We start from the raw sequence: 576716 nt of genomic DNA on the forward strand, positions 1-576716 counted from the left end.
GTGCCTTATATACATTCTCAATAAATATTTGATGAATAAATGAGTGGTTAGACGAAGTTGTGGAAGACAATTTAGGGTTAAAATATACTCCATCCTCAGGAGAAACTGATGTCACAGGACTAGGAAGTAAAAACCCAGACTTAGCACCAGGCTTTCTTTTTTCCAGTGTGGAAGTCTGAATTGCATACAAGATAAGTGCTCCCAGGAACTTCTGTGTTAAAAAAAATTTTTTTGAAGGGATCAATGTCTAATAATGGGAAATTGAGTCCTGCAAGGCTCTGAAATACAGGCCAAAATAAATTACTGTGGGCTGCACCTGTTCACGTGTGTGGAGCCCCCCTTTGGGAACCAGGTACTCTCTGTCTCTGTTGGTCTTGGACCCTCATCACCTTGCCCTCTCCAGTTTATCCCAGTAAGAGACCCACTGGCTCCACCCATGAGAATTTCCCTAACTCTCTGAAGCACAGAAATCATGGGCAGGCTCAGCACTTGCCTTTTCCACTGAGAATTAAGTCACCTTCCCACACTGAGGACACAAGACATGTCCTTTTAAAATTGTCCAAAGATCTACCCTTAAAATTATTTTTTATGCAAAAAATCTTGGTATGAGAGGACTGTCTAAGTAAAACCTCATTCCTAGAATAAAATAAATGGACACTGAATTAGGATTTTCCAGAGAAGCACAATCAATATGTATACATATATAGGTAATACACACATATATAATACATAAAAATATATGTACATAGATACACCATGTATATTATATACACATATATACATACAAAGTAGAGAGATACAGATAGGTTTTATTATTAATTAATTAATTATTAAGAATTGGCTCTATTCAAGAATTAGAAGAATTAACATCATCAAAATGTCTGTACTTCCCAAAGCAATTTATAGGTTAATATAATCCTTATCAAAATACCAATGACAGGGAAAAGAAGATAGTGGTGAGGTAGAAGGGAGTGGATTCCACTTCTCCCTACACACGGGAGAAAAACCTAGCTGATCTATGGAGAAATAGAGCAAACAACCATAGTACCACAGCATATATGAAGATAGAAGACCAAAAATTGTAGAGAACTTGAAAAACCAGACTGTAGAAGAGTGCTTCAGGACATAAGGGCCCTAGGACCAGTGCAGGGACCAGGGCGGTGGCAGCCCCAGGCCCAGCACCAGCCGGGTCTGCCACAGGATTCTTGGAAGAGAGTGGGTCAACAGATCCCTTCCCTAATAAACAGGTTTGAACCACACTGGGAGAGACTTAGTTGATTGAAGTCACAGAGTGGGGAGTAAGGGCTAAGTGGCAAACACACAGGGCTCTGAACACCCATGGAGTCTGTGGATGCCAGCTGCAGAAAATTGAGACTTGGGCTGTGACTGGCCCTGACCAGGATAGGCCCCAGTCTGATTGGAGAATTGGGCTGTGTGACAGGCCAGGCTTCTGTAAGGAGAAGCAGGCTTCAGGAGAAGGAATTTCTGGAAAAGAAAAGGTGAAAAAAGAGACACTATATGGGGAATTCTCTTGCAGCAGCCACTCTGGCCTCCTCCCCATGCACCCAGGCAGTGCTCCTGAGGTGATCCAGAAAGTGCTGCGCACCCCTGTAGCCCTGGGAAGGGTGCGTGCCTGAACCTGAGAGACTAGAGGAAGCCTAGTCAAGTGCACATGACCGCAACCCCACAACCCAGGGAAAGTACTCTCTGTGGAAGGCCCTGAGCCCACACCCTTAACCCAGGAGAGTGCACTCTAAGGAAGTCCTGGAACCCACACTCAAAACCCTGGGAAGAGACACCCAGCTAGCCCTGGGGTGAGTGTGCATGGAACTGTGGAATGTGAGGGACCAGAGGCTACTGGAGAGCTAGCCTGGAGGTTAACTGAGTGCTGATCAGGAAGGGAGAAAAGGAAAATCAAATGCCCCTCAGCCTGCTGCAGCCAGGAAGACCAGCAAAATGGGTGTGGCCAGGTTGAAGCCAGCAAGAGGCCTTTTAAAAAAAATATTCTTTATTTTTTAACTTTTTTATTATTTTTTAATCTTTCAACTCTTTCCTTCTTTCTTGTTTTATTTCTTCTTCCTTTCTTTCCCATTTTATCTCTTCTTCCTTCTTTTTCTTTAAATTCCCACAATTGAGACAAAAACCTGAACTATAAAAAGACCGGAGTTGGACCCAAAGAAGGGTCATCCAACAGATGAGACAGTGAGACAAATTACACTTTGCTGCTACAGAGATCATGCAAATTATTGCTCATTTGTATTATCATTTCTTTTCATTATTCTCACATCTTTTATTTTATTAGTATTTTTGTATTCCTCTTTTTTTCTGTTTAGTCTTCTTTGCTTGGCTGGTTAAATTGTGTTGTTTGACACATTTCCCTTGTTCTCTCTTTCATAATGCATTGTTAATTTACTGTCCTTCACTTAACTTGTGTTCCATTAGCACACTACCCAAGGTTTTATAACTCCTGTTCTTGTTATCCAGATCACATAGATTCTGTCATATGATTGTTGTTCCATTATTATTATAAATAATAGCTGTTCCATACAGTTGTAAATACTACACAACACCCCTTCCAGATCTTAGCCCACTTCATGGTTTCCTGAACTCTCTTACTGTAGTGGTCAACTCTATTCTCTCACACACTATACCTACTTACTATCCTTTACTCTCATCTTGCCTCAGAATCTGACCTCCAACAACCTCACTGCTTTTTAGATCCAACTCACGATACTTCCCTCCCAACAGGAATCTTCTCTTCTTTCCACCCTTTCTAAAATGTGGCTAGTTGGGTGGAATATCTCAGTTAATGCTATACATAGCCAAAGGATCTCCTATCTCTTCTCTACCGGCTGCTACTGTAAATAAAGAATACATTCATGCTGTCTTAAACCATTTTACCTTCCCCCTCCAACTGATCACAAAAAGAGTAGGTAGAAGCTGGAAGTGGTGAACACCAGGATACCTGTTGGAAGAGGAAACCCAACAACAAAGGAACCACCAACAGATAACAACAGAAGAAGGTGGGAGTGGAAACCACACTAACCTCAGTCCAGGACCTATCTGGAAATACAACTAAATAGTGGAGACACTACACAGAGCAAACAACTGAACAAGAGCAAGAGACTCCTCAAAAACTTGTACACATGGAAGAACCAAATTCAACACAACCTGCTTGCACCAGCACAAAAATATAAGAGGTGGTTGACAGAGTGACCCTCAGTTAAACAGCTGGTGGGAAGGCCCCACCAACAAAGACCCAACAACAATCAAAGCCCAAAGACAAACACAGAGCCAACTTATATGACAGTCCAAGACCAGTGAGCTCAGGAGATCAAAGAGACTGCACCACTGAATCTGACAGGTATTCTACCACAGAAGTTCACACCATAAACGCAGGTAGTCAGAACAGAAAAAGTAAAGAAGCTGAGGCTAACAAGAAGAGTCTCACAAACAATAGAAAGACAAAGAAACAACCCCAAATGAAAGGAAAGGAGGAAATCTCAGAAAGAATGTTAAATGAAATAGAAGCAAGTCAACTATCAGATATTGAGTTCAAGACAATGGTTATCAGGAAGCTTAATGAGCTCACAGAGAATTACCAGAAACTACAGGGAAATTACAGTAAACTCACTGCAAACTATATCAACATGAAAAAGGAAATAGAAACTATCAACAAGAGCAAAGAGGAAATGAAGAATACAATTTCTGAACTGAAGAACACAGTAGAAGGAATCAAAATAAGACTAGATGAAGCAGATCGGATCAGTGAGCTGGAAGACAAAGTAGAAAGAAATACCCAGAAAGAACAAGAAAAGGAAAAGAGGCTCAGAAAGAATGAACAGGGATTAAGGGAAATGCAAGATAATATGAAACAATAATATCCATATAATAGGAATACCAAAAGGAGAAGAAGAATAACAAGGGATAGAAAACCTGTTTGAAAAAGTAATGATGGAAAACTTCCCTAATTTGATGAGAGAAAATGTCACATAAATCCAGGAAACACAGAGAGTCCCAATCAAGAGGACCCCAAAGAGACCCACTTCAAGACAAATCATAATTAAAATGGCAAAATTCCAAGACAAAGATAAAATATAAAGCAGCAGGAGAGAAAGAGGAAGTAACAATACAAAGGGAGCCCCAATAAGGTTAACAGCTGACTTCTCAATGGAACACTCCAAGCCGAAGAGAATGGCAAGAAATATTCCAAGTAATGAGAACCTGAGACCTTCACCCAAAGATACTTTACCCAGGAAGGCTGTCAATCAAGATAGATGGCCAAATAAGGAGTTTCCCAGACAAAAGAAGTCTAAAAGAACACACCTTCACAAAACCAGCTCTGCAGGACATGCTAAAGGGACTGATCTAAGGAAAGGAAGGAAAAAGAGAGAGAGAGAGAGAGAAAGAGAGAGAAACAGAGGTACAAAAATGGCAATGAATAAGTACCTATCATAATAACATTTAAATGTAAATGGATTAAAATGCTCCAATCAAAAGGCATAGAATAGCTGAATTCTTAAGAAAGCATGACCCACACATATGCTGCCTACAAGAGACCCACTTCAGAACAAAAGACTTACACAGACCAAAATTGTAGGGCTGGAAACAAATTTTCCAAGCAAATGACACGGGGGAAAAATGTCAGGGCAGCAATATTGATATCAGACAAAATAGACTTCAAAAATAGCCATAGGAGACATTCAGAAGGTCACTACATAATACTCAAGGGAAAGAATCCAGCAAGAAGACATAAACATTATCAATATATATGCACCCAACATAGGAACATCCAAATACATAAGGAAAATCTTAGAGGACTTCAAGAAAGTTATTGACAGCAATACAATTATAGTAGGGGATTTTAAACACCCCACTGTCAAAAAATGGACAGATCTTCCAAACAAAATATCAACAAAGATATTGTGGCATTGAACAATGCCCTAGATAAAATGAGCTTAACTGATATATAGAGAGCCTTTCATCCCAAAGAAGCTAAATACACAGTCTTTTCAAATACACATGCAACAGTTTCAAACATACACCACATGATAGGACAACAAAACAAGCCTCAAGAATTTCAAGAAAATTGGAATCATATCAAGCATTTCTCTGACCCCAAGGGACTGAAACGAGAACCCCAAGGAAAAAAGGGAACCCAAAATACTCAAAATTATGGAGATTGAATAGCATGCTATTAAACAATGAATGGGTCAGAATGAAATTAGGGAGGAATCTAAATTTTCTGGAAACAAATGAAAATGAACTCAACAAGCCAAAACTTATGGGACACAGTTTAAAGCAGTCCTGAGAGGGAAGTTCATAGCAATACAGGCCTAAGTAAAAAAAAAGATAGAACATTTGAAATAAACAACCTAACCCTACATATACAAGAACTGGAGGAACAACAACAAAGACAGCCCAGAGCACAATTCTAAGGATCAATGAATCCAGGAGCTGGTTCTTTGAATAGATTAACAAAATTGACAAGCCTTAAACAGGCTCATCAAGAAAAAAACAGAGAGAACCAAAATAAACACAATAAGAAATGAAAGAGGAGAGATTACAACAACAGATACCACAGAAATACAAGGATTGTAAGAATTACTATGAAGAACTGTATGCCAAGAAATTTGAAAACCTAGGTGAAATGGACAACTTTCTAGAAAAATATAATCTTCCAAAACTCAATGAAGAAGAAGCAGAAAGCCTTAACAGACCAATAACAAACAGATGAAAATTGAAGCAGTAATCAAAACACTCCCAATACACAAAAACCCTGGACCAATGGTTTCACAGAGAGTTCTACAAAGCATTCAAGGAAGAGCTAATCCCTATCCTTCACTGACTACTCCAAAATATCCAAAATGATGGGATACTCCCAAACTCTTTATGAAGCCAACATCATCCTAATCCCAAAACCAGATAAGAACACAACAAAGAAAGAAAACCTTTAGGCCAATATCGCTGATGAACATAGACACTAAAAGCCTCAACAAAATGTTGGCAAACTGCATCCAATAATACATTAAAAAGATCATATACCGTGACCAAGTGGGATTCATCCCAGGCATGCAAGGATGGCACAATATTCGTGAATTGGTAAATGCAATACATCATATAGAAAAAAGCAAAAGACAAAATCACATGACCATATCAATAGATGCAGAAAAAGCATTTGATAAGGTACAGCACTCATTTATGGTAAAAACACTCAGCAAGTGGAAATAGAGGGAGTATTCCTTAACAAAATAAAGACTATATATGAGAGACCTACAGCGAACATCATACTCAGTGGGCAAAATCTAAAATCTTTTCCACTTAGATCAGGAACAAGACAGGTTGTCCACTTTCAATATTCTATTCACATGGTATTGGAAGTTTTAGCAACAGCAATCAGACAAGAAGAGGAAATAAAAGGCATCCAAATCAGAAAGGAGGAAAGAAAACTCTCATCGTTTGCAGATGATATGATAGTGTACATAGAAAATACCTACAGACTCCACCAAAAAACTGCTCGACCTAATAAATTAATTTGGCAAAACAGTGAGATACAAAGTCAATATCCAGAAATCAAGGCATATTTGTATACCAACAATGAAACATCAGAAACAGAAATAAAATAAAATCCTATTTGATACAGCAACCAGAAAAATAAAATACCTAGGAATAAACTTAACCATTGGGGTAAAAAACATGTATTCAGAAAACTACACAACACTGAAGAAAGAAATCAAAGAAGACACAAACAAATGGAAACATATACTATGTTCATGGATCAGAAGAATTAGCATCATCAAAATGTCCATACTATACCCAAAGCAATTTACAGATTCAATGCAATTCTTATTAAAGTACCAATGACACATATCACATACATAGAATAGCACTTCAAAAATTTATATGGAACCTAAACGACCCCGAATAGCTGCTGCAATTTTGAGAAAGAAATGCAAAGTAGGAGGGATCACAATACCTGATACCAAATTGTATTACAAGGCCACTGTAATCAAAACAGCCTGGTACTGGCATAAAAACAGGCACATGGACGAGTAGAACAGAACAGAGAGCTCAGAAATAAACCCAAGTATCTATGGTCAATTAATATTTGACAAAGGGGAAGAAGCATAAAATCAAGTAAAATAGCCTCTTCAACAATGATGTTGGGAAGCACTGGACAGCTCGATGCAAATAATGAAACTCGAGCACCAACTACACACCATGCACAAAAATAAATTCAAGGTGGATAGAAGATTTAAATATAAGCCATGACACCATAAAGTTCCTAGAGGAGAACATAGGCAGGAAAATCTCAGATATTTCACGCAGCAACATTTTTACTGATATGTCCCCTAGAGCAAGGGACATAAAGGTAAGAATAAACAATTTGGATCTCATCAAAATAAAAAGCTACTGTATGGCTAAAGAAAACAGTATTAAAATAAAAAGCAAACCAACTGTATGGGAAAACATATTTGCCAATGATACCTCAGACAAGAGTTTAATCCCAAAATACACAAAGAACTTACACAACTCCACTCTAAGAAGACAAGCAACCCAATTAAAAAATGGGCAAAGGACTTGAACAGACACTTCTCCAAGGAGGACATACAGAGGATCCAGAGACACATGAAAAGATGCTCAGTATCACTAACCATCAGAGAGATGCAAATTAAAACCACAATGAGATACCACTTCACACTGGTCAGAATAGCCATCATAAACAAAGCAACAAACAAGTGTTGGAGAGGTTGTGAAGAAAAGGGAACCCTAGTGCACTGTTGGTGGGATTGCAGACTGGTACAACCACTGTGGAAAACAATATGGAACTTTCTAGGAAAACTAAGCATGGATCTGCCTACCAAGCAATTCCACTGCTGGGACTATATTCTAAGAATACTAAAACACCAATCCAAAAGAACCTATGCATCCCAATGTTTATAGCAGCACAGTTTACAATAGCCAAGTGTTGGAAGCAACCTAGGTGCCCATAAGTAAATTAATGGATCAAAAAAAAAAAAAAAAACCAAAAACTATGGTACATTTATGCAATGGAATTCTATGCAGCAGAAAGAAAGGAGCTCCTACTCTTTGTGATAGCATGGATGGAACTAAAGAGCATTATGCTAAGCAAAGTAAGCCAGGCAGTGAAAGAGAAATACCATATAATCTGACCTTTAACAGGAATCTAATCAAGAAAACAACAAATAAGGAAAGTATAACCAAAGACACTGAAATAGAGAACAGGTTGAGAGTGACCCTAAGGGAGAGGGGAGGGAATTTCAGGGGAAGGGGGGAAGGGTTTGAAGGAAGTAGTATAAAAGATACATGGACAATCACAGGGGGGCTGCTGGAGACAGGAAGGAGGTAGGGAGGTCTGGGGGGTGGGCTGGGATAGGGGTAAAGGGCAGAAAAGAGAACTTGAACAACAATTAAAATAAAAAATACCAATTGCATATTTCACAGGTATATAACAAATATTTCAAAAGTATATATGTAACCATAAATGATCATGGATAGCCTCAGAAATTTTGAGAAAGAAGAACATAGTAGGAGATCACAATACCTGACATCAAACTATATTACACATCCACAGTAATCAAAACAGCTTGGTACCAGCATAAGAACAGACACATAGATCAATGGATCAGAATGGAGAGCCCAGAAATAAACCAATGTCAATATGGTCAGTCAATATTTGACAGAGGGGTCAGGAACATAAATTAGAGTAAAAATAGCCTCTTTAATACATTGTGTTGGGAGATCTGGACAGGTTCATGCAAAAAAAAAAATGAAACCCTACCAACTTACACCATATATCAAAATAAACTCAAGATAAATATAAGACTTAAATGTAAGCTGGGACACCATGAAAGTCCTAGAGGAAAACAAAGGCAGGAAAATTTCAGATATTCTACATAGCAATATTTTAACCCATATATCCCCTAAGGCAAGGGAAATAGAGAAAAAATAAACAAACAGGACTACATCAAACTAAAAATCTTCTGCATGGTTAAAAACAACATCAACAAAATAAAAAAGGAAACAACCATATGGGGAAAGATATTTGCCAATGATATTTCAGACAAGGGTTTAATCTAAAAAATATATAAAGAAATCACATGGCCCTACACCAGGAAGATAAGCAATCCAAGTTAAAAATGGGCAAAGGACTTGAACAGACACTTCTCCAAGGAGGACATACAGAGGGCCCATAGTCACATGAAAAAATGCTCAATATCACTAGCCATCAGAAAGATGGAAACTGAAGCCACAATGAAATACCACTTCACACCAGTTAGAATGGCCTTCATTAATCAATCAACAACCAACTAGTGCTAGTGAGGTTGTGGAGAAAAAGGAACCCTAGTACACTGTTGGTGGAAATGCCGACCTGTGCAGCCACTGTGGAAAACAGCATCAAATTTCCTCAAAAAACTAAAAATGGAACTTCCTTTTGATCCAGTGATCCCAGTACTGGTACTATACCCTAAGAATCCTGAATCACCAATTGAAAAGAACCTATGCACCACAATGTTCATAGCAATGTTATTTACAATAGTCAAGAGCTGGAAACAGCCTAAGTGCCCATCAGTAAATGAGTGTATAAAAAATTGTGGTACATTTATACAATGGAATATTATGCAGCAGAAAGAAAGGAGTTTCTACCCTTCACAACTGCTTGGGTGGAACTGGAGAGCATAATGCTAAGTGAAATAAGTCAGGCGGTGAAAGACCAATACCATAAGATCTGACTTATAAGTGGAATCTAATGAACAACAACAACAAAAAAGATGGGCAAAATAGAACCAGAGACTTGGAAATAAAGAACAAAATTATGGTGACCAGAGGGCAGCAGGGAGGGAGAGAAGGGGAGAGAGAAGGGAAGGGACAAAAAAAAGGAACACAATAGAGGATTCATGGGCATAGACAATGGCAGGGTATTGACTGTGGGGGTGAACAGGGTAGCAGTGAGCCATGGGGAAAAAGGCAGGAAAACTAACTGAAAAACAGTAAATTAAAAAAAAAAAAGAATTGGCTCATATGATTATGAAGGCTGAATGGTCCAGATCCAGGAGAGCCAATGATACAGCTTTAGTCTGGACCTGGGCACTTGAGAAGCAGAGCTTCTTCCAGTGTAAATTCCAGTCTGAGCCTGATCTACAATTCTCTAGGCAGAAGACCCATGTACCAGCTCCAATACAGGCAGAAAGACATATATTATAAATTTAGCAAAGTTTAATTTGTCATAAGGGAGTTCAGTCTAGTCGATAAGATGAACTGAACTGGACAGTAATGTTTGAAGATATAAACTTATAAATCATCAAAAACTACACTGAAGGGGTCTCTATGTGAATCCTTAATTCACATTAAAAAGCCACTCAGTGCAGGTTCTTTAGACTTCAGAGGCCAGTGGATTGTGTGCAGAAGTGATGAGCATCAATTGTATCCATCTTACCTCTCTTTTCCTTCTGGGGTGCACTTGGGTCTACATTTTACATGTGGTTTTGCTACCTAATAGTAGGATACTTGACCTACATCAAATTTTCTCCAACAATTTCTTATGAAATTTTTCAATGCAGAAAGTTGGAAGAATTGTATAATGAATATCCAAATACCCATGACCCTGTTTTCATCATTAACATCTTATAATTCTTGCTTTATCACATATCAATCCTCTAGCCACTGTTCATTCCATTCATGATCCTTTTTTTTTTTTGGAAACTGTATCAGATTTAAAGTCAGAGAGTAATACTTCTTGACTGGGCTGAAACACTGGTATTTCAAGGTTTTGTTGTTGTTGTTGCATTAGTCAATCTCAATTATTCTGACTACTAAATATGTCTCATATCTCAAATCAATGTATTTAATTCTGAAGAGTTTAAGTACACAACAAGCTTAGAAGTTACTCAGAGGCTGGTTTCTGGACTGATTTTACCTGTATATAAAAGAAAGAACAGGATTCTGCAGGTAGAAAAGTAGTGAAGCTCTATATGACTGTGGTCCTGGCAAATAAGGCCTAAGTGCTCTGTAAGTGGGCAGTAAATTTTTCTGCATGAGGATTAATTAATCAAAAAAAAATCATGGGTTCTCAGGGACAACTATAAAGGACACATGGATAAAACCAAGGTGGGGTGGAAGCAAGGGAGGAAGGTAGGTATAGCTAGGGTGGCAGGGAGTCGTGGGGGGTAAATGCAGACAACTGTAATTGAACAACAATAAAATAATTTATATATATATATTCATAAAAAGAAATTATGTCATTTTATAATAAAATTCAATGTGTGTAAATCTCCCTGTTTTGAAAAGATGTTATTTCCATTTTAACATGAACACTTTTATTGAGGTAAAATTCATATAACATACAATTAACCTTAAAGTCTATGATTCACAATGCTGTACAAACATGAACTCTCTCTAGTCTTAGAACTTTATTATGCATAAAAATGTCCCATACTCAATGAATAATCATTCTCCACTCTCACCCCTTACCCCACACTGGTAACTTGCCTTTCTTCTCTGCGAATTCTCCTAAGGGTTTAGTACCCAGGATATATAAAGAATGCAACAACACCTGGCTGGCATAGCTCAGTGGATTGAGCACGGGCTGGGAACCAAAGTGTCCCAGGTTCAATTCCCAGCCAGGGTACATTCCTGGGTTGCAGGCCATAACCCCCAGCAACCGCACATTGATGTTTCTCTCTCTCTCTCTCTCTCTCTCTCTCTCTCTCCCCCTCCCTTCCCTCTCTAAAAAATAAATAAATAAATAAAAATCTTTAATAAAAAAAAAAAAAGAATGCAACAACAAAAGACAAACAACCCAATTTTTTATATGGGCAAAGAACAGAAGTAGACATTTCTCCAAAGATAGACAAATGGACAGGAAGCACATGAGAACATGTTTAATGCCATAGGTCAATAGGGAAACATAAATCAAAACCACAATGAGATACCATTTAACACACTATGATAGCTTAAATTTTTTAATGGAAAAATAACAAGTGTTTATGAGCCTGTGGAGAAAGAGGAAACTTTGTGTATTGCTGGAGGAAATATAAATGGTGCAGCCACTCCAGAAAACAGTGTGGCAGTTCCTCAGAAACATCATTCATAGCTAACTAACATGACTTAGCCTTCCAACCAACTCCTAAATAGGGACCTAAGAGAAATAGAAACATGTCCACACAGAAACTTATATATGAGTTTTTATAGTAGCATTACTTACAACATCCATTGGAAACAATCCAAATGCCCATCAATGAATGGGTAAGTAAACAAATTGTATACATGTGCAATGGAATAGTTTCATTTTTAAAGGTAAATCTTGGAAGCAATTCTTAAAAATGTATATATTTTTTCTTGACTGAGTTTGTGTCTCTCAGATACTTAACTGAAAAATAATGTTGGTTCCACCATAACTTTCAATACTGCAGTACATTGAAACAAAGTATGTATTTCCAATTCAAGTGAAGCAAATGGCAAAGCTCTGAACACTCAAAAAGATGTATCTCTCTCTTTTTTTTAAAGGTCATTCTTTTTCTTTTTTTTTTAAAGATTTTATTTTTATTTATTTTTAGAGAGGGAAGGGAGGGAGAAAGAGAGAGAGAGAGAAAGACCAATGTGCAGTTGCTGAGGGCCGTGGCCTGCAACCCAGGCATGTGCCCTGACTGGGAATCGAACCTGCGATGCTTTGGTTCGCAGCCCGTGCTCAATCCACTGAGCTACGCCAGCCAGGGCTCAAAAAGATGTATCTCTTAATACACTTTCATTGAGACTCTTTCACCAGTTACACTTCTGTTATTTATATTAAACATAACAACAATATACATAGAAAACAGCCCTCATCGGTTTCCCTATCTCAGACCCAAATCACTCTTTACCTTTCCCATTAGAGTTTTCATTATTATATAATGAAACACACAGACCATTTAATTCTTGTAGGTCTGAGACTGAGCCATGCCTCCCAGGTCCTGCATAACCTACTCCCTGGGTAGATTACAAAATACTATACAAACTCTTGTGTTCCTTTCTATCCCTTGCTAGATGTGCTACAATCAAATTGTGTTTCTGGGTCCATACAAGCTCAGTTCAATGTCAAGTGTTTTGTATCTTCCAGCAATATTCTTACTGTTGCTATTCTCATGGTTCTCTCTCTCTCCTCTTTAAATTTAATACTCACTCAAGGACATATCCATTGATTTTAGAGAGAGAGAGAAATATTTGATGTGAGGGAGAATAAATTGATGGATTGCCTCCTGTGCATGCGTCCTGACCAGGGGTTGAATCTGCAACCTTATTGTGCCCTGACCAGGAATCAAACCTGCCACCTTTTGGTGTATGAAATGACACTCCAACCAAGTAAGTCACCCTGCCAGAGTGCATGGTTTCCTCTCTTTATTCAGGTCTCAGCTGACTGACAAGCTCAGGAAATTCTTCCCTGACTGACTTCTCTACTGATAACCCCCACCCCCCAAATGTCCCACAATACATATTGATTATTTAAAGTTTAAGTTACCTAAAAAGCACCAGTAAAAAAAGGGGAGGTTGACTCTCATCTGTGTGGAGAAAATAAATCTCTCTTGTGAAAGGTGTCTGGGGAACCAAGAGAGACACCCTTGTCAGAGTTAAGAAATCCAGGGCTAAAAAGCCTAGATAAACAAACCTTGTTACTTTTTCACTAATTTTCCACTCCCAAAACTCTTGTTTAGATTCCTCATGAATGATCACCCAAACCTGAGTTTCTTTGTCCTGTTAATTCTTCACAAATGTCTTCTTTGTCTAAAAGTATAAAAGGCTATCTGTTCTGATAATTTTTCTGAGCATCATTCATGAATTCCCATGCACATGTATTAAATTGGTTTTCTCCTGTTAACTTGGCTTTGTGTCAGTCAATTGTATTAGTACAGTCATAAGAAGTCAAGATGGGTGGAGGGGAGAATTTCTACTCCCCAACACTACTGGAGCCTCCATTCCAAATCACTGTCTTTGACATCCTTGTTTAATTCTCTATGTAAAACTGCACTCTTTCCAATTATCTTGTTTATTCATTTGGTTGTTCCCTTTATTTTTTGCCTCTCAACATTGGAATGTGTGTTCCATGGGAACAGCAAACTCCTTTCCTGGTCAATATCCAGTGCCATGACAGTTCCTGACACACAGTGTGCTCCCAATAAATATCGCTGCACTAGTGAGATAGTTGTGCTACTATTCCTCTGCTACATCTGCCTGGAACCTGGGGATTCTAGAAGGCTTTCCAAAACAGGTGGCATTTGATCTGAGTATTTTATAGGTGAGTAGAATTTTTGGGTGGACAATCACAAAGACCCAAAGTGGGAAATTAGCAATGATGTTAGAGACCACTGAGAAGCTCCGGGCATCTTGAGTATAGCAATTCCCATGTGGCAGGAAGTGTGTTAAGTTCTTTACCAACATCACCTCAATTAATCTTCTATATAATCTTACAATGGGGCAATATTGTTGTCACTATTTTCTAAATAATGAAGCATTCTCAGAATGAAAAACAAAAAACTTGTATGAAAAGGCATAGTGGTTATGTGTTGGGGACAGGATTCATGCCTTATGTACTGACACAGTCAGGGAAAGAGCAGGAGTTAACAGTGAGATGTTGGGGGAGCAGTGTGGTATTCTATTAGGAATTAGGGGGATTTCTGAAGAAAGGAAAACATAACCAGATTTGTATTTTAGTCATATCACTATCCAATATGAGAGGGGGAAGCAAAAGTTAAAATACAAAGAAATGAGAAGGTCTGTAAGAGAGATTATGACGGTTTAGACCAGAATAATGGTACTGGAGATATAAAAGATGTTATGGATTCATGTGATTTGGGGGAGGAAGTTTAGAATCATCAATAGGATTCAATAACTAGTTGGATAAATAGGGAAGTGGGCTCTTTAAGAGTGAAAAATAGCCCTGGATGATGTGACTCAGTGAATTAAGTGCCAGCCTGCAAACCAAAAGGTCACCAGTTCAATTCCCAGCTTGGGTTGAGGGCCATGCCTCCTCCAGCTAGGGGCATGGGAGAGGCAGCCAATCAACATATCTCTCACATGTGGATCTTTCTCCCCCTTTCTTTTTTCCTCCCTTCTTCTGTCTAAAACTAAATAAATAAAATCTTTTTTTAAAGGGTAAAAATAAAGATGCTCAGCCTCTAAGAATCAGACTTTAACACATGGAGTGGTGCATTCAGGTCTGGTTGCCTCTCTTTGTGAAAGGCAGAGATGAACTGTCACAGGTGGAGAGGAGTTTGCCAGGATTATTTCAATTCACCCACTTGCTCCAGGAACACTTCTCCTTCCCCACTTCCCACACTTAATTAGTCATAGCCATGCTTAGTTAGGCAGCTTATTCTACCTCTATGTATTTTTTTTCCTATTCTCCTGCCATTGACAGCCACTGTCACTCCTGCCCTGACTGAGTGGTCCCACATTCTTTCCTGATGCTTTTGAGATGAATACCTTTCAAGAGTTCCAAATGTTCTTACCCCCAATCTATAAGATGCTGAGCAAGGACCTGCATGACCTCTGCATTTGACTCTGCCCAACTCTCCAGATAATCTTAATTTTGTGTATTTTGGTATAACTTAAATTTATAGAAAAGTTGTAAAATAATACATGGAACTCCCATATTCTCTTCACTTTGATCAATTCCTTTTATCTTTTCCCATTTGACTTATTTTCTCTAGATATATGAGAGAGAGAGAGAGAGAGGTGTTTTTTTCTGAGACATCTGTGCATGTTTAGTGTATATTTCTAAGACTAAGAATATTCTTTTACAATTATCAAAATTAGAAATTTTAACACTGACTCAATACTATTACTTAAACCAAAGACCATATTCACAATTTGTCCATTGTCCTAACGGTAATCTTTTAAGTTATTTTCATTTTCCAGTCTAGGATCCAATCCAGAGTCAGTGTGAAACTCAGCTGTCTTGTCTCTTTCAGTCTTCTTTCATCTGGAACAGCTCCATGCCTTTCCTGGTCTTTTTTGACCTTTACATTTTTAAAGAGTGCAGGGCACTTATCTTGTAGAATGTCCCTCAATTTGAGTTTACCTAATGTTTTCTTATTGATTTGATTTGGGTAAATAATTCTGGGAGGAACTCTAGAGAGATGATGTTATGTTCTTCTCAGTACATCATGTCATCAAGAAGCCTAGGATGTCAGGTTGCTGATGTCTGCTATGTGACTTTAATTAATTGGTTAAAGTGGTGTAGCTAATTTCTCTACTCTAAAGTTTCTAGTTTCTTTTATTAATATGTCTCTTGTGAGGAGGCATATAAATAGCTAGCTCCCTATAAAACTTTCTCTGCTAATTTTATAGTTCATTTATAATTTTCTACCTCCATCATTCCTTCTATATTTATTAGTGGCATTCTTCTATTTGGAGGAGCCGCTTGTTCCTTCAAGATTTACTTATCTATTCATCAATTTATTACAGAATTGACTTAGTTGTTTTTATTTCATCTGATGGATTAGTACCCATTTCTATAATTATTTACTTTGATGATCAAATTGTTCCTAATTTGGTCAGGTGTTGGCCCTTTAAGCTGGCTTCTTGTCCTTTCAATATGTTCCTGTAGTTCTAAGCAATTGCTCTAAGGCATACAGTGTTCCAGCCTAGCCGATCTTAAACTTCTCTCTATGATAACCTCTTTTACAATCATACTGGACTTTCCCCCACTCTTTAAGTACTACAACTTCTTCCTTCTACACTGGGGCTTTAGGGTATGTTTGTCCAGCTATCTATACAATTTTCTTCCTGTTATGTCTACTGGATACATAGTAGGAGTAGACAAATATGGTTGACTAACTGAATAAAAAGTGTGGAAAAAAGGGGCATCCAAGATGGCTACAGAGTATCTGGGAGCTACGTTCACTTACCCCCAGACCTGGACTGGTCTTGAAGCGTATCCACAGAGTATTCAACTGGAAAATCTGGCAGAGAGTGAGAGTGTGAGTGGGCACAAATTCGGATGAAAGTGCAGGGAGAGTGCTGGGATGGGCAAGGCTGTATCTGCCCCTTGGAGCACCCAGAAGCAGGCAGTCTGGGCTCTCTGAGCAGAGCAGCTGCCTCCACTGCAGCCCAAACCAGCACTTTTGGCAGCACAGAGCATGGGCGGGTGCATATGGGCACAGGAGCCACGGGGACTGGAGGCAGAGGGAGAAGAGGGGAGATTTGCTGGCTCCAGAAACAGTGCAGTGGAAGCAGGACACCCGACATTGAAAATCTCCGAGGGATTGGGTACAGCACCCCTTCACTGTCCCCATGTTATAGTATAGCTGTGAGGCTCTTCCCAATGTCATCTGGGAAAGATCCAGAGAGAAATTTTATGTAAAACTGTCAGAGGCTCTGACTGGGGTGTCCAGCACTGACTGTGAGAGAATGGTTTTGGGGGTGTGGGAGCTTGAGGAGAAAAAGGCCCTCCAGGGCTGGGTGCCGCAGCCTGTGGGCCACAGAGAAACTCTTTCAAAAGGGGAGTAGAGACCAGACCAAAGATTGGGCAGGGACCCAGGGCTTGTAGGCACCTGTGCATGGGTGTAATGGCTCTACTAACAGAGAACTCTGAAGGATAAAATCACTGCAGGGTCTGTGGGTACCACTCAGTACAGGTGGCAAGAAAGGGGCTGTTCAGAGTGGAGAATTTGGGCCCAACCCTCCTGTGAGTGAGCAGCAAGTTAGGGTCTAGAAGGTCAAAAGCTGAATCCTGGAGATTTGTTGCAGCCAGCCATATCCCCTCACAGACAGGTGAGACCAACCCCAGCTGGTGGAATTATAGGCTCTGCAGATCAGTGAGGCTGGGCTCAGGAGCACCCTGCGGGGCACATTTCCACATGGGAAAGAGAAAAACCTCTGAAAGCGCCCCTCACCAGACACTACAAGCTACACTGATCCTCAGGCCCTGATTCACTAAACCCACTAGAGCAGAGAGACAGGACCAACAAGGGGGGTTTAGGGCCTCACCCAGCCTCAGTGTCCAGACAGAGCTGCCGCCTGCATCAAGCAGGTAAAAGCTGCCCCTTTTTACACAGATTGACCACTTACAGGAAACACTCAGCAAATTCACCAAAAGCCATACATTATTAAAAACAATCTGGGACACACCAAGGTATGTGGTGAGGGGGTGGGGAAACACTCCTACCATCTTTCTGGAAGACCAAATAGCGTCCCCCTGGGGACTACCCAGGGTTCCTACACTCCTGATCACACTATAGGCAGATGGAGAAGGTACTGGCAGACCTCTCAAGTCATTAAAGGAACCATTCCAGGGCCCAGGGCTGATGGAAAGCCAGTAGGGCAGAGCAGTGGGATCCAGCCAAATTTGAAGGAGATAGCCATAGACTGTGGATTGCTTGTAGTCTCAAACAGGCTGCATAGGGCCAGACTGGGACATCATCTGACATCACCAAGGGTGAATCCAGAAAGAAAGGACAGTAGTAAACATTGGATTATACAGAGACAAACTCCACCATGGTCTTCTTCATAGTTTGCATTATTTTCTCTCCTGCATAGCTTGTTAACATTTATTTCTTTTCCTTCAAGTGTGTGCCCATTAGGTCATTAGCATTCATATAAATGCTATGAATTAGCATTTATATTACAGTTTATTTCAAACCTCATATTTTGCTTCCTCTTTCTCTTACTCCATTTTTACCTTCTTCTTTTGTCTTCTTATTTTTGTTTTAAATTTTATCTTCACTCTGGCAATGACTTATTTCTATTCTGCACTCTTACTATCTTTCTCCTCTCCAGCCTCCCAAAATCATTTTTCTTGTTATTAGCCATCTCACATTCTTTTTCCTGTTCTTAAATACACTTATTCTCTCCCTGCCTTTATCAACCTTTACTTGTTGGGTCCAGATACAGTGGCTATTGTTGCATTTCTCCAATTTTATTTCTAGAGCATCACTATATTCAGAAATCAAAGGCATTTTATATGCCAACAATGAAATAACAGAAATGAAAACTAGGGGAAAATCCCATTTACTGTAGCAACAAGAAAAATAAAGTACCTAGGAATAAACAACCACTGGGGTAAAAAATCTATATTCAGAAAACTACAGAAAACTGAAAAAAGAATTAAGGATGATACAAATAAGAGGAAGTATGTACCATGTTCATGGATTGGAAGAATTAATATCATTAAAATGTCTGTACTAGCCAAAGCATTCTATAGATTCAACACATTCCTTCTTAAAACACTAAGGACATATTTCACAGACTTAGAACAAATCTTTCAAAAATTTATATGGAACCAAAAATAACCCTGAACATCCTCAGCAATTTTAAGACAGAAGAACAAAGTAGCAGGGATCACAATATTTGATATAAAACTACATTTACAAGGCCATTGTAATCAAAACAATCTGGTACTGGCATAAGAACAGACATATAGTTCAATGGAACAGAATAGAGAGCCCAGAAATAAATCCAAGTCTCTATGGTCAATTGATATTTGACAAAGGTGGCAGTAGAATAAAGTGGAGTAAAAATAGCCACTTTAATAAATGATGTTGAAAGACCTAGACACTTACATGCAAAAAAAAAGAAAAGAAAAGAAAAAAGAAACTAGAAGACCTACTTACACCACATGCAAGAATAAACTCAAGATAGATACAAGACTTAAATATAAGCAGGGACACCATAGAAGTCCTAGACGGAAACACTGGCAGGAAAATTTCAGATATTCCACACAGCAATATTTTTACCCATATGTTCCCTAGGGCAAGGGAAATAAGAGAAAGAATAAACAAACAGGACTTCATCAAACTAAAAATCTGCACAGCTAAAGAAAACATCGGCAAAATGAAAAGAGAACCAACAGTGTAGGAAAACATATTTGCCAATGATACCTCAGACTGAGCTACAGAATAGATGAAGAACTCAAACAAATCCACACTAGGAAGACAAGCAATCCAATTAAATATGGGCAAAGGACCTGAACAGACACCTCTCTAAAGAGAACATACAAAGGGCCCAGAAACATATGAAAGAATGCTCAGCATCACTAGCTATCAGAGAAATGCAAATTAAAACCACAGTGAGACAGCACTACACACCAGTCAGAGTGGCCATCATAAACAAATCAATAAACAGTGAGTGTTAGGGAGAATGTAGAGAAAAGCAAACCCTAGTACACTGTTGGTGGGAATGAAGACTGGCACAGCCATGGTGGAAAACAGTTTGGAATTTCCTCAAAAAACTAAAAGTGGAATTGCCTTTGATCCAGTGATTCCACTGCTGGGATTATACCCTAAGAATTCTGAAATACCAATATAAAAGAACCTATGCACCCCCATGTTCATAGCAACAATATTTATAATAGCTGAGTGCTGGAAGTAACCTAAGTGCCCATAAATAAAAGAAAGGATCAGAAAACTGTGGTACATTTACACAATGGAATACTATGCAGCAGAAGAAAGAAGGAACTCCTATCTTTTGTGACAGCATGGATGAAACTGGAGAATATTATGCTAAGTGAAACAAGCCAGTTGGTGAAAGACAAGTACTATATAATCTCACCTACTAGAGGAACCTAATGAACAAAACAAACAAATGAGCAAAATAGAACCAGATTCATGAAGACAAGGAACAGACTGACAGTGACCAGAGGTGTGGCAAGAGGGAGAGAAGGGGGAAAAGAAGGGAAAGGTCTAGTCAAGGAACATGCATGGATGACCCATGGACATGGACAACAAGGGTGGGATTGACTGTGGGAGTGGGGTGTGGGCAGGGCATGGGAGAGCAATGGGGGAGGGAATTGGTACAACTGTAATAGAACACAGTAAAAATAAAAAATGTATGAGAAAACAAGCATATATCTATGTGCATTCAGGTGACAGATATATGAACACATGAGTAGCGATTACAGGTAAGTGGCAAGATTCTGCTGCATGAACAGATGCTTTTGACCTTGCTTGTCAGGAAAGGAGTAGACTAGATGAACTCTGAGTCTTTTTTTTTTTTTATTCCAAGAACCTATAATTCTGGTGTTCTGTAAAATATGCTTGGGCAGAGACATTTCTAGTATATCTTAGAGCCGTGCATGTGGGTAGATTTCTAACCTTTTTTCCTCTGGCATTTTCACTAAGATTCTTGGGTATTGTGATGATTTTAGATGCAGATTTCCCCATCAAGACTGCTATCAATTAGGAGGAGTTAACAAGTATACTCACAGAGAATTCAGTTGTAGCAATTTAGTCTTTCCAACTTGAGAAGCCATAATTATATGCCTTTTAACACTGAGGAGGGATCCGATGACTAATGATATTTTGTCCCAGGAATCAGGGTGGTACAGAGGAAGGATGGCTGGACTAGTGGTGACTTGCAAAGTGATGTTGTCCTATAGACCCCAAGCTGCTGGTTAATGTATAGGGCTGTGTTAAAATGAGAATCTTAACTATTCAAAAGGTGTGGGAAATTTATAATGCTTCAACTCAGCAAACCCTTATTTCCTCATCTACAAAATGGCAAGATAAAGCCTGTCTATCAGGGACTTTTTAAGCATGTGATGATACAATATTGGTAAACAATTAGCAAAGACCATGACATATAGTAAGTGTTAAATACATAAACCTTTATTGTTGTTATATAAATAACATTAAGCAAATAGCTTGACCTCCTTGAGCCTTATTCTCTACATATGTTACACTGAATGTAACTATACTTATTTTACAGGTTTTTGTTGAAGCTTCACTGTACTATGGCATGCACAAGTTCCTGGCATACTGGCATGTTTTGAGTAAGTGCTCTGAGGTGTTGGTTAAAATTTAATCTAATAGGTAGCAGCTTATAGAAGAGGAAAGCATAGGTTTTAGTAATATGCTCCTTTAATGAAATTCTCAGACCAAAGATTGGCAAAATAATTTTTTTCATACAGCTTTCCATTTACAAATTTATACCAGACAGGGCTTAATTGAAAAATACCTTTTTCTATTTGGTTTCCAAACTATGAAAGTAGCTAAAAATACTGTGACATCTTACAATATTTCACATCTGACTGGGAAGATATTTTTCAATGAAAAAATGTTCTGGTCTTAATTTTACTGATGAGACTGTTTGGGTGACAGGAATTGCTTTTGTGACAAGTCTGGCAATGACTTTCCTAACCTATATAAGTAGGTTAGGAAATAAATGACTTACAGTTATATTTTGGGTTCTGTGTAGTATGAATGCCATGTGTACTGAGGGTCTGATAGACTGTTCTCTACATCTGCATCATTTTATATGACACATCATCCACCTGACATGTCCACTCTTATGGCCCACTCCAGTATCTCTGTCCTTGAAAACTCCTACCCCCAGCTTATTTAAACAATTAACAATCTCTCCATGGTCTATCAAACCAGGAAAGGCAACACAAGTGTCCTCTTTGAATGGATAGGAAAGACCAGTAAAATTACCAAGAATAGTGATAGACCTCTGTTGGGAGCAGGGGAAGAGGAGGAAAAGTTTGTGTTGGGGGTGTCCTGAGCTAACTCACCATCTCTACAATAGGAAGTCAATAATAATGTGTGAAGTTGATATATCAAAAACAATAGAAGGAGACTTAAAATATGGAGATAATGACCAAGAGAAGTAAGAATGAACTGGTTAAAGTGGAGGCAAAAATGAGGAAAAGACTTAACAAATGATTGTTGTTTTTTTATTATGTGCAATCCCATTATCTTTTACTTTGTGTATTGCTTTGATACAATAAATTAAATTATTTCTCTCATGTAACTGAGCAGTCATCCCTGGTACCTCTGGTTTCTGTGGGTACTAAAACACATGGTTAATAATTATATTTTTATAGTTAACTTACACAAAGTTGAGTGCCTCCTCAGCAGGTATTTTGTCTTTGTTATCTCGGTAGGATTAATGGGTCCAGCATATAGTATGCGCACAGGAAAAGGTTACTGAGTGAATTCAGGGAACTGGGGATATGAAAAGGAAGTAAAACTAACTTGAAACTTACATTTAGAAATTAATTAAATCATCACATTAGTGAATTTGCTCTGAGGAATTGATACCTAGTGCCAGAAAGAGCAGAGCAAGGGATATGAGTTGGGCTGGATGGAATGGTAGGGGATGGTCAGGGAGGTCCCATAGGGTGTTTGATGCCTATGCCAAAGCAGGTGTTAATGAGTGAAAATGAATGGAATTTATTTATTTGCAAGAAGGGAACAAGGAATAGTCATTAGTTTAGAGTTAACATTCTGTTTCTATTGTAACTTGAGGTCTTGGCACAAAGAAAAGGAGCCTTCAGCTACATGTTCTTTGAGTTCAAGCTAGAGAAACATTCAGAAGCTAAAAATGTTAGAGTAGGAAAGGGGCTGCCATGGGGAATGGTATGAAACACAACCTAAATGCCATTCAAAGAAAAGGGTAGTAAAATGCTCTTTACTGGTGAGTATGTTATTTCTTCCATTACAAAGTTGATGCCCCTTCTCCTGCCAGCTCATGGTCTCTTTGAAAGTAGAATATATGCGTATATTTTTCTACATTTTCTATCTCTAGTTCTTCCCTTCCCTTCATTTCTTAAACTTGCTCCACAAAAACTGCTCCTTTTCAGATCACTAGTGACCTTCACATTGCCAAATCCTATGACAAACTTTTGATCTTACTATACCTGAACTATCAGTAGCACCTGACATCATTGTTCACCCCTTCCCTTCCATAGCTTTCTTCATTGGACCTTCCTGACATTTCTCCTGTCTCTCTGGCTACTCCTCAGGTTATTTTGTGGGTCCTCATCTTCCTTTAGTATGTCAGTGTTGGAGGTTCAAGGACTCAGTTTCTGGAACTCTTATTGTTTCCATCTATACACATTCCCTTGGTGTTCCAGTAAGTTTCATGACTATTCCTCGTTATTCCAAATTTTATATCTCCAACCCAGAATTCACCCTTAATCTTCAGACTCAAAAATTAGGCTTCTTAATGACTATTTTTGCTAGAATATCTAAAATAGTTCTCAAACATTCCATATTCAAAGCTAAACTCTTGACTTGCCCAAATCCTGCTCAACCACAACCTTTCCTGTCTCACATGAAGGCAACTCTACCTTTCAGTTTCAAAGGCAAAATATTTTGAAGTTGTCATTTTTATTTATGTCCCCATAATATCTGTCAGGAAATCCTATTTACTTTACCTTTTGTATACACTCAGAACCTGACTACCATTCTAAAATAAGCAACCATAATATATTTGTAAGATTACTAGTAGATTCTTAAGAATTCTTCATGCTTAGATCATTGATCTTTAGAGACAATTCTGATCACAGAAGGCAGCATTATCATCTTAAATTACATGTTAAACAATAAACAATAATCTTACAAAAATGCTTTCAGAAGATGGAACTACTAATACAGTATTTATATACTGTATTAAGGCAAAAGTTACTCTGATTCCAAAACTGGACAGAGACATTACAATAAATATGGTAAAAGACCAATGTACCTCATAAACATAGGCACAAGAATCCATGAAGAAATATTAACAAATTAAATCCAACATCCAACAATACATAAAAAGGAAAATGAATTATAACTAAGTCGAGTTTGTTCCAGGAACACAAGGTTGGTTTAACATTCTCAGATCCAATTTCTTTGGGCCTCTCCGAGCTTCCTAGACTTCCTGGAAGTCTATTTCTTTCACCAGACCGGGGGAGTTTTCCTTCATTATTTGTTCAAATAAGTTTTCAATTTCTTGCTCTTCCTATTCTCCTTCTGGCACCACTATGATTCAGATGTTGGTGCATTTAAAGTTGTCCCAGAGGTCCCTCAGCCTCTCCTCATTTTTTAAAATTCTCATTTCTTCATTCTGTTCCACTTGAATGTTTATTTCTTCCTTTTGTTCCAAATCGTTGGTTTGAGTCCTGGTTTCCTTCCCCTAACTGTTGGTTCTCTGTATATGTCCCTTTATTTCATATTCTATAGCCTTCATTTCTTCATTTTGTGAATGAACTCAACTAGTGTTTTGAACTCTGCATCCGATAGGTTGTCTGTCTTTTCATTGCTTAGTTCTTTTTCTGGAGTTTTGATCTATTCTTTCATTTGGGTCATATTTCTTTGTTTCAGTGCACCTGTTACATTATAAGGAGCAGAGCCTTAGATAGTCACCAGGGTGGGGCAACCCTCTTTGCTGTGTTGTGGTGTTGTTAGTCTGAATGAATGTTTCTTTAACTCCTTTGTTGTTGGAGTTCCTTGCATTTTGGTTTTCTGGCAGTTTTGGTTGTTTTTGTCTTTAAATTGGTTATCCTTCTTTTAGTTGTTTGAGGAAGTGAAGTGTTTCTACCTAGGCCTCCATCTTAGCCAGAACTCTGGTTTAACATTCTAAAGTCAATTAATATAATTCACAATATTCAAAGAATAAAGGGGAAAATACAGTCTTTTTAATACATGACAAAATAATTTGGTACAATACAACATTTGGGGGGGGGATTTAGATAAAAAGCAAATGCTCAGAAAGCTATAAATAGAGGACTTCATTAACCTAACCAATGAAATCCTACATCATATTTAATTTAGAAATACTGAGTGCTTACCTCCTAAGTTAAGAAACAAGACAAGGATAAACCACTTCTATTAAACAATGTCCTGGAGTAAGTGTAATAATGCAAGAAAAATATGTATGTAGAATTGGATTGGAAATAAGAAACAGAATTATCTCATTTATCAGATATAGGAAATCCTAAGAAATCGACAAAACAATTATGAGGGCTAAAAATTAAATCTAGCAAGTTTTAAGAATAAAAATTAATGTACAAAACTCAAATGTATTTTTGAGTACTAGTGGAAATTGGGCAATAAAATTAGAACAAAAATTTCAATTATATTGCCAAAAACTTAAAATACTTAGAAATGAATTTAGCAACAAACATGCAACACTCTTCTCTGAAACCCATAGAATATTGCTAAAAGCAATTAAAAACAATCTAAATAAATGAAGAAATATACCATGTTCATAGATGCAAAGACTCAATGTTGCTAACATTTCAGTTTTCCCTAAATATATCTACAGAGTTAATGAAATCCCAACCAAAATCCCAGGAGCCATTTTGAAAAAAACTTTCAAGCTGATTCTAAAATTTATATGTGAAAGTGAAGGAACTAGAATAGTCAGTACTATTTTGTCTAAAAAAAACTAAAAATTGTAGGACTTTTACTACTGTATTTCAAGAGTAATAAAGTTTTGATAATCAAGACAGTATAACATTGGCAAACCATAGACATAAATTGATGGACAGAAAATCCAGAAATATACCTATATATATATATATATATATATGGTTAAGCAATTTTTGGCAAAAGTACCAGTGCAATTCAGTGTGGAAATGATTGCTTTTTTTACACAATGGTGATAAACCAAATGGCTATCTCTATGGAAGACCATGAACATCTAGTTTTACCTAACACCATATACAATAAATATCTTAAGATTAATTATAAATGAAAATTTAAAAGACAAAACTATGATACCCTTGCAGATGGAAAGAGTGTCCAGGTTTTTGGTGGTCACGAGAGAAGAATTGGACTGACCACACAGATAGGGCAAAGCAAAGCAAGTGGGAAATTTATTAAGGAGAGTGCAATTCCCAAGAAATGGGAGCACACCATCTGTGGCCAGAGAATGGCTCCCTTCTATTGAAGGGTTACAGGCTTTATAGGGTTTTTACTTAAACATCTGCACATGGAATTTCTCACAATCCTCCTTGATTGCCCACTCAGCGAGGAAGCTACAATGCTATTTATTATCAGGTGTCACAAGGCAATTCTCAGAATCAGGATGCTGACTAATGACAGCTTCACTGTCTCAGGGTTTCCTATTCTATCTCCTAAATTTAAGAGTAAAAGATGAAAAAGTCTTTGTGATCTCTGGTTAGACAAAGATGGCCTAAATAGAACACAGGAACTCAAAATGTTATCTCTAGAAGCCCTGATGTGAAGGAACTGCTCATGTCTCAGTCATTCAAAGAAGTTATTTTCCATCTGGGGTTCCCATAAAGCAGAAGAAGCAGGTAGGGCTAGATATAATGGGAGTAGTCTGAAGAAGGCTTCAAAGAGAACATCAACCCTTCCCAAAACTCCTTATCACCTTTATCTTCTTCCCTGAAGGGAGAGAACTAAGACTACCTGGGGTTAAACTTGGCTCTAAAGTTGATGGTTTCTTTGCAATTGTTCATTCAGTGCAGTTCAACAAATAATTATGCCAGTGTAGTGCTGCTTCTCTGCCAAACAAAGAAAATAAGCATCAGAACCATCTGGGAGACAGGTGAAAACACAGATTGCTGGGCCCCCTTCATACTTCCTGATGCAGGAGTTTTGGGGAGGACTCCATGAATCTGCAATTCTACCACATTCCTAGGTGATACCAGAGGTGCTGCTGCTGGTTTAGGATCTTCCCTTTTAGAACTGCTGCTTGAAGGTAAGAATTAAAGCAGAGATTTCTGTTCAAATCAGAAATTTAATTTTCCAAAGGTAAGAATTAAAGCAGAGATTTCTGGTAGGTGTGCTGGAGCCAACTTCTACTGGGTTGCAAGAGTCCATTGGTAGGTTGAAATCAGCCATGATGGGGATATTTACAGCAGAGAAATTGGAAAACTATACAGATGCAGACTTTTTTATTTCCTCCTTGTTAACACCAACCAGCTCCTGAATCAGACACACCTACTTGTGTTCAAATTCTAGTTTCCCTGTATTTGTTAATTCATAAACCCTTGAGCAAGGCACCTAAGGTCTCTAAGCTTCAGTTTTCCCATCTGCAAACAGACATACCTATCCCTCACAGGGTTGTTGTGATGAGTAATTGATAAGGAGACAAAGCATTTAGTGCAGGGTACATATTCATGTCCCCATAATGGAGTTATTATGTTACTGTTAGTGAGACCAGGAAAAAATGTAAATATACAACAGAGATACAGTTTGATACATTCACTCATAGAGGGATGTGCAGGGTGTTAGCCAAGAACAAATGAAAATTCTAACTCCAAGATTGGAAGAGGGTGGACAGGGAAGTTTCTTACCGTTTCTTTAGAACCTGGGAGGGTGGATATATGAAGAGGTGGGAGGGAGGGATCCAAGAACTTGCACTGCCATGGAGGAACCTGATGAAATTAGGCAGTGGGACTGGATCCCCACACAGTGAAATCCAGGTTTTGCACTTCGTTAAATAGCTGTCAGATTCAGTCTGTCATCTGTGATCACTTTGAGAGCCCTGCTCCTGTCAGCTCAGACTTCATAGCTGGTTGATCAGAATTCACAGCTGTCTGCTGGAGACCCAAATAATGAAAATGAGTGGGTATGAGGTAGTGCTTAACAGTCTGTACACTTCCTTATTTCATTTTCACAAACAATGTTGCAAGAATTATAGGTTTACTTACTCATTTATCTTTGTATTCAGAGAATGTTTGCTGAATGCCCACACTATGCCTGGCAGGGCCCAACACACTTAAGATGCAGCACACTTAAGACAGAGCATTTATTTGCCAGACAGGATCTAATACACTTAAAATGCAGTAGTAAGCCTCATAGAGTCTGAGAAAGTGACAGTCAACCTGATAACTAAGAGGTGAAGGGGAATTTGCAAGTGACATTGGGTGGAAGGTAGACCACCTTTTACCACAGCCGCCACAGAAAATAGTGCTGTCATTGAAGGAAAAGAGGAGCAGTGCAGGTACAGATCCAGAAGCACAGGGGCATGGCATGGCATTCGGCTCAGAGAAAAGCCATGGTGTGACTACATGGGGCCTGAGTCCTACAAAGGATTTGGGTCTTTACCCTGAGAGAATTAAGGGTTCCAAGCAGAAGAGTGACATGACCAGATTTGCATTTTTAAAAGTCCTGTGTAAAAAAAAGAAAAAAAAAGGAAAATCTGAGGCAAAGTTAGGAAGGAGACTTTGCAGAATGTGTTGATTCTTTGGAGATGGGCAGTGAGAGGGAGGGTAAGTAAGGCTGAGGATAAGTCCTAGGTTCTAGACATGACTATCTGGTGGGTTGGATGTCTGTACTGAGATTAAGAGCCCAGGGGGCAAGATCAGTTTTGGAGATGCAGGTGTGGGGTACCTGGAGCCTTAAATGGAGTTTTGACTGTATTAGGGGGCCTGTGAGATAGTAAGATATCTAAATGATAACTGTGTTGCAACCAGTCAAGGCTGGGCAGATCCACTCTTGCCTCTAGTAGACAGAAGAAAATTGCACAGAGATGTGAGGATGCTTGACATGCCCTTATTCACGGGGTTGGGGGGCGCAGCAAGCCATACATGCCACAAGCTGCATGCCTAACTAGTGGGAAGCCCCTTCCTGTTTAAGTACTAGAGGGAAACAAAGCCAAAACACTGACAAAACCTTACATAACATTATACAGTTCTGCACATGAGAACCCACTTTCTGTTATGGGAATGGTTTATCCAGCCCAGTCTCAAGGCTATGAGAACACTGGTTATCAGGCCCCTCCAAAGCTATGGGAACACTGGTCCTCTTAGTTACCCAGACACCTGGGTGAGGAAGCCAGACTGCCTCTACTTATCCTACAATCCATCCTTTCTGGGTTCCTAACCTTACAATCTATGTGAGGTTGTCTTCCACAAGGTTTCTTGGCAAGGAGTGCAGAGTCCTGAACCCATAACTCACAACAGCAGTAGAAGCTACAGCAACAAGCAAGCAAAACATAAGTGATGCCACCCAGGACAGCAAGAACCTACCACCATTCAGTAGTCAGGGAGGCCCACCAGTCCTGCAAAGGATTGCCTATCAGGCTTTCAATGGCACAGGTCTCAGAGGCTAATGTCCACAAAGCTTGACTAACATTGTGGTGGATGTCAGGAACACATACACAGCATTCTGCCCCATCTAGGGCACATACCCCACCTTGGGATGCAGTAAGCATATCTAAAGCCATATGATTCTTCAAGGCTACTTTCCTTAATTGATACATCTTCTCATTTAACAAGCTTACAGAAAAACAGGTATCACTCAATGCATGAGCAGTGTGCAAAGCTAAAGCAGCAATCTCAGTCCCAGTGACTGTGGAAGTAGCTTGAGGAGAGAAAACAGCTAATGGATAATACCATCAGGCAGTACACTTTACCCCGTGTTGTGCTTTGAATGCTTCCCAGTTTGTTGGCTAGGTTTCAAGAATTTTCTGAACTTGAGCAGGCAAATAAGGCTATTCTCAAGTACAACAACCAGTCCAATGTCCAGGCAGGTAAGGCCACCCATGTGAGCCACAGACCCAGAGGACTTCAATAGGAACTACAGCCCATGCATCCTCCCATGCCCCCCAGAAATGTTCTAAAGTCTGAGTCTGCCACAGGCTATTTGGTGTCCAGCCCATCTGGGCATGTCCTTCAGAGTTCTCAATGCAAAGGGGAGCTGGTCCAGCCAGCTCCATGGCCTCAGCTGTGAACCACCCCAAACCATCCCATACAGAGTAGCTGCTTAATGTCTTGAGCCAGTCATACTGCTGTTTCGTCCCAGCATAGATGTCAGGCCAGGTCACATTCCACGAGGGATGCGCACTGTTCCACTGGTTCTGAAGCAAAGTATACCTTGAGACAGAAGCAGGAGAGATGTGCCATGGGAGGCCAGTCAACATGCTCAGGGGAAGTTCAATTCAGACCCAGCATGCTTATTGATTAGACTCTGAGGCATAGGTATGAACCTAGACCACTAAGGTGTTACCTTGCACTCTAAGAGTGAAAAGATAGTGCAGTTCTAGGTACCAGTAAAGTCAAGTTATGACCCTCTGGCAATATACAAGCAAACTTCTGGTCAGCTGATAAGTCAGTGTCTGGCAGAGGGGTCTTTTTGGATATAAATACCAGACCTTCCATGCCCCCAGAACTGGGGGCTCAGCATCTGTTTGCATTAACAGGGGAGAATTCATAATGGGCCATAGGGAAATCACAAAGGTGCTGTGAAGAAGCATTTCATGATCTCTTGGCCCTGGATATGTCACCTTTAAGACTGGGGGCCATGGCCCAATCAGGACATTATTTATAAATTTCTCTCCAACCCTTGGCCCCAAGAGGCAACAAGAGCCACCCAATGCATGTGGGGGGCTTTGACCTCCTAAGGCCACTTCCAAGTGGCTGTTCACCCTTGTTCCATGTCCTCTGGAGCAGGCAGGAGAATATTCCCATTTTCCCATGCCTGGTTTCAGCAAGGCATCTTTAGCCTGTGCCTGCAACTGAATAGGAGCAGCAGTTCAGTGGAGCAGTGCTTCCACCAGAGCTGCCCCCCTCTGCGACTCCTCTCAGTTAGAGTCCAGAGAATAGTCCAAAATAGTCATTTTGTTCAATCCCTGAGTGTAGGGGTGGCAGCTGCTGCTCGCAGACCCTGCTTTAGGAGACCATTGTACCGTTCAATCATTCCAGCACTTGGGGATGATAGGCTACATGAAATTTCCAGTCAATCTGCAAGTCCCAAGCCCACTGGTGTACCAAGGCTCCAGTAAAATGAGTTCCCTGATCACTTTCAATGATTAAGGGTCACCCACAAGCAGCACATAACTGTTCCAGTGCAGCAATCTCTGCTTTCTGACCTGGGTGCTGTGTGGGGTAAGCAGCTAAAAGTCCTGTGGCTGTGTTTACACCTGTAATAGCATACACCCCTCTGAACTAGGTAAGAGCCTGATTACATCCACCTGCCATCGGGTCAGTGGTACCCGTCCCCACACTACCTGTTCAACAGGCCTTTGGGGACAGGCCAGGTTCCAACAGGCCTTTGGGGATGCTCTCACAGACAACACAGGTCTCACAAGTTTCTTGCGCCTCTGCCAATGTAACAGGTAACCCTCAAGTTTTGATGGTAGTCCAGCATGTAAGAGGTGACAGTGTAGCCACTGGGATACTTCCCTACCTGAGGGACTAGCAGGCACCATTTCTAGGCACCACACCTTGGCTAGAGTATCAGCCTCATCATTCTCAGGGGAGGCAAGAGGTGCATGTCCAATAACATACTATACAGTGATTCTCTTTTGGTGGCCTAACTCCCAGAAGTCTTGTCACAAAGCCTGTCACCACAATTGTCTATGCATAACCATTCATTTATTTGTATGCCAGGTAGAGATCCATAATGTCAGCCCCCCTCACACCACCCAACTATCTATGCAAATAGTCAGCGGTGGGGCTTCACTGACCACCACTATCCAAACGGCACAGAGTTCAGCCCATTGATTGCTGTGCCCCATACCTGTGTTAAACCAGATTGTCTCTGTTTCTGGTTGGACACAGCAGACTGGCCTCTGGTGGACCCATCAGTATACCATGCATCTGAGGGAATAGGTGTCTGCCCTCCCTGGAAGGGGCTAGGTTTTACTTCTTCTATAGGGACAGGAGCAGTAGATTTCTCATCTATGTAAATAACTGGACCTAACACTTCTGTAGCTCAGCCCACAAAAGTCTAGTGGACAGAGTACTCCTTTGTTGCAGATAAGCCTCCCCACTTAGCCAATGTGGGCGTCTGAGCATTCCCACTATGAGACTTGGTCATTCAGTCCTAGACACACCCTGCAATGGGATAGGTGGTCCTAAATGTCACAGGGGAAGTTCCTGTTATGGCCTCAGTGGTCAGCAGGGAAGCATATACAGCAGCCAACTTCTTTTCAGTCAAAGAGTATCATACCTCTGCTCCCTTCCAGAATTGGGACCAGAAACCCAAGGGTTGACATAGCCAATCCTATTGCTGCCACAAACCCCACCCAAAACCTTCTTTTGTCACATGCACATCTAGTTCACAGGGTCTAGCAGGGCCCAAAGCATACAAGGCCTGGGTGTGCTTAATGATGCACTTTGCTCCTTGGAATGCTTGTTCTGAGGTCAGGGTCCAATTCCAGTTCATCCCCTTTTTCACCAAGGCATATAAGCAATGAACAACCTAGGCTGGATGGGGCACAAATGCTCTCCATTACCTTAACAGGCCCAAAAGCGTCCAGAGCTGTTTCACAGTGGTAGGGGTCAGGTATGCCTGAATCTTATCTATCACTGCATCAGGGATGACTTTTGTCTTACCCAACCACACAACCCCCAAGAATCTGACAGACAATCCAGGCCCCTGCAGCTTGGTTTTGTTGACTGACTAGCCACATGATTTTAGGTATGACAGCACTTGAGGCACTGCTCTCTCTAATTCTGCAAGAGAATTGCTGGTTAGCAAGATGTTATCAATGTAATGGGACAGGCACACTTTTGGAGGTTGTGGCTGATTAGCCAGGGCCTCTGCCACAAGCCCATGACAGATAGTTGGGCTGTGCAAGTACCCCTGAGGGAGCACAGTAAAAGTCCACTGCCAGCCTTCCCATGTGAAGGCAAACTGATCCTGGCTCTCCGGAGCCAGGTCAATGGAGAAAAAGTTATTTGCTAGATCAGCTACAAAATGGTAAGTTCCCAGCTCATTAGTTAACCGGTCCATCAAGTCTATCACAGAAGGGACAGCTGCATGTAAGGGAGGAATGACTTTGTTGATCTCCCTGTAATCAACTGTCACTCTCCATGTACCATCTGGCTTTTTTACTAGCCACACAGGAAAGTTAAAAGGACTGTGGGCAGCCCTGATTATGCCCACCTTCTCCAACTCCCCTATAATTGCTGTGATTTCCTCATGCCCTCCAGGTAGCCAATATTGTTTCACTACTGTTATCTGTCATGGGGGTGGCAATTGCACAGGAGGGTGATTAGCACGTACCTTCAAACTGGCTTTTACCACTTGCACCCACAGGCAGAACTCTTCTGTGGTCCGTCCGTCATGTGTGGCCACAGACCCTGAAATATGTCAATAGCCAGGATGTACTTGGGAATGGGAGGAACACAGACAGTGTATTCACAGGGTAGGAGGTGGAGACAAATGTCCAATACCCAAAGAAAGCTGCATAGCCTTCACCCTTACACTCTGTCCCCCATAACCATCAATAGAGACCTCAGGCCCCAGAAACTTCTGAGGGTTTCCATGCAAAGGAGTGCATTCAGTTCCTGTAGCCACAAGAGCTGACATTTGCTGTATATTGACAGGGGACCAATGAATAGCTAATTCAACATGTGGCCTCTGGTCCTCACCCGTCCCCTGAAGATGGGTCCCTCAGCCTTATTCCTAGCCAAAGGCCCAAAGGATATATCCTCCTTCATCTCGGGAAGTTGACACAGCCAGATGAACTTTCAGCCAGACCCAACAGGCTTCTCAGGGCTCGTGGGGCTATCGGGGCTCCCAAGGTGGACTCCTGGCTTTCTCCATCAGCTTCTTTTTCTTCTGGGGACACAAGAAGTGTTGGTCAGCTTGCAGCTGCTTCCAGAGCTCTAACAGGTTCCTGTCAATCTTAGTGCAATGAACTCCAGCCCCTAAAAGATCTGACCATACCTGCATTCTAGTGACACAAGCAGGACCGCTAGTCAGTGGGGAAACAGAGTGACTCTGAGTAACTGTGCACACAGCTTTCTTCTGGCAGTGGGACTCTGTCCCAGACTAGCCACCATAGTCATGACGTTGTTTATGAGAGGGCAGGTGTATGGTGCGAGAATCGCCATCAGCAAACCAAAAGAGGAGGGGGAAGTGTGCTGTAGCAAAAGATCTCTCATTTCCACTGTAAAGCACTCATCATCAGGGCCCTGTGTGTTGGGATTGAACATGGCCTGGCACATGCCCAACTCCTGCAAAATTTGCACCAAGTCTGGGAAAGTCTGCCACTTGTTCACCATATCTGGCATATTACCTGCATTTGCCCAGACAGTACGGATAGCTGCCATTACCCACTCCATCAAGGAATGTGAGCCCTGCCCCGCACCATGTCTCCAGCTATTCTGCAGTTGTTGGCGCAGGGAGGAGTGTGTCATGATGGACTCTAACTTTTTTTTTGTAAAGATTTTATTTATTTATTTTTAGAGAGGGAAGGGAGGGAGATAGAGAGAGAGAAACATCAATGTGCGGTTGCTGGGGGTCATGGCCTGCAACCCAGGCATGTACTCTGACTGGGAATCAAACCTGTGACACTTTGGTTCGCAGCCCAATGGACTCCAACTTTTCCACCTCAGCATCAGAACACATGATATTATCCACCCCTGGGTCCCACAAGCACAAAAGCCATGCATCTAAGGGCTCCCCAGGTCGCTGGCGAAACTGATTTGAGAGATCGACCAGCTCACCTTGGGTATGTGGCCTATAAGTGGTGTGTTCCACCATTTGCAAAGAGCCCACAGGGTTTCCCTCAGGGACCATGGGCTGTTGGGATTTCATCTTCTGTATCACCACTGGGCAGGGCTTTCAGGGGACATGACTCTGGCTCTGTATCAACATCATCTTTCCCCCACTTAGACCCCACCTCCCACCCATCTGCTGCAGCAGGAATCAGAGAACTGTGTCGCTGTTCCACTGCTGGTGGTTCTTCTTCCAGGGCATCAATCCTGACTTCCAGGGCTTTTTCTTGTCCTTGGAGCTCACGTAGTTTCTCTGTGTGTCAGAGTGCAGCTTCCATCTCAGCTCGCAAAGCTGAAAGAAATACCCAGGCCATGACCCCTGTGGTGCATGGGTACTGGGCCACTCCAGGGTCTTCCCAACCTCCTGTAAGGCTTTCTCCATGGTGTTGGGGGTGCCCCTGACATCAGGCCACTCCTAGCCCAGAAGGCTAGGAGGCTTGTCACCTATTGCCATGGCCCCCCTGGGTCAGCCCACCCTGGGAGACTTCCCTCAGAAGATCCCAGGGTCTCCCCCGTTTCCATACTGTGGGTATCCTGCCAACTACACCGATAGTGTTACAACTGATCAAGGCCTGGCAGATCTACTCTTGCCTCGGGTAGACAAAAGAAAATGCACGGAGCCGTGGGGATGCTTGACGTGCCTTTATTCCTGGGGGTGGGGGGAGGCAAGCCATGCATGCCACAAGCTGCATGTCTAACTAGTGGGAAGCCCCTTCCTGTTTAAGTACTAGAGGGCAACAAAGCCAGAAAAGTGGCAAAACCTTACATAACATAACATAGCACTTCGAAACCCCACTTTATGTTATGGGAATAGTTTATCCAGCCCAGTCTCAAGGCTATGAGAACACTGGTTATCAGACCCCTCCAAGGCTATGGGAATACTGGTCCTCTTAGTTACCCAGACACCTGGGTGAGGAAGCCAGACTGCCTCCACTTACCCTACAGTGACCTCAGCTGTCAGTTAGATTTATGCGTACACAATGCAAAAGAAAGATCTAGGCTAGAAGGATAAACCTTGGAGTTAATTGGGGATAGATGAGAATTAAAACTGTGGATGTGGATGCTTCCATGTGGGGGCAGTGATGCAGGGAGCAGGCCAAGCATCAGGGACCCTGCCCTAAGTAAATACAGTTAAAGACCCTGACAAGGAGAGTCAGAGAGCTGAGAGACATGTAGTGGGGAAAATAAGGAGAAATAAGCCAAAAAAAGAAAAATTTTCCAGAAAGAGGAAGTCATCAATATTCCAAATTGGTGAAGCCATAAGCAGTAGGTAGAGTCAGGAGTGGAAGGAGCTCATTGGACCAAGCTGAACAAGGCACAGTGGTGTCCCTTTATCCAACAGTTTTACTTTCTGGGGTTTCAGTTACATGAGGTCAACCATGATCTGAAAATATTATATGGAAAATTCCAAATATTTTGTGAGAGATACATTTATATAACTCTAATTACAGTATATTACCATAATTATTCTACTTTATTAGTTATTGTTGTTAATCTCTTACTCGGCCTAATTTATAAATTAAACTTCATTGTAGGTATTACAAATAAAGAAAAATATTATATATAGAATTCCATATTGTCCATGGTTTCTGGCAACTGCTGGAGATCTTGGAACATATCCCTGCAGATAAGGGGGAATAACTAATTAGTGACCTCATAAAGAAATCATCTAGGGGATTGTTCAAGGCAGAAGCCAGATTGGAGGAGGGATAGAGGTGAAGAAGTAGAGTCAATAAGTTTACCAATATTTTTTTTGAGTTGTGTATTGTAAAGAGAAATCCAGAAAGTTGGTGGCTAGAGAAAGCCATGACAGTTTGTTGTCTTACATTTTCCTTTTGTGCCAGTCAGGATGGTTTTCTGTATCAAGTAGCAGTGGCAAAATCAGTCACTTGGAGAACTGCCTTTTTTTCCTTTTTTACCGGTTGGTTTTAGATGAACTGACTTTAGGGAAACTGAATTTCGATAAACTGACATAGAGCCAAATTAAGAAGTCCATGTCAATAAAACCATCAACTCCTGAGTATTTTCTACATGTCAGGCACCCTGCAGGCTGTTATGTGTTATCTCATTAATTCTCCACAGATCACAAGAAAGTGGAGGGGTTTTGGTCTCAATTTACTAGCCAGGGGACTGAAGCACAGAAAGGGTTTGTCACTTGCCTAAAGTCACATAGTTAGCAAAGGATGGGGCCTGGATTCCACATACTCTGTCTGGCACCAAGCCCAGGGCTCATCACTGCCATGTCTCAGCTGGGTACCAGTGTATGGAGAGGTCCAGTGTGCCAATTAAAAGTGCCACCTCAACTGTAAGTAGCAAGGAACTACTTTATATTCTTGCATGAGAATTTGATCTTAGAAAAGGGACATTTTAAGGTACCTTACATAACTGAAAAGGGTAGACTTACAGTGGGGAGCACTTCCTTCTTTTTTACCTTTACTTAAAACTATGATTTCATTTCTCAATTTCAGTGTGATTGTCACTTTTTCCAAGCACCTCCATGACTTCATCAAGTAGAGGTTTGTCTTTATTAGTGTGAAGTCCCATTGCTCTATGTCTCATCCCTTTTTGGCATTTACAGTCTTCATTGCACCAACCATCCCCATTGTCTTTAGGAGGTTGAATCTGTGAAGTCAGGAGCTGGCCATCCTTCTTTCGATAACTGGTGTATTCTCAGAACATAGCACAGTCCTTAAAACATGTTCATGCTCAATAGATACTTGTTGAATTAACAGGTTGTTGGAGCATCTCACCAGTGCCATAGGGGTGGGGTTATAGCTCATCCTGGATCCCTAAAATGCCAGGATATTCAGGACATGAGTTCCCTGGAAAGCAGACATTCACAAGAATGGAAAGCAGTTGGGTGGATAGCACTTCAGTTTAAAGACCTGTCTTGGTGAATGAATGAGGCCACATGGCCACTGCTGTGCTCTAAACCCCTGCTGTGGACTTCTGGCTGATGAATTTGCCTTCTGATCAAAGGACATTGAACTGGAATAATCAATAGGTTTCTGCTGTGCTTTTTAAACTGGAAGACCTGTGGTATATTTGGCAGGCCAAATCAGATATCAAATCAGGCTTGTCTCTAGTAGGGCAAGGGAGTGGGAAGACACCATAACCAAAATGTCCATGTTAGCTCCTTAGACATTCTAGAATTCTCTCCAGCCCTCTTTCCTCTCACTCTGCCTCCATTTCTATATGATACCTCATATGCACAGCTCACAATATTGGATTCTTTTTCATAAATCTCTTACAAATTCTCCTTTTCTTCTCCAGATCCATTGCCTTACTTAATTCAGGATCTCACTATTTCTTACCTAGGCTTTCAGCTCAACCTGCCATTGGTGTCATCTGCCAACAGATTATAGCCATTCACTCAGCAGGTATGGTTTTTCTAAAATATTAATCTAATAATATCTTTCCTCTTGTGAAACACTTTAGTGGCTCTCCATTGCCCTTAGGGCAAAGTGCAGACTCTAGACAGGCAAGGAAGTCCTCTTACTACCTATGCCATCAAATTGCTCCCATTCCATGACCTGTCATTTCTTGGAAGGAGTAGTTTCACTTGAGCCATAAAATACCTGGCATCTCTTGATTGAACATCCTGTGAATATTCAAGTCACCATGTCCTAAAGAGGCCATTTACTCCACTAGAAAGCCAGGTTTGTGTGGCAAAGTCCTGCAAATTTTTTATCACTGAAATCATTTATCCCCTTTGTTAAGCAATCCCCCAAGCCCTAGGATAATTCAGTTGTATTCAACTGATACTCAGACAACATCCCATCATCTGTAATTCAACTGAACCGATACAATGATATCAGAGCTTTATTTAACACATTCTGTTATATTTGTCTGTCTGTCTGTCTCCCCTTCTAGGCAATGGAAACTCAGACAGGTATAGAGCAATAAAGCCCAGAAATTGAAAATAAAGTGTCATAAAGTTCTGACTTTGAATCCTGGTTATATCACAATATAACCCTGGAGGATTTATTTAACTTTCTGTGCTTGAAATGTCATTAATCTGTAAAATGGGCACAATAGCAACCCACTCATGTGTTTCTTATGATATGGTTTGGCTTAGCACATGGCACATAGTAAGTGAAGAGATAATAAAGTGAAAATGATAAAGACAGGTATCACGTCCACTCCTTTTCTCATCCCTAAACACAATGCTTGGAGGTATTAAATATAGGTTGAATTAAGGAGGTATTAAATAGTTGAATTAATGAAGTAAGCTGTCACAAGGAGTTGTGGAGATGTGGAAATGTACTCATTTCTTCTTTCTGTGCTCACAGGCAGGAATTTTACCATCCAGATTTGTGCTCTTCCAAGCATAAACACTGAACAGAAAATTGACATTTTCCTAGCCAACCAATAATGAAGCCTGTCTATGCTCCAGGTACTGCACTATGTGCTTCCATGTGCTAGCTAGACATGCATGTCCCATTTTCTGATGAGAAGACAAACTGACATGCAGTGAGGGTAAGTCAGTACGTAGCACTGGAAGAGCTTGAACCAGGATCTTCCTGATTTCAGATTCCAAACTCCAGCTCATACAGCCAGCAGCACATTGTTATTCCCAGTGGAAAGCTCTCTCAGGTTTCCCATGCAGCCCTGGCATTCCTTTGCAGAAAGAGATTCAGAGGATAGTCCATTATACTGATGCTGTTGCCTTGAAACGTAAATAGTCACTCACTGTGGAACTATTTGTTATGAGGGATGTGTAGGCTGGAGAGAAGTGAGACATAAAATCATTATTTCATGCAGGAAGACATTGCCAAAGAGATAGGATTACTTACTATATTAATTCTGTCCTTCAGCCTCCTGCTCATCTCTCTGCATAATGACTTAGTCACAGAATGTATTGTTGGCAACATTTTGGGACATTTGCACTATAATTTTTGCAGAAATTGAATAATCTAGACTTCTTTTATTCCCTTTCACTCTAACTACTACTTCTGTCCTCTGCTGGTCCTTCAACACTTTTTCTGCCCCTACTATCTGCCATTTATATCTCTTCTCATTAATGTCTGGTCCTTCTACTTCTCACTCTTTGCTGATCTTACCCCTTTCTCTTTTTCCAAACCTTTCCATCAACCCTCCATTTCTTCCCCCTCATCTTTCCATCTAAGTGGCCATCTTCTACAGTAGGCTGGAGGAACTCCTAGTGTAAATTCCACACTAGCCTTAACATGGTCCTATGGGGAGATTGCACATAGGCTGCCATAGAGGATCATCACAAGAAACCATCACCCAGTCACCCTCCAGAATCAACGCAGAAATACACTCTGGAGGAGTGGGAATCATTCAATATGTGCTCAATCACTAGGCATTTATAAAAATAATAATAGTAAGAAGAAGGAAAAAAGAAGCAAAAAGGAGGAGATGTTGAATGATGACTTGAATACATAAAACAAAATAAATGGAAAATGGTAGATTAAAGCATTGTAATATTATAAGGGAAGGAAAGAAGGAAGGAAGGAAGGAAGGAAGGAAGGAAGGAAGGAAGGAAGGAAGGAAGGAAGGAAGGAAGGAAGGAAGGAAGGAAGGAAGGAAGGAAAGAAGGAAGGAAGGAAGGGAGGGAGGGAGGGAGGGGAAAAGGAGAAAAGGAAAGGAAGGAGGGAGGGAGGAAGGAAGAACAAAAATGAAAAACGAATGTTTCAGCCAGTTTAAAACTAGTTCACAGAGAACTACTCTGTAAAATCATCATGTAGAACCATCATATAGAAACTCAGAGTTAGAATGATTAGGATTAAGATCTTGGGTATCTATCTAAACAGTATCTATATAATGTTGATTTGTATATTAATGAACCACTCTTGACCACTAAATCACACTTAATGGCAGAGCATGATAGTAATTTCCACTTCAATCAGAAACCAAATAGCTGTCATCTGATAAGCAATTGGATGAAAGAACAGTTAAAGCCACAATAGTCCACTTTGCAGTACTGTTTGCCATCCTGTTGCCTCAGTGCCTCACTTCAAAAGATTTATAGGCTATTTGTCTTTTACCCCCTGGCTTATTTCACTTAGCACAATGCTCTCCAGTTCCATCCATGCTGTCTCAAAGGGAAGGAGCTCCTTTCTTTCTGCTGCATAGAATTCCATTGTGTAAATGTACCATAGTGTTTTGATGCATTCATTTACTGATGGTCACTTAGGCTGCTTCCAGAATATGATCTCACCTTTAAGTGGAACCTAATCAACAAAACAAACAAGCAGGCAAAATACAACCAGAGACACTGAAATTTAGTTTTATTTTTTTAATTTTAATTGTTCAAGTACAGTTTTCTGCCTTTTTCCCCATCCCAGCCCACCCCCCAGCCCTTCCCACCTCCCTCCCATTTCCACCCCCTCTTGCTATTGTTCATGTGTCCTTTATACTTGTTCCTTCAAACCCTTCACCCTTTTCTCCTGAAATTCCCTCCCCTCTCCCCTCTAGTCACTGTCAGCCTGTTCTCAATTTCAGTGTCTTTGGTTATATTTTGCTTGCTTGTTTGTTTTGTTGATTAGGTTCCTGGGGGGGAGGGGGGAGAGAGAGAGAGAGAGAGATTGAAATTAAGAACAAACTGAGAGTAACCAGAGGGGACGTGGGAGATAAAGGGGGGTAAATGCAGAAAAGTTTTCAGGAATATCTATAAAGGACACATGGACAAAACCAAGGGGGATTGGGATCAGAGGTGGGAGGTGGGGATGGCTAGGGTGGAGGGAAAATGGAGACAACTGTACTTAAACAATAAAAAAAAAGTTTAAAAAAGATATATAGGCTAATGGTACTAGGTGCACAGAGTCATCATATGGAATAGAATTTTTCTTCATGGTGTAGTATGGTCATAATTATTTAATACTGTTCTACAGTTTCTTTTAAATTAACAATGAATTAGTCCGCCTCCTCACCCCCCACACACAAACACGAATATTGAACACCTGGTGACTGGTCTTAGATCTTCCAATGTATCACTTCATTTAACCCCACAACTTTTGTGAGAGGCAGGAGCAAACACAGCCAGTTAAGCTAGCATAAGAAATTCAGTTTGGTGAAGTAATTTCCCCAATACACCAATGCTATGGAATACACCAGTTGTAAAGGAAGACACAAAATGTTTAAAACTGAGAAAAATTGCTATAAATTTTTCCTGAACATTTATAAAAGTAGACCTGAAAAAATAGTGACTTAGTTTTTATTTGGAAGAATAGTACTTTAAAAGTATTAGCTCTCCTAAGTTATAGGTATAAACAATCAATCAGATGGAACGGAAGATGGCGGCTTTACTCTAGGCAACGTTTTTCTCGGCTTCTGTGAAGAGGGGGGGAAACTCTCGGATCGGTGGAGAAACAGACTAAGTGGACTAGGTTACCGAATCACTTCTGAAAGCAGGACATCAAAAATTATTGCAATCACTGAAAAACTAGACGGTAAGGAGACTGCTTCAGGACAAAAGGGTCCCAGGGATCAGCTCGGGGTCTAGGGGTGTGCAGACCCCAGGCCTGCCCAGTGCTCCAGGGTCTGCCTCAGGGCTCCTGGGAGAGGGAAGTCACTGCTCCCTCCCCTGAATACGGGGGGGGGGGGGGGGGGGGCAAATCCAGGGGAGAATGTGTTGCTAAAAGGAACAGATTGGCCAGTTGGACTGGGAAAAAATTGCCCAGGGACTATGAACACCCACCCAGAGACCTGGGAGAAGTGAGGGCCTCTAGCCGATAGGACCAAGGGCAGCCTAGAAGAGTGCCCGCACCCCTAGCCCAGTGGAAGTGCAGATCAGTGGAGAGCACAGAGCCGGGCCTCGCTCAGCTCGCACCCCATAGGGAGGCCTGAATCTCACGCTGTGATCCCGGGAGGGAGGTGGCGCTTGGTGCGTTCCTACAGTAATGGCTCAGAAATTTCCAGCCAGCCTGACCGGGGGGAGCCAGGAAAGGCGCCGACACCCAGTCAGAGTGCGGTTTGGTGGGGAACACAGAGCTGGAAAGGGCTTGGCTGGAGCACCGTTGGGAAGACTGACTCTCGAGAGCTTTGAACCTGTGAACCCAGAAGGGTTGCGGCAAGGCACTTAGGGCGATCCTAGACCCCAAATCTCAAAAGTTTGGGGGAGGGGCGCACCCTTTTACAATTCCCAGGGAGGGCACAGTGAATCCGAAAACGTCTCGGGTGCCTCCTGAGATCATAGAGCTGGAACCCTGTAGGACCCTGGAGCCGGAAGAATGTGGAAGTGCGATCCAGAGAGCCAGTGTGTTTGGGAGCACCCTGGGTACCTGACAGACTTGCTGAGATCTGGCTGGGAGAGAGAGAAGCATCTCAAAGGTTCCTCAGCCCGCTGAATCCAGCAAGATCAGAAAAACTGGTCTGGACAGTTAGAAACCAACAAGAGGTTTTGGGGTTTTTTTGTTTGTTTGGTTGGTTGGTTTTGTTTTGTTTTGTTTTGTTTTTGTGGCTGTTGTTGGTTGATTGATTTTATCTTGTGTTTTATGTGACATTTTATTTTTCAATTCTTATTATTTTTATCTTGCAATCCCTTATGTTTCTCTTCCATTCATCCTAATATTATTCTTTCCACTCCAAATTTATCTCTCCTGCACTACACCTTCTCCTTTTCTTTCCTTTTTTTTAATCTTGTAAGTTACTGTAAAGTGTATTATCTTCTTCTCACTTTTCCGACATTTTTTTAAAGATTTCATTTATTTATTTTTAGAGAGGGAGAGAGAGGGAGAGAGAGAGAGAGAGAGAGAGAGAGAGAGAGAGAGAGAGAGAGAGAGAGAAACATCAATGTGCGGTTGCTGGGGGTTATGGCCTGCAACCCAGGCATGTACCCTGGCTGGGAATCGAACCTGGGACACTTTGGTTCCCAGCCCGCACTCAATCCACTGAGCTATGCCAGCCAGGGCACTTTTACAACATTTTTTTATTTTTTATTTTAATAATATTTTGGTATTCTTTTTCTTTCTGTATAATCTTCTTTGTTTGGCTGGTTATACTGTCATTTGATAGGTTCCCCCTGGCATCTCAGTCAGAAGGTGTTGATAAGTTATTTTCCTTCATCTGTGTTCCATTAATACACCTCTCAAGGTTCTATACTCTTTATTTTTGTCATCTAGACCTCATCGATTCTGCCACAAGACTGTCACTTTACTGTTACTGCTAGTAAGACCTAGTCTATACAATTGTAAATGCTTCTCAATACCCCTACCGGATCATAGCCCACTTTGCAATTTTCTGAACTATACTATTGTGGGAGTTGTCTCTATTCTTTTACACACTACCCCTATATACTAATCTTTAGTCCAACCCTACCTTAGAATCTGACCTAACACATCCTCACAGCTTTCTAGATCCAACAAACAATCCTCTCGTCCCCAATAAAAGTCTTACCTTCTTTCCATCCTTTCTAAAACGTGGATAGTGGGGTGGAGGATCACAGTTAACACTATAAGGAGCCAAAGGATAACCCATCTCTTCTCTACTGGCTGCTAAAGTAAATATCATAGTATACTGTCTTGCTGTTTTAAACCATTTTGCCTTACTCCTGCAACTGATCACAAAAAAGAGTAGGGGGAAGCTGTGAACACCAGGACACACGAAGGAGATTGCACCACTGAATCTCACAAATATTCTACCACAGAAGTTCACACCACAATTACAGGAATCAGAACAGATCAAATGAACAAACAGGAAGAAAAAAGAAGAAACCCATGAACAGTGAGAAAACAAAGAAAAAAACCCCAATTGAAGGGAAATGAGGAAGCCTCAGGAAAAATGCTAAATGAAATAGAGGCAACTCAACTATCAGATAGTGAGTTCAAAACAATGATTACCAGGATGTTCAATGAACTTACAATGAGCTTTCTGAAATTAGAGGGAAACTACATCAATCTCACTGCAAGCTATATAAACATGAAAAAGGAAATAGAAACTCTCAACAAAGGTCAAGAGGAAATGAAGAATACAATTTCTGAACTGAAGAACACAGTAGAAGGAATGAAAAGCAGGATCGATGAAACAGAAGATCGGATTAGTGAGCTGGAGGACAAAGTAGAAAACAGCATTCAGAGAGAGCAAGAAAAGGAAAAGAGGCTCGGAAAGAATGAAGAGGGATTAAGAGAAATGCAAGACGATATGAAACGTAATAATACCCGTATAATAGGGATACCAGAAGGAGAAGAAAAAGAGCAAGGGATCGAAAACCTAGCTGAACAAGTAATGAAGGAGAAATTCCCTAATTTGATGAGAGAAAGTCACACAAATCCAGGAAACACAGAGAGTCCCAATCAAAAGGAACCCAAATTGGCCCACCCCAAGGCACATCATAATTACAATGGCAAAATTTCAAGACAAAGAGAGAATCTTAAAGGCAGCAAGGGAGAAACAGGAAGTAACATACAAGGGAGCCCCAATAAGGCTAACAGCTGACTTCTCAATGGAAACACTTCAAGCCAGAAGAGAATGGCAAGAAATACTCCAGGTAATGAGAACCAGAGGTCTGCAACCAAGGCTACTATATCCAGCAAGGCTCTCGATCAAGATAGAAGGCCAAATAAGAAGATTCCCAGACAAAAGAAGTCTAAAAGAATACACCTCGACCAAACCAGCTCTGCAAGAGATTCTAAAAGGACTGCTTTAAGGAAGGGAGGGAAAAGAGAGAGAAAGAGAGAGAGAGAGAGGAACACACGTACATAAAAGACAATGGATAAGTACCTATCAATAATAACCTTAAATGTAAATGGATTAAATGCTCCAATCAAAAGACATAGAATAGCTGATTGGATAAGAAAAAATGACCCACATATCTGCTGTCTACAAGAGACCCACCACAGGATAAAAGACCTACACAGGCTGAAAATGAAGGGCTGGAAACAAATCTTCCAAGCAAATGCACAGGAAAAAAAAAAGCTGGGGTAGCAATACTCATATCAGACAAAACAGACTTCCAGAAAGGGTCCATAAAGAGAGACCCAGAAGGTCACTTCATAATACTGAAGGTAAGAATCCATCAAGAAGACATAAATATTGTAAATATATATGCACCCAACATAGGAGCACCAAAATACATAAAGAAAATCTTAGAGGACTTCAAGAAAGATATAGACAGCAACACAATTATAGTGGGAGATTTTAACACCCCACTATCAAAAATGGACAGACCTTCCAAACAAAATATCAACAAAGATATTGTGGCATTGAACAATACCCTTGATGAAATGGGCCTTACTGATATATACAGAGCCCTCCATCCAAAGAAGCTAAATATACATTCTTTTCAAATATACACGGAACATTCCCAAAGATAGACCGCGTGATAGGACAAAAACAAGCCTCAAGAATTTCAAGAAAATTGAAATCATACCAAGCATTTTCTCAGACCACAGGGGACTGAAGCTAGAAACCAACCCCAAGGAAAAAAACCAAAAACACTCAAAATCATGGAGATTAAATAGCATGCTATTAAACAATGAATGGGTCAAGAATGATATTAGGGAAGATATCAAAAAGTTTCTGGAAACAAATGAAAACAAACTCACAACAACCCAAAACTTATGGGACACAGGCAAGGCAGCCCTGAGAGGGAAGATCACAGTGATACAGACCCAGCTAAAAAGGTTAGAAACATTCCAAACAAACAACCTAACCCTCCGTCTACAAGAACTCGAGGAACAACAACAAAGAGAGCCCAGAAGGAAGGAAATGACCAGGATCAGAGCAGAATTAAATGACATAGAGACTAAAAGCACATTTCTAAGGATCAATGAATCCAAGAGCTGGTTCTTTGAAAAGATAAACAAAATTGACAAGCCTTTAAGCAGACTCATCAAGAAAAAAAGAGAGAAGACCCAAATAAACACAATCAGAAATGAAAGAGGAGAGATTACAACAGATACCACAGAAATACAAAGGATTGTAACAAATTACTACAAAGAACTGTATGCCAAGAAATTTGAAAACCTAGGTGAAACGGACAAATTTCTAGGAAAATATAATCTTCCAAAACTCAATGAAAAAAGGAGAAAGCCTGAACAGACCAATAACAACAAAAGTAATTGAAGCAGTAATCAAAAAACCCCCAACACACAAAAGCCCGGGACCAGGTGGTTTCACAGGAGCATTCTACAAAGCATTTAAGGAAGAGCTAACCCCTATCCTTCACAGACTATTCCAAAAAACCCAAAAGGATGGGAGTCTCCCAAACTCTTTTTATGAGGCCAACATCATCCTAATTCCAAAATCAGATAAAGACACAACAAAGAAAGAAAACTTCAGGCCAGTATCACTGAGGAACACTGACGCTAAAATCCTCAACAAAATACTGGCAAACTGCCTACATTACATTATGCATAATACATTAAAAAGATCATACACCATGACCAAGTGGGATTCATTCCAGGGATGCAAGGATGGTTCAATATTCACAAGTCAGTAAATGTAATACATCACATAAACAAAAGCAAAGACAAAAACCACAGGATCATATCAATTGATGCAGAAAAAGCATTTGATAAGGTACAGCACCAATTCATGATAAAAACACTCGGCAAAGTGGGAATAGGGGGAGCATTCCTCAAAATAATAAAGACCATATATGATAGACTTACAGCCAACATCATACTCAATGGGCAAAAATTAAAATCTTTTCCACTAAGATCAGGAACAAGACAAGGCTGTCCGCTTTCACCACTTCTATTCAATATAGTAATGGAAGTTTTAGCCACAGCGATCAGACAAGAAAAAGAAATAAAAGGCATACAAATCAGAAAGGAGGAAACAAAACTATCACTGTTTGCAGATGACATGATAGTATACATAGAAAATCCTGTAGACTCTACCAATAACATGCTTAACCTAATAAATGAATTTGGCAAAACAGCGGGATACAAAGTCAATATCCAGAAATCCAAGGCATTTCTGTACACCAACAATGAAACAGCAGAAACAGAGATCAAGGAAAAAATCCCATTTGAAATAGCAAAAAGAAAAATAAAATATCTAGGAATAAACCTAACCAAAGAGGTACAAGACCTGTATTCAGAAAACTACACAACACTGAAGAAAGAAATCAAATACACAAACAAATGGAAACATATACCGTGTTCATGGATTGGAAGAATTAATATCATCATCAAAATGTCCATACTACCCAAAGCAATTTACACATTCAATGCAATTCCTATTAAAGTACCAATGGCATATTTCACAGACATAGAAAAAACAATTCAAAAATTTATATGGAATTATAAATGACCCCGAATAGCTGCTGCCCTTTTGAGAAAGAAGAGTAAAGTAGGAGGGATCACAATACCTGACACTAAACTATACTACAAGGCCACTGTAATCAAAACAGCCTGGTACTGGCATAAAAACAGGCAAATAGACCAATGGAACAGAACGGAGAGCCCAGAAATAACCCCAAGTCTCTATGGTCAACTAGTATTTGATAAAGGAGGCAGCAACATAAAATGGAGTAAAAATAGCCTCTTCAACAAATGGTGTTGGGAGAACTGGACAGCTACGTGCAAAAAAATGAAACTTGAGCACCAACTTACACCATATACAAAAATAAATTCAAGGTGGATAAAAGACTTAAATATAAAATGTGACACCATTAAAGTCCTAGAGGAGAATGTAGGTAGGAAAATCTCAGATATTTCATGAAGAAACTTTTTTACTGACTTGTCCCCTAGAGCAAGTGACATAAAGGAAAGAATAAACAAATGGGACCTCATCAAAATTAAGAGCTTCTGCACAGCTAAAGAAAACAGTATCAAAATAAAAAGAGAACCAACTGTATGGGAAAACATATTTGCCAATGATACCTCAGACAAGGGTTTAATCTCCAAAATATATAAAGAACTTACAAGACTGCACTCTAAGAAGACAAGGAATCCAATTAAAAAGTGGGCAAAGGACTTGAACAGACACTTCTCCAAGGAGGACATACAGAGGATGCAGCAACACATGAAGAGATGCTCAATATCACTAGCTATCAGTGAGATGCAAATTAAAACCACAATGAGATACCACTTCACACCAGTCAGAATGGCCATCATAAACATAGCAACAAACAACAAGTGTTGGAGAGGTTGTGGAGAAAAGGGGACCCTAGTGCACTGCTGGTGCGACTGCAGACTGGTACAACCACTGTGGAAAGCAGTATGGAACTTCCTCAGAAAACTAAAAATGGATATGTCTTTTGACCCAACAATTCCACTGCTGGGACTCTATCCTAAGAATACTAAAACACCAATCCAAAAGAACCTATGTATCCGAATGTTCACAGCAGCACAATTTACAATAGCTAGATGCTGGAAGCAACCAAGATGCCCATCAGTAAATGAATGGATCAAAAAACTATGGTACATTTACGCAATGGAATTCTATGCAGCAGAAAGAAAGAAGGAGCTCCGACCCTTTGCAACAGCGTGGATGGAGCTGGAAAGCATTATGCTAAGTGAAATAAGCCAGGCAGTGAAAGACAAATACCATATGATCTCACCTTTAACAGGAACCTAAATAACAAAACAAAGAAACAAGCAAAATATAACCAAAGACACTGAAATAGAGGCCAGGCTGACAGTGCCCACAGAAGAAAGTAGAGGGAATTTCAGGGGACAGTGGGAAGGGTTCACAGGAACAAACTTAAAGGACACATGGTCATAAACTAAGGGGAGGGTGGTAATGCTAGGGAAGTGGGGAGGCTGGGAGGGGGGACTGGATTGGGAATAAAAAGGAGAAAACTGTAGTTGAACAATGATTAAAATAAAAAAAAATCAATCAAAATCCTAATTTTTTTTCATTTTACCAAACTGACCCTTAATTTTTAGAAATAAATATCCCAGAATAATAGAGAAATATTAATAAGCAGTAAGAAGGTATATTGATGTACTAATAAATTAATTTGTTAAGATAATATAATGATTGCTACTAAGTAACTTGCAAATAAGTTATGTTAACAAAATTACTATATTTGTTTAAAGCACAATGGAAACTGATTCAAGATTGGATCGTTTGATTAAAGAGTAAGTCGTGATAAAACAGGAAAGAGATCAACATAAACAAAAATATATAGTGATATGATAAACATGACATTTCCCATCAGGAGGAAAAGGAAGAATTATTGAATATATGGTCTTAGGTATTATTTAATATATGGTCAACCCATTATACATTTACAAAAATAATATTTGTAAAAAGAAGAAGAAAAAAAGAAGCAGAAAGGAGATATTGAATGATTACTTATATATGAAACAAAATAAATGAGAGATGTGTATTAAAGCACTGTAATCTTATAAACAAAGAAAGAAAGGAAGTAAACTAAAAAACAATGAAAGACACTCTTGGTAACCAAACTTGGTATAGGTAGGAAGACTTTTTAGCATAAACAAAGAATAAATAAAGGAATATATTAATAGATTTGATTACCTTAAATATTTTTAAATAAAATATTTATTAAAAAATCATTAAATGCTGGAAGGTCAATTAAAATTATAAAAGTGTTTTTGTAAAGTAAGCTAACAGAAATAGGATATTTAGATTACTTAATATTATATTTATTCTGTTGCTATTTTTGTAACAGAAATAGAATATTTAAAATATGCAGAACTCACTGAATCAGGAAGGAATACAAAATTTAAACAGACTGATTAGTAGTAATGTAATTGAAGTATAATAAAAAACTTAATAAATAAAAGTCTCAGACCAAATGGCTTCATAGGTGAATTCTACCAAACAGTCAAAGAAGAATTAATACCTATTCTTTTTAAACTATTTCAGAAAACTGAAGGTGAAAGAACACTTGCAGATTCATTTTATGAAGCCAGCATTTCCATGATACCAGACCAAACAGACACTACACACACACAACAGATCACTAACCTTGATGACTATAGATGCAAAAATTCTCAACAAAACATTAGCAAACCATGTTCAACAATACATTAAAAGGATTACACACCATGATCAAATGAGAGTCATCCCTGGAATGCAACATTGTTTCAACATATGTAAATCAATCAACACGATACATCACATTAACAAAATAAAGGATAAAACCATATGCAATCATCTTAGTAGATGCAGAAAATTGACAAAATCCAATATCAATTTATGATTTTAAAGAAAGTCTCAAGAAAGTAGAAATACCTCAACATAATAAAGGCCATATACGTCAAACCTACAGCGAGCATAGCACTCGACAGAGAAAAGCTGAAAGCTTCTGCTTTAAGATTAGGAAGAAGACAAAGATGTCTACATTCACCACTCTTATTCAACATAGTATGGAACGTCCTAGTCACAGCAATTAGACAAGAAAAAAGTAAAAGTCATCCAGATTGGAAAGGAAGATGTAAAGTTGATATTATTTAAAGATAACATGATACTATATATAGAAAACCCTAAAGGCTCCAAAACTATTAGAACTAATAAATGACTTCAGTAAAGTTTCAGAATACAGAATCAATATATAGAAATTTATTGTGTTTCATTACACCAATAATAATCAGAAGAGCAATTTAAGAAAAATTCCATTTACAATTGCATCAAAAAGTATAAATACCTAGGAATAAACTTAACCAATGAGGTGAAAGACCTATACTTTGAAAACTAACACATTGAAGAAAGAAACTGAACAAGATACAAATAAGTAAACGGATATACCTTACTCATGGATTGGAAGGATTAATGTTGTTAAAATGTCTTTACTACCTAAAGTGGTATATAGATTTAATGCAATCTGTATTAAAATACAAATGGCATTCTTCTCAGAATTAGAACAACTAACCCTAAAATCCATAGGGAACTAAAAAGGACCTTGAGTAGCCAAAGAAATCTTGAGAAAGAACAAAGTTGGAGGTATCATGCTACCTGATAGCAAACTATACTACCAAGCCACAGTAGTCAAAATAGCATGGTATTGGCCTAAAAACAGATATATAAATCAATAAATAGCCCAGAAATAAATCTTCACCCATATGGTCAGTTAATCTATGACAAACAAGGCCAGTAATAACAGTGGCAGTAAATACAGTCTCTTCAATCACTGATATTGAGAAAATTAGACAGATACATGCAAAAAAATAAAAACTAGACCACTTTCGTATACTGTATAAAAAATAAACTCAAAATGTATTAAAAACTTAAATGTTAGAGCTGAATCCATAAGATTTCCAGAGGAAAACGGACAGTAAACTTTTTGGCATCACTATTAGCATTATCTTTTTGGATATGTCTCCTCAGACAAGGGAAACAAAAGAAAGAAATAAACAAATAGGACCACATCAAACTGGGGAGATTTTGCGCAACAAAGGAAATCATCAACCAAACAAAAAGGCAACCAACCTACTGAATGGGAGAAGATATTCACCAATGATATATCTGATAAGGGTTAATATCTAAAATATATAAGGAACTCATAAAACTTAACATCAAAAAATAATAATAATTTGATTAAATATGAGCAGAGGGCATGAATAAATGTTTCTCCAAAGATGGCCAAAAGACATAACAGAGATGCTCAACATCACTAATTATCAGGAAAATGCAAATTAAAACCACAATGAGATATCACCTCACCACACCTATCAAAATGGTTGTTGTTAATAAATTGACAAATAGCAAGTGTTGATGAGGATGTGGAGAAAAACAAAACCTTGTTCACTGTTGATGGGATTGCAGCCACTATGGAAAAGAGTGTGGAGATTCCTTTAAATAGGGCTGCTATATGCTCCAGCAATTCTACTTCTTGGTATCTATCTGACAAAAACAAATATATGAATTTGAAAAGATATATGCACCCCTATTTCACTGTAGCATTATTTACAAAAGCCAAAATATGGAAGATACCTAGATGCCCATGGTTACATAAATGGATAAAAAATAGATGTGGTACATATATACAATGGATTGTTATTCCGCCATAAAAAAATGAATGAAATCTTACCATTTGAAACAACATGAATGAGCCTAGAGTGTATTATGCTAAGTGAAATAACTCAAAGAAAAATACTGTATGATTTCACATATTTATAGAATCTTTAAAAAACCAAAACAAATACATAAGCACAGTAAAGTAGAAACAGACCCATGGATAGAGAACAAGCTAATTGTTGCCAAGGTGGGGAGTGTTTTGAAAGGAATGGAAATGACAATTTGAAAATAAAATATGTAGAGCTTTTACAAATTAATGAAAAATTATATATACCCTGATAGGAAAATAGGCAAAGGTTATAAACTAGCTGTTCATAGGGGAAAAAAAAAACACCAAATACTCAATACACATAAAAAAATATGTTGGATCTCTAGAAATTAAAAAAAATTATTGTGATATATGTTTCACCTATTAACTTAGGAGTGAATAAAAAACACTGTTGATGTGTGATGGGATAAAAAACATTCCTACATAGTACTGAAGAGGGACAAAGAGATAAATTGCTCTAATTTTTTTTTATTTTTGAAGGTATCATAGCTTTACATATCAAAACCCTTACAAAATATACATAACACTTGACCCAGCAGTAAACATATGCATAGTTCAACTTATGATGCTGCTTCTAGGAAATGTATTCCAAATAAGCAATAAGAGATGTACTCAAATATGTACATGGGTATAGATATTTCTGGCTAAAGATAAAGATACTTATATCAGCCTGTGGTAAGCAGCTTCTGACATGACTCTCAATTACTGTCTTCTGATTTTCACTTCCCTGTGTTATCCCATTGTCTTGAGGCTACACTGAGTGCCTTGTTCCTATTACAAATAGAATATGGCAAAATGATGGCTGTCTCTTTTCTGATTAGGTTACAAAAGACTAATCTCTCTCTCTCTCCCCCCCGCTCCCTCCCTTTCTCTCTCTCTACCCCTCACCCTGACCGCCACCTCTAGCTTCCTCTGATGAAGTCTGCTGTCAGGCAGTGAGCTTCCCTGTGCAGAGGTCCACAGAGAAAGAGACAAAAGGACAAAGGAAGGCCTGCAGCCAACAGTCAGTGAGGAGCTGAGGCACCCAGAACACACGAAGAACTGAATCCTGCCAGCACCCACAGATGTGATCTGGGAAGTGGATCCTTCCCATTCTAGCCTGAGATCACAGCCCCCACCAACACTGTGACTGACTGCAGCCTATTCAAGACTCAGAGCCAGAGGACACAGCTAAGCCTTGTCCAAAATCCTGACCACAGATACCGTGAGATAATAAATGTTTTAAGCCACTATATTTTAGGGTAATTAGTTACACAACAACAGATAACTAACAGATCAAGTACCACATGAAGGATTCAGATAATGGTATATTGTGACTATATTAAAAATATTATGTATTGCTACAGGAAAAAGTTTATTACATATGGTAACAAAAAAAGCAGACTACCAGGTAGTTTATGTAATATGACACTATCTTTATAAATTAAATAAATCCATGTAAATAAAAACATACTGAAAACATATATAAATAAAACTTTCGTCATTATTCTTTTTTGGAAGAATTTTTATAAATCTTTAGGTGGCTGGAAGACAGCAGGACTTGAACAACCAAGCTGTCACCCATTACTCCTCCACTCCAATTCAATAAGCCACTGTGGATAAATTCCCTGTCCTCATGAGCCTTAGTGGGAGCAATAATTAACCAATCTTGCTGGGCACAGTGGCATGCGCCTGTAGTCCCAGCTACTTGGGAGGCTGAGGTAGGAGGATTGCTTGAGCCCAGGAGTTCTGGGCTGTAGTGCACTATGCCAATAGGGTGTCTGCACTAAGTTTGGCATCAATATGGTGACTTCTCAGGAGAGGGGAGGCCACCAGGTTTCCTAAGGAGGGGTTAACCAGCCCAGGTCGGAAATGGAGCAGGTCAAAACTCCTGTGCTAATCAATAATTAACCAATCTGAAAATGATCAGCCTATGAAGTAGAGTAAGGGAATATAAAATGAAGGGGGGAGGGCTATTTCACATAGGGAGGTTAGGAGATCTATTTTATATAGGGAGGTTTACCAGTATATAGGGAGTGTTATCTTACATCTTGAGATGACATTTATACAGAGACCTGAATGAAGAGAGAGTGACTCACCCAAATATCTGGGGGAGGTGATTTTTAAGCAGTGAGAATAGCAAAGGCCCAGCAGTTTAATCTGGCCCCTAGAATCCAAACTTGTCTTCTCTACAGTAACATGTAGATTTGTCCACCCCAAGTCTTGAAGACAGAGTTCCAAGATTCAAATCTACTTCCTTGTTGGAATTTTTGAATGAAGGTGGCCGGGCAATTTCTGAGACCCAGATTTCCAAAGTCCCTCCCAGCTGAATGTAATCTCTTCTTTCTCTCAAGACTTAGGGTCATCTCAGGCAACCTTGGTCAGTATGGGAGTTTATCATTATAACTGGGATATTGAGTCATTGTCATGGACCAAAGCATAGGGATGGCCTTCAAGGCATAAAATCTCCCCACCCATGTGAGTTTGTGGGACATCTTGTCTATGCAGGTGCTTTGTAATATAGCCCCATTGTGTCTCACTTGAGCTATGTGGAGGATATCAGCCACTGAATGCAACCAGACTTCTAGGTCATCCTTTCTGTCTTGCAATTGATTTGCCCAAAGGCCAGTGCTCTTCTCCTAGTCTGCTTAATTCTGACTACTGCTACAATAACTGACATTTATTAAGCACTGTTCTATACCATGCTCTGTGATAAGAGCATTGTAGACATAATCCATTTAATCCACTCCTCAAATGTATGAGGTAGGTATCACCGTGAGAAAACTGAAATTCAGCACAGGGCTAGCTCATTTAGTGTCATATCTCATGATGTGCCAGGACTGAGACATGAGCCCAGATTTCTCTGGTTTCAGAACTTTTTGACTGTCTTTCCCCAGTAAATCCCCAAGAAATCATTTTGATTTCTTTTTATTTTTCATTTTCCTTCCTATCTCACATTGTCTGCTTTGGATGCTTCCTGATATTTGGAACTACATCCAGGCAGAACTGTTTTTTGACTCATAAACCCTGCTACCCCACAGTGCTGCTTCCAAACAGACCCATGCTGTTTCTATGTTATGAAATAATAATGGCTAATTGCAATGCAAACTGTAAAATGATGAATACATGAAGGTGATCCTATGGATGATGTGGAATGCTCCAGGATTCTGCTCTGAGCCCCTGTGTACAGCTTGTTGTTCAGTGCACAACCTGTGCGAGCATATGAGGTGACCCTGCCTCCCCTGTTGTAGGTTTGGGCATCTAAAAATCCATTGGTTTCTACCCAAACGTAGACTGCATAGCAGAATCACCTGACATACTCATTAAGAGTGAGAGGTAGAGAGGAAGAGAAAGAGAGAGAGGCAGAGGGAGGAAGGGAGGAGGAAAGAGATAGATCCTCAGATTTCATTCCAAACCCAGAGAATGAAAATAGGAGAGTACAGCTGGTAATCTTTATTTTATTTTTTAATCCTTACCCCAGGGTATGTTCCTTTATGGATATTTTAGAGAAAGAGGAAGGGAGAGAGAGAGATAAACATCAATATGAGAGAGAGATGTTGATTAGTTGTCTCTTGTACACATTCTGATTGAGCCTGCAATTTAGGTATGTGCCCTGACTGGGAATTGAACCTGAGAACTTTTGGTGTATGGGATGATGCTTCAACCAACTGGCCAGGGTGTAATATTTATTTTTAATGAGAATTTCATGGAATTTTCAAGAAGTCTGTCTATAGTCAGACATTTTCTTTACCCAAATGAATTATGTCTATAGCATTGTCCAGGTGATTGTACAGGGGAACCCAGGTCCTCCAGGACATGATTTGTCTGCATCCTGCAGCCTTCATTGCAGATGGACTAAGCCCCTAGAGGTCAGACCCCAGGCATGGCTAGTGAACATGGGCAAGGCCATGCGAAGTTTCCTGGAACTTTACCATCAGGGGCTGACCACTGAGCAGTCTACTGGGTCTACTCCTAAGCTAATCTTGTTCTTGAACCAAGCCAGGCCTCGATTTAAATAATCCCTTTTACTCAGAGATTATAGTTTACTAGGATTCAGTTATGAGCTGAAATGTAGTTGTCCAAATTTCTCATGTTAAAGTCCCAACCCCTATAAACCTCGGAATGTGACTGTATTGGGAGATAGGGCCTAAAAGGAGGTAATTAAGTGAACATTCCACATCACCAGTGTCATCACAAGAAAAGAAAAGAGCACCATGTATATGGACACACAGAGAAGTGACCATATGAGGGAGAGCCAGAGGACAGCCATCTATAGTCTAAGGAGAGAGGACTAAGAAACCAAACCTTCTGGTTTAAGTTGTCCAGTCAGTGGAATTTTGCTAGGGCAGCCTGTATGAGTCTTTCAGGGCTACTGTGACAATATGCTAGACTGTCATTCCTTTGTGCCTCTGTGTCCTAAACTTCTCTTCTTATAATGTATATGAGTCATAGTGTATCAGGGCCCATATGACCTCATTGACATTAATCACCTCTTGAAAGACCCAACCTCTAAATACTATCACATTCTGAGATACTGGAGTTAGGACTTCAATGAGTGAATTTGGCAGAAGAGAGGGAGACACAATTTAGCCAATAGCAGAGACCTTAAAAAAGATAAGAGAGAAAGAGAAGCACTGGCTTCTCTGGATACTATACTTCGGGCAAACACAGAACTGGGTGCATTCAAGCCCTGTAAAAGTGCTGAGAGGTAAACCAGATGGTCTCCCTTAGAAAGGTGAGAAAACAGAGGCTTAGAGACTAAACATCAGTTGTTGTCCCAAGGCCAATGAAAGAAGAGCCCATAAGATGTGCATTTTATCACAATTCAGCCCTGCACAACTTATCCAGCTCTTTCTTGGCCATTTACAGCTCCCAATAAGAACCAATTTTGCAGAATTGGCCAAAATTGTGATACTAATGGGACCAAGCTCTTAGGCTCATTGTGGCATAAGATTACTGAGCACAGTGTTCAGCAAAGTGCTCAGACCTAGCAAATGCTCTAAGCAATGATGGCTTTATTCATCATGATGATTATTTTTAAACTTTGAAAACTTTCAGTGCAAAAAGGGAGGCTATCAAATTGGTGATTTGAGCATTTACTTGTAGGTATCTTGACCAACATCAGGAAAGGGGGTTGGCAATGTTGTCATACACTTTAGCTGCCCTGGGAAGGAAACATCATCATTATCTTCAATGTAGAGATAGGTGGCCTCCCTGTCTCTAATGCTATGGGAAATGCAGATGAACGTACAAAAGCTCAAGCTTTATTAGCTCACTTGAATGGGCTTATCTAAATAAAACTAATTGCCAACCTTGGCCACTGCCCTGGCCTCACACCTCATTCACCACACCCCTGCTCCATTCATTCACACCCCTGAAAATGGTAAATGCCTTTAAGCTTCTTCTCATCCAAAGGACACAAGCCCTCACCCTGTGTCCCACCCAGAATCCTTCTTCAAATTTTCATTGTGCTAAGATTCTTGGTCTCAGAAGGTCAGACCTGCAGTTTTGCTTCAGGAATCTGCTCCAAGTTCCCTGAGGAATCTCCACTATTGAGGAGAAGAGGAGGAATACCTAACTGTTACTAGGCCTAGGATGCACCCTCAACACACTGTAGACAATAAAGATATTGTTCCAAACTAGTCTAAGAGGAGACAGTCTGGAAGGCCCCAATTTATAGGTGAGGGAACTGAAGCATAAAAAATTATGTGTGTGTGTGTGTGTGTGTGTGTCTCCATGTATGATTCTGAAACCTCCAACTAATTTTACGTATAAGGAAAATGAGACTTAAGAGTGGTTTGGTGACTTGCCAAGGTCAGTTAGCCCACAGGAAGGAGCTGAAATCCAAAACTAGTCTTCAAGTTCAACAGTCCAACTAAAGATCATTTATTTAGTCAACATAAATTAGTTGACCTAAAACATGAAGGCAATCCAGGTGTCCACTGACAGATGAATGGATAAGCAAAATATGTTCTATACATACAGTGAAATATTATCCACCATTAAAAAGAAAGGAAGTTCTAGCACATGATACAACATAAATGAATTTTGAGGATATTATGTTCAGTGAATAAGCCAGTCACAAAAGGACAAATACTGTGTGATTCCACTCATATGAAGTAGAGTAGTCAAGTTCATAGAGACAGAAAGTAGGTGGTGGGTGCCAGGAAACAGGAAGGGGTTTAGGGGAAAATGGAGAGTGTAATTGGTACAGAATTTCAGTTTTACAAGATAAAAGAGTTATAGAGATGGTGGTGGTGATGGTTGCACAATATATAAATATATTTAATATCATTTATCTTTAAAATTATTATGATGATAAAATTTAAGTTGTGTATTTTACCATAATAAACAAAGTTAGAAAAAATGAAGGGAGTACCTACTATGTACCAGGTAGCCTTCTAGGCACTGAGAACTCAATACCTTTCTGCCATTCTAATGGGAGAGATGGAGGATTAACAATATACACAATTAAATAATCTGGATAATATCTTAAAAGGTAGTAAAAGTGAAAAGGATGTTAAAATGGAAAAATGTTGCAATTTTAAATAAGTGAGAAGGTGAACTTTGAGCAAAGACTTGAAAGAAGAAGAGGAAGCTTGAGACTATGGGGAGAAGAACACCCCAGACAGGGAGAGTGTGAACACAGAGGCAGATGCATGCTGGCATGCATGGACTACAGCAAGGACATCAGCAGGAGTAAAGAAGAGAATAAAGACCATAATAGGCAACGATAGCAGAGGAAAAGATGGATCATCACTAGAGTCATGGAAACCATTATAAAGACTTGGCTTTCTAATATGAGAAGTATGGGAAAGCCCAGAGACACAGATTAAGTCACCCATGTGGGTCAGGCAGGTAATGGCATGAGCAGTGTAGCTTAGGTGGGACTGTTGCAAACAAATGTGTCTGTTTCATTTCAATGAGGCAGACCCTACTCACTTTCATTACAAATGTCCCCAAAAGAAAGGCTAGACAAATGTTGGCTAATTTTCTGCTTTTCAATAGAAGCCAGAAATCTGGATTTTTACATGAAGACTCCTAATTTATTTTAATATCAGCAATAAATTCTATTTTGTCAAAGCAGTCTGTGTCCGCTGCCCCAGTTTGAGTCTCTGAATTACACTATATGATTCTAACATCACTGGGTTTGTCTGATAGATTTTAAGGCATTAGGAGGAATCAAACCATTATCTTCATTACTTGTATCCAGACATGAGATTTAACTTCTATCAGTGCAGTTACCTCTTTATGTGCAATTACTTATATATATGTCTGTTTCCTCTGCCAAGTTGTGCACTGGTTAAGGCCAGGCACTGAGCCTTCCTTGGTTTTGAACCCCTAAAAGAAAGCTGCACACGTAATAGGACACCAGTGATCATTTATTGAATAAAGCAATAATGGTGAACGTGTATAAATAACTTTCATATGTATTGGGGATGGAAGGGGGAAAAAAGACCAAACACTAAAATTTCAGTTGTGTTAGAGGTTGGTATTTAAGTTATTTTCTTCTATTTTTCCAAACTCTCCATGCTGTTATTACATTAACTTTATAGTTCTTAATGAGAGAAAATATTACAATAAAAGTATTAATTTTTCTTTAAGGGCTCTCCTTGCAGAGCTACTTGTCTTGGGACACAGACTCTGCTGAGAAGAATTCACTACAACATCCCACTGGCTGGGCCCAAGCTCACACCACTGAGCTCACAACCAAAGCATTTACAATTTGACATTAAAGTTATATATGGGAATTCACATGATTTTGTTGTATTATTAAAACCTGGTATATGCATCAAAGAACCAATCTGGCCCAGCGCAAACAATCTCCATCAAAATCTCTAGGCTCTTTCTGAGAGAGATTATATTTAAGAAATGGTAGGTTTTCTGCAGTGTTAATAAACATAGACAGAAGTAGGGTCTGGGTGAAGGGACAAAAGTGATGACATGTTGGCCTCACAGATAGATCATGGTGAGTGTTCCAGGCACCATGTCTATGAGAAAACATCCATGTCCTAATTCTTGAGTGGTGTGGGAAGTCCTATTCAGTAACCAAGGCATGGCACATTGGAAGCCATGTGATAATCAAATCACTGGGGGCCAGATCCATAGTAAGCATCCATCTACTTCTTTCACAGTCTACTACTCCATGTCCACTTATCCACTGGGAAAACAATGAAATGGTGCCATTGTACACACATGCCCTGTGCATAGGGTCCATGTGGATCCTGATGTGAGAAAGCAGGGGAAATGATCAGCAAAGCACCTATGCAGAATCTCTATTCCATGGATAGAGCCAACAGAGGGGAAAATGGAATGATCTTGCTATGGTGGAATCTGGTGCTGGAGGCCCACCTCAGTCCTCCTCCAGGGTCTGATTACAGAAAATATAGAAACCAATAGCCAAGTGAGAACACAACCATCAGTTTTATTAATACCCAAGCCCCTTCTTGGTCCTTTCCCCCCACAAAGGGAGACTATGTGGAAAGAATGGTTTGGACCCGAGCCTAGACTGAAGGTTTCCAATTCCACTTTCTATACATTCAGGGTGTATACATTTTCCTGTGTAGCAGACTCAGAATTAAACCACAATTTAATGGAAAGAAGCTGTAAAACAGAGCTCTCTCCCCTTTTAGTCCTTCTCACTAAGACCAGGCAGGTCTCAGACAGCAAGAGACCCCAGTACTAATGAGCAGAGACCAAACCTGCTGGCAAATGTTGCCCAGCACATGCCACATTCTCATCAATTATATTGGCTACTCTACCTCCTATGGGGAAGAATAAGAAAGATGGGTAGAAGCTCCCCTTACACCCTTTTTAGAAAGGTTAGAAGCAGGGACAAAGCTTCCCTTTCTGTGCAAACATACAAGGAAACAAGGAGGAGCTCACACTATGGATTAGACACTGAGCTTTTTTTTTAATGAGAGCTATCACCTAGCATCTTTTCACATATTCACTTATTTAATCCTCCCAACAATCTTATGAGGTAACTAAGGTAAGATGAGGCAAGTGAGACCAAGTGATACAACTAGTGAGTGACAGAGTCAGGTTAAAATCCTGAAGGCATTGCACCACAGCATGTAGTCTGAGCCTCTCACCTGAGTTGATGCACACAGCCCTACACCAGCCCTTCACCCCTGATGCGAGGTGAGGAACTTGAGGTTTGCTTATGGTTCCAAAGCAAGTTGGGTCTAGAATACAGGGTGCCTGAACACAGTGCATTCAATTGCTTCATGGCAAGAGGGCTATAAATATGTGGCTATAAAGCCTTGTATGTGATGGGCAGGTAGAAACTCACCTGAGGAGACCCCATGAATACAGTCGAGCCAAAGCATCATGGCTTCTGAACTCCAGATGACTAGAGGCACGGGAGACATGAGGAAGGCAGAGATCTATGTGTGGCCCCTAAGGATGGCTGGGGCTGTCTGTGGTCATGATCCCTGGTTGCAGATTAGAAACACCAGGAATAATTTTTGTTCTTTTACAGTTAACTTAAAGTTCAGGTTCTAATGTAATTGGTCTGAAATGCAGTGCTGGCATAAAGGTTTTTTTTTTTTTTTTTTTTAAGTTCCCCAGGTGATTCTAATATGTAGCAATTTTAGAGAAACCCTGGGCCAGAAACTGCACTCAAAACTGACAATTAGAATTAAGATTTTTCCCTCAACTATCCATCTAAGATACCTGGGGCTTGACTGGGCAATGACACTTGCAATGGAAACAATCTGCTATTATTTATGGAGTTTAATTTCAGCTCTTGACACTAAAGCCATGTCTGTGAGGAGGGCTTGGGGAGGAGTGTGGGGGAGGCTGAAACTGGATGATGAGGCTGTAGGGATGGGACAAGAATCAGCAATGTGCTGCCCTTGTTTGGTAAACACACCCAGTGCTTAATGGTGCCTAATGGTGCCTGTAATTGATGTCTAAAGTTATTTAAAAGTAAATTTACTAGAAAATAATTAGCAATTTTATAGTTCACTACTTCTCCATTTTGTGGATACATTTTTTTCCAATGGTTTTATCAGGCACCACAACACAACAGGCTATGAAATCACTTGCCCAAAATGTAGGTAAACATGAGTCCTCTAAAGAGATAAATACATTTAAAAAATAGTTTGATTAGCCTTTTTCATCAGTGGAAGGTAGGGCTATCTTTCCCTCCACTACCACCCCCTAACGTCCCTTCTCCCATTTTCAGCTGTAATAAATTATCCTTAATCAACATCAAGGGAAAGTAGCAGGAAGGCAGCTTAGAGATGGCCTAGCTTTGACCTTGGGAGCTCTTCACCTTAGTAGTGAGAGTAGAGAAGAAAATTTTTCCTCATTAGGACAGATACATTTACAGCTTAATGAGCTTGTAGAAATATTCATTATAACCCATCACTCAACTCTTCCTCTGTTTACCCAGCTAATCCAGAGTTACAAGGAAAAATGAAGTGATAGAAATAAATTTACCAAAGATCTTACTAGAGAATTAAATATATGTATCTTTGTCTTTTAAACCTTATGTAGATGATAACTAGTTTCTGCATCTCTGAAATGGGTGAGATCATCTTTCCCCTGCTTGTTACTAAGAGCATTGGTCCATGGATCAGCAGCATCAGCACCCTTAGAAGCTTATAAGAAACGCAACCTTTCAGGCTTCTACTCAAAACTACAGAAAGGGACTCTCTGGGGGTGTAAAACAGATATTCATGTTTTCATAAGTTTTGAGGTACTAGTTATGTGCATATGTGTTTGAGTTTAAGAACCAATGCCTTTTAGGGATGCTGCTAGTGAAATAAGAGAATGTGCTCTGGGAAAAAAAAAATGGAGCTTCTGGCAAGATGGTGGCATAGGCAGACATGGCTGGCCTCTTCCCACAACCACATCAAAATTCTAACTAAATTATAGAACAACCATCATTCAGAACCATCAGAAATCAAGTTGAATGGAAGTCTGACAACTGTGAAATTAAAGAAATTATATCCATTGAGATGGTTGGAAGGGTGCAGATGTGGAATATCCTGTTCTGCCACTCATATGTAGTGGATAAAAATTCAGGAGATATCCCAGAAGTGAGAAGGCCCAAGCCCTACACCAGCCCCCCCCCCCAGTCCAGGATTCTGGTGCCAAGAAGATCAGTCTGTATAACTTTTGGCTGCAAAAACCAGTGGGGAATAAGTTGGTGGAAGAAACTGCTGGAGCCCCAATCATTTCCTCTTAAAGAACACATACACAGACTTACCTACTCAGATTCACTCACTCTGAGCTCCAGCACCAGGGTGGCAGCCTGAAGGATACCAGTGGAATACTGGGAAAGGCTAAAGTGTCTGACACCAGGGCAAACAGAGGCCATTGTCCCTTTTCTGAGCCTCCCCCCATAGAACCATGGAGCCAGCAGGCTGATGTCATATCTGACTCCATCAACCTGGCTAACACTGTTTGACCTGCCTTGGCAATCCCTGGAGACTCCATGCTACCCAATTATGGGTGTACCCAAGCTATTTTTCCATATGAAGGGTTGGTCTTGGATCATGCTTCACAACTTCCTAAATCTTCTCAAACAAATAACAGCTGGCCTCAGTGAGCTCTGTACTGGGCCCCAGCAGCAGCTAGATTAGTTTTACAGCTTATCTTCACCTGGGAATCTCTAAGCACAGCCCAAGTAGCAGCCTTCTCAGATTGCTTTATAGCTCAGGAAGGGCAATGCTGGGCAAAACACTGGTAGGAGCTGACCTTGGCCTGAACCATCCAGGAAACCCCAGGGCCAGCACACCCAGTGGACAACTATAGACCACTTCAGAGTACTGCCTCCATGTTCCTGCACAGCTGTTCCTTCACTGAGGGTGGAGGTTGGTGGCAAGTGGTCACAGCCAGTTCTTATGGCTGACTGGCCTGGGTAAATCTCTCCCATTGACTGCCAACAGCATCCAAGGCTGAACTACAAGAAGTGGGTGTACTCACCCTACACAAAGGGTGCAACTCAAGTACCCAGCTTGGGTGATAGGGCAGGCTATGCCACTGGGCCCTACAGAACACCTACTATATTAGGCCATGCCACCAAGACACAAAGTTAAAGCAGCTCTACCTAATACATAGAAAGAAACACAGGGAGGCTGCCAAAATGATGACACAAAGAAACATGGCCAAAATGAAAGAACAGATCAAAACTCCAGAAAAAGAGCTAAATGAAATGGAGATAATCAATCTATCAGACGCAGAGTTCAAAACACTGGTTATAAGGATGCTCAAGGAACTTAGTGAGTACCTCAGTGCATAAAAATGATTCATTCAGGAATGATGGATTCACTAATTGAAATAAAGAACAATTTACAGGGAAACAACAGTAGAGTGGATGAAGCTGAGAATCAAATCAATGATTTGGAACATAAGAAAGCAAAAAACATCCAATCAGAACAAGAAGAAAAAGGAAACAAAAAAATTAGGGTAGTACAAGCAGCCTCTAGGACAACTTCAAGAGGTCCAACATTTGCCTCATGTGGGTGCCTGAAGGAAAAGAGAAAGAGCAAGAAGTTGGAAATCTATTTTAAAAAATAATGAAAGAAAGCTTCACTAATTTGGCCAAGTAAACAGACATGTAAGTCCAGGAAGCACACAGAGTCCCAATCAAGTTGGACCCAAAGAGGCCCACTCCAAGATACATCATAATTAAAAGTGCCAAGGGTAAAAGATAAAGAGAGAATCTTACAAGCAGCAAGAGAAAAGGAGATGGTCACCTACAAAGGAGTTCCCTTAAAATTCTCAACTGATTTCTCAAAAGAAACTTTGCAGGGAAGAGGGGGCTTACAAGAAGTATTCAGTGTGAAGAAAAGCAAGGATCTACAACCAAGATTACTCTATCCAGAAAACCTATCATTTAGCATGGAAGGGCAGATAACATGCTTCTCAGACAATGTAAAGCTAAAGGAATTCATCATCACTAAACCATTACTACACAAAATATTAAAGGGATTTATTTCAGAAAAAGAAGATCAAACTATGAACATTAAAAGAACAACAAACTCATGACTATCAACAATTGAATCTAAAGACAAAAACAAAAATAAACTAAGCAAACAAGAAGAACAGGAACAGAATCATAGACACGGAGATCATTTGGAGGGTTATCAGCTGGGAGGGGGAAGGGGAAGAATGGAGAAAATGGTGCAGGGTTCAAGAAGCATAATGGGTAGGAACAAAATAGACAGTGTGATGTTAAGAATAGTAGAGGAAAGGGAGAAGCCAAAGAACTTACATGCACGAACCACGGACTTGAACTAAAGGGGGTGGATTGCTGGAGGGAAGGGGGACTAAGGGAAAAAAATGGGACACTTCCAACTGCATAATCAAAACATAAAAATAAAAATAACTGGAAAAAACTATCAAGATTCTGGGTATTATTTTTTCCCTGAATATTGTTAAGTGTGAATATCACAGGAATACTATGATGTATGGGCCCAGAAAACTCATCCTGTACCTTTAAAAAACTTATCCATGTTGTTAAATCTTAAAAATTTTAGAGGCAGGCCACATAAATTAAGCTGAAATAAGACTCTAAGAACTTACTGGGTTTGGAGTGAGTAGAGACCCACACCAATTCTGTTTAAAAACAGTAAAATTGTGCAGGGCACATAAAAATATTTCTGCAAGCTGAATTTGGTTTGAGGATCAATATTATGCATCATACAAACATTTGAATTGCTTGACAAAAACGTGCCCCTAATATTCCTTATATTACTTTCCTTCAATTTTTGGAATTAAAAGAATTAATTGTTAAGAGCCTAGCAAAGTCCAGTAATTTTCCCCTGGGTGACATATTATTTGGGCCATTTCCCCACAGTCTAATAAAATCATCTCTGAGAAGATTCTGGAAGTCTTAAATATTAAACAACAAAGGTTACTGAGTAGTAAATGATTATATTTGGGAATAGAAGAGGAACTGCAACTTGGGACAAGCAAACTATGAGGAACCATAGGTAAGTCCAGACAACAAAGGAGACAAGTGTTCTTTCACAAAGAAAGGGAGAAAGTAGGAGGGATTGTTTTAATGAAAGTTCATTGGAGGAAAGAGTTGGAAATGGTGACATCCTCTCATTGGCTGTAGCAAGCACAACCTGCTGTTGCTGAGCAGAGAGGAAATCTTCCTTCTCCATTGTGGACCATGCAAGCTGTGATGGTTGACAGTATGTGGGAGTGCTCATTTCATGGCTTCCCAGCTCCATTTCAAATTCAGCTTCTTTTATTCATTTTCACAGTGTTATCATTTCTCTCTGGGTAAAGGGCTCTGTTCACTCTCTCTGATCACGAAGCACTTGGTAAACCACAAAAACTAGAGAGTGCTTTGCTGGAATAATGTCTTTGAGGTCCTCTTTCAAGGTCATTCTTAGCAACACTGGATGTCCATTACGAGTAGCCTCTCTATTTCAATGGAATACAATGATATAATGGTTGTTTTAAAGAAGGAGGAACTCTGTAAATGGGAAAGGACTTACCCCAGCAAGAAGTAACTGGCAAGAAGTTCCATGTGGTCTTTAAGCATCAGTACTATTTTGCAGGAAAGAAAGGGTTGGTGTAGGGGAGGTATCACAAATATAAATTAGCCTTGTAATGACAAATCAGTGTGGCAGGAGCCCTAAGTATACAGTAGTTGCCAGAGAGGAGGCTGGAGCAGTGGTTTGGAGACAGGTCATAAAAATCCTTATGGGTCAAGCCACAGGTGGCAAACACAAGGCCTGTAGGCTGAATCCAGCCCTCCACCTGGCTTTATCTGGCCCAGTACCTTGTTTCTACCCAGCAGCATTACTGAGCTCTCACTTAACTGTTAAGGAGTAGTTACATTTATACAGTCCTAAAATTATATTCATCCCTTTGAAGGCAACCATGAGGCTGATATGGCCCCTGGTGAAAATAAGTTTGACACCCCTGGGCTAAGCTAAGGAATTTGGAATCTATTGTGTAGGCAATAGGAAATCACAGAAAACATTTTACTGGTTTTCCTAGCATCTCTTTTTGGAATCATTCTCCCCCATCCAATAACTATCCTCCTCAAGTTGTGAGGGGAGAGGCTGGCTCTGCCCAGTCCCCAAGTGTGTCTTAAGCCAGACTAGAAAAACACTCTAGAGCTTCAGCTACATGATTGGTTCCTGAGTAATCATATGACCCATTATTGATGGAACTCTTAGGAAAACATGTGTTCTGTGCAATTAAGAGTGGTGTAGGCTCAACTGCAAGCAACCACAATAATATCACGTGAAGAGACCCAGAATAATAAGACTCTGGTCATGTGAAAAGAGGTCAGGAGAAACAAATTATTGGGAGACAGACAAGGTAAAAGAGAAGGGACTGGAAAAGAGCTCCTGGATACAACCAGGTACTAAACTACTCACCTTTTGGAAATATAAGTTACATGAGCCAGTAAATTTCCTTTAGTTCTTCATTTTACTTGAATTGTGCTGTCTGTCATTTCCAATTAAAGTGACATTAAGCAAGGGGTAAAGAGGTAGGTATCCAAGGCAAAAGGATAAAATAATGACATGTGGAGGAAGTTAGAATCCTGCCATCGCTGGTGATTTTTAAAATTTATAATAATAAAAATCATAGAATACCTATTGAGCTCTTTCTTTTGGCCAGTCCCTCTTGTAAGCTCCCTGCATGTATCATCTGAATCAGTTCTCATAACTTTTCTGGGAAGTGGGCACTGTCACTTTCTCCATCTGATGCATAAGGGACAGCGTGTCTAGAAGCAGAGAGAAAACCTCAACTTTCTCCATTCGGCTAACTTCTTTGACCAAGAGAACAAGAGGAGGAGGAGGTCTGGGCAGGGATAGAGAACTTGAAAAAAGTGGAAATATTTGAAACAAATACAAGAAGCCTGGGAAAAGAGCTCTGAGGGAAAAATGAAAGGAATAAAGAGCAGAACTGAGAACACAGTTGAAGCTAGAAACCAGAGATTTATAGAGATCCCAATCTGCACTCTGCCCAGAGCACCAGAGCAGAATGAATGGATGATGGGATCTGTCCTGGCTGTGGGGCTGGTCTGCAGTTTGTGATTTAGACTCGGTCCTCAGATGCGCTGCTGAGGGCATAAACAGCTCCCATTTTATGTTTTGTCATTCCTTCGCTCTCAGCAGCACAGCAGGGTAATGAAAGCTCTTATTTCCGAAGTACTTTGCACAAGCATTCCAAAAAGAAGATCCTCTCCCCTGGGACCCTTCACAAGCACTTCTACTGGAATCAAAACTAAGAAATCTTTTCTTCTCTAAATGATGGGAAAGAGGCTATCTAATGATCCTTCAGAAGGGCTTGCTTTTGATTGTCAAAGCCATGTGGAATCTGCAGCTGTCGCCTGGAATGCGATCTGTCTTTCCTCTTGGGATAGAGGGAACCAAAGTGCTTGCTTAATAAGGCTTTCCCCATGAATTATCAGAAAGAACACTCATTTTTTTCTTTATGCTATTTATTGTAGATTTTTGGTTTCCCCAAGGCTGTTCTCATAATCTTAGCAATAAACTGGTAGCAAAAACTTGAGTCCCTAAAGACACATAGGGGAACTATCGTTTGTTAAAAAGATACTGTTGTCACCAAGCTGCAAGTAAAGATGTGACAGAGGGGATTGGGCTTTTTGAATTTTTTAAAGAAAAAAGACTATATCCTTCCAATGAGTGCAGAGCTGTGTGAAGGCTGCTATGTCCCCCCGACCCCCGACACACAGTCCCATCTCTGTTCTGTGGGCCCATGTAGGGGCAAGCAGGACATGGAACTACAGACTCCTAACCTTTCAAGGACCACAATTAGTCATTTTCCCAACCTGCTTCTAGCCTCATCCTGCCATCCCAGCTCATTTCAGTCCTTCCCCCACCCCCACCCCAGGATGTTTTGTGTTTCTTCCAGGTAGGGAAAGATTTTTTTAAAAACAGCAAAGTTAGAAATTTTCAAAAATTATCAACCCTTAACATCAACCCTTTTCTCAAGCTGAGACTTAAAGGAAGGAGATATACACCATCTTCTATAGCCCAAGACCCCATTAATAATCAAATTCTAGAACTGAGCATCCTATCCAGGATTGCTTATGGGTTGGATTGCTCTTGTACCTTTCCAGACAGATGAGTATCTTTCTCTTATGTAAGTGTCATGAGAACCAGTGATGGGACCTCTTTTTCAAAACCCGTCCTTAACACAGAGCCCAGTTATAACACATAAACACTTAGCAAATAAGGGGTGAATGGAATAAATGAGTAATTCACAGCCTTTGTGATTTGTTATAACAAGCATTACTGCCAAAAATGTCCTTGTGTCTATTTAGTTGATTCTGTACAGACATGATTCCCAATGGCCTTCTTGGAACATCAGTTTGCTGCCTCCCCTGGTTCACCAACAGAATGTATGGTGAGCAAAGCACAGTGAGAAGTTATGTGAACTGGTCAAACACACTGATGGAGGTCCACCCAAAGATGTGTTCTTCACAGAACTCAGGAAGCCTCTCAGCCCAGCATGTTTAGTATCTCCCAAAGTAAGGCCTCTGTCTGCACTCAGGTATTGCAAGCCCAGGCACATTTAGAATTAAGCACAAACTCAACCCTTGCTTTTTGAAAAATCTCCCTGTTAGCATTTGTAGAAGCATCTCATTTCTGAGACCAATCTGTTAGACAAAGATATTTTTAAATACTTTTGGTTTATTTCCTTAATCTCTGATGTGAGGGCAGTGGAAAGTGCACTGGGCTAGAAGTCAGTAGATCCAGGTTGGAAGCCTGTCTGTTCTGTATTACCTAGAGTGAGACAGGATGCTTCCCACTTTTTTTTTTAAGATTTTATTTATTTATTTTTAGAGAGGGAAGGGAGGGAGAAAGAGAGAGAGAGAAACATCAAGGTGCGGTTGCTGGGGGTCATGGCCTGCAACCTAGGCATGTACCCTGACTGGGAATTGAACCTGCAACACTTTGGTTTGCAACCCACGCTCAATCCACTGAGCTATGCCAGCCAGGGCTGCTTCCCACTTTTATATATAAAAAAAATTAAGATACAAGACATGAACCCTGAGGGTCCTTCACACGAGTTTCTCAGCCCCACTCTGTTGGCCTGCATTGGATTCCTGCATTAACTTTTTCTAGTTCTCAGAGACCCCTGAGGGTTCTCCCTGACTTTCCATCGCATTTATTTATTTATTTACTTATTTACTTATTTACTTATTGATTTATTAACAGCCCCTCCTGGAGAAATACTACAGGATCCAGGTTCCCGAGGCACATGGGATAGGTAATAGGGCATCTCTTTAAAGGGAGGCTTCTGTCAGTAGATTCAGTGAGATATGGGTGCTGGAAGGTAATAGCAAAGAACAAGAAATTAATTAGGAAAAGAAGCTGTCCAGAAAACCTGTGAGGAAGTATTTCTAGGGGCCAGGTAGCTAAGGAGAGAGGTGTGTACTGCTCTGGGTCTCAGTGTTAATGTAGATCTTTATCTTGAACCAAGGGCCAGGAAATGGATTTGTCATGCCTGAGACTAGCCAGTGAGAAGTCAACCCAAATGAGCTCTACATCTCTCATTCAGTACTACTGGTGCCCCACAATTAGCACAGCAACAGGGTTCTCTGGGCCTGCTTGGAACCATAAGCAGCTGTGAGAGGGCTCTTTCTGACCCCCAAACAAATCAACCATTCTAGTTCTAGCATACTCATTGCTTCAGGGTGGGATTGAGATAGGTCATTATTCTACTTCAGAATCACCCTTTTTCAAGTGGTCCACAAAGATTAGATGGAACTCAAACCAACCTTTCCTAAGCTTAGAGAAAAGATTATGAAAATGCCCTTTAAAATTGTGTTTACTGCAGTTATTCAGGGCAGGTTGTGCTGGCATGTCTGTCTCTTGTTATCCCCAGTGCAGCAACCTATGTTGTGGCTTTACTTCAGTCATTGAATTGCTTTGGAACTTTGGAAATAACCCTTAGATTCCCAAACCATCAATGTCTTCACCTGCAAACACAGGGGTAAGACTTATGAATCATGCCTATATCGTCTATATCATCTTGTAACCTCATTTAAGATGTGTCAGTGTGTAAGTATATTTCCATTTTAACTATTATTGATTTTAGCATATTTTCAGAGATGATGGATGTCTATTGGTCTGTTTTTCTCCTTGATATATGAGCCAACAAGTACCTGAAAGCTATGGGAAGAGGGTCATCCTATGACTTGGCCTTTGACAATTATAAGGAAACTATAGGTAATGAGGAAGTGGTCTTTGGAAGGACTTATGTCCCCTATTAGTGGCTTGGCTATGGTTACTTAAAGAAAAGAGATAACAGTTTCCCTTTAGGGAGAAAACTATCCTTGAGAGTAATATTCTTCATAGGTACTTCTCTCTTTTTTCTTCTAAATATCTACCTAATAGCCTTCTTAATTACCCAGTTTGTATTTTTATATCTTTTATTTTGATAGTATTTACCTGTTTGTGCTTTAGTCTAACTCTGGAACATAAGAAGCATCTTATGATGTGGGATGAGGCAAAATTCTGCTGACTGTTGTATCTTTAATGCCATAAGTTCTTGGTGGTCCTTTTTCTCTCACTGCCCCCTGCCCTCCAGTCCATGTTTCCATAGCACTTTGTGCATCTCTCTCATAACAGTGTATACATTTACTATATGGTTTTCTCTTAAATCTTGCCCAGTAGGCTGGGAGCCCTGTTAGGGCAAATCAGTTTTGCTCACTTTCTTATCTCTTGCTCCTTGATGACTCTACACATATTTGTGGAATAAAAGCCTCAAAGATGATTAACTCTAGAGCAGTGGTATATACTTGGGTCCAGGGACACTAGAGATTCCTGACCATCTTACATCTGTGAAGACACACTCCATACATTTTCTTGGCCTGCCTTTCTTGCCTCAATGACAGATGAGGTACTCATTACCTCATTATATATTTTCACAATTTAAAAGAGTGGTTTCATGTATCTCTTATACCTGGAAATGACACATGCCCACACCCTTGAGAAGTGACATATCATATGAACTCATCTCTCCCCATCCCAATGTATTAAAGAATCTGAGGAGAACCCTAAACCCAACTTTATTCCCAGAACCACCTGAGACTTGCTCCCAAGCACCTGCCCTAGTTCTCAACCTTCTGGGTCGCCCACATCAACATTTAGGAGTCAAAGTTCCAGGCACAGAATTCAAAGCCCAGGAGCTTGAAAACATCACCCTCATTTCTATCTCAAGAGGATCTGTTTGGCCCTATGTGAATAACTCATGGTACCTTCTTGTATCTGAAAGGATATGGAGTGTGGAGCCAGGAAAAGGCCAGAGTGAGGAGACCATGTCTGTCTGTGTGTCTGTGTGTCTGTGTGTGTGTGTGTGGGGGGGGGGTGGTCCTGAAAAGTTTTTGTATTTGAATGCCAGATATCCAGCCAGTTCTGTGCTATTTATAGAAGGCTTATTTTTCTGACCTTAGCTTTGGGAAAAATCATTTTCTCTGAGCATTGTCATAATTGTCCAGTCTGAGTAAAGCTATACCCTTGAAATACTACAGAGGCATGTTGTTCTGGAAGGTGTATGAAGATGCTCCTCCCTTCTCCTCCTCCTCTTCCTCCTTCATCTTCATATCAGCATTACCAACATCATCATTGTCCACTATGTCAATGAAGTGCCTCACTTTTAAAAAATATCTTCCCTTCATTTTGGTCATCACAGAAACTCTGGTGATAGGCCAGTAGGAATTGAATACACCCATATTAGAGATATGAAAACTAAAGTTCAGATGGGTAATGCCACTTGCCCAAGACATCGATAAAGGCCAGGATAAAACCAGTTACCTTTCTTCTGACTGTCATGAGGCAGACACCTTCTTTGGGGAATAAGGAGGCTGAGGGTGGGCAAATGGGAGGGGGCAGAAATGTCATGAAACTGGAAGAACCAAGGAGTTGAGGTTTTAAAGAAGTGAGATTCAGATTAGGAGTCTTAGTATCATGGAATGGAGCAATCCACACTCTCCTCCACTTAAAATTCAGGTGAGAGGCTTCCAAAGGTTGCAAACAGTTCCTGGGAATGGCCACATCTTTACTGCTCTTGTTGAAAGATAAATGGGGCTGCTGAATGTTTTTGCTATTATTGTTGCTATGTTTAAAGCTGGTAGGTATAAATCTCAAGGTAAGGCTTTCATACCTTTTAGGTACAGAATGACCCTGGCAAAGGGGATAAATGTAGGAGCAATGATGGCAGTGCTACCCAGAGGGATGGATTCTCCTTTTCTGGTCTCTGAACCTCATGCAGCAGCCTTTCCACAGTTTTGAATCATCCACTTGAGGGAAGGGAGAGGAACAGAAAATTAAATATAATTTATGTTTTGCTAATTGAAATCAACTTAGCTTTTCTGGATAGGAAATAATTCTTTTGTCAAGTTTCCCCACTGACAAAGCAGACATGACTTAGTGGCTCACTCCCAGAGTCATAGGAATCAAGGGGGAGTAGATAATGCAGAAAACAGAACTTAAACATGTCAAGTTTGAATTTCTTTTCAGAACCATGAGCTTTCAACCATGTCATCAAATAGACTGTTAAGATAAAAATCCTTCAGATCTCAAGGCTTAGGCCTTTGCCCTATTTCTCCAGAAAATATTAGTTTACTATTATATGCAAGAGGGTGTAAATGTGCTAAGGATGTGTTCCAAACTTTTCTTTCCCAAGTGAGAATGGCTTTTAACCATCAGCTAACCACCTTAAAAATGGATTAGCTTGCCATTTATGTGAGGACACATATGGACTAGGTTTCTCTTTAAGCAGCACATAAAGTCTTTTTTTTTTTTATTTTAATCATTGTTCAAGTACAGTTTTCTCCCCCCTACTCCCATTCCAGCCCACCCACCCAACCCTCCCCCCTTCCCCCCATTACCCCCACCCCTAGTTTTTGTCCATGTGTCCTCCAAATTTGTTCCTGTAAACCTTACCCATTCCCCCCTGAAATTCCCTCTTCTCTCCCCTCTGGCCACTGTCAGACTATCCCCTATTTCAGTGTCTTTGGTTATATTTTGCTAGTTTTTTTTTTGTTTTGTTGTTTAGATTCCTGTTAAAGGTGATATCATGTGGTATTTGTCTATCACTGCCTGGCTTGTTTCGTTTAGCATAATGCTTTCCAGCTCCATCCGTGCTGTTGCAAAGGGTATGAGCTCCTTCTTTCTTTCTGCTGCATAGAATTCCATTGTGTAAATGTACCATAGTTTTTTGATCCATTCATTTACTGATGGGCATCTAGGTTGCTTTCAGCACCTAGCTATTGTAAATTGTAAGCAGAACATAAAGTCTTGATGTTGTGAGTTCATGAGGACACGCAGACTACCAGGGAGATGGGACATGAAGAGTAGCTGTTACTGAGGGGCTGAGTCAATGTATGTCTACTCAGGATAGAAGAGATGAGGGGAGGTTAGAGAAATGGTCATTCTTAGTGGGTGGAAAGTCATCAGTAAAGCTTTTCTACAAACCAGTTGCTCCTTTAACCTTCTAAGCTATAAAATCACTCCTTACCACTCCCCAATGGACTCCCCACCAAAGGGACTGAGTTCCCCCAAGGAAACCATAAAACCCTGGGGACCACTTCTTTTGGAAATAGTACCACAAAAGCATGTGAGGTGGGTGGGAAGGAGGATGGGAGGGCAAAGAAATACACAGGTAAGATTTTCCTCTTACTGTTCTCAACCCCAACTTCTATACAAATATTTTTGAAAGGACAGATGCCTGGGCCAGACCTGGAAATTCTGATTCCTCAAGAAGTCTGGAATGGGGCTTCGGAGGCTATAGCTTGAACAACCCTGCAGCTGACTCTGATGTGTAACTGGACTCACTCATTGCTCATCATGTTAAAAAAGGCCCCAAATCAACAGTCCACCATACATTCTTCTGAAAAAGCATGCAGTTATGTACTTTCTTTCTTGAAATAAGTGTTCATGTGTATTTTTATCTATATACTCTTTTATTTTGGTAGTGAAGGTATAAATATGTTGCCTTCAGCTCAATAACCACTTTCTTATCTGGAAAAAAAGTATTTGTAGGTTTTTTTGTGAATCTGGCACATCAATTCATTCCTCACCAGAACCAGTTAAGATTGGGAAAAAGGCACCCCTTGCAGGAACCGCTTCCTTTGTATTATTTCAAGGGTTCTCCAGCTCTGCAGACGAGACCCCTGGAAGACTGTCCATGCTGAGTCCTTCTGGCCATCTCAGAAAAGGGACACTCCCAGAATCTGAGAGTAGGGGTGGGGTTGGAGGTGAACCACAGAAACACGCCATCAAAACACATTGATCAGGTTGCATTAAGCTTTATAACAACACAGTTTTCATTTAGCGGGAGAATGACAGTTTAATAACAGCTGAAGAGCATTAACTCCCCCACTTATACATATTACCAATTTTACCAGAATGGTTCCTGGTTTGGGAGATCTGTCAACAAGGGCTTTATGTCAAATGCTGCATTGTGATAAAATCAAACTAATGGGCAGGGACACTTCAGTCAGCAGCCCTTGAAGGGGGTATCCCAGACAGCCCTTACTTTCACTCACTCCCCAAAACTGGATGTGACAAGCAGAATCAGCCCTCTTGTCATTCCCCAATATGTGCTGTCTCTGAATAGAGCAAATGAAGCATGAGATGACCATGGTGGGACACGGTGCAACAAATAGACAATGGTGACTGGTCCCCTGTTCATTGTGTGGCCAAGGGTTATTCATAACATAAGACATGTCAACTTTCTGGTCCTTGCCCCTCCAGGAACCCTAAGGGACAGGGCCTAACCCCAAAAACATGTCTCAGAACCATGGTCCTTGCAGGGAGGACCTGCAGGTGTGGAGACCTCCCCCATAAGAGGACTGGCTTTCTTTTTTCACTCCCAGAGATGGCATTCATCTTTACCGAGCTTGGGGCTCCTAACTGCTGCTGCATGGCTCTGACAGCAGCATGGGCCTGAATCTAACACAGGGGCATAAGCTAAGCTTCTCTGGCACCTAGATACTTGTGAAGAGAGAGACCAAATCCTCCTTGCAGGGCTCTTAGAAGGGTTCACAGGGGTATCAGCTTTTTTTTGGTGAGGAATGTGCATGCCTCTCCCTTAATAAGGTGTGGAGGGAGGAAGTCATAGGATTGTGGGATGGGACCTTTCAGGAAAGCTAGAAACACCTTAGAGTGAGGACCCTGCCCTAGGAGTCCTGGAGCATTCAGTCAGCATTCTGGAGAGATGCCACAGCTGAGGTTTATACAGCAGGGGCCTGGACCAGGCACAGGGCTAGAGCTTGGGCTTCCCAAAGCAAGGCGAAAGCCCCCCAAAGCAGGCCTTCTTCTTTTTCCCTTAAACAAACTTTCATGGTACTATCTTCAACCTTGACAGCTATTCAATCCTGTCTTAGACTCTATTAACCAGTAGAAGACAAAAATTAGCAGTAGATTCTGGTGGCCGTCTAGTCAACCAGATGCCTCTGCCCAGGCAGGCCTGGCTACTCCATAGGGAAGCAATCCTGACCAGACAAAGGAGGAGTCTAGGTGGAACCCCATCAAGACTTAGGCTTCAGACCCTGGGGAATTCAGGACTCTGGTAAGGGTTCTCCTTAACTATTCCCTAACCTTCCTCATATCTCTAGCCTTATTTGTCACCCTCTTCCTGCTCCCACTGGAAGTCTTGGCCAGTCATTTGGTAAAACATAATGTTGAAGGGTTTGTAGAATTTCCGCAGTCTGTGGATCACATCCGGGTCGATACGGGGATGAGTCCGACCTTTGCTCTTGCCTAGGCATCTCGGGGCGCTGCTGTCTTCTGGTTTCTTGAGGCAAGGGAACCCCTTGGTTTTATTGAAATAGAAATGTTTCTCAGTCACAACACGCGTGAGGCCTAGAAAATCCTGTACTTTGGCCATTTCCCCAGCGGGGTCCACTATGAGTCGCTCCCCACTGACAAAGAGGATTTGGGATAGGGGGAAGTATTGGAGCCAGTTCTCCAGGTGCAGAGCATAGATCCCTATGCGAATGGCACTCCAGGAAGCATCGATGAGCCCCAGGGTCCGGTTTTTGAAGGCAAGCACCTCAAAGGTAGGAATCTCGGGCTTCTTTGACAATGTCTGGGTGTAGTCGGAGATGGCCCTGGTCACCGGGTTTCTCACCACCACAATCAGTTTGATGTCCTTGGCCATGGAGTGGATGCGCTTAGGTGCCTCATTTGTCACAAAGTAACTTGGCGTCTTCTCCATGGTTATCTGTCCATCCACAGTCTTAGGCATCACATTTCTGGAAGAGAGAAAAAAAAGAAAAGACTGGTTATTCCTGTCCAGAAATATTTTAACTTTTTGCAATAATGCCTGATGTAAATGGTCTCATGGGGAGCTACCAAATTCATTGATAAACACTCGGAAGTTCTTTCTAACTGTGTGTCCCACTAGAGTTCTGAATACAGAATTATTAGAAAAGGCAGCATAAGGCTTAGGGGTTCATGGTTGGGAGCCTTACACACCTGGGTTTAAACTATTGCTCTACCTGTTACCAGTTATGTTTAAGCTAAATATACATTTAATTTCTCTATGTATTAGTTTCATAATCTCAGAAATGGAGATAATAATAGTGCCTACTTCAACCTGCAATATGAGGATTAAGGGAGATGATGCTTGTACAGCATTTAGCATAGAATCTGTCATGTATAGGAGCCTAATAAATCAAAGTTATTATTATTGTAGCGGCTTTCAGAAGATGTTGGAGCTCAACAAAAACCTCAAAGATTATCTAGTCTAGGGGTTGGCAAACCACTACCTGCCTTCTGTTTTAATAATGCCTGCAGTTCAGAATGATTTTAAATCTTTAAATGGCTGGAAAAAAACCATAATAATAATAACAACAACATTTTGCAATGCATGAATATTATATAAAATTGGAATTTCAATGCTCATAAATAAACTTTCATTGGGACACAGACATGCTCATTCCTTTACTTGTTGCCTAGGGATGCTTTAGCACACAGCAGCGTTGAGCAGTTGTAACAAGACCACATTACACAAAGCCAAACTTACTTACTCCCAGGCCTTTTAGCAAAGAGTCTGTTGTTCCCTGACTTAGTCTGAAGGCCTTGTTGTGCAAATGAGGAAACTGAAGCTCAGAGACAGAGGATGAGATAGACTTTGTGACCACGGCAAGCTGAATCACATCCCTGAAACTTCTTACCCTCATTTGTAAAAGCCTAAAACACACCTCAAGTTCAGCTAAGAATAAAAAGGCATATAGAATAGCAGCATCTACACAGGTTTGGTTCTACAAATGGGATTCCTTCCTTCTTTGTTCTAGGGTTTCCCAATGAGCCAGTTATTGTCCCTACCCCATGGCCCATTATCTCTTCCCCAGGTTGCTTCTTCACATCCACCCCTCCACCTATGTTCACTCTCAGAGTGGCCTTATTTCATTTGGGAGCTTCAAAATATTAAAGGACTTGAATGCTATTTGTCCCATAATCCCAAAGTGGCAGGCCTATTAGTGATAAAGTGAGGCTCAAGATCCTATTATACAGTCAATTTGCTGTAGGCATATGTAGACCAAAGTTGACAATAAACCTGTTCAATATCTGTCAGCACAGTAAGCCATCTGCCACCACGTGCTCTATTTAGTCTATTCACTTCCAAGCCTTGCACCAAAGTGGTACATTCAGGATTACACAAGACCTCTTTGTTATAATGACATGCTTTTAAATGTCTTGGCTAATAAAGCTTAATACAAGCAAAGATCCCTTAGCTTCCCCTACCATAATTAAATTTATTTACTATCGCATGTGTAGAGAAAGAATGACTTTTCTTTTATCTCTAATTCACATGCTCTGTCAATAATTAATTGCTACTGGGTTTTGAGCTTTCTCAGAAAGCACTGTTATGAGGCAAGAAGAATTTGCCTGGTAGAGAAATTCACAGTTAGGTGTTGTTAGAGCATAATGGTTGGGAAGCATGGAGTTTTCATATCAAAGCAATAGCTTTGGACATAATCATGTTCATGTTGGACTAACATATTCTTCAAAGTATTTTGAATGTCTTCATGTTTATGTGTCTGTGTGTCTTGTGCTAGATTTAACTGTCTCATTTGAAGGGACAGGGCTAAGCAACACAGCGTTGGGGAGTCAAATGTACATGTTTTAAGAATTCTGACTACCCTCATCACCTCGATGAAGTTACTTAATCTACTTTGAGCCTCAACTTTCCCATCTAAAAATCAGGATTAATCAGAGTCCCTCCCTCGTAGAATTTTAATGAAGATGAAATGTGATAGTGCAGGCAAAACACTTATAACAGTGCCCAGTAAGACCAGAATTTTTAAAACTTAAACCAGGGGCATAAGGTCATTAGACAACACTTGTTAGAGAACAATAGGGAAAAACAATATTTACATTTAACCAAATGGAAAAATTGAGCAGCATAGGAACTAAGAAACTGATCTAGAAAAAAAAAATGTTGATCCAACCATACTTCCTGATCTGGAGGCTGATGACCAATGAGGGAGCTATTGCTAGTTCAACCAGAGTTTAAGGAACATATTGACTTTCTATTTTTATTTCAATTGGAGAGATATATTCTCTTATCAAAAAACTCATGTCCTGTTGCGAAAACATTAAATAAACAGTAAATGCCTACAGGTAGATATCTTCACATGGTCTTTTCTAGAGTTTTGTCCTTCAGATGTATTTTTGTTGACTTTGTTGCATGTTTCTTTCACACAAGAATCACTGGTAGGTTTCTCTTCTCCTCGGTCCTCTGCCATTCACTTCTAGACCTCAGTACTTGTGTTTACATTAAGTTCCATTCAAATTCACCTCCTTCACTTTGGCTAAGTGCCATAGTCTGTCAAGATCTTGAGTCTTTTAACATAAGTATCAGGGATGAAATGGTACACAGCCTATAATCCAGTGTGTAGAGGAGAGGATATGTGTGCCTAGCTCAGTGCTCAGTGCAGAGGAGTATGAGAGGAGGTGTTGGAGAAGGTAAAGGGGAACAGAAGACCCTAAATGGCTTTGATCATCATGTTATGAATGAATAAACCATGTAATTTAGGAGAGCTCCTGCATTTGGGACAAACATGATAAGGCTGTTTCATTGAGCCAAGATACTATTGTTGCATGAGTTAACCAGGAGTTTTGAACAGTAAGAACATATCCAGGGGCAGGTTGAAATTTATGAAGTAGCAGTTCTCCCATCTCAGAGTGATTTGATAAATGGAGAGGTCTTTTTATTTTTATCTTCACCTGAGGACACTTTTTTTCATTGTTTTTAGAGAGAGAGGAAGGGAGAGAAGAAGGGAGAGAGAGAAACATTGGCATGAGAGAGAAACGTAGATTGGTTGCCTTCTATATGAACTCAGACCAAGGATCAAACCTGCAACCTAGGTATGTGACCTTACTGGGAATTGAACCTTCAACCTTTTGGTGTATGGGATGATGCTCCAACCAACTGATCACACTGGCTAGGGTGGAGAGCTCTTTACAGCATCACATAAATAACTATTTTAATCAGCAAAGAAGGTATCATTACTATTCCAGTTCTACACATAAGGACACAAACTCAGGGCCTAAAGATGGTTTTCAAAGTCTCCCTGAGTGAGCATGTCTTTGGTTTCCAAGCTCCCTGGCCAACTCAGGACCAGTGTCAGTGCCTAACACCAGTTTCTGGCAACCAACAGGTGCTCAATAAATATTTGTTGAATCAATTCTCACCTGGGCCCTTGATCTGTTAACTACTTTTATACCTCTTCTAGTCTCCCCCTTCCTGGAAAATTAGAGGAGGTAGCTCTCCTACTGTACAAGACCAACTTCTCCCCAACTGAGTTTTGGATCTTATTTCTAGCTACCTTCTCAATAATGTCTCACCCCAATTCTCCTTCTTTTTCATGGTTTTAAGTAAGTCTTTCCTGACTAGATCTGTTGTTTTAACATGCCCGTGTTCTTATATTTTGATGTGCCCGAGAAACAGAAAGACCAGTCACAATGAAAGGTCATGAGCAAAGGTAAGGAAGTTAGAAAATAAGTGCCCATCAGTAAATGAATGGGTCAAAAGCTATGGTACATTTACACAATGGAATACTACGCAGCAGAAAGAAAGAAGGAGCTCCTATCCTTTGCAATAGCATAGATGGAACTGGAGAGCATTATGCTAAGTGGAATAAGCCAGGTGGTGAAAGACAAACACTGTATGATCTAACCTATAAGTGGAACCTAATCAGCAAAACAAACAAACAAACAAACAAACAATTAAAATGTATCCAGAGACAGTGAAATTAAGAACAAACTGACAATAACCAGAGGGGAGGTGTGAAGGGATAATGGGGTAGAAGGGGGGAAGGTTTTTCAGGAACATGTATAAAAGACACATGGACAAAGATCAAGGGTGGTAAATGGGGATGGCTGGGGTGAGGTGAGGGGAATGTTGGGGGAAAATTGAGATGATTGCACTTGAACATCAACAAAAAAATGTGGGAAAGAAAGATAATGGCATGAATAGGAAATTGATCATGGAGAAACTTCTAGGCAATGGGAAAGATGCTGGATTTTATCCTCTGGGTGATGAGAAGCCACTGAGGAATACTGAACAGGAGAATATAATATGATTTACATTTTAAGAGATTTTTTTTCTGGCTACTTTGTTGAGAACAGACAAGAGCATGGCAAGAACAGACAAAGGCAACCTGCTAGGAGGCCATTTCAGCACAGCAAGTTGGAGATGGTGGTGGCACAGACATCACTGAAGAGCACAATGTGGTAAGAAGTGGTTAGAATTGGATGCATTTAAAAGTAGGGATAACAGTCCTTTATGATGGGTGTGATATATGTGCAAGAGAGAGAGAGGCATCACAGTGAGTCCAAGATAGTTGGCCTGAGTCAACTGTTAAGTAGAAGTGTTGTCTGTGGATTGGAGAACACTGGGAAAGAAGCAGGTTTCATGGGAAGATACCGAGTCTGACTTTGAACTTGTATTATGAGGTATCTGCTACATAATCAAGTGGAGGTGTTGGGTAATTACATTGATACAGGAGCCCAAAGTGCCAAATTGGAGACAGATATTCACATCAGGTGCTCACAGTCTACCATCCAGTAGAAGATGGGACCTGACCTTGACCTGTTCTTAGAGTTCTCTTGAATAGAAAAGGTATTTAGGTGCTGAGTGTGCAAATTTTTTAAACACCACTAACACATATTTTACTAACTTTTTTCCATTCCTGAAGCCCTTGATAACTATTTATTATGGAGCTTAGAGCAATGTCATATGATTCATCCCTATGCCCATGATTGCTGGTCTTAGTCCCCGAAAGCCACAGTCAATGCTTCATTCATCTTTGTATTCCCAGTGCCTAACATAGTACCTTCCATGTAGGAACTACCCCCTCACTACCTATGGTTGTTCGATGAACGAATGAATGGCATACATATGAAAACATGATCCCTGGAGTCAGGAGAACTAGGGCAGTTTGTTGAGCATGACTCCTCTGAGTAGGTTTTCCACGTGTGGGCATGCAGGGTTTCTGAGTTCCACACCATCCCTGTCTGAGAGACCATGCACTTCAATGTGGAGCATATGGTGAGAAAACACTGCATCTGGGCTTGGAACAGCTTGTTAACAGTATCTGGGGTGCTCAGAGCAGCCGTGACATCAGCATCAACACACAGTCCTGAAGCGAAAATCACTCCGCAATATCACACAGCTGCTCTCACAGCCAGAAATGTTTATGAAACACTCTCCAAGTCACTAGTAGCCCCCCACCCCACTCCCCTGGCAGTGGCACTTTGTTGAGTCCCAGCTCCATCTGAATGTAGGTCAGCATCTGGGGGTCTCACAGGAATCAATGATAACAATAGTGTCATGCAGTAGTTGTCATACATCATTGTTTACTCATAGAGCACTCAGTCTATGCTATGTTCTATGGTTGAAATTTCACATCCTGACAGCAGACCAAGGTCTCTAAGCATTTTCAGACATTGGACTCTACAGCCTAGTGGTTAGGGGCATAGCCTCCAGACTTACTCAATTTAGATCTGCTTATTTGTCATGTGACCTTGGGTAAATTACTTAACCCAAGTAATGTGTTGTCTCAGTTTCATTATCTGGAAAAAAGGCACTATCCTATAATACCCACATCACAGGGATTTTATGAAGTTTTAAGTGAATTAATATTGAAAAGAATGCCTCACATACTATAGATTCTCCATATATTAGTTGTTAATTTTTGAAATAACTCTCTTAAGAAGGTATTACTACTATGTCCACTTTGGAGATCAGGAAACTGAGGCCCTGTGAAATTGCCCAAAGTCACACAAAATGGAATTTAAATTTAGTCCCAGGACTGTGTTGCACCATAGCCCAAGCTCTTAGTTATTGCTTGACAATGCTTAACTGAACTGTGGGGGCTCAGCAAGGCTATATGACTGGCCCAAGGTCACTCTGTGGTAGGTGGCAAAGCTGCATCTTAAAATGTGACTCATTATGTGTATTGCTGACTTACCACCATGAGTTAGAGAAACCCATGCTGGAATCCCCAGAAATTCCTGCCAGATCCAGCTGCATCATTCAATTTGTTATATCTCTCTCTAGGGCCCCCTCAATTGAAGCAAATGGACACTATCATGAATGCTCAGGGAGAGAGCAATCACCTGTGTTAGATGTAAAGTGCCTATTCTCTGCAGAAGGGTCAGCAGCACAGCCGCCTTCAGATTTCCTGCTTTAGAGGTATGTAGACACTTTACATTTTCCTTAATGTTCTACAAGAGAATAAATGGTGCATAAATTAGCAATATCTTCTGGGCTTTCCTGCTGTACTATAACCCAAGAGAATGGTGGTTAGAGCAAGGGCATGGGACCTAGGGATCCCATCTCTAAACCATATTCACTTTGAGCAACTCATTTCTATCACCCATGGAATGAGGACAACATTTATGTACTCCTAAAAAAAGATATCAGGTGTCCTCACACAGAGAAAGTACTGGAAAATGTCCCCTCTTGTTACTGCTGCTCATGTCATGTAGCTCTTAGTGGGTGCAAACAAACCTATATGTTGAGCACACAAAGGAGATGACTTAGCTAAAATTTTGAATCTAAATGACTGTTCCTAGTTGTCTAATATGTGCATCCCTCTGTAATGGATGAATCTGATTCACAGAAACCCATCTCTCATACAACTGACTCTTAGTGCACCACATATCTTGTGTTTGGCATACATTCCAGCAAATTACGAGAAATCTTCTTGCCACTCCAAGGTGCCCAAGCATTTGGGAAGCCTTGTCACTGGGCAGATCTTGACCACTTCATGGGGCCCATGACTCCAACTGTACAAGTCATAGGCATTGCTGTCATGTATCCCTGTTGTCCGACTTTTCCCAGTGCAATCATCCACCTTTAGCATCAATAGGCCATCATGCAACAGAAGTTCAACTTGTTCATATGGTTTGATTTAGAAAACACATATGGACAGAAAGCAACTATGAATTCTACAATCCTTTAAAATGAATGTGCAATTGAGTCATCAGCACTGAAGCTATGTTTTTGAAAGATTGTCATGTGTATATGTGTGTGTGTATATGCGTTTTTATTTATTTAGCTTGTACAATGTTTGGTATCTACAGGGATGTGGCAGTCCCTTGAAGTAACACTCAAGCCCTCAGACTGGGAAGCAGGGTTCCAAAATCTAAGCTGTTACCTACCCCCAAACTCAGCCCCAATCTGTGTCCTTCACCCCCAACTTGTTCACCCTATCCTCTTTTTTTTAATTGGACATTGGACTCCAGAGTTTCTAAGACAAGGCAGTTACTGATTTAAAATGAATGAAATTATGAAACATTGTGAACCTGCCCCTGACCAGAGATTCCACCCAGAGCTTTCCTCCCTGATACTTTATTCATATTCATTCAAAGACTGTTCCCCTGTACACCCTCACACACCAACTTCTATTAGTGGTTTTATTGTATTTACTTTCCCTGGGACCAGCATTTCAAGGGGTAGGTTAGGGTTAGGGTTAGGGTTAGGGTTAGGGACACTTTATTGAGTGTCCCTCAAGCTGCTGCAGCTGATACACATGCTGTCTGCTTTGGCTCTGCCATTCTCACTGCAAAAAACTTTGGGAAAACTAATAACCTCAAACCTTGCCTCAACTTCCTCATTGTATACAGCAGGGAATCACGAGCAAGACCTATCTCAGAGTGTTTTTCATAAAGATCAAAAGGACTGGTGCTTATGGTTCTACTATAGATTGAATGTTTGTGCCCCTACAAAATTCATGTTAAATCCCAACTCCCAATGTGATGATGACATTAAGAGGTGGAGCCTTTGGGAGGGGATTAGGTCATGAATGTGGAGCTTCCATGAATGGAATTAGTGACCTTATAAAAGTGAACCCAGAAATCTTGCACCCACTCTGCCATGTGAGGACACAGGAAGAAGGCAAAAAGACCACACTTTATGAACCTGGAAGTCCTCAATGGACATGGAATTGGCCAGTGCCTTGACCTTGAATTTCCATCCTACAGAAATGTAAGAAATAAATATTTATGGTTTAAGCCATCCAGTCAACAGTGTTTTATTACAGCACCCCAAACAGACTAAGAACACAGTGCTTGGGAGAAATTAACTAACTGCTCAGTGTGAGTGTTAATCATTGCTGTCAGTGTATATTGTGCATTCACAGAGAATACCATCTTAGGAATTGTGCTCATGATGAGGTCATTTAACTTTTGCCTTATGTGCATCCTTGAAACAATTTTGCTTTTCTGAGTAATCTGCACATGTTTCTTCCTTGTGACCCAAGGAACCCAGGCAGCTAGAGAGGTAGTACTCAGTCAAAGCACTTGCTATTTCATTGGTGAAGGTTTCACCTGGGTCAATTCATGCCCAGCCATGGAAGCCTGTAAAATAAGTCAATCAAGATGGAAGCATTCATACACACGAGCTGAGCAACAGGTGTGAACAGTGCTGTGAAGAGCAATGTTTGGTCACACTGCTGTGCACCAGCTTAGTGTTTTGTTGCAATCAATTCAGTGTGGAAGGAGACCTGCACTCTGATGAAGAAATACAAGTCTAGAAGCCCCTTTCTCTCTACATTGACCAGAATGGCAGAACAGCCTCTTCTACAAAATACCCAGGTAAGATCCTTCCATGTTGTCCCTGAGATAGTTCCTTTGAAAAGCTGCATCCCCAAATTGAGATCTTTAGCTTCCATGATGAGAACTACAATTATAAATTAATTAGTGCTTCCTACTCTATCTGTATTTAGACATGGTTCTCACAACTTGGGGTTCATGAAGATTTTCAAACCAATCAATCTGATTACATAACAGGTGAAGAAATTACTGATAGGTGGGAAAGAAGCTCAGTGTGCACCTAGAAAGGCATACACAAACACATACACAGGCTATGATATGAAAATGGCTGGTTCTTAGATGATCAGATGCACACCAATCCCCTATAGAGTTCTCTCTGTCTCTCTTTGCCTCTCTCTCTCTCTCTCTCTCTCTCTCTCTCACACACACACACACACACACACACACACACACACTTCCCTCTGCTTTTCTTATAATTGTCTCTTTCACATTATTCAGGTCTTGGCTCAAACATCACCCACTCAGAGTGCAATCCTCTTCCCCAGAAACTGTCTTCAGAGGTCTTGTTGTTATATGTTTACATGTTCACATGTTCATTTTCTTGTGCATAGTCTGTCTGCCCTCGTAAAGTATGTAAGCTCCAAAGATGGGTGTAATTTGGCACTTTTGTAACCTGCTATATTTCCAGCCACACAGTACCTAGTATCAAGTTGGTCTCAATAAATATTTGCTGAATGATGAAAGAAATAAAGGAGGAAAAGAGAGCACAGTTGGAAAGAAAGCAAGGAAGAAAAAGAAAGATAGGAGTAAAATGTTACCAAATTGAGGTAGGGAATTACACCCAATAAGTTTCCCAACACCACATTATAGCACCCTCCCCTCTCCACCAACCCAGGTTCTGCACATTCCCAGCCTTTCTGCCCTCTGGAAAGGGCACCACTATACACTCTGTTGCTGAGCTCCAAACCTAGGGAGCCATCACTGATTCTTCTTGGCCTCACTCACCCCCCAGCAATCCAATTACGGGAAATCCTGTCTGTTATCTCTATTTCTAAAATGTATTTTAAGTATAACCTCTTCTTCCCATCATTCCTCTAGCACTTCTCTGGTACATAGCACATCATCTTCAGCCTCTTTTCCCAGTCTTGTTCCTTATATCTCTCTGCACACTGGGCAAAAGTGAGTTTTCAAGAGCTTGCTTTAGCTGAGAGAGAGGCAGGGTAGTCTAGTGGTTAAAAGCATGGACTCTGGAGCCAATTACCTCAGTTCAGATACTAACCCTTCCACTTACAGATGGTAATTAACCTCTGTATGCCTCAGTTTCCCCATCTAAAATGGATATTTTAGGGATAACAAAAATATTTCACTGAGATTATTGAGGGTTGAGGAGTAAGGATTGAATCACATGTCCATAAAACCCACTTAATAAATCTACTTACACTTTATTACCATTATCATTAATGTTACATCATTCAATAATCTCTCATTACATATATTTTTAAATTATACCCCCTTTTCATGGTCTCTTTCTACAGACTCCATGTGATATGTCCTCTAAATGCAATTCCATTTTCTCCAAATTCCACTCTGGCCTTCTCTCTGTCTTGTCTTCACACTCCAAATTCCTCCCCTTCTCGAATTTGCTCATCCCTCACCTTGAAATGCTCTCTTCCCAGGTCTCCACAGAAATGGATTCTTCTTATCATTCAGGTCTTATATTATTTTTTTAAATTATTTTATTGTTGTTCAATTACATTTGTCTGCATTTTCTCCCACCACTGCCCCAACCCCAGCCAAACCCATCTCCCTCCCTTGCTTCCAACCTCCCCCTTGGTTTTGTCCATGTCTTCAGGTCTTATATTAAATGTTCAATAGGAAAGCCACTAGTCAAATGCTGCTATTTAAATTTAAATTAATTAAAATTAAATAAAACTAAAGATTTAACTCCTTAATAACAGGAGCCACCACATTTAAAATGCTCAGTAGCTACAAAGGGCTAATGGCTATGATGTTAGAGTGCAGATACACTATATCCCCACTGTCATGGAAAGTTCTGCTGAGCAGTGCTGGTCTGAACCACCAGCTTCAATTTTTGTGACATACCACTACATACCACTTAAAAGTCATCTCTCAGAAAGACTTTCTTTGATCATTCTACCAAAAACAATGTATGTCCCAAGGCACTCTTTATCCCATTGTTCTGTATTTCCCTCTTCATTGTATTTTGTGGCATTGGTCAAGATCTGAAACTCTTTAGTGTACTTCTCACTTCACATGATTTCTGATTCCTCTCTACCTGGAACTAGGTATATCCATCTCTAATAGAGCACAGTATATGATAAGTAGTTAATAAATGAACAATGAATTAATGAATGATCCTTCTGGATATGCATACTTACATGTATACACACTCCTTTCCAGAAGCAGGACAAGGGAAGTGAAGCAGGGTCTATGCTAGTGATAGGTGAGCCTCTGTCTCTATGTCCAGGTGGTGAGAAGGTAGGAAAGGTTGAGGCTGACCTGCTGAGGATGCTGATGCTTACTCTCGCCCCCGGCCAGGGCAGCAGGCCAAGCAGAACTAGTTAGAGGTGGCAAGACCTCCACCATGAAATGCATGTGTGATACGGGATCACTCATCTCCAGCCTTTGGAAAAGCAAAGCAAAGCAGAGGTGGGGCTGGAGTTTGATATGAAGGTCAATTCTAGAGTTCATGCTGGAGGTCACATTGCAGGTCTGGGATAAACTTCAAGATTAAGAACAAGGATTGGAGTTCAGTGCAGTGTTTAGCCTATTCCCTCCCCAAAGTCAACCACCTCTCTGGAGAAGAAAGTTGAACTTGCTGGCTTGTTTGTAGTTGTGGGGCTTGCTGCCTGTATCTCCAACAATTTCTCCATCTGCCAAACCTGCTGCATATGGATCGACACCCTGGAGTCACCACAACCATGACCACAGTTCCGGAGGCACATTAGAATTCCTTGGGACCCACAATGAAGAATTCTGATTCAATTGGTCTTTGATGGTGCCTGGTCATTGGCATTTTCCAAAAAGCTTCCAGGGCTTCAAATGTGCAGCCAGGATTTATATTGCTAAATGAAATTCCTTAGAAGACAAGTGTGCATCTTTTCCATCTCCATACTTCGGAGGACAGGGAAAGGCTTAGAACTAGATAGATGTTATTCCATGATAAGTAGATGAATAGGCACATGGAAAGCTGTGATGGTTAATTTTATGTATCCACTTGGCTAGGTGAAGGGATGACCAAAAAGCTGATAGAGCATTAGTTCTGAGTGTGTCTGTGAAGGTATTTCTGGAAGAGATCAGCATGTGAGTCGGTAGACTGAGTAAAGATCTACCCTAACCAATGTAGGTGGCCATTATCCAATCCATGGAGAGCCTGAATAGAACAAAAAGGTGGAGGAATGCTGAATTTACTCTCTGCTTGAGCTAGGACATCATATTCTCCAGCTTTTGTTCTCTGGGACTGTTAGACTCAGACTTGGACTTACACTATAGACAACTCTAGTTCTCAGGCATTTGGACTTAAATTGGGACTCACAACACAAGATTCCCTGGTTCTTAGCGCTTTGGACTTGAACTTGGACTGAGAACCAGCTTTCCTGGTTCTCCAGCTTGCAGATGGCAGATTATAGGACTTCTTGGTCTTTACAGTCCCATAATCAATCAATCATACTCTCTCTCTCAATATTCCGTTTCTCTGGAGAACCCTGACTGATGCAGACAGATGAATAGATAAACAAATGAGTACATGAATGAAAAAGTGTTATGAGTAGCACACCATGATAACCCTGAGTATCTCTATTTCTGGGCATCCACCTATATTCATCTGTTTTTTTATATCAAGTTCTACTCCTTTTTTATATCAAGTTCTACTTTGATTAAGCAAGTCTACTTATAATCAAAATTATATATCACTATCTTAAATAGAAAAACAATGACAATTTCTGTGACAGACAGAATCCAAAATGCCTCCAAATTATCCCTACCTCTTGGCATTTAAGCCCTGGCCTAATCTGTACCCCTTGAGAGTAGGCAGGACCCAGGATTTACTTCTAACCTAAACTAACCTAATGGCAATAGGCATGAGATATTACCTCCATGATTTGTTACATAAGATTGTAACTTCTGTCTTGCTAGCAGATTCCATTGGCTCTCTCTTTCTCTACTTTAATGAAGAAAGCCGTAATATGGAAAGGTCTGTTTGTCAAGGATGATAGCAAAAACTCTGGTCAACAGCCAGCAAAAAGCTGAGACCTTCAGTCAATAACCTACAAAGAACTGAATCCTGTCAAAAACACACAATTTTGGAAGCAAATTCTTCCCTAGTTGAGCTTCAAATGAGACACCAGCCCTGGCTTTTGAGAGACCCTGGAGCAGAGGAACCTAGGAAGCTGTGAGATCATAAATGTGTATGATTGTAAGCCCTATGTTTGTGGAAATTTTTTATGCATCAAGAGATAACTCACACATTTGCCATAAATAGAAGGTAACAATAAAAGGAATGATTATGAGCCTTCCCTAGACTGAATCTAATATTCCCTTTTTGATAAGGGGAAATTAGCAAAGTTAGTTGTTACAGACCTTCCAGCATCAAAATGAGATCTCCTTTTATTTAAATGAGATCCTCTCAGAAAGATTGAAAGGGGATTATTTTCTAATCCCTACCTCTGCCTAATTGCACGGTTCTAGCCTTTGTTAATTCCTGCAGCCAATCACACTTGCCCACTGACATCTAAAGCCACTAGTTGGAAATTACATCTCATTCAGGCTGGGAATATGTCAGCACATGGAACTCATGTGTTTGACTTGAGTATCAGTCCCACTTACACAGAGTTCCTGCACCTGGGATATTTTGCCTTTCCTTTATCTCTACTAGTTTTGTTCTACCTACAGGACTGGGAATTTTCTGCTCAGTTTCCTGCAAAATGCCCCAGCTCCCTGCTACTGTAGAAGGCTATACTGGCCTGCCCTCTTCATTGAAGCTCTACAGACTTTGCCAGACTTCTTAGGGGCTGAATTCAGAGTCCTAGCCAGGTTCTAGCACCTGGGGAAGGGAACCTCAGGAAGCTCCAGGTCCAGGGGGAGGGGTACAGACAAGTTACAGCCTTTGCTTCCTGACTGGTCATGTTGCCTACATACTTGCCTCACATCTGTCCATATTCATCCTGCAATCAGTGTATCAACTTTGGGAAACTGTTTTCAGGGTGAATAATGATCCTCTTTCTGTTCTCTTTTTATGTTCCTACCTGGATCTTTCTCAGTAGCCCTGGAAAAGTGAAATTCTGCTCTTGCTGAAAAATCCCATGGCAATGGGACATTGATTCAGCTGCTCACGGATCTCATCTTCTGCCTGAACTCAGTCTGCCTGGTCTGAAAATGTTTTTTTTTTGTCCCAATCCAGAGCTCAACACACAATTGACACGCTGCCTTGAGGACAGGCTTCCTCTATTTTTGCCAAACTCTGTGAATATGTTCTCAAAAAGTCTCACACCTGTGCACTTTGAGTTGGGATAGACATGCTACTTTGATTCCAGGAGGATAAAATATTTACCTTTCCAGAGAGAGGAAGATGGCATTGGGGTAGGAGGGAGCAGATTCCACTTCACCCTACACAGGGGAGAAAATCCTAGCTGATCTATGGAGTAAAAGAGCAAACAACCAACAATACCTCAACATATGAAAATAAGAGACCAAAAATTATAGTGGAACTGAAAACCCAGATGGTAAGGAGAGTGCTTCAGGACAATAAGGTCCCAAGGACCAATGCGGGTCCAGGGGGGCTATAGCCCCAAGCCCGGTGCCTGCTGCCAGGTTTGCCACAGAGTCCTTGGGAGAGAGCCATGGCAACTGCTCCCTCCCCAGGCAAGCAAGGTTGAAGTGGCATGGGGAGAAACACAGTTGCTAGCAAACACAAAGGGGCTGTGAGCACCCTTGGAGTCTGTGGACCACAGCAGAGTGGAGAGTTGCATGACAGGCCCTGACCCCCATAGTCACTGGTCTGGCTAGATAATTGGGCTGTGGGAGAGGTCAGGCCACTGTATGGAGGATTGAGTAGGAGGAATTTCTCAAAAAGAAAAAGTGAAGAGACAGACACTGTTTGGGGAATTCTCCTACAGCAATTGCTCTGGCCTCCCTGCCACTCACCTGGGCAGCGATCCTGAGGTTGAACGGAAGGTTGTACTTGTGCAGAAGACCCTGCACACCCCCATAGCACTGGGAAGGCTGAGGCAGCCTGGCCAAGTGTGCGCGTGAGTGCACACCCGCACCCAGCCCACAGTGGTAACCGTGGGGAACGGTCTGGTTCCCACACCCAAGGTGCAGGAGAGAGGTGCCAGGATAGCTCCCTGGACAGTGCTCACTGGCTGACTGAGTACAGATTGGGAAGGAAGAAAAGCTATACTAATCACCCCTCAGCCTGTTGCAGTCAGCAAGACCAGAGAAACCAGTTTGGCCACTTTGAAACCAAGAGGCTTTTAATTTTATTGTTTTTATTTTTTTAAATAATTTTTAATTTTTATTATTTTTCTCTTTTTCAATACCTTTTTCCTCTCTTTCCTTCTTTCTTGTTTTATTCCTTCTTCCTTTCTTTTCTCCAATTTTATCTCATTTTCCTTCCTTCGTCTGTTTTTTTTATATAATACCTACAAGTAAGACCAAAAAATAAAAAAATACAAAAATAAACAAACCCGCCCCCTGGAACTGTGAAAAGACCAGAGTTGGACCCAAAGAAGGGGCATCACAACAGCTGTGACAGTGAGACAAATTTCACTCTGCTATTACAGAGAAACTGCAAGTTATTGCATATTTCTATTTTATTATTTTTTTCATTATTCTTACATCTTTTATTTTAATAGTATTTTTGTATTTCTCTTCTTTCTGTATAGTCTGCTTTGCTAGGCTGGTTCTATTGTATCATTTAACAGGTTTCCCCTGATCTCTCTTTCATACTGTATTGCTAATTTACTGTCCTTTACTTCACTTGTGTACCATTAGCACACTACTCAAGGCCCTATACTTCCTATTCTTGTTATCTAGATCACATAGATTCTGTCATATGATTGTTGCTCTAATATTATTGTAAATAATAGCTGTTCCATACAATTGTAAATACTTCACAACACCCCTCCCAGATCTTAGCTCACTGCATGGTTTCCTGAATTCTATTACTGTAGTAGTTAACTCTATTCTCTCACACACTACACCTATTCACTATCCTTTACCTTACCTCAAAATCTGACCTCCCACAATCTCACTGCTTTTTAGATCCAACTCACAATCCTTCCTTCCCCAACAAGAGTCTTATCTTCTTTCCATCCTTTCTAAAATTTGGCTAGTTGGATGGAAGATTACAGTTAACACTATACATAGCCAAAGGATCTCCTATCTCTTCTCTACTGGCTGCTACTGTAAATATCATAAAATACTCTCTGGATTTCTTAAACCATTTTGCCTTCCCCCTCCAAATGATCACAAAAAAGAGTAGGTGGAAGCAGTGAACACCAGGATACCCACTGGAAGAGGAAACCCAACAAACAAAGGAACCACTAACAGATAACAACAGAAGAAAGTGAAGGAGGGAGTGGAAACCACACAAACCTCAATCCAGGACCTATCTGTTGCAACTAAACAGTAGAGACACTACTCAGTACAAACAACTGAATAAGAGCAAGAGAGAATCCTCAAAACCCTACACACATGGAAGAACCAGCTTCAACACAACCTGCCCTCACCAGCACAACAAAACACAAGAGGTATTTGTATTGGACAGAGTGACCCTCATTTAACCAGCTAGTGGGAAGGACCCATCAAAGAAAGACCTGAAAACAATCAAAACCCAAAGACAAACACAGAGCCAACTTAAATGACAGTCCAAAACCAGTGAGCTCAGGAGATCAAAGAGACTGCACCACTGAATCTCACAGGTATTCTACCACAGAAGTTCACACCATAAACCCAGGGAGCCAGAACAGACCTATTTAAGAAGTTGAGGCTAACAGAAAGAGTCTCATGAACAATGGGAAGACACAGAAACAATCCCCAAATGAAAGGAAAGGAGAAAGCATCAGAAAGAATGCTAAGTGAAATAGAGGCAACTCAACTATCAGATATTGAGTCAGAGAAATGATTATCAAGAAGCTCAATGAGGTCACAATGAGCTACCAGAAACTACAGGGAACCTACAAGGAACTCACTGCAAACCATATCAACATGAAAAAGAAAATAGAAACTATCAACAAGGGCCAAGAGGAAATGAAGAATACAATTTCTGAACTAAAGAACACAATAGAAGGAATCAAAAGCAGGATCAATGAAGCAGAAGATTGGATCAGTGAAGTGGAAGACAAAGTAGAAAAAAAATATGCAGAAAGAGCAAGAAAAGGACAAGAGGCTCAGAGAATGAAGAGGGATTAACAGAAATGCAAGACAATATGAAACATAATAATATCCATATAATAGCGATACCAGAAGGAGAAGAAGAGCAAGGGATAGAAAACCTGTTTGAAAAGTAATGAGGGAAAACTTCCCTAATTTCATGAGAGACAAAGTCACAAAAATCCAGGAAACACAGAGAGTCCCAATCCAGAGGAACCCAAAGAGGCCCACTTCAAGACGTATCATAATTAAAATGGCAAAATACCAAGAGAAAGAGGAAATCTAAAATGCAAAAAGGGAGAAACAGGAAGTAACATACAAGGGAGTCCCAATAACGTTAGCAGCTGACTTCTCAATGGAAACGGTCCAAACCAGAAGAGAATGGCAAGAAATACTCCAAGTCATGAGAACCTGAGACGTTGCAACCAAGGCTACTTTACCCAGGAAGGCTTTCAATCAAGATAGAAGGCCAAATAAGGAGGTTCCCAGACAAAAGAAGTCTAAAAAAATACACCTCAACCAAACCAGCTCTGCAAGAGATGCTAAAGGAACTATTCTAAGGAAAGGAAGGAAAAGAGAGAGAGAGAGAGAGGAACACAGGTACAAAAATGGCAAAGAACAAGTACCTATAAACAATAACCATAAATGTAAATGGATTAAAAGCTCCAATCAAAAGACATAGAATAGCTGAATGGATAAGAAAGCATGACCAACACATACGCTGCCTTCAAGAGACCCACTTCAGAACAAAAGACATACACAGGCTGAGAGCGAAGGGCTGGAAACAAATTTTCCAAGCAAATGGACAGGGGAAAAAAAGCCAGGGTAGCAATACTCATATCAGACAAAATAGACTTCCAATAAAGGGTCATAAAGAGGGACCCAGAAGGACACTTCATAATACTCAAGGGAAGAAGCCACCAAGAGGACATAAACATTGTAAATATATATGCACCCAACATAGGAACACCCAAATACATAAGGAAAATCTTGGTGGACTTCAAGAAAGACATGAACAGCAATGCAATTATAGCAGAGGATTTTAACACCCCAATGTCAAAAATGGAAAGATCTTCCAAACAAAATATCAACAAAGATATTGTGGCATTGAACAATGCCCTAGATAAAATGAGCTTAACTGATATATATAGAGAGAGCCCTCCATCCCAAAGAAGCTAAAAACACATTCTTTTCAAATGCACATGGAACATTTTCAAACTTAGACCACATGATAGGACACAAAGCAAGCCTCAACAAATTCAAGAAAATTGAAATCATACCAAGCATTTTCTCTGACCACACAGGACTGAAACTAGAAACCAACCCCAAGGAAAAAAAAACAAAACACTCAAAATTATGGAGATTGAATAGCATGCTATTAAAAAATGAATGAGTCAAGAATGAAATTAGGGAAGAAATAAAAAAGTTTCTGGAAACAAATGAAAATAAACTCGGAACAACCCAAAACTTATGGGACACCAGCCAAGGCAGTCCTGAGAGGGAAGTTCATAGCAATATAGGCCTACTGTAAAAAGATAGAAATATTTCAAATAAACAACCTAACCATACATCTATAAGAACTCGAGGAACAACAACAAAGACAGCCGAGTAAAGTAGAAGGAAGGAAATAACCAGGATCAGAGCAGAATTAAATGACATAGAGACTAAAAGCACAATTCTAAGGATCAATGAATCCAGGAACTGGTTCTTTGTAAAGATAAACAAAATCAACAAGCCTTTAAGCAGGCTCATCAAGAAAAAAAAAAGAGAAAGGACCCAAATAAACACAATCAGAAATGAAAGAGGAGAGATTACAACTGACACCACATAAATACAAAGGACTGTAAGAAATTACTATGAAGAACTGTATGCCAAGAAATTTAAAAACCTAAGTGAAATGGACAACTTTCTAGAAGAATATCTCCTAACACTCAATAAAGAACAAGCAGAAAGCCTGAACAGACCAATAACAGCAGATGAAATTAAAGCAGTAATCAAAAAACTCCTGACACACAAAAGTCCAGGTCCAGATTGTTTCACAGGAGAATATTACAAATCATTTAAGGAAGAGCTAATCCCTATCCTTCACAGACTGTTCCAAAAAATCCAGAATGACCGAATACTCCCAAACTCTTTCTATGAGGCCAGCATCATCCTAATCCCAAAACCAGATAAAGACACAACAAAGGAAGAAAGCTTCAGGCCAACATCGCTGATGAACGTAGATACTAAAATCCTCAACAAAATATTGGCAAACTGCATCCAACAATACATTAAAAAGATCATACACCATGACCAAGTGGGATTCATTCCAGGGATGCATTGATGGTTCAATATTTGCTAATCAGTAAATATAATACATCCCATAAACAAAAGCAAACACAAAAATCACATGATCATATCAATAGATGCAGAAAAAGCATTTGATAAGGTACAGCACCCATTCATGATAAAAACACTCAGCAAAGTGGGAATAGAGGGAGCAATCCTCAACATAATACAGGCCATACATGAGAGACCTCAGCCAACATCATACTCAATGGGCAAAAACTAAAATCTTTTCCACTAAGATCAGGAACAAGACAAGGTTGTCCACTTTCACCACTTCTATTCAATATAGTATTGAAAGTTTTAGCCACAGTGATCAGACAAGAAAAAGAAATAAAAGGCATCCAAATTGGAAAGGAGGAAACAAAACTGCCATTGTTTGCAGATGACATGATAGTGTACTTAGAAAATCCTACAGACTCCACCAAAAAACTGCTTGACCTAATAAATGAATTTGGCAAAACAGTGGGATACAAAGTCAATATCCAGAAATCAAAGGCATTTTTGTATACCAACAATGAAACAGCAGAAGCAAAAATCAAGAAAAAAATCCCATTCGATATAGCAAAAAGAAAAATAAAATACCTAGGAATAAATCTAACCAAGGAGGTAAAAGACCTGTATGCAGAAAACTACACAGCACTGAAGAAAGAAATCAAGGAAGACACAAACAAATGGAAACATATACCCTGTTTATGGGTCGGAAAAATTAACATCATCAAAATGTCCATACTAACCAAAGCAATGTACAGATTCATTGCAATATCTATTAAAATACCAATGGCATATCTCACAGACATAGAACAAACACTTCAAAAATTTATATGGAACCATAAACAACCCGAATACCTGCTGCAATTTTGAGAAAGAAAAGCAAAGTAGGAGGGATCACAATACCTGATACCAAACTGTATTACAAGGCCACTGTACTCAAAACAGCCTGGTACTGGCATAAAAACTGGCACATGGAGCAATGGAACAGAACAGAGAGCCCAGAGATAAACCCAAGTCTCTATGGTCAATTAATATTTGAAAAAAGGGGTAGCATCATAAAATGGGGTAACAATGGCCTCTTCAACAAATGGTGTTGGGAGAACTGGACAGCTATATGCAAATAAATGAAACTGGAGCACCAATTTACACCATACACAAAAATAAATTCAAGGTGAATAGAAGAGTTAAATATAAGTTGTGACACCATTAACATCCTAGAGGAGAACATAGAAAGGAAAATCTCAGTTATTTCACACAGCAACATTTTTACTGATACATCCCTCAGAGCAAGGGACATAAAGGAAAGAATAAACAAATGGCACATCATCAAAATAAAAAGCTTCTGCATGGCTAAAGAAAACAGTATTAAAATAAAAACAGAACCAACTGTATGGGAATACATACTTGCTAATGATATCTCAGATGAGGGTTTAATCTCCAAAATATATAAAGAACTTACATGACTCCACTCTAAGAAGACAAGCAACCCAATTAAAAAATGGGCAAAGGCCCTGTACAGACGCTTCTCCAAGGAGGACATACAGAGGATGCAGCAACACATGAAGAGATGCTCAATATCAGTAGCTATCAGAGAGATGCAAATTAAAACTACAATGAGATGCCTCTTCAGACCAGTCAGAATGGCCATCATAAAGAAAGCAACAAACAACAAGTGTTGGAGAGGTTGTGGAGAAAAAAGGACCCTATTACACTGTTGGTGGGATTGCACACTGATAAAACCACTATGGAAAACAGTATGGAATTTACTCAGAAAACTAAAAATGGATCTGCCTTTTGACCCAGCAATTCCACTGCTAGGATTATATCCTAAGAAACCTAAAACACCAATCCAAAACAATCTATGCACTCCAATGTTCATAGCAACACAGTTTACAATAGCCAAGTGTTGGAAGCAACCTAGGTGCCCATCAGTAAATGAATGGATCAAAAAACTATGGTACATTTACACAATGGAATTCTATGTAGGAGAAAGAAAGAAGGAACTCCTACCCTTTGTGACAGCATGGATGCAACTGGAAAGCATTATGCTAAGCGAAATAAGGCAAGTGGTGAAAGAGAAATACCATATGATCCCACCTTTAACAGGAACCTAGTCAAAAAAAGAAAGAAACAAGCAAAATACAACCAAAGACACTGAAATAGGGAACAAGATGCCAGTGTTCAGAGGGGAGAGGGGAGGGAATTTCAGGGGAAAAGGGGAAGGGTTTACAGGAACAAGTATAAAGGACACATGGACAAAAACTAGGGGCAGGTGGAAATTGGAGGGAGTTGGGGAGGGCTGGGAGGGGTGGGCTGGGATGGGAGTAAAAGACAGAAAATTGTACTGGAACAATAATTAAAATAAAATTATTAAAAATTTAAAATAAAATGCCTTGAACCCTCAAAAATTTATAATAAAAAATATTTCCCTTTCCAGATCCAAATGCTGCCTCTGTGCAGAGAAGAACATATACCATGTAATATCCCAGAAAGATGTTTCATTTCCCAGGGCTCCCCATCAACCCTAGTCCTCCTCCATCAGGAGTGCCATGGCTTACTACTCCTGCAAAGAACCAAGTATGAGTTAATGGCTTTCTCTGGGTGAGTGCATGTGCATGTATGGGAGTGTGTTCACACAAACAGTATCATAATCTATGTAGCATTCTAAAATTTGGGTTTTCTATTCAATAATACTTCTTGAGATCTTCCCACAACAGTGCACATGTCGTTTTTAAATGAATTCTGCATTCTATTTGCAAACCACTATTTATTTCATCATTCTCCCTTAGAGGGTCTATTAGTTTTAACCAATTTTTTATTATGACAAGTAAGGGATGAAGTGTGTACCCTTTGCATATGACTCTGTAGGCACTTGTTTAACTATTTCCCTAATACAGCCTTAAGTAAGTTGAATTTTTTTAGGTACAGGGGCTTGTGTATAAAGGTTTTAATGGATTCTGGCAAATTGTTCTTTATGGTGGTCATGCCAAGTTATGCCCTCACCAACAATGTATGAGAATACTCATAACCCTTTACCAGCTCTTAATGGTACTAAACCTCTTTATTTCCACCAATCTGGTGACTGATAAACATGCTTCAGGACTCATCTCATGTGTCCTGTTTACCCCACACTGCTGTACATCCCCTTGTTCTGGTCTCTGCTACCTGTGGCTAGCAGTGATTTCCACTCTTGATGCATCATATCATATGTCATGTATGTGTTTCCTTGTTTTCTCTCCTAGACTGTAAGATCTTTGGGGAAAAAAAGCCAAAATAGGCTCCCAGTTGGGCCAGATTAACCCCCTGCTTTTTCCAGATGCTATAACATATCTTTGCCAGGAATTCTTGCACCCTGGCAGCCCCAGGAACAGGTGGAGTTCCATGTGAACTTTGACATTGAGAAATATTTATGTGAGCACAGTTATATGTGGAAGTTAATGTAGTACAACTGAGCAGAAATAGGAAATGGACAAACACTCAAAGCCAAACTCTGCTGGAGAGAAATAAATATTAGCCAGGCCCCACAGACCCCTCATGAGGAGTGGGGTGTTCTGGCCATAGACCTACTGTGTGCTCCCCATGCTCTGCTTCTGAGCCTCTTGGAACTTCTTGTCATTTTCTGGAGACACCAGATGTTGTCATATTTTAGATTTGCATATGGTGGATGTGCCAACTGCCTGAAATACCCTTCCCTTCCTGCCTACTGCCTGGACCAACCCTTGTTCATGGTATGCCCCATCCAAGACCTCCTTCCTGAGCTTCCCTGGGGATATGTATATGAAGGTCTCACCAGAAAATTCCAGCCATTGTTAATACAATGAAGATGGTTTGTGCAACATGGATGTGACCTGGAAGCCAAGGAGAGTGGGCTGGAATGCACATGCATGAACAATGACAACTTCACTGTACTAGTCAGTGCAGGTGGTAGATGCCATTGAGTGAGCATGTGTATGTCCATAGCATTCAAAATGACTGAGTGAGTAGAGGAACGAATCTGCATCAGATGTTGCATTAAGCTTAAACAGTCCTCCATGGAAACTATTCACATGATTCGGAAGGCTTTGGGGGGTGATCCAATGAGTGCAGCACACATGAAAGTGTGGTATAAATGCTTCAAAGATGGTCAAGAATCTGTTGAAAGTGATCCATGTTCTCAGAACACCTGAGAATGTTGAATGTGTACAGGTTGTAATCAACAAAGATTGGCGACCAACAGTGTGAGAACTAGAATTGATCTGGTGTTCCAAAAACTACCATGTCTGAGATATTGACACAGAATCTTGGCATGAAATGTATTGTGGCAAAATTTGTTCTATGGCTTCTGCTACCAGAGCAGAAGGAACATTGTGCTACAGTTGCTAATAAGTTGAGTGAAACCTCTACCAATGAACCAGAATTCCTCAAGAAGGTTTTAACTGTGAAGTAGACTGAGGAGTCCTATGTACAATGTTTCTTGTATCTTCCTTAAGAAATGTCTCTATTTTTCATAGTGTGTGGATGGATACTTTCTGGACAGGCCTAGTCATATATGTCCACCCATAAATACTGATACCATTACATCTATTAGTGGTAAGCTCCTCACTATCTCAAACATTCTCAGATGTTGCTGCAGAGGGAAAGAAAAAAAGAGGGAGAAGGAAGAGAGGAGAAAGAGTATGTGAGCATTCTAGAAAATGTCACATTGGTAATTGAATACTAACCCTAGAAATGATTCTCATCATTTCAACTTATAGATTGATCAAAACTAGTGATAAGATCCCTATCTATCCACAAGGGAATAAGAAGTCTGAGGGCTGCTGAGGAATTGGCCTAAAGAGTAAAAAATCATTCTCCTGAATTTTCTGTTCATCATTCTCATATGTGTGTGTATATATATAATATATTCCTTAGAAGTGAAATATACTGTTTAGTTTTCCTGTTTTGAAAATAGAATATTACTCTATTTAGCCCTCTGTTAATTTTTTTAAAATGAAGCAATATCTTTGTGAAATCTGTTCATGCCATTGCATTTAGTGTCAGTCAATCCATTTTCACTATTGTATAATATTCTTTTGGGTTAATATTGCATTATTTATCCTTTTTTTTTTTCTGGTGATGGACTTTGGACTTACTTCTAGATTTTTGCTTTATAAAAGTGTTGCTATATAAATGCTTGTACATGACTCCTGAGTATTTTCCAAATAATGGAAATGCTAATTCATGTGCTCTGTGATGTTACCCTTATAAAATGATAGTGCTTAAGTTATTATACTCACTCCACCTATGCATAAGAGTTCACACTCACTGTCCTTGTGACTTAATTTGAATTTCTCTGAGTTTGAGAGATCTTTTTTTAATTGATAATTTGTGTTTCCTCCTGGGAGAAATGTCTATATCTTTTGCCTATTTTTCTATTCGATTGTCCTTTTTTTTGACTTGTAAGAGTTGTTTGTTTGTTTTTTAAAAATATATTCTGGGTACTACTTTCTCTGTTATATAGATTGCAAATATCATCTCCCAGTTTGTGGTTTAATTTATCACCTTCTTTGCATGTCTTTTGATGGTTAGAGGTTTCAATGTTAACATAGTTCAATTCATCAACCTTTATTCCGTGACTAGCACTTTTGTTTCCCATTTAAGAAATACTTCTCTACCTGAGAACATATGAATAAGGAAAGTGAAGGAACAAATTACATGTTTCTCTGGAGGAAGCCTGTTCTAAGCAGAGGGAACAGTTTGTGCAAAAGGCCTGAATTAGTAGTGTTCTTAGTGAGTACATATGAGGCAGGTGGAGGTGGACACCATGAGGGATATTTTGGCAGGAGATGAGGTTGAAGAGTCCATGTGAGGCTTGATGATGCAACTTTATTCTGGAAAGTCTTTGGAGTTTTTGAGTAGAGGACTAAGTGTCATGATCTAGATTATAGTTTTCCAGGATCACTTTACCACATGCCCTGAGGCTGACTGCACAGGGCTGCAGAGATGGGGAAACCCATGAGGAAGAACCGAGTAGTCTAGATGAGAGATGCCTGTAGGCTGCTGAAGTGGGCAGTTTCTGGACATTTTCAGAAGAGAGAGATAATAGAATTTACAGGATTGTATGTGGGGTGTTGAGGAAATGAGGTGTCAGAGTGTGTCTAAGGTAATAGGCCTGAACAAATGAAAGAAAAATGAACTATTTACTGAGTTGGAGACAGACATTGAGAAGAAATGTGGGTGTGGAATGGGGAAGTCAGATCTTGGTTTCAGATGTGTTGCGTCTGAGATGCCTCATTGACACCCAGATGGAAATGTCCAGGAAGCAGTGGATATGTGACTCTGGCAGAGATCTGGGTGGAGAGTTATTTGGGCACTAATGACATATGCAGATGGTATCCTCTCAAGTGTATAGGGAGATGAGAAAATGTTCATGCCCTGAGCCTTGGGCTCTTCTATTATGATCTCACCAGTGGGAGGTGTTGGGGAAGGACATAGCAGAAGGTGAGGCTGGGAGGGCAGATGTCTCCAGATGGTTAGTCCACTTCTTCCTGGCTGTGTGCCATTTCTGAACCCAGCCTGTGATACATTGTCAGGGAGATGGTGCTGAACCTGGTGCTTCTGCCCTTCTCTTCCTCCACCCTGGATGAATTATTAGCACTAGTAAGTGTTTGCTCTGGCTCATAAATGCATAATGCCTACCACACAAACCTCAACTGCCTGTAATCAAGGCCCATGCACATGCAGAAAAGACTGTCTTCATGGAAGATATAAATGATGCTGTTGTCTGAGGTTGCTGCAGGATACAGGACCACTGTAATGGAAATTGCAGTGTGCATTTAATACTTAAACAACTTACCTCCCTTTGCCACAGCTACCCTGGAAAGGGGAATTATTGGCAAATATTGTACAGTTGGTAATTTGCAGGAGTAAATCACAGTTCCGTTTGCCAGAGAGTGAACTGAAGGAGAGTGACTTTCTTTTTCTTCCAGGGGTTGTTTGTGATGTCATCTCCCTGGTTTCAGCATGCATTTAATTTAGTCCTCAGCATGTTTATGCCTTGGTAGTCTGTTATTTTGTGTCTCCTGGGTGGCCTGGCATGGCAGGGTAGGTGGGAAGAGAGGCTGATTCCTCTTAGTGCTCTAAGCTGGGACCCATTGGGCACCAATACTCATTACCCAGCAACGTATCCAGTCATTTACTAAGCAGTTTCTGATTGCTCACTGTATGCCAGATACTGCCCTACTAAGTCCTATATTACATGTCCATGTCATCAAGGCATTCACAGCCTCTTTGAGAGATCCCTGATAACACCTAAAACTTACTCATACCAACAAAAGTTCATTAATATCTACTGAGATCTCACCATATGTGTGAGGCACAGTTCCCTGTGCTTCACAAGATTAAATTCACTGAACACTTACAGCAATTCTTGGGGGTGAAAGTTACTTTTATCCCTATTTTATATAAGGAAACTGAGTCATGGGGAAGTTCAATGATTTGTTTAAAGTCACACAGCTGGCAGAGCTCCAATATGGCAGCTCTTTTAACAACTTACTCAAGGCCACTTTTGGATATGCAAACAAGCAAGGGGAAAAGGGTTAATTATTATTAGGCATTCATTTCACATACTTTATGATGTAGATCTGTGATAGGTGATTTCCATGACAACAAGTCTTTTCATTTTTAATTCTGGAAAATAAGCTGTATGATTTTACCCATTTACCAAGGAAAATTAGGCTCTGAGAGTGACCCACCCAAGAACATCCAAATAGTATGACCCCAGCTGGGATCTGAATCCAGGTCTTCCTAGTTATACCAAGCTCCTTTCACACCTCAGTGTGATTAGAGTTGATGTAGACTAAGGTCTGTTCAAGGGACTGTGAGGTCAGAATAGGGAAGAGCTAAGCCCTGAAAAGGTTGGGAAGTTAAAAGGGGACAGCTAGTCTAAACTGAAGGCAAAAGACATTTTATATAATCAAGGGCTGTAATGGCAGAAGAGGCAGTGGACCAACACCCATGCTTACATGAAGTATCAGCCTAAATCCTTGCACACAGGGCATTACAAGTCAATGTGCACTCAGCAAAGGAGGAGAGATTTGGTAGGCTGGGGCACAGGAAAGTCTAAGAGGAGATGCCTTGGGGCTAATTCTCATGACATCTTGCCTTTCCTCCCCATTTGTGCTGGGGGATCAGTTTCACTTTCCTCCTCACTTTTTTGTTGTGAGTTTCTGAGCAGGTCATTGGTCTGGGCCTTTATTCACCCAATGTTAATGTCCCAAAGCAGCCTAAAGGCAGGGGTCTGAGTGGGCTAGTCCATGTTCCTACTCTAATCAGAAGGTTGGTCTCAGCTCCATGACAATGAACATGGCCCCTCTGAGTCACATAAACCTCACACTCTGCAGTGTCCTTCAATATCCAGCTCTTGGCTTTTCTCTCAACTTACACACATGCTTTTGGTACATCATTTAGAATATTGATTTTGATTTTCAACATGGAAGGAAAAAGAAATTTTTCTAGATAACTATTATAAAAGGGAAATTGCTGAAAAGCTATATGAGGTGACTCCTAAGGACTAGCTTATGCACAGGCTGGAAGTACAGAAGCTCTGGGGTGCAGGCCGCAGAACCTGATCAACAATCTTACAAGGGTCCCACCACAGCCATGGGTCAGTCAATGGCTCCTTTCTCCTTGATTTTCTCTTTCTTTCCTTATTTATCCTTTATTATTCCTCTTTTTTCTCTTCCTCTTATCTTTTTCTATTTCATTCCATTAACAATCCAATGTCCTGATAGAAAACATCTGATTACTGCAGCATCAGGGATGTCCAACCTGTGACCCACGGGCCACATGTGGCCCAGCATGACTATGAATGAGGTCCAACACAAAATTGTAAATTTACTTAAAATCTTTTTTTTTTTGGTCATCAGTTTTTCATTGGTGTTTGTGTCTTTAATGTGTGGCCCAAGACAACTTTCCTTCTTCCAGTGTGGCCCAGGGATGCCGAAAGGTTGGACACCCCTGCTTGGGTTCATTATCCAAGTTATTGGTGGTCCCAAACCACATACACTGAATTAGAGGCCACTCCCTGAGTGTAAACAGGGGCACTTTTAACCAGACCACCTGGTTAGAGGTAACATCTGAACATGGATATGGAACAAGTGTGACAGCAAACCATGTGGAATAGGGTTGAAAAAACATCAGGTGCAAAAATTTGGGTGAAATGTGTCAAGTTTCAAGGATCGGGAAGGGAAGGGTAGCATGAGGAGAAAGCAGTGTGATTGGGACAGTGGGAGGAGGTGAGAGCAGGAGAGGAATGGGTGCCAGACAGTGCAGAGCCCAAGGGCACTCTAAGGCCTTGGGTTTTATCTTGAGTGAGATAAGAGCCATGAGAATGGTTTTGAGGAAGGAAAGGACCTGGCTGGACCTATACATGAGATCATTCTGGCTGCTCTGTGGAGAGGAGGCTCTAGGAGGTAAATATAGAAACAGGAAGGCAAATTAGGAGGCCACTGAAATCACCAGTGAGAGATGATATTGAAAAGGTAATGGTAAATGAGGTATGATGAGATGTAGTACCTCCAAAAGAATTTGCTTGTAGATTGGATACAAAGCATGAGAGAAGGATAGGCACATACAATGGCTCCAAGGTCCCCATCCTAAGTAAGGAAGGAGAAAACCAACATTTTCAGAGAAGAGGGAACTTCACAGAGGCACAGCATTTGGAAGACTTTGATTGTGGACATTAGATTTTTAGGTGCTTTCTAGATATCCAAGTGGCAATGTTGAGGAGGCAGCTGGAATTCTGAATCGAGAGTTAAGATGTCTCGATTGAGAGCTGTAAATTGGAAATCAGCATAGAGGAGGCATTTAAAGCCTTGAAACTGGCTGAGCTCATAAAGGGTGTGGGTGTAAATAGAGAAATAGAGAAAAATGTCTGAGAACTGAGTCCTGGACTCTCCATGAGCCTCAACCACAGAGCTTTCCAAAAAGGGATCTGCTGGCCTTTCAACAAGTAGAACCAGCATAGAAGGGTTTTTTTTTTTTGTTGATTTGTTTGCTTTGTTTTGGTCACTTGAGTTAGAACAGTAAGTCTAAAGTGACTTCAACTCACTGACCTATTACCATTTGTCTGCTATATCAATCCCAAACAGCACAAGATGGTGGGGCCAGTACAAGCCTCCAGCATCATATCAGAGACATGGCTGTGCAGACTAGGGTGGATGGGTGGATAACAGACTGGGTTTCCATGATGATCTTAGGGCCATCTGATCCCTAACAGACTGAGATAGGGTGCCTGGTTAGTGACACCAGAGGAAGGGACACCTTGAAACAAGATGACACTGAGGTTGACAAATGACTTAACGGAAGCTAAACCAACACCTGTTATTGAGCAACCCACCTAGTAATTGTGCCATGAGACACACTTTCTTTGATGACTCTAAATCCAGTCCAATGTATTGTTGTTCTTTTTAAAAACCCCTTTATGGCATTTAAAAAATCTAAACAACACATTCAAAAGCATTCCAATTTAATGTTCTGTTTCTTGTGTGTGTGTGTGTGTTTATCAAATTTATACATTTTAGGAAAGATGAGTTTTTTCTATATTGGTGTGGATGTTGCCTCATATTTTATCTACCTTCAAACACTTTCAAAAACTGCTAAAAAGTAGTGTTTAGTGACACTGATAAAAATCCATTTTTTGAATCCTTGCCCAAGGATATATTTATTGATTTTAGAGAGAAAGGGGGGGAAGAGAGAGAGAGAGAGAGAGAGAGAGAGATTTTACTTTACTTGCCTTCTCTATATGTGCCCTGACTTGGAATTGAACCCCCAACCTTTTGAGGTATGGAATTATGTTAACCAACTGAGCCACCCAGTCAGGGCAAAATACATTCTTTGAAATTTCATTTCCAAGTATAAAAAGACTAGAAACCCAAATGGGTGCAAAACACTCAAGGGTACTGAATTTTAAATGATATGATCATTAAGTGAATTTATTGTTGGGAAAAATGGTGTTAGATTAATTAAGCTGGGAAGGCTTTGATTAACCATGTACCAAAAGTCTCATTCATGGAGATAAAATAAAGTACGAAGACAAACTCATTAATAAAAATGTACTCACAGAGAAGATACCTGGGGATGGAGGAGTGGGGAGGGTAACTAATCAAGATGGCCAGCGTAACTCTTGTCCAGCCCCTAAGCCCAATGGGGAGCTTACTCCACACACATTGAAAATCATCAGCAGTTTTACTATTTTATGAGCTCCAAGCCAGATCTTTTCCTCTCTCTTAAAGAATTATGATTCCCTGAAAAGAACTGAATTGGGATCATATGGACCTGAGTTCGAATGTAGACCCTACAACTTATTTGCTGTAATAATGATGCATTCTTTTATAATTTACTTTATGTCTTGGGTCTCTGTGTCCTTAGTGAGAAGGGTAATTATAATGCCAATTGCTGTGAAGATTAAAGAAGGCAAGTGTATAAAAAGATACAACTCTGGTTAGCAGAGGGGCTAGCTCCTCTCCAAGAGCCCTTTTCTCCTTCTGGGCAGAGAAGTGGACCACATTAACCAGCTTCTAGTGCAGTTGGATGTGATCATGTAACTGAATTCTAGCCAATAGAATATGAACTAAAGTGATGCAATCACTCCAGTTCTGCCCCATAAAAATTTACCACTAATGAGCTTCCATGTTCTTTCCTCTTCTACATGGGAGATGTTTACACCCAAAGCAGTGTTGGAAGCTGAATGTTTAAAATGTCAGCAACTCTATCAGCCTGGGCTCCTGTATTACTATGTGGAGCAAATCTTCCCTCCCTTTGCCCAGTAACCTACAGCCTTTTTACTATTTTTATTAGTAAAAAATAAACTCTTATTGTGTTAGCTTGCTCCAGGTGATACAGACAGAATCTGATGCCTAGTAAGTGCTAAATAAATGTTTATTTTCTTTCACCCTTATCCTGAAGAATATGAGCAAATGAGCTACAAAACAGAGAGAGTAAATCACCTACCATTATACATGAGAGATGGCAGGTAGATGTAATGCATGGCGACTGTGGACTGGAAGTAGAATGTATTTGTTTTGTATGTACCAGATCTTGAATGGGACAACAAGCCTCATGCTGCCCAAGGGAGAGCTGTTTCAAGGAATAGTATTTTACTTTGCTTGACTTGTTACCATGTGAAAAAGTGAATAGGAAGAAAACAGTAACACCAAGGGAGAAAGAAAGAAAAAGAAACAGTGGTGGCACTGACAGGAAACCCAGAGGCTTTTCCCTGCAGCAACATGGGAAATCCAAAGAACCACCTTTGGGATACTGGAGGATTAATGACAAATGCCCCAGCAGGAAGGAAACACCAGAACAAGGCATCCTAGGTGATGCCAAATGCCTTGGTAGTCTTCCTGATAAGGAAGATCCTCGTAACTGAACCTTACAAAGACTGGATTTTTGCCTAAGTTAGGCTTTCCAGAGCTATGAGCCAGTTTTTTTTAAGATTATTTATTTATTTATTTTAGACAGGGAAGGGATGGAGAAAGAGAGAGAGAGAGAAACATCAATGTGCGGTTGCTGGGGGCCATGGCCTGCAACCCAGGCATGTGCCCTGACTGGGAATCGAACCTGCAATGCTTTGGTTCACAGCCCATGCTCAATCCAATGAGCTACGCCAGCCAGGGCTATGAGTCAGTTTTATAAAATTGTTATATTGACCTATCCACCCTCAACTGAAACACTTTCTGTGTCTACAGATCAAAAGTGCTTGCAGGTGGGGTATGCTTTTGTTATCATACAATTTCTTCATATCCTTGGAAGAAGGTAACTAATGCCAAAAGAAATATAATACATTCAGAAAATAAAGCTTTACTGTTGAGGTCACATTAAAACCTCTTGTCTATTAAGAGAATACAACCCTGCAACAGATTTGAAGGGACATAGAGAGGATATTACAGAAGCAAAAAGGTGGGAAGAGATCATAAAAAGAATACAGGGTTGGTTTTTGGTTATGGAAATAAAAAAATGTTTGCAATCACAAAGCAAAAAGTGTCTATCTATTCTTCCATCCACCCATTCATCACCCACCCATCCACATATCCAACCATGTGTCCATCCAACATCCATCTTCCCTTCCTCCCTTCCTCCTTCCCTCCCTGCCTTCCTCCCTCCCTTCCTTCCATCCATCATCCATCCATCCATCCATCCATCTATAGATCTAGTTATAGGATATTCTATACCTAGATCTATGCATATAAATGCAAAAAATACAAGGAAAATTCATTCAGAAATCCTATGGAAAAGAGAGGGATATGCTGATTATTAAATATGCAAACAACTTAATATTTCATTTCACTCATTTTAAGTTCACTCACTTTTCCTGTAAGTGTTTAATGAGCACTCTTGGGTCCTGGGCACTGGGGCAATAGGCAAGTTCTGCATCTTCATGGAACTTACACTCCTGTGGTGACAGGGGTTATGGTGGTAGAGACCATAAACACATGTCGACATATTACAAAAAAAAGGGGAATAATGAATTATAACAAGGTAGGGGGTAAGGAAATCTGCCTGCTGAGGTGACAGACATTAAGCTGAGAACTGAAAGAAGAGAAAGCAAACCTCAACAAAAGTAACAGGTAATAGTGTTCCAGGTAGGAGTAGCATGTATTTGGACCCTAAGCCAAAGAAATAAATAGTAGCCAACTAGCTACCATATAACTAGTAAGGGAGAGGGTTTTGACAGAAGGCTGGAAAGGAGGACCAGGCCTCCTTTGTAGGGCACAGGAGTTTGGATTTTATTAGAAAGCTCTTTAAGCAAAGGGATGACTTGAGATGGGTCAATTTTTAAGAGTCCACCCAAGGTCCCATGAGGGGAATGGACTGGAGATGCAGAGATGAGAATGGAAGCAAGGTAACTATTAAATTTAAGGAGAAAGATGGCAACTTGGGCTGGGTGGTGGTTGAGGAGATAGGGAAGCGTGAGGGCAGTTGGAGACAGATAGTGGAGTAAACAGGGTCTGCTGACAGCCTGGATATGAGCAGTGAGAGGCATGGTGACAGCAAGGATGACTCCCAGAATACAGGCATTGGCAACTGGGCAGATGATGGTGCCACTTACAGAACCAGAAGGTTGCTAGGCTCAGCCCCTCATCTTCTGTCATTCTCCCTGGCTGAGGTATGGGGCTGCCATTGCCCCATCTGCAAAATGGGGATGATAACAGCTTCTTTAACTACCACAGAAGATTATTAAGACTATTAAGAGGATTGCAGGAGATAATGTGATACTAATGAAAACACTAATGAAGGAGTTATGAGAAGAACAAGCCTCTCTGTGATGCCAGGTGGTAGTATGAGTAAATTTCTTTTAGACCTAAACTAAATCTCAGTTGGGCGAGATTGACAAGGCATGAAAATAATGCAATAGGACTAATTTTCATAAATCAGAGTAAAAAAGTTTTCTCATTATTGTATCATTGCACCATGAATTGGGAGCAGGTGTAAGGGAGGGTGCAAATGAGTGATCATACACACCATAATGAACCCTGCAGCAGTCCTGAAAATATGGGGCAACTATATAAGTCATCTTCAAAAGCATCAGGGACCTGGGAAGGCTCCTGCTCAGGAGCATGGACTTAGAGCATCTGAGAAGGTCCCCATAGGATCTGTGGCTGAAAATACACAAACTTGTTCCAAATATGCTGCCACTCTGACCTTGAAGCAAGCACCCAACTTTTAATAATCATACCTTTTCATACATAACACAGGAATAATAATGCCTTCCAGGAACCACTGTTATGAGAATTGGATGGCAGAATAGACAGAAGAGCTTACCCCTAGATATCCACAGCTCCTGCACTGTCCCCTTCTCAGAAAAGCCCCTTGTCCCCTATACTGAAATAGGATAACCCCTACACCCTTCACTCTGTCTTTTCTCCTAACTCCATCACTTGTCTGCCTCCCCCACTGGAACAGAAGCTCTATTAAGGCAAAGATGTCTGTCCTTTTCACTTCTCTATTCCCAGTACCTGGCTTATAACTGACCCTCAGTGAACATTTGATGAATGGATGAATATATGAATGTGAATAAACTTCTCAAGGTGTCTAAAGATGACAGATGTGGAGTCCATGCTGGCTCTTTTTTCTTTTACTCCCCCAGTGACTATTAGAGCAATGTTTGCTCCAGTTCATCGCAAATGTGTCCTTCATCTCATGGTTTAAGTACAGCAATGGAGTCTGACTGCCTGCCTTGAAATACTTTAAGTCATACCGGATGTGTGACTTGAGACAAGTTATTTAACTACTCTATATCAACACTGTCCCTCATTTCCTTTACCCATCAATCAGTCCCTCCATTTGTCCATCTGCATTGCCATCCATCATTATGCATGCATCCAAGCCTCCATATGTCTATCCTGACCATTCATCTATTTGTTTCTTCATTCAGTAAATATTAACCAAGTACCTAATATATGCTAAATTCCATGTCATATCCTAGAGGCCCTAAGGTACATTATGTGCTTAATTTTATGGGTCAACATGACTAAGCCATGGGGTGTCCAGGATGTGGGTAAACATTGTTTCTGGGTGTGTCTGTGAGGGTGTTTACAGATGAGATTCAATTTGAATTTCTAGACTGATTAAAGCTGATTGGCCTATCCTACATGTGAAGCCTCCAATTCACTGAAGGCCTGAATAGAACAAAAAGGATTAATCAGAAAGGACTCTGCCTTTGCCTGACTGTCTTCCAGCTGGGATATTGATCTTCTGGTTCTCGGACCTGTGGAATCAGACTGGAACTTACATCACCAGCTCTTTGAGGTCTCCATCTGGCTGACTATAGATCTTGGGGCTTCTCAGCCTTTATAATGACACAAGCTAATTCCTTTTATAATAAATACCTCTCCCTCCTTCTCTTTCTCTCTCCCTTAATCTAGATAGATAGATAAATGATAGATAGATAGATAGATAGATAGATAGACAGACATACAATGTCGTATTGATCCTGTTTTTCTAGAATACCCAGACTCATACAAATAGACAGTGTATCCACTGCAGGATCTACAGCCAGGACCTGGAGCTACTGCCTGGCCAGGTCTAATGAATTTTCAGATATGATGACTGGACATGAAGCAGTAGGAGCCATATTACTTAACTGTGGCAGGTCTCTTAGTGACATTCTCATGATTCCTGGCTGACCAAATTCACATTGCCTCTTAATGTGAGGCAAACAGCTGGGATTGTCTTGTGAAGAAACTTGCTGTGACCAGTGCTCTGCCATGTTTTTCCTGCTGAGGAAAGTGAAGCTATGGATGGGGTCAGGGATCTCACACAGACAGACTCTTGAGTAACACCTCAGAAACAGAGCTCCAGAAGTCCCAGAATATTGTCTCCTGTGCCCTCACTACCTGGATTTTTGAGAGAACCCAGGTTGCCCACATAATGGTGCTCAGAGTATATAAATAACTACCAAGGACCCCAGCTCAGCATTTCCAGCCTTCATCCAAAACCTCCTATCTCCTGCCGCTCTGTCATTTCTGATTCTATAACATGATTCTCAATTAGAATCAAACCCCTGTGAGTACAGGGGTTTTTACCTCTGTTTATGGCCGTGTTCCCACACCTACAGCAGTATTTGTCACATGGCAGGTGGTCAATAGTTATTCTTGAAAAAATGCATTCTTGAAATTTTTACCTCCTGGATCCCTCTTATATTTGGAGTCCTTTGTTTGAATTCTCTCTGGGTGATGTCCTTGTCACATGATGGACACCTAATAAATCCCAGTTTCTTCTCCTCTTCTTCTCTACATGTTTGTAATTTTGCATGGTTGGTGTTTGAAATTCCTAGCCTTTGAAATGGAGATCTAAATGTCCCATTACTAACTTCAACTTTTGGTATCTTTCTAGGATATAATATTGAATACTTTTACTTTGGATCTATCTCTGTGGCTCAGTAGCACCCTACCTCAGCTTGCTCTTTGCACAGGGTCCCCAGCAACAAAGGTGGAAGGATGGCCAGGCATCAAGGTATATCTGATGCCCCAGGACATGAAAAATGGGCCACAATTACAAATACCATGTTGGAAAGGCAGGGAGCAGCTGTCCAACTTCTCTGCTACTGGGAAAATAAAAAAACTGTGTGTATGTGAATCTGATCAGGCAAGATCTATATCCAATAAGCATTCATTGAATATCTATCACATGCCAGATCCTATGCTAGATGCTTTCAATATACCTTTTGATTAATTCATTGAACAGCACACCTGATAATATTTGTTAAAGTTACAGAGGCTTAATATTACCTCCGATCAAGATAACCATTACAGGTAAGGAAAAATGCCTGCTAACTCCCTATTGGTTCCTCTTCTTTATTGGGGATTGGTCAATTATCTCAAAGGCAAAATGGTTAAGATATCCAGACATGAGCATATAAACATTTCTTTTGCTTCTTTCTTCAGTTGAGCTTAATGGTTCTCAAATTTCAGTGTACCTACACAAACCTTTGTAGGGTTGTAGAAGGAAAACCTCATGATATGTACTTTATGCATGACTTAGGGATTTGTCATGGGTAACACTGACCCTATATGCTGAGTGAACTTTCTGCACTAACCTCAGACTTAGCCTAGTAAGTGAGACTCTGCTCTGTGACTGCATCTTCCCACCGTGGACACCTCACTAGTTGTGTTCCTCTCCTAATGTATTCTCAGGGCTGTAGTGGGGGAGTGGAGGATTTCCAACTTCCTCTGGCATCATGCCACCCCTCTCTAATAACTCAGCTTTATTGATTTTTTTCCTTGTTTTTGTTTGGAGGCTTGGCATCTCCAAATTAAAATCACCTATGATTATATACAATTGCATGCCCTTTGGACAGTAGTACAAATCTTTTATATGGCCATCCCCATGTCTCCATGAGGAGGGCTTCCATGCAGCTGTGGAGGATTCCCTGTTCATCTTTACAAATCTAGTTGCTTTTATGAGTTCAGCTCTTCAGGTCTCATCAATTCTTGAGGACAACCCTATTTCTAGGGGAAATCAGTTTCACTCTTTCCATGTTCCTCTGCAGAAGGAAAGGAATGAACACTTCTGTAGGAAGGGCCCTGACTGCTTTGTATACAATCACCCCCAAAGTCTGTCAGCTCATGTACAGGTTGGAGAACCCTAGCCAATATGGACATAGTTCAAGGATGAATTATTTCTCGAGGGTTGAGCATAAACATCCAAATACTGAGAGATTTCAAGTCTTTCTTTCAAGAAGAGCACCACTGACACTGCAAATGGAACCTATCCCGACCTACTCATTCCATCTGTGAAATCTTGGGACAGTTTCTCAATTAATCTGAGTCCTGGTTTAATTTTTTATAAAACTGCATATAGTAGAATTGTGAAAATCAGGCAAAAAGAAAAGACTGACATTTATTAAGCTTCTACAAAGTGCTTGATGATATATATGTATGTATATTTTAAATTATAAAATTTTATTAACAATATTATAAAGTCAGAATTAGTAATAATAATAATGAGAGTGCAAATGTAGTGTTTACTATGCACCTGGTACCAGGCCAACTGTTGTCTAAGCATCTTTGCATATGGTTCACAGTACCCTATGAGATAAGTGGTAGTATTTAGTTATAGGAGAAGACTGAAGCACAGAGAGGTTAAGTGACTTGCCAAAAGTTGCACAGTTCAGAATTTAGGGAGCCAAGACTCACACTAACAAGTCACTGGCTCAAAAGCCTATGTGTGTGTACTATCTCACAGTATCATTGTTCTAATCTTGTGAGTGTGGAAATGAAAGCTAAGAGAGACAAAACAACTGGCCTCAGTGACACAGCTTATAAATGGCAGATCCAGAGGCTGCCTACTACTGAAGTACCCTGCTCTGGGATTAAGTATAGCCACGTGTGTCAAGGCCAGCTGATTGATTCCTGGCATAAAGGAAGTACTCAGAAAATGTAAAAATCTTTTATTCTTTCCTTCAGGTGTCTTTGTCTTTTTATTTGCCTTCAGGGTCTCTGTGCAATGACACTTTTTGTGTGGTCTCTTTTCATAAACTCACCTTAACCTCTTTGGCTTCTGCATCTAACCCTCCTATTTCGGTAGGCCTGACAGTGGGCTTTGAAATCAGGCAGGACACACATTTTACCAGAATTGTCACATTGCACTGGTCTACCCTTAGCTGCCTTGGGCTGGGAGCTGCCCTTTCACCTCCAGCTAAAAGAAGTCAACCTCCACCACCTGGAGATGTAGGTCATCCCATTCTGATTTCTAAGAGTCCTCAAGGTCCTTCCTCATCTGCACCTTCTCTGGCAGGGGCCAAGGGGCTCTGGCTACAGGTTTTCTAGGAGAACCATGTGGCACCTGCTCAGAAAAACTCTTGATGCTAGCCATGTGTGTACACACACACAGCATCAAAATATACCTTGTAAATTCTTCAAAATCTATTCCCCATTTTCTTCTGGTATACTACAAACAGACAAATAGCAGAAGCTTAACTGCCCCTGAATGAAAGGCTTCCCAGAGAATGTTTATTTTGTTGTCTGCCTGCAGAGTTGCTCCAGAGTCCCTGCAAGGGCTTCACATCTGATGCAGCTCAGATACTGAGACATGTCTATAGCTGGTCACAGGAGCGACTTGGTAGGTCAAGGCAACCATGATGTGGCTATCATGAACTTGTCCATTCCCAGGGGAGGGGCAGCCTCGTGGATGCTCCCTTCTAAAGGTGCTGGGCCCTTGACCCCATATTTCTCAGCAGTAGAACAGCATGGGTAGCATCTCTCTGGGCAATTGTATTGCCCATGGGACTTGGGAGCAAGGGGAAGTGTCATAACTACATTGAGGATCCAACATTATGAGTCATAAACCATCCCACTCTGATACATAAACTCCCCATCTAGTCACAAGGTTACTCCTTGCTGTTTTCTGTCAGGTTGAGGCTCTTCCCTGATTTTAGGCAGTAAATGTAAAACATGAGCAAGAATGGATATTGTCTTGCCCTCATGAAGGTTAAAGTTTAATGAAAGAGACAGAAATAAAATCCAGCCCTGGCTGGTGTGGCTCAGTTGGTTGGAACATCATCCCATAAACTGAAAGATCAAGGGTTCAATACCCAGTCAGAGCTCATACCTAGGTTGCAGGTTCAGACCCTAGCTGGGGTGCATATGAGAGGCAACAGGTTGATACTTCTCTCTTACATCAATGTTTCTCTCCCTCTTTCTACTCCTCTCTCCTCCTCTATAATTTTTATTTTATTTATTTATTTATTTTTAGACAGAGGAGTAGGGAGGGAAAAAGAGAGGGAAGGAGACATCAATGTGTGGTTGCCTCCCACACGCACCCCACCGGGAACATGGCCCATAACCCAGGCATGGGCCCCAACCAGGAGTTGAACTAGTGAGCTTTTGGTTTGCAGGCCAAAGCTCAATCCACTGAGCCACACCAGACAGTGCCCTTTTCTATAAATTTTTTTAAAAAATGCATTAAAAAGAAATAAAACCTGATATATAAATGTTAAGCTATAATAGTTACAATTTCTGCAGAGCTGAAGCTCAGTGAACTTCAGAAGCCTACTATATTGGGATGTGGGCTGGCCAGGGGGCCAAGAATAGCTTCCATTAAGAAGAAGAGCCATAGTTGAGCTGGAATCAGAGTGCGTTAACTAGAGGAGGGGCAGCACACATCCCAGATTGTGTGGTAGGGCACAGGGAGCAGGGCAGGGGTGAATGGCTAGACAGGGCCAGTGTGACTGCAGTGAAGAGAGAAATGTGGAGGCTCAGGCTGAATTTTCCAGACCTCGGAGGAGGCCGAACTCATGAAGGACTCTGTCCTTATCTGCAGAGAAATGGGAAAGCACTGCAGAATTTTAAGCAATGGGGGACTTGAGTGGCATAATCAAAATTATTTTATGTTTTCATCACTCTGGCTACTATGGGGAGAGTGTTTTGGGCAGAGGCAGGGACAGAGTGGGGTGGATTAAAGTGGGGGTGGCCAAGGTCAAAGTTATTATAATAATCCAAGCAAGAGACATCATCAGCATGGCCTGGGGTGATGGAGATGGTGAAATGTGGAGAATTTTAGGTGTTATTTAAGGAGTAAATCAGAGGGCCTGTTGATGGCTTTGATGTTAAGGGAATACAGGGAGCAAGAGTATTACGGTAGGTCCTGTATTTGGAGTTGGCTCAGTAGGAAGATGGGTGTACTCGGTTCTGTTAGGAGCCTTGGTTTGGTTGAATCCATTTCTAGTACCATTTGTCCCATACTGGGGAAGAAAAGCACCCTGGGAGCAAATGGGTCACTATCTACTCCCCAGAGCAGCCCGCAGCTTGCTGTAACCAAGTCAAGTGACAGTAAGAAAATATGTCTGAGTAGCTCAGATGAGCCCAGTGTGAGGCTGGCAATGTGCCTATCACTTGCTTTGGTCAAATGACATAAATTCAAGCCCCATTATGAGCCTGTGAAAGAGATGCCACCACATTCTTAATCACCATGGCTTTTCCAGGTGCCATAGAACAGGTGCAGAAACTGGACCTCAAAGTGTTAGGAGAACAACCAATCAGTATGGTACATACTGAAGGTTTGAGGTAGCCGGGAGAAAGAAACTGTCTGCTTGACAGTGACACAGAAGGTGGAGGGGAAGGCGAGTACTTACTCTGTATTTGGACAGATATGTGTAGGTGCTTTAGAGCCAACTAAATCATATCAGATGATCAGAAAACACAGAGAAGAAACCTAAATCCAGACTTATGAGAGGCACAATTGGAGATTAGTGGGTGGAGAGAGAAGTGAAGAAGAAACTGATATTTAAGACAGGTCAAAGGGCTTTTTGCACCCATTCATTCAGCAAGGATTTTTTTGCGCACCTACTAAGTGCTAAGCATTGTTCTAGGCATTTGTAAACAAGATTACTCCATACCCTCATGGTGCTGACATTCTAGTGAGTGTGCCTGACAAAAGAAGATAAGCAAATAAATATGTGATACACCATCATGTGATTATAAGGACTATAAATAAAAATAAAAGAAAGGAGATAGAGAGGAGAGTGTTCCCATAAATAGAGCAACAAGGAAGTGACACTTGGGCAGAGGCCTTGCATGTGTGAGGAAGCAGGGGCTGAGACTAACTGAGGTGATGAGTATTCCAGGCACATGCCAAAAAAAATTCCATTTAATACAACCAACAGGTTCTTAACCTACTTTTCAGATGAGAACACTGAGCGTCAGAAATGAGTTGATATGTCTGGGGTTGTAAAGCTTATGACTGGCAAAGCTGAGGTTTGAACCTGGACTGGATTGACTTTATTTTATTATTATTTTTAATGCTTAGTAATTTAGGATTTACTTGTCTAAAAGTTGACAAAAATAAACTATTATGCATGCATTTTGAACATTATAATATAAATATAACAAAAAACATCCAATGTTAAATACTGACCTCCCATGCCCAACTTGGACTTAAGATATTGAGTATTTTAATTTAGTGGTAAGGTACTTTTAAAGTTTTGTCACTGCTTAAAGTATATACTATTATTCCTAATCAAAATCTTCATGAGATCTAAATTGCTGGTATTAAAAAATGTTTTAAGGTTCTATTTTTTTATTGTTGTTCAAGTACAGTTGTCTCCATTTCCCCCCACCACTTCCCCTCGCCCCAGCCATCCCCATATCCTACACATTGGTTTTGTCCATGTGTCCTTTATAGTTGGTCCTGAAAATCCTTCCCCCTTTCACTCCCTACTATCCCTACCCATCTCCCCTCTGGTTATGGACAGCTTGTTCTTAATTTCAATGTCTCCGGTTATATTTTGCTTGCTTGTGTGTTTTGTTAATTGGGTTCCACTTACAGGTGAGATCACATGGTATTTGTGTTTCACTGCCTGGCTTATTTTACTTACCATAATGCTCTCCAGTTCCATCCAGCTGTTGCAAAGGGTAGGAGCTCCTTCTTTCTTTCTGCTGCATAGAATTCCACTGTGTAAATGTACCATAGTTTTTTGATCCATTCATTTACTGAGGGGCACTTAGGTTGCTTCCAACACTTGGCTATTGTAAACTGTGCTGCTATGAACATTGAGATGCATAGGTTCTTTTGGATTGATGTTTCAGGGTTCTTAGGGTATAATCCCAACAGTGTAATTGCTGGGTCAAAAGGCAGTTCCATCCTTAGTTTTCTGAGGAAATTCCATGCTGTTTTCCACAGTGACTACACCAGTGTTCATTCCCACCAACAGTGCACTAGGGTTCCCTTTTCTCCAAATCCTTTCTAACACTTGCTGTTTGTTGTTTTGTTTATGATGGCCATTCTCACTGGGTATCTCACTGTGGTTTTAATTTGCATCTCTCTGAATACTAGTTATGCTGAGCATCTTTTCATATGTCTCTGGGCCCTTTGTATGTCATTTGAGCAGTATCTGTTCAAGTCCTTTGACCATTTTTTAATTGGATTTTTTGTCTTCCTTGAGTGCAGTTGTGTGAATTCTTTATACATTTTGGAGACCAAACCCTTGTCTGAGGTATCATTGGCAAACATGTTTTCCCATACAGTTGGTTCTCTTTTTATTTTGCTGATGTTTTCTTTAGCCATGCAGAACCTTTTTATGTTGATGAAATCCTATTTGTTTATTCTTTCCTTTATGTCCCTTGCTCTTGGGGACATACCAGTGAAAATATTGCTTCATGGAATGTCTGACATTTTTCTGCCTATGTCTTCCTCTAGGACTTTTATAGTGTCATGACTTATATTTAAGTCTTTTATCCACCTGGCACTTATTTTTGTGTATGGCGTAAGTTGGTAATCAAATTTCATTTTTTATACACGTAGCTGTCCAGATCTCCTAACACCATTTGTTGAAGAGGCTATTTTACCCCATTTTATGCTTCTGCCACCTTTGTCAAATATTAATTGACCATAGAGACTTGGGTTTATTTGGGGGTTAACTATTGTTCCATTGGTCTATGTGTCTGTTCTTATGCCAGCACCAGGCTGTTTTGATTATAGTGGCCTTGTAATACAGTTTGATATCAGGTACTGTGATCACTCTTAGTTTGTTCTTCTTTCTCAAAATCGCTATTCAGGGTTACTTATAGTTACATATAAATTTTTGAAATGTTTGTTCTATATCTGTGAAATACAACATATAAATATGTCATTGATATTTTAATAGGGGTTGCATTGAATCTATAAATTGCTTTGGGTAATATGGTTATTTTGATGATGTTGGTTCTTCCAATCCATGAACACTGTACATGTTTCCATTTGTTTGTGTCTCCCTTAATTTCTTTCTTCAGTATTGTTTAGTTTTCTGAGTATACGTCTTTTACCTCCTTGGTTAGGTTTATTCCTACGTACTTTATTTTTCTTGTTGCTATATCAAATAGGATTTTTTCTTGATTTCTGTTTCCAATACTTCATTGTTGGTGTACAAAAATGTCTTTGACTTCTGAAGATTGACTTTGTATCCCACTGTAATGCCAAATTCATTTATTAGGTCGAACAGTTTTTTGGTGTAGTCTATAGGATTTTCTAGGTACATTATCATGTCGTCTGAAAACAATGAGTTTAGATTCCTCTTTTCCGATTCGAATGCCTTTTATTTCCTTTTCTTGTCCAATTTCTGTGGCTAGGACTTCTAATACTATGTTGAATAGAGTGGTGAAAGTGAACAACCTTGTCTTGTTCCTGTTCTTAGTGGGAAAGCTCTAAATTTTTGCCCATTCAGTATGATGTTGGCTGTAGGTCTCTCATATATGGCCTTTATTATGTTGAGGAATGTTCCCTCTATTCCCACTTTGCTGAGTGTTTTATCATGAATGGGTGCTATACCTTATCAATAGATGCTTTTTCCACATTTATTGATAGGATCATGTGATTTTTGTGTTTGCTTTTGTTTATGTGATGTATTACGTTTATTGATTTGCAAATATTGTACCATCCTCACACCCCTGGAATTAACCCACTTGATCATGGTGTATGATCTTTTTAATGTATTGTTGGATGCAGTTTGCCAATCCAACAATACAGTTCCAGTGTTGAGGATTTTAGTGTCTACGTTCATCAGTGATATTGGCCTGAAGTTTTCTTCCTTTGTTGTGTCTTTATCTGGTTTTGGGATTAGGATGATGCTGGCCTCATAGAAAGAGTTTGGGAGTATTCAGTCATTCTGGATTTTTTGGAACAGTCTGTGAAGGATAGGGATTAGCTCTTCCTTAAATGATTTGTAATATTCTCCTGTGAAATCATCTGGACCCGGACTTTTGTGTGTCAGGAGTTTTTTGATTACTGCTTTAATTTCATCTGCTGTTATTGGTCCGTTCAGGCTTTCTGCTTCTTCTTTATTGAATTTTGGAAGATTATATTTTCCTAGAAATTTGTCCGTTTCACCTAGGTTTTCAAATTTCTTAGCATATATCCTTCAAAGTAATTTCTTACAATCCTTTGTATTTCTGTGGCATCAGTTATAATCTCTCCACTTTCATTTCTGATTGTGTTTATTTGGGTCCCCTTTCTTTTTTTCTTGATGAGACTGCTTAAACGCTTGTCGATTTTGTTTATCAGTTCAAAGAACCAGCTCCTGGATTTATTGACCCTTAAAATTGTGCGTTTAGTCTCTATGTCATTTAATTCTGCTCTAATTTTGACTATTTCCTTCCTTCTACTTGCTCTGTGCTGTGTTTGATGTTATTCCTCCAGTTATTGTAGATGTAGGGTTAGGTTGTTAGTTTGAAATGTTTCTATCTTTTTTAGATAGGCATGTATCACTATGAAATTCCTGCTCAGGATTGCCTTTGCTGTGTCCCCTAAGTTTTGGATTGTTGTGAGTTCATTTTTATTTGTTTCCAGAACTTTTTTATTTCTTCTTTAATCTCATTCTCAATTCATCCATTGTTTAATAGTATGCTATTCAATTTCCATGAGTTTGAGTGTTTTTGAGTTTTTTCCTTGAGGTTGGTTTCTAGTTTCAGTCCCGTGTAGTCAGAGAAAATGCTTGGTATGATTTCAATTTTCTTGAATTCGTTGAGGCTTGTTTTGTGTCCTATCATGTGGTCTATGTTTGAAAATGTTCCATGTGCATTTGAAAAGAATGTGTATTTAGCTTCTTTGGGATGAAGGGCTCTATATATATCAGTTAAGCTCATTTCATCTAGGGCATTGTTCAATGCCACAATATCTTTGTTGATATTTTGTTTGGAAGATCTTTCCATTTTCGACATTGGGATGTTAATATCCCCTACTATATATGTTGCTGTCAATATCTTTCCTGAAGTCCTCCAAGATTTTCTTTATATATATGGGTGCTCCTATGTTGGATGCATATATATTTACAATGTTTATGTATTCTTGGTGGATTCTTCCCTTGAGTATTATGAAGTGACCTTCTGGGTCTCTCTTTATGGCCCTGTTTTTAAAGTCTATTTTGTCTTAATGAGTATTGCTACCCCAGCTTTTCTTCTCTGTCCATTTGCTTGGAAAATTTGTTTCCAGACCTTTGCTCGCAGCCTGTGTAGGTCTTTTGTTCTGAAGTGGGTCTCTTGTAGGCAGCATATGTGTGGATCATGATTTTTTATCCATTCAGCTCTTCTATGTCTTTTGATTGGAGCATTTAATCCATTTATGTTTAAGGTTATTATTTATAGGTACTTATTCATTGCCATTTTCATACCTGTGTTCCTCTCTCTCTCTCCCTTTTCCTTCCTTTCCTTAAAGCAGTCCCTTTAGCATCTCTTGCAGAGCTGGTTTGATGGAAGTGTATTCTTTTAAATTTCTTTTGTCTTGGAAGCTCCTTATTTGGCCTTCTATCTTAATTGAGAGCCTTCCTGGGTAAAGTAGCCTTGGTTGCATGTCTCAGGTTCTCATGACTTGGAGTATTTCTTGCCATTCTCTTCTGGCTTGGACCGTTTCCATTGAGAAGTCAGCTGCTAACGTTATTGGGACTCCCTTGTATGTTACTTCCTGTTTCTCCCTTGTTGGTTTTTAGATATTCTCTTTCTCTTGGTATTTTGCCATTTTAATTATGATACGTCTTGAAGTGGGCCTCTTTGGGTTCCTCTGGATTGGGACTCTCTGTGTTTCCTGGATTTTTGTGACTTTTTCTCTCATCAAATTACTAAAGTTTTTCATCATTACTTTTCCAAACAGGTTTTCTATCCCTTGCTCTTCTTCTTCTCCTTCTGGTATCCCTATTATATAAATTTGTAATGTTCTAAAACATGTGAGTTTGTACTAGTGTTCATATTTTTAGGGAATAAGTACCCAAGAATATGTTTTAGCACATTCAGTTAGATAAGTTTGTTTGCTGTTAAAACAGAAACACCTTTTTCTAATATTGAAAAAATTGGACTGGCCTGACTTTAAATCAGTTATCATTCCAATTACACTGTGTCTGATGATAAATTTTATTTAGGCTTCCACCAGCCCATGTAGAAGTTCAGACAGGCTTGCTTAAAGACCCTGGTCTCAACTGAGGGGAAAAACAGAGACACATGGAAATACACCAAACATAGTTCAACAAAGAGAGGTGGATGGGTCCCTCTCTATTCCTAACTTTATTCTTACATATTCGATTCACTTCCTCCTGTTGCAAAATGTACCCACCTCCTGAAGTTAGGAGAAGCACTGAAGAGATCACAGCTATGCACCATGTCCCATTAAAGACACTACCACAATGACTCTCTCTGCTTAGAGAGAGCTAAGAGAGATAAGCAGGTGATCTCTGCTTAGCCTCTGAGATCCACACCAACTATCACCCCTTTATTGCTATTTTCTAGATCCCTCCATGCAGAATTAATCTCTCCTCTCCTTGTTTTACAAATCACTATTATAGTATTTATTTGTCTCTGAATGAATCCATAAAGTGTGCTTTTTGGAAGATGAAAGTAAGGATTTTTATGTGTCTGTAGACACCTTGGGATACCCTGTAGAATTTTAATAAATGTTATTATGGTTAATATATGATATATAATCTAAGATGCCCTATAGACCCTTTAATATATGGTATGCATGAATTTCTGGAAAAAGCAGTGTCTGGGACATGAACTAAAAGCTTTCTAAGCCACCATTACAGGAATTACTGAAAAAGAGTCTGTCTCTATTTCAGAAAAGAAAGACCCAAAAAGTAAAGGTGTAGTGTTACATATCTAAACTGTGTCTTCCAAGGTTTTAATTAGAATAACTTGTACAAAACTATTAATTATAGCACCTAAGAATTCTATCGCTCTTCTACTCTAATTAAGCAGCAAATTTATTGGTGAAGAGCCCTGGTGGTTGAGACAGGTCCACCTACACTCAAATTCTAAGTGTGTTCCTATGATCTGATACCTTGGGCAAATTCCATAAACTCTTTTAACCTCAATTTTCTAATCTTTAAATGAGGTCCAAGATATGCATTTTTCTTTCATAAAGACCAACTGAGGTTACTCACATACTGGCACTTATGATTAAAATAACATTCAAGAAATGGCAGGATACTATTATTCTTTCAGCCAAGCATGTAGGCCTCATAAGGCAGTGCTCTTCCTGTACCATTCACTGATAATCTGTGATGCCACCCCATCTCTGCATCCCCACACAAAGCCCAGTATGTTAGTGTGCCCCAGACACTCAAATATTTGTTGAATGAATAAATGCATTAACTCACTTCCCCATGTGCTCATTTACTTAGTCTCCACACAATCCTGTCACATGGGCATTATTGATAGGGTACGTGTATTTCAGATGAGATAACTGAGGATTCTAGATAGGGGTGGACAAACTTGCCCTAAATTACAGAGTTACTAAGGAAGCGTCGGGATTTTGAGTTAATTTTTTTGGATTTAAGCCCCACCATCATTTCACTTCATTGAACTCTCTCCAGAAAGTCTGTAGGATGCTGGATGAGTGAGGAACCAGCAGAAACATAACTTTCTATCAAAGAATCATATCTGGAAGGCCATGGGCTCTGTCCCACTGGGTGAACCACCACCTGAATGACAGCAGTGTTCAGAAGCAGGGGCTGCAGAGAGCATGACAAAGCTATTAGCAACCAGGGGCTCAAGGGACTTATAAAGAACAAAGGAAACTATAGCAAACTCCAACCCTTTGATTGGCAGACTCAAGACCTTAGTAGACAGAGACAATCATGGAAACATGATCACAGCTTAGACTTGGAAGCATTTAAAACTTCAATCCCTATGTTTTATAGGAAAAAAATAATGAGATATTAGCTGGGATATGAGCTTTGAGACTCAACATCAGAAAGAAAAAGGAGCCAGGGGAAGTGAGTTCCAGTGGAGAGGCTACTTCTGAAGAGCCTTGGTCACTCTAGAAACACAAATCTTGTAAAGTCTTCATAGAAAGCCTGTGGTTGACAGAAGAGAGGTGGGAGGGGATAATAGGGGGAAAGGAGGGAAGAGTTTTCAGGAACATCTATAATGGACACATGGACAAGGTGGGGTGGAATCAGGGGAGGGAGGTGGGATGGCTAGAGTGGAGGGAATGGGTGAGGGGTAAATGCAGACAACTGTACTTGAACAACAATAAAAATAAATAAATATTGTATATCTTCATTTTATATATATCCATATCTATATCTATGTCTCTCTCTCTGTCTCTGTATATATATATATATATATATATATATATATATATATATATATATACACACACACACACACACACACACACACATACAGAAAGCTTGTAGTTGAAGGCACTGAAATATCATGGAGGGATTAACTTGGATAAGCAGGGCATGAGGGGAAGAATAATAACCATCCACAGACTTTTGAAGGAGGGAGATACTGAGGATAGATGGGCATAACAGAAGCTGGGCCATGGGAATCTGCCAGGAACAAATGCATAAAGCTAAGCTGAGAGACTTTAGATCATGCCAAAGTCCAAATCTGGCAGGGAAGCCATCTCACCAGGAGCTACTGGCCCTCATTCTTTGGAAACATCCATGTGAGAAAGAAACATTGGTCAGTTGTGTCTCATGTGCCCCAACCAACTGGGGATGGAACCTGAAACCTAGGCATACACACTGACTGGGAATTGAACTGGTGACCTTCACTTTGTAAGACAACACCCAACCCACTGAGCCATACCAGTCAGGGCTTACTGGCCCTCTTTCTGCTCACCATTTTATATCCATTCCTACCATAGGACTTTGGCACTTGCATTCTTATTAATTATGTAATTCTGTTCCCCCAAAACCTCACAAGGCTGATTCCAGCTCATTTCACATGTTATCTCCCTCCCAGAGGCTGTCCTGACTTCACAGTCTTCATAAAGTAGCTCTGTAACCCTCCCCACCAGCCATCAAATTATGCTTTTTTTTCTTATTCAAGGCACTTGTCATATGTGAAATTATTGCCCCAATTAACACTTGACTGGCACTATTTTTTATTATCCATGCACTAGAGTCTGTCTACATCAGAGATCAAACACTGTCTACAGGCTTAATCTGGACAGTCATCTGCTTTTATAGATAGTTTTATTGGTACATGGCCACATCCACACACTTAGATATCATCTATAGCCACTTTCACTTAACAAAAGCAGAGCTGAGTCATGTGACAGAGATCTTGTGGTCTGCAAAGCCTAAAATATTTACTACCTGGACCTTCATAGATAAAGGTTGCCAACCCTGGTCCTAGATAGCTCTGAATACTAAAGTGCTTGAGATATACAGGACCTGGCACAAATAATGCCCATTTTTTATTATAAAATTATAAGCATATAATTCTGTAACATAACAATATTACACTCAAGCACATCATATGACATTTTAAGTGAAATATTCAAATCAAAACTATAAATTATTACATCCATATTATTACCTTACCAACCATACTCAAGCAGGTGTTACTTCTTCTGGACCCTGTATTTGATAGAATTAATAAATAGAATGAAATAGAGGTCTGAAGGGAAAAAACCTCTACAAAGCTGAGGTTAACTGCAATTACTACTAAAATATTCAAATTAATGCAGTTCACTCAATATAATACATTTTTTTCCAAACACCCACTGTAGTGCCACACACTGCCTGGAGCTGGGGGGAGAAATAGTAGAACTCACGGCCACCATTATGGTGCTGGGGATTCAAAGAGCTGGCATAGAAGAGATTAGCAAGTACATTGTTGTAAGTCTGTGTGTTGCAGAGCTTTGTAGACTATGCTGTCAGAGGGGAGATCGACAGATGTGTAGACAAGGGAAAAGGAGATGAGGAGGCGTTCATTGAATCTATGATATTTCCTCTTGTTCTAGAATAGCACTAATCCTGGCCTTCCATTTATTGGGCATTTTCTTTGTGCCAGTCACTGTAAAAAAGTTTGTCACATCCAGTCCTTACAATTAACCCCTATGGTGGATGCTTGCTTGTATTAGAATAGGTTGGATTATGCTTTAGCAATAACCAGTCCCTATATCTCAGTGTCTTAAAACAACCAAAATTTATTTTATTGTTCAGAGAACATGTGCAATAGAGTGGGCAAAAAAATGAGGGGAGGGAGTGCGTTGCTCCATGAAGTTAGTACACAAGATCCCAGCATGACAGACACTCCACCATCTAATGAAACCACTATTTTTTTGTAACATGTAGCTCAGGTTTGCTGAGAGGGAGAGGGGAGAAAAGGGAGAATCAGGTAAAGCTCTCAGCACTTTCTGGGCAGCAGTGGCATGCGCCAGTTTTCATTGATCCAAACAAGTCACATGGCCATACCTAAGTTCAAGGGGGCTTGCCATTTGCCAGAAAAAGAAGCAAGACATAACAGCTGAGCATTAGCGACATCTGCCATAGGTTACTTACAAATGATGAAGCCACAGTACAGGAAGCTTAGGCTACTTGCCCAAGTTCACACCATTAGGAATATTGGGGTCTGGACTCAAAGCCTACCACTGCTCCCTTAACCAAAATGGTTAAAATGGTCTTAAATGTTGGACAAGAGTTTCTCAGCAGAAGAAAGAAGTTAACACACTTATAAGTAAATGGTTAAAGAAGCAGAGGGTAAAGATTGGGAGCCATTAAGGATTGATGGAAGACTCTGTAGTCACCACTGCAGCCTGGACCAGATGAAGAACAGCTGTAGTCATGTCAAAGTTTAGAGAATTTTAAGAGACCATAAAAGTGGTTGACAGAACAGGATTGCTAGAACACATCTCCATAAAGGCTACACTATAAAAACCCTATGAAATACCAATTCGATCTGTTTCTATCTGCCTCCACTTCAAAGAATACATCCCCTGAGTTAAATGGTGTCTGACTGCACTAGCACTTCCTAAATGACATGGTGCTCATGGTGCATGCTAGTTCCTACCCCAATACATTCCTTGGATTTCTGCTCCTGGATGGGTCCTTCTGGCCCTTAATGATTCTACTTAGCCATCACCTTTCATGTAAGCTGAGCAAAGCTGTGTGCCCCAGGGTGGACCTCCCAGGACTTTATCAATAGACCTACTGCACAGTATTTGAAATGCCTTATAAACTCCTCAAGGGCCCAGTCTGGGATGTATCCATCCTTGATTCCTCAGCACCTAACAGTGTCTGGCACCTTTGAGATTCTCAATAAATGCCTGTTGAATGAATGAGTATTTGAAAAAAATTTTGTAGCCCAGTGGCTCTCAGACTTTGTTGTGTATGTTTATTGTCTAGAGATATTTTAAAATTGGATTTGGGTCTAGCAGAGCTGGGCTGGTGCCCGAGGTGGTACATTTCCAATGAGCATTGTAATTGATGCTAATCGATTCTAGTTTGGGAACACACATTGCTCAACAAGGAGGCTATAGCTGGTGCTGTTGATGCTCTGTCCATGTCCTCTCATCTCACTGTTACCAAGAATGCCAACTTGATAGATGGCAGCTGCCAGCATCTGGGAAACTCTTTGCTTGAGGTCCTCCTCTGGCTACTAGAGCTCACTTGTCCCATGCAGGACACGGACTGGCAAAGGCTTAGAGTTAGTCACCCTCCCCCCAGGAGCAGCCATTGACCAGTGACTGATGGGTATTGGTGAGTAAGTACTTAGCTCCCTCATCCTTTGGATGGAGTAGCCCTGAAACATTTCCCAGTGTCCCCATGGTTTCCCTGTGGGACTATGCTTTCGTCACCCATATTGGTAATGTACTTGAAAGTGAATCTGTTATTTCCTTCATGCCTTCTCTGTCACACTTCTACTCCTCTACTGGTATTTCCTGGGGTGAATCTCTAAATGAGCCCTTTGTAATCCTGTCAGAGCTGTCTGGGGGAAAACCAACTTCAGAGAGGTCCCTAAAACTTTAGCTGTCTGCTCTGTCTGTCCTTTTGTATTCATTCATTTATTTTACAAGTGAACATGTAGTGAAAGGTCAATCAATACTTCAGGGTAGGAACTAATTTTATTTCTTTGGTTCCTAACAGAGAAGTAGACAAAAAGAGAACTCCAGAAAATGTCAGTTAATGAGAGAAGGGAGAATGGAAGGGAGGAGCTCTTCTGCCCTGACTCCTTGAACCTGGCCTTGGCCATAGTGGTGGTGTTCTCAGCAGTGGGGCAGGGGTGAGGAGCATTTCTGAAGAGTAGCACAGAAGTGAAGCTGTCAGGCAGATACGTTCAAATTCCCTCTGCCTACTTCTCACATGCACTTGATGAGTTCTCTGTGCATTAGTGTCCTTATCTTTCAAACCAGGCTATCAATAGACTCTATTTAGGAATTATAGTTATTATGAAGATTAAACAAGATAATGCATGAATATCAGCTCCCCTAAACATGCCTAACTGTGGTAGGAAGGTGGTTAGTCCCATTACTGTCATCATTGTCACTGGTTTCCCCCAATAAGGCAGCTCCTGAGCTAAAATCTTTCTTGCTGCAGTCTGAAATAGATTCCAGAGCAGAGAAGCAGCTGAGCTAGACACAAGGACCCCAAAAGGAAGCTCCCTTCCTTCCACCTGAATGTGAATTGTTCCGCCTATCACATTGGAGATTCTGGAATCAGACTGGGAAGCCCAGGTTCAAATCCCAGCTCTGTCAGTAGTGATTTTGGGCAATTACATAACCTTTATGAGCCTCAGTTTTCTCATCTGTATAATGGACATAATAATAGTACTCAACTTGTAATACTAAGGTTATTATGATATATAAATGGCATGATGCCTATAAATTATCTGATAAACAGTAAGAGTTTGATAACTGCTTACCATCATTTTTATCATTATTGTCATTAATACCAGACCTACAGATACCACGGGTATACTAGTATTTGCTCCTATGAGGATTCAGGAGGGCAGGCTTGACTGGTTTTCCTGGACTCCAGCTTCAAAAGAGATCTTCATTTCCCAAAGATACATTTGAAAAGTCTGAATTTGCATGTGGCCAAAAGCCCTCTTTGGCTCCTAAAAGTCCAGATTCTTCTGTTTATTTCTCCTTCACAGCTGCCATTTATCATTTGGAGGCAGATCATTTATTGTCTGGTCTTCCCAGCACCTGCTCAGGGCAGCCTTTGTAAACGCTATCTGCTAACCACCGCCACACAGTGAATCACAATGCTGACACCCGCGGGCCTTGTCACCCATACAAGGCTGACAAGTCCCCAGGAAGAGCCCTTTATTTTTGCCCCACCAAGCACCCCAAGGCATCAGAGCTGCCAGTTTCACTATCATTTTTCCAAATCAGTACCAACAGCTGCTTTCATCCTTATACAAGACAAACATAGTCATTTCCCTGTTTTATTATTAACACATTCTGGCATAACTGCTTGGGCTCTCAACTACGACCTGTTAGAGATTCTGTCCACCAGGGAATTTTCAAGGGGAATACAGCATGGTAGTTAAAGACTGCAATATACATTTTTCCCAACCAAACCTATTTGCCTGTAAGCCCCCAAGTCAAATCTCTTGTTGGGTTTGTTCAAACATAAATTAATAGTTGAATTTACATAGATTTAAAGTGTTATAATCATTCTGGTCTGGGAATCTATATTCAACACTGGATGCATCAGCTCAGATAGATCGCATTTAATGCTGAAAATAGTTTTAATCCCGCTAAAGCCCAATCCTTTTGCACATTGCTAAACTAGAGCAGCCAGTCCTTTCTAATAAGATGCATGAAACTTGCTGCTGCCAACCAGTAAATACACATTTCTAGGTTTGGGGCCATGTGCATGGGTCAGTTTAAAAAAAAATGAAGCCCTGGCTGGCGTAGCTCAGTGGATTGAGCGCGGGCTGTGAACCAAAGTGTCGCAGGTTCGATTCCCAGCCAGGGTACATGCCTAGGTTGCAGGCCATGGCCCCCAGCAACGGCATTGATGTTTCTCTCTCTTTCTCTGTCTCCCTCCTTTCCCTCTCTAAATAAATAAATAAATAAATAAATAAATAAATAAATAAATAAATAAGAAGTCCTTAAAAAAATGAAAGCACAAGCAACTTTAGCAAGGAAAATGCAGTCACTTTTTATGCACATACCTCTTCATCTCAAGCGACACAAACACGGCTCTTTATTGAGGGTTACTGAAAGTTCTTGGACTAAACATTCCTTCAGTTATACTCCCACAAATGTCACTGAATGAACTCAATTCATGTGTGCAATCAGCACTCCCTGAGCCCCTGGTATGTACCAGGCACTGGTCTGGGTGTTGGGCATATAGCAAAAAACCCAAACTTCCTGGAGCTGACCTTCCAGTGCAGGTCACACAAGTAAACACAAGTAAATATGTAATGTGTCATGTGACACTAAGTACTCAGAACCTAAGTACAGCAGAGTAAAGGGCTAGAGTGACAGTGGAGTGGAACATGGCAACAATGCAGCTTCCTCCAGGAGTTGGATAGAATGAGCGGAGAACCTCACACATATCCAAAAGATGTAGGAGGTTCTTATCCTGACCCTTAGCCAATCTGCCGTCACTGTGACCATCCCCTCTTATAATACAGATGTTACTACCCTTCCCATTCAGAGGTGGAGTCTATTTCCTCTCCTCCTAGGATCTGGGCTTGCCACTGGTCAAAACAAGTCATCTATGCAGCCAGCCCTGCCTTCATTCACCCTCTTGGAACTCTGCAACCACATGATGCAAAGACACCCCAGTAAACAGCTAGCACAGAATCTGGACAAGCTGGTGAGGTCACTGTGGCCCATCAGAGAACAGAGGCTGCACGAGTGGTCCCAGGTGAAAGGAGCAGAAGAATTTCTTGGGTGCCACTCCACAGAGACATGTGGAGATATAAATCAGTGTCATTGTGAGGCATTAATATTGGGACTGTTTGTTATGCAGCAATAGCTACTTGCAGCACCAGGGAAAGAATATTGCCAGAGGAGGGAAGACTAATGCAAAGGCCCTGAGGCAGACCCTGCTTAGTAGTGGTAGAGGGAAAGTAGAGTTCAGAGAACCACAAAATGGCCAGTGTTGCTGGAATAAAATGTTCTGAATAATTCTAAGGAATGCAGAGTTCCAATTCTGTAAACCTATAAAAGCAGTGCCTACCCCATCTTCTGCCACCTTCATATCCTAATAACAACAGCTGCCACTGATTGAGCTACTTTCTTGTTAGCTTAATACAGTTTTCCTGGTATCCTCTGTAGAATATGTCATTGTTCTTGATTTAGAGAAAAGAAAACTTTGCTTTCAGAGAAGTTTTGTACCCATCTACTCAATGGAAGAACCAGAAATCATTCTCTCTTCAAAGTCCCAGCCCTTAAATCCCTCAACCCATGCTCCCTTCAGTGCAGCCATTATCACAAAATGGTGACTCTAAGATGCCCCTGGCCAATCTGACACTTGCATTAATGCCAACACCTTCCACCTATGTGCATGTAATCCTTCAGGTGTAGCAAGCTCACCTCAACCAGCAGAATGGTTGGAATATAATCAGAGTCACTGTTTGAAGTAGGAAAACCCAAACATTTAGCTCCTACTGGACTCCTGGGATCCTTGCCTCACTCCCTACCAAATCCACACTGCTGCAAGCTTGATATGCCCCTCTGGTCCCTGCCCATGGTCTGTCCCTGCCCATGGTCTGTCCCTCCTTATGGTCATACCTGCAGATGCTTCCATACTTTAACAAAGTACACAGGCTAAAGCAACAGCCTCCTATACAATGAAGACTTTCAAAAAGGAGCAATAATTTAAACTAGATTCTTAAAATTGGCCATCCAGGTCTGATTTGTAGTGAAGGTTGAAGGGCATTTTTTTTGTTTATTTTGTTTTGTTTTGTCATTGATGAGGAAATGGATTATATTTAGAAATAAGAGCAAGGGATAAACTATTAAATCTCTAGGTGACAATAGATATGTAGGATATGCCTCCTAGTGAGGAGTGGTAAAACTAAGATATTGAAAATTGTTTCAGAAAAGGAAATGTCCAATATTGTGGAAGATAATGGTATATTGTTTTTAGTAGTGAAAACCCCAGCTGTCAAGAGTGAATAATTGGGAGGTGTGAAATAGCACTGGGTAACCTTTTGGAATGTAGTAGGCAATCAATTTATGTATTTAAGAAACATGAATTCCAACCATATTTATATCCCAACCAATTGAGAAAAGGATCTAAGGCTCCTGCTGTATTGTTTCTCAAACACTTTGGTCCGGTTTACTGCTATGTTCCCAAAGGTCTACAGAATGTTTGTGTAAAAGTGCATGAAACAACATCATGGGATCATAAAAGCTAACAAAAAAATTCCAGTAGCAAATTTCACTATACATTCATTCATTCTTTTAGCAAGCCATTTTTTTACCATCTGTTATTGATCAGGCACCATGCTGAGTGCTAGAAACACAGTGCTGTCCCTGTCCTCAGGTAATTACTATCTAATAATAGGGTAGACAGCATGTTAATGATTAAAACAGTACCCTGAGATGGATGGGAGCAGTGCTATGTGATCACCCAGAGGTCTGTGTGCCAATATTGTGAGGGAGTTAGCAAAAAAGATGGTCTGAAGAAATATTTTGGATGTAATAAGACTTTTTAAGTCTTGTGGTAAGAATTAGCCAGACAAAGGAAACAGAAACAGGCATTCTCCCAGAACAAACTGCCTGCTGGAAGCTGAGCGTCAGGGCACTCACATAACACATATGGGGACATAAGGGTTGAGGGATGGCGGGCAAGAGATAACACCAGCCAGATCACAAATTATGTCAAATGCCAACTCTAGGAACTAATGCTTTTTCTGGTGTCAAAGTTCAAGAATTTGTATATTAAGAATGATAAAAGGATGCTCAACTGATGAACCATGTCTCTTAGGGACCTTGGTTCTTTCTATGTCACCATCCATCATTCTCAGCCTATTAATGGCTTTTGGTCTTTGCTGCTTATCATTGACACCTGGCTCTGCCAGCTTCAGGCATCATATGAGCATCCAGAATAGTAAGGAGGGGAGGAGGTGGCATCAGACCTACTTGTACTTTTCATCAAGAAATCTAAAACATTCCCCAAACTGCCCTCAATAGTTGTCTATATTGTCCAGAAAATGCCAACATCTCTTACCTAGTTGCACAAAAGTAGAAAAACAGTCTTTTAAGATGGTTAAACAACTGTGATTGATGTGAAATTTTAAGCTAAAGTTTCACTTTTGGGGGAAAAAACACTTCTCTGAGGTATAGGGAAGCCACAAGCCCCCTGCCCTTAGAGAGTACTGATAAAGGGTGTGGGCAAGAGAGGGCTGGGAGTAGATACAACTCCCTACAGTCAAAGGGCTCCTTGTTTGGAAACTGGAGGCTCAGAGGGTATTACTGAAATATTCAGCACAAATATTCAAAACTGCAAAAATAATGCAAGGTATTGACAGTGCAAACATGAGCTTGTCTATCAATTCCTAGCATTCTCATACTTATCTCCAGGTAGTGCCTTAGAGCTCACAACATAAATATTTATGCTTTGTCTTGTTCAGTCCTACGACAACCCTGGAGGTAGAGAAAACTAAAGAAGAATCAAAGACTGGAAGCAATAAAATGTCACCCAAGGGTGACAAGGGAACAAGTGGCAGAAGTTAAACTCAAACCCAGAACTTCTGTCACCACATTCTCAGTGCCACATTATATCTTTGCTAGAAAATCAAGGAGATTCAATGATATTTATGATGATTTAATGAGTATTTTGATGTTGAAAGTATAGGTTCTGGAGTCAGAAAGCACTGTAGATCTCCAAATTTGCATAATCTTAAAGACTTGTTAAGAGTAATTTTCACTCCACACAAATCTCACCCTGGCATTGACATTAGAACCCCAGCTCCCTGTGCAATGGGGCTGTATTCTTTCCAAGAGCTGCATGAAGGTAAAATAAAACAGAGCACATAAAGTGCTCAGCACAGTATCTGCTGTAGAATGAGTGCTCAATAAATACTTGCTGAATAAATAAATGGACAAAAGAGGAAGAAAATGTAGTGTTTACTATGTGCTGATGTGCTGGGCACTGTTCTAAGCCTTTGCAGGTATCAACTCACTTAACTGGTGAAATAAGTGGCAGTGTTTGTGCCCATTGCATTAACAGGCTCTTTACCTGTCTATGAACTCCCTCTATACCCTGCTTATACACAGTCTATACACTGCCTCACACGTACAAGAAGAGAAGTTACCAGCTTTTGGGTGCCTCCTTAAATTTCTAAGACTGATGCCTCACAGATATTCTTTCCAATTATGTCAGGGGCTTTAAAGGTCACTGGCCTGATGCCAGGGGTCAATTCTGATGCCCCATAACCCAAATCAAAAAGTACCACCAGCTCATCAGCTACAGCACAGGATTCCAAATGGCAGAAGAAGATAGAACATTCCTTTTTCATATTGGTGTAGTATCCTAAAAGCTAACCACTCCTCAACTAGAATCCCAGGTGGTGTGAGTCAGAATGGTCCTAAGATAAAGTTCATCCAAATATTTTCTGAGAGCTGAGAACACAGAGGCCTAGAAAGGCAAAGTACTTGCTCAAGGTCACACAATAAGTGAGTGACCCATGTTGGTCCAGAACCCAATTCTCCTGGCACTGAGGTTTCTACATTACTCTGTGCTGACTTTCTCAGACCATTTTGTCCTCCATGTTTGATGGGCCTTCCTTCAGTAACATCAGAACCCAGAGACAGCAAAGGTGGGGCCCACAGGAGAAGAAAGGAGGGGCATTTGGCTCAAGTCATACATTTCCAATTGGCCTCACTTGAAGATTTTTGATAAATGTTCCAAATGAGATTATGTATTCGGTAATGGTGATATGCTGACATGATTGCAAGAGAAAAAGGTGCCTTCCTGGACTAGAGGGAGGAAAGGGAGGTGCCCAAGGCATAAAACTGAACATGGGTTTGATTCTGATCCACAGGGCCCCCTAAATTTTGCAGCCCTGGTACCTCACTTGCTTCTCCCTAGTGCTGGCCCTGACTCATCCTACAGTTGGAAACCCGGGTCCTGTGATTAGCCTGTGGCGTACTTCTAATGAATATATTTTAAAAGAAATCTTCTAATTACCTCATGAAGAGCATGACTGTATCACATTGTATCTTTTTAGTAAGAGCATTATATGTAAACATTTGATATGTACCACCATTTTATAACTGCTTTGGCATTTCATGATTCTTTTCAATATAGCAAAATCTTCAAAACATCCAAGTGTCCAAGCCTCTCAGAAATGGAGACATCTCTAAACACAGAAACACCTTCTTTTTCTTTTAGAATCAGCTTGGACTTAGACTCCTCCACCTCTTGCTCTCTGTACGCCTTCTTTACTCTTAGAGCAGTACATGGGGCCCTAAGGCCCCCTCAACTTGTCTCTCTTCCAACCCCTCTCCTGTGGCCTCCCAAGCCTGGCCCTCTTCCTCCCTCACTGCTCATCTACTCCCATTGACATTTCCCTTGTCTGTTTCATGTGCCTCCTCCTCCCATCACAAAGAAATCCATCTCTACGGTTTGTGGAGCTCTGTGTAGAGGTGCCTATGGGGCTTCATGCATAATTAATGACAATTCAGTTACACATGTTTTCTATTAGCAATTCAGGTTCTTTTAGGATTTTTTAAAATATACTTTGCAATTCACCAAAATTCTGAAGAGGCATTCAAATAGGAAAAATCTATAAAAGCACAAAATATCTGAGGCTTCTGGAAGGTGGCATTAATGAAAAATCTTCCCCCAGAGGAGCATTTCCTGAAATGCTTTTTGCTCTGTACTACAAGGTCCTCCAGGTGAGTACAAGACAAAATCCTGGGTCTTCTCAAAAACAATATCAATGGAATACATTAAAAAAAATGGTCCCAGGTTACCATAACAACCAAGGTTCCAACGTCATGTTGACTAACTGCAATGTGATATGATCAGGAGGACCAGAGGAGAGAACAAAAGTATCTGGTTGCTATAGCAACTGGATGTACAGAAAATAGAGTTGTTTCAATAGGAAAGTTTTCAGTGCCAGCATATTCAAGTGCGAACGAACACCCAAGAATTTTTTACATTAATCAAGAGTTGTTCCATTACTTTGTTTGGTTGGCAAAGCTCTGAGACAGAAGCTGTATCAGTTAGCTACTGCTGTGTAACAAATAATCTGAAAAATACAGTGACTTTAAACAATAGCTATTTATTTTTCTCATGAGCTTTTGGGTTGGTGGGTTGGGTTAGCTCTGTGTATCTGGGCTGGACTCAGGTCATCTGTGTTAGGCTCCTCTGATTTTGGACTTGTTCAAGAGCCTACAGTCATCTAGCAAGGCTGCTGGGGACTGACTAGTCTAGGAAGGCATCAGCTGACATGACTTGGCTTTGTTGCATTTAGTGCCTCACCCCCTAGCAGGCTACTCCAGACTTGCTCTCACGGTAGGGCAGGGTTCTAAAAGAAAGTCACAAAAAAAAAAAGAAAAAAAAAAAGAAAGTCACATCTCAGAATACTTTTGGATGTCTTGAATCAGAACTGGCAGGCTATTACTTCTATCTCATTCTATCAACTAAAGCAAGGCACAAGGCCAGCCCAGATTCAAAAGGTATGGAAATGATTCCATTTCTTTTATTTTAATTTTTCAATTACAGTTGTCATATAATGTTACTTCAGTTTTCGGTGTACAACACAGGGATTAAACATTTACATAACTTATAAAGTGATTATCCCACTATGACTCAGCAATCTCACTGCTGGATATTGATCTGAAGAAATCCAAAACACTAAATTAAAAAAGATATATGCACCCCTATGTTCATTGCAGCATTATTTACAATAGCCAAATATGGAAGTAACACTAAGTGTCCATCAATAGATGAATGGAGAAAGATGTGAGAATATATATATATATATATATATATATATATATAATGATTCAGTCATTAAAAATGAAATCTTGCCATTTGCAACAGTATGGGTTGAATTAGAGGACATTATGCTCAGTGAATTAGATCATATATAGAAAGTAAAATACCATATAATTTCACTTACATATGAGATCTAAAAAACTAAGTAACTGAACATACTTCATTTCTTGATGAGACAGGCTACAACAGCCCATTACAAGGGCTGCAGATAGAGGCAGGAGTAAAGAATTGGAGTCATTTTTACAAACAAGCAACCAAGATGTCAACTTTTATATATAGCACATCCCTGAAATCACACAGAGGAGTTAAATGTGCAAAGGTCAAACTATCCTTTGGGGGATACGGGGGAAATGGTTGTTAGATCCAGCTTCCACCCATATATTAAAAGGTGTTTGGCTTCCACAGAGTAAAATAATATCATAAAATGCCAAATTATAGTGCAAGTATTAGACACAATTTTTTTGATTATGCATATCCAGGGTTTACTACTTGTTCTTTAATTTTATTCCCTTCCTCCAAAACTGAGCAGCACCGCACAACCACTTGAGCCCCAAGGCCATATAACTGAGGCTGGATATGAGATCAACTAGAATTTCCCTGTGTCAGATGACCTCTAACATATTTTCCAACACAACTCAACTCAATATGGTTCTGTGAGCATCCGACCCACCCAGTCTCCCTGTCACATCTTATGATAAGTCTGAGCACCATTCTGTTATTTGAAAATGGATGGGACAGATAGGGAACAGCTAGGGGATGTTTAATTAACCAAATGGGCTGCAGAAGATGTTGGGAATGGGGAAATGGTTGTTAGGTCCAGCTCTGAGCTACAGGAGGAAGTTAGACTAACTAGGAACTATGGGAAGTGTGGATATAATCATGAGCTAGTCTCAGTATAGGGGTTCTTATGCCCTATACTGAGGGCATAGGGCATAGGACATAGGGAAGTATGTAACATATGACACTGAAGATGATCCAGACATGAGGCAAGTACACAGGTATATATCAAGGAACTTGGCCAGCAGGGCTGTAGGCAGCTAGCCCAATTTCAGGTGTAACTATCTCATCCCTGGAGGCAAAAAGAGATAAAAGAAAAGCTTTATTTGATGATGGACAGCACTGGGGAGGTTATCATGGCAGAATTTTAAGTAGGAAGAACAATCCAGACTCTCATTTATTAAAGTTTTATATGCACCAGTCACTCTGATAAGCACTGTGAGAGAGCTATCACTATTTCAGGCTTACAGATGAGAAGACTAAGGCCTAGAGGCTGGAGCAGCAAATTAATACTGGACCCAGGTGTTGATCAGATCTATCTTATGCCAATGTTCTTTTCTCTAACTTCTCTAAATTGCCTCTGAGAAATTTGGTTGAATTTGGATTGTGGAAACCTGCTCTGAGACAAAAATTTAATGACTGAAATTATGAATACATGATATTTTAGCCATTCCATCTTCATTAAACTCTTTCTCCCATTTTTAGTCCATGTACTTCAGGTAGAACTTCATCACTAACTCCAGAAGGTGGAATGCATGATTCAAAGTAGAATATTTTTATCCCTTGGCCACATGATTTATTCAATAATGAGCATGTGACCTTAGCCAATTCGACCAAGATATGTCTCAGGAATTTTGTAGAAAGTACTGGGAGAAAGAGAAAGAAAAAGTCTTCCTTTTCTCCATGAGACTCGAACCTGGAAGAATTTGAGATTCAAGCTACTGGTTACATCTTGTCACCATACTATCAGAATTGATCAGAAAATGAAGTCAACACAGATTTGAGCTTCAAGATGGAAGAGGAACAAGAAACTGAGAAACAGGGCCCTGATGACTTCCTCTGAGCCTAAGTCAAACTGTATTTGAAGCTAGAGTGACTCTTACATTCTTCATATTCCTGATCCAATAGGCTCCTGGTCAAATTTTCTGTCACTTAACATGAAAGAGTCATACTAGAATTCTGGTCAAGAAGTAAAGTTAAACGTATGGCACATTCCAAATAATCTGGCCAGGATTTCTTAAATCCAACTTCTTCCTGGTCATAATTGTTCCCAGATGCTGGTGTGTAGTCAGGATGGTGAATGGATTTCACAAAGAGCCTGAAGAAAGAAGATAGATATAGGGACTTAGAACTATGTAAGACCAGATTTTTCTCTACAATGACCTAACATTGACTTTAAGCCAGGACCACACTGTTGAGCACTAAGGCATGCTGCATAATGAACAACCTCCTGTCAGAGACAGGCAACATGCTCAACTAATTTATTAATTTTCAGTGCTTTTTGAAATGGTAAATAGGCATCTAGCTAAAGGAGTTTGTGGAAATAATTTAATTGCCTTAAATAAATAATAAGAAAAAAAGAAAACCTTTGACAAATTTCCATATAAAGACCTGTTCCAGTTAAAGACAAATACCATACCATATGATCTCACCTTTAACTAGAATGTAATCAACAAAATGAACAAGCAAGCAAAATATAAACCAAAGATATTGAAACTGAGAACAGGCTGACAGTGACCAGAAGGGAGAGGGGAGGGGATAATGGGGGGAAAGGGTGAAGGGTTTGCAGGAACAATTAAAAAGGACACATGGACAATAACAAGGGGGGTAGAAACAGGGGAAGGATATGGGGAGGGCTGGGGTGTTGGGGAGGGGTGGGGAGGAGGCAGAAAACTGTACTTGAACAACAATAAAAAATGTCAAAAAATTTTAAAAAATAATAGCAATCAGAATCATGGCTTTTAAAAAGTTTTTAAATTGTATATTTAAAAAGGCCTGTTACAAACACTGTTTCACCATGGAACTGGGAATGTGTGTGCGTTTTGCCGAGATATAATGTTTCCCAGAAACCAAGTGCAAAGATGTAAACAGGCCCTTTTAGGGATGGAGATGTGAGATTCCTCACCCTTGTCTTACTGAACATATTTATAAAAGAGCGAGGATTCACTGTAGAGTAGAAATCCTGACACGTGGATAATAGTGAATTTTTCCAGTTAGGAAGAAGTCAAAGGGAAGGGAAAGAGACTCCATCCAGATTCCCCAGGCACTCAGTAATCAATGACTGATCAGTTAACTCCAAATCCAAGCTGATCAATTTTAGTGGTGTTTGACACTACTACAACCTCATTGACACTTTTATACCAAGAGAACTAGAAACTGCTTCCTTATTCCTCAATACAGTAGTCGGCAGAATGCTGAACACGCACTAGGTACTCAATCAATGCAGATTAGCCAGGTTATCAGGTTAGCCATATGAAATGCAGGTTATACCAGATTTCGGATGATAGATGTGCCATCCCACCTGGTGGCTAATTAGAGAACTATGGTGAGAAAAAATCCCAGTCTGATCCCAGTTAAGTGTCACTGTTACAATTGATTGGCAATGTCTATTATGGAAAAAAAAAAGCAGAGGGCAGAGCAAAGGTGTTGTGTCTGAAAATTGTACAAACTATGAGTAATGTGACAGCAGGAAGCAAGGTACTTTGGCAGGCATGCGTGTTAGCAACTCAGTGGCCCCCAGAAATTCTCAGAGTGGGTAAGGAAAATGTTCCAACTAATGTGTCACTGGTCTTTTCCCCAGGTAACCAGTTACTGATACCCTCAAGACTCCAATAACAGGAGAGCACCAGTCAAGGCCAAATTGGTACCTACTTCCCAGGACTCCGGGCTCCTCATACTTCTAGGGAACCTGAGTGGTCATCTATCTGTCTTTGAGGAACAGGACTGGGTTTCTACGAGTTGGCTATTAGTAGTTATAGGAAAACTACTAATGCACATATTCAGGGCTCTTACAACAACCAACAAAATCACAAGTAAAATAATAACAATAACAGTATAGAGCTTTTACAGATTTCAGAATGCCTGGAGTAATTCATTTAGTCCTATCAAAACCCCAGGGAGATGTTAGCGTTATTAATATCTTACCAGCTCAGGCCTAGAGTGCTTCCATGTTCCACCCACTTTACATAGTGAAGAACGAAGCTGGAAATGTAGCAAACATTAGGCATGTTTGTGAAGCAATGAGTAAATGAATGAATGTATTGGTTAATGAAGCCAGCTTTCTGATCTAAGTTTGGTGCCTTGCCTGTTTTTTTCAATATTGGTAGCTATAAGATCCTCTGCTCTCTATTGTAGCTTATTGCTAGGAGTAAAAGATAATGGTTTTGTAAACAGTTCTGGCTCTTCTGGTCTAGTGGTTTTCTGTACGAAAACCAGATTCCACATCTTATTGCCAGTGAGAGAGAGAGAGAGAGAGAGAATGAGAGAGAGAGAGAATGGAAAGGAGGAGGAGAAACAGCCCAGAGAGCCCAGTAGTCATGGTCCTGAGCCTGTCGCTGTGACTGGGCCTACCAGGCTATGCCTTGGTCTTCACACTGGAGGTTTAGCACTGCTTCTTTGGTTCTCCTGCTTGATCCATACTCGACAACATCCTTTGGGTCCCGCCTTTCCTCCTCCCTTAGAAAGGACTGATCCACAGCACTTCTGACCTCAGTCTGCACCTTCACAGCCAGAACCCCCACCCCTGCTCCCCAATCTGCAGGTTTGAACCTGCACAGTCAAGTGATGCTCCCATGACACTAGTTCATTGGTCCAGATGTACAGTTTTGGCTCTATGACCTCACCCATTCCCCATCCTTCTCTGGGCCTCAGTTTTCCCTTCTGTATAGAAATGGGCTGGTAAGATGTTCCCTGAGGATGTTTCCAATGTCAAGATTGTGGAATCATTTGCTTTTGTGTAGAAGAAAGCAGAGGCAAATGCTATAGGGGAAGCAATGTCTAGTCCCCCTGAGTAGCCCTCACTCTGTCTCAGGAAGAGACGGGGTGTGGCACAAAGCAACTCTAGCGTCAGCGCTGCTCTACAGCTAAGATATGACAGACAGGAAAGAATCCTGTAATCACGAAGCAGGCAAGAGCTCAATCCATTAAGACCTTTTAGCCAAAGCTGCCACAGAGCTGTCCACCTCCTGCTGTGCCTAAGAGCCTGTCACTCCCCACTGTCAGGATGGAGGGGCCTCTCATGCTGGTCCCTTCAGTGCATTCATGTCACTGCCATGCCCTAAAGCCCACATTTAAACTGACCAAAATACCTGCATGAAGCAATGCAATCTAAAAATATTACTTCCACTTGGTACCTGATTTCTTTTTCTTCTTTGACAAATGGATAATCCCCAGGGGTTGTTCTGAGCTGATGCCCAGATAATGCTCAAATAACAGGCACTTGGACAGCTCAACACTTTTCCTACAGATAGGGAAATGGTGCTTCAGAAAAGTTTGGGGACAGGCTAGAAATCACATGATCACAATCACAGCTCAGAGATCAGCTATCATTCAAAGCTCTAAAGGGCATTTTCTTGCAAGGGCTTATGCTGCTTCCTTGTTTCCTGGTTCAACTCCCTTCCTCCATTAGGACCAGCTTTTTCAGGGAGAGCTTGTCACACTACCATCAAACTGTATTTTAATTCTGTCATGCTTTCCAACAGGACTGTACTCTCCTGGACCCTCAAGGAGATGTCCCCAGTTAGCTCCCCTGATGTACTCCACCATGACATAGGGACCTCACCTGGTTTCAGGCCTCTGAATCCTCTTTACGCAGACAGACACAGGTTCAGATCACTCTGCCCATGTGATATAGGATATTACTTAATCTCTGTGAGCCTTGGTTTCCCCACCTATCAAAGGGACATAATAAAAACTTCACAAGATCCTTGTAAAGATGAAATAAGAGTATAATGAGAACCACTCAATAATGTATACCTAGTGCTAATTATAAATATGAATACATCTTATAATATTAACAATGATACATATGTTGAATGTGTCCTCTCTAGGTGTTTACATAACAAAGAATACCAAGTATTTGACCTGTATTACCACAAAAACCAAGAAAAATACAATAAATAAATGTCCCTGTGTTATGGCTCATTATGGGGGGAAACAGAATGACACTATTTATAACTTTTTAGGAGGCTGGGTGAACGGCAGTGGCAAAAGCTCCATATAGTAAATAAGAAGAAAAAGGATGAGCTTCAAATGGTGAATGTCCCCTGAGGTAGCTCTAGAGCATCTCTGAGCCCTCAGCTCCTTACTATGTGTTTGTGGAATCCATGACTGCAGGCCCTGTTCCTCAGTTCAGGCATGCTCCTGAGCCTTTGCACTCAGACAGAGTCTTTGTCTCTAAAATAATGACCTGGTGCTGACCCACCCTGCCTCCCAGTTCCCACATTTCTTTTTCAATCAGGAGAAGATAGCCATTCTTCTATGACCCTTTTTTGACTACCAGCTCCCCAAAATTTCCACCCTGGCCATAGGCCAGTTCTGATTATTCAACTGACCAGCTTTCCTGGACCCTTGACAGAAACTGACAAAAATTCATGAAAGAGAGAAAGATGTATTGGTAGTAAACTGAATTAACTGAGAGGGAAAGCTAATTTGAATGGACAAGAGTTACATCCTTCTGAAAAATAAGTGATGCATATTCTCTCTCTCTCTCCCTCTCTCTCTCGGGTCAGGATGTATTAGGATGTAAATCTAACCTGTGTTGATACTCTGAGGGCATCTTTTTCAATGTCCAGTGAGCCTGAACCATAGGTAGACAAGCCAGGTCATATAGAACTCTTGGCCCAAACTGCAAACCTCACTGTCTACATGAATCAAATCAGATTGTTATCACCTCAGTTCTTTCTAGTCAATGCATGTATATTCAGCTGTTGTGAATCATAGTGTATTAGGATAGTATTCATCCCAAGAACACCTAAGAGGAGAGGAGAGGAGCAGAGCGCCTCTGTGTGCATCCACATAAGACAGTAACCAGCTTCAAGTATTTTAAAGTAGGATATTTGGAGTTTTTATGTGGAAAGCTTTTCTTCAAATCCATGAGCTCTGGTGTGCATTCACAGCCTTAGTGTCATCTGTGGGCAACACCTAGAACTAGGCTGCTGTCATTGACCCAAATCAGTTATACCTATGGCTTCCCTGATAGCCCCTATACCCACCAAACTCTCATGTTCCCCAGTCCCATTACCATGACTCAAACATAGTGCCTAAGTTCCCCCTAAATCATCATCCTCATTGATCAAATGCCTGCTGTGAGCCAGGCAAAGTAGTACTTTACAAATACCACCTCCTTCACCCTTAGAACTCAGCATTGAGCCAAAGCCACAGATATTCCCAGCACCAGAGCTGAGGTTTGGGGCTGGGCCAGTCCAATTCAAGTCCTATGCTTCCTCTTGGACCTCAGTAGACTGCCTCCATGCTGGCTCCTCTCTCTCTCGTTCTCTCTCTTTCTCTGTCTCTCTCTCAGGTCACGATGTATTAGGATGTAAATCTAACCTGTGTTTATACTCTGAAGGCATCTTTTTCAAATGTCCATCTCTCATTAATGATTCACATTAAAGAGCAATTTTGGATGATCCAAAAAGATCAACACATGAAATTTAAGAAGGTATAATGGGGGATGTGGCAGGGATAAGCAACTCTGAATTGAGCATCATAGGAACAAAATAGAATAATCAGATCTAATCTTTGTCAGGTCCTCAGAGAACCTCTAGTGCAGGGGCTGGAGATGCATGTGATTTGAGGGGCCAACTATGAGATATTGGGGAGTCACGATCTCTGCCAAATGAGAGAGCAAATACCTCTCTGTGGTCAATGGTAGGACTGTCACACATTATTTCCTTTTCTTGCCTGGGCACGTAGTAGGATCATGTGTCTCCACTTACTGGAAGTCAGGCATGGTTGTATGACTTGCTAACAAGTCCTACAAACCAACCAATGAAAAGTGGGATGAAGTGACGTATGTCATATTAAGCCCCAGAGGCATTTCCTGCCATGTTCTCCTTCCCTTGCCTTTGTGGTAGTGTAGGTCTTTGTTTCAAGGGACACTCCATCAGCCAGCATCCCTGAACCCCTATGCTGGGTAGACTCTCCCTGCTGATGAACAATAGACATGTTTTCTGAGTAAAGAATAAACATTTCAAATCATTGAGACTTTGTTGTGATTGTTACCGCAACATAGCCTAAACTAATCATAGTTACATTTGTCCAAGTTTCCATAGTAAATAATAATAGCAAATGTGAAGATAAAAAGATAAATGACTCTATTGGGAAAAATCACATAGGAACATTAGATTCTGATTTTTGAGTCTCCAGGGAAGTAAATTGGATCCAGAGAGATCAAAACTGGACCTAGAACATGCAGCAACACACACTGTAGTCTCAAACCTAGAATAAAGGTCTCTTTGTTCCAGGTTGGTTAGAACCACACTTCCTAAAGTCCCAGTTTTGGTCTTCCATAGAAAGAAGGATCCATGCTCCCTTCACATAGATCTGCTGCTTTCTTAAGACCCTACTGTTTAAATCCTCTGTAACCAGATATGTTTATTTTTCTCTATATGATATTTCTATGACTTTGGAGGCTCATTCTGGGTAATAATAGCAAACAATTATTAGCATTAATTAGCTCTAAGTGCTGTAATAAAAATTTAAAATGACTTACCTCACTTAATCTTTATAAATGACAGACCTCAAACCTGCTCTCACAAACCATTATAGAATTGATAACATGGCCATCAATTGATGTGGGAAAGTGGATTTTTGATGGGAGTGTCTTATGTTGCCAGAAAATACATGTAGGTGGCAAAGCTGAAAGGCTGGTGCCTCACTTTTTTTCTTGTATCTCATATTTTTTTAAATTTTATTTTAATCATTGTTCAAATACAGTTTTCTCCTTTTTACTCCCAGTCCAGCCCCCCTCCCACCCCTCCCCACTTCCCTCCCATTACCACCCGCCCCCTAGTTTTTGACCATGTGTCCTTTAAGTTTGTTCCCGAGAACCCTTCCCAATGTCCCCTGAAATTCCCTCTACTCTCCCCTGTGGGCACTGTCAGCCTGTCCTCTATTTCAGTGTCTTTGGTTATATTTTGCTTCTTTCTTTGTTTTGTTGTTTAGGTTCCTGTTAAAGGTGAGATCATATGGTATTTGTCTTTCACTGCCTGGCTTATTTCACTTAGCATAATGCTTTCCAGCTCCATCCAGCTGTTGCAAAGGGTAGGAGCTCCTTCTTTCTTTCTGCTGCATAGAATTCCATTGTGTAAATGTACCATAGTTTTTTGATCCATCCATTTACTGATGGGCATCTAGATTGCTTCCAGCATCTAGCTATTGTAAATTGTGCTGCTATGAACATTGGGATGCACAGGTTCTTTTGTATTGGTGTTTTAGTGTTCTTAGGATATAGCTCCAGCAGTGGAATTGCTGGGTCAAAAGGCAGATCCATTTTTAGTTTTCTGAGGAAATTCCATACTGCTTTCCACAGTGGTTGTACCAGTCTGCAGTCCCACCAGCAGTGCACTAGGGACCTCTTTTCTCCACAACCTCTCCAACACTTGTTGTTTGTTGCTATGTTTATGATGGCCATTCTGACTGGTGTGAAGTGGTATCTCATTGTGGTTTTAATTTGCATCTCTCTGATAGCTAGTGATATTGAACATTGTTTCATGTGTCTCTGGATCCTCTGTATGTCCTCCTTGGAGAAGTGTCTGTTCAAGTCCTTTGCCCACTTTTTAATTGGATTCCTTGTCTTCTTAGAGTGCAATTGTGTAAGTTCTTTATGTATTTTGGAGATTAAACCCTTGTCTGAGATATAATTGGCAAATATGTTTTCCCATACAGTTAGTTCTCTTTTAATTTTGATACTATTTTCTTTAGCTGTGCAGAAGCTTTTAATTTTGATGAAGTTCCATTTGTTTATTCTTTCCTTTATGTCCCTTGCTCTAGGGGACAAGTCAGTAAAAAAAGTTTCTTCATGAAATATCTGAGATTTTCCTACCTACATTCTCCTCTAGGACTTTAATGGTGTCACATTTTATATTTAAGTCTTTTATCCACCTTGAATTTATTTTGTATATGGTGTAAGTTGGTGTTCAAGTTTCATTTTTTTGCACATGGCTGTCCAGTTCTTCCAACACCATTTATTGAAGAGGCTATTTTTACTCCATTTTATGTTGCTTCCTCCTTTGTCAAATATTAATTGACCATAGACACTTGGGGTTATTTCTGGGCTCTCTGTGCTGTTCCATTGGTCTATGTGCCTGTTTTTATGCCAGTACAAGCCTGTTTTGATTACAGTGGCCTTGTAGTATAGTTTAGTGTCGGGTATTGTGATCCCTCCTACTTTACTATTCTTTCTCAAAATTCCAGCAGCTATGCGGTGTCATTAATGATTCCATATAAACTTTTGAAGTGTTTGTTCTATGTCTGTGAAATATGCCATTGGAACTTTAATAGGAATTGCATTGAATGTGTAAATTGCTTTGAGTAGTATGGACATTTTGATGATATTAATTCTTCCAATCCATGAACACGGTATATGTTTCCATTTGTTTGTGTCTTCCTTGATTTCTTTCGTGAGTGTTATGTAGTTTTCTGAATACAGGTCTTTTACCTCTTTGGTTAGGTTTATTCCTAGATATTTTATTTTTCTTTTTGCTATTTCAAATGGGATTTTTTCTTTGATCTCTGTTTCTGCTGTTTCATTGTTGGTGTACAGAAATGCCTTAGATTTCTGGATATTGACTTTGTATCCCACTGTTTTGCCAAATTCATTTATTAGGTCAAGCAGATTTTGGTGGAGTATATAGGATTTTCTATGTATACTATCATGTCATCTGCAAACAGTAACAGTTTTGTTTACTCCTTTCTGATTTGGATGCCTTTTATTTCTTTTTCTTGTCTGATCGCTGTGGCTAAAACTTGCAGTACTATATTGAATAGAAGTGGTGAAAGTGCACAGCCTTGTCTTGTTCCTGATCTTAGTGGAAAAGATTTTAATTTTTGCTCATTGAATATGATGTTGGGTGTAGGTCTCTCATATATGGCCTTTATTATGTTGAGGATTGCTCCCTCTATTCCCACTTTGCTGAGTATTTTTATCATGAGTGGGTGCCGTACCTTATCAAATGCTTTTTCTGCATCAATTGATATGATCATGTGGTTTTCATCTTTGCTTTTGTTTATGTGATGTATTACATTTACTGATTTGCGAATATTGAACCATCCTTACATCCCTGGAATGAATGCCACTTGGTCATGGTGTATGATCTTTTTAATGTATTGTTGGATGCGGTTTTCCAGTATTTTGTTGAGGATTTTAGCGTCAGTGTTCCTCAGTGATACTGGCCTGAAGTTTTCTTTCTTTGTTGTGTCTTTATCTGACTTTGGAATTAGGATGATGTTGGCCTCAAAAAAGAGTTTGGGAGACTCCCATCCTTTTGGATTTTTTGGAATAGTCTGTGAAGGATAGGGGTTAGCTCTTCCTTAAATGCTTTGTAGAATTCTCCTGTGAAACCATCTGGTCCCGGGCTTTTGTGTGTTGGGGGTTTTTTGATTACTGCTTCAATTACTTTTGTTGTTATTGGTCTGTTCAGGCTTTCTCCTTTTTTCATTGAGTTTTGGAAGATTATATTTTCCTAGAAATTTGTCCGTTTCACCTAGGTTTTCAAATTTCTTGGCATACAGTTCTTTGTAGTAATTTGTTACAATCCTTTGTATTTCTGTGGTATCTGTTGTAATCTCTCCTCTTTCATTTCTGATTGTGTTTATTTGGGTCTTCTCTCTTTTTTTCTTGATGAGTCTGCTTAAAGGCTTGTCAATTTTGTTTATCTTTTCAAAGAACCAGCTCTTGGATTCATTGATCCTTAGAATTGTGCTTTTAGTCTCTATGTCATTTAATTCTGCTCTGATCCTGGTTATTTCCTTCCTTCTGGGCTCTCTTTGTTGTTGTTCCTTGAGTTCTTGTAGACGTAGGGTTAGGTTGTTTGTTTGGAATGTTTCTAACTGTTTTAGGTGGGCCTGTATCACTATGAACTTCCCTCTCAGGATAGCCTTCGCTGAGTCCCATAAGTTTTGGCTTCTTGTGAGTTCGTTTTCATTTGTTTCCAGAAACCTTTTGATATCTTCCCTAATATTGTTCTTGACCCATTCATTGTTTAATAGCATGCTATTTAATCTCCATGATTTTGAGTGTTTTGGGTCTTTTTCCTAGGGGTTGGTTTCTAGCTTCCATCCCTTGTGTCCGAGAAAATGTTTGGTATGATTTCAATTTTCTTGAAATTCTTGAGGCTTGTTTTGTGTCCTATCATGTGGTCTGTCTTTCAAAATGTTCTGTGTACATTTGAAAAGAATGTATATTTAGCTTCTTTGGGATGGAAGGCTCTGTATATATCAGTAAAGTCCATTTCCTCAAGGGTATTGTTCAATGCCACAATATCTTTGTTGATATTTTGTTTGGAAGACCTGTCCATTTTCGATAGTGGAGTGTTAAATTCTCCCACTATAATTGTGTTGCTGTCCATATCTTTCTTGAAGTCCTCTAAGATTTTCTTTATGTATTTGGGTGCTCCTATGTTGGGTGCATATATATTTCTAATATTTATGTCTTCTTGGTGGATTCTTTCCTTGAGTATTATGAAGTGACCTTCTGGGTGTCTCTTTATGGACCTTTTTTTGGAAGTCTATTTTTGTCTGATATGAGTATTGCTACCCCAGCTTTTTTTTTCCTGTCCATTTGCTTGGAAGATTTGTTTCCAGCCCTTCACTTTTAGCCTGTGTAGGTCTTTTATCCTGACGTTGGTCTCTTGTAGACAGCATATATGTGGGTCATTTTTTCTTATCCAGTCAGCTATTTTATGTCTTTTGATTGGAGCATTTAATCCATTTATGTTTAAGGTTATTATTGATAGGTACTTATTCATTGTCTTTTATGTACATGTGCTCCTCTCTCTCCCTCCCATCTCTCTCTCTCTCTCTCTCTCTCTCTCTCTCTCTTTTCTCCTTCCCTTCCTTAAAGCAGTCCTTTTAGAATCTCTTGCAGAGCTGGTTTGGTCAAGGTGTATTCTTTTAGACTTCTTTTGTCTGGGAAGCTTCTTATTTGGCCTTCTATCTTGATCAAGAGCCTTGCTGGATAAAGTAGCCTTGGTTGCAGACCTCTGGTTCTCATTACCTGGAGTATTTGTTGCCATTCTCTTCTGGCTTGAAGTGTTTCCATTGAGAAGTCAGCTGTTAGCCTTATTGGGGCTCCCTTGTATGTTACTTCCTGTTTCTACCTTGCTGCCTTTAAGATTCTCTGTTTGTCTTGAAATTTTGCCATTTTAATTATGATGTGTCTTGAAGTGGGCCGATTTGGGTTCCTCTTGATTGGGACTCTCTGTGTTTCCTGGAGTTGTGTGACTTTTTCTCTCATCAAATTAAGGAAGTTCTCCTTCATTACTTGTTCAACTAGGTTTTCGATCACTTGTTCTTCTTCTTCTCCTTCTGGTATCCCTATTATACGGATATTATTACCTTTCATATTGTCTTGCATTTCTCTTAATCCCTCTTCATTCTTTCTGAGCCTCTTTTCCTTTTCTTGCTCTTTCTGGATGCTGTTTTCTACTTTGTCCTCCAGCTCGTTAATCCGATCTTCTGCTTCATCGATCCTGCTTTTCATTCCTTCTACTGTGTTCTTCAGTTCAGAGATTGTACTCTTCATTTCCTCTTGGCCTTTGTTGAGAGTCTCTATTTCCTTTTTCATGTTTATATAGTTTGCAGTGAGATTGATGCAGTTTCCCTCTGATTTCTGATAGCTCATTGTGAGTTCATTGAACTTCCTGATAATCACTATTTTGAACTCACTATCTGATAGTTGAGTTGCCTCTATTTCATTTAGCATTTTTCCTGAGGCTTCCTCATTTCCCTTCAATTGGGAGTTGTTTCTTTGTTTTCTCATTGTTCGTGGGTTTCTTCTTGTTAGCCTCTGTTTCTTAAATTGATGTGTTCTGGTTCCCTGTGATTATGGTGTGAACTTCTGTGGTAGATTACTTGTGAGATTCAGTGGTGCAATGTCCTTCGTGTATCCTGGTGTTCACAGCTTCCCCCTCCTCTTTTTTTGTGATCAGTTGGTGGAGTAAGGTGAAATGGTTTAAGGCAGCAAGACAATATACTATGATATTTACATTAGCAGCCAGTAGAGAAGAGATGGGTTATCCTTTGGCTCCTTATAGTGTTAACTGTGATCCTCCAACCCACTATCCATGTTTTAGAAAGGATGGAAAGAGGGTAAGACTCTTATTGGGGAAGAGAGGATTGATAGTTGGATCTAGAAATCTGTGAGGCTGTGGGAGGTCAGATTCTAAGGTAGGGTTGGATTAAAGATTAGTAAATAGGAGTAGTGTGTAAAAGAATAGAGACAACCCCCACAATAGTATAGTTCAGAAAATTGCAAAGTGGGCTGAGATCAGGTAGGGGTATTGAGTAGTATTTACAATTGTATGGACTAGGTCTTATTAACAGTAATAGTAAAGTGAGTCTTGTGGCAGAATCGATGAGATCTAGGTAAGAAGAATAAAGAGTATAGAACCTTGAGAGGTGTATTAATGGAACACAGATGAAGGATAGTAAATTATCAACACACTGTGACTGAGATACCAGGGGAAACCTATCAAATGACAGCATAACCAGCCAAGCAAAGAAGATTATACAAAAAGAAAAAGAATATGAAAGAAAAAGAAAAAGAAAAAGAATACCAAAATATTATTAAAATAAAAAATGTCGGAAAGGTGAGAAAAAGATAATACAAATTTACAGTAACTTGCAAGATTTTTTTAAAAAAGGAAAGAAAAGCAGAAGATGGAGTGCAGGAGAGATAAATTTGGAGTGGAAAGAATAGTATTAGAATGAATGGAAGAGAAACATAAGGGATTGTGAGATATAAAAATAGTAAGAATTGAAAAATAAAATGTCACTTAAAACACAAGATAAAATCAATCAACCAACAACAGCCACAAAAACAAAACAAAACAAAACAAAACCAACCAACCAACCAAACAAACAAAAAACCAAAAACCCCAAAACCTCTTGTTGGTTTCTAACTGGCCAGACCAGTTTTTCTGATCTTGCTGGCTTCAGCTGGCTGAGGGACCTTTGAAATGCTTCTCTCTCTTCCCAGCCAGATCTCAGCAAGTCTCTCAGGAACCCTGGGCGCTCTGAGCACACTCGCTCTCCAGAGCTCACTGACAGCTTCTTCTGGACTCCGGGGCCCTGCAGGGTTCCAGCTCTATGATCTCAGGAGTCACCCATGATGTTTTGGGATTCACTGCACCCTTCCTGGGAGTCATAAAAGGATGCGCCCCTCCACCAAACTTTTGAGATTTGGGCTCTAGGAATGCCCTAAGCACCAAGACCCTTCCAGGTTCACAGCGCGCAAGTCAGGATTCCGGGTGGGGCGAGCGCTTCCACATACCAGAACGGCAGTCTCCCATGACCTGAGGATGCCTGAGTCCTTCCCGGCTCTGGGTTTTCCACCAATCTGCACTCCCACCGGGCTATGGGTGCAGGCGCATTTCCCGGCCGCCCCTGGTTGGGCTGGCTGGAAATTTTTGAGTTTCGGGCTATAGGAAGGCACTAAGCACTGAGTCCCTTCCGGGATCACAGGGCACGAGTCAGGATTCCCGATGGGATGCACTTCCCCAGATCAGAACTGCTGGCTCCCAAGACCTGAAAACGCCCGAGCCCTTCCCAGCTCTGGGTTTTCCACTGATCCGCACTCCGAACGGGCTAGGAGTGCAGGCGCTCTTCCCGACTGCCCCTGGTCGTGCCAGCTGAAGGCCCTCACTTCTCCTAGGTCTCTGGGTGGGTTTTCATAGTCCCTGGGTGATTTTTTCCCAGTCCAACTGGCCAATCTGTGCCTTCAAGCAACAAGTTCTCCCCTGGAGTTGCTCAACCCCCGTATTCGGGGGGAGGGAGCAGCGACTCCCCTCTCCCGGGAGCCCTGAGGCAGACCTGGGAGCACCGGGCCTGGGGACTGCACACCCCTAGTCCCCGCGCTGATCCCTGGGTCCCTTTTGTCCTGACGCAGTCTCCTTACTGTCTGGTTTTTCAATGATCGCAATAATTTTTGATGTCCTGCTTTCAAAAGTGATTCGGTAATCTAGTCCACTTGCTCTGTTTCTCCACCGAACCGCAAGTTTCCCTCCTCTTCACAGAAGCTGAGAAACATGCTGCCTAGAGTAAAGCCGCCATCTTCGAACCCCGTGCCTCACTTCTTATACACAGGGAAACTGAAGCCCAGAGAGGGAGGACGGCTTGCATAAGGCAACATAGCAAACTGGTGGCCCAGGACTTGACAGGTGTCCAATCTTGTGGTCTGCTTCACATTTTCCAGCAAATGTCATGGAATCTTCTGAAGCCAACTAACAGTATGTGTTACGTAAGATGAAAAGAATTGAAGAAGCTAAACAAAATATAATTTTAGTAAATCAGAAGTCCCCATCTAAAACCAGAAATTGTCCCCAGAGATAAAGGACCCCATATGGAGGCAGAACAGCAGAGTGCAGAGAACATAGAAAATATTTTGGCTTCAGGGTCTGAGGAGCACTAGGAGGGGTGGAGACTGCAGCAAAGCACATGCCCCATGTGAATGGTCTGTAGCCACACACTCCTGCCGAGGGTCACCACGGAGGAATACATACAGAACCGACAGTGCCAGATCTTTTGAGTTCTTCAGAACAAGTCAGAATTCTGGATCTTATGTTTTTAAAATAAAATATTCAGTCTCCTGACTTAGAAACAACATTGTGTGAGACAAACAGAAAACTTTGCAATGTCTGGAAGACAGAGGGCTGGGTGGGCCAGCACAAGGAAGAGGGGAGGGGAAGGGACAGAGAGCAGGGTATTAAGTGCCAGGCTCTATCTGCCAACAGCTCCTTGCTGACACAGGCCAGGTCTCTCTCCCTGGCCTACAGGCTAGAAATGATCTGCCCCTTCCTGTCTCCTCTCTGAATTCATCTCCTCACTGTCTCCCCATAGCTCACTCAGGTCCAGTCATGTGGACCTTCTTGCTGCTTCTCAAACACACCACTGACTACCACACAGCACTGTTACGGTCTCAATGCTTGGGTTCCCCCAAATTCACATGTTGAGGCCCTAACCCCTCACGTGATGGTGTTTGGAGGTGGCATCCTTTGAGAGGTAATAAGGTTTAGATGAGCTCATGGGAATGGAGCATTGTGATGGTATTAGTGCCCTTATAAGAATAGGAAGAGACAGCAGAACAGCTTCTCTCTAGTGAGAAGGTAGCCATCTTTGAACCAAGAAAAGAGTTCATCAGGAATGACATTGGCCTGCACCTTGATCTTGGACTTCCAGCCTGCAAAACAGTGAGAAATATGTGTCTACTGTTGAAGCTGCAATGTCTGTAATATTTTGTCATAGCAGCCCAAGCTGACTGATGTGAGCACCTTTGCAACAACTGCTTCTTCCACCTACAACTTTCACAATGCAGACTTCACAGAGTTTCTTTAATTACCTCATTCAGATCCCAGATTGACTGCCCTTCACAAGTAGGGTTCCAAAGAGGCCTCACTTTAAAAATGTTGTCATTACAGCATGGATGGAACTGGAGAGCATTATGCTAAGTGAAATAAACCAGGTAGTGAGGGACAAATACCATATGATCTCACCTGTAAGTGGATCCTAATCAACAAAACAAAATAAACAAGCAAAATATAACCAGAGACATTGAAATTAAGAACAATCTGACAGTAACCAGAGGGGAGGTGGTGGGGAGGGGGTAACAGGGAGAAGGGGGAGGGGTTTTCAGGAACAATTATAAAGGACACATGGACAAAACCAAGTGGGGTAGGAAGCAGGGGAGGGAGATGGGGGTGGCTTTGGTGGAGGGAATGGTGGGAGATAAATGCAGACAACTGTAATTGAACAACAATAAAATAATTTTAAAAAATTGTAACACTGGATAATTGCTCTAAAGTCAAATTTGTTTATAATAAAGATCTTGAAGTTTTCCTCTCATAAAAAAAATGCTGTCATCACTCCCCACCCCCTTCACCCTTCCTTAAACTTATTTTTCATGCTTGTTTAACTTGATACTATTTTTGTTTATTTCTCATCTGTCTCCCCCAACTTCAGTGTCAACTCATGGAAACAGAGATGTGACACAGCTTTTTCACTTCTGTATCTGCAGTGCTTAGACCAGGAGAGATGTGGGTTTTGTTTGTGTTTGTTGAATAAGGTTAGAGAGAAGAAACAAACAAGGAAGGATAGAGAGAAAGGAGGTTAGAGAGGGATTTGGGCGGGGCATGTTGTGGCTGCACAGAATCCTAGAGGGAGCAATCTTTTGGTTAAACAGACCAGAGTTCTACTCATAACTGTCCTGGCTGTCCAACTCCAATCTGGGTGATTCCTGAACTTACAGTTTCCATACCTTTAAGCCTCAGTGTCATTCTGAATAAACACAAGAATACTGACTTCTCAGGCTTTTTTTCTAGGACTAAAAGATACCTGTAAGATGTGGTTGGCTTTGCTGCTTGTGGAAGTGGGTTTCTTGGGATGCCACTCTTGTTGGAAAGCCTGTGGGATGGCAGCTGTGAGATCTGTGTGGAGAGAGCCTAGGAAATTAGCACAGAGCTCCAGAGCTCCGGCACTTGTCAGTCTTGGATAATTAAAGGCACAGTAGACAGGTACTGTTAACTTGTTAACCTGACATTTTCTCCTCACCCCCACCTCCCCTGGAAGAGATATTGCCAGTGGGTTCTGATGAACCTGGTGTGAGTTAAGATAGTTTCCTTCCAATTATTCTGCCTGGATCTCTGCACATGTTGGGCTAGTTATTAAAATTCAGGAGCACATCATATTAATCTACCACATGAACACACAGTGATGCCAGTCTCCTTCAAACTCACTGCTCCCCAATGGAGATCCTGACCTCCACTCCAGGTCCATGTTTCAGTTTTTTATATTTCCAGCCAAACTGCCCAAGTTATGCAATTAGATCTTCTGAGCAGCTATGTCTTTTGCAGGCTCCTGAGGTCGGTGAAGACCAGGATTCTCTGAATGGCATTTTTGAAACACAGAATGTGAAGCTTCCAGTAATAGCTCACCTCATGCCTTCATATAATGTGCAGTGTCCATATGCCTCAGCTCATTTATCACCAGGGCTGACATGAGGGGTCTGTGTCAGTGGAGGCTCTCAAAGTTCAAATCACTTAACCAAGGGTGCCCAGTCAGTAAGAGGTGCTTTTGGGAGTCACGTTGAAGCCTCTGACTTCTTAGCCTGGACCCTGTCAGTCTTAAATCCTGCTGTAGTTACAGCACCTTGCACAGGGCCTGGAGAGTGGAAAGTACTCAGTTACTCCCCATGGATAACTACTTGTTTCCAGAGAAACAAGCCGAATTCATATCATTATGTACTTCAGAGTATGTGAATATATTCATTTCTGCTTATATCTTATAGAGAGAAGGCAAAGGCAAAGCCATCCTTCCCAGTCCATCTAGGGCAGGGGTGTCAAACTCATTTTCATTGAGGGCCACATCAATCTCAAAGTTGCCTTCAAAGGACTGAATATAATTTTAGGACTGTATAAATGTAACTATTCCTTAACAGTAAAGCAAGAGCTCAGTGCTGCCTCCAGGTAGAAACAGGGTGCCAGGCTGGATAAAACAAAGTAGAGGGGCTGGATTCAGCCCGAGGGACTTGTGTTTGCTGCCTATGCTCTAGGATGATGGGATAATTCCAGGGTATGAGAGCACAGGGGTGCGCATGCACACACAGACGGATACACACAAACACATGCAAACATTATCACACAGATACACAGAGACATACAGAGACACAAAAACACATACATACACATATACAGAGGCACATATATACATGGAAACACATACATACACAAAAACACACATCCACACAGATACACACAAACATACATACACTCTCACACAGATACAAACATACACACAACACAGACACACAAACACACAGACATACAGAGATGTACACACTCACACACATACATTCGCAACTATATCATTGTCCAGATTGTTTCTTAATAGGTATCACTGTTCTCTTCCTTCCTTCCTTGTCCTAGCCCACACCAGCATTTCCCAGGGTTTTGGCATTTGCAATCCACCTCATCATTTTGATCCTGGCTTATAAGAATTATTCCATTATTGTTCCAATATTTTACTTGAAACAACCCACTTTAAAAACACATGGTTACCTTTAGATATGAAAGGAAGGCTTTATATTATTATTGCAAGTGTAAGCCCAGGATCACCTGTCATAAGTGAAAGGTAAGAATAAAAATTAAATAAGATGAGAACAACAGAGTATTATCAAATTCTAGCTGGATGCCATTATCCTCTAGCGCTATTAGAAAATGTCAGGGAGGTGTGAATGACATATTAGTGCCAGCTGAGATATTCTCCTTGAAAAATGGCAAGAGAAATGAACAGGGAACGACTTTCTTGCAGTGGGATTCAATGTGATTTAATTTTGCACCCTACTACTACTTAGAAAACCTTGTGACACAATCACACATGTTGGTGCATGTTCACATGTGTTCCATGCTAGAAAACAGTGATCTAGAGAGAAGATGAAGCTCCAATTCCCCCAAGTGCTCCCAAGTGTTAGACCAGATGATCTGGTCTCTATTCACTGCCTTTTTCATGTTGCCACCTGGCATATCCTTGAGTCCAGCCTATTATGGATTGTGTCCCTCCAAAGTTCATATTGAAGTCCTAACCCCTTGTACCTCAGAAAGTGACTCTGTTTGTAGACAGGCTCATTAAAGAGGTAATTAAGTTAAAACATAATCTCATTAAAGTAGGTACCAATCCAACAGGACTGGTGTCCTTATAAGAAAAGGGATTGAGACACAAGCACAGAGGAATGACTGTGTGTCCAGGAAACACATGACAGCCGAGGAGAGATGCTTCAGAAGTCACCAACCCTGCTAACACGTGACCTCAAGACTTCCAGCCTCCAGAACTGTGAGAAAACACATTTATTTTGTTTAGTCCCCCAATCTGTGGCACTCTGATACTGCAACGCAGAAGACCAATACACAGTTAAAACAGAGTGTATTACTTTCCCAGTTTATATATGCTCCCAGTGCCACTATGTTATATCTGGTTGAACGAGAAGCCATGCCCTTCTTCAAGCACCTCTTTGAGCTTCCTTCTTCACAAGATATTCTGCAATCGTTCACACAAATGAAATTTCTGCTTTTGCCAAAACTCTTCTTTGTTCACTCTGCCTTCCATCCTCCACAGAATGACAACTTTCTACCTTCCCCTTCTCATCATGAGCTTGTTGAACACAAGGCCAGGGCCTTCTTATATAATAGGAGCCCGGTAAATGTGTATTAATAAGACTGAATTAAGTCAAAAAAAATAAAAAGACTGGAGAGTGATGAAAGTAACAGCCAAGGACACAAAGGCCTTGGAGACCAGGTCTGGGCTTGGGTTCTGCCTCTGCCACTGAGAGCTGTGTGACCCTCAGTGACTCATGAGGCACTCCCAGCTTGCATTTTCCTACCTGTTTTAAGATAAGGGGAACTTCCTGGGCAAGATACTAGCTGGCAAATGGCCAAATTCACTCTCCACTAACTTCCCAGTAAAATATTCATGAAAATAGACGCACCAATAAATGCCAAGTTCCCTCACTGCCCTGGACACAAGAAATGTTGATCAAAATCTTTGGGGCTCCTGAACAACTTCCACTAGTCAAAGAAAGGAAGGGCCACTGATGCAGAAAAATAAGGCCAGCCCTGTCTGCTATAACTTCTCAGTGACAGGTGCTTAGAGCCACTCAGAGTGGGGTGCTACCTGCTGTGCATGGGCTCATTCAGGAAATGTCCTGGAGGCTTTATCCCCCCACTGCTCTAATCACGACCATGGTCAACATTCACTCAGGACCTGACCCCACCCGGCTGTAGAACACAGCCAGCATGTCACTTAAGTAGGAAAGAAAAGGAATCAAGAAAGAGACAGGAAAACCAAGGTGGCTGCAGTTGTTCACACTCTTCTATTTTCTTTTTTGGCAGAATGGGAACAAAAAGGATGCTGAGCAGTTAAAAGCACAAACTGTAGTTCCAGTTCGCTCATGTTTGAAGTCTGGCTCTGACACCAGCTGTATGATGTTGGATAAATTATACTGACTAATTTTCCTCACCTGTCAAATGGGGGTACTAAGACCCTCAACCCCATAGAGTTACTGTGCAGGTTAAATGAATGCAAAGGGCTTTAGAATAGTACCTAGTACCCCGCTAAGCACTGTATAACATTTGTTAAATAAACTATAGCTTCTGTGTGTGAACATACGCATATATTGCTCTGTGTAAAGCAGAGACAGGAAATTCTTCCCGAGTCTTAAAGAACCACACTGGCTGAAAGTCTTCTGAGATTCCAGAAATTTGGTTCATAGTAGCGAATGTCACTGATAGAAGATCTGACAGCAACTGGAAGTACCGTGTGGGAATTCAATGACAGCACTGACCCTGGCAGGCAAACAGCAGGGTGCAGTGAAAACTCTGCATGTCCTCACATGAGGCATGCTTACAAGTACAGCCCACGCTAGTACAGCAGGAAAGACATGCACTCCTGAAGCACAGGGAGAACATGCCTCAGAAGATGGCACACCACAGGGAGTGGAGCAACTTTTTGAAAGTGAAAAATGCTTTATGGTCTCTGTAAAGTTTCAAAAACAAAAACTTGATGACATAAGAAGCTGAAATGAGAAAATAATGAACTGAAATTAGAAGAACTGTTTTAAGTAAGCCAGATTGTATGAAAAACAAAAAGAAGAGAGGTAAAATTGCATTAGGCATGATGCAGACCCCTGATCACGGGGTCCTCAACATTGTGGATGGGGGAGAGACATTCACAAGGACTACCGAGTCCTGTGGAGGAAAAGTGCGAGTGGCTTTGCTCTCAAGAGGAGCCAAAAGCTATGGCCTGCACTGTGACAGGCCTTTATTTCTTTTTTGGTAACATTACAAGATGATCCTCATTTACCATGCACAGATTGGCTTTAGGTGATTACCTTTTACAGAAAACAAAGGAGAGGATGCTGCTAATCACATCACAGAAGAGGGATATTTGCAAATGAAAAGGCAAGAGTGGTTGAACCAGTTACACTCATCTATGGAAGGTTTAGCATGGATTTTAGGAAATTATAGGAAATATTTGCTGCAATTCAGAGTGAGGAAGTATTTTAGCAAAAGCAAGACTCAAAGTGGCCTAGGCACATCGCAGGCCTGATTCCCCATGGGAGAACCTAACTGTGGGCATGGGTCCTGTGAATCTCCAAGTGAGAGCTGGGCCCACACCATGCAGAATGGTCTCCTACGAGTCATGATAAAGGAAAGGTAGTCTTCAACCCATAAACATATAATCATTCATATCAGAGAGAAATAGGATGTAATCAGAGTGCAGAGAAAGAGCAGAAAAGCATGAGCATGTTGAGAATCACAGAACATTCATAAATGATGATTGTTCCTGAAGAAAAGACCAGAACACAAAATCAACACTCAAAGGCTTAGGAGGGTGCAGTGGGAACAAAGTTGGGCAGCATGCCTGCATCACTGGAACTCACAGCCATGGTGGGAGAGTGTTAGCAACCAGGTACAATCTGCCAGGGAGATAGTCTACACCAGTAAGCCCACTCACTCGTCATCCCCTCAGATCCTGCAAGTTCTGGTCATGGTCGACTAGATCAGTGTTTCCCAAACTGAATCCAAGGGCCACTGTTTGCATATGTTTTTGGTTCTTCCTGGTAAATCAGTTCTCTGTTCAAATAACTTTGGGCAAGAATATGTTAAACTAAAAACGAATTCTTCACTACAGAACTTTAATGCTAAGATGTGCTATGAATTTTAAAGAGAGAGATACATTATGCTGCATTTTCAAATTCAGAAAGGGTAGAGGTCATTTTTTCTGATATTTCTAACCACAATGCCAACCCCCCTGTCTTTTTCATCTCTTGTAACAGCTACTGACATCTCTCAGACAAGGCTGAGAAATACTGAGGTGGACCCTGTGCAAGCAAATGCCAGGATCACAGTGTGTTAGGCTCTCGGGAGGTGCCCTCAGTGCTACACCACATTCAGAGCAGCCTGATGCATGAATGAAGCATTCACATAGGCTGTCAGTGTCTTCTACAAACTCATGGGTGGAGAGACTACTGTCAGCCTTGCAGGAGAGCACTGAGATTTATAGGCTGCTCAGCAATCAGTCCTTTTCCAGACCTTACTTGCCTCAGTTTACTTTTTCTGCCACTTTAGTGTCTGTGACTACAGGGCATGGGAAAGCCCTGGGCCCCTAGTTCTGTCAGGTGTGGCTTCACTAAGACGTGGATGATTTGTCCCTATGATACTACAGCATCATAACTACCTGGGATCTTGCTCCAAAGCAGCAGCCTCTGCTACCACCAAAATCAGAGCATCATCCCTACTTAGTAATTTCTTAATGCCAAGGCCCACTCACTGGGTGGGAGTCCAGGAAAGTTGAAATGGATCTGAATATCTACTCCCTCCATCCACAATTCAGTTTCCTCCCTTTTGTAGTTGGTCCAGGTGAGAGTCTGGGTGTAACAGGGTGCAGCCAAGAGGGGGGACCCTAAATAGGGATTTGGAATGGGGTCCAGAACTCAAGGTGTTCAGGAAATATTAGGATGTCCTCACCCCCACCCCCCACTCCACAGGTTTGGGTTTGGGGAAGGGACACAGGAACAGGGCCATTGAGAGCTGTTTTGCATAGCAACAGCTTTGCAGCTACCCTCAGTGTGGTCATTTAACATACCTATAACCTTCAACTGGCTACATAGATATGTTAAATAGCTGTGGCCATGATCTGAGCCAGGGGAACGGAAGTAACTTCCCCACCAAATGTAACTGGGGGGCAGGTCCCCTGAGTTACAGCGTCTGCATGACAACTTGGAAAAGGTTGGCTCCATGACACGGGGCCACAACTGCCCAGGCCCACGATGGCAGCCCAGTGAAGCTGGAAGGATACGGGAGTGCTGGCAAGTATGGACATGGGAGAACCACTCGGTTTTTAGCAGAGTGGGGACTCCAATGGCCCTGTGAAAGAGAATCACCATGTGGCTTTAACAGAGAATCACCACTCAGCTTTGGCAGAGTGGCAACCCCCCTTCCTTGCAGCCATTGGAGGGAAAACCATGCAGTTTTGCCAGAGTGGGGACCCCCGCAGCTTTAGAAGGGGGAACTACTACATGGCTTTAGCAGAGATCCCGGCGACACAGCTGATGGTGCTGGGAACCAAGGGAGGCCTACCAGCTGAGACGGATTACTGGGAAGAACTGGGGGCTGCCTGAGTCACAGACTTCTATTTCTTTTCCTGAGATATGATACCCCAGATTGGGCAAAGTGGGGGAAGGAAGAACTGTGTGTGTTTGTGGGTGTTTTAAGGGACTTTGGGATTTTGATGAAGACATTAGGTCACTACAGCATTAAATAAACATTTCCTTTCCTTTTCACAAATCTCTGGCATTGAGAGATGTCTTTTCTTTGGCGGTGGACATAATGAACCTGGGGGGTACCTTTTGGGTAACAGTATATTGCCCTTGGCCACCCCAGGCCCCTCTTTGTTCTGTAACACGGGCATCAGTGGCCTCCCACTAGCACTCATTTGTGGATTTCTGCTGCTCCTCTCCTTCTACCTTCCTCCTGTGGAATGGCCTGGCTGCTCCTTGGAGCTCCTGCAAAGTCAGTGTAACAATTAGCGCAGCTCAAATGGAACATCTGGTGAGGGAGAAATTGAGGCACAATTCCAGGTGAAAGAGGCACTGCCTGTTTCCCCATCCAAATACTGTACTGCACCTAAAATTCCAAGGTAGGAGGGAGTAGAGCTCCAACAGCCCAGATACCTGGGTTGAAATACCCATAATGCCCCTTACTAGCTGTGTGATTGTGGGCAACTTATTAAACTTCTCTGGGATTCAATTTCTCAACTTGTAAAATGGGTCTAATAATGTACTGAGGAGGAACCAAGCTGAAAGACAGTGAGATTGGCTAAGAGATTCTTGCATTAGCCCACACAAAAGATAATAGGGACCTGAACTGAGGCAGTGACAGGGAGGACAAAGATAAGGAGGCAGAACTGGGAAGTTATTTAGGAGGCCAAATGGCACAACTTGGTGACCAGCTGACCAGGGCATGGGAGTACAAGGAGGAGGAGGGGAGGGGTAAGATGAGAGAGAAACCATTCAAATGTAGCTCCAAATTTTTACTAGGGTAGATTAGGAAACATGGATGCTGTTAACCAAGACAGATCATCAACAAGGCTCATCTTTGCTATGGCAGCAAGGAGGGGCATTACAGAGGAGTCCTTGTAATAATTACTTAGTACTTTCATTGTCAGCACCACACTGGTGGCAATCAGATGAGAAAACTGTTTCTGCTGCTTGACCTCTGCTACCTCACTCAATCCTCACAACAGACCCCGGAGGTAAATGTTATATTATCTCCATCATGAAACAAAGTCACTGAGCCTCAGAGAGGTGAAGCAACTTATCCAAGATCATACAGCACCTCTGCTGGGGTTTAAACCCAGGAGGGTGGGGCCCCTTGAGCTATCACCTCATACTATGGCACACTGCCACTCAGATACACTGTGCCACAGAAGCATTCCAGGCATTATCATCTATACAATCTTCCTGCATAACATAGTTCAGATGCTACTATATCATTTTTATTTGAAACCCCCATTATAGACTCTAGAATTTGCCCTAGCTGGTGGGGAGGTGTTTTACCATATTATGCATTTGTCACAGCTGCTTTACAAACCTGTGTGTGTGCATTCTGTTTGCACGGTGTGGTTTCTGTGTCTAATTACAGTGCTGAAAGCTATTACATGCACAGATAGATATGTGTGTAGAGATTAGGGACATTGTAATAGCATTTGAACATAAAAGTGTGTGTGCTTCAGAAGAAGAATAGCATATTTTTAACTCTTGGGCACTATTTGCTTAGCTGGTAGCTGAGTGAAATTGGGGGTATTAGAAAGCTGTGAATAATGTTTCAATATTAATATCATAGGTTACCTGGGAAAAGGGGGTTTTATGGTATAAAATGATACTGCCAAAACCAGCAAAAGGCTTAAAAGTCCAAAGCACTCTAAATATTGATTTGACTCAATTGTGCAATTTAGAACATTCCTATTTCCCCAAGAGGAGTCATTTCTGAGGAAAATTGTGAAAATGGAATGTAAGAAAGAAAAGAAAAGTAATATTGCAGATCTACACTGAACAGACTTCCCTTTCATCTTTTGGGAAATTTATTTTCACCCCTCCCTACCACACATACGAAAAAAGAGAGCTGCAAATTATGGTTCTCTCCATGAAACCACTGCACTGGATCACGCTAAAAACTTTTTAGGAGGGAAGCAGTCAGTAAATGCAACTGTTCAGATGCATTTGGATGTAATCCTAAGGTGGTGGCCAGGGTAATCGCCACACCATCAAAAACTAAAAAGATTGAGATTGTCAGACAAGGACAACAGAGAAATAATGGGTGTTAAAGGGGCTGGGAAACAGAAATGATGGCATTCACCCACCACAGAGCTTTAAAGCTGATGAAGGGAGGATGAAGGCTCCATTTCCCCAGTACTGGACTGTTAACACACATGCAGGCACACACTGATAAATGCCAGTATTACTTTTATTATGTAGGTGATCAAACAGTCACTTTTTCTTTTAATGTTTTAAAGTATAAAAGGACTTTGACCTTTTACTAATTATAAGGTGGAAGACAAAAGGTGGTTTCCTTCTCTGCCAGCATGCAGACTGGGAGGGTGGGATGCAAAGACACCCAAAATTCCAAAACCTTGGAGGCAGGATGTTGGAACATAAGACAGGCAGAATGTCTACTTATGCTCTTAGAGAATGTGTGCATAATCTCCAGTTCTGCCTCTCCAGCCAAGCTTCTGCTGCTTGTCAGGAACATGCTTTGGTAGACTAGGGATGCTCTTATGTGGACCCATAACATCCACCTACATCAGCATCCTCTGCACTGCTAGTCGAAATGCAGACTCTGACACCCAGACCCCAACCAACTAAAGCAGAATCTCTTTGGGGTGGGGGGTGACATCGAGGATTCTTATGCCATTGTCCTTGAGAATTACCATAGAAATTAATGTGACCAGATGTCATGATTTTACAGGGATAATCTTAAACTCCAGGCTCTTAGAAGTATTATGATATAGACTAGAGCAAGGGTATCAAACTCATTTTCACTGGGGGCCACGTCAGCTCCGTGGTTGTCTTCAAATGGCTGAATGTAATTTTTTTACATTTGTACTGTATAATTGTAACTACTCTTTAACCAGGGGCAAGCAGCTCAGCGCTGCCGCCAAGTAGAAACAAGGTACTGGGCTGGATAAAACAAGGTAGAGGGCCAGGTTCAGCCTGTGGGCCTTGTGTTTGCCATCTGTGAACTAGAGGGTCAGCAAACTACAGCCCATGTGCCAAATTTTGCTGCCATTTGCTTTTGTAAATAAAATTTTATTGGCTTACAGCCAATGCTCATTCATTTTTATCTTCAGCTGCTTTGACTCTACAATGGTAAAGAGACTGTATTGTCTGCAATGTCTAAAATATTAACTGTTGGCCCTTCACAGAAAAAGCTGGCTCACATCCAATGTAGACCAATGGTTTTCAGCCAATTCTGTACATCAGAATCATCTAGGGATATTTTCAAAGGGTATCACTTTCCCACACCCCTTCTTAGATGTTCTGAAATTAGCCTGAGGTGGGGTAAGAATATAGGTCTCCTTTAAAGGTGGTTCTGATGTGCAGTCAGGGTGAGAACCATTGTGTGAAGGAGCCTGCACAGGTTTGGAACCAGGCTGAAAAGAACCTTCTTCATCATCTCACCTCCCCTTAGCTGAGTGTCCTGGGGCAGCCTATGTAACTTGTGTGAGTCTCAGATGTCTTATCTGTAAAGCCAAGATGCCAATGTACATGGATTAAATACTCCAATCAAAAGACATAGGGTAGCCAAATAGATAAACAAACAAACCAAAATAAAAAAAAAAAAAACAAGCCCTGTTTATACTGTCTACTAGAGATTCACTTCAGATGTAATCACACACACAGACTGAAAGTGAAGGGATGAGAAAAGATATTTCATAAAAAAATGGAAATGAAAAAATAAGCTAGGGTAGCAATATTTATACCAGACAAAATAGACTTTAAAACAAAGGCTATAACAAGAGACAAAGAAGGAGCCAGTAACTCCACTTCTGGACACTTATACGAAGAAATCCAAAACACTAATTCTAAGAGACATATGCTTCACTATGTTAACCGCACCATTATTTTCAATAGCCAAGATATGAAAACAACCTAGATGTCCATGAATATATGACTGGATAAAGAAGAAGGGGTGAATATATACAATGGAACATTACTCAGCCATTTTTAAAATAGAGTGAAATCTTGCCATCTGCAACAACATGGATAGACTACAGGGTATTGTGCTGAGTGAAATAAGGCAGACAGAGAGAAACAAATACCATATGATCTCACTTATTACAAAATAGTCAAGGGGATGTAAAGTACAGTATAGGGAATATAGTCACTAATATTGTAATAACTATGTCTGGTATCAGGTGGGCACTAGACTTATCAGGGGGGATCACTTTGTAAGTTATAAAAATACCTAACCACTATGCTGTACATCTGAAACTAATATTATATTGTATGTTAATTATAATTAAAGAAATAAAAAGAATCATTTAAAAATAAAGTAATTATTGATTTAAAAAGTAGTGACTTTGTTGGGTGAGGTATGATGAAGATTAGAGACAATGTATGTGTACCTCCCAAGACAGGGCTTAGCACCTAGTAATTCCAAATAAATAGAGGTTGTAGTGAGGAAGGTGTTAATGATGCCAACTATAAATGGAGGACAATGTGTTTGGCTTCGATAATGTAACTGAATATATACCCATTGAGCACCAGTCGTGTGCTCTGGAGGCAGAAACCAAGATAAATAAGAAGTGGCGACCACTTGAAGGCGCTCATGGTCAACTAAGGCAAACAGATATATAACAAAATATTGACAGCAACAGGAAAGAATATGGACAGACAAGGCAGAGTAGAAGAGAAACTAATTTCCAATAAATATGTACAAAAATGTTCAGCTTCAGTAATAATGAGAGAAATGAGAAATAAAACTTGAGTGAGACATTTTCTCTGAGTAATACTCAGAGAAATACTAATGTAATACTAAATGCAAATACTAATAGTCTGACAGTGGCCAGAGGGGAGAGAAGAGGGAATTTCAGGGGAGAATGGGTAGGGATTACAGGAACAAATTTGGAGGACACATGGACAAAAACTAGGGGTGGGGGGTAATGGGGGGAAGGGGGGAGGGTTGGGTGGGTGGGCTGGAATGGGAGTAGGGGGGAGAAAACTGTACTTGAACAATGATTAAAATAAAAAAAAAAAGAAAATATTCTGCTTTCACAGAAGTGTGAATTTCACTGGCATTTTAAAGGGAAAATTGGCAAATTAGAATCTATATACTTCCCAAATCCTGTTTCCCTTCTAGATATCTGGTCTGTAGAGAGTTACAGGCACTGGGAGACCTGTGTGCAAGTGCTCACAGTGGAATGTGGCAACCACGGAAACTGTCTGTCTAAATACCAATGATTGGAGAAATGGCTAACTAAATCGTCATTCTTCCACTCTTGGTAATTTAAGCCTAAAGTTTTTTTTTTTAAATGATGAATCCATGCAGGTATAAAATGGATAGGTGTCCAAAGTATTTGTGGTGAAGCTGCAAATTAAGAGCAATGTCAGAACCCACATTATCATAAAGTATACATACCCACATTGAAAGCTTCATACTTTTATCCCCATTAGTATATGCAAATTCCTGGACAAGACTACTTATGGGAAGCAAAGATAAACTTAGAGTAGGATAGGGGAGACCTTTGACTTACCTATACTGTTTGAATATTTAATGATATGAACGTATTCATGTACTTCTTATAGACATTTTTTAAAGAAGAAAAGGACAGTGATGTAATATGGTGACCATTATTATACAAGTGTGTGTATGGTATGACAGTGGTACCAAAAAGAATTCTGCTGGGGTGAGATAGAGAAGAGATGCCACAGAAGTATGATAATGCTGAGCTAGGCCAGGAGGAATGAGCCATTGGAGAAGATGATCATGTCCTCTCACAGTGAGAGAGGATCATCAGCAGGGTGCAGGGGCATGGGCAGGAATGCTTCCACCCATTCCTCCATTCATTCACTCAATAAATGTTTGTGGAGCCTCACCTCTGAGCTCAGGTGTTGGCAATACAGCAGGGAACAGATGAAGGTACCCACCCCTCATGTTGCTTCTGTTTAGTTTGTCCAGGCAGATAATATAGGGACATACAAGTAAAATGCAGAGTGATAATGATGGCTATCTGGGAATCATGGAGGGAAGAGTGTTGGGATGAGCTGTGGTGGGAATGGGGTCCCTGACTTAGTTAGGGTCACCAGAGAAGGCCATGCTAGGAGCTATCGAGAGTGGAGCTGAAGCTGCTGAGAGAACCAGTCACAGGGATAACCAGGGGACCAACATTCCAGGCACAAGAGCAGCAGATGCAAGGAACCTGATGCAGGGCTCAGCTTGATGTGTCCCAGCGACACAGGTGGACAGCCCGGTTGGAGTGGACAGCAAGAGGACAATGAGTCACAGAGTGGGTGGGGGACTGGGACACAACATGTAAAACTGTATGAAATATGGAAAGAACACTCTAAGAAGACAAGGAACCCAATTAAAAAGTGGGCAAAGGACTTGAACAGACACTTCTCTAAGGAGGACATACAGAAAATCCAAAGACACATGAAACGATCTTCAATATCGCTAGCTATCAGAGAGATGCAAATTAAAACCACAATGAGATACCACTTCACACCAGTCAGAATGGCCATCATAAACAAAGCAACAAACAAGTGTTGGAGAGGTTGTGGAGAAAAGGGGTCCCTAGTGCACTGTTGGTGGGACCGCAGACTGGTACAACCACTACCAGTGGTTCTGCCTTTTGGCCCAGCAATTCCACTGCTGGGACTCTATCCTAAGAACACTAAAACACCAATACAAAAGAACCTTTGCACCCCGATGTTCATAGCAGCACAATTTACAATAGCTAGATGCTGGAAGCAATCTAGATGCCCATCAGTAAATGGATGGATCAAAAAACTATGGTACATTTACACAATGGAATTCTATGCAGCAGAAAGAAAAAAGGAGCTCCTACCCTTTGCAACAGCTTGGATGGAGCTGGAAAGCATTATGCTAAGTGAAATAAGCCAGGCAGTGAAAGACAAATACCATATGATCTCACCTTTAACAGGAACCTAAACAACAAAACAAAGAAACAAGCAAAATATAACCAAAGACACTGAAATAGAGGATAGGCTGACAGTGACCAGAGGGGAGAGAAGAGGGAATTTCAGGGGAAATGGGAAGGGTTTAAGGAACAAATTTAAAGGACACATGATCAAAAACTAGGGGGAGGGTGGTACTGGGAGGGAAATGGGGAGGGTTGGGTAGGTGGGCTGGATTAGGAGTAAAAGGGAGAAAACTGTAGTTGAACAATGATTAAAATAAAAAAGAAATAAAGAAATATGGGAAGAATTTTGGCTTTTCCTCTGAGGGATATGGGGGTTCCCGGAGGTTTTTGAATTGAGAAGTGGCTTTATCATTATATGTTTTCAAATACCTCTCTGGCAGCTCTGCTGAGAAAGACTCCAAGGGTCAAGCATGGAAGCAGGGAAACAACCAGGGAATCTCCTGCATTTGCAGAATCTTCTGAGGGCATGGGCAACTGCGTATGTGGGGGCAGAGTCATTAGATACAGGCATGGGACGCGGAGACTCAGCAGCATGTGGACATCACTGGTGCCTCCTCCTTAGGAAGAAGCACCCTAATTCTCTTTGACACACCTGCCTATAACATTGAAGAACTCAGGATAAGAATATCAGTGAAAGGCCATATACCACTGTGGGAGAGCTTTGTCTGCAGAGCCCCCCGTCTGCCACGGATGAGAATAAGTCTACCAAGACATGATCTGCTTGGGGAGGAAAGGTGGCCGATCTCTCACAGGAGGAGGACCAAGAGCCTTTTCCTCAACAGCTTTCATTGGGTTCATTTACACAGGAATTCAGGTAAAGCTCATTACTCATTGCCTGGAAGTAAGGATCAAATAACAAGGAACCCTGAGAGCCTATTTTGTGTCAAGGTCAGATAGCTAAAAAGCTGTAAAAACTTTGAGGAACAAACTTACTTCTTCCTTGGACTCTTATCAGTTAATTGAGAGCATTCTAAACAAAGCAGGTCCCACAGGATTTTACATATTCTTTCTTAGGCCTGATCACCCGGGAAACCCGCCCTTTCCAGCACAGGGCTGCACCACCCTCCATCATTGTTTCAGGCTTAGGTGGAGCAAGGGAAGTAAGGTAGCCAAGGGATTAGGAGATTTTCTCGCAGACAATGAGGACTCAGGCTATGTCAAAGCCAAGGGGCAAGGGTCCATCATCCCCTTTTGCTGTAGCCCCCAAAGTCCATCTTTGGGGGCCTCCCACGTGACCATGCCTGTCTTAGGTCATTCCCCCCTTGGGGAATTTTACCTGTCATTGGCTAATGAACCAAGCATTGGGGTCTAGGCAGGGTGAAATAAAAGGAGCAGAAGTGGTGCTCTTGCCAGGGAGATAAGCTTTTGTCTCCTTGGTGGCTTACAGTCCAAGGTTGTTCCCTCAGCCTTAGCCTTGGCGGGGGTTACGGCTCCTGATATCAGGCAGGGTGGTTCCCAACATACTACATGCCTAGGTATTTGAAAGTTACAAAGCAATCTATTAAAGTGGTATATAAAATAGGTATTATCCTCTTATCTTGATAATGACCTAGAAGGCCAAGTTCAAATCTAGTATCTTGTAACTTCTCAGATTTCCTTGCAAAACTACAGTAGCCTAAGCATAGCAAGCTCCTGGGTTATGGCTCCTGAATCCCTGCTCTTAGCTTGTCCTTGTACTCCCAGCTCTAGCTATCCCTGTAGTAGCTTTTTGTACATGTGAATTGATTGCAGTTGAAAATTGGTGGACAACAGCCTTTATACCCTCTCTGGGTTTGGTATGCAATCCACCCTTGGGAGAACAGGCCCAGGGAAAAGGCAACTTGGGTAGAGAAGTTCAGAGTCTCTGTTATCTACAGAATCACCTAGGGGGAGGGTGCAAGTTATGGTGAACAAGTGTCTGCAGCCTGTGGCCTTCTTATCCCATGGGGAGACATGCAGTGGGAGAAAGGCTAGATGGAGATCTCTAGGGTGTATGACCCACGACAAGGATGCTTCTTGTACAAGTTTAAGAAGCTGTTCACTCAAGTTAGCTAGGCTTAGGGACCTATGATTTCTGGACTGCTATCCTGCTAAGAAGCCACAGAGTTGGGGAGTTCCTAGGAATTTGAATCCTGAATGGAGAGGCTGAAGGAAAAGTGTTGGAGTTGGTTTGCATGGGCCACAGGGTCATCTCAACTCCTATTCTCTGGGTTATTGGAAGTCTTCTGGTTCAAGCCCTTTCTTAGGCCTCTTTGTTTAGCTACCCTTTCCATTTCATGAGGTTTGCCCAAGCATTTTGTATAAGGCTTGTGCTGTTCAGAGATAGTTCCTGTGCATGTAACCAAGAAACCTTACAAGATTCAAGCCAAGTTACAAAGAATTTCATGTACCACATTAGAGCAGTGACCTTTACTCTGTGGGAAATTGGCTTTTAAATAGAGAAGTGGATTTTTTAATGTTTCTGGAGAGACGTGTATGATGGACTGGAGGGAAAGAAACTTTCCTCTCTAGCACTTCAAATGGTGGCTTAAATGGAGGTATCCACTATGAAGTAGAAGATGAACTTTGAGAAAGAAAGAAGAAAAATCCAGGGTCGGAGTGTGAGAGTATGATATCAGGGGATTGGACCTGGACAAATGAGCTCATTTTCAGGAAAGACCAAAGATTCAGGCAGACTCCCAGGAATTACAGGTTAGGCAGTGTAACATCAAACCCCGACTTGATTCTAGAAGGTACTATGCAACAGATGGTGTCTGAGCAGGGAGAAGTGGGGATGACGACTGAGTCATTCTCCAGTCCTGTTTTACTACATGAACTGAGGTGCTTCAGCAGTAGGACATATATCAGGTGTTTCAGCCTCACCAGCTTACGTGATCTGAATGGGGTGCCATAAGCTTGTGCCCATGGTACATGTGCCTTAACTGTCCTTAGTTGTAGCTTTTTTTCTTAACCCCTACCAGGGCTCCTAGTTAGGTGCTGGCATCAGTACCTCTGCCCACCTGTACAGGGTCTTGACATCATTAATCCCTTGTGAAGTTCTCCCTGGAGAAACTCTCCCTTGAAAATAGCCCTATGGTGGATGTTGGCTGCCTTTATGTGATGCCATGGGATTTATGTCTTCTTGGGCTGGTGACAGATTGGTGTTGGCCTTGAGGAAGGACCCTCCCTTCCTCCAACTCAGATCCTATGCTCAGTTGGGGGAGTGGTTTTATCTTTGTCATATGAATAACAAGATAGCACTGAAGAGTCTTAGTGTGTCCTTGTAAGGACAGGGTCAGTGGCGGGATGTTGGGATCAATGTGCATGTGGGGAAATCCTCTGGCTACAGTGTGAGGAAGAGGCTACACATTTGTAGAACTGCTGGGAAACTGCTGAGGGTGTGAGGTAAGAAGACGGCAGTTTGGACTAGGAACCTGGCAGGAGTAAGATAAGTAGATTGACTCAAGGGACTTTAGGTATAAAAACAGACTGGCAATTAATTGAATCTGGAAAACTGCGGAAGAAAGGGACATAACACATGATCCCTCTGTGCTTAGTGCAAGTGTATGGATAATGCTGACTCCACCCATAAAACGACATTGGGAAGAGAATCAGACTGGAGGAAGGCACTCATGAAAAGCACAGTTTTGGTTTAGAGTATCTGAACAACCTGAGAGGCAGCGTTAAAAGGCAGCTGGACATACCAATATGGAACACTGAGGATGTGTCTGGGTTGGACATATTAACTTGCCAGTCCCTGTAGGAAGCCAAAGATGTGCATAATATCAGTGAGAGGAGGAAGAGCCAGAGACCAACCTACTAACCGCCCCTCCATGTTCATTTGGACGACTTTTTACATCTCACATATTCAGGTGGTTTTCCTTCCTCTTAAAGGGAACCCACCCACGACTTGTTCCTACATAAAACCACTGCCACCACAGCTATTTTAATGAATGATATTTTGGCTTTGTTAAGTATTTTTCATGGCACAATTATGTCAATAATTTCCATAGAGATGGTCAGAGAGATCTGAGAAAGGATGAAGCTGATTCTATGTATTTCTTACTGTTTCTCCTAGCGGAGACACCAGAACTTGGCATCTGAAACTCTGTGCTTTACGTGTTGAGACCTCCCATCCCCTACCATGTGGAACATCTGAAGTTTTAGGGCAGAAATAGATGAATGAGATTATGTCTTGTGGCCTAGGGTCCAGGACAGAGAACAGCTACAAGCCATGCAGGATGGGGAGTAAGGTAACTCGGGGGTATTGTCAAGAAGTCTGGAAAGAAGAAGAGAAAGCTACTTTATTTATTCTGTGTGGTTCTCATGTTCTGTGCCAGCACAGGCCTGTCCTAAAGCTGGCTTTGGTAAATGTGTGTTGAATAACTACAGATGATAACACATGCAGGGAGCAGTGATCAGGCTTAGGTGCAGGATGCTGAAGGTATCATCCAGGCACCCTGTGCGTACATCTCCCTGCATTTGGAACTCACCCCTGACACCATGATGGGCATTGGCCTGCGCCCAACCAGTGCCTCCCTTGTTCTCCTCTCCTTCCAGGAACTTGAGGAAGCCAAAGCCAGATAGCAGGGATTCCAGAACAATCTGGAGAAGATGCAATCAGGGTGAGACTCTCAATCACTTATTGCTGCTCTCGTTGTCTTTCGTGAGGGTCACGCAGAGCTGAAATCTGATTATGGAAACTGGGTTATAAATGGTGGGGGTGTGGACCAGGAGAACATTTATTAAGCAAGATTATATACTATCTCTTTCATCTCTCTTGGTCTACATCATCCTTGCTGCACACTGGCATTTTTACCTTTGTTTCGAGATGAGGGAATTGAAATTCATAGAGGCTGGAGTTGCCTGGGTTGCAAGCAGTGGAGTATGCATCATGTTCTGGACCTGCCGAACTCCTAGCCTGTGTTCTTGCCACTAGACTTCAAAGCCTCTCTTCAAGGTCTAAGCAGTGGGTTCACTTCATACACACCCTCCAGAGTATAAAGAGAACATATGAGCTAGAGCCACTTCTGCTAATTCATGATGAAGATACTTTAGGCCAGAATCTAAATCAGGATTATAATCACACTTCACTCTTTCTGCTGGGCTGTAGTGCTTGAGAGCCAGGCCAGAGCTCCTTAGTGACGTGTTTTCTAAATGATCAGTCTTACCTTTTGGTTTTTTAATTTGGGACAAATCTGCTCTTTGCTGCTTGGTTAGGATCTAACACTTCCCTAGTCAAAATAGATGCCAGGATTATCAGAGCTTGCCTCTCCATGGTGTGTTTTAGTGGGCAGGTCTTTCCTAGCCCCCTCCCTGGCTGGAACACAGATGCCTTCCTTGAGCATACTCAGCTCCACCAGGACTCAAAGCTCAGTTTGATACAAATGAGTGAGATAGAAGCCTTGTTTCTACTGAGGAGCTGGGGTCTGGGATTTTTTTCTGCTGCAGCCACCTCCTTTCCCCAGGTCTACTGCTGCCGTGCGTGTACCTGGGTTTCTGCCAGCAACCCTGCTCCTCCTGTCTGTGTCAGACCCCTCTTCTCCCTGGGCCAGCAGCAGGGATAGGCATCCTGCTCCACAGGGAGTCCTGGGCTGCCCCTACATGTCCCCACCCACACGTCTTGAAAATGCCCACAGCCATTTCTCTTCTGAGTGTCTGCTCTGTAGGGGACCATCTCCTGGCTAAGTACTGTGCATAAATTGAATCACTGAATTCTTGCAACAATCTTTTCCTTCACAAACATTTATTTTGCATTTTCTGCGTGCTAGGCACTGTCTAAAGGAGTCAGCAATGACCCAAAGAAGCAAACCCTATCCCTGACAGAGCACAGGGTCTTTAGCAGAGGAACACTTTAAACAGTACTGTTAGCCCCATTTTTTAAATTGTTGTTCAATTACAGTTGTCTCCATTTTTCCCCCATTACTCTCCCCTGTCCTATCCACCCCCACCTTTCAATTTCAATCCTCCCCTCCCCCATTGTCTTTGTCCATGTGTCCTTTATACATGTTCCTTTGACTTGACCCTTCCTTTTATTTCCCCTGTTATCCCCCTCTTTCCTCCCCTCTAGCCATGGTCCATTTGTTATCCCACTTTCAAAGAGAAAAATATGAGTCCGAGTTTTCATAATTTGGAATCACATAGAGCTGAGAAGCAGAAGAGATGAAAATCAAGCACTAGTTTCTGAGACCAAAGCCCATGTTCCTTTGATTACATCCACTAACTGCAGGTCTTGCTCCTAGAGTTCTTATGACCGACATGGGTGACTCAAGATGTAACAGCTGGTGCCTAGGTGTGCTCCAGTTTCCGGGGCAAGGTGCACACTGTTTCTTTTATTTAATCAAGTTACAGAGGCTGGAAAAGCATGAGAAATCTAGTTCCTACAAAAGTGGCCACCTTGCACTAGGCATGAGTGGCCATATTTGCACTTATTCATTTGCTTTTCATAACTGACCTATAAATATAAGTAATTTCAGTTTATTTCCTTTTTACAGATGTGGAGACTTGAGGATCAACTGTACATGAAGCTCCTCCAAAGTCCTGGAGCTAGGAAGGGGCAGAGCTGGGATGAGGGTCCAGGCTGGCGGTGCCAGGGGCAATTCCCTGGCACCATACCCCTTGACTGTGAGATACAAATCAATCTCATGCTAAAAGAGGCCTAGACTCCCCAGCGGCGCCTGGACCATGCTGCCATGTTACCTGCTCACAACTCTGACAAGCTTTGCTTTCATAAGTAGGAAAAGATGTGAAAAACAAAGAATCTGGTCTTGAGAGGCAGGTGAAGAAAATGTGTTTGCTGCAGAAGACAGTATGTGTGAAGGTAAGAAAGAAGATATCCTGGTTCCAGAAAAGTGAGCCAGAGGTGCACATACTTGTTTTGACACCGAATGTGGAAACAGAGGTCACTCCACCAGGAAATCCACCCAACTGACTGGTTTCTTTACCAGCACCCTCTCCTCATGGAACTGCATGCAGCAGGCTCCAGGACTCTCCCAGCAGGAACCCAGTGCAACATGAAAATGGAGCACTCTTAGGCAAAAATTAAGAATGTCAAGGTGGCGAGAGCAGACTCTTAAGCCGAGTGTGAGGCTCCATGCAACCACTCAGGCCACATGCCCATAAAGCCAGTCCTGACCCCAGGTGTCTTGAGCTGTGATAGTATCACATTCCTTATCTCACCTTGTCTTCAACACAATTCTGGGAACTGAATTGTTCCCAGAATTCTGGGAACTGGGAATCTCTGAGGCAAAGAATGGCTTGGTCCAATTCCCAGAATTAATAACTACGTCAAAATCAGAGTCACAGTGAACTGACAAGTTAACATTTGTGGTGTTAACCCAGGACTCAAACCAGGTTCTTATACTCTCTGCTGTTCCACCACCTGCCTGGACGTAACTCAGTGCTTCTGTGCCTGATCTGGAGCTTAGCTGGTCTCCTGCCTGGATTATGAAATGTTGCCTGGGCTTTTGTCCAGAGATGAAATTAACGCATGTCAGCAAGTGTCCAGGGCCATGAATACCAAAGCCCAGAGAAGAAACCCAAATGGAGCCACTGGGTGGCTTGAACTTTGTAACACATTTGTTGCTGCTACAATAACCTCATTCTCAGGTGACATAGGGACAATGTCTCCATGATGCACTCAACAAGCAGATCCAGAAGCTTCTCTCCTTGATAATCAAACATGCCCAATAGAGTTCTCTATTTAATAATCAGTCTCAAAGGGGTTTAAAAATATAGCCCCTATCTGACACCTACTTACTCTTTTACCCATTTAGCCCGTACAGAAAACCAACCTAGCACAATAGCAAAGGAGGAAGAGAATAATTCGATCATTGGTGACATCATTGAGCTACCGAATTATCCAACCTTGGGCACCACCCTCCCTTCCAAAAGCATCATTATGTGCAATAATAAATTATTCTTACTGTGTGGACTAAAGACATCAGAGCTCTTTGTTATTTGGGGCTATAATGAGCTCTAGTCTATTGGTTTTTGAAATCTAAGAATTGGTCCTGGTTATCAACATAAGAAGAAATGAGGAGGTTTCTCAACAAAAGATGTTGTTTCAAAGCCTTCTGCTCCTTGAGAAACTTAATTCCTTGTTATTGCCTATCCACCCAGGTGACATCAATCCATGCTACAAGAGCAGTGGCCAATCCTAAGCTTTACATCTTGCCAAATAGTTTACTTCAACACTCACCTTTGCTAGCTAGTAATTTAAGAACCAAAGGCACATCAGCAGCCACTCAAAGACCAAGTGGAGCCCTGGGAGCATTCTGAATATGAGATGTGGGACCCACAGTAAGAATAAAATAGTAGCAGATAGTGGGATGCTCACAGAAACTTGGCCATCAACTAAACCTGCACCTGGGATCAATCAAACCTATACCTGTTGTCAATCTTAACATCAGGTGATGTTACAGTGTTTTACTGTTGGAAAAACTTGACTTTTTTGTTAAAAAGCAGCACATCTGTTATGTTAGAGATACCTAGCTGCTGCACTTGACCAATGGCCTATGATAGATTATGTTTTGCCAACTTGTCTAAGGCTGGAATTATGTGAAGTTAACTAAGGAGATATTGGAAGTGTTTTGTAAACAATTAAGCACTTGCTTTTTAAACAGGACTTGTTTAAATAATAAATAAAAGTAAAATCAAAAGCACAAAATAGTTCCAAGGTGGTCTTCCTACATGTGACCTATGTCACTGGTGTAAAAGGAAGATGGGCATAATGCCAATGAATAGTCTATTATAATAATCAGAGATCTACTTTATGGACACCTCCTGGATACCGTGTACTGATCAAGTGCCTTTTATACATTACTCTAGTGTAAAGAACAACCTCTCAGGTAAAGCATTTTCAGATGAGGACACCAAAATTCAGGTTGGACAACTTGCTAGAGTCCTATGACTTATAAGTGACAAAGCCAGGATGCAGGCTTACACAGGTCCAGCTGCACACCCCATGTTCATTGAACTCCTGTGACATATCAACTAGGAAATTGCAGATAAGAACCAGTTAGGACAGATCCTTCATTCATTCTGGATTTTCAGTACAGTCAAAATGAATTTTAAAAATTCTGTCCTTCCGTCCATTTAAATAACCTTCTTATCAGACTAGCTGTGCCAATGTTTAGGGCAGACAAAAACCGAAGACATGTCTACAGAGTCACCATACATAGGGCCCATGGATGTGGACCCTCATGGCCAGATTTGTGACTTTTCTAAAGAAACTGAAAATTCAGATATATAGGTAAAATCTCCCCATATCTGAAAGTTGGTAACTTAAAAAAAATCACTACATAGAACAGAAATCTGCCACACAACTTTGGTCTGCAGGCAGACAGTTGTCCAACTCTGCTAAAACTAAATTCACAAATGTGCATATCTAAGATGACTTCAGGAATAGGAGGGGGACCAGGGGGTCCTAATGTATACATATTTGAACATCTGATGGGTATTCAAGTCCATACACAAGGTCTACTTTGAAGTTTTAAAGCTCCAGACATTCAAATATTAACAGTCACATTTAGTGAGTGCTTGTGATACACTAGGCACTATTGTGAGTGCTTTACATATATTAACACGGCTATTCAGGAGGCAAGGGCCAGCTTCACCAACACCATTTTACAGATGGGGAAACTGAAGCACAAAGGTCAACTAATTCACTAAAGATGACATTACTACTAAGTGTGGAGACTGGGTTTGAACTTGTGAAATGTGGGTACCAGACTTTGGGTTCTTAGCCAGAACTTCTTGCCCCTAAATGTGCACACAAATCACCTGGCAATGTCATTAATGCAGATCTCTGTTCAGCAGCAGGTCTGGAGTGGGGCCTGAGATTCATCCCTAACATGCTCCCAGGTAACACTGCTTCTGCTGCTCCAGGAACCACACTGAGTAGCAAAGGCCTAGACCACTAGATCTGGGTTCTGCAAATCTGATTGCCCAAAGCAGTGGCCTCAGCACCCCTGGGAGCTCCTTAGCAATGCAACTAATCAGATGCAACTGAATGCCTGGGGTGGGGCCCAACAATCTGTGTTTACCAGATGATTTTGATGCATGGTCAAGTTCTTAGAAACCCAAAGCCTCAGTCTACAGGCTCCCACAGCCCTATTCTTTCAGACCATCCCCAGCTTGGCTACAGGGAGAGTCAGCAAGCCTTCTGTTTGTCTCAGGACCTGGATTCTTAGGTAGGGGGCACCAAGTAGAGGGTGCCAGGGCTCTGAGTCTGTAATTCCTGGTGCACTATAAAGGGCAGCACTTCTTTAAATAGACACAAATGCTATGACCTTAGAACATTTCTATTTGCATGTTTACCCTCTACTCAGGCCAAGATCAAATGAGATATAATTATCCTAGTTTGACTCAAGTTACCTCTTTGATTCCACTACCAAGTGTCAAAGGTGATAGCCATTGTGTGCTCTGAGCTTGGCACCCCTTCTCAGAAGCTCCCCATGTCATGGGGTTTAGGTATTCATAGCCTTTGGAAAGCAAGACTGGTAGGAGCTGGGTATAACTGGGGCTGGGGTGGTCTAGGAAGCATACACCACACAGCTGTTATCTGCAACAGCAGGAGTGTTTTCACAGTCATCGAGATGGACATTAAATCACTCGCTGGGGAGAAAGAGAAGTGGTGTCAGTCAGGCTAGGGATGGGGTGATGGAGCCGGAGAGTAGCAATCACACTGACTGTCTGATGGGAGTCAGAATGAGAACCATAAATCTTGATTATTCTCTGTCTCAGCCTATTTGAACCAAATGCCTTGAACAGGGATAGAGTTCACATCTTGTGGAAAACTGCAAAAATACTGATTAAATGTACAAACTGATATAAATAGCCCTTGACCCATGTTACTGTTCACTCTGTCATCATCAAGGAAGAGGGATTCCACTTTGCAGATCTGGGATCTCTTTGGATGAGAAGTGGCACACTGCACTCCTGGATCCCAGAAGATCCCTCCTCTCTCCTCATGTCTTCACTGTGGTCCTGGGAAACATTTATCACTCTGTTGCCAGAATCCTAGCTACTCTTATAATGAAGGCCATTAGTACCTAACCAGCCCTCTCAACGCTGAGTGCCGTCCTGTCAAAATTAGGCACCCTGTAGAAAAATGGAAATGCAAAGTCGTTTCCATAAAGCAATAATAAGAAAACTATTCAATTATGGATGAAAAAGTCACTTGAATTAATAATATTATTATATTAATAATATTATATGCTAAAGAACATTACAAATCAGCATATTACCATTTCTGCATGTATAATGAGTAAGTAGAGAGCAGATTAATTAGAAAATAAAAATACTAAGTGATGATGGCCTTTCTCATGAGCTAATATTGCTACTTGGGGTATAGGGGTAGATAGATGTGTGAACAGCACAGAAGCCCTGGACGCTCCTGCCTGGACATTTGGAACTAAAGGGTTGAGGGGCGAGAGGAGAGAGAAAGCAGATTGGAAACAAGCATTAAGGAGCTGCAAGCCTCCATTTGCAGGAGACAGGACAGGAATGATGCCTCCCCACCTTTGTTGCTGGGAGAGTCGTTAGTAACCAGATGAGGTAAGAGGGTGTGGAGCAGGTGCTGCACAGTCACATGACTATAGGAACCAGACAGATGACGCACAGGTAAGTTGTGTGTCATGAAGATGGAGTGACCATATTGAAATTAGGCAACTTCTTGTTACTCAGCTACAGCCAAGTTTTTGAGAGAAATTATATGTATAAGGAAACTTGACATATCTTCCATGAAGAGATAACTGGCATCACTTGCCAAAAATAGATGGTAAACATTAACATATCAGAAACAGAAACAAAATATACTTTAAAACCTTAAGTAGATGCTGTCAAGCAGGGTCCAAGTCCAAGAGCCACTCTCTCTTAGTAAAAAAACAGGGAGATGGGTTAAGGATAGGCAGGTGTTAAAGATATGCTGGCACCAAACTGAGACACTCTCCTGGTTATAATCAGACAAAAGGGAAGTAACTGTGAGTAACTTCCTCACTATATGGGTCAAGGTTATCTAATGCCATACCCATGAGATACTCTGACAGGACTTGGGTATTCAGGGCTGGACTGACAACGACATCTGAGGCAGATTCCTAGATAGTTTACCCATAAGGGTAGTGTTACTGGAGCTTTTGTGTTTGCACAGACAAGATGATGTGTGAGAGGACAAAGCCCATCGCTCATATTCTGTTGTAAGCAACCCTGTCTAGGCTCATTTCTGGGCTTACTTTATTCCAAGGCTTCTCAATCTCATCACTACTGAATTTTGGACCAGAAATTGGCCCAGATGTCACTATTGTGGAGAGAGGGGACTGACATGTGCATTGCGGAATATTTAGCAGCATCCCTGGCTTCACCCACTAGATTGCAGTAATACCACCTCCCACACCAATTGTCTCTATACCTGGCTAAATGTCTCCAGATTAGGCGTTATAGTTATCCCTAGTTGAGAAGCATTGGCTTAACATAAATCTAAAAAATTGGAGAGATAGGCTGTAGAGTTAAGAAATTTACCCTGGAAAAAGAGGTCTGACTTTGTCCCTGCTCCTGGGAGGTACCCTCTAAACCCTTGGACCTTCCCAAGTGATAAGATCATCTTTGTTATTCATGACAGTTTATACTAACAAGGTGACTCCTTGTGGGCCCCCAGATAAGTTATTAACCAGATGACTGGGTGTGGGGTGGGGTGAGGGGGGAGTGGGCCCTGCCACTCATAGACCAACCATGTGATGAGAAGGTGGGGCTCTAAGCCACATAGTATTAGCTGGACCTCCAGGAAAGGGAGAAGAGCCAGAGATTGATTGAACCACATGGGCAATAACTTAATGGATCGGCTCTAAGTAACAGAGCCCCAGAAAAAATTCTGGGCACTGAAGCTTGGGTGAACTTCACCCATATTGCCATACTTGACGTCCAGAAGATAAAGGCATCTTTGAGGATGACAGGGGCTTTGCATTTGGAACTCCTATGTGGGTGGAAAATGGGTGCTGTAATAAATCATAAATTCCTAACTAGACAGGTCATCATGGGTAGTCATGTCCCAGGCATAGAATTTTTTAGTAAAAGGCAAGCCCTATCCATTGTTATTATGCATCTAGGTTAAGACACCTTTGAAATAAGCAGTGACCACCCTCAAAAGAGCACATAATCTTAACTATCCTGTAGTCCAATCTCTGCCTTCTACCTCCCAATTTAATGTGATCTTTCTTACTTTCCCTCCTTAATTTCAAATGCATAAAAGAAGTTGTAAAACTGTAATTTTTCCAGAGCATTTTGAGATCTTGCTCTCTAGTAACTGTCCTCAGTTTTGGCTCAAATAAACTTGTTTCTTACATTGACACTGACATCCCTCCAACACACAACTGATTCTGCTCTATGCCTCTCTTCTGTTGGCTGGTTGTGATGTGTATGCTTTGCTATAGTAAAATGTAATTGTTAAGTATAGCATTTTTCTGAGTTCTGTGAGCCATTCCAGTGTCTACCTTTCATGCCTGAGGGCAGTTGTGGAAACCCCTAAATTTGCAGCCAGCTTGCCTGGAGTGAAAGGGCCCTGAGGGCCCCCCAAATGTATGGCTAGAGTCAGAAATCTTGGGCAGACTTGACATCTAGAAGTCTAATCCTTAACCTCCATTTTAGCTAACTCCAAGTACAGTTGTAACAGGGTCATCTATTTTTAACCATCAACTTCATTAATTTTGTCTTTAAAATGTTTTATCTAGAAGTTTACTATAGCTCCTTTTGGGAAAGGGCTATGTTCAACAGCTTTATTTCATTATAATAGCAGGAGGAATTTCCAACGTATGAAGTCGCAAAAGGTATAGAGGAAATAACATAGACCTCTAAATCATAAGGGTAAATCCCAAGTCCATATCTTCTGTTTGTATATAGTAGCCAAGTTGATAGAGCAGGCAGTTAGACAGACATGAACAGAGCAGGAATGATAGGCCAGGTACAGAAGGTCAGAGTAGAAAGCCTCAGGTGCCTAGCAAGGGGTAAAACTGGGAAAACAAGTTATTTCAGGGTGGGGCCTCACCCCAGGGTGACTTATCCTTCCCTAGAATATTGCTGGGTCATGTGGTTTAGACCCTGTGACCTTTCATATTGCTAGTAATGTGGTTTGGACCCCATTACAGGAGGAACGAGGGGGCCAGCAAATAGCCTCATATGACTCCGTTGCATGAGCACTCCCTTAAGCATTAAGCCCTCAGTACTATAAATTTCCAATCCGACCCACATCAAATAATCTTAGGAACAAAGCCTCAGGTCTACTGACCACAGAGATGGAGTTTTGGTCATCCTAGAGATAACATCTAGGCCACAGATGGCAAACACAAGGCCAGAGGGCTGAATTCGGCCCTCCACCTTGCTTTATCCAGCCCGGCACATTGTTTCTACCTGGTGGCAGCACTGAGCTCTCACTTAACTGCTAAGGAGTAGTTACACTTATGCAGTCCTAAAATTACATTCGTTCCTTTGAAGGCAACAGAGAGGCTGATGTGGCCCCTGGTGAAAATGAGTTTGACACTCCTGATTCTAGTCCTTGGCTGTGATTCAGCTCCAGGCCCAGAAAAGCTGCAAAACCAGATGAAGTAAGGCCATCACTGACATCAGGACCAGCTTTGATGACGATGATGTTATAATGACCCCCTGCCCCAGCAATTAGTACAGACCATGACCCTGAAAGGACACACCTGGAAAGCTGATGAATATTCTACTGTGATCCTTCCCTGACACCTCCCCTAAAATTGCTACCTTTAGAAAACAAATAAAAATCCATGAAACCAAGGGCCCAGCTCTCAGGCCACACATTCATTCTTTCTCTCCTTTCTTTCATGCCTGTGCCTTTGCCCACCCCTTCTTTCATCAGGCACACTCTCTCTGGAGCATGTCTACACCTTTACACCCTTTCTTCCTGCATCTGTGTACCTTTGCATTTCTTCTCCTAAGTTCCAAATGTCCTTCTTTTGCTTCTGTAACTTATTTCCTAAGTAAACACAGCTCAGCTGGCTCACTTCCTCTACCTCTGTGGCTTAACAAACTTTCTCTTATAATTAGAGTTCATGGCTCTGAATTCTGTCTTAGCTAAACTCAAGGACTGAGGTCTAACTCTGCCAGTAACATCTGAAGCCTTTCTCTGTTAACACAATCATTTCGCATTTTTGAGACTTGCTGTCCTCATGCGTAAAATGGCATTTCTAGAACTTCCATTAATTAATTAACTCATTCATTCAGTATCCATGAAGTATACACTGATTTAGGCCCCGGGTATATATTAATGAATGAGGTCCTTGCCCTCACAAAGTTCACGTTTTAGTAGGAGAGATGGGCAACAGACAAATAACTTTAGATGATGAAACATGTCACAAGGAGAATAAAACAGGGTAAGAGGACAGAACCCTTTAAGAACATGTCTCTGAGCAGATATCATTGATGCAAAGGCCCTGAGGTAGAAACAGGTTTGGCATATTTTAAGTGCAGAAGAACATGATCATTGAGGATTAAAAGGAAGGAAGCCTACAAAATTAATGCACTGAGTACCTGGCACTTAGATGACAATTTAAGTGTCTGTTAGGTGAAGCTGCATAAATGTGTGTTGGCTATTACATGAAAACACCCCAGGAATGATAATGGTTGAATTCTGTTGTGTGTTTAGTATATATTTTATATGAATTAATTTATTCAATCCTCACAGCTTCCCAAGGTAGATAACATTGCTTTCTTCATTTTTATAAATGGGGCAATTGAGGTAAAAGTATTAAGTAAATTGCCCAAATTCACAGAGCTTTTAAGTGGTAAAACCAGGAATAGAAGCTGGGCAGTTGGCTCTTCAGCGCTTGCCCTAACTGCTCCATATACTGCCCGTTCTAACAATGGCTCTAATGCAGGATCCGGTCTTCTTTTTCTAACCTCTCAAAACACACTTGGACTTTTACTGTGAATTTCTTATTTAATAAATTTACTGATTCAGTGAGCATTTATCACACACCTGCCAACTTCCCAGCCCTTGAAAAGACACTGAGAATATAAAGAATGCGGCCCAGCCTCTGTGTATACTGAAGAGTGAGGGCAGAAAGAAGTGCAAAATTATAATGTGCTATTTCAAGCCTTCAAATGCCATTTAATTGTCTCATGTGTCTTCAGCTTGTATTCCCAGCAGGGGTATGTCAGCAGAGGTTGTGATATATAAAATTTATTGCTAGTGTATCTGGACATTTTCATAAACAATGGAACAAATACTAGTGGCTTCTGAGAAACAAACAAACAAAAAAAACTACAGTAGCAGAATTACAGATTTCAGGAAGCCTTCAATTGTACTTTGAAGTGACTCTGCTAACCAGGTTTTCTCAGCTGCCTGAATCTTGATTTTTCTCCCATGATCTTTCCTTTTAATTAGATGACCTGGCTCATTGGATGAAGAACACACTTTCTCTTTCTTTTTGTTTTTGTTGCAAATCATTTCTTCTCCCTGGTCCTCAAGCTCATACACTTTGAAGAGAGACTGCGGAGTCCTTTCCCCATGTAAGAGGAGGTGAGGCATGAATCTCTTTATGCTTGTTTTATGGTAAATTAGGATTATCTGCAAGCCACACCCTGCTGGCTTATCTACAGAGACATCAGGCCCTGATGCCTCAGTTGATTAATTCTTGAGATTGATTTGGAATTTGTACCTATCTCCTTCACAATCATTAAAGAGGCATTAATTGATTATTCATGCGTAGAACCTATTCTATTCTTCAACTTTACAGCCCTCTCAATTTCTTCCAGAAACAGCAAAGGCTGTTTGGCCCTGACTTGCTTTCCATTAATCTTGGCTTAAGCAATACATGGGAGGAGAAGCCTGGAGTCTGTAGATGTCATTTCCTCATTTTTATAACTCAGACCTCAACATCATACATCCTTTATGAGATATTTAATAAATTAGTAAACATTGATTTCATGCCCCTTTCTATTGTTATCTCCATGTTGTTTCTATTGCAACCCCATTTCCTGTGTGTGCATACACACATGCACACATCCTCACAAATACACTCATGACCACCCACACACCTGATATCACGTTGTAACCTGCTGCCCACCAGCTAAACCCAGTCTGAGTAATGATTTATTGTACCTGCCTGTACTTTAAACAGTTAAATCTGAATGCTTTCAAGTAACATCAGGGCTCTCCATTGCCATAGTCCCCACCAATCCTTATTCTGGGGTTTCATTCCTATCTCTGGCCCCTAGAGGCATTTTCATTTGCAGTCCCCATCTCTAGTCACACAGAAGCACCTCACATTCCCTAACCATCGACACTTGGTCTGAGCTTCACACCACTGCATGAGCTGTAGCTCGTACTTGGCCTCTTCCTTCCCGAGCTGGTAATAATAGCTGAGAATATGGTACTGGCAGGTGTTGCACTAGGCATTCTCATGGGGGAAAGGTGGAATGTTGGCATCTCATCCCACAGAAGAGGAAACATGGGCTTAGGGAGACTAAGACAGTTGTTTAATATCATGTAGCTACTAAGTGGCAAATCTCAGGTTGGAAATCAGGCCATTAGCTCCAAAACATACCAAGTATCTCAGCAAGAATGCCTTATTCTTTAATACTCAGTTGAGATTATCTCTCCTCTGTGAAGTCTTCTTTGATTTCCACAGGCAGGAATCACATTCCCTCTTGAGTATCCCTCAGCCTTACAGACAACATGTCTTTATGAAGTTTTCAGACTTTGTTGCATTTAATGGATTTCATATAAATTTCTGTCTAGACAAGTATTTGTCAGACTTGAAAATGACAGACATCTAGGAATATAGGCACAGATTCTCCAGGTTTCCTTTAACCTCAATTTAAAAGCCCTACTCTAATAAACAAAAAGATTTTTAAAATGACACTTTCCACATTGTCAAGACAGTTGGACTAAGGAAATATTGAACACTCTCACCCACACTAGTCTGAAGGCCGCTTGAGGTCAGGGCCCATGTTCCACTCATCTTTAGATCCTCATTGCTTAGCCTTGGGCCTGGGCCAGAAGGCAGCTTCTGAAAACATTAATGGAATGAGTGAATGACCATGTGGGCTTCCTAAGAATGAAGGAGATGTGGTCCACATTGGAAGAAAAAATTAAGCCAAACTATAAGGCTGACTCTGCAGAACTGACTCCTCAAGGGCAGTGGCCACAGCTCATGAGGTTTTCCAGCTGAGACAGCTGAGCCACATTTGCAGCACAGGAGGATTGCACTCCCCATTATGTGTGTTGGGGGGCAAGATCATGTGACCTGCCTTCATCAACATGATGGACATGGAAGTGAATCATATCACTTCACTTCTGGGTGATAGACTATAAGATACAATTTGATACTTCCCTTTGCTTGGCCACGTGGACCACATGCCACTGCAAAAGGCAGAGGCTGCATCTCTCACATACCTGAAGAAGGAGGGTATGAAGCAGATGCCTGAGGCCCCTGCTGTGGATGTGAAGCTTGCCTGGAAAGAAGTTACCCTTTTGCTGTGTAAGCAACAGGTATCTGGATAGTGTTCCTGCAGCAAACTTATTTATTCATTCAAGTAACTAAGATGTATTCAGCACCTAATATGTTCCAGGTGCTATGCTGGGAGCTAAGGCTATAATGGTGTACAAAATCAGATAGGCCTTTGACCTCACAAAAGTCACAGTCTATTGGGAAAAGCAAATAAAGACATGTTTAAATGTGCAACAGTGACACATGCTTTGAGACAAGGAGTGTGAGGCCATGAAATAAGCTAACAGAATCAGGTGAGCAGGAAAGATGTCCCTGAGACATTCACAAAGGAGCTGTGAGTTGTAGGAAGAGAAAGACTGACTAGAGAAAGATTTGCAGGTGGAAAGAAGAGCTGTGAGATACAGGGAACAGTATGAGCCAAGGTGCCAGGGCAAGGCCCCATGGGTCTAAGGAATTGAATGGAACTCCAAAAAAACCAGCTTGGAAGCTGTTCCCCTGCTCTGGCCCCCAGCACTGGCACACTATACACGGGTGCTGCTGAGTGAGACAGCACATGTGAAATCACACAGGACCTGGAAGGTGATTGGAACCTCGCAGGTACTTCACAGATCCCAGCTGGGTCTGAATCAATAAGTGATGCACTCTCTGCTTGTTTGTTGTTTTTACTTGCAACAGAGACCCTGGTTCTAACTGCTGTGGGTCCTAGAAGTTTATATCCTTGGGAAGAAAGAGAAAAGCAGTGTGGTGAAGCGGCTTCCCCTGACATTGCCTCATAAACCCCCATTTCCACTCACAGTTCATGGAAACAAAGTGTGACATACCTAAAGGACAGTGTTATCTGATGGATAGAGGCTCTGGTCTTCACTGACTAAAAGCGAACAATGGAAAGGGAGGAAATGTCCTGGTCTTATGACTGCACAGCTTCTGAACAAGAGCCTGCAGGATTTGGAAAAAAATGGGACAAGGTAGCAATATTTATTAATTTCTAGAGTGCTTTTAAATACTGTGCCTTTTACCTTACAAACTTCCTTAAATTAGATGTGTTAACATCCCCATCTTGCCATGCTTGCAGAACTAAACAATAAAATGTATAATGAAACTGAGGCACAGAGAAGTCTCAAAGCCAGTAATCAGTAAAGCAAAGACCTGAATTCAGTTCCATGTGATCCTGAGTCCTCTTGGGCCTAAGGGATAAACTTCTGATGGTGCAAAAAAAATTTTTTTAAGTCAACATTTTAATTTTTTTATTTACTCGTTCCTTTATTTATTGTCCACAGCTATTTTCATTCTATTTTTGTTTTAATTGTTGTTCAAGTAGAGTTGTCTACCTTTTCCCCCCACCCATCCCCACCATCCCAGCCCTCCCCGCCTCTCTCCCTCATTTCCACCCCCTTCCCCTGCTTGTTATTGTCCATGTGTCCTTTATACTTGTTGCTGCGAACCATTCACCCTTTTCCCCTGAAATTCCCTCCCCTCTCCCATCTGGTCACTGTCAGCCTGTTCTCTATTTCAGTGTCTTTGGTTATATTTTGTTTATTTGCTTGTTTTGTTGATTAGGTTCCTGTTAAAGGTGAGATAATATGGTATTTGTCTTTTACTGCCTGGCTTATTTCACTTAGCATAATGCTTTCCAATTCCATCCATGCTGTTGCAAAGGGTAGGAGTGCCTTCTTTCTTTCTGCAGCATAGAATTCCATTGTGTAAATGTACCATAGTTTTTTGATCTATTCATTTACTGATGGGCACTTGGGTTGCTTTCAGCACTTGGCTATTGTAAATTGTGCTGTTATGAACATTGGGGTATATAGGTTGTTTTGGGATGGCACAGAATTTAAAGAAGGATTTATAAAAGCAAATGCTTCCAGCAGCCTGGGAGAAACACAGTAGAGAGAGGATCAAACAGCCTGTGCCTTTCTGAAAAGGAGCAACCATTCATCAGCTCCTACTGACAATTGCCATGTGGTACTGAGATCTCCCAATATTTCAAGAGAATCCTAAAATCCAGATAATTAGGTGAAATCTCCAAGCTGCTATTATGCTAGAATCTAATATAAACAAATAAAAATATCCATTCATCATTTATCCATACCTCTGCATAGATCAATGCTATACTTAAGCCTCATTTAACCTGGGTGTGATTTTGGTACCCAGGAGATATATGGCAATATCTGGAGACACTTTTGGTTGCCACAGCTGGGGACAGGGATTGCTTCTCTAACTTAGTGGATCCCTATGCAGAGATGCTGCATAGGAGGGCCCCCACCACAAAGAATTATCCAGCCTCAAATTGCAATGGTGCTGAGATCAAGAAATCCTGGTTTTACTTGTGGTCCCTCAAGTTCTAATGTTTGGTTTAAAGCTTTCTTCATCCAGCCAAGTATTCTCCTGGTCTCATCACCCCTCACAGTTCTCCTGTGCCAGGGGTAGAATAATATTTCTGTGCTATTCACTTTGTTAGCCTTGTGCTGGCCCTGGGCTAATTCTTACTAATGCAGAAGGTCTTGAGTTATACTTGTGAATCCAGCTTAATGTTTAAGTGTATAAGACTCAGGAGCAACTGAACACCAGTCAATAGTGTAAACAAAGCCAAGTTTAGATAAACCCCATCCCCAGGCCTGAAGTGGCCCAGGGCGCCTGTGCTGCTGCTGATCAGCGTAAATGCTAAACACAGACCAATTAACACACTCTGAGGCTGCTTATCTGCTGTCACTTCCTAGGGAAAGAAGGCCCACCACTAAATAAACATATTGATTTAGCCATTAAATCCAGGATCACTCAAAATAAAACTCATTATGTTATTGAGTAAAGACAAAGTCACCTTAGTTTTCTGGATGGACTGTTACTAAAAAATTCCACTTTTACACACCTTTCCACAGATTTCCCAAAAAGTCCTCAGCACTTCCTGCAGGACAAACCTAGAAAGCAGAGTTTTGTACCTACCTTAACATGATCTTTACTTTTTGCCCTAAAAACATACATTGATATGGGACTCTTTTCTTTAAAAACTGCTATTTTATGGAGAAGAAATTTTATGCTCAAAAGGAAGGATATTGACTAGGAAGATGAACTGCAATATTAAAAAAGAACAACTACAAAACCACGGGAATGGTAATAAAAATGGGTTAACTTTGAATGTTAACCATAGGCATTAATCTGATGCTTACCGGCAAAAACACAGAAATATTTTCCCAGTTCCAGTGTAAACAGACGGAGGAGTGTGAAAAAATGTAGTCATAAAATCTCTTTGACTAGGTGTTTTAGTTCATTCTGCATAAGGTGCTGTGTGCCAGAGCACACACTGCACATTCTACCATTTGGGCAGCCATCACATTTTACCAAAATGATTTCTGTCTCCCCAGTGGATAATTAAGCCCCAGCAAATGCTTTGTCTTATTGACCTGCATCTCCATGTGCTAGTTCACAGTTTTGGCACATGGAGGACACAATGCACATGTGTGACACAGAGACATTTTCTCATGAAATGCACACCTCCAGAAGTTAAGTGCCTTCTTCCTGCATTATGGTTTTTCCATAGATTTCATCTGAGGGCTTTTACCTTTATCCCTGATTGATCAGATGGGACACAGGATCCTAGTCCCTACAAATCTGTCTACTAAATGCTGTCCTTACCACAGTATCTCTGAGGAGCACATAATAACCAGTTTACTTATCAGCTACTCTGAAAGCATGGCTCTGGGATATTACAGATCAATGGTAGAGAAAGAAGTGCACTTACTGCTCAGGGATGTGCAGATAATCTATAGTATCTCCTGTCCATCCAATATGTCATATTGATGGAAATCTGCTGTACCTGAGAACATTATTTGTCAGGATGGTAAGAAGCACTTGAAACCTTCTGTAGGGACTCAAGGTTATAAGGTGGGGAGAACATGTGCATCTCCCTCCTCTCCGTCCAGGAAGACCACTAATGTGACAGCAAATACCGGTTAAACAGTATAAAGCTGTGGACCAAGAGAACTGAAGAGGGGACATGAGTGGGTGAGTAAACTGGCTTGGCAGAATGGAAAAGCTGGAGCTAAGCACCCACTCTGGCTGACACCACAAAGAAGCAAATTTGTTCCAAAGAAATATGGAAAGCATAGGATGTGAGCCTTCAGCACACAGAAGGGATAGCTGGGCACCCAGCAGAGAGCCAAGAGCAGCAGTGGTGGCTAAATGTCTGCTCTCCCCATGCTATACCACCAGGCAACCTGCCCCCACTCCCACTGGTCCTTTCAAATGTTCCACTGAAAACACCTCCAACCTGAAAGAGACAGAGACAAACACAGTCTGTGGCCCCAGAAGGGGGACACGATCAGTTCAGTTCATTGCACTATGCATAATGACGCAGTCAGGGATGGCCATATTGCCTAGTTCCAGTGAAAGTCACCCTTGGAACTTCTGCTGGAAGTTAAGTAAAAGATGCATTCCTCCTGCTGGAATTGCTAAAATGGTAGCATCTGAGCCTGCAGTGTCTGGTGGTCATCTCTCCCCAGAGAAGAGTCTGCTTGAGAATAAGGTCAAGTAAAAAGCTGATCCAAAAGATGAGAAATGGACTTTATTTGGGCACCATGCCTGAAGCCATTATCTCTGATAAAACTAGCCAACAGTTATTGAGAAGTTACCATGTATCAGCCCTATTCTAAGAGATTTACTTATATTAAATCAATTAACCCTCACGGCAGCCCTATGATGCAGGTACTATAATTATCTCCACTTTACTGATGAGAAAAGTGCACAAGTAAACAGTAAAGTGAAGTTTCCAACTCAGAAAGTTTGGCTCCAGAACCTGCAAATTTAAACATTGTATGAATTATATAGTCCCTGGTTGTTAGTTCTGTGAGTCAATAAATTCATTTAAGTCTGTTGTAGTTGGATTTCTGTCCCTTCTATCTGGGATACTTAACCAAACTACTGCCTTGTCTACAGAGAAACCTTGACTGATGTTACCCTGTCAAACACATAAACATTATTGGTGTGAAATGCCTTTATAGACCATTCTCCTGTGAATCATTTTCAAGTAAAGAATTCGAAGGATGTATATAGGAAGTCCTTTTCTGAAAACTAAAATACCCAAATCCCATGTTCTTTCTAAAGCCCAAAGGTTTAGTAACTCTTATTTCTGGATTTCTCCTAAGCCTACCCTTCCACCTTTCATCTGGATTTGTCAGCTACTCCGCTGTGTGCTTGGCAAGGAATTCAGGTCTTAACCTCTTATACTATTTCTGATTTCCTTCCTCTAGAATAATCAAGCCAGAACTTTCCCCCACTTGTCTACATGGGATATATTTCAATTGAGGTGAGTATTGTTGCAAGTGCCCTAGAGTGGTCTATTAAAAAATATTAACATGGTCAGTTAGTCCCGTTGTTTCTTCATGACTCTGCTTTTCCTGAGTAACCCCAGCCATTCCCAAGGTTTTCATGACCACCTCTGTACTGAGATCCCCAAACTTCACAAGGAGCTTTGATTCCTCTTCTGAACGCCAGACCCACAATCCCGATTTCCCACTAAACACGTGCAACTGAAAATGCCACAGAAGCAAGAACACCAATACAGTCTCACTCTCTTCCATGCTGCTCCTCAGCCACGTCCTCCTTGACCCATCTTTCAGCTGTTAGCGGCCTTACCACTCACTCAGGATCCGATGACAGGCAACTTGGCTTTTCATCATCCTTGCCGCAACACTCGTATTTAATTAGTTCCCAGATCCTGACAACACTCCCTGAAAGTGTATCTCCAAGATGCCCTCTCCTCTATTCCCCCACTTACATCTTGGCCTAGCTACTGCCAAGAGCTTCCTAAATATCCTCCCACCACCAGGTCATTTCCATTCCAATCTGCCCTTCCCAACATGATCTCTCTTCAGAACACATTCCAGAGTCTTGGAGAAAATGGCACAGTTGGTAAGAGCAAGCAGTAAGGAAACCCTTTTTTGAATTCTCTTTAAAATACCCTCAAACAACCAATAAGAGGATAGTGTGATACCTCCCCTAACAGGATAAAATCGATTGCATTTTGAATCAGGGTCGAGTTTATATTAATTGCAGCATCTTTTGCAATAGATCTAAAAACATATCTTCTTATATTGCAGACTTGTTGAAAAAACTCAATTACTTTGTTATTGCCTAAACAAAGATAAACCCTAACATTTTAAAAATTTGTCATTTAGAAATAATTTCAAACCCTCAGGAAAGTTGCAATAAAAATAGTACAAGGAAAGCTTCCAGCCAAGATGGAGATGTAGGTAGACACACTGTGCCTCCTCACACAACCAAAAGAAGGACAACAATAATTTTAAAACAAAAAACCCCCAGAACTGACAGAAAATTGAACTGTATGGAAGTCTGACAGCCAAGGAGTTAAAGAAGACACATTCATCCAGACCAGTAGGAGAGGCAGAGACAGGCAGCTGGGTGGAGAGGACTTGTGGCAAGGCAGCAGCTGGAAGACCCAATGAGGCAGCAGATTGTGGAGTGGATGGTCCTGAATTTGAGGGCAGATAAATTGGGAGGAACAACTAGAGAGCAAGACAGACTGCACAACTCAGGGTTCCAGTGCAGGGAAATAAAACCTCAAACCACTGATTGAAAACACCTGTGGGGGTTGCAGCAGCAGAAGAAACTTCCAGCCTCACAGGAGAGTTCACTGGAGAGACCCAGAGGGTCCTAGAATGTACACAAACCCACCCACCCAGGAATCAGCATAAGAAGGGCCCACTTTGCTTGTGGGTAGTGGGGGAAGTGACTGAAATCCAGCAGAGAGTGGAGCAAGTGCTATTGTTCCCTCTTGGACCCCTTCCCCACATACAGCGTCACAATACAGCTATGTGGGTTACCCTGCCCAGGTGAATACCCAAGGCTCTACCCCTTACTATCTAACAGGTGTGTTGAGGTAAAAAAAAATGGCCCAAATGAAAGAACAGATCAAAACTCCAGAAAAAAATACAACTAAGTGACAGAAATAGCCAACTTATCAGATGCACAGTTCAAAACACTGGTGATCAGGATGCACACAGAACTAGTTGGATTTGGTCACAAATTAGAAGAAAAAAATGAAGGGTATGCTAAGTGAAATGAAGGAAAATGTACAGGGAACCAATAGTGATGGGAAGGAAACTGGGACTCAAATCAATGGTGTGGACAAGAAGAAAAAAAAACATCAAACCAGAAAAGAATGAAGAAACAAGAATTCAAAAAATGAAGAGAGGCTTAAGAACCTCCAGGACATCTTTAAACATTCCAACATCTGAATTATAGAGGTATCAGAAAGAGAAGAGGAAAAGCAACAAATTGAAAACTTATTTGAACAAATAATGAAGGAGAACTTCCCCAATCTGGAGAAGGAAATAGACTTTCAGGAAGGCCAGGAAGCTCAGAGAGTCCCAAAGAAGTTGGACCCAAGGAGGAACACACCAAGGCACATCACAATTACATTACTCAAGGTTAAAATGAAGGAGAGAATCCTGGAAGCAGCAAGAGAACAGGAGACAGTTACCTACAAAGGAGTTCCCATCAGAATGTCCGCTGATTTCTCAAAAGAGATCTTACAGGCAAGAACGGACTAGAAAGAAGTATTCCAAGTCATGAAAGGCAAGGACCTACATCCAAGATTGCTCTATCTAGCAAAGCTTTCATTTAGAATGGAAGGGCAGATAAAGTGCTTCTCAGATAAGGTCAAGTTAAAGGAGTTCATCATCACCAAGCCCTTATTTTATGAAATATTAAAGGGATTTGTCTAAGAAAAAGAAGATAAAAAATATGAACAGTAAAATGACAGCAAACACAATTATTAACAACCACACCTAAAACAAAAACAAAAGCAAACAACTAGAACAGGAACAGAATCACAGAAATGGAGATCACATGTAGGGCTATCAACAGGGGAGTGAGGGGGGGGCAAGGTACAGAGAATAAGTAGCATAAATGGTAGGTAGAAAATAGATAAGGGGGGGTGTAAGAATAGTATGGGAAATGTAGAAGCCAAGAACTTATAACACACGGACATGAACTAAAGGGGGAGAATGTGGGTGGGAGAGGGTGTGCAGGGTGGAGGGGAATGAAGGGGGAAATGGGACAACTGTAATAGCATAATCAATAAAATATATTTTTTAAAAAGTACAAGGAATACCTGTATATGTTTTACCCAGATTTGACTACTGTTACCATTTGTCTCTTCTCTGTTTTATCATTTGCTATATATTAGCATTCACACAGACATACACCCAATTATTTTTTCAGAATACTTCAGAGTACACTGTAGCTATCATGGCCTTTCACCTTTAAATAGTTCCATGTATATCTCTAAGAATAAGAAGTGCTTTTATATAACCAAAGTACAGTTATCCTCTCCACTAAATTTAGAACCAATTCAATACTTTAATCTACTACCTAGATTCCAATATTGTCCATTGACCCAATAAAGTTTTTTATTGCTTGTTTGTTCCCTCTAGCACAGGACCTGATCGAGAGCTAGAGCTTGCATTTCATTGCTATGTCTCTTTAGTCTCCTTTAATCTGGAATATTCCCACAACCTTTATCTTTTATGACATTTAAATATTTTGAAGAATACAGTTTCTTCTTTTTTCTTTTACATAGAACTTTCCTCATTTGGAGTTGCCCGATGTTTCCTCATGATTAGATTCAAATGAACTGTTCCCTGATCAAATACTACATAAGTAATACCCCTTCCCTCTTAGGTAACACATCTAGGAAGCCCAACTATTTTCAATGTGACATTTAAGGTCATTACATTCTGACCCTTCCTAGAGTCTACACACACCTTCTGATACTGACAACCGAACCCTGTCTGGCTGACCTCCCAGGGATCAGCCAGTGCAGAATCTGTTTGGCTGTCCAAAGCTCATTCTTTTGGGAAATGCCCTCCCCCAAATTTCTTACTGAATCTGCTCTCTCCTCATGGTTTTCATGGAGTAGATTCCCAAATATATGGTTCCTGAGATATTATCAGGAACCAGGAACAGTCAATTAAAGTCCTTCCTCTCCCTAGCCACAGAAATACAATCAAGGCTGAGCATACATCCTAAATTAGGCCATTATAGCCTTTTCCTGTACCTCTCTGGGCATACCCTTTTCCCTGTAGCTTTATGAATGATGAGGAGCATGTGTGTGAATCTGTGGAAGAAGGGCATCTCATCACATCCTTCTTGAGAATGAGAAATGAATGTAGGCATAAGTTGAAGTGTGTGTGAGAGAAAGAGATAGGTGATGGTGTCGTATAAGTGCCTGATTTCTGCCATGCCTGAAGGCTTTCTTACCTGGGATTTTCAGCTGCTTGAGCTGGTAAATTCCTGGATTGCTTAAGCTGAAAGTGGGTGACTATGTCTTGCAAATCACAAGGATCTAACTCTATCACCGCTTTCACACTAGTCTATGTTGCTGAAGTCCTAGCATGATTACAGACTGGGCAGTAATAGATGATACACTGACTTTTCAACATTGTGTACATTTATCCAGAGATTCAGTCACCATTTCTTAAACTCTGTGTTCACATATCACAATACAGATTGTTCAACCTTGCTCATGAGTAGTCTGGTAGGAGAGACAAATACAAAACTATTTAAAATTATATTTTAAACAGAAAGTTCCACATGCATTTTTGAAAACACATAGGATATGTCTAAAGTAGTTCTTGGAGGAAAACTCATAGTTATAAATGTTAAAAATGTTAATTTCACAAATAAAAATAAATTATACTTGAGCTTAAGGACCTAGAAAAATAACAAATAACAAAGAAAACAGATGGCATCAATTTACAAAGAGAAAAGGAGAGATTACTAGATTATGAAATAGAGAAAAATAGTTGAAATGATGAATACAATCCCAAACATAGCTGTCTGGAAAATATCTACTCACTAATCAAGAGAAGAGCAAAATACAAATCCATAATGCTGAAGTAAGAATGGAGAAATAGTCTCAAACGCAGAGGCAATTTCATTTTTTAAGAAAAAAGTGTGTATCTAGAAAGTTTTAGAAGTGAATTCTATTAAACCTTCAAAGGAGAGTCTCATGTTATTTAAGCCATTACAGAGTATTCTTGGAAAGCATAATGTGATAAATGCACAGAGAGAATTCTTAAAACTTTATCAGAGCACTTCAGCAGGAGCATTTCACTAGTGCTCAGAGTCTGACTATGAATTCATCAAACGGACAAGACAGGGATGTTCATCCCAGGTTAACGGGAATTTGGGGATGGGAGAAGACATGGCCATATGAATAGATGAAGAAAATAAATACTCATCAAATGGCACAAGCCTGGAAAAAGTGAAAAAAGGATCGTCAAGACCAGGAATGGAAAATACTCCAGTAACATGGAGTGATGGAGATAAATCTAAAAATGTTTGCAGATGATACTAAACACTATTGGTAAGTCCAAGAAAGTAGTTGTCACATCTGTGATATTAGTAATTCAACTAACTCCTACTCACTGTGACTCAGAAATATGATGTGGTCTGTATACTTGATATAGTTAGTGCTGAGGTTTAAAGGAATATCATTTTTTGCTTTTTTTCAGAGGGAATGAACATATCCACAGGAAGACTAGGATAATGAGAAGCCACCTGGTAGAATCTGTTGTTTTGCGTTATACACATTCTTTGGGGAACAATATTTGTTTCTCCTCAGGGAAGCATTGCCCCTCCACCGTTTTCAGCACATGTTGGGCCTTAAAATCAGATCCAGGCATACCCAATCACAGTCGTGTCTTCCTGGGAAAAACTGACTGTAGTTTTTAGTTTTTAGGCTCATGATCACCAAACCAAGTCAGACTTCAGTTGGAACTGTTGTGAAAATATTTACTTTCTGCTGGGCTGCTGAGCTGAAGGGACATTAGGTCTGGGGCTATGAGGACACAGTGTGACCATGAAGCCAGCAGAGAAAACATCATAGATAAGATATGGAGAAGGACAGGGTCCTATCGCCATGAACGAGAACCTCTATCTAGTCTTTCTCAAAGTCACTATAAATGTTCCAGTTATATGTCTCTACAAATACTCTTTAACTGGTTTGAACACAGTGTCTGCTACTCACCACCAAAAGATTTCTAGCCAATTCAACCTTATAAACATACCACATGAGAAATGATTAAGGGAACTATTAATTTTGAAATTGAAATGGCACAGGGAGATTATTTCTGCTTTGTTAAACTCTCAAAAACCATTTCATAGGAATCAAGAATGAGGTAAGAATGACCTGCATCATTAGTATTATTTGCATTTGTCTACAGGTTTAAATATTTTTTTCTCTTTGCTGATATAATTAATTATAAATCTAGAAAGTCTAAGAAGCTACAGATAAAAAATCATTTTAATTTGATAAAGTGGCTGGATGTAAGATAAATACGAAACATCAACACATTTTCTAAATCAAGCACTAACTAGTTAGAAATGAAAATTTAGGATCTAAGATGGCGTCGGAGTAGGAAGGAGCAGATTTGGCTTTCCTCTGCTCAGGGGAGAAAATTCTGACCGATCTATGGAGTAGAAAGGCAGGCAACCAACATATTTCAGCATTTTTGAAAACAGAGGACCAAGGATTGTGGCAGAACCGAAAGAACAAAGAACGGATCCTAAGGGGAGTGCTGCAACAAGGTAGGGTCCCAGGACAAGCGTGTGGTCCCGGGGCTGCAGCCCCAGGCCCAGGGGCCGCGGCTGGGTTTACCATAGGGTTATTGGGAGAGAGCCAGGTCAACTGCTCCCTCCCCAGCCGAGCAAGGTCTGAGCGGATCTGGGAGGAATCCAGGTGCTGGCAAACACACCGGGGTGGTGAGCAGCTTTGGAGGCGGTGGACACCAGAGCCGAGTCGTGCAGTGGACCCAGATTCCGACGGTCACCGTTCTGGCTGGAGCTTTGGCGGTGAGAGAAGCCAGGCCACTGTGGGGAGCGGCGGGCTCGAACGGGAGGAATTTCTCAAGAGGAAGGAGTGAATAGACACAGACACTGTTTGGGGAATTCTCCTAAAGTGATCAGTGGCTCTCGCCTGTCTGCTCCCCAGCTGTGAGAGCGCAGGCACGGTCCCACAGGCGGTGGATGGGCCTCGACCGCGGTGGACGGGCCGCGCCTGCTCACAGGAGCACCAGTGCAGGGGCGGCGCCTGCAAGGAGAGCATCCCTGCACACCAGCCCACAGCAGTAACCCTGGGGAAAGACCTGATTCCCACACCCAGGGCCCAAAGCTGAGGAGCCAGTGTGAACTCCACTGGCCAAGGAAGAAAAGCCAAACAAATCATCCTTCAGCCTGCCTCAACCAGCAAGAGCAGAAAAACCGGTTTGGCCACTTTGAAATCAAGAGACTTTTTAATTTGATTCTATTTTTTTAACAATTTTTAATTTTTTAAGTTTTATTGTTTTTATTCTCTTTTGATTTCTTTTTCCTCTCTTACCTGATTTCTTGTTTTATTCCTTCCTCTTTCCTGTCCTCCAATTTTATCTCTTCTTCCTTCCTTCGTCTGCCTTTTCTATTTTTTACTTTTTTAAATTTTTTCCTAAATGCCTACGAGTGAGACAAAATCCTGTATCGGTGAAAAGACCAAAGTTGAACCCAAAGAAGGGGCATCACAACAGCTGGGACAGTGAGATAAATGTCACTCTGCTATTACAGAGAACCTGCAAGTTATTGCATATTTGTATTATTATTATTTTTCCAGTGTTCCTACATCTTTTTTTTTAACAGTATTTTTATATCCCTCTTATTTTTGTATAGCCTGCTTTGCTAGGCTGGTTTTATTGTATGACCTGACAGCTTTCCCCTGATATCTCTTTCTATACTGTATTACTAATCTACTGTCCATTAACTCACCTGTGTCCCATCAGCATACTACTCGATGTTCTGTACTCCCTATTCTTGTTACCTAGGTCTCATAGACTCTGCCATATGAATGTTGCCATAATATTATTGTAAATAACTGCTGTTCCATGCAATTGTAATTACTTCACAACACCCCCCCCCCCAGATCGTAGCCCATTTCAAAGTTTCCTGAACTCTATTACTGTAGTGGTTAACTCTATTCTCTCACACACTACACCTATTCACTATCCTTTACTCTCACCTTACCCCAGAATCTGACCGCCCACAACCTCTCTGCTTTATAGATCCAACTCACAATCCTTCCTCCCCCAACAAGAGTCTTATCTTCTTTCCATCCTTTCTAAAAATCAGCTAGCTGGGTGGAAGACCACGGTTAACATTATACATAGTGAAAGGATCTCCTATATCTTCCCTACTTGCTACTACTGTAAATAGCATAGAATTCTCTGTTGCTGTCTGAAACCATTTTGCCTTCCCCCTCCAACTGATGACAAAAAAGAATAGGTGGAGGAGGTGAACACCAGGATACCCACTGGAAGAGGGAACCCAACAACAAAGAAACCACTAACAGATAACAGCAGAAGAAGGTGAAGGAGGGAGTAGTAACCACACAAACCTCAATCCAGAACTTATCTGGAAATACAACTAAACAGTAGAGACAGTACCCAATACAAACAACTGAACAAGATTTCTTTAAACCTTGTACACACAGAAGAACCAGCTTCAACACAACCTGCCCTCACCAGCACAACAAAATACAGAAGGTGGTGGACAGAGTGACCCAGATTTAACCAGCTGGCGGGAAGGGACCACCAAAGAAAGACTCAACAACAATCAAAACCCAAAGGCAAACACAAAGCCAACTTAAACGACAGCCCAAGACCAGTGAGCTTGGGGGGTCAAGGAAACAGCACCACTGAAACTCACTGCTATTCTACTAAAGAAGTTCACATCATAAACCCAGGGAGCCAGAACAAATCAATATAAGAAGCTGAGGCGAACAAGAAGAGTCTCACAAACAATGAGAAGACAAAGAAATAATCCCCAAATGAAAGGAAAGGAGGAAGCCTCAAAAAGAATGCTAAATGAAACGGAGGCAATTCAACTATCAGATATTGAATTCAAAGCAGTGATTGTCAGGAAGCTCAATGACCTCACAATGAGCTACGAGAAACTACAGGGAAGCTACAATGAACTTAATGAAAACTACATCAGCATAAAAAAGGAAATAGAAACTCTCAACAAGGGCCAAGAGGAAATGAAGAATACAATTTCTGAACTGAAGAACACAGTAGAAGGAATGAAAAGCAGGATCGAGGAAGCAGAAGATCGGATCAGTGAGCTAGAGGACAAAATAGAAGAAAACACCCAGAAAGAGCAAGAAAAGGAAAAGAGGCTCAGAAAAAATGAAGAGGGATTAAGAGAAATGCAAGACAATATGAAAGGTAATAATATCCGTATAATAGGGATACCAGAAGGAGAAGAAGAAGAACAAGGTATAGAAAACCTAGTTGAACAAGTGATGATGGAAAACTTCCCTAATTTGATGAGACAAAAAGTCACACATCAAGAGGAACCCAAAGAGGCCCACCTCAAGACACATCATAATTAAAATGGCAAAATTTCAAGACAAAGAGAGAATCTTAAAGGCAGCAAGGGAGAAAAACGAAGTAACATCTAAGGGGGCCCCAATAAGGCTAACAGCTGACTTCTCAATGGAAACACTCCAAGCCAGAAGAGAATGGCAAGAAATAATCCAAGTAATGAGAACCAGAGGCCTGCAACCACGACTACTTTACCCAGCAAGGCTCTCAATTAAGATAGAAGGCCAAATAAGAAGCTTCTCAGACAAAAGAAGTCTAAAAGAATACACCTCCACTAAACCAGCTCTGCAAGAGATGCTGAAGGGACTGCTTTAAGGAAAGAAAGGAAAAGAGAGAGTGAGAGAGGATCCCATGTACATAAAAGGCAATGAATAAGTACCTATCAATAATAACCTTAAACGTAAATGGATTAAATGCTCCAATCAAAAGACATAGAATAGCTGATTGGATAAGAAAACATGACCCACACATATGCTGTCTACAAGAGACCCACCTCAGGATAAAAGATCTGCACAGGTTGAAAGTGAAGGGCTGGAAACAAATTTTCCAAGCAAACGGACAGGAAAAAAAAGACGGGGTAGCAATACTCATATCTGACAAAATAGACTTCCAAAGAAGGTCCATAAGAGAGACCCAGAAGGTCACTTCATAATACTCAAGGGAAGAATTCACCAAGAAGACATAAATATTGTAAATATATATGCACCCAACATAGGAGCACCTAAATACATAAAGAATATCTTAGAAGACTTCAAGAAAGATATGGACAGCAACACAATTATTGTGGGGGATTTTAACACCCCTCTATCAAAAATGGACAGATCTTCCATACAAAATATCAACAAAGATATTGTGGCATTGAACAATACCCTAGACGAACTGGGCTTTACTGATATATACAGAACCCTCCATCCCAAAGAAGCTAAATACACATTTTTTTCAAATGTACATGGAACATTTTCAAAGACTACCCACATGATAGGACACAAAACAAGCCTCAACAATTTCAAAAAAATTGAAATTATACCAAGCAATTTCTCGGATCACAAGGGACTGAAACTAGAAACCAACCCCAAGGAAAAAAACCCAAAACACTCAAATTCATGGAGATTAAACAGCATGCTATTAAACAATGAATGGTTCAAGAATGATATTAGGGAAGAAATCAAACAGTTTTTGGAAACAAATGAAAACGAACTCACAACAACCCAAAATTTATGGGACACAGCCAAGGCAGTCCTGAGAGGGAAGTTCACAGCGATACAGGCCCACCTAAAAAAGTTAGAAACATTTCAAACAAACAACCTAACCCTACGTCTACAAGAACTCGAGGAACAACAACAAAGACAGCCTAGAGCACGCAGAAGGAAGGAAATAACCAAGATCAGAGCAGAATTAAATGACATAGAGACTAAAAGCACAATTCTAAAGATTAATGAATCCAAGAGTTGGTTCTTTGAAAAGATAAACAAAATTGACAAGCCTTTAAGCAGACTCATCAAGAAAAAAAGAGAGAAAACCCAAATAAACACAATCAGAAATGAAAGAGGAGAGATTACAACAGATGCCACAGAAATACAAAGGATTGTAACAAATTACTACAAAGAGCTGTATGCCAAGAAATTTGAAAACCTAGATGAAATGGACAAATTTCTAGAAAAATATAACCTTCCAAAACTCAATAAAATGGAAGCAGAAAGCCTCAACAAACCAATAACAGCAAAAGAAATTGAAGCAGTAATCAAAAAACTCCCAACACACAAAAGCCCTGGACCAGATGGTTTCACAGGAGAATTCTACAAAGCATTTCAGGAAGAACTAACACCTACCCTTCACAGACTATTTCAAAAAATCTAAAAAGATGGAAGACTCCCAAACTCTTTTTAGGAGGCCAACATCATCTTAATTCCAAAACCAGATAAAGACACAACAAAGAAAGAAAACTACAGGCGAATATCGCTGATGAACATTCACGCTAAAATCCTCAACAAGATACTGGCAAACCGCATCCAACAGTACATTAAGAAGATCATACACCATGACCAAGTGGGATTCATTCCAGGGATGCAAGGATGGTACAATATTCGCAAATCAGTAAATGTAATACATAACACAAACAAAAGCAAAGACAAAAACCTCATGATCATATCAATAGATGCAGAAAAAGCATTTGATAAGGTACAGCACCCATTTATGATAAAAACACTCAGCAAAGTGGGAATAGAGGGAGCATTCCTCAACATAATAAAGGCCATATATGAGAAACCTACAGCCAACATTATACTCAATGGGCAAAAATTAAAATCTTTTCCACTAAGAACAGGAACAAGACAAGGATGTCCACTTTCACCACTTCTATTCAATATAGTACTGGAAGTTCTAGCCACAGCAATCAGACAAGAAAAAGAAATAAAAGGCATCCAAATCAGAAAGGAGGAAACAAAACTGTCACTGTTTGCAGATGACATGATAGTGTACATAGAAAATCCTATAGACTCCACAAAAAAACTGCTTGACCTAATAAATGAATTTGGTAAAACAGCGGGATACAAAGTCAATATCCAGAAATCAAAGGCATTTCTGTACACCAACAATGAAACAGCAGAAGCAGAAATCAAGAAACAAAGTCCCATTTGAAATAGCAAAAAGAAAAATAAAATACCTAGGAATAAACCTAACCAAAGAGGTAAAAGACCTGTGTTCAGAAAACTACATAACACTGAGGAGAGAAATCAAGGAAGACACAAACAAATGGAAACATATACCGTGTTCATGGATTGGAAGAATTAATATCATTAAAATGTCCATACTACCAAAAGCAATTTACACATTCAATGCAATACCTATTAAAGTACCAATGGCATATTTCACAGACATAGAACAAACACTTCAACAATTTATGGAACCATAAACGACCCCGAATAGCTGCTGCAATTTTGAGAAAGAAGAGTAAAGTAGGAGGAATCACAATACCTGACACTAAACTATACTACAAGGCCACTGTAATCAAAACAGCCTGGTACTGGCATAAAAACAGGCACATAGACCAATGGAACAGCACAGAGAGCCCAGAAATAAACCCAAGCCTCTACGGTCAATTAATATTTGACAAAGGAAGCAGCAACATAAAATGAAATAAAAATAGCCTCTTCAACAAATGGTGTTGCGAGAACTGGACAGCTACGTGCAAAAAAATGAAACTCGAGCACCAACTTACACCTTATACAAAAATAGATTCAAGGTGGATAAAAGGCTTAAATATAAAGTGTGACACCATTAAAGTCCTAGAAGAGAACGTAGGTTAGAAAATCTCAGATATTTCACGCAGAAACTTTTTTACTGACTTGTCTCCTAGAGCAAGGGACATAAAGGAAAGAATAAACAAATGGGACCTCATCAAAATTAAAAGCTTCTGCACAGCTAAGGAAAACAGTATCAAAATAAAAAGAGAACCAACTGTATGGGAAAACATATTTGCCAATGATACCTCAGACAAGGGTTTAATCTCCAAAATATATAAAGAACTTACACGACTCCACTCTAAGAAGACAAGTAACCCAATTAAAAAATGGGCAAAGGACTTGAACAGACACTTCTCCAAGGAGGACATACAGAAAATCCAAAGACACATGAAGCGATGCTCAATATCGCTAGCCATCAGAGAGATGCAGATTAAAACCACAATGAGATACTACTTCACACCAGTCAGAATGGCCATCATAAACAAAGCAACAAACAACAAGTGTTGGAGAGGATGTGGAGAAAGGAGGTCCCTAGTGCACTGTTGGTGGGACTGTAGACTGGTACAACCACTATGGAAAGAAGTTTGGAACTTCCTCAGAAAACTAAAAATGGATCTGCCTTTTGACCCAGCAATTCCATTACTGGGACTCTATCCTAAGAACACTAAAACACCAGTTCAAAAGAACCTATGTATCCCAATGTTCATAGCAGCACAATTTACAATAGCTAGATGCTGGAAGCAACCTAGATGCCCATCAGTAAATGAATGGATCAAAAAACTATTGTACATTTACACAATGGAATTCTATGCAGCAGAAAGAAAGAAGGAGCTCATACCCTTTGCAACAGCATGGATGGAGCTGGAAAGCATTATGCTAAGCGAAACAAGCCAGGCAGTGAAAGACAAATACCACATGATATCACCTTTAACAGGAATCTAAACAACAAAACAAAACAAAAAATACTAGCAAAATATAACCAAAGACACTGAAATAGGGGATAGTCTGACAGTGGCCAGAGGGGAGAGAAGAGGGAATTTCAGGGGGGAATGGGTAGGGATTACAGGAACATATTTGGAGGACACATGGACAAAAACTAGGGGTCGGGGGTAATGGGGGGAAGGGGGGAGGGTTGGGTGGGTGGGCTGGAATGGGAGCAGGGGGGAGAAAACTGTACTTGAACAATGATTAAAATAAAAAAAAAGAAATGAAAATTTAAAAAATCATATTTATAAATAAGATAAAATACTTAAAATGCATTAAACCAAGAAGATATGGAACTTATATGAAGAAATCTATAAAACTGTATTTATATTGATTTATTAATTATATTGATAAGAATATCAATCTATATATCAATAAGTTGAAAAATCTATTATGTCCAGGAATGGAATGACTTAATGTATTAAAATATCAATTACTTGGAAATTGCCATATTAATGTAATTTCAATTTGAAAACCAAATTTTTGTTAATTTTATAAAATGATATTAGTTTTCACATGGAAGAATAAATTTCCTAGAATAACTAAAAATATGAGTCAAGAATAATAGTGAGGAATTACTTTGCTCACAAGGTATTAAAACATACTGTGAAATCACCATAATCAAAACAATGTGAAATTAATACAAATAAATAAATGGGTTGGGAGGCAGGGAATAAACCTTGAGACAATTTGCATTATATATGACAATTGTATATGATACAATACCAATAATTAAAGCATAGTTGTTGCTTTTTTATTTAATAAATGGTGCTGGCACAACTGACTACTATCTGGAAAAAATAGAAGCCATTACCTTATACTGAATATTACATTTTAAATAGACTAGAAACTAAATGTAAAAAGATATAATATAGCTAAAATTCTATGTTATAATTTAAAATGGTATGCATATCTCTAGAAATTTAAACCACACAAAACACCTAGAAGCTGTAAAACTCTGTCCTAGCACTCTGTCTTGTCGCAGTCTTATCCCAGCCCTCTGAGCAGGACAGGTGCAAAGCAGTCACATCACAAAAGGAGAATTCTCTTAGACTCCAGGAAGGTGTCAGGATATAGTGTGGTCACCACCAGGACCTGCAGAAAATTGCTGTAACCAACAATGTGAAGGCATTTGGTCCCAAATCTTATCTGGTCTCTGATCATATTTCTTCACTTGTTTCCAGCCCCCAAAAGAATTTCCTGTATCATCATTTACATGGATTATGTATTGGCCCATTTGATCTACAAATATACTATTTTTCATAAGGAAGAAGAACAAATCAATGGAAGCAAACATGCTTCTCAGAAAAGTGATACAGGGTCAATGTTCCAATACATAGTCCTGGTAGTCTGGGCAAAATGGAAGTGGAGGCATCAGAAGAAGAGAATAAAGAAAACTCACATTTATTTTTCATCTACTATGTGCAAAATACTTTCAATATCTCATCCAAAAAAATAAAACCAAAACAGTGTGTGCCATTGTTCCTGTCTCATAAATGAGTAGATTAAGGCTCAGCAAGGTTAAGTATTTTGCTCAAGGTCACTGGGGTAAGTTTCCTGATGTATCTATCTCCCTGCCTGTTTTCTCCTGTCAGCACTCAATTCTCTCTTTGAGAAACCATTCACCCCAAATCCCAATCCTTGTGCATCTGGGGTGGGTGCATGGCTGAGGTATAGAAAATTGCTTTGTTTCATCCCCTGGCAAGTGATTAGTAAAGATAAACCTGGAACTCTGGTCTGTCCTATTAGAGCCTGGTTTAAAATTTTGTTGGAATTGTTAAAATTTCCACTAGGTAGCTGACTGAGCTGGTAAACTGTATGCCTAGAGATGCTTGAAGCCACTCAGGGGACAGAGTCAACCTGAGAACTGAGCTGAATAGATGAAAGCATAATCAAGAGCTGGGGCAAGAGACAGTCTTGAATGTTTAATTCAAGCCCCTGGATCCAGCCATACCTGAAACAAATGCTGCATTTGGACTTTGTAGATATATAAACCAATGATTTATTGTATGTACTAAAATTATTTTACATTGGGCTGCCATCCCCTGCTCAGAAAATTGAGTCACCACAGAACAAAGAAGTGAGAGAGTCAAGATGCAAATGTCTTTCTGCCCTCAAAGGTCAAGATCTTTCCACAAGTCCACTCTTCCTGGAAAAGCACTATTTATTAGCTGGAGGAAAATAGTGCAATTCACTAAAGAATCTGCTGTGATGCCTGCCATCTCCTTAGCCTGCTGTGAACACTGCACTGTCTTTTATGAGCAGAAAGATCATTCTGGGAAAGCTGATGGAAATGAGATTTAAATTGTATTCAGTAAAACAGTGAAATCAGTTCCCAAGCGTTTGGGTTTATTCAATAGGTCACGGTACTCAGGCAAAAGAACAAGCTGGAGTGGATCGAACAATGGGCTGTTCAGCTGTGCGATTTCAGGCAAGAGGGTGTAGTTCTCTGAGCCTTCATTTTTTTCTTTTCCTCCAGCAGAGCTTTTGTCAGCTGAAAATAAGATTTTGGCTGTTAAAGTGTTTCATTTTTCTTAATTGGAAAGGGCTATAATGTAATATTATTCAATGTTGCTGGGGTATTTAAGTACAGTTTAGATTTCCAATTATATGTTAATACAACTTATAATAGCAAGTCTTCAGACTCAGCATTAAAAACAAATAACATATTTAAAGAAATGAATATTGGTTAAAAAATAAGTAAGTAGAATCTGTTAACTGCATTTAGTAAGAGTAGAAATTAGCTCAAAGGCAGTATTAGAAAGAAAAATGGAGATATAAATAAGCACTATACATTATGTTCTCTTTATTTTTTTATTGTATGAAATAGTAAGATATGTAATAGATAATATAAATAAGATAAAATAGGCAATAAGGGAATGAATAAGTTATAATAAGATTGAAAAAAGATTAAAAACACCAAACAAGACTACTTAGAATAAAAATAAAAATGTGATAAGGTACTAATAGGGAAAGGAGGAATATGTTATAAAGCTAAGAGAGTTAAATAAAATAATGCATTAAGAAGAATGGAAGGACCTTGCAAATGTACCTGACACTGGCTGTGAGCATTAGCAAGTGCTAGGTGCTAGTGTCTTATATTGTGTCTCAGTTATTCTGAAAGGAACACTTCAAACTCAGGACCAACACCCCCATTATACAAGCGAGAGAGCTGAGGCTGAGAGGTTGAAGATGCTCCCAAGGTGTCACAGCAGGTAAAGAGGAGCTTGGAAGGGAATCCAGTCTTCTGGTTTCTGCTTTCCTCCTTACTGCCTCTAAAACAGCTGGTCTCCCCCTCAGTTCCCCCAAAGGGTGGTTCCTCTAGTGGGTGTCTTTGGGATTTCAAGATGGAATTGATATCCTCCAGATGTCAGGTAAAAGATGGAGCCCAGAATCCACCCCCATTATTTCAGCAACATCCCCATTTCCCCTTCAGGAATCTATGCCTACCACATGCTCAGCCCACGCATAGCTCAGAACCAGGCCTCAGCCAACCAGCTTATTGCTTTCCTTTGCAACAGTAATTGGTTCCAGCAGGACAGGTGACCCAAGCCTGGCTGATCACACTCATCATCTCAGAGTTCAAAGGTTTCTGTTGAGCTCATGGAGAATTAGAGTCTCACCCTGCCCCACCACATCCCAGTCCATCCAGCTTGTCTTAAACCAAAGTAGGTAAGTCACAAGGCAGCAGCCCCACAGCTGCCATAGAGGGAGGACCTGCCTGGAAACGGGCCACATGAAATGCAAGACATCCCTGAGCAGCTGGGGAAGGTGCAACCTAGTTCTACACCCTCAGTCAGGCCACACCTGCAGCAAAATGACCTCTGCACCTCACAAGTGCTCAAGCCAATATGTCTGGGTTTCTCTTCCTTACAACCTAAAACTTACAGAGACATCAACTCAAATACTGGTATCCCTATTATAAGAGGCCCTCTCACCCCTCTTCTCAAAGCCCCACCAAGATGTGACTTGTCTGGCCCATGTGTGTCAGTTTTAGACCACTGGGGCCCTAACTGGGAGCTCCCATCCTACTGCAAACTACTTGGATGTTTCCTTTGAAGACTGGACACAGTGAATATATGCCTAAGAAGGTCACGGATTCCTTTTTGTTTTGGGTTTCTGCGGAAAGAGTCAGATAAACGTGGATTCAAATATTAGCTTTGTCACCTAGAAGCACAATCCTTAGCAAGTTAGTGGTTTCTCCATACCTCTGTGACTTGATACATACTATCTCCTCTACCTGATTACTCTTCCTGCCCTATTCCACCTCTCTGTTTGCCTGGCTGAACACTGCTTATCATCCAGATCTCAGCTTAGATATCACTTCCTCCAGGAAGCCCTCCTTGATTTCTCACCCTAAAGTCTAAATGAGGTTCACCTTTTCCAGTTTCCATTCTTTCCTTGTCTCCTCACGTGTCTCACTACTATAAATATCTAGCCCCCCTACCAGAATGGAAGCCCTGTTAGGGAAGGGAATATACAATAGTATTCAGTATTAGATCCTCATTGTGAGCTAGCACAGTATAAAAGTTTTGATGAATAAACCACTATCTCAGCCTTGTCATTTACTTGTGTATAATATACATAAGAGTAACTAACTTCATAGGATTGCCTGGAGAGTTAACTCAGTGTGTAAGTAGCCCAGCATATGCTGGGCACAGTGGGTGCTCAAGGAAATGTTCATTTCCTTCTCCATCACTTTAGCCTTTCTAAGAGATTTGTTTCTTATGGAGTCACTTTTCTGCTATTCTCTAACTTCATATCCCTGATTAGCATTACTAAAGCTAATATTATCCTCACTGTATCCTCAGGAGACCAGGACAACTCAGGGGCTAATGGTAATCTATCTCAGTTTGACAGTAATTCTTGGGTCACAGTCACCAGAAAAACCTCTTTTTTTCTTAGTAGCTGTTAACACAGAAATAAAATGATTAAAAGTATTAAATATCATGTATAATAAATAGTGCTAATATAAAACAGTGTCCCTAGTATTTCCTTTGAGCAGCTACCTTTTGCATTAATTGAAGCAAGAAGTGCTTGGTTGAATACCTACTTAGTATCCCACTCATAAACACATGTGCAGCCTGAGTGCACTGGCTTAGTGGGTTTAAATTAGTTAGTATCATTGTTATTGATGATACGAGGGTTCAGAGGGCATGCTGGGGCTGTAAGGAGAAGGGCAATGCTCCAGGTGTCTGTGTTCTCCACAGGCATGGACACAGGGTTTGGCCAGGGTGTGGGGTAAGCTGACTGCAGGATCTCACACCAAAAGCCACTTGATGGAGACCCTGGCATTACAGTGCTGAAAAGGATGGGGATTGGTCCTGCTGTGAGCCTAAGGCAGAACACAACACTGTTACTGAATATCTATTGTATATGAGGCAATGTAAAACACAATGGTGAAGGGCACAGGTAGTCAAGCAGGGGTGGGCTTTGAATCTAACTCTGCTACCCCTACATATCTGACCTGAGCCTCTGACCTGATATTTCTTTATTTGAAAAATGGAAATGATAACAACACCTGACTCATTAGGTTACTGTGAGAATCAAATGTACCTAATTCACTTGGCACAGTGACAAATTTTAGATACTATTACTACTACTATTGTAATCCATGTGTGATATAATTTAATCTTCACACTGGTCCTGTTAGGTTGGCATTATTATCCTACTAGAAGGCTCACTGAATTTAGGGACAAGATATTTAGGCTCTAAGTTGTTTTGAATGGCCCAAGTCCAGAACACTGACAACACCAAATACTGGTGAGGATGTGGAGCGACAGGAATTCTCTATCATTGCTGGTGGGAATGCAAAATAGTGCAGCAACTTTGGAAGATAGTGTGGCAGTTTCATACAAAACTAAACAGACTTTTACCATATGATCCAGCATTTGTGCTTCTTGGTATTTACCCAAAGGAGTTAAGAACTTGTATCCACACAAAACTAGCATGTGAATATTTACAGCAGCTTCATTCATAATTGCCAAAACTTCAAAGCAACCAAGAAGTCCCTCAGTAGGTGATGGATTGAATAAACTGTGGTCCATTCAGACAATGGACTATTCAGTGCTCAAAAAGAATGAGCTATCAAGCCATGAGAAGACAGAGAGGACGCTTAAATTCATGTGACTAAGTGATAGTAGCCAATCTGAAAAGGCTACATACTGTATGATTCTAACCCCATGGCTTTCTAGAAAAGGCAAAACTATAGAGACAGTAAAAATGTCAGTGCTTGCCAGGGTTCAGAGTGGTGGATAAATAGGAGGAGCACAGAGGATTTTTAGGGCAGTGAAACTATCCTATATAGTGCTACAGTGGTTGATATATGTCTATAAGTTTGTTCAAACAAATTTATGTTGTCCACGGAATATATAATATTGAGAGTGAAAGTATACTATGGACTCGCAATAATTAAAAACAAAAACAAAAAACTGTCCCAGTGATTAAGTAGCCATGTCACCTTAGAACATGTATTCAATCTCTGCGGAAACCCATGTTCTTCTCCGTAAAATGGGAAGAAACAACCCAGGAGAGGTCACAATGAGTTTAAATAAGGTCATGCATTAGAAAGCCTCTGGCTCAGGATTGGTGACCACAAATTAAGTGTTAGACCCAAGACTAGGAGGCATCCACAGTCGCTGGGGGCCCTAGCTTGCAGGAGGGTGTCTGTTCTGGGAGGCACAGAGCCAGTGCTGGCGGAGGGGAGGAAGCTGGCATTGTTTACTCTCCTAATTATAGTAACCAAGGCTTCAGCACAGCCAGGTGTCATTCCAACAGACAAGGTTAATAGGATGCGAGTGGGCCCAGCTGCTCTCCCATGACAGGCTTGTAGCCGAAGTTAGAAGAATTAGCCAGCAGCCTGGCTGTGCTGGTCAACATCAGCTGTTGGAGAAATGGGTTAAAATTCAATCTTGCAGATTCTACGTGTCTCCCACAGCCTCCTCAAGTTTGCAGTAGGTCTGTTTCACAGAAAGATGCTGCCACAGGGGTTCAGGGGCGGGCAGGGCAGAACTAAGTCAGACACTTGGCCAGTGGTTTCCAACATTGTCCCCTTTCCCCCAGTGGTGATGCTCAGGAAGAAGAAAGCAGTTGGCTGTTAGAGCACAAGCTTCAGAGTTGACATCCCTGTGCTGGACCCTACCTCTGCCACTTTCAAGTCGTGTGGATGACAGCAAGCCATGTACCCATTCTGGAACTCGGTCTCCTCATTTGTAATATGGGAATAGTCCTTTGAGGACTATTGCTGTGAGGATAGAGCACTTACAGGCATGTAGGAAACTAGCTCAATAAACATTAGTGAAAACTGTTAGCAGTATTGCTTTAATGGGGTACCTGGGCAAGTCCCGAGCCCAGGCATCCATCAATTTACAGTCCGTGCCCTGCCAGCCACAGACACTTTAACCAGACCGATTAACAACCTGTTTCTGATCAATGATTTATGGTTTATGTTCTCTGTTAATGGAATGTAATTGCCAAGCCCGAGACAAAGCATGGTGGCAAAACAAACCGCCATCTGAAAATTATATCCCAGGTCCCACAAGCAAAGCTGCAGCCATGCGCCAGAATGTCTACGAGCAGAGGTGAGCACCACCAGGCCCGGCTTTCAAGGGGCTTGTTTTGCTTGGAGGTGGAGGAGGCGCTCCTCACAGTGTGTTCTTCTCCATGAAATTAATGCCATAGCAGGACGCCAAATGGCGTTGGCTAATGTGCTTTTGAATGAGGACTAAATTTTATTCATAAGCATCAGTGTCAGGACTAAAATAACATTTTTATAGACATTATGAGCATAAACAGCAGTGCTGACTCAAAAAAGACTGCCACTGAATTGCCTTGTTTCCCTCCAAGTGGCTGCTCAGACAGCAGGGGACTGTCATCCAGAGAGCTGGGGCTTGGGTTGTGCCTCCGGCCTCTCCTATTTTGTGACATTGTGTGTGTGTGGGGGGCAAATTAACTAAAACAAAAAGGAAAATAAAACACTCCCCAACCTTCAGTCACATCATCTTTAAAGTGGGGCTAATTACAAACCAAACCTCAAAGAGATGTTGCAAATATTAAACTCACCTATTCATTCATCCATAATGTGAGTTTTCCATTCCTGGCTCTGGGGACACAGCAGATATCCAGACAGAAACAACCTGCTCTCACAGAACTTACACTCACTCTCGTGGGAGAAGACAGGCAATAGAAAATGACAAGTGCATTGGATACTATGTTAGAAGAGGAAAATTACATTATTGAGAAAAATTAACCAGAAGGAGGCAAGTGGGAGCACTAGTGGAGTGGGGCAGGGGACACAGGCAATTTTAAATAAGGTGGTCAGAGGTGACCATACTGAGGTGGCCTTTAAATAACCCTGGGGGAGGTGGGTCTTTATAGATCAGAACTTGAGTCAGGAGCCAGACTCACACAGGAAACATCCAATATGTGGTAGCTATCACTGTTGTTGAGCTGTTGCTGTTGTTACTGGAAGGATGGTGTGAAAATAGGTCTGTGAGAGAGGTTTCCAACTGCCAAGGGCTGTCAGCCCAAGTCAATGGCCTCTTGTGCATAAATATTGGAGCAGACTTTTGACACCCATCCTGCAATCAACACTGACTCTAACATGAGTACAGTGGGTGGGAGAAGCTGCATTTGATCCCAGGAAGCCCAGAGTGTCCTGACACATTTGTTTAACAGCAAGTCCCCACTACGCCCTAGAGTGTCCAGTGTGTGGTGGAAACTCAGATATTTGTGTGATGACTAAACAAGATCAGGGGATGCAGGAGGCAAGCAGAAGCTTGGTTTTCCAATCACTACCTGAATTCTTGAAAGTCTATCTTGTCAGTTAAGTTCTTGACTTCCCAGAAATTCCTAAAGGTTGAAAATCTTAGATTTTTGTCCCCTCTATCTAGAATCAGAAGACCAAAGTTAAAATCTACACTTCCTCACACTTGACACTTCCTAACTGTGTGATGTTGGGAAATGTCACTTTCCCTTAAGTGTGGATTACAAGAGTACCTGATGAGTCACAAAACCAGCACGGGGTAGAAATGAGACTTACATGCAGGTCTTTCTGACTTAAAGTCAGGATGAGAGCATGGCTCTGTTAGACGCACAAGTATAAGTAAGAAAACATAAGACTCCACACAACTTGACCGTATCTTAGCTATCTAATTGTATTTCTGACAACAGGAAGGCCATGGGCTCTTGATTCAGAGAGGAATGTTATGTAAGTTACTTACCTTCATCTGAAAAAGGAGAATCCAACTGACCTCACAACATTGAGGGGACTGGAAATACAAATATGACACAGACACAATGCTGAGCACTCTTAGGACATTAATGGCTTCAGTTCTGAGAGCAAAGGGGTATTATCATCTCCACTTTGCAGAACAGGAGACTGAGCCCTGGAAAGTAAAGGTTTTGACCAATGTCATATAGGTAGAAAATTCTGATAAAATTCAAGTAGTCTGACTCCAGATCTTGTGCTACAAATGTCTACTATACAGAACCCGTTAAGGATCTAGATCCCTTCTGCACGCACAGAAGGTATTTAATCAAGAGACATTAGCATTGACACTTGCATAAGGCAAACCCTTTCCTTAATGCCTGTACTTGTGGCTCCTATTCCCATTTCTATGCTCCCTGCCTCAAGCATTTTCCTATGCCTCAACGTAGTATCCTCCACATTTATTAAGGTTAAAGGGCAGCCAATAAAGATGGTAATGGGATGACTGGGCTGATCTTACACTCCAAATATTCACCTAAAGTGCAAGTAGGTTTCTTTGTTTCCTTGTTTGCTGCTTTGCTGCCTGACAATATCCCTTACCTCTTCTTCAGGAAACAGTCTCCAATTTTCTTTTGAGTGAGCCATCACCTCCAAGTATCAGTTCAGGTGGTTTATCTGAAGTTAAACTGCAACCCCAAGCTCCAGGATGCCAACCAACCTGGGCCAATAAATATACCTCAGGATGTTTGCTAAACTGATATCGGGAAACACAATTTTTATGCTGGAGTGTCCAAGTAGCTAGGGTGTAAACCCTGGAGTTGCCTGTCATCATTTTTCCCTTACTGAGGAGAGCTTGGATGAGAATCAAGAGTAAAACAAAAGGAGACATATACCCAATTGCATTGTTTGAATTCCTAGATCCAGCCATACCTGAATCTGTTAAATGCTCCAATATATTTTTTCCTAAAGCCATTTTGAGTTGGGTTTTTGTCACTTGCAGTTAAAAGACTCTTAAAGCACACACATTCTTTAAGATTTTAGCCGTGGAGTCTAACCCTTTTGTAATTTTCTGTTACAAAGAATGTATTCTGTTACCAAGAGATCTGCAGACTCCTTAGGGACAGTAGCAGATTCCATTCTAAGGCACTGAGTGTACTTAGTGTCTGATCACATTACTCAAAAAAGCTTGTTCAGCAGTGTTGGCCTTTATGTTTATAGCTTCTTTGGTGTTATGGACAGAGCTAGGGATACTAAGCTAGGTTCTAGTACAGGTTCATCTGCTTACCTACTGAATGGCCCATGGCCAAGTCCTTTCACCCATCTAAGCCTCAGTGTCCTCATATACACTGGAAAAATTATAATATCAATTGTGTGCAAAAGTGAAGTAGTAAGAATCATTTCTTGAGAGAGGCAAGCAGTTTCTTTTACTCCCTCCCCTTTTCCTTGGCCTCTACCTCTGTGTCTATGCACACAGGCTAATGTACCTGCTGTTCCAGGCAAATGAACAAGTGGAAATGAAGTTGTCCAGACAGACATGTGGAAGATAATGGAGGCCCATGGGACTGGTCCATACTGTGCAACAGGAAGAGCATGAGCTTCATCTAGGGCCCTTGTGCAATGAAATGAAAGGATGTGTGGGACAGCCATTTGCAAACTGCACGTCTACATAGTTATGTGAATTAGGGGATAAGCTTTCCTTAGGCCAGCAAGCAGTTATAAATTCTTCTCAAAATTCAAACAAATCCCTGAGTACACGTTTTCCTTCACTGGGCCAATAAACTGTGACAAAATGCACAAAAATTCATGGAGCACCTCCTAAGTGTTGGACACTAAACTAAACATTTCACACAAATTTCTAATCATCACAAGTCATTCAAAAGACATGTACTGATTCCTGGCTATAGGCCTCTTACTGTGGGGGGTGGAAGATGAAGTGAGAGGAATAGCCCCAAGAGTTCTGACTAGGGAAGGAAAAGAATATGTATGATGCTGAATGGAGCCCCATGTGGCAGACACTGCCAGCTTTTCCATACTCCTGGGATGTACCAGCCAGAACCAGTGGCTGATGGGAGTTGATGCCCAAATACCCAGCTCCCTGGCCTCTTGGGTGGGATTCCCTTGAGGACTAAGTTTTACACTGACTCCCAGATTCCCCAATGGGATTAAGATCCCACAGGATTAACCCATCATGGGATGGCTTCCCTGTTTCCTCTCCCTTTGCCACCCTCTTAACACTGTCTCCTGGAATCAGATCCAAATAAAATATTTGCACTTGAGTCCTCATCTTAGGGTCAGCTTTTGGGACAACCCAAGCTAAGACATCTAATCCACTTTATAGTTGAGGAAACTGAGGCTAAAGGTAACTTGGGTGCATCTCCCAAGCCCTCCCAATTAGATACCAAGGTTCACACCAGGTCATGTAACTGCATGCACAGCCAGGGAACCCTGGGGGCAACTGCAGATGAGAGGACCTCTTCTTGGATTTCCCACCATAGACTCCAATGTTGGCAAGTACTGCTCTTTTTCCTCCAGAAGATGAAACACCAGGTTACACTAAGTGGTGAGTAGAGCACTTTGCTCATCTTCATTAATACTCATTGAGATTCACTGAGGGCCAAGTGCTGACCCATGTCATGCAATAGGTTTTAACTCAGGACAATGACATCGATCATAACCTCAGATGCCTGGTTGTGAAAATGGAGGCAGATACTTATCCTCAGATCCCACAGCTAAAGGAAGCAACTCAAGGGGTTATGAGAATGAGGGTTAAAAAGAAAGAAGGCTAGAACACCAGAGGGTGTCTCCCTAACTCACCCTTGTCTTCTCTCTGCAGTTTCAGCCCCACCTGACCTTGGGGTCATTCTTGACAAGCCTTATGTTCACCCATCACTATCTGTGGGTAAGTTTGCTGCTGTGGCTGCAACCTCTACAATGGCCCCAGCCATGATGCTTCCCGCTGGTCATTCCTTGTGAAGTGTCCCCCTCACCCTGAATGTGGACTCCACTCCCTGCTCACTCTGAAAGAATATGGCAGCCTGAGGAGGGGTCTTCTGTGATGAGAATGCACAGTCCTCACTTCCTCTTTTGCTCACACTCACTCTAGTGTTTTTACTTGCTCACTCTGAGGAGAGCCATGTTGTGAGCTGCCCTATGGAGCCATTCATGTGGCTAAGAACTGAGGGCAACCCCTGACCAACAGCCTGTACAGACCGAATCCCGCCAACGACTATAGGAGTGAGCTTGAAACTGGATGCCCCCCTAGAGCCTAAGATGACCAGAGCCCCAGCTAGCATCTGATTGTAGCCTGCAGACTCTGAGACAGAAGAGTCAGGTAAGTCATGCCTGGATTTCTGACCCGGAGAAACTAGGAGATGCTTCATACATGTTTAAGTCACATAGTTTAAGATAATCTATTACATAGCAAGAGATAACCAACCCAAATGCCCTCTCATAATCTTCTTGTTGTCCCACCTGCTGGCTAGGCTAACAGGACCACAGCTAGTGCTATTACTAGTTCTAATTCTACTACTTCCCCTAACACTGCAATGCCTGGCACAGAGTAAGTGCTCAACAAATATTGGATGCTGTCAGTCTGTTTGGGCTGTGATAGCCAAATACCATGACTTATGGTGCTTTATTAACAACAGAAATTTTATGTCTCACAGTTCTGGAGGCTGGAAGTCCAAGACCAGGGTGCCAGCATGATCAAGTGAAGGCCCTCTCCTGGGTAGCAGACTTCTCTTTCTTAATCAGGGCACTAATCCCATTCCTGAGGGCTCCACCTTCGTGATCTACTCACCTCCTGAAGACCATGCCTCTTAACACCATCATCTTGGGGTTTAGGATATCAGCATATGAATTTTGTGGGACACAGACATTCAGACCAGTGTATTACCATCATCATTATCATCATCATTATTTAACAATTGCTACTGTGAAGCAATTTCTGTATACTAGGGGTAATAAGCTCTTTACCTATATTATCATACTTAAACCTCACAACTGCACTTTTCAAGATGCACATCTGCCCCCCGCATCTTGGCTAAAACATTTTATTGATTTTCCAATTCTCTTACGATATAGGCCAAAATCCCTAATTTGTTCCAGGTTTTCTTTCACCCTCTGTGTCAGCCACTCTGGCTTTCTTTAGGTCCACAAACACCCTGCTTCCTGCTGTCTCAAGATGCCCACACCTGCCCACTCCAGTGTGTGCAGGGCTGTCTTCCTCATCTGCCCTCACCCACAGAACTCTACCTCTGGGATCTCTGCCCAGGTTAAAGGGCTTTTACAAACTCTCAGATACCACATACATCTTCTTTCCAAGAGCAGCTCTTCTCTATTTGTTGGTTCTTTGGTTAACGTCTATCTCCCTCCTGGGACCTTGAACTCTGTGTGGGTAGAAACTATAGGCACTTTATTTCATTGAACAGTTTAAGTATCTTGTTCGGTGTGCCATTTCCCCCCTGCTCCCCAGTAGGTCTGCACAAAGTAGGCACCCAATATGTACTGAATGAATGAGACAAAGTTTGCTTTCCGTATTTTTAAATGAGGAAGCTTGGAGAGTCTGAGGAACTTACCCTAGAGCATAAGTGGCAGAGTCAGGATTTGCACTCAAGCAGATCATGGGTTAAAATCTTTATGCATCTCTTGCACAAAAAACCATGGCATGCCTCAGGCCCCAACTGTCCCCTTTTCTTGATAAATTGGAGACCAGAGAAAGTATTTTTCCTGGACTTGCCTGAAATACCTGTTTCTTAAATAGACAAAAATCCACAGAATGTAAGAACATATTTGCCCCAGGCTTATGACTCCTGGGTTGTCTTTTCTGTGAACTAAGAAGAGTTAAGTAACCTCTTGAGTGTACTTCTCCTGCCTTCTGAGACTTTTGACAATCTTTTCCAGAAACTGACTACAATGACCTAGTCTTTGCAGAACTACATCCCCTGTTTTTCAGGAGCACATACCATCTCTGATAACTACCAGGAGTCTGATGCAGTGTGAATGTAAGACTTTTTCCCCTGCTATCATGGAAACAAAGATTTCTCTTCACCTGTTTTCTGGTGATTTGACTGTAACACAGTGATCCTAAAAATGTGACTAGCAACATCTGAATTACCTGGGAACTTGTTAGAAATGCAAATTCTCTGGTCTCATTCCACCTCCTCCTGCATCACATACTCTGAGGGACCAGCAATCTGTTTTCTAACAAGCCCATAGGCGATTCTGGTACCTGGCTAGAGTCTGAGAACCATTGGCTAGCAGACTGTTCAATTAACCTGACACGCTTGCCTTCCCAAGAAAAGCTTTTCAGCAGAGGGTGAGTTGAGTTAGAGTTTCAAGAAAAAGGTTAGGGGTTGGAATATGGACTCTCACAGAAAAGAAGAACACTAAGATGATGGGTGAAATTTATGAAAAACAAAGGAAGGAATGAAAACAGATAACTATGCCTTAGTAAATGCAGCTTTTAAGGGGAAAGGAGGAAACAAATGGACACAGAAAGAATAGCCAGAAAGAATGTGTTGTTATGGAAGCTAAGGGAGAAAATGAACTTGAAGTAAGAGGACCTGCTCCCAAGCCAGGTTTATGTCCATCATTACTATTTGGCAATCTCAAGTAAACAGCTTCACTTCTCCAATATTTTTCACATCTCACCATGTCATTGAAATCACCCTATGAAGTATAAGGAAGCATCTAAACACCCAGACCAATAGTCTTAGCACATTTAGCTCCCTATCACCCACATGCACTGACTGCCTCCTAGCTTCTCTGAAACCTTCCTTCACATTGTCTAACCTCCTCTGTAACAAGCAACTCTTAAATGTCAGGTACTTACATATGTATGTTCATATATCAGGTCTCATATAGTTCCTACAACCACCTCACCATGTAAACACAAGACACTTTATATGCAAGGAGATAAGCAGAGAACATTCAAGTCACTAGCCCAGTGCCACAGAGCTGGACTGGTAGCACAGAATGGAAACCCAGTAGAATAACTTCAGAGCCAACACCCTTGATGTTGCATCCCACCTGCACAGTGTGTTGCTGACACAGCACACAGACCTGCAACCCTGGAATAGGAGTCTCCCTCTCAAATGACTGCCTGGGAGTCAGATTAGAATTCACCTGGTAAACCTTGCTGTCCTGGAATGAAGCCCACTGTTCTAGTCCTTATGGATCATGCTGTGTCTCACTGGGATCCTGAGTGACTTAGGACTGAAGATGAAAGAAGCCTTACAACCCCCACAGCCTGGTGATACCCTTTAGTCAACCTCCACACCCAGAAGCACCTTCTGTGTGAGTCCATTCCTCGGGTTTCCAGAAACCTGACTCTCAGGCTAGTGAACTGATGTTACACAACATGCACTCCATACTTTCATTGTTCATTCACCCACCGCTCTTCGATGGACTCCTCCAATGTGTGGGCCTGGCTCTGCTGGAGACTGGGGAGTCTCTGCCCTTCACAGATTCCAGCATCCACCATGAATTACAACACACAGAGGTGATTGTGGATGGACAAACAGTTTAGTCCATCCACGGATGTTTAGCAAACTCAAAGAGGGAGATGAGGGACATTGCTGAAGCAGGCAGACTGGGAAAGAGGAGGATCCAGCCACAGGGTGAGTATTGGGAGGGCATGAAGACTGGTGCAAACCACAAGCTACACTTGCCCTGAGGTTCCCCATGCTCCATCCCATGTGCCATGCACAGGATCCTGGATATAGGCATTGTTTTTATCCTCACTTACAGCTAAGGTTAAGCCTAAGGTCACACAGAGCAAGGAGAGCAGTTCTGCTTCACACTGGTGGCTGGGCATGCACAGGAAAGGGAGAAAAGGCTGGTAGGGCAGCAGCTCTGGCACCAGACTGATGGTGGAATAGGAAGCTGGACTCCGATGCTGGAGGAACTCCAACAGCAGCCTCATCCTCTATCCTCTGTCCTGTCTATCTCCCTGACCTCTACTCATTTTTCTTTCCCTAGCACTTACTATTCTGGTATCACATACCTCCCTCTACTGGAATGGAAGGTCCATGAGAGCCAGGTTTTTACCTGTTTTCTGCACTCTTGTATCCTCTGTGTCTAGAACACTGCTTGCCACCCAGCTGGTGCTCAATAAACATTTGTTTAGTAAATGAGACTATGGTCTAGGGTGTCAGGCTGTAGACACAGGTCTTTCAATGGAGATTAAAGGGAACTGCTGGGACCAGTTTTATTTTTAATGACAGCAGTGGCCAGGGAGACATTTGGCTCCAGGAAGTAAAGTGGGGCACCTATTCATGACAAGGGAACAGAGGCCAAGGCAGCAGACAAGATGACCCTATGCAGTTGCCAGATGTTGCTCCAACTTAGGGCCTTTTAGCAAACATGGTCTGACTCCGTTCTTGGGGCTTTGGGAGGCACACAGATGGCTCTTTGTCAAAGGACATCAAAGAAGTCAAAACCTAGTCTGGTGCGTGCAGGGCAGAGGACACACTGGAACCATTAGTCAGTCTCCCTCTGGCAATCATGGACCAAATGGAATGTGTCCTGGGCCAAATGGGATACTTGTCATTGTCCTGGAGAAGCTTTCCAGATGTTGTGGTGTGCAGGTGCAAACAAGGGCTGTGGGGAACATGGGTGGAAGCTCTGTGCATGTGTGCGTATGCAAATATACACTTATGCCTGTGCACACCCATGCACAATCTCCTGTTCAGTCATTCCACTGATCTGCAGGGATACATTCCAAGATCCCTAATGGATAATGCTGAAATAGAAATATATATATATATATATATATATATATATATATATACACATATATATTTTTACCTATATACACACACACACTGTTATTTTCTTATACATATATACCTATATTTTAATGTATAAGTTAGGCATAGTAAGAGATTAACAATAACTAGTAATAAAAATAGAACAATTAAACAATACATTGTAAAGAAGTTATGAGAGTGTGGCATTAGTAAGTAAAATAAGGGTGACTTAAATGCAAGTGCTGTGATGCCACAGCAGTCAGTTAACCAATAACAAAGACCGCTAGGGGAGCCCCGCAGTGCAGAAGCGCTGAACAAAGGCAGTTCACACCCTGGGCTGAATGGAGTGGGATGCAGCAAGGTTTCATCATGCTGTTTGGAAGAGTGTGTAATTTAAAACTTATGGATTTTTGTTTCTGAAATTTTTCCTTAATATTTTTGGACTGCAGTTGACTGTAACTGAAACCATGGAAAACAAAACCACAAGTAAGGGGAGACGACTGTAGTTACAACAGAGACTATATGGCCTGCAAAGCCCAAACTATTTACTTTTAGGCACTTTATAGGAAAGGAATGCTGACCCCTGCCCAGAAAGTGCCTCTGTTCTTTCTTCCAATGGTTGGGATTTCTGAGACTGCAAAAAACAACTGTCCTTGTCTTAGCCTATTGAACATTACATGGCAACCATTCCCCTATCTTCAGTTCAAAGCCAGCTTTAGCTGATGTAGTATTCATTAGCAGCTTGAGTACCTACTGTGTACTGGACACTCTAAGGACAGCCTCACTCTCCACCATGTTCTTGCATAGTAGACATTTTTCTCACCATTTTGCAGATGAAGAAACAGAAGCTCAAAAATGTGAAGTCATCCTAGGTGACACAGCTAAGTGGTGAGGCCAGTTGCACACCTGGCCAGACTCCTCCAAAAATCCTGGCTTTTCCCAGTACAGTCTGCCAAGTCTAAGGGAGATGTCTCACAAAGCCTTCAGGCCAGAGGCAGCAATCTGTGTCTGACATCACTGGATGCAGCAGGATACCCACCCAGAAGTATTGGTGTCCCCCATCCCAATAATGAAGGACTGTGAATCAGACTGTCAACAGCTGCAAGTACTATGTGCTAATTAAAGAATAAATAAGGCCCTTTTACTTCCCTTTTGTGGGCAAAGTGCCATGGGACTGGGGATTTGAATTCCAAAGTAGACAGCAACTTGCTATAGTGCTGACAGGGCAATGTTTGGGGATGGGGTTCTCAAAATCATCCAAGAACACGTTCAGAAACTTGAACATGATTCTACAGGGGAGACTCTTTAAAAAGAAAGTGACTTTGGACAGGAGAATGCAGTGAGTGATGCATATGTAAAGACCTCTAGATTCTAGGGTATGTTAGTTTTGCTTACTGTCTCACTATTGAAGAGAAATTCAGCTGGGCCATGTTTAAAGAAATAGGACACAGAATGTAGTGAGAATTTGAAGGTGGGAGAGGGTATGGGGCATTGAGGAAAGGAAGAGCATTTCAGTCACTTGGAGCACAGACTGTGGGGTGTGGGCGGAGATGGATGAGGCAGAAAACGAATTACATGCATTTACACAGGGTAGGAGAAACAAAAGCGGGACCCGTCTGTGATGTACGGGAGAGGGCCACACAAATTAGATCACCCTGTCACGCTTCGGCAAGTTTGTAAGGCAAGAATTAGCTTTCATTTAAAACATGACAACTCTGATAATACACCACAAAATTCTGTTAGAATAATAAGAAAAATAATGATATATGCTAAGGACTTAGCCTGTGCCAAGCACTGGGTCAAGTTATTTACAATGTTTTCTCAGTTAACCCAAGACCCCAGGAGAGGGGTCTGCAAACTGTTGCCTGTGGGCCAAGCCCCACTGCTAACTAAGGATGCTCTTTTCATTATTAAGTAGTTGAAAACATTTTTTTAAAAAAGAAGATTTGGTGGTATATAGAAATTAAATTAAATAGAAATTTCAGTGTCAACAGATAAAATTTATTGGAACTCAGTCAGGTTCATTCACTGGCAGGTTGTCTATGGCTGCTTTGGCACCGTGAGGACAGAGCCGAAGAGTGGCAGCAGAAATTGCATGGCCTGAAAAGCCAACTGAAATGGACCATATTTAACCTCTGGTCCATTACAGGAAGGGCCTTCAGGCCTGGCCCTGGGAGACAGATGGACACTCTTCCCAGCCCCATTTCACAGGAGTAAACAGAACTTTGGTGAGCGCCCACTCTGTCCAATCTTGTACAGCCAGTAGGCTGCCTCACATCCAGTGCTCCTGCCTAAATATCTGTTTTCAGGAAGCACCAAACACTTCTGGAGAGTCAGGGACAAGGACAGCAAAACTTTCTGACCTTTAAGTGTCTTGTTTTCCAGCCACACTGAATGATTGCTAGTCTGTGTGCATAGGCAAGGCCTCCCAGCTGTGCATGTCTGCCCTCCCCTGACAATACAAAAACTATTTTCTACTCTGTGTCTTTTTAAATGAACCTTACCCTGTGTACTGGGAGCTCTTTGAGGAAGGATTTGCTTGTAATTCATCCACAATGAATCATCCCAGTTACCCCTCTAGTAATTCCCAAAAGCAACAGAAGTGGCAACTTTGATATAGTAGGAAACTTAATGAATATTTGCCAAAAAATGACACATTAGTAATAATAATAACCCAGAGTCCTTAAGTGTGTCCCTCACACTCTTCTAAATCCTTTACATGGAAAGTCATTTAATCCTCACAACCATTGTGATGGGCAGCTCCAACACGGCTCCCAGGGTCCTTCCTCCTAGCAGTCACACTCTAAATGATCTGCTCCCCAGGATATGCACTGCACCTGATAACTTACTCCTATTGAACAGCACACATGAAAGTGTGGGATAGCACTTCTGAAATCAGGTTACAGAAGGCTAGGGCTTCTGTCTTGCTATCTCTGCCTCTGCCTCTGCCTCTGTCTCTGTCTCTTTCTAACAAATCAAGCTGACATGCTGTGAGCTGCCTTATGCAGAGGTTCAGGAGTCAAGGTACCAGGGAAGCTCCTAGCCAAGAACTTGAGAGTAACTGAGACCCCTCAGCCCAACAATCCTCAAGGAAGTGAATCCTGATAACACCCTCTTGAGTGAGCATGGAAACTGATCTATCTCAAGTCTTAAAATAACTACATGGCTAACTCCTTGATGGCAACCTTGAGAGAGGCCCAGGTGGAAGGATCCAGGTAAGCCATGCCTGGGTTCTTGACCCATACAAACTGTAAGATGATAAATGCTATTGTTCCAAATCACCAAGTTTTGAGGTAACTTTTTGCATAGCAATGTACAGCTAATACAACCCCTTTGGTGCCACTTGGTAGGTTAATAAAACAAGGCCCAGGATGATCCAGGAATTTCCTGCAAATCATGAAGCTAGTGAGCTGCAGAGCCAGGGTTTGAACAGAGGCAGGCTGGCTCCCTTGTCTTCGCCCTTGACTATTACTCTGTAATAGTAACAGGGTATGGGTGAATAAAGGAACAATTGGACGGTTTTCTCCCTACCCTCTTTGATGGGGCTTACCCCTAAGAGAGCCAAGAGAAGAGGTGGTCTTATATTAGCTCCTCAAATTGCACCATCACCCCAGACAGAGCAAGAGTACCATGTCCTGCTGGAGGGAGGTCTGGCTGGAGGGAGTGAACAGTGAGTAGAAAGTGAGTATGACTGAGGATGATGTGATAATAACCACTGGGGCCTTAGAACAGGCCTCTGACAGAATTACCACCTTATCAGGTCGCATTATACGTAACCATTTTCTTTCTCTCTCAAAAGAATGTAACATCCTCAAGTATAAGGTATCATTATTTTTTGCATCTCCAGCACTTCTTTGGGGCTTGTCATAAAAAGGGTACTTTTAAAAGGATGCTCCTAAAAGAAATGAGTGAATGATTAAATTAAAAGGAAAAATGAATGAATGGAGGGATGGATGAGATGAGTTTATGATGATTACCATATGGATGTATTTACCACCTAATTTATATATAAAATGAATGTTCAAAGGCCAAAATACTCCCTTCTCTTTAATGCAACAAAAGGAAAGTGAAAACTGACATTTATTGAGCACCTACTACATCCCAGACCTTGTTCTGAAATCATGTTTAATCCCCACAACTGTTTGATTATTTGATTATCCCATTTCCATCCTGTGAAAAGGAAACAGAGGTCAGACAGGTCAGGTGGCATGCCCAGTGTTACCCAGTGTCAGAACCCTTCACTTCCGACCCCAAGGCTATTCTGTGTCTGTGGTACCATCTGTGCCTGCTGAATGGAGGATGGGGAATGGAGGTGCACTCAGGTCTAAAATGAGAGTTGAATCCATGTCCATTGTTGATAGGAAGTGCATTGTCCATTTATGCTGTTAGTCTTTGGAATGGTGCCAAGAATGGTGCTAGTCACAGGGAAGGCAGTGTGATATTTGGGGTCAGTCTTGGGGTGGAACTTTGTTCCTGGAAAGCTCAGCACAGGCTCCTGAACCCAGAGTATATGACCATAATGCACTCACACTGATTAATTAGCTCATTTACCTAGGCTCCTCAAGGATCTGAATGGGGACTATCTGCTCCTTATTCATAGATGGCAAGCTCAAGTTCAAGTTCATGCTATGGCAAGCCCTTCATTTTCCCTGAGGAAAGAAGAAAAAGCACATGAAACTGCCACCCTTGCAGTGTGCCAGTTTCCCATATGCACACTGCATCCTCTGTCACTGACATGAGCTGAAAGCTGATGCTCAGAAGGCCAAGGGACTTGCTGCAGGTCACAGCCAAGAAGATGCAGAGCTGGAATGAAATAAAGGCCACCACCTAGCTCTGGAGCCCAGGCCCTTAACAACAGTGCTGTGATTCACATGGACTGCTTTACAAAGCACTTTTACACACTCGCACACACACTTCAGACCATGCTGCTACCCCACCTGCCCAACAGGATAACATTATTTTTTATTAAGTTAGTTCAAATTATTCATATGTCCAGGATCCCAGAAAACTCCTTGTCTCAAAGAATAAAATATCTATTCCAGACAGGAAACTGCCCAAAACTTTGTCTTCCAGAGATTCTGAGAGCATGAGAGAAGTGCTAAGGGAACACTACATCTGTAGTTAGTAACTCAGATATTGGGGTAGCAGGTATGTAATGACCAGCAATAGGAACAATGATCACCAGTAATGATCATTAGAGCCTTCATTGGATAGTGAGCACACACTATTCTATGAAGCATACCTGTACACACCCATTCATTTCTCACTGCAACCTACTGTATGAACTTTAAAGTGGTTTATGATGCACAGAGCATTAAATAAGTAGCCTAAAGTCACACAGCCAGGGAGGAGCAGAGGCAGGATCTGAACCCAAGCAACCTAGATCTAGACCTGCACTCTTAGATACTACCTGATTCTACTGATCATTAATATGAATACAGAATGAAGGCTACATTTAGGAAAATAAAACACAAATGAAGTAACTGGCACCTGTCACTCAAACTCAGTGAATGAGTAGGGGCAAGGCGAACGGGGAAATTGGAATAGTCATGTCTCATCAAAGGGGCAGCCACTGTCCCTCTCCCTGGGAGGGACAGTGGCTGCCCCTCCCAGTGGCTATCTCCCAGGGATTGCTGCCTTGTGGGAAGATGGCTACTTTGCTTCCAGAGGTCCTGGTTTTTCAGATTTGATGTGAAATCCAGATTTTAAATGTCAGCACTGGGCTGGCCATGTAGAACACACCCACAGCCACATTTGCTTGCATGCTGCCCATCTGCAACTTACCCTCAGGAATAGCAGGACTCAGGCCATGAGCCCTCACTTCAACATGCAGTCCTGCCATCACTGCTTAACTCCGACTGCAACAGCTCTTCTGACCCTACATTAAGATCTGCCCCAGCCAGTCCTTCCCCTCTTCCTCCCTCCCCTGAAAGAGCTTCCACTTCTGTAATCACGGAGAGATTAATCCTTCTTCCCTCTGACAGCTCTTCACATATTTTGATCATTGGAATGATTTCTGAGCTGACATAAATCGGATCCTGTCTAACAAGAGTGGTAAAAGGGTAACGTATGCAGAAGCAGTTTAGAGTGGCTGAGGATCACTGCCTTTAGGACTGCTCTGCAAGGCGTCCTGGCCCCAGGCCTCCCCCACTGGGCATAGAGGCTCCAAGCCTCGGACTCCTTGCCATCTCTGCTCCAATGCCACTGCAAAGTCAGCTTATCTTCTTCCTCTTCTCGTCTAAGTCCAGGGGGTGATCCTCAGACTAACTCACCTAAATTAAAGCAAACTGGTGGTAACCTTACTGAGATAAGCACAGGAAATGGTCTTAAAGGAAACACACCAAAACCCTAATAATGACTATTTTCTGCTAAGAGATAGGATTTGTAGGCACTTTTTTCTTTTTAATCCTCATTCAAGAACATGTTCATTTCTTTTAGGGAGAGACAAGGAAGAGAAACAGGAAGAAAGAGAGAAAGACAAACATTGATGTGAGACATAAACATCAATTAGTTGCTTCCCTTATGCACCCTCCCAGGGACTGAACCTGCAACCTAATATACATCCTGACTGGGAGCCAAACCTGTGACCTTTTGGTGTATGGGATGATGCTCCAACCAACACAGCCACCCAGCTAAGGCTGTGGGCACTTTTCTTAAGTTTTCTTTTTTGCAATTCCTAATCTTTCTAAAGGAACATTGCATCATTTTTATAGTAAAAGTAAAATATTGCAAATTTCTGATTTTAAAGTAAGAACTATAAAATACATTTCTTGCTCTGGACCAGTGGTTCTCAGACTTGAGCAGCACCAGTATCACCTGGCCATCTTGTTATAGCTCAGATTTCTTGGGCCTACCCTGAGGGTTTCTGATCTGTAGGGCTGAGGAGAGGTGCAGAAGCTATATTTTTCACACTGTCTCAGGCAGTGCTGATGCTGCAGATCCAGGAATCACATTCTGGCAACCAAGGCTCTGGAGCATTCTGAAAAACCCACCAAAGTTAAAGAGGTGTCTGCCCAGACAGTCCATCTCAGGACTGAGGGGCCCACTGAGCCTCCTCTTCTACAGGGCTCCATGCAACATACTGCAGGTGTATTCCCTTCTCCAAGGCCCACCTGTACCATGTCACACTCATCAGCACTGCCACCAGGTACCTCCCAGGGCAGACACTGCCACATTACATTACTGCACAGAGATGGGCAGATTCAGCCCAATGGTCAGACATGCAGTCCCTGGAGTCAGAACTGTATGAGTTCAAAATACCCAGCTCCTTTACATTCTAGTCATGTGGCCTTGATCATGTCCCTTAACCTCCCTAGGCCTCAGTTTGTTCATCTATAAAACAGGTATAATAATCCTGCATCTCAGTGGATAACTAAGACAATTCAGTGAGATGGTCTGTACAGTGCACTTAGAAGAGAGCCATGGCACAAGCGGGTACTCAGTAAATGTTAGCTACCATTTTTTCAAAAAAGGGACACAATGTTAAATTAAATAATATGTCTGGGGAAGTACCTGTGAAGAGTTCCTTCTGCAAAGAGATAACATGTTGTAATAAAGTATTCTTGTAAATATTTTTTCACCATAATTTTGGGTGAAGAATAAAATGCTTTATACTAGTACAGATAGGTGAACATGATATGGGGTATAAAAAGAAAATGTTTCTGTTAATATATTTGAAGATACAGACTTGATAAGGAGGAAAGGACTTTCAGGGAAGAGTTGGAACACAGCAATGGGGCTCACAGAGGTCAGAGACATCCATAGAAGGTACCATATAAGCCTGTGGAATCACTTCTTGGGCCTGAAATAACCAAAACCAATAATTCACACAGCCTCACCCATCCTGACTGAAGCCAGAACTTCATGGATGAAATTCTGGCTCTAGATAGCAAGCTCCTCTGCTCACAGTTTCATGAGGGACTCGCCTTGCCAAAAGTCCAGGATGCTGAGTTCCAGCCAAGATGGAAGTGTAAGTAGATAAACTGTGTCTCCTCTCACAACCAAAAGGAGGACAAAACAAATTTAAAACCAAAAACAACCAGAACGGACAGAAAATTCAACTGTGTGGAAGTCTGACAACCAAGGAGTTAAAGAAGAAACATACATCCAGACTGGCAGGAAGGGCAGAGGCAGGAAGCCAGGATGCAGAGGACTTATGGGAAGGCGGCAGCTGGAGGACTGAGTGAGGTGGCAGCTGGCAGAGTGGGTGGTCCCACGTTTGCATGTGGATAAACCAGAGGAACAACTGGGGAGTGAGACAGACTGCACAACCCAGGGTTCCAGTATGGAAAAATAAAGCCTCAAAACCTCTGACTGAAAAAATCTGTGGGAGTTGAAGTGGCAGAAGAAACTCTCAGCCTCACAGGAGAGTTCATTGGAGAGACCACAGGGTTCTAGAACATACATAAAACCACCCACCTTGGAATCAACACCAGAAGGGCCCAATTTACTTGTGGGTAGCAAGTCAATTTACTTGCTACCCACAAGTAAAGTGACTGAAAGCCAGCCCAGAGCTGAGCAAGTGACATAGTTCCCTCTCAAACCCTTCCCTCACAAACAGCGCCACAACTAATCAAAGCAATGTGGATTGCCCCGCCCAGGTGAATACCTAAAGCCCCACCCCTTACTACTAACAGGCCTACCAAGACAAAAAAAAAAAAAAAAGCACAAATTGCCCAAATGAAAGAACAGATCAGAGCTCCAGAGAAAAATACAACTAAGTGATGAAGGGGTAGCCAACCTATCAGATACACAGTTCAAAACACTGGTAATCAGGATGCTCCCAAAATTGGTTAAGTATGGTCACAAAATAGTTGAAAAAGTGAAAGCTCTGAAAAGTGAAATAAAAGAAAATGTATAGGGAACCACCAGGGAAGGGAAGGAAATCTGGACTAAAATCAATGATTTGGAACAGGAGAAAGAAATAAATATTCAACCAGAACAGAATGAAGGAACAAGAAGTCAAAAAAATGAGGAAAGGCTTAGATACCTCCAGGACATCTTTAAATGTCCCAACATCCGAATCATAGGGGTGCTAGAAGGAGAAGAGGAAGAGCAAGAAATGGAAAACTTATCTGAAAAAATAATAAAGGAGAACTTCCCCAATCTGGCAAAGGAAATAGACTTCTGGGAGGTCCAGGAAGCTTAGAGAGTCCCAAAGAAGCTGAACCCAAGGAGGAACACACCAAGGCACATTATAATTCCATTAGCCAAGATTAAAGATTAGGAGAGAATCTTAAAAGCAGCAAGAGAAACACAGACAGTCACCTACAAAGGACTTCCCGTAAGACTATCAGCTGATTTCTCAAAAGAGACCTTACAGGCAAGAAGATGCTGGAAAGAAGTATTCCAAGTCATGAAAGGCAAGGACCTACATCCAAGATTGTTCTATCCAGAAAAGCTATCACTTAGAATGGAAGGGCAGATGAAGTGCTTCCCAGATAAGGTCAAGTTAAAGGAGTTCATCATCACCAAGCCCTTATTGTATGAAATGTTAAAGGGACTTATGTAAGAAAAAGAGGAAGATCAAAAATATGAACAGTAAAATGACAACAAACTCATGTCAAAATGTCAACAACTGAGCCTAAAAAAAATAAAAAACAAAACTGAACTAAGCAAACAACTAGAACAGGAACAGAACCACAGAAATGGAGATCACATGTAGGGTTATCAGTGAGGAAGGGGAGGGAGGAAGGGGGGAAAGGTACTGGAAATAAGTTGTATAAATGGTAGGTAGAAAATAGGGGGAGGTTAAGAATAGTATAGGAAATGGAGAAGCCAAAGAACTTATATGTATGACCCATGACCATGAACTAAAGGGGGGGAATGTGGGTGGGAGGGGGTGTGCAGGGCAGAGGGGAATAAAAGGGGGAAAATGGGACAACTGTAACAGCATAATTAATATTTTTTTTTAAAAAAGAGTCCAGGATGCTGAAGTCAATATTCCCCTTCCTGGGCTGCACCTCCTCCAAAGGGAGCCAGCCTCCCAGATGTGCAGAATAGGTACACTCCACCCCATCCCCCAGTTCCTTTTTGACCCAGGACACTCAGGCACATCTCTGCAGCTGAACTCACTACCCTCTTTCATCTGTTACGTCTCCCTTGAACCTGTGAATGCAGAACAGAGACTGCCTGATTCATTTGTATGCTTAGCCTATGACCTTATAATATAGTACATAGTAGTTATAATATAACATAGTAGCTACTTATTAAATGTGGTATAAATGAAATAAAATAAATAAATGGTTATGTACAATGATAGAAATGAGCATCATGGAATCATTGTAACATGTCATCAAAATAACTGGCAACATGAAATTAGAGGAGACAAGGTGATGTGTATGCTATAATAGAATTAATGGGGAAATGGTTTCCTCTGGGCTGAAACTGGAAAAAGAATATACAAGAAGCACTGTAGTGCTCAATTAAAGGGCTTGATCTCAGTCCTTTACTGAGTAGCGGGACTCACAGGCACTGAGGCCAGCTTGCCTGGGATCAAGCCTCTGTTCCACCATTTCCTAGCTGTGGAATTTGGGCAGGTGTTTAAATATGTATGCCTCAGTTTTATCCTCTGCCAAATGGAACATCATAAGGTTGCCAGCAGCATTTTGTAGGTTGAAACAGGTCAACCACTTAAAACAGTGTCTGTCACATGGCAAGTACCCACTGCTGCATACATTTTTATGTTGAGAAGATTCGGGACATATTTAAAATTTTCTTTCATGGAATGGTCCAGTTTCAAGGACACTCATTAAATCCTGTCCACAAAGATCACCAAGTTAGTTGCCTGGCCAGCTCCTCCTCTCCAACCATAAGGTTATTGAGGCTGTCCTGACCCAACCAAATTAGCTTCAGGTCTGCAAGGACAAGGAGGATGTAGAGCTAGAACAGAAGGACTTTTGCCTCCAACATTACACACTAAATTCTTTGATTATTTCAAGAATAAAATACTGTTAAAACCCCTACTGGAGTACATGCTGTTGTGTCAAAAACACTGAAGGCATTTGGTCTGTCCAGGAATGGGAAATTCGTAGGACCCCCAAGGTACTGCTTGGAGGAGGACGGATGTGAAACCCTCAACAGTTTGTATGAGCAAGAAATGCTTATTGTGGTCAGGCACTGATATTTGGGTTTGTTCTACATGGGAGCTCGCATGCATTAATTACTCTGACTAAAGCATGTTATCATGCCCACTTTACTGACAACAACACCGAGGCAAACAAAGGATCAGCAACTTGTCCGCAAACACCAGTGAGTGGCAAAGCTGAGACTGAACCCGTGCCTATTGACTCCGGAATCTGTGTTCTTCCTTTTTTATCACCTTGCTCACATTTTTGTGATTCTCTTCACATTTCCCAGGATGGATATCATGTTGCATCAGTTGCAACAGTTAAAGAGAGCCCTGGAGGGAGCCACTTTTTTCTTGGTTATTTGGGGATGAGACCTGTAACTTTGTATCTTGCATCCTCACTGGGTGTATATGAGGGCTGTCCATACCAGAAATTCTACTGGAGATGCTGCCAAATATGTCTGAGAACTGTTCATCTGCAGTTCTCTTCTTTTTATAAATACATACTACAATCACACCTGGCCAAAGGAAGAATTAGTGACCAATAACCTTGCAGATTGTTTCCAAGCCCAACGAGGTTTATTTTCTAAGTACCAACCATACATCCCACCTTGTACATCTGTTCTTCACAGTTTATAGAGCAAATATGCATATATAACTGGAAGCTAGAAGGTGGTCCCATTTTTGAACTTCCTGACAACTCTGCATTTTGCTATTATTATTGAAATGGTCCCATTCCAAGACTGGAGGCCCAGCTCTGATATACTACATCCCTGAGCTAGGATCACAAGGCACGTCTGTAGCCAGGGGGGTATGCAGCTCAGACCTTCAGATTTTAAACCCCAGCAATTTGAAGCACGCAGTTCTTCTATATAAAAGAGATGTGGGGTTTATTCTAATAGTCTTTTGGACCTGACAAAAATGAGGCCCCCACCTCATTTATTTTGTTTAGAAGAAAAGTCCTTCCCTTCCCCAAACAGGTGCCCTTCCTCTGGGTTCTGGTAGATCACATTTCCAAGACAGCAGAAGCCAAGACAGCATAGCTCCTCTCTGGGCTATTCTGCAATGTGATTGTGTCACTCCCTCATCAAGAGATGGAGTCAATTTATCTGCCCATTGACTTAAGGATGGACCAACAACCTTGACCCATGGAATGTAGTAGAAGTGACATTCTGGGGTGTCTGAGCTCAGATATTATGAAGACTCGGCATCTTCTACTTTTGTGCTTTGGGTGACATCAGCCAGTGTGTAGGAAGTCTGATTACCCTGAGACCTCAGTGCCAGGAGGAGCCAAAATGACCACAAGAAGAAGCCACATGGAGAACTGCTGCACCACGGCTGAGCTCTAGCCGAAATAAAGCTAGCCTAAGTGTGCCAGCCAGTGAGTGAAACCATCTTAGAGGAATATCCTCCAGCCCCAATGAGCTGGTTCTGTCAATGCCACATGGATGAAAGAAAAGTCTCCCTAATTGCATATTGCTCTAATTGCAGAATCACAACCAAAAATACAATCAATAAGTTTCAAGGTGAATTGTTATGCAGCAAAGAGCTGAAACTATCTATGGCATTTGCCCCATCAGGGCAGTTATTCTAAACATTTGTTACTGTCTTGTTATTTGTCTTCCTCCCTATGTGGACTCCCTAGGGTTTGTTCCCTGTGGAGGACCCAGAGTCCAGAACAATGCTTGGCACACAGTAGGCACTCAGAGTCCTTGCAGAAAGAGGTATGCTGTAACTGCGAGCCAGCCTCCCCTTGCCTGACATACTACATGCACACCTACAGCAGCACTGTCCAGCTGCACTGTAGAATGAGCCCTTCTGACACAGAGTCTGCCTCCACCCCCACCTGTATCTCAGAATTCACAGCATCCTCCCAGGAAATACTGAATTTAGCCAAATGATGAGCTTATTTCCTTCACATGGCTGCTCTGTGATTTAAAGTGCTTCTGTTAAGAGAGCCATGAAACGTTTCCTGATTTTTCATAGGTTACAGAGCTGCAGATAAAATTTAATTAAACAGATCCCTGCAGTGATGTGCCCACTGCTCCGAATCGAGTACAATTATTTTCCCTTCCTGGCCATTACTAGAGAAGATGCAGGGGTAGGGGCTCGAGCTGGTAATGCACTGTGTGACTGACGCCCAGGAGGCTCTCTCCAAAGGAGGGATTGGAGGGCCCCTGGAAGGGCACATAGTGGGGAACCTGGCAGCTCTGACCAGAGTGTTCACTCTGAGCCCTCACTCTTTGACCTCCTCCTGTCCTCACCATTGCTACCCCACTGGGCTCTGGTCTCCTCACTACTGAAACATTGCTCTAGAAACTTCGTCTGCAGTTTCACCCCCATCCACACAAAATCCATACTTAAATCAGGTTCCCCCCACCCTTTCCTTTTTTTAAATACACAAACTTAATTACACCACCCACTTGTTTCTGGAAGACAGCCACAGGAAATCAAAGTATTTCATATTCTGGCCTTATTTCCTCTTCACTCCACCACTCCCTTGCTAAGGGGTGAGCAACTGATCTAGTTTTGGCTAGTGAGACTTAGTAGTTGGGTACTATGGAGGGTTTTACTCCCTGATACACAGAAACAGTTGGGAGATGGGCCTCTTCTTCATGCTGTGCTTACAGTTGTGTGAGAAAGTGCTACTCAGAATGGAGGCAGCCATCACACAACCACGAGGCAGCAGCCAATATTCTAGGGGAGGGCAGGGTGGACACATGGAGCAGACCCAGTGCTGATGATGTTTCCCAACTACTGTCTCCATTCTAAACATACCTCCAGCCTTCATTTTATGTAAGCTCCAACTGTGTTGCTTCAGCAAAACATCTACTACTACTGCTAACAATAACAATAATAAAACACTTATTAATGAATTATAGAATGAGTTAGCCAAAAGGAATTTGATACCATGTTTGGTGTAGGTCAACAAAGTTTTATCACCAGGGCTTGATCTCCCAGAAATGTTGCCATTTCTCCCGAAACAAGACTCTATTAACATAGAGGAAAGGAGAACAACTTTGGGTAGCTTTACAATAGAGTTTGCTATAGCTCTAAAATATGAAAATATTTTGCCAAGGACAGTAGAGAAGAGAAGATACCTAGGCAGAAGGATCACTATGCACAAAGGCATGGGGGTGTTTGCAGAATGGTGGGAAGTTCAGTGTTGTTGAAGTGCAGGAGAGGTTGTTGCTTCTCTAACTCTTCCAGGTTGTTGCTTCTCTAACTCCTCCAGATGAACTTCATAACTCCTTTCTTTGTACAACACTTAATGAAGTACATGTCATGTTGTAACATAATTGAGGCTATTTTTTTTCCCAAATGCTTCAAACTAAAGTACCATAACTTATTAGTATTGGTATCATGTCCCACCATCTAGCGCCTACAACATACTAACCACTCCAACAAATGCTTGCTGAATAAATACAGGAATTACATCATCTCATTAGAAGTGCCTTGGGAGTGGCATGAAATATTCAAGGTGATGAAAAGTAAGGACCTAAAACCAAGGCTACAATAAAATGGCACTACATACATATCTGTTGATAATCACCTTAAATGTAAATGGCTTAAATGTTCCAACCAAAAGATATAGGGGAGCTGAATGTATAAGAAAACACAACCCACAGTATATGCTGCCTCCAAGAGACTCACCTCAGATCGAAAGACACACAGACTAAAAGTAAAGGGATGGAAAAAAAATCTCATGCAGATGGAATAGAAAAAAAGCTGGGGTAGCAGTACTTATATACAACAAAATAGACTTTAAAACAAAGGTTATATTGAGAAACAAAGAAGGAAACTACATAATGATAAAGGGAATAATCCAACAAGAGGATGTAATCCTAAGTAAACATTTACGCACCCAACATAGGAGCACCTAAATATGTAAAGCAACTCTTGATGTACATAAAGGCAGAGACTGACAGAAATACAGTCGTAGTTGGGGATTTTAACACCCCATTGATTTCAATGGATAGATCTTCCAGGCAGAAAATCAACAAGAAGACAACAGCCTTAAATGACACACTAGACCAAATGGATTTAATTGATATTTTCAGAGCATTTCACCCCAAAGCAGAAGAATACACATACTCATCAAGTGCACATGGAATGTTTCTAGGATAGACCACATGTTAGGACACAAAACAAGTTTCAATAAATTTAAGAAGACTGAATCATATCAAGCATCTTCTCTGACCACAAAGCTATGAAACTAGAATCGATCATAATACTGAAAAACACACAAAGACATAAAAACTAAATAACATATTATTAAACAGTGGATGGGTCAACAATGAGATCAAGGAAGAAATCAAAAGACATCTTGAAACAAATGAAAATGAGGACACAACAATCCAAAATCTGTGGGACACTGGGAAAGAAATCTAAGAGGGAAACTTATAGCATTACAGACCTATCTCAAAAAATAAGAAAAAGCCCAAATAAACAATCTAATTTTGCACTTAAAGGAACTCAAAAAAGAACAACGAATAAAGCCCAACATAGGAGGAGTAGGAGGAAGAAAATCATAAAGATCAGAGAAGAAATTAAAAAATAGAGTCTAAAAAAACTATACAAAAGATCAATGAATCCAAAAGCCAGTTCTTTGAAAAGATAAACAAAATTGACAAACCTTTAACCAGACTCACCAAGAAAACAAGAGAAAGGACCCAGATAACTAGAAAAAATGAAAGAGGAGAAATAACAACTGACACCAAAGAAACATGAAGGATTATAAAAAATATGAACAATTATATGCCAACAAACTGAACAACCTGGAAAAAATGGATAAATTTCTAGAAGCATGCAATCTTCCAAAACTATATCAGGAAGAATAACAGAATCTGAATAAACAGATTACACATAGTGAAACTGAAGCAGTAATCAAAAAACTCCCAACAAAAAAAAGCCCTGAATGGTGTGGTTCAGTGGGTTGAGTACTGGCCTGTAAAACAAAGGGTTGCTAATTCAATTCCCACTCAGGGCACATGCCTGGATTGCATGCCATGTCCCCAGTAGTGGGCACGTGACAGGCAACCACACATTGATGTTCCCCTCCCTCTCTTTTTCCTCGTCTTTTCCTCTGTCTAAAAGTAAATAAATAAGATCTTTTAAACATTATATATATATATATATATATATATATATAAAGCCCTGGACCAGATGGCTTCACTGAGGAATTATACCAAACATTCCAAGAAAAGCTAACACCTCTGCTTCTCAAACTGTTTCATAAAATTAAAGAGAGAAGGCTCACAAACTCATTTTACAAGGCTAGCATTATCCTAATTCTAAAACTAGATAAAGACATTCCAAAAAAAGAAAAATAATGAAGAAAATTATAGGCCAATATCCCAGAAGAGCATAGATACTAACATCCTCAACAAAATATTAGCAAAATGAATACAACAGAGCATCAAAAAGATCATACCATAATCAAGTGAGATTTATTCTGGGAATGCAAGGTTACTACAACATTTACAAATAAATAAAGAACTGCAAAGATTCACCACGTAAACAAAATGAAGGATAAAAGCCACATGATCATATCAATAGATGCAAAAAAAGTTTTTGATAAAATCTAGCACCCATTTATGATTAAAACTCTCAGAAAACTGGGAATAGAGGGAATATACCTAAACATAATAAAGGCCATATATGACAAACTCACTGCCAGCATCATACTCAACAGACAAAAACTACAAGTGTTCACCTTAAGATCAGAAACAAGACAGGGGTGTCTTCTTTTACCTCTCTTATTCAACATAGCACTGAAAGTCCTAGCCACAGCAATTAGACAAGAAGAAAAAAAAAGACATCCACATTGGAAAGGAAGTAGTAAAACTATCATTACTTGCAGATGACATGATACTATACATACAGAACCACAAAGATTCCACCAAGAAACTACTAGAACTGATAAATGAATTCAGCAAAGTGACAGGATACAAAATTAATATCCAGAAATCAGTTGCATTTTTATATGCTATTAATAAACTAACAGAAAGGGAAATTTAAAAAATAATCCCATTCACAATCGCTTCAAAACAATAAAATACCTAGAAATAAACCTAACCAAGGATGTAAAAGTCCTGTACTCAGAAAATTATAAGACACTGAAGAAAGAAATTGAAGAAGATACAAATAAGTAGAAGCACATACCATGTTCATTAATAGAAAGAATTAACATTATTAAAATGTCCATACTACCAAAAGCAATCTATAGATTCAAAGCAATTCCTATCAAGATTCCAATGACATATTTCCCAGAACTGGAACAAATGTTTCAAAAATTTGTATTAAACCACAAAAGGCCCTGCATAGCAACAGCAACCCTGAGAAAGAAGAGCAAGGTTGGAGGAATCACACTACCTAATATCAAACTATACTACAAGGCCATAGTAATCAAAACAGCATAATACTGGTATAAACAGACACATAGATCAATGGAACAGAATAGAGAGCCCAGAAATAAACCTACACTTCTATAGTCAATTAATGTTTGACAGAGGAAGCAAGCACATACAATGGTCTACATATAGTTTATTCAATAAATGGTGTTGGGAAAATTGGACAGATTCATGCAGGAAAATGAAATTAGACCACCTTCTTACATCACATACAAGAATTAAAGACCTGAAACCATAAAAATCCTAAAAGAAAATAGGCAGCAAAATCTTGGACATTGCTTGTAGCAATTTTTATTGGATATATCTCCTCAGCCAAAAGAAAGAAAAAATATATTAAAAAATGGGATTACATCAGACTAAAGCCTTTTGCACAGCAAAGGAAATCATCAAAAAATACAAGGACAATGAACAGAATGGGAGAACATATTCACTGATACATCTGATAAGGAGTTAATATCCAAAATTTACAAAGTGCTTACAAAACTCAACACCAAAAACAAACAACCCAATTGAAAAATGGACAAAAGACCTGAATAGACACTTCTCCAAAGAGGACATACAGATGGCCAATAGACATATGAAAAGATGCTCATTGTCATTAATCATCATAGAGATGCAAATTAAAACCAAAATGAGATACCATTTCACACCTGTCAGAATGGCTGTCATCAATAAAACAACAAACAAGTGCTGGAGAGGACGTGGAGAAAGTGGAATCCTTTTGCACCATTGGCGGGAATGCAGGCTGGTGCAGCCACTGTGGAGAGCAACTATGGAAAGTATGGAGATACCTCAAAACATTAAAAATGGGTCTGCTTTTTGACCCAGAGATCCCACTTCTGAGAATATATATGAAAGCATCCAAAACACTAATTCAAAAGAACATAAGCACCCCTATGTTCATTGCAGCATTATTTACAATAGCCAAGATACGTAAGCAGCCCAAGTGTCCATCAGTACATAAGTAGAGAAAACAACTATGGGACATTTACACAATGGCATTGTATTCAGCTATAAAAAGAAGAAAATTGTACCCTTTGCAACAGCCTGGATGAACCTCGAGAACATTATGCTGAGTGAAATAAGCCAGTCAGAGAAAGAAAAATACCATATGATTTCACTTATAAGTGGAATCTAATGAACAAACTGTACTAACATGGAAAAGGGGGATAGACTCATAGACTGAGAGCAAATGACAGCTAGTTGGGGAGGGAAGTTAGGAGGTGGAAGGGTTGAGCAAAAAGGAAAAAGGACTCATGGGCATGTGGGGAGTAGGGTATAAGAGGACTCAAAGGTAATGTAAAAGTTCAATAAAGATTAAATTTAAAAATAAAATAAAAAGCAAAATTAATATACCAGGGGAAAAAAGAAAGGAAAAGTACCCTGGGAGTATAGCTACTCCTGGATAATCTGTGGTCAAAGTCTTGGAGCATGGGAACTGGAGCAGTGGCCATGGAGGAGATAAATACAGTTTACACACTCTTCTCTTTACAGCACCCTTTTATTTTTAAGCATTTTTTTATTGTTGTTCAAGTACAGTTTTCTACCTTTCCCCCCACCCCTCCCTACAACCCCTGACCTCCCCACCTCCCTCTCTTGTTTCCAACCTCCCCCCCCAAACCCCGCTTGTTATTGTTCATGTGTCCTTTATAATTGTTTCAGCAAACCCTTCACGCTTTCCCTCTGTAATCCCTTCCCCTTTCCTCTCTGGTCACTGTCAGCATGTTCTCAATTTCAGTGTCTTTGGTTATATTTTGTTTGCTTGTTTGTTTTGTTGATTAGGTTCCTGTTAAAGGTGAGACCATGTGGCATTTGTCTTTAACCGCCTGGCTTATTTCATTTAGCATAATGCTCTGCAGTTACAGCACCCTTTTAAATGTTATTTGTGGTAAAGGCATTGAAAAATGTTAACAGTGAAGGCAATTGCTTAAAACTCTACACTTGCATGGGAATCCCAGAGATAAGCAACCCGCGCATGAAACTTCACTCTAAGAAAGACAGAAGGCTTGCCAAACGTGGACTGGAACCTCACTCTGAAGGCTACAAAGCTACACATGAGGTTTAAAGCCACCCACACTTGATGTGATGGCCCCACAGTCTACAGGGACCAGGCACCTTTTTCATTTGGCTGCGTCATGTTCAGCCTCCCGGTGCGTGCACAGTGGTTTCTCTAAGCATTCCCCACTCCCAAACACACGAACAGCCCTGACCACAAGCCCCTGAAACTCTGCCCCTTTCTCTGTCCTTCACAGGATGTTCAGTCCACAGACAGAAGCCAAGAAGGGCCAGGGAAATAATGCCTTGGGAGCTGCCCACAGCCAATACCAGACAAGCATTGGTGTATAAACACTGCAACTCCCCCATCTTCAAGTAGAACACCTCTGAAACATGTACCACACAACTTCCCAGAGTTCCCCGGCAGGTGGATCCATCATAATTTTCTCATTAGCATACCCTACAGTGGCTTCCTTCCCTTCCTACCTCACTCTCTCACTCCCTCCCTACCAGTGCTCCTTGGGGTCACCTGACAAATAAATAACTCACTCTTAAATCTGACTCAGAGTCTGCCCTTCTGGGGGAACCCAATCTAAATTGTGGTGTAAGGTGGCCACTGATGCCCCAGACAACTCATCCATGTTCCAGCCAGCAAGGAAGAGGAAGAAGCGAAAAAGCATGAGTCCCTCCTTTAAAGAACATTTCTTGGGAGTCTCACAAGATACCTATCTACATGGCCTCATCAGGCAGCAAAGAAAGCTGGGAGGTGTCATTCTCATTCTGCATGGTCGTATGCCCTGTGAGATCAGGCATTCTATAAGGAAGAAGGGGGAAAAGGCTCTAATACGGCAGCTGATCAGTGCCCAGGAGATGGGCAAGGCTGGGCCTTGTGGAGCAGGTGTTTAGGCTTCTGATGAACCACAGACTTTCACAAAGCCACTTCATGGAAGCCCCTGGAACCTTTACACCTTGGGGCCTGCCTCCCCCCCTGCTCCCCAATCCAGTCTGAGCATAACCTGGTCTCTCTAGTCCTTAGAGAAAAGCTTGGACTTTGCAACACCAAAGCATTCAGGATGCAATTTATAAATTGGCTTTTTTGTTAACTTCATTTTAGACAAATAAGGAGTGCCACATGAGACCCCAGCCCTCAGAGGTCTTAGGTGATTCATACAGAAGCAAGAGAAATGCATTGAAAATGTGTGGAGTGACATGTGGCTAGTTACAATGAGGGTCCAGAGGTGAAAGCCACAGTGGGAAGTGCTAAAAATGCTGCACACTCATGAAATACCAGTATTGCAGGGAAATGGGAAGGTTTATAAAATGCCCACTGAATGCTTACTGCATGCAGCATTGCACTCCTATGAAGACATTTAAACTCCCCAACTACTAGGGTAGGTTTCCTTATTGGTGCATTTTAAAGATAAAGAAGTTAGAGCTGTGATGGATGGAATAACTTGCCCTCAGTCACATAGCCAACAAGAGACAGACTAAGAATAATATTAACAAAAATAAAAAATAATAATGCATATTTGAACTTTTTTTTCATGTGCCAGGCACTAGGCTAAGTGTCCTTCATGCTCATGCAAGTTAAGCTTCACAACAGCAATTGAGATCAGTACAACTGTAATTTCCATTTTACAAATGAAGAAATTGAGTCTGAGACTAAAAGTCAGAAAACAGTGGCATCAGGATTTAAGACACCATCTTGTCCGACTGGAATCAGGTGCTTGAATCCCCTTTATGTAACTGTCTGTGACCACATGGTCATCACCTAAAAATGACCAACATCAGGGAACACACAGCTGCCTAGACCCACTAATCACTTCCCTGAAGGAAGCCAGCTGCAATGTCATTGTCTCTGAGCTCCTGGACTGTGAGGTCACCATGGTAAGGACTATTTTTTTTTATATTGAATGGCCACACAAAAGTTTGCCCCAGGACAGAAAACTTTTTCTGGAAAGGATCAGAAGTAAATATTTTCATCTGCATTGTCCCCAATGTCTCTGTCACAACTACTTAGTTTCACCATTACATCTCAAATGCACTACAGACTGATGAACCAGTGAGCACAGATGTGCACTAAGAATACTTTGTCAATGGACACTGAACTTGGAATGTCATACAATTTTCATATATCATCAAATAAAATGCCTCTTGGTTTTTCCCAAGCATTTATAAATGGGAATACCATTCTTGGCCCATGGGTCACACATCAGGCAGCAGGCAGAGTTGATGTGTGGGTCATGGTGGGACAATTCTTGGTCTGGTATCAAGAAAGGTATGTGTTATACTTACCTGGCAGGGGAGATACCATGGTCATGAAGAAAGGTATGTGGAAAGAGTGCTTCTTGGAATCCCTGATCTCCTTTCCTTCCGATAAAGGTGCTAAAAGATATAGCAGTGTATTGCTTTTGTTTTTAATAAAAGGAACAATTAGTAAGAAAATTGAAGTCGAGCTTTGGGCAGGCCCACCTCAATCTCAAGGGCTAAAATGCATGATGCCTTCAACCTGAAGATTAGAATGGAAAGTAGGGTCCCTCTAGTAAGGGCCTAGAGCCTTGCTGAGGAGGCTGAACCTTCCCTACACTGCCACATTTGGGTGGGTAGCAACATGTGACACCAATACTGTTTTAAATCATTTTTCAGTTGTTCTTCTATTACAGTTATCTCAATTTTTGCCCCTTTGCCCTCTTCTGCCCATCCCACCACCTGCTCTCACAGTCAATCTCCACACTGTTGTTCATGTCCATGAGTCATTCGTACATGTTCTTTGTCTAGTTCCTTACCTGTATTTGCATGATTGTTCCCCACCCCTACCTGCTCTGGTCACTTTTAGTCTGCTCCATATTTTCATTCCCGTGGTTCTATTTTATTTGTTAATTTATTTTGTTCATTAGATTCCACTATAGGTGAGATCATATAGTATTTGTCTTTTACAGACTGGCTTATTTCACTTAGCATAATATTTTCCAGTTTATTGCCTTGTAGCGCCATCATGACATAGCTAGGATTGTATTATCATCCCCATTTTATAGTTAAGGAAAACAAAACTCAGAGAGGTTAAGTGAGTTGCCCAACATCACACAACTTGTAGCAGGGACTCACATCCAAGGTTGCCTGACACCCATTTCTATGCACTGTGGGTCCTAGATGAGCAGAGAAATGAGCCAGTCACTTTCCCCCTTGGAAAGACTCACAGGGCTCCAAGCTGGTTTGCTGCATACCCACTGCTGTAGGCCTGATCTAGAACAGCAGGCTCTAAGCTAAATCCCCTCTCAGTTTTCAATTCTATCCAGCAGCAAACAATGCTGGAAGGCCTATCTATGCCCTAGCAGTAGGTGGGAGGAGGTCAATCTTTACAGAGGTTCACCAGAAGACCCAGCTGGGCTGCCCTGCGTATAATCCCTACTTCCTATAAGAAGAGCCTGTGCTGCTCCTCAGGACAAGGAGTGCCCAGCTGGGAGGGGGGGTGGGGTGGAGCTGGGCATTGATCTGCAGTGTTTTCTTTTTTTATTGCCATTCAAGTATAGTTGTCTGCATTTCCCCTCCACCACCACTACCCCCCTCCCCAAACCCCCCCTTGATTTTGTCCATATGTCCTTTATAGTTGTTCCTGAAAACCCTTCCCCCTTTCGCCCCACAGTGTTTTCATTGATAATGGCAAGGATGGTCAAATGGGGCAGGGAGGTGGGAGTGGGTCATAGAGGTCCTGTCCTCATACTGGGCTTGGGTCAACAGGCATCAAACATCTTAGTTACTTAATCTGCATGACAACTCCAGCAGGTGGGCTTTCTTGTACTTATCTGCAGAGGGAGGAATGAAGCTCAGTTGATCAACACCTCCTGACTCATGCTGAGCAAATGTGCTGGATTCCAAAGTCCATGCTCTTCTTTCTACAGGCCTCAGGAATGCAGCTCCAAGGTGTCAAAACTGGACCTATATCCTGCTGGGGCTTGCAATGGCTCAACAGCCACTAACCTAGATATGTCTGAAATAACCCCAATAGAACTGATTTAAAAACAAACATTTTTTGTTTGTAGAAAGAATAATTGTTTCTATAAGGCATCAAACAAGAAATTTGACAGTCATCATGCATTCATTCACTCACTCATTCATGCATTCATTTGGTTATCCATCCATCAATCCATCCATCCACCTATCTACCTAGTAGGTAGGATAGATAGCAAACCAAGGCAGGAAGCAGGAGGGAGTCATGTCTCTGCTCACTGACTCAGGAGTCCTGAGCCTGATCTGGTAATATAGCCAGGTGTTCCAACATCACAAGAAACACCATGCTATCATGGGAGGAGGGCAGGCCTTAATATTCTATGTATGGTCTCCACTATCTATGAAAGGTAGACTTTGAAACTGCTTTCACGCCAAGACCTGAAAGGACAGAAGAGGCCCAGAGTGCCTAAAGGAAGAAACTCATTAACACCTTTGGGTACTTATGCCCCATTCCGGAAAGGTAGCACCACCTTTACTTGTCAATCAATATCTAACTTCTTCTTCTTCACCTTACCCCATCCTGCCAACTATATAAGTCCTCAGAACAAAGGATTTCTCTCTTGCTCTTGCCACCCCTGCCCTTGCCACGCTTGCTCTTGCCTTTCTCCTCAACTTTGGCAAGGCCCATTCTCTTCCATGAGAATGTATTACCAACAAACCCTACTTGCATGATAATAGGCTCACTGATCTGTGATTCTTTATTGCATTGGCAAGAAGAACCAAGTTTCTGTGAATTTCTCCCATAATACATTCATCTAAAGATCTGTACATTCATTCAATTAATCAATCATTTATTTAAACATATAATCAGTATTGCTTGGGTGTCAGGACCTGCTAGCCTTGGAGAGGGAAAGTACAAAGATGAGTAAGATGTAGTATCTGTCCATCCACAGCGTTTAACATTTTAAAGAGGACATGTTTCTGAGTGTGTCAGTGGAGTGAGTTGTGGGAAATGGCAGGTAAAGACTCTTGCAAAAGGGGCAGTCACAGCCAGGGAGTCAGATGGGTCATTTCCTTGGACATCAATAAATCTGTGTTCCTTGATGACCTCCATCTTGTTTCTCTCCAGCCCACTGTTTTCACAGATGTCAGAGCTACCATTCCCAGAGAGATCAGAATTTGGGTCAGTGAATAGATGTTATAAATTAGTAAAAACAAAGGCAATTTGTGAAGTTCTAAAGGAAAATTTGTAATCTGACCTGTCCTGCAAAGGAATACACACTAGAAGATATTCTCACTGAGAGCGTTCACAGAGACCCTGATGACCATCCTTGTGTGACAAGACTCACTCCTTGAGCAAACTTTGGTCAGGCTCCTCTGAGACCCATTTTTGACTGTGTCTTTATTTTGAGCTCTACCTGTGAAGCATTTAGTCCAGTTTTAGCAAGAATCATTCAGGGTCAGTTTAAAGAAAACCCCCTACCCTTGATATCTAATCCAATTCCTTACCCCAGGCCTCCATATCTTGTCTCCCTGGCTTGCCTTCAACAAAACTCCTGCTCCGTCAGTTTAGCCTGAGTCCCCCTTACCCCTAATGTCTCCTCTTAGTAATTTTCCACCCCCAACTCCCACCTTGACCATTGGCAATAAATCCCCTCTTTTTTTTGTTGTACTTGGAATGGTGCCCAGTTCTACAGTGAGGTCTCAATTCCTCAACTGCAGTAGACCCTGGATAAAATGTGCTTCCATCATTTTCACTTCTGTCCAGATCTGGTTTTCTCTGACTCTAGGATGCTGTAGGAGGATGGGCCACATGGAAAAGAAGATTCCTTTGTTCATTCAAAAGCAACTCATGAAATGGTACCTGCTCTGAAAAGCAGTACATCCCATGATTCTGAGCCAGGGAAAGTAACAAATACCATTTGGACATGCCAGATTTTTGCCCATTCAATACTCTCAGATTCCAGTATTTATTAACTGGTGAGTAGTAAATCTGTCTCTGCTTCAGTTTCTTTATTTGTGAAACAGGCCTAATAACAGCAACACTGTAGAGACATGTGAGGCTCAAGTCAGACAATGAACAGAACTGGTTGGCACAGTGGTTGACACATCACATGTGCTCAAGAGATACCTGCAGTGCTGACTTCGTTAGTGGACATTAGTATTAGGTGTGAGTGCAAGCACTAGGTGATGGTGGCTTACCAGAGAACAGTTATGGAGCACCTGGAGTTTTACACAACCTCTAAATGCAAGAACCAATACACAAAGTTGGAACAAGGGGCTACAGAGTGATCAATGTGGCAAGAGCCCAGCAGCAGGAGAAACTATTTCCAGCTTGGGAGACAAGGGGTCTTCAAAGAAAAAGGTGATGTTTGGGATCATAGCAGGACTAGAAGTTATACATGAATAGGGTTCTGCAGGGCATTTAAGAGGAAAGGGCAACAGAGATGCATGAGGACCTGCAGATACACCATCTTTCATAGCAATCACTAGCCACTGTCCTTTATGCACAAAACTGAAATTCAAGATCCAAAAGTCTCTGAAAATCAAAATGTTTTTACAGCTAATTTTTGTAACAAAACACAATCTGATACAAAAGCATATATAATTTTCCTTTTCTCATTTTGTGTGAATGATCTTGTATCCAGGCAGATTATCCACAAGTTTGGTGACAGATCATTGCCCAGAACCCAGTGGGGGTGGTATGTATTATGTGCAGCATGTACCACATTGCCTTTCTAAAACAGGAATAAGCCCAAATTCCAAGCATGTTTGGTTTTGAATAAGGAAACACAAATCTATGATAATGATATCTAATATTTATTGAGCACTTATTATATTCAAGTATTTCTCCAAGCACCTTAGTTAATCCTTTTGATGGAAGTAGTTACTGATATTTGTTGCACAGATGATACAATTGATTTTTAAGGGGGTTACTAACCTGGCCACACTCACACAGCTGGAAAGTTTCTAAGCCAGGACTCAGAGCCACAAAGCCTGTATCCTTAAATACTACACTCAACTTCCTGTATTATTATAGAAGAAAGTGTGGTTGACTGTATGATTTACTCACAAGCCCTCTCTTTCTTCCCTCTTCTCCCTTTCAATGCCTTTCCCTTGGAAAAGGGCTATGCTTCCCATGGCAATGTTGGCTTGCTTTTGCCAATGAAATGTTCAGAGAGGTGACATGAGCAGAAACTAAATGTGCCTTTGTGGTTTTGCTTGACCTCTCATGATTTTGCAATTTATTACAGATAAAGCAAGATCTGGGTAGCTATATGAATCTCAGAATAAGAGACAAGTAGACTAGACCTGAACGCAATCCACAGCCTGAAACAGAACTGCCTTTGTTACGGAAAAGACGACTCAGATGGCCTCGGAGTTTGCAAAGTGGGGTTTATTCATGCATGCGGACCCAGAGGAAATAAATTCCAAATTCTGGGCACCGAGCTTAAGCTGGAGTTTGCTTATATTCTTGTTACAAGGCAAAAAGGGCCGGGGGGGGGGGGGGCGGCGGGCAACTGCTAAAAGCAAGCATACAGAAGCAGAAGTGAAGGTTAGTGTAAGACCTTGAGATAACTGCTTATCTGGAAAAGGCTGCTGTCTGGGAATGGCTGCCAGTCAGCTCCTACCTAAGAATGGCTACTGTTCAGCTATGTCTCATCACACCTTCACCAAGTCACAGACTCATAAAGTTAAAAAAAATAAGAATGCTTGTTGTTGTAAGCCACTGAGATTTGGGTGCTGTGTCTCACACAGCATTATCATAACAATAATTTGCTCATTTGAATTGTTGAGCTGAGCTGGATAAGGAAACATTTTCTGAGATGAGGATTTAAATTTGACTTCAGCTATATTGGGAAGTATCCTAAATAAAGTTAAACATGGAGTTACCACTTCCCCATCACCACACATGCACTCCCTTAACACCCACCAATAATTTCTTTTGTTCTTAGGACAAAACTCCAAATCCTTAACACAATCCAAGGACCTCCTGTCTGGATCCTGCACAGCTCAGGGACTCAACCACATCTTGTACTCTGCTTGCCCTTGTACTGTGCTCCCAACCACATTGACCACCTCTCAGCTCCTTGAATGTGCACATTCCTTTACCACAGAACCATTGCACATGCTTTTCTTACTGATAGAAATACTTTTTCACTAACTCTTTGCCTATTTAACTCTAATTTTTATCATCATCTCCTTCTAGCCTTTCCTAACCCCTTTGGTAAGTCAGTTTCCCCCATTATACATGCTCTTAGCACCATGCATTTCTCTTTCATTTCACTTGTTATAGTTTAATTTCATATTTGTTCATAAAATTTGATCAGTGTCCATCTCTGCCACTAAATAGAAAGTAGCTACAGGGTCTTCCCCTGCTCTGCCATTATCATTGTATCCCCAGCATTGTTAGCACGGTCCCTGGTACATGGTTGATGCTCCATAAAAACTGTTGAATGAAAGAATGCTGTGGGGTGAAAGTTTAGATAGCAGTGAGGACAATGGGTTGTTCCAGTTGCCTAAAGCACCCAAGAACAGAAGTAATCCTTCCCCCTTACATAGGTACTTTCAGTTCCAGTGGTTTTTCTCTGAGACTTTGCCAGATGAAGCCACAGTGTGGTAGGGATGCACCAATCTGTTATCACCAGGCAGGAAATTGGACTTCACCCAGTACAGTGTGGTCCATTTCCATGGCAGATGTTTCTCCTGGTCCCTCACATCCCCACTATAATGTTGCCATCCAAAGGACGTCTGTCATCAGAGGTAGATGAAAGGTCTGGATGCTGCAAATGCTCCCAACAGGTCATTTAAACCATCACCTTCAAAATCAATGCACAAGAAATGAGACTATTTCAAATAGCAGAGCAACAGCAGCAGACAGACTGACTGTTTAAGTCCCTCCATGGTATGAAAAAAGACTGCCTGGATTTCCTTTATGAGTGTGGACAAAAAAGGAGGCACATACTAAACTTCACAAGCTCAAGGGATGCCTGCATGGTGGCCTTACTAACTCAGGGACCTAAAGTAACCTCATAGGATGGTCTCAAATTAAAACTTTCTCACTAAAAGCAGGTCTTGGTGGGCGGTCATGTCGTAGGCAAATATCTTCCTTGACAAAGGTCAATCTTTACCTTGACTGAACCTGTCTATTGTTTTTGTGCATCTATGATAACATATCTTTAGAATGGCAGGGTAATTCCTTTCTTCCAGACCCCTCAGGGCACAACCACCTATGAGACCACAGAGCCCCTCATTGTTATCTTTAACGTGTTAATTGCTAACTATCTCTTATCCACCTATGTAAAAGAAATATTTGTCTATTCCCTTTATTTTTTATGCAATTCCAGAGATTTTCCCCCTTCCTGCTTTGTTTTCTCCTGCCTCCCTAACCTATCTCCAATAGATTTCATGCAACCCCCTTATTCCCTTACATCTTCCCCTTTGATTACAAAGTAAGTGGTAAAACTGCCATTTTCTGAAGGATTTTCCCAATTTGTTTATATTTTGCTTCTCCACAATTGTCAGTTTGGCTCAAATAAACTCATAAAAATTCTTACAGGTTTGGATATTTCTTATGTCAACACCAGTAACTAGGATCTGGGATCTGGCAATAAAAGAGGCCAGGGTAGGCTCAAATGATGGCTTGATTTTTAACACGTTTGTGCTATGGGAAAAGGATACCTGTCATTCATATAATATTTGTGAATGCAATAAATGAATAAGCTGAATAATTAAGCAATCACTTTGATCGTAAGGTGGAAACCAGTATGTGAACAGAGCCAAGATGAGGTGAGATGATGTATATGTGATTAGAGGGGAGATGAAAGCAACATGCAGGAACTGGGTGCTGGGAACTTGGCCACAGGAGAGTAGAGCATTGGGAACTGGACCTAATCTCACTAGGAGTCAAAAGTCAACCACAAGGGCACCAAAGACAGAATAAATGCCAGAGAATGGAAAAATCAAGGTGGTGAGGACAGGTCGTGAGTAAAAATTGGCCTGATGGCTTTGAAGGCACTTTGGCATTATCTGTTGGAACTTGAGACTTGTCTACACTGTGATGCTTGCTTGTTCTCTTAGAGAAACACTCACCCAAGTGCAAAGGCAGGCATGTAATGAGAAGTTCACTGCAGTGTGCTCATCAAAGCAAACCTGGGAATGGACTAAAACTCTGATGCCATCATCTGTGGGATACTATGCAACATGAAGAAAGGCATTAACATGCAAATTTCCAAGATCTATTGTTGAGAGAAAAAAAGCAAGTTGTCAAATGACATAGCTAGCATGTTATAATTTTCTTAAATGCACATATTCAAAATAACAATATTGTGCATTGGGCATCTTCTGCTGCCATTCATTTGTGTGTAATTGTGTAGTGGTTGTACCAATAGGTTACCACACAAACTGAACAGGAGTCATCTTTGGGGATGGGTGAAGGGACCAGTGGAGTTTAGTACTATCTATAACACTCTGTTCATTTCACAAGGGATAATACAGTCAGACTTAAATAGTGAAATTAAATTTGTTTTTAAAATCAAGTTGTTCAAAAGCACAAATGAGTAACAAAGAATCCATGGAACAGAGGTGAGTGAAACTATAGCCAGGGGAAGGGAGAGGTGCTCAGAATGAGACTGAGGTTTCCTGACGCTCAGGTGCAACTCCAAGAGGGCTTTTATGGGTGGCTGGTCTCTCTGTGGACATTCTCAGCAACCCACCCCGCCGCTACCTCCAGGCATCAAAGAAACTGACAAATGTGGAAAAGGAGGCTGTGTGATGATGGATCAGGGGCTCTGAGTTGGGCTATGGGGACGGGAAGCAACAAGAAGCAGGAAAGTCACCACACCTCCCAGATAGAGACAGCTTTCCCAAGCACCTTTGCTGACGTGGGTGTTTTTTAAAGTTTTTACAAATTGTATGAAAGGGATTTGTAGTTGAATATCTAAATGTGCAAATCCCTGCTGCAGGAAATGCAGGTAGATAAGGATAAACAAGCACAGAGCAGAAATTGCCATGAGTCTGACCCACCTCCACCGGTACATCTGACCACATTGCTGTGAGGACTAAGTGAGGCTGCTGAGGAATGCCCTGGGAAAACCGTAAAATCGTCCACAAGTGTTGCTTCTTACCATGATTATGTCCCGGCTTATTTCACATCAGAATTTGATAATACAACTACAAACAGGACCCACGTGGACTCTGGTACTCCCTTCAGCCATCTGCCCCGACTGTGAGCACTTTACAAGAACAATTTTGCTTTTACTAGGAATCAGCCTTCCTTTTTAAAAATAGAATTACAATATCCAAATTTAAAAGTTGGGAAAGTAGAACAGAAATGAAGCCACCCATATTCTCAATAGCTTCAAAATGTCACACGCTATTTGCCAAATGAGTGGAGGAAGAAAGGGAAGAATGAATCTGCTGTATCGCTTTGCTGCCTTCCCTTCTAGTCCTTCACTCAGCATGTTTTACCTGATGCTGAGTGTTGGGTAACTCTGCACTTTTATAACCTGAAACTTTCACTGATAAGGTAAACACTTCAAGTCACTTCATAGCCTTCAGAACTATACAGCATTCCTAGATTTGGTGGCACTATGGTGTATTTAACCCATCCTTCATATTTCAATAATTGTCATACCCTTCTTGTCCCTTCCCAAAGGGGTATCTTTGTTCAAAGTTTTCCATCCTTTGGCCTGCCCCTAATGTCTCAGAATGTTCTGGTGTTTAGAATATGGATGATGACTGGTAGTTGGCAGGGGCTCCATTTTACAGCCTTGATTATTAGTGTTATGGTTATTATCATCATTTTGTGTTCATGAATTGAATTGTTTAATGTACTACTTGGTTTATTTACTTAATTTTTAAGATAAAGAAGAAAATCACTCTCCAGGTACTACAGGGTTTATTTTTAAAATAAGACAAGGCAGAAAACACACATTACAGTAAATTTCAATGTAAGTTAAAGTCTCCACAGGAATAATTCTACAGAGACAGATTATTTCAAAGAATAAGTTAGCCTGAAGTGATGAGAAGCTCTTACATTCTCTTTTAGAAAGGATGTGGAATAGAGATGACTCTTCTTCTGGAGGCTGTTATGAGTGGGCAAACAGAACCTGTGATTATAACCCTGTGAGACTAATTGCCCAACAAGCATTCAGAATGCATCTACTTGTTGACTCACTCCTCCCAAGAATTCTGCTACTGGCCTAATTTTCCAGGACCACTCTGTATTGTTCATTCTGTGATAAACACTTTATCAGCTCTTGTTTCTCCTTCCCCACTCCCCAAGTTTGGGGCCCCAGGTCCTGTCATACCGCTGAGTTCTGGAGCCCTTCAACTGGAACAGCCTCAGCAACCTCAGGCTTGCTGCCAAATGATTCTGGCACCAAGTGACACAGGGACATTCTATTCTTCTCCTGAATCCTTTCAACCCCTATACTAAGTGGGCTAATTCTGTCCTGTGGACTATGTTGTCATTCACATGTTAATTCATTCAGTAAATACTGAATGCCATGCATAGCTAGAGCCCTGAGGACAAATGAGAAAACAAGCAAAGCTCTTACCCTCATATAATTCCCTTCTAGTGCTGGGAGATGGGTAAAAAGAAAGAGCAAGTAGACAATGTGAGTTCAGATATGCTATGAAAGACACAAATAGGGGACGGGGTTGAGAGTAACTGGGGTTGGAAGAAAACAACTTGGTCTGGATGGTTGTGGAAGGTCTCTTTGAGAAGTTAATATCTGAGATGAAACCTGCACGAGAATGAGCCAGCCAAGTGAAAACCTAAAAAATGTGTGTCCCAGACAGCAAGCCAGCAAGAGCCAAGGCCTGAGAGCAGAAATAAAGTAGATGCACTCAAAGTACAGAAAGAAAGCCTTTGGTTGTCTTTTCTGTTTGAGCTCAGAAAGGAGAGTGGTAGGAGGTAAAGATGGTGAGAAGGCCAGAAAGCAAAGGTCTTGGACAGGAAAGGACTAGGTATGAAGTCAGTGTTAACTAAAATGCAGGGCTTCTGCTTTGATAAGCACCTTAGTCTACCTGGTCAACCTACTTCATGCTTCATTCTCCTAAGAGTACTGAGTTTTCTTCTAAGCCCCTGTTCATATGATTCGTGTATAGCTTCCTCCTAGGGGCTTGGCTCTGCTCTCCATGCCCCTGATCAAGACTTACAGTCATGCCTAAAAAGATCTCCCCAGCCCATGGCACAGCTGGACCTGACTCCAACATACCAGTTCATCCTGTAAATATTTGCTCATACCAGGCATTTGGAAACACATCTAATTCTGCTTTTTGTCACCTTTTGGATTTTATACCAGGAGCATGTTGCAATCAAGTGAGCAAGCCCTAAATCCATACCCTATCCTTACCAAGTGGGTGTCTACTTGGTCCTATGTCCTTCCTCCTCCCCGTTGGCCCTATGTCTCATCCTGGCATGACTTGTCCTGACCATGCTCTTAGGAGGGCCTAACTGCACATCATGGGGCCCCCAAAACGGTACTGCTAAGCTTAATCATCAGACTTAATTCACTCAACTTAGCTCCAGGTAACTCTTGCCTGTTTCAAAAAATCAAATCTGGAGATTTGTCACAATTGAGGAAATTTCAAAATTATGTTCAGGCTCTGATGGCAATTTTTAAAGAGCAGTCCCCAGAATAGCTGGGAAATGGCCATGTAATTGGAATAAGGCTCTGACCTCCTGGAGCACCTACTTCGAAGATGGACAACATCCATGTGGGTACACAAGAACAGAGTATTTGTTAATAATTGGCTTTATGATGTACCTACCACCCCTGTGCTAGTGGTCATAATGTTTGCAGCACTTTGGGGTCCAGGTTCTTATCTGGTGAATTAGGCACAAAACTGGGAAAGTCAGGGCAGCAAAGCTAAAAAGTTACACTAAATATTTACATTTGGGGCAACAGCTCCTTCCATAGCATGGTTTCCAGACCTTCATTATTCTGGCTTCCCTGTTTTTGCCTGTGGTTTTTAATAAGCATTTTCTAAGTGCTACAAAGGATGGATTTCTTCTCTCCTGGTGTAAACTGAGCTGTGCAGAGAGGCAAGTGTGGTGAGCCTCTTCCCCAAGAGGGCCACCCACTGCCCACAGGCCAGTCCAGCTCCCACATGTGACTGCTGGGATCAATATGGAGTTTACTTTAAAAAATATTATTGCCAATATTTTAAAAAAATGGAAGGGGCCCTAGCCAGGTGGCTCAGTTGGTTGCAGCATCATCCTGTACACCAAAAAGATTGCAGATTCCAGTCCCCATCAGGGCACGTACCTAGGCTGTGGGTTCCATCCCCAGTCAGGGATGTACTGGAGGCAACCAATCAATGTTTCTTGCTCATATCGATATTTCTCCTTCTCTCTCCCCTCTTACTCTCTCTGTAATATCAATAAACATATTCTCATGTGAGGACTGAAAATGAGAAGAGAATCCATAAAATTAAGGTTTCAAGCCTTCTTAACAAAATTGCAAGACCTGTACAGACTGGGCCCCCTTGGTTTGTAAGGTGACATGCAGCTGATGCCCTGAAGCACCTGCTCCCTTTGGGGATGAGCTCCCATTTGGCACTGTCACCACCTGGTCCAGTGAAGTACATGAATTTCTGATCTCTGCATGTCAGCTTCACACGCCAAATGATGAACAACGGCAAATATATCCATATCTGATCTGAGGTCAGAAAGGCCAACTTTATACATGCAGCCAAAAGTTCACCATGGATCACTCAGTAGGTATGAGATATCACACTAGACTCTAGAGATACAGTCATGAGCAAGGAGACCAAGAAGCTGCTGTGGCAGAACCTTCAGTTTAGCAGAAGAAAAAGGACATAATCAGTGTCTTACTTACTAAATACAGTATTTCCAAGGAAAAAAAGAGAGCACTATTAAAACAAATAAAAGAAAAATCTGCCTTCTCCAGGGGCTCAGGGAAGCTTTTGCTGTTATGGTGACACTTCAGCTGAGGCATCAAGGACAAGAGGAAGAGTAGGTAGAAGACATAGGACATGGAGGCAGAAGTGCAGGATGACGAATGCCAGGTGCACAGGCCTGGAGGGAGGAAAGAGGTTGGCACAACTTGGGAATAGAAAGAAGGCTTTTTTTCTCTTAGTTTTATTTTTAATACTATAGATAAAACCTTGGCAGAATTTCATTACTCTTTCTTCCTTAAGAACAGGTACCAGCTCCCTATCGCCACGGCAATCTTTCCAATATACTTGGTATTGTTGAGCAAGAGATAGGAATGAGTGCTCCTATCTGTATCTTCACACACAAATGCAAGAATCCCTAGCAAAGGTACATGCTTCTTTTTTTTCTCTATAAAAGGTAATGAAATATATGTAACTTATAAGTCCCCAAATTCATCAGCCTATGACTACGAAATGAGATTACACTCTTCATTAGATGCAAATTATTATGGCCAGAGGCTCTCCAGCTGTCTTCCAGCTGTTTCTGAGAGCTTCCTGGGCCTCCTTTGTCCAGAGTGATGCCTGTGGTTTCTGTTTGCTCTGAGCTTCTTGTCTTGCTGGTCCAGCTATTTTTATTGGCAACTAGTGCTCATGCAGCACTTGGCGCTGGGACAGGAGGCTGCCGTTTAGGGGGGTTCAGCATTGCCTGGTGCAATATGAATCAGAAGTACCTCTGAAACTGGAGAACATGGCCAGTGCTGCTCCTGAACACTGGCTGCCCCAGAAGGCCATGCTGATGTGCCAGTTCAATCCTTCCATTCCCCTCTTGCCTCCCTGTGGTCAGAAGGCCGCTCACTGTTGTCAATAGACCCTTGCTATTTCTGAGGTTGGATACTTCACCAGGTCATCTTGAGCTAATTGCTACACTCTCTGTTCTTATTTCTGTCTTTATAAAACAGATACACTTGGCAACGCCCCCGTTTCCCTGAGAAGACAGAGCAGTAAATGAATGTAGAAGCCTTCGATATACTCGGACCAGTATTCATATGAGTCTCTTATAGTGGGTTAGAGCTCTGCCCAAGTGAAGCTGTAATAATCATCTCAGTGCCAACCAGACAAAAAGGGATCATGACAGCCAAGGGACCCTCAGGTCTCAAGCTGCATCTCCTGCATGTCCCCTCCACACACCCAGTGATAGACATCATGTGGGGGTCATGAGCACATGGTACTTCTCTGTGCCTCTGTGCTTCACAAATGCTGTTTCTCTGCCTAGACTATCCTTTCCTATGACCACAGTGGGTAAGTAAAATCATGTTGGATGCCCACTAATTTAACTCACTGATACAAGGGAAGGGGAAGGGAGGGGAAGAGTAGGGAAGGGAATTGACAGGTATGTGTAACTAAACAGTCTGTGGGCAATATTTCAAGTACTACTTGGTCTGGGCTTTAAACAACAGTAGGACAGAATTTCTCTTTGTTTCTTGTCTTTTTTCTTGATATGGATTCCATTCTTACCCCCAATAAACTCACCACCCAGTGGCTGTAGTTTCTACTTTTTCCATTATTGGTATCAGCTAGGCAGGTGTTCAACTCTCCCATTAACCAAAAAAACTGTCCCAGAAAGGTGTCACCTTGTTCATAACTGATTCGACTTGGCCAGAAGACAAGGTGTCCAGGACATCACAATGTCCAATGCCAGACATTGTGTGACAAAAAGCCTGTGTATCTAGGACTGTTGCTTCTGCAAACATGCTCTCTATCTTTCACCTGAAAAACTCCTATTCTGCCTTTACTAACTCATTTTGCCTCCGATGTGAAATTGTACGATGCCAGGAAAGCAGGTACTGTATATTCTGGGCATTTCACCTAAGAACTGATGCCTTGAACTGTGATGCATCTAAATCTGTCACTGGAAGTGCTTCAGGAGCAGGACCTGCCCTACTTGTTCCTCTGTCCCCTGTTTGTGTAGCATCTTTCCCTGCACAGAGAACGTGCTTAGTAAGAGATGATTAATGGATGACTATCTATATTTTTGGTCTCAGTTGTTTTATTATCTTTATCAAACTTATCAAACTTCTGGCTACATTCATCTTGTGCTCAAAAAAATCCTTCCAGATCTTATTTTTGTCCCTTATTATACATGAACAAATTCCAAGTTGGTTCTTTTCATTGGAAGAAAATGCCATTCATATTTTAGACCTAAACACAAGACTCTGTCTTAGTCCCTAGTGAATTTCAACTTGAGTCTCTCCAGTTCTCTAGTTTGCCCAAGTAGTTTTGAGTCCTGGTGTGTTTGTGCCTCTTGATAACTGTGATACTCAGCTTTGTATTAGTGCATATTTGATTAGAAGGCCTTGTAGATACTCATCAGATCACCTCCCCAAATTAAAAACATTACATAGGACAGAACTAAACAAGGAAGATCATTTGAGGACTCATGGATTCTAAAAGGAAGCCTCTCTCTAGGGTCAAAAAACTACCCATCACATGCCAGGGTTTGACCAGCAGGCCATCTGTGTAAGAGCATCATCACCAACTAAATGCATCACCCTCTTACCAACAGGGCATCATGAACAGGCTTCCTAGGTTATTCAGCAGAAGTCAAGTCCTGGTATCCCAATGCACTTTGTTGGTCCCATCGATTTTTTTAAAGCTAAGTTGACTTTATTTTTTCTATGTGGGAGATTTCATATAAAGGTCTCAATTTCTGGCTTTTAAAAAAAGCCCCCAAACCTAGCAACGCAGGGCCCAGGTTACCAAAGCACAGCCACCAGCTGAAGTTCAGTATTGAGAGAGAATGTCGTCCAGATTCCCACAGTCCACATCCGCATGTCCATCCACCTGCCTGGCTGCTTCCGCATTGGAATTCACAAGCCTACTTTTCCTCATGCTAAAGCAACTGTCAAGGGCTTAGGAAAGCTCCACCCCACATGCTTCTGCATGGAGCACAACTGAGGCTCAGACAGGAAAGCAAACTGCCCCAGCCTGAGTATCCCTGGTGCCTAGACACTCTTGGTGCCACAGCACTGATCCAGACTTTTCTAATAGAGCTCATCATCACTGCCTTTTCTCAGAAGGCGGCACGAGTGCCCCTTATCCTCCCTTCTCTCTCCATTGGACTAGACCCTGTTTGGGAAACACACTACAAATCACAACCCTTTCTTCCACATTTACATTTTGAGGGCTCTGCATCTTACCTCCTCTGGATGAGAGTGAGTCTATTCTTCTCCCAAATAGCTAGCTTCAGTTCTGTCAATCATGTTAATGGGTACTGGTTTCCAGACCCTCCCTGTCAGCCTGGTCACCTACTCTGAGCCACATGGCAAGCAAAGCGGGGAGCAGGCACTTAGGAACAAGTCAAAAATTATCTACCTGAAAGGAAGAACCTGCCAAAAATCATCATGGAGCCTCAGCACTAGAAGGAACCTCAGGAATCACCTGACCTTTTGTAGGACAAACATGAAGCTCTCATGGGCACTGAGAAAAACAGGTGTCATTTACCATCCTGAAGGTGGGCATGAGCAGTAGCAGAGAGACTGACAACAAATGACCTTGTGATAAGAGCATTCACAAAGTAGGGTCAAATTGCATCATGGCATCTGGATTTTTCAACTATGCAAACCTCACTTTCGATGGAACTGAAGGTGGAAAACCGAGGCCAGACACGTCTGTTTAGAATGATGCTGCACCTGGGAACCAATTACCACCAGGAAGAGCATTAGAGAATTAGGGAAACTAACCTTTTCTAATCCACTGTCGACAGAAACCTCTGGGCAGCAGATCAATACAGCGTGTTGGAGGAGCACAGAAGTCTCTCACTGAGCTTTCACAGCAGTAATTAAGGATGGTTTAATGAGACTGCCTGACAGCAAGTGTCTTAAGTGCAGAAACAGACAGGCATGGAGGGGGAGCCAGCACTGGGTGTGAATCACCCTCAACCTCTTTGACAACATTCAGGTATAGGACATCTGGGAGCCATCACCTAAAACAGCAAAGGCCTGGGTGCCATTGGAGCTGACAGTGAGGGAAGGGGGAGCTGGAAAAGATTTATGTGGTCTGAGATCTGCCCCCTACTCCCATCTTCAGAGACAGCTCAGCTCTGTAATCCCTGCATGCCCCTATGGAATTGTGGAAACCAGACGGTGCTGCGTTATAAGGCCAGTTCTGATGCTTAGAAGCTGTTCCACCTTGAACAAGACCCTTCACATGCTGACACCTCTTCTGTAAATTGGGACAATAACAGTAGGTTCAACTGATAGATTTGGTGAGGGGTGAGATCATAGTGGTTTCAAGCTCCAAGCATGTGCCTGACTCCCAGAGAGTACTCAGTGTGTCAGGTACTATTACCAGCTTGCTGTCCCCTGACACTCTGGCTCCTCATCCAGATTGTTGGAATAATAACATCCTACCTAACTATATTGTCAGGTTGACTTGAGATGCAGAGTGTGAGGGTCTTGACTCTGCCCAGCAGGAAGCAGGTACAAAAATACAGCTCCTATGCTTTCTCTGGGCTAAAAACTGCAGATAGGACACCAGCAGAGAGTGAGTAGGTAGAAACTACTTTGTAGAGCTTATGTACTGCAATGGGTGGGGTGGAGTAGCTTGAGAAAGGCCACACATTTAAGTTTTGCTCCCCTCATTCCCGATAGCTCTGTCACAGGGAAACCAGCCTGTGGAGAGCAAACCCCTTCCAATAGAATTGTTTCCCCACAGTTCGCCCACTGGAAGCAAGGAGGTGGCCCTGTGTCATGATGCTTCCCAGAGGTGGAATGCCTGGAAGGCAAAACCACAGCAGCCCATGTGCTGGTGGCTTCCAGGCAGAACCATATGGCTACTACACATTCCACATAAATTACCTTTGGGCACTGAGCTAAACAAAAGAATTTAATATAATTCTGCATTTTAATAACAGTCCACCTTCCTGCAGTTCCACTCCTACCCAATAAGATCCATCCACAGAAGCCTGAGCCAAAAGCATCCTGGTCAGCTGCCCCGTAATTTAAGACCAGCTATTTCTTTTCTCCATGCTCCATAATGAAGTCAGTCAGATTTTATTGCCAAATGGTGCTGGTAATGCCTCTGTAACTGCCCATCGAAGGTGCTTTTGCTTTTGGGAATAAAGAGCAAATTTGAATTTCACCAAGATAAACTCATGACTGGGTCAATACATCTAATGGTTCTCATTTGTGCCCCCAACTTTATCTATTTTTAAGCTTTGCTCCTGCAAGGAAATAAAAACATATTACCTGAGTGTGTTAAAGCCACAGGCTGGGGGAGATCAGGACATGAATTAACCACTTTCTGTAGGGTGGGGAGCACAGGGAGCAAGGCATTCACCACTGGTAGGAGAAAATGCAGCTGGATTGGGGGAGGGCAATAAAAAGAAGAAATCACTTATTCTACCACCAACTTTGCATTTTACAAAGCCTTCTTTTCTTCCCTGGGTGATATTTAGTCCTCCAGGACTTTTGAGAGATTAAACTAATTTTACACAAGGGGAACTGAGGACCAGGTATAGACGCGGGTATTTTTCAAGGTCACACAGCAGAGGAGGCTACATGAATCCTTTGGAGTGTGGCATGTGGTTTGGAGGTGTGGTTGTTATATTTGAAAATCTTCTATTTAGATTTCTGCATCTACATTACAATACAGGCTATTTTTGTTGTTCTTTTATTTGTGATTTTTGCTTGTTTTGTATCGCCTCTGGTATGACCAATCTCTTTCAGCTGAAAACCAGGTTCTTTGATGCCTGTTAAACAAAGAGTAAATTAAGTGTATGACATTCAGTGTTATTTTACATTAGTTTCAGGTGTACAACATATTGATCAGACAATTATATACTTTACAAAATATCTCCCTAATAATGAATGTCAACTATAATTGAAAAATTTTAAAAATAATAAACTGAAAGTTAAAACACACACACCTGCCCCCCTCCCCCCGCACAATTAAAGTACATGTGGCCCTTTCTCAAGTGTTAGAATGAAATTCCTTGTCTAAGCTGGTACGAGGTGGGAAATGAGGTTGCTCCAAAAGTTTTCAAGAGACAAGCTGAGCTGTGGATACTGGTAGGGGAGCAGCCCTCCCAACCTGCAAAGTGCACAGGTGCCACTGACAAGCAGCCAGCAACTTAGTGTGCAGGGGAAACTGTAATGGGACACGGACACCCCATATGGAAGGTAGGAAACAGCCGTGAAAGCACTCAGGGGCCCTGAAGGATATGGCAGGGAAAAGGCAACTTAGTGCTTCAGTGCTCCCACTGGATGGGGACTTGAGGCTGCAAACTGGCGTCCCATGGACTGGAACTGAGCAACAGATTTGATCCCTTTGCTCCACAGGTTACTAACTGACTAAGCAGGACAAAGACTTGTATTTTCTTTTTTTAAATAATATTTTACTTCTCAATTACAGTTGACATGCAATATTATATTGATTTCAGGTATACAACCCAGTGATTAGACATTTATGTAACTTACAAAGTGACATCTCTGATAAATCTATTATCCATCTGAAACCATAGTTATTACATTATTGATTATATTCCCAGTGCCTAAATTTACATCTCCATGACTATTCTGCAACTACCAATTTGTGCTTCTTAATTGCTTTACCTTTTTCACCCAGTCCCCCGACCCCTCTCCCCTTTGTTAACCATCAAAATGTTCTCTGTATCTACGAGTCTGTTTCTGTTCTGCTTATTTATTTTGTTTTTTGATTCTACATGTAAGTGAAATCATGCAGTATTTGTCTTCCTCTGTCTGACTTATTTCACTCAGCACAATACCCTCTAGGTCTATCCATGTCGTTACAGATGGCAAGATGCCATTAATTTTATTATTGAGTCATATTCCATTGTACATATGCACCGCTTCTTCTTTATTCATTCATCTCTTGATGAACACTTAGGATGCTTCCATATCTTGGCTGTAGTAAGTAATGCTACAGTAAACTTAGGGGTGCATATGTCTTTTTAAATTAGTGTTTTGTGTTTCTCTGATCAATACCAAGAAGTTAAATTGCTGGGTTCTTCTTTGTCTCTTGTAATAGTCTTTGTTTTAAAGTCTGTTTTGTCTGGTGTAAGTATTGCTACCCCAGCTTTTTTGCTTGTTTGTTTCCATTTTCATGAAATTTATTTTTCCATCCCTTTACTTTCAGTCTCTGTGTGTCTTTAATCTGAAGTGAATCTATTGTAGAAAGCATAAGTAAGGGTCTTGTTTTATTATCCATTCAGCTACCATATGTCTTTTAATCAGAGCATTTAATCAATTTGCATTTCAAATAATTGTTGATATGTATTTATAGCCATTTCATTATTCATATTTTTACATTTTTTCCTTTGTATTAAAGAAGACCCTTTAACATTTCTTATACTACTGGTTTGGTGGTGATGAACTCCTTTAGCTTTTTCTTGTCTGGGAAGCTCCTTATATGTCCTTAATTCTGAATGATAGCTTTGCTGGATAGAGTAATCGTGGTTGTAGGTTCTTGCTTTTCATCACTTTGAATATATCTTGCCATTTCCTTCTGGTCTGCAAAATTTCTTTTGAGAAATCAGCTGACAGTCTTATGGAAGCTCCCTTGTAGGTGACTAACTGCTTTTCTCTTGATGCTTTTAAGATTTTCTGGTGCAGCTCAGTGGATTGAGCACAGGCTGCAAACCAAAGGGTTGCTGGTTTGATTCCCAGGCAGGGCACGTTCTTGGATTGCGGGTCAGGTCCCCAGTGGGTGCCACGTGAGAGGCAACCACACATTGATGTTTCTCTCCCTCTCTTTCTCCCTTTCTTCCCCTCTCTCTAAAAATCAATAAATAAAATCTTTGAAAAAAAAAGATTCTGTCTTTGCCTATAACCTTTGACATTTTAAAACAGATTTTATTTATCGATTTTTAGAGAAAGGAGAAAGGAAGGAAGGAGAGAGAGAAGCATCAGTTGGTTGCCTCTCACACATGCCCCAACTGGAGACTGGACCTGAAGACTGTGCCATGTGCCCTGATGAGAAATCAAAGCAGCAAACTTCTGCAAAGCAGGACAATGTTCAACCAGCTGAGCCATGCTGGTCAGTGCTGACACTTTAATTATGATGTGTCCTAGTGTGCGCCTCTTTGGGTTCATCTTGTTTGAGATTTCTGCATTTCCTGGACTTATATACCTATTTCCTTTATCAGGTTAGGGAAGTCTTTTGTCATCATTTTTTAAAATAAGTTTACAATTCTTGCTCTCTCTCTTCTCCTTCCAGCACCCCCATGATGTAAATGTTGGTACACTTGAAGTAGTCCCAGAGACTCCTTAAACTATCCTAATTTTTTTGGATTCTTTTTTCCTTTTTGCTTTTCTGACTGGGTGTCTTCTGTCTTCCAAATCACTGATTTGATCCTCTGCTTCATCTACTGCACTGTTGATTCCCTGTAATATATACTTTGTTTTAGTTATTGGTTTCTTCATTTCTGACTGGCTATTTTTTTGTTTTCTATATTTACATTTGTGTTTCCTGTCTCATTGCTGAAATTCTCACTGAGATCATTGAGCATCCTTACAAGTATAACCAGTGTTTTAAACAAAAGCATATGCTAGATTGATTTTGGTTTGTACTTTCATTTGAGACATGTTTCTTTGTCTCCTCATTTTGGCTGTCTCCCTGTGTTTGTTTCATATATTATGTAGAGCTTCAGAGTCTCCCAGTCCTGGTAGAGAGGCTTAATGTAGTAGGTGTCCTGTAGTGCCTAGTGGCACAGCCTTTCCAGGCACTCCAGTTGGACTCTCCAGGTGTGCTATGTGCACCCTCCTGTTGTAGCTGAGCTTTGATTGCTGTTGGCATGTCAATGTGAGGGATTTACACCCAGGCCAATTGGCTGTAAGGACCAGCCATGACCACAGGGAAGGAGCTGGAGTGTAGGAGTCAACCCTATAGAACAGGACTTGCTTCAGACAGACTGCGATGCCTGATAAGTCTGTTCCTTGCGTGTGTTGCTTGTGGAAGGGGTTGGGTGGTGCTTTGATATGGTTTAAAGCTGTTCAGCAGCTCTGGGGCCACCTGGAAGGTGCAGGCCAAAATCAACCACTGCCTATGCTCACTCAATGGCATCTACTGTCCTCACTGACTAGTACAGTGAAGTAATCATTGTTCATGAATGCTCATTCCAGTCCATTCTCCTTGGCTGCCAGGTTACATAGATGCCACTCAAACTGTTCTTGTTACATTAACAATGGCCAGACTTTTTCTAGACAGACCTCATATAATAGAATTGGTTAATTTTCCATGAATATCCAGATTTCCAGCTTTTAAAAAAATCAGAAAAATTGTGGAAACAGAAAAATTATGAAAACAGGGAGCTGGGTCTGAGTAGCAGCTTTTCCCTAAAGATAGGAGATATTCTTTCCCTTTTGCCATAGTCCTCACCACTCCCTATTGTATCATGCTGGGTTCACTTCATTTTTATCTATCACCTGCCAGTGTGTAGTCCTTTACATTTGTTGACTGTGACCTAAGCCATTGGGAGAGTTTTCCAGGTTCAGTCTCCTTTAATCCCTGAGGAGGGCACAGCAGAGAATGTGGGTTGTCACTGACATCGCCAGCCCTGTAAGCATTCCTCAATTCTGACAGTGACAGTGACCATAGGAGGTGAAATGTCACAAACCCACATCTTGCTTTTTCTTTGCTTCCAATATTTCCAAACTGTGGAACATGAATCCTTCAAAATTCAAAAGAATCCAGTTTTGTTTTTCTAGTAAACTCTCAGACAGTTTTCTTTCTCCCTAAAATGCTTTACAAATGCTAAGTTTGTTATTATTACCTCATATTCTGCTGGTCATTGCTGGCAAGAGATAAATGGGGAAGAAAAGCACATAGTTGATTTAGCTGATCAGGAAAATCAAATGGCTTCACACCAAGTTAATCAAAGAACTTAAAGCATTGTGAATGGCCCCACTCCTCTCAGAAGGACCCCAAAGTGAATGCAGCAGGGAGCACTTACCAACCAAATCACAAATCTGAGATCCCAGGATACCTTTGCCTAAGTGTGATTCTGTAGACCTGCCATCAGTAGCTAGGATTTCTAGCTAAACAGAACCAGGTTTGAGTTCTGGCTTTGTCCCTTTGCAATCTAGAAGTTCTTAGCCTCTCTTAGCTTCAGTCTCCACATATGTAAATGCCAATAGAAATGGTAAGTATCTTAACTGAAGCAAAGGTTATATAAGGACTGAGAGATTTCAACATTAATATAAACATTTAGTGCAGCATCCAGCACATAGTAGATGCCCAGTAAATGCTAGTGATACTACTCATACAGAGAAACAGCATGAACACTTGTCCCTGATGGAGCGATAAACTAACTAGTAGTTCATGCCTATGCTCAGTTACACACAGACTGTTTCAGTCCATCTGCCAGGTGCAGGTTCTGCCAAGCCCCCAGGGTATGACAGTGGTCTTCGTATTTAAACTCTAGTTGAGGGAACATGTAATCACCCCCTCTTACCTACAGGGCATATGTTATTATGCCCTACATATATATATTATTGGGGGTCCAAGACCCCCAATAGATGCCTGAAATCACAGATAGTACTGAGCCTGGTACATGCTATGTTTTTTACTATACAGTTGTCCCTCGCTATATCTCAGTTTACTTATTGCGGCTTCACTGTATCGTGGGTTTTCCCACGAGTTTACCTGCAATACAGTGAAGCCGCAATAAGTGAACCACAATATAGTGAGGGATGACTGTATACTTCACTGATGAGTACCCATATAGAATTTTATATGTTGTTAAAATTACGTAGGTTTAAGAGTGTAGAAAGTGTTTAAGAGCATATGAAGTATTTATAAGAGTGTGGGAAAGGTTAATAAGACAGTGGGAAAGGTTTATAGGAGTGTGGGAAGGGTTTACAAAGCCTTAAAATATATATAAATAATAAAATAAATATAGTGCCGCTACTTAGCAGATTTTCACCTACCGCGGGGTCTCTGGAACATAACTCCCATGATAGGTGAGGGATCACTGTACATATGTACCTGTGGTTATGTTTAATTTATAGATTAGGCACAGTATGAGATTAATAATAACTAATGATAAAATAAAATAATTATGATACTGTAATAAAAGTTACATGAATATGGTATTACATAAAATAAGGGTGACTAGAACACAAGCACTGTGATACTTCGACAGTGGATCTGAGACCTGAAATGGCTTGTGGGTGGGGAGTGTCTACAATGTGGATGTGAGAACAAAGGGATGATTCACAACCTAGGTGGGACAGGGCAGGATGGTGTGAGATTTCAACACACTATTCAGAATGGCTCGCAATTTAAAACTTATGAATTATTTATTTCTGGAATTTTCCATTTAATATTTTTAGACTTTGGTTGACCATGGGTAACTGCAACCATAGAAAACAAAACCCCAGATAAGAGGGGACAACTGTACACAAATCTGCAGTTACTAGATCATTTTACAAGTACATAAAAAGGCTGTTTGAGCCCAGAGGACACAATTGCTCCACTGGGCTGGGTGAGTGTGTGCATGCACGTGTGTAGAGTCCACAGAGAGGCAAGTCCATGGAGGCTGAGAGTAGTGTTTGAGTGGGGTTTGGGGTGGGAATGGAACTGAGTACAAAAGGGTATGCAAGATCTTTGGGGGAAGAAGGAAATGTTCAGAACCTTGTGATGGTGATGACTGCACAACTCCATAAATTGGCTAAAAACCATTGAATTATACATTTAATAAGAGTGAATTTTGCAATATGCAAATCATATCTCATGAAAATGCTTTTTTAAAGGGCTCACAGAGGAGGTACCTTGTAAGATAAACATGCAGAGTGGATAGCATTAACTACACAGAGCGGAAGGACTTGCCCCCCACCACTCCTCAGCCAGGTGCTGGTGTAGGAGAAAAGGCAGGAGTACACAGGATTCATCTGCTCAGGGAGCAGCAGCATGGCAGATGAGAGCAGAGATGGGTGAAGGGCTGGTTCAGACACTCCACCTGGTGCTAATAGGCAGTGCTAGTCCCCCCTTGAACCGGGAAACAGGTGCTAATTTTGCTGTACCATCAGCAATGCCCAGCCCCCACTGTTTCAAGCTATCTTTTGTGCTAATGTGGGCTTGAGTTTTGGCTTTGCAAAGAGACATTCAGTTCACTGTTGACAACCAGAAATCCCATCCTAGGATATGGGAGCAGAATGAGTGTTTGATTTCTCTGATCTTCTCCCAGTCAAAGCTTCCCCTTCGCTGGCACTTAGGGGATTTGTATCTTCTTTGCAGAAACAGTACAAGAGGTTTTTCTGCTTAATCCCCAACCCTCGGAGTCTGGGCTACATGCGGTTTATATCTCAAGAGCACTGTGGTGTCTACTGTGGCAGTGAGTCCAAGCTTTCTGCAGGGAGGAGCTGGGAGAAACCAAGGTGCTCAGAAAGCTTTTAAAGATGACAAAGCTGAAGCCAGAGAAGGACCTCAGGATTTCTGGTGGGGCCATAGTACCCCTTCTGACTGCCCCACCTTCCACCTTGGCAGACAGAGCAACATTCTTCGACCCCACCTTCCTAACCTACATGATTGCATCCTTGATCCCAGCACAGCTGTTGAGATGATGGGTCTGAAGAGTCTGGACCAGGGCTGAGATATGTCCACTGCTCTGGGCCAGTCACTGGGCCTCACCTATGGAGAGTTGGGGGCATGTGTTCTGAAGCATGGACCCCTGGTCTGGGGAGAAGGATGAAGTTGACCTCCTGCTCCACCCTGGTTCTCAGCCTAGTCTGCTGCGGGGCTGGGTTCATTTGATTACACTCTGGGATTTATTAGATGCTCTGTATGCTTCTAGTGAATTCCTATATCTTGCTTAAACAAGTTGGAAATGGATTTCCTGACTTGTAATGAGTGCCCTAATCGAGTCAGAGAGTGGCTTGCCCAAATCACAATGTAGACTGGATGCCAGAACCCTGCTATTCTGATGGACCAGGAATGTTCATATATAATACCCAAGATGGCAGAGGTCAGCTGCTTTTCAGCTTTAGCAGCTACACAGAATTACAAGATTGTTTCCAGAAGCAGATCCACTTCAAGTTCAACCAGAGAAGGAACTGCATTATATGTAAGAAGGAAAGGTGTGTGGAAACCACTAATAAAGATAAGCCAGGAGGGGCAAGTAGGGGTCTGATCTGCAGGATTTTATGGCCATTGCAATGATCTCAATTTTGTTTAAATGGGATAATATATGAAAATAGGTTCAAATACGTAAAACACAGAATTGCACCTAGTACAAAACAAGTACTAGTTACTATTAGTACATAATAGTTATTGTTATCCTTAGGATAACGGGAAGCAATTGAAGAATCTTTAGCAGAGGTATAATACCACTTTTTGATTTTGAGGCATCTCCTGGATGTAGGGAAAAGGGTGGACTGGTCAAGGCCTTGGAGGGGACAGGAGGCAGACAGAAGTCTTGTTCCATCCCCAAAATGAGAGAGGATAATATCTTTAACTAGAGTAGTGTTGATGGATAACAGAAGCTGAGGCCTGACATCTAAGGGGGGTAGTTGACAGGGCTTGATGATAGACTATGTGGAATAAAGAAGCAAGCAAATCAGAGGTGACTTTCAGAGTTTAGGCTGAACAACTTGATAGCTGGTCATGTCATTAAACAGAGCTAGCAAACACTAGAAGAAAAACTAAGCTGTATGGGGAAGCTTATGAGTTTAGTCCAGTGCATATTGCACATGGGGTGAATTTGAATGTGCAAGTGAAGATGTCAGTTAAGCATTTGGATATTGATGTCTGAAGGTCAGGGGAGAAACATTTTTTCCTTTTTTCCTAAAAAGGAAACATTTTAAGTCATCATTGTGGCAAAGTTGAAGCCATGGGTATGTGGGACATGCTCCAAAGCAAGTGTCCAGGGTCACATTTCCAGAGAAAGCCAACAGGAGCCACTTAAGCATGATGGATACTGTAGCCATCATGAGTGCCCCACCAAAGCCTCCAGGCCCTGCTCAATAAGTATTTACCTATTGAATAAACAAATCAATCAATCAACACATGAACAAGACTGAAAGCTGGATTGCATATTAGATCTTTCCATGGAGGCAATGAGAAAAAACTATAACCTGAATTCTAGACTCCCTTTGACTAGCTCTCATATTTTTCTTAATTTTCAGGAATTAACAAAGGACCAAAAGATGCAAGTAAATAAAACCTGTCTGAAACTTCATTCAAAAAATAAAAACAAATCCAAACTTAATTTTGTTATAGAAATCTGCTCAATACTATTCTATTCCACCAAACTGTCTTCCTCTTTGATAATGGATGCCTTGAGCTGCAGACACCAGAACTGCCCCAGGTAGGCAGTCCCTGAAAGCTGGGCTTGAACACAGAGAAACAGAAAGAACTTGGGAGCTTGGCTGGAAGCAGACATTTATTAAACTTTGTTTAACATGAAGGTGGACTTTAACTTTGAGTATTAGGAGTATCTTTCAATTAGTGTCAGCTTTTCCTCCCTAAAAGCACTCAAGAAACCCTGCCACTCCTTCGAAGTTTAAGAGAACTAAAGAGTAGAGTTTGAAGAGTCAGAAAAGAATGCTCTGTTGGAAATTCTTTCAGCAGATGGATTTGTGCAGCAGAGACAGAAAAATGCAAGAAGCAAGAGCAATAAAATCAAGGTTGGTGAACTTTATGCAGTGAAGTCAGAAAACCTAATTTTTAAGGGTGGCTGAGATGGTCATCAAGTAACTGTGTTTTCATCAGAAAAGTTTATATTATGTTCTAGATAGTGTCATGCCAACAGGTCCTTCAGAGGAAAAGTAACTGATGGCCCTGTCCTTCTGCCACAGCTGAACAGACCAGGGTGAGAAAGCCCAAGGGAAGCTATTGTATATAACAACAGTTCTTAAATTGTAATGTGCAAAAGAATCACCCAGAAAGCTTGTTTAAATGCAGTTTTCTTGGGCCCATGCTCTGAGACTAGAATTCAGTAGGTCAGCTTGTAGCCCATGAATTTGAATTTCTAATGAATGAGTCCTGTGTAGTAATGCTGATGTCGCTGGTGCCCAGGACTGGTGCAAGCATTTTGCCTACAAGTTGTTATCTCTGTGATGACAGGGATACTTAGGTATCTACTGTACCCACTACAGTATGGGCCATCAAAGTTTCTCAATAAAAATTTATTGAATAAATGATCCTCTATCAAGGAGTTATGACATTTAAAGACAGAAAATTAGTGGATAAGAGAAAGCCCAGAGACACAGAAGAAGTAGGAAGAAGCCACAAGACCACCAAAAACATGAGCTTGCAGTGACCACGTATGAGTCCAAAGCTAGAGAGGCAAGGAAACTGGTCAGTAGTATCAGGGCAGTGGAAATAAAGGCTTCCATTGAGTTGCCTTATTTCCAGAGGGCCAAAAAACGCACTCAAAATCTCTTCTGCAGTGACCAGAACATCAGATTATATGAGGTTCTAGTTTTTGAAAAATCCTTTTCTGCCTTCCTTCTTTTTTCTATGTGCTCTCACTATCCTTTCCCCAAGCAATGATGAACTGCTACCCACAGCCAGAAAAGGCCAACTATCAAGCCAACTTAGGTCAGGAGACCTGGATCTAAAACCTGACTTTGTGACTTATATCTTGACCACCAAGAACATCTTTTAAATCCTTCAGATCTTTGTAATGTGCAATCAGCTGTGAAACAGATAGGATTGCACCTTCACAAGAATAATGGACATAAAATTGCAAATTGTAATGAGTGGCCCACAATAAGAACCAAGAAAATGTGTGTGGATTCTGAATCTCTTTCCTGAACTTTGAACAACTTTGATAATTTTAAAATATGTTGTTACCAATTCATTAATTTATTCATTGTAAAATTGTTGCTTGAGCACCTACTCCACCTCAGACACTATTCTAGGTACTAGGGATACATCAGTAAACAAGAGAGACAAAGACCACTGGAGCATGCATTAAAGTATGGAAAGAAGCAATGGATATGATAAGGAGGGTGAGTGTGTAGTATTATTGGATAGTGTTAAGTGCCTTGCATAGAGTGTCAGGAGGGCTAGAGGTTGCAAGTTTAGATCTGGCAGTTGGGAAGGCATGACTGCATAAATAAAGACCTGAAAAAAGTGAAGGGCAAGTCTTGTGGTCATTTGAAGAGCGAACATCCCAGGTGCAGAGAACTGCAAGTGTAAAAGAAGGCCTTGGGGATGGATGTGGAGTGTTTCAGAAGCAGCTTACAAGACCGGTGTCTCTGCAGAAGAATGACTGAAGCAAGCCTGGTAGGAGATGAAGTCAAGGGGGTGTGACTTCAAAAAGGCATTGCTGATCACAGAGGCCCTATAGGTCATTATCACAAGGAGCATGGCTGTTCCTGAGCCAATGGGGAGGCATAGTTCAGTTTGGAGAAAAAATGTGGCTAATATTATTTGTCTGTACAAAATCAATCTGGCTGCTCTATTTAAATCACAGACAAGATACGATGGAGGCTTAGACTTAGGTGGAGCAGTGGAGAGGAAAAGAATCACATCATCAATACTGGTGTTAGAATACATAGGCTACTGTGGAAACTCAAAGACAACAGAGTGGGAAGAGGCACAGATCCCAGAGAGGACATAAAGTGAACTTAGAACCATGCCCTTTTCTGGACAGATGCTTAGCCCATGTTTCACTGACAGCTCAGGGAGGAGGAACTGGGCCTTTAGTTCTGGTCCCTGTATATCCAAGTTTCTTGAAATACTTGTTTCATACTGAATTTAATTCCTCTCCCCTTTCATCCTTTAACAACTTCAAATACAAATAATTTCCTTACCACTCTTCTAAAAATTATTGCCAAATCCACAGGACACATTTAAGGCCTCATCACATCTCTGTCAGCGTTCAGGTACAATTATACTGCTTTTCTTAATGCTGTGTTCCTTTGACTTGGTGGCACCAGCATTTCCCCCAAATTACTTGGTCACTCTTTCTCAGCCTCTTAACCTGCTGCTGTGTTAGAGTTTGCAGAGGTGCAGGTCTGGAATTCTTCTCTTCTCCACACTGTTTCCCTAAGTGATAGCCTAAGTCCTTTTTCTTACAAAACCAGCCATTGTCAGTGACTCCCCAATTTAACTTATGCCCTAACCTCAGACTGATACATCTCAGACTTAACACATCCACCTCACCCCCAAATATGTCCCATCTTCTCTAGTTAGCTCCTATAAGGATAATATTTAAAATGTCATATGACTTCTTGTAGAAAATGGAAAATGTGTTGACACAGGGTCCCTATTCCCAAAGGGTGGCGGTCTGCTCAAGGAAGCCCATGCATGCTCCAGGGTTCAGGTTCCTGGCTAGCTCCATGCAAACAAATATATAACCTCTCTGACCCCAGGAGGCATTTGGGGTGGCAGCAGCTACACCAGTCTCCTCTTGCACTTTTCTCCCCACTAGGAATTCTAGGATCCATCCACACTGGTATTTTTTAATCCCTTAAAAGACCCAAGTTTTTTTCTGCCTCAGTTCCTTCCCTCTGCCAGGAAAACAGCCCTCATTCTTACCACACCACTCTGTACCATCTTGCAGACTTCAGTCAATATCACATCTATTGGCCTCATCACCAGCCCCCATCTAAATTGCACTTGTCTTGTGCTCCTTCGCAGCAACCCCTCCAATTTCTAATTCTGCACATGTGTGTGCTTAACAGCTTAGTGCATCTCTCCTCATGCAGGCTGAAAATTCCCAAAGCCCACTATACATGGTGGTCATCACTGGATATCTCCTGCACAATATATCTTGGTTAAGTGAATGAATGAAGGAATGAATGTCATGTGCTTTCTAATATTTGGATGCTCAGTTTTCTCATCTGTATGTAATGTGATACTGGTGCTATTTGATCTTTTTTTTGTACAAATTACTTGAGAGACAAAATAAAACCATGAGATAACCTGCTGTTTTATTACATCTTGATTTTCTAGAAGAGAAAGACTATTTTACCCATGTTCGCATAATTAGCACCTGGAATAAAGTTACTGCCCAACAAGTGTGTGTTGAATCAAATTGCTATTATTATTTGTCTGCAGAAAGTAAAAACAACAGTTGATGTCAGCTTCCTGGTCCACAGTTAATGTTTCTATCCGTCTCTCTCAAAAAGACGCCCGTACCTGATCATAAGGCTTGGAGATCTTAAAGTAAGCATGTTTGGTGTGAATCAATAAGTTACGGCCTAGGGCAAAGTTTTGTTTCTCTGAACAATGTTCTGTTTTTTTTACCTGTTTGCTTTATTTTTCAAGGTGTCTGAAGTCTGTCGATAAAGGTGAGGTTTATTGCTTGAAGGTTAGACCAGCAAAAGAACTATAGAAAATCTGTCTTCACCCAAGAAGACAAATATCTACTTTACACACAGAACAAAAGTTAAACCCAAGTTGTACAATGGAGGGGAGGGGAGGCCCAAAGCTGGTGTGAAGGTGTGGTCAGTGTAAGGACACTCGTATTTGTCTTCAAGGCTCCAAAGATCATCCCCATGACTCTCCAATGAGGGTGTAACAGTAACCCGCACAGGCTAGTCTACAGAGTCTATCTATGGTTCCCCTGTCCAACTCACATGTGTTTGGAAAGAATGATAACAGAAACGTTTATGAGCCCCTACTCTGTGCCAGGACTGGACAACACATCCTCACAAGCACTCATTTAAACCTCATTCAGAAGGGACTGTTATCTCTTTTTTAGAGATGTGGAAGAGTAGGTTAAATAACTTGCCTGAGGTCATAGAATTGGCAAAAGGTGGAGGGCAGTGCCACCTGCACTGAAGAATGAATTTAAAAAAACAGAACAGCAGCACAGAAAACAGTAAACCAGGCACCTGTAAGTTTCAGTGTTGAACCTGCACCATAGCAGAAATCTCCCATCTCCCATCAAGTTTTACTTGACCAGCCTAGCCACATCTCAGCACACAGTGTAATACTGTTGAAGGAATGTGAGCTTTGGAGTCAAACATGGCTACATGAGCTATGATATGCCAGGGATCTGCAAAATTCTTCTGTACCTGTGGACGGGTGGTCAGGTATTCCATGGTGGCCTGGCCTATAACAGATGCATAGTGAAGACAGCCTTGTCTTTCTTCCTTCCTATTTCCAGCAAGTACATATCACTGTGATGTTTCCCCTAAAACCTGACAATTTTTCTTTTTCTTATCAGAAAAATTCTTTTGTAGTTTTACTTAATCCTCACAAATGCTTCTTCTCTCACATCATGGTACTGAATCTCAGAGAGGTTCGGCAGCTGCTCAATCTCAGTAATGGGGCCAGGACTCCCACTCAAACCCCAGCCTATGGTAAGCCCACGCCCATGCTATCCAACCACTGTGCTTACTGCCTTCCTCACTGAACTCCAAGACAATAAATACTAAGAAAGTATAAACTTTTTTTGTTCAGTCATGTTTTTTTACAATAATATCCCCTAAACTGGCATTCTGTGTTTACACACAACCACCAGTAGAATTTAAAGGTAGAAAGGCCAGGACAAATCAGCTTGGGTTGTTTAAAAAAATCAGCCAACCTAAGTTGATATTATGATGGACAGGAAATTACTAGAAATTCAGTATCTGTGTGAATCTACTTTGGGTATTATTTTACCTTAAGAATATTCTTAGAACTCCAAACACATCCACAGGTTTTTAAGGACATGGGATTTTCATTATTCTCAACAGATCTTTGTGAATCAAGAAGAGAAAAGGGCCAAGAAATGGAAGGAAAGGCAAATAACTGTATTATTTTTGAAACAGAATTCTTAAGCAGGAACGTCAGTGTTTCTCACTCCAGGCTCTTCTCCTGCTGACACTTCAGAGAAACAGCACGTAGGTGGATCTGGCTGGGAGCTGGTACTTGGCAGATCCTATTCCAGGAACCCAGGGCTTCTGCATACTGAAGGACAATGGGCTTCTGTGAAGGAAGTACCAGAGGAATGAAGCATTGCATGGTTTAGAGCACTGGTTCTCAGCTGGGGGTGTCTTGCACCCAGGAGACACCTGGCAACATCTGCAGTCGTTTGGTTATCACACCTAGAGAGGAGGATATTCCCCATATCTAGTGGGAGATGCTATTCAGTGTCCCACATCGCACACGACTGCAGCCCCCATAAGAAAGAATCAAGCCCTGGCTGGCGTAGCTCAGTGGATTGAGCGTAGGCTGCGAACCAAAGTGTTGCAGGTTCAATTCCCAGTCAGGGTACATGCCTGGGTTGCAGACCATGACCCCCAGCAACCTCACATTGATGTTTCTCTCTCTCTTTCTCCCTCCCTTCCCTCTCTAAAATAAATAAATAAATAAATAAATAAATAAATAAATAAATAAATATCTTAAAAAAAAAGAATCATCAAGCTATGAATGTCCACAGTGCCAATGTTGAGAACCCTGCTTCAAAAAGAGTGTCTCTGCTTTTGAATTTTTTAAAAAATGTACTTTAGAAAGCAAACCACTATCAGCCTGTCAGTGACCTGGTTTATCTAAAACACACTCCTTTGTATTATTTACAGAATGAGCCTCCAAGTTTCCCTGTCCTTTGCAGGGTGGGCTTAGCCCCTCAGCACAGTGCATAGAAATTTCCATGGCCTTTTCTGCCCCATGTCTCACCCCATACAAGCCCGTTGTGCCACATTTTTTATAATCACCACAAGTTTTGTACCTGTACAGCTTTATACCTATACCTGTACCTGGGCCTTTTTAGCACTTTCACTCAGTCTGGTCATCCTTTCCTCCCTTCTTCACCTTGCAAAGTTCTATTTGTCCCTCAAGGCTTCATCACATCACCTTTGTCACCTTTCTGAAAACTGTTACTACTCAAAATGGGACTTGCAGACTAACAGCATCAGCATTACTGGGAGTTATGAGAAAATTAGAGTCTCATGCCTCACCTGGACCCAGAGAATCAGCATCTGCCTTCCAGTGAGATCCAAGGTGCCCCTCCTACACCTGAAGGTGCAGGAAGACTGTGGTACTCACGTGTGCCGCCTGCTGCCTCTTCTATCTGCCTAGATCCTCCAAAACAGGCCCCTGTTTACAGATTATTCATGGTACAGTAATTCTCTGTTTGTGTGTCTTTCTCTCCTCTTTGTGTACCTGATCTGGAGAAGGATAGTATTTTATTCATCTTTGTATCACTGGCATCAAAATACAATAGATACCAAATATATGAGGGCTAAACAAATGAGCCATATATCAATCCAAGCTTCCCTAGTCCCAGCCACAGGAGACACTGGGTCCTTCTCCAGACCACTGTGTCCAGTGTTGGTCCAGGGTCAGCTGCAGGCATCTTCAGTGCCCCACCTGCTGGTGCTTAGAATTAAGATGACCTAGGACCCATCCTGTGAAATCCCACTGAAGCTTCCTGTGTGTCAAGCCATGTGCTTGCCAGTGGAGATATAGTGATGATGAAACCACACCTGGTGCCTACTCTTGTTGGGACTAACATTCGGGAGTAGGAGTTAGAAATGCACAAGTAATCCCAGGATGATGAGTGTGCCAAGGGAAGTGTGCGGTGCTGGGAAAGCAGGTGTGATGGCGGGACTGCTCCCACTAACTTAGTCTTCTTCCTTGAAGAACAGTTTAGCTTAGCAGCTAAGGATGAGCAGGAGTTGGCTAGGAGACGTGGAGTAAAACTCTTCCAGGATGAGGAAACACAGCCATTAAAGATACAATAATAGAGAATGAGATGAGTTCATAGGATTTCTAAGATGGGGTCTGGATAATCTAATCACCACTCACATTCTGCCTCCTTCTGGTGGGCCTTATTGCTTTGGTTGGGCCAGGGCCTACTTTCCTATCTGGATCTGAGAACTTCTGAATCAACAGCCCTCTTAGCCAAGGCCTGTACACCCTTTCTAAGCTCCGAAGGCTGGTCCTGTTTCTTCCAAGCCTCATCTTTTTACCTGTTTCCTGTTGCATTGAGGTAGGTGGTTCATATTTGCTCATTCACCCACTCAGTGTATTTCCTGAGTCTTTCTACATGCCAAGTCCTGGGAACACAGGAATAGATAAAACAAATACAAAACCTGCCCCTCTCTGGACATCCAGGGGTTGGGGAGTTGGAGATGGGAACAAGGGATGGGAGGGCTCCCAGGATCCGTCCCATAGGCTGGTTCGGACCCTGCACCTGGGCCAACCTCACAATGAGCCTACCTGCCCATAGAGCCACAACCAGGGCACTTGGACCTTCTCACTACCTCCTCTAGTCCCCTCTGGTAACCCCCAGTTCTGTATACAGCCCAAATAAATGGGGGTGGGCAGGCATTCCAGACAGGGTCTGATTTCCTGAGTCTTTACTGTGCAATCAGGTATGGAAATCACCCAGGATGGAGCAGCCATCCTTGACTGATAACATGTACCTGGCTGACTCTGCCTTAGAGAGATTCATTCTGTAAGTCTGGGGCCTCAGAGGGAATGTCTTCTTATTTCTCAATACAATAGACTGCACTGATGTCACTATTCATTGTCCCTAACAGCTCCATTATGAAAGAGTTCATTCTTACCAGATGTTAAGTTACCTACCTTATTTTGTTTTATTTGCCTTTTTGGTAAGATAAGCCATTAGGAATGGACTGGGCCTGGGCATCATTTGCAATTCATATGTGGGTTAAACAAAGCTCCATTTATACTCCTTCCTGGGCTTTCTCCTCACCCCTTGCTGTGCCTACTTAGTAAGAATCTTATTATAATAATGCTATCAAGAGTCAACAAACCACAACCTAGGGCAATTCTGACCTGCCACCTGTTTCTGTAAATGGAATTGTTTGAAATACAGCCATACCTACTACTTACTGTCTGTGCTGTTTTCCATATGAAACAGCAGACCTGAATAGTCACAACACAGACCTTGAGACCCTCAAACTGTGGAATATTTGCTGCCAGGCCTTTACAAGAAAAGGTTGCTGATCCCTGCATAATAATTGATGTTTCCAGAATATGTCCTGTACAAAATCCACATGGTTCATGTCCTTTGATCCACATAAGATCCCATTTTACAGATGAGACTACCAAGAAGGGACAGCACAGAGTCCTATAGTTGCTACACAGCAGAGCTGGGTCTGTCTGATTGATGTCTCCGCTCCCATCTGGAGAGCTGAGCCTGCAGCTCAGAGACCTTGTTAAATGAGGCAGTCACTTTGCCTCATTTTGCACATTTGTTCAAAGAGGATCATGATAACCTATGTGACAGTGTTGTTTGGAGAGTTAGATAAGGGGTGGCAGGTAAAAACGTACAGAGTCTCAGTGAAATATTCTGAGGAAGTTATTTCCCAGGTGACATACACCCATCTGTTGCTGGCCGGTCATATCCTCTTATGCCTGCCAACTATATCCACTCTGAGGGGTTCCTCTCCCTTGCTTCTCAAAGTGTGCCCAGAAGACACATGGGAGCTTCTTAGAAATGCAGAACCTTGGTCCACCCTGGACCTACAGAGCATGCTCACAACATCCCCAGGTGAGTGGCATACTTCAGTTAGGGTCTGTGGCACTCCACTTCAATCCCCACCCTGATGCACTGGCCTCAGCCAGTGCTGTGGGGGTGAATCTCCATTACCACTCCTCATCAGCCAAGTGGATTTTTGTCCTGGTTTCCTCTCTTTAATCCTTTCAACAAAGGCTGCACTGTTAGCCAAGACAAGGTGGCTGAACTCTGATGCCTTCCCTGGTTCCCGTGGCCTCCTCTCCTAAGGATCTGCCCTTCACAGTTTCCCTATCTCCTCTGCACCTTCCATGCTATGAGTCTGACATGTACATGACAATACACTCTTGGCACTGAATATCATACTGTATCACAGCAGGGCAAGATGTACCCCTGGACACTCACCAAGATAAGCTAATGCTGCCCTGCCACGCTGATTCTTAAGGGCTTGTTCTCACTCCAGCTTATAATCCTGATGCCCCAGCTATCCCTGTGCCTGAGGTGGGACTCAGTGATTTCCAAGGATAATGGAAAGTACATTTGCCCTCACCTTAGGGTCCTTGTCCATGAGCATGTGGAATACACCCCACACAGCCCTGCTTCCAGTACAAGGAGTGGCATACAACCAATGCTCAATTACTGCTTATGGACTGGCCAAGTGATCTCCACTTTGTAAATCCCACCTCAGGTCTCCCATCTGTCTTCACCTCCCAAATATATAAAAAAGACAGGAAGGCATCTGTTAATGGCCTGGGCCACAGAATGGCAGCACAGTCAGGTGATGCCAGAAGACACATAATTCTATGAACATCACCCTCCGTGCCCTGTTACTTGATATTGTGGCCTCCTAGGGACTTTGCTGTGGCCAGTCACTGGGTCCAAACAGATCCAGCCAGGTTGAGCCGTGCCGTTTGCCGACCTCCTAAAATCAGTCAGATGTTCCTGTGCAGATGCCAGGAAGCTTCTCATCTCTCTCCCCACACCTATGATTTATCTCACCTCCCCTAGCCTATCACAAACACACATTTGTTCTGACTTAGGATAACTAAAGGAAAATTAAATGGATCTGTGCCGTGTGTCTCCAAGGTTATTTATAGGACTTTAATACAGGCTGATACAAAATAAAGAAAGAAAGAGAGGAATAAAAATAAGTTATATTCCCAGGAAGCCAAGCAAAGTTCAAGAAAGAGGAAAATAAGTCATGTCCTTCGGGCTGATGAAGCTGTGTCTCTGGTTTATCACAGTCCGTCTCCCCGGTCCTGTGAAAATCAATGAGGTCTGTAGGATTTTGAGAGATCGATATTAAAAATACGCACTTTGCAATGCAGAACATGTGCACGGTGCGTGTGTTTCAAAGGGCTGGCGTGATAAACAACCCTAATCAAGCACTTGGAGGAGTGTAAATATTGACTGTTGGGATGAGGGTATCACAGGCCCTTCTCGTTGCACACTTTGTGCTGCCCAGTGTGGCAAGTGGCAGAGGCTTCAGGTTACTGATGGACCTTCAGCTTTCTTTACTCCCCGCATTTGAGGACACCCTTCAGAAACATTTCAGAGAGAGAAATATACACCCCCAAAGAAATGGCCACAATGTCAAGATTCACGATACCTCCAATCTGGGAAAAGAGGTCACACATCCACACCTAAGCCACCCGCCTTGCCTGTCACCACTCACTCCCTCAGCTTCCTTCCTTAGGTCTGCTAGAACCAGGCTCCTCATCTCAGGGTCCCTTGCTCCATCATGCCCCTGTCTGCCATCTTCACACAGCTGCTGGCATAAGGTAACCCATATGAATACAGCTGTCTTTACTATGTCTCTCTATTGCTTGAAATCTAACATTGTTGCAGTTTACTAGGAATCTATTTAACTTTACCTCCCTTGGGAGTTACACCCAACACATATCCTGGATATCAGTCACACTAGCACTTAGCATGTCTTGTACCTTCACACCTCCAGCTGTTTTCTTATAAAACACTAGTCATCAACACCTGTTATAGAGTCTTCTCTCTGTCCTCAATTCCTGATGTTCCTGGGCAGATGTGATGTGTTTCTTTCCACGATCTCCTAGGGTTCCTCTAGTTCAGCACCTATGGTATTCCTGGTATTATATTTCCTATTTATCTGCTTATGCATTTTACTGCCTGTTTTCTCTTATTGAAATATGAACTCCTTGAGGACAGTGACTTTGTCATGTTTACTGCTTGAACTCCAGCCCCTAGAATTTACTGCCTGACATGTATAATTAGCATTCAAAGTATACTTGCTAAATAATTGAAAAAATGGAAGTGTATTTTGCAGGCTGGATTGTGAGTTGAAGTAGAAATTTCTTGTTCATTTTGCATTCTGGGTGCACAGTTATGTGCCTGGCAGTGGGTGGCACTCCACAGAATGTTTTGTTGAACTGAACTGGCTTGAAAAGCACTTTCAGGAGAAGCCATCTAGGGGGTCCTCCAAACTGCTTCTCTGTCTCTGTGTACAAAGCCAGATTAAAAGCTACAAAGTGAGACTGCCTCCCACAGAAAAGAAAAAGGAGTCTTCAGTGACAATCATGGGCAAAAGATCACCAAATCTCAACACCCCAAATTGGCAATTATGTGTCTCAGGCTTCACAATTCTGTTTATGAATGTAAATCCTCAACTTATCTCAAGGAAACATACTGCAGTGTTAACTCAGTTTTAAAAGGCCTTTATAGTCACCCCAACTTTGATATACACGTTTTCCTGTGTATATGGCACCCTTTGCACTGCTGGAGGTAAGGCTGAGTCAGCACTTCCAGTGAGAAATCCATGTTCTGGGGATTTATCACTCAGCTATAAGCACTCAGCTTTGGTTCTTTTAAGAACAAAGCACCTGCCCCACTGTGCGAAGATGTGTAAGTGAACAAACACTCTGGGGCTATCACCCATGGGCTCAAGAAGAAACCAGGGGTCCCCTTTTATAACTCTAATTCAGTCATTTCAAGGGGAAAATTCATATTTGTGAGGAATATAACCTTGTCCCATTTCTGAAGAAGCAGCATCCAAGATGTATGCTTGATTCTGTGGACTCACTAATTCCTGGTTACTCATTCTCCCTTTCACCCCCACAGCCACATGGTCAGCAAATCCTAATGAATCTACCTGCAGTCCTTCTCAAGCCTCAGTGCACCTGTGCATCATGTGGGAGCCTGGTGGGGCCCCAAAAATCTGCATTTCTGACAAATTCCCAGATAGGGCTGGCCTTGCTGCTCCAAGGGCCACTCTCTGAGAAGCAAACTATTGGAGAACCCTCAATATGTCTCCTCCTCTGCCTCCCCCTCTTCCTTAATGCAGACCCTTCCCATTTCATAGCAGCTCCTTGAACACCTGACTCTGTCTACTTTTCAGCAATCTCATAGACCTTTGTTCCTTCAGTATGCTGCCAAGGATGTTAGGGGAAAAAGCCCAATCATATCACTTCTCCAGTTGAGACATTCTATAATCCCAACATTACCTTCCCTGCACGATGAGGCCAGAATTCTTAGCTACTCCAGCCAGGCTTCCTGTCTCCTAGGAGAGAGGGTGAGTCACTCCCGTCTGGTCCTGCCACTCTACATGCCGCCACTGGATCTGTCAGTTTCTAAATACTGACCCATGTGCCTGTCAGCCGCCTCAACTGACTGTGATGGCTTAAAAGGTAGAAGCATATTTTACTCAGCTCAGGGTCTGCTAATCAACAGAAGTTCAATAAGTATTTGATGATGAGGGAATTAATAAATTAGGGAGTTTTAATAAGAGGTACCATTTAATGAGCATTGCCTCTGTACCAGACACTGTGCAATACGCTGTATGTTTATTAACTCATTTAATGCTCAGAACCCTGAGAGTCACACAGGGCAAGCCCCACTTTATACAAGAGCCAGGTGAGGCTCTGAAAAGCTACATAACCATCCCAAAGGGGCATAGCTAGTAACAAAATCAAATCAGATCTCAATTTTATTAACATTCCAAAATTCTTTTCTCTTAAACACCAATCTCTATTAAAAGACTGACTGAAGAGATGAATGAAGACTCTTGTCTTGAATGAATGAATGAATGAATGAACGAACAAACGAATGAACTTCTGTTGCCCTTAGGGATTTGTGAAGCCAGGAAATCTCTTCCCACAAGTTCATGGAAGTACCCTATTCCAATGACCAAGTGCTAATAAACAAAAACAAAAGGGGTGATTTATGCCTTTGGTTTACTGCCCTGACCGCTAGCAGCTCAGAATAAAATTTGACTTTAAAAGCAAATGCCTCCACCTGTTATTTCAGCTCCTTGACACCGAGATGAAGGACTCAAAGATGCTTGACTGGTATGCTGGACTCAAGGAAGCTGAAGAACAGTGAACACATTTTACCTACAGACATCTCTAAGGTGTGAGAGACCAGAGGTCCCAAACATCATTTACTCAGTTACTCATCCATCCATCCATTCATCCCTCAATCCACCCACATTTTCACTCACTTAACTACCCATTCTTTTATTCATTTGTTTATTCTTATCCATTCACTGATTCATCTTGATGTTTGTTCCTTCATTCACCAAATATTTACTAAGTCTTAGTGTGTTTGTGGAATTGTTTAAGTGCTGCAAATATGGCAAAGTTGGAAGGGAGTGGTAAAAGGAATTTTCCTTAAAAATAAAAATTACCTCTCAACTGATACTCAAAAGATACATAATACCTTCAGACAAAATGGTGTATGGATCAGAACATGTTATGTAATGAAGGGATGAGGTGGGGCGAAGGTAGATCTAGACCTAAGTAACATGTGAACAAGCTGTGTATGTGTGAGAGAGAGAGCCTGGCATGAAGAACATTCATGATAGCTAAACAGAAACTAGAGTACAGAGCAATAGAAGTAAGGGAGAAGGAGGAGATAAAGGGATGGGCAAGGGTTCTTGGCCCCCTCTGTTTCTAATAATTAGGGATGTCAGTAGCTATGTGGATCTACAAAGGATGCCCTGAGAAAGAACTGTGCCAACCTGAGGGGACTTAAAATAACCATATTCATATTTATACCCATTATCCTTATAGGTTATCAATCAAAAGAGGAAACAGGTATGCATTATACCACTCAAGTATGCAGTGCAAACACACACACACACACACACACATACATACAAACATTCTACATATTTATATCTATGTCTGTCTATCTACCTACCTACCTATCATCTTCATCTTTGTAAAGCAACTTCAATTCTGACTCAAAGTTTCTATTATGAAGAGTACAGAGGGTGGAAACATTCCTAGTTCTTACTGAGGTCTTCCTTGACCTTGAGGTTTAATGTCATGGTGCTGGAAGTTCAAGGTCAGGATGCTAAAGATTCCAGTGGCTTATCCAGCCAGTGTGGCTGCTCTAACCTTAGCCTGTTGCCTCAAAGACTCTGTGCTACTTCTGCACCATGCTCAGCACCTGGCAATTTGTTTATTGCCTGGGGCCTTGTTTGTCTAGAAGCCCATTTTTTTGTGGAGTCTTTTGGTTCCTTCCCACCCCCGCGCATGCATCTAGCAGGTGTAGCCAGCATCACCTCTCTTCTGCACCCAGAGATCTCTTCTTCACTCCTGTTCAATCATCCTCCCACCAGCTGGGTTGAAGGGTGTGACTCCCTTTCTAGGATGGTGAGAAGACCCACATTCTCCCTCTGGTGACACTCTACATCCAAAACCCTTGCTCTTCAGGGTTTGATCACAAAAACCAGGAAAGAAGTGTGGGGCAGGCACCGTGAGTTTCCTTCCTCCAGACCCTTCCCTGGAGGCAATGAGCACTGAGCTGATTGTCTCTTTGCCTGGGGCAGGACCAGAGAGAGGAGAAAAAGAGGGGGTGGGGGAAGACACCCAAACAAAAGAAACATAGATTAGTACCCATATTACCATAGAGGTGTGTTGTGGACATGGATATAAAAACACAGTGACAGACCTAGTAGATAGCAGACATATACACATGAAAAGATAAAATAATATTAGTACACTCGTATTTCTAAACTTTCCCTAATCATTGCAGGCTAAACTCACTTTTTCCCACTTTCTAAAACGTTATGGAAGGCCTATCTGCCCAGACGGGTTTCTGGGGAGTTTTGTGATTCAAAGAGAGAGAGAGAGAGAGCAGGGGCAGATGAAAAGAAAAGGGATGAGGAAAGCAAGAACTGAAAAATACAGGTACAGCAGGTCCTTGGATAGCATCGTCTTGTTCAGCGTCATTTCATTCAATGTCAATGAGATGCCGGAGGAACTTACCTTGTGTTTGTATTGATTAGCTTATGGCAAAAATTGGTTTTGTTATGTGTCACTTCACTGAAGTTGCAGAACCTGTCGATGTTGTTATGTGAGGACCTACTGACACACTCAAAGAAGAGAAGTGCTGAAACAGCACTCCCTATGGGTGTGGGGAACATAAGAGGAAGAATGAAAAAAACATTTTTCAGATTGCTGCTGAATGTTTCCTGTTCCTCCCTGGTTCTTGAGGAGTTGGTTTAGCTTCTGCAGATGATAAGAGCTGCTCCAAGACAATTTTACATGCACTTGGGACCCCATGAAGCCACCGCTGCTAAGTGAAGGTACTAGGCAGAGAGAGACACAGAAAGGAGTGCAGGGCCAGGGATGGATTTTGTCCCTGGTATCTTCACCAGGAGCCTGCAGGGAGCATGAAGATTCAATGCATGTGAGCTTAGGGAAGCCACAGACCCTTCCTAGGACTGCACAGACACTCCAGAGGTGCACCATGGGGCCCCTGTCCCAACTTCCTGGAATAGCAGACCTAGTTCCAATGGCAGGGTATCATAGCCATCCTGAAACAGGTGTTACCTGGGTGACAGAGTAGGAAGACTACAGAACCCAGAGTCTCATAGAATCATATTAAAATGCTCCTCTCTCTTCCATTCCTCTGGTTACATTCCAGTGCTGTTTTGTTACATTAGTCCATATATCTAACTCACCTGCTGAAAGCTCAAGAAGGTAAACTTTCAGTTTAGGATAAAGGAAGTTAGGAAAAATGAAACAAAAGCAAAACAAAATACAGAACAAATTACAGAGACTCATTTTAAAAAATTATAAGTTCTAATAAAGTTGTGAAGTAAAATTGGCATACAAACCAATTTTTGCAAATTCTCCTGCTGATAAGTCATTCGTTCATTCATTCTACTTTGATCAGTGACCAGAATTACACCACAGTGGTGAAGCATCCACACTCTGTAGTCAGAAAGACAGAGTTTAAATAAATATCAGCTGTTTTGAGTGATAACAATAATAAATACAACTATGTACCAAGCTCACATGACTGAGGGGATTATAAAGACAAATACTGCACTCCTGCCTAGGAATTGCTCAAAATCCACTAAGGGATGGAGACTAGTAAAGATACTCTGCCCATTAAGAATGTGTTCAACTGCATGGAAAAGAACTCACAGTTAATGGTGGTTAAAACCAGGAAGCCATGTGTAACTTACTTAGCAAGAAGTGTGAAAGGAGGTGCCCCAGGGTTGGTCTGGCAGCTCTGTGGGTCTCTTTTTCCTCCTCCTTCTTCCCAGGCATACTGCTGTGTGATCACAACAGGGCTGCCACTGAAGGAGGTACCACATTTGCCTTTGAGGTGAAAGAAGTAGGAAGGGGCAGTTCTAATGGGGTCTTCTCCTGTGCTTGCCCTCACCATCGAGGAACAAAACACCTTTTTAGAGGTCATTTAACAGACATGTCCTAACATCTCAATGGACAGATCTGGGTCACTGGTCCTCCCCCTGTTGACTCAGGGAGACAGTGAAGCCCATCTCGAGCTCTCCTGCTTCTACATGGCAAAGACAGAAAGAGATGCCTGCTGGGTTAGCCACACACAGTGTCCTCAGAAAGCTCCAGGATGCAGTGACAACTAGACGAATGGGCACACTTAAACTGGGAAGAGGGGAGGGACTGGCTTTCTACTTTGGGATTTCAGGAAGACCTTAAAGAGGAGACAACACTGGAGTGACATCTGAAGGAATGTACACTACTGTGCTAGCTGGAGTTGGAAGGACAGGGCCACCAGTCACAGCATGGCAAGGAAAGGCAGAGAGGCAGGAAATAAAGACATTACATTGGAAGAGTAACACTGAAGCCGGGAGACAGAGACCAGGCCAGGGAGTGGAAAGAGCTGGAGACAGTCAAATAGATTGGGGCCCACTGTGCTTTAGCTTGTCAAACAGTACTTTTCAAAATAATGACTGCTTTTAGTGAGTATGGATGCTTCAGAAGACAGAAGAACACAGTACAAAGAGCACTGAGTTATATGAGAAAGATACCCTCATGTTTACAGCTTGATTTTGCATCGAGGAAAAAGTCTCGGTTTGATGTTGCTGTATCTTTAACATCCTTCTCTTATCCATGCCCCTTTAGCACAAAGAATGTCAGCCTCCAGCAGAGCCTGGGCACTGTCCCCAATCAGCCCCCAATTAGGCATTAGTAACTCTTTTGTTTTATTTGCATTTTGTTTGTGCTTATGGTTGTCTTTTACTGATAACACCACACTGGAAAGAGAGAGAGCATTTCTTTTATTTTAATCCACATAAATATTTTTTCAGAGTGAGTTAATTCACAGAAAAACTTGAGCAAACAATGGCAGAGGTGGTAGACAATATGACAGAATTCCCAAAGATCATGCACAGTGATGCCCAATGTTGTCACACCATGAAGGTGACATGTGAGACAGGGAATCAGGGAAATCCCTTTCCACTTGTGCAGAGGGGTGATTAGGCCTGTTTTACAGAAACCTGCTGTGAGGAGTGCATGAGTTAATACATGCAAAGTGCTTAAAATCATGCCTGGTTCATAAAATAAATATTAATATTGGAGTGCTAAGTGAGTTCAAGGGTGGGAGACTGGACTCAGGATACGAGTCGTGTGGTTGTTAGTTTGATATAAGCTAAGCAAAATCTAGGGACAGTGGGAATGGCAAGAGCGACAGGACATTTGGAAAGAAGAATCTGCAGGTCTCCATCTACAGAGGCCTGAGTGAACGCCTCCTTCCCCTTAACTCAGGCTTGAAGCTGCTGACATACTGCCAGGTGCCACTGCGCAGACTTTACTCAAATGAACACTGTGTTCACAGATAAAAATCCCCAAGCACATCCTGTCCCAAATGAGGTGCCTTGTCACTTCCAGAATATCAGCTGTCATACAGAGAGAGAGTTCTCATCTGCTAAAATGAGAAAGGAAAAAAAAAAAAAGAACTGAACATAAACTAGAGAAAAGACTAAAACCTTGGTCCGAAGAACATGTCATCCACTACAGAGCCTTTTCACTGAGGTAGCCTCCCAGGAACACCCTCTTCAACCTCGCCAGAGGGTGAGGGGGAAGCAGAAGGAGAAAAGCAGCCCAATTCTGTGGGTTCTACCAGGCAAGGCAGGCCCTCCACCCATCTGCTCCCCACTCCCATCTGTTCAGTCCTCATCACAATCTTGCAGAGAGCTCACAAGAATTAGGTAACTTGCCAAGGGTCACATGGCCAGAGGGCATCTGTGGGCCAAAGATTAAGGAAATCTAAAGTTTGTGTGAAGTGAGGACTTGAAGGCTAAAGGAATCCAATGTTATTGTTTTTGACTTGACTATGCTGAATCACCCAAAACACATCCCTTCACTTCCAACAATCGCTCTATTGCTTAATGTTGTCATAGTTAGGTATCTGAATGACCAGATAAGCAACAGCACAGGAATCAATTGTTTTCAATGCCAGGAGAGTCTCTAACAAGAGATTCAGATCCTGCTGGTTTGGCGAGGCCCAAGGGATATGGGTGCAGAGCTTCTCAGTCCCTAAGGAAAAGCCGGTCACCAGGGATGTTGACATCACCCCTACCCCATCTCCCTTCCCTTTCTGTCCCACTGACCCCTTGGCCACTGCCATGGGTAGAATGCTTGTGTTCCCCAAATTCCTATGTTGAGGCCTAACCCTCAATATGATAATGTTTGGAGGTGAGACCTTTGGCAGGTGATCAGGTCATGAGAACACAGGATCATGGAATTAGTGCCCTTATAAGATAAGACATGAGGGGGATCTCTCTCTCTGCCTTGTGAGGACAGGACAAAAAGAAACTGCATGAAAATTGGCAGAGGGTCCTCACCAGATACTGAATCTACTGGTGCCTTGATCTTGGACTTCCAGTCCCCATAACTATGAGAAATAAACATCTATTGTTTAAGCCGTCCAGTGTGTGGTGTTCTTTATAGCAGCTGGACTGCCCAGGACAGTCACTATTTCATCTTTGATTTTCTTCCTTCCTTGGTCCACTGCCTGCTCACCACACTCTCATCACCTATCCTATGACACTCCAGTTTCCGTCCACCATCTACAAATTTATCAGAGTGATCTTTCTGACGACTCTGAGCACATCACTGCCTATGACTGAAACTCTCAATCATTCCCTGCTGCCTTCACATGACATCCCCAGACCTACATGGCCTGATCCTTGTCAACTGACCAACCTTAATATCCAGCCATATCCCATTTATCTTTCCTCCCAGTCACATTTTAACTCACATTAGCTATTTTCTCAAGCCCTCATGCCTTTCTTTGTATACACTGCTTTCACTGCCCTGAACACACACACATACACACATACACCGGCTCATATCCTGCCCTCTCAGCCCAAGTCTCAGGCCCTTCCTAGAAAAATCTCATTGGTCTATACTCTTATTACAGCCCTGACCCCATTTCCTTGCCATTACTGATTTTCTGACCTGTCTCCCACACCAGACTGAGTCCAGGAGATTTATTTTCTCATCTTTATACCCCTACTTCCCAGTAGCTGGTAGGCAGCAGGTGATCAATAGATGCTTGCTAAATAAATGCATGGCTAGAACACATGACGGATACCACAAATGGAGGTAAATACAGATGGTTGGGAGGAATATTCCTACCAACTCTCCTTCTGTAAATAAGAAGAGGCCTACAAACTATAGGATATCACAATAATACAGAAAACCCAGAGGACACAGGAATATTTCCCTAGGAACTTCCCATTCTGCTTTTCAATCTGCTTTTTGCTTACCTTGTCTTCCCCAACATCAATGATTTATTGACTCGTGTGACATCTTTGTGTAGAGCTGGGAACAACCTCGTTTGCATACTATACTGTTCTATTTCAGCTTAAATCAGGCTTAAAATAAGAAATCACTCCCATTAAACTAGGAGTCACCCCTGTTGGCAGAACACAGCATTTGAAAATCTGATGAAGTCCAAAGCACTCTAACGAAAGTGACCAGAATGGCAATGATACTGTGACTTGGGTAGAGAAAAGAATGAACACAGGTTATTTAGGGTAGAAAATACTCCAGGGAGATGTAACTATTCCCATCACAAGGGCTACACAAAAAGGTTTTTGGCTAACCTGACAGGCTTCAGAAGGTAGAACAAAGATCACATCAGTGCAAAATACCCTGGGTTAAAAACCTGGAAGAAATGCCTCACCATTTAAGCCATTCCCTAGTGGCAGGGGTGGGGAGGGCATGGGACAGGACAAGGAGGAAGGAGCTCTCTGGACATCACTGAATATTCCAAAGCAGAGACAAGTGTCTACACTTCAGGAATGCCATTGAGGGGCACAGAGGACTCCTATAATTTTTGTCTTGCCGGCATCCATTACCTCATTTGTTAAATATTACCCACAATTTTCATTGAAGGAATTACTCCTTCATTCTCAGTACATGGGGCAGATCTGACCCCATCCCATCCCCAGACTCCAGAGTAGGTATGTGACTTCAGCTGGGACATCCAAAGTACCACATAACCATGGACACAGTGATTGATCCATGAATCTGCATGTGACTCAAGGCTAACCAATGAAATCACTCCCTGGCACCTTGTCTGAAGGGGTTGCTAATCAGGAAGGCTGTCAGCCTTAAGCCAAGAATGTCTCTCTTTGCCACTACATTCTCCACAAAGCTGAAAGAGTGGTCTTTTAAACAGGCAAATAAGAACATATTGTTTCCCTACTTGTAAATCACCAGTGGTTTCTCATTACACTTAAAATAATATAAACTTCTCATGGCCACAATCCCTGTACCATCTGTCTCTCTGACTTGTTCTCACATGACTTTCCTCTTGGTCACTGAGCCCTAGTCATATTGGCCTCCTTTTAGTTTTTCAAACACAGCAAGATCATAGACGCTTCAAAGCCTTTGCAGGTACTGTTCCTTCTGCCTGGAAACTCTTTGCCTCATCAGCACACAGCAGCTCCCTCTCATATACAAATGCCTTCTCAGATATCATCAGCTCAGAGAGGTGTTCCATGACCATCCTCTTTACTCTCTCTCCATATCCCTGTGCCCAGCTTTATTACCTTCATTACAGTATTATCTGAAGTTACACATTCATTGTCATTTGTGTACTTACTTATTCTCTCTTCCTCTCAGGAAATAAATGCCATAAGATCAAGTACTTTGCTACCTTATTCATTGCAGTATCCCCAGTGCCTGAAGTGTGTCTCGTGCATCATAAAACCCTAACAATTACTTGATGGATAAATTAATGAATGAACGCAATTATCCTAACTGAGAATGTACCAAAAATGAAAAAAGAAAGTAGCTCTGAGAGATAGAGACAGAATTCCTAACAGCATCATTTGGGCCCATGGCCTAACCGAGGCTGTCTCCTTCTGTACTTTACAGCTAAGTGAGCAAATCATTTCCCTTTTCACCATAAGCTAGTTTGAACTGGGTCTCTGTCACCTGTGACCAAAGAACTCTGGTTTACACCACAGTTGTGCACAGAACCAATGGTGGAGCCTGCCCATGCAACTGTTCTCCCCTGCTTCAACTTGTATATTCCCAAACTGACTAAACAGGCCTTCGTCACAGTAGGTAAGGCCTCTGTCTTCTGTCATTCACTGTTGATTTAATACAACTCAGTTTCAAGCCTTTTACCTGGCAAGTAAGATGAGGCAAGATGAAACAGAGAGGGGCTCTCACTGAGAAAGGGGATAGGATGTGTGGCAGGGTCCACCATTTATTAGACGGAGCTCTGTATTTACCTGCGTGTGGGGCCCACCCCACTCCTGGAGGGGCCACAGGCCTCCATCTCCTGTCTGCCCTTAAAACAGAGGCTGCACCTCTACAATCCATTCTGATCCAATAGGAAAGCAGTTAATCAGCTCTAGTCTCACAAATGGGTCAGCACCAGACCCTGTTCTCTAATAGGTTAGCCTGGACCTTGTTCCTTGGCTTGGTCTCAGAATTGTTCCTGGCTGATCCCCTACACTCAAGTCTCTACCTTAGAAGCCTTCTTAGTAATGATGAACACTTGCCTATAGTTGGTGTTTATGATGCTCATTCTTTGTTCTGAGTCCATTTCAAGCTCTTGGGTCATTTAATCTTTACAATAATAGTAAGATGGATATCTATAGTAGTCCTGGTTAATAGGTGAGGATGCTGAGGCACAAAGACTTGAAGAGACTTGCCCCACATCAAACAGCTAATTTATAGTGGCAGATTAGATTTCCTAAAAATGGATGTGTTGATATCCTCCATCCTATATGCTTTCTTACAGTGCCACTTTAACATTCTTCCCATCAAGGATTGGGACTCCAGTCCCCTCCCCCTAAACCTAGAGTATGTCACACTATGTGATTTGGAAGCTGGATAATAAAAATGGCACAAATTTCTGCCTGCTCTCATAGGACACTGAATCTCAATACCTAGCACCATGCTGGTTTGGGAAGCCTAAAGCAGCCCAAGTGGAGAGATCACATGTAGGTGTTCTGCCTAATATCCCAGCTGAAGGCCCAGCTGGAACCAGCATCACCACTAGATACGTAGGTAGGGATACTTCCATATGGTTCCTGCTTTGAGTCACTGAGTCACTGCCAACCTTTATGTCTTCCCAAAAGAAGCCCGAGACATCAGAAAGCCAAGACAAGCCCTACCCAACTCCTGACCTGTAGAATGCATGAGCCTAATACAATGGTTACTTTATGCTGCTAGGGCTTGTAGTGGTTTGTTACCCAGCAATAGTAACTTGAACACCAGCCCCTGTCCACAACCTTGTATTTTATCCAATCTACAGAGCTCTGCTTCTGAACAGTATCTGCTTCAGTCTCTAATGCCCAATGACAGGTTCGTCATCTTCCACTAACCTGCTATGTCATCCTTAATTTCCTGTTAAACTTTCTGAGTGCCAACAGCCAACCTCAATTACCACCTCTTGTCTGTAGCCAGAACCTATGACACCAAGTGTTACCCGTGAGATTGAACTTGCTGTCACTTCTGGAAGCTGTTTCTGACCCGTCGAGCTTGTCTACAGGTCTCAGGCTCCTGTCTCCTTCTTCTCCCAGCCAGCCCTATCTGCTGTCAGGTGACCCAGTCACAGTTTAGAATGGAGCTGCTCCTTTGTCCTCATCTGAGAAATGTGAAAAGTGAGGCCTGGCCAAATAAGACAAAACAGTAGCAACTGACATCTTTTGAATCCCTAATGTACATTACTGAATTTCACCCTCACAAGACATTCTGTGTGATTAATTAACATTATTGACCCCATTATATCGATGAAGAAACTGAAGTTCAGAGAGTAAGTCATTTTTTGTCACACAGTCACGTTAAGCTGCCTCAGTATCCCCTGAAACGTCAATCTAGAAAGACTGAAGACAAGATGGATTATAGATTTCAAGATAAAAAAAAAAAACAAAACACTGGGTTTTCCTCCAGGCAGAGAGTCTAATCTACCTGATGTCTCAGCAAGACAACAGCTCTGGTCCAGATTTCCTCTGCCTTGAAAATAGACCTCACATCAACACATTCAGGAAACAAAGAGGATCCTTCCTCATGAGTGGCTATGGTGGGTATGACTAAAAAGATCTGCACTGACCAGATCCCTCCAGTTTTTATGTCTCTCTGGTCACATTCCAGAATGGAATACAGTGTACGTGGGTCCTTACCCTAGGAGATGGTTCCAAATCCTTCACTGAGAAACATACAATGCTTTCTCATGAAAGGAAATGGATAGTGATGGCTAAACTAATCATCTTTGCAGTCAAAGAAAGGTATAAATGCAGGTCCCACTAATCTTAGTTATGTAACCTGGGGCAAGCTATGATCTGATAAGTCCCATGCCCTCATCCATGTAGCAGGGGGAATAGGACCCATCTCAAGGAGTTGTTGTCAGGACTGAGTTTATGAAGAGAGCCTACCTAGCACATAAGAAGGCAGTGGCGGATGCAGGGCATTATTATTGTTACTATACGAGGTCTGTCTGAAAAAAGTCCAGCCACTGTTAATATAAAAAGAATGGTTTGCATGACATCTATGTAACCTGGCAACCAAGGAGAATGGACTGGAATGTACATGCATGAACAATGACGACTTTACTGTACTAGTCAGTGGGGGCAGTAGATGCATTCAAAATAACTGAGTGAGTAGAACAATAAAGCTGAATCAAATTTTGTATCAAGCTTGAACATTCCTTTGTGGAAACTATTCAGATGATTCATAGGCTTTTGGGGATGATGCAATAAGTGCAGCACAAATAAAAGTGTGGCACAAATGCTTCAAATACGGTCAAGAATCTGTTGAAAGTGATCCATGTTCTGGAAGGCCTGCAACAAGCAGAACACCTGAGAATGTTGAATGTATACAGGCTGCAATCAACAAAGATTGGTGACTGACAGTGCGTGAACCAGAAGCTGATATGGGGATTCCAAAAACTACTGTGTCCAAGATTTTGGCGCAGGATCTTGGCATAAAACATGTCATGGCAAAATTCGTTCTGTGGCCTCTGCTACCAGAATAGAAGGAACATTGTGCTGCAGTTGCTGATGACTTGATTCAAACTGCTACCAATGAACCAGACTTCCTCTAAAAGGTCATAATCGGAGATGAATCATGGGTCTACAACTATGATCTGGAAACAAAGGCCAAGTCATCCCAATGGAAGTAGCCTGGTTCTCTATGCCTGAAGAAGATGTGGCAAAGTTGCAGCAGGATCATGACTATGTTAATTGTGTGTTTTAATTGGAAGATGTTGTTCATCACCTTCCAATGGCCCTCTGGGCCAAACAACTAATTAGGAGTGCTACCTCAATGTTCTTCACCAATTGAGGGATAAAAATATGACAAAAATGGCTGCAGCTATGGGCAACTAGTGACTGGCAGCTTCATCATGACAACCCCTGCTCATGGATCATGTCTCGTGAAGAGCTTTTGGGTCAAACACCAAATCATCCAGGTGACTCAGCCCCCCTACAGCCCAGATTTGTTGCCCTGCAACTTCTGGCTTTTCCTGAAACTAAAATCACCTTTGAAAGGGAAGAGATTTCAAACAGTCAATGAAATTTAGGAAAATACGGTGGGGCAGCTGGCGGCAATTCCAAGAAAGGATTTTGCAGAGTGTTTTGAACAGTGGAAGAGACACTGGGAGAACTGTGTGAGGTGCAAATGTGCCTACTTTGAAGGGCACTGAGGTGTCATCATTCTATGTACAATGTTTCTTATATCTTGTGTCTTCTTCAATATTTTTCATAGTAAATGGCTGGAAACTTTATGGACAGACCTTGTATCTAGAAGTGTCCTGGATCCTTATGAAATAGAAGTAAACAGAATGTTGCTAGATTCTAAGAAAAAATCAAATTATCTCAAACCATAGTATAAACAATTCCTAACCATTTTGGAATTGACATCATTCCAGCCCATCATTGTGCCCAAGTTGATAAGAAACATTTTGACCCTAACCATCTGACACTATTCAACCACCTGAAGATGCGAATTCCTAAATTTCAATCATATCTAAAAAGCCTGGTGCCTGGAAGACCCAGGTTCCGATGTGGAGGGTGGAGGCGGGAGCCCTGGCCTTCTTAGTCTCCAGACTAAAAAATAAAAATAAAAAATTAGGCAAAGGATGGCTCAGAGTCCCATCCTTCTGGCAAAGAAGAGAGTCCACAAAAGCAAGCAAGAAAGATACAATTGTAATCCGACTAATGCATCTACAGAAGGGTTGCTATCTGCTCCAGAGCACTCCCCATTAGGGAAATCAATTTAGCATTCGACTTCCCCTCCTGTGGCGCATATTGAAGTGGGATCTGACAAGGATGGAAAACAGATTTGTGTTAAATACTGCCAATAAAGCCTGCAGTTCAAGGTCAGAACAGTCAACAGAAATCCAGTGCCTCGCAAACCCTCAGACCCTCATCCATCAGCTGGAGTCAGCAGCTTTAAAAGGCAGCTCTAGGCCTGGCTCAGGGAGAAGGACGATTATAAGGATTAGGTATTTGGGGCCACAGCTGCCTGAGATGCTGGTTTTGCACTAAGTCCTTAGGACAGGCCTTCCATCTCTGAGCACCTCACTAGTTCTTCTTGGTTACGGTAGATATCTCTTGTTTTTTGCTTGCCCAGCATCCACACACTCTTCTTTTCCTTACCAATAGCACCTACTTTATATAAGAGAATAGCACCTCTTCTGCTTCTCATTCCATTAGATTTTGTTGAAATTCAGCCCAACTCCAGCTCCAAGGGTAGGTAGGCACATGAACTCAACCTTCCAATAAGAGCCAAGCATTCCTGGACCTTAATGAATACATTAGGAATGTGCACATGACCCAAGGAAGGCTCATCAGAACCAATAAGACTCAGTCCTGGAATTAATTGTAACTGTAGCTAAGAGGAGCCATCTTTCTTCTCCTCAGGGAGAAGGGAAGGCAGGATGCAAGCCTGAAGCTTGTGGACACCATTTCATTTTAACAAGAGGAGGATGGAATAAGCCCAGAAGAAGACAGAGATGAGAAATAGAGACAGACAATATAAAATCTGATTAGACCATTTGAGCTCCTAGATTCAAGCTGTACCTGAAGACCTTCTGGACTTTTCAGTTTTAAGATCCAGAGAGTTCCATTTTTGTTGGTTTTAAGCCAACCTGAGTTGGGTTTTTGTCACTGCAGCTAGGAAAGTTCTGACAAGTACAGTTAGGCTGTGTAACCCACGTGAGGCAGGGCTGCTTAGATAGTGCATGCTCTCTGTGGAGCCTAATTTAAGGTCACACTCAGCAATGAGTCACATCTTGCCCATCAGATTCAACTTCCCAATGCATTAACAACTCATGGGCATATGACTGAAGATATCACCTGATTCCTGGGACAGCAGATACAACATCCCAAAGCCAGCGAGCAGGTGCTGGGAACACTCCACATACCCACTCAGACCCCTCAGCACTTTCACACACACCTTTCTGACTTCCAACATCTGCTCCTCCATCTCCATGGGAAGCTGCCCTGGTTTTCAGAGTCCTGCTTTGCCTGGGCCCATGGCATGTCATTGTGCCTGTGAATTAATGTTTCTCTGGGAGCAGCCCTTCACCATGGACTTTTCCTTTGGCAAGGATAATTCTGAGGCATCTTTCTACCTCACTTCCCAGAGTTTCTCCTACAGGATTATATATTAGGTACCCACTGTGACAGCTGGCTCATTAATGCACCCTATTTCTTCCCTGTATCACTTCCCCACTCCCATAACGGTGTCCCTGCACCTCCTAAATTAACCACATATGCTCAGTCATTGTCTGAGTCTGATTCTGCCTACAGAGCAAAATTTCATCATGTTCCCCATCAGACACCTCCATTAGTCTCCTAATGGAAATCACCCCCTGCCAGCAGCCTTTTTTCTTTAGGCCACCCAAGCTTTTCCAAATCCCCCTTCATGATCCTTAGAAATTCATCTGTCCTCTCATTCTGCATATCCCATGAAGCAAAACAAAAATCCTAGAAGCTCACATGCTTCTCCAATCCACCCCCAAAACTTAACAATGTATTCATGCAGCAAAAAATAGATTTCTTCCAGAAGGCAATGCTGTTGCCACCCAAATATTATGTATACCTATAAATACCACTCGAAAGGCAGCAGGGAGCACTATGCTGGTGTCAAACTGCAGGGACAGTCAGAGGCATAGCCTGCTGGTCCTCGGGGGCTGGCCCCATCCACAAATCTCCTACCTCATCCCTCTCCCCTCTCTACCTTCCCTTCAGGTTTCATACGGATCCAGGGAGACTGAATTAATGACTTGCATTTCTTTAAAATAGGCCAAGTTATCTTCTTCCTTCTGTCTTTTTAAATGCCATTCCATCTGCCTGAAACATCTTGTCTTCTCAAAGAATCTTAAAGACTTGTTCCCTTCTCATCCCATTCAAACTCCCGGGTTCCAAGGGTTTCTCACCAGCAAGAGAGAATTGGGAGTGGATGTGTCAGAAGATGGAGCTTCCTTCACAGCAGATGATCACAAGGAGCCTATGAAAACCTGGGAAGATGCTGTTGATGGCCCAATGAAGAGGTCCCAATGTTCCCTACAAACAGCCACTACTTCAGGTTCTGCCAGATGTCTTTAGGTAAAGCATAAATACAAAGGCAGAGAAGATTAACAGACACAGTTGGGATGACCATCTGCAATTTCTCTTCATTCTCTCTGATTACTTAAAGAAGAAAGAGTCTAATTTCTGTTTCTTCTACCTTTCTAACTTTATCATGTAACTTTTGCTAAGCTCTCATTTAAAAAGAACTAATTAAGAACTAATAATGTTTTATTCTCATTGTATTGTGTTTATAATTCCCTTCTACTTGAGTTCAGTGGTTCCTTTTATTTCTTTTCCATTTATATTTCTATTTAAATGCAGAGTCAAAATAAATATATTAAGTGAAGGTTTACACACACGTAAACACGTATATGTGCTATGTGTGATACATACACATGTGTAATATAATGTGTATGGCATGTAATATAAATGTATATTTTACATATATAATTACATTTATTAACCACAGGTGGTGCTTGGATATGACAAAAATTTGGTACTCAAATTAGTCAAGTTTAAGGAGAAAAAAAAACTAAAATAATGGGCTGGAGTAGCTGCCTTTAGGATGTTGTCCTTTCCTGACACCCATGAAGTGTTTGGTGGCCAGAGCCCAAAGAAGTTGTGCCCCCAAATGCTTTGAAGAAGCATGACGAGAAACTGGCTGGGGCTGGTCCTCCCAGCTGCAGAAAGGGCTTCTGAAACCAGGTAATAATTTGAACTATACCTAGTTCCTTCTTCTCATAGTATTTAAGCTGAATTTCCATATTCCTGGATGATTTCAGAGTTGAACAACCACTGTTGTAGTGCCACTGTGCTGCAGGAAAGTACCAGGCCCAGGAACCTCCCATCCTGCAGAATCCCAGCCATGATACAGGACAAAGACTGTCTGTCATTGACAAACAAGTGAAACTCCACATTAAAGATACTTTCTGATTTTCACTTATAGAGGCAACCCCAAAGCAAACCAGCCAGACCGTCCGTGCAGCTTCTGACATCAAGGGTGAAAAGCAATGAACACTTAGGCTTGTCATTTTTATTCTGAAATGTGGTTTGAGATATGCAAGGTGGGCAATTTCTCTTCCTAAACTCTGCACCTTCTCACTCAACAAAACTCATTCACATATAGTAATTGAGCAAGCTTTTATAAGCCAGGAACTTAAGTGCCAGGGATAAACAAGAGGCCAGAACCACAAAACACCTCACCTCAGAAGCCCATGCTCCAGAGAGTCTAGAGGGGGACACAGACCACAAATAAATATGAACATCAACAGATTTAAAAAGGAGAAATCCAGAGATGTGATGGTGTTTAAAAATTAAAGCAGAATCTATCAAAATGTACCACAGGGTGTATGTGCACTGGTGGCTCCCTGGGTGGCCAGTGATGATGTCTACAATTATTTTGACCGGAAACTTGAATGATGAAAAGGGCCAGCCTCCTGAGACTGGAGGGAAGGGTGTTCCTGGTAAAGGGAGACATGCGTACAACAGCCACATGGGCAGATTCATTTGATTCACCTCTTCTTTGTTTACCTCTCTCAAGTACCAACGTTTCCCTGCATTCCCCCCACTTCTTTTCTCATGGCTCAGAAATGGTGCTCTGGGATGACTTTCACTCCTAGTCCATGACCAACTAATCAAGGAACTGATCTCTGAGTTTCAGTTTTCCCATCTGTAAAAGGGTAACAAGAATAAAACACCACTTTTACGACTGCTGGGAAAATACGATGGTGTATCTAAAATGCTCAGCTTACTCCCTGGGCAAAAACTCAATGTTTACACATTAACCCAATGTCACTGCTTCCCTGGACAAACTCTAGAAGACATGTCTGTTCATTGCAGCTAAGGGCAAGTCCCAGGAAAAGCTGACCTGAATTTAAATTCTGAGTCCCTTCTTGTTTGAATGAGTTTTGAATTGATTGTTATGAAACAGAAACTAATGTAAATTTTATTTATTTATGTTCTGGGGCTCCAGATATTTTCTGTTAACCCTTCAATAGCTATAGCATTCTATGTCTACTGTGTTCAGTGTTGGGCTTTTTTTTTTTAGCAGGAATCCAAAAAGAGAAAGAATCAGTTCTTGACAGGTCTTTGAAACTCAAGCAGATTTGAGCAAAAAGGCTTTTGGAGTTTCAAGAATCTGCATCTGTTGGGCTTCAAAAGACCAAAATCCCAGTGAAACAATAGGCATAGGTCTGTGAAAATGAGATTTTTGTCTGCTACAAAAAATCCCATGGGTTAGGGAGAAGCAGGAGAGAAACATGAAGGTCAGAGTCTGCTCAGGCTACCTAGTGAGGCCAAGCCCAGTGTGGTGAGCTAAGAATAAAATTATAGATATGAAGGTATAGGGGAATGTCTTCTCTGTTCCCAAGTGGGACCAGGAAAGTAAATGGGATTCAAGCCTCTACAGCACCCTCCTGGGGGTCAGACCAGTAGAGTGGAAACAACAGCCTAGTGTTGTTGGTGAGGGAACGAAGCCAGGCTCCTACATCTGGAGGCACTTTGTGGACAAGGAATGAAGCTATTCAGGTGGGCACTCTGCTCTTCTCCTGGGCACCTGGGAAGGACAGCAGCCAATATCCTCAACCAAGAGAAACCTGTCTATGCCCCAAGGATTTGTTTGGCACCCTCTGAATTTCCTAGGTGGACAAATCCCTTTTATGATGGCTCAGAGTAGTCATGAGTCCTCAAGATGGAATGGTGGCTCTAAAAACCTAGATGAATCAGCCCCAGAATTGCTACCTCAGGTGGAGAGAAAGGAACCAGCTGAGTTCCCCTGGAGCTAGGAGGACACTAAGATATGCCTTTAATGCACTTGCAATTACACACTTGCAATCAAAAGAGATTTGCTGGAAAGACAACCCACCATCAATAAGCTAATGGTCTAGAGAAAAAGCATCTTGAACCTGCCTGACACAAAGCTGGTGAAGCCCCTTTCTTTACCCACTCCACTCACCTTCTACCCTAGAACTGAAACAGAATTTCAGGAACATAAACTTCTATAGCATAGACTTAGAAGGTGGGGAGAACTCGAACCACTACATTGACAAGGGATGGATGGAAAAGCTCTCAAAGATGTGTCCAGTTCAGGAGCTAGGTGTTATCCTGAGCTGCCCTCTGAGCTCTGGAGCAAGTGGAACACTAGCCGCTGGCCACTAGGTGACTGAAGTTACAATGACCCTGATGACATTCAGATCAACAAGAGGGAGGGACAGAAGATAACTGACTCGATTACCCCAAGAACAAAACAATCTGAAGATACTGAAAGCAAAACATTAAGGAGCCGAAGGTTAATTGACTGTTCAGAGAAAACTTTCCATCAAGGCTGTCACTAAAAGGAACTGTTAGAGCCTGGCCCATAAGTCTGAAGTTCTTCAGTTTTCATAAAATAAAATACATTGTCAATATGACTTGCACTTGAAAGCAGCAAGCTCCCTGCCTCCTGGGTTTGCTCAGTCTGAGTTCCCAGTTTGCCCTCCAAGGTCCTAGTGTTCCAGGGGCGTGCAATGCTCCAGTCCAGACACAGACATCTTGGTCCCAACCCAGGGCCATCCCCATTCCCTGGGTCAAAACTCCACCAAGTCCAGGAGAGCCTGACAGAATATGTGAAGTTCAACAATTGCACATCTAAGAATGTGTCCTAAGAAAATAAACATGCATGTGTGTGAAGGTTTACTACGAGGATATTCATCACAGAGTTAATTATAATAATGAAAACTGTAAATAACTTAAATATGTGACAACTGAGTAATGATGAACTAAATTATAAGAGATCTATAGGATATTATGCTTTCCTTAAATGTTTTGTTTTTAAGAATACTTAATGTGGAAAACTGCTTAGGATGTAACATTTTTTTCAATTATGTTACAAGTCAGTATATACAAGGTTTGCAAATATTCACATGTATAAAGTAGTTAAAAATAAACAGTGACTTTCTTGAATGGTTATATTATATTAAGTTTCCTATGTGGAGGGTTTAGGCCAACTGTGAAGTTAGCAGTCACGGTCCCTAAGACTACTACTCTCACTGTGACACAAACTATAATTTTGAGAGGCTCCCAAAACCACTCTAAAGTTTGATAATGCACTAGAAAAGTCCACAGAACTCATTGAAAGTTGTTATGCTCTTGGTTACAAGTTGTACAGGGAAAGGATGCAGACTAAGATCAGCCAAAGGAGGGAGAGATGCAAGGGGCAGAATCCAGGAAAAGGACAGGGCGGGGAACTTCCAAAATCTTCTCCCTGTGGAGTAAAGCTGCATAGCTTTCCTGACATCAGTGCATGACAATACGTATGGACTCCTGCAAACCAAGGACACTCCCTCAACCACCATGTTTAGGTTTTTTATGGGGAGCCCGCTGTGTGGGCAAGACTAACTGCCCGCACGGGTGTTCCATCTCCAGTATCCACCCTACTGGCCATGACCCAAAGCACCCACCCTAAATCACATTGTTGGTGTGGCCATCTGTCACCCAGAATCATAGCGTTAGACCATCCAGTGTGACTCACGGTCCCAAACAAACAAATACATTCCTATCAGGTATGACATTAGATCTCCTCCTAGCAGCCAAGGACAAAACCAGATTTCTTGAGCAAGATGAAATTCTTTACTATACCTTATGGTAAATGATAAGAGTTTCTAAAAAACAATAATATTAAGAAGTGTTCTTGCAAGCTAAGGTTTTTGAAATCTGATCCTAGATACCTGGGAAGCCAAAGAGCAGCTCTGCTCCATTCCTTTCCAGAGCATACTACCAGGGGCTCTGAGGTATTGCCAGGGCTGTGTCTTCACCACTTTAGCCAAGAGAGAGGGCAGTCTCAGCCTTTGGCACAATATTCAGCATTTTTATCAAGGCCTGGATAAAAGCTGATAAAAATCTGTGTGTGATACAAAGTGAGGACTGTATCTTGTAGGCAATATGCTACCTAATGGAATCAGAATCCCAGAAGACCTCCCGCAGCTGGTATGGCAGGCTCAATTACACAACGTGAAATGTAGAAATGTAACAGAGACAAGCACGAGGCCCTGCCCGTGCCCTTTGGGCCCACCCACCATCTGGACAAACTCTTAATGCGGCAGCAGGTGTGAGGGCACCTGGCTGATTTTCATTACCTACAAGCTCAAAACCAGTCAGTGTAATGTGGTTCTCACAGACAGATCTCTTTGGTTGCATTATTTGAAGTAGAATTCTAGGACACGGGAGGTGACACTTCTGCTCTGCTCTGATGTTAGCAGTCTTGAGCATCACTGAATAAGCACAGCTAGGGAAGTGACAGGGGCTTGAATCACACCTCTGTGGTTTAAGAAACTGGGATAAAGATTAACATGGAGAGGAGCAGACTGGGGTGGCAGGACTGCTATTTCCAAAATCTTAAGACTCTAAAGAAATAGCAGCTGAAGAGAAATAGCTGATTTGGGCAAGGCCATGGACTGAATATTTAGCATACAACTCATCCAGCCCTCCTCATAACTCCCTGTCATCCAAAAATGAAGAGGAAAAAACTGAGGCTGAAAGAGGGCAATGTGCCCAAGATCACACATTGGGTGAGTGTGGACCCAAGATATTAATTTAGGTTTGTCCGAGCCTAGATTCAGCCCATTAACCAAGATGCACTCTTCTATGTGGGACAGTCCTTCCACAGAGACTCATTCAGGAATAAGGCAAAGGCAAGGAAAGCTGCCTGCCTGTCTACGCTTGCATAATCAAGAAGATCCTGACAGTGTGACCACTGTCTTGGTCACTGTCACATCTCCAGTGCCTAGCACTCAGTGAATATATACTAAGCATCTGCTGAAGAAATGAGTGAATGAATGAACAAAGAGCACCTTCTGGCTGCATAAGGAATGACGTTCTATAATAAGAACCATCACTGTATTTAATTCCTGGGGCTGTTGTAACAAAGTGACCCAAACCAAGGGTTAATACAACAGAAAATTATTCGTTCACAGTTCTGTAGGCTACAAATGTGAAGTCAAGGTGTCAGCAGGGCCACACTCCTCCAAAGGCTCCAGGGAAGTGGCTCTCTTTGTCTCTTCCTAGCTTCAGGCATTGCCTGACAGTCCTTGAAGTTCCTTGGTTTGCAGCTGCATCACTCCAATTGCTGCCTTCACCTTCCCAAGGCATTCTTCCTTCTGGGTGTATTTCCTCTGTGTCTCTGTATCTCTTCTATAAGGACACCCTAATCCAGTATAATTATCTTAACTAATTACATCTGCAAGGACCCCACTTCCAAATAGGTCACAATTCACACATCGGGGTGGATATGAATTTTGAGGGACACTATTCAAGTGTCATTGCTGAGTAGGATGTTAGAAGACACAGCCTAGTCCCACCCTAGGAATGATCAGGCAGAGGTATTAGACTTGTGTAGCGAGAACTCAGGCAATGACATCAAAAGTCAATCTAGGATATTATCCTTTCATTCAATAAACATGTAATAATCTCAACTGCATTTCTAGCACAAAGTCATGTGCCTGGAAATCCCAACATGAGTAGAGCACAGTGGTTTCCTTAATGATCCTCAAAGCCTGATGGGAAAGGGCAGACTCACAAAGGAACAACCAAAATATGACATAAGAAAGTTCACTCTAAAGAGTTGTGGAAGCATAGGGAGGAGACAGAAAAGAATAAGGTGTCAATGATGAGTGGAGTTCTCCAGGCAGAAGAATAATAGCAAAAGTATGTTGTCTCCAGCCCAGGTTCCATTCTCCCTCCTTCTAGTAAAAACACAAAATTTCCTTTGGGAAACCACTTCTGCACTCTGAGCACTGTCTATTGAAAAGGATGACCTCACCCACAGCTCCAGGTCAATTGGCATATTATTCTCTGTCCTTGCCTAACTAGAGCCAGTGAAAGACAAGGGGATAGTGGCTGGGGATGAAGGGCAGAGAAGTCTGCATGCCACTGCACTTGATGCTATAAGAATATGAAGCTTGCAGCTGCTGGCACCACCTTGCAACCCCAATGGGAGAATCTGGAATCTGCCAAGAAAAATAGCAGGTCCTGGGAATAGAGCCATTCGCAAGATGTACGGCCAAAGGCTGGATCCTGCTGGCATTATTTATGTACTGAATCAAACTGTACCTGAAGTCAGACCTGCTCATGGACCCTTCATTATGTGAGTCAATAAATAGACTTTATTTTGTTTAAGCCAGCATGAACCTACAACAAAATAATTCTTAATTCAAATAGCAGTCCAGGATGCAAAAAAAATATTATGTCAGAAGTCAGAGGCAAAAGAGCAGGGTATATCCTAGAAATGGTTGAGAATTCAGTATGGTTAGTGAGTGAAGAGATGCTGGAGGTCTCATTGGAAGAGACTTTAGATCAAGGTGGGGTTGGATTTCATCATGGAGGTTTTATACCCCTTCCAGTTATGAAATTCTTTGGTTTCTGAGTTTGTGTTCCAAAAATCTTTGCAGGAGAAAGAACATTAACTCAAGGACAGCAACCTAGCCTAAGTTACAACCTCAGATCCTAATGTGCCTGCTTTTGGACATTTGTCTACATCCATCAATCTGCAGGGAAGCAGGGAGTCGGGGTAAGAATTATTGCCCTGGGCTTCTGATCACACACCTGCAGGAAGCCTCACAGACAGCATGAGCTCCACCCCCATGGCCAAGTCTTCCCATCCTCAGGTACTCGAAATTCAGTCATACTTAGGGATGCTGGAAATTTCCACTCTGGGCTCCAGAGGACCTGTAAGAGTAAGAAACAGAGCTGAAGGCTACCATCACATCTTAAGGTGCACAGAGTCCCAGGTCTTAGACTGGGCCTAGCAGCAGTGACCCAGAGGAGCACCAGAAATTCATTCTGGACACTGCACATGGGGCACACAGGTGCATCTGTCTGTGTCTGCAGAGGAGAAGGGGTCTGCAGTCAGCAGTCAGCGTGGACATACAGACTGGACTCAGCATATAGACACCAAGCCCATCTGGCACTCTCATTAGTGCCATGAATGACCAATGCCTCACAGAGGGAACAATATTCCCTCTCTCTTCAAATGGGGCCAGTTGAAAGGACAGCAAGGCTCCCATATACCCAGGTACCCAACAAATAACAACAGGGACAAGGGAACCATTTCCGATAAAGGTAAAGCTACAGAAGAGTTTACTTTTCTGGACTTGTCTTGGTTATCTGGTTGTTTGCCTGATAATTATCTGTCTAATTCTCTGAAATGTAGGTTTTATGACAGCAGTGACCTTTTTGGTCAACATTGTATCCATTTATTTAATGATAATAGACCAGTAACACTACAATGGGACTACAAATCAGGCAATACTCAAAGTGTGTGTATGTGTGTGTGTGTGTGTGTGTGTGTGTCTCAATGTATTTGATTCTTGTAATAATCCCACAAGGTGGCACCATCATTAACCCCATGTAGGCTGAGTAAGTTGAGGCAGAAGTTGAATAACTTGCACAAGGTCACAGCTGGCATATGGTGGAGCCAGAATTTGAACTTAATACTAACTAGTTCCAGACCCCATGCTTTCTAATTATTACTATGTTTATACTGCCTTCCAACTCCCTGAATATCCATTCAGTGTACGTAATGAGTACTGACTACACACCAGGTACATACCTATGTGCTGGGATTGAGCTATGAAAAAAAGAAGGAAGTAGTTCACTGAGCATTGTTTCAGTGGATGGACAGATAGGCATAAGAATGGATGGACAGAAGGTGAATTGATGGATGGATGAATAGCAAGGCAGAAGTCAGATATGTGCAAATGATAGCAGAATATCACAAGTGAGTCACTGATAAACAAGGCTGTGGCACTCTCTTCCTTGGGTTTTTTCCTGCTTTGATGGTAATTTGTTGGTGTGATGGAGACAAGCTCTAGGACCAGGAGCCTGGCTCTGTCCATTTACCATCTTGTGATCTGGAGCAAATCACTTCACCCTCCAGACCTGTTTCCTCACTTGCAAAATGAGAATAACCCCAGCTACTCGCATAGTTACTGTGGTTTAAATGTTATTTGCTATTGTTTGGAGTCCAGTTCAAATGTCATCTTCTTTCTGTAGCCTTCAATTCAGTTCAATTCAGTAAGTGTTTATGAGATATTGTGCCTCATAATGGTAAGAATACAGCTAGACAAACATGGTCCCTGTGTTCAGGAAAATTTTAGTTTAACAGGAAAGACAGGGAAAAACAAACATGTCAGATGAGTGCTGAGAAGAGAGAAGTGTGGGATTGTAAGGAGTGTTTGACAAGGGTAGAATCAGCCTCTCCTCGATGGTCCCACATTGCTTTACTTGGGTTAGCTACTACTGTGCCTACCACATGTCTTCCCTATCAACCATACTCTTAGAGACATGTCCATACAACACTGAAAGAAGAATCAGCTGTGCCAAATGGAATGAAGCTAAAGCAGTTCTCCGGATGGGAATAGTCAGGACTTCACAAAAGCTACATCCAGGGGCAAAATCCAGTCCACTCTGAGCCAATGTCCACATATTTAAAAATTGGATGAAACAAGAATAACATAGGGAGGTCTGGGGCAAAGACAGAAACTTCAGCTGAGATGACATGAGGAAGATGAAAAACAGAGCTCAACTATAGGAGCTACTACAGGCCAAAAAAAGAAAAAAACACCTTGGATAGCTGGACCCTGACAGACAAGTGCAGTATATTACAAAAATATCCACAAATGCCCACCCCATTATGGATGTACTCCTTTACAATATGACTTTGCAGCTCTTCCCACCAAGAGGTGGAAATGATGCATCTATACTATAAATTTGGCCTTGCTAATGCGACTTGCTTTGGTCAATGGGACACTAGAAATTGTGATATAAGCAGAAGCTAAAAAGTACTTGCATACTGAAGTTTGTTCTCTTGCTTCTTTGGGAGGCCAGTGACCACTGTTACGTGAACTTCCAGGCTAACTGAGCCTGCTAGATAATGAGAGCCACATGGCTGAGTCATGCCTACTGCCTCAGCTGACACAGAGCCAACTGTCAGGCATGGATGGGACCATCCTGGACCAGGCAGCCACCACTGAGCTGCCAGCTGACTGCAGAGGGCAGCTGATCTGGCCCATAATCAGAAGGACCGGCCACAGAATCATGGGAAATAATAACATGGTTGCTATGTTAAGCCACTAAGCTTGGGGTGGTATGTTATGCTCTGAAATTTCACTGGAAAATGAAATTGTAAGTAGCCAGGCCAGACAGGGAACTGGCTAGTATGGATGAGGCCACTCCTTTCCACTTAACAGTCCCTGGGGCAGAGGGAAAATGTCAGCAAAAACACTTCTTATCAGTACAAGCACATGAGCTAAGCATTCTCTGGAATGTGAGAGGCAGTTTGCATGAGTGTATTTACTTATCTTGTTTTAATTGAGTGAGCACCAATATGGGTTAAGCCCTGTAAACAGGGTGGAAGGCAAGTCAGACATGGGTGGTGTCCCTACATGGCTGAGTGATCCTATCAGAGAGGGACTGGGATTTTAAGCAGGAAGAGAGTTTTGAGCAGGAAGTGGCATTATGACAATTTTCTGTCCTGATCCTGAGCTGTTAGCCAAAAATCCCACCCACGCACTGCTTGACAGCACCCAGTAGGGAGGACCTACAGCTGTCTCAGCTTTTCACAAAGCAGTTAAGAGGACAGTTCCACCGTCTGAGTCTGAATTCAGGGCTCACTATTTGGGTTAATTAGTCTCTCTGTTCTCCAGCTTTCTTATTTTTTAAAAAAAGGACTAATAATAGTTGCTACTTTGTAGGGTTGTTTTAAAGATTAAACAAGACAATACATACACATAGAAGTAGCTGGCTTAGCAGAGAAAGCACTATATTAGCAAATGTTACTTTTTATCACCCTTCTTCCATGCTCCTATCATCTTATTCTCACGCTTCACTCGATCAAGCTCCTGACAGGTGGCTCTGGCTTTTTTGCACCAACGTGGATCTGCCTCCCCTGATTCAGACCTGGGCACTCTCCTTGAGGCCACCATGAAAAGACACCTCTCAAGTCTGCTGCTGTGGAAGCATGACTGATGGGTAATTCTGGTTTGAGGATTCTGTGCCGGCCTGGACAAAAGAAATTCTTTCAGAATCATATGTGCCACAATTCCTACCCATTTCCTCCTTTGCCCCCTCCCCTGCAGGTGTCAAGAACTGGACTGCCATGGGAAAGCCCTCCCTGCCATCTGCATCTGCTTTCCTTTTCTTCTGCATCCTCCCCAAACCTCTGTATGTCTCCTCCTGCAAGGCCATCTGCTTCTGTTTTGTGGCAGACCCAAACTAACACATCTTTGACACTATATCCTACCTATGTTCTCTGACCTCCTCTACCTATTGCAGCCACAGACAACATCCTCTCAAACAACTAGATCCCAAGACCTGGAGTGCATCTCCCTTCCCTGCCAACCAGAAGGGAGAGGAACAGCAAGAGGCACCAACTCTGTCTCATACCCCATACTGTAGGAGGGTGCAGCCAGGGGGCCCCCAAAAGAAGGATTTGTAATGGGGTCCAGAACCCAAGGTGTCTAGGAAATATTAGAAAGATATATAGGATGTTCTCACCCTCTACCACAGGTGTGAGTTGAGGGAAGGGACACATGGAGCAGGGCCATTGAGAGCTGTTTTGCATAGCAACAGCTTTGCAGCTAACTTCTGGCCTGGTCATTTAACACATCTATAACCTTTAACTGGTTGCATAGATATGTTAAATGGCTGTGGCCATGCTCTGAGCCAGGGGGATGGAAGGAACTTCCCTCCAAGATGTAACTGGGAGGCAACTATTAAAGGATATTACTCAGCGCCTGCATGGGAGCGTGGAGATGATTGGCTCCATAACATGGGGCCACCCCTGCGCAGACTCATGATGGCAGCCCAGTAAATCTGGAAGGATATTTAAACCTAGACTCAGCAGCCACTGGAGAAAGAACCAAGAGCTTTTGGCAGAGTGGGTACCCCCCGCCCCCGCAGCCATGAGAAGAATCACCATGCGGCTTTAGCAAAGAACCACCATGCAGCTTCAGCAGAGAACCATGCAGTTTTGGCTTAGTGGAGACTCCTGCAGCCATTGTGCAGAGAGGACCATGTGGCTGTGGCAGTGAGGAGAACCACGTGGCTTTGGCCAGAATGTATAACTTGAATAAATAATTCCTTTCCTTTTCACCAATCTCTAACATGGAGAGCTATAATTCTCTAGCTTAGGGAAAGGTAAACCTAGTACAGGGGGACCCCAGGAGAAACGGGAATCAATTTGGTAGCATTGTGGGACCCTCTTCCCTTGCAGCCAATGAGGGAAAATCATGGGAGACTACATGTGCAGTAGCTTTAAAGTAATGCAACTACTTGTATATACTCAGTAAAAGCCCACCAAAACTAGCCAGGAAGGATCCTCCCTATAAGAATAGAGTCCCTCCAGCCCACGAGGTCAATCTCTGCTTGGAGTTGGCCTGCTCCCATGTTCCCTGCTATAAACTCTGGGTGTTTGGTTCAGTTCTTTGTCCCGATCATCAAGAACCTGGTTACCTGTGCCCACCTGTGACAATACCACATCCTCTCTCCTCTACCAGAAAACACAGCTGGAGTCTGACTATCCACCACCACCACCTCACCGGCACTGGTGCATGAGCACCTGCTGGCTCCTGTTTCTGCACTAGCCCTCTTCAGTCTATCTGTTAAAACTAAGTGGTCTCATTACAGCCGATCAGATGATAGAGTGCCTCAGCTCTTGCCTTCTTACAAATTCCCATCTCACTCAGGAAAAAGCCAAAGCCCCACCTGACCTGCTTTGTGTTGCCTGCCATGTGCACCTTGCACTATGTCCACATCCACCTCAGGGTTTCAGTGCTTGCTGATCCTCACTAAAGCTTTTCCTGCAGACAACCATTTCATTCACTGCCTCCCTTTACTCAGGTGTGACCTCCTTAGTAAGATCCTCACTGGCTGCTCTGCCTGAAGTTCCAAACTCCCCATCTGTAATCCCTTCACTGTTTGGTTCGGTTTTGTTTTTCATAACACTCATCACTATGGAACATAGTTACGTTTATTTATGTTATATTGGGTATTGTTCATTTCTCCCTAATAGAACATAAGTTCCAGAATTACAGGTAATTTTGTCTGTTTTTTTCATTGCTATAGCCATGATACCTAGTACAGTATCAGGCACATGAGGGAGGGAGGGATGAAGGAAAGGGGAGGAGAAAAGGAAGGATAAGATGGAAAGAGCCAGCAGGAGCTGGACAAGCACAAGGCTCGTCAGAGAGAAGCAGACTGCCATCAGCAAGGACATCACTGACACCCACAGGCACTGAACCCACACATTTATCCTGAAGACACCCTGTTCTCATGGATGTTAATTCATCCTTCCAGGCCTGGAACTGAGGACAGTCTAAGGTTGGATGGCCTATGACTTCTACACATTACTGTCTCAAAGGTGGAGAAGAACACTGCAGGAAGGCCTGAAGCGTTAGAGTGAAGCAGACAGAGAATCCTGGTCCTGTGCAGTTTTGACCAAGTTACTGAACTTCTCTGAGACTTATTTTCTTCATCCCAGAAACTAAACTAATATGTTTATATTAAGATAACAGAAGTTTCCTAAGAATCAAATAACACGTAAAGGGCCTAGCACAGAGTCTGGAAGTTAATAGATGCTAGCTGCTGCCAAGGATGAGTTATTCTGTTTGTTTCTATGTGACAGCTTCTGTGAGGGGAATTTGAGTTGACCCTGGGCTTGGACCAGATAACAATTCAATGAGTATTAGCAGTAGAGCTCCTCTCGCTGGTGAAGACGGTGGGTTACAGACAGTTGGAGGAGCCCAGTGTACCACAGCCACCCTGGAACAAGCAATCTAACTCCAGAGCCCTCCCTGTAACTACTTATGGGATGCTTATACTTGCCTATTTTGCAGCTAAGAAAAAGTCACAAAAAGTTAAATACAAAATACAAAATACAAAAAAAGTTAAGTAACTTGCCCAACACCACAAAGTTGACAAGTGACAAAATTAGAACTGAATGCATGGGGGGGGGGGTCTGCCTTCAACATCTATCCACTCCCCAAACTCCTGATGCCATGGTGACTATTCCCATGCTGGAGGGAAAGTTGCCACAATCAGTCCTTTTTCACTGGCTAAGAGACTGGTATCATTTCACAGTCCAGATTTGCTTGCTTGAAGGGACTCTGTGCACTGGCACCCTCAGTGCGGTTTCTCTACAGACAGCAAGTCACCAGCCTGGTCTCTCTGGCTGTGACTTGCATACAGGCCCATCCTGCTCCCCAGGAGCAGATGGTTGCCTCTGAAGCCATCTTTCATTTACCTCCCTTCTAGTACCCAGGAATGTTCAGTAATTACTGCTATTATTTTTGCATTAAATGAGATAATAAAATCAGGTTCCAAAGGTACAGTGGAAAAGGTAAACACACACGGACACACGCACAAGCACCTGGATGTCACAGGGAGCTGCAGAGGCTGTGACACACACTAAGAAACTCTAGGGGCATCATCCTAGCAGTGCAGCTGCCCACAACGAGACTCCCCTCTGGGTCTCCTACAGGAGGGGCAGTGTTTAGTAACCACCTCCCCACAACTGCCCTGCAGTCACATGGGAGGGGGAGGCAATGCCTGTGGGTGACATTGGCCATTTCTACTTCTTTTGACTCATAACCAGTTTTTAAAGCTGACAATCTGAGTGACAACATTTTCTTCTCAAGGAAATTACTCACAAGGAGTACAGCCTCCAGAGGAAGTGCTAGTTTTTTCTCCTGTTTGTTTGAATTCTGACCCTTTTCAAAGTGAGGGCTCAGCAAATGGTATCTGTTTATGAAATATTTTCTTCTCCAACTTAAACAGTGGCTGCATTTCTTTTTCTGTTAAAGGACCCTGGAATCTAGCAGGCTGCTGCTCTGTGTCAAGGTGCTCCTGGGCGTCTGCTGCAGGCTGGTGGAGGGACATCTGTTGTCAGGGCTGTGGCTTCCTGGAGAGGGTGGGGAAGAGGGAAGCAGGTTGTGATGCCTGCTGTTCCATCTGAATTTAGCATCTTACAATGAATCTTCAATTTACAAAAAAAAATCAGCTTTTGGGCATAGAAGTCATTGCAGCCGCCAAAGTTCAAAGACTGTTCCATTCCTTTTACAGGATTCCAAAGCAGGTGACTGGGCCCTGGCGATTCCCATCTTGCAACACTCATCTTCATCCACGTGGGAGGCAGGCAGAGGGAGAAGCAGGAAGATAAACAGGACAAGGAAGTGGTCCCAATTTGGATTTGGCCCATATGACTGGCTCTGATATGAACTGTTTTAGGATCCCTATTGCCTTATTTTCCTGTCCCTCAAGAGAATACTGGAAGATGGAGGCATAGGTGGATGCACCGTACCTCCACGCACAACCAAAATTGGAATAACAACAACTTAGAGGCAGAATAACATCCAGAACTGACAGAAAATTTATCTGAATGGAAGTTGGACAGCCAAGAAGTTGAAATAGACCCATTCATCCAGACCAGTAGGAGGGGTGGAGATGAGCAGCTGGGCGCAGGTCACAGCGCTGTGTGGAAAGCAGAGAGAATTGGGTGCATAAGGCATCCAGGGGCACGTAAGGCATCTGGGACACGCAAGATCGCAGCAGGTGGACCCTGAGTACATAAGCGGCAGCTGGCAGACCCAGTGAGACAGTGATTGTGGAGCAGGGCAGAGCGTGCAACCCAGGATCCCAGAGAAGGGACTGAGGTCCCATGGAGAACGGAGCAACCACCATTCCCTCTCAACTCCGCCCCCACATACAACATCACAATCTAGTGACTGGGGTGCCCAGCCCTAGTGAACACCTAAGGCTCGGCAACTCACCATAACAGGAGTGACCAGACCAAAAAAAAAGAGAGAGAGAGAGACAGAGAGAGAGAGAGAGAGAGAGAGAGATGGCTCAAACAGAAGGACAAATCAATGCCCTAGAACTCATCCTTTTAAGTGACTGAGAGATAGCCAACCTATCAGATGCACAGTTCAAAACACTGGTGATCAGGAAGCTCACAGAATTGGTTGATTCTGCTCACAAATTAGATGAACAAATGCAGGTTATGATACAAGAAATGAAGGAAAATGCACAGGGAACCAATAGTGATGGGAAGAAAACTGGGACTCAAAACAATAGAGTGGACCAGAAGGAAGAAAGAAACAGCCAAACAGGAAAGAATGGAGAAATAAGAATTCAAAAAAAACAAGAAGCTTAGGAACCTCCAGGACATCTTTAAATGTTCCAACATCTGAATTATAGGGGTACCAGAAGGGGAAGAGGCAGAGCAACAGATTGAAAACGTATTTGAACAAATAATAAAGGAGAACTTCCCCATTCTGGCAAAGGAAATAGACTTCCAGGAAGTCCAGGAAGCTCAGAAACTCCCAAAGAAGTTGGACCCAAGAAGAAACACACCAAGGCACATCATAATTCCATTAGCCAAGGTAAAAATGAAGGAAAGAATCCTAGAAGCAGCAAGAGATAAGGGGACAGTCACCTACAAAGGAGTTCCCACCAGACTGTCAGTTGATTTCTCAAAAGAAAACTTACAAGCAAGAAGGGGCTGGAAAGAAGTATTCCAAGTCATGAAAGACAAGGACCTATATCCCAGAATGCTCTATCCAGAAAAGCTTTCATTTAGGATGGAAGGGCAGATAAAGTGCTTTTCAGATAAGGTCAAGTTAAAGGAGTTCATCATCACCAAGCCCTTATTGTATGAAATGTTAAAGGGGCTTATCTAAGAAAAAGAAGATAAAAAAACATGTATTGTAAAAGGACAGTAAACTCACAATTATGAACAACTACACCTAAAGCAAAACCAAAAGAAACTAAGCAAACTAGAACAGAACAGAACCACAGAAATGGAGATCACATGGAGGGTTAGCAATAGGTGAGTGGGAGGAGGAGAAAGGGGGAAAAGATACAGAGAATAAGTAGCATAGATTGTAGGTTGAAAATAGATAGGGGGAGGGTAAGAATAGTATGAGAAATGTAGAAGCTAAAGAACTTATAAGTATGACACATGGACATGAACTAAAAGGGGGGATGTGGGTGGGAGAGGGTATACAGGGTGGAGGGGAATGAAGGTGGGAACTGGGGCAACTGGGGCAACTGTAATTGCATAATCAATAAAATATATTAAAAAAGAGAATACTGAAGGAGACACATATATCAGTAGACACACACTACCTAAATCTGCATATCTATCTATCTGTCTATCTATCTATCTATCATCAACCTACCTCTCTATTATCCATTCATCTAGCTCTCTACCTATCCATCTGTGTCTATTTTACAGATGCATAAACTGAGGCCCAACAAATACTTATTAGGCTCCTGTTATATGTCAGGCTCTGTGAGGTTTAGCAACTTGCATGTATGGGGGTAAGTGAAGAATAACTCAGCTCTCCCCAGTTCACTCCCCATGTTCTATTCAGGATCCCACTGGTTTAGTAATTCTTAATCCTGACTATAAAGGGCATTAGTATTTACTAACCTGCTTTATTGAGCACCTAATAAATGCCAGGCCCTGAGGCTAGTGAGTCTGGTAAGAGATACCCCTGCAGAAAATGCCTCAGTGGCCCCTTATGCATTGATCAATAGTGTGTGTGTGTGTGTGTGTGTGTGTGTGATTGTGTGAAGATACATGGGATATGCCAATCTATAGCAGAGGAACTGCATTCCAGCAGAATGTGTCAGCTAGATTAAAGGAAGTCAGTTTATGAGCATGGAAGCCTAACACCATGCAGAGGGCACTAAGGGACAGCAGACTCTCCTTTCAGGGAGGGTTACAAACCTGGGGGTGACCTCATTTCTCCCTTTCCAGCCCTGCCAGATCCATAGCACAACTGAAATGGCAGCATGAGCTACTCCTACCAATGGCTGTTAACTCCCTCATTACTCTCCTCCCCAGTCTCTCACCCAGGGCCATCCTCTGATCCCTCCTTAAGCCTTTGGGGACTAAGAGCAGGCCTTGGCTGTGTGAACTGGATCCTAGACTCCAGGGTGCACCTGAGCTTTAGGGTTTGACAGGTCTTCTTTACTTTTAGTGCATGATAGGATTTTAAGGATGGATTTTATTTTAAAGTTTGTTTTAACTCTATCAAAGAAAAGAGAGCCTGGGTTGGATACATTTTCTGAAACTCTGTGGTTCGATAAGACAGAGCCCACCCCTGTCCTATGTGAATGAATGGGCGACCAGCATTCCCTAAATACTCTGAAGAATGACTGTAAGACTCAGAGAGGCCAATGAAATGGATGTTCTGACCATTAAACTCCTCTGTGAGAACCCCGTACAAGGATGAAGAAAACTTATTGCCTCCTCAGCAATAAATGCTTTCTAATATAGGAAATATATACTCTCTGAGTACAGGAGTATAGGCAAGTCTCTAGAACTTCAGACAGATCTTTGAATTACTTAGAATTGCAAGTGAGCTCACACCCAGACGACACGTATGATATTTGGGGTCATTACCACTGTTATAAGCTGAATCGTGTACCCCCAAAAGTTATATGTTAAAGCTTTAACCTCTAATACCACAGAGTGTGAGTGAATTTAGAGGTAGAACATTTAAAAAGAAGACTACATTAAAATAAGGCCCTCAGGTGGGCCCTTAGCCAATCTGACTTGTGTGCTTGTAGGAGGAAGTGAGGAGTCTCAGGGAGACATCAGGGCACTGTGTACAGAGGAACAAGCGTATAGAAGGTGGCTGTCACAAGCCAAAGAGAGAAGCCTTAGGATAACACCAACCCTGCAGACTCCCAGAACTGAGAAAATAAATGTCTGTTGTTTAAGCCACTCAGTATGTGTGATTTTGTTATGGAAGCATGAGCAGACCAATATGAGTCTAAATACTGGCCATTGTGGGTAAAATAAGTTAGAATCACAGAAACATTGTATGTATGAAGTTTCTATGTTCAGATTGCTTTACAAGAAAGAGATTTTTAAACCTCTAACTATCCAGATTAAATATTTTTCCAGAAAAATAATTGTATCACAAATGTCTACAAAATCAAAACAGTGTTTAATTCCAGTGGATGATCTGATCTTTTAAAGCAAGACTGAGTGGTAAAAAAAATTCAACTAGTCAAAACCGAAAGGCTTTTACAGGAATATATAGGAGAATAACTCCATGCCATCAAAGTGGACAGAAAAATCTTAAATAAGACCCAAGAAACTCGACTCCTAAAGATATAAAATAATAAATTTGACTCAATTAAAATTAATTTCTATTTATCATAAAACATCTGGGAGAAAAATCAAGCCTCACAGTGGAAAATATACTTCTAGGGGGCAAAGGAGAAAGGGTTGTTAAGGAACATGTATGAAGGACACATGGATGAAGCCAATGTGAGGGTAGGATCAAGGGGGGCAAGGGAGTCAGCTGTACTTGAGCAACAATAAAAAAAAAGTTAAAAAATAAAAAAAAGAAAATACAATTCTGACACATAAAACTAACAAATGGCTCATATCTGAAACATATAAATCAATAAAAAATGGGCTGCACAATAGAAAAAAATGAGTAAAGTACTAGGTCACACAAAAAAGATCCAAATAGACAGAAATAAAGAAAAGTGCCCAAATGCATCAGAATTAGGGAAATACCAATCAAAACTGCAAAAAGCTACTATGCATTGAGCAAAGATGAAAAACTCAACACCTAGAATAAGCAAAAGCATGAAGTAGCAGGAGCTAGCTCTCTTTCCTGCTGGTGGGGGTGAAACTGGTGGGACCACTTTGTGAAGCAGCTTTGCATTATTCACTGAAGTTGGAGACACAAATGCCCTATGATCTGGATAAATACTCAGGAGAAATGCACACACATGCACACCAAATACAGGCACAAGAAAACGCATGGCTACTGCAATATAAGAAATATTAATTGTGGTCTTCATCCATGGCTCCTGACCAGAGCTTCTAAAACCTTTGTAATTTCTGAAGCAATAAAGGTACTAGGAGATAATCTGAGGTTCTAATATTTTGGTATTTGATTCCAGCTCCTGGTACATTGCTCTCAAATCCCTTGTAATTTCCTGAGTGATAGGAGCATCTTTTCATCTAATGAGGTGACTGTTGGTGGCCTCATCATATTGTGATTTATAAGAAGAAATAGATTATTTGACCTCTGATGCTTTTTGGCACAGAGCTCCTAAACCCTTGGAGTTTCCTATGTGATGGGAGTGATCAAAGTGTCTTTTGCTACGTCAATGAGGTGACTTGGATTTCACCTAAGGATAGGGGCTAGTTGCCAGGAGAACCAATCATTTGATTAGAGGGTTGAAACTTTTAGTCACACACCTCCTCCTACTTTAAACTTTCAGGGAATGGGAAGAAGCAAGCTGGAAGTCAAATAATTGCCAATGACCAATGATTTTTTTAAAATCATGCCTACATAATGAAGCCACCATAAATATTCAAAAGGACAGGATTGGGGGAGCTTCCAGGTCGGTAAAGCTCTGTACCCCTTCTCCATACCTTGTCCTATGTGTCTCTCCATATGTCTGTGGATTCATATCTTTTAATACCCTTTGAAATAAACTGGTGATCTAAAGAGTAAACAGGTTTCTGGAGTTCTGTGAGCCTCTTCAGCAAAGTAATCGAAACCAAGGATGGTGTGGGAGACATTGTGGGGACCTCCAATTTGCTGCCAATGGGTCAGAAGCAGAGATAACAATCTGGGTTTGTGATTAAAATCTGAGGTGGTATGGAGCTCAGTTTGCAGGACTAAAGCCTTAACCTGTGGAATGTTGTACTAGCTCCTGGTGCACAGTGTCAGAATTGAATTGAATAGTATAACACCCAGATGGTGTCAGCGAATTGCTCGATGGTGTGGGAATGCTGTGTGTTGGTTTGATATGACTTCAAATCCATGTGTTTATGACTTAAGTGAGTTGTCTTAATATACTTGTTTAGGACAGAGACCAAAAAATGGTTGTTTTTAGAAGCAAAGTTATCTTTATTTAAGTGTAAAGTAAGTTGTGTCAGGATATTAACACCCTACATTTGTTGTCAAGTGCCAACCATGTGGGGCCCATTGATGATGTACATCACTGGGGGACTTACCCTTAAATACATGTGGAGAAGCAGCTATGGCAAGGGGACATTAGACTATAAATCCCAGGGCTTATGAGGAGAATCAGGAGTTTCAGTTTGGGCAAGATGACACTTTGCTGACCTAAATAACTCTCAGAAGATCTTTGGAACATTAGCTCCTGGACCATTAAAGGCAGTGAGAAAGCCCCATGGAGGCTCGGAGAAGGACTCAGCTCTCTTGTCACATGGGCACTGTCTTCCCCAGCAGTGTGCTCCAGCAACAGGGACTTCCCCTATGCACTGAGCTGGATGCCAGCTCATGGTGGGTCAAACTGGCTCTTCCAAGTGCTTACTAGTATAAAAAGGTCCACCTCTGTTGAATTTTGACTTTATTCCTCTCATCTTCTCTTGCCTGGAACAATAATATAATTGACCTACCATTGTTTTGGAGTATGTTATTTATTTATTGGCCTATTAAGAGACATTGTGTGCTACTGACTGGTGAAATTCTCATAGTGAATCTGTGTTAAATAAATTGCTGACAAATGCAGTCTCTGAGTTAAATTTTGACACCCCAAACCAAAACAGGGGGAAAAACCTCTTATACAGGTCAGAATTGGTTTCAAAATGTTATAGGGCTAGTTACCAGAGAGACCTAGCCATGATTATAAGCTTGGAACTTTCAGCCCCGCCCCCCAGGGTGGGGAGAGGGACTGAACATATAGTTAATCAATTGTTCCAATGTTACTGTTGGTGTTTAAGATAGATATTGATAAAGGAAAAAGAGCAAAGGGATCTAGACATTGAGTTTAATAAACTGGGGAACACAGCCTGCTTGCTGAGCCAGGAAGCTACAGCTTCATACTCCAGGGAACATAGCACTGTGCTCTGCCTATGGAATTAACACTCCTTCCCACTGCTACCCCTGCTGGTAGCAGATTGTTGTGGGGCTCAGAAGGAGGCACTGGACCACAGAGGCCAGTCAGTCTAACTAAGGGGTGTGAACCCTTCCAAAGCCAGTGAAAGTCTGGGAAGTTGACTGGTTCTATTGAGAAAGCACCTGTCTGTCCCAACCCAAGCTCCTGGTTATAACTCAAGGCAGGGGTGTCAAATTCATTTTTCACTGGGGTCCACATCAGCTGCAAGGTTGCCTTCAAAGGGACAAATGTAATTTCAACTTCTTAACAGTTAAAGAGTAGTTACATTTATACCATCCTAAAATTATTTCAGCCCTTTGAAGGCAACCACAAGGCCGATGTGGCCCCTGGTGAAAATGAGTTTGATACCCCTGCCCTCAGGGAACAAAGAAGCTTGCTCTCTCTGGCCCACCCAGTGATGTATTCACCAGTTTTTTTCATTCATGCTCTTTCTCTGCAGCGCATGCAACAATGTGGATCTAGTAGCTACCGGGTCCACAGCAGATGGCATGGGCTCCAAAAGGACTAGGCTTTCTCTGTTGCTCTTGACCTGTGTTCACACAGTGTGCTCACCTGTTCTCTCCATGTGGCCCTAGCAGCCAGGTTGTTTATGGCCTCCAGGACGGAGCCTGTATACCACCACACAGCGGTAGACTACAGCTGGAAACACATGCTAAGCTAGCAGGATGCTGGACTGCACTGTACTTTAACATGAAGCAGAAATTCCTGGACACAGGCTTTTGTCTTGGCCTTGCTGAGGACATGGTTGGACTTTTTCCATGGCAAGACAGAGGAAGATGGGACATTGGAAACCCAGGGGCAGCTTCTATCTCCACACAAATAAACCATGCCACACCACAGTCTCCCATGTGTGGGTCCTTGGAATGCTTTCTATGTGATCACATGGCAGAACCTAATTCCCACCGATAACACCTACCTGATGAAGACTCCACAAAAATCTCACAACTATAGGGTTCAGAGAGCTTCTGAGTTGGTGGACATCCACATGCTGTAAGGGTGGTGCACCCCATCTATCTCTTCATCTGCTTGCTTGTCTGTATTCTTTATTGTATCCTTCATTATAGAATAAATCAGAAATATAAGTGTTTCCCCAAATTCTGTGAGTTGTTCCACCAACTCACCAAATCCAAGGTGGAGGATGTGGGAACCCTGTTTTATAGCAGGGCAGGCAGAATACAGGTGACTACCTGGGACTTGCGATTGGTGTCTGAAGTGGGGCAAGCCTGTGGGACTGAGCCCTTAATTTGTAGGTCTGATGCTAATTCCAGATAAATAATGTCAGAACTGAATTGAACTATAGAACATTCAGTTGGTTCCACAGGAAACTGGAGAATTGCTTGGTGTGGGAAGAACCCACACACATCTGTCTGCTCGCAGAAGTTTTCATGTGAGTTGTAGAGGAGAAACACAAGATTTTTTTCTCTTTAGCTGTATCACTCCTCATTGTCATAAACTGGAAAGAACACAAATGTCTGTCAGTACTAAATGGTACACAAGGAACACTACACAAAACTGAAAGTGAACAAACTACAACTACACATACAGGTAGTGACTTTTACAAACATAAGATAATTTCACTCATGTAAATTTCAAAAACTGGCAAAACTATATTGTTTAAGGATCATAGTTGGTAAAATTGAAAAGAAGGGCACAGAATCAACTATTATAACATAGTTGTTGTTTTTTTTCTTTTTCCTAAGAGAAAGAGAGGGAAGGGTGATCTTAATCAGGCTGTTTGAGGAGGCATAATCTCCCTGACCTGAGTAGTGGCATCATTATAATTCATTATAGTTTTTGATGTACTTTTTCATGAATGTTGTATTTTACAACAAAATGCTAAGAGCAAACAAAAAGTTCTCAAGGTTACCAATTTAAGTCATAAAACATTACAATACAAATAGTCCTGATCTACTGGTCAGCATTTCATTTGTGAATAACAGCATCTACTCTCCTTTTTGCAACCAGAATGGAATTCACTCTGGTTTACAGCTCAAGAATCATTGGGATGGCTGAAGATACAGACTAAGCTGAGTTCACAGAACCACACATCAGACCTGGGTCACCAACAGAGCTGCTTTAGTTGGGGAACTCCTAGGTCAAGAACCACCTCTGAGGGGCTGATGCCAGAACCTCCTTGCTTCTGCTCTGATCTGTACTGGAAAAAAAGGACACTCCCAACTCAGTTCAAGTCCATGCCTCACCAAGGTGCATCCGATCAGCAACGTCAAGACTGTGTCTGCACCCTGACAGTCAGATGGACTGGGAGAATGCAGGCTTGTGGATATTTTGTTTTTGTCATATTACCTGTTTAAGACAACAATTATACCATGGGGCACTATCAAAACATAGAGCTAAAAAATAATGGGCAGCCATGAGAGCAGATATTCACAAGAGAAACCAGATAGTTCAGTCTTCTTATTTTGCAGGTTGATGGAATGCTGACTAGAAATAAAACTTAGCTGTTTACAAGAAAGCACTTCAAGGGCACATCAGGAAAACTGGTTATTAAACTGATTTTGACCCTGAACTTCTTAGGTGAATTCTTTATCTCTCTGAACCTTGGTTTTCTTGATTATTAAACGGATGTGATTATAGAGTTACCTGACAGTACAGCTGTGGAAATTAAATAAGATAACACATGTGAAATAGCTCAACAGAGTATGCTTTCACCTCATTTTTGTTTGTCACTATCCTCTTTAGAGATTTGCCAGGAATTCTACTGTTATCTGTGCTTTTCAGCTCACCAAACATACTTTCGTTAGGAGTGCTTGTCCATCAAAAATACACATAGAGAAGACTAAATTATATATGATTTTAGAACAAGTGTCTGCTTTATCTCTCCAAAATTCCGAGAAGTGACAAAAAATCTTTTTTTAAGAAGTAGCAAAGGAAGTATGCCAGATTTATTGGGGGAGGGTGATGGAGTGACCCCCACATGATAGGGGATGACTCCTATAGAGGAAGGGGTGGACGACTTGTTCCAAACCTAAAATAAACAAATGCAAAAAGTTGTAAGCCCTGGGACATTCTTAAGTCAAACCTGGGTGTCATATGGAGAGCAGCTAGAAAGAGAGAAGACATACAATGTTCAAGGCTCTACAGATTGGGGAGCATTTTTTTAAATTATATGAGAGTACAATGTAAAATTTATATCACCAATCTTGAAACTCCATGCAAAATGAATGACTTCTTGAGCAAAATTTGATTTACTGAAATTGACTCAAGAAGAGGTAGAAAATTGGAGTAAAACAATAACCACTGAAGAAATTGGAAATGCTTTAAAAAAAACTACTCAACACAATGTGCCTGTGAAAGCAAATTGGAAATATCTATTAAAATTAAAAACATACATACCTTTCAAGTCAGAAATCCCATGCCTGGGAGTCCATCACACTTGAGCTTAGCCAAAAGGCCCAAAACTGATAAGGGGGTCTAGCGAGTAGAAACAAAAGCACCAGTACATAGAATATGTGTTAGGGCTGTTAATATATAATTATTTGCAGAAGCCAAAAAGCGAGAAAGGATGTGAATGCCCTATCATGAAAAATTCTGTAACCATAAAAAATGAGTGCCCTGGCTGGCGTAGCTCAGTGGATTGAGCGCGGGCTGGGAACCAAAGTGTCCCAGGCTCAATTCCCAGCCAGGGTACATTCCTGGGTTGCAGGCCATAACCCCCAGCAACCGCACATTGATGTCTCTCTCTCTCTCTCTCTCTCTCTCTCTCTCTATCTTCCTCCCTTCCCTCTGTAAAAATAAATAAATAAAAAATTAAAATCTTAAAAAAAAAGTGATTATTAAAAAAATGAGCAAGATTTTTATTAGGCATTAGGCAACTTGGAACAATCTGAAGAATGTATTGTATCAATGGTGAAAAAGCCAAGATAAAGAGAAGCATGTATATGTGTGTTCCAACTTTTGCAAAACAATAATCAAAGTAATTCTCTCTGCATGTGACTATATGTGTGCATGCATACACATGCATGTATTTGTATAATTGTATGAGCACAGAAAGTCTGTGGAAAGCTATATACCAGGTTGTAAGCATTAGTTATGGAAGGAGGGTTGGGGAATGAGTTTGAAAAGAAAGCAGAGGAAAAGGAAAGAAAGAAGTTAGCAAAAATGGAGAAACAAAAGATTACATGTAAATTAAAGATGCCATGATAAAATATTTTCATGCTCTAATTCCTTTTATATAGAATTAAACATATGTATGTGTGCTTGAATATGCATGTGTATGTGTGTATTTATTCTGTGTATACTTGTCAATGAAACAAATGAAAGTAAAAAAAGAAAAACATAAATAAATGAAAAGGACACCAAACCAAGTTTTTGACAGTTCTGCAAACTTTTAAGATACAATAAAAAAATTCCCTAAAAGTAAAAAGGCAGAACATTTCCCAGTTCATTCTGTGAGTCCTGATGGCAAAGCTGTACAAATGAAATATACACACCAGTAAAAAACTATAGCCTAGTTCCCACTAACAGACACAGAAGCAAACTCTGAGTCAGTCCCACCGAATGAGTGTGGTAAAACCATACATTACAGCCAAGCAGGATCCAGTTTCAGTGCAGGGAGCTTGGAACTCATCACTTCTATCCTTCCAATAAAAGAAAAAAATAAGTTGAACCAATGGAAAACTGCTGACTTTTCTTGGATCCATCAGAGAGCTGATGTCACAGGCAAACCTCTACCTTGTGACCTGGGGAAAAGGGTTAATTGTCCAATGTCACAATGGGGAGCTGAAGCTGCACACTGTATGAACACATAAATGTTCTTTGTGATAAGTTTCTGGAAGCCAGGTGTGGACTATGTGAGAATGAGGAATTCTGGGGAGCCCTAATCTTGGGGCAGTTCTGATTCTCTGACACCAACTGGATGTCCAACAATTTAATTCTCACACTAACTACCCAGGGTTAACACAAATCCCACAGGGTAAAGGCTTCAGTCCAACAACTGTGCTCCACTTCAGATGCCAGCCACAAATAGATGCTTAGGCTACCCATTCTTTTGCCCAGCCAGCTACCAAATTTGAGAGTTCCTATGGCCATCCCCTTAAATTCTATAATTTGTTAGAATGACTCAAAGAAATCAGGAAAAATTTTACTTACATTTACCAGTTTATTATAAATGATATAACTCAGGAACAACTAAATGAAGAAATGCACAGGGCAAGGGGTGGGGGTGGAGGGTGGTACAGATTTTCCATGCCCTCTCTGGGCATGACACTCTGAGTGCATCAGTCTGTTCACTAACCAAAAAGCTCTTTCAACCCCACTGTAGTTTAGGGGTATTTGTGGAGGTTTCATTACATAGGCATAATTGGCCACTGGTGATTGAACTCTGGTGAGCAGTCCCATTCTAAAGCCATCTAGGGGCCCCTGGCCACTACTAGTCATCTCATTAACATATATAAATGATAGTAAATTCCAAGGATTTTAGGAGCCAGGAACTTGTTCCAAAACAGTAAATGTTTATATTTTTTAACTTTTTAAAAAGATTTTATTTATTTATTTATTTATTTATAGAGAGAGGGCAAGGGAGGGACATACAAAGGGAATTACCAATGTGTGGTTGTCTCTCACATGCCCCCTACTGGGGACCTGGCTCACACCCCACACATGTGCCCTGACTGGAAATTGAACTGGTGACCCTTTGGTTCGCAGGCTGGTGCCCAATCCACTGAGCCACACCAGCCAGGGAAAAATGTTTATATTTTAGTACACCACAGGGAGGTCCCTGCACTTTCATGGGTTTTACCTCAAGGACCCACCAGATTCTCACAGTGAAGAGCAGACAATGATCAGCTGGTGGCTCTTGCAGGTTGAGTGGGGGGAGGAGAGTAACCATTGAAAAATATGGCAGAGCATTCTCCATTACAGAGACTACTCTCCAAAAGATGGGACTTTATCTGAGCTTTATCCCACTTGGAGGAAGGGTTCATTCTCTCACTCCAGGAACCTGAAGTCCTGGCACTTATATCTACTACAAGTGCAAGCACAGCCTAGCCCCTAGGCAGGCTGACATGAAGCTTCACATTATGGTCTATTTACCTCAGCTCCTATTACCCAATATATCATACACAACTTTCAATAAAAAATTACAAGACATGATAAAAGGCAAAGAATTAAAGAACCAATAAACTTCAAGGTTTTCATGCATATAATTCACTACATTACAAATTTATTTTATCATTCCTAAAGACACCAGAAGAGCATTTCATAAATTTCAGCCATTATTTTTTAATAAAAACTTTTGGAACACCCAGTCAATATGGCAATATAGGTAAATGCAACTCACTACCTTGCACCATCACATCAAAATTACAACTAAAGTATAAAACAACCATGTTCAAAACTGTCAGAAATCAAGCTGAAGTCCCACAACTATGAAATTGAAGAAGAAATCACACTGAGACCAGTAGAAGGGATGAAGATGCAATGAGCTGGTCCCACACCCATATGAGGCAGACAAAAATTGGGAAGGATATATCAGGAGTAAGGGGTCTAAGTCCTACACCAGGACCCCGAGCCCAGGGTTCCAGTGCCAGGAAGATAAGTCTCTATCACTTATGGCTGTAAACATAAGCAAGGATTGAGGCTGTGGAAGACAAAACTTCTGGAGTTTCAGGCAGTTACTCTTAAAGGACTGTACACAGAATTACTTGGACTGACTCCCTCTGAGCTCCAGCATGGGGGCAGAAGATTGAAAGGCATCAGACATATGGGAGGGACTGAATTGTCCAGCATCAGGGCAAGAGCTAGGAGGCAGCTTTCTCCCAGACAAAAGTGCTGACAGAGTCTATTGTTCCTTTTCTGAGTCCATCCCCCATAAAACCAGCAGGCAGGTGCAATATCTGAAACTCCATCAGCCTGGCTCACACTGTTTGCCCCACACTGGTGATTCCCTGAGGCCTGTCCCACCCAACATTTGGGCCCATTCAAACTGTAAACAGTGGCTTTTCCACATTAGTGGCTTATCTTGGCCCTTGCTTTGGGTTTTTCTAAATTCTCTCAAACAAGTAGCATCTGGCTTCAGTGAGCCCTGCATCTCTTGTTAAGTTGCCCAAGGCCAGGGACTGGTAGTTGCTGACCTTGGTTTTCAGTTTGGCCTTGTCACCTCCCAGCCAAGCACAAGTAGCAGACATCTGCAGATCACTTTGTAGCTTATCCTGTGTGACCCTGGACAGAACACAAGCAGTGGCTGACTGTGGATCTGCCAACAGCAATCAAGGTTCGATTACAACAGGAGGGTGTATATATAGCCCACACAGTGGGTACACTTTGAGTATGCAGCTTGGGTAATAGGGGAGGCTGTGCTACTATACCCTTCAGGACACCTGCTGCATTAAGCCACTCTACCAAGCCTGGGGTACACAGCGGCTCTACCTAATGCATAGAAACAAACACAGGGTGGGGGCAGCCAAAATAAGGAGACAAAGAAACATGGCCCAAATGAAAAAAACGATGAAAACTCCAGGAAAAGAATTAAACTAAATGGAGACAAGCAATCTACTAGACACAGAGTCCAAAACACAGGTTATCAGAATGCTCAATGAATTTAGGGAGCACCTCAACAGCCTAAAAAAGATCCAGTCAGACAAAAAGGATACACTAATTAAAATAATGGACAACTTAGAGGGAAATAACAGTAGAGTTGATGAAGTCAACAATCAAATTAGTGATTTGAAATATAAGGAAGAAAAGAATACCCAATAAAAACAGTAAGAAGAAAAAAGAATCCAAAATAATAAGGATAGTGTAAGGAGCCTCTGGGACAACTTCAAGTGTTGGGAACCGCCCTGACTGGTATCAGAAGCTGAAACCCCCTCCTAGGCTAAGGCTAAGGGAACACCCTTGGAACCGTAAGCCAGCAAGGAGACAAGGGCTTGTCTCCCTGGCAGGAATGCTGCTTCTGCTGCTTTATTCATAACTGAACCCCAAAAAGCTTGGTCGGTTAGCCAAAGACGGGTAAGATTCCCCACGGGGGGAACGACCTAAGCCAGGCACGATCACTTTGGGAGGCCCCCCCAAAAGAAGGACTTGGGGGGCTGCAGCGTAAGAGGGTGATGGACCCTCGCTCCTCAGCTTTGGCATAGCCTGAGTTCTCATCTGGGAGAAACTCTCCTTATTGCCTTAGTTCCCGTGCTAAGCCTGAAACAATGACAGGGTGGTATAGCTCTGTGCTGAAAGGGCAGATTCCCCGGGTGATCAGGCCTAAGAAAGAACATGTAAATTACTGTGAAACCTTCTTTGTTTAAGAATGCTCTCAGATGAATGAGAGGGGTCCAAGGAGGAAGTTTGTTCCTCAAAGTCTTACAGCTCTTTGACCCCGACTCAATAGACCAGCAGAATTCCTTGTTTTCTATAGTTCCTTACTTCCCCCTGATAAGTACTGTACTTTACCTGAATTATTATGCAAAGTGAGCCCAATAAAAGCATGTATGGACGGTAAATCGGGGCCCTCCCCACTAGGGGAGGTGGCCACTTCGTCCCTGCTTCCCCACAGAAACTAGTCTTGTCTCTGTGCATGTGTGTGTTTTGTTTCTCGCGTGTTTTTTGGCAAGCCATCCACAGCGTTCCATGGTCACTGCTGGCCGGTGACCCACGCGCAACATTCAAGCATATCAATATTCGCATCATGGGGGTACCAGAAGGAGATGAGAGAGAACAAGAAATTGAAAAGCTATTTGAAAAAATAATGAACGAAACTTCCCTAACTTGGTAAAGGAAATAGACACACAAATCCAGGAAGCACAGAAAAGTCCCAAACAAGATGAAACCAAAAATGCCCACACTAAGACACACCATAACTAAAATGCCAAAGGTTAAAGACAAAGAGAGAATCTTAAAAGCAGCAAGAGAAAAGCAGTTAGTTACCTACAAGGGAGCTCCCATAAGACTTCCAGATTTCTGAAAAGAAGCTTTGCAGGCTAGAAAGGATTGACAAGAAATACTGAAAATGATAAAAAGCAAGGACCTACACCTAAGATTACTCTATCCAGCAAAACTATCAGATAAAGAGCTTCCCAGACAAGAAAAAGCTAAAGGGGCTCATCACCAAACCAGTATTATATGAAATGTTAAAGGGTCTTCTTTAAAAAGGAATAAAAAATATTAACAATAAAATGGCAATAAATACATATCTATCTACAATTGAATCTAAAAACAAAATAAACAAACAAGTAGAACAGAAACAGAATCACAGATACAGAGAACATTTTGATGGTTGCCAGATGGGAGGGAGTTTGGGTGAACAGGCAAAAAAAGGTGAAGGGATTAATAAGTACAAATTGGTAGTTACACAATAGTCATGCAGATGTAAAGTAAAGCATAGGGAATATAATAGCCAAAGAACGTATATGCATGACCGATGACATTGACAGCAGTGTGGGGATTGCCTGAGGGAGTGTGGGGACTGGGTGGAAGGGGGCAAATAGGGAAAAATTAGGACAGCTATAATAGCATAAACAATAAAATATAATTAAAAATAAAAATGAAAACTCTTAGAAAAACTACTTCCCAACTCAAGAAAGTATATCTACCAAAACTCTAAAATAAATGCTAACATAAAAAATATTCTAATGAAGTCAGGAAAAGACAAAATTCCTGGTACTTTATTTACCATGTATTATTTTTCTACAGTTTAAATGAATGCAATAGGACATGTAAGGGAGATGAAATATTGGGAAATGACTGGTGAAACAGTCATTACTAGTGGGAGATAAGATTGATCACCTGGAAAAATGAAGAAAATCAACTGAAAAACTATTTAAACTAATAATACAATCCAGTTAGGTGGCCAGATACTTTACAAATACACAAAAAGTTGTTTCCTGTCCCATTAACAAACAATCATGAATTAATAGGATACATGAAAACATCTATCTACTTCAAACAAATAAGATAAACAAATACATAGGCAAGATAAACATAAGGAAAATTATATAAATTTATGGAGGAATTTAAAGAAGACCTGAGTAGCACTGGTCATTGTGGCTTTCTTGGTTGGAAGAAAGTGAGATAGATGGTGAATTCTATAAATTCAAAGATAGTGAGTGGGTTTGATTCCCAGTCAGGGAACATACCTAGGTTGTGGGTTCAGCCCAGTTGGAGAACATATGAGAGGCAACCGATTGATATTTCTCACATTGATGTTTCTCTTCCTCTCTCTGTCCCTCCCATCTCCTCTCTCTAAAATCAATAGGCATGTCCTCAGGAAAAGATTAAAAAAAGGAAATAGAAGGCCTGAATAATTCAATAAGGCAAATATTTAAAATCTCTCTCTAAAAGCATGTATAAATTTAGTGCTCTACAAAGTAAATTTTCAATTATTTTTATCAAAACTGATAAGCTATTTATAAGGTAAATATTTTTGAAATCATAAAAGTTCTATAGAAAAATAATGAACATGTACGCTACCTGCTATCAAAAAGTGTTAGGTAGCTGAAGAAATCAAACAAATGCACTGTTAATGTATGAAAGTCTGGAAGTGAAATTGTGAGTTGGAGGAAAGTTTGTATAGCTTGAAAGTGGCACTGACAATCAGAGAACACCAGTACAACTGACTTCAAAAACTGTTGGCTTAAATGACTATACATTTGGAAATTTTATAATGCTATTGATCTTTCACATTACACACACAAAATTAAACTGCAGGTGAATTAAAGACTAGGATATTAAAGATTAGGGTAGACAACAACATAGGAAAATACTTTCATAGCCTTAATAAAGAAATATTAAGCAATAAACAAAAGAAAGATTCAATAAAGGAAAACATTGATTGATTTGACTTTGTTTGACATCCTTTTGATAAAACACTCTGAAGAAAGTTATAAAATCAGTACAAGAAAAGTAACATTCTAGAAGAAATTATCTGCCTCATACATGACAGACATAAAACTGAAACCTAGAATATTTCAAGAACTCCTACAACAGATTTTTAAAGAAAAAAGAAAGATAGCTATTTTTTAAATGGGAGGAAAAATACATAGGAAACAGAAAAAATATAAATAGGTGGTAAATATTTGTAGAAATGTTCAAGTTTACTAGTAATCAGAGAAAGTGATTTGAACTCAAACAGCTGGAGGTGAGTTGCTTTAACAGCACCAAGACTGGCAGCTCATTTCTGTGCCCTGGCCCCAGGACTGGCTGGCTCCCAGTATCTATACAATCTTTTTAATCATTGTGATCTTTAGTCCCATGAGCTACCTCATATCTTACCACTGTATATATTTGTCCTTATGTTTTCTAGGCTCACCTTCTGTTACTTACAGCCTTAGTTGAAAAAAATTTGGAGAAATTTTTAGTAGTTCTACTTGCATCTGTTTCCCCGGGCTGCCGTAACAAAGTCTCACAAACAGAATGGCTTAAACAGAAATTATCATCTCACCATTTGGGAGGCTAGAAACCTACATCAAGATGTCACCAGGGCTGTGCTCCCTCAGAATTCTGGAGGGAAGGAATCTCTCATTGCTGCTCCCTAACTTCTGGTGGCTCCAGGAGTTTCTTGGCTGGGCTTTGGAAACCTCTTGAATCTCTGCCACTATCTTCCCCTGGCTGCCTTGTATCTCCCTGTGTATCTCTGTGTCTTTACATGGCATCTTCTCTCTGTGTTTCTCTGCTCTTCTTATAAGGACACCATTCCTATGGAATAAAGGACTCACTCTGCTCTACCATGACCTCATCTTAACTAATGGGTCTGCAATGACCCTATTTTCCAATAAGGTCACATTCAAAAGTTCTGGGGGACAGGACTTCAACCCGTATTTTAGAGTACACAATTCTACCCATAATGATATTCAATAAAATTATTAAATAATTATGCAATGATAAAAAGAGTGATCTACCAATACACAAAAAGGCTTAGCTTGGTTTCAAAGACATTACACTGAGTGAAAGAGACCAATCTCAAAAGCATATCTATAGTATGTTTCCACTTATATGGAACTTTCAAAAAGACTAAAGAACAGATCAGTAGTTGCTGAGGGGCTGGAGTGGGCCAAGGGTGTGACTATACAGGCAGACAAGGGAGAACTTTCTATGGGGGGAGGTGATGAAACTGTTCGGAATCCTGATGATGGCAGTGGTCATCTTTACAAGTGTTAAAATTCACAGAACTGTATACTAAAAAAGTGATTTTTACTGTGTGATAATTTAAGAAATAAAATTAAAAGAACCTATAAGTTAGAGTGCTTTTGGACCTCTGGACTATACTTACATAGCAAAAGGCTGATGTTCGGAGGGGCAGCCAAAGTTTAGACTAACATCATATCCTGCGTTGTTTCTGCCTCATGAAATCAGCCCCAGCAGAACTGAATGATTCTGGCATAGTTCAGATTTACATGTGTGGCCCTGACTTGATAGTTTTCCCCTACTGAGGACTGTGATGCAATATTGTTTACTCACCATATACCTCACAAATTGATATAGAGTCAATGCCATGAAACCATAAAATGTCTTTTAAAAATTAGTGGAACTAAGCTATTTTGATATAATTAATACAGCTCAAATGTGGAATCTGTTGCTATAGACCAATTTGTGTGTTTTTTAAGATTTTATTTATTTATTTATTTTAGATAGAGGGGAAGGGAGGGAAAAAGTGAGAGGGAGAAATATCAAAGCATGGATTCCTCTCACATACCCGCTACTGGGGATCTGGTCCACAACCCAGGAATGTGCCCTGGCTGGGAATCAAACCAGCGGCCCTTAGGTTCACAGGCTGGTGCTCAATCCACTGAACCATACCAGCCAGGGCAACTACAGACTAATTTGTAAGGACTGAACCCTTCCATTCCTTTCAAAACGATCATCTTTGGTATTGCCCAATGATCATGTTATTCTGCTCCTCACACTATAAAACACCTAGTACATAACAAGTCATTTATATTTCTTCTTGATTAAGTCCCTGGTGATGTGTATAGATTTCTGTTCCAAGTAATATATAATTTTCATGGGTGGTATGTAGGCCTATTCTTGACTTTCATGTGGAATCTGAGCCATTTTTGTCCCTCATTAACCAAAATTCATTGGGCCTCCAAATTTGCCAGTATATTAGCATGGAAATAACAACAACAACACCTCAAAGAGCTGGTTTAATTGTTGCTCCCACTCTATGTTCATCATGGGGGAAGGTCTAGGCTGGCTAGCTGGGGGCTTCATCCCAGGTCTTCTCTCCCAGTCTGCCCGTCACCTTGGCCATGAAAAGTAGGATAGGAGCCACAGATTCCCTATCTAAGCTGTATTAATTATTTAAAAAATGGCTTAGTTTCACTATTCTTTTTTTTTCTAAAGTCTGGATATTTCAAGTGGAATCATGTGTGTTGTGCCATAAGAAGGAGGCTGGTCTCAAAGGTTAATGGCTAAGGGCCTCAGGACTCACACATCTGGCTTCGCATCTCTGCTCCATCACTTACTATCTCTGATACCCTGGGAAAATATTTGAGCTTTTTGTGTCTCCATTTCCTCATCTGTGTAATTAGGGTAAAAATAATAACTACTTCACAGAGTTGTGAATAATCAGTGAATCAACACTCAACAAACTGATGTGTTCTAAGCAAAACTTTTTAAAAAGTGATGGAGATCACTTCAGGCCTTTAAACAGGAAGTAACAACATCTGATCTAATTGCTTTACCTTAAATTAAATTGATTCTACCTTTGCTGTAGAAAATGGATAGGAAGGATACAGTGGCTATCTCGTAGAGGCTGAATTTGCTGTCCTCTGGAATGTGTTTGTATGCACTGGGGTGTTAGGGGACTAGGGTCATCAAACACAAATTTCAAGTTTTTCACTAAGGGACCTCATGAATCAAGATAGCTACCAAAATGTGTTGAGGCTCTGTGGACCAGTCAAACTGGTTCCCAGCACGGGGAAGGTCTAGGCTGTGGGCATCAGCAGCAGGCAGTTGGTACAGAGAGAGCTGTGAGCAGAGAAGTTGTGCTTCAGAGAGACTTGGTAGGATAAGAAGAGAAGGCCAGGGTTCCAAGAGTTTTAAAGGACTTTCTGAGGTAGAGGGTTCAGAAAAGAGATGGACAAAGAGGATTCAAAGAAAAACCAATAAAACTGAGAGAAAGTAAGAATCCATTTGCCATGCAAGGCCTTGATGCTTTCTCATTTGGGAAGATCTAACTTTACACATGGATTTGAATCCCAGCTCCACCACGGACTCACTGACTTTGGAGTTCTTTAACATCCCTAAGTGTTACCATTCTCATCTTTAAAGCCAGATAATATAAAACCCAACTGACACTATTGCCATTGATGATTAGTTGAGTGAGTGTATAAGGTGCACAAGCCAGGATATGTAGCATATGGTCCCCAACTACCCATCACTGTTATTATATCCTGGCCAGACTCATCAATCACTTTTCTAAAGTGTCAACAGGTATTTCAAATAAGAAACCATATTAAACAGCAAAATTGAACTGAATAGTACCTTTGGGAAGTAGCATCAACATGTGATAAACTCGTGGCTGTTTATTAGGTCTGGTATATTTCAAACACGCTAGCTTGATGTCACCTGCCCTTGCCCATAGTTCTGCCCCTTGACCCCATGCCCTTTCTTTAAGCAACAAGGAGTGTCTATCCACATCCTCTAACTATGCCTCACCAGTTAGATCCCAAAGCTTTCTTCCACAGGATGCTGTGTTTCAGCCCCCCTCTGACCATAGAATGTATGTGTGTTGGGCCAGGAGGGGGAAGGGAGAGTGACCACCGAAGAGGGCAGAGGTGGGATGACTGTGGAAGAGAAGGGCACATGATGGCAGAGGCAGGAACACAGTGGGGCTGGCCCTCTGTAGCAGGGGCAAACGGGAGGCTCTTCACTCAAGCACCCCTTGCTGTCATACCTTATAAGTGTTAATGCTCACAGAGATGGGGACAAAGGGAAACCATGACAACAGCCATTTGTAACTTCTCTATAGAATCAGGGACAGTAAGCAAGTAATACACACAAAAGAAAACAAACTGAGCATGATGCCCAACCTGCCAAGCAACAGTGCAGAACAGCAAGTATATAACATAAGCCCCCAAAAGAATCAAATGTTTGTGAGGGACAGAAAGTGGGGCTGTGTTGCATCATTTACTAGTGCCAACATCATCAGCCATGTCTCAGATCCCGTGGCCAAATTTTCCTCCAGCGATTTCTCCAAATTAAGCCCTACTGTTAGAAGTCTAAGGACTACTAGCTGTTAAACTCTAGCAGTAAAATGGGGAATTATTAGGTAAAAGGCCCAAATTGCATCACCGAAACTTTGTAATGTGCCCACAGATTCAGTATATCCCTTTTCAAGAAAGGAATTATTTCCACATGAAAATCTGCATTTTCGTCCTCACCTACCACCACTGCCTACCCCTTCCTTAATGCAAAGTAGTTTCTAGCCACAATGACCTCCTAGTAAAGTCCTAAACAAGTCCCATGCTTTCCTGCCTTTGTGCCTCTATATGAAGCCCTCTCTTCTTTCTTCACTTTGAAGTCTTTTTCTATGTAGCAGGTATAACCTCTGACCACTCAGAAGACTGTCTCTGCAGGGGGTGCAGAACCAAAAATAGTAGTAGTGATTTTTTTTCATTGTTTGGGAGCAGGGAGGTTAAAGTGGCAAAGAAATAAGAATTTTTTTTTCTTTTTCATGAATCCTGGGAAAAAATAGTTGAGTAGATACTCAAAATACAATGTGCTAACAGCCAGAAATTAGATGTAATAGAGTGACTTAGGAATAGGAGAGATCCACTTATTCCCAAGACCAGTTATTTCTAGGAAGGTTCCATATAGGAGGTAATATTTGAACATCTTCTCAAAGGCTGGGGAGAATTTGTCAAGGTCAAAGCAGTAAAGATACGGAGGGCTTTCAGTCCATAGAGAAATTTCAAATCCCTGATGCCACAAATGAGAGTTAAAAAAATTGCGAACCAAAGCATCGTAGGTTTGATTCCCAGTCAGGAAACATGCCTGGGTTGCAGGCCATGGCCCCCAGCAACCACACATTGATGTTTCTCTCTCTCTCTCTCTTTCTCCCTCTCTAAAAATAAATAAATAAAATCTTTAAAAAGTTATTTGTATGTTTATTACAAGACATACTTCTGCTCCTGGAACAAAGTAACTTAAAAAAAAAAAACCCTGAAAATAAAATAAAAGGACAAAATGCCCATTAAATTGGCGGGAAAAGGAAAAGAAAATTAGTAATTTAAATATCAGAAAAAAAATAGATTTAAAGGTGAGAGACATAATAAGGGACAGAAACTAATGTCTTACTAATAAGAGATGATCACTTAAGAAGCTATATTGTAAAAGTTATGCACCAAACAACAGAACTTCAAAATAAATATGTCAAAAACATTCAGAATTCCAAGGACAGCACGACACACTTCCTGCTCAGATATTCACAGATCAAAAGCAAAATATAGGAAGGATTTCAATGATGACGATTAACAGATCTGAGTAAATGTAGGTATGTTCATATGTGTGCTTATCTGTATGTAAATATACAGGTCTGCACTTATATGTATATTTTGTACCCAGAGGATACACATCCTTTCCAAAGACATTTACCAACAACTTCAATGTTTTTCTTTGGGCATAAATATCTCAAATTCAAAAGAACTAAAAAAATTTAAAGGTGTATAGGAAACTTAATGTGGTAAATTTCAAATTTATTGACAAATAGATGGACAAAAAACAAAAGTAAATAACATCATCACAAAACTATCCATTCTTAGATTTAAAACTGTTTTACGAATAGTTCTTCAATGAAACAGAAATTCAAAACTGAAATTATAACCTGTTTATAAATGAATAATAGCTAGAATACTATATATCTAAATTATGGAATGTAGTAGTACACTGAGGAAAGTTTGTAACTTTAAATACTTGTATTAGAAAAGAAGGAAGATTGCAAATAAATAAACATTCACTCAGAAATTTGGGAAAGAATGACAATAGTAATAATAATAAACTGCCCTGGCTGGCATAGTTCAGTGGATTGAGCGCGGGCTGTGAACCAAAGCATCGCAGGTTTGATCCCCAGTCAGGACACATGCCTGGGTTGCAGGCCATGGCCCCCAGCAACTACACACTGATGTTTCTCTCTCTCTTTCTCCCTCCCTTCCCTCTCTAAAAAAATAAATAAATAAAGTCTTTAAAAGAAATAATAATAATAAACTGAAGGAAGTAAAAAGAAGAAATAAATATAAAAGCAAGAATAAATGAAAAAGAAAACAAGGAAGAAAGGAGAGTGCAGCAATGAAACTAAAAGCTAGGTCTGTAAAAAGAGCAATAAAATAAACTTCTAGCAAGACTGATCAATGAACAGGGCTCAAATACCAATTTTAAGAATGGTAAACCCCTGGCTGGTGTAGCTCAGTGGATTAAGCGCGGGCTGCAAACCAGGTATTGCAGGTTCGATTCCCAGTCAGGGCACATGCCTGGGTTGCAGGCCATGACCCCCAGCAACCGCACATTGATGTTTCTCTCTCTCTCTCTTCTCTCTCTCTCTCTACTCTCTCTCTCTCTCTCTCTCTCTCTCTCTCTCTCTCTCTCCCCCTTCCCTTCCCTCTCTAAAAATAAATTAAAAATCTTTAAAAAAATTGCATCTCTTTAAAAAAAAGAATAGTAAAGGGTACATAACTACAAATGTGAAGCAGCTTTATGCTATATATAAATGTAAATCAATAAATCTGTAAATGTAGATTAAATAGATTATAATTAAGGATTTTTAACTTAGCAAAGTAAACCCAAAAAGAGTTTAGAAAATACAAAAAATAAAGTTAGCAAAATATCTACCCCTCTCAAATCACCAGACCCAGATAGTCTTATGGATGAGTTCTACCAACATTCTCACAACAAATAACCTGTACTTTATTGTGATTATTTTAGAGCAATGGAAAACATGGAATGCTTCATAAATCATTCTCAAAAACAAACATAAAACTGATACAAAAAACAAACTGTATTTCACCAGAATAAAGATTCTCAAAAGAATAAGCCATTTTAATACATAAATATAAATGACAATATTCTAACAATATCAGTGATTTTAATTCAGCTGTGTCTATACCAATAATACAACAGAACCAAGAAGGGTTTTCTCAGCAATGCTATGATGCTTCATCATTAGGATTTCTGTAATTAACCACCTTCATGAAATAATGGAGAAACCCTGTACAACCACCCCAATACAGGCTAATAATTTTAATAAATATCTAACTCAATTCCCAGAAAAGTTCACAGCAAGCTAGAAATAGAATGAGATTTTATTTCATCTGTTCAAGGGTATTTCCCAGAAATCTATTAGAAACATCATTTTTAGGCATGAAACATTATAGGTATTCCAATTAAAATAAAGGATTAAATTTAACAGTTATTATCACTGTTATTATTCAAATTTGTTCTGGATACTCTAGACATTGCATTGAGTCAAAAAACCTGACAAGAGTTAATATTATAAAGAATTCCACCAATTAGCATTACTTGCATGTGCTTTAATTCCAGGCTTAAAATAATTCTGCTAAAATGGACTTAATTTTCTTAATACGAACATTAATTTTTAAAAAGAATATTATAATGGTGACCAATTGAAAAGAAAAGTTAATAGCTCCTCTAAACACCAATAACAATTTACAATGGGAAAATATCTCAATTATAATGATATATTATAATGTTAGTAAGAAAAACCTAGTTATAAGCATAACTAAAACACATAAGATGTAAGAAAAATTATACAATTTTACTGAAATACATTTAAAAATACTTAAAAGATTAAGTATTAATCTTTTTTAAAAGATTTTAGTTATTTATTTTTAGAAAGGGAAGGGAAGGAGATAGAGAGAGAGAGAGAAACATCAATGTGTGGTTGCTGGGGGCCGTGGCCTGCAACCCAGGCATGTACCCTGACTGGGAATTGAACCTGCGACAAGGTATTAATCTTTTATTTATTCATTTTATTGATCAATCTATTATTTCAATGCAATCCCATGAAAAATCTCAATATGATGAAATTTAATACAATGAAATCTAGTAAACGGCTTATAAAATTTATCTGGAAAAGCAAATATGAGAGGCCCTGGCTGGCTAAATAGCTCAGTTGGTTAGAAAGCCATGCCAATATCCTAAGATTGTGGGTTTTATCCCTAGTTAGGGCACATACAATCAACCAATGAGTTCGTGGATAAGTGGAACAACAAATAAGTGTTTCTCTCTCTCTCTCTCCCTCCTCTTTTTCCCTCCCTTCTGCATTTCTCCCCACTCAAATTCTTTTTTTAAAAAATGCAAACATGAGAGAATATGCCAAAACAAAATATTTTGTGTTACAGGGTGGAATAGGCAAGAGTATTTGCCACCCTCGACAATGGCATTAGCAGATACAAGAAACTATAATAATTAAAACAATATGGTTCTGGTAGAGAGATGAATGAGTGAAACAGTACAGACAATACTGAAACAAATGAAAAGTTTAATTATGATATTGAGAAAGCTCACTACCCAGAAAGTGACCATCAACAAAAAATACCCATTAACAAAATAGCTCTAGACTAAACTAGGAAAATGCAGGACACCCCCCCCCCGCCCCCGCTGCCACCCCCATGGAACATAAAAAGCAAAGATGGCCATGTAGAAAAGTGTAGGAGCATTTTCTTTGCATCACCTCAGGCCAGCACAGCTCAGTGTCAAGAGGTATCCCCTTGGACACAGCTTCCCCCATGGGGAAAGTGGGGAGTCCAGCAACTTTTGCTAGTGAGGATTCCAGCAGCCCTCACCATTACTGCAGGTGCAAGTGGCCTTCAGTGAGGAGAAGAGAAAGGGCAGAAAGCTTATTTAAATAAAAAAAAATTAGTGAAAATTTCCCACATCTTAGAAGAGAAATGAACCAGACTCATAGAGCTCAAAAGATTACAAAAAGGAGGAACCTAAAGAAGACTACACCGAAACACATTATAACCCAGGACAAAGAGAATTTTGAAAGCAGAAAGAGAAAAGTGACTCATCACACATAAAAGAACCCCTATCAGACTATCAGAGGATTTCTCATCAGAAACCTTTTGAGTAGGAAAGAGAAGGATGATATGCTAAAAAGTATGTAAGAAAAATATAGCCAACCAAGAATACTATACTTGGCAATTCTACCCTTTAAAAATAGGAAAATAAAGACCTTCTCAAGAAAGAAATTACAAATGGTGTCACCAATGGATGTGCCTTACAAGGAATGTCTTATGTTTCTTAAATTGAAATGAAAACATGCTAAACAGCAATGTAAAAGCATATGAAAGCATAAATCTCAACTGTAGTGGTAAAATGTAGACAAATGCAGAATAATGTTACACTGTAAACAGTGAATAAATTATACTTAATCTTAACATAAAAATTAAAAGATAAAAGTTTGAGAGTAAGTATACAACACGAAAAGAAGCAAACTCTGACTATAAGAACACAAGTAGGAGAGTAAAGTACAAAATTTTTATATGTGTTTGAAGTTAACTTATTATCAACTTAAAATAGATGATATAAATATATTTTATACAATCCTCCCAGTAACCACAAGAAAATCTGTAATAGATACATAAAATAGAAAGAGAAGAGAATCAAAGCAAAACACTCAGAAAAATCAAGTAAACAGCAGGAGTAAAACAACAGTAATTCAATGATTACTTTAAACGTAAATGGACTAAATGCCCCAATCAAAACACATAGGGTAAATGAATGTATTAAAAAATAAGATTCAGCAATACACTATCTGGTAGAGATTCTCTTTAAACTTAGGACATGCAAATGTTAAAAGTGAAGGGTTGAAAAAAGATCTGCCATACAAATAACTACCCAAAAGAAAGCAGGAGTGATTATACTTCTTTCAGACAAAATAGATTTAGTCTAAAATATCTGTAGAGACAAAAAGGTCACTATATAATTCTAAAAAGTTCATTCAACAGGAAACTATAACAATTGTAAATAATATGCACCCAACATTGGGGCACTTAAATATACCGGAGTACTCCTTACACAGGAGATACATTCCAAAACCCCCAGCAGGTGCTTGAAACTTTAGATAATAACAAACTATATACGACAAGGTCTGTCTGAAAAAAGTCCATTCATTGTTAATATAATGAGAATGGTTTACACAACAGCGCTGTGTCCTGGCAGCCAAGGAAAGCGGTTGGAATGCACATGTGTGAACAATGACAACTTGACTGTATTAGTCAGTGGGGGTGGTAGATGCTGTTGAGTGAGCACATGTACTGTGTGGCTGACACATTCAAAATGACTGAGCAAGTAGAGCAATAAATCAGCATCAAATTTTGCATTAATGTATAAAGGACACATGGAGAAGCCAAAGAGGCGGTGGAATTGAGGGTGGGAGGTGGGGATTTCTGGGGTAAGGGGGATTGGTGGAGGAAAAATGGAGACAACGGTACTTGAACAATAAAAAATGGGAAAAAAATTTTTGCATTAAGCTTGAATATTCCTCCATGGAAGCTATTCGAATGATTCAGAAGGCTACAACTATGGGCAACCGGTGATTGGCAGCTTCATCACAACAATGTGCCTGCTCATGCATTATATCTTGTGCAGAGTTTTTTGAAAAAATATCAAATCACTCAGATGACTCAGTTCCCCTAAATCCCAGATTTGGCACATTGCAACTTCTGGATCTTCCCAAAATTAAAATTGCTTTTGAAAGGCAAGAGATTTCAGACCATCAATGAGATTCAGGAAAATAAAATATGGCAGCTGATGGCGATTGGGAGAACTGAGTGAGGTCTCAAAGTGCCTACTTTGAAGGGGACTGAGGTATCATTGTCCTACATATGATGTTTCTTGTATCTTATATCTTCTTCAATAAATGTCTCTATTTTTCACGTTACATGAATGGATACCTCTGGACAGATCTCATATACTATGTTTTTTCCTATACATACATACCTATGATAAAGTTAATTTCCAAATTAGGCACAGTAACAGATTAATAACAATAACTAATAAAATAGAACAATTGTAACAATGTACTATAATAAAAGTTATGTGAATGGCCTTGGAGGCATTATTAAGTAAATAAGGTTTACTTGAAGGGTTACAAGCAGAGTTGACCTGGTAACTGAGCCAGCTACTAAATAACTAACACATGGGAAGCATATACAGCCTGGATATTTTGGACAAGGGAATGATTTATGTCCCAGGTGGGATGAGACAGGATGCAAGAGATTTTATTACCCTACTTGGAATGACATGCAATTTAAAATTTATGAATTACTTAATATCGAAACTTTTCATTTAGTATTTGTGGACTCAGTTACCACAAGTAACTGAAACCATGGAAAACAAAACCAGAGATGGGGGTGGGGGGAATCTGTAGGTAAAGATAGATCAGTTTGCCAAGGTCATGCACAGACAGTGTATGCAGGTCAGGTGACTCTTCAAAGTTCCTGCTCTTAGCCACCCTGTAAAAATATCTCTCCTGGAGTCTCTGCCCTCTGTCTACTTGACTGTTGTACAGAAAGCTTAGAAAATAATATGGGTCTAAGGACAGGGGGCATATAAGGGGGTTAAATGGTAATGGAAAAAATACCATAAAATTTTTTAAATAAAAAAAAATATAGGCCTCCATTCCAATATTTTGTCAACTTTCAATAGACCTTCACCTGCTGAGACCAAGTTGAAATACTTTTTCATGTCCTCAGCCCACATTGCTGTATGATCTCACTTGCATGGACTGGGGGGAGGAGGAAATGAGGAGATGTTGGTCATGCATGATAAATAAGTTCTGGAGCTCCAGTTACAGTGATGTGACAACAGTTAACAATACTGAATTATATAGTTGAAATCTGTGGAGAGGGCAGATATTAGGGGTTTTCACCATAAAAAGAAAAGGAAACATACACATATATGCAGCTATGAGGTGATCGATGTTAATTAGTTTGATTGTAATAATTACTTCCCAATATTTTATACCTTAAATACAAACAATTTTTACTTGTCAAATATACCTAAATAAAGCTGGAAAAGAAATATCTAACTATAACCTGGACCTTTTTTCATAAAAAAATATTTTTTTAGTTTTTTTTCTTTTCTTTGCTACTACAGTTGTCCCAATTTTGTTACGCCCTTTATTCCCCTCCTCCCCACACCTACCACCATCCAGTACTCCCCCCCACCACTTAGTTTATGTCCACTGGTTGTATATATAAGTTCTTTGGCTTCTCCATTTCCTATACTATTCTTAACCTCCCCCTGCCTATTTTGTGCTTATCTATTATGCTCCTTATTCCCTGTACCTTTTCCCCCTATTCCTCTCTGCCCCCTACCCACTGATAATCCTCCGTGTGATCTCCATTTCTGTGATTCTATTTCTGTTCTAATTGTTTGCTTAGTTTTTGTTGTTGTTGGTTTTTTTAGGTTCAATTGTTGATAGTTGTGAGTTTGTTGTCATTTAACTGTTCATATTTTTTATCATCTTCTATTTCTTAGATAAGTCCCTTTAACATTTCATGTAATAAGGGCTTGGTGATGATGAACTCCTTTCACTTGACCTTATCTGGGAAGTACTTTATCTGCCCTTCTATTCCAAATGATAGCTTTGCTGGAATCTGTGGAGAGGGCAGATTGGGGAAGTTCTCTTTCATTATTTGTTCAAATAAATTTTCAATTTCTTGCTCTTCCTCTTCTCCTTCTTGCACCCTTATGATTCAGATGTTTGAGTATTTAAAGTTGTCCCAGAGCTTTCTCAGCCTCTTCTCATTTTTTTAATGTTTGTTTCTTCATTCTGTTCCATTTGGATGTTTACTTCATTTTATTTCAAATCCTTGGTTTGAGTCCCAGTTTCCTTCCCTTCACTTTTGGTTCCCTGTATATTTTCCTTTATTTCACTTTGTATAACCTTTATTTCTTCCTTCATTTTGCAACCAAGCTCAATCATTTCTGTGAGCATCCTGATTACTAGTGTTTTGAACTCTACATCTGATAGCTTGGCTATTTCTTCATCACTTAGTTCTTCTTCTGGAGTTTTGATCTGTTCTTTCCTTTGGGCCATACTTCTTTGTCTTGACACACCTGTTATGTGGTAAAGGGCAGAGCCTTAGGTATTCACCAGGGTGGGGCAACCCTCTTTTCTGCCATTGTGGCACTTTCTGTGGGGCAGGGGTCAGAGAGGGAACAATGCCACTCATTGGCTCTGTGACAGCCCTACTTTCTGTCACTTCCCTCAATTCCCAGAAGCAGATTGTGGCTTTTCAGGTACTGATTCGTACATGGGTTGGTTCGTGTATATTCTAGGACCCTGTGGGCCTCTCCCAAGGACTTTCTTGTGATCCTGAGAGTTTCTCCCACTGCCACAACTCCCACAGATTTTTACATCCAGAGGTTTTGAGCCTGTAGTTTCCCACACTGAAACTCTGGGTTCTGAGGTCTGTCTCAATTCCCATTGGTTCTTCCCAGCTTATTGGCCCATGAATGTGGGACCAACTGGTCCACCAGCCACCTCCTTGGCTGTGTGTCCTCTCCACCTCAGCAGCCTATCTCCACCCCTCCTACCAGTTCAGGATGAACATTTATTTAACTCCTTGGTTGTCAGACTTCCATGAAGTTTGAATATCTGGCAGTTCTGGTTATTTTTTGTTTTTAAATTTGTTGTTGTCCTTTCGATTGTATGAGGAAGAGAAGTGCTTCTACCTGTGTCTCCATCATGGCTGGAACTCCTGGGCTGCTTTCTCCCAATCCTTGGTATATCAGTACAGGAGAAGATCCAGCAAAAATAAACTTCTTGAAAGTGTTAAAAAAAATGAAAAGATAATATCCATTTGTGGGAGGAGGGGAAATGAAAAGTATCTTCCCACATTAGACCATAAATAATATCAAATTCCAGATTTTTTAAAAGAGAAACATAAAAATCAAAACTATGAATACATTATAAAACAGAAAAATATTTTCATAATAGAAAGAATAAAAACAAAAGCATAAACAAATATAATAACAGAATTGACTACTTTCAAAATGTAAATTTTTGTGAGCTGAAAGACATCTCAAACTTAAATAGGATATTGATAACAAATGGAAAAAAACTCTGACTCAAATGGCAAGTAACGCCAGGTGTAAACACCAAAGTGTCAAGCATCCTTGGTTAGTTAACCCAAACCGTCTTTTGACTTCTTTTCACCTTTTCTGTCTCCATTCCAGACATTACAAACTTCCTTGTGGATTTTGGGAAAGCTGTAGCTTTCTGATAAAAAGGACAGAAGCCACTAGGACTACCGCTTTGTGATCCACATGGAACACCCACGAGAGTAACAAAGACCCCCATGCTGGCTGAGGCTCAGAACAAATGTTAACAGCCTCACATCTCTAGGCTTCTTGTCATGTAAGAAAAATAAACCCCTATTTGTTCAAGTCTTCATTAGTTCAGTTACACTTCCAAATGTTATCAGTAATATGCAAGGAGCAAAAGAATCACTAAGATAAAAATGACTCAACAGAAAAATGGGCAAAGGGCAGAACAGTTTTTTTTTCCTTTTTCCTTTTCAAAGAAGGTAAGTTACAGGAAAAGAGACATAAATCAACAAACATGTATTAAACTTGTAAGAGGGGACAGATCAAATAGTGAGACATCATTTTCCAGCCTTCAGATTGGCAAAAATTAAAATAAGAAAGAGAAATACAACATCCAATATTGCCAGAGAGTAGGGAACCGCTGTTGTTATCACAGGCTACCTCAGAACAGCCATTTTAAAAGTCAACTTTTCAGCACCATTTAATCAAAATTTTAAATGGGACTTCTATTTGACCCAGCATTTCCACTTCTTAGACTCTATCTTACAGAAGCAAAACAAATGTGTGGATGCCCACAGATACACATTCAAGAAGGATCTCTGTTGGGTTGTTTGTAATGTCAAAAATTAGGAATGCTCATAAGCACCATTAAAGGAATGGCTAGATAAATCATCTCATGTATCAGAGTAAAAGAATGAAGCAACTATATGTGCATACCCAGAAGAATGGCCAAGATATGCTTTAAAATAAAATGAAATTTCAGACATACAGACACTCTGTAAATAATTTCTGAATGAATAAACGTGAATTTGTAATTGAATGAATGAATAGTCCCAACTGTAGTTAAAAAGCAACAAAACTATGTCTTTGCAAAAGCACAGGAAGTCTTGAAGGATAGACACTGGGGTGTTAAAAAACCAGCACACACAGTAAAAATAGCGATGGATCAGGTAGGGGATGAGGCCAGTTCACAACTGGGCAATTATTATCTAATTTATCTGCATATCAATTCAGGAATACCAACATGAAGATTTAATTGGAGCAAAATACTGTCTGTTTCAAGAATCTGGGATACAAACTTCCAGCAGCTGGGCCAATGTGAGAGGAAAAGCCAATCAAAAGCCCAGTAGAATGAAGTTCAAGCCGTGTCACAGTGTATCACCTTGGATCAAGCTATCCAGGTTCTTCAAATGATAATGCATCCAAGATGTGCTTGATAATCAGGCTGCTGCCATACATAAAAGAGGACTCAGCAACAACCATGACCAAAAAGGGGAAGTTGATTACTGCTGTTCAGTATAGAGGGTCAGGAGAGAGATTCCCCACCATTTATTTCCAGATTCTTTGCCAGAGGACATGGCCTCACTGGGTTGTCTATCTATGAAGATAGCCTTCTGCTCCCATATCCCCATGCCTCCCAGTATTCAGGCCCTAACAAAGTTCCCTGCTCTCAAATCTGGACTGGCCCTGGGTCTTAGTTATGTCCAACAGAATAGTGCAAAAGTGACTTGGGTCCCAGGTTAGGTCATACAAGCCTTGTAGCTTCCTGTGGATCTTTTGGGGGTGCACACACTTAGTACTGCTCCCTGTTGAAAGGTAGTTGCCCTACAAAATGGCAGCTTACTTGTGACCATGAAAATCCCAGTCGGTATGGAGAGGCCATGCATAGGAGCTGCATTTTCCCACTGACAGACAGCTTCAACTACCAGCAGAGTGAGGGACCTGGACAAGACTTCATTGGAACTGTTCTCAAGACCACAAATAAGAACTGCCAGTTAAGTCAAATTAGTCCTCAGAACTGTGAGAAATATCAATAAATTGTTGTTTTTAACCCAGTATATATGGATTAGTTCATAGGAAGCAACAGACAGCCAGAACAAGCATTCATTTTCCAAGAAGACATGGTCCTACAGAAGGAATGATTGAGTTGTGCTGCAGAAGTGTAGAGAGGCATTGTTTATATTTACTACTCATATTGCTCATCTACTCATAGCCTTAACTTAATTAAATCTACTACCTGAGATTTTTATATGATTATTAGCTCCATATTATAGATGAAAAAACTAAGCCTTTGAGTCAAAATTACTTGTTCAAGATCATATGGCTAGTAGGCAGTGGAGCCAGCACATGCACACAGTCATTTGTTCTCTCAGGCAATATTGGTGGAACACCTGTATGAGCAGGCATCTGTCCAAGGGCACTGAGCCCCTTGAATTCAAAATAGTTGTTGGTCGCTGAAGATCCTGATTTCTAGGATTTTGTGGTAGAACCATATTTTGATGACTTCCTAGTAATGGGATTCACACAGTATAAACAAAGAAAGTTGTCAGGGATAATTCAATTTATTAACTGGGTATCTAAAAATGTGCTAGTCCAGATCCTAGAACCTGGAAATAAAAACTGAAAAAGACACAGTTTCTGTCTTTAAAACACTCGAGCCTCTGGCAGGAAAGGGAAAGAGAAGAACTGTAGGACAGTATGATACACACAATAATTGAAGTCTGTATGAAGTATTTTGAAAGCAGATAAGAAAAAGCCCACATTGTTTCAGTATATCAATTATTTAAATTTATTCCAGCATAAACTCAGATCCTTCAGTGTGAAATTGTTAGATTTCTATGTCAACAATGAAAGTGTTTCACAGAACCTAAAAGTAGATCATAGTGCCATATGCAATCCCCAAACTTAAGCCTAAGCTTCCAGACTGCTTGAGGTGACCTTTCCTTCAACAAAAAGCAATGTCCTCTGAGCCACTTCCCTGCCCACTGGGCCAGGGCAGGCTCTGCAGCTGGACTTGCCATACAATGAAGAGTCCAAATGTCAGGGGGCCACTGACCCCCAGGTTTGTGCCAATACATCACAAATAGAGGTTCTTAACAGTGGTGAGACTGGGCTCAGTCCCAGAGTAGCAGATGGTGTTGAGTACTCAAGAATCAAGCCATCTGCAGAACAACTCCTCCTACGGCCATTACAATTTGTACTGATGATGAGCCTCTACCAGAATATGTTTAGATCTCTTATCTGTGGATAATCCTTCCCTCTTCATCAAGGTTCTCAGTTTAAGACTATATCGATTAGCTATCAGGATGGGAAACCCACTGAACGGATATTCTTTATACCACACACTGATGTAGGTCCTAATTCGTATTACACCACTTTCACTGGAAACTCACAGACTAGACAACTGAGACCCACCTTTTAGGCTACTCTAACGATACAAACTGCTACATGGGGTTGCCCCGGTTGTGAATTAAATGTGGAGGAATAGAATGTTAGAAGAATTAAATGCTGGATTTCACCTGGTCAACTAGGAGACTCTTCTGTCTTAGATAAAAAGCTGACCTGATCCCAGATGGCCCACAGATTGGGTATGTGCTGCAGGTTCATCCAAGTGTAGTATTTACATGGGTGCTGCCTGCAAAAACAAAAACTCTGCAATGCTTATTTGATCCAGGCTGTTAGAATGTGTAATACCTTGTAAGAGAATGTTCCATAGCTGACGAAATCCTTTTCTGAATCAATTTTGGCCCCAGTAGGTTGGTATATTACTTCTTCACAGTGCTCAAAGCATTAAGGTACTCATAAAATGGGTTAATGACGCATTTAAAAATGGCCTTTATGGAAAAAATCACTCTCCTATTCCAGGAAGCTGACATTACATTATCTTTATCATTATAATGTAATAGCACCTAAGAACTATTTACATAGAGGCACTGTCTAGGCTAGAAGTTACATGATGACCAACAATTTATTTGATATGGGAAATAAAATGAAATATGGAAATTATTTGATATAACCTATTGATCAAAACACTTGCTAGTGGAATAATCCAGATATCATGCTAACTTCACAGACCCACAGTATGTGTGGAAACTTCTGGATTGTAGTTATTGCTTCTCAAATGGCTCAAGGAAATCCTAAAATAATCTCAGATTTCTATTGCAGTAACCAGAGCTCTCTGTCCACTGTTTGCAACAAACGCCATCCCAGAAATATTTTTAGGACATTTATATGAAAGGCATTTAAGGGATTCGGGACAGGAACCTTATCTGAACTGTGTCCATCACTCTCTGTCACATTCCCATGACCTACCAGGATGGAAAGGATGTGCCAATGATCAAGATGCCTCTTCCTGTAAGAAGAGATCAAGCAAAAGGAATGTTCCAGCTCCCACTGATCACTGATCAGCATGCCATGTGATGCACACCTCAACCATAACATTCTGGACTTAGCCAGTGTCTCATGAGAATATTACAGATTTGCTTTTTTGCTCAAGCTATACTGTCCCCTCTTATGTTTGACATTTTACATCCTCCCTCTGCCACCCTGTCACAAACAGAAGTGAACAGGGGTACTTCACTGACCACTACAGTCGCTAAAGAGGCCCACATATTTTAATAAATGCTACAATATAGCACACTACCCTCTTGTCAGGAAAAAAAACATGCAAATAACTTATGGAGGGGTCTCCTGTGTGTCAGAGGTCATTGATTTAATAATAATTTGGTGCATCTGTGTATGTGGGAGCGGGTGGGTGGGAGGTGTTTTTATATTGCTGATAACCCCTTATACCACCTGAGAAACCACTACTAATTCTCCTACAAGTTGAACCTTCTGGAAAAATTCTTTCTAAATGAAAGAAGGGAGGATCAAGTAGGTACTGTCATATTTTATCTCTGTGAGTTTATGGCTCCCTTTGTCTCCCAAAGAGAGGAAGGTCAATGATAGAAGGCAAAATAGCCCTCTCTTGTGGGATCTCCCTTGTTTTCTATATGATGTGTTGATGCAACCAGGTATTTCTTCCTAAACAGATACATAAATAATACATGCCATAAATACATTACCTTTGTTCCAAGAAGTTAGTCTTTAAAAATCTGTATAAAGGGATCGATACCAAAGAGGATATCTACAGAGTATTGAATATGCATGTGTCAGATACTTTAATTTCAAAGGCTTCCTATGCAGGCTTGGTTCCTGTGCTGTAGCCAGTCTTTAGGTGGCAGTGACAGTTACTCGACAACTTCAAAATGAAGAGATATCTAAACCTGCCAGACCCCCTTAAACCAAAGGCCAAATTTCACAGCGCCAAGGCCAATGTGGTTCCATTTTATTTACGTAGAACAGTGACACCCAGTGGCAGGGAAGGCAAATCACAAAAGGGAATTCTCTAGTGGCACCTGCCATGCATCAAGGGATTCTGAAATTCTCATTGCGATTAGCTGAAAAAGTGGTCCTGAAGGGCTTAATTATTTTCCTGGCTAAATTATTTTAAAGATATTCAGTGTTTTATAATTAAGGGCCATCTCAGTGGGCTGGACATATCCCAGCTTCTCTGGAAAGATGCAACCTTTCCCCCACCCTTGTAAAGTACCCAGGAATGGAAGTGTCTAAAAAAGACATAGAAGGGTCTGGTGTTCTCTAGAAGGAGCATGAGCTAAGGGGCACCAGGACTCATCAACGGCCAACTGAAGGCACTGAATGGTTATCTAAAGATTCTAGAGTAAATGGTGGGCTGGGGAAACTTTAACAGTGAACAAAGAGATGGAAGTCAAAATCCTACACTCTGGTTTTCTGCTATTAGGCTGTGAGTTCCCTGAAAGCTGAAACTATTATCTTTTCCTTTTGTTAAAACAAGTGACATAAATCTGACAAATGGTAGATATACCATAAATGTTGAATGGAAGAAAGAGAGAAATAGAGAATGAATCAGAGAGGATAAGCACTTCTGGGAAGACTGCACAAGGCAAGGAGCCCCCAACACACTTCCGATAAAGCTAAGATAGCTTTTAGCAAACTTGACGTAGTTAAGTAACAGTAGTAGTAGTTGATATCCATCAGTTGATATCCATTGAACACTGGCAACACACTATTCAAACACAGTCCTCTATCAGTATTTCCATTTGGCATCTGGGAAACCAATTTCCTCAAGCATGCTTCCTCAGCTAGGGAGCTTCCAAGTTGGAATTCTAACCCAGACAACTGACACCAGCATCTCTGCCCTTTACTATCATGCTTCTCTTCAATAAAGTGGTGATTTAATTTCCAAAGGAAGTGTTTAATTTACAACAGGACTTCTTTAAACAGTGAGACCTATTATTGCATTGAAACTATAATTTATACATATTTCTTCAATGGTTCTGTTACATGGGAGGTACCCTACCCTTACACACACCATACAATGGGCTGTCCTGGTTGGAATATCTGCATACTCATCAGATAGATGAAGGCAAGCACTGAGCCCTCCCCTACCTAAAGATATCCTCTCTCTCATTTTTTTTTTAACTTTGACATTTTTGACAACAGGCTCTCCCTTCCTTGGCTGTTGCCCTCTTCCCACCAGTCATCTTTACAACATGATTCTATCCTTTCTTAAGATTTTCTGGAAAATGTTTGAAAAGTGAGCTGTAGTTTTTCCACATATTATTACTGGGAAACTGTTTCCCCTGAGGCCAGGTGGAACCCCAGTTTTCCTGTCTAGATCCTTGGTCACTTAAAGTGAAAGGAAAGCAGGAATGTGGGCACATGTTCATATCTGAGGCTCATACATGTCTCATCTGAACATGAATGAGCCAGATAGCATATGATGAGTTTTTGACCTGACAATATTCTTCAGTGGAAATATCTTAGCTAGCCCTAGTCCCCAAAATAAAGTCAGTTCTTATACTCAAGAATGAAATGTTATGTGTGTCTGCTAAGCTCACTTGAAATCATTTTTGAACTAAAAATTGGAAACTCCATGGTGACTGACATCAAACCATACTGACCGAAGGAGATGTGAGGTGCCCAGGTGGGGCCATCAGCACATAACTGCAACAGCTTCTCCACAAATGCTCTTTCTCATCATTATTACATCCAGGGTTATAGATGAACAGAGCTGCCAGATACATTTGGGGCACCTGGAGTCCAGATCAATAATCTCAAAGTCTCCTTAACTATATATTATGTAGAATTCCTTTAATCTGAATTCTCACTACCTTGGGTTTTCTATTCTTCACACCCTTTATTCAAGAATTATGCAAGGTTACACTCTAGGTCTATTGTAATTTAGCATTTATAGTTCATGGTGCCTTTGGGACAAGATTACCTCCCTGCGTGATATTGTTTTTCATTTCTATACTGACAAATACACCATTTCAACTGTCACTTAAGTAACCAGTGCAAGCTCTACTATTATTTTATCTCCATATTAGCAAACAGGTAAATTTATAAATGTGTTACCAGAAGGAAACATTCCCCCAAACAGCAGAAGTGGATACTTTATTTATTTATAATTATTTGTTAGATTTGTAAAAATGTCCCTGTTGCTGGGAAGCCTCTGGCTAAATACAAATTAAAACACTTCTGAATGTAGTAAAAACAGCAGTGACATCATTTTAATTACCCATTGGGGATGCCAGGCAGCAAAGGCGTAGCTCTTTCTCCTTCTTTGTTTAATGTGACTGCCTGCTTAGGGATGTGAACTTCCCATCTCCATCCCTGACTGCACCCCAGCATACTCTACTCACTCTCTTAGTCACGCTCTGATCTTGTGGTGGGCTATGAGGGAGAAGATTACACTCTCCATTTTGTAGCCTCAGAAGGAAAGTAATTCAGGATGACTCTCCCGGCAGAGAAGAGGTCTAGACACAGCTGTGGCTGCTGCTTCCCAGGCCCCCAGATGTCTTCTTGTCCATTTCATTCCTTCCAGTCTTCCTTTCCTTCCTTAATCCCTTCATATTTTCCCACTAAGTTCTCTTCCACTTAAATAAGCATCAATTTCTGTGACTTGCCATTAGAAAGCCTGACTTAACACAGAGGCTGAAAATGAAAACAGGAGTAGTGTGGTCTGCCCTCTGGCATTAAGAGATATCTGTCCAGAGCTATTTCCAAACCCAATCAGCCTGAGTCAAGTTATGGAACCACACCTTTCTTTTTGAGAGAGCAGTGGAAAATCTGGGTCTTATGCCCATCTGACTGTGACTTCTAAATCTGCACTTACTGGACTTGAGCAAGTTCCTGTAACCTCTCCACACCTCGGTTTCCTCACCTATTGCACGGGATCACTGTGACGACTCGTGAGAAAACACATGTGAAGCACTTCTCTCTGCAGATGGCACATGGTACAGTGCTTCATAAATGTTAGCTAATTTGTTTTTTTCCATCATCTGTCAACTGGGAAATAATAACATCCTCATCACTCATGGAGTTATTTTCAGAATGAAATGTGTGAGACAATACTTTGAAATATATAAAGAGTCTACAAATACAAAACCAGAAAGAATAGATAATAATAATATCCTCATCACTCATGGAGTTATTTTCAGGATGAAATGTGTGAGACAAGCCTTTGAGATATATAACAAGTCTATAAACATGAAACCAGAAAAAATAGATGAGCTGCCCTCTGGCTCATGCACAGAACTGAACTAGTTCATGTGTGCTCAGTGATTCCTTGGTAACAGATGGTTAACCAGTATTTTGGAGTTTTCATGTTCAAACAAAGGTAGGGGAAGGGAAACTGCCCTGGAGATGAAAATATGTATTTTAGGAAAGTCTTTTTAAAAATGAATTGATGATGATATATTTTAGATATTCAAACAAATATTAAAAATAATATAATAAAAACCAATAACCTGTCACTCAGCTTAGGAAACATTGCTAACATGATGAAATCCCTTGCAGGTTCTCTAAACATCTCTCTCTCTCCCATAATTTCTCTACATGTGCACTCATTCCTAAACAATAAGTAACTACAGGTAAATACATAAATAATTTGTTGATTTCAAAATTAAAAAGCAAATGGTGGCATACTGCATGTATTCTTACAAACATGATGTTTTGAAATGCACCCATTGTTGTGTATAGTCTTGTTCAGTGTTACATACTCTGACTTTGTACAGATCTACCATAATGATTCAATGGTGGTAATGATTCAACGGTGGTGGGCATTTAGGTTGCCTCAGTTCCAACATTTCTGTCCACCTTCTTTGTGCCTCAAGGCCAGAGTTTCCCTGGGCCATCAGTTCTCAAACTTCCCGGTCTCATCAGCATCAGCTGGAGGGCTTCTCAGAACAAAGGCCACTGGGCCCTCTCCCACAGTTTCTAATTCAGAAAGTCTGAGATGAAATTCAAGGATCTATGTTTTTTTTTTTCTGACGAAGACACTGGGTTTTTATTTTCTTTTTAATTTTTTAAAAAGATTTTATTTATTTATATTTTTAGAGAGGGAAGGGAGGGAGAAAGAGAGAGAGAGAGAAAAACATCAATGTGCGGTTGCTGGGGGTCATGGCCTGCAACCCAGGCATGTGCCCTGACTGGGAATCGAACCTGCGATGCTTTGGTTCGCAGCCCGAACTCAATCCACTGAGCTACACCAGCCAGGGCAAAGGATCTATGTTTTAAACAAACTGCCAGATACTGCTTCTGACTTTGTTGGTCCAGGAGCCACACTTTGAGAACCACTGCTCTAGGCTTTAGTTAAGAGGGGAGGTGGTGTGTCATAGAGTATGAATATCTTCTGTTTTGTTAGATATTACCATTTTGTTTTCCAAAACCAATGAATGGACAGTTATAGGAGGTGCCACTCTCCAAACTCTCATTCACCCTGGAAGACAACTTTGTAATTTTTTTTGAAACTGACCAAGCGGTCCTCCCTACCAGGCACTAAGCTTTTCATATCTTACTAGTTCCATCAGATCTAGCACACAGAGCACACTCCAAAGCTGGTTACGAATGGGTGAATCCTGGCCAAGTCTCTGGGTTCACCTGAAACTGGGATGGCATCCTGAAACTGGGGATGGCAAAGATTCCAGTCTGTGAGGCAAGAACCAAAATGTCTTCTGTGAAAAGGACATGCTTGGTGACTCTACTTATTATTTGGATTTCAAATTCTGCCTTTTCACCCAATTAATTCTCTGTGCATAACCACATGCAACTCCTGCTGGCTGAGTGCCACCTGTCTTCTGGTGTTCACATTGCATAAGCACTCAGGGTGCCTGTCGTTTGGGGAAAACACACTCACACAGAGTTTCTACTACATGTCAGGCACTTGATTTTGTTTAATTTTCAGAGGTCTATGTTGCAGGCATCATTATCTCCAATTTACACAGTAACAACAATAACAACAACATCAGCAGTTAAGGCTATTGCTGAGTGGTCACTGTGTGTCAGGCATTGTCTAAAACTCCTGTATGGCTGAATTCACCTGGTCCCCATGGCATCCCACAGCATAAGTACTGCCACTCTTGCCATCTCATAGATGAAGTAATGGGTAGAGCAGTTAAATAATTTGATCCTAGTCACATCACCAATCAATGAAATCAAGATCTCACTGACTTCAAGTTTGACATTCTGACCTATTTTATAATCGGTCAGTATCAGTCACTTCACTTCTTTCTCATACATGAAATGGAATCCCAGCTTTGGGGGGATGTAACCTCAGTGTTGTTTCTATCATCTCAGCTGAAATTAGTCCCAAAGATCCCAAGCTATTAAAGGGAAACACAAGGAGAATTATTTGAACAACTTATTTTTTTTTCTAGAGGAAACTAGATAGGTTCAGTGGACCAAAACTCCAACTGGAAAGCTGTTAAGGAGAGCTGAAAATAAACATAAAATTTAATTGGAAAATAGATTTACTGACACTCCTCTGCCAATCAGATGTCCACCTGGCACATGCCCAGGTCTAACAGCTGTGAACTTTAGCTGAAGAAAGGCTTTCCGCTACCAGCCGGAGTTATTGTCTCATAGACCATTCACATTCAGAAACCGTTGCCTTTCTTGTATCTTATTTTTCATTTGGGGAAATACAGAGTCTTTGCTACAGATTGTGCTACCAGACAAGATGAATGATCATCAAAATACAGTCAGCAAAATTTAAAAATATAGATAAAGAAAAGATATTAATATCCTTTCTAAGGTAATCAGTACTTTTTGTTTGACAAAGAAATTGCCCACTCTTTACGGTTTATGTAAATAATACATGTTAATGTCAAGGCTGCAGAGTATATAGCTTTGCAAATAAGTGTTTGTGGAACATACATACCAATACATTTTAAACCTCTTCCTCAGAGAAACACAACAATTTCATAAATATACAGCACCTTGTTCTTACAAACATTTATTATAATTTTATGCAATGCAAATTACATTAGAATAAATTATTTTTGCTAAAATGGCAAAGTCAGCAAAATTACAGGGAAATGTAAAGTCCCCGTTGTTATGTACTGCTCCATTACATCAAAGTTAGCTGCCACCAACACTCACTGGATGTTCTTAGCCAGTGGGGCCCCAGCCTCTCTATCAGCCAGTGACTCTCTCTGCTCATGGCACCAGGTCTGGCCTTTGCTGCCTGATGCATTTCTTTATTATGGATTAATAATAAGGGTCTGAAGCCAATAAAATTTGTGAGGATGTGAGAATCAAGCATGATCACTATGGAGCAGATAGGGCTGGACAGGCCCTGCTGTAGACCGTTTCTATAGGGACCCATAAGCAGGACCTAAAAGAAACAGATGCATGCGACCAGCGAGGGTCACCAGTACCAACCCTAAATACATCTTCACTCATCTCTCCATGCATTTACTCAGTCAACAAACAGGCTCTGAGTACCTACTATATGCCAGATATGATTCTATCATTGGAGATGGAGCAATGAACAGGACAGGGAAGGCCCATGTCCTTCTGGAATTGATAGTCTGGAGGCTTAAATTAAGTAAATGAGATTACTTAAGGCAGTAGTGAGTGAGTGTGCCTACCACGGGAGGCATTCTTGATGGGGTGGTGAGAGAATACTTCTGTGAAGAGGTAACATTTGAGGGACAATTCAAATGGTGTGATGCAGCTTCACTTGTGATGATCAGGGAACGGTATTCAAGGCACAGCCACTACATAGTCCTGAAGTAGGAATGAGGATGGGAAAGGTCAGAGTGCTGATGCAGAAAGGGAGCAGGTGGGAGAGCGGGAGAGCACAGGGCTAGAAAAATCAGCATGGGCCAGGGTGGCTGGAGTTCTGAGGCCGCAGTACAGAGGTTGGAGAGGATCCTGAGTGCAGGGGGGACCACTGAGAGCTTACACAGGGCACTGGCACATCCCAAAGTGTCACTAAGTGATGAGTGGAGTGAAAAGCAGGAAGGGGAAGCCCAGCTGTAAGGCCAGCACTGTATGTGAGGTAAGAGATGGAGGTGAGCTGGGCCAGGGATTCAGCAGTGGGTCACATATGTGGACCAATTTGGGATACATTTGAGAGCTAAAAAAGACAGAACTTGCTGATAGATGGAAGATAGAAGGGAGAAGGGAATAAGGAGTCAAGACTAAGTCATTGGTCTCTGATGTCAGCAGATCAGAGGGTGGGACCCCACTTACTAAGACTGAAAGAAAGAGATTTGGGAAAAATTAAGGCATCCATTTTGTGATATGAGAAATACCTGAGTGTAAAATCCAATTTAGTCATTGCATATTCAAGTATGAACTCAGAGAAGAGGTCAAAGTGGCCAGAGATATAATTCGGGGAATTGAATGAACAGGAACAGGCAATCTCCCTGCCTGTGGAGGAGAGAAGCAGTGAATGAAAAACATGGCAGAACAGAAGTGATGCAATGCTTTGATCCTGTGATGCCTCAAACTAGGACTCTTTGTTGAGGCAACAACATCTGCACAAGCCAAGATGAAGGAAGAGGAAAAAGTGAGAAAAGCAAAGCAAAGTAACTGTGGTATAATGAAATGTGCATTGATGGTATTCAGAGCTACGTTCACTCTGCTTTTTGCTACCTATATTGTCTACTGTCTTCATGGAGCTTGAAAGGGTAAGAGTGTATGTCCTCCACTAAGTCTTCCTTCCACAGGGAGGAGGCCCATTTGGAGTTACACTCATGGCCTTGCTCTACCCCTCTGTCTTCTCTGTCCTAAGAAAAATGGAGTGACTTTCTTGATTATCTCATTTGCAGAAAATGCCCTTTCTCCTCTAGGAAGCAAGCTGCCCACAGTGCGCAGAACTTCTCTGCTCCTTCATGCAGTGAAGTCTTACCAGGCAAATCCCCATAAAGGGAGCTTGTCCAAACCAGTGTCACCTGTAATGGAGTAGGTAACTCAATCTAATGCTGGGTCTCAACCATTGGACCTACCTGAACCCACTAAGCCAAGTTCCCATTAGCCTTTCAGTAACAAAGGGGCCAGGACTGCCTCCATCTGCCACCATAATGAGGCAGAAAGGGGGGATGTTATTCACTGCCCACTCATCCTGCTTTAAAGTCCCCAACAGGCACTTTCACATGTAATAAATTCTCACTTCAACCTTAATTTTTATTCCTAAAATCCACCTTAAAGATAATAAAACTAATGTTTAATGAGGTTGATAACTTGTCCAAGTTCACAAAGCTAACCAGTGACAAAGTTTCTCTGAATCCCTATCTCCTGAATTCAAAACTTAGTTTAAACAACAACTTTGTTGATGGGTATACAATGATTTCACAGGAGTGAATTGTGAAGATTAAATGAGATAAAATCCACAAAATCAGTCTGGCACATAGTAGGGCAGATTTACTCTTGAAAGATATTCCTACAGATTAGTTTAAAATGTTTAAAATTATCATATACAGATGATCCCTCACTTATGATTTTTTTGCCTTAACATGGTGAAAAAGCAATACATATTCAGTAGAAACCGTATTTTGAATTTTGATCTATTCCCAGACTAGTGATACGCAGTTTGATATTCTCTCTTCTCTCTCCTTCCCCCCACCCGCTCTTTACCCCATCCCTATCTCTACTCTATCTCCATCTCCATCCCATTTTTATCTCTATCTCTAGGTCCATCTCTATCTCTATCTCGTGATGCTGGACAGCAAGACATGTCACAGGTCCATCAGTCACAGATTATGCAGGTCAATAACTGATCCTCTGCAGTGAACTGTGTAATCAGAATCTTTTGGATATTATATTTTATGTTTTTAAATCCTGCACGTCTACAAAACTCCCATCTGAGTCTCCTGCTTATGGTGAGAAGAGAGGGCATTACTCCTGAGGTAGAACTCAAGATAGTCACCCAACTGTGGGCTAATGTAAGTGTTCTGTGCACACTTCAGGTTGGCAAGGCTCAGCTATGACATTGGTAGAATAAGTGTATTAACTGCACTTTCAAGTTACAATATTTTCAACCTAAGATAGGTTTATTGGTATGTAACTCCCATCATTAGTCAAGAAGCATCTGTATGCGCAAAAATCACATTATGCTAAATGTAGCACTTTCAGGTATCTTCTTCTAAAAATTTTTTGGTTCTTGCCCCAGCTGGGTGACTCAGTTGAAGCATTGTCCCATACACCTAAAGGTTATGGGTTCAAACCCCAGTCAGGACCTATACCTAGGTTACCAGTTTGATCCCTGGTGGGGGCTCATAGGAAAGGGAACTGATTGATGTTTCTCTCTCACAAGGATATCTCTCTCTCCTCAACCCACCTTCTTTATAATCAATACATCCTCAGGTGAGGATTTAAAAAAATAAACTAAAAAAATAAAGACCTTTTGGTTCTTTAAATACAACTGATTTCTTCAGTAAACAATTGAGATCCACTAACATAAAAACAAAAAGCCTGCTTTTGTGTGTGTGCAGAAGCACATATTTATGTGACAATTAATAGGTTTAAAAGACAGAAAAATCTTCAAAGGGATTTATTCCAACCTGTCAGCAAATGTTCTGGCCACCCCTAAGACACCTTGATGATGTGTACATCTGTCCTAGAATCCTGTGGTTGTATCAGGGTACAGACAACAATGATACTCTGCTTTGGGCTTGAACAGAGGGTATGCAAGCTCTGAGACTATTATAGGGCAGCTTTGGCACCTGCTGAACAAGGAAAACACCAGTCTGTAGGCAGATACACAGAAAGACCTAGAGGCTCCAAGCAAGAGGCTGAGAGAATAGCTACCTTGGATCCCAGTGGATTTCTGATTTCTGGTTCTAGTATTTTGTTCCTGCTGAGTTTCTAATTTCAGATTCTAGCCTCCTGAGAGGTCTGGCTCTATTTCTTATTAAGTTTCAGTTTATGTCTTTGAATCCTTACAATAAATCTCCCTTTCATTTTTCCTTAGCCTGGCTTGAGTGACTCCTCTTACTTGCAAATAAAGGCATTGAAACAGAAGCTGTGCTCACCAAGTTCAGAGGCAATGCTCCTGGTCCATCACTGTCTTGAAGAGTGGACATTCTGGAAGCTTGGAAAGGGCAAGCACAACCACATTTCATAAAGAGATAGGCTGCTCTGGAAGTTATATACCATGGAAGGTATTAAAATCACTTCTAAAACCACCAGCCTCTGTTCTCTCCAATGTGCCTATTCAACTACTCTCTTCATAACCCTCTCTGACCACATTAAGACATTTTTTCACTGGTTCCAACACTATCTTACTTTTTTTAAAAGTATCCTTCCCATACTTTCATTTCTCTCTCTTGGTACACTTGGTCCATGATCTGTCCTTCTGCAATTTTCTTGATAATATCCTTGCCACCCTACTCCTTTCTTATTTTCCTACACCCGCCAGGATGAAAACCCACCCCTAAATAAACCATACACATTATTCCTCTTTTTTAAGTGTTAGGGGCTGCACTGTGTTTCCTCCAAAAAATTCCTAGGGACCAGGAGTCAGCATTTCAATATATCTTTGGGAGGACACAATTTAACCCATAACATTCATCTAGGCATGAGACACCAAACACAAGCAGCAGATGCAGAGCTCACAGCTACATGGACACCAGGTGTGACCTGCCAGGCACCTCCATGCCACAATGGACCAAACTCTTCAGTATGTTCCCACTGGCCCTGGAGGGTCTGGTAGTGTGATCTTCACACAAGACCCTCATGTCACACACCTGGCTGAATCCAGAGGCCATGCATAGGATGTGGACAAATTGGACTTGCTCACAGAGTATCCTGGCCAGGTCTTGGCTCTCTCTGGAAGTATCCTGAGCCTGTCCACAGCAGACCTCCATTTTGGGGTCTCCCTTGAAGGAACATGAGGCTTAGCCAGGACCACCCTGGCCTCAAACTCAGTTCACCTCTTTGTCCCAGGGCTGCCAAGACACACCCAGCTGCCCCCTCCCCTTTGTGCCAGGTACAATGCTAGCTCAGGCCACTCCTGTTCCATCCCGATGGACTACACACTGCCTTACAGTGGTCTATTGTTTGGTAAACTACATAAAAATTTGATTATTTTCTGATTTAAATAAAAACCAAAGTGACAAAAATGAGTAAATATATAAAGATGACTGGCCTTGGAGAACACTTCTTGAAAGTCTTATAAAGCAAACATACCGAATGGTTAAAAGCTTAAGATAGGGAAGAGTTGTGTGATAAGACACAGACTTCATTCCTGCATTTTTTTTTAACCTGGGACCCTTCCTGTAAAGACAAGAGTCATTATCTAGGAGTGTGGCTACACAGAGGGCAAGGAGTCCTTCCCTCACTTTAGCCAGAGGAAAGTTTAGAGCTTTGAATTCACAAACCTAAGCCCTGCAGGAAATCAGGAAACAGAAAATGCAATGTGTAAGAGCCTTAGAACAGAAAGAATCCTGAGCTAAAGTAATCAAAGGCACAGACACACCAGTTGGCACAAGTGTCTGGGAATCCCTCTAAATGTAGCAGGGATGAGACTAAACATAAGGAAGAAAATGTGCCTGGACTGCAAGTCCCCTCCTAAGAAAGTTGCTTGTTATTACCTGAGCATAAAGTAAGAATCCTGGGGATTGCCACCATCCCCACTTCCCATCCCCCACATGGAAGAACAAGTGATAGAGATACAGACACACTGTGGAGCGACCAAGGGATCTAACCCAGGGTAATCAGCAGGGGCAACTGTGCCCTCAGGGGATACTTGGCAATGTCTGGAGACACATTTGGTTGTCACAACTGGGAGGAGGTATTGATACTGATATCCAGTAGGTAGAGGCCAGAGATGCTGCTAATCCCCCAGCCAATGCTCAGGACAGCCCCCCAGCAAAGAATGACATGAACCAAGATGTCAGTGGTGGAACAGCTGACCAGGACCAGCTACACAACTTGCAGGGCCCAATGCAAAATAAAATGGTAGGTCCACATGTTCAAAATGGCAAAATGGAGAGAGCAGATCATGACACCAAGCAGAAGGGACCTCAGAAACTACACTACATCCATGAAGTCTGCTCTGATGTTGTGAAACCCTGGGCTAGAAGCCATTTTATCATCCATAGGCTACACGCCCACCTCAAAAAAGGAAGTCTGTCCTAGTTTCCCTCGGCGCCCTTCTGACCTGCAGAAGCAAGCTCCAAAGAAGAGGCTGGACCAAGCCTGTCATGGACCAGGAATACAGGGGAGGACGGAACAAAAGACAAGTAGATCTAGGAAGCCAGGCTATGAGGCATCCTTTCATCAAATTAGAGAAGAAACCTCAGGTATGCAGAGTTCTTCAGCTTTGAGAGCCAAGAAGTAAAGGCCTTTCTAAAGACAATTACAAATAAAGTGTATTGAAAGGATGGACAGATTGATCACATAATAATTACAAAACACCTGTAAGTTAATAAATAGCTTTCAAAAGAAAATGACTGTGGAAGACAAGCCATTTGCATCATACCAGACAGATGCATGGCTAACAGTATCACTATGTAAAAAGTTCTTATAAATCAATAAGAGGAAAACACTTTACAACAAAATGGCCATCAACCTTTCCAAAGATGCCAATGTCATAATCAGATATGTAATAACAGATCTGGCATCACTAAAAAGTGTAAAGGCACAAACTTTAATGATAAGAAAACACTTTTCACTTGTCATCTTTGAAAAGAGCACAAAAATAATTATTACCCCTGGTATTGAAGAAGAAAAAAAAATTAGACATTTTCTTCTGGTAAGTCTAGGCACTGACAGGCTCTTTCTGGAGCACAAAGACAGTATGTATCAAAACCTTCAAATGAATAGACTCTTCATTCAGCATTCCTACCATTGCACCTGAGGAAATCAGGCAAGTGATATAGAAAATCAGTTCCATAAGAAGAGGCTTCCTAACCCACCAAAGTCCCTTCAGCTGCTAAGTAGCAGAACAGGTATCTGACCTTGGTCTGCCTTCTCCAGAGCTCAATACAGACACAGCACCAACAAGCAAGGGGTAGACATGCAGGTACATAGGAAGCAACTGTCTGTGAGTCAGACTTGGCCTTGAATGCCGCTCTCTCTGCACATGCCAGGAGAATCCTTGTGTGCTGGTGAAATGGGGAATGGGACATTCCTGGTGATACAAGTATTCTGGGGGGAAGAGGGAGAGACTTTAAATCCTTCTCACCTAATGGGCATTTCTTTAGGAATGCAGGCCAGGGTCAGAAACTCCAATGGATACTGACTTTCTTGGCCTGTCTAGTGTCCCACATATGGCCAATCCATGGTGTGAACCAAAGACATTTCTCCCATTGGTAAAAGTCTTTGTGTTCTAAATGATAAATCATTTCCCTTGAGGGTATCCTTGGAAGCACATGTCCAGTGGAGTTGAATTTTACCTGGGACCACAGCTCCGTGGATTAATGATAGTAGAATCACCAGCACAAAACAAATAGGTGATGCAACTTTGCAGGGAGAAGCTTGTCCTGCGATCCCATTGGAATTAGGGAGGAGTGGACACAAGACTTTGGAGGAGAATCTGTGATCTCTTAGTGCATTTTATCAATGGAAAGCTGCTTCTTTGCAGATCTGACATAAATCAACAGAAACTGCCCAGGGCTGTGGTGGAATGATCCTCTGTGCTTAAGATTTCACCCAGGGAAATCAGCCTTGAATGTCACACAAGAGTAAAGGCCCAGACTACAGTGGGATGATGAGAGAAAACTCTTTGCAAGATAATGCATTGTATATGTATGTGTGTCTATGTGTTCTTGGTCTTCCCAGCCTTGGTGGATTGCAGGCTCTGAGGCCGCCGCCAATGAATCAGCTCTGCCATGTTTCTTTAAGCAAAAATCCTCTCTGACTTCCTTTCCCCTGCCTCCGTTTCCCTGCCTCTCATGCAGACCCTCTGTATGGCAACTGTACAGAACCCAGTCTATATGCCTGGCATGTTTACACCCTGCACAGTTCTGTGAAGTTACCATTCACGGTAAGTTTGCACTTTACCTTTTGTCCCTTTCTCTAAATCTGTCCCCCCTCTTCCCACTGCCATGTGTCTTCAGGGATCACCACTTCTGAAAACATTTCTGGATGGGTAAGATACAGATAGAAAGTGGGAATGGAAACAGAGAGAAATCAAGATTTAATTGAACCATCAGATGTGGTATTGGGACTTTTATGTGTCACATGGTGGCTGAACACTGACACCCAGGTGGTTTCTTCTCTCTCTTGCTTTTACTGTCTAACTTTCTCACTTCTTTGGATCTTTACAGCAGCACCATTTACTCCCACCTCTTAGTATAGAACTGACATCTCTCATGGGACACAGGCACATTCTCTCCTTGGCCAACTAAAAAATAAACAAGATATGAACCAGAAAAAGATACAGCCACCCTGGTGACACTTGAATTGGTATTTACTCTTCAGTGTCCCCAGTCTTTACAACCATAAGGTCATGTATCCCTTGCTCCACTCTGTCTGGATCCACATTTTGCTGGTTAGGAAACTGGTGGGAGAAGTCAACTGAGCACCCAATGTGTCAGGAGTGTTAGGTGGGGGCTTTATGACTCCCAAGTTCCCTCCTGAACTGAGAAATACACACCAATTCCTGCCCTCCTACACCATGCAGTCTGGTGGGAGAAATATATTAAGTAAATAACATCACAAGTATATAATTATAAACCATGATAAGCAAATCTGCATCTATATCTCCGGCAACAGGGGAATGGCCAAATAAATGATGTTTCATCCACATATACAATAATATATTACTAGCATAGGCAATAAAAATGAGTTTACATAAATATACTTATTTACCCCAAATATATTTTCTGTATGTTGATAAAGAGAAAACAGAGTATAGGACAGGTTGTAAAACAGGATCTTATTTTTACTAAAAGAAAAGTAAAAGACATATATACGCAGCCCAGGCTTTAAATATTACAGCTTCTCTTCTGTGCCCAGACCATCCTATTAGCCCATGCTTTAGTACAGGGCAAACTATAGCCCAGGGGCTAAGTCCAGCCTGAGGCCTGTTTTGTAAATAAACTTTTATTAGAACACAGATATACCCATTATTAACATATTGTCTATGACTCCTTTCCTGCTACAATAGCTGAGCTGAGTAATTGCAACAGACACTGTATAACAGTAAAGCCCAAAATTCTTACTATTTCACCCTTTTCAGAAAAAATCTGCCAACCTGCTGCTAATCTATCCAGGAAACTGGGGATGTAGATGTTCTGAAACCACAACCACCTTAAGTGAGGACTTATGGGCTGCCAATCCCCATGCCAGCACTTTGCTAGCATCTCTTATTTCATTCTTTCAACAGCCCAATGTGGTAGGTGATGTTATTAACCTCTCTTTACAGATGAGGAAACCGAGGTTCAGGGAGGTTAAGTGACACAGCTGGCAAAGGGGGGAGCTGAAATTCAAACTGAGGTTTCACACACACTTCCTTTGAAATCAAAACAGCAGAGACTCTGCTATGTTGATTTTGTTATAGCCTCTGGCATCTTAGAGATACCTCTAGTCTTATCTCTGCCTGAAGTCCTATAATTCTTCCACTATCTCTAACTTTGGACATAGGTGATTAATGACATTAATCAGATCAGACATAGCAGTAACAATGCCGTGCAGCCAGGGCAAACCACAAGTTTGGGATGAATGTCAGAGGTACAGATGGCAAAGGTGTGGATCACTGTGGGGCAGTTAGCTGTCAACAGAAGCTTTGGGAGGGGTGAGATAAGGGCCACTGTCTAAGCCTCAGTTCTGGAGGATGCGGGTGCCAGGGGAGAAGCATTACAGGGAGAAGGCATAAGGTATGCTAAAAGCAGAGTTGGGAACAACCTGAGTCTTGAGCAGTGCTTCCCAACAGTGAAGGCACCAAGCCCAGGGATGGGAGCAGGGTAGTAAATCGTGGGTACATGATTAGCCTTTGGCTTCTCTCATGATTGAGCATTTACATATTGGTATATATATTGTTTTATAGTAATTCCTTTTATTTTATTTCTCTTTTATGTTACAATTAGGTGATATTGATTTTTAATCAGGCATGTGGAGGGGTTATATTGTCTATGAATTTCATTCCAGGAGGTCCTACAAAATATTTTCTTTTTATAAAAAAAGAGACCATTGGGAAATGGATGTTGAAAACCATTAGCCTAGTAAATTCAGGGAGTAGTGGGAGGCTCCACGAAGTTGAAGCTGGGAGGAGGCTGGAGATATGAGCTGCTGGGGGAGGAGCTGAGTGAGCTAGGAAGGGAGCTGACTAAGTGAAAACCCTCAGGCACAGAGAAAACTTTACCAAGAAGCTAATGAAGCTGAGGCTTCAGCTAACCTCTCACATGCTTGGGGCAAATAGAAATAAAAATATATTTCAAATTTTAAAAATGACCATAAGAATAAGCTGTAGGGCTCCTCGCAAGGTCTTGAATGGCCCACAAGCAAGTGAGGGGGTAACTGAAGCTTCAGCTTCATGAACTTCAACAAAAGGCTGGAAGATTATCAGGCAAAAGACTTTGGAAGGAAGATAGCAGAGGGGATATAGTTTCCAGAGCAGGGAGAAGATCTAAGAGGTTCGATGACATGCCAATGCCTGTGGCCTATAGGCAAAACAGCAGTGTGTGGTGAAGCTGGGACATGGCAGGAGATGAGACTAGGAATGGGGGCAGATCATATTATTGAGGGTGTTTGCCACATAGTGTTTGTTCCCTGTCTTGTCCACTGAGCTTCTCAAAGTCCATCCTCAGAGCAGCAAAATCAACACCAACAATACCTTGTTAGATATGACCAAAAGAAAACCTGTATTTTAACAACATTTCACATGATCCATTTCCAAATAAAGTGTGGAAAGCACTTCTGTAAAGTCCTCTGAAGCTCTTGAGAAGGGAGGGTGATTTGATCACATGTAGGAATTAGGAATTCCACCCTGGGGGCAACATGGAGGCTGGTGTGAAAAAGGCCTGGCCACAGACAGAAAGATCAGGTGAGTATTCATTGTTGTAAGTCTCCCTGGGCCTTAGAAGTTACATTTTTGGTAAAAACACTTTCATGGCTCAACTTATCTTGTAGACATCCCTACAACATTGTCTTTCTAAGAACTTTCTGGAAACATTTACTGATATTACCAAACTCTACTAATAAACACCAACTTTATAATATCAAAAGTTATACGACAGGAAACAAATAATGCCAGGCACTACAAAAGATACCCTTGAATATTATTTCTAATTCTTATAGCAACCTGAAAATACAGGGTACATACCTAGGTTGCAGGTTTGATCCCTGGTCAGAAAGAGTGTGGGAGGCAACCTTTCAATGTTTCCCTCTCTCTCTCTCTCTCTCATCAATTGATATATCTTTGGGTGAGAATTTAAAAAATACTGTGTCACTACAAAGTCCATGCTTTTTCTGCTAAGTTTTACTTCTTCCCAAACTTAACAATTTTGAATGAACACTAGAAACATAAATGAGGAACTAATAAGATTTAATTGAAAACTGAATGGTGCACAATTTATACAGCCAGGCAGGGAAATCATAGCTTGAAAAAGTGAAATATTTCCTATCTTTCACTTTTTTACTTAATTTTTTACTTGCTAAGCCATCAGGGACTACTTACTGAAAGCCTGTATCGTACGCTGGGCATTATATTAGAAATATGAACATGAGTAAGTGAATGATCTAAATGTATACTCACAAAACAACAGAGCCTATTAAAATGAAGCAAAACCTGATAGTGCTAAGAAACAGACAAATCTGCAGAATTGAGAAAATTATTAGCACCCCATTCTTAGCAAATGATGGACTACTAGACAGAAAGTCAGCAAAGTATAGAAGATCTGAACACAGTAAGCCAACAGGGCACAGTTGACATATACAAAATATTCTACTCAACAACAGTAGAATATATGTTTTTTTCAAGCATTGTAGAACATTCACCAAGATCAATTATGGCCTGAAAGCTGACAGGACTGCTTTGGTACCAAAAGCTCCACTCCCATCCCAACAAAGCCACTGTGGTCACTTACCTAAGTCATTCTCCTCCCCAATTTAAGAAAATATTGTAATAACAATTAATTATTAAGTGCTACTATTGAGTGTTAGCCATGAGTGGCACTCATTAAACACATTACCTCACCTCAACAGGCAACAATCTTACACGGTTGGACATAAGGATCCCCACGGCATGAGGGTACACAGAACAAAAATCCTAGAAAAATGTTGTGCAATGTTGAGGCAAATAATAAGTTGGGATGTGCCTGTCCACTTTCAAGGATAAATTTAAAAGAGAACAACAAACACACCTCCACCCCCACAGGAGGCTTTGAACAGAACTTGCAACTTTGAAGGATTTAAACATAACACACAACCAGCAGAGGAGAATCATATTTTCAAAAAAAAATTGCTTGGGATATTTTAGGGACCATCTGCTTTTCACTCTCAAGGAAATCATAGAAAACAGACCATATGAAATAAGAGGAAATAATAAGGCAATTTACTGAGGGAAAATAAGGAGAAAGCTGAGAGAGTGAAGGAATTAATTCAAGGAAAGAAATAATGATTCACAGAATTAATGTATTACAGATCTGAGTTGCCAATATAGGAAATTTCAACACCTTGTTAAACAAACAAATTGAAGGAGCTTTTTCTGGATGGAAAAAAAAAAGGAATAAAGGTGAAACTAATTAGAAGTGACTTCTATAGCAGTTTGTACAGATATGTTGATGATGCAGATGGAAAATACCCACTGGAAACTCAAGAAAGAACATAAGACTGATGGAATAAACAGATGACAGAATTATCACAGTCTTCACTTCACACATGGGAGGCAGAAACCTTATGTGTGTTCTACAAACGAGGAAACTGAGGCCTGAAAGAGTTAGTTATTTGCTCAGCAACTTGCCAGACAAATTGGTAACTTGCATACCAAGCCAATGGGACAGAGCTGGGAAGAAGTGACAGCCAGAGAGTGGGGCTAAAAGTATAGAGTGGAAGGGTTCATTTTTTACCAAAGGAAAAAATGAAAATAAAGCAACATCTAGACACCTTTGGTACTTTCAGTTCCACCTGAGGGGCAAGGATCCTACTTGAATGCAAAAAAAAAAAAACAAAAACAAAACAGAAATTAACCTGGTGGCAATCTCCTGCAGCTCAGCATTTGACACCAGAAACAATGAAAAAAGTATGCAGTTCTAATGAAGAACAGTTGTTGTTACTGGGGACCATTCACTCAGGCAAGGTGAAACTGTGTGGAAGCAAGAACAACAAAAAATTCTCTGCCAGGAACTGACCAAGGAAGTGAAGTTCTCTTTTACCTTTCATGGGAAAAAAATATCTCAAGGTCACTCAGAAAAACAAAGAATTAATTTTACAAACAAAAAGGTAAAAATGAAAACCTCATTTGTGGGGAAGGCATGTCATAATAAGACCAAAGGATAGGAATAGTATGCTGAGAACATCTATACAACAGCCTCCTGACCTCTGGTGCCCAGTACAAGGCACTGACTGGAAGACAGTCAGGGCTCAGGAAGTGTCTGCTCATTGTACTCAATGATAGTAACATGGAGGGATTTACACAAAAGTCAAGAATAACAAAAGGAAGTTGTGTCAGTTTTTACTTAAAATCATTCTGGAACATGCTGGCAATGTGAAAATATAACTGAAGCAGTATTATGTAAATATTGGAAAGGAAGAGGCAACTGTATCATTATTTGTGGGTCACACTCTGCTTCCCAGAAATCCGAGAGGTTCTACTGCAAACTCGCTACAGTTGTTCAGTAGGCAGTCCAGGCCACATTATATAATTTGACCAGTATATAAAAAATTTAAAATTACTAGCTTCCCTATAGGGCAATAACATCCAATTTAAAAGCATAATATGTGATTATGACATTCATGGTAATAACAAGAATGTAAAACACCTTGAAATAGCTTTAAAGAGAAACCACATGACTCAAATGAGAAATATTTACCCTTCAAAGGAGACTACAGTCAAGTTCATAAATGGGACAATACTGCATTAGTTTTAAATCCTTAACATTAATCTACAAAGTTAATAACATTTAACTAAATTTAACTAAAGTCCCAATGTAATTTTATTTGGAATTTGACAATGATTCTAAAACTTATCAGCAAGTGAAGTAGATCAGAATATCCCCCAATATACTGAAAAAGAATGATAAAGAGGAAGAAATTGCAGTATTGGAGAAAAAATATAACATTAAAAACAATTAAAAAAATGTTCCTTTTTTTAGTTTTTATCCTTTGTATCCTTTAGTTTTTATCCTGTGTATCCTTTGTCTGAGGATACACAGACAAAGCCAAAGGAAGGTAGGTAGGATCACGGGTACAAAGTGGGGATGGCTGCGGTGGGGGTGAGTGGTGAGGGGAAAATGGGAACAACTGTACTTGAACAACAGTAAAAATAATATAATGTTCCTGAGACCACAACTGAGGTATATCAATGGATCAGAATAAAACATAAAGAAATAAACACAAATATCTAATTTTAAAAAATCATATCATCCTTCCCTCCTTTATTTTTCTCCATAGCACTCATCAGCTTCTAAGATATGATACCAATTCTTTATTATTTTGCTTACTCTCTGTCTTTTCATACTAAAAACCAAGCTCCGTGAGAACAGGACTTTTAACTGTTTTTCCCAAGTACCTTGGATAGTTCCTAGTATGTAGTAGCTAAGCAAAAAATATTTGTTGAATAAATGAATAAACAAATGATATCAGATTGGGAAAAGTTTGTTTAAGCATAAAATCAAAGAGGAAAGTAACATTTAAAAAGTTATAGAATATACCTTATATGAACTAGGTGAATTAAATCTTTCTCTGAATCAAATAAAGCATAGTATATGATAGACTGGAAAAATATTTACCACCTGTATTATTTGTAATGCTATGATTAAATTATTAGCATTTATAAAAACAATCAGAATGAAAAATGGGCAAAGATGATGTTCAAAAGAAAAAATGTTAACGGTCAATAAACATTTAAAATGCATCACATCACAATTTTTTTGATTATATTAAAATGAGAATGAAATACAAGGTGCCTCTCTTCTGACTGGCAAAATCTGATCACATGTTGTCTTTGGCCAGAGTGTAAGGAAACAGACTATTGCCCACTCAGCAGAGATACACGTTGGCGCGATCTTTCTGAAGAACAATGAAATGCACCCCATTTTATGTGTGCATGCCCACCTACCAGCAATTATGATTCTAGGAAACTGTCTTACAGAAAGGTCTGCACAAAGCAGTACTCAGACAAATAGAAAAAAGGATTGTTGATGCATTGCTATCGTAACAATAAAAAAGTAACAACTTAAATGCTTCTGATATCAAATCAGCCAGGTGTACACCAACACAACAGAACAAGATACACTATGTTGCATACCAGTATGGGTGAGAGCTACATGAATAATATCTATGATAAACTTAGTAGAAGAGAGCCAGTTACCAGGTACTGCGGATGTCTTATCTCTGTGTATATATGTAACAGTAATTCTCAAACTGGTCCCTAGTCCAGCAGCCTCAGCATCACCTGCAAACTTGTCCAAATGTAAATTTTCAGGCCTCACCCCAAACCTACTGAATCATAAACCTGAGGTATAGTATTAATAACTTGTGTTTTAACAAGCCCTCCAAGACATTCTAATGTCATTCAAGTTTGATAACCCTTGGCATATCTTGAAAGATAGACTCCAAACTGTAAATAAATGTTGTTTCAGGGTATAGTTTCATGGGATATTTCATTTTCTTCTTTAAATATATATTCTCTATTCTAACTGACATGAAATGCATTTGAAATCAGAAAAGGAAGGTTATTTCCATCAGAGAGAGAAAGAGGGAGGGTGGGAGGCAGTAAAGAGGAGTGTGACTAAACAAGAGGAAAATGAACCAGAAATTTCAGAGAGTGATGCCACTTTCATTAAAAAGGCCAAAAATTTCTAATAAAGATACATTTTAAACATTCAGTTTGACTAGAATTAAAAGAAATTTGCATTAAAATTTGATAAATTTTTCCACTTATCAAGTAGCATTAAGAAAAATTTAAAAAAGAAAAATAATAGGCCCTGGCTGGCATAGCTCAGTGGATTGAGCGCAGGCTGCAAACCAAAGGGTCACAGGTTCGATTCCCAGTCAGGGCACATGCCTGGGTTGCAGGCCAGGTCCACAATGGGGGTCACTTGAGAGGTAACCACACATTGATGCTTCTCTCTCTCTCTCTCTTCCTCCCTCCCTTCCCCTCTCTAAAAATAAATAAATAAAATATTTTAAAAAAGAAAAATAATAGAACCAAATAGGCAAAGGTATAATGGATTCTAAGAGACATCTGGCAGATATTACAGAGAGAGAACTGAAAATTTCTCTAAAGGTATAAAGGTATAAACGCTAAAGGTCTAAAGGCTAAAGGTATAAAACTGGGCACATTTTTGACCCAGTAACTCAAATTCTAGTGATTTATCCTAGATAAATATTTGAGGCAATGTTTTCTCAATAATCAAAGATAAATTAAGCCCTGGCTGGTGTAGCTCAGTGGTTTGAGTACGGGCTGCGAACCAAAGTGTCGCAGGTTCGATTCCCAGTCAGGGTACATGCCTGGGTTGCAGCCCATGACCGCCAGCAACCACACATTGATGTTTCTCTCTCTCTCTTTCTTCCTCCCTTCTCTCTCTAAAAATAAATAAATAAAATCTTTAAAAAAATAAATAAAATAAATTAAAAGCATTCTAAATATTCTACAGTATAAAATTGATTAAAAGAATTATGCTACACTCTGCTATTGTGATACAATTGCTTCATTTAAAAGGATTGCATGAATGTAGATATACTGATATAAGAATATATTGATATATTATCAAGAAAAAATATAGCTGCCAATAATAAACACTTAATATGTGTTAGGCAGCATTTGAAAATGTTATGAAAAGAATTCAATTATTCACAACAACCATATGACAAAGTAAAGTTACCATTTTACATATGAAGACACACATCTGAAATGTTGGAGTAACTGTCCCAGGACCACCAAGTTATGAGCTGGGCTGTGACGGACCCAGGACATCCATCTCCAGTGTCAACGTCGACAGTCACCACTCACATGGTACCGTTTAAATTGTTGGTGATGGTTCACAGAGAAAGAAATCTGAAAAATCAGACACTGAAACATGAGCAGTGGTTATTTATTACTGTGTCATAAAATTATAAGTAATTTAAATTTTGTTTTCTGTTGATTTATCTTTGTGTCTAAAGATTATAGAGGACCTGGGCTATGTCAGTGATAAATTTTGAATTGGGGACATGTCTTTTTGTATATTAATGGAAAAGAATAAGTCAAGCTCTCCAAAATCCAACCAGCAGAGAAAGGACTTCTGCAAGGCATGGAGTTCTGACAAGGAATGGTACTTCAAGACAACAATGAGAATTTGAGTGTGGGTGGCACGGAAGCCACTTATAACACCCATCATTGCACTTCAAGATGGTAGCTACAAAAAAAAACCCAGCAAAGCTCAGGGAAATTTTAGCTCCAGTCTGCTCCATGAACATGAAAATGAGGGTTTTCCTCACAGCTGAGATCCCAGCAACTGGGGTATTCACACCTCTTGGGCCTTCCTGCTTCATACACACAACCATCAAATATGTGCTGGAGTTTTCAAAAAAGCCTTTATTTGCTCCTCAGGAGGATCATATATGTCATATCGGTGCAATGCTGTCAACAGTCTCAAATCAGGGTTCAGGGAAGTACTGCAAAAGTAAGCAGGTGGGCCCCTCTGGCAAGGATAGGTCTCCAGGTGAGAATATAGCATGACAGGAGTGCAGGCTTCCACACAGGACTGGAGACACCACCTGAAGAATCAGGGTTCTGTGAAGCCTTAAGTAGCTTAGCACCTCCCAACTGCTGTCACTTAATATTCAGATTTTTCCAACTGCACCATCCTAGGGCATCCAACCTCTTTCTTGGTGGATGAACCTGGGCTTCAGTAGATTATATTATTGTTCAAAACGTTTGCCACCACTTCGTTGGCAGCATTGTTTTTCTCTACCCCAATGACATCAAGATTGCCCATGTGATTATCTTTGGCCAATCAAAAATAAAAGCTTCAATTAAACACTTCTTAATCAGAAGCCTTAAGAGTCATGGTAAGCTTATAGTATTGGACTATGCTCCCTTTTCTCTCTGCCACAAAACCACTGATATGCGACAGGTGTGGCTCTATTAGCCTGGATCCCAGAGTAAATCAGTTGTGCAGAATAATTATAGCTGACCCAGAACAGACATGAAATGTGAAAAATAAACCTTTGTGGGTGCAAGCTAGACATTTTGGGGCTATTTGTTACTGAGTCATAACTTAGTATAAACTGACTGACACACTACTGCATCCCTGCTTTCGTACTTGGAAACCCACTAAATGCCAAGAACACTTCTTCCTAGAAGCTCTGTGACCACTCTGCATTCTCAGACATTAAAAAGCTGGCCTGGGCATATCCTCCTTCCTATAATGGAGGGATTTTTTTCTCACTCTTTTGGACTTGATTTGGATCACTGGTCCCTCTCTGGAGTGGAGTAGCATTGCTCCATCCTTCTACCCTAAGCCTACTGCATACTAGTATCAGAAATCTCTCCTTTCTCTGAGCACATGGCACAGCCTCTGCACTCTTGTGATAATGGGATATGAGAAGCAATGGAAGCTCTCACAACAGAAAGAATGAAGTGGGCCTTCAGACAAAGGACTGAACAGGAAGTCCCTTGTTCCAGTCAGTATCCTCTAGGGCTCTTGGCTTCTCAAGCCTTTCATAAAGAAACACTGTCTGAGTAACATTGTTTTCCAAGAATCCAGGATTAGGCTGTTATTCATAGTTTTGTGAACTGATGACAAAGCATAGTTGTCAATGGTAATAAAATGCAAACATCTGCTTTGTGAATGGTTTATAAGCAGTATTTTGGACTCCTGCAAACCTATTGCCTGAATATTACAGGGGAAGTCTTGGAAGGAAATGAAAATACATGGAGTGCTGAGAATGGTCAAGATGCATCAGTAACAAGATCCACATAATCATTATTAAATATGATAGTTAACATTAATTGCTGGGTGGCAACATAGTGTTCTAAGCCCCTCACATGCCATTCTTTTGCCATTCTTAACTTACCTGAGAATGAAGTACAGCTTATTATCATACTTTAAGAATGAAAAAATAGAAAATTAAAAAAGTAACTTGCAGCCTTGGCTGGTGTGGCTCAGTGGTTGAGTGCCAGCCTGCGAGTCGAAGTGTTGCTGGTTAGATTCCCAGTCAGGGCACAGGCCTGGGTTGCAGGCCAGGTCCCCAGTAGGGGTAGTGCGAGAGGCAACCACACATTGATGTTTCTCTCCCTCTCTTTCTCCCTCCCTTCTCCTCTCTAAAAAAATTAAATAAATAATTTTTTTTAAAAAAAGTAACTTGCAAAGGATCATATCACAATCAATGGAAGATTTCGAATTTGAATCCAGGTTTCTTAACATCAGAATCCAAGTACCTAATCATATATAATATGACTTAAGATTAATGATATAAATAAATAAAAACAAATTGGGGATTTTTCCTTATCTAGAATCTTCTTTCAAGAAAAGTAACATGGAGAAGTAAAAAAACAAACAAAAAAAAACTTACTGACCAGATGGTTTTATTTGAGTCAAAATAATGGTGCTTTTTTGACTATGTGATGTTAAATAACCTCCTTAATCACTACTGGGAGATGTTACTTCATTTATGGAGTGAGGGTAATGATTTTCATTCTATATTGCTGCACTGAAGACAGAAAGTGATAATAGATGGATCAACAACTGTAAACTCCAAAATGCTAAGTGTCATTTACAACAATTCATTTTTGAGGCCACAATCAGTTGCTCAATGGCAACAATGAACTAATATTGACAAGCACTGTTAGACCACAGATAGGAAACTCAAGTATAATGTCAAATTCTAAGCATCCAGTTTCTTCTAAAGTGGAGTAGCCTGTAGCAGACCAACACACTCTCTGAGAGCAATGATAAAATTCAATAATATATCAAAATCCACTTACTTGAAAGCATCATAGTGTTTCTGTGGCAGACAAAATTTTAAATCCAGAGCCCAGAGAGAAGTGAAGCTCACTGAGGTAGGCCTAATTTCCTGCAACCTGATACCTTCCACAGGACATTGTCAATTATTGGTACAGATTAGATGATAGAATGATATGGCAAGGGCAAGAGTTACCAGAGACAGAAACCAGCAGTGACATAAGCAATGGCATGGGCTAGGGTTAAAATAAATTGGGGTTCAGCACAACCAAGTCAGCCAGAATTGAGGAGTACAAAGCAGGACTAGGAAGAACAGAGAAGTCAGAGCAATACTCAGCATGAGTTTTCCTCCTGAGGCATTTGTCTATGAAGTGTCAAGAGCAGAGGCTGAGAAGCCACACTATAAGGGACAGGGTCACAAGTGCGGGACAGACAAAAATTAAACCTGAAGACCTGCTAAGGGAATGAATGATGGGAAATACCACAAGCTGTAAGTTGGGACACCGAGAGGATGAGAGAGACCATGGGAATCAAGTTGAGCAAAAGGTGGACTGAGCCTTACAGCAATTTGATCCATCCTCAGGGCAGCCTTCCCAAGATGGTCTGAGATGATCTGTCTCCTGCTACATGGTGTAGAAAAGAGAAAGTCCTCACTGAGAGCAACTGTGCCCCCCAGAGCTTTTACAATTGCATATCCACAATGTCGAACATCCAACTGAAACCACCAGACGTATCAAAAACTAGGAAAAAAGGCAAACAATAAAATGAGATCAACTAGTGATTTTAAACTTTGATTACAATGCTCACTAAAAAAAGATGAGAAGCTAAAGAATTTGACCAAACAATTGAAATATATTTTAAAAAGTAAACAGAAATTCTAAAACTGGAAACTACAATAACTTAAATCAAGAACTCAGTGGAGAGGTTAAACAGCACATTGGAAGATGCATGGATAGAAATATCCAGAGTGATGCACAAAATGTCACTTAAAAAAAGTTGAAAATACAGAAAAGAGCAGGAAAGAGATCTATGAAACCCTGGGGAAAGGTTATAATATATAGAATTTGAGTCCTACATGAGAAAAATAGGGAGAATGGAACCAGATCAATACTTAAATAGATAATAGCTCAGAACTTTCCAAAATTGGTATTGACATCAAGATGTGGATCATGAAGTATGACAACACATGTGAAGGACAAATGCAATGAAAATCTCATTTAAGTACCTTATATATAAACTGTTGAAATAGAAAAAAAATTCAAAGCATCCAGGAAAGAAAAAGACACATCTTTTTTTTCTTTTCTTTTCTTTTTGCATTTTTAAAATTGTTGTTCAAGTACAGTTGTCTCCATTTTCCTGCCACCACTTTTGCCCCCTTACCTATCCCCACCTCCCACCCTCAATCCTTCCCTTCTTTGGCTTTGTCCGTGGGTCCTTTTATACATGTTCCCCAAAGACCCTTCTCTTTCTTTCCCCTGTAACCCCCCTCTCTCCTCCCCTCTGATTACTGTCAGTTTGACACATTTTAAAAAACACAAAATTAGAGTAGCAGCTGACTTTTCAATAAAAATTGGAAGCCAGAAAACAATGCAATTGCGTCTTTGGAGCAGATAAATAACAACCAATCTACAATTCTATCCACAAATAAAAAATTCTTCATTAATGAATGTGAAATAAAAACATTTTGAAACAGACAAAATCTAAGAGAATTCACTGGCAGCAGACCTGTGCTAAAGAATTAATAAAAAGAATTATTTAGGATGAAGGAAATGACCCTAGAAATGTACAGGAAATGCAGAAAGGAATAGAGAAAATTTAAAAATGAGAATGAGTTTACTGAAACACTGACTGTACAAAAGAAGTATAATGTTTTGTAGTTATAAGCCATTTGCAAAGTTAAAATGTATGGCAGCAATAACACAAAGGTCTAGAAAGGGTAGAATTTAAAATGTTCCATATTCCTAGAATTATCTGTGAGTTTGTTAAAATTAGGTGTTAGGTAGTCACAATACAAAGATTAACATTTTAATCCCTAGGGAACTCCAAAAATATACTAATGTGGGGGGGGGGGGGTGGTACGATTTCACAATGTTGAACTAATCAAAAAGAAAGTAAATACAGAGGTGGGGGGAGAAGAGGCATATCAAACAGTGGGACATTTAAAAAAATTGTTATATAAAAAAATTCCAAATATCTAAGCCCTGGCTGGTGTAGCTCAGTGGATTGAGCGTGGGCTGCGAACCAAAGCATTACAGGTTCAATTCCCAGTCAGGGTACATGCCTGGGTTGCAGGCTATGACCCCCAACAACCACACATTGATGTTTCTTTCTCTCTCTCTCTCTCTCTATCTCCCTCCCTTCCCTTTCTAAAAGTAAATAACTAAAATATTTTTAAAAATTCCAAATATCTGTATTAAATTAAGTATATCCACATGCACCAAATTAAACAGAGTCTAAATGAATTAAAATTAGAAATAATATGCTGATCTTAGAAGAGACACACCTTAAATATAAGAACAAATATAAGTTGACAGTATGGGGTTGGAAAAAATTATACCTTGCAAACAATAAACAAAAAAAAGTTGATGGAGCTGTACTAATACAAAACAAAGTAGACTTTAAAATAAGACAGATAACTAAAGAAGAATATCTTATGCTAATAAAATGCTCAATCTTCTTGAGAGATATGTTCGAAATTTGTCTGCAACTAATAGCACAACAGCAAATATATTAAGCAAAACTGACATAACTAAAAGAAAAAATAAGCAAATGTACAAATATAACTTCAACAGACTCTTTAAATAACTCACTGTAATTGGCAAAACAAGCAGAACAAAAATCCAGAAAGAATATTTTAAAATCTTTTAAAATATATTTTATTGATTATGCTATTACAGTTGTCCCATTTTTTTCTCCCCTTTATTTCCCTCAGCCCTGCACCTGCCCTCCCACCAGTATCCCCCCACCCTTAGTTCATATAGCTAGGTTGTACATATAAGTTCTTTGGCTTCTCCATTTCCTATACTATTCTTAACTTCTCCCTGTCTATTTTGTATCTACCATTTATGCTTCTCGTTCCCTGTACCTTTTAGCCATTCTCCTTCCTCCTCCCTCCCCCACCCTGCTGATAACTCACCATGTGATCTCCATTTCTGTGACTCTGTGATTCTGTTCCTGTTCTAGTTGTTTGCTTAGTTTGTGGTTTTTTTTGTTTTAGGTTCAGTTGTTGATAGTTGTGAGTTTGTTGTCATTTTACTGTTCATAGTTTTTGATCATCTTCTTATTAGACAAGTCTCTTTAATATTTCATATAATAAGGGCTTGGTAATGATGAACTCCTTTAACCTTATCTAGGAATAGACTAATCTTGGATGTAGGTCCTTGCCTTTCATGACTTTCTTCTCATGACTTTGAACACTTCTTTCCAGCCCCTCCTTGCCTGCAAGGTTTCTTTTGAGAAATCAGCTGATATTCTAATTTTACTTATTTTAGATAGAAGGAAAGAAAGAGGGAAAGAAACATCAATGTATGGTTATGCCCCTTACTGGAGACCTGGCCCACAATGCAGGGGTGTGCCTGACTGGGAATCAAATCAGTGACCCTTTGGTTCCCAGGCCAGTATTCAATCTACTGAGCCACACTAGCCAGGGCAGCTGATAGTCTTATGGGAATTCCTTTGTAGGTAACTGTTTTCTTTTCTCTTGCTGCTTTTAAGATTCTCTCATCTTTAATCTTGGGCAATATACTTATGATGTGCCTTGGTGTGTGCTTCCTTGGGTCCAACTTCTTTGGGACTCTCTGAGTTTCCTGGACTTCCTGGAAGTCTACTCCCTTTGCTACATTGGCTAAATTCTCATTTGTTATTTTTTCAAATAAGTTTTCAATTTCTTGCTCTTCCTTTTCTCCTTCTCGTACCCCTATGATCTGGATGTTGGGATGTTCAAAGTTGTCCCAGAGATGCCTAAGCCTCTCCTCATTTTTTTGAATTCTTGTTTTTTCACTCTGTTCTGTCTGGATGCTTCTTTCTTCCTTTTGTTCCAAATCATTGATTTGAGTCCCAGTTCCCCTCTCTTTTTTTTTAAGATTTTATTTATTTTATTTTTAGAGAGGGAAGGGAGGGAGAAAGAGAGAGAGAGAGAAACGTCAATGTGTGGTTGCTGGGGGCCGTGGCCTGCAACCCAGGCATGTGCCCTGACTGGGAATCAAACCTGTGATGTTTTGGTTCGCAGCCTGTGCTTAATCCACTGAGCTACACCAGCCAGGGCTAGTTCCTCTCTTCACTGATGGTTCTCTGTATATTTTCCTTTATTTCACTTTGTGTAACCTTCATTTCTTCCTTCATTTTGCAACCAAGTTCAATTAATCCTGTGAGCATCCTGATTACCAGTGTTTTGAACTCTGCATCAGATAGGTTGTCTATCTTCTTGTTGCTTAGTTCATTTGCTGGAGTTTTGATCTGTTCTTTCATTTAGACCATATTTCTTTATCTTAGCACAGCTGTTATGTGGTAAGGGGTAGAACCGTAGGTATTCTCCAGGGTCAGGCAAACCTCTTTGCTGCGTTGTGGTGCTGTCTGTGGAGGAGGAGTCAGAGAGGGAACAATGCTGTTTGCTCAGCTCTAGTCCCACTTCCATCACTTCCCTCACTTCCCATAAGTGGATTGTGCCCTTTCAGGTGCTGATTTGCAGGTGGGTGGGTTTGTGTACATTTTAGGACCCTGTGGGCCTCTCCAAAAGATGCTCATGTGAGACTGGGTATTTCCCCCCATTGCCACAACCTCCAGAGATTTTTTTACAGCCAGGGATTTTGAGTCTTTAGTTTCCCTCACTGAAACCCTGAGTTTTGTGGTCTGTCTTGCTTCCCAGTTGTTCCTCCTGGCTTTCCTGCACATGAATGTGGGATCGCCCCACACGGTCTGCTGCCTTGCCTTGCTGCACTTCCTCACTGCCCAGCTGCTCATCTCCACCCCTTCTATCAGTCTGGATGAATGTTTCTTTAACTCCTTGGTTGTTGGACTTCTGTGAAAATGATTTCCTGGCAGTTGTGGTTGTTTCATTTTTAAATTGGTTGTCTTCCTTCTTTTGGTTGTGTAAGGAAGTGAAGTGTTTCTATCTATGCCTCCATTTTGGCCAGAAACTACCCCCGCATTGATTTTTTGAGTAAAGTGTGATGTAAAAGTAAAGATTGGTTTGTATAGTGTCGCAGGTTCGATTCCCAGTCAGGGTACCTGCCTGGGTTGCAGGCCATGACCCCCAGCAACCACACATTGATGTTTCTCTCTCTCTTTCTCCCTCTCTCTCTCCCTTCCCTCTCTAAAAATAAATAAATAATATCTTTAAAAAAAAAGATTGGTTTGTTCCTTTTTTCTGATTAGGTCTTCAAATGACACAGAACCATATATTGAAAAGTCCACTTTCCCTCCACTGCAATATAATGTCACTTTTGTCACAATGGAAGTGATTGTGTCTTTGTGGGTCTGTTTCTGTGCTCTCTATTTTGATGGACTATTTGTCTACCCTTGAGCCAATTTCACACCATTTTAGTTCTTGGAGGTTTATAATAACTCTTAGTATCTGAAAATCTAAGTCCTGTAGAGGCTTGTTCTTTTTCTTCATGATTGTCTTGTTTATTCTCACCCTCTGAATTTCCATGTATATTTTAGAATCATTGGGTCAATTTCCACAAAAACAATTTATTAGATTTTCATTGGAATTACATCAAATCTGCAGCTTGATTTGTGAGACAATTGACATCTTTATTTAATTGACCTTTTAAACCCTGAGTGTAGTATATCCTTACATTTATTAAGGTGACTTTTAATCTATCTCAATAATGCTTTCTAGTGTCTTGTATAGAGGTCTTGTCAGATTTAGTCCCAAGTAGTTGGTGATATTGCAAATGGTATGTTTTAAAATTTCTCATTTACTAATTATTTTTTACTAGCATAGATTTTTAAAAATTTTTCCAAATTTACTTTATTTCTTATTACTTTTATTTCTTATTGACTCTATATTCTTTTAGATTTTTTGTATATGCAACCCAGTGAACTGTGAATGATGACAGTTTTCTTTTCTTTTTTTTTAAAGATTTTATTTATTTATTTTTAGAGAGGGGAAGGAAGGGAGAAAGAGAGAAGGGACAGAAACATCAATATGTGGTTGCCTCTCACATGGCTCCCACTGGGGATCTGCCCTGCAACCCAGGCATGTGCCCTAACTGGGAATTGAACCTGCGACCCTTTGGTTCACAGCCCGTGCTTAATCCACTGAGCTGCGCCAGCCAGGGCTTGACAGTTGTCTTTATTAATCCTTATTAACCCTCTAACTTTATTTTCTTGTCTATCACGATTTATCTCTAATACATTGCTGGATAGCAGTGGAGATTTCAGGCATCCTTGTCTTGTTTCTTATTTCAGAGAGGAACTTTCAAAATTTTAAATTTAATTATGCTAATTGCTTTAGTATTTTAAAGTTGTTCTTCAGCAGATAAAAAATTTATTTTATCAATAATTTGTTTAAAAATTATCATGACTAGGTATTTTATGTTGTCACTTATTTTTATACATCTATTTGGTATGATTTTTCTCTGTTTTGTTTTGGTAATATAGTGAGTTACACTGAATGAGTTTTAAAAAAGTATTGAGATATATTATTACATTTATTTACTGAATATATTTCATAGTTACTATTTAGAATTTTTACAACCATATACATTAGAGAGAGAGAGCTCTTAAATTTTCCTTTCTTACACCAATGTCAAGTTTTGCATGATGTTTAAGGTAATGCTGGTCTTAAAGAATAAGTTGGTAAATATTGCTTTTTTAATTTTCTTCTAAAAAGTTCAGTGAAAGACTAGGGTTAATTGTGACTTACGTCTTTGGAAGAATTCACTGATGAAGCTATCAGGGCCTGGAGATTTCTATGTTTGGAAGTTTTCATTTGTATTTAATTTCCTTAATTGGTAATAGGAATATTCAGGTTTATGATTTCTTCTGTACCAGTTTTCTAAATTGTGTTGCTCTAGAAATTTTTCCATTAATCTGAATTTTCAAATATTTTTGCATAACGTTGTTTTTAATAGTATTACAGTGTCTTTTAAATACCTGTAGGATTTGTAATGCAGCTCCATTCACTCTTGATATTGTTATTTATGCCATTTCTCCTGTTCCTGGGCACTATGCAAAGTGTTTATCAATTTTGTATATTTCTCAAAAAACCAACTTCTACCTCTTTGATTTCTTTGTTTTCATATTAAACTTGCCCTTGTATTTACTGTTTGCTTTATTCTCCTTTTTTAGTTTATTTGGCTCTTTTATTAATTTTTCCACCTATATTTAATAGAAATTGTTTTCAGCTAGTAGGTGTATTTAAGGCTATATATTTTCCTCTAATTACAAATTTAGCTCCTTTCTACCTACTGCATGTTCATTAATATTCAAAGGAAAATGTTTTCTGATTTCCATATTAATATGCCCTTTCACCCATTGTTATAAACAGTTGCATTGCTTAGTTTCCAAACATTTTGAATGTTCTAGTTCTTCTTTTATTACTAAATTCTAATGCAGTCAAATAATATACTCTTACTGACATTTGCTTGGACTTACTTTATGGTAAATTTTAATAAACATCCAGATAAACTTGAAAATTCTATGTATTTTGTCATTGTGTTATGTCAAGTACAGCATTGTATATATTTCAATTAGATAAATACAGATAATCATTTTTTTGATGCTTCAGCCAAGATGGAAGCACAGGAGAATACACATTGTCTCCTTACACAAAAGAAGGACAACAACAAATTTAAAAACAAAAAATAACCATAGCTCCCAGAAAATAGAACTGTATGGAAGTCCAACAACCAAGAGTTAAAGAAGAAATATTCTTCCAGACTGGTAGGAAGGGCAGAGACAGACAGCCATGACAGGGAGGATGCGATGGGCAAGGCAGTAGCTGGACTACTGGACAGGCAAGGTTGCAGCTGGTGGACCAGGTGGTCCCACATTTGCATTCAGATGGGCTGAGAGGAACAACTGGGGAGCAAGGTAGATGATACAACCTAGGACTCAAGAGGGTGGGGAAATAAAGCCTCAAAACCTCTGGTTGTAAAAACCTATGGGCATGGTGGTGGTGGGAGAAACTCCTACCCTCACAGAAGAGTTCATTGGAGAGACCCACAGGGTCCTGCAATGTAGAAAAATCCACCCACCTGGGAATCAGCACCAGCAGGGCCCAATTTACCTTGGATAGTAGGGAAAGTGACTGAAAGCCTGCTCCAGAGCCAAGTAAGTTGCGTTGTTTCATCTCAGACCCCCATGTACAGCCCCACAATGCAGCAATGTGGGTTACCCTGCCCTGGCGAATACCTAAGGCTCCGCCCTTTACTACATAACAGGCATGCTGAGACAAAGAGATATGGCCCAAATGAAAAAACCGATCAAAGCTTCAAAAACAGAATTAAGCAATGAAGAGATAGCCAACCTATCAGATGCACAGTTCAAAACACTGGTAATCAGGATGCTCACAGAAATGGTTGAGTACGGTTGCAAAACAGAGGAAAAAGTGAAGGCTATGCAAAGTAAAATAAAGGAAAATATAGGGAACCAACAGTGAAGGGAAGAAAACTGGGACTCAAATCAATAATGTGGAACAAAAGGAAGACCAGAACAGAATGAAGAAAAAAGAATTTAAAAAATGAGGAGATGCTTAGGAACCTCCAGGACAACTTTAAATGTTCCAACATCCAAATCATAGGGGTGCCAAAAGAAGAAGAACAAGATATTGAAAACTTATTTGAACAAACAATGAAGGAAAACTTCCCCAATCTGGCAAAGGAAATAGACTTCCAGGAAGTCCAGGAAGCCCAGAGAGTCCAAAGAAACTGGACTCAAGGAGGAACACACCGAGGCATACCATAATTAAGTTATCTAAGATTAAAAATAAGGAGAGAATCTTAAAAGCAACAAGAAGAAAGTAGAAAGTTACATACAAAGGAGTACCCATAAGACTGTCAGCTGATTTCTCAAAAGAAATCTTGCAGGCAAGAGGGGGCTGAAAGAAGTATTCAAAGTCATGAAAGGCAAGGATCTACATCCAAGATTACTCTAACCAGTACTTATCATTTAGAATGGAAGGGCAGATAAAGTGCTTCCCAGATAAGGTCAAGTTAAAGGAGTTCATCATCACCAAGCCCTTATTATATGAAATGTTAAAGGGACTTATCTAAGAAATTGAAGAAGATCAAAAACTATGAACAGTAAAATGACAACAAACTCACAACTATCAACAACTAAATCAAAAAAACAAAAACAAAACTAACCAAACAACTAGAATAGGAAAAGAATCACAGAAATGGAGGTCACAGGGAAGGTTTTCAGTGGGGAGAAGGAGGGAGAGAATGGGGGAAAAGGTACAGGGAATAAGAAGCATAATTTGTAGGCACAAAATAGACAGGGGGAGATTAAGAATAGTATAGGAAAAGCAGAAGCCAAAGAACTTATATGTGTAACCCATGGACATTAACTAAGGGAGGGTGAGAATGCTGGAGGGTGGGGGGGAGACAGAATAGGGAGGAGGGGGGTAAAGAGGAGAAAATAACTGGGACAACTGTAATAGCATAATCAATAAAATATACTTTAAAAAATCAATCAGGGGATCCAAGATGGCTACAGAGTAGCTGGATATTCCATTCACTTGTTCCCAGACCCAGATAGTTCTTGTAGCTAAACCACAGAGCAATCAACTTGAAACTCCAGCGGAGAGTGAGTGATACCATGTATGAGTGAGTGCATATGTGGATGCGAGTTAGGGGAGTGTGAGTGAGTGGGCAAGAGCCTGCCTACCTGCAGGGCACTTGGGAGTAGTCAGCTGGGGCTCTCCTAGTGGAACAACTGCCATGACCACTGCCCAAACTGGCACTTCCAGCTGCACAGTTTCAGGGCAGCTATGGATCGGATCAGGAGCCACAGACTCCAGGGGTAGAGGGAGATGGCCAGGGAGGTACTGGCTGCAGAAACAGCATGGCAGGAGCCCACCCAAGGCTGAGAATCTCTGGAAGGAGTGGGGACAGCACCCCACCACTGCCCCATGTTATAGGATCACTGCAGAACTCTTCCCAGCACCATCCAGGAGAGATCCAGAGAGAAACTTTATCTAAAACCGTTGGAGGCTCTCACAGGTGGCGGCCAGCCCTGACTGAAAGATTTAGTGACATTAGGGGTAGGGGGAGTATGAGGCAAACAGGCCCCCGAGGGCTCAGTGCTGCAGTGTGGAGGCCACACAGAAACTCTTTTAATAGAGGAGTTTAGGTGAGACTCAGCAAGGACCTGGTGATCTCGTTTGGGTGTGCACATGTACAGTAACTCTGCAAACAAAGAACTCAGAGGTATCGATAGTCACGCTGAAGGGACTGTGGGGCTCAACCTAGCATGGCTGGTGAGCAGGGGACAGGACAGAGGGAAGAGTTTGGGCCTCAGCCTCCAACAAGAGAGAGGCAGGCTGGGGACTAGACAGCCAGGAGCTGAATGCCTGAGACTTACTGCATCCAGGCAGGTCCCCTCACAGACAGGAGAGCAGAACCCTCATCTGCAGGATTACAGGCTCTGAAGGTCATTGAGACCAGGCTCAGGAGCCCACTGCTGGGCACATTTCCACAGGAAGAAAAGAAAAAAGTTCTGCAGGGCCCTTCACCAGACACCACAAACTACACTGTTTCTCCTGCCCTGATCCACTAAAACCAGCAGAGCAGAGAGATTAGAGACCGGAACAACAAGAGGGTTCTGGGCCCCACCCAGCCTCAGTGTCTAATTAGAGCTGCTGTCTGCTCCAAGCAGGAAAGAGCTGCCCCTTTTACACAAACTGGTCCCTCATAGGAAACGGACAGCTAATTCACCAGAAACCATACATCATTGGCAAGAACTTGGGACAGACCAAGATGTGCAGTAAAGGGACAGGGAAACACTCCCACCATCTTCCCTAAAGACTAAATAGTGCCCCTTGAGGGTGACCCAGCATTGTCACCCTCCTAATCACACCAGAGGCCCTCTTGGGAGGCAGGTGGAAAAGGCACTGGTAGTCCTCTCAGTTAGTAAATGAAGTACTCCTGGGCCCTGAGTTGATAGAGAGCCAGCAGGGCAGAACAGTGAGGAACAGCCAAATCTGAAGGAGGCAGCCACAGACTGTGGATTTCTTGTAGTCTCAAACAGGCTGCCTAGTGCAAGACTGGGACACCATCTAACATTAGGGGAAGATCCAGAAAGAGGAGATAGTGGCAAACACTGGATTGTACTGAGACGAACTCCATTGTGGTCTTCTTCATGATTTGCATTATTTTCTCTTCTGCATAGCTTCTTCACATTCATTTATCTTTCTTTGAGTTTGTGCCTATTATTTCACTAGTTTTTATATTCTAGTTTATTTCAAATCTCTGATTTTGCTCCTCCCTTTCCTCATTCCATTTTACATTCTTCCTTCCTCTTCTTATTTTTGTTTTAAATTTTACTTTTTCTCTTGCTATGACTTGTTTCTATTCTGTACTCTTACTATTTCTCCCCCCTCCAGCCCCTCAAAACCATTTTACTTGTTATTAGTCATCCCACATTCTTTTTCTTGTTCTTAGAAACAGTATAACCAAGTGTTCAGTAAAGCACATGAGAAAGTGCTCAATCTTGTTAGTTATCAGGAGAAATGAAAACTAAAGCTACAATAAGATATATTATAACCTCCAAAAAAGTTCAAATTAAAATATTACTAAGTGCTGCTGAAGATAAGGAGTGCCTTGAACTCTCAATCACTGCTGATGGGAATTTAAATTGTGAGCAGCAAATTTTAGAAAACTATTTATAATATAACCCAAACTGTAAGGTTTGGATACATTATGACCAAGGCATTCCACTGACTAAAATATACTCAACAGAAATGTGTACATATGCCTCCAAAGGAACAGTCTAGAATGTTCACTAAAGCACTGTTTGTCCTAACCAATCCCCAGAGTCACCCCAAACAAGCATCACTGGGGGAATGGACATGCTGTTTTCTGTGAGCTCACACAGTGGAATATCACACAGAATGGCAAAAGATACACTATGGCACAGATGGACCTTACAAACAGTGTGGGACTAATTAGAACAGACACAAAAGCCATACCCTTTCTGATCTATACACATGAGGTTCAAACAGGCAAAGTAACCTGTGGTAATACAGCCAGAATCATCCTAGTGACTGGATGGTAGGGACAGTGAGGGACACAGGTGGGGGACTTCTTGATGGTATTCTATTCCTTAATCTGGGTAGTGGGTAATTCACTTTGTGACAATCCATTATGCTGTACACTTAAGATTTATGTACATTTCTATATGTGTTATAGGAGTATTTCCATTAAAATTTTATTTTAAAAATCTAGTTCTACCTATATTTTCTTTTCATTAAACAATAAAGAAAGAAATCTCTTTGGACCTAGGTTTTTTTTATTCAGTGAAGTGAGGAACTAGAACTAAGTAAGATCTTTTGTAACTGTCATTTCTAACTTCTTCCAGTAAGGAAATGCCCACAAACCCATTCACAGACCAGGAATTTCAGATAGAACTGATCCCCCAACCCCAAATGACCCAGCCTGGCCAATCAGCATATACCACCTCCTGGTCACATCATTAATGGATTAAGAAGTGAACATGTACCCAAACAGGGCCAATGATTTTAGGACAGATTTTAATGGAATTATCTGACAAGAACAGCATACTTTGCCATTGAGATTGATAACAAACTAGGGAAGATAATCCTGGCATTGCTGTCACGCTGTGAATCTCTGCCTGAGGATAAAGAAGAAAAATAGAGAAAAGTAAAAATGATGATGATGGTAATGACAATGATGATGTGAATGATGACAGACAGACAAGAGAGAATAGATGGGGCCACAGACAGACAATACATAAATGATACATAGATAGACAGAAAGAGAAGATAAACAGATTATTATAGAGACTGACTTGTACTAACATATTTTTGAAAACCTGAATGAAGTCACATCCAATCTTGGATTTTCAATTTTGCAAGCCAGTAATTTCCGTCTTTTGCTTGAGGCAGTAAGCTAGGTTTCTGCCACTTGAAGCCAAGAGCCTCTACTCTTCAAATTTCACAGGCCACTTCCATCTTAAGTCCATGATTTCAGCAATGCTTTCCAAACTTTCCCAGCGATACATTGCTATGTGCCAAGGACAGTGAGCAGCACACTCAAGAGTCGAGTTCCTTCTCGAGCAAGCTTGAAGTCTCATTTTTTTAAAGAAAACAAAAAATAATGCAAATTTTAAACTACTTTTTTGTCTTAATAAGAAAATATTTTTCCTCCAAGTTGTCATGTAAAACTGACACTCCAAAAAGGTGTGTTGTTCCGAAGTTACCCGTGCCATCCTCCCAGTACCATGTCCTCCCAGGGGCCACACTCCCTGGTTGAAAAGAACAGACTTGGGGGAAGGGTTACAAGATTCAAATTCCTACAGCTGGTAAGGCAGGTAAGACAAAAGGGTCTAGAAAAGAGCACCCAAGGTGGGCAGCTACTGCTCAGCTCCACTCAGTGTAGCTACCTGGGAAGGTCTTTTACTCTCCATGCAAGCCAAACCCATCTTCAAGATGAATAGTCTGGGCATGGCCACATCCCCAACTCTAGTTTTGGACACAGATTCTTATACTTTCCATCCAAGATGCAGGCAATACTTGCATTGTTGTCAACACCTATTCTCTAAATACCTAGCATTTCTCTTTTTCTAAAAGGTATTTCTTTCAAATAGAGATAAGGCACTGAAGCCCTGGTATATATTTACTTAGTGAAGTTATGTTATACTTTCAGAAAATCAGATGGCTTTACCTATGCAATCTCTAGAAGGAAAATTACTCTCTACCGGTAGGAATGCTCACATTTCATGTGGCATTTCTAACAAACATCCTTGGAGTTTCAACCCTAACAAGCAATGTTTGAATTGCTTTTAATTTAGCAAGTATGGAGAAGGGAATAATCTGGCAGCTCCTTCTTGATACACAGCAGAGGCAGGGTTCTCCCAGGAGGATCTGGTGTTCATACAGACGTGTTTCCCATTCATCCTGCTGAGGGCCTCCTCTCACACAGTGGCTGTCACACTTGAGGCAGCCACCAGCCTCCAAAATTACAGGGTAGCTAGGTTCTTTTTTTTTATAATATTATCAAGAATTTGATCTGAACTATTGAAGAATGGAAAAAATTAATTTAAAAACTGACACCAGTGACCTTTACAATTATGTACCGTAGCGCTTGTACAACATGCACTCAAAGGCAGCTGTGTGCCTGATGTTCATGTAATAAATGTCCTTTATAGGGAACAAGATCCCATTGTTCAGGGGAGTCCATTGTTAAGTCAGGAATGAAGTTTAACTGATACACACTGAAAAAAGTAAAGAGTGATCCACCCTGTCTTCTAGGGCTCCTTCGGTATACTAGTCACCAATCACTTTAGAATAACAATGATCTGGGTAACTAGACTGAGTACTTAGTATCCATGGAGCATGAGCCTGGAATGTTTCATGCATTTTTTTTACTTAATCCTCTCAACCCTTTTAGGGTAGATGCTGATGACATCCCTTTGACCCCAGAGGAGACTGAGGCTGAGAGGAGTGACTGAAAGTTGCTAAGGTTCCACACAGACCTTGTCCTTAACCACACCCCACAATCCACTGCTTATTACATTGGAGGGCCCTTCAGAAATCAGCTACCCAACCGTCTACTCTGCACAGCAAAACCAGCGTCCTGATCTCTCTCCTGCCTCATGGCCATTTTCTAGTCCTCCCAGCTCAGTTAATATCATATCTTCCCTGTAGCTGCTTGAGCCAGAACTCCCAGTGACATTACTGGTTCATATTCTCCCTCCTTCCATCTGCAAATTTAGTGTGAATTCAAGATCTGCTTACTCTTCTTCTTCAACAGCAAAACAATCACTCTACATCTCCACCACTACCAGCCTGTCTAGGCCACCATTATTTCTCCACCTTCCACTCTGATCTGTGGCCAATTTGTGTTCAGTATGGCTGAGTGATCTCTTAGAAATGCAAACACCACCCTTCCTGCTTAAAATCACTTGATGGTTTCCCAGTACTCTAAAAATAAAGACAGAACCCATCCCAATCATAACAAGCCCTGCTCCCTGACTGCCCAAGACCCCACCCCTCTCCACTTGTGTCCCCAATGTCCCTCTTCTTGTCTGTGCCTCAGAAGCCACACTGGACTTTTAGGTTTTGAAAGCTCTGTGCTTCCTCTGTTCACAACTGTTGTGCATGCTGTTTCCTCTGCCCAGAATTCTCTTCCTTTCCTCTTCACCTGGTTTGCAGCTCCTTATCATTTCCTCAGGGAAGCTGAGACAGGGAAGTTTAGGCCTGGTCAAACTCCATTCAGAGCAATGGGCCAGCCTTCTGAAATACTTACCACAATTGCAAGGTATTTATGTATGTGACCACAAGATTAATGGGCCATTTATTTGGATTAATTAAAAACAAATTCTTTCTTAATGACTGAAATTTCTGAATTAACAAACAGAGGCAGCTTGGTGAAATGGTAGTCATACATATTTCAAGGTCTGGGACCTGAGTTCAAACCCTAACTCTACTCACCAGCTATGTGAACTTCAGCAAAACACTTTACCTCCCTGATTCCCTTTTTTTGCATATATACCCACACTCACTCCCTCTTCCATGGTGGTTGCTGAGGTTAAATGACAGACAAAGGTGATGTTACCTAAATCATAGCTCCTGCCATGCAGTAAGGATTTGACCAGCACTTTTTGGACACTTACATATAACAATATGGATTGATTTCCAATAAACAGTGTTGAGTAAAAAAGTAAATTACAGGTGTTAAAAGGTACAAGTTTCCAGCTGTAAGATAAATAAGTCGTAGAGATGTAATGTACAATATGATGACTATAGTTAACAGTGCTGTATGGTATATTTGAAAGTGTTAAGGGAGTTCTCATCATGGGGTAAAGAAACCCTCTTTTCTTTTTTTGTATCTCTATGAGATGATGGATATTAACTAAACTTATTGTGGTAATCATGTCACAATATATGCAGGTCAAGTCATTATGCTCTGTCCCTTAAGACTATATACAGTGCTATATGTCAATTATGCATTAACAAAACTGGAAAAAATCAAGCAAATTGCTCAGCAACACACAGGACACAGTTTCATTTATGCTTAAGACCCATGAAATAGTACCACAGAGTACACATCTTTGGAGTAAAAGGGTTGCAATCATATAACACAGACACAATTTGGGTGTGGGTTTGAGAAGAAGGTTGGAATAGAGACCGACATAGGGGACCTTGGCCTTACTTTTTGGAAGAGGAGAACATATTAAATGTGTATGTAATAAGTAAACATGGAAGAGCTAAAGAAGACATGTCACTCACTGCAGCCAATCACTAAGCTTTGAGCCCCATATCTTTCTAGTTGTCACTGCAGCCCTCTGTGCCTAAAATCAGGCCCACATTAACAAAAATGATGATAGATATACATTAAATCAATGAAAAGATGCTTCTTAAATACAAATTAGATATAATGATATAAAAAATGCCATAAAAGTGTTTAACAGATTGTGTCACCCCAAGTAGTTCAAAATCTCTGAAATATGTATTAAGTCCTGAAAACAGATGGTGATGATGGCTGCACAACATTGCGAATGCACACAGTGCCCCTGAATCGGACCCTTAAGATGATTAAAATGGTAACTGTGTTATTTATATTTTATCACAACAAAAATATGTTCATAAATATCTTTCTCCTGAGTGTAAAATAAGGAAGGTCCATGTCTGAATTACCACAAATTCTTTTTTAAAATATTTTTTTAATATTTTATTTATTTATTTTTAGACACAGGGGAAGGGAGGGAGAAAGAGAGGGAGAGAAACATCAATGTTTGGCTGCCTCTCACACGCCCCACACTGGGGAACCTGGCCTGCAACCCAGGCATGTGCCCCAACTGGGAATTGAACCAGTGACTCTTTGGTTCACAGGCCAGTGCTCAATTCACTGAGCCACACCAACTAGGACCATAAATTCTTTATCAATCAGATTTTTTACTGTTACCTTCCCCAATCTTTCAATATAACAGGTTTTCCCCCAAGACTAGTTGCAGCTTCAAGATGGCTCAAGAGTCTAGAAGCAGGAAATTGTCATTACATTACAGGCAGAAGAAAACTAGAATTGGATTAACAAGCTCTGGTGGAAGCAGAAATGTGATTTTCAGTGACAACTGCCATCAATGGTGCTGATGTTAAAACAGAGGGCATGGAAACCAAACCCCATGGTTCTAAGGACAAAAAGTAGAAATACAGGCAATCAGAAGCAGCTTTAAAAACTGAACCATTCTGGGAACTAATGGAGGTTTGGAAGAGGTGTCACAAGCTATAAATAAAAGCAGCAATGAGTTAAAGAGATAATTAGATTGGTGGAAAAAAACACAGTGGAAAACTGGAAAGAATCCTTTCATGGACAATGATGTCTTCAAACATATTTGCAACCCACGAAATATGAAGAAAAAAAAGAAAAAGAATGCTATTCCTCTGATATGAGGAATTGGAACAAGGCAGATTGGTTAAATGATTCCCAATTCTCTTTATTTTTTTTTTCAAAGAAAGCAGCAAAATGAGGGATGGATTAGGTTTTGTTTGTGTTAAGTGGAGATAGAAAATGCTGATTAGAATGAAAGAGTTTGAGGAGGGCCCCAAAGCCACTGAGACAGACAAGCTATTACCGCATGGGACTAAAATCTATGAAAGGTATTTTTAAACTATTAAGCCACTAAGACTGAAGTTTGATTTCATATGCTCATGTTTGCAAAATCATGTGAATCGATTTTATTTTAACCTATTTGAAACTTCTAATTTAATAAAATCTCATTAATTTTAAATGAAGTTAGAATTTTAACAAAAACAAGCTGATACTTGATTTGCTTGCATTAGATTTTTCAATATTTTTATTGAAGGACAAAGGGGCATTCAAGTGGTTGCAAAGCACATCTTTATTTAACTAATCTAGTGTGGCCTTCATCAAATTTGTTTAAAATAATCTGGAGACACCAAAGATGTCAGTAACCAGGTAGAGAGGGTATGCAGTATAACCCAATCAAGTGTAATATCTTTCTCTTATAAACTGAATTCCAGACTATGTTGTTCGTATCTGATGGTGAAGAAAATCTCCGCAGGAGCTGAGAGAACTGGTGTGAAATACACAGGAAGGCCAGGAGGCAGAAAGACCGTTTGTGGGGAGGGCACCATGTGCCACTGAGCCCATGGGCCAAGTGCCATGGTGCTGAGCAAATGGACACCAGCAAAAGACAAGAGTGTTTCTATTTGGTGGCTGAATTTGTTTTGATTTTCTGTATGGTAAATTTTTGGAAGGGAGAAGCAGGAGGGGAAAAAATTCTAGATGAAGGTGACTAGAATGTTTTCAGCACCATTACCCCACCCCCACAAAACAACTCTAAAGAACCCAAAAGGAAAGCAAGAGAATGGTACATAATATTTAAACATTTTTTCTCAAACAGTAAAAGAAAATAATAATGCTAAATTTTTAACTGAGAGTACAACATGGGTAGTCAAAGCCTGGGGTCCAGGGTTCAGATCTCCTGGGCCAAGAGCTTGACCTTATCACTCGCTAACTGTGCCATCTTGGGTAAGTTCTGTGTGTGCTCAATGCCTCAGAATCTGCCTCTGTCAGTATAGGTGGCAGCAGCCCAGATCATATAAGGGCAGATGAAGAATAAATGAGTTTGAGGAGAAGCTTGTATTCCATGGGCCACATATGAGCCATGTGTGAGCAAGAAGGTTCTATCCAAGAGGAAAAATGTTAAGGAACAAAAGAATCTCAACAGAAAGAGAACAGAAGTGAAATCCTGCTTTCCCAAGAGCGGAGGAAGATGTTCTAAGTGACAATGCAGAAATACACATGCAATTACTGTCATCAAGAGAATTGCTGGTGAGAACCTCGGCAATTTGGGATGTATGTGTATATGGGAATCACTGAAGAATCCCAACAGCAACCATGAGTGGAGGAGTTTGCTTGAAACATCTGCCAGTTCCAGTCCAATAAAATCAAATTCATCCTTTCATGCCCCCTCTCATCTTCCCCAGCTCCTCTCCAGTCCTGCAACTGTGGTCAACAGATGAAGAAGAAGGTTGGAGAGAAGCTGGTCAGCTCCCTCTCCTGACAGCAAGGTACCCTGTATATATGATGGGCCCTAGAAACCAAGTTCAAGGTTCTGGCCATTGCCCTGGCCTGAATATCTGAATTACTGATGTGCAATTGAGTTTTGTAACTTAGAGTGGTAGTAGGACTTTCTATTACTGAGTTAGTACCAGAAAGTCAGCAGAGCCTTCCAGAATTTCTATCTGGAAGCTGTAATGGAACCAGCCCCTCTGAGTAAATCTGAAGAAGCCATAGAAGATAAATATAAAGTTACTTTAGGATTACACCATAGAAATCATGCTCACTTAATAGTCAAATGTTTTAGAGTGCACAGTAATTGCTAAAAATGATGTGTCCATTGGGTATTTACTGAGTACTAGAGACTGTGTCCAACATTATCCAGGCAACATCCCTTTAACCTTCACAACAGCCCTATGAGGTGGGCACTGTTGTCATCCCCATTTTACAGACAACAGAAAACAGAAGGTCATGCAAGTTAGTGGCTCAGCTGGGATTCCCAGATACTATGCCAACTGTCTACTTTTATTCCTTCCCTTGGGATAGCTTAAGTGATAAAATAATAATTGTCACTTATTTAGGACTTACCCTGTGATTCACATAGATTAGCTCAAATTACTCTTCATGAAAGGTCCCTTGGATTGCCTATACTTCACTGATGCAGAAACCAAGATGGAGGAAGTAGGTGGCCCAAGACTGTTGGAATGCAGGCACTTTGGATCCAAGGACCACACTCCTAGCCAGCATGATCTCCTGCCTCTCTGAAAGTACCTTAGAGACTATAAAGTGCTCCATGTCAAGGCAGCCATGCTTGCTGTTATCATAGCTTGACCATATGGCAGCAGAGGGCCTGGACTGACCTATGATAACAGGCAGTACAGGTCAGACAAGGTACAGAGGCTGCAGAGGCTGTGAACATGGCACATGCTAGGAGCAGTAAAGCCAGGAGCTGCTCTTACAAAGGAACTTATTCACAGGGGGCAGGGAAGTGAATCAAGCACAGAATGCACTATAAGTCCAAGAAGCAACTGCTGATGCCTGTATACTGGCTTGCCTCCTAGGGCACTCGAATCACTCACATTAAGAAGAAATAGAGCAATAACCAACCCATGGACCTCAGAATGAAACCAGTGGAAATGGACTCCCCCTTTTGCAATGCCAGAGCATAAGTCCACAGCTCTCCAAGATGCCAAGCCCACTGGCAACCGGGTGCCCTGCGTCTTCCTCTGACCCAACAGGAATGCTTTCCTCCTGTTGTCGTTAGCATTGTCCGTACTCTCCTGTTTCTCTGTCAACTTCATGGAGTGAACCAAAAATGGATTAGCTTGGTGGAAAAAGAATTTGAACTTATCTTGGAAGACCAATATAATTTGAATGTGTGCCTGCTCTGAGAAGCTCAGCAGAAGTAGATGTTCTTCAGGATATCTTAAAAGTAGTCTGCACTATAAGACAAATTGTTTCTCTAGCAAGGGATACTTTTAAGGTCAGACAGTTTAGATTTTATGGATTCTAGCACAATTCATGCTGGTCAATAGGGAACAGCTAACTATATTAGTTTAATGTTGGTTGGTTGTTTGGTTGGTTGGTTGGTAAAATGAATAAGTGAATGAATGAATGAATGACATGACATGATTAGCATAGTGGAAAGAATATAGACTCAAGATCAGTCCCAATTAGGTTTGGATCCTGTTCAATCACCAACTCCCTATGTGACTTTGACCAGGATCCTGAACCTCTCTAAGCCTGTTAACTCATCTGTAAAATGTGACAGCAACAACTACAGTAATGGACTTTTGTTCTGTTTTCTTTGTTTCTTTCCAGCCTCCATTTATGTAACTTCCTATAACACCCTGATTTTGTTTTGGTGAGTCACCCCTCTCCCATCCTCAAAACTATGGTGGATCCAACTCTACCCACAACCCCAGGAATGAACATATATAACTTGATCCTAAGCCACCCAGTGTTGGCATTCTCATGGAGAATGTAACTGCATCAGGGCAGGGCCATGACTCGAGTCAGACCAGTCACAACTTACCAGTCAGGGTTATCCATAGAGACAGAGCAATAGGGGGAATATGAATATAAATATAGGTATAGGTAGAGATACAGACACAGACCTAGATGTAGAATAGAGATATAAAGATATAAAGAGACATAGACACAGATGATATAGCTAAAGATACATAGACAGATACAAACAGATATAAACATAAATAATATATAAAGAGATATATAGATAAGTGATATAGATATAGATGTAGATGTTATAGATACAGACATACCTCAGAGACATTGTGGGCTCAGTTCCTGATGACCCCAATAAAGCAAACATCATAATAAATACACACAATGTCTATTTACACAGTCACACAATGTTTGGTTTCCCAGTGCATATAAAAGTTATGTTTATACTATATTGTAGTCTATTACATGTACAATTGCATTATGTGTAAAAAAAAAAACAATGTACACAGGGGCTTATGGGAAAGATGGAGGCATAGGTAGATACACTGTGCCTCCTCTCACAACCAAAAGGACAACAGCAAATTTAAAAACAAAAAACAACAAGAACAACCAGAAAATTGAACTGTAAGAAAGTCTGATGACCAAGGAATTAAAGAAGAAACACTCATCCATACCAGTAGGAGGGGTGGAGACAGGCAGCCAGGGCAGAGGACAAGCACAGCAAGGTGGTCTGGAGTACCGGGCAAGGTGACAGCTGGCAGAGTGGGCAGTTCCACATTTGTGTGCAGATAAACAGAAAGGAACAACTGGGGAGTGAGACAGACCACACAACCCATGGTTCCAGAGTGGGGGAAATAAAGCATCAAAACCTCTAACTGAAAAAACCTGTGGGGGTTGAGGCAGTGGGAGAAACTTCCAGCCCCACAGAAGAGTTTGTTGGAGAGATTCACAGGGTCCTAGAACGTACACAAAACCACCCACCTGGGAATCAGCACCAGAAGGGCCCAGTTTGCTTGTGGGTAGTGCAGGAAGTGACTGAAAGCCCTGCAGAGAGCTGAACAAGTGGCATTGTTCCCTCTTAGACCACTCTCCTACATACAGTACCACAATGCAGTGACTTAAGTTGCTCCTCATTGACAAATATCTAAGGCTCCACCCCTAACTACATAGACAGTACTACAGACCAAAAAAAAAAAAAAAAAATGCCCAAATGAAAGAACAGATCAGAGCTCCAGAAAAAATACAACTAAGTGCCAAAGGGGTAGCCAGCCTGTCAGATGCACAGTTCAAAACACTGGTAATCAGGATGCTCCCAGAAATTGTTCAGCATGGTTGCAAAATAGAGGAAAAAGTAAAGGCTATATAAAGTAAATTAAAGGAAAATGTACAGGGGACAAAAACTGAAGAGAAGGAAACCAGGACTCACATCAATGGTTTGGACCAGAAGGAAGAAATAAACATTTAAACAAGGGCAGATTAACTGCTTCCCAGGTTAGGTCAAGTTAAAGGGGTTCATCATCACCAAGCCCTTATTATATGAAACAAAATGCTAGAGGGACTTATCTAAGAAAAAGAAGATAAAAAAATATGAACAGTAAAATTACAACAAACTCACAACTATCAACAACCAAACCTTAAAAAAAAACCCCAAAACAAAAAACGAACTAAGCAAACAACTAGAATAGGAACAGAATCATAGAAATGGAGATCACATAGAAGGTTATCAGTGGGGAAGGGGAGGGAAGAATGGGGGTAAAGGTACAGGGAATAAGAAGCATGAATGGTAGATACAAAATAGACAGGGGGAGGTTAAGAATAGTATGGGGAATGTAGAAGCTGAAGAACTTACATATATGTACAACCCATGGATGTGAACTAAGGTGGGGGAATGTGAGTGGGAAGGGGTGTGCATGGTAGAGGGGAATAAAGGGGTGAAAACTGGACAACTACCATAGCATAATCAATAAAATATATTAAAAAACAATGTACATCCCTTGATTAAAAATACTGTATTTCTAAAAAATGCTAACAATTCTCTGGCCTCAGCAATAATCTTCTTGCTGTTGGAGGGTTCTGCCTTAATGTTCACACAAATGTATTATCTATGAAGTGAAATAATGTGAAGCACAATAATATAAGGTCTGCCTATAGATATAGAAGTAGTGGTATATAAAGATGTAGACACAGATGTAGGCGCATTTGTAGGGGAGTGAGGGGAGACAGAGAGATGGAGAGATTGGTTGATTCTACTGATTGGATGAGGCCCATTCTCATTTAGGATAATCTGCTTTACTCAAATTCTACAAATTTAAATGTTAATCACCTTTAAAATTACCTTCACAGCAACATGTAGACCAGTGTTTGCTCTAAGAAGCTTAAGAAAAGTGGATTTTGTTCAGAATATCTGAAAAGTGGTCTGCACAGGACATGTTTTTTCTCAGTTTCTACCATTGACTCATATAAACTGTTCTCAACATGAGAGCCAGAGTAATGCTGTTAAGACATGATGTCAATCATGTTTGTCCACTCATGCTTCTCCAATGTCTTCCCACCTCATTCAGAATAAAAGCCAGAGTCCTTACAATTATCTTCCACTTCCCACATGATCTGCCCCCTTGATGTTCCTCAAATCCACTGGCATTCTTCCACCTCAAAGCTTTTTGGCTGCTATTTACTCTTCCTGGAATGCTCTTCCCCCAAATTTCTATAAGGCTTATTCCTTCATCTCAATTTCTCTCCATAGAGCTCTCATCTTCTATCACAGTAGATAATTTAGTTATGTAGTCAATGTATAAGCTGTACATTGTTGTACTTTTTGCTCTATCCCAAAGCCTAGAGCTGTGCCTGACACATGGAAGGCAAACAATAAATATTTTCTGGGAAAAAAAAAGAATGACTACTGAATCCTAGAAAAGATCTGGAGGTGTGAAGGATCAGAATTCAAGTAAAACAGAAGATTACAAAACAAAACAGATAAAGTGGAGACAGAAAATATTAATTCTAAGGTTGTGTTGGTTGCACCAATGTGTAGTGAGAGTGATGTGCTTGGGTCAATAGAGAATACCTACCCACGTTTCAGGGGGCACAGAGACACCTGATGCTGCTCAAAGAGAGGCACTGCAGAGGGGTGTAGGGCACGAATCAGGATACCTAGAATAAAATGAGGAGGAAGTGTTGGCTAAGCAGTACTCATGGGAAAATGCCCCTTGTAACGAAGGCATGCATATTTTGGAATTTTTTTGTTAAGTTTTGTTGCTAAAAATAGAATTCTAGCTCAGTAGAACTAGACAAACATACTTAGCAAGAATGTGCCTCAGTCAACAAGATGTGTAGAGACTTGAGAATGACACAAAAATAGAAATTTCAGAATTGGGACCTTCTTGTGACCACAAAAGTAATGTGGCACTAGGAAAGAGCTGAAAAACATGTGGCCCAGGGTTTGAGGTTCAGATAAACATGACTGTATTGAATGTGGGCAACTGAGAATATATGGAGCATAGTACCTGACTATTTTTCTCCTGTGGCTCTTTGAGCCAGTGTGACTAAGTCAAGCAGTTAAGGACTGAGGTCATATCTCTTGCCTGTGGCTCTGCATCATGGTATTGAAGAACTCCAAGTAAGAGCAGCATGCGGAAGTCTACTGAAGGACAGGCCATCAGTGCTAAGGCTGAAACTCAATCGAAGGCCTGTGCCAGTGGAGAGACACACAGAAAGTAAGTGAATCCCCTTGCCACAGCAAAGAGGGTGGTGCATGAAGACAAGAGATAGAACAGTAACTCGGCTCCCAGGGCCTTGCAGAGGCTTCTCCAAAGGAAGTGTTGTCAGGGCTGGGTTTTATAGGATAAACAGGAGTCTGCCTTTGGAGAAGAGAAGGAAGGGCAGTCCACACAAGACAAAGAACACCTGCAAAGACAAAATCTATGAGCAATTAGAAACTATCAGGAGACCATTTGAAAAACTCAGGAGGAGGTGATTATGGGAAACAAGTGGGGCAGAGGGGTGGTTTTGCCCTCAGTTGGAGATGTAAAGGCCTCCTGTGTCAGGCTAAGGAATTTGAAGTTAATTCTGTACCCAACATTGCCAGTGTGCAAGCAAGCAGAAGAGAGATGATCTGATTAGTGTAGGAAGGGCTTTTCCCAATAGACCATGTAACAAGCCCTAGTGTTTTTTAGTAATAAAATTTGTGTTGCTTCAGCCACAGAACACTCTGCAGTCACATGCTCCCTTCCTTTATGGGAGGCCCCGGGGCCGACCACAGCTGCTCATCCGCAGACACGTGCCAGCAACAGTCGCCATCCAGATTCATTTTCCACGATCCTCAGTATGGATGGCCCTCAAGCTGGGGACCCTTAACAAAACCATCCTCTGGCACATCAACCAGACAATGTGGCCAAGGGCTCCACTGAAAAACAAAATGAAACACGCTTCTGCTCATGGAAACTGTGATGGGTCCATCTGCCCATTCACAAACTGCACATGAACGTGGTGGGTGCGACAGAGCTGTGACCAAGGCTCCCTCATAAATAGTATCCTACACAGTCATTGCTAAAAGAGAAATCCCTGGGATGCACAGCCTTGCACAAGAAGCATAATAAATTCACCAGATCTTATGCTATGAGCTCAGACATTATGCAGCAAAGGTCTCCATGTCCCTGGAAATTCAGTGCTGTCTAAGAAAAGGACAGTGGGTGATGAGTATATTATGATATGCAAACAGACTCTGCTGCCAGACAACTCACCCATCAAGAAGATTAATGCAAAACTATGCAGCAAACACATCAAGCAAGTCCTGGTGTGGGAGGGGTATTCCTATGTAATAATACCAAATGCTTGTGTGCAGCTTGCTGTACAACCCATACCATTCTTGGCACTTTGTACATATTTGCATCTACATCTATGTCATTTAATTCTCACAGTGAGGTGGGAGCTATTATTATCCCCACTTTACATATGAGGAAACTGAGGCATGGAGAAATTAAGTGACTTGCCCAAGGTCACAGAGCCAGAATTGAAACCCAGCCTGGCTGTCTGGTTTTAGAGTTCATGATCTAAGTTACCACAGCCACAGCAAGGGGAGAGACTTGCTTGAAAGCAGGAGACCTGAGTTTGAACTACAAGTATGCCAATTCTCCAGCTCCCAGTCTTTGGGACAGCTGCTGAACCTTTTGAGTCTTGATTTTCCCAGAGGTGACATGAAAAATATTGGTACTGCCTAACTCAGAAGGTATTGAACCAATGGAGTGAGTGCCTCACACATCTTGAGCAGCAGATGTTTGCCAATCCCAGAGAAGCCGTACAAAAGGCCTCAGTCACAGCTCTGACTCTTATTTAAGACTTACACTTGCTGATCACTAGTCACTTCCCAAAGGCCTCAGGGGACCCACTTGCCCTGGCCTCCCATCACTCTTGACCAAACCTCCTATGTATCTACACAGCCATGACCAGTTCTCAGTGTCAATCTACAGATCTCGGGCCGTTTCTCGAGGGGTGGCGCCTCCAGGAAAGCCCAACAAGACTGACATTTGGGAATGACAGTGTTTCCGAGACAGAGCCCATCACCGCAGGTCTTTGAGACACCTTGCTCTGGTCACCAAGAGGCTCTTGAGATTCAAAGGTTTAGCAGGGCTGGTTTATAAGAATGGGTCACACAACTTTGAAGTCAACACAAAACCTTTTTTTTCCTGACAGAATTTCAAGACATTTTAGTATTTCAGCTTGCAACCATCTCCACATTTAGAAACAATTTCCTATTTTCAAGTTCAGCAATATTTGGCAACTCTTATTACCACCATGCTAGTTATTAGAGCTAAAGGACTGATTGGACATGGCCCTGTCTTCAAGGAGTTTTTAATCTGTTAGGGAGATAAATCCGTGACAAAGGTCGATTCCATGTGTAAGTGTTCTGTGGTATTCTTAACAGAGTGCTGTAGGGTATTCTTAACAAAGTGCTGTAGGGAGTGCTGCCATTGACTGGCAGACCCCACTCCCTGGTGGTAAGATAAAAGACCACCAAAGTTCAGTGGCAAAAGCATGACACTAGAGCAAAGGAGAATGGGTGTCAGCCTGGACCAAACAGAAACATTAGTGAACACTTGTGAGATCCAGTCTAGGAACAAACTGGGAAAGTGTGGGCAGATGGGGAACCAGACAGTTCTGATGGCATTTAGTTGCACTATACCACATGCAAGCAGCTGTGGAACGTATATACTCAGGGTGTGCAGCACATATATATAGATATATATGGTGTCTGATCCAACTTCTTCTTCCTGCTGGAGAGGCTAAGACGTACTCTTCCTGGTCCCACAATTTTCATGAGGGCCCCTCTGAAATACTGCAGGTATCAACTCCACCTGCTCACGGAGCTGGACACAGCACCTCCGCCCGTATTATGCCGAGCTTACCCTGCCTCCACCAGTTCCTGGTCCCCTGACGTCAGAGCCCCTTTCCTTCTCAGGCTTGCCTTAGACTTGTGACATTACAGGTGTGAAAATGAAATGTCGAATTTCCCTCCCTCTCTTTCAGAGAGAATGGTGAGACAGAAATGAAGATTTCCTCAGACTTAAACGTCTCTCGCTTTTCAAAGGCCATTTCTAGCATTCTGAATACATCGTGCCTCCCTGGTCTTCACTGCCTTTTACGCATTTCCACATTTCAGCTGAAAGGTGGAAATTTGGGGTAATATCCTGCAAGAAGACAAAGTAACTAATATTTGTTCAATCCCTAGTATGTGCCTGAAATACACTAAGTATTTTCAGCCATTAAATCAGGGGCGTCAAACTCATTTTCACTGGGAGCCACATCAGCCTCGTAGTTGCCTTCAAAGGACCAAATGTAATTTCAACTCCTTAACAGTCAAGGAATAGTTACATTTATATAGTCCTAAAATTATTTCAGCCTTTTGAAGGCAACCATGAGGCTGATGCAGTCCCTGGTGAAAATGAGTTGGACACCCTGGCATTAAATTCTTGCAAGGTAAATAGGATGATGTAAGTTTCCCAACAGTGAGAGTCACAAGGCTCTGTAACTTTCCCAGGATCACACAGCTCACATGCAGGACTCACACTAAAATAGTTGACTCTCAAGCATAGGTTGTTCCCATGATCACCCTCCAGGGACATGGCACCTCATGAGCTAGCAGCGCTACATTCAGAATGAGGCCAGGATCAAAAAGATAATCCTTCCTTCAAGGCCCAGTTTAAGACTGTGGCTTAGGTGACTGAACTAACGTTAACTATGCTAAGAGAAGCCCAGTTACCATCCACAGTACTTGTCATGACAAGAATACTCTAGAACAGCAGTCAGGAAGCTTCAGCCTGTATACCATGTCCAGCCGGCTGCTACATCATGTAAACCAAGTTTTATTTCATGCTATAATGGCAGAGATGGGTCATGGTTTGCAAAACCTAAAATAATCCCTCTTTGTCCCTTTACAGAAAAAGTTTGCCAGCCCCTGAGCTGCCCATCTTCCACTAAAGCAATGTGTGGAGCCAGAAGATGACAAAGAGGTGAGAGGGGGCAGGATGACGAGAACCATCAACGAAAATGTATTGGACCTGTGACGGTTAATTTCATATGTCAACCTGACTGGCCCAAGGGACCTAGTGACACATTGTTTCTGGGTGTGTCTAGAAGAGACTGAATCAGTGGACTGAGTAAAGATCCATCTCACCAAAGCAGACAAGCATCATGCAATCAGTCGAGGGCCCAAATAGAACAAAAAGGCAGAGGAAGGGCAGATTCTCTCTCTGCTTGAGCCAGGACATGCCACATTCTCTTGCCCTCAGACATCAGAGTTCCTGGTACTTGGGCCTTCAGACTCAAATCAAATTGTGTTAGTTGCTTCCCTGGTCCTTCAGCTTGCAGGTGGGAGATAATGGGACTTCTTAGCCTCTGTGACCACGTGAGACAATTCCTACAATAAATCTCCCCTTATATGTACATCTACATACATCTTATTGGTTCTGCTTCTCTGCAGAGTCCTAACAAAGCACCTTTTGTATGTGCTCAGCATGATAGCCACTGTCCTCCAGCAGGGCATAAGCAAGAGAGAGACTCACTCACTCAACAAGTAGTTACTGAGCACCTGAGCACCTACTATACACCAGGCAGTGGAGGAGGTTCTGGTAAGGTGGTGATAAACATAAAGTGCATAGTCTAGAGAGATACATACCTCATACTCTCTGCTTTAGAGAATTTATAACTCCATGGAGGATACAGGTTACAGCAGCACAGTGTAAGTAAGGCAGTAAGAGGGTCTGAAGACCCCAGGTTGCCAGAGGAGGTGGGAGACAGAGGCTTCCTGGGGTGACACCTGAATGGAGTGTTGAAGTATGGTCTGCTAAAGGAAGAAGGGGAGGGAAGGTGAGCCAGGCAGAGAGAAGAGGCTGTGCAAAGGTCCTGACATAGCACAGCACTTAGCACATCAAACCAACATCAAAGAGATGTCCTGTGGCTGCAGCCCAGGGCATGAGAAGCAGGAGAGTGGAGGAGAAAGCTGCAATATTGTGGACTAGGTAGTAGGTTATGCAGAAAGGTTCCACGGGTTCAATCCTGACCATATCAATCCAAATACAAACCCTGCTTGGAGGATCATAGTCAGTGCTTCCATACCCAGCTCTCAGAGTCAGCGTGAGGGCCCAAATGTATTTATATACTTAGGACAGTATATGCACCTAAGTGCACAGAAAATTCCTTTATAGTACTTAGCACAGTCAGATACATCAAAGCACCAACTAGTCACTTTTGTTGTTAATACTATCATATAAGGGCTGATCAGAAACGTCCTGCAAACTAACTGCTCTTCATATATTGCAATATTCAGCCTCCATGGATGCTTTAGTTGATGAAGAGGAAAGTATCAGAAAACAGTAGTCAGATGAAATGTATCAGTACAGGCTGTAGTCAGAATATGTTCCAGTTCAGAGAGCAGGCTGAGCTCAATCCAGGCACCACCCTTTCCTGCCTGTGTGACCTGAGAGAGGTTACTTAATCTCTCTGTGTCTTAGTCTCTTGATCTGTAAATTTGAGATGATAAACACAACCAGAGACTTCCTAAAATGGTTGTAAGAATTAGATGAGATGAATACATAAAGCACCCAGCACAATGGTTGGCATGGAGCAAGTAATCAATAAATGTTAGCTACCAACTTATCTTCAAAGCCATCATTACTTGAGTGAAAGAAGAACATTTTTTCCCCTCACACTCTAGGAAGCCCCAATAAAGAATCAAGGGCTTTTATTCACTTGGCAAAATCACTTTACAGTCTAGACATTTCTAGTACAAGCAGAGAAAAATATTCATGAGTGGGAGGCAAGCACAAATCCTGAAACTTCTAAGTTCCTTTCCAACTGTAAAAATGTTGTCCATCATCTTTACTGGAAACTCCACCAGGTTGGGAACCAAGCAACACTTCCTAGTCTGCATTTTGTACTTAGAAGGGAGAAGCAGGGTCAGGACAAGAGCCTGTGGGGAAAGACTGGGACAGAAGAAAGAACCCCACTTGTATTTTCTGCTTTTGCTCCCACTGTTGCCAACACTTGTAAATATCTGGTCCTTAGGCTCATGAGGAATTGCCCACAGGTGGGTCCTCTCATAATCCAGGAGTGAAGGCAGATTGCTATTTGCTCCTTGGAAGGGTATAATCCAGCCTGAGCTTAAAGCACCAACAGCTAAATAGGTACTTATTTAATCATCAATCTAAAATCAAGGTCTCCTTTTGAAATGCTTCCACTAGGAGGGCTGAGGTGGTAGAGGGCATGGATAAAGCCTTGAGAGGTACCAGTTCTGAACACAGACATCTCAGGGAGACTTTACAAATTTCAGCTCATGACAAGTGGAAATTGATTCTGAGAAGTGAACAAAGAGTAAAATGCCAAGACTGCCAGCCACTCAAAGGGCCCCACATGAGTATGAAGATGCCTGGTCCTCCCTGCTCCAGTTAGCAAGGGACTCCTTACTAAGCATGGAAGCTTGGGCTGGAGCCTTCAGAGATGACTGCCTAATGAGTGAGGAATGGAAGAAGACATGAGAGAGATCACCATTCTGTTACATGCATGCACATGTGCATGCCCAGGGCAACTCCGGCATACACACTCTCAGAGACACTCACACCCACATACATGCACAACCCTACACCAGGCATGGGTAAAAGGAAATGAGTCTTGGTGGAGAAGGTCCCTGCAGGATCACCTTGGCTCCTGGGAGTTTTCTCCTGCCTGAGGAAAGCTAGCACTCTGATTCTTGCTGCCCAAGTTTACTGATACCAGGTGAGAATAAATGACCCTTTCATGGTCTGACCCAACACAGACCTAAACCTGGGATCACAAAGTCAAATCTCTATAGGAGCTCATGGGCTAGAAGTTAATACTAGAGAGTGGTGGGGACTGTGGCAAACTAGAGAGCTCTCTAATTGTCTAAAGGACTGCCACCACTCAGCACCAGTGGACTGTGACTGGATAAGAATATGGACCCAGTGTTGTTCCATATTTTGATTTTTTTAAGAATCCAGAAGTCCATATTTGTATGCGAAATCTAAATATTAGCCACTGATTCAAAACTTTCTTAAACTTCACTGTGCCAAACAAATCAAATCTCATCTCTGGAGTAACACTGTCCCTCTACTCCACTGAGAACAGTAGGACCTGGGGGTCCCTCTCAGGCCAACTTTTACAATAGAGGAAACAGGGAGCCAGTCAGGTGGTACAGCTTTGGGTGCCGAGTTGAGTTCCATAGACAGCTCACTCTCAGGATGGGCAGGCCCTGTTCCACTCCACACCTGCTCTGCAAAATGTCCAAACTGCACCCCAAGCAACATCCTGCAACAGCCTTCTCAGCTGGTGGGATCCCTACCATGAATTCTGACCACCCAGGAGCTGGTCTTCTCATCAGTGTGTTTGCTGAATAAACAAAAGAAATGGAGGGAGAGAGATAGAAAGGTACACAGCTGCTCCCCACCCAGGTCCTCCAGACCAGTCTGATCTCCCTGGGAGGTGCCTTTCCAGGGAGCACAGAGTGGGGCTATGACAATATAAAAGGAAAAAAACATACCTGCCAGGGTATGACCCATAAAATATATATATTGTATGACTTCTTACATGGTGACTTAGACATGCATGGGTGAGAAAAGACAGAAAGGCACAGTTTTGGGCATGAGAAAAAGTACAGGCCTCAGAAACCCAGCTGTGCTTCCTGTATGACATGCGACTCATCCCTTAGCCTCCTTCTGCTTTCTCCCTGTAAAGTGGGAAGGCTGGGCCTTAAGCTTTAAATTCCTCATCTCCATTGTGAGCTCCACAGTGACACAGATGTGACTCTGTTTGTCCATGCTAAGTATAGTGCCTGAGTCACAGCACTCATAAAGGAACTAGTCTTCCAGGCACCCTAAGAGACCAAAGAGCGCCAGCCAACATGAGTCTGGGTGGTAACTTTGTCACTGACTAGTGGTGTGACCCTGGTCTGTGACTTTACCTCTCTGAGTCCCTATTTCCCCTGAGAAGTATTTACCAAGCATTTGCAATATGCCAGGCACTGCTCAGTACTCAAACACACAGAGAGCAGCAGGCACCATTGTCCCACACCCGGGACACCCATGCTCAAAAGCATGCAGGATTCTGAGTCAGAGGCTCTGCAGACTAGCTGTGCCCAGCTGGTGACATGGTGCACCTCCCAGACTCTTACTTTGCTCATCTTTAAGGTAATGTTATAAGGACAGAATGGGGAAATGCAGGTGGAAGCTCATTATACTGCCACTATCTGCAACAAGTTTGCTTTTAAGTGTCAGCTCTCAAACCTCCACCCCTAAGTGTGAGCTCTGTGAAGTCAGGGTACTTGTTCTCTTCGTCACTATGTTCCTGGTGCCTAGTGCATAATAAATGTACTCAATAAATAATCCTTGATTAAAAAATGATACATGTACATAGATGACTAAGATATAGCAATAGATGATAGATAGATAATTAAAAGTGAGAAGAGTGAGTAGGAAAGACAGAGAGACAGACAGAACTGTCACCAGCTAAACCCATCTATTATCTCTTCTCATTGGACACAAACCTAGAAGTCTGGTTAGTCTGCCAGGCTCCTCCGGCTGCCAATAGGTAAAATTTGTGCACAAGTGATAGCCTGCTCACTTGCCCCTGGATGGATACACTTCTGCGGTTCATCCTGCACTGAGTGGTCACTTGTATGTCACTCTAAGGAGTCTAACGTCAATGCATGTACCCCGGTCCCAGGAGCTGGGGTGGGCCCCTTTGTCTCGCCAAGTCCTCACAGCCCTGGGAGGTGGGCCCAGCTCACAGCACAGGAGACCGAGGGCCTGACTGGTTGACTGAACTCCCCAAGACCACACAGCTATTAAGTGATGGTCCCTATTTTTGAACCATGCCCATTGACCCGAGTCCAGAGATCTCAACCCCACATCCCTGACATGCTATTCTTCCTGGTACCACTTTCTGACCACATTAACACAATTAACACACCAATTAACACAGCGATCAATAACCAGTCCAGTAACTTAGCTTTGATCCAAGACTTCTCCCATGGAAATGGGCACTGGGCAAGTAAGCCATGGCCCAGCCCCTTCCAACTCCTGCTCCCAGCACCACATACTCAGCAAAGTACATTGTTTTGTCTGAGTTGACCACTGATTGGACTAGAATGGGACACCAGGCTCAAAGAACATCCATCTGTAGACTGGCTAACAAGTGCCATGAGGCTTGCTGTAGAGGGCTCTGCCCACTAGAGGGTGACAGTGACAGTATCTAATTAAACCAATGACAGTGCTCCCTTTAGACCAGTCCCCACAAATTCACAGAAATGAATAGAAGCCAAGAGCCCAGGCCAAGCCTAACAGGAACATGCAAATTGTCACAGCTCTTGGCAGAGGATATGCTCCCTCCTGAAGTGTGGGATCAACACCCACTGAATTGCTCTGGTTGAAACAATGACAGCACTCTTATCTTAGTATCTGATTCAGAACCTGGGCCCTGAGCTCTGATCCCAGCTCTAGGCCCCTCTGACTTGGCCCCTTGTTTCAGAGACATTAGGGAATCAGCATTTTCAGCCCTGGCTCAGCTCTAACTGGCAACCAGCTCCTCATCATTGGGTCTTCACAATTTGATTCCTTTAGAACTGGCTTCTCAGCAATGTCTCTGAATTTTTATAATGCCTTGGTCCACTGAACAGAAGCACCATTTAGAATAAATGAGGTAGGACAGATTTCATGCCAGGATTTGTTTCCTCTTCACAAAACAAAGGTGTGCTTCCAAGGATCAAATCATAACTTTTAATAAGGCTACGGCCTCTGGAAGGCCAATGGCTGTGGCCTTGCTCCCTGCTATTTCGCAGAACGTTTCAGGTGGACAGCTCTGCCACCCTCTAACGGCCACAAGTACTCAAAACGGTGCTGTGCCACTGTCCCGGCCATTCACTCTTCCCCTCCTCCAGCTCTTCCTTTTAAGCTATTTCTCTTGTTCTATGTCTAGGCTTTTCTCTGGGTAAAGGAGACAGCTGACAGGATCAGAAGGTAGCCTTTCACAAGGTTACTCTAATGTCAAATGATACTGTGGCAAGTTCAGGCATACAGCACAGAGTGGAATTATTTTCTGATCTCTTGTTCTTCCATAGAAAACTGATTTCACCAAGATCTACATTCATGGCCACATATGGCAGGGTGCAAAAAAGACCTTCTAAATCGAGAATCATCACTCCTTGGGGCATTGCTCTCCTTCGTGTCCCTCCCCATCAAGCCTGCACTAATCTGAGTTCCAAGCTCCACTGTCACTGTGCCATCCCTACTCTGGGGGCAGTCAACACTGGATATCCTATAGAATTCAGCCAAAGATGTGTGCCAAGTTGGCACAGGCAACAGTGATATTTCCAAACACTGGCTGGCAGAGGGAGAGTGATGACAGGACTAGGAGGGAAATACATGCACACACGTGTATGCATACAAAGCCTGTGTCCAGATCCCAGCCTGGATGCGAAGCAATGTATGATCCTTAGCTTTTTAGAGCCTCTGCTTCCTTGTCTCTGAAATGGGGTTGCACTGTGAGTGTGAAAAAGAAAATACACTGATAAAAGGTGCCTATTCAGCAAGGAAACAGTGCCTTGTCACCCTCCCGTCTTCCAGCAGCTCTGTACATCATCCAGTCCAGATCACCAGCTGGGCTCAGGACATGAGTCTCACTGCCTGTGGGCAACTCCCTTCAATGTCCCAACACGTCCCCAACAGAATCCATCACCTCCCCCCCACACACCTGCTCGTCCTTCTGTGTTCCCTGCACCACTGATGTGTGATACTACCCAGTCACCCAAGCCAGAAGTCAGGCTAACTGCTGCACTCTCCTCCACCAAGCCCTTTAGAACCTGTTTCCTTAAATTCATCTGCTTCTTTCCATCTCTGCTTCTGCAACCCTAATTCTGTTCAGAGCATTACCTGTGCTGGTTTTCTCACTGCTCTTCATGCCCATATCTAATCTGTTCTCCAATCACACAGCTAGAACAATTTTTCTGAACATTCAAATCTGAGCAGGTCACTCATTTCCTTGCTTAGAAACATTCCGTGGCTTACCACTGCCTTTAACATAAAAGACAATCTGCTTACGTCCCTGGCTTCCAGTTCTGGAAATCCTTCACTGACCCAGGCCCCTCATCCTCCGGCAGGCACACTTCTGCCCCTCCCCCTTGCTTTTGAGACCTGGCACAGTGACTTTCCTTCTGTCTCCTGCATGTGCTCTTCAGGGCTCTGCACATGCTCCTTCCTGCTGTTGCAATGCCCCGTATCTTTCCCCAACCCAGCCACACTCCCTCCCCAGCTGGCTAACATCTCATCCTTATGATATTTGGCTTAGTGTCTGTCCTGCCCATGCTCAGTACCTGGTGTTCCATCAATTTGGTAAATGCACAAATAATTTGATGCTCAAAATTTTGCCCACAGACGGCAGGAAAATGTCCACTCCAGGCACCCTGAGGGCCAACCCCATCCTCAATCTGTTTGAAGCTGCTGAGAGGAGACTTGGGGGACAGCCGTTGGAAGAGACTTCCTACTTCCAGGGCTGCTTTCCACCTGGGAGAAGCAGTTGAGCAGAAAGCAGAGGGGCCTAGAAATCTCCAGTTGTTGCAACTTTCCCAACGGCAGTTTCTCCCATAACTCCAGGGCTCCAGGTGACCTTGCCTGAGGTCAGAGCAGCCTTCTTACCAGGCAGCCTGCCAGCAGAGCCAGCCTGTGCTGAGATGGACATGCTGTGGCAGCCAGGGGAGCAAGGATGCAGAAGAGACCAAGGCAGGTAGGTGAGCCCAATTTTCAACTTCCACGTACCTGCCCTGCCTCCTGGCAGCTGGGTGTCTGTCCCTGTCCCCAACATGCATTTGAGGACCAGCAGACTGGAGTCCTCTGAGTCTGGCCCTGCCCCTCTGGTTGGTATTTTCACAGCCTGCTTTCTTTCTGACTTTTGCTTGAGGTAAATCATTCAGCAGGTGCCTGTGACAGCCTTGCCCCTGGAATCCTCCCCACAGGAGCTGGTCTCACAAGTGACAGCACCTCTAAAGTCACCGAGATGAACTCACTTTTCCTCCTCTTCATGGAACTCCCAGCCCACTCCCCTCACCTGCACTCCCTCTCTACTGGGATCTTCCAAAGGACCACAGTGATTATGAGTGTGGACTCTCAAGTCAGACTGATCTGAACCCCACTTTCCTTTGTTGGAAAGTGATAAGATACTATCTACCTCAGAGGCTCACTATGAGGATTAAACTAATACACTTATAGTGTGGGTAGCTGGACACAGCAACCACTCACCAATAGTACAATTAGGTAAGAACTGTCATGCCAGTGGAGCATGATGGTGATTCTAGAATAGGAGACAGTGCATAGGAGTCCTTCCTTACCCACAGGGGATACGGTCCAAGACCATCATGCATGTCTGAAACCAAGGACAGCACTGAACTCTCTGTATACTGTGTTCTTCCCTATGCCTACATACCTCTGATAAAGTCTAATTTATAGATTAGACAATTTCACAGAAGAATTATAGGGTTCAGCAGCTCTCAGCATACAATTTTTTTCTTTCCTTATTAAGTAGAGAACTTCCACATTTTCACATAAAGGAAACACTCGATGGCTTCTCTTTGGCATGTCTGAACTGTTGGCATTACTGCTCTTGTGCTTTGGGGGCCATTATTAAGTCAAATAAGATGACTTGAACACAAACACTAAGATACCACCGTTGTCCATCTGTTAACCATGACAGCAACTAATGACTAGTGAGTGGGGAGTGGGTACAGGGAGGAGATGCTGGACACAGAGGTGGTTCTTGTTCTAGGCAGGATGGAATTGGATAACATGAAATTTCATCATGCTACTCAGAACTGCATACAATTTAAAATTTATAAATTGTTTATCTCTGGGATTTCCCACTGAACATTTCAGATCGTGGTTGACTGCAGGTAACTGAAACCCTGAAGAGCAAAACTGCAGATAACGGGGAACTACTATAGGCACTTAAATATTTATTGAATGAATGAGTGATCTTTGCCTTTTGTTTAAAGTGGGATATTAGAGAGCAGGCTCACAGGAACTGGTTCCCTTAACTCTCTTGGCTCAGTTTCTGTGTCAAGCAGATGTGAACAAACTGTTCCACCAACACTTAAAACTCTTGGAGAGGCTCGTGGAGACCCCAAACCCTTCCTAGTTGATCTGCCAATCAGTTTAGATGGAGCCTGCACTGCCCAGGATGATGCTATCCAGCAGGGTGGTCAGCAGCCACATGCAATTTTTAAAATTTCAGTGGTGACTAGCAGACAGCATTTGGGGCAGCACAAACAGCACACATCTCCATCATTAGAGAGAGCTCTTCTGAGACAGGTGGGGGCAGGGCCAACTGAGCTAGATGGCAGCTAAACATCTGAGTGGGGTGATGCATGGTGATAACCTGCTTGACTTTATGAACAAGATGTGGCTGCAAAAAATCCACTGGCTGAGTCCTGCAGGACCTGGTTTCCCCAGGACCTTAACATCGCCCAGTCTACCTGAGCTCTGGCCTGGCTCTCTCCGACTCTGGTGTCTTACCTGGAGACCAAACTGCATGCATTCATTCACCTTGACAAGCCACAACTCCCTCCTCTATCTGGCTTTGGCCACTTGGAGCTCTGCTCAAAGGAGATTCTGAAGTTCTTCTGTCTCTGACTCAGCACCACTCCTATAGTGCCCTCCCAATTCCCTAGAGTATCCAAAGTCTTTTTTTGGAAGGGTCAATACTGTGGGCTGGGTTGTGTCTCCCCCAAAATTTATACATTGAAGCCCTAGCCTCCAGTATTCAGAACATGACTATATTTGGATAGAAGGCCTTTAAAGCATCAATTAAGTTGAAATGGGGCCATTAGGGCGGGTCCTGTCCAATATGACTGGTGTGCCTATAAAGACAGACTAGGTCACAGAGAGAGATGCAGAGACACACGTACACGCAGACCACGGGATGACCATGTGAGGACAGAGAGAAGACAGCCATCTGCAAGCCAAGAGAGAAGCCTCAGAAAAAAACCTGCCCTACTGGCACCTTGACCTTGGACTTTCAGGGTCCAAAACTTTTAAGAAATACCTTCCTGTTGTGTAAGCTGCCCAGTGTGTGGTATTTTGTCATGACAGCCTGACCAAACTAACACAGTTGTTCAGAATGGAGTTCAAGTCCTGCCTCTGCCATTTACAGTGTGATGTTAGGCACATTTCTGAATCTCAGCTTCAATTTTCCTGTTTACAAATGAAGTAAACTCCTATATATCCTATCTGTGAGGGTTTCAGTCCCTCATACTCACTACTATCTTGCTCCTTGGTTGCCTCCTCTGCTAAGGAAGTCTGTTTCCCTCCTCGTCTCAGCTGCAGAAGCCTTGCCTTCAGGCCCCAGCTTACAGTCACACCCCAGCCTCCATAACCAGCCTGTTATGGGCTCACAGCCCCTGTTGTAGTTCAAGAGTCCCCTGGCACTCTCTTTTCACAGAACCTGTTTTCCTTGTGTGTGTGGCCATTTCATTAATGTTGGTCTTCACAACTAGACTATAAACTATACAAGGCAGGGGCCATGTCTTCTTTTGCTCACCTCAGCAACCTCAGCATTCTCAGCACCTAGCATGGTGCCTAGGACACGGCAGGAGCCATTAGATGAATAAATGAAAAGGCTACTGGGAAGATTAAATTAGAGAATCCATGCAAAGCACTAAACACAGTGCCCAGCACAGGGCAGGCTCTTCCCAAATACCAGCTTTGTCACCTTTAGTGAACTGTTCCAATCACCTGCTAGTCACCTGAATGACTTCAGCCTCTTGTTTCCTATTTCTAAGCAGGCCATCTCTGAGCCAGGCCCACCTTTTTCAGCCCCTTCATTTACACCAAAGGCCCCTCTTTCTCTCTAGAAACACCTATTTGGAGCCTGGCAGGCAATTTTTAGCATCCCAGTCACCCACCTTTCCACCTGTCTTCATATGGCACAAAAGGAGCTACACGGGCGGCTGCAGGGCTGCTAGCAAAAAGGCCACTATTTCCTTGCAGGGCAAGGGTGTCAAACTCATTTTCACCAGGGACCACATCAGCCTCCCACTTGCCTTCAAAGGGCCGAATGCAATTTTAGAACTGTATAAATGTAACTACTCCTTAACAGTTAAGCAAGAGCTTGGTGCTGCTGCCGGGTAGAAACAAGGCAGAGGGCCGGATTCAGCCTGTAGGCCTTGTGTTTGCCACCTATGTTGTAGGGAATAGAGAGCCAGACAATGCTTCTGCACTCTCAAGTGATAAGGTAGGTGAGAAGGGCCAGGCCCATGGAGGAAATGGGTAAAAGGCAAACCCAAAAAGGAAAGTATCTCTTTTATCCCACCATGGGTACCGAAAGGATCTTTTTGTGACACACTAAAAAGACTGCAAGTTACTTTGGGGGCTCAGGAGAGACACAGGGAGAGAGAGCATGCAAGAACCGCAATGTCCCTCAGAAGTTAACAACTCTTAAAACGAGTTACCTTCCATTCAAGGACCCCACTCTGGAGCTTATGTATTAAATAGTTATTGTAATTCTTCAATGTTCCAGGCTTTAACAGGGGCTGAGAATGCAACAGGAATGAGAAGTCTTCTCCAGTAGCCCCACCTGAACAGACACCTGCACCCACATAGTCTCTATCTCAGTGTCTAGGAAGAAAAGCTGAGGAGCCTGAGTCTTCCCCTAAATTGGGCACCCAAGGAGAAGATAAGGAAGGGAGACAGGCATTCCATAACATGAGACCAGCTTGTAATGGGTGGACAGAAATTAAATTATAAAGGATGCTCTACATCCTACATCATCAGAGAAATGCAAATTAAAGCGACACTGAGATACCACCAGAAACCTATCAGAATGGCCTAAACCTGGAACACCGACACCACCAAGTGTTGGTAAGGACGTGGAGCAACAGGAACTTTCAGTCACTGCCAGGGGAAATGCAAGTGGTGCAGTGCAGCCACTTGGGAAGATGGTTTGGCAGGGTTTTTTAATTAAACATTCTCTTACCATATGACCCAGCAATTGTATTCCATCTTATTTACCAAAAGCAGCTGAAAACTTATATCCACACAAAAACCTACTTGTGGAGAGTTGTAGCATCTTTCCTCTTAGTTGCCAAAACCTGGAAGTAACCAAGATGTCCTTCAGTAGGTGATGGATAAATAAACTGTGATACATCCAGACAATGGAATATTATTCAGTGATAAAAATAAATAAGCTATCAGACCATGAAAAGACATAGAGGAACCTGAAATTAATATGACTAAGTGAAAGAAGCCAACCTGAAAAGGCTACATACTATGTGATTCCAACTATGTGATGTTCTGGAAGAAGCAAAGCTATGGAAATGGTAAAAGGATCAGCAGTTGCCAGGGGCTGGGGGAAGGAGGGATAACACAGGCATGCACAGAGGATGTTTAAGGCAGAAAATACTTGTGTGACACTACAATGGGGATACATGTCATTATACATTTGTCCAAACCCACAGAGTATACACCACCTAGAGCGAACTCAGATGTAAACTGTGGACTTTGGTGATGGTGATGTGTCAGTGTGGGCTCATCAGTCATAACAAATGCACTGCTCCGGTGGGGGGATGCTGATAATGGGGGAGGCTGTGCATGTGTAAGGGCAGGGGGCACATGGAAACCTCTATACCTTCTCAGTTTTGCTGTGAATCTAAAGTTGCTCTAAAAATAGTCTATTTTTAAAAGTCACAAAAATGGAAGTAAAATCATAGAATTAAAAAAGTTAAATAATTACAATTAAAAATAAAAGTTTGAAATATAAAAATAAATGTATTTTACACAGAGTAGGACCCTATAGCTTTCTAGAAATGAGAAAACTTACAATCCCCTGCTCCAACTGTTTCAATGGCCATTCCCTCATTTTAGTCTTTTCAAAAGCCATTGGCAAGGCTTAGGTGGCACATAGCAGTCCTTCAACTAACTGAACACCTACTACATATCAGACCCTGGAATCTTCTCCAGGCCCTACAGAGCAGGAAGCACGTTCCTGACATAATATCTTAAACCCACAAAACAAGCAAGATTTTGCTAAGTTCAAATAATAACCTTTAGTGAACCAACTATTGTATACCAGACAGGGCATCAAGTGCTTACCATAGTAAGATACGGAATTAATTAAATACCTACTATGCACAGTGCTCCATTCTAAGCACTTTACATGTATTAACTCATTTAATCCTCAGAGCACTTCTTGATATGTATGCTATTATTATCCCATTTTATGGATGATAAAATGCAGGTACAGAGAGGTTAAGTGAATTTTCTCAAAGTCATTCAGCCAGGAGGGGGGCAGAAGGACAGGTTCAAAGCCAGGCAGTCTGGCTCCAGGGTCTAGAATGAAGGCAGGTATCATAACTGTACGTGGTTTAAAGATAAGAAACTTGAGGCTCAAGGTAGTTAAATAACTTGCCAAAGGTCACATGGCCTACAGTGTTAGAGCTGAGTTAGAGCTGTACCAGTATAAAAAGTTATACTGGTAACCACCGGTCACCATGCAAAGTCATTACAATGTACTGACTATTTTTTAAAATTATACCATAATAAGGTTGGAGAATGAACACATCCCTATTTCAAACATACTACAAAACTACACTAGTCAAAATACTATGGTACTGGAATTAATTTAGTCTACTAGGGCCACTAGGTACAGTTGTGTGGGTTGAACCCCAGGGCATAAACTCTAGAGGGTACCACTGACACTGGAATCTATGAGAATAGTTCCACCTGGAGCTGTGCAGTGCCCCCTGCTCAATCTCACATGGCAATCCTGAATGTGTGGGAGACTAATTCTAATAAACTACAAATACAGGTAAGGGATTATTAAAATAATATGGTCGATATGGTTGACCCTTGAATAAAGCAGAGTTTAGGGATGCCAACCCCACACGTAGTTAAAAATCCACGTATCACTTTTGACAACTAAAAAACATAGTCATCCCTCACTGTCCATAGAGGATTGGTTCCAGGGCCCCACAGATATCAAAATCTGCCAATACTCAATCAAGTTCCTCATGTAAAATGCATAAAACAATGCAAACAGTGAGCCCTCTGCTCCTGCCCACAGATAGAAAACACTCTTTGATCAACAGGTGGATCAGTCCATGGATGTGACACTCTCAAACACAGAGGACTGACTATATATTTATTGAAAAAAATCCATGTAGAAGTGGACCACACAGTTCAAAGTCGGGAGGTTCAAGGATCAACTGCCTAGGAAATGTATGGCCAGGTACCTGCCCACAGGTAGTTCTTGATCTTATTACATAGATAAAATCTATGTCCAGGACAAGAATTGAGGGGAGAGCTACTGTAACACATTTTGCTTCAGTTCTTTCAATGAGGTATGAAGTCCACAGGCTTCTGCTGTCAGGTGCAGGAAAAATGTGTAGCTTCCAAGCAGTTGTGCTTCTTTGTTGTGCTATGCCATTAGGTTCTTCCTCTTCTTATTTTTTTACAGTGTTTTCAACTCCATTATAATTCTTTATCTTCCCTCATCTCTGCACCAGCACCAGTGACCTTTGTTTCACAAAAGGATCATTTTTATCAACAAAGCAGTTTCACGATAAGGGTATATTGTAGGTTTCAAGAGGCTGCAGCTGCCTCTGCCTCTCCATGGAGGTTTGTGCTCCATATTGCACTTGACATGGGCTCTTCTTTGGGGTGCAGTGAGAGCCTAGGAAAAGGTGTGAATGGCTATTGTATGATTCGTCACTTTCATGTCCAATCGACTTGCCCTTGTTCTCAACTCTTCCTGCCAGTGTCTTATTTGAATTCAGATTTACCTCTGCCCTCAACTGGATAATTGCAACAGCCTTTCTGTCTGTGGATTTGTCCTGTACCCTCACCTCACATTGCAAAACCACCTGCTAGTGACTCTTCCCACTGTGACCTGAGTGGTTTCACCAAGATCAAACAAAACCTATGTCACTTCTCTGCTTCATGTTCTGCAAGACTGCTCCATTCCTGCAGTAAGAGTCACAGGCTCAGCTGTCTTCCAGGTCCAGACAGGTAACATAAGGAAAGAATTGTGTGTGTGTGTGTGTGCACGTGCACGCATGTGTGCTTATGTTTACCACCTAGAGCTGTACCCTTCCCACACTGACATACTCTGTTTGCCTATTGAAGATGAAGAAATATTCTTCACCTCCACAAAGAAACATGTTTTCTCTCTCAATTTTCTTAAAACAGACAGACCTCTCGGTCTAGTTTTTGTTTTCCTTCTTTTAGTAGAGACATAAGGAAAGAAAATATTTTATTCTCCTCTTTACTCTAAGACAAACAACAGTGCAAGTCAGGCAATAAAATAAAGTTGACATTCAGCTTCAATGTCAGAGATCAGCTGAGGAGGGCAGGAACTGAGGTGAACCAGGGAACATGCACCCCACTGAAGGGGAGTGGCCTTCCTTGGAAAGCCAGCTCATCACCTTGTAGGAAGGCAGACCCAGAGTTGGCAAATTTTCTAATTTTTCTAAGAAAAGCTGAAAATCTGGATGTTTATGTGCAAGATCTCCTACTTAAAAACTGGACTTTATTTACTTTTTTTTAAAAAAACCTCAGTCCAGCCCTGGCTGGTGTGGCTCAGTGGATTGAATTCTGGCCTGCAAACCAAAAGGTTGCCAGTTTGATTCTCTGTCAGGGCACATGCCTGGGTTGCAGGCCAGGTCCCCAGTAGGGGGCGTACGAGAGGCACCACACATTGATATTTCTCTCCCTCTCTTTCTCCTTCCCTTCCCCTCTTTCTAAAAATAAATAAATAAAATCTTAAAAAAAAAAACCTTCAGTCCAACAAAGCATAGCTACAAGCCATATGTAACCTGTGGCTTCCATTCTATGACCTCTGACCTAGAACACAAATGTCATCCTCACCTTCCAGCACTGCTGTGTCATTCCCTTCACCCTAAGATCCTCTCTCCACCCCGCATGCACTGGTTTGCCCATATCTGGACCTTTGGGCATGCTGTTTCCTTTTCCTCTTTTTCTACCTGGAAAATTTCTTCTCCTCCAAAGCATGCCTCCAATGCCACCTGCCCAGTGAAGCTTTCTGAATCCCCTGGCAGAATTCATCACTGATGCTCTAGGACTTCCCTCCACACCCTGGACATCACATCATGAACCTACTTTTCACATTATTTGAATTAATTTCAATGTCTCTGAATAGTATGTAAACTTCTTAAAGACAAGAATTATGTGTTTTTCATCGCTGTGGCTCCACTGTTAACAATGGGCTTATTATGGAGTAGGCTTGTATGAGTATTTGTTGAATGGGTGGGTGGCCAGATGGATGGGTGGATGGATGGACAGATGGATAGATGGAAGGATGGATGGAAGGATGGATGGATGGATGAACTGTGTGACTGAAGGCTCCTCACCAGGATCTTCAGTATAGCTGCCAAGGATTAGTCCAGACATTCAAGTTTTATTTCAGTTCCTAAAACACACCAAGCTTATTCTTTTACTGGGGACTTTGAACTTGTTCTTTCCTTGGCTTTTCCCAAAACTGTGTAGTTCCTTCTCATGATTCAGGCTTCAACTCAGATGAAGCCTCCTTAGAAAAGCCTTTCTCAGCCACCTCAATCAGAAGACCCACAACCAAGTCAATTATTAATACATTATTACGCCCGTTAGTAATTAATTCTCACTGTCTCAAATTGGTTTGTGTATATTTTTGTTTACCAGTCCATGTTATGCATCCCATCCACCTCCACTAGAAAACCTGACAAAAACATTGCTGTAGACAAGCCTACCATTGTGTCTGGCACACTGCAAATGCTGAATGAAGATGGAAAGATTGAATAAATTGATTACTGAAGGAAAATATAGTCAAATAAATGAGTAACATCCAGTTCTTTGGTCTTTTTATTGGCCTCTGCAGCATAAAAACAATATCCACTGGGGTTAAGAAATCTCTAGTCCTTATTCAGGTTTCTTCTAGGAAGCTGTATGTTCTAGGTCTTAAGAGCCTGGGCTTAGATCCAGATCATCCTGGGTTTGAGATGAGGATTTGTCACTTGTCATCACTAAGTGACCTTAGACAAACTACTTTCTAAGCGTCAGTCTCCCCATCTGTCTAACAGAAATAAAAATAACACAAACTCCTAAGGCACTTGTGAAAATGAAATAAGGTCATCGTGCATGAAAAGCACCTAACACAAAGTTCTTCACTTCCCAAGTGAACACACTCAATGGGAAGCTGTGAACCATTCTGCCCATTCACCTCTGACATTTTGAGACCTGGCCTGTGGAACAAAGATAACATACTGGACTCTTTCCCAGAGCATTTTACTTAACATGGCTTGTGAAAGCTTCCTGAACGGGACCAATGTTGTAAGTGATGTTCACTCAACTTTGAAGAGAGAGTCAGGGTTTCCAACCCCGCAGGAGGAAGAAGGGTGTGTATACCTAGGACCAGTCTGCTCAGGACAGCACTTGTTCACAAACCCACTTCCTCTTGGTGGTGCCATTCTTCCAGAGAACTTCTGAGCACAAATTCCTTGGGGGTCAGGCCACCATATGTGAATATCCTTTCTGGGCCTAGCATATGTCAACATGGTATTTTGCTAAGAAAACTCATAAAAAGGTTTGCCAAATACAATACGACACTCACGCTATAATACCGTCAGTCTAATTGTTTCCAGAAGCAAACAATTAAAGAGTTTATGAGAAAAACTCTATGTAATTGTGGGGCCTCTGCACAGCTGCTTCCAGTGAGGCAGGTGGAGACTAGTGGGTGCAGAGAGTCAAGTACAGGGTGCAGTTAGCAAGACGGCACCTAAATGCATCACAGCAGACCTTCTGAGTAAATGAACAACGTTCAAGCGTATTTTTAGAAAACAAATACTTTATTCTTCATTTAACGTGTGGTTTGCTGTTAGTGGTTAATCTGAAGAGGGAGCCATGTTTCATGTGCCTACAGAGGAAATGAAGAATTGATTGTGAGAATGATTGAGGATTTTTTAAAGTGTCCAGTTCCTAAGCTAGCAGTACCCTTTGTTGCTTTCTTTCTCCTTCTTTTCAAGTTGTCTGTAATCCACTCAGACAAATTACATTGGTTCCCTCTCTTTATTATGACCAATGTGATTAATTACTAAACTTCTCCCTCATTCTTACACAACTCTAAGGTCTCATTTTTCATGTGCAGAATGGCCTTTCTTGTCCAAGTGCACATATCTGCACCTGCTAAAACATCTCCATTTTATGCCTCCAAGTTATTAATAATACTTGGAGAATTAATAATTTTAAATTGGCCCATTTGGAATACTGGTCATTTGCAAATGTGAAATGTATCCAGAGCTAGTTGGGCCATGCTGGAGAAGAGCTCACCTCCTCAATTGGATAATTAGTTGGCATAATTGGTGACTGTGACCCTCAGAATCTTTCACAAAACTCCTCTTTTGGGGACAAACTTACTCATGGAATAAATGGAACTGGAAACCCTTCCTAGTCCACCTCTACCTGTATTTCCACAACTGGACTGAATCATTCTCTGGTACAGAAGCTTTCAACCAGCCCCGAATTTAATCTTAAGATGAAAATAGAAAGGAAAGGAAAATGGATGCATTAGAGCAGATTTGAAACTTACCAGTCACAGAAATGCAGTGGGAAAGGCATTTTTTATAAAAACAATCTAGCACATAATGACATGGGGACTTCCTTTCATCCATGTTAGGCTAGGATCTCACTACTGACAGCAGCCTTCTCACTCTGCCTTCCAGCAAACTGTCTAATCCTCATTCCCCACAAATACTACCACTGTGTGTGAGCCAAACAGCAGGGAAACATGAAAGGCAATTAGATTTAAATCTAGTCCCACTTACTCCCCACTGGTCCTTTTCCCCGCAATACGATACTCTTCAGTCTCAGAACAAACGTGGTTCCTGTTTGGCACAGTGTGAAGCAGAAATGAGATACAGTTCTGTTAGCGTGACTCAGCTACCTGATGACATTTCTAACCCCTGAAAGGGGACTCTAAACACAGATTCCCAACAGAAACCCTGAGTGCTTTCTTTCTAAGTATTTATATGTCATACCTACATCACTGACGTCTCTCCAACACATACAGGGCTTAATTCCTTGCTTTGTGTAACATTCTGTGACATTCTGTGACTAAAATTATAAGGACCCTCAGCTAGTAAGTCTATGGCACTTACTGAATTTTCTCAGTGATGGTCAGAATGAAAGAGACTTTCTATAAACAGAGAGAATGGAGGAGACCTGAATGAGGCTATACCTACATGCACACATGCACTCACACCAGCAAACATGCATGTGTGCCCACATGCACACAAGGGCATCCACCCACATCTCCACACTGCTAAAAGAAATATTTTCTGTGAGATGGACAAAAGGGTAGTGGCAGTCAGCTTTTTGTGCTGGCCCTCAGCCAGGGCCTGCACATGTCCGCTACTGTGAAGCCCTGGTCTCAGCCCAAGCAGATGTGGGCCTTGTGTGAGCCTCGCTCATTGACTCCTCCTGCCCCAGGAGCGCATCAGTGCAATTCCTTGGCTCCTCATCAACAGCCCTCCCATCACACAACAGGGACTCCTTGCAAATTAACATCCCTTCCTCCTGTCTGCCCTGCCCTCCAGTTTTCAAACATAACAACAATCTAAATGAAATAATGAGAGACTCATTCTAATACTGTGAAGGAAACTGTTTTATTGCCAAGGCAGCAAGGAGAACTAATTGAATCCACTAAAAAGAAAGAAGTAGAAGGGAAGAGAAGAGGAAGGTGAGGTAACATGATGGAATGATGAAGACCAGAGACGCTGACACTGTGCTGCACCCATATGCACACACACAGGCAGAGCAAGCAAGTGGAAATATTCATGGGAGAGAAACTGTGTACATGTGAATGCAAATGGCTTCCTAGATGGCAACCATGCCCAGGGCTGGACTCCCAGGTGTGAAAAAGCTCCTCCTGAAGTTCATACTCCAAGCTCCTTGAGAGCTATAGAACATTAGGCAGAGCATGTGATAGCTGTCTGTCTACAGACACAAAGGTAACCTCGAGTCTAGGCAGCAGCGCAGTGACTATAAGACACAGCTGCCACGTTTATGACATGTCTTTCATGAAGAATGCAAGTCAGGAAGCCTGAGCTCCCTTCCCTTGAATCTAGATGTGACTTCCAAGGCTAGCTCATCAAAGGCCCTGCAGCTCCCACCTTTGTCACTGAAACAATTGCTCTGGGAGCCCTGAGCTATGACATGAGAAGTCCAACTACCCTAAAGTCAACACGCTGTAAGGAAGCCCAGCCACACACAGAGGCCACATGGGGGCATTTTATATTTTACTCATTCACCCCGATGAGCCAAGCCTGCATCATGCCAGCCAGGCCCAAGACAAAGGCACTGAAGAGACTTCAGAGGGTTCCAGCACTCAGCCATTTGGGTTCTCCTGGCTGAGGCCCCAGGACCTGTTCTGTTCCTCCCCACAGACTCTGTGAGCCTAATAAAATGGTCATTGTTTCATGGTACCAATTCCGTGAGCCTGTCACATCATAAAAGCAAACCAGAATACTAAGTATTTATTTTCTCTACTTCTTCAAGAAACAATCAATTTCTACATTATTACCCTTAAATTTCAGTATCCGGAAAATGGGACTAAGACTAATAATATCTACCTCACAGAGGGTTCTGAAGAGCCATCAATATAAAATTATAACAACAACAATCAACATTTATTTAGAGCTTCTATGTCTCAGGATCCATCTTACATGTATGAGGTCTGTCCAGAAGTTATCCAGCCATGTACTACGAAAAATGGAGACATTTACTGGAGAAGACACAGATACAAGAAACACTGTACACAGGACAATGACACCTTGGTCTGCTTCAAAGTAGGAATCATGGGACCTCACATAGTTCTTCCAATTGCCATCACCTGCCCTGTTGTGTTTTCCTGAATCTCATCGACAGTCTGAAATCTCTTCCCCTTCAATGGTGATTTTAGGTTTGGGAAAAGCCAGAAGTCACGGAGTGTCAAATCTGGGCTATAGGGAAACTGAGTCACCTGGACGATTTGATGTTTCATTAAAAAACTACATGAGATGTGATGCATGAACAGGCATGCTGTTGTGATGAAGATACCAATCACCAGTTACCCATAGCTACAGCCTTCTGAATCATCCAAACAGTTTCTGCAGAGGAATATTCAAACTTAACACAAAATCTGATGCAGATTCATTGCTCTACTCACTCAGTCATTTTGAATGAGATAGCCACACAGTGCACATGCTCACTCAATGATATCTACTGCCCCCACTCACTAGTATAGTGAGGTCGTCTGTTCATGCATGCCCATTCCAGTCCACTCTTCTTGGCTGCCAGGTTACATCAATGTTGCACAAACCATTCTTGTTACATTAACAATGGCTGGACTTTTTCCAAACAGACCTCATATTACACAAATTAATTCTCTTAACAACTCCATAAGGTATAAAGTTGTTACTGGTTACTGTCAGTTTAACCAGAGGGGAGGTGGGAAGGAATAATGGGGGGAAAAAGAGGAAGGGTTTTCAGGAACATGTATAAAGGACCCATGGACAAAGCCAAAGTGGGTTAGGATCAAGGGAGGGAAGTGGGGATGGCTGGGGTGGGGGGGGGGTATGGAGACAACTGTACTTGAACAACAATAAACTTTATTTTTAAAAAGGTATAAAAACACAGAGAGAACAGTAGCTTGCCAAACATATAGTTAGAGGCAGAAAGAGAACTGGAAACCAAAGCGGTCTTCTCCAGCTCCTTCACCACTCAAAAAATCTGCTTATACATGGACAAGCATGATAGTGCCTGACACATACTTATGCTTAAGAACAATTTTACTGTTATTATTGTTGTTACTGTTGTTTAAGAATCTGACAATTAATAGACAGAGACTTAGGAAATACCAGACAGAGCAGGTTTTTCCTACTTGTCTGGTTTAGGAATCTACAGGTGAACTTTAGAGCACTTTGTACACCCTTCACAACACCCCCTCCCAGCTACCAGATAATGGGAAGAATATTCACATTGTATACCTCCTATACCAAAAATATTTCTATTTCATACTGTAGTGAACCTTAAAAATGCTTCCTTAATCATGCTTTTATTCTAAACCAGTGTAGAAACTTTTATATTTCCTAATGGAGTGTATATTTACCCATTCCTACCAATCTAATGGTAATTTATGAAAAGTCAGGTAATAGCCAGTAAGATAAGCTTGAAGCTTTCATTCCAAAAGTTCAATCAGTTAACCTAGGACAGCAATCACATTTCCAGAATGAATGACTATGTGGAATAATATTCGAATGGAGATAAAGCTTTTTTGCATAGGAAATTGCATTATCATGTGCTGTATCTCAGCTGGATACATAAGTTTACCAATAAGGACAGTGCTTCATGTATTTTTATCATGAAGTTGTTTGATGCTGGAGTTTCCAGAGGACTCACATTGAGGGAAGAATCCTTAATGTTGGTAAAATGTGTGGATATTCTCTGAGCTGTAGGTATAAGGGTGCAAAGGCAGGAGCTGGCTCTGCAGGTCTGAAAAACTGCCACCATACTTTCTCAGAGGTTCTGCCTTCCACTTAGCAACAGAGGAAAGCTAGCAAGGCACAGTGAGGCTGAGTCCTTTAAAGCAATAGCACTGAAAATAACCATCATGTCAATTTTAGCTAATGGGGCACAGTATGGGCTCATTTTAAAGCTAGGAGGAGTAGCATGCAACCATTAAAAAAGCAATGCTTATGCCATATGTGAGCATGCCATCCAAGCATAGCCAGAAACCCGTGACTCTGGGGTGAGCTCAGCACATGTCTCCCACAGACTTGGAGATGGACCTCCCACTGACCAGATCCCAGGCAACCATTAGGGAAGTATAATTGTAAATGAAATTAGTGAGGAAGTAGGCAAGGTTTTTTCCACTGGAACATCAAAGGCTCCTATTGGTGTGAGTGAGAGACTTAATTCCTGGTTCCACTAACTTCCCTTTTCACAGGTGTGACTGCTAGAACATTTCAGATGCACACACCTGCTTGCCAGCTGACATTTATTTGAGAGTGCCCTTCCAAATGCAGGAGGAAGCTAAACGGGGAAAACCTTCTCTCCAACGATCACTCCCAGGATGACTGAGCTGGTTCTAGCAGAATTCCAAGTATAAATTATCTACAGCACTGCTTCTCCACTGAGAACACAGCCATGTTTGGGCTCTGGAGGAAGCTGAAGACTTCCACAAGAGTCTGCTGGTGCCCACTGGAAGACAAGTCTAGTGACTAAGAGCACAGATATTGGTATCAAGAAAACCCAGGCTTGAGTCCTGGACCTGCCACTGATCTCTTCTGTCTCTGCCTCAGTTCCTTCCTTCTATAAAAGAGAAGCAAAGATGGCATCTGCCTGGGAAGAGCTGGGGGGAGTCAGTGAGGAAATGCAAGAGCTATACATAGCCCTGTTCAAGTGAGGGTGCCTGATCCTTTCCAGTTCCTAAGTATTGCTGCCACCAGGGGCTGGGAGTCCCATCCTGCCCCAAGTCCTGTGTGGAGATAAACCAAGTATGTTGGCCTATAGGAGGCAGCAAAAGCAGAGTGGTGCAATCAGTGCTGTCCACAACTACGGCACTGAAATTGAGCCACATCCCTACCTTCTGAAACAGCCTTCAGGGCTACCTGACGGTCATGTCCACAGCCTCTAGTTGGCCAGCTGTCTATGGTAAGAGGACTGAGTAATGCTGGTATTGAGGAGCAATGCAGATGGTAATTTTCCATGTGGGCAATCAAGTTTTTCCCACTTCTTTCAGAATAACTGTGATGGTTAACATCAACTTCTGACTTGCAGCTTGAGTCCCTCCTTGCTTTCTACGTACCTCAAGCTTTGATCACTTGGACCACTTCTTCCTCCTTAAACACTTAATATACACTCATATAGCTGTGCTTTTGCACACACTGACTGCTTTATTTAGGATGCTCTAATCCAATTCTTTGCCTACCAATTCCTTTAAGGTCCACATACTCACGGTCTAATGGAACAGACTTAGAGTAGAATCAATAGGTAAGTCCAGGGAGCAATGTATCATATGGAACAAGCAGACAATGCATGATGAAAGAAATGAAGAAGGCTTTCCAATGGATGTGAAATCTATACACAATCTGGGGGATTCCTGGATCAGGCATCTATGACCCTTTGTCCATGAAGGGGAAATGCTGTATGCAGGGACATTGGTGTGTCAGTATCTGCCAAACTGTCCTATGATCCTATAGAAACCACACAAAGAAATTTGAGCCAAATGAAACAATGGTTAGAACAAGTCAGAGCTTGTTTTTATTGAAAAATTTAGATTAGAAAATCTCAAGTTTTAATGGTATACAAAGACTACTACATACCATTATATTCTTTTTATATAAAATTCTAGATACATCAAAAAGCTGACATAAAGAATATTTATTGGGGCTACATTGAGGATGGGACTGTAAAGCAACACATGGGAACTCTTTTGGGTGACAGAAATATTCTGTATCTTGATGGTACACATGACTGCATATATTCATCACAACTCATTAATTTTACATTGAAATTGTGTGAATTCCAAAGAATGTAAATTATACTTCAATAAAATTGTTTTTAAAGAGAGTAATAAAATATTGATATGTATAAAAATATAAGCTATAACCCAGCACTTTGCATCTTCAATAAGCATCTCTAGTAAATCTGATGTGGATGGCCTGAGAGCAACCATTTTAGAAGTGCTGGCAGGTGGATCATCAACTCAAAGAGGTACTTGGGAAGGTCTCTGGTTGTGTGACACTGACCCAGTGCTTGAAATGGTGTGGCCAAGACTGCCAGCTTCCCAGCTCACCACTTATTCTCTCATTCATCTTCAGTAATAGATGAATTTTTTATGGGATACATAGTTCCCCAGTGAAAAACTACTATTTCTCAGCCTCTCCTGCAATCAGATATGGCCATATGATTAAGTCCTGGCCAATGAAAAGTACAGTTCAAGACTTCCAGGAAAACTCCTTTATAAGGAAGAAATGCACCCTTTCTGTCTGTATTCCTCCCATTTAGAATATGAATCCAATGGCTGGAGTCCCAGCATCCATCTTTAGCCCTCAGGCAACATGTTAAAGATGAAGAAACACTTGTTAAAAGGAGCTGAGTCCCTGATGGCCATGGAGAAATTACTGACTATATTAATCCAAACCTAACTCTGGACTTCTTTTATGAAGGGAAAAATAAACTGCTGTCTTATTTTAAGTTACTGTTATTTGGGATGTTTCTGCTATTTGCAGCACCTAATCTTTAGTCATACATATGGCTTACTAATGTTGCATTTCTCACCAGGCTGGTTTCATTATCTAGTGTACTGGGTAGCAGAATCAAATTTCAGGCAAATCTGATAAAAACAATAAAAGATACCTGGCCAAAATTGGGACAAATAAAAAGTCTCTTAGCAGTCTTAATTCACTACAGCTCTCAATATTAGTCAACTTTGTGAAGTAGATGATTTTAAAAAGTTAATTCAATGTCAGGTTATGTTAATAGAGGTAGAATATAAAGTACACAGAAGATGCCTTCTAATATATTTTTTAGAAAACAGATGAAAATACTAAATTCACTTTTGGACACATCAGTGGAAGAAGAATGTTAACAAAATTGAGGGGATCCACAATGGAACAGAGAGGTGGTGGGGCCTAGAAAGCATCAACTGAAGAATTTGGACTCTGTAAACTGGAGAAGGGAACATGAGGGTGGAAGGCACAGGTGAAGGGAAACACCTGCACAGCCCTCATGTTCTAGAGCAGGTCTCATTCCACACTGCAAAAGACAAAGCATCTCATGTAGGGTGAGAGTGTCTGAGGGAATCAGTGTAAGACCCATCACAGTGAAAATGAGCTGCCTTACAAAATATTGACTTCTCTCATACACTGATTAATTGATTTACACCTCACCTTGTGCCCAAAATAAATATCTAACATTTCTAAAGTGATTATGTGATAATACTATTCTGACTGCTTTATATGTATAATTCATTTGATTCACACAACACCCTTAAGTAGCTACTATTATTATCCCTATTTTTATGGATGAGCAAACTGAGAAAAAAAAAAAGGTTAAATAACTTGCCCAAGGTCACACAGATAAAAGGATGGAGTCAAAGTCAAGATTCAAGACAAGTGTCCCAGGAGCCTGCATTTGCCACCAGAAAGCTCCATGGCCTCCTGCTCACTGAAACAAGCAAGGCTACCCACCACCACCCCGTTACTGGAAATGGAGCAGATCATAAGTTCTGACGGTCTACAGTGCTGAGATGGCACTTGGGTACCGTGGACCTCTCTGACACCTTCAATGACTTAGGGCATTAGGGAAGTTCTGTGGGATTTTGGATTTATGGAACCATTGATATGCTGGGTTTGTGACATGTAAAATCTGTCAGAAAGGTTGAGAAAGAAACAAAGAATTTGAAATTATCCTTTGGATATGTGAGAACTGAAGTCACAAAACACTCACATTTGAGAAGGCACGAAGCAGAGACTGAGGATGGCAGATGCAAAGGCCCGAACCATAAAGCACGCACTGTGCAGAATAGAGAGAGAGAGGCAGGGGGCAGAGGGCACAGTCCAAAACTGCAGATGACAGGGCATGAGCCCTCAAAGATGAGTGACTGAGAAGTGTCAAAGGCCTCTGCTACTTCTGCTGGTTCAGAATTTATCCTCCTTATTCTCTAACAGTGCTCCTATTTTCCTCTGGAAACCACTCCTTTCTGTTATGTTCTCAGGTATGCCTGACCCCTGAATCCACAATTAATTGCCTATGTTCAGACCAGACCAATAAACATGGCCTACTTCCTGGACCACTGTGATTAGTTTAAGGTGGACATATGACTCAAGCAGGTCCATGGAGAATCCACATTAAATACTTGGTGAAATTATTAGGAAAGATACTTTACCACTCAGGGCACACGAGCAGGTATGATGACTGCGTGGAGGTGTTGTGACTATCTTGGCCACTGTGGGGAGAGCTTGCCCACACGTGAACCAACAGGATGGAATGCAGAGGCAAGGGATTGGTGCAGGGTGGAGGGGGGCTGCACACCCAGATCCAGCTCTTTGGTTATTGTATATAGCCCCTGGGTGTTTCAGTTATGTAGGCAAACAAATTCTCCTTTCTGTTGGTTTCTGTCACTTGCAACTGAGAATGATAGTGATACATCACTGCTAGGCTTCAGAGAGACTTCTGTCCCAACGCACGTGCCTGCATGCTCCCGAGCCTCTTTACTACAGCATGAATTCCTTGGGAGCAAGAAATGAACTTCCTCCACATGGCAGCACCCAGCACAGGGCACACACATTCACAGCAGAAACAAACATCACTGAGTTCATTTAAACCCATTAAGTGAAATAATACAGGCAAGAGAGTACTATAAGCATTTTTACTATTACTTCAAACAAAGATATAATAGCCTCTCTTTATTTTTAAAATGTACTGAGTCTGACATTCAATTGAGTTCACTGAGAAGAGGCACCCTCAAAGTATTCTGTTCAGCTATGTATCATCCTACCAGTCTGGCCTTTGCCTTTTTTGCCTTTATTTTCCCCAAATGCATCCTTTAAGGAAATGCAGTGCTGGTACTTAAAATCAAATCTTGGCAAGGTAAATGCTTTCTTTTACACAAAACAAAACAAAACAAAAAAGAATGAGGAATGCAGCATTTAAAGCAATAAAAAAACAATTTATGACCCATCTCTGATGTTCAAATGCAAAACGGGACAGAGAAATGTCTATGTATATTGAATTTTACAACATTTGCTAAAGTCCTGCATGGGAAGGAAAGAAGACAGATGATTCAAAAATAGAAATCTCTTCAATTTAAACCCTTTTAGCAAAAGTAAAATACACACGCACACACACACACACACACACTATATTCTACAATAAAAATGTAATAGTTACAGATTCCAGACAGAAACTAAAAATCTATAATAGGCCCAGTAATGAGAAACTCTCACCATATCTTTTAACCATATTTACTCACACACCATTTCTTTCCCTGGTTCTTAGCAAGCAGAGAGACTAAGAGGTAAATAGCAGGGAAGGAGGAAACCCTATCCACTAAGCAACTAAGACCATGAGTTTGGAAGGGCAGGGGACATGTGAGTCCCAGCTCTGCAACTGTGCAATCTTGAGCAAATCAATCCACCTTTCTGGGCCTCAGTTTCCTCGCTTACAGAAGGGGTAAATGGTGCCCTCCTGGGTTTATGGGACTGAGTGAGAAAACAGCCTGGGAAGTGCTTACCACACACATCCATCATTGTTTTATTTATGCTTTCTTCTTGCATGGTTTATATTAGCCACTGCATATCATCGAGACTCACCTCATGAAGACAGCTACAATCAGAACACCAGGCTGCCAATTGCCTTGCCCATTTGATTCCCCATTGGTTAAAGGTGACACTTGGAACCTAAAGTCTCTGAGGCCCATTCCATCTAAAAGAATGGACATACACAGAGTGAGCAAATTCACATTAAGGGAACAGGCAAAAAAGTGTCCGGGATTAGAAGGAAACCTGTGTGTGGCTACACAGCCCCTCCTGGGTCTCATCTCCACTGTCTGAGGGAAGCCTTGATGAGCTGCTGTTAATCACTTCAACCACAGGAAGATGCCAATGCTGGGAGAGAGGTGCTTCCCTGCAATCAAAAGGTCTACGAACTGCACTTGGATTCTCAAAGAAAGTTCAACTAGAACAGGCATCCTTCAATAACCAACATCATCATCTCCCCCAAGTGTTGCCATCCCAAACAGACATGTCCAGGGAGTCCTGCTCTAGAAAGCACTTTTCAGGAAGCTCCCTGCTTAAGACATCACCCAACCAATTCACTTTGACACTGATGAGCAATGTCACTGTCCTTAGAAAGCAGAAGCAGGAATTGCATAGTCACTATGACAGGCAACTACTAGCTAGTCTTTTGAGGTGTTTTTTTTCCAGGTGTCATTCACTAAAGAGGAGATAGGGGATGTGGGCAGGTACAAATAGCTGCCTGTCTAATTGGAGGCTTAAGATAATTAGCAAACATTCTAAATCTCCATTCATTCATTTGTTCACTCATTCAATAAATATTTATTCAGAGGAAGGTTCTGCTCTGGATGCTGAGTATATAGCAGTAAACAAACTAGGCACAATCTTTGTTCTCATAGAACGTATGTATCAGTGGAAGGGCACATGCAAAAAAACAATGAGAAGATAAATAAAAGCGCCTCAGGCAGTGTCAAGGGCTAGGGTGGGACCACACTCAGCAGTATGACAGAAAGTGACCTGGGCTGGAGGGAGCAGGGCTGGAGCCTAGGCAGGCAGGCTGTGCTCTCAACAGTTCATGAATGAGTGACACAAGAGTCAGGAAAGCTACAGCAAAGCCACTGAGGTACTTGCAGGTTTTCTTGAAGGGGGTGCTGTTGGTGCTTGAAGTGGGAGTGTTTTTTACATGTGGTTCTGTCCTGAGCACTGGGAGGCCATTTAGGATCCCTTGAGCCTACCTACCTAACATCTTGTAAGGTCCACTCTGTAGCCATTAGTATAGCAGAAAATGTTCCCACTCCTCAAGCAGGTGGGTCATAACTCCCCTTAACTGATAAAGGCAAGGACCCAAGTTAGACACAAGCATGGGATGTTCAATAAAGAGAGAAGGCCAGTGTATCTGGCATATAACGAGTGATGGGAAAAGATGGAAGAGTTTAATGTATTGTCATAAAGGTTTACCTGTGTTATAGTGAGACTGTGTATCAGCTGGGGGGGGGGGGGGTTCATGTAGGAGACCAAGGGTGAGCAAAGCACAGACACCAAGATTACCAACCCCTCTCTGCACAGAGTCAGAAAAGGGAGTACAATTCTGTGGACAATCGAAGTAAGTATGCCACCTGGTGCTGCTATTAGCAAAGATGGGAGAAGCAGAGGAAAGTGAATCAACTACCATATTTTACCAGTCCTAAAATGTATATTTTTATTCACATTTCAGCCTATCTGAAATCGGGATAGGTCTCATAATGACCACTGGCCAGGCAGAAGTCATGACATATTGTTACTGCCTTAGCCTATGCATCAAAACCAGCAGAAGTGTAAAAGAAGTCTGAAAGACCATAAGGGTACGCTCTTAAAAATGCTGCAAGAGTGGCAGCCTTGATGAATAAAGAACAATACTATTGAAAGGGTGGGAGGACACTACAAACTGAGGGGAACTTAGGAGGATGAAGCCTTGAACATGAAATTCTAGGAACACTTGAACCAATTTATTCATCTACTTTTTCTGATGTGCGAATACACAGGAGTGGTAGAAAATAAACATCTAAGTATAAGAATGCTCTTTCAATTTACAAAATTTTAAAATTGTAAATGTGAAAGTATTATTGTGACTTAATTAGCATTATTCCTGGTGGTCATAAGAGTGCACTTTAGAGACTGAAGGAGGCCTGACCAGCCAGTGAGCACCAGGAATCCCACACACGCTATACAGCACATTGCCTCACAGCAACTCTCGAAATCCATCTGTGAACTGCACCTCACAGACGTTAATAAGTAACTTCATGGAGCATGATTTTTTCTCACTTCAAATAAATCACATCCCATATTTAAAGGGCCAGGCTCCCTCTGTAGGAACATTATGACCAAGAGGGGTCATATCCTCAAAGACATGTTCTTCCAACATCGTTTGTCTAATTAGCTTCCCCCTATACCTTTGTAATGTTTTTATTGTTTTTAACTTCTCAACTTGACCAAGCAAAGAAACCCAAATAGCTGGTAAAACATTATTTCTGGTGTGTTTGTGAGGACATTTCCAGAAGAAATTAACATTTGAATTAGTAGAGTAAGGAAAAATCCCCCTCACTACTGTGGGTGGGCATCACCCAACTCACTGAGGGTCTAAACACAACACTCACTGAGGGTCTAAACACAACACTCACTGAGGGTCTAAACACAACTCACTGAGGGTCCAAACACCCACTGGAGGAAGGGTGAATTCTCTTTCTGCTTGAGCTTGGACATCATATTTTCCATCGTGTTTCCCTGCCTTTAAACATCACCACTCCTAGTTCTTGGGCCTTCTGACTTAGAATGAATTAGACCACCAGCTTTCCTGAGCCTCCAGTTTGCAGATGGCAGATCATGGGCCTCCGTGGTCTTTATAATCACACAAGCCCATTCCTAGAATCAATCAATCTCAATCTCTCTCTCTCAATCTCTCTCTCTTTCTCCCCACCCCCTGCTTTTGTTGGGATACACCTGTGTCACATGGGAGGGGTCACCTGCCCAGATCACACAGGTCTGCTCATTACACCTGGTGCAGCCTCCTAGACAAACTAGGCAGGCCTGGGATTGTCTGCCTGTGGCTGACTGTTCTGCCACACTGTAAATTCCTTAAGAAGGAAGAAGTGTGTCTTTCCTGGACCCACAGCACCACAGCACCTCATACAGTGCCTGAAACACAAGCATACAACCAATATGTATTGAACAAATGCTTTAAAGTTGAGAGTCTTGGGGCTGGGTGTTAGGGGTTCCATTCCTGCTGGTAGCTCCACACCAAGTCTGTGGCTCGAATTCAGGCCATGCCCCCTGAGGCCTGGGGCCTCATTCCCACGAAGACAGAGGTGGACCTCTGAGACCTGAGGTCAAAGCGGGGTGCTGCGCAGTTGGGTTTATTTGGCCCACCCTATGATTTTCCACGTTTGTAGCAATCTAAAAAAATTGAGAGATTTCATATAAAAATTCAGATCACTGGCTTTTCTTACAGAATGGAACTTTAGGCAACACTGAGCCCACTTTGTCCAGGAGAGCAACAGGCCAGAGAAGAGTAACGACTGCCCCTTTAAATGTGGCCCCAATCCCCACCTTGCACAGTCTGACTGCAGTCCCTGCACCAAGGCCAAACATCAGCTGCCATCCAGGATCACGTGACCATTTCTTATCCTGAGAGAGTCATGTTTTAAAATCTTTTTAGAGGGAGCATATCTCTTATTAGGAGTGAACTTAACCCCAGTTACTCAATAGCACAACCAATCATCCATGCCACATTTACCGTATGAGCCAGGTGCCATTCTAAGCACAGCAACCCACCCCATTCTATCTTCAGGGCAACCCCATGACATAGACACTATGAGTAGCCATATCATTAAAAAGAGAAAACTGAGGCATAGAAAGGTTAAGGAACTTGTGCAAGGTCACACAGCCAGGAGCACAGGCAGCCTGCATGTACCTACTATATGCTGCTGTGACATACTTCTGAGCTGGAGGAGCCCAGCCAGACTCACACCCAGAATGCTGCACTCACCTGTTCATTAATTCAATCTCTCCTGCTTTCCCACCATTTTTCAGAAAGGGAACCTAAAACTCAGAGGTGGGAAGGCATCTGTTCTCCCAAATTTATACAAAAATTTTGAGACAGGATGGGGGGCCAGAAACCAAGCTCACCAACTTGCAGCCCATTTCTCTGTTTTCTACACCATAATGCTTAATCCTAGAGCCAGACTACAGTTAAATTCTCACACAGCCTTTTCTGAACCAGAAAATTGAATCATTTTGGGGACTCTCACTCACTACTTTGTAAAACGTGATGCCACATGACCAGGCTTGATGCTCTGTTCCACGGGGAAAGAGACCAAATGCAGAGGGACGTACAGTGTCAGCTCGTGCACAGGCATCTGAAGGGGACCATCTAACAAACCCAGTTATCTAAGCTCAGGCTCAGGATGGAGAGAGCCAAGATGACTCAGATAAGTAATAATCAAAGATAACAAAAGTATATCTCACATTACCAATTTATTGGAACTTTTAAAATGTTGCCCTGGCTGAGTGGTTCAGTTAGTTGGAGCATCATTCTATGTACCAAAAGGTTGTGGGTTTGATTCTCAGTCAGGGCGCATACCTAGACTGCAGATTCCATCCTCGGTTGGGGTGTGTACAGGAGGCAATCAACAGATGTTTCTCTCTTACATCAATATTTCTCTTTCTCTCTCTCTCCCTTCCTCCCTCCCTCTCTCTCTCTTCTTCCCCATTCCTCTCTCTCTAAAATCAATACACATATCCTCAGGGGAGGATTTAAAATAATAAAATGCATGTGTTTCTATCTTGATAATATCTAAAATACCTCTTACACTGTTCCCATTTCACCACAACTTGGAGGAAGAAGAAGCTAAGCCAGAAGGTTGTAGAAATCCATTACATGGGAGGGATCTCAGAGACTAGATTGTTTTATTAGGAAGGCACTTTTCATCCATAAATCTACAGGGTAGGTAGGTATGGAGACTCTCAGTTCTATCAAAATGTATCATTTTTGTTATTACTACAGCTGTTGTCAACAATGCTGCCATTTATGATGTTCACGGTGGGCTTAGCCCAGTGCTGAACACTTTGCATGCTCTGTCCTACTCATCAGCACAACTCTGCCATAAAGCTGGCACTACTATTGCCCTCATGTAAGAAAAGCCTAAAGGGTTAGGTGACAGGCCCAAGGACCCATAGCTAAGAAGTAGTGGGAGCAAGATCAATAATTAATACAAAGGGCTTCTATACTGCCTCCTTCTAGAAGTCTAATTGGTTCCGTGAGAGTAATGGGATGCTTTGGGGTGCTGTTGTTCTTGCTCTTGCTCTTGCTGTTAAATCAGTCAAGGTTGCACAAAATCATTGTCAACCCCCATTTCTTGAGGCTTCTTCAGGTTGTCAAGAGCTCTGTGGGGTCACCTCAACTCTGACCATGTGCTGACACCAGAATGCCAGCTGAAAGTTGGCAGGAGTTACTGCAGCAAGCTTGGAAGGCACGTGCTGCTCTCCAGGGCTTGCCAGTGTGCGATAATCATGCATTTTCTGTTGTTTGGAGGCCCAGTCACAAGGGTCAGCCTAGGGGTGGGCATGTCAGTGTGGCTCATAGTAGGAGTCAGTCAGGATGAGAACAGCAATTTATTTGAGCAGATCTGTCTGCAGAACTCATACAATGTAAAAAGGTAGCTGATGCAAATAAATTGCCTCCAAAAAGTACCACCTGTTTGGCAACCTTTGCTTACACTCACGTGGTGCCCAGGGTCTGGGGGCAGTGACAGGCCAGACAGACCGGAAAAAGCAGGGAAGAGCTACAACACTTGTTTTAATAACTGAGTTTCAGAAACAAGGATACTGTCCCAGCTGATGTGAGTGAAACTCGGTCCTGGGGTTCTAAGAGAAGACAGGCCAACTCTAGTCACATCCCTTCTGGGTTTTGCCATGATTCTACCCCAACTGAGGACCAGGAGAGGCCAAGTGAACACCAAGCAATGCAATTCAACTGCTCCTTTGAAAATGTCATGAAAAGGTTTATCATTCCAAGGTAGATCCTAACAAAACTGTGGGACAGGAAAGAGATAAAAACAGAACTATTAGTCACAGGCAGTCTTCAGATTTTCATGGAATACAAGGAAGCCCATTTCTTTCCCCAGCATTGTGTACCACTCACCCTGGGGTCTGTGTTGGGATGGGGTGCACATTAAAGGGCCCCCTCAGCAAGCAAGAGGGGCCCGAACCCTGGCAGTCCAAGAAAAGGACTGCCCCTGGACTGTGTCCTAGGAGATATACTCTACGCCTTTGGAATATCCTGCCTGATAAGAGTGTCTCTGTGTACTTGAGACACTGGACCCTGCCAAGTAGTTTATGCTAACCTTGTAATTTGCAGTGAACAGCTATAGCTGTTTGTCTGAAGCCTGGGTCACTCCCTAGCAGCCTGACCTCTGCAGGGAGGGTCCTGGAGACCAAGTGGAAAGTCAGGCCCACCAGCACTCAGTGCCTACATGAATGACCCCCAGTGCGATTTCAGCACACTGAGCCTGGGTGAGAGTCCCTGGTCAGCAGCACTTAGCCAGAACTGCCACATGTCATTGCTGGGAGAATGGCACTGTCTGTGCAACTCCCCTGGGAGGGCACAGCTGAAGCTGGGTCTGGTTTTTCCTGGACTCTGCCCTTTATGTCCTTTTCCTTTGCTGATTTTAATGGACATACTTTCACTGTAATACATCGTAACTGAGTCTGACAGCTTGTCTGAGTTCTGTAAGTCCTCGAGTCCTCATTGCAAATCCTGGAACCTGAAAAGTGGTTTTAGAGACCCCCGACCCAGGCAGGGAGGGAGGAGAAGGGAGAGGGTGGGAATGGAATGGAATGAAATGAAACAAGTAGAAAATAACCCAAGGAATTGTTCTAGTGCCAAATTTCTTACTGTATACCATGTAGACAGGAATCCTGAAAGACACTGGAAATAGGTAAAAATCAGAGGCTGCCTGTGCAACACCCAGGGCATCATCGAACACTCCACTGTGCCGCCACGGAGACAACTCTATCTAACCATTTCCGCAGGACACAGCCAGCCTCCATCTTGGAGAATAACTATTCCCTTCTGATGAAAACACTCCAGGAACTGAAATAAGACATTCACTACTTATCTGGAAGAGACTTAAACAGATTATAGCATTAAATGCCTTCCTTTTACTTTCTGTACTCGAGCAAGAGACTACAATGACTAGTCACCCACTTCAGGGGCAAGGGCACACCTAAGCTGGCAGGGCCAAGCGTACATGCTCCAGGCCTGGACCCGCCACTGGACACTCAGCCCTCCATTCATATGTGCCCTTACCCTTCTCAATTCATGTAAAACAACTTCAAGTAAAAATCATTTGAAAGAACTTACTTCTATGTATTACACCATAAGCAGTGACAAATGCCCCACATGAGCCTCGATGGTCCTGAAGCAACAAAATATTTGCTGAAGTGCAAAGTATAATAACTCAGGGAAAAGAAGTCCCCATGACAACTAGAAAGGGAAAGAAATGAGTGAGAATCTGAGACTCTGAATCCCTAACAATACGAGGCATCACTAATTGGTACCTGAGAATCAGTCTTTGGAATTGAAATCCCAAAGAGGAGCTCCCTCTCTATTGCTTCTCTGCCTGCCCAGCTGGTACTGTTAAACCTAACACATTTCATCCAAGAGGAGGGGTGGGAGTCCAAGCACCAGGGTAGAACCTGAGTCTCATCCAAGTGTCCTGCACCTGGAATCAGAATGGTGCAGGTGCTCTCTAGAGTCTAGAGCAAGACTGGGTCCAGAGGTTCAATATGCAGATGTCTACAAGTTGTGGCCAATGCAGAAAACCACATGATTTTCACACCATCTGATGCCTGGGATCATTCTCCAAGCTCTATGTCCCACTTCTATTTCAGGAAGGTCTCAGGAAGGAAGCCCTATTTCTCTACTGGGTTCCCTGGTACGCCGCCCCCAGCCAGCTCCTCAGTGGGGTCCTACCCTTCCAGATTCTTCCTTGATGGCCCTACAAAAACCTATAGCACTAAAATTTTGACAGAGAAGCAAAAGACAATGAAACAAATAGTGAAGGCTGACTCTTCTAAGATCTTGGTTTTATAGCCACTTCCCCACTGGGTCTCTGAATCTGAATTCCTACAGATGCTAGTGCTCTGGCCTGCCTGGCCCGGCTCAGCCCAGACCTGCAGTTCTCACCGACACCTTCCTAACAAATGCCCCTCTTCCCAGAACCAGCATCATAAGAAACAGCTATTAATTATTCAGTAGGTGTCGAGGGGCTGCCATCAGGCTAGGTATTTTATGTATCTCCTTTAACACACCAACAGCCCTATGGCACAGGTATTGTGCAAGATCAAAAAATAAAGTTCAGAGAAGCCAAGCAATTAGCACCAGGTCACATATTTAGGATTTGGCATATCTGAGGTTTGAGCCCAGGTCAGAATAATTTTAAAGCCTGAATATAAATCTACTGAAAATCCAACCAAAAAAAGAAGAGGAGGTTAAATTTAGGTGACAAGTTGTGTGGAGTATATAATGCACATTCCCAGGGTCTGCACACTGAGCCAGATCTCCTTTCTCTAACTCATCCCAGCATTCCCATGAGGTCCTTAAAGCTGAAGTCATAAATTCTGACTTCACCCTTTTAAAGTGTGTGTATGGGTGTGTGTGAGCGCATGTGTTTCTTTCCAGTTTTAATCTTCCATAAAACACTTGGATGATCAGCAATCCTGAAAACCAATCATAATTCTAGTCATGAAGGGCACCAACTGGCATAATTCAGCTCCCTGTGAAAGGATGAGGAGGACTGAGTGATGTGGGTACCCCTGGGTGTAAATAGGCAGAGGCGGACAGGCCTTCCTGGGATGCAGAGTCCACTCCTTCCAAGTGTCTCTGTGATTGCCAAGGATTTTCTCCACCCTAGAACTCAGCCCCAAATACTCAGTCACAAACAGTACCATAATATTAGATCACTCAGTTGTTTTTCTGATGGACACTTCTCTAAAATATGTTAGACATTTTCTCATCTTTACTTTTTTCCACAATCTATTTTTAATTGAAGAAATCCACTCATGTGGTTTTTAAAAAGGAAAGTTTGCAGTCCGAAGGATTCCCACAACACACTGTTCTGCCCATTTTTCTTCCGACAAAGTTCTGGAGGTTGCGTCATGCCGGGACATACAGCGCTGTCTTGTTCTTCTTTACACCCACTGTGTCCCTTCTGTGGACAGGCCATCACTTATTTAACCAGTCTTACACTGATGTACATGGAGGTGTTGTCCAGGCTTTTGCAATAAAAATAAAACAGAATTTGAATACATTTTGTTACAAAAATGAGCTTTCCACAAACTGAAGGCCAAGTGGCATGGCTCTAAATGCAGGTGCATGCCTGTTCTAACAAAGACAGCACTCTCCAACTCCAAAATGAGGACACCAACCAGCAAGTAGAGGTGAACCTCTGGAAAGCATGACCATTTGAAGTAAAATGTGTTCTGGAGATTGTCTGATGCATGGTCACTACATGTATGCTCCTGAGAGATTCAAAGGACCCCTGGCCACTGTCAATGCAACTGTACAAGGTCTAGAAAGTACTGCTCAGCATTGAAAACGTGCATTTCTTTTTGGTGGCATACGAGAGAAATATGAATGCTAAACCTCACCTGCAGGGCATGGTGCATGGAACATTAACATAATACAATTTAGACACAATAGCAACCTTCAGTCATAGATCAGTTGGATAAACTGCCAAAAACAGTTCTTCCCTCCCCACTGAGAGATGCTGTGAATTCCACCTGTGACTCAGACTCTAAGTTACCTCAAAAAATGTGGTTTTACGTGTGAGGGCAAAGAGAACTGGACATCCCCAGATAAAACTGGCAAGAGTGTTAATATTTATATAAGCTTCCTGGAGGGAAATTTAGCAATGTGTACCAAAAGCTTTAAATCAGGCTCACTAGTCACCTTCTGATCCAGTAATTGTATACTCATTTACTCCTACAAATTTACCCTAAGAAAGTGTGTGTGAATGTGTGTGTGTGTGTGTGTGTGTGTGTGTGTGTGTGTGTTTTCTGCACGCATTTATTCACTGCACTCTTTTGGAGCTAGAAAACTTCAGAAGCACTGTAGATGCCGGGCTGACTGGAATCAGTTAAATACATTATAACACACCTGTTCCACACAGCGAACACCACACAACCAACACAATTCACGGGATAAGGGAATAGTTCTCAAACTGTGGGACACAAATTGTAATGAGTCATGAAACCAGTTTTTTGTGGGTCATGGACAGTTTTTCAAAAGAAGAATAGAAAATACAAGTGCATTACACATAGTAAGTAGAAGCATGGTGTCATGAAACCTTTTTTAAGTGTAAGTGTGTTTACACTAGGTAATTATATAAAATCTACTTCTTAATGCCCAATTTAGTAAAAATAAATAAATTAAAAGCCATTGTAGTAATAAGATATTCAGTAGCATGGTAACATCTCAAAATTATATGTTTAAGGGAAGAAGTATAGGTTAAAAATTACATAGTATAATCCCAAGTTTGAGATAATACAAATAACCAAATAGATATGCACATATGTACACAGAAAAAGAGCATCCTGTGGGGAATAGGATTATGGGAGACTGTAATGTTTCCCTACATGCTTTTACAATAGTATCTTCTAAATGTCCTATAATGAACAATTATTATACTAATAACCAGGAAAAAAGGCAAAGTTATTTTTCAAGTGTGGCTGGGAGTGAATGGTGACAGAAGAAATAAATGAGATGGCTAGGCAGTCCTCTCATCCTCTGAAACGCGCCTGTGAAATTCACCCTTCAGAGGTGGTGCACATCACCAATGCACTGGGGCAGGTGGTGTGTGTCTACGAAAATGTGCATGTGAAAAATAAAAGAGCAGCAGTTCAGAGTTAAAAATGTTCTGTATTGTGGTGTAACAACACACACAAGTGACTGTTGTTTCTATGGAAAAGGAAGGAAGGGAGAGAAAAAGAAATAAAAGGAGAGAAAGAATAAAAAGAAAATAACTTGTCTGCTATCCAAAAGGAAGGGAAGAAGGAAGGGAGGAAGGGAGGGAGGGAGGGGGGAAAGCTTGTCTATAAAATAGAGTAAACCAAAAAATTTGACAAAGCTTTCATATGACCACAGATCTCTGCCACCAAGTTTCTGTATGTGTTTATTAAATTTTAAAATGACCAAGGACTCAATAAACTTGTTTTAATTCATAATGAGTAAATGAAGTGGCCAATAACATGACCTCTTTTCAAATTAGAGGAGGAATTTTATGAGCCAGTCCTACTCCAGGCCCTCATGATGACTTCATGTTAAAAAAAAAAAAACACAGTGACACTTTTAAAAAGGAGGGGAGAGCTGTGGTATGAAAGTGTAACCATTAGTGACTTTATTTAATCTTCTGCTTTGCTTCAATGGAGTCCCAGTGGGACATGTGGCTATTCAATGTGAAACAAGGAGACAGCAGCTTTTCATTATAAATTCCATTCCTTCATTTCTCAAAGCTTCCTCAAATACAGATGTGACCCTGTCCTCAAAATGTTTACATTCTGCAGGGGAGACAATGACAGCTCCAGGACTTCCACTTAGTAGGTGATTTTGAATTTTAGTTAAGATGGAAGAGAATGCTTACTGATGGAAACAATTGGCAGGAAGAGTTAAAACCACCCTTCTGTTGCCATTAAGACAAGACATGCAAAACAAGAGGGGAAGAACAAAGGGGGAAGAGAGCTAACTCAGGAAGACTGAAAATCTTCCAGGCTGAAGAAGAAGAGTATTTGAATGTCACTGGTTATATTTTGGAAACAAGAGGTACAAAATTGTTAGATGGATGGCCAAATCCATACTTTTGGATGTTACCATGAAAATTTGAGGTTAAACTAAGATGGTTTTACTGATCACATAAAATTTTCAGAGTACATTGATTATATTTACATCCCTTTTTCAAGTCTTGTGATTTGTTTTTGTATTCCTAGCATTCTTCAAAGTACTGAAGGTAGAAGACAGTTATAAAATAATTATCCAATATTAGATAAATATAGTTGCTTGAATTTTAAGTGGAAATCAATAAGGATTTCAGAAAAGAAACTCCCAAAGGCACCTAATTCAACTTATCTATAGTCACAGATACCTGAATTCTCATTCTTAAAAAATGCCTATATTACTTATTTTGCTTTATTAGCATCTATTTTCCAGAGCTTTGCATGGTGCATCTCATTTATTCCTTATAATCATACTATGAAGTATGTATTATTAATACCTCCATTGTACAGGTGAGGAAACTGAGTCACAGACCAGTTCACTAACTCACTTAAGGCAACACAGCCAGTAGGTCATACAGCCAATATCCCTAGTCAAGCAACTGGCTCCAGAGCTCATGTTACCCTACTGGCCCCTATTTCCAAGGCAGTCTAAATGTCTAATGTATGGTCCCTTATTCTTTCTCCCAAAAGCCACTGGAAATAGCTTGTTAAAATACTATGACCTTCCCTAAGTCTTTCTATACCCATGCCCATGTAGGGCACTGTCTGTGAGATAAATGTAATTTCCTGCAATGCCAAACCTCATTCCTCACTAGCTGAAAAGCAAAGCAAAATGAAACAAAAGAAAAGGAGGACAATGAGGAGCTCTTTGGGCCCTTTGTGTATTGGACCTAAGCAAATAAAATGGTTTTAATGAGGGAAGGGCAAGTGAGCACAAACATCAGTTAACCTGGTACCTTTGGTAGACCAGATACCCCTTGTCATGATGTCTCAGAGCCCTGAAGATGGATATGCCCTATGTTCTGGGTTTTATACTCTCTGAGGTCTGATAGGGAAAGTTTTCATGAAAACAATTGGCATAGTAGGTTACATAGGTAGTAGGTTAATTTTAGGGTAAAGTAGTTGAGTGGTTTGATTCTCAAACAAAAGTCGGGTATGTCAATACACTTCTGGTAAAACCCCCAGGCAGTTATGTAGCTATCTAATAAACTGGAGTTTCCTTAACTGGCCACATTCTGTCAAAACACAATAGTGACAAACAAGGGTCAGAATCTTCTTTTAGAATAAAGATAACTGGGCGCACTGAAGAAATCTGGTCACAAATTAGTAAGGGCACATATAAAATCTTCCATCTTCCATGTTTTCCTTTCAGCTTGATGTTTCTTATCAAGAGAGGGAAAATTTTCAGTACAAATATGTGCTTGAATCATAAAATCCACCCAGTACTTTTTCAGAAACAGAGAGAAAGGAGAGGTCCCAGGAGAAATATCTAGGTAAAAAATAGACAGTGCCTTTGCCCGCTCATCAACTCATGGTGCCTTCCCCCTCTTCTCATCCATCCCACTCTTATGTTACACAGAATGCCACATAGAATTCAACAGATGTCACTGTGAAAGTGGAGGCCAGACAATTCCTCTCAAAGATTATCTGCATAAAAGCTACACTGACATGCTGTGGTCAGCCAGACCACATGGGCACAGGAAAGTGTTCCTGCCATGTGAGTCAAGGGATGTGGAATGTTCATTCATTCAGATGAGATTTGTGAAAGAAATCATTTTGGATGAAAGGAGTATATCTCATTTCTAGGCAGGCACCTGCCATCAGGAAAAAAAATAGCAAAAAAAAAAAAAAAGAAAAAAAAGGCCAAAAACTAAGGGTAGCCCATAGAAGGTAGTACTTATTAGGCAACTCTCAATCCAGAATGTGTGAGCATGCTCCAAGTTTAGACTGCAGTGACATCCCTCAACCCCCATCGGTAATAATCCATACTGATGCATGTTTAAAGAGAAGAATCATTATTTCACCATAGGATATACAAGTACCATGTCCTCTCTCCTCCAAACCTTTGTCTACTCTGTTGCTTTAGCCTGACATTCTGAGCCTAAAAAACTAAGCCCTACAGATCTCTTACTTATCAGCTTTAGTGTCCCTTCTCTTGGGAATTCCTTCATTTTATTCACTGTGCATACTCCACATCCACAACAGTGCCCGGCAGGTAGCAGTTACCAAACAAATTGTAATAAATGGATAATGAAATAAATGAATATGACCTATTTGTGGCCAGAAGAGTATAGAGGAAACATCCTAAGGTTTTCTGGAAGGTATTCTTCCCTTATATAAAGCAAGCACTGCCTGAAGAGCAGCAATTTATCCTTTTCTGCCTTCCTTCTTTGCAGCTGCCATCTCCAGATCATGATCAACAAGCTGCAGTTCAAACCTGACAGCCTCACATGGGAACACAGGAAGGATGCAACCAGCCTGCACTGCCCATACAGTATTTTGCTGGATTTATCCTGGGACCACCAATCCAGATTTCTTGCTAAGTGAAAATTAAATATCCTAAGTCACTGTTTGTTAGGTTTCTCTTGCTTACAGCCAAAAGCATCCAAACTGACACATTCTGCACTATCATCTAAATTGTGATTGGCACTTGCTGCTCTGTCTTTCTACCTAGGCCAAGTTTGACAAGCATAAAAATGCCTTGTTATTCACCATCTGCCTGTCCTCTACAGTGCCTGGCAAGATATGGGATGCCTTAAACCTCTGTTACATGGGAGGCTCATGTCCCCTCTTCTGCCTCCCCCCAGTTCCCAAGAACTAAAACTCAAGCTGACCTACTTGTCTCTCTCTGAACTGTCAGAGATATCTGTGATGTTGGCTCTCAGCTCTCAGATGGCAGAACACCTCTTAAAAGCCACTCTCCCTCAATTTGTATCCTGATCAAAATGGACATTTTTCAGACTTCAGTTTGGAAGACCTTTTTGTGACATTCAACATGGATGCCCACTCATTCCTTTTTAAAACACCAAGTCCATAAAATGCATTTTGATTTCCTACTGGCCTCCTGCATCTTTGTTTCTTTCATCTTTATGTATGTGCCACCCAATTTCAAAGCCTAATTTAAAGCCTCCTTCTCTTCCCACCATGTACTTGCTCCCTGTGCAAAATCATCTTGATCGTGGCCTCAGTCATCACCTTTATGTTGATAACTCCCAAATATGTATCTCCTAGCCCTGTCCTCTCCCCTGGGCTCAGATGCATATATCCAACTACCTGATATCTACATATAGATATCTCAAAACCATATGAAACTCAATATTTCTGAAACTGAACTCATCTTCCCTGATTAATCTGGGTGCAGATGATGGTATCAGAAACCTACCTCAAGCTTAAGACAGAAAAGGAAATGTGTTGGCTCAAGTCACAAGAAAGCCCTTGGACAGAGCTGGTCTTAAGCACACCTGGATTAAAGAATTTAAACAAGATATGTTCCCTCTCCTTCCTTCCCTCCCCTCCCCCATCATTAATCTCCCTCTAACTCTTTTTCCTCCCACTGTAAACCAACTTTCTCCATAAGTTGGAACATGACCAGAAACATCTACTGCACTCCATCCCTCTTGTTTCCAAGATCCCAAAGGCAAACCCTTCATCTTCACCTCCAATGTCCCATGAAAAGGAATCTCATCATACAAGCTTTGTCACTAAGCCAGAACTTGCTCCAGGCTCACTGTCACACTGAAAAACAGTGTGCTACAACCAGGAGAGCTGGGTTTTCCTAAATGGAGATCTAACTAAAAATCAAATAATTGGATTAACAGTTCTTCAAAGGACTAGGGCACAGGGTATGCTGGACAGGTTCCCTGAGCAGATGTCCTCTGTCTACCCCAAGGCTGCACTTCTGAGGTTGTATCTTGGGAAATAAAGTCATGTGATTACAGAAGCCAGGCACCTAAAATTCCTGCTGACTTCACTCTCTCTCATCCCCAGAGGCAAGCCAACATTAGAGCCTTTCAGTTTTGCCTCCCAAGTATCATTCAACGTCATCTAATCCTTTCCATCTTCATTGTCCCCCTTCCTTGTCTAAGCCACCAGAAACTCTGCCTGCACTATTGTAAGTACCTCCTACATGACCACCCTCTTGTCCCTCAGGCCCATTCCCTACATAGTAACCAAGCTGATCTTTCTGAAGTTGAAACCTAATGGAACCTAACGACACCTATCTGCTAAAACCATTTAACAGCCTTCCATCTCCATCTCTTTGAAGATAAAGCCCCAAATCTTTAATATGTTGCAAAAGTCCCTGCACAGCTACCCTCTCCAGCTTCATCCTCAGCCATGCCTCCCTCTCCTACTGAGGTCCAGCATTCTGGGATTTTAGTTCTTCCAACACGCCATCCATCTTCCTGTCATGAGGTCACTGTACGTGCTACTCCCTCTGCTTGGATTACCTGCCCCCCAAAACACACGCACACTTTTACCTCCTACTCATCCTTCAGATGCCACTTCCTTAAGAGTCTCCCCAGTCTCTCTAATCTTCCAAAAAGTTAGACCACTTGCTATTGTAAGTTCAAATTCACCCTTTGTTACACTATTTTCCCTTACAGTATTCATTAGGCTCATAAATTTAACTGTGTTTACCTTGATTGATCATATTCCTTCTCCACCTGAAGGCAAGAGCCACAAGAGCAAGAATCAACTGCTCTTGCTTACCTGTGCACCCCCAACATCAAACACAGTGCCTGGCACATTGGAGGTCATCAATAGGAATTGAGAAATAAGTGTTGAATAATTTCTGAGAGGTAGGCAGATTAAAAGTACAGGTTCTGGAGTCAAATAGGTTAAAATCTTGGGTCAGTCAAAGTACAAGGTGTGGCACCTTGGACAAGTCACTTGTAATTTTCCTTCTTTATGCCTCAGTTTTCCCACTTGTCAAATATAGACAATCATAAGATGATCTACCTAAAACATTTCACACAATGCCTGGAACACAGGTGGCACATGTACCCATTACAGTTATGTTTAGCCTAGAGCAACTGGAAACCCAAAACATATCTCTGTCTTATTCAGAGCATTCCCATGGGCTCTTCTCTCTTGTTCTCCATCATTCTTAAGATGGGCTTTTCTCATCATTGTGTCAAATTACTGTTCAAGCTTCAACTATCATGTTCACATTCTCATCAACAGCAAGGAAGACTGTACTTGGAAGGACATTTCTCAGAAGTCATACCCAGCATCTCCTGTCAAATCCTACTGGCCCGAACTTAACCTCATCAGCCACATCAAGCAGAAGGCCAAGAAACAGAGTCTTTATTCCAGATTGTCATATGCCCAACAAAAACTGAGAGACACATAGTAGCCTCTTTCACAAGAATGAAAGAACCCTTACACAGAATTGGGCATCTTATGTCAAGAAATGCTTCTGTAAAAGATTATATAGGCAAATGGAACTACAGAAGCACCTACCAGTCCTTCTCATCTTGCCACAGTAACAGGCCCAGAAGTGTACCTTTTGGATTTTAAAGAAAACCACCACCACCATACCCTAGCCAAACCTTCTTAATCCATGGGCCCAGGCCCCACAGGGTCCCCTGGGGAAACTGTCCAGCTCTGGTCTTGCCCAATTCCCTGATCTCTTCCCTCATCACAGTGGGAGAGGAGCCTTCAGAGGTCCTGCCCATTGTCACTCGCATATGCCTGCCTGCCTTGGGATTTGCAAAATGCAAACAGGTGCCAAGCTGGATTTCTCAGAGCAGCCAGGGCAGTTTTCTGCCTGTAGAATTCCCCACAGGGCAGGTCACAGAGGACAATGCTGACTCAACTGTACCTGACACACTGAGGGCTTTCCCATCCGTCACTAACTACCATCTCAGAAATCATCTTGCTTTAGAGCTAAGGCAACCCTGTTGCTCCACTTAAATTCACCTGGGAAGCACTCTATGCCTAAGGAACACGATACCACCTCCCCCGTGCATCACCTTTACCCTTCTCTCTCCTAAGCTTCAAGGGCTCCTTATTTTGCCTCTGTAGCTTGTTTCCTGGGCCACTTTCTTCTACCACTCACTTCTTCTACCTCTGTGACTTTCTAAATAAGGTTTCTCTTATAGTTTGAAAAAAATTTGCTTGGGAAAGTTAAAAAAGGAAGTTTTGGCACCCTGGCAGTGTGGTTCAGTTGGTTGGAGTGTTGTCCCTTACACCAAAGGGTTGCAGGTTCAATTCCTAGCCAGGGCACGTATGGGAGGGAACCAATCAATGTTTCTCTCTGTCTCTCACTCTCCCTTCCTCTCTCTCTAAAATCAATATACATATCTTCAGGGGAGGATAAAAAAAGGAATCTTTGGCTTCATTGTGAATTCTCAAGTCTTACAGAAAACAACAGTTCAAAGAGAAATAAAGTATTTACTTTTCCCTTCTTCCATGCAGAAGAGAAGGAAGCATTGAGGATTATTTTGATAATAGAAACTAAACTCTAAACAAGAGCATCCAAGAATGATAACCACACTGCCTATTTTCCTTCACCCTGTGGTAATTGTACATGGAATCCATCCTTCCAATTAAAAGCTTTTATCAAGAGCCAGGGCAGAAAAGGGACTCACTTTTACTAAATCTGTTTCATTACTTGGAGGCCATGTGCAGGTTTATCCCAAGAACTCAGAAATAAGATTGCTTTCTGATGAGTTATCAAATATATAGAAGCATCTCTAACTTTAGAAAATGAACGCTCTGTCCCCTTCCTTTAGACATATGCCCCCAGAGCACGAGGACACCCACCACACCTTGTTTGTAAGTGTAAAGGGCAGAAACTACAGAGCGTCTTCAAGACAGGAATGGTCATTCTGTCATGATACAGCCCAACAAGGAAACACAATGTCAAGGTTACAATTAAGGGACTTGATCTATATGCAGTGTTGTGGAAAGTGTTCATGAGCTAATGACAAGGCACCACAGCAGCTCGGAAGTCAGCAGCTCTGGCGGGAGTATTTCCCAGCTTTGTGACTGTGAGCAAGCTCCCGGATCTCTCTGAGCTGCAGTTTGCTCAGCTAAAACATGGGCTAGTAGGAGGCCCGCCTCGTAGCATCCTGGAAAGATTAAACCCAGCACTTAGCCGGCTTGATGTTGAAACAGCATGGGATGTGAACTAACTACAATAGTGCAGCAGTGTTAGTAGTGTCGATAACACCTCATCTGTGTCATCAGACTATATCAATGACCACATCTCATTGCACTGTGCTAGCAGCTCAAAGGGAAGGAAACAGCCGACTGTCAGCAGTGGCTCCCTTCAGGGAATGAGGTGGGCAGTACAGGAGACAGGATGTAAGCTTTAGAGAGATTTTAATTTTAATTTAATTTTGTAAAAGATTTTATTTATTTATTTTTAGAGAGGGAAGGGAGGGAGAAAGAGAGAGAGAGAGAGAGAAACATCAATGTACGGTTGCTGGGGGTTATGGCCTGCAACCCAGTCATGTACCCTGGCTGGGAATCGAACCTGGGATACTTTGGTTCCCAGCCCGCACTCAATCCACTGAGCTACACCAGCCAGGGCTAATTTTATTTTTTGTCACTGTCTTTTTCTTCTAATACTAGCTCATGTGACTTTTACTATAAAGTTTTTTTTCCAAGATTGGTCTCTAGGAATTAAACTTTAATTGCATCTCTGAATGGATTAGAGCAGAGTTACATAAAACTGGGGGTGGGGATGACCCTAAGTCTGAGCAGCTTAGGAAGAACAAGGACAGGAGAGGTGGCACAGGCATCCAAGCAGCTCCCAGGGAAGAGGCAATTTGGGCTCCTAGACCCATATATGCCAGTGTGTCCTCCAGGCTCCTCACTTGGCTTTCACTCTGCATTTCAGCCTGAGGTTTGTGCCCCCCAAACTGCTGTGCCTCAGAACACGATAGATTTGGAGACAGCATCTTTGAAGAAGGAACTCAGGTAAAATGAGGTCACCAAGGTGGGTCCTAATCCAATATGACAGGGATCCTTAAAAGAAAATGAAATTAGGACACAGACACACAGAGAGCGACCATGTGCGGACGCAGGGAGGAGAGGACGGCTGTCTGCAAGTCAAAGAGAGGCCTGAGAGGAAGCCAACCCTGTCCACACCTTGATCTGGGACTTTGAGCCTCCAGAGTTCTGAGAATAAATGTCTGTCATTGGGGCCTTCAGGTGTGGTGCTCTGCTCCGGCACCCTAAGATGGCTAATACACTTTGTTGATGAGTACCCTCTCATACGTGAACTTTACATTTTCTACGCGTAAACCCATCAATCTTTCCCTTATGGATCCTCAGTTATCATTTGTTTTAAATCTTAATTTGAAAGGACACTGCCATCCCACCATTATTAAGATATATCCACAATGCCTTCTGATGCTCTTTATCATTTTTCTTATTACTATTGTGATTGTTGTATGTGGTATCTCTTGTCTAAGTATTTATCTGCAGTTTATTTCTGCAATACATTTGTAGTTATGTCCTAACCTCTGGGGTAGCCCATGGTCTATATCACTTTTTACACTCATAAAAATATTGAACTTATGTTACAAAAGTATATTTTAGGCATAGGAAGATGTTCATGATACACTTTTAGATGATAAAAAGCAAATTATCTTTTAAATCCATATTTTTCAAAAAACTATACAAATACACACTTTGTGGTTATTGAAAAAATTATGGAACAGGCAACACTAAATTATCAGTAACAGCCACCCTTGGGTGACAGAATTTTTAATGCTTTCAGTATTTTCTAAGTGTCTTTACTGAATATGTATGACTTAAATGATAATAATTTAAATGGAATCCTACTGCATTCCAAGGGCTGGGTGGGTCAGAGAGTGGAATACAACTCTGTGCCAAAGTACAGAATCTGACAGCAAGGTTCTGGGCTTCACACCAATTCTTCACAGGATCCGGGTGACCTTGGGCAAGTCATCTGACTTTCCCTGCCTCAGTTTCCTCGTGTATAAAAGGGAAGCAAGGACATTCAGTCTCTCTCTTGGTGCTATAGAAATACATTTCTGATTTATTTTAAGGAAAATAAAGTGTAATAGATATAGAGTCAGATTTAGAAGATGAAATCTGTTTCCCAACAGTGTGAATGTACTTAACACTAGTGAACTAATGGTATACTTAACACTGGTTAGGATGGCAAATTTTATATTTTGTGTTTTTTGCAACAATAAAAGAAAAACAAATTGGACTATGTTTAAAAAGGGAAGAGTCTCTCACATGGGGTTGTTATGAGGACTGTTTGGGAAGAGAGTGCACGTCGAAGTTCTTGGAACAAACAACAAGCATCAGTCGATGTGCCGCGATGCCCCGCACCGGAGAGTTGGGGGATGGAGGAGATGGGGCACAGCCCACCATCAGGACGGGTGTGTGGGCAGAGCAGGGGACAGGCACAGCCAGGCTTGTGGAGGAGCTAGGTTTCAGAAGCTCTGCTCCTCCATGTCAGGTACCATGCACCTACTTTAGAAAGACCAGGAGTGTCTGTGTCAGAGCTTTGTAACAAGGGAGTGCTGTACGTTATTACCAAAGTTTTAACCAAAGTTCTGTTCATGAAAACACTTTTCCAAAGGCAGTTGTCAACATCAGGAGGAAGGGGGATTCCTCATGAGGAACAGGAGAGCAGCCATGACAGAGAAAAACACCGTCTCTGCCACCAGCCCTCTATGCAGAGATGGCCCACAGCCAAGGCAGCGGGTCACAGGAGTTGCTTTCTGTCCCTCACACTGCCTTGAAATAGCCTACACTGGAGGGGGTTTCTCTCCCTTTATTTTTTGAAAAATATACACCCCAGAGCAACTCTCAGACCTCCGCTGCCCCACTTGGAGAAAGTGCAGCTGAGTCACTGGGTCTCTGAAGCTACCAGTGCACAGCAGGGCTCGAAAATCAATAGGACTCTGAAGTCAGCCCGAGTGCTGAGACCTCTGCACCCAACTCTGGTAGGTGGACATTATCAACAGCTTTCATAGCATTAAATATGCAGGTTTATTTTCTAAGCAGCCTCAAAATTCTGTAGTAGAGCTATTTTCTAAGATGCAGAAGTGAAATTTGGCTGCAGAAGTGGTTCCCAGACAATCACAGCTGTGTCTGCAGACAGCACAAGAGACAGCTGGACTCTGGAAATTGGATGGAACATGATCCCAGCATGTTTGCTCACTGAGAAGTAGCATAAGACTATGGCCAAAACAATGCACCCTAAGTGCCCTGTTTGAATCCAAATGGCATTGGTAATGACCTTTGGTACCATTCTGCAATGATCTTTTGGTACCATTCTGCAACTCCTTATGCCTCAGTTTTCACAAAAATACAGTGCCCTAACTCAGCAGGGGCTGCTGTGAGGATTAAGTGAGAGAGGAGGAACAGGACACACTGGGGTTTCCTTTTAGTCATATAAGCAAAGGGAGTTAGCTACTCTTACCAAAAATTCATAATATGCAAAAGTGCAACTACTGGAAAGCAGAAATCATGGAAGTTAACTTCTTGCATAATCTATTGGTTATTAAATTTTGCACTTTTTCTGAAATAAGACTTTTGAGGAAGTCTTATGAATCTTAAAAAAGTCACAAGAAATCTGGAAGAGAGCTCAAAGGAAGCATTTATATATATGGACCTAATGAACACAGGATGAACAACAAGAAGTATTTTTGGTACAACTCCTGATTCCTCCATCTTTCTCCTCTAGCAGGCAAAGCCTAAAAGAGGAAAAGGTCTGGGGTTTTCTTTTCAGGGGGAATGAGGAAGTGGATTCCCCATGCACAGGGAACAGGGAAGGACCCCAGAGCAAAGGAGGACAAGTGTCAGGGATGGCTAGAGCTGGAGCCTCAAGAAGGCCAAAAACCACACAGAAAATGGGGGGGACCTAACAAGCGACACTGGAGCTTTACAAGCCCAAATTCTGCCTGCTGAGGGACCTTCACACAGAAACTTCAACATACAATTTGCACGCGTGCGCACGCGCGCACACACACACACACACACAAAGAAAACACCATCATGCACCAATGAGAATCCCCCAGACAAAACACAAGGTACTTATGTTTACATCAAGGCACTAAATATGACCAAAACAATTCCAGAAATGTGGATTTATTTCCATAAAAAGCCTTCCAAAAGCATAAAAATTAAGTCACATGTAAGTCTCTTTTGCAGGCCTTCCCTTAATGGAGTAAAATGACACAGAATCTGGCTGTTCTCGAAATTCCAGGCTGCCAGGTTGTTATGCTAAGAGTGAAATGCCAGCGCATTCTTCCCTCTCTCCTTGAAGTGCGTGGAAAAGAAAGACTTAATGGGATAAAACCTTTCACTCACCAGCTGAAGAATTCTCTAGTAAAATATGCAATCCCTTTAAATGTTCACAGGCAGTTTCCAGGGGTTGCTCAGGAAGTGATGGAAATAGAAAACAGTTAAAATAAATAAATGACGATTTTTGAAGGCAGGTTTTTTAGAATGTTTTCTTCAGTATTTAACACATCTTAGGTGCAGAAACTAAACAAGTGTCCTTTCTTGTGTTCCCCCCCTCTCTCTATCTTTCCTTTCCCTCCTCCTTCCCTTCCTTTCTGTGCAGTGAGGCAGGGGGGCAGTTTGAGCTGCTGTGCCCACCTTGTTGGAAAGACACAGAACAGCACCCAGATCTCCCACAGCCACACGAGCCAGTGGCATTCTCGATGTGTGTTTCTTTCGGCTGTGCTTTGGTGAAAGATTACATCTGAACAGACGAGACTCGAAACAGGCATCTGTTGTTTTGGCAGCAGCACCCACTTCCCAGCTTCCTGGCTTTGATAGCCATACCCTGCGTCTGCTTTGGGAAAATGCCCGCATTGCATCCTCTGTGCCCCAGGAGAACTAACTCCACCTCTGCTCCAGGGAGGGTGCCTCAAGCTCACACCTGCTCTGGCAATGAGGACTGGCTGATGGGTGTGCATGGGACCCCAAAGAAACATTGCGCTCTGATAACACTTCAACTAAGACATCTGGGACAAAGATGGCGCACTTTTCCTACTGCATTTGGGGCAAGAGAAGTGGATTGGCAACCACTGACGACAACAGGGCATAGGTTTTAAGAAAGTAACCAACTGCCTGAGAGGCAGCAGGCTCCAAAAATAAGAAATCTGGTGACATTATTTAAGGCCTAATTAGGCTGCCCCCATCATCCAGAACTTCTCAGATACATAAGCCATTCAATTCCTTTCTGGATTATGCTTGGTTCAAATTTTACCTTTAATTTGTGTGTTTTAACCAGAAGAATTGTAGCCAATAGAGTTTCACAGCTAAATCCAACCAACAGGAAAATCTTTCTTTAAAGGTGCTCTAATATATTATGATTTCAGAAAATTTCTTCTTCTTGGTGGATGAGAGATAAAGAGATTGATAAGAAACACAATCCCACCGTAGCTGGTATGGCTCAGTGGGTTGAGTTCTGGCCTGCGAACCAAAGGGTCACCAGTTTGATTCCCAGTCAGGGCACATGCCTGAGCTGTGGACCAGGTCCCCAGTAGGGGGCATATGAGAGACAACCACACATTGATGCTTCTCTCCTTCTCTATCTCCTCTCTTCCCCTCTTCCTAAATAAATAAATAAAATATTTTTTTTAAAAAAAGAGTTTGTTTTAAACATGCTTTAAACATCCATCATGATGTCTATTATATATGAAAGCAAATCCTTTATAAAGCCTCCTGTGGTACAGGGACAAATATGCAGGGTTACCCCGGGGCTACAAGGAGCCAGGAGCCAGTCACATTGTGCATCTCGGAAAACACCCTGCCTTGGACTCAGCCTGTTTCACCTAACCACCACCTAGTGGCAGTGTGCTTAAATAACAGGGATAGTTGAGCATTCCATCAATATGTTTAAAGTGACCCCCAGTGACATCAAGGTCATTTGGTGGCATGAAATCAAAACAAGATCTCCCCACCACAATGGGAGAATTAATAACCAGGAAATTAAGACACCTAGTTCTTAATTTGGGTGAAGTTGAAGTAACTATGGAATGTGGGCAAATGTTAATAGCAACCTACAGCAATTTCCAGTGAATGGAGCTCTTGCCATTTGAAATGGACAAGGTCAGTCCAGGTGGTACAAGAAAAGTCCATACTGAGGACGACATGGCTAAACAGACGCTTGAACTGAAAGGAGGATGCAAGTCATGCAATTACCTAAGCAAAAAGCATTGCAAGTGGAGGGAGCAACAAGTGCAAAGGCCCTGAGGCATGGCCATATTTGGCTTCTCAGGTACAAAGAAGAGGCTAGTGTGGCTCAAGCAGAGGAGCAAAGAGAAGGCAGAAAATAAATGTGTTTGGAGAGGTGGGCAGGCATCAGACTCCATAGGGCCCTGCAGACCATGGTCAGAACAAAAATTTGTTTATAGGTTGACAAGAAGCCATTGGAAAATTTAAAGTAGGAGATCAATGTGGGTTGCTTTAAAGGGATCACTTACTCTAGTGACTGTGTGAAGAGATGATTACAGAAGGCAAAGAGTGTCAGCATGAATAAGAATAGAAGTCTCCTGGAGCAGCCTGGACAAGTGTGAGGGTGGCACGGCAGGTGGTGCCAGACAGATAGATACAGAGAGAGACTGAGCCATGGAGACATAGAGACACAGAGATACAGATCACATACACACACATACAGAGATATGTGTATCATATATGTATATGATACATATATAGATATGTATATATGTATGTATATCTCCATCTCATAACCACATTTAGAGCAATGATAAAGTCTTTAAAATCATTGAATAAAATTATGATTTTTCATGTAAAAACAATATGAGGGGGACCCAAAAGCAGAATTTATTTATAAAAAATTATGTACTTATTCTTACATGTTTAAACTTCAGTCACCTTCAAAGAACTCTCCATTTGATGCAATATACCTATAGAGACATTTTTTCCACTGCTCAAAGCAGTTTTATTTCTTTTTTGAAATTGTTGTTTAAGTACAGTTATCTCCATTTTCACCCCATCACAGTCCCCTGCCCCACCCATCCCTGCCTCCCACCCTTGAACCTACCCCCCTTTGGCTTTGTCCATGTGTCCTTTACACATGCTCCTTGGTGGACCTTCCCCTATTTTCCCCCATTATCCCTCCCCCCCCTCTGGTTACTGTCAGCTTGTTCTTTATTTCAATGTCTCTGGTTATATTCTGCTTGCTTATTTGTTTTGTTGATTAGGTTCCACTTACAGGTTCAAACCGGTTTTTGAACTCATCGATTTTGATGCCTTTTAGTGGTTCTGATTTTTTTGTTGTTTCACTTCTTCCACACAGACAAAATGTTTCCCTTTAAGGACTTCTTTCATCCAGGGAAACAAAAAACAACATTGATCAGGGAGAGATTAGGTGAATAAGGAGAATAAGGCGTGGGGGTCATGACATTTTTGGTCAAAAACTGCTGAACACTCAGTGAGGTGTGGGCAGGTGCGTTCATAAATCACCTATCATAAAATAGGTAAATGCGCTGAAAGAGTCTCCAAAGATAAATTCAGTGAAGCCAAACACAGTTCCTCATAACATGAGTGGGTACACTGATACAGATGGGTTCCTAGAACCCTCACCTAGTGGGGGAAGCCTGTACTACAAGGAGCCTGCCCTCTAGAAGGTAATTTCAGGTTTTTGAGCCCTCCCTTGCATAGGCAAGCACATATATATGGTAAAAGAAAAAAAAACTTGCAAGAGTAACATTCATGACTGAAGTTTAGAAGATGCAAACTCTTGATATCAAAATACACCATTAGTGAACTAGGTACATTTTATGTGCTCTAAAATATCCTGTGATCTTCTAAACTAGTTCTATGTTCCACATTCTATTATATATATAATATATATATATATATTTTATATATATTTATATATATATAAAATATATATATTTCTAATATATATACACAATATATATATTTCTAATATATATATATCCACACATACATACATATCCTTCTCAATTCAGTTCACTCTCCAACTGATTTACTTCTTGAGAGAGGGGAATAAAAGGAGATACAGTATGACCACATTCTTGCATTACTACTTTAGTAGACAGCTGACTGTCCCCCAACTCCTTCTACCCTTCCTTCTTGGCACAGAGACACCCAGAATGTTCCCCAGACTCTACTGCAGCTGGACATGCCACACCACAAAATCTCCCTGACAAAATCAAAGTAGAAGTTGAGTGGCACTTCTGTCTTGCTTGTATACATTTATTCCTGGACTCCTGCCCTTATTGTAGTCCTGCTGCTGGGATGTACATCATGCAAAGGGGAAACCCCTGTAAGGCAGGCAGAGGTTCTCAGAGGGGACGTTGCCCTAGGGGACATGTGGCAATGTCTGGAGACGTTTTTGGCTGTAATATTGGGGATGAGGACCAAATTGCTGGCATCCTCAGGGCAGAGAGACCAGAGAGGCCCTATGATGCCCAGGGCAGCCCCCCACAACAAAACCCATCCTGGCCCAGAATGTCAATGGTGCTGAAGTTGAATAAGTTTGCTCTAAGGCTGAGTTTCTCAACCTTTGTGCATAAGAAATACCTAAAGATCTTCTTAAAATGTCAAGTTTGCTTCAGAAAATTGGGGATAGGGTCTGATTTTCTGCATTTCTAACAAGTTCCCTGGAAGATGGTACAGCAAACAAGATGGAAAGACTAGAACTTGAGTCTCTGAAGGATCTTCTGGAGGTCCACTCTCCCCACTCTTTCCCCACCTACCCGCCTCGCCTCCAGTCTAGACTGGCTGAGTGTTCACACGGGACTGCTATTCCAACACACATGCCTGTGCACCTGAACGTTCTGTTTTCAGCTTGGGTCCCTCTGAGCATTTGGCCACCATGCAGCACTACGAATGTTAAACATGGACTTCATTACATAGGAGAGAAACCATCTATCTTATTGAAGTTGCTCTAAGCTGGGTCTCTTGGTGGCAGAAGTTTGGTTTTTACTCTAAGTAGTGTGCTGCCATCTGCAAATAGTGGACATTTACAACTATGTTGCTGTTTGGCAAGAGACCTTACAAGTCCCAGAGGTGCAATTTTCCAGAAACAGAGAAAAGGCAAAGAGAAGAAAAAAACCAAGAGGATGACTGCTAGAAATGTCTGAGGAGAGTGTGTTGTTACTGTCACAAATGGCCACCAGCTGACTGGCTTCACAGCCCTGGGGGTCAGAAGTCTAGAAGGGTCTCTACAAGCCAACATCAGTGTCAGCAGGGCTGCCTTCCTTCTAGAGGCTCTAAGGAAGAATAATTCCTTTTCCTTTTCTAGCTTCTAGAAGCTATCTGAATTCTTGGCTCACGGCCCCTTCCTCTATCTTCAAAGCCGGTGACAGCAGGTTGAGCCCCTGTCATGCTGCCATACCTCAGGTTCTAGCTCTCCTGCCTCCCTCTTCCACCTAAAAGGACCCTGTGATTACACTGGCCCATCCAGATAATCCAGGACAATCTCTCATCTCAAGGTTCGCTGTTAGCCATCATAATTCCATCTGCAACTGAACCTCAATCCCCCTTTGCCACATAATCGAGCACACTCACAGGTTCTGGAGATTAGGACAGGTTATCTGGGTGGGGCTGGGGGCATTATGCTGTTGTCCATTGTTTAGAAAGTAGGCGAGTCAGGCAGCCAGAGGTGGGACGTAAATATGCCAACCTGGGAAACACGGGCAAGGTGTGGCTGGGAAAAGGCATGACAGGTCAAAAGAGAACAAAATGAGAGACTCTTCTGGTCACTCAAAAGCTCCTCAACTGCCGAGTGATCCTAAAAAGCAAATGTGGCCTGCAACTGAGTCAAGCAGAGGAGTCAAAGCGACAGAGGTGCTCCAGGAATCCTGGGCATGTTTATGCAGTCTGCCCTCACAAGGTTTGATATCCATGGCCTATAATGTTTCTGTAAATTAAACTTCTTAATCTAACTTTATGATAAGAGTGCTTGTCCTGTATTTCAGGTACTCCCTGGAGTGCAACATTCCAGAAAAGCAATTACCGGGGGGGATTCATGGAAACGTGCATGGATTAGTAACAACTGACACAGGCAGGCAAAGCAGATCCCAGCACATCACTATTACCCTATCCTTGCAAAATCGCTGCAGAGTTATCAGCAGCTGTTTTCCCATTGTAAAGATGAGAAAACAAGGGCTCAGAGGCTACATACGCACCTATGTACACAAAGCAAAGTAGACCCAGAACTCAGATCCTTAATTTCTGATTCCCAGTTTAGCTTTATCTCTCAAAATACCACAAAGCTCCAAATAGCCAAAGAGTCCTATGACAGAGGCTCTCTGGCAGTTTGACTCAAATGTTTCCTCGGCTCCCCACACCTCCAACCCCTCACAGAAGGCTTAACCTGGAGGCACAGGGAAGTAACAAGTCAAGCATAGGGCCTCAGTGTAATGGTTTGACTATAAAATGATGATTATGCAGTTTTAATAATGTATTTAAAGAAACAAAATCCCAACTGATCTTGGAGCATAAGTCTACCAGGAATAATCCAAGTTCTCCTAAAACTTTGGCAGTGACAGCAACAAAGGCCAGAAACCAAAAGTCACATGTTACAGTGAAAAAACACCTGGCTCCCAACAGCCTACTATGTGACCCCAGGACTGCTGTCACTTGCCGTTCTGAGATCTCATTCTCTTTACTGGTTAAAATGGGATAACAAGGTGTCAGTCAACTTTATCAGATTGCTGTGCAGAATAAATGAGACAATGCTATGCATTATAGGGACCTTTTAGGGAGAATGTCTAACCCATACAGCTTGTTTGAGTGGGTTTATCTTAGACCCAAAATAATCTTGCAGAAATAGTATGAGATAAAACTTAGAACAGTTGTCAGCCAGAGTTACCAAAAGATGTGTTACTTCTTTTCAGAAATTTCTGGAAGACACCTTAGCACATAGAAGGTCTGTCTTTTATTCATTGTTTCATGATTAGTGATTAATAAACTACCATTATTGAGTGTCTATTGTGTGCCAAATACTGTTATGCACATTGGCAACAAAGAAAATGGAAAAGACCCCTGGTCCTGTGTAGTTTACCTTCTAGTGAGAGAGAGAGAGAGATGTAATCAGGATGATGGTGGAGAGCAGTACACACTGTGAAGAAAACAAAGCATCAGAAAAAGCTCAGATGTGGAGAAAGGTCTTAAATTAGGAAGCTGGGACATATCTGTCTGAGGAGCTGAAATGTGAACAGTCATCTGAAGGTTAGATAAGGAGACACCTTCAGCTTAGGAATCAGGGGACAGAGTATTGTGGGAGGGGACAACAGAGAATTAAAAGGCCCTAATGTGGGGATGAACTTGGACCCAGAACAGAAAGGAAGATACTTCTGTGTTGGGACAAGGCCCTCCTACCCCTAATAAGCCTGTGCTGTGGGCATGCCAATCAGTCTGCACACAGGGACCCAAAGCCCCTGGAGAGTAAAGCTGCTTAATGACTGACATTAATTCCCATAAGCCCAGAAGACATCTCCATGGTGTGAAAGACCCCTGTGACAAGTAAAAGGACATGCTGTATGTTTGGTGCCAAACACTTGTAGTTTGAATCCCAACTCCACATCTTGACTGCCCTGTGCGCCTCAGTTCACTCACCAGTAACACGTGGGCAAAACAGTACCTGTCTCACCAGGTTCTTGTAAAGACTGAATGAATTCACTGCTTGGAACAGAGACTGGCACATGCATATGCAATTTGTGTTTACCACCACTACTGCTGCCCCCACTCTGACTACTGCTGCTACTGTTACCCCAGCTACTCTTACCACCACCAATGTTACTACCACAGCTACTGTTACCACCACTGCTGTGACACCAATTGCTATTGTTGTCACCACTACTACTGTTGCCAGGCCAATACTGTTGCCATGCTGATACTGTTATTCTTTCAGATCTAAATCTTCATCTTCGTGGTGCAATAAAAATAACCATTACTTGTCCCTGTTTTGTATTTTGCTTTGTAACTACAGAAGTGCATCTAAATTTACTAACTTTTACCAACTCAACTGTTAATCCATACCTGACTGGGCACAGTCTTACTACCCCTAAGTTCAGGATATAACCACCCCGCCAAGGATTTATAACACTGTTTTTGAATCTAAATAGTAACAGTTGCCTTACCATCCTTTCCTCAGTCAGACAAAGTATGGAAAATAAAGGAATCATATAAATGAAGCCCAGCACTTTGGCCATCCTCACATAAACAATATTTTCAGACCATTCTCAAGCACACCAGATGGATCTCAATCTAGCGACAAAGAACTCCAGTAAAAAAGGCTAGAGAGAAGGAGAGGACAGAAAGATGGAAAGAAGGAAATGCTATCCTAGAAAAAGAGTTCTTTCTCCATTTACTCTTCTATGTTAATGTCCCTCAGTAAAGTATTGAAATTTTGTTCTTATAAATCCCTTGCAAATTTTGCTAAATGTATTCCTAGTTATTTTGTCTCTTTGGAAATTCTATAAATAGAGTATTTTCTCTCATTACATATTTTCAAAACTGCTGGTGTAGGCATATAGGAAAACTATAGATTTTGCACAATTTCCTTGCCAGTCACCTTAATAAATCCTCTTATTGTTCCTAATAGAGGTCATTGGTTATTTAGGTTTTCCAAAGAGAGATTAACTTACTGGCAAATGGTGATAACTCTACCTCCCACTTTCTTATTCTTTTCCACATCTAACTATATTATTTATTAATTCCTGAGCAGTAGTAAATAGCAGTGACAACCATGGGCATTTGGTCTTGCTCTGGAGTGTGGGAGTGTTTCTAGTATTATACCACTAAACATGATGCTGGGTGTGGGAATGACCCTATTTCATCAGGAGGCTGATACTAAAAATCAGGAATAGATGTTTAATTTGATCAGATGTCTTTTTATCATCCATTAAACAAATCCTAAAATTTTTCCCATTCGCCCATATTAAGAATAAATCAAATTATTAGATTTTTCTCAGATTAAACCATCCCTCCATTCCTGGAGTAAACCTCACTTTGTCAAGACTTTTCTGACTTTATAATCAGTTACTCGTCCATTTCTTTGCCCCATGAGCTCTTTCAGGTAACTGGACATGACTGATTCATGTCTGACCCAGCACATAGTTAACAATCAATACATGTTCAATGAATGAATAAGTACATGATTAAAATAAAGGCGCTGATTCTCCCAAATTAACCCACTGTTCCTCTTCCTGGGTTAAAATCCTCAGAGATCTTGTGCCTGTCCCAGAATGGCTCAGTATATGTTTAATGAAAATGAGGTTTAACTGACTCCCACCTCAATTTCTATGGGGACTCTATTCCTTATGGAACCAATGGGACTAACTCTGCTTCCCTACTCCTACCACCACCCCCAACCAAGGAGGGCAGGGGTTGCAGTGCCAGGACTGACTTAAGTGCTATATGACTGCTTTAGGAATGGGCATACAGCCCAACTGGCACCAAAGGCATCTGCAGGAATTTCTTACAGAAGCTCTTAAGGAAAATTATTTCCAAAATAATCAATAAACATAAAATATATGTTTGCCTAGGGTCTCTGCTTACCAGCTTGCCTAAAATGTGGTGAGACAACTTATTTGAGGATGAAGCAAGGTAGACACCAGCACGACAAAGAAGGGACAGAGAGAGGGACCTAGTGACATCACTTAGCTCCTAGATTTAGCTTTTTTTCTGAAGCCGATTACCCCCTAGACTTCCTAAGTGCACAAACCAATAAATTACCTTTTCTGTTTATAATATGCTTTTATATCCCCAAGCAAAAGTCGAAAGAAGTTAAATGAAAGCAACCCTAACTAGTGTTTAAAAAAATCAACTGCCTGCTTTTAATTAATGGCAAGACGGGCTGAAAGGTTCCATCAGTGAATTATAATTTCAGATGAAAATTCCCAAGACAGTTACAGAGGTCCTTGCTAAACCACAGAAATCAGTGGAATCAAGAGATTACTGTAACAGGTTGATGGTTCAGTCAGTTCCAGAGACACCATCACCGTCCATTATGTAAAACCAAAATGTTTAAAACTTTCTGACATAGAGCCCTAGCAATCATCCATTCCCCTAAAGTCTCGAGGCCTCTCTCCTGACTTGATTTAAAAGTGAAAATAAAAATAAATTAATGCGATGATGGCAGAGACCACCAGCAAAAGCAGTCAAAACTCAAGATAGGGGGTTTCATGGGGGTGTTCCGGAACAGTCCTGCATCCTCAAATGCTTCAGCTCTGCAGAAAAAGGAAAGGCAAGCACACTCTGTCCCAGGCAAACAGCAGTGACTTCTCCAGTCGGCTTGAGGAAATGTCAGTGCGCCCCTTCCACAGCTCCTCCCCATCCTGGAGAACACCGGCTTCCATCCCCTCGTGAAATCAGATGCTTCTCCTCCTTCTGCTCAAGTTACGAGACCAAATTCTGGAATGCAGTTTTGATTATTCTCTGGAGAGCTACTTAAGAGCTGCTTCAGGGTTTGAAATCCCTCATTCAGACATAATCTTGAAATAAAAGACTATTCAAATGAAAAATGCATTACAGCTTTCTCTTTGGGACCTTCAGGACTGATGAGGTAAAAGGAAGAAATTGAAGGAAAATGAAGAAGAAAAGCAAAGGAAAAAGGGAAACTGGGAGAAAAAGAGAGGAAAGAAGCGGAAGGGGGAATCTGCTATATCACAAACTCTGTGGGGCACTTTGAATGCCATTTCATTTCATCTTCACATAATCCCTTGGAAGTAATATGGAGCCCATCAGGCAGATGAAGATACTGAGGTTTGGTGACATTAAGTAACATGTCCACTGTTACACAATGAGGATGAGTGGATTCTGAATCAAAGATACAGAAACATGCTCCCAACAGTGGTGTTCCTACTCTACCATTTTCTTCCTCTGAGTAACACAGAAATTGGTTCTAGAACCAAAGTATTTTAGTGAATGCATGGGCAGGCCCTATGGAGACAACATCACCTCGTCACCTAAAAAACAAAGATGAAAGAGACAGAGGTTAATTAAGTAATCTGACATCCAGCAGAGTAGTATGTAGCAAAGCGAAACCTAGAACCCAATTTTTTAAACTCTGGCCGTAATCTATTACTTATAAGCACAATTTATCTGTATGGAGCAAATATGGGCACTGTTGATCAGTAAGTGAACAACTGAGAATTTTTAACACCTTCTAGAAAATGTTCATTAGGAACAAATGGGAAATGTATTTATGAACTGTCTTTTTCTGCTTCAATTGTCCTGTTTATATACAGCCTCTTTTGTTGTTGCAAAATATCCGGGAGGCATTCCCCCCATGCTGTTGCAAGATCTGGGAAAAGGTCTAAACTAAAACAGCACATATAAGCAACAATTCTGACAACTGCAAAGGGGCTAGGTATGTCTATTACTTTCTGAAATGGGCTAAAGCAGTGGTTGCCAACTGGTAGCCAGCTGGCAGTATTCAGCCCAGAGATGGGTTCTGTTTGCCTCACACTGTTGGCCTACACGATACTTTTAAGAAACTTAATTCTGTTGCCAACAATTAAAACCAGATTTCACATTAAAACCTAATGTCCACTTCCTCTTACCAAGTGGGAGAGCCGGTAACCCTGACACAACATCTGAGCAGGACAAGAGAAGCCGGAAACAAGGGGTGGCCACCCCTTCAGACAGAACATACACACCCCACTTTCTTCCAGCTGCTTCACTCCACTCGTTTAGAGGATCCCCGTGGGCCCTCAGTGACCCCAGGCTTAAAGGGTTAAGCAGATAGAGATGGCAAAGCCAATGTTCTCCAAAGCATACCCAATAAAGAAACATTTCAGCCAGCGTTATGGCAGCACGACAGAAAGAAAAGCACAGGAGACCAACGTGATTTGGGAAATGGGAAAACCCAGTTTGGGCCCATTTGGGTTCCTGTTGTAGCACACCCATTATTTGTTTAGAAAATATATTCACTTGTATTATTTCCTTTATTCCTCCCAACAATCCTGCAAGGAAGAAATTACAATCAGATAAACGAACTAAAGCTTAGTGATGTTAAATCAGTTATCCAACCAAGATCATCAACTAGTAAGTGACAAAGCCAGATTTTGAATGCAGTTTGGTTCTGCTACAAATACTGTGCTTTGGAAATAATAAAAGAACACTTTGGAGGTCCTCAAGGCTTATTTCCACCTCAGGGCCTTTGCTTTTGCTATTCCCTCACTTGAAAACCTCTCCACCCAGATCTTCACATGGGAGGACCTCTCTCCTTCACTTCATTTCTATCACCACCACAGAGAAGAGCTCCCTAATTATTTGATTTAAAGTACAATAACACATGTGTGCACCAGTCACTCTCTAAGCCCCTGCTGCTCAAAGTGAGGCCCAGGAACCAGCAGTATCATTATCACATGGGAAGTTAGAAACACGTGATGTGAGGTCCTTCTCCAAACCTGCTGAATCAGAATCTGCAATGTTAACAACATCCCCAGGCGATCTGTGAATGTTTACAGTTAAAACCACTGCTCTACAGGAGCCCTGCCCAGTGGAAATGAAACCTGAGTAGTAACTGTAACTTTAAATGTTTTGGCAGCCACATGGAAAGGTAAAAAGAAAGACTATTGGTTGCTGTCTCCCCTACCCCACCCCCTGCTAAAACGTCAGTTCCAGAACAGGTGCCTCATCACTCTTGTTCACCACTTTCTCCCGGGTACCTGAAACACTACTAGACACATGGTAAATAATAATAAATATTTGTTGAATGCAAGAATAGAGGAAGAAGAAGACCTTTCTAGTGTGTTATGTGCAGCAGTGTGGGGCAGGGGAAGAAACTCTGCAATGGGACGGACTTGGTCAGCTCACCATGGACTAGCTGAGAAACCTTGAGCAAGTTTTTTACCTTGGAAGCCACCTGTGAAAGAGGAGAGTTGCTGTTGTGCTCACAGCCTCATCATGACACTCAAATGTGATCACATGTTTATAAAGTGCCAACCACCACAATGACAGGCATTCAATAAATGCCAGTGCCTTGTCCTTCTTCCATCTCTCAGGATACCCAGGTACGAAGAATGCTGTTGGCCACTTTCCTCTGGGGAGTATGATGGTGACTACTGAAACACTCTCCTGAGTCATCTTCCCCAAGCCAGTGGGACGTGTGTATTAACTGTATGCAGTAAAGACAACTTGGAACCATGGAAGATCACTTTCCATTGCCCTGGGGCTGAGTAGTTTTCAAAAAGCAAAGTGGTCATGGTCACTCTACAGTCTAAACCACAAGGAAGGCAACAGCTCCAGCCGCCTCTGTCAGTTTGCTGAGTTCTACCATGACAGGCCTGCCACAAGGTCCCCTCCCTTAGAGGGGTTTAAGGCCTCTGCCCAGACAGCTGTGGCAGCTTTTATTGAAAAGTGCATTGTAGTTTTGCCCTTTTATTGTGGCGGTGGTGGGAGAGGGAGAGGAGGAGAGGGTTTTTAATATATACCCCCAAACCCCTTATTAATAGTTGGCCTGAGTTGGTCCACAAACAGAGGCTTGCTTCTCTGCAGCTATAACACAGACACCTAATCCAGGAGACTATCTTGGCCTGAAAAACTGATGCACATGTTCTAATCCCAAATGTTTTTAAATCACATCAGATCAACAGCACAGGAGAAAGCAAAGCATGGATTTACACACAAATGGAGAGACGCAGAATAAAGCTGCTAGGGCTGCTTAGCTGGATACGAGGAAAGCCCAGGCTAGCTCTGCAGACAGCAGCCCCCATTTCTTCTTTCTCCCCCTCTTGCAGAAAACACAAACCTCAGAAACACTCTCAGAATTAGTAGGACATTGGGAAGCACAGTGAAAAGAGAAAAAAAAAAAACAAAAAACAAATAAGTGGGAGGGGGATCAAACCCTTGAATTAACCTGTGCGTCTTTAATGGGACACACAGAAGAGTAAGATTCCAGACAGGATACATGGAGTTCGGGGAACAAGTGGAACCATTTCCATCCGGAGGCTGCCACTGAAAAGATGGAGTCACACCAGGGAACCAAAAGCAAGGGTGTCTGTTCCTGGTCTGAATCAATGCCACTGCTTCCTCCTCTCTACAATACAGTGAGGATGTCATGCCCTGTTCTTTCACGGAACAGAGAAATAGGAGCCTGCAACAGAGCTAAGGTAAATCCCACAGGTACCCTCAAAGCACTGCTATCCTTGGTAAGGCTGGAGAGATGACCAAGTTGTCCCAGCACACGTGGCCGCTGTGGGTGGGAGGGCTTTCTGGGAGTCTTCTCAACAACCAGGCGTCGGTGGCTACGATTACCTCTGTGTCCGATAGATTCTTCTCCAGCACTTCCAGTCACATGGCTAAGCCATGTAGGGACCCACCACTGGTGAGAGCCTGCAGCAGGGGCTGAGGACACAGAGACACCACACGGTCCTCAAGTTCCATCCACATCTCTGCAGTATAACATCTCTAAGGGTAGCCACCAAATGCTGACACTGAGACCCAAACACCACAGTGCTGAAGTACCTTTCACAGCCAAGTCCTGACAGCCAGGCAATTTATGTATCTTCTAGTCCAGCCCAATGTAAAGGAACATCCAAAAACCAGGCATCTTCCATCCTTTCTGTCAGAACGTCCTCCAGACCCTAACGTGGGGCTTCTGGACACGCATTCCACCACACCCTCCATCAACCAACAACTTTATTTTAAGTCATCTCAATCAAACACCCCCTTCTGCTTACAGCTGCTGCAAAGCTACCCAAACACATTTTGGAAACATCTGATCTTTATGCCTCCCTCTTGCTTCTCACAAGATATATGGCTTTAAAATTAGAAGTAGGGGGAAAAGCCAGTTACCCTCATAAGACCGAAGCTTCCCCCAGAGAAGAAGCCAGGACCTTCCCACCACCAACAATTAACTGAACCCTCCCCAGACAGCATACCCTTTTGCTCTACTTTGCTATGGTTGCACTAATCATCCTAACACCTTTTTAATGATAATTGCAAACTGGAAGTCATGGCTTGTGATGTTCTAAATACTGATTTTTCAGTTAAATTAGGCATTCACTGTTTTATATTTTGATAGGAAGGGGCTGTGTGAAGTCTCCTAAAATATTGCAATTAGTTTTGTGCATTGAAAGAGACACAACTTTAACAGACAATTTGCTGTTTCCTTTTAACGTGCTGGAATGTTTATGCCTAAGTGTACTTGTCTCCAGCTTTCAAAGCACAAGGCATATTTTTTAAAAGTAGGGTGAAAAGCAGTCACAATGCACACATTCATTACTGCTAAAACTTTCCCAGGATGTAATTCAAACTTAGGAAGCCCATCTCTCTTCAACAGGAAAGCAACTTGTTAGGAAACAATCCTTATTTTACCTCTTGGCTCTGTTAACATGATAACATCACTTTAACAGGCAAAGCCTGTGTTTCTGTTTGACAATTGCAATTAATTACTGAGATGCAACAGAGATGGGGCCAGCCAGCCAGATCTGTTTTCCAAAGGGATATAAAACAGGAGGAAAGAGGGAAAGAAAAAAAAGCAAAGCAGGTTTGCATTTGGGCATCCACACCAGTGTTGCTGTAAATGCCATGGCTGGCAAGAAAAATGGGTTATAATTCATTTTACCTACGCTAACTTTCTAGTCCTCTGCTCTCCCTTTCTCTCACCGCTGGCAGAGGGTGGGGCAAGAGGGAGAGGAACATCTGACGAGAAGAAAGCTCCAGTCTTGCGAAAGGGCAGGGGTGCAGAGCAGGAGCACTCTCAGGGCACCACTGTCACGTCGACATTAATGCTCCAGCCACAAAGACAGCCCAGTGTTCATTCAGTCACAGGACGATAGAAAGTCCTGGAGATGGGGAACATCCTCAGTCTTTACTAGAAAGTCCAAACTTGCCAGCACCATCTTTTTAACTGTTCCCTGTTCATTTTGCTCCAACCTGAAAATACTTAAAGTTGGATTCCAGGCACGCAATGGGTTCGAGGGCAATTTTGAGAGATTCCCGGCCATCTCAAAGTCCTTTAGTTAGCAAAGCTGTCCTGCCTCACTCTTCAGCATGCCCAAAACACAGAAGCCCAGAGCCCCTCAAGAGCCCCTCAAGAGCCTGGGTTGGGGAACACTCCGAGGGCACGAGGGCTGGGGACTCCCAGGCGTGAAGCTGCGCAGATTCCGAAAGCAGCTACCTGGACGAAGAGCCCAAGCAGACAGAGCCCGCTGCCACCTTCTGCCCTCTCCTTTAAATAAAATGATTCCTAGCTGGGCCCCTACCCTCTCCGACGCGCCCTACGCGACCCCGCCAGGGTTCGCTAAGCCCTCACGGAGCGCAGGACCATCAGGACGGCGCCTGGACTTCCCTTCTGAGTCTCCCCACCAGCCGAGCCCAGGGTCCTACCTGTACCACTCCAGCCCCTTCTCATAGTTCCTGTCGAAGAAGTGTGGCTCTACGCCCACCGCCCGCACGTCCGGGTGTACGCGGATCGCCTCCAGCAGCGCGCGGGTCCCCCCTTTCTTGACACCGATGATCAGAGCCTGTGGCAGCTTTTTCTCCCCGTAGTCCGGGGTGCTGGCGGCGCCACCCCGCTCGCTGCTCCCGTTGGCTGCCCTCCGGCCTGCAAGCTCTTCGTCCGTGGTGCTAGACTCCTGCGCTTCCTTCTCCAGTAACGCGCTCTGCGCCGTGATCATCTCGCTGGGGGCCGGCGGGGGCCGGAGCCAGGCGTCCCGGGCGCCGCCGCCGCCGCTGCCGCCGCTCGCCAGCCCCCAGCCGTCGGCTCCGGGGGCGGCAGGCTGCTCCCGGGACTCGGGCGGCTCCCGGAGGCTCGCGTTGTCCGGCGGCGGCGCGGGAGGCTGCGAGGGGGCGCGGAGGCGCACGGGGGGAGGCGGCAGAGAGGGTGGCGGCGGGCTCGGCGGGGGCTCGGCGGCAGCGCCCACCGGCTCCTGCAGTGCCAGGGGGAACTGCAGGGATCCCGAGCCGCCCAGGAGGCTGTAGCACAGGTAGGTGACGGACAGGGACAAGGTGCACATAAACAGCAGCTTCCGCGCCGGCGGCCCCTTAGTCGACGCGCCGGGTGGCGGCGGCGGGGCGAGAGGTGGAGGCGGAGGCGGAGGCGGAGGAGGTGCGGGCCACCGGGCCATCGCGGCTCCCCGCTCGCGGCGGCAGCGGCCCCCAGCGCTGCCCGGACATGGTTTCAGCCGCCGCCCCCGCCGCCGCCGCCGCTGCCCAGCCGCCCTGGCTGCATGAGGCGATCCCGCTGCGCCCCCGGCCCTGGCCGCTGTCCCGCTGCGCCGGGGGGAAGCCCGGCCGCATGGCCCCCTCCCCGCTCTGCCCGCGGAGTCCCGGTGGCCCCCACCACCCCCCCTCAGCCTCTGGCAAGGGGACCGAGGGGGGCGCGCGGACCCGCCGGCTGCACCTGCTCTGCCTGCAGCGGCTCCTTTTCTCGGCTCGACCGTGAGTCCTGTTTCAGCCTCTGCCGCCGCTGCGCGCTGTGGCGGCCCCGAGTTCCTTCCCCGCTGCTAACTTTCTGCGGGGAGAGCAGAGCTGCGCCTAGGGGAGGTGGAGGGCCGGGCGCGCGCTTCGCGCCACCGAGGGAAGGGGGAGTGCGCCTCGCGCGCGCCTGTGGAGGGGGCGCGGGAGCGGAGGCGAGCGCAGGACTGGGGCTCCCTTGAAGCGGAGACCGTGTCCCCCCACTCCTCCGCCGCCGCCTCTACTTAAACACACTGGAGGTGTTCCCCGCCCAGCCCCGCGGTTTCCTCTTCTCAGGAGCCTGGGCCTCTGTGTTCTCCATCCTCTCCCAGTACTTTTTGGGATGTAGAGCCCGCCCCGCCCCCCGCTGGTGCGGCGCATGGGAGAGCTAGGGGCCAGAGGCTGGCGAGCTCTGGTTTCTTCCCCTTGCCCTGGGACTCCAGGCAAACTCTGCTGGTCTCTGACCCACGCTTCTCTCGCCCGGGATATCTCCTGCCTTTGGCCCAGGAGCGATGTATTCTCCATAACAGCTTCGCCATCCCAACTTCCATCTTTCCAGCCTCCGCATCTTATGTTGGACCTCCTAATGGGTGAAGGCTTGACAGAAACCCCCAGGTTTTCCTGTTCCAGAGCTTTTGCCTGTGTCCTGCCACCACGTGACTGCTTTCTGCCCCAAAAGATGAGGCTGTCCCTGCTTAACCACAGTTACACCTGTGTCCCTTAGGGACATTGCCGCTAAAGGAATTCAGATTTCCCTGGACTGGAATAGACTGAGACCATCATAGCTCTAAACACCTAATAAACAGACACAAGCTGGGCGACTCTGTTCCCTGCGACAGGGGCTGTCTCTGCGCACTCCTGCGCAGTCCCCGCCAGGGCCTGGCTCCAGTGAGTCCCAAGTACCCTTCTAGCCACAGCCAGGTGTCTGACAGGTCTGGTGTGGTTGGCATTGCTGGTTCTGTTTGCTCACATAATAGATACAACAGTTGAAAGAAAATGTATACAATGTCTAAATATTAACTAGATACCTAATGCCAAAGAGGAAGAAAAATGTTAATCAAATGGGATGAAAAACAGGGACTTTTCCCTGAGTGAACAAAAGCTCACTACTGCTCTCAGCTGGACATGAGCTTCCTTCACTGCAGCTTCAGTTCCCATACAGATTATTCCTTTATAGCGTATTTTTTATGGTACACTGGAGACCTCTAAAATGCAGAGTCTGGTGTCCTGTAAATCATCCTGTGTAACTAGGGATGCTTTTTCAAACACCAGACAACTGCATTACTGCATGGGACGGGGCCCAGTGGAACTGAGGGGAGCACAAGCTTACCCATCCCTCTTTGCACTGCAACCCACTTTAGGGTGGTCAGCCAGGAGGCCCTGGTTGCAGCAAATATTGCCATTGCCAAGGCCCATCACCCTTTCAAGGTCCAGGCACCATGATGCCCAGTGGGTGGCCCAGGGTCCCCCTGCACAAGTAGTGCCCACACTCTCTACCTACCCTCTCAGCAATCCAAAGAACCTGTTCTCTAATCTAATTTTGCTGAAGATGTGCTTTCAAATTTGGGAAGGTTTTGACAAAATGGTATTAGAATGTAACCCAGAGGTGGCAAACTGAGAGTGAATGTGGCCAGCACAGTCATATGAAGAAATTTTCAACAGTTGGAATGTTTTTAAATTGGGAGTTTCCCCCCAAAATATCTAGACACAAAGTTGCTGTTGAAATAGCAGATCCAGCAATTTTGGTTCCCTCGGCCAGAGCTGAGAAGCCTGCTTTAGGCAGAGCATGTGTGCCCTGTTCTTCATGCTGGCTGCCCAGATTGCCCCCCTGCGTTGATGTTACTTGCCTGTAGGCTGCTAATGAAGAAACTTCCCAGGATCCCCGTTCCCTCTTGTCCCCAAATAGTCACACTTGAATAAAAGACTCTTGAAGGAATGGAACCCATTGATGAAATGTTAGGCCCTGCAACTGATGGGGAAGAATTGGTTTTGTGGGAGAGGAGCTTTGTAGACTTCTCACTTAGGCTGGTGCCTATTATTTTTTCTTCTCTTGATCCAGGCTTCTTCTCAGAGCAAGTTCTTAAGAAACCTGTAATGAAAAGTAGGGGCTATCTACACAAGGAGAACTCAAGACTTCAGCAATCCCCAATGGGTCTGGAAACTAGAGAGAAGTTTTTTCTGTTTCCACAGCTAACACCCATGCTCAGTCAGACTGAGTTTTTACAACATTCCTCCAGTTGGTGTCCAGGCCTCCAATATGCCTCATTGCTACTGATCCTAGGCAGCTACTAGTATCCTCTCCGACTCAGGAAACTCCTCCTCACTGACTCACTAATGAACTCCAACTTCTTTCCCTTTGTATTCAAGGTTCACTCCCACACTTCACATATCTCACAGTCCGGCCAAACCAATGAGTGCATGCTACTCAAACATGCATTGCATTATTCTGGTTCCCTCCATATGATAAGATGATAAAATTAGAACAAAGCTGTCATTTGCTAGCTAAGTGGCTTTCAGACAGGTCATTTTACCTCCCTACACCTCATTTTCTACATTTATAATTATGGATCAGACTCACCACAGATTGTTTGTATAAAGAGTACAATTGACTTAGAAAAAAATATACAAAAATAACAGGACTCCTGCTTAATGTGTGGTGGCTACCAATAATTATTTGAGTCTAAATATTGGCTCATATCATGCCTGCTCCTAGTAAAACCTTATCCTTGAAGAGGTGTTGTGTGCCCTTTTGTCAAAACCAGCCCAGTATGTGAACTGAAGTCCACTTTCCTCAGCTGCTCAGTAGCAGTCATCACGCCAAGTCTATGCCCTCTAAACATTTTTTAAAGCAATAGAAACTAACTCTAGCTAACTTCAGTTTTGTTTAGTTTTTCATTAAAGAAATGTACTAGAAGATGGTGTGATAACTCACATAACTGAAGGGAATTTTTTAAAAATTGACTAACAAAAAGCAATAAAAAAACAGGTTTTGGAAAGGGCATAGAACATATAGGGTAAGGTTGTCATTACTGCTATTCACCAAATATTCTTGGCTCTTCAGTGGCCCACAGAAAGGATATATTTTCTTGGCCCCTTAAAGTTAGGTGTGACTCTGTGACACTGGCTAATGTAGCTTGAGGAGCAGTGAGGTTGTCTCTTGTGCCAGGCAGGAGGAGATTACCAATGGGACTGGGTTTTTCCTGCCTGACAGTTGTGTGAGAAGTTGGATTGAGCCGGTTCTAGCTTCCATCTGCTCGGTCCTCCACACTGAGTGCAGGCGATGAAGATCCAGCCTCTGATGACAGGCAGCATGGTTGAGAAATAACTTTGGTTGTTTTTGGTTCCTAAGACTTGATGGTTGGCTATGAATACAACACAACCTTTACTATCTGACTGATGAAAACACACATATTATTAATCTCTTCTCCTGTTAACCAAATAACTTCAGCAAGCCTATATTAGAGTTCCCTTTCACAGAGGTAGATGAATGACAGGCCAGAAGTCTACACTGTCCCAGCACTGTAGCAGAGCCCTTGTCTCACATTGGATATATAGCCAATATATTTCTCCATTATATCTTTGACCTGTCAATAAAAAAGTGCATTTATAGAAATCTGGAGGTAAAGCTCCTGGCAAAACCAACATGGTGACAAAGAAGGACATTATATACTTGGAAAAGTGGCAAAAACTAACAATAACGATCATGAACATCTAGGACCTCACACTGAAAAAGATCTCACATGGAAATGAGTGAATACTTAGAGCTGAAAGCACTCCATGGCAAAAGCTGGTGCATGGGATTAAGCAATTTACAATAAAGATGAAATCCTCAATATACTTACCCAAAACAGAAGAAAAAGTAAAGAAAATTAGCTACATGTTTAACTTAAGGAGGAAAAAAAAAACAAGAAAGTAAAGTCAGGAAGAAAGAAAATGATAAAGATAAATGCCAAACCTCTGTTTATATTTATTTGTTGTTTATTTAGTTATGAACTGAAGTGTGTCTCCCCCAAAATCCATATCTGGAAGTTCTATCCCCCAAGGTGACGATATCCAGAGATACAGTGTTAGAAAGTAATGAAGCTTAAAATGAGGTCATAATGGCAGTACTCTAACAAAACAGGACCATTGTCTCATAAGAAGTTGAAAGATAACCTTGTTTCTTATACAGGTACTCACACCCTGCCATCTGAGGACATAAAGAGAAAGGGACCTTATCCAAGCCAGGAAGAGAGCCCTCACCAGAAACCAAACTTGCCAGCCACCTTGATCTCAGACTTCCAGTCCCCAGAACTGTGAAAAATAAATTTCTGTTGTTTAAGTCACCTGGTCTATGGTTATCTTGTTACAGTAACCTGAACTGTGTAGGACATTTATCTTTCACGGTTTGTAAATAGTTTCTGATACCAATTCCAATGTGTATGTGTCATAGGGATGGGAGACTACCCCCACCAACACCAACAAGCAATTCTTTGGACACCAGCTGGTGCCCTACAATTCAACTCAATTCTGACACAGTATACCCAGAGATAGTATCAGATTCCACAGGTTAAGGGTTCAGCCCCACCAAACTGTTCCCACCTCAGATGCCAATCATAAGTTCAGGTTGTCACCTATGCTAGTGACCCACTGGCTATAAATCAAAGGTTTGCACCACTCCCTCATTGGGTTCCATTAATTTGCTAGAGTGGCTCACAGAACTCAGAGAAACATTTTACTCGCTAGACTGCTGCTTTATTATGAAAGGATATAACTCAGGAACAGTCAGATATAAGAGATGCTTAGAGCAAGGTATGGGGAAAGGGCTCAGAGCTTCCATGCCATCTCTGGGGTTTCACTCCCCCAAATCACATGTTCACCAGCCAGGAAACTCCCAGAAACCCCTCTTTTGGAGGTTTTTGTGAAGGCTTTGTTACATCGTCATGGTTGACTAAATCATTGGCCATAGATTCAATCTTTGGACCCCTCTCCTGGGAAGTTAGGAGTGCAGAGTATTAAAAGTTTCAACACTGAAATTACATGGTCAGGTTCCCTGGCAACCAGCTCCCATTGTTAGGTTACCAAATGGCTCTCCAGAAGTCACATCATTAGCAAAAGACAACTTTATTGCTCTTATCATAGAAAATTCTAAGGGTTTTTTTCTTCTAAGCTCTGGGCCAGTAATGGGTCCAAGACCAAATATATATTTCTTATTATAAATCACAATATCACAGTTTATGCTCTGGTCTTCTAACAGGGATCCCCTTAGAGCAAAACAATCACAAAGGTCAAAAGGTATGAGCACATGACTAGAATCTAAGTAATTAATAACTAGTCAGTCCATCACTGTATCATGTAACAGTATCTCAGAAGGTGAGGCCCCTCAGGTTTGCAGGCTGCCATTTGATCTTGACAGGTTCCCAAAGCAGGAGAGGTCTCAGCAATATATGGCCCCAGCCTTTCAGGCAGCTCTGGTATGATGGAGCCAAGAAACAACATCATCTTTTGCTCTGAGCCCCTCTCAAGGTGTTGATGTAATGTTGGATTTCCCTCATGACAAAACACAGCCCGTGTTTTCATTCTCTTACCCTCAGCCATTATTTTTGGTTGTCTGCATGTACACCCAGGTTCCTGCCTTTGGAAGGGATGCTGGGGTCACCACGGTGCTGGACTGGACTGTGGGCAGAAGTGATGGTCTAGCCAGTGTGCTCCCTCTGTCCACTCTGGTTCACACAGGGTAAGGTGACACAGGCGCAGAGCTTCAGGGACACCTTTGTCACCAGGCAACATAGCTGCACTTGCTGTTAATCCCTGTTCTGCCAGAGGGGGTGAAGGCCCTTCCTGTTCAATCAAGCCCTTGGGGATTGTGATTTAAGGTTAAAAGCACAGTCCCAGTCTCTCACTTAGGAATCATCCCTGTTCATGGCCCTTGTAGTTGCAGCCCTGGTCCTGTGGCCACTGCATCAAGTAGGAAAGAAAAAATATTGAGGTGACATGGGGAAGAAGAGGAATAAATATAGTCCTATATCATTGTCCTCCATTGGCAAGAACTGTGGTCATACCAGAATCCTTCCCCACACCCACTCTCCATGATCCCCTCATCTGCCAGAAAAACAGAGAAAGCTACCCACTGTAATATCCTTCAGCCCCACTCATGTTCCTGTTGAGTGTGAGCACACAATCAGGAAGGTGTTTATTTTTATTTTTATCAGTTTTCTATTGCTGAGTTACTATTTCTTCCTGATTCATAAAAGCCTCTTAGGTATTAAGGATATTAGGTTTTGTCCTCTACTGTATATCTTTCAATTATTAAGCTACCAGTTTGTCTTTGTCAGGAAATTGTTTTCGTGTTTTTAATTACAAATATTTTTTATTTTCATATATTCAATTTCTCAATTATTTCCTTTGTAGTTTCTACCTTCGGTGAAAAATGAATGGTGTCCCCAAAGTAAATGTACATTTTCTTCTAGTACATTTTTGTTTTTTTTTTCTAAACTTAAGTGTTGAAAGCATCTAAAATTTATTTTGGCGTATGGTTTTACTCAAGGATCTAACTGTATTTTTTTAAGACTTTATTTATTTTTAGAGAAAGGGGAAGAGAGGGAGAGAAATATCAATGTGTGGTTGCCTCTCAGGTGGCCCACACTGGGGACCTGGCCCACAACTCAGGCATGTGCCCTGACTGGGAATTGAACCAGTGACCCTTTGGTTTACAGCCCACACTCAATCCACTGAGCTACACCAGCCAGGGTGTATTTCCTTTTTCATCTTCCTGGCACTAGTTATTTCCCAACAGTTTGAAACTCAAATGTTATATAATAAACCCATAACATTCAAATTTGCCACCCAGAAATACAGAAGATGGATCTCCATTCATTAAATCTTCTTTATCTAATTGGACTTCTATAATTTTATTGACATAAACCATGCACAAATTTGGCTGGATGAATGTTCTGACATGCTTCGTTTAATTTTATAAACTTTCTTGCTCTATTTTTGTTTCATCCACTTAGTCATTCTTTTAATTACTATTTACAGTGACTGTTATATTATGGGCTCTGGATTAGACATGGAGGTAGTAGTGAGGCATAAAGCAAGATCCCTGTCATCATGAAGGCAGAAACAATCACACAAACACATTGCTAAGTAAGGCAAACACTAGAAGAGAGAAAGTACAGCATGCTGTGGAGCACATTGGCAGAGCACTCCAATGCTAGCACATGGATGTTAGCACATAGGCAAGAGAGAAGCCTTCACATAGGAAGTGACATTTACATCCATATGTAAAAGGAAAATTGGATTAAGGCAGATAAAACAAGATTATTTTTAGCATGTGCAACATCTCACCCACTTTATTCATTATAAATATACTTAGCAAAGTAAACTGAAGGTATTTTCCCTAAGAGAAAAAGAAATATCTGCCGAAAATCTACAGCAAACATTACAAGAAACATGGTAGAACAGAATCCCTTAAAGAAAAGAACAAGACAAGTATCCCTCCCATCATAGCCTTCATCCAGCATTAAGTTAGGTTCCTAGTTAATGCAATAAAACAAGAAAGAATAAAAAAGGCATGAGAGTTGGGAAGAAGAAAACAAATTATTATTTTTTGCAAACTCTTATTTTTTTTGGTGGCAAAAAATAAAATCCATGGAAATCCACAAAAAAGAATAAAATTTAAAACCCAAAGAGTAACAGCATTCTTACATATAATCAGATACAATTAGAAAATATAATTTCTTGAAAGATTTTTATTTATTTATTTTTAGTGAAAGGGGACGAGAGAGAGAAAGAGAGGGAGAGAAATATCAATGTGTGGTTGCCTCTCATGTGGCCCCCACTGGGGACCTGGCCTGCAACCCAGGCATGTGCCCTGACTGAAAATTGAACCAGTGACCCCTTGGTTCGCAAGTCAGCACTCAGTCCACTGAGCCCCACCAGCCAGGGCAGAAAATATAATTTAAAAAAAAAGTTTCTATTCAGAACTACAATAAAATCCATTAAATACTTAGAAATAAACTTAATAAAAGGCAAGCAACTTCTTTATACATAAAATTATACATTTTTTTAGAAGGGCATTGCATTAAGTACATTTCCCAGGGCTGTCATACCAAAGTACCACAAACTCAGTGGCTTAAACCAGAAATTTATTCTTTACCATTCTGGAAATGAGAAGTCAGAAACCAAGGTGTCAACAGGTCCACATTCCTTCTGAGACCCTGGGTAGAATACTTCCTTGCTTCTCTTTAGCTTCTGATGGTGGCAGTCAGTCCTTGGAGTTCCTTAACTTGAAACTTGACCACTCCAATCTCTGCCTCTGTTATCACATAGTATTCTCCTTGTGTGTCTCTCTTCTCACAGCACTTTCCTCTTGTACAAACACCAGTCATGTTGGCTTAGGGCTCACCCTAATGACCTTGCTTTAACTTGAGTACATCTACAAAGGCCCTATTTTTAAATGAGTTCCCATTCACAGGTACTAGGAGGTAGGACTTCAACATACCATTTGGGAAATACAATTCAACTAATAACAGGTATAAAAACATATAAACGAATAAAACCTACACATTTATACATTTATCATATTTATAAATGAAAAACTCAGTACTATAAAGATAAAATTCTCACCATTAATCAATTAGTTCCAAGTAATTTCAAACAAAATCCCAATAGGGTGATGTGCAGGTATGGGTTATATAGTATGGATTATATACTTATATATGTATGCATATGTATATATATATAATTTATATACATAAATTTTAAATTTCACATGGAGGTGTAGAAGCAAACTAATATCATCTGCTCCTTTAGAAAAGGTGTAACCAGAAAAACTAGTGTCCCTTTAAGAATGGACAGGGATTTTAATTAAATGGGAAGATTAAAATAAATTTCTTAGCTCCAAAAGTACTTTGGTTATTCAGATGCTGTGATATAAAGTGTTTCCATATTCTGCTAAGAAGGCTGAATTGACAACCTCAGGGACTAATCAAAGAGCTGGGGTTTATTGATATTAAACAAAGATGAAGTTCCCAAGTAGAAAATATTGCAAGTAGAAACAAATGTAACTATATAATCTTATCTCCATGAGTAACAGGTTTGACCCCGTGTATTTTCCTACCATTCCAGGTGAAAAGAAAAGAAGTCTGTTGTTGCAAAGTTATTTTTATAGGAGAGCATGTCTTTACCTACCTGAAATGTAAATATTTATATGTGCATGAATGTTGATGCACAAAATACATTTTCTATAATTATGAGAAGTCAAAAATATGACTAATGTAGGAAGAGGTACTGATTGTTCATTATTGTCATTCATCTCAGTGAACTCACAATTTTTCCACTGTTTTTTTAAAACATTTTTTCACTTTGAAATACTTATAGTATGACAAATGAGTGAGAACACAGCACAGAGAGTTCCTCTATACTCTTCATCCAGCCTCCTCTAGACTAGCATCTTATATAAATACGGTACCAGTGTCGAAACTAAGAACTTAGCCTTGCCATATGCTACCAACTAAACCACAGGCTTTGTTTGTATTTCACTGGTTTCTCTACTAATATCCAACTATTTTGTGTTTCATTATCATATCTTCTTAATGCCCTCTGGTCTGTCTATAGGAGGACGTCAGTGAGAGGACAGACCATCAGTTGACCCTCAAGCTGGACCTAGGCAGGCCTTTGGAGGTTCCTAATTCCCTCCCCTATCCTTGGAATGTATGTTCTGTCCACTGGTCCCACAGTGGGAGACATTTAAGGACAAAGCCTTGTGAGAGTAAACTGTTGTTGAGAACATCTGGACTGAATATGTGACTGAACCAAGTTATGGTTTGTACACAAACCTTTACGATTCAGGGGGCAGGGGGCAGGTAGAGATTTGCTCATCTTGTGGTCACCCAAGATGAGCCTTATAAGTTCCCTTGCTTGATAAACTGGCCACCTACCAAAGTGGAATGATCTGCCTCTTTCTTTGATTTCTCCTTGCCCATAGGGATGAAGGGGGGTAACTTCCAAGGGTATGAGATAACACTGTGCTAGTTCTCTATATTTCCTTATCTTTCACCACTTTGACACTTCTAAAGAGCACCAGACAGGTATTGTGTAGACTATCCCTCAGCTTTGGCTTTGGCTGAGGTTTTCCTCATTATTTGATTGGGGTTTTAGGTTTAGGAGAAGACCATGGAGATGAAATGTCCTTCTCATGACATCCTATTAAGAATGCATGGCATCAACATGACTCATTCATGATACTAACCTTGAAAACAAGATTAAGGTAGTGTCTGCCAGCTCTCTCTACTGTAAAGATATATTCTTCCTCTTTCCATAATCTATGTTTTAGATATGAGTGACTAAGTCCAACTCATACTTTAAAGGAGAACAATTAAGTTTCACCTTCTGGAGGTAGGACTATCAAAGATTATGTGAACGTATGTTAAAACCAGTACACTACTTAATAAGTACTTGGGGGGTGGGGATTTGAGGTTATCCAAGTATCCTGTTTCTCTTTAAAGTTCCACCAACTAATTAGCATTCATCAGTGGACCTTACCTATAGCAATGATTACCCTGGTAGTTTAATGCTGATTTTCTATTTCCCTCACTTTTTTTTTACATTTATTAATTGGAATTTTCACATAAGGAAGATTTATTCCTTTTTCTCATTTGTTTATTTATTCAATTCATTATTTACATCACTATGGATTCATGAAATTTATTTTATTCTTTGATCTATTTATTCTTTGATCTACAGTCAGTATAATCCTATTCTCTATAATTTATCTTTTTTAAAAAGATTTTATTTATTTAATTTTAGAGAAGGGAAGGGAGAGAAAAAGAGAGGGAGGGAAACACCAATGTGCAGTTGCTTTTCATGTGTCCCCTGCTGAGGACCTGGCCTGCAACCCAGGCATGTGCCCTGACTGGGAATTGAACCAGTGACCCTTGGATTTGCATGCCAGTGCTCAATCCACTGAGCCACACCAGCCAGGGTCTATATAATTTATCTTGTTGCTGAAAATGTTGCAGATTTGGTTATTGGGAGTTCTTTCATGTTGGTGTCTGTACCCTTTTGACTGGCTCCCATCTTTTTATTTGTTCTCCTTTCTTTCTGGACACTTCAAGATGCCCCAGGCCTATGTTGTACTTTCCCTTCTAGCACTAAAACTGGCCATTTCTCCAAGGAGTCCTGATTCCTTTCATCAAAGAAAGATATAGAAACCAAGAAATAGGTGCTGCACGCTCATTGCTACTGGACTATCACTGTCAGTGATTTTAGGCTTTTTCAAAGGACAGGCCTAGAAATGTGATTTAGTAACATACACACATATATATTTATATATACATATATGTCTGTATTAGCACAGATGTTTATATATGTAAACATGAGTTCATACTGATGTCTCCAGCTCTAATTCAGCACTAGAGGGTTCCTTCCAATCTTTATTCTTGCTTATTTGCAACTTCTTTCTCTGACAGTGAGAAGCCAGGCTCCCACTGTACATGATTTATTTATTCATTTGTTCAGCCCTACTAAGCATATTAAAGTGGTATCAGAATTGCTAGCCTATATCCCCGTGTAACTCACCAGTTGTCTTTTTCCCCTCCCTTAAACTGAATTGTGGGTTCTACATATATGGCAAATACCTTAGCATTATTCTCTGTGTTTAAATATCAGCTATTCTGTTGTCTCCTCCCTGTAACAATTAACATTAAAGTCCCTCTGATAGCATCTAACTTTAAAGGACAACAGAAGACTATGTTGATTCTTCCACGCCATGGAGGAGGACCAAGAATACCCAACATAATTCTGAAGAACACAAATAAAAATTGAGTATTCACAATATCAGATAGCAAAAATAAGTATATATTATAAAGTTATAGTAATTAAAATAATGAGAGCAATGGCCCAAGGGTTGGTAAATGAATCAATAAAAGAGAATAAAAAAACCCACAAACAGAAATTGGATTTTAAAAAAGAAGGCATCACGAGTCAGTGGGAGAAAGAATGGACTATTTAATAAATCATTGGCTATCCAGATGCAAAAAGAAAAAAATTCACCACACACCAAATAAAGTACAGGCATATTAAAGACCTAAATATTAAAAGAACTGTTTAAGTTTTACAAGAAAACACAGAAGATGATCTCTATGGCATCAGGTAGGAAATAATGCCATAAACAAAATGCAAAGAGCACACTTCATGAAGGAAAAAAATCACAAATTTGCCTGTATTTTAAGTTTCTTTGAATCAAAAGATGCCATAAAAAGAAATGAAAACCAAAATAGTCTGGGAAAATGACTTAAAATTCACAATATACATAAGAAACTCCCACAAGTAATTTGAAAATCACTAGAAAAAAATGAAAAGGATATAGAGGCAATTCACAAAGGAGAAAATCTGAATGGCAGATATTCATAAGATTATATTCAACCTCACTACTATCAATCAAAATAGTGAAAATTAAATAGTTAAAATTCTATGTCATGCTCATGAGGTTGGCAAAAATTAATACCTTATAGCTCCAAATTTTAATAAGGGTATAGGGGAGGAAGCTATCTTGTATCACCAAGGGGAGTATAAATTGGTACAGCAACACCGGAGACAACAACAATATCAGGTAAATGTAAATGTGTCATCATTGGACCAAACACTACTTCCTGGTCTGTACACATAGGACCTAGGTATTGTGTGGTCTGACAACATATAAAGGTAAAGGGGGAACAACTTAACTTTCCATCAGTAAGGAGGTGGATTATTGGTATTTATTCAGTCACTGGAGTACTATACTGCAGATAAAGAGAACCAACACATATTAACATAGGTGCAGCTCTTTACAAAGGTATAGCTCACAAAGCTATTGCTGATTAATAAAAGCCAATCCAAGAAGGATTTTGCAGTGAGATGCTATTTATGTAAACAGTTAAATGCATAAAAAGGTACTTTCTTAATGGTGATACATACACATGTTATTGGAACAATTTATATTAATCTCAGGATATTGACAACTATGATGAGGGAGGGAGGAGAACGGGGTGGAAAGCCAAATTTTAGGTGTATGCAATATACTGTTTCTTAAAAGCAAAAACACTGTTATGGGCTGAAATGTGCCCTTCAAAATTAATACTTTGAAGTCCTAATTCCAGGACCTCAGAGTAAAACTATTTGGAGATAGCGCCTTTAAAGAAGTGATTAAGGTAAAATAAGATCATATGGATAGGCCCCAATCCTATTGGATAGGATTCCCATGTCCTTATAAGGATAGGAGATTAGGACACAGTCAAAACACAGATACAAAGTACACAGCAAGAAGGTGGTCATCTACAAGCCAAGGAGACAGGCCTCAGAAGAAACTAAATTTGCCAACACCTTGATCTAGGATTTCTAGCTTCCAGAACTGTAAGCAAATAAATTTCTGCTAAGTTACTCAGTCTGTGGGATTTTGTTATGACAGGCCTAGTAAACTATTACAATATCTGAAGTAAACATGGCAAAATTTAACATGTTTATTCTAGTTATTGGGACCATAAATACAGATTATATTATGTACTCTTCTGTATATTTCAATATTAGTTAAGAAAATAACAAGAAAATTAGTGACACAAATACAATAAAAATGTATCTTTGACCACCTTATAGGCCAAGGTGTGGGTATTTTCTTGGGCAGATAACTCTCCCCCACAGGTTATGTGTCTTGGACATAGGACAAGACTTCCCATCTCTTGGCTCTGGTAACCCTGAGGGCAATATGGTTGCCTAAAACTTATCTGCAGAAGCAGCATGGACAGACACACCTGCTTTTCCAAAGTTTCTATCTGAAAATGGTACATATCACTCCCACTCCTATTTCATCAGCTGAAACACAGTCACCTGCTATACCTGACTGTAAGTTTCTGGCATCTGCTTTGCTGTGTACTCAGAACAAGAAGAAAAGCATGGATTTAGACAACTCATAGTCCTACCCACACTGTCATAACCAAAAATTTCAAATTATTAAATTTAAAGTCCATCAATGAAAGAACATTAACTCCTGTGTTACTCAGGGTTCACCAGGAAACCAACAGAAGATCAGGTAGATAGATAGATGATAGATGATTAATAGATAGATAGATAGATAGATGATAGATAGATAATAGAATCTAAAGGATTGGCTCACTCAATTATGGAGTTGGAAAGCTGAAGACCCAGGAGAGTTGATGGTGTCTTTCCAGTCTGATTCAGAGGGCCTGAGAACCAGGACTTTCAGTTCAAGTCCAAAGGCAGGAAAAGCTCCCCCTTACTGGAGAAAGGTTGACCATTTATCTCAGGCCTTCAACTGATTGATGAGGCCCACTCACAATCAGTTTAGGGAGAGCAATCTGCTTTTAGTCTAGAATTCAAATATTAATCTCATCCAGAAGCACTCTCATGGACACCCTCAGATTAATGTTTGACCAAATATCTGGCCAGCTTCTGAGCCATTCAAACTGAAACATAAAATTAACCAGCATACCTCCCCCATTAAATAAAGTATCCAGCTTTCACTCTCAGTGCCTCTGAACCATTCCCTCCCCTGCTGAATCCATTATTATCATTGCTGAATCCATATTTTAGTTACCCTCTTTTATATTTGCATGTGTTTTAACCCTGTATTTAAATAGGTGATCACTTATCTTTAATGCCTGCTGTGTTAAATCCTTCATGGTTCATTCCAGTCCCTTTACACTTTCTGTACTTTAGTATTTTGATTTGATTCTGGTTTTTTGGAATATAGCTTTCCACAAAGTCTGAGCTAACTGGAGCCAGAACTTGGCAAGGTTTCCAAGAAAGTAGTATGCTTTTACATAAAAGACATAAATCGGCTGTTTTTCTTGATACAAAGGAATCTCAAACCATGATTAGATCAAAACAAGCAAACAAACACAAAACAGTTTTCATGAGGGGATGAAAAAAATGTGGAGAAACACAATTCTGCCTGCCAGTACATAACACAATTATAGGGCATCTTCTTTTTCTACTGTTTTCTGTTTTTGTAATTATAAAATATGGCATGACTATATAGTTGTAAATTAAGCAAAAAAATAAATAATTCCAAGAATACAGATTTAACTGGAAGTTCCTCTATTAACAAACATTGAACCTACAAATTTGCATAAATATAATGCAAAACCCTCCTAAAAGCTGAAGTGCTTGGAGTCGCCTCCTTCAGGTCATTCGATCACATCTGCTCAGTTTTTACACGGCCTTTCAGTCTGCTCTGTAATTGCCAATCTTATGCTTCAGGTTCAGATATTTTTCAAATATTATTGGCACCATCATATCTGATAAGTAGAGAAGCAGCAAGGATATTGAAAAAATTACTAAGAAAGGTCACATGACTAAAAAGGAATAAAGATTTCTGGAAATCAGGGAGTGAAGAAGGTGGCATATATGCACTGAGTAAATTATTTGAGAGTGTGAGTGATTTTGAAGGAAGAATGAACTGAGCAGGATAAGAAGAGAATATTGCTTGTGAAATCAACAGTATTCTTAAGAAATGAGAAAAACTGTTAAACTGAGTGAGGCCAACAAGTCAGACATTCGTCCTCCTAGTATAATTGCTGCAGAGATCTGACATGGAGAATTAAGGCCTAGGTAGTCTTTGGGACCTGGCTGTTGGTCCTTTCAGAAGGCAATGGCAATCAGCACACTGTCCATGTGAATGCAAAAGTAGCATGTGTGGACCTCAAGCTGCTGAAGAGTAATGTATGGCACTGGCCAAGATTATGTGGGAAGAGATAAGTACCTGCCTTAACAAGTTCCTAAAGGAAGACAAAATTTATCTATTTGGGGAAAATAAATCTGCTAGAATATATAGATGTAAGAGGAAGAGGAATATGCCTGCTTTTTAAGCCTCAAAGAAATTGATTCACATTCCTGTTAGGAAAAAATACAATAGGGAACCACAAGTTTACATCTGTCTTAGTTATTTGGACTTGAAAACATATGGATTTACAAATATCCTTTAGAACCTAATCTACCCAGGAGTATAGAATTACCCTAAGTAACAGTTGTTAACAATTTGATAGGCACTGGTATTTTTAAAACTTTTCTGTCATAAATAAAAAGTGGATTACAAAATAAATAATGTTATTTACCAAATTCATTTTGTTACAATGATCTAGGAGATTATTTCTTTTAATGATCACAGATAATTAATTAATCTACCATCAAATATTAAACAATTCCACTGGTGGACATTTAGGTTATTTCCAGTTTGGAAGTGTGTGTAGTTATATATATGTGTGTGTATGTATATTCAGTAGAATTGCTGTGTGTATGTGTGTGTGTGTGTGTGTATGCAGTATAATTTCTGTGCCAACTTGTACATGCATTTCATACTTTAAAGAACTAAAACTCTGTGGCATTTTATATTTCCAGTCAGTAATTTTAAATTTTTTTAGTTTGAAAAATATTAAATTTACTTAACATTTACAGTATTAACACCTAGAACTCCTGAATACCTTTTACAAGATTCAGCAGTTGTTAACACTTGCCATGTTTGTCTAATCATTGCCTCCTCTTTCTTTTCTCATTCTTCCTGATTTCAGAGTAGTTTCATACTCAAATATAATACCAATTTATCCTCTAATATTTCACAGTGTATTTTCTAAAAACAAGGATATTCCTTTATGTAACCACACTGCACTCATCAAATTCAGCAATTTTAACAATGACATAACACTTTTATCTTCTTCACAGTTTGTATTCCAATTTTGTCAGTTGTGCCAGCAATGACTTTTTCAGCATTTTTCCCCTAATACAGAATTTAACTGTTGTGGCTCTTTAGTCTCCTTTAATCTGGAAATAGTCCTTACTTAGCCTTTCATTGTTTCTCATGACTTAGACATTTTTGTAAAACATGGCAGTGCTTTTCACAGAATAGCCCTCAGTTTGGATTGGTATGATGTTTCCTCATGATTAAAATGGTCTTTTACATTCCTGGCAGAACTCTGTAAAAGTGATGTTGTGTTCCCACTCAAAGGTAATTTAAATTTTCTCAGCTGATAAAAGTCTTGTCTATCTTAGTTTCTCTATATAATTACTATCATCCACTGTATGTGTTAAAATCTCTGAAGGGAAACATTTTCAGATCATGCAAATATCCTGTTCCTCATTAGAATTTCATGTCCGAGATATACTATCCATTGACAATTATTTTTTGAACAGGTCTTTACAATAATGATTTCCAAATGGTTATTTTCCAACTCTACCACTCCCTCATTTATGAGTTGGCATTGTATTGAAGAAAGAGCATTTTCTTTTCAGGTATTTATCTAGCTTGCCAATTGTCTTGCTATCTGTCTTTCTGTATACCCATCCATCCATCCAATCACTTGTCTATTTACTACTAGTATAGATCAATGGATTACTATTTTATTCAATGGCTTATATTACATTATTGTCCTTACTTATTTTGATACTCAATTTTTTTCCAGATCTGGCCAGAAGGATGTTTTTAAGCAGGCTCATATGTCCTTTTGATCAGTTTCCTGAGGTTTTTTAGTACTTGTTTACTTTTTGGCACAACAATGCATTCCTGTGTTTGTTCCTTCCTTGTCCCAACTCTGAATTAGTACTTTTTCAAGGATTCCTGGTTCTCTTTGCTGGGGACCAGAAACAACTCTAGGTCCTGGGTTTGTTCACTGTCCATGAGATGTCATTACCTTTACATTGTTTCAGTGGACAGAGCTGTGAAATTTTTTATTTGTATATTAGAAATCATAGATTTATACTAATACCCCTAACATCTGATCTAATCCTTAAAGGTTCTTCCCTACTTTTCTCCACTCCCAAGTGAGAACCCTGGTTCCCGACATCAACACATTTACCCATTTGTGCAATCATGTATCTCACAGAAAGATGTTTCAGAATTGTTATAACTATATACTATGACAAACATATCTACTAAGAAAAGCTCAAGACTAATCTGCGATTCATTGTTCCCTAGACTGACAGTAAGTAGTGAAAGCACTGTGTTCAGATGATACTTGCAATAATATCCTCTAATAATTTCCTCTGCAGTTTAAATTCCTCTGCAAACAAAATGGGTTCATTGGCCTCTGTTTTTGTTTTTTTTTTTAATCCTTCTTTCTTTCTGAGGATATACATACTGATAAATTGAGAGAGAAAGAGAGAGAGAGAGAAAAAAACATCAATCAGTTGCCTCCTCTATGCACCCCAAACAGGGGTTGAACCTGCAAACTGTTGGTGTATGAAAAGACGCTCCAACCAACTGGGCCACATGGCCAGGGCTCATTGGCCTCTTTTTGCATTCAGTTTAGGCATTCTTTTTCCCATTATAATAATTACATTTTATTTTATTTTATTTTATTTTATTTATTTTATTAATTGGGGTGATATTGGTTAATAAAATGATATAGGTTTCAGGTATACAATTCTATAATATGTTATTTGCATATTATGTTGTGTGTTCATCATGCAAAGTCAAGCCCTTTCCATCACCATTTTTCCCCCTATACCCTCTTCTACCTCCCCTGACTCCCTTCCCTCTGGTAATTACCATACTATTGTTCCTGTCTATGAGGTTTGGGGTTTTTTTTTCTTGTTTTGTTTTTTGCCTAATCCCTTCATAGCCAAGCAACTCACCTCCTCTCTGACAGCATGCAGGCTATTCTCTATCTAGGAGATTTTGATTTTTAGTTTATTTTTCCACACATGAGTAAAATCATATGGTACTTGTCTTTCTCTGACTAGCTTATTTCACTTAGCATAATGCTCTCCAGGTCCATCCACACTGTCACAAAGGGTAAGATTTCCTTCATTTTTGTGGCTGAGTAGTATTCCATTGTGTAATGTACCACAGCTCTTTTAAAAAAATTATTTTATTGTTGTTCAGTAACAATTGTCTGCATTTATACTCCACCTCTCCCCACCACCCCAGCCATCCCCACCTCCCTCCCTTGTTTCCACCCCCCCTTTGGTTTTGTCCATGTGTCCTTTATAGTTGTTCCTGAAAACCCTTCCTCCCTTCCCCCTATTATCGCTTCCCACATTCCCTCTGGTTACGGTCAGATTGTTCTTAATTTCAATGTCTCTGGTTATATTTTGCTTGCTTGTTTGTTTTCTTAATTAGGATCCAGTTAAAGGTGAGATCATATGGTATTTGTCCTTTACTGTCTGTCTTATTTCACTTAGCATAATGCTCCATCCATGCTGTCACAAAGGATAAGAGCTCCTTCTTTCTTTCTGCTGCATAGCATACTATTGTGTAAATGTACCACAGTTTTTTTGATCCACTCATTTACTGATGGGTACTTAGATTGCTTCAGCACATGGCTATTGTGAATCATGCTGCTATGGACATTGGGGTGCATAGGTTCTTTTGAATTGGTGTTTCTGGATTCTTAGGGTATACACCCAGCAGTGGAAATACCGGGTCAAAAGGCAGTTTCGTTTTTAATTTTTTGTGGAAATTCCATACTGTTTTCCACAATGGATGCACCAGTATACATTCCCACCAACAGCGCACTAGGGTTCCCTTTTCTCTACATCCTCTGCAACACTTTCTGTTTGTTGATTTGTTTATGATGGCCATTCTCAACGGTGTGAAGTGGTCTATCATTGTGGTTTTAATTTGCACCTCTCCGATGGCTAGTGGTGATGAACATCTTTTCATCTACCTCTGGGCCCTCTGTGTGTCCTCCTTGGAGAAGTGTCTGTTCAAGTCCTTTGCGCATTTTTTAAATTGGGTTGTCTTCTTAGAGTGGAGTCATGTAAGTTCTTTATATATTTTGGAAATCAAATCCTTGTCTGAGGTATCGTTGGCAAACATATTTTCTCATATAGTTGGTTCTCTTTTCATTTTAATGCTGTTTTCTTTAGCCATACAGAAGCTTTTTAATTTGATGAGATCCCATTTGTTTATTCTTTCCTTTATGTCCCTTACTCTAGGGGACATACCACTGAAAATATTGCTTCATGGAATGTCTGACATTTTTCTGCCTATGTCCTCCTCTAGGACTTTATGGTGTCAGGACTGATATTTAAGTCTTTTATCCACCTAGAATTTATTTTTGTGCATGGTGTAAGTTGGTAATCGAGTTCCTTTTTTTTTTTTTTTTTTTTTTTTTGTATGTAGCTGTCCAGATCTCCCAACACCATTTGTTGAAGAGGCTATTTTTACTCCATTTTATGCTTCTTCCCCCTTTTTCAAATATTAATTGACCATAGAGACTTGGACTTATTTCTGGGCTCTCTATTTTGTTCCACCGGTCTATGTGTCTGTTCTTATGCCAGCACCAGGTTCTTTTGATTATATGGCCTTGTAATACAGTTTGATATCAGGTATTGTGATCCCTCCTACTTTGTTCTTCTTTTTCAAAATTGCTGCAGCTATTCAGGGTTGTTTATGGGTTCCATATAAATTTTTGAAATGTTTGTTCTATATCTGTGAAATATGTCATTGGTACTTTAATAGGGATTGCATTGAATCTATAAATTTTGGGGGTAGTATGGACATTTTGATGATGTTAATTCTTCCAATCCATGAGGATGGTACATACTTCCATTTGTTTGGGTTTTCCTTAATTTCTTTCTTCAGTGTTGTGTAGTTTTCTGAGTACAGGTCTTTTACCTCCTTGGTTAGGTTTATTCCTAGGCATTTTATTTTTCTTGTTGCTATATCAAATAGGATATTTTTCATGATTTCTGCTTCTGGAATTTCATTGTTGGTGTACAAAAATGCCTTTGATTACTGAATATTGACTTTGTATCTTGCTGTTTTGCCAAATTCACTAATTAGGTCAAATAGTGCTTTGGTGGAGTCTATAGGGAACAGGTCTGCCTGGCAGTTGCAAATGTAGCCCAGCCCTATTGGAAAACCAGCAGGTGCAAGTTGACACACAGGAGCCAAACCCATGGATAAGCTTTCCTGTGAGAAACCAGGCCTGCTTTATACCTAGGCTGTTTTGAGCCTTGCTTTTGCTAAAACTGTCTTACCCTGAATTGAAGCTGAAAATGTTTACTGAATATCTTTGAAGTAACTTCCTAAAGTCTGTACTAATTCTCCCAAGGACAGAGTATAACAAGACCAATCACTCTTATTGCTCCCTTTCATTTGCAACATTTTTTCCTCGTTAATCTGTAAGAAGTAATAGTAACATCCTTTCCTTTGTTATCTGTAAAAAGTAATCACCTAAAGCAAACCTGAGCATAATGAATGAGAACCTTTGATGAATACTGTTAGAAAGCAATAAAAGCCCGTCCAGGCAGGAGTCAGGGTGCTCTCTCTTTCAGAGAGTGGCTGTGCTGTCCCTTTTTCTCCACAGAACTTTTTCAGTCCATGTGAATTTGTTCATTGCCTCTGCAACACCATGGACACAGCTGCCAGAGTCTGAGTCAAGTGTCTATAGGGTTTTCTATGTATGCTATCATGTCATCTGCAAACAATGACAGTTTTGCTTCCTAATTTCTGATTTGGATACCTTTTATTTCTGTTTCTTGTCTTATTGCTGTGGCTAGGACTTCTAATACTATGTTGAATAGGAGTGATGAAAGCAAACATCCTTGTCTTCTTCCTGATGTTAGTGGGAAAACTCTAAGTTTTTGCCCATTGAGTATGATGTTGGCTGTGGGTCTCTCATATATGGCTTTGTTATGTTGAGGAATGCTCATTCTATTTCCACTTTTTAGAGTGTTTTTATCATAAATAGGTGCTGTACCTATCAAATGCTTTCTCCACATCTCTTGATATGATCATGTGATTTTTGTCTTTCTTTTTGTTTATATAATGTATTACATTTATTGATTTGCAAATATTGTACCATCCTTGCATCCCTGGGATGAATCCCACTTGATTATGGTGTATGATCTTTTTATGTATTGCTGGATGTGGTTTGCCAATATTTTGTTGAGGATTTTAGCGTCTATGTTCATCAATGATATTGGCCTGAAGTTTTCTTTCTTTGTTGTGTTTTTATCTGGTTTTGGGATTAGGATGATACTGGCTTCATAAAAATAGTTTGGGAGCCTTCCATCTTCTTGGATTGTTTGGAATAGTCTGTGAAGGATAGGGGTTAGCTTTTCCTTAAATGCTTTGTAGAATTCTCCTGTGAAACCATCCAGTCCAAGGCTTTTGTGTGTCAGGAGTTTTTTGATTGCTGCTTCAGTTTCATTGTTGTCATTGGTCTGTTCAGGCCTTCTGCTTCTTCTTCATTAAATTTTGGAAGAGTATATTTTTCTAGAAATTTGTCCATTGCACCTTGATTTTCAAATTTCTTGGCATATAGTTGTTTGTAGCAATTTCTTACAATCCTTTGTATTTCTATGTTGTCAGTTGTAATCTCTCCTCTTTCATTTCTGATTGTGTTTATTTGGGTCCCCTCTCTTTTTTTCTTGATGAGTCTGCTTAAAGACTTGTCCATTTTGTTTATCTTTTCAAAGAACCAGCTCCTCAATTTGTTGATCCTTAGAATTGTGCTTTTAGTGTCTATGGTGTTTAATTTTGCTGTGATCTTGGTTATTTCCTTCCTTCTGTTTGCCCTGGGCTGTCTTTGTTGTTTTTCTTGTAGGTGTAGGTGTAGGTGTAGGTGTAGGATTAGGTGTTTATTTGAAATGTTTCTATCTTTTTTAGGTAGGCCTGTATGGTAATGAATTTCCCTCTCAGTACTACAGCTCTTTTATCCACTCATCTACTAATGGGCACTTGGGCTTCTTCCAAATCTTGGCTATTGTAAATAAAGCTGCAATGAGCATAGGGGTGCATATATTCTTTCAAATTAATGTTTAGGGTTTCTTTAAATGTATTTCCAGGAGTAGAATCACCAGGTCATAAGTCAGTTTCATTTTTAATTTTTTGAGGGACCTCCATACTGTTTTCCACAGTGGCTGCACCAGTCTGCATTCCCACCAACAGTCCATGAAAGTTCCCTTCTCTCCACATCTTTGCCAGCACTTGTGGGGTTTTAAAAATTATTTTATTGCTAAGTACAGTTGTTTGCATTATCTCCTACCACTCCCTACCAAACTCAGCCATTCTCAACACCCTCCCTTCTTCCACTACCCCCTTGGTTTTCTCTATGTGTCCTTTATAATTGTTCCTGAAAGCCCTCCCTGCTATCTCCCCTTTATCTCCTCCCACCTCACCTCTGGTTACTATCAGATTGTTCTTAATTTCAATGTCTCTGGTTATATTTTTTTTGCTTGTATGATTTTGTTGATTAGGTTCCACTTAAAGGTGAGATCATATGGTATCTGTCCCTCACTTCCTGGCTTATTTCACTTAGCATAATATTCTCCAGTTCCATTGATTATGGCAGGTGTGAAGTGATATTTCATTGTGGTTTTAATTTGCATTTCTCTGATGTTTAGTGATGTTGAGCATCTTTTCATATGTCTGTTGACCATCTGTGTGTCTTATTTGGAGAAGTGTCAATTCAGGTTCTTTGCCCATTTTTTAATTGGATTATATTTTTCTGTCGAGTTTTATAAGTTCCTTATAAATTTTGGATACTAATGCCTCATCAGATGTATCATTGGTGAATATGTTCTCCCATTGAGTGGACTGTCTTTTAATCTTATTGATGATTTTCTTTGCTGTGCAAAAACAATTTAGCTTGACAGAGTCCCATTTGTTTATTTTTTCTTTTATTTCCCTTGTGTGAGGAGCTATATCAGAAAGAATATTGTTACAAGAAATGTACAAGATTTTACTGCATATGTTTTCTTTTAGGATTTTTATGGTTTAAGAATCTAACATTTATGTCTTTAATCCATTTTCAGTTTAGTCTTGTGTATGGTGTAAGAAGGTAGTCTATTTCCTTTTCTTTCTTTTCTCTTTTTGTATGTATCTCTCCAATTTTCTTAATACCATTTATTGAATAGACTATCTTTACCCCATTGTATGTTTTTGTTTCCTTATCAAATATTAATTGACCATAAAGTCATGAGTTTATTTCTGGGCTTTCTGTTGTCTTTCATTGGTCTACATGTCTATTTTTATGTCAGTACCATTCTGTTTAATTACTATGGCCTTGTTTGTATAGTTTGATATCAGGTAGTGTAATTCCTCCAACTTTGTTCTTCTTTCTCAAGATTGCTATAGCTATTCAGGGCCTTTTGTGGTTCCATATAAATTTTTGGAATATTTGTTCTAGTTCTGTGAGATATGTCATTGATACCTTGATAGCAATTGCATTGAATCTATAGATTACTTTCGGTAGCATGAATATTTTAATGATTTTAATTCTTCCTATCCATAAACATGATATTTGCTTTCACTTTTTTGTATCTTCTTCATTTTCTTTCTTCAGTGTCTTGCAACTTTCCAAGTACACATCTTTCACACCCTTGGTTCAATTTATACCCAGGTATTTTCTTTCTTTTTTTAATGCTATTGTAAATGTGGTAGTATTCTTAGTTTCCCTTTCTGATCGTTCATTATTGGCATATAAAAATGCAACTGATTTCTGTATATTTATTTTTATATTGCTACTTTACTGAATCAATTATCAGTTCTAGTAGCTTTTTGGAATCTTTAGGGTTTTCTATATACAGTATCATGTCATCTGTAAATAATGACAGTTTCACTTCCTCCTTTCCAATGGATGCTTTTTGCTTCTTCTTCTTAACTATTGCTATGGTTGGGACTTCCAGTACTATGCTGAGTAGGAATGCTGAAAGTAAACATCCCTGTCTTGTTCTTGATCTTAAGGGAAACTCTTGTAGTTTTTGCCCATTGAGTATAATGTTGGCTGTGAGTTTGTCATGTATGGCCTATATTTTGTTGAGGTATGTTCCCACTATTCCCACTTTGCTGGGAGATTTTTTTTTTATCATATTGGGTGATAGATTTTATCAAGTGATTTTTCTGCATCTATTAACATGATCATGTGGTTTTAATTCTTTATTTTGTTTATGTGGTATGTCACATTTATTGCTTTGTGTATATTGTACCAACCTTGTATCCCAGGCTTAGATCCCACCTGATCATGGTGTATGATCTTTTTAATGTATTGCTAGATTCAGTTTGTTAATATTTTGTTGAGGATTATGTCATCTATGCTGTTCAGGGATATTGGCCTACAATTTTTTCCTTTGTAGTGTCTTTATCTGGTTTTGGAATTATGATAATGCTGTTATAAAATGACCTTGGGAATCTTCTCTCTATTTGAATTTTTTGGAATAGTTTGAGAAAGGTAAGTGTTAGTTCTTCTTTGAATGTTTGGTAAAATTCACCTGTGTAGCCATCCAGTCCAGGATTGTTTGTTGTGAGGTTTTTGATTACTGCTTCCATTTCTGGATGTAATCTGCCTATTCAGATTCTCTGATTCCTCCAGATACAGTTGTGGAAGATTGTATGTTTCTAAGAAGTTATCCATTTCTTCCAGATTGTCCAATTTGTTGGCATATAGTTATTCATAATATTTTCTTGTAATACTTTGTATTTCTTTGATGTCAGTTGTTACTTCTCCTCTTTCATTTCTGCTTTTATTTACTTGGGTCCTCTCTCTTTTTTTCATGATGAATCTCATTAAAGTTTTGTCGATCTTGTTTATCTTTTCAAAGAACCAGCTCTTGGTTTCATTGATCTTTGTATTGATTTTTTAGATTCTATGTTATTTACTTCTGCTTTGATCTTTTATTATTTTCTTTTTTTCTATTCACTTTGGGCTTTGTGTGTTGTTTTCAAGTCCCTTTAAGTGCAAAGTTAGATTGCTTATTTGTGATTTTCTTGTTGTTTGAGATAGGCCTGTAATGCTATGAATTTCCCTCGTAAGACTGTATTGCTGTGTCCCACAGATTTTGGGGTTGTAGTGTTCTTATTTTCATTTGTTTCAAGATATCTTTTGATTTCTTCCTTGATCTCATTGTTAATTCATTTATTGTATAGTAACAGGTTATTTAGCCTCCATATATTGGTTTGTTTTTCTGCCTAGGCTAAGGCTGAGGGATTGGCCTTGGACCAGAAGCCAGCAAGGAGACAAAAGCTTATAGCCCTGGCAGGAGCATTGCTTCTGCTGCTTCATTCATAACTGAACCCCAAAGCTTGGTCGGTTAGCCAATGACGGGTAAGATTCCCCAAGGGGGGAGCAATCTAAGATAGGCACTATCACGTGGGAGGCCCCCAAGAAAGGACTTTGGGGGCTACAGCAAAAGGGGATGATGGACCTTTGCTCCTTGACTGTGATATAGCCTGAGTCCTCAGCATCTAGGAGAAAATCTCCTTATCCCTTGGTTGCCTTAGTTCCCTTGCTCCACCTAAGCCTGAAACAATGACAGGGTGGTGCAGCTCTGTGCTGAAAAGGGCGGGTTCCCTGGGTGATCAGACCTAAGAAAGAATATGTAAGATCCTGTGAAACCTGCTTTGTTTAGAATGCTCTCAGTTGAATGATAAAGGTCCAAGGAAGAAGTAAGTTTGTTCTTTAAAATTTTACAGCTCTTTGATCCTGACTCAGAGTAGGCCCTTAGACTTGTTATGTTTTGTTTGATCCTTACTTCCCAGCAATGTTTAATGAGCTTTTACCTGAACTCTTATTTCAGACAAAACCAATAAAAAGCCTCTCCAGAGGGGGAACAGGGCATGCTCCCCACATGAGGAGTGGCCATGGTGCCCTCCAGGAGAGAGGGTGGCCAAGGCGCTCCCCACCTGAGGAGTGGCCCTTATGTTCCTATTCCCCCACAGGACCTGGTAGTCTCTGTGTATGTTTTTCTCACGTGTTGACGAACATCGGCAGCCGACATGGATACTGCAGGCCAGTAGCCTCTCACATATTAGCTGTATTTTTACTTTATCAGAGCAAAGAACATTTATATACTATTCATTCACACATGTACCCTCCTTGTATTAATTTTACCTCTACAATTAAATACACTAAATGTTCACTATGAGCCCTTCTTCAAATATTTTCCAAATAATTTCCTGGTTGGCCAAAATTTGCCTACAAATAAATTCTTCAGGATGGGCACAGGTGTACAGTATTTTCTGAATTCTTGAATGTTCAAAACTTCTTCTACAACAAGGTTTCTCAACATTAACACTATTATTATTTGGGGCAGAATAATTCTTTGTTATATAGTACTGTTCTGCACATGGTAGGATGTTTGGCAGCTTTCCTGACCTCTGCTCACTAGATACCAGTAGCACTCCACCCCCTACTCATGACAACAGAAAATGCCTCAGAACTGACAAATGTCCTAGGGGAAGGGATGACCTCACTGTCCTACAGCCTTGATACATGAAGGGCTTCTGCTAAATGTAAATCTTTGACTAACACTTTCTTTCTCTGAGGTTTGGTGTTCCCTTGAATTATTTGTTGCTTTTTAAGTCGGATGCCAGCCTAATTTTCTTATTCTTATGAATAATTTTGGCTTTGATTTTATCCCTAGAGATCCAATTGATTTTTTATTGTCTTTGAATTTTAACCACTTTACTAACACATGACTTAGTACAATTATTCCAGGTCAATTTTCCCAGGAACATTGTGGTCTCTTTTAAAACACAGATTTAAGTTTTCTTCCATTTCCAGGAAATTTCCTTGGATTATAGTTTAAATCTAGGTTTATTACATTGTTTTTCCCTGTCTTTCCCTTTGAATCTTTAATTATATTTATGTTGGACCTTCTTTGCATATCTTTCATTACATTCATTTGCTGGTTTACTGGCTTTCTTCAATTTTCCACATTCAAATTGATTCTTGCTGAGACACCTTGTGGCTTAGTCTTCATTTCTGAGATGGTTTTGTTTTTCTTCTATCTTTTCTTAAATTTGATCAAATATCACTGCATTTCTTTTTGTGCTCTATTTCTGTTCTTAGTGTTTGAATTTCTAATTCTAGGGGTTTTTTTTGTTTTTGTTTTTGTATCTTCAAATGCTTGTTTGAAATAATTCAATGTGGAGTTTTTTGCTACAGTTTTTCCTTAAAGTCTTTGGAAGAACAGAAGAGGTCATTTTTATTAACTGAAATGTTATGATTCACTTTTTCTGTTTTCTTCTGACAATAACTTTGGCATTTATGGTTTTTAAAAATATATTCCTAGATATTTTATGGAAAGAGTCCCTAGTTTGAGTCCATTCTGTCAGTACAGTGAGTTTTAGTTTCTTTAATGAAAAATATTATTGGAAAGTGAGTTTTCTTTTATTTATGAAAAATCCATAATATTACTTTCTTATTTCTTTACCTCCTTTTCTCCTCATACACACCTCTCTATAGAGCACCACCTCCTCTTTTCCAAACTCCTTTTTCTCCCATAGAAGAAATGCTTCTTCAAGGCTGACACCTCCCTAGACTTTCACTTGTATGCAGTGTGCTTATGGACAATGCTGAGAACCACCAAGTGCTAAACCTGTGTTCACTACTTTAGAATTTAGTGCTGGATTTTCTCTTTGGATTAATTTTTTCTCTGTTTCATGTGATTTCTCCATGACCCTCTCCTCCTTTTCATGGATTCTCTTAAGCTTTCTATGCCTCCATTCTCCCAAAGTCTGTCAGGAGTGGCAGGAGCCAGGTTGGGACTGAGTGCTCATTTATCAACCTACAGATAGTTTGAAAGTTATGATATTCCTTGTCTTCTTGTAATGCCTGGTTACATGGAACTTTGTTTGTTCTCCTGTTGATTATATGGTTTGGAGGAGTTGACTATATCATTAGGAGAGATCTGGACTCATGGAAGTATCATTATCTTCTGCACCTTGTAGTTTCTCCCAATTTTTTTAGAAGTACCTATGTTTACTTGCCTTCCCAACACATAGTATTATCAGCATTATTTGCTATCTCAGTTTGATGACTGAAGACGGTATTCCATCACCAATTTTATTTTATTTTATTTTATTTTTATTTAGTTTTAGAGAGGGAAGGGAGGGAGAAAGAGAGAGAGAGAGAAACATCAATGTGTGGTTACTGGGGGCCATGGCCTGCAACCCAGGCATGTGCCCTAACTGGGAATCGAACCTGCGATGCTTTGGTTCGCCGCTCAATCCACTGAGCTACGCCAGCCAGGGCTACCAATTTTATTTTTAATTAATCAATTCTAACATGTTTGCAACTAGGTCATCTGTATTTTTTCCCAGTGAACTGTTTATTCATATCCTTTGCCCATTTACTAGTTGGGATTTAGAGCTCCTTCTTCAGTATTAACATTAATCATTTATCTAGTTTATGTGTGTGTACCCAATATTTTTTCTGAGTCTTATTCATCTTTTAACTGTGTTTATAGTATTCTTGCTAAACAATATGGTGATTTTCTGAGTCCTTGCACATTAGCATAAACCTTTTTTTTTTCTTTTTGTCTTTACTCATGAATGAGAGATTGTCTGGCTATAGAATGTTTATCTCACAAAATGATTCCCCTATGTCCACACCATTGTTCCATTGTATTCTATAATCATAGGTGAGCAGCTAATGTCAATATGACCTTTATTCTTTCTTCCTAGATACCTACAAAATTTTATTTTTTTTAATTAAAAAACACTCTTATTATATGTTATGGTAATACTTTTTGTCATTAATTTTGCCTAATGTTAAGTACAAAGTGTCCTTTTGCTGACTGGGGCCTTCCTTGAGTTCTGGAAAGTTTTTTCTGACATGTCTTTAGATATTATTTTTCCTATTTGCTCTGTGCTCTCCACCAGACATGCCAATCATTCATACATTAGAAATCTCCTCCATCTCTGGAATCTTCTCACTCATTATCTTTTTGTTTATCACCTTCTTTCTGAGTTAGTTTCTCAAGAAAACCTTCAGCATTATTAATTTATGGTTTAAATTCTGATCTCAGTGGTTTAAATTCTGATCTTTATTATTTATAAACCCTGCATTTAATCTCAAGAGAACTTTTATTCTTTTCAGAACATTTCTTCTTCTCCTGTTTCTATTTTCTATAATACTGCCCTCTCCCTCTACTTCTCAATCTCTCAATTTATCATGTGGTTTTTCATTTCTTGTTTTGAGCAAACAATTTCCTGAATTTTATTGAGCATGCAAATGCAACAAATTTTTTCTGAAGTATGTTTCTGGGTTTTTTTCTGATAGCACTCAACCAAAAACTTTTTTTCTGACTCTTTTTAAAAGATTTTATTTATTTGTGTTTAGAGAGAGGAGAAGGGAGGGAGAGAAACATCAATGTATGGTTGCTTCTTGCCCACCCCCTACTGGAGACCTGGCCCACAACTCAGGTATATGCCCTGACTAGGAATCAAACTGGCAACCCTTTGTTTTGTAGACCATTCAATCCACTGAGTCACAACAGCCAGGGCAAGACTTTTCTTCTGACTCTTAAGCTTAACATTCCTGTCTCTGTGCTACATGATTTTGAAAAAAAAAAAAAAAAAGACTAAGATACATAATTTAATGTATATTATTCTTATTTCCACTTCTTCTTTATCAAGGAACAAGAAATTTATAGACTTTTCCTTTTTGTTATACATATATCTTTTCCTTAGTTCCTCTGAACTCCCATCAAGTTGCTATGTGATCCATTCCTTCTTCCTATTCTGACACTAGAGATCTATTTGATGTGCACAGCCTCTAGCCACATTTCTAGTTCATAATAGCCTGTTATCATTAGACTTGCTAGTTCAAAAAGCCAATTTTTCTTAAAAATAATAGTCTGATGTCCTAAGAAGGGGTAGTGTAATACCACCATCGAATTGTCTTTCTACAATGTTTACAATTTATTCCTGGATAGGCTCTCTCTGCATTCATGATTAAAATCGACAGCCTTCATCATGGCCACTGCACAGCTTGTTTCCTTCTAAATGCAGATTTCAGATTACAACTAATGCTGGGGGTAGGTGTTAACAGACTATAAATACTCTAGTAAAGAGTTCCTGTACTAAGGGAGATTTGAACTTCTTCACTCTGATGGGATAAAGTCATGCTTGTGAGGTCCTTGAAGTACTTTTACACTATTGGCTCCACCATTGTGCCTGTAGGCTTCAAAAGTTTAGCTCACAGAAATTCTCCCTGTTTTCTAGTTGTCCTTGTATTATATTCCTAGTTCCTCATGCTACTGAACTCCTCCATCTCCTCTAGAGTTCTAATATTTATGTGAGTTTGGAGAATGGCTAATTAGAAAGCCCTAGCTTCCTATAATCATGCTTCAGAATTGGGTGAGTTATGATTATGTCACTCTGATGCATGAAACCCTACAAGAGTTCCCAACTGTGTACAGTATAAGATATGAAAGCCTCTCAGAACAGCATGTGAGCTCTCTACATTCTGGCACCAGCCTAGCTTTTCAACTTTATTCACATCCTGCCATGTATCACAAACTCTCACCATACTGGACTATTAATTTATTTCTCCAAACCTGCCAGGTAATTTCAGATTATTCTACTACTGCTCAGATACTGTTCCTTCTGCCTGAAATGCATTGCCTCTCAGAAGGAAATTTCTACTTGCCCTTCAAAGTGGAGCAGAAATAACATCTCGCCTGTGTACTATTCCCAAAGCAAAACTAATTACATCATTCTTTGTGGCCCCATTGCTATGGTCTGAACGTTGTATTAGCTGTGTCCCCACAGAATTCATATGTTAAATTGTAACACTTAATGCGCTAAAGCTAGGGTGTTTTTTAGGTGTTTAGGTCTTGAGGACTGAGCTCTCATAAATGCGATTAGTGTCTTTATAAAAGGGACCTAGCCTTTATCTCAGGAAAATTATCTTGCAATAGATCATTGAATTTTTCTTCTTTTTTATAATCTCTGTTCTCTGCCTCCAAAATCCCAGTAAAAGAAATGGCAGACATCTATGCTGTTTCATATTTATTTCATACACATATTACTTTGCCTTAGGCTCAGGTCCACAACACTGCATTAATTTTATCCCCAGATCACCAACTTGGTTGTCTCCATAACCATGCTCTTATTCAGTCTGTCCACTGAATTTGTGTTAATGCCAAACACACTTTCAGTTACTAGGCCTTCATATGGGTCTCTGACTGGTCCTTTGTGTAGCAGCAGTCTATCCTTACTGATATGTGTATCATCATTCCAGTCTCACTGGGGACATTTACTAAATTTTAAAAAATGGTTTTATTGTTTTAATTATATTTTATTGATTATGCTATTACAGTTGTTCCAATTTTTCCCCCTTTGTCCCCCTCCACCCAGCACCCCTCACTCCCTCAGGAAATTCCCCTACCATTCTTCATGTCCATGGGTCATGCATGTAAGTTCATTGACTACTGAATTTCCTATACTGTACTTCACATCACCATGTCTATTCTGTAACCACCTATTTGTACTTCTTAATCCTCTCAACTTTTCATCCATTCTCCCTCACCTACCTCCAATCTGGCAAACTTTAAAACGCTCTCCGTATCTATGATTCTGTCTCTGTTCTTCTTGTTTACTCACTTTGTTTTTTAGATTCAGTTGTTGATAGATATGTATTTTCTGCCACTTTATTGTTCATAGTTTTGATCTTCTATTTCTTTAACAAGTTCCTTAAACATTTTATGTAATAATGGTTTGGTGATGATGAACTCCTTTAGTTGTTTCTTGTCTGGCAAGTTCTTTTTTTTGTTTGTTTGTTTTAATTTTATTTTAATCATTGTTCAAGTACAGTTTTTTCCCTTTTACTCCCATTCCAGCCCATCCACCCACCCCTCCCAACTTCCCTCCCATTACCACCCTACCCCTAGTTTTTGTCCATGTGTCCTTTAAATTTGTTCCTGTAAACCCTTCCCATTCTCCCCTGAAATTCCCTCTTCTCTCTCCTCTGGTCACTGTCAGTCTGTCCTCTATTTCAATGTCTTTGGTTATATTTTGCTTGTTTCTTTGTTTTGTTGGTTAGATTCCTGTTAAAGGTGAGATCATATGGTATTTGTCTTTCACTGCCTGGCTGATTTCGCTTAGCATAATGCTTTCCAGCTCCATCCATGCTGTTGCAAAAGGAAGGAGCTCCTTCTTTCTTTCTGCTGCATAGAATTCCATTGTGTAAATGTACCATAGATTTTTGACCTTTTCATTTACTGATAGGCATTTAGGTTGCTTCCAGCACCTAGCTATTGTAAATTGTGCTGCTATGAAGATCAGGGTGCATAGGTTCTTTTGGATTGGTGTTTTAGTGTTCTTAGGATAGAGTCCCAGCAGTGGAATCGCAGGGTCAAAAGGCAGATCCATTTCTAATTTTCTGGGGAAGTACTATACTGTTTTCCATAGTGGTTGTACCAGTCTGCAGTCCCACCAGAGTGCACTAGGGTTCCCTTTTCTCTGCAACCTCTCCAACACTTGTTGTTTGTTGCTTTGTTTATGATGGCCATTCTGACTGGTGTGAAGTGGTATTTCATTGTGGTTTTAATTTTCATCTCTCTGATAGCTAGCAATATTGAACATTTTTTCATGTGTCTTTGGATCCTCTGTATGTCCTCTTTGAAGAAGTGCCTGTTGAAGTCCTTTGCCCATTTTTTAAATTGGGTTGCTTGTCTTCTTAGAGTGGAGTCATGTAAGTTCTTTATATATTTTGGAGATTAAACCCTTGTCTGAGGTATCATTGGCAAACACGTTTTCCCATACAATTGGTTCTCTTTTAATTTTGATACTGTTTGCTTTAGCTGTGCAAAAGCTTTTTATTTTGATGAGATCCCATTTGTTTATTCTTTCCTTTATGTCGCTTGCTCTAGGGGACATGTCAGTAAAAACATTTCTTCGTGAAATATCTGAGATTTTCCTACTTACGTTCTCCTCTAGGACTTTAATGGTGTCACGGTTTATATTTAAGTCTTTTATCCACCTTGAATTTATTTTTGTATAAAGTATAAGTTGGTGCTCTAGTTTCATTTTTTTGCATGTAGCTGTTCAGGTCTCCCAACACCATTTGTTGAAAAGGCTATTTTTACTCCATTTTATGTTGCTGCCTCCTTTGTCAAATATTAATTGACCGTAGAGACTTGAGTTTATTTCTGGGCTCTCTGTTCTGTTTCATTGGTCCATGTGCCTGTTTTTATGTCAGTACCAGGCTGTTTTGATTACAGTGGACTTGTAGTATAGCTTAGTGTCAAGTATTGTGATCCCTCCTACTTTACTCTTCTTTCTCAAAATTGCAGCAGCTATTCGGAGTCATTTATGGTTCCATATAAATTTTGGAAGTGTTTGTTCTATGTCTGTGAAATAAGCCATTGGTACTTTAATAAGAATTGCATTGAATGTGTAAATTGCTTTGGGTAGTATGGACATTTTGATGATATTAATTCTTCCAATCCATGAACACAGTATATGTTTCCATTTGTTTGTGTCTTCCTTGATTTCTTTCCTCAGTGTTATGTAGTTTTCTAAATACAGGTCTTCTGCCTCTTTGGTTAGGTTTATTCCTAGGTATTTTATTTTTCTTTATGCTATTTCAAATGGGATTTTTTTCTTGATTTCTCCTTCTGCTGTTTCATTGTTGGTGTACAGAAATGCCTTTGATTTCTGGATATTGACTTTGTATCCCGCTGTTTTGCCAAATTCATATATTAGGTCAATCAGCTTTTTGCCCAAGTCTATAGGATGTTCTATGTACATTATCATATCATCTGCAAACAGTGACAGTTTTGTTTCCTCCTTTCCAATTTGGATGTCTTTTATTTCTTTTTCTTGTCTGATCACTGTGGCTGAAACTTCCGGTACTATACTGAATAGAAGTGGTGAAAGTGGGCAGCCTTGTCTTTTTCCTGATCTTATTGGAAAAGATTTTAATTTTTGAACATTGAATATGATGTTGGCTGTAGGTCCCTCATATGTGGTCTTTATTTGGCTGAGGAATGCTCCTTCTATTTGCACTTTGCTGAGTGTTTTTATCATGAATGGGTGCTGTAACTTATCAAATGCTTTTTCTGCATCTATTGATATGATCATGTGGTTTTTGTCTTTGCTTTTGTTTATGTGATGTATTACATTTACTGATTTGTGAATATTGTACCATCCTTGCATTCCTGGAATGAATCCCACTTGGCCATGGTGTATGATCTTTTTAATGTACTGTTGGATGTGGTTTGCCAGTATTTTGTTGAGTATTTTAGCATCAATGTTCATCAGCGATATTGGCCTGAAGTTTTCTTGCTTTGTTATGTCTTTATGGTTTTGGAATTAGGATGATGCTGGCCTCATAAAAAGAATTTGAGAGTCTTCCATCTTTCTGGGGTTTTTTGGAATAGCCTGTGAAGAATAGGGGTTAGCTCTTCCTTAAATGCTTTGTAGAATTCTCCTGTGAAACCATCTGGTGCGGGGCTTTTGTGTGTTGGGAGTTTTTTCATTACTGCTTTAATTTCTTTTGCCATTATATATCTGTTCAGGCTTTCTGCTTTTTTTTCACTGAGTTTTGGAAGATTATATTTTTCTAAAAATTTGTCCATTTCACCTAGGTTTTCAAATTTCTTGGCATATCGTTTTTTGTAGTAATTTCTTACAATCCTTTGTATTCTGTGGTATCAGCTGTAATCTCTCCTCTTTCATTTCTGATTGTGTTTATTTGGGTCTTTTGTCTTTTTGACTTGATGAGTCTGCTTAAAGGCTTGTTGATTTTGTTTATCTTTTCAAAGAACTACCTCCTGGATTCATTGATCCTTAGAATTGTGCTTTTAGTCTCTATGTCATTTAATTCTGCTCTGATCTTGGTTATTTCCTTCCTTCTACTTGCTCTGGGCTGTCTTGGTTGTTGTTCTTAGGTTCTTGTAGATGTCAGGTTAGGTTGTTTGTTTGAAATATTTCTACCTTTCTTAGATATGCCTGTATCACTATGAACTTCCCTCTCAGGATTGCCTTCACTGTGTCCCATAAGTTTTGGGTTGTTGTGAGTTAATTTTCATTTGTTTTCAGGAACCTTTTGATTTCTTCCCTAATTTTTATTCTTTACCCATTAATTGTTTAATAGCATGCTACTTAATCTCAATGATTTTGAGTGTTTTGGGTTTTTTTCCCTTGGGGTTGATTTCTAGTTTCAATCCCTTGTGATCCGAGTAAATGCTTGGTATGATTTCAACTTTCTTGAATTTGCTGAGGCTTGTTTTGTATCCTATCATGTGGTCTATCTTTGAAAATGTTCCATGTACATTTGAAAAGAATGTGTATTTAGCTTCTTTGGGATGGAGGGCTCTGTATATATAAGTTAAGTCCATTTCATCTAGGGTATTGTTCAATGCCACAATATCTTTGTTGATATTTTGTTTGGAAGATCTGTCCATTTTTGACAGTGGGGTGTTAAAGTTTCCCACTATAATTGTGTTGCTGTCAATATCTTTCTTGAAATCCTCTAAGATTTTCTTTATGTATTTGGGTGCTCCTATGTTGAGTGCATATATATTTTCAATATTTATGTCTTCTTGGTGGATTCTTCCCTTGAGTATTATGAAATGACCTTTTGGGTCTCTTCTGATGGCCCTTTCTTTGAAGTCTATTTTTGTGTTATATTAATATTGCTACCCCGGCTTTTTTTCCTTATTCGTTTGCTTGGAAAATTTGTTTCCAGCCCTTCACTTTCAGCCTGTGAAGGACTTTTATCCTGAGGTGGGTCTCTTGTAGGCAGCATATGTGTGGGTCATGTTTTCTTATCCATTCAGCTATTCTATCTCTTTTGATTGGAGCATTTAACCCATTTACGTTTAAGGTTATTATTGATAGGTGCTTATTCATTGCCATTTATGTACGTGTGTTCCTCTCTCACTCTCTCTTTTCCTTCCTTTCCTTAAAGCAGTCCCTTTACCATCTCTTGCAGAGCTCGTTTGGTGGAGGTGTATTTTTTTAGGCTTCTTTTGCCTGGGAAGCTTCTTATTTGACCTTCTATCTTGATTGAGAGCCTTGCTGGGTAAAGTAGCCTTGGTTGCAGACCTCTGGTTCTCATTACTTGGAATATTTCTTGCCATTCTCTTCTGGATTGGAGTATTTCCATTGAGAAATCAGCTGTTAGCCTTATTGGGGCTCCTTTGTATGTTACTTCCTGTTTCTCTCTTGCTGCCTTTAATATTCTCTCTTTGTCTTGAAATTTTGCCATTTTAATTATGATGTGTCTTGAGGTGGGCCTCTTTGGGTTCCTCTTGACTGGGATTCTCTGTGTTTCCTGGATTTGTGTGACTTTTTCTCTCATCAAATTAGGGAAGTTTTCCATCATTACTTTTTCAAATAGGTTTTCTATCCCTTGCTCTTCTTCTTCTCCTTCTGGTATCCCTATTATATGGATATTATTACGTTTCATATTGTCTTGCATTTCTCTTAATCCCTCTTCATTCTTTCTGAGCCTCTTTTCCTTTTCTTGCTCTCTCGGCATTTTTTCCTACTTTGTCCTCCAATTCGCTAATCCGGTTTTCTCCTTCATTGATCCTGCTTTTCATCCCTCCTACTGTGTTCTTCAGTTCAGGAATTGTATGCTTCATTTCCTCTTGGCCTTTGTTTATAGTTTCTGTTTCCTTTTTCATGTTGATATAGTTTGCAGTGAGTGCATTGTAGCTTCCCTGTAGTTTCTGGTAGCTGATTGTGAGCTCATTGAGCTTCCTGATAATCATTGTTTTGAACTCAATATCTGATAGTTGAGTTGCCTCTATTTCATTTAGCATTCTTTCTGAGGCTTCCTCCTTTCCCTTCATTTGGGGATTGTTTCTTTGTCTTCTCATTGTTCGTGAGACTCTTCTTGTTAGCCTCTGTTTCTTAAATTGATCTGTTCTGGTTCCCTGTGTTTATGGTGTGAACTTCTGTGGTAGAATACCTGTGAGATTCAGTGGTGCAGTCTCCTTCAGGTATCCTGGTGTTCACAGCTCCCCCTACTCTTTTTTTGTGATCATTTGGAGGAGTAAGGCAAAATAGTTTAAGAAAGCAAGACAGTACTCTATGATATTTACAGTAGCAGGCAGCAGAGAAGAGATGGGAGATCCTTTGGCTATGTGTAATGTTAACTGTGATCTTCCACCCCACTAGCAAAGTTTTAGAAAGAATGGAAAGAAGATAAGACTCTTATTGGGGATAAAATGTTGTTAGTTGGATCTATAAAGCTGTGAGGCTGTGGTAGGTCAGATTCTGAGGTATGGTAGGAATAAAGAATAGTAAATAGGAGTAGTGTGTAAAAGAATAGAGATAACCCACACAATAATAGAGTTCAGGAAATTGTGAAGTGGGCTGAGATCTGGAAGGGCTGTTGTGTAGTATTTACAATTGTATGAAATAGGTCGTATTTACAGTAATATTAAAGCAACAATCATGTGGCAGAATCTATGAGATCTAGATAACAAGAATAACAAATATAGAACCTTAAGTGGTGTACTACTGGAACACAAATGAAAGACAGTAAATTAACAACACACTGTGACTGAGATAACAGGGGGAACCTATCAAATGACAGTATAACCAACTAAGCGAAGAAGATTATACAGGAAGAAAAAGAATACCAAAATACTATTAAAATAAAAAATGTCAGAAAAGTGAGAAAATGATAATACAAATTTGCAGTAACTTGCAGGCTCAAAAAAAAAAAGGAAAAAAAGCAGAAGATGGAATGCAGGAGAGATAAATTTGGAGTAGAAGGAATAACACTAGGATGAAAGGAAGAGAAATATAAGGAATTGAGAGATATAAAAATAATAAGAATTAAAAAATAAAAAGTTACTTAAAAAATAAGTTAAAATCAAACAATCAAACAACCACAGCAGCCAAAAAAAACAAAAAACAAAAAACAAAAAAAAACAAAGAACAAAATAAAACCCCTCTTGTTGGTTTCAAACTGGCCAAACCAGTTTTTCTGGTGTTGCTGGCTTCAGCAGGCTGAGGGGCTATTAGAATGCTTTTCACTCTTCCCAGTCAGAACTCAGTCAGTCTCTTGAGTACTGTCCCCAGGGCTAGCTGTGAGCTCTCCCCAGAGCCGATCTGATGCCTTCCCGCAGGACCCTGGGTGTGGGTATGGGCACTCCCAAACACGCCCTCTAGAGCTCACTGCTGTGGTCTTCCAGGCTCTGGGGCCCCGCAGAGTGCCTGCATCTTTTCTGGGTTTACCGTGTAAGCTCCACAGATTGTGAGGGGTTGGGCCCTTCCCCCAATTTCGCTGCTGCAGGCTCCAGGAACCCACGAAGCGCCGTGAAGCACTGCGTCTTTTCTGGGTTCACAATGTAAGAGTCGGGAATCCCGAAGGGGTGAGCACTTTGTCTGGGAAGTTCTTTATCTACCCTTTATTCTAAATGATAGCTCTGCTGGATAGAGCAATCTTGGCTGTAAGTCCCTGCTTTTTATGACTTTGAATATTTCTTGCCAATTCCTTCTAGCCTGCAAAGTTTCCTTTGAGAAATCAGCTGACAGTCTTATAGTAACTCCCCTGTAGGTAACCAACTGCTTTTCTCTTGCTGCTTTTAAGATTCTCTCTTTATCTTTAATTGTTGGCATTTGAATTATGATGTGTCTTGGAGTGGGCCTCTTTGCATCCATCGTACTTGGGACTCTATGTGCTTCCTGGACTTGCATGCCATTTCCTTTACCAAATTATGAAAGTTTTCTTTCATTATTTTTCAAATAGATTTCTGACTTTTCTCTCTTTCTCTTCCCCTTCTGGTACCCCTATGATGCAAATGTTGGACCTGTTGAAGTTGTCCCAGAGGCTGCTTATACTATCCTCATTTGTCCAGGGGAGGGGGATTCTTTTTTCTTCTTGTTGTTCTGATTAGGTGTTTTTGGCTTCCTTATATCTCAGATCATTTATTTGATTTTAGGCTTCATCCACTCTACTGTTGTTTCCCTGTGAATTGTTCTTTATTTCAATTAGTATATCTTTCATTTATGACTAGATCTTTTTTTATGCTGCTGAGGTCCTCACTAAGTTCCTTGAGCATCTTTATAACCAGTGTTTTGAACTCTACATCTGACAGATTGCCTATCTCCATTTCATTAGCTTTTTCTTTTCTGGAGTTTTGATCTGTTCTTTCATTTGGGCCATGTTTCTATGTCTTCTTGTTTTGGCAGTCTCCCTGTGTTTGTTTCTCTGTATTAGGTAGAGCTTCTTTGACTTCGTGTCTTGGTAGTGTGGCCTATTGTAGTAGGTGTCCTTCAGGGTCTGGTGGCACAGCCTCCCCTATTACCCAAGCTGAGTACTCGAGGTACACCTGTGTGAGCTGAGCACACCCTTATCTTGTAGTTGAAAGCTTTGATTGCTATTGCCAGATCAGTGGGAGTTATTTACCCAGGGCAGTCAGTTGCAAGGATTAGCTGTGACCACTGACCACCAACTTCCACCCTCTGTGGAGGATCAGCTATGTGGAGGATGGTTGGAGCACCATCACCCTCTGTGGCGGGGCAGGGTGGTGGTGCTCCAACAAGGTCTTTATATGTCCACTGAATGTGCTGGTCCTGGGGTTTCCCAAGTGGTGCAAGCCAAGGTCAGCCCCCACCTGTGTTTTGCCTGGGGCCACCCTTCCTGAGCTATAAAGCAATCTGAGGTGGCTGCTACTTGTGCTTGGCTTGAAGATTTCCAGGTGAAAACAAGCTGTGATTCCAGGCTGGCTTCTGCAAGTGCTGGGCCTAGGGCTCAATCACTGAGGCCAGCTATTGCTTGTTTGAGAGGATTTAGGAAGTTGTGAGGCATGAACCAAAATCAGTCATTCTTATGGAAAAGCAGCTTTGGTGGGTCCATAAATTGGGAGGGGCACAGTGTCTGGGGATCTCCAAGGCAGTGTTAGCCAGATTTATAGAATCTCTGACATGGCATGAGCTTGCCAGTTCTGTGGGCCAGAGTTCAGAAAAGGGGCAATGGCCTCTGCTCACCTTGATGCTAGATACTTCGGTTTCTCCCTCTATGCCATTGGTACCTTTCAAGTTGCTACCCCAGTGCTGTAGCTCAAAGAGAGTGAGTCTGAGTACATGAGTCTGCATGTGGGTTCTTTAAGAGGAACTTCTTGCAGCTCCAACAATTTCTTCCACTGACTCAATCCCTGATGGTTTTTGCTGCCAGAAGTTATGGGGACTTATTTTCCTAGCACTGGAGCCCTGGGCTGGGGTCCTGATGTGGGGCTGGGACTCCTTACTCCTGTGCTATCCCTCCTGAATTTTTATCCACCACATGTGGTTGAGAGATCAGCCCAATTTGCATCTGCACCCCTCCTACCATACCGGATGGATGTGGTCTTTAATTCCATAGTTGTCAGACTTCCATTCAACTCAATTTCTGATGGTTCTGACTGATGGTTGTTCTATATTTTAGTAGTAATTTTGATGTGGCTGTGTGAACAAGTGAGCCATGTTTGCCTATGCCTCCATGTTGATGAGAAATCCCTGCAAAAAAAATGATTTTCTTTCCTAAAAATATAACTATTTTATTTGTCTATCTTAATGTTTCTCTGTTATATGATTTCGTTTCTTCACATGTTTGTTGACCCTTGGTGGTCTGTCCCTGTTTATGAATAAAAATCTAGGCTGCTTACTACTGAGAGTTTCATCTGGATTTGTGTAGGACTATATTTTCCAAGAAACTTCTCCCTGGATGATTCTGTACAAGTGGGGAGGGTGAATGACTGGAAAATTACATTTAAGGACTGTAGGTAAGGAGTCAGGAGCCTGGGATAGCTAGTCAATATAGGAGAACTTGACATAGCAGCAGGTTATTTTGATGTATCTCTTGAGAAAAACTGCCTTGCTTTTCCTTTTTCATTAAGGTACCTACTGTGTGCTCCAGAGTTTTCTCAAGCTCAGCTTTGCTTCCTTTCATGATCTTACACTCCAGTGCAGAGGCATCTGCATGGAATTAGGTTATTTTCTGTAGCGTGCACAGCCTGGATTTTTATATGGGGTGAAAAGCCTCTGTTATCTGCTGTATATATGGGGGAAGGGCAGGCAAGAGAGAGTCCTACTAGCACAGTTAGTTGTATTATTGAATAGTATAATAAGAGTGCAAAAATGGCTAAAAGTCTTCCAATTTCTGTATCTGTGCCTCTTTGAGATATCATTCTGGAGCTCTACTTGGCATGAGGTGGAGTTTATTTCTCTACCCCCTTGAATCTGGGCTTGGCCATCTTGCTTGCTTTGTTCAGTAAGACTACAGAAAACTAACCTGAGACAGAAACTAGAAAAGCAATTAGACATTATGGCTTGCTGTCTCTTACTACTACTGTGAAGAAGATAGATAAAAGATGAGAGAGTTAAAAGGACAGTTTTTCTGTATATGAACTCTGAGATATCCACAGAAACAGCTTTGTGAAGAAACCCTAAGGGTAACAAGAAGCATGAAGGCATTTTCCTCTGCTGCTATGATCAGCAGTCTGCTGGACACATTTTAAATCTGTGAAAAACACCTTCCTCAATTATCCAACCATTAGCCAACCCATAGATGATCATGGAGGCTTGAAAGAGCCCAGCAGAGATGAGCTGAGCTCACATAGGTAAGAACCTCCTAGTTGGTCCAAATCACACATTAAATAAGGAGTTGTTTGAAGGCACAAATTTTGGGGTGGGTGGTTGTATAGCAAAAGCTAACTGGTACAAGCACCAAGTATGAATGTGTCAGGTACTGTGATTAAGAAAGTAGATAAGGCATTTATCCTAAGGTGATGATAAAGTATTAAATGAGTAAGACATTCCAGAGTGACACACACTGGGAAGGGAAGGAAGCAGGATGGTGTGATAGAGCAACTGGCTGGGTTGAGGTCTAATTTGATATTATGGGCAGAGAAGGATTTTTTAAGCAGGTGAATTTTGAGTTAAGATATGAATGACAAGGAAGACCCAAGCATGTGGAGGTCTACTGGTAGATTGTTCCCGACAGAAAAAAACAACAGCAGCAAAGGGATTGAGATGGGAACATACTTCACATAGTGAAGGACATAAAGCAAATCAATGAGGCTGGAGTAGGGTGAGGAGCAAAAAAGAAAGTGAGAGGAAGGATTCAAATTCAGGGAAACCAACCATGTGTGAGGACTTGGATTATTATTACTTTATTAATTACCTTGATACTTTTACCATACCTCATCCCTGTCTCTTATATTTGTGGACTTGGAGCTCAGAGCTTATAAGAAACTCTTACGAGAAGGATCCCTCTTTGCTCCAACATTTTGGGCTATGACTTTCCATGATCTTTTTTCTTCATCAATCAGATCCATCTGCTTTTAGTCTTCTAGAATTTCTTCAAAATGTCCTTCTCCAATTGCCAGCCTTGCTAGTGTTCTAGCATTATAATAAATTAATTTAAAAAAAATACAGGGGTTTTGTTTTTTTTTTTACAATTTTAAGGACTGTCCTATGTCTGTCCTCAACTCACCATCTTAATTGAAAATCTCTTATCTCATTTTTAAATTAGTAGCCCTAAGCTCATCTTACTCTATTATCCTTTTGTTGTCCTTTTTCTCTTTGTTTCTTCTCTTTTACAACTTGTATTTAGAGAGTCTGGTGAGCAGCAGAAGCCTCAATAGGGTATTTTTTTCACTATCCTATATATTTATTGAATACCTTTTATCTTCAAACAAAACTGAGGACCTTCCCTGTCAGTTGCACTTGCAGCCACACCTACCTTGCTTAGTTCCACATGAATTGGCTTCAGCTCATTAAAGATCTCATTCTGGGACACTGAGTGCACACAGGGTTAATTTTTCCCAGTGGTTTAAACTTCACTGGACAGTTAAAGTGTTTCATTTCCTAGGGAGTTGGTGCTTTTGATGACTCAGAATTAAAATGCCTAAATAGCCTCAGTAATTTTGAAAAAGAAGAACAATGTAGGAGGGATCACAATACCTGAAATCAAAATATGTTATAAGGCCACTATGATCAAAACAGTCTGGTACTGCCATAAGAACAGACACATAGACCAATGGAACAGAATAGAGAGACCAGAAATAAACCCATGTCAACATGGTCAGTTAATATTTGACAAAGTGGGCAGGAACATAAAAATGAAGTAAAAATAACCTCTTCAATAAACAGTGTTGGGAGATCTGGACAAGGACATGCAAAAAGAAAAGAAAAGAAAAGAAAAGAAAAGAAAAGAAAAGAAAGAAACTAGACCACAATTTACACTATACACCAAAATGAACTCAAGATTGATAAAACATTTGGACAGAAGTCATGACACCATAAAAGCCCTAGAGGAAAACATAGGTAGGAATATTTCAGGCATCCCATCCAGCAAATCTTCACCATCACATCCCCTAGGGCAAGGGATATAAAGGAAAGTATAAACAATGGGACTACATCAAACTAAAAAGCTTCTGCATGGCTAAAGAAAACATCAACAAAATGAACCAACCATATGGGAAACTATATTTGCCAATGATACCTCAGACAGGGGTTTGATCTCCATCATATATAAAGAACTCACATGACTCCACACCAGGATGACAAACAATCCAATTTAAAAATGGGGAAAGGACCTGAACAGACACTTCTCCAAGGAGGACATACAGAGGGCCCATAGGCACATGATAAAATGCTCAATATCACTAGCCATCAGAGAGATGCAAATTAAAACCACAATGAGATACCATTACACACTGGTCAGAATGGCCATCATTAACAAATCAACAAACAACAAATGCTGGTGAGGTTGTGGAGAAAAGGGAACCCCAGTACACTGTTGGTGGGAATGCAGACTGGCTCAGCCATTGTGGAAAACAGCATGGAATTTCCTCAAAAAACTAAATGTGGAACTGCCTTTCAATCCAGCAATCCCACTGCTGGGATTATACTGTAAGAATACTGAATCACCAATTCAAAAGAATCTATACACTCCAGTGTTCATAGTGTTATTTACAATAGCCAAATGCTGGAAGCAGCCTAAGTGCCCATCAGTAAATAAGTGGGTAAAAAACTATGGTACATTTACACATGGAATGCTATGCAGCAGAAAGAAAAAATGCTCCTACCTTTCATGAAAGCATAGATAAAACTGGAGAGCATTACACTAAGGAAATAAGCCAGGTGGTGAAAGACAAATACCTATAAGTGGAACCTAATCAACAAAACAAACAAATGAGCAATATAGAACCAGAGACATGGAAATAAAAAAACAAATGAACAGTGACCAGAAGCGAAGCAGGGAGGGAGACAATGGGGGAAAGAAGAGGGAGGTGCAAGCAAAGGAACATGAAGAGGACTCATGGACATGGACAATGGGGCAGGATTGACTCTAGGAGTAGGGGGGCAGAGTGGGAGCGAGCAATGGTGGATGAAGCAGGATAACTATGACTCAACAACAATAAATTAAAATAAAATAAAATAAAAAATAATAGAATAGAATAGAATAAAATAAAATAAAATACCAAAACACCATTTTAACTCCCTAATCTCTCTCTCTCTCCCCCTCTCCCTCTCTCTCTCTCTCTCTCTCTCTCTCTTTCTTCCCTCCCTGTCCCCCTCCTCTCTCTTTCTCTCTCATCTATCTGTTTATCTCCACTGAGGTGCAGGTGCCCTAACTCAATAGGGAATGGCACACAGGATGTCATACCTGGGAAAGATGTATCATGTTATCCCATTGGGAAGAGAAGACCCTTTACCCTTGCAGACAAGGAAGTTTGCCTTATTAGGCATTTGTCAAGCTTTTAGGCACAGAAATCTTCACTCATTTTCCTAAAGCAGATACTTTAGAGATGCTTTTTTATTCAGAGATTGGAGTACTTGTAATGTTATGTTAGCAATCTTCAAAGCCAATACACACTCATATTTCCTCTCACATGTCCGTTGGGTTCTTTGAAGAACCCCAAGTACAAAATATCTTGCCCATTGTACTGTTGCCTTATGGGAACACTACAACACCCTTTCCCTCAAATCCAGTATCAGGAGGTGAGAGCACCTTGAATAAAGAGAAAGAGACTGGCATTCTCTTCTCTACCCCAGAGCCACTGCATGTACTATTATTCCCTTTGCCTGGGACACTATTTTCCCTGCTTCTCCTCCAAGTCTCTCATCCTTCTAGTCACAGTGCATTAGCTGCCTGTTCATACAGGCTTTCCCTGATTTCTAATCTTCCCCTATCTCCCCAAGTGTTGTGGATGCCGCCTGTGTCTCAGTCGCCGAGAGTATTCATTACTAAGATGGAGCTGCTTTGCCTAGGAGGTTACTGATGGCTATAGGGGATAGTCAGTGGCCAGTAACTGACTGGGGTTCGAAGGGCCTTCTGCCTGGCCTCAAGGTGGACCAGAGTTTCCTGGGGTATCAGACTGAAGTAAGTCTCTGGCAGAGACCACACCTTTGCTTGGTTTTCTTCTACCTTCTGTTTCCTTCACACTCTCTCCAGAGAGCACTTCAAAAAAATTATTTTCACCAAAATCAACATTTCAGGTTCTGCTTGTAGGAACCTGACCTAAACACTAAAAAAGCCTTAAGAGGTCTATCTATTTACATAACTGAGAACAACTTTTCCCTCTGATCTTTGCACTGCTGACTGTGATGGAAATTCACATGGTCAGACTTGAGTATGAACAGTGCCCCCTGGGACTGGCCACACAGGAGCCCCCAGAGGGCTCTGGAAGGCTTCACCAGTGGGTAAAGGTGGGAAAAAAGGGGAGACACTAGCAACTTTCCCTGGAAGCTGTGCTTGTGTCTCAGAAGCAAAGCTGTTGTCTGACCTGATAAAAAAGGGTTATTTTTTTAGAGGCTTCAGTAAAATCATTAAATCTAAAACTCAATAAAAATGATACTCTGTGTTCATCTTTAAGTACCAAAAAGACAATCCCAGATCCATTCTCTCCCTTAAGTGAAACTACTTTGGTTAAGGATGGGGATTTAGGGTTAATTTAACAAAAAGTTTAAAGTTCAAAGCCATGATTAAGTATCATCTCCCAAATGTAGCCCCTTGGGAACCACAGTAGTAACACACTAATAAAACTTGATGAATCCATGTTCAAAGAGCCCATAGAGAATCTGACTAATGGCATGAGTCCCACAGGATGGTTTAGAAATGAGTTTATGTGAAAATATTTTTAAACACCAGCTCTTGTCACTCACACAAACAATACTTAAAATTTAGATTATTTGAAAATGACGCCGAGATGTAATAATTGTGAAGTTTTGTTGGGGCAAGAACTTGGCTCACATATGAGCACTTAAGTCATTAGATGATGAGTGAGGAAAGCGACCACGCAAATGTCATTGGCACAAGTGTCTAACTCATATGGAGGAAATTCAAATCTCTCCACCATCTATGCTGCTGATACAAGTGCAGAGGTGGAGACAGGACACAACAAGCGTGGGTCTGAAGGTCCTGAGTCTGAAGTTCCTGTAGCTGCCAGGAGACGACTGCTGTCCATCCATGTCAGCCACTGTCATGACTGCCTGAGAAGCTGACTTTCCAAATGCACAATGAAGGAAACAGAAGTGCCAGGTCCTCTCTTAGGAGGAAAATGGAAGAGTTTCATTGTCTGTTCCAGTGGAATTTGAAGATGGTTGATGTGGCCTTTCGCCTCCAATTTCACCAGCTTCTGCCACCAGCAGGTCAAGAAGCCTTCTCTGCCCTGGCTGGTGTGGTTCAGTGGATTGAGTGCTGGCCTGCAAACCAAAGGATCACCAGTTGGATTCCCAATCAGGGCACATGCATGGGTTGCCAACCAGCTCCCCAGGAGGGGACACATGAGTGGCAACCACACATTAATGTTTATCTCCCTCTCTTTCTCCCTCCCTTCCCCTCTGTCTATAAATAAAGAAATAAATAAAATCTTAAAAAAAATAAACCATTTCTTTCCAGTTTTAGCCAGCTTGCTCCTTCACAGTGCAGTCTTGCCTCTCCTGCTGGGTCTTTCTCTTCTATTTCTGAAACCTCTGTCATCTCAGTTCCTGCCCCCCAGTGCTTTATCCTTCTTATCTCTTCTCTTGAAGTCAGTATCCTCAGGGCCACCTGCATCCCCTGGCTGTGGTTCCTTAACCTCCTCAACCTCTGTGACTGTCACTTCCATACCACTTGAGTTACTATTCATTGGCCTGGCTGCACTGTGGATCTTCATATTACTTGAAGTGGAGTCTCTCCTCCAAGAGCACCACAATGGAGACCCATTGAGAGAATCCTCTACTTTGACTCTGCTGCCAGTATCTCCTCCTACACCAGCTTGTGCTGATTCTTTTGTATCACGTGAAACATGTGAGATTAATTGTTTTGACTCTTTTCTCTTATTTTAAAGAAAGCAACACCAAATCTCTGTGTTTCTCCCAAAGAGGTTAGAGATAGAGAACAAGGAAGAGAAAAATGTGTTTGCAAGTCTGCAGCTAAAAGCCCCATGTGTTTAAATTTTACTCATCTTTGCCTTTTATGTTCCTATAAGAGGTGTAATAAAACTTATCCCTCTGTATTTCAAATAAGATAAAAGAAGCCCATGCTTAGCACCAAGAAAGAAGGAGGGGACTCCCTCTTCTGGCTGTCCCTGAACAAAAGCCCAGCTGCAAGCTGAGACAATCACTCCAAAACCTGCTCTATTACCAGAACACCTGGGCCCACAGCCAAAAGGCAGCCCTGGGCCCACAGCCAGGAGGCAGGAATAGCACAGGTTATAATCCTTGAATAGTACTTGGCACTGGATTTGATAGTGAAGGGATGGATAAACCCTTTAACCTGTTTTAGTCTTTTCATATCTCTTAATTTTTATTTCATTTTCATCAAATGGCATGAAAGCATGGCATTGGCTAGTGATGTTGACCTATCCTAAGCCTAATGTGAATTCAGAAATCCTCCCACTCATCACAGTAACTTCCCCTTTCATCTCTTCATCTCTTTATTTCCACCTGGAGCCTATTGTCTGTCTAGCCAGGAGCCTCATTCCAACACCTCTTTGGTCTTGCTTGTTTCACCACTTGATCCACCACTTCACTGGTTCCCATGAGCAGCCCTGATGCCCTTGCCTCCTCCTGCCTCCCCATCCTCAGCTCTGCCCCCCATTACCCACTTCAGTATCTAGACCTTCAGGCAATGCTAAGTAAAATCAAAAGAGTTATTTGCTGTATATACACTGGGACCTAACATTTTTGATGGTGCTAATGTCCTTGATCCTACACAGGTTTACTACATATTTTTAAAGGATTTCAAGCCTATTCCACTTTAAGTAAGAGCCATAGTCCATAGTCTACCCCTACCACCAAACCCTGCAAAAATTATATTTTCTGTGAATCAAGTTCCTACAGTGTGAATTTTCTCAAAATCTTTCTTATCTACATGAAATTGATATTTGTATTTGCCTCTCTCTTATTTTCTTCTTACTTCAAATAAAGAAATTCCCTTGGCTCACCTAATAAAGGTGAAAACATACATGGTCCATGACCCGATATTTTTTCCCTATTTGTCTCCTTGCCCATTTTCCTATTGACTTATTGCACTTACTTTTTTAAAGAGGATCTCCTTATTTAAGAGGTAAATGAGTCTGTAGAAAAAGCCATATTAATTTTGTATAATATGCCCCTCTTCTCCAGAATCTGAACCTCCCCACAAGTGGACACAGAGGTCAGATACTGTTTTCATGGAGCTCAGGATTCAGTGAGGAAGGTAGAGTATAAATAAAGAATTACACTGCAGTGTAAGAGCTGTAATAGATATCTACTCCAGGTATGGCTGCAGTGCAAAGAAATGGATTAACTCACTGGAGGTGGGAGCTGGAAAGCACTGTGGAGTAGGTACAGCTGAGTCAGGTCTTAAAGAATTCATAGTTCAATAGACAAGGTGGGGAGGCATCCATTAAATATTTGGTAGATTAGTGAACAAAGTACCTGTCACACAGAGAAAATGACTGTGCAGAGTGACAAAGTTTAAACAACTTATTGTCTTCAGGAAAAGTGAGAACTCAGTCTAGCTAATCAGGTGGGAGGAAGAGAGTGGCAGCAAATGGTCCTGAGAACTCAAATAAATAAATAAATATTATACCCCAAATTTTCAATTAAGAAAATAATATTGATAAAATCAGAAATTATTGGTTTAAAAATAATAAAAACAGTAGAATTAACAAACTATTCCTAGAGTTGTTTCTTCAAAAGAAAGGGCAAAAGATAGGAAGGAGGGAAAGGAAGATGGACAAAGATGTTGTAACTTTAATGAAGGTGAAAAGGAAAACACATAGAAAGTAAATGTATTGAAGATGTATTTATAGAGTGCTTAATTCTTGCCAGGTCCTGGGTTAAGTGTTGGAGATAAAACAGCTGTATAATGAGATATGTCCTCTGCCTTTGAGAAGCTGAATTTTGAATGAGGCCATGCTTCTTTAAACATGTAATTGCTCAGATAAAATTCAACTACAGTTGAGAGTGCTAAAGGAGAAGGAGAGAGTACAATGAGAGGTTGGAGCAAAGTTGGAACAAGGTCAAAATTAACTTGGGACTGGGAGCTGGATCATGATTGGAAGGCCAGCCTGTGTGATGTCTGGAGATAGGAAAGCACAAATCAGGGGCAAGGAATTGGAAGACGGTCAGTGGTGCTGGAGCAAACAAAGGAAGAAGTTACAAAGACTTATAGGCAGGGTGACCAACAGTGCCAGTTTGACCAGGACCAAGGGAGTAGGGAGAGCTCTTAGGATGTGGGACTTTCCATTTTAAAACTGGGACAGTCATGGGCCAACCAGGATGACTTGGTTACCTGTTTACAGGCCTCATTCAAGACTTTGGACCTTAGAAAAAGAACAATATGGTGGCCATAATCAAGGCAACTGTAGTGAGGAAGGAGAAAATGGATGACTCAAAAAATATTTAGAGGTAAATTGATAACGCTAAATGATGACTAAATGACAGCCAAGGAAGATGGTAGGTCATAGGGAATAATCAAGAATGAACTGCAGAATTTTCTGGCTTTGGAAACAGAGGTATATGCATTAAAAAAGAAGGAGTACACAAACAAATGACACAAATCAATTCTTTGACATCAGCTGCAAATCAGAACTCCAGATATGATCACTACTGAGTGCCCAGGAATGAATTTTGGTGCCCTCCATTTCTTCCATACTGGGGTTCAAACAGAAACTGGGCCTGGTGGAAACCTCAAAGTGCTCAAGAAAATGTTTGGAGGTTAGTTTCAACCTTTGAAGAAGGGGAGTGTTCCCCACCCTAATAAGGGGAGTGACTCAACATAATGAGGAAAAAAAGCAGGAGGTATTCATCCTGCATTCAGATGGCACATCAAAAAATGTATTACTGTTGTCAATCCTCACCAACTCTCTACTCCAGTATTTAGCCCAGAGGAAATTGTAACTGAATTATGAAGTCCTTTCAAAACTAGACATTTGACACATCTGTTATGAAAACCTTATAAAAAGCACACTAGATGCCTGTAAATTTTATAATTATGTTAATTCAAACTCAAAGACACTCCCATGAATTAAAAAAAAATCTCCAACTCAAGCCACAGGGTTTGTTGTGTCTGCCATTGAGATGTGGGAAATATTTTCTGAATACACTAAATTCTCTTCTTTAACTGCCCATGTCAGGAGAGCACAGGACTAGAATAAAGATGAGCACAGCAGAGGAAAGATGAGAGTTTATTGAACATAATAGGCTTAGTCAAGTTTCAAAAGCACAGTCCCAGTGAGACCTAAGTCAGATATTCAAACAGGTGAGAATTTGGTTTCCCATACCCCCAAATCCCATAGGGAAGAATGCTTTTCTCAGACATAAGACCAGAATGCCAGGGCTGGGATGGGCCTCCAAATCACACAGACCAACCCCACAATTCACAGTTGTCTTTCAAGCATTTATTTACTCATTCGTTAACTTAATAAATATTTATTGAGCACCTAAGTATACAAGTTACTCTTCTAGGAACATGGGGTACATTAGTGAATAAGACAGACACAAATCTCTCCCCTCATTGATGCGATATTCTAAAAAGAGGGTACAGGTAAAGAACAATGAGAATAAGCAATAAACATGATGAATAAGTAAGCTGTACAGTGCAGTATGTTGGAAGGTGAAAACAGTTCCTTGACAAGAGAAAAATGAGGGCAAGTAAAAGAGATCAGTGTGAGGGTGAAAGGGGAGGTTGAAGTTTAAATAAGATGGTTGGGAAGTTCTGGCCAAGATGGAGGCATAGGTAGAAACTCTTCTCTTCTTCACACACCAAAATGAGGATAACAATAAAAAATCAATAAACAACCAGAAGTGCCAGAAAATCAAATTATGTAGAACTCTGACAGACAGCCAAGTAATTAAAGAAAAAATCAACCAGAACAACCAGACTGGTAAGGTGGCCAACTCAGAAAAACTGCAGCAACCAGGACAGGACAGCCTTGTGGGGCTCTGGCTGCAGAGCTCCACAGGCTGCATGGGAGGGGCTGACTCAAGGGGGAAACTGAGACTCAGAGCTGACTGTGGGCTACGGCTGGGGTTTGCTGCAGCGGGAGATACTTCCAGTCTCACATGAGAGTTTGTTGAAAAGTGTGCCAGAGACAAGCAGATGGGCTGCACTTGTCCCTCTCTGGCCCCTCCCCCACAGGCCATACTGCTGCACAGCAAAGACGGGTGAATACCTAAGGCTTCTTCTTCTTACAACATATCAGCTATGCCAAGACAAAGAAATATGGCCCCAAATGAAAGAACAGAGAAAAGCCTCAGAAAGAGAACTACTTGAGGAGGAGATCACCAGCATATCTGATGGAGAATTTAAAGCCCTAGTAATCAGAATGCTCACAAATCTGATTGAGCTTGGTGGAAAAAATGAAAGAACAAATGAAAGATACCCAAAGTGAAATAAAGCAAAATATTCGGGGAACCAACAGTGACAGGAAGGAAACCAGAACTCAAAGCAATGATTTGGAACAAAATGAAGAAATAAACATCCATCCAGAAGAAAAGAAAGAAACAAAAACTCAAAAAAATGAAGAAAGGCTTAGGAACCTCTAGGACATCTTTAAATGTTCCAATATCTGAATTATAGGGATGTCAGTGGGAGAAGAAGAAGACCAAGAAATTGAAAACTTACTTGAACAAATGATGCAGAACTTCCCCAATCTGGCAAAGGAAATACACTTCCAGGAAGTCCAAGAAGCCCAGAGAGTTTCACAGAAGTTGGGCCCAAAGAGGAACACACCAAAGCATATCATCATTAAATTACCCGAGATTAAAGATAAAGAGAGAATCTTAAAAGAAGCAAGAGGAAAGGAGAGGGTTACCTACAAAGGAGTGTTCATAAGGCTATCAGCTGATTTCTCAAAACAAACCTTACAGGTAAGAAGGGACTGGAAAAAAGTATTTGAAGTCATGAAAGCCAAGGACCTACATTTAGGATTACCCTATCCAGCAAAGCTTTCATTTAGAATGAAAAGGCAGATAAAGTGCTTCCCAGATAAGGTCAAGTTAAAGGAGTTTATCATCACCACACCATTATTATATGAAATGTAAAGAGACTTATCTAAGAAAAAGATGATAAAAATATGAACAGTAAAATGACAACACACAACTATCAACAAATGAACCTAAAAGAAAAGAAAAACAATGAAAACAAAAACTAATAAACAATAAAACAAGGAAACAATTAGAACAGGAACAGAATCAGAGAAATGGACATTACACAGAGTGATTTCAGTGGAGGTGGGGAGGAATAGGTGGGAAAAGGTACAGGGAAGAAGAAGCATAATTAGTAGGCATAAAATAGACGGGGAGAGATAAAAATAGTATAGGAAACAGAGGACTCAAAGAACTTATATGTACAATCCATGGACATGAACTAAGGAGTGGGGAGAATGCTGGAGGGTTGTGGGGTAGGGCGGCAGGAGGATTAAGAAGGAAAAATTGGGAAAACTGTAATAGCATAATCAATAAAAATACTGAATAAATAAATAAGATGGTTGAATAGCTTTCATTGTAAAGATGTTTGAAAAAAGATTTGACAGAGGTGAGGGAGTCAGCCATGAGGGTCTCTAGAAGGAAAACCTGGGTGATTCTTCTTTTATTTTTCCCTCTAATAAAGTCCAGAGTAATCTAAAATGGAATTTTTACCAAAGTACTTCCACTAGGTTCAGAAGCTCAGTTTCGCTGGTGTCCCAACCATGAGTCACATATCCTAATCAATTTGCTCTATAGTACTCTGAAATTAGTCCTCCACCCTCCCAAGTCCACGCTCCCAGGGCTGCCACTTCTGCTTTTCCACAGTGTAGCTTTATGGAAGATTGTGGAATGTTCTGTCTGGCCGTTGATTGCCTATTCGAGGCAGTTTAGAAGCTCAGAAATGAGGCATAAACAAAACCTTACTATGCCATTTAATACTGATTGTCCTTGGGCAAATTATTTAACCTCAATGAATCTCCATTTCCCTATCTGTAATAATAAAATAATATCTATTAAGTGATTTGTTATCAGTATTACCAGAGAAATTATATGTAGAGCACTTAGCAGAGTGCTTTGTAGAGTAAGCACTTAAAGTTAACACTTTTGGGTGGTGTCCACACCAGTGTCATGTCCTTGGGGACAAGGCCCCTCTTGTCTTCCATTCCAGGTTACCAGTGCCTAGCTCAGAGCCAGGCATGGGTTATATGGGTAATGTCCAACACACCAACCCTGGAGAACTCACCATCCTTATCTAGTTGGTAAATAGCCACCCACCCATTCAGGATGAGAAGGTTAGACACACCCAAGCCAGAATCATATTTTATCCCTCTTTTCCCCTGAATTTATAATCTTGGGAATGTAGAGTAACCAGGTAAGGGAGAAAGAATGGCAAAATTTATTTCCTTGCAACACTATTAAAGGAGGCAGTTTCTCATCCTAATTATAATATTTCCTGGCCCATTTTTGTTTTAAAATGTATTCTTTGTCTAAAGTTAAAGCTCAATAATAATAATAAAATTAAATCTCTGATGTTTCAGGCTTCAAGATAAAGGAATGATGTGATTATATACAAGGGCTTCATAAAAAACATCAAAACTCTGGTCTCAATGTCTTGCAGTGTGGATAAAATAGTTAGGTGCTAGATTACAAAGACTTTCCCAAAGTCTCCCTGCTGCATTTAGAACTTTGGACCTATGATGTCATGGTGTTCAGACTACACCAGTGTGCATTGATCTCTGATGGTTAATGTGCAAAGCCCATTGTTTCCAGCCCTGCAGACATCTCTGAGCATCTCAAGGTCAAGTGGTGATGGGTAGAAACTACATGCTGGGCCAAGAAAAGTGTCAACGTGATCATTCCTGCTGTGAGCAGGTTTAGATACAGACATTAAATAAGGAGGTAACCATTACCTGACACTATTCTATATCCAGGGTCCACGAACTATGGTTCATGGAGCAAAGACAGACTATTGGCTGCCTTTTGCAAATAAACATTACAGTTGCTTGTAGCAGTAATTCCTTCTCATTTCACAGTGGTCTTCTGGGCCTGTCAAGTATGTGTCCACAGCAGAACAGAAATCCTACCAATTTTCCACTTTTCTGGAGGAAGTCCATGATCTACAACAAAGGTAGCCAAACTATAGCCCTCAGGCCAATTCTGGCTCTCTGCTTATTTTGACAATAAAGTTTTATTGGAGTGCACCCATACCCATTCATTTATATACTATCTGTGAATGCTTTTAAGCTATAGTGGCAGAGTTGAATAGGTGCAGTGTGGACTTGAAAGGGCTAAAATATCTGACCCTTTACAGAAAAATTTGCCAACCCCCATTCTACATGAATGAAGTTTTCTAAAGTATTTACACCCAGGGCGGGCTGTGCAAGAATTAAATCATCACCCAGACATGGTGGTGGACACCTGCACTCACACTCAGATGAACCTGTGGACCAGACTTGGGTCTCCAAGCAGTAGTCTTGTGGCAGCGGAAAGACTTCATCTTTCACATGAAATCAGAAATGTTAGTGTAAAATTGATTGGTCTTGTAGATTTGTTTGTATTTCATTTTTAAATTTGTTTTGGTTTTACAATTGTGGAAGAGCTAAAAGAATAAGAAATTTTTACCACAATGTCTGTTTGTAAATATTTAATTTACACTTGAATACAAATAATTTAAGGGACACTAGAACTCCTGAGAAGTTTAGTGAGAGTATCTGTACATTACTCAAGTTTGAGAAACACAGTGAAGTGTCATTTCTCCCAGAGCTTCCCTCTGGCTGCCTGGTCCTGTTTCTCTCTGTTCCAATCTATACCAGGGCCCGCAAACTTTTTCTGTAAAGGGCAGAGAGTAAATATTTCAGATGGTCCCTGTTCTTCAACACCAGTCATAAAGAAAGGGGCATGGCTAGTTTCTTCTAAAACACTTATAAATACTAAACTGTAAATTTCAAATGCTTTTCATGTGCCATCAGACCTTCTTCTTTTCATCGATTTTTCAAGCATCTAAAAATGCAAAAGACATCCTTAGTTCATGAACCATAAAATAAAAACCCTGGGTACTGAACTTAGCCCCCAGGCTAGTTTCCCAACTCTTGTCCTTCATTATCAATGAATGTACCTCTCTAGACAGTAAATTTTATTGTGTTCCTACCTAGAGAGCTACGCTTGACCTGTGTTCCTTATAGGAATAAGTCCACCTACCTAGGCACAACCTTTTACGATTTAGGATAGTTTTCTGATTCTATTTCCTTCCACACCCTCCATGATACCTATGTTCTGAATACACTGAATTAATTATTTTTGCCTATTGTTGTGTTTGTTTCTTTTCATGTGGCCTTGCCTATTCTACTCAGTCTCATCCACCCAGATAATGTTCCCTTCATTTTTCACCTGGAAAGCTCTAAATGTCTTTTCTGCCCCATCTCTTTGTTCAGCATCCTGTCCTGCACAAGCACAGCTCACTGCCCCCTCCCACACAGTCACTGAGTACTCAGTACCCCTGACAGAGAGCACTGATGAAGATGAATTCTCATTTTCTAGCTAAGTGTTGTATTGCCCTGACTGCATGAGCTTTCCAAGGGCAGGGATTATGGTACCTCATCCTCGTATGCCTCACACCTGGTACAGTATCCTGTACCAGGATAGTACCAAGATGATCATCATCAAACATCTGCTTAGCGATGCTCCAGCAATTATTAGCAATAGAAACAGCAGCCACTGTTTACTGAGCATTGTTTATGCTCCAGACATGGTACCGAGTACTTGGCATGTATGATCCAAGTTTCTGTGTCAGGCCGAATGCATTTTCCCTCCCACTTTATTTATCTAATTAGGTCACAACTTCTCCATTTCATAAGGTATATATTCAACAGTGGAATTTAAGGAATCAGAGACAGACTGGGGGAAAGGTTTGGGTCCCTCACATCTCACCAGCTTTTCCTCATGACTAGGCCAATTCCACCTACTCACCCTATACCAGGAGCCCCTTGCCCCACAAGAAAGAAAAGCCCACCAGGTTCTTACTAGAGAACAGATAAAAATAAACTGCTGGCATTTAGCAGAATTCCACTTCATCTTTGTCACTGGGTAAAATTGGGGGTATGCCTTGCTGTAGTGGAGTTACTAGAACGTAAATGAGTCCCAAGTTGAGTGAAAGAGAGCCTCAGGGACCTGACTATGCATCGTCCTGTTAGTGGAGGCAGAGTCCCTTTGTTTGGCCCTGGACACTTTCCAGATTTAGAGTCCTTAATGACTGCTCCAGAGCATCCCATCCAGAGGATAATTAGTGATGTTGCTGCTCGCCTGTTCAGCACCAATCAATCAAAGATGATACACACAACATGCAATAAATCCAAAATCTGAACCTGTTCCAGGGAGGAGAAGCTTCTCCTTCCAGGTTCAACAAAAGAAGCCCATCTTTACAGAAAATACATTCAGAGGGGCAAAACTTAAATACATACGAGGGTCTTGTTAGTTTTTGCAATTACAATTAATTATTGTCTTGTTCTTTAGTGTCAGTATAAGTGGAGAAAAGGACTTTATGAGGAAATATCCTCAGTGCAAAGCAGGTGAGACTGAATTTTTCTGAAAATGGGGGTTGGTACCACTTTTTCTAGCCATCTGTTCCAAAGCTACTTCCCAGAAATGTCCTGGGTCTTTCTTATTTTGTGACATGAACTGTGTCAGACATCAGGGCAATGACTGAGTGCACACAAGCATACTACCTACTGCACTACCTCTGCACTGTTTAGGCCACAAGATTCTTCCCCCCCAAAAAAGGAGAGTTCCTACTCTGCTGGTACTGCTGAGCAGGGCAGAGAAAGAGGAACACCGAGAAGTGTTCAGTGGTTTCTGTGATATGAACATTGGTGATGCTGGCTGAGAAATGAATCAAAAGGAAGGTAGTAAAAAAATGGATGTAGACAATTGTTTTGGTAAAATTTCCTGTGAAAGTCAGAGTAATATTGGCAATGTGTGCAGGGGAGGATGACACACTAAAGATCCTTTTGTGACTTTTTAAAAAATATTTTATTTATTTTTAGAAAGGTGAAGGGAGGGAGAAAGAGAGGTAGGGAAACATCTATGTGTGGTTGCCTCTCACATGCCCCCTACTGGGAACCTGGCCTCCAACCTAGGCATGTGCCCTGACTGCGAATGGAACCAGTGACCCTTTGGTTCTCAGGCCAGCGCTCAATTCACTGAGCTATACCAGCCAGGTCTGCAACTTTTTTTTTAATGGAAAAGACTCATATATTGCCCTGGGTGGCATAGCTCAGTGGATTGAGCACGGGCTGTGAACCAAAGCATCGCAGGTTCGATTCCCAATCAGGACACATGCCTGGGTTGCAGGTCATGGCCCCCAGCAACCGTACATTGATGTTTCTCTCTCTCTCTCTCTTTCTCCCTTCCTTCCTTCTCTAAAAATAAATAAATAAAATCTTTAAAAAATAGAAAATTTCAAAAAAAGAAACTTTAGTCTTCATTTAAAAAAAAGACTCATCTGTTAAAATTTCAGAGATTCTTGATTGTGTCCACTGATCTGTTTTCTGCCCTTATAATTTCATCTTTTGCAAAATGGCATATGAAAGTTCTGCCCAGAAGGTATCTAGCCACATGCTATGAAAAATAGTAACATTTATTTAATAAGATACAAAAGACATTGTACATAGGACAATGACACCTCTGTCACCTTCAAAGTAGGCACATTGGGGCCTCACTCAGTCCTCCAATCTTTGTTGATTGTGGTCTGTACACATTCAACATTCTCAGGTGTTCTGCTTGTTGCAGGTACTCCAGAATGTGGATCACTTTCAACAGATTCTCAACCATTTTGAAAAGTTTGTGCCACACTTTCATTTGCACTACACTCATTGCATCATTTCTGAAAGCCTTCTGAACCATTTAAATAGTTTCTGTGGAGGAATGTTCAAGTTTAAGTCAAAATTTGATGCAGATTCATTGCTCCACATGTTCAGTCATTTTGGATGTGACAGTCACACAGTACACATGATCACTCAATGATGGCTACCACCCCCACTGACTAATACAGTGAAATTGTCTTTGTTCATGCATGCACATTCCTGTCCGCTCTCCTTGGCTGCCAGGCTGCATCAGTGTCACACAAACTGTTCTCATTATATTAACAATGGCTGAACTTTTTCCACAGAGACCTCAGAGAAAACAGTACCGTATGTCTTTTCGGGGTATGTTTTCCTTCACCTGACAAAATTCATTTCAGATCTATCCATGCTGTTGTGTATATTAGTAGTTCACTCTGTTTTGAATCTGAGCAGTATTCCACTGTATGGATGTACCACAATTTCTTTATACACTCATGAGCTTAAGGCCATTTTTTGTCATTTCCAGTTTTTGACAATTATGAAGAAAGCTGTGATAAACCTTAACACAAGTTTTTGTGTGAGCACAAGTTTGTCTTAGATACCATATTTAATTTGCTGTGTATAATACATACGTTTTTTCCTGAAATTTTTAGTGGAAATTAAGGGTGTACATTATAAATGAGAATAGTGATTATATACCATGGGTATAATGATGGTTATAATAATCCTATATATAATAGGCACAAAATGTGGGTACCCATTATATACAGCAGAATATAGTAAATACCTAAGAGTGGGATCACTGGATCATATTGTGATTGTATGTTTAATTTTAGAAAAGCTTGTGGATAAAAGGGAACCCTAGTAAATTGTTGGTAGGAATGCTGACTTGTACAGCCACTGTGAAAAACAGTATGTAATGTCCTCAGAAAACTAAAAATGGAATTGCCTTTTGACCCAGAAATTCCACTATACCCTAAGTGGATTATACCCTAAGAATCCAGAAACACCAATTTAAAAGAACCTATATAACACAATGTTCATAGCAGCACAGTTCACAATAGCCAAGTGCTGGAAGCAACCTAAATACCCATCAGTAAATGAGTGGATCAAAATAGTGTGGTACATTTATATGATGGAATACTACTCAGCAAAAAGAAAGAAGAAGCTCCTACCCTTTGTGACAGAATGGATGGAACTGGAGATCATTATATTAAGTGAACTAAACCAGGCAGTAAAAGACAAATACCATATAATCTCATCTATAAATGGAACATAATCAACAAAACAAACAAGTGAGCAAAATAGAACCAGAGACATTGAAATAAAGAACAAACTGATAGTAACCAGAAAGGAGGTGGGAAAGGGATTAAAAAGGGGGGGAAATATGGAAAGGGCCATCAAGGAACATGTATAAAGGACCCATGGACAAAGCCAAAAAAGGGTAGAATCCATGGTGGGAGGTGAGGCTCAGTGGGGCTGGGGGGAATGATGGGGGTGAAATGGAGACAATTGTACTTGAAAAACATAAAAAATTAAAATTAATAAATTAAAAAATTGCCAAATTATTTTTCTAAAGTGGCTGTACCATTTTGCCAAATGTAGTTGGTTTTCAAAAATTAGTGAATAAAGTAAAGTTTGTGAAAAGACAAAGACCAGGTACATCCAGAACAAGAGATGATGCCAGGGTAGGTGAATCTTAGCTTCCAGAAAGAAGGGAATGGAACCCAGAGAACTGAAGCAGGACTGGCCTTACCTGGAAGAACACCACATTTCTCACTGTGAGAGGAAAGAAGGTTGGTACAGATATTGGCTTGTTAGTAGTGAGTTGGGAGAAGTTCCCATCTTTGAGACAGGAACCAGCGAAAGTGTTAGGAGGTGGAAGTTTGGGGAGTGTGGAGAACATTTAAAGTGTCTGAAGAGTGTGGAGAAACAAGCTGCCTGGAGAATGGCAGTGAGATATTTGGGCAGTGTTGGGCTGCTCATCAGTGACATCAATCTGCTGTCTGGAGTAAATGAGTTTTGGAAATCAGCCAGAGTAACTGATGCTGGAGAGTTAATGTCAAGCTGGATATGAAAGTGAAGATAGGTGGAGTGATGGACAGAAAGAAAGTCAAAGAGCTTCTTCCATTATTAAGCTATAGTATTTGCTCCAAACTCACTGGTTACTCAGCAAATGACAGCTCTGCATGGCCAGCGGGCTTCCTATTAGACTTTGCCCATAGAGGGAGAGAAAAAAAGAGAGCCCTGGCCAGTGTAGTTCAGTTAGTTGGAATGTCCTCCTATATACCAAAAGGCTGCAAGTTTTATTCCTGGTCAGGGCACATACCTAGGTTGTGGGTTCAGTCCCTCAATGGGGCACCTATAGGAGGCAACCAATTGATGTTTCTGTCTCACATCAATATTTCTCTCTCCCTCTCTCTCTCATCAATAAACATATCAAAAACAAAAAAGGAAAGAAAAAAAGAGCACTGGATGGGGGTACTGCAAGACTGGAAGTGGAAGAAGGGACTGCTCACTTCTCTCCACCCCTTGTTCCTGTGACCATCACCCTTGGCAGTGACCCTTCTGAAGCAGCAGCTTTGCCTGAACTCTCAGAACCAGTTTCATGGTGGCCTCGCAAAGACAGCAGCCACTAAGCAGTGCGCCTTCTCAAATCTGTGACCTAGCAACAGGGGCCTCCTTCAAGCTTCTATTATTTGACAACTCCAACGTCTTCCCTTTGTTTGTCATTTCTAGGTCCCTAGGTGCTTTCCTACAGGTGCTACTTCCATGATATCTCAAAGCCAGAGAACTTTTATTTCTCCAATACCCATTAACAACTTTAATATTACATTCTTTCTGTTAAAATACCTTGCCATTTATTTTTCCTGAATGGGCCCTGAGGGATGTAGGAAACATTGAACTAGAGAAACCTAAAGAGTGAGAGATCAGTAATAAAATATTTAATGTTAACAATAATAAAAATATATAAGTAAGTAAATTATAAGGAGAAGAGTTTTGATGCCTGAATTAATAATTGAGAGGGGACTATTTGGGAATAGTGAAGGTGAAGGGTACATACTCAAGGTGAAGGGTGATTTGGTCAGAGTGGATGGCTGAGACAGAGTGCAATTCAAGGTCATTAGAGATGAATAAATCATAGACCTGAGATGACCTGCATGGCTGCTGAAACTGGTCCAGATGATGTCAAGGACAGGGATGGAAAAGAAACATATGTGCCAAGAATTAAATAAATAGAAGAGGACAAAAGGTATAAACTTCCAGCTATAAGATAAATAAGTATTAAGGATGTGATGTACAACATGATGACTATAGCTAATTCTGAAACTTTGTTAAGAGAATAAATCCTAAGAGTTCTCATCAACAAGGAAAAAAATTTTGTTCCTGTTTGAAACAATGGATAATGTACTACAACTTACTAAACTTACTGTGCTCATCATTTTACAGTGTATATAAGTTAAATCATTGTGCTATACACCTTAAATTTATGCAATGCTATATGTCTATTGTATTTCAATAAAAGTAGAGAAAGAGAAATAATAAGCAAGGTCTAGAATGTGGATTGGATGAAAGAGATACGGAAGGAATAGTCAGAGCTGAGTGAACTGAGCTTCAAAATAATATTTTTTGTGTGATGAGTTTACAAAATTTACTTAAAGGTGTATAAAGACTTGAATAATGAAAAATATACACCCAAAATCTTGAACTGAAAAATTCATTTACCTCCAATGATCTCTACTCTTAATTCCAGTGGGAATTTTTTAGACCTGATTATGTTTCTAATTCTTATCTATAATAATATCATGCCAGAAACAGAAAAAATCAAATTTTGAGAGCAAACAGGATAATGAACATTCAATAGATATTAATATCATTATAAAGCTAAATGATAAAACAGCCCATTGATGACACAGAGAATATACAGATCAATGGAGCAGACTAGTGAGGATAGAAATAGATCAAAGAGAATTGTATGGAAGTTTAGAATATGATAAAGGTGACTTTTCACATTTGTGGGGATAATAATTTGGAGATAATTGCTAATCATTGAGAAAATATTCACCTATATAGCTGAATACATAAGAGAAAAAACTTTTCTTAAGTTATAAAAGTAAGGTTAATAATCAGTGGAAATTGATTCCATCTTGCAGCCTTGAGCCTAATATTTTGGGTACTCCGTGTGGCCCATGGCTATTAGTGTGGCATCCAGCGGCCATCCCTTTGGTCAGGACTATCAAAGCTACAAGTGACAGAGAGCTAAAATCATGCTGGCTAAAAATAAAATGGGAATTTGGCATATTCAACTTAAAAGCCCAGAGATATATTGGAAAACAGCCTCATCAAGAATCTGAAATCATGTTATTGGAATTATTTAATATTATTTCCAGTCTACAACTTCTACTCTGTGGACTTCATTCTCAAGTTCTACTACTTGGTGGCAAATGGATATAGCATCTCTGAACCTAACTCTTCCCAGGTCAAGTGCCATAGAAAGGAGGGCAAGTTTTCTCCCAGCAGTAGAGGCAAAAGTCCCACTGACTCCCACTGGCTCTGACTGGGTTATATGTCCATTTCTGAACCAATCGCTGTCACTAGAACACTGAGTTTCTGCTGGGCAGCTGTGGGTCATGTGTCCTCTCCAGAATCCAGGGGTAAAGAGTTAACTAGATTCAAATCATATGGGCCAAGAATCACCAGAAGGATCATCCTCCAGTGGAACTCAGGGGACTATAGCTATAAGAAGGAAAAACAGATAGATAGCTTTTTAAAAATAAGTAAATAAAAGCAAATGTCTGCTATAAAACTAATATGGTGGGCTCTTCTCCTCTTATTGAATTTTATTTCCTTGAACCCTCCCCAGTGTCTTGGGGCTCTGACAACCCTAGCCAGCCTGCTTATATGAGGATGTGCCTAAGATGTGCCTACCTTGGATCTCCTGTGAGTAAGTGGACTCCTTTATCCATAAACACCCTCTCAAATGAGACCCAATGAATATTGGTGTCATGAATATTAATTATTCTCTACATCAGCATTCTTCGATTCAGCAAATATATATCAAACTATTCTACATGTAGGTACTGAGCACATAGTGGAGAACAGGCAGGAAAGAGGAATTAATTCAAATGGTGCATAGAAACTATTTCTGTACTAATGGGCAATCTCCCTTGGTGGCCAGCTTACCCTCCCAAAGAATATCTCTATCCCTGCCTTATGCCCTGTCTCTGTTGGCCCCATTATTCCTGAGCCCACATATCTGTGAGTTATTTCACACCACTGTGCGTAAAGTATCTGGCATAATACCTACTGGTACTTTAAACTTGTTTTGTCTATTGGGTCTCAATCTGCCCTGCTCTTGGCATTACAACCTCAGTCAAAAACAAGGAAAAAGCATATTGACCAGAATTGAATTAAAAGTCATCCATCAGCCATGTGGTTTCAGAGAAGGCAACATTCATCCCACTAACATTTATGGAGCTCCTGCTGTGACCAAAGGATTGTGGCAAAGGGGAAGATGAAGAGAATGTGAGTGAGCCAGCCTTCAAGGAGCTTGCCATCTAGTTGGGGAGAAGGCATGTCTGTAAATGGCTGTACAACAAGGAATAATGGAATAAAGAAGCTCAATAGCAGTATGGATAAGGAATTATAGAAATGAAGTATTTTCTGGCTGGATGTGGAAGGGTTGGAGTTGGAGAGATAGAGAGTTACTTATGGTAAGTATGCCCTGTGACCTCAAGTGTGAAGAATGGTGGTAGTGCTTTAAAATCTACCCTGAACGTCTTATTCCTCCTTGTTAGTTCTCTGCAAACTCTGAACTTTGGCCCCCAATACTGACTGCCTATCTACATTGAAGACACAAAGATTCTGATGTCAGTATTAGTTATCTATGCTGTGTAGTAAGTTACTACAAAACTCAGTGTCTTAAAACTACACACACTTACTTATGACAGTGTCTTTGGGTCAGGAGTTCAGAGCAGCATAGTTGAGTAGTTCCAATTCAAGTTCTCTCACAAGGTTGTAGTCAAAATGTCAACTAAGACTCTTGTTTCAAAGGCTTGACCAGGCCTGGAGAACCTGCTTTCAAACTCAAGGCTGTTAGCAGAAGGCCTCAGCTCCTTGCTGGCTATTGGCCAGATGCTTCCACCCTCACTGTGTAGACCTCTCCATCAGGCTTCTTGAGTGTCCTTACAAGTCAGCTGCTTTGCCCAGAGAGAGTGATCTAAGAGAGAGAATGAGGATGAAGCCACAGTGCTTTTTATAACCTAGTCTTCAGAGCTGCACTGTGACTTCCACTTTATCATTTTATTTACTTTTTTACTTTCTTTTTTTTTATTGTTGTTTGGTACAGTTGTCTGCATTTTCCCTCCACCAATCCCCCCATCCCAGCCATCCCCACCTTCCTCCTAATAATCCCACCCCTCCTTGGTTTTTGTCCATACGTCCTTTATAGTTGTTTCTGAAAACCCTTCCCCCCTTTTTGGAGCAAGTCACAAAATCCAGCTCATACTCAAGGACAGGGAAATTAGACTCTACCACTTGTAGAAAGGAATATCAAAGAATGGAACATATTTTAAAACCACCACAATGCCTTCATGCCTTTGATGACATTAATCCCAAGGTCTTTTGAAAAAAACATTGTTTTATTTATTTTGTAATTTTCATTGTTGTTCAAGTACAGTTGTCTCCATTCCCACCCACCCTGCCCTATCCCTCCCCTCCTCCCACCCTCAATCCTACCCCTCTTTGGCTTCATCCATGGGTCCTTTATACATGTTCCTTGATGACCCATCTCCTATTATCCCCCATTAACCTCTCCCACCTCCCCCTTCAGTTACTGTCAGTTTGTTCTTTATTTCAATGTCTTTTGTTATATTTTGCTTGCTTGTTTGTTTTGTTGATAAGTTTCCACTTATAGGTGAGATGATATGGTATTTGTCTTTCACTACCTGGCTTATTCGCTTAGCATAATGCTTTCCAGTTCCATCCATTCTGTCATGAAGGGTAGGAGCTCCTTCCTTCTTTTTCCTGTAATAGTATTCTATTATGTACATGTACCACAGTACTTTGATCCACTCATGTACTGATGGGCACTTAGGTTGCTTCCGAGCACTTAGCTACTATAAATTGTCCTGATATAAACATTGGGGTGTATAGGTTCTTTTGAATTGGTGTTTCTGGATTCTTAGGGTATAATCCCAGGAGTGGAATTTCTGGCTCAAAAGGTAGTTCTATTTTTAGTTTTCTGAGGGGAATTCCATACTGTTTTTCACATCACCAGCACTTTTTTGTTGATTGGTTATGATGGGAAATTCTGAATGGTGCGAAGTGGCATCTCATTGTGGTTTTAATTTGCATCTCCGTAATGGCTAGTGATGTTGAGCATCCTTTCATATACTTCTGGGCTCTCGTATATCCTCCTTGGAGAAGCATCTGTTCAACTCCTTTGCCCATTTTTTAAATTGGGTTGTTTGTCTTCCTGGAGTGGAGTCATGTGAGTTCTTTGTATATTTTGGAGAACAAACCCTTGGTATTTGCCACTGAGGTATCATTGGCAAATATGTTTATTTTGCTGATGTTTTTATCCATGCAGAAGCTTTTATTTGATGAGATTCATTTGTTTATTCTTTCCTTTATGTCCCTTCTCTAGGGAACATATCAGTGAAAATGTTAATGCTTGGAATATCTGAGATTTTCTTGCCTATGATCTTCTCTAGGAGAACTTCTATGGTTGTCTCGATTATATTTAAGTCTTTTGTCCACTTTGAGTTATGTTGACGTATGGTGTAAGTTGGTGATCGAGTTTCATTTTTTTGCATGTAGCTGTCCAGATCTCCCAACACTATTTATTGAAGAAGCTATTTTTACTCCATTTTATGCTTCTTCTCCCTTTGTCAAATATTAATTGATCATAGAGACTTGGGTTTATTTCTGGGCTCTCTATTTTGTTCCATTGATCTATGTGTCTATTCTTATTCCAGTACCAGATTGTGTGTTTGATTACCATGGCCTTGTAACATAGTTTGATGTCGGGTAGTGTGATCTTTCCTATTTTATTCTTCTTTCTCAAAATTGTTGTGGCTATTCAGGTACATTTATGGTTCCATAAAAATTTTTGAAATGTTTGTTCTATGTCTCTGAAATATGTCATTGGTACTTAATAGGGATTGCATTTAATCTATAACCCTACTTTGGGGTAGTATGGACATTTTGATGATGTTAATTCTTCCAATTCATGAACATGGTACATGCTCCCATGTTCCATGTCTAGTTTTCTTTTTTGTTGTGTCTTTATCTGGTTATGAGTTTAGGATGATGCTGGCTTCATAAAAAGTTTGGGAGTCTTCCCTGTTCTGGGATTTTTGCAATAAGGAATCTGAAAAGGATAGGAGTTAGCTTTTCCTTAAATGCTTTGTACAATTCTCCTGTGAAACCATTTGGTCCAGGGCTTTTGTGTGCCAAGAGTTTTTTGATTACTGTTTCACTTTCATCAGCCATGATGAAAGTGAATCTTTTCTGAGTACATGTCTTTTATGTCCTTGGTTAGGTTTATTCCTAGGTACTTCATTTTTCTTGTTGCTATAGCAAATGGGATATTTTTCCCCAATTTCTGTTTTCTGCTATTTTGGCTGTTGGTGTAAAAAAATGCCTTCAAATTCTGGATATTGACTTTGTACCCTGTTGTATTGCCAAATTTACTTACTAGGTCAAGTAGGTTTTTGGTGTAATCTATAGGGTTTTCTATGTACACTATCATGTCAGCTGCAAACAGTGACAGTTTTGCTTCCTCCTTTCCATTTGGATGCCTTTTATTTCTTTCTTTCTTTTTTTCTTTTTTGGTCTTGTGCTGTGGCTAGGTCTTCCATACTATGTTGAATAAGAGGTGGTAAAAGCAGACATACTTGTCTTGTTCCTGATCTTAGTGGGAAATCTTTTAGTTTTTGCCCCATGAATATGATGTTGGTTCTAGGTCTCTTGTATATGGCCTTTATTATGTTGAGGTATACTCCCTCTACTCCCACTTTTCTGAGCACTTTTTATTATAAATGGGTGCTGTACCTTTTCAAATGCTTTTTCCACATCCTTTGGTATGATCATGTAATTTTTGTCTTTCCTTTGTTTATGTGATGTATTATGTTTATTGAAGTGCAAATATTCACCACCCTTGTATCCCTTGGATGAATCCCACTTGATCATGGTCCATGATCTTTTAAATATATTGCTGGATGTGGTTTGCCAATATTTTGTTGAGGATTTTAGTGTCTATGTTCATCTGTGATATTGGCCTCTAGTTTCTTTTTTTGTTGTGTCTTTATCTGGTTATGAGTTTAGGATGATGCTGGCTTCATAAAAAGTTTGGGAGTCTTCCCTGTTCTGGGATTTTTTGCAATAAGGAATCTGAAAAGGATAGGAGTTAGCTTTTCCTTAAATGCTTTGTACAATTCTCCTGTGAAACCATTTGGTCCAGGGCTTTTGTGTGCCAAGAGTTTTTGATTACTGTTTCACTTTCATCAGCCATTATTGGTCTGTTCAGGCTTTCTGCATCTTCTTCATTCAGTTTTTGAAGGTTATATTTTTCTATTAATTTGTCCTTTTCACTCAGGTTTTCAAATTTATTGGCATACAGTTGTTTGTAATAATTTTTACAATCCTTCATATGCAGTATCAGTTGTAATCTGTCCTCTTTTATTTCTGATTGTGTTTATTTGGGTCCTCTCTCTTTTTTCTTGATGAGTCTGCTTAAAGACTTGTCCTTTTGTTAATCTTTTCAAAGAACAAGCTCCTGGATTTACTGATGTTTTGAATTATTCTTTTAGTCTCTGTGTCATTTAATTCTTCTCTGATCTTGGTTATTTCCTTCCTTCTGCTCACTCTGGGCTTTGTTTGTTGTTGCTCCTCTAGTTCTTGTGGATATAGGGTTAGGTTGTTTATTTGAAATGTTTCTATCTGTTTTACGTATGCCTGTATCACTATGAACTTCCCTCTCAGAAGTGCCTTTGCTGTGTTCCATAGGTTTTGGAATGTTGTGTGTTCATTTTCATTTGTTTCCAGAACCTTTTTTATTTCTTCCTTGATCTCATTATTAACCCGCTCATTGTTTAATAGCATGGTATTCAATCTCCATGAATTTGGGTGTTTTTGAATTTTTTCCTTCAGTTTGGTTTCTAGTTTCATTCCCTTGTGGTCAGAGAAAATGCTGGATATGATTCCAATTTTCTTGAATTTGTTGAGGTTTGTTTGTGCCCTATCATGTAGTCTATCTTTGAAATGTTATGTATGCTTGAAAGAATATGTACTTTGCTTCTTGGATTGAAAAGGTTCTATATATGTCAATTAAGTCCATTGATCTAGGGCATTGTTCAATGCCACAATATCCTCACTGATATTTTGTTTGGAAGATCTATCCATTTTATCCTATGCTCTTTGAGGTACTGTGGCAAACAGGCTAAGAACACAGACTCACTTACAATACAACATACAGATAATGTATTATAGAATTATAAAGGTGAAACTTACACAATTGTATTAACCTATGTCACCCCAATAAATTCAATTAAAAAAAAAAAACAAAACAAAAAAACAGAAAAAGAACACAGGCTCTAAGACCAAATGGTCTATCATGGAAACTTAGGTTTACCACACACTTTCAGTGTCACCTTAGACTTAATCTGTAGGGCCTCAGTCTCCTTGTCTGCAAAATGGGGATAATATTGACACCTACTGCATATGGCTTGTGAGGATTAAATGAGCTCATATCTATAATGTGGTATGAGTGATACATGTAATATACATAAATACATGGCAATCACCTAGAACAATGTTTGGAACACAGTAAGTGCTCAAAGACATTAGCTCTTTTTATTATCCACTTGTCTCCATTCAGCAAACTCTTCTTTGAGGACTGAATTTGAACGCTTTCCTCTTTTGCTAAGGTTTTTAGATCTTCTAGGCAGTTTTTTTTTCCTCCCACCTCTAAGGTTCTTTAGTATTTTGATTATTCTTGCAATTCCTACTTTTTAAACCATGTCATCATGGCCTAATTACACCTCTGTGTCCTCCACCAAATGGTATGGCCCATGAGGTTGGATATGTGTCCCCTCAGAGACAGGCTCTCTGAGGGAAGAGGGAGGTAGATTATAAGCAGCATGTGGAGACTCAGTTTTTCACCCCAGATTTGGGGCTGTGAAGAAAAAGAGGGCTGAATTTTTGAGAAGTGGTTTCCCACCACAGCAGCCCGGAGTTAACACCAACTGCTCCCCAGAGTCACCTGGTAGATGTTCTTGACAGGAATGCTGCTGTGGGGAGAGAATCCTTTCCATCAAGCTCTCACACAGGGAGCCTAGGTGCTCATTGCACATTCAAACACTTCTTGGGGGAGCTGTTAGCGGTTTCACATACAAACAAATACATTTTCAGGAGCATGTGACATTCTGGAAATGTCTTTATGTTGGAGAAGAGCAAGTCAGAAAAACGTATGACTTGAAATTTCCTGAGCATCTGGGAGTTGTTGTTTTTGTCTAGTGAGCTATTAGAAGACCCAAATTAAATTAAAACTGGTGGCCCTTCCTCCAGCATGTCACCAGAAAGGGCTGGGAGAGGTGCTGGCTCTGCCCAACAGAAAGCTCTTCAATGTGGCACCACAGAAGACATGTTTGTCAACCTTCATATCCTCTGCCCGCAAAATAACAGATATTATAATATTATTTTAAATAATGCTTAAAAGTTTTCCTGCATTGTTCCTATGCCTACTGCAGACACAGACTTTATCTCTGTGGACTCTACATTTTGGATATAACAGGCAGGTACATCCCCCCTCTCCCCAGCCTATAACTTTGTGACTTTGAAAATTATAGCATAGGCTCTAGAAGAGTCTAGAGTCCTCTTGATGTATGAAATGGAAATAACTAATGAAAATGTCCAAACCATTCCAAATACTTTCAAAGGCAGCTGCTTCCCCATTGAAGGGTGTCCTGAAGCCCCCATGTCCCTTGTGGACTTTCTACTCTATCTCCATTTAAAAACCATAGTTCTCCCAAGTCATGTAGCTTGAAGTGGGTGAGGTCACTCAGTCACTCCCTCAATATCTGGCTCCAAGAGTGGGCATGCTACATGGTGCTCTGACCAATCATATCCTTCATCCCCCAGAGCTGAGGCAGAGACTAAGAGTAGATATATTTATCCTAATTGATATCGTCAAGCCCCTGGATCCAGCCACACCTGAAATCTGCCACACTGATTTCTAGATTCCCAGGTCACACGTCCTTATAAATTGCTTTACTGAATTAGGGCCAATTTTTTAAATTGAATTATTTTTTCTTAAATTCCATATAGTTTTAAACTTACATGGCAGAGAGAGATTGTGCAGCCAGAATGAGAGGTATCAACCTCCTTTGCCATGTTGCTCTACACATCGAGGATCTATCTACAATTTTTGTTCTGGAATTCCTCCTGATAGTAATACTAATAGTTTTCAGTTCCCTCAAACTTTGTACCTGTGAGAATACATTTTAATATGTATTTTAATTAGAAGGTGGGAAAGGGCAAATTTGTATAGTATTTTTGAAAAGTAATTTAGCAATATGTATTGAGAACCTTAAAAATAGGCTTGTATATTATATCTCAAGAATTTCCCTTTAGAAGCATCCAACCTAAAAAGTAATTAGTAGCATGGGTTTGTGATAAGGACACCTGGGAAATTAGGAAAAATAGGAATCTCCATTGCCAAACTGTCAGGTTTCAGAGACTCGAATGATCAGAATTAGGTCACTCAGGATTCCATGGTTGTATAGACATGAGGCTCTCTTGCCACCCTCTCAGAAACACATAGTTCCCTACCTATTATGATGGTGATTTATTTATCTCTGTACTTTATCGATATTCTTGTTACTAAGTGCTTTCTACTCAGCTTCATGATGTTACTCTGTAGCTTTTGCTTAAGCATGGCTTCTACTGTCTTATCAGTGGTAGATCAGCTCCCTCAAAATGTAGTGCTGCCCACTTTCTGTGTATCTTTTAGCCTCTGCCCCCACCACCTATTGCTGACTTCCTGGCTGGTGTATGTCCCTGCTAACCCATGTCTCCCATTGATTTGTGGCCTCTTCTGACCCATGGTTCATGCTAGCTAACTCCTGATTTCATCAGATCCACTGTTGTGCCTGACCCATGGCTTTTATTGACACTTTGTTCCTGCTAATCCCTGGCTCTTGATGTTGCATGTCTTTTACTGATACTAGGTTCCTGCTACCCCATGTCTCATGGCTGCTAGTGGGAAGAAGAAAAGGGCCTAGCCCTTCAAAAGATTCAGGGTTCCTGGAAAGTAGATCTCAGTTCGGTGTAGGTCTGGGATTTTAACAGAGATCTGCAGCACGATTATAGAAATACCTAGGAGTGCAATCACCCCCTCCACCCCCACACACACTAGTGGGGAAGTGGCCTTCCCCACTAATGATTAGATGCCATTGCCCATTTTAACCATACAGCATGTGAGACACATGAAAGTTCTTCCTGCTGTGGGCTGGTAAAATAGTTTGGTTTGCAGAAAATTTCTAATTTAACTCCTTTAAAGAATGTTTTCTCAATGGAGCCCTCAAGAAGCCAGGTATATGCAATAAGTGTGATGATTTGTGAAGTGCTCTAGAAAAGTTTTTTCTTTTGTTATAAAAAAATAAGTTTCTTGAGAAGCAATACAACTTATATATAAAATATTTAAAAGAAGATGCAAAAGTAGATTTATAGAATTTCAAGGATAGAAGATACCCTTAGATTTTGAATCCCTCATCTTTTGTTTAATGTCTTGTTCAGCATCCTTCCCAAGAACAATCTGTCTCCCACGAATGCCTTCAGTGAACATGAGCTTGTTGATCCTGAAACTAGATCACTCTGGTTTTGCAGTTTTCATTATGACAAAGATTTTTTACACTGATCCCAACATCTCTCTCCCTGTCAGCTCTGTGGACAAATGGAGGGTAAAAATTATGATTTTTTTTCATATCACAATTCTCCAAATATTTAAATGCAAACTATTAGAACATTCATCCTTTACTCCCAACAACAAATAATTATTTGTTATAAAAATAAAGCTGTCAACATGATTGAGAAACACTATCCTAACCCTTTCCATACATAGAAAGAAATGCTATTGTTTCCAAAGAAGGATGCTACATGGCATGAGGATTGTTTTTCTTCGAAATGAAATATGCCTGAGGATGAGGGAGAAAATGTCAGGTCTCAAAGCATTTATATTTTCTCTAAATTTACCAAAAATGTATGAAAATGAAGTTCTTGCCAGTCTTCAATTTCATAGTCTCTAAATAAAGTTTTTCATGACATTGTTTTTACCTCCACATATTTATGTGAAAGAATGGTGAGAGAATCAGTGCCCTGTGGCTGTATATAGAACAAAGGCAGCCCCTTGCTTGGTGCTGACAATCAGCCTCAAAAGCTCCTGTCTGAATCGCCCGGCTGCCTCCTGTCTGGACTGATTCTACCCTGGAGTTACATGTGTAAAAAGCACAGCCCAGCAAGTATGCAGTCTGCACAGAGATCTGGGAGTGTCTGCTACGCCTCTCAGCTTGCCGTTTCCAGCCACCTGGTGAATTCTACTTGTGGAGGGAGCATTTTGTTGTTACTATCTTGCTGCTGAATGTGTTGAATGCTAATGATTGCAGTATTCCTTGCTATGATAAAATAAGTAAGCAGAGATACATTTATTTCCTTCTGAAGGCAAATAAAATCCTGGGGGTAATATTTGCCAGAAAAAGGACTATTAATGTTGTTAACATATAAAGAACCACCCTAGCAAATCAATAAGAAAACTCCTAAGCTTCAGGGCTTGATAAAAATCAAAGTGTAACATTTTAATCCACAAAATTATCAAATTAAAAAAGATCTATTGTTGATTTGGGCTTAGGTAAATCTGACCAATTGAAGGGAATGGAAATCAGCACAAATTTCTTTAAAAATGCAATCTGGGATTGGATATAAAGTACGTTAAAAATAACTAACACCCTTTGGAGCAATAATTCTCCTTCTAGGAATTTATCCTGGGAAAATAACTAGTGACTCAAAGACTATGTCTTCAAAATCTTTATGATAGTGAAAGATGGAAAGTATCTAAATCATTAGAAATTATTTATGTCCTATGCTGGAAAAGAATGCAATTGTTAAGATGGTGATTTTATTAAAATTTTATAACATAAGAAAATGCTTACAATTCTATGTGACAAGTAACAAATAAAGACAATGTTTCATTTAGTGTGTAATTGCTTGAGAGAATGGGTGTGGATCAAAGTGGGAAAAAATTGTCAGATTGATAGCTGAGGTTATTTTTAAATTGATAGATCATGAGTTACTCTTTGTCATCTCCATTGTTATGATTGTTCTAATTCCTGTACAATAGACATGTACCACTGTGTTCTCAAATTATAAAAGATTTTTAAAATCTAGAGGCAACATGTCTGGAGGAAAATCATGGGGCTTAGACTCTGAGAGATTCCAAGCTCAGACTCTCACTAAGGATAGACCCTATAATCTGAAAACCTTGGGCTCTCAAGGAGGAAAACAGTACTATTGCCTGAGGAAATACAATCCTCCCACAGTAAAATGCATTTCAGGGATATACACATAAGAGGATTGGGAGTATAGTGGCAAGATTTATTGGGATGAAAACATAGGACTGCCCCCAGGTACACCATGCCTGATGTCTCATCCACGACCATGTGGCTCAGCTTCATCTTGCTATGGAAGAAGCCCAGCCTCTAGAGCCACAGGCCCACACTTGACTCCCCCAAGCCCAGGAGGAGTCCCAGTGCTGCTGTGCCATTAGCCCTGCACCTGGGGCTCCAGTAGTCTGACTTAGCATCTGTTCCTGTCTGGCAAGCCATTGGTGCTGTGCTTCCACTGTGCTGTTGCTGAAGAGAGAGGGGCGAGTGCCTTTGTTAAGCTTTGATTATATTCCTTGAGTTTAGGAAGGGGTAAGCTTTCTATCAAACTGTCCAGTCTCTTTCCAGGATCTTCCCAGGGCAGTGCTGGTACTGCCCCCTATCCAATCCCTTTGTTGTATCTTCTAGGGTGTAGTGCCCTTATGCTATCTGATATTTTTTCCAGATTTTCCCAGGCCAGACTCCTCCCCTTTATGATCACCATTTTGGATCCTACTGCACATGTTTCAAAGTTCCACTTTGTCAAGTATGAATTAGAATTCTAGTCAAGATGGAGGTGTAAGTAGAAACACTGTGCTTCCCCCCACAACCAAAAGAAGGGTAACAACCAATCTAAAAGCCATAAATGATCAGAAGTGTCAGAAAATCAAATTGTGTGGAACACTGACAACCAAGAAGTTAAAGAAACATTCACCCAGATTGGTAGGAGAGGGCAGCTGTGTGGAGAGGACATGAGCAAGGCAGCAGGCTATGCGGGCAAGGCAGGCCTGGCTGAACAGGAAACTTAAGACTCAAAGCTAGCTGTAAACTACTGTGGGGGTTGTCACAGCAATAGAAACTCCCAGTCTCACACAAGAGAGTTCGTTGGAAAGTGGGGCTAGAGACGAGCAAGAGAGCCACATTGTTCTCTCTGACCCCTCCCCCACAGACATCACCACAACGCAGCAAAGAGGGTTGCCTCGCCCAGGTGAATACCTAAGGCCCCACCCCCTTACAACATAACAGGTACACCAAGACAAAGAAATGTGGCCCAAATGAAAGAACAGATTAAAACTCCAGAAAAAAAAGAGCTAAACGATGAGGAGATAGCTGACCTATCTGATGCAGAGTTCAAAACACTGGTAATCAGGATGCTCACAGAACTGTTTGAGCTCAGTCACAAAATGAAGGAACAAATGAAGACTACCCAAAGTGAAATAAGGAAAATATACAGGGAACCAACAGTGAAGGGAAAAAAACTGGGACTCAAATCAATGATTTGGAACAAAAGGAAGAAATAAACATCCAACCAGAACAGAATGAAGAAACAAGAATTCAAAGGAAAAAAAAATGAGGAGAGGCTTAGGAATCTCAGAGACAACTTTAAATGCTCTAACATCAGAATCATAGGCTTGCCAGAAGAAGGACAAGAGTAAGAAATTGAAAACTTATTTGAACAAATAATGAAGGAAAACTTCCCCAATATGGTGAAGGAAATAGACTTCCAAGAAGTCCAGGAAGCCCAGAGAGTCCAAAGAAATTGGAACCAAGGAGGAACACACCAAGGCACATCATCATTAAGTTACTCAAGATTAAACATAAAGAGAAAATCTTAAAAGCAGCAAGAGGAGAAGAGAGTTACATACAAAGGAGTTCCCGTGAGACTATCAGCTGATTTCTCAAAAGAAAACTTTCAGGCAAAAAGGGGCTGGAAAGAAGTATTTGAAGTCATGAAAGGCAAGGACCTACATCCAAGATGTATCTACATCCAAGATCTATCCAGCAAAGCTATCATTTAGAATGGAAGGTCAGATAAAGTGCTTCCCAGATAAGGTCAAGTTAAAGGAGTTCATCATTACTGAGCCCTCATTATATTAAATGTTAAAGGGACTTAGCTAAGAAATTGAAGAAGATCAAAACTATGAACAGTAAAATGACAACAAACTCACATCTATCAACAACTAAACCTAAAAAGTGAAAACAAAAACTAAGCCAATAAATAGAACAGGAACAGAATCAGAGAAATGGACATCATATGGAGGGTTTCAGCAGGGAGAGGGAGGGGAAGAATGGGGGGAGATACAAGGAATAAGAAACATAATTGGCAGGCATAAAATAGATGAGGAGAGGTTAAGAATGGTATAGGAAACAGAGAAGTCAAAGAACTTATATGTACAACCCATGGACATGAACTAAGTGGATGGAATGCTGGAGGGCGGGGGTGTTACAGGGTGGAGGGGGGATAAAGGGGAAAAAATTGGGAAAACTGTAATAGCATCATGAATCAAATATACTTTTAAAAACTTCTGCTTTGTCGTCTGGCATGCCTCTGCAGAGAAATTTCCCTTTGCTGCTTATCCCTCCCCTATTACACCCCCCCCACACACACACACACACTTTTGTCTGGGGAAATAGGCCAGTTGTTCCTTGGGGAGATTGGAAAGCCAGTCTTTCCGGCCTCCTTGGGTATGGGCATCCAGTTGGTGTAGTTGCCCCTTCCTAGTTAATCCAGTTTAATAGATGTCTGGCTCCCTTCTCTTTTGTCAATATATAACTAGCTGCATACTGTAACAGTACCTCACACAGCTGCTCTGAGAGTTAAATGAGAGGAGGTATCATAATAGGCATGTTGAGGCTGCTTAAAAATTGTTAAGTAATTGAAAAACTGAATCTGGGATGTGAGGAGCCAAAATGATGAAAGTTATGGGAGCGGTAGTGTTCACCAAGACATGATGGTTAAGAAGTCCTGAATCTATCACTTACTGTTCTGGGATCTCATGGATGTTGCTTCATCTCTCTAAGATTAATTTCTTTATCTGTAAAATGGGGAATAGTAAAAGTACCTGCTTCACAGTGTCATGAGAGTCAATGAGATAATGTAGGTATTAGCAAATTATAGCTTGTGGGACAAATGTGGCCCATCATTGTTTTTGTAAATAAAGTTTTATAGGAACACGGGCATGCCCATTCGTTTACTTACTGTCTATGGCTGCTTTTATGCTCTAAGGGTAGACCTGAGGTGTTGCAACCATGTGGCTCTCAAACCTAAAATATTTACTATTTGGCCCTTTACAGCAGAAGCTTGCTGACCCCTGAGATTCTGTGTACATAGAAACTACCTAGAATAGAGTCTGTCACTCAAGAGATGATAGTGCTATTGTTACTATCAATGTCATGATTGTTATTATTGATTGATTTGTCAGCTTTGAAGTAATTCTGAAAGATCGACTAGCCCAACCCTGATTTTGTCAGTACTAAACCTAACTTCTCCTAGATGACTGAGTTATTCTTGCTGACTCACTCTCTAGAAACTGCCAGAGCAAGAGTTCCTGAGGAATCCTTCTCTGATCTATTCCAGCACATGTCTGTCACCACCTTTAGGAAAATAACTATCTCCCAGCCTTCCCTTTCTCTGCTATTTCAATGCATGTTCTATCACAAATCAAGAAGAAAAGGTTTGATGAACAGCCACTTCTCTTGCCTTAAGAACAATGCATTGTGGCTTCAGTTTCATCTATGAAGGTCATATGATCCCAATTTTCTTCTGCTGTTACTCAGGCAAGCTCTGGTTATAGGCCTCCAGGGACTCTAGGAATTCAGCCAGTGTAGACAGGGAAGAGAGGCAGGGTAGAGGACTGACCAGACCCAAATACACAATGTCTACCATGGAGCAGCAGTTTCTGGCTAGGCTGAGGTGGCATCATGACTTGAGGAGCCCCATCTAGCTAGCATATATGGGGAAAACAGGGGAGCCCAGGCTCAGAGTCATATCTCAAGTGCCTGCCAGGAAAACTGAGGCAGGGCCGAGTCAGGGATTCAAGAGAAGAAGGCTGAGGAAGCTTCATCCTACACATGCTCCCTTTGGTGTCTCTCACCTGCAAAACTTCAGCCACCCATGAGTCTTGATTTAACTTTCTGTATAACATAAGTTATAGTACCTGTAAGTGAGATTTTGATCCTGTGAAATCCATGCAAAGCTCCTCTCTTCCTGGAAACACCTGGTAATTCACCCAGCATTTGGGTCTGGAGTAGGGCCTGAAAGTTTTAATTTCTAATAAGTTCCCAGGTGATGTTAATGTTACTGATTCAGGGACCACACTTTGAGCAACTCTGGGTATAACAATAACTCATGGGTATAACAGGTAGAGAGCTTAAAACATGATCTCCATCTCTATTTAACCTTTCTCAAAACCCTGAATAAGTGATATCTACCATTTTTACAGATGGGTTGAGGGAGTTACAAAGAGATAAAATAGGCAGGTTCAAGATACAATGCTTGGGAGCAGTAATTCTCAATGTGGAGAGGAAAGGACATGAACTAGGAGTCACGAACTCACATGCCTGCAGAGACCACTCAGGGATCATTAGTGAGCAAAATAATTTCTGTGGCAGCTTGGAGCACATCTACCCTGTCTCCAGCCATTGCCAAGTGAGAATGGAGGCCCAGTGTTGCTACATCTTCCAATTTTTCAAGAGAAGTCAAAAATCCCAATTTTTAAGTGCTGTCAATTAATTCCAAATTTCAATAAACACTGTGCAAGCCAGGTAGTATACATCTGCCAGCTAACTTTGCCTAGGCAGTGCAAGTTTGCACCCTGCAGAGTTAATGTTTTTCAATTCCTGGCATGCATACAAATTTCCTAGAGTCCTTTTTTAAATAGGGGTTCTGATGTAATAGGTTTGGGATGAGCTTTAGATTTTCAGTCTCTGATGATTTTTAGCTTCTGCTGCTCTGTAGACTGCACACTGAGTAGTGAAGCTCTAGAACAGGGCTGCTCAATGTGTTGTTTGTGGACCTACAGCAACAGCAGCACTGAGAGCTTGTTGAAATGTAGATTCTTGGCCCAGCCCTGCCCCTATTGAATCCAAATTTCTGTGGCTGGGGCTTGGGAATCTGTATTTCAACACATCCTCGGATGATTTAGCTGCATAGCTGAGTTTGTGAAGTGCTTGCCTGCACCAATGTTTTCCACTTTGGTGCACACTGAAATCAACTGAGGAGCTTTCAGAACACTGACACCTTAAGACAATTTGAATTTGTCTGGTGTGGAGCTGAACAACAGAATTTTAGAACTTCCAGCTGATTTTACTATGCAGACAAGTTCAAAGGCCATTATCCTAGGAATTTATACAGATTCTTCTGTGTATTTTGTCCAAATTGGAGAAATAGGAATGTGTTTTTTGCAAAGAAGAGGTGACTTCAGCTAAAGCTTGGAAATGGGGGTTGCATATATCTGAAGTCCAACATGCCTACAAAGTAGCGCATGTGCCATGTGCCAAGGCAGAAGTGTTGAGAGGCTGTGTGAGATGGAAGGCCTGACTCTGCCCCAGGGCCCCAGAAGCAGCATCACTGCATTCCTCAGCACTCCACAACTTTCCCCACACCTGAGTCTCTGCCAACGAATGAGGCTACCACCACATTTGGCCACTTGGAGTATGACAACAACCAATGCCTGGAACAGCCAATTGCCAAAGTATCTGATCCACAAACAGGCCATCTGGTCAGGCACAGAGGCCTGGCTGTACTGCTCTGCCTGGTTGGGTAGTTAAAATGCAGGCCATTCTGTTTTCTAGTTTTTATGAGTTAATTCATGACCAGTTAAATGTCCAAGGTAGCAATATTAATCTTGACAGATAATGACCATCTGACTCCCCTCCTGAGTGATGGCCACATACTCTGGTCTGGGCTGTGGTCTCTAGAGACCAGTTGGGCATGAAAATGGGACAGGCCTAATGCTCAGAACACAACAAAAAGAACCAATATTAGAATCCCAGAGGACAACGGGCCTGTTTCCAGTGGCAGAGTGTGGAGCAAAGAAACAGAGCAGTAGAGTCATCAGGTCTGCCAAGTATACAAAGAGAAGAATAGACAACAGAGAGGAAGCAAAACAAAGCAAGTGGGTTCTGAAGGCACAGTGGGGGAGGCATACCAGAGGAGCACCGGGGTAGGGTGGATATTGACATTTATGTGATGCCTGTGGATGAGTTGATGAAGGCTATACTAAGGACAATAAGCCTGTGTGAACAGCATCTGTATCTCCTCCCATATCTGTCAGTTGGTTAACAAATATTGTATTTATTGACACTCTGCTATGGGCAAAGCATTGGCTGAAGTTGGACTGAGGTTCTCCAATTTCATTGATGAACAATTTTAACTCAAATGGGCACTCTAAAGGTTCATTCACACACTTTGCAAGTATTCTCTGAGTACCTTCTGTCTTCGATCACTGTATTGAACATGAGAGTTACAATAGCAAAAGAAAATACTATACTGTTACTTTCCTCATGGAGACTACATGCTAGTGTGGAGGTAAGTCACAAACAAAAGAACAACACAAATACTGTATTTTGCAGTGTATAATGTGCACCCATGTTTTAGGCTCAAACTTTCAGGAAAAAAATCTTTTGTTTTAATTTTTTAACTCAATGTTTTATTTATTAATATTTAAAAACAAAACTGACTAATATATTCCAGGGTATTATTTTGCATATGGATACTGTTATTGCTTTCTAGAGTTACACTTTTAACAAATAAACATAAATAAGAGAAAAACATTTATATAGATAGAGTTAATACTACCCATGTATAATGAGCATCCTTATTTTTCCCTCAGAAATTTGGACAAAAAAGTGCTCATTATACACAACAAAATATGGAAATATATGAAAATATTGTGAAGAAAAACTATAGGGTACTAACAGGAAATCTCTTAAAGGAAAACTTTCTTTCAGGGATGTGGAAAAGTTTCCAGAGGAAATTGATATCTGAAGGAAGAATAGGAGTTAATTAAGCCAGAGTTGTAATGAGACCCTGGCAAAGGGAACAGACTGTGAAGAGGCCCAGAGGCAAGATGGAGAATGATGCTTTCAGGAAATGGAAAGGAGGCTAGTACAGCTGGAACATCCTGAACAAAGAGAATCCACCAGCTCATACCAAGCCTAGTACACAATGCAAGGGACTCAAAGTTTTATTCAGGAGGGATGGGATAGACTTTAAAGGCTTTGACCAAGCAGAACTTCCTAATTAGAAAGGCTGGTCAAATTCTTCAGGCTGTCAGACAATGATAATGCCCCAGACACCCCTGAAAAAGTTTTGCCTAAACTGAAATTCTCGCCGGATTAGGAGTTCTCCAAACTATTAGGTAATGGAAGCTGTCATTTCCCAGCATTTCCCACAGCTGACAACTCAATTCAAATTTCTTAACATCCAATCCCAAAATGTTTATAGGGATTGTACCTTCAGATTCTTCTACCCAAGAGATACAGCCAGGATCAAGTGGCACTACTGGGTTCACTGGAGCTCCAGGTCCAACCGTGCTGTAGTCCACATTGTGGTTTTAGCAGGCCGCCAGACCATTGTATGGAGAAGGGATTGGAGGCTCAAGGGCAAATGCACATTAGTGTACTCTCTCTGTGTGTTTGTGTATTACTGTGGTTGAAATGAATCCAGCATCTCCTTCATGTGCTCCCTTTATATACACTTGTCTACTGGAATGGCTGAATGGAATCCTTGGAGATAGATAGATGTTAATACAACTATAGATAGATAGATAATATTCATATGAATATAGCATACATTTATATAATAATACAGAGGTGGACAAAAGTAAGTTTACAGTTGTGAGTACATGAAACACAGTTTATTCTTATTATTAATTATTTTATCATTTATTTGTATTACAGCTGTAAACCTACTTGTTCCCATCCATTTATTTACATATATAAATATATATATATTTATTTTATAGATAAATAAATCCTATTTATTTATATATAAATATATATTTATTTATATGTATTTATTTATATGTGTATATAAATAAATCATATGATTTAGGTTCTTCTTAATGTGTGCTGTCCACACACTTGTGTACTTAGGATGGTTGCATTGCATGCAGCATAATTTTTGTGTGCTTTCTTTTTATTTGTCTACTAGAACATCAGAATTGGATCAGCACCTCCTTCAACTGATATCACAGTTTGGGTTCCCACAGGAGCCTGATTCTCAATAGCTGGGTGGATGATCTGGAAATACTAAAGGATGGGTAGATTCTAAGGGTGAGAGGCTTCTGGAGGCTGAAAGTCATAGGGTTGGTGACTTTCATCATTTCTAAGTTCCCAAATGGAATACCAACCAAGTCATGGCAACAATCATAATGGTAAATGCCTACCTTTGGGGGCTTATAGCAACCTGGCCCCAATGCAAGAGGTCTTCTTAGCAGCCTTCCTTGGAGGGAGACTTGACAAAACTTCATCCTCATTACTAAGCAGAATAATTAACTTCCTGTCTTATAAGAGGTTTCTGTGGGAAACTGGATAAACTATTGGAAGTTTCTGGACTTAGAGACATTCTAGCGAACATCGGTGCCTTCAACCAAGTGAAAAGCATTTACCTCCAATGTTTAAAGCTGGACTGGGTAAGCCAAGTTTGGAAAGGGCTTATTCATTCAGCTGCTGGCATGTTATGTTTAGAGACCAGACAGCCCTGTACCAGTTTTCTAGAGGAGGTAATCCACACTGTCAAGTGGGTAAAGTGGGAACCAAGCCACCGGCTACTCCACCATACACTCTATAAGGCTGTTCACAAGCTACCTCTCTCATCCCATACCATGCCAAAGCCTCCCCCACCCACCAGATTACTCCCTTTTCTCCTTGTCTGGAACATAGCAAGTTCATTCTCTTCTCAGAAACTTTGCATTTCTGTCTCCTTTACTTAGAATTTTCCTCCTACAGGATCTTTATATCACTGGTCCTCTCTCATTGTTCAAATCTCTGCCCAAATGTCATTTCCTCTGGTTAACCTATTACCTTCATACATCAGCCTGCTTTATCCCCTTCATAGCACTTATTGTTATTGATGAGTGAGGGTGTATAAAGGCTGACTTGTTCCATTATCTACCACACCAGTGGAAACATGAACTGTAAGAGGGCAGGACCATTGTCTAGAACAGTATGTGGCAAGGTAGTAGCTGTTCAATACTACTTGAATAGACAAATAAAGCTTTAGAACTTTGGGAGTGGTCAGAAAACAACAACTAGGTCTGAAAGGAAGGGTTGTCACTGAACATTAAGGAGGGGGAGAGAGAGGGGGAAGAGAATAGAACAAAGGAGAAAATCAAGCAGCTTTGGAAGCTGAGTGTAGAACCCTTTTCAGAGACATCAGTTTACTGTACATGTTTTTTATCTTCTTTTTCTTAGATAAGTCCCTCTAACATTTCATATAATAAGGGCTCGGTGATGATGAACTCCTTTAACTTGACCTTATCTGAGAAGCACTTTATCTGCCCTTCCATTCTAAATAAAAGCTTTGCTGGATAGAGCAATCTTGGACAAAAAGAAAAACAAACTAAGCAAACAACTAGAACAGGAATAGAACCACAGAAATGGAGATTACCCATGGAGGGTTAGCAACAGGGGAATGGGAGTAAGAGAGAAAGGAAAAAGGTACAGAAAATAGTCGCATAGATGGTAGGTAGAAAATAGACAGGGGGAGGCTAAGAATAGTATGATAAATGTAGAAGCTAAAGAACTTATAAGTATGACACATGGACATGAACTAAAGAGGAGGAATGTGGCTGGGAGGGGGTGTGCAGGGTGGAAGGGAGTGAAGGGGGGAAATGGAACAACTGTAATAGTATAACCAATAAACTATATTTTTTAAAAAGAGAGAGACATCAGGACCGGAAAGGAATCCCTGAAGGCACCCCACTGGCTACACTGCAACTTTGTCCACTGTCTGTGCCTGCGCTCTCTTCTCTATGTCTAGCTAGGTTTGTCTATATGAAAAAGGGAAGAGAATCTACCTTGAGGGTTGTTGAGAGTATTAAATGAGTTAATATGTATCATTTCATTAGAACAGGGCCTGGCACACAATATGAGTACTACATAAATGTTTGTTTTAAAAAATAAACCATTTCTCTGTTTTTCATATCCTTTCGTGAAATGTTCTGCCTTCACCCAGACACATGATCTAGGTCTTCAGTTTTGCCACCTACTTGATTCTGTCTTGCTTTCCAGATCACCAATGCCTGGAAAAGTGGGAAGAAGCTGGGGACTCACAGACTGAAGCACTCATTAAATACAATTATATACCAGGCTTCATGGACTCTGGGACTGGCCTTAGTTTGAATCCTAGATCTACCATTTTCTAATGAGAAGATCTTGGGCAACTTCTGTGTCTCAATTTTCCCATATAAATAAGCTGGGGATAATAATAGTTTCTAATCCAGAGGGCTCTAGTGAGTCAGTATATACAAAGCACTTAAAATATTACCTGACATATAGCACTATATGTGCTATTTTTTCAGGTACATTATTTATTTCATTTGATCTTCATAAAATGAAAGTAGTTAAGTGCTACCCTTATTTTACAAATGAAGGCACTTAAGTTCAGAAAGATTAACACTCTCAAGGTCCACCTCACCAAGTTGCACCTACCCACCATGGCTGTGCAGCCCTCCCTACCCCTCCAGATTAGACCCTTAAAACTCTAGGGCCATCCTACACGTAAATCAAGTTTGCTACAAGCATTGAACTTGCCAAACTAGACTTAAGACTTCTCCTGTGTTGGCCTCTGCACCCTCTTTCCATTAACTTAGCATTCCCAATGGACTTGTGGAACACTGGGTCACAGCAAAATTAAACCCAAGAAGGAACAGCACAGAGCTCACTAGTACCCAAGTCAAGGTAGGTCATGTATTCTAGGCCTGGCATCAGCAGGGAACAAAAAGCAGAGTCCCAGCCCTCTTGGTGTGCTTAACTTCCACTGAGGAGTCAGATAAACACGTGACTATGTAATAGGGCAGGTACTGATAAGTGCTACAAAGATAAAATGGGGTAAAAGACAGAACACCATAAAATTCTTCTAATTCTGTTAAATTCCTGCTCTCTGTCTTAAAGCAACCATTTGTCATGACCTGCCATCTGACATACATGGTTTTTCCAAGTGGCCAAGACATTTCAGAGCAGATGAGAAAGTCTCACTTAGGAGATCTATGCCACAGAACAGATGGCTTTGTTATTTCATGCCAATTAAATGACCCGCTCAGCTGTCTGATGTACTGCTCACTGATCTAGCTACACAGAGCCTCTTGTGAGGGTGCAGATATCTGATTTAATGTAAAAGACACTAATGGAGACAGACATAAGGGTCACACAGACAACTGAGCAAATACTGAGATAAAGAAATTACACAATGGCACTGTGGGGTGCAAAGGAGCAAGTGGGTGAGGAAAGCTTTATGTGATTAGGATGATGTTGAGGAAATGTGTGACAGTGCTAGTTATTAAATCCACTTAAATAAATGTTATTGTAATAATGTATTTACTTTGTGCCACACTCTGTGCTAGGCACTAAAAAGTAGGACAAGCAAATTTAAAGGGACATAGATGCTGTGCCTACCTAAAGGAGCTAACAGTCTACCACTAGAGGTAGACTCAAAAACAGAAAGTCCAGTGATATATGCACAGTAGTATAGTCCTGGGTAAGACTGAACTCCATGGTCATTGTTTTTGTTTGTTTTGTTTTGTTGATATTTATGGTCAGCTATTGATAAGAATTTGAATAGTAACAATATTGGCTTGGCACATTCTCATGCTAACTGGGCTGTGATATCACACAATTATAATTTAATGCCAGACACATAAACACTCTAAAGTAACTGATAGTGGACCACTGTATAATTGTCCTGTAGGGGCCATCCAGATGGCCACATGGTCAAACACTTAAGGTGGAGTCAGGCCAGACTGGAATGCTTCCTCCCATCATCAATCATCCTGGGAACAGATAAATCCTAGGCCAGGACACCAGGATTTGAGGGGCGGGCCTTGATTGAGATGACAAGGGCATTTTCTCTCCTCTTTCTGAGATTAGTAGTATATTTGGGCCAAATGCTGAGGTTTGAAAATGCATGAAGCTTTTCTAGTGGTGAGCACAAGCTTCCCCTAGCTTCAGGAAGCACGAAGCAGGCTGAGCCAGCGTTCCCAAGAAGAGATCTGAGTATGTGTGAGAGTCGCAAGCCATTCTCCCAGTTATAGGTGTAGTAGCTCTTTCAATTACCTCCAAAGCTCCAGGAAAGCCTTCTTAAAAGATACAACCTGTCACAATGTGGCTCTGGTATGGGACTAGCAAACAGATCAATGGAGTAGAACAGACAGCCCAGAAAAGGCTCACATGGTGTAGGAGTTTAGTACATTATAGAAGCAGCACTTCAAAATGGTGGAAAAGGAACCAGTTATTGAACAAATAGTATCTAACCCTTTGGGAAGAAAAAGAAATAGATACCCACCTTTCACAATACCCAAGATGTAAATTCTAGACGAATTAAAAAGCCAAATATGCCTGGTAAATCTATCCTGTAAAAATGAAGGAGATAAATGACTTACCCAGACAAGTAAGAGATGAGGGAAGTCATCATTACTAGCCCTGCCCTGCAAGAAATGCTGGGGCTGAAATGAAAGGACACTAATTAGTTACGTGAAAAGACGTGATGGAGGTGTTAGCTAACACCACAGTGGTAATCATTTTGCAACACATAAATGTGTATGTGTATCAAATCAACATGTACACTTTAAACTTATAGGATGTTACATGCCAATTGTACTTCAATAAAGCTGGAAAAAATATCCAAAGGATTGGTATCCAAATATATCAAGATTTCTCAAAAATCAATCAGATATAAGCACTAAAACTTAATAGAAAATTGGGCAGACAATGTAAACAGGCAATAAACATAGAAAAGAATGCAAATGAAAATATGTTTAATCTTGCTAGTAACCAAGCAAATGTAAAATAAAACAGCAATAGTATTTCGTGGTTGTTTTTTTTCCCCAATAGAAAAGTAAAGTTTAGGGACTATTTAGCGTATGATGCCAATCCTTTTCATACATTGTTGTTAGAAGATCAATCCAGTAAAGCTTTTCTAGAAAGCAATTCTACAGTATTGTGATTTTTTTAAAAAAGAATTGCATCTCTCTCCCAAGAAATCTGGTAGATATCCTAGAAAAATACATACAAAGTGGCACAAAGTGGTACATACAGCAGAACAGTGAAATAAATGAGCGAATATTCGAGGGACAGAAAGCTATGCAGCTGTTAAACAAATAGAGTACATTTTTGTGTGTTTATCTGGGAATAACTTCCACACATATTGTTAAGTAAAAACATAAGAGGCAGTTATGTATATAGTACAATGCTATTTCTGTTACAAGAAAAAATTCTCACAAATGCAAAAGTAAATTGCATTTTTAAAGGAATACACAAACACTCATTATATATATATAGACGTAGATGTGGATGTATGTAGACACAGATATAGGTGTGGCTATAGCTATAGATACAGACCTAGATAGATATATACATAATATGCAGGGACTAACTGGAAAAATGCACATCAGCTGAGTGTCTAGCTCTGGAGTGAGACAGTGGAATTGGGGCACAGGGATAGAAAAGGGAATTTTCAGTTTTTGTTTTGTGTATATCTGCATTAAATATACACATATGTGTATGGGTGATTATGAGTAGAATATATTTAGATATTCTGCAACTAGAAAAAAGAATAGAAGAAAGCAGAAAGGAAGGAATGGAGAGGAAAAGAGAAGATAGAAGGGTCAGATTTGAAGGTACATGTATGACAATGACCAAGTTTTGATTTTACCCTTGAGATAGAAAAAAAATCATTAGAGGTTTGTAAACAAGTAGGGGCTATTCTGAGACCTGTAAATCATCCATGAGATTAAGTGATTCTCAGAGAGTCTAGAGACCAGAAAAAGCAATTAGAAATATTGGAAACATCCAAATGGAAAAAAAAATGTGAAGGACTGGACTAGGGCAAAGATCTATGAAAGCTTCTTGGAAAAAGTGAGATTTCAGGTGAGACTAGCTCAATTTAGACAAAGGGAAATTTGAGTAGTTTAAAGCAGAGGTTCTCAAACTTGGCTGCATGTTGGGTTATCCAATGAACTTAAAAACTACCAATTAAGATGGGCACAGATTTAAGGAATGGTAGAAGCACACATAAACCCAGGTCATTCTGACACTAAAGCCTCTCAGCCTCTGTGCTATGCTGTGACTTTGCTATCATTTTCACCATTACCTATTTTGCCTACAAGGCCCAGAGAGATTTAACAAATACTTTATGGTCACAGAGCTAGTAAGTGGCAGACAGGGCTCAAAGTGGTGTCCTCTAATTTTAAATTTTGTGTTCTTTCAAGATACCTTTGGATTGAATAAGTTTAGTTCTCTTAACAGCTCTGTGGGTGTTTAATTTCACTCCCACTTTCATCTTAGGAAACTCTAACTGCAGTTAAGACATTGTTCAATTATTGGGTGGAGGAGCTAGGTTCACAACAAGGATGTTCAACATCAATGAGATAGACCTTGAAGCCTAATATTATTGCAGAAGTAACATCTGTAGTACAAGCATCCACAAGCATTTTATTCAGTGGGAAATCATGGTAGGTACCCTTTTGAGTGCTTGCCCAACCCATGACACCCTAGGCAACACTGGTCCCCAGAGTCATTTGTACTGCGCATAACTGTGTCCTTAAAGTGCAGCTATCAGGCTTGTGGACATCATAAGATATTTTCTCCCAGGAGCTGGTAATCACAGGCCAGGGACTGTAGGTTGTTGATCATGACTTCTCTACATGAAGGATATAGAATCTCAGGATGGGGGATGCCATGCTGAGACAGCCATTGGTGACCACATATAAGGAAGAAGAGCAGTCTTTTAAAAAGGAAGACAAATCAAACTCACCAAGAAGATCAGAGATGACAAACCATACGACCCCAGCCAGAGGGAAAGAAATTATGGCTTCCTCAGTTTTTAGATGCCTTTCAGTTCACTGAGATTCAGATATGCCTGTTCTTTGGGTTCCCTGAAGCTCTTTTGGGCTCTGTTACCTCTTGGCTTCCATAATCACATGAATCAATTCCCTCTCATAGTAAAAATCTCTCCCTTTCACATATATATCTCCATCCTATGGGTTCTGTTTCTCTGCAGAACCCTGACTAATATACAATCCATTATGTACATAGGCAGTGGGACCAAGAGCATCCTCACTTTGAGCATAAAACCAAAGCATTAGAGAGCACTTGAACCCAAAGGGCCATGTCGGGGAGACAAATCTCAACAACACTCTATGAAGACCAGAAACCGAAAACCAAAAATCCATCCCACTGATGCCTCTACACAGCATAACATTGAGACCATGCTTGGGAGACGGTGCCTTATAGGAAGAACTGGCATTAATTACATTTTCTGATGTGATTAGGTAATCAGGGACTTGAGGATAGAGATTGATTTTTATTTAAAAAAAAGGTAGTCTTGCATTTTCAATTTTTAAAATAAGATCTGTACCCACTGCACTTTAAAAGACTATTTACTTAAGGTGGCTCTAGTAGGTCTCTGTTCCTAACGAGCTATGCTTAACCAAGATGGTCCCTATGAAAAGTAAATTACCATAGCCAAGCACACCTATCACACCTATATCAAAATCCTCTCTCCCAATCTCTCTCCCTCTCTCCCTCTCTCTCTCTCTCTCTCTCTCTCTCTCCCTGTCTCTCTCCTCTCTCATTCATTCAGTGCTTGTGGGAAAGTTCTAAAACTCCAGGTTAATCAACTTCAGTGTGTTTATATCACCAAAACCATGTCTAGCCCTGATTGATTTTCTCCAAATGCCACAACATGAATGTTATGCAGACTATGCAACCAATGTCCACAGGATCACAATCTTCTGCTTACTGTCAGTGTTGTGTGGCTGTTGAAGGCCACGCCTGGACTCCAGGTGAGTATTGGGATGGATGTTCTGACTTAGCTGCCTATAAGATGGCATGAGCTGATTTAACTCTTAGATTATAGGTTATGAAAGAATCAGTTGTGTGACCACCACTTTTCTGCCCAATTGACCTTGAACTCTGAGATCTACCTGGGTATGTGTACTTTCACTGCTGAGCTCTCTCATCTTCCGTGAAACCATCAATTTTCCAAACAGCATCTTCAATCTTCACACCCTTTAGATATTCACAACACTGATTACCCTGTTGCACAGAGAGAATTAGCCCACAGCCAGGTGCACTTCTCTGCCCCTGTGTCTAAGGTCCTAGCATGTCTTGCCCCTCAGCTTCACACATTTTTAATAGACAACCATTTTGGAAAGCAGAAGTGCTGTGGTTTAAGATCTTCCTCCTTTACCTGTTTTTGAGTGGTCTTGGTTTTAATATGAATTTTGAAAAAGATACACAGCCCAGATTAAAAGATGAAAAAAAATCTCTCCATTCTGTATTCAATTTAATTTCTCTCAAGCCCTGGTGACTGTGGCAGCAGCGGTTGGGGTCTCCTTGGAGTGGGCTCCTGGGACTCCACTGTGTTAAAGCTTTCTCTCAACCTAGTGATGGGGCTTGGAGCATGAGCTTATTGGGTTTCCTGGACTGACAGCTGGGGGCCCCTCTGAACATTGTTTACAGAGATCCATCTCAGAGGGCTCCCCCGAAACACCATCCTCCTTTGGCAAGTTAAACCAAATGTATTCAACAATAAACCTGACAGAATATACTGGCCTGAATTACTGAGAACAAATTGCCCGAGGCTGTTGTACACTCCATCATCTATCCACACCACCCTCCCCATCCTCTGGAACTCAATTTTGTGTTTGGGAGATAGTGAGGGCATGACTTTGCATAACAAAGATGGAGTGAGCAGTGCAGCACACCGCTGCGTCTTAGCTGCTAACTTCAGTGAATCATTCATTAGCAGGGTTGATGCAGAGAGTGAGAAACACCGAACCTGATTAGAAGGAGAATTTATCACTCTGCCTGGAGGAGTAAACAAAACAGAGAAGCTGCCCATCACAGTGGGGTCTGGCGCCTCCATGGTAGCCAACATCTGCTCTACCAGTTGAACATTCACCTCAGAAAAGGAAGAGCAAGCAGCTGGCTTCTAGAAAAACTGTCTTGCTGCGTCTGAAGCCATAGGGTAATTTCCCCAACAGACTGGGAGTGTCTAGGGCCTTATGGGTTCTAGAGCAAAAAGGTCATCTTTGGAAAAGTAGGTGTGTTAAATTATACATTAGTCCTCCTTACCTGTGAAGCATACATTCCATGGCCCCCAGTGGATGTCTGAAACTGATGATAGTACCGAACTGTTTTTTTATTCATACATACTTATGATAAAGTTTAGTTTATAAATTAAACACAAAACCGATTGACAAAAATAACTAATAATGAAAGAAAACAATTATAACAATATTCTGTAATAAAAGTTATCTGAATGTGGTCTCTTCCTCTCTCAAAATATCTGATAACCAAGGCTACTAAGTAACTAACAGGAGGGTGGCGTACACAGTGTGGATGCACTAAACAACCAGTGAGGAGGGGTGGGTCACTGTAAGATTTCATCACACTACCCAGAATAGCATGCAGTTTAAAAGTTGCCAAGAGTTTATTTCTGGAATTTTTCATTTAATGTTTTTGGACTGCTGTTAACCATGGCTAACTAGAACCATGGGAAGCAGAATTGCTGATAAGGGGAGAAACCTGCCCCCTGGGAGAGTTATACTTTCTGAGACCATTAACATCGGTCTTTGTCACATGACTGACTTTGGCCAGTGTCACTTCCAAAAGGAAGCTTTTGAGACAGTGTCTGCTTGACTGTTTCTTCTCCCTTTGCCCTGGGAGCTGCAGTGACCCCAGGAGAGGCTGCTCCATTGGCCTGAGTCCTGGCTGAATGTGCACAGTTAGTGTGAGCAAGAAATAAACATGTGCTATTGAAAGTCACCAAGATCTGTGATAATGTATTAGTGTAGTTCCTTCTGGTCCAGCATGACTATAGCACCCATGAACATACTCCACACAACTATTTTGTGTTTCATTCTCTTATCAATGGCACCACAGTGGCAGCTGGTGGCTGGCAGCTGGCATCACATTGTTTTGTAAATTTGGGTGAAACTACTCTTCCATTTTTAATGTACAAGTCTTTCTACCCAGACTCTGGTAGTTTGCCCATAGGGCTAGATAGGGATGAAAGCTGGTGACAGTCTTCATGCTCGCTCCCCACATAACCCTTAACTCTACCCACTGTGCCTAGATACTGGGTCAAGTTTTTCATAACCAACTTATTTTTCCAATGATGGAATCCTCCCTGAGAAGCCGCTCAGTCTATCATAAATAATTTTCTGAAATCTCCCCTACCCAAGTCACCAGCCAGTTCACAAATGTGTGATTCTCCGTTAGAGGTCACACTCAAAATACCTAGGAGCTACCATGGAGTTAGAGTATACCAGAAAGTTCATTCTTAACTAAACTATGTATTACATATTTACCAACATTTTCTTCACATAGTTTTACATTTTAACTTTTCCATCTAATTTCATGCTCTATCTGAAATTTATTTTGGTTCGTAGTATTACATAGGAAATTACTTTTTTTCCCCAAGTAGTTAACCATTTGCCTCAGAGTCATTTTGAAAAATTATCTTCTTTTTACTTATTAAAAATGCTAACATTCTTGTATAATAAATGCTTATTTGTACTTAAATCTGCTGTGTGCTTTCCATTCTATTCCAAAGATCTGTTGGTCACAACACAGTTTCAATAGTGTATGCCTTCATAACATATTTTAATACCTTGAGTATATCACATTGTGTTTCTTTCTCAAAAGAGTATTGGCTATAATCCAATGTCTACTTACAATAATCTCTTAAATTACTTTACTATTGAATTACATCTTCCTAGCCTCTAAAACTATTTTTGTTATTTCTATTGAGATATCCCTAAACTTCAGATTAATTCCAGGAAATTTGACAGAAATCTTTATGAGAATCTATTTTTCTCTCTTATGATTATTTATTTGAGTCTATTTAAGTATTTCTTTATGTCTTTCTGTCATCTTAATTTTTCTTCATTATAATTCCATTCTTATTTGTTAAGTTTACTACTAAACATTTTATTTTTATATTATTAAATGAATAGCACATTTAAAAATATTTAATAATTCTTTATTAATTTCTAATACCTGTATAAGAGTGAACTTTTTAAAATAAAACATTTTATGCACCCTAAACTCTTTTTAAAGAAAGGATTTAACCTGGCTGGCATAGCTCAGTGGATTGAGTGTGGGCTGGGAACCAAAGCATTGCAGGTTCGATTCCCAGTCAGGGCACATGCCTGGGTTGCAGGCCACGGCCCCCAGCAACTGCACATTGATATTTCTCTCTCTCACTCTTTCTCCCTCCCTTCTCTCTCTAAAAATAAATAAATAATCTTTTTTTAAAGAAAGGATTTAGTTAACACATTTGAAATTTTCTAATGAGAACCCCCACATTGCTACAAACATTTTTCAATCTATTTAATTTTCTCATTTTGTTTTAGGTATATAAGAAAGCCGTTGAGTGAAAGGTGAAAAGATTAAGAAGTACAGATTGGCAGTTATAAAACAGTCATGGAATAGAAAGTACAGCACAGGGAATACAGTCTATAGTATTGTAGTAACTATGTGTGGTGTCAGGTGGGCACTAGACTTATCAGGGGATCAGTTCGTAAGTTATGTAAATGTCTATCCACTATTCTGTACACCCAAAACAAATATAATAATATTGAATGTCAACTGTAATTGAAAATGTTTGAATAATTAATTAATTATTTTTAAAAACAAGGTTGATAAGCCAGTAACTGCCCTGGAAGCTGACTGCAGACACCAGAGGAAGCCCTGCTGACACCAGAACCACCCTGCTGAGACAAGCCCACACTGCCAGTCTGCAGATGCATGATTGAATAAAAGGCTGTGATTTTTTTAATTGTTAATTTTTTAAATATTTCCTTGTATTGGTGACATTATTCAACTTCTATATTAATTTTGATAACTTTTGAGTTGATTTTCATGGATTTTTGAGATAGATTTTCCTATCACTGAAAAATAATAACTGTCTTTGCTTTTTCAATATGTACATTAATAATTTTTCTTGTTTTATTATGTTGGCAAGAAGTTCTAGAACAATGTAAAGCATATTTTGCTGTAACTGAATTATTTTTGTTTTAAACATCTTATAAAATTTCAAAACTCCATTATAAACATAAATTTGATTGGGAAAAAATTGTGGAGCTAAAGAGCTTTATATTGACAATAACATTTTTTGTCCTGCAGGAATTTAAAGAATAATGTTTTAAGGGTGTTTTTGTTATTATAAGATATCAAAATGCCAAATCAAAATTGACAAAAACAAACTTAAACACATCCTTATTTGTTTTTCATTCTCCATACTCAGCTACTTCTTGGGCTCTTCTATTATCCATGACCTTGACTTTGAAGTTTTTTGTTTTGTTCTTTTTAATATTTTTGAACCATATATCTCATAAATGTCTAGTATCCGGAATATACAAAGAATATTTATAACCCGCCCTGGCTGGTGTAGCTCAGTGGATTGAGCGCAGGCTGCGAACCAAAGTGTCGCAGGTTCAATTCCCAGTGAGGGTTGCAGGACATGACCCCCCAGCAACCCCACATTGATGTTTCTCTCTCTCTCTCTATCTCCCTCCCTTCCCTCTCTAAAAGTAAATAAATAAAATCTTTTTTTAAAAAGAATATTTATAACTCAAACACTAAAAGACATTTCAATTAAACAGCGGTCAAAAGACTTGATTAAACACTTTTCCACAGATATGCAAATGACCAACAAGCACATGAAAAAATGCCCAACGTCATCCATCACCAAGGAAATGCAAATCAAAAACACAATGAGACACCACTTTATACTCACTAGGATAGCTTTAATCATTATTATTATCATTATTGTCACCAATAACAACATATTGGCCAGGATGTGGAGAAATTGGAACCCTCATCCACTGCTGATTGATGGATGACAGTCAGACATAAACAAAACTGCAACATATAAAGCACAACCAACAAAGCAAGTGTGCATCTCTGGCCTGCACAGCAGCTTCATCCCCTGGTTAGTCTGTAGAAAATTTAGGCTTTGATAACTCTAGTGGGCCACATGGTACATCGATCAGTAAGTCTCATATATCTAATTCTTGTTTTGAAGGCTCAGTCTGTTGCGGAAATGTTCACAACAATGACAATGGCTGCCATTCTGCTCTTGTCCCTGGTCCAGTGGCATAGCCTCCACTCTCTTACTTAGTGCCTTTAAGTATAAAAATCTTGGTAAGATCTGTTTTAACATGATAGATAGCTAGCAGCTTCAGGTATAAGACTCTACTTTTCTCTCTCTAAAAGCTACAAAGACACTGAAGTTGAATATTTACAGCAAAAAATAAACAAATAAATAAAACTTACACAACTTGTGATGCTCAGATCTGGGGAGAATTTGATTCAATTATAACGTGAATTGATCTGGATTTGGGAAAAAAAAGCCTGCTTGGGTTTCTGTTTGTGTTAACTCTTGAAAGTAAGAACACCAGAAAAGTGTAAAATGACTTTTCATTAGTCAGTGTTCCCTGGCTCAGGGACATGAACAGGGTAACCACCAGAGAATTGGTCCACCATCCTTCAAGGACTTCCAAACGCATTGGCACATTCAGACAGAGAGGGCAAACCTGAGAGAATTGAAGTGGATTGAACTTGTGGAGGTGTTCTCTTCATAAGAAAAGTAACAGGGGTGAAGTAGTAGGAATCTGGTATCCACACTTGACAGCAATTGCAGCTTTATGTAGAATTTCAGTTCAGAGATGTGTGGGAACTGGCAGTGAGGACAGGAGGAGGATGTCACTTTAGAGGAGAGGGGTTCATAAGGAAGGAACTGAATAGAAACAGGATTTGACAGGAGCTATGCGTCCTGCCTTTAGTTGGAGGTTTGGGAAAATGCTATCGGCTCCAACCCATTTTCTCCCTCCTGGACCTTTGCAATGGTTCCCTAATGGTCTCCTCTCTTCTCTGCTGCCTGCCTCCCATAATCTACCTTTTGCACGGAAGTCAAGGAGATTTCTATAAAATGGAAGCCAGATTGTGTCACTCTGTTCAAAATGCCACAGTTGGTTCCCATCATCTCACTCAGAGCCACAAAGCCATGGTGGTCTAACCCCTACTGACATATGTGCCCAAGTTCCTGTCCTAACCACTCCCCTCACTCACTCTGCTTTAGCCACACAGGCCTCCTGCTCTTCTTCAAACACTCCAAACAAGCCCAGTTCTAGTTCTCCTCACACAAGACATCTGTCTGGGTTGTTTCCTCAATTCATTTGTATTTTTCTGCAAATGCCCACTTATCAGAGAAGATCCTTTGGCACTCTCCATTTTCTTTTAATCCTCACCAAGGATATGTTTATCAATTTGTGAGATAGGGGGGAGAAAGAGAGAGAGAGAGAGATCTATCAGTTGCCTCCACTATGCCTCGTGACCCAGGATCCAACCTGAAACCTAGGTTTGTGCCCTAACTGGTGAACAAATACACAACCTTTTGATGTAGGGGATGATGCTCCAACCAACTGAGCCCAACAGAGCTACCCAGCCAAGGCACCACTCTCCATGTTTTAAGTCTGTTTTGTTTTCTTCCATAACGTTTATGACCCACAACATATCATATTTGTTAATTATTTTCATCCCTCCACTAGGATGTAAATTTCATGAGTATAAACTTGGTTTCTTTTGTTTCCTGATGTATCTGCAGTGTCTAGAACAGTACTCAGCACAGTGTAGGTGCTAAATAAATACTTGTTGCAGAGATTAATGGATAGATGGCATTTATATACCATAAGACTAAACAGAAAAAAAAGTTTTTATATGGTATTTTCATGAACTCCTGAGCTTGGAGATTTCTTCTCTTTGAAGAATGAAAAAAGGGAAAGGGAATATGAGGAACACATAAAAAACTGCCAGAATAATGACCTGTCTTTGTAGGTAACCATTTTCATACAGACTTTATGCTTATAGAATTCTTTATTTATTCTTAAATTCAATATATATCAGAGTTGTAAAAAATATTTTATTGTTATTCTGTTACAGTTGTCCTTATTTTTTCCCATTTTGCCTTCCTCTGCCCAGCCCACCCCCTGTTCCCACAGTCAATCCCCACACCATTGTCCATGTCCATGGGTCATTCATACATGTTCTTTGCCTAGTCCCTTCCTCTTCTTTTCACCTCACCCCCTTCCCACCTCCCCTCTGGTTGCCATCAGTCTGTCCCTTACTTCCATGACTCAGGATCTATTTTGCTCATTTGTTTGTTTTGTTCATTAGGTTCCTCTTATAGGTGAGAACATATGGTATTTGTCTTTCACCACTTGGCTTATATTTCACTTAGCATAATGCTCTCCAATTCCATCCATGCCGTCACAAAAGGTAGGAATTCCCTCTTTCTTCTGCTGCGTAGAATTCCACTGTGTAAAGGTACACATTTTTTGATCCACTCATTTACTAAGTGCCCAGTGATGGGCACTTAGGCTGTTTCCAGCACTTGGCTATTATAAATAATGC

General features: G+C 41.2%; 1 protein-coding gene and 1 long non-coding RNA gene across 2 annotated transcripts; both read right to left on the reverse strand.

Annotated features, from left to right (window-relative positions):
• Positions 1 to 76367: 76367 nt before the first annotated feature.
• Positions 76368 to 478536, reverse strand: HS3ST4 (heparan sulfate-glucosamine 3-sulfotransferase 4). The gene is made up of 2 exons (XM_028527102.2): positions 477652 to 478536; positions 76368 to 78333 (listed from the first exon to the last, which is right to left on the reverse strand). Exons 1-2 carry the CDS (start codon positions 478389 to 478391, stop codon positions 77697 to 77699), a joined length of 1377 nt encoding a protein of 458 aa, XP_028382903.1. The 5' UTR covers positions 478392 to 478536; the 3' UTR covers positions 76368 to 77696.
• Positions 456632 to 471419, reverse strand: LOC118499622. The gene is made up of 3 exons (XR_004902125.1): positions 471409 to 471419; positions 461830 to 461833; positions 456632 to 456695 (listed from the first exon to the last, which is right to left on the reverse strand). It is a non-coding gene; the product is annotated as an uncharacterized LOC118499622 (long non-coding RNA).
• Positions 478537 to 576716: the final 98180 nt, after the last annotated feature.

Source organism: Phyllostomus discolor, chromosome 3 (genome assembly GCF_004126475.2).
Source record: "Phyllostomus discolor isolate MPI-MPIP mPhyDis1 chromosome 3, mPhyDis1.pri.v3, whole genome shotgun sequence".
In the NCBI taxonomy this organism is placed as follows: domain Eukaryota; kingdom Metazoa; phylum Chordata; class Mammalia; order Chiroptera; family Phyllostomidae; genus Phyllostomus; species Phyllostomus discolor.

What these genes read in the sequence shown, in the direction of transcription:
- HS3ST4 (XM_028527102.2), bottom strand. Translation starts at nt 478,391, where the DNA reads ATGGCCCGGTGGCCCGCACCTCCTCCGCCTCCGCCTCCGCCTCCACCT. An exon ending in AAGGGGCTGGAGTGGTACAG is followed by an intron (nt 78,334 to 477,651) that starts GTAGGACCCTGG and finishes TCTCTCTTCCAG; the next exon opens with AAATGTGATGCCTAAGACTG.